Source organism: Mustelus asterias, chromosome 6, assembly GCF_964213995.1.
Source record: "Mustelus asterias chromosome 6, sMusAst1.hap1.1, whole genome shotgun sequence".
Lineage (NCBI taxonomy): Eukaryota > Metazoa > Chordata > Chondrichthyes > Carcharhiniformes > Triakidae > Mustelus > Mustelus asterias.
Genome location: NC_135806.1, coordinates 112963592 through 113540307, shown reverse-complemented (window position 1 = coordinate 113540307; position 576716 = coordinate 112963592). Strand labels below are relative to the sequence as shown.

Here is a 576716-nt window from a genome sequence, read left to right as displayed (position 1 = left end):
GCAAAGAGTGAGGGTAACTGGGTGTTTTTCTGGTTGGCCATCAGCGACTAATGGTGTGCCTCAGGGGTCAGTGTTAGGACTGCATTGGTTACAATTTACATAGATGATTTGGAGTTGGGGACTAAGTGTAGTGTGTCAAAATTCGCAGATGACATTAAGATGAGTGGCAGAGCAAAGCGTGCAGAGGACGCTGAAAGTCTGCAAAGGGATATAGATAATCTAAGTGAGTGGGCAAGGGTCTGGCAGATGGAGTACAATGATGGTAAATGTGAGGTCATCCATTTTGGTAGGAATAACAGCAAAATGGACTATTATTTAAATGGAAAAAAATTGCAGGATGCTGCTGTGTAGAGGGACCTGGGTGTCCTTGTGCATGAATCACAAAAAGTTGGTTTGCAGGTGCAGCAGGTAATTACATAGAACATAGAACATTACAGCGCAGAACAGGCCCTTCGGCCCACGATGTTGCACCGACCAGTTAAAAAAAAAAACTGTGACCCTCCAACCTAAACCAATTTCTTTTCGTCCATGAACCTATCTACGGATCTCTTAAACGCCCCCAAACTAGGCGCATTTACTACTGATGCTGGCAGGGCATTCCAATCCCTCACCACCCTCTGGGTAAAGAACCTACCCCTGACATCGGTTCTATAACTACCCCCCCTCAATTTAAAGCCATGCCCCCTCGTGCTGGATTTCTCCATCAGAGGAAAAAGGCTATCACTATCCACCCTATCTAAACCTCTAATCATCTTATATGTTTCAATAAGATCCCCTCTTAGCCGCCGCCTTTCCAGCGAAAACAATCCCAAATCCCTCAGCCTCTCCTCATAGGATCTCCCCTCCATACCAGGCAACATCCTGGTAAACCTCCTCTGCACCCTCTCCAAAGCCTCCACATCCTTCCTGTAATGTGGGGACCAGAACTGCACACAGTACTCCAAGTGCGGCCGCACCAGAGTTGTGTACAGTTGCAACATAACGCTACGACTCCTAAATTCAATCCCCCTACCAATAAACGCCAAGACACCATATGCCTTCTTAACAACCTTATCTACTTGATTCCCAACTTTCAGGGATCTATGCACACATACACCTAGATCCCTCTGCTCCTCCACACTATTCAAAGTCCTCCCGTTAGCCCTATACTCAACACATCTGTTATTCCTACCAAAGTGAATTACCTCACACTTCTCCGCATTAAACTCCATCCGCCACCTCTCGGCCCAACTTTGCAACCTGTCTAAGTCTTCCTGCAAACTACGACACCCTTCCTCACTGTCTACCACACCACCGACTTTGGTGTCATCAGCAAATTTGCTAATCCACCCAACTATACCCTCATCCAGATCATTAATAAATATTACAAACAGCAGTGGCCCCAAAACAGATCCCTGAGGTACACCACTTGTAACCGCACTCCATGATGAATATTTACTATCAACCACCACCCTCTGTTTCCTATCCGCTAGCCAATTCCTGATCCAATTTCCTAGATCACCCCCAATCCCATACATCTGCATTTTCTGCAGAAGGCAAATGGAATTTTGTCCTTCATTGCCAGAGGCTTGGAGTTTATGTTGCAACTGTATAAGTTGCTGATGAGGCCACACCTGGAGTACTGTGTACAGTTTTGGTCTCCTTACTTGAGAAAGGATATACTGGCACTGGAGGGGGTGCAGAGGAGATTCACTAGGTTGATTCTGGAATTGAGAGGATTAGCTTATGAGGAGAGACTGAGTAGACTGGGACTATACTCATTGGAATTCAGGAGAATGAGGGGAGATCTTCTAGAAACAGATAAGATTATGAAGGGAATAGATAAGATAGAAGCAGGGAGGTTGTTTCCACTGGCAGGTGAAATTAGAACTAGGGAGCATGGCCTCAAAATAAGGGGAAGCAGATTCAGGACTGAGTTGAGGAGGGACTTCACCCAAAGGGTGGTGAATCTGTGGAATTCTCTGCCCAGTGTAGCAGTTGAGGCAATTTCATTGAATGTTTTTAAGGCAAGGATAGATAAATTTTTGAACAGTAAAGGAATTAAGGGTTATGGTGAGTGGGCGAGTAAGTGGACTTGAGTCCATGAAAAGATCAGCCATGATCTTATTGAATGGTGGAGCAGGCTAGAGGGCCCAGATGGCCCACTCCTGCTTCTAGTTCTTATGTTGTTATGTTCTTTAGCATAACTTCATTGCATTCTATTCCACTATTAAGAAAGCCAAAGATCAATATGCCTTTTTAACCATTAGTTTATTCTGCCACCTTCAAAGGGATTGTATATACAACCCCAAATTTCCCTATACCTGCACCCCCTTTTTACAAAATTGTACAATTTAGATCCCTTCCTTCTTACTAAAATGAACCCTTTCACTTCTCTACATTAAATTTGATCTGCTGTTGTCCTTTTCACTGGTTTGTCTATGTCCTCCTGATGTGTTGCTATCCTGTCATTTTATTTCTGAGCTTTGCATCACCCAGATATTTAGAAAATTATATCCTCTATACCCATGTTCAGGGCATTAATATTTAAGAGCACCGGTCCTAAAATACTGACTAATGGGGAACACCACTGTGTACTTCGCTCCAATCTGAAAAATAACCATTCAACACTCCTCCTTGCTTTCTGTTCCTTAGTGTGACTTGTTTGTTTCAATGTACAGTACTTTTAATTTTTTTCCATATGTCCAACTGTGCATGTGTACATCTTGGAAGAAACTTTAACCTTAGCCAATTTTGTATTCATGCTGTCACTGCCCCTTTTAATTCCATGGACTTTTATTTTGCTGTCAAGTTTATTATATGGTACTTGGGCTTTTAAAAGGCATTTGACGTATATGCAACATTAACCGCAGCACCATCATCAACCTTCTCTATTACTTCATCAAAAAACTCAATCAAATTAGTCAAACACAATTTGCCTTCAATAAAGATGTGGTGCATTTCATTTAGTAGCCCATTTTTTACAAATACTGATTAATTTTGAACTTTATTGTTTATTTAAGTTTATTCTCTTAGTTTCCCCATCACTAAGATTGGGCATCTGGTTTGTAGTTGTCAAGTTTATCCCATTCCCCTTTTTAAATTGGTCTAATATTTGCAATGCTCCAGTCCTCTGGCAACTATCCTAATTTCCTTGGAGTTCAGCTGAGGCAGAGTTGAGGATGTGTGATGTTTCGGAGGTTGAATCCTTGATAATGATGGAGTGTTTATGTGATGAGAAGCTTATTTCAGGGCAGATTGGAAGCCATGGTTGTGATGGTCTGGTTTAGCCTCAGACAGTAACTGAAGAGAGGGATGGAGTTGGTAAACTCTTTTCCAGGAGAATCTTGAAAGTCTGAGCTGACCTTAGACTTGACCGCAAAATCTAGGCTTTCACTGCAGCACTGAGGGAATGCTATGGTTGGAGGTGCCAAACTTTTGGATAAGATCCAAAATCAAAACTGTCCCATTGAGGTTATAAAAGGTCCCATTCCACTATTCTGAGAAGCAAGGGAATTCTCCTAGGAATTCTCCTAGTATTCACCCAATACCTAAAATCTTTGATTTTATAATTTACAACCTCCTGGCCTCAACAGAATTCAATAACTTCAGATCATAACCACTCTTCCCATTTTCTTGGAGAGCTGGTAGTGGTTCTGCTGTTGTCATTTACATCTATTCTGGACCCATCTTTTCTCACCAGAAAATGCTGAAGATGCACAACGGTTTAGGCAGTACCTGGAAGGAGAAAAAACGGTTTATAATATTTAAATTGTGTAACCGAGGGATATCCAACATATGGCCTGTGGGCTAGTCTAATCTGCCAAGGGTTTTGATCTGGTCCAGAGACCAGTATTCTAAATCCAGGTAACTGGAAGTGACAGATTCTGCAAAGAGATTCTTCACTAAGCACCAGTGAGCATCTGGGAGCGAAACAGTCTGTGATTGGGGGAGCAAGTATTGAGAAGGTGAATGACAGTGCTCAACCTGAGGCCTGAACACTGGAACAGAGGCAGAGAATCAGTAGTGGAGGAGAAGCGAGGCAGTGAGGGAGAGGCTATGCTGGAGTGGGGGAGGGTGGAGAGAAGCTACCTGTTGGGAGGTGGCTGGGGAAGAGGCAGTGAGGGAGAGGCTGCCTGCCAGGGAGTGGTTGGAGGTGGGGGTAGGGTAGGCTGTGAGGGAGAGACTCTTTGCCAGGGTGGCAAAAAGGATGCGTGGGGGTAGCTGCCTGCTGGAGTGGAGGGATAGTGGGGAGGAGACTGCCTGCTGGGGAATGGTGGAAGAAGATGCAAGGGAGGGGCTCGCTGCTGGGGATTGGGGTCACATAATATTCAGCCATCAAGAATCTTGCAGCCAAGTCCATTCCTATCTTCTGTAGTGCAATTTCCAATAACAGTCACTGAACAGTGATCAAGCGCAGAATGATTCCTTCTTTTATTTCACTAAGTCAGGAGTAAGAGGCCAATTATACCACATTTGTTTCCAGCCGAATTAATGTTAGCCAGTTAGCACTTGAGTGTAAAATTTTCCTGGTCCACGTGGGTTGGGTCTGTATGTTGCTGTGCCTTAAGCTGTGAGCCTTCAAGGGAATTTTTTGGAAATATGTCATTTGGTAAGACATTATTTTCATAAAATGAGTGAGTGCTCTATTGCGCACCAACTGACTGCATAGGAGTCTTGGTAAAGATTTAATATTGGTGTGAGAAAACACACTGGTGTCTAAATTTCCTTTGACTTTGATTTCAATGTGGCAGAATAGTGTAGTCTGTTTTTGTATATCTTTGAAAACCTGACTATATGGTGCAAAACTAGTGACTAATGCTGTGGGAAGGATAGAGGAGAAGTCACTGTTATTAACAGATATCTGCTTCAACACATTTATGCTGTGACATTTATCACCATTTGGGTTTCTGTGACAATTTATTTATATATTTCCTGAAACTGAGATATGCAATCTTAAAAGAGACAGAAGGAGGGAATTCCAGAGTCTCCGTATGTGCTTTGAGGCGCAGTAGATCTTATCTAATCTGTCCCCAGAAAGTCACCATGTTGGGTTGTGCATGCATCGGTAAATGAGAGGTGATTCATTTCTGTGATGGGCAATTGGTTTAGCAATTGGGTCATTTAGGAATCGCCTACCCCCTTGATGTCGTGGCTGCAATGCCAGATATCTCACTAAATTGGTGTTAAATGTTGTGATGAGAAAGTAAGGTATTAAAAGAAAAAAATCTAATGATGTACCTTTCCAAAATTTGCTGACCATCCCTGAGTAAGAAAAGATTGTAGCCCCTCATACAAAAAGGTTGGCTGTCTCTAATCTAGAACATTCACTGAACATAACTACCTGACATGCAATCTTTTTTCCGTTAACATCTCAATGAAAGCACATGCATACTAACATCTGGATTAGTAGATGATGGTAACTCATTGTGGCAGAAAAACTAGCAGTTTTAGTTAACCCAGAGAACACCATACTGTGAGAATTTGTTTATGATATTGAATCATAGAATCCCTACAGTGCAGAAGGAAACCATTTGGCCCATTGGGTCTGTACTGACTCTCTGAAAGAGCATCTTTCCCAGGCCAACACCCCCTGCCCCATCTCCGTAACCCCACTCATTTACCGTGGCTAATCCATCTAATTTACAAATCCCTGCATACTAAGCAGCAATTTAGCATGGCCAATCCACCTAACCTGCACATCTTTGAATCGAGCTAATACTGTTTTAAAAATTGTTAACATTGTTGTACGTACGACGCTTGTTGCAGCTTTTATTTAGTTTTCAAATTTTCAGTTTTTAAAAAGATATTTGTGAAACTGTAGGAAGAACTCTCATCAGAGCGGAGATTAACATGTCTTTGAAGTATAAAGATTTTTAAAAATGACTATATATCCAACTCTCTGTTTCCCTGGCTTTTATCGCTCTCATGTAGTGTCTTTTAAACTCAAAGTTTCCTTTCAGTGGTTCAGTAAAGGACATATTGGAATCAAAACCAGGATTGAAATAAACACCAGCTGTCCTTCATTTTCTCGCAAAGACATCTTCCAATTTTACCAGAAAGATACAAAACTAGGCCAACAAAGTGCTGTTTCAGGAAAAATTAGTAATGTTGATGGCGATTGGACTGTGTTTCCAGCCTTTACTTGGAATGAAATGTTTCTGATGGACATGATGTGGAGTTTTCGGCATTGGACTGGGGTAAGCACAGTAAGTAGTCTCACAACACCAGGTTAAAGTCCAACAGGGTTATTTGCTATCATGAGCTTTTGGAGCGCTGCTCCTTCATCAGGTGAGCGGCTCACCTGCTGAAGGAGCAGTGCTCCGAAAGCTCATGATATCAATTAAACCTGTTGGACTTTAACCTGGTGTTGTGAGACTTCTTACTGTTTCTGATGGAGGCAGTCTTTTAATGTTAAAGAGAAAAACTGTGAGGACGTACAGAAGTGGGGGATGTACAGAAGAAAGAACAGACTTTGAAAATGAGAAACAGTGAGATTGGGGTGAGCCATTCATGGAAAAGATTTAAAGGAAGAACTGGAGATTAATATAAAGACAGACAAAATCAATTCAAGTAAGCGACGTGCAAGTAGTTAAAAGAAAGATAGTCACATTCCTTTTTGTCCTTAAGCAACTCTGGCATTGACTTGATAGGCCAAATGTGTGTCATAAATGACTCTATCACTAATTTGTATTAAGCCATGCTGCTAAATTTATAATTGATCTTTAAAAAGTGGTGGCAATCACCAAATAGATGAATAATGTACTGACAACGCAAGTTGTCATGTTCTGCCTTTCGGTAAATCCCATGGTAGGTCACCCTGTTCAAGCGAAATGCTTCATATATAGCAAAAGTATCTGATTGTAGATTGCAATTCCACTTGACTGGATTAATAGGTATCAAGGAGGGGTAAATTTATGTTCATATTTGACATCTGTGCAGGAATTTTTTGTTGCTTTATTCATGTGACTTTTTAAAAAAAATTGGGTGTGGAGATTGACAAGTCAGTGCAATGATCACAAAATGCACAATTGGCCATATGAATTAAAGGAATTGAGAACAAAATTTTAAATCTCATCAATCATGAGCTATCTATAATTTAATTTTAAAAATTGACCGAAGCAATATTAGTTATGTCTTGATTGGGTATGGTTGGGACCAGTTCTAAGTGATCTGCACAGGTTTGAGAATCTATAGTGTACGCTCAAGGCTAAAAAAAAACTGTCAGTGTGGTGCTAATTTAGGCTGATAGTTTAGTGTTGATTAAACCAAACTGACATCAGTAGATTAGAATAAGCCTAAAACAATTCACAGTGCAATCCTTTTAGTTTATCTGTAACATTCTTTTAACACTCATATTTAAATGTTGTTGGCATACCATAATTACACATCTGAGCCTTGACTATGAAAGAACCTTTCATTATATACCAATGGGGAGAAAGTATTGATTAATAGCAAAGAACCCTTTGCCATTTCTAGTGTTACAGGAAGAAATAAGATTTATTTTTTTCTCCAGTCTCTGTGGAAACTATATTCTGTCTTCACACCAAGGATATTCTCTAATGCATCGTGTAGCACTACAATGTGCTCAGCGGGATAGATTAGGCATAGATCTAGCAGTTCAAAACTAGGCACACATGAGGTGATGTGCAGAACCATATACCACCTCAATTTGTCTTCTCCTGACCAGACTCTCTGAATAGCCTCATCCTCAATAAAGGTGGAGACCTTATATGTGAGTGGCTGATAGGAACAAAGGATCAGGAGTAGACCATTTAGCTGCTCGAGCCTGTTCCGCTGTTGTGAAATCATGGTTGATCTGTGACCTAACTCCATATATTGCATTTGCCCCATATTCTTTAGCGTCTGTGGATCATAAAATTCTATCAAACGCCAATTTAAAATGAACAATTGATCTAGCATCAATTACAGTTTATGAAAGGGAAATCAAACCTTTACCATCTTTTGTTTGTAGAGGTGTTTCAAAATTTTGTTCCTGAAAAGTTTGGCTCTAATTTTTAGACTATGTCCCTGGTCCCAGACACCCTTACCAACAGTAATAGTTTCTTTCACATCAGAATACAAGAAATAGAGACAGGAGTAGGCCACTAGGCCCTTCAAGCCTGCCCCATCATTCAGTACGATCATGGCTGATCTATGCTGGCCTCAACTCCTTTTATGTGCCATTTCCCCTCTCAGATCTGTCAAATATTTATCCACCTCCACTTTAAATACTTCTAATGATCCAGCCTCCACTACCCTTTGGGGCAAAGAATTCCAGTGATTTCTTCTGCCATAAGAAATTTCTATGCACCTCAGTTTTAATGACCGGCCCTTTATCTTGTAGGTATGCCCCCTTGTTCAGGACTCTCTCCCACTACTGAAAACATCTCACCATTTATCCTGTCAAGCCTCCTCAGGATCTTATATATTTGAATAAAATGCCCCTCACCCTTCTAAACTCCAAGGAATACTGACCTAGACTATTTCGTCTCTCTTGATAGGACAACCCTCTCATCCCAGGAATTAGCCTGGTGAATCTCCTTTGGACAGTCTCCAATGATACTATATCCTTTTTTAGGTAAGGGACCAAAACTCTACACAGTATTCCAGGTGAGGCCTGTACCATTACAACAAAACCTTCCTATTTTTAAACTCCAACCCCTTTGCAATAAAGACCAAAAATGCTGTTTGCATTCTTAACTACTTGTTGGACCTACCTGCTAGCTTTTTATGATTCATATACTAGAACAGCTATATCCCTCTGTACTTCACTCACCAGCAGTCTCTCTCCATTTAGATAATCTGCCTTTTCGTTCCTCCTACTGAAGTGCATGATGTCATATTTCCCCACGTTAAACTCCATTTGCCAGTTGACTCGATTGACTGTTTTCCATAACATCTTGAAAACTATGATCAAATCATCCCCAACAGTCTAAATTTCAAGGAATATGCCAGTTTGTATCATCTCTCCTGATAATTTAATCATTGGAGTCCAGGTATAATGCTAGTATACTAGCACTGCACCCTTTCCAAGGTCACTATATCCTTCCTATGGTGGGATGCCTAGAACTGCTCACGTTACTCCAGATGTGGTCTAACCAAGATTGGTATCACTGAAGCATGACTACTATAACCCTTTTATTTTAGCACTCTAGATGTAAAGGCCAGCATTCCTTTGGTCTTTTTGATTATTTTCTGTACCTCCTCATTACTTTTTAATAATCCATGAACCTGGACCTATTCAGTTTCTAGTTTTTCCCCATTTGGAAAGTACCCTATTTTGTCCTTTATTTGGATGATCTCGTGTTTGTCTACATAGAAATCTATTTGCCACAGTTTTCCTTAATCTATCAATAATTCATTGTAATTTTATGTTTTTATCTGCATAGATTACAATATCTTTGCATCATTGGCAAATTTAGATCTGTGGCTTTCTTTGATTTGGTTTATTATTGTCACATGCATTAATATACAGTGAAAAGTATTGTTTCCTGCGCACCATACAGACAAAGCATACTGTGCATAGAGAAAGAAAGGAGAGAGTGAAGAATGTAGTGTTACAGTCATAGCTGGGATGTAGAGAAAGATCAACTTAATATGAGGTAGGTCCATTCAAAAGTCTGCTCACAGAAGGGAAGAAGCTGTTCTTGGTTGGTACATGATCTCAGACTTTTGTATAATTTTCCTGAAGGAAGAAGATGGAAGAGAGTATGACCCTTTATAATTTCTTGCGGTGTTGAACATAGCAGGATCCATACCAAGCTGTGATATAACCAGAAAGAATGCTTTCTATGGTGCATCTGTAGAAGTTGGTGATTGTTGTAGCAGATATATCAAATTTCCTGAGAAAGTAGAGGCATTGGTGGGCTTTTTTAATTATAATGTCCGCATGGAGGACCAGGGCAGCTTATTGATGATCTGGATACATAAAAACTTGAAGCTCTCAACCATTTCTACTTTGTCCCCATTGATGTAGACAGGAGCATGTCCTCCAGTACACTTCCTGAAGTCGATGACTATCTTTTTCATTTTGTTGACATTGAGGGAGAGATTATTGTTGTGGCACCGGCTCACTAGATTCTCTAACTCTTTCCTGTACTGTGTCTCGTCATTGTTTGAGATCTGACCCACAATGGTGGTGACATCAGCAAACCTGAAAATCGAGTTGGAGGGGAATTTGGCTGTACAGTCAAAGCTGTATAAGGAGTATAATAAGGGGCTGAGGACACAGCCTTGCAGAGCACTGGTGTTGATGATAAACACGGAGGAGGTGTTGTTGCCTGTCCTTACTGTCTGCGGTCTGTGGGTTAGGAAGTCTAGGATCCAGTTGCAGAGGGAGGAGCTGAGCCCCAGGCCACGAAGTTTGGAGATGCATTTCGTAGGAATAGTGGTGTTAAAGACTGAGCTGTAGCCTATGAATAGGAGTCTGACATAAGTGTCTTTGTTGTCTAGGTGTTCCAGGGCTGAGTGTAGGTCCAGGGAGATGGTGTCTGCTGTGGACCTGTTGCAGCGATAGGTGAATTGTAGTGGATCTAGGCAGTCTGGCAGGCAGGAATTGATTCATGCTATGACTAACCTTTCAAAGCACTTCATAATGATGGATGTCAGAGCCACCAGACATAATGGCTTAATAGCCATTAAGACATGTTGCCTGGCTTTTCTTTGGTCATGATGTGGAGATGCCGGCGTTGGACTGGGGTAAGCACAATAAGAAGTCTCACAACACCAGGTTAAAGTCCAACAGGTTTATTTGGTAGCAAATACCATAAGCTTTCGGAGCGCTGCCCCTTCGTCAGATGGAGTGAAAATCTGTTCTCCAACAGTGCACAGAGACACAACATCAAGTTACAGAATACTAATTAGAATGCAAATCTCTACAGCCAGCCAGGTCTTAAAGGTACAGATAATGTGGGTGGAGGGAACATTAAACACAGGTTAAAGAGATGTGTATTGTCTCCAGACAGAACAGCTAGTAAGATTCTGCAAGATCAGGAAGCAAGCTGTGGGGGTTACTGATAATGTGACATAAATCCAACATCCCGGTTTAGGCCGTCCTCATGTGTGCGGAACTTGGCTATCAGTTTCTGCTCAGCGACTCTGCGCTGTCGTGTGTCGTGAAGGCCGCCTTGGAGAACACTTACCTGAAGATCCAAGGCTGAATGCCCGTGACTGCTGAAGTGCTCCCCCACAGAAACTGATAGCCAAGTTCCGCACACATGAGGACGTCCTAAACCGGGATGTTGGATTTATGTCACATTATCAGTAACCCCCGCAGCTTGCCTCCTGATCTTGCAGAATCTTACTAGCTGTTCTGTCTGGAGACAATACACATCTCTTTAACCTGTGTTTAATGTTCCCTCCACCCACATTATCTGTACCTTTAAGACCTGGCTGGCTGTAGAGATTTGCATTCTAATTAGTATTCTGTAACTTGATGTTGTGTCTCTGTGCACTGTTGGAGAACAGATTTTCACTCCATCTGACGAAGGGGCAGCGCTCCGAAAGCTTATGGTATTTGCTACCAAATAAACCTGTTGGACTTTAACCTGGTGTTGTGAGAGTTCTTACTTTTCTTTGGTACCAGGATGATGGTCGTCTTCTTGAAGCAGGAAGGGACCTCAGATTGGTGTAAAGAGAGGTTGAAGATGTCTGCGAATATCCTCACCAGCTGGTCCGCGCAGAACCTGAGTGCTCGTCAGGGTATCTCATCTGGACCAGTTGCTTTCCGTGGATTGACTTTTGAGAAGGCTGCTCTGACGTCGGTAACGGTGACCTTGAATATAGGTTCGTCCAAGGCTTCTGGGATGGAGGGCATGCTCTTGCTGACCTCTTGCTCAAAACAGGATTAGAATGCGTTGAGCTCAAGGGGGAGGGGTGCATTGGAGCTGCCGATTTTACCTGTCTTCATCTTGTAGTCTGTTATGTTTTGCAGACCTTGCCATAATCGATGGGAGTCCGTGTGGCTAGCCTGGCATTCTAGCTTGGTCCGGTATTGTCTTATGGCATCTTTGATGGATCTCCATAGATCATTCTATCCCATCATCAAAGCTGATAATAAATATGATGAATAGTTGAGGCTAAATGTTTATGATGTTTACCCAGAATTGCTGAGTGGATAAAAAGAAGAAATCTGGTTCAAAACAGAATTAAAGTTTGTGGAGATTAATTAAATATGAAATGGTTCTTTTGTTGCTGGGACCTTGGAAATCCTGTACGAAGAAAACAACTGATCTGGTTTGAATAGGATGATACTATGGAGTTAATTGTCCTTTGCGATATACTTTATGGATTTTTCCCTTGGGCAAGTGAGATATAGAATCCAAGACTGGGCACAAAAACAGAAAATGCTGGAAAATCTTAGCAGGTCTTACAGCATCTGTGGAGATGCTGGCACATTGTTCATGGATTTTTTAAATAGTTGCTCACGGACCTTTGGCCCATTGATACTGATTGAATAAACTGCTTTATTCCCGATGGTGTAAAGGTATTTGCTTAGATGGATGTTACACCCAAATAGGAGGGTTTCTTTTCTTTATTCTTTCATGGGATGTGGGAGTACTAGCAAGGCCAACATTTGTTACCCATCTCTAACTGCCCTTGAGTGACTCGCTAGGCCACTACAAAGGATAGTTAATAGTCACACTTAGGCCACACAGGTAAGGATGACAGATTTCCTTACCTAAAGAGCGTTAGTGAATCTGATGGGTTATTTACGAACAAAGAACAGTACAGCACAGGAAACAGGCCCTTCGGCCCTCCAAGCCTGTGCCGCTCATTGGTCCAACTAGACCATTCGTTTGTATCCCTCCATTCCCAGAATGCTCATGTGACTATCCAGGTAAGTTTTAAATGATGCCAGCGTGTCTGCCTCCACCACCCTACTTGGCAGTGCATTCCAGGCCCCCACCACCCTCTGTGTAAAAAACGTCCCTCTGATATCTGAGTTATACCTCGTCCCTCTCACCTTGAGCCCGTGGCCCCTCGTGATCGTCACCTCCGACCTGGGAAAAAGCTTCCCACTGTTCACCCTACCTATACCCTTCATAATTTTGTACACCTCTATTAGGTCTCCCCTCATTCTCCGTCTTTCCATGGAGAACAAGCCCAGTTTACCCAATCTCTCCTCATAGCTAAGACCCTCCATACCAGGCAACATCCTGGTAAACCTTCTCTGCACTCTCTCTAAAGCCTCCACGTCCTTCTGGTAGTGCGGCGACCAGAACTGGACGCAGTACTCCAAATGTGGCCTAACCAGCGTTCTATACAGCTGCAACATCAGACTCCAGCTTTTATACTCTATACCCTGTCCTATAAAGGCAAACATACCATATGCCTTCTTCACCACCCTCTCCACCTGTGCTGCCACCTTCAAGGATTTGTGGACTTGCACACCTAGGTCCCTCTGTGTTTCTATACTCTTGATGGCTCTGCCATTTATTGTATAACTCCCCCCTACATTAGTTCTTCCAAAATGCATCACTTTGCATTTATCTGGATTAAATTCGATCTGCCATTTCTCTGCCCAATTTTCCAGCCTATCTATATCCTGCTGTATTGTCTGACAATGTTCATCGCTATTCGCAAGTCCAGCCAACTTGGTGTCATCCGCAAACTTGCTGATAACACCAGTTACACCTTCTTCCAAATCATTTATATATATCACAAATAGCAGAGGTCCCAGTACAGAGCCCTGCGGAACACCACTACAACAACCTATGATAGATTCATGGTGGCCATTACTAATATTAGCTTTATATTCTGGAATTATTGATTTAATTGAAATTCCACCTGCTGCCCTGGTTTGATTAGAACCCATGCCCACGGAACATTAACCTGAGCCTCAGGTTACTAGTCTAATGATTGGAACTTTGGAAATTTTCAGTTTGAATTGAAACTAATTGCCATCGATGGGCCATAAAAAAGCTTGTATAAGTATCCATAAGAGCACAATGCATAGTTAATTGACCTGAGTTATACTGTTGACAGCACCTTTTTGAGACATTTCTCCCTCGTGAGCAGACCTTAGAAACTACTTTCCATCAATAATATAATGCAAGAATATATTAACACTCAAAACATTCCAATGAACAGGGGTGTAGTGAAACATTTTGAGGTGCTGGTGCTCTAAGAAAATGAGTTGACCATATCATTTCTAAATCTACTACTGTTAACCATCTGAGACACCAAATGTCAGTAAAACTTTCTTTTTAAGTAAAATATATTAAGTGAAAAGTGCCGGTAGGCATTCTATTTCAAACCTTGAGGTATTTTCAATCATTAATCTTTAGCATTGTTAGAATTTCATTATGCAGCAGTTTAATTATTTAATTCAAGCCAATTAAAAACATGAATTACAGAAAAGTTTCTTCTGACTGAGGAATGGTATACAGAGGGGACACTGCTTTTCTTGAGTTATATTTACAACCTGGATGTGCTGAGCATGATTTCAAAATTTGCGAGATGTGGAAATATTGTGAACTGTGAGGATAGTGATAGACTTCAAGAGGATATAGACAGGCTGGTGGAATGGGCAGACGTGTTATAGATGATATTTAGAGAAGTGTAAAGCGATACATTTTGGTTAGAAGAATGAGCAAAGGTGACATACAATAAAGGATACAATTCTAAGGGAAATGCAGGAGCAGAGTGACCTGGATCTATATGTGCGTAAATTATTAAAGGTAGCAGGGCAGGTTGATGAAACAGTTACTGAATCCTGGATTTTATAAATAGGGACACAAGAGTGCAACAGCAACTAAGTTATGAACCTTCATAAAATACTGGTTCAGCCTCAGTAGGAAGGATATAAAGGTTTTAGAAAGGGCACAGAAAAGATTTATGAGAACAGTTCAGAGGATGAAAGATTTGAGTGATATGGATAGATTGGCGAAGATGGAGCTGTTCTCCTTGAAGAAGGACCTCTACTGAACGAGGTGAGTGATGGAGCTGTTCTCTTTGGAGAAGGACCTTTCCTGAATGAGGCGAGTGAATTAGTAACAACAAATAAATGGCGGATATGCTAATTAAATTCTTTGCATCAGTCTTCAACATGGAAGACATTGCAAAGATCCCTAAGTTATCAGACGGAATGATTTCAAATAACATGGTGGAACTTACAAAAATCCCAATCACAAAGGATAGAGTATAAGAGAAGCACAATGGGCTAAAGATGGACAAGTCGCCAGGATCCGATGAACTGCATGCTCGGGTTTTACTGGAATTGACTGCAGAGATAGTGGATCCATTGGTTGAAATTTTGTATAACTTGCTAAATTCAGGGAAGATACCTGAAGATTGGAAAACAGCCAATGTGACGCCCTTGTTCAAAAACGGAGAAAGGCAGAAGGCAGGAACTATAGGCCGGTTGGTTTAATATCTATTATTGGCAAGATGCTGGAGTCAATAATCAGAGGAAATAGCTAATCATTTAGAAAAGCTGAATATAATCAAACCTATCATCAAACAATGTAAGGTAAATCATATTTGACAAATTTGTTCAAATTCTTTGAGGATAACAGGGAGAGTAGATAGAGAGGAACCTGAAGATGTAATATATTCAGGGTTCCAAAAGACATTTGACAAGGTGCTGCATAAGAGGCCAGTGCATAAAGTAAAAGCCCATGAAATTGGAGGAAATATGTTAGCATGAATTGTAAACTGGCTATCACGTAGAAGTCTCACAACACCAGGTTAAAGTCCAACAGGTTTATTTGGTAGCACAAGCCACTAACCTTCAGAGCGCTGTGCTCCTTCATCAGATAAGTGGGAACTCCCACTTAGCTGATGAAGGAGCAGCGCTCCAAAAGCTAGTGGCTTGTGCTACCAAATAAACCTATTGGACTTTAACCTGGTGTTGTGAGACTTCTTACTGTATCACGTAGAAAACAGTGTTGGAACAAATGGGTCATTTTCAGAATGGAACGATGTAACTAGTGGAGTGCTGCAGGGATCAGTCCTTGGCCCACAATTGCTCACTATTTACATTAGTGACCTGGAGGAAGGAACAGAATATAAGGTTTCCAAATTTGACAATGATACGAAGATAGGTGGAAAGGTGTGTTGTGATCAGGATGTTGTGATTCTGCAATGGAATATCGATAGATTGGATGACTGGGCGAAAACCTGGCAAATGGAGTTTAATGTGGGGAAGTGAGAGGTCATGCACTTTGGTAGGAAGAATCAAAAGACAGATTATTATCTAAATGGAGAGAGACTGCAGGTGAGTGAAGTACAGAGAGATGTAGGTGTTCCGCTGCATGAGTCACAAAAAGCTAGTAAGCGGGTCCAACAAGTAGTTAAGAAGGCAAATGGCATTTTGGCCATTATTGCAAAGGGGTTGGAGTTTAAAAAAGGGAGGTTTTGTTGCAATTGTACAGGGTGTACATGAGGCCTCACCTGGAAAACTGCATATAGTTTTGGTTCCCTTATCTTAAAAAGGGTATAGCAACATTAGAGGCAGTCCAAAGCAGATTCACCAGGCAAATTTCTGGGATGAGAGGGTTGCCCAATCAAGAGAGACTAAATAGTCTGGGTCTGTATTCCTTTGAGTGAGGGTACCTTATTCAAACATATAAGGTCCTAAGGGAGCTTGCCAGGGTAGATGGTGAGATGGTTTCACTGGTGGGAGAGTCTTGAACAAGGGGATATAGCTACAAGATAAAGGGCAGATAATATAAAACTGAAGTGAAACCTCTTCTCGCAGAGGATGGTGAATTTCTGGAATTCTCTGCCCCAAAGGGTAGTGGAGGCTGGATCATTAGAAGTATTTAAAGTGGAGGTGGATAAATATTTGACAGACCAAAAAATGAGCTATGGGCAAATGGCACAGAAAAGGAATTGAAGCTAGCATAGATCAACCATGCTCGTATTGAATGGCAGCGCAGACTTGAAGGCCTATTCCTTATATTTCTTGTGTTGTGTTCTGGAGAAGAGTAGATTTGTTAGACATGCTCAAAATCATGAGGGGTCTGGATAGCGTAAATGTCTAGAACCCTAAAGCAATTGATGAAAGAACCAGACATGACATGAATAAAACTTTCTTATGTAGCAAGTTGTTTGGATCTTCCTGAATGGTGGAGACAGATTTAGTTGTGGTTTTCAAAAAGGAACTGGATAATAATGAGGAGAAAAGATTGTACAGGGCTATAGGAAAAATGTTGAGATGGGCAAGTTGAATTGCTGTTGCAGAGAACTGACAAATATAATGTACTGGATGGCCTCCTATTTGTAACCATTCTATGATTCTAGTATACATATATTAAAGGAACTTGATAAATACACGAAGAAAGAAGCTGAAGGTTACCCTGATAGTGTGATCAAGAAGGGTGGGTGGAGGCTTGTGTGGAACGTAAACTCCAAAATAAATGAGTGGGCCAAATGGCTTGTGTCTGGGCTGTTAATTCCATGTAAAGCTGCCAGCAAGGAATATAAAACAGTATACCATATTTCGCATCCTCGGGCTATCACAGCCAAGGAATAATGTTCAGTAGGGAAACTCAGCAGGGTGTTTGTGGCTATTAATGCTGCTTTAGGTCCCAGGGATCTTGCAGTCCATCCAGTGGAACTCAGAAGGTGCTGGAGCAGTGTTCTCTGCAATAAACAATCCTAAATTTGGACAAAAAGGCTAAATTCCAAAATGGCATCCCTTGACCTTCATGGTAGCAATTGACCAACGGTGGCGTCAAGGAGCCCTAGTAAAAGTGAAGTCAATGCGATTTGGGGAAAACTCTCTACTGGTTGGAAACTCTCCAGCTAGTGCAAAGGAAGATAGTTTTGGTTGTTGGAGGCTAATTATCTCGGCCCCAGAACATCCCTGTAGGAGCTCCCTCAGGGCAATGTCCTCAGCTTTACCATATTCAGCTGCTTCATCAATTCCCTTCCCTCCTTCATGAGGTTAGGTGTCTGGATGTGCACTGATGATTGAGCATTACTCAGTCCCCTTCATAACTCCTCAGATATTGCAACAGTCCATATCCATATGCAACAAGAGCTAGACAACATTCAGGCTTGTCAGGTAATGATCCCCAACAAAAGAGAATCTAACTTTCTGCTCTTGACATTGTGTCATTACTGACCCCCACCATTAACATCTTCCAATGATCAGAAACCTAACCGGACCAGTTATATAAATATTATGGTTAGAGTCATAGAGGTTTACAGCATGGAACAGTATGTCAGAGAAAGGGAAATTCTGTGTTGAGCAACTCGTCTTCTGACTTTCCAATATTTGTCCACCATTTACAAGGCACAAGTCAGGAGCACGATGGAATAATCTACACTGACCTGGATGAGTGCAGTTCCAACAACACTTTTGAGCTTGGCACTATCCAGGATAAAGCAACTTGCTTAATTGACACCCCATTTCCTACTTTAAATATTCATTCCCTCCGTGTGTACCAAATACAAGGTGCATTTTAGCAATTCACCAAGATTGCTTCAGCAGCACCTTCCACGCTCATTACCACTATCACCTGGGAGAAGGTCAGCTGACACATGGGAATACTATGCTTGCAAGTTTCCCTTCACTTCAACGTCAACTTGACCTGGAAATATATCTTGTTGCTAAATCAAAATCCTATTAGCATAGTGGGTTACCTAACCACTGCAAGGACTGCAGCAATTCAAGAAAACAGTTCACCAAGGGAGTTCCTGCTACATTTTCAGGGTGAGAGTTCCATTAAGCATGCACTTATTTGGCTACCTAAGGCAATGTTTCCCCAAAAAGTTTGAACCAAATAATATGAATGGGTTCAACACACAATTAGATATGTTTTCAAAGGGTGAAAAGAATTGAGACATTTACTGAGCAGATGTTCATTCATTTGTGGGGTATGGGCATCGCTGGCAGGCCAGCATTTATTACCCATCCCTAGTTACCCTTGAAGGTGGGGGTGAGCTGCCTTCTTAAATCACTGTAGTCCATGTGCTGTGGGTTGACCCACAATCCCATTAGGGAGGAAATTCTAGGATCCAGTGACTGTGAAGGAACAGCAAAATATTTCCAAGTCAGGATGGTGAGTGGCTTGGAGGGGAAATTACAGGTGGTGGTGTTCCCTTGTATCTGCTCCCCTTGTCCTTCTGATGGAAGTGGTTGTGGGTTTGGAAGGTGCTGTCTAAGGATCTTTGGTGAATTTCTGCATTGCATCTTGATGCACACCGCTGCTATTGAGCATCATGGTGAAGGGAGTGGACGTTTATGGATGAGGTGCCAATCATTCAGGCTGTTTTGTCCGGGATGATGTCAAGCTTCTTGAGTGTTGTTGGAGCTGCACCTATCAAGGCAAGTGGGGAGTATTCCTCACACTCCTGACTTGTGCCTTGTAGATGGTGGACAGGCTTTGGGGAGTCAGGAGGCGAGTTACTCCAGTATTCCTAGCCTCTGACCTGCTCTTGTACTGTGTCACTGTGTTTATGTGGCGAGTCCATTTGAGTTTCTGGTCAATGGTAACCCCAAGGATGTTGACAGTAGGGGATTCAGTGATGATAACACCCTTGAATGTCAAGGGATGGTAGTTAGTGTTTCTTATTGGTGATGGTCATTCCCTGGCATTTGTGTGGTGCGAATATTACTTGCCACTTGTCCGCCCAAGTCTGGATATTGTCCAGACCTTGTTGCATTTGAACATGGACTGCTTCAGTATCTGAGGAGATGTGAATGGTGCTGAACATTGTGCAATCAATAGTGAACATCCCCACTTCTGACCTTATGACAGAGGGAAGGTCATTGATGAAGCAGCAGATGATGATTAGGTCTAGGACACTGCCCTGAGGGACTCCTGTAAAGATATCCTGGTGCTGAGATGACTGACCCTCCACAACCATCTTCCTATGTGCCAGCTATGATTCCAACCAATGGAGAGTTTGCCCCTTCAAACTATTGATTCTAGTTTTGCTAATCTCCCTTTCCTCTCCAAATGTTTGAATGTATTGCCACCTCTAAGATGCATGGCCATCTTTACCACAACTAGCTCTTTGAATCCCTTCAATCTGGTTTCTCCATCCTACAACAATGAAACAGCCCTAAGTGGAGTCATATACAACATCATCAGTGACCATGACTATGCTACATTCTCCCTTCTTCTCAACCTCTCTGTAGCATTCAACACAGTCAGCCACATCCTCCTCCAACACTGATTTGCTCTCACTTTGTTCCACTTTCACCCACTCAGTCATGGCTAGAGTATTTTAACAATAGCTTCTACCTCTCTCTCTCTCCCCCCATTCCCACATGGTCAGCTCTGGAGTCCCAAAAGGATCCATCTTTGCACCCTTCTTCTACATGTTTGCTAATACTATCCAACTTTACTTCTCCACTCCCTCTCTTGGCAGCTTATCTGACATCCAGACTTGTATGGGCCACAATTTCCTCCAGCTAAATATTGAGATAACTGATGTCATTATGTCTGGCCCTTCTCACAGATTCTGTGCCCTCAACATACCTAAGATGAAGCATCAGATCAAGCCAAAGTTGGGGTGCAATGCCTTATCTTGTCAGTTTGGATCTTGTTTGTCTGTGGGGACCATGAATTGGATTCAATTGGAATTTGAATTTGGATTTTGGAGCAAGCAGGGAATGGATTTGAGTTTGCCCGATCCATTCTGAGCATTGGCTTTGAAACTTTAAGGATGGAGTAAAAAATTTTTAAAAAAGAAACTCCCACCACCACTATTTCAGTCTCAACCAAACTGTTCACGACTGCTGTTACTTAACTCTGAACCAAGCTTTTAACTCTTTTTTTTCTTTCCCACTCTCCATCACAAACACTGCAAATTTGCACTTTTGTACTTTTATCAGCAATTGTTGTTACCTCAAGCTATCTTTTCTGAAACACTCATTTATGCATTTAACAATTCCAGGCTTGATTTTTCCAGGGCTCTTCCTGTCTGGTTTCCTGACCTTTTCCACCTGTAAGCTTCAGCTGTATTCTATCCTGTGCCACAACACTCATCCCATCGTTGCTGACCTGCATTGGTTTCTGTCCCTCAACTTAACATTTTCTCCTTTTAAATTCTTCTAAGCTTTTGGTCTTTTCTGTTTCTAAAACCACCTGTAGCCCCCTACACTTGAAGCTTCTGCGTTGGGATTATTAAGCTCCCTAAACTGTGCTCTGTTCCCATGTCTTCCTTTTCCTTTACTACCTATCTCTTTGGAGAAAGCTTCTGGCTATCCCTCCTAGTTCTGCTGTCTTTGGTGCAGTGATCATTTGTGCCTCTGTCTCCCAAGTGATACCAGCATGGAATGTTTTTCTAGATTAAAGGCATATATAAATGCAAGTTATAGATTGTGTGAGTGCTATCCCATTCCATCCTAGGTTATTGGTGATTTGTATCATTTCACAGTTTCAATCCATGGTAAAATATTCCAGCGACACTGAAATTGAATTTATTAAGCAATAGTTCACTTTCTAAATCATTTATAATTCAAGAACAATACTAGGTGCAGATCTACCAATATGTGTGTGACCTTGTGCAAGATCTGCAGTCATAGTGCAAAGTAAAATGAAGCACTGCTTCATCTTCCCTCCGCTATTTGGTCATTGAAAGTACTGTGCATGGTTTTCCTGCAATTTTGCACATTTGAGTTAGTGCCAGATGCAGCGGATGCTCTTAATAAAATGACAACAGTAATTTAGTTTTGTCATTTGAACTGGCACTAGCTACATGGCTCAAAAATACAGTATTAAAGCAGTTGAGTGTGTGTCGAGTCTAATTCTTTTTTCCATTTTCCAGAGAGCTGCGTTTCCATTAACTTTGGGAAAACGCACTGGCAGATTCATTTAAAATAAGCTCAGCTCCACCCTTCGTATAAGTGACTTAGCATACAAAATACAAATTAAGACTATGGAATTGCTTTTCATTAGCTTGTCACTTATTTATTTTTTTGCACTCCTAAGACAGCATGACTAAACACAAGCATAACTGTAAGACAAGTGATCTCAAAGAAGCTTAAAATTCTTACTGTAGCATATGCTAACTATTACAAGATGCTTTGATGGAAGGATATTAAAATTACTGGTAATTGACATAAAATATGACAAAGTGTTTTAAGCTTTCTGAGCAAAGCAACACACATTACAGAGGAGCGGCCCCATAATGTAACTGATTAATGAAGGATTGCTGAGGCACATGCAGCTGATGTTATGAAAAATGAATTCTTTGTTGTCTTGCCGACAACCAGGCAACAGCAGTCGGAAGAAACTATTAATGGGAATCATTATCAATAGCAATATTTTCAAACTCTATTATGGCAATCAGGCAGGAATTTATTCAATAGATTTAGTTCATTTGGTGGTAATTGACAAATAATCAAAATTTATCAATGTACTTGCACACATTTCACTAACAATCAAGCAAAAGTGGTCCATTTACCACCTGACTTGATCCAAATTAGGACTAAATTGATGATCAATTAATCTTAGAAGGGGCAGCGTTGTATTTTGTAGAGGAGCAGCAGCAAAAGTGGCAAATAAATGGAGTAAAGACAGGAGATTAGTGGAATGAACAGAAAGGAGCTGAATGCGCCACGGATCGCAGCTAATGAGCTTGCAGCTGGATTACAAATGGTTGGATTTATGGTGCCTGTATAAAAACGACAGTCTGAGGAAAAGATGGACTAGTTTTTTATCCACGTTAATCATAAAGTAAACAAATTTAAATGTATTGAGTAATAGTGCTGTTAGCACCAATAATTCAAAGGTTTGCCCATTTGAATATGTAAATACATTAATAGTATAGAATGTTTTTCTACAAAAAAAAACTTTATTTAATGTATTTGTTATGAGATGTTGATGTAGGGCAGAAATCATGACCTAAGTAATGAATTGGTGCTTTGTCTTTTTTTTACCAAACTCTATTGATGGCACTAAGAGTATCACAAATGCTCTGATTTTTTCATATGTACTTGGGAATGAAAAGTTTTAAATTTTATAAATCTGATTTGACTATCATTGTAATTGTTTCACACAGGCTGGCAAAGGAAAAGCTCATGTATGAAAAAGAGGCCAAACAACAAGAAGAAAAAGTTGAGAAGATGAAAGTTGATGGGAATGATCAGTATATGGTTAAAAAGCAGGTAAGTTTGCTGCAGTTTTAAGGTGTATTTGGAAACCACTTAATGAACATAGATGTCAAAAATGTTTAAATGTTAAGGCTCGTGTTTTGTACCAGATGAAAACAAATATTTAAGCAAATTAAAATATAAATGTTATTCTTATGTTGTCAATTATTGATCCGTGTTTAACATTGACAGTAATTCAGGAGTCATTTATTAACCAACATTTAAAGTTGGTTAATAAATGATTTCAGAGTTATTATAAAAATTCAGTAAGTTTTGTGTAACCTTCCTTGTCAAAGTAAGCAAATTCCTTCATAATTCTTGCATTTTTGTGTCAACCATATTTGGGGAGGTGGTGGCATAGTACTAATGTCACTGAATTAGTAATCCAGAGGCCCAATTGCCACCACGGCAGCTGGTGAAATTTTAATTCAATTAATGAATGAATCTGGAATTAAAAACTAGTTCAGTAATGGTGACCAAGAAACTAGTGTCGATTGTTGTAAAAACCCATCTGGCCCACTAATGTCCTTTAGGGAAGAAAATCTGCCATCCTTATCTGGTTTAACCCTAAATGTGACTCCAGGCCAACAGCAATGTGGTTGACTCTTAAAAAACCACTACGAAGTCTAAAAGTAATGAAGCTGGATGGGCTGCTGAGCATTGACATTGGCCCAGAAACAAGAACTACACAACCAGCTGGTAGACCTCGCTTACTAATTTCTAGAGGCCTGTGCCAAAATTGGGAGAGTTGTATTGTGGACATAGTCTTATTCATCAGATCATGCCTGGCAGACCACGTTCCATCACCATCCCTGGGTTTGTCCTAACTCAACTGCAGGGCAGATCCACTTGAGGTGGGTGGTATACAATTCTGGCTGGAGGGAGTTCAACATCCTTTCTGGAGCCCATGAAGTTTCATGACATTGGGTTAAATATGAGCAAGAAAACTTTTTGATTGCCACCTCCCTCAACTGATGAATCAGTACTCCTCCATATTGAACATCAGTTGGAAGAAAGTACTGAGGGTGGTAAGGGCATAGAACGTGTGGGATTTCATTGTCCATCACCATGAAACATGATGTTGCTTATTTGTGTAGTAGACCATCTTTTTGGACTGATGGTGGCATCCTATTAATGAAAAATACCACTTGCGTAGCCACTACATAGCAGCAGTTCTGAAATTGTTTGCTTAACTTATTCAAATTTTTGAGATACTTTGCCTTTCCAGGATAATTTGAGTCAGACCAGGCACTTTTCAGGCCCAAAAGTGGCGGCCTTTGGCATGTTGGAGTGCGGTAATAGCCACACCAACAAGTAATTTAGAAATTAGATTAGCTTGTAATGGGTTAATTTTATGCTTGCTTGGAGACATGTGCATTCATTGGCAGAGACCCATTATCTGCAAAGAAGGAATGGGTTAAAGCCTTGCACACTTTTTGAATTACCTGGAAGCCTCTAGTTCCCTGTTGCTTTTCCTGCACACCGTAGCCAATTAGAATTGACTTGCCAAACAATCTGCAACCTTTTCCCCTGTAGTATAGGCTGTTGTGATTGTTTGAAATTTGGTATTCTTGTGTTTGTCCTGATGAGTGCCAAAACATTTTCTTACAATGTGTTGCTTCAGCAATATTCAAGTTCTGTACTAGCAAACGACTGTTTATAAGTACATTTATTAACACTTTTCTAAGAACGGCACAAGGTTTTTTCAGGGTGAAAAAGTTCATTCTATCTGAATTCCAGCACAGAGAGGTTGAACAAATGACTTGGAACACATGGAGCTTATGTCATAAAATCTGGTATACACTTGCTCTTCCACCACTCTGACTTTTTTTCACCAGTGGTTATGGTACTGAATTAGTAACCCAGCAATTGAGAGTTCAAATTGCACCATGGCAAGTTGTGTAATTAAATTCAAGAAACCTGGTAATTTCTAGATAGCACCAGAAAATTAGAATTCTGGATTATCATAAAAACCCAACTGGTTTACTAATGTCTTTCAGGAAAGGAAAATAGCCATACCTGTTCAGGATAGCCTACATGTGACTCCAGTTTCATACTGTGGTTAAAGATTATACCCTCCGAAGTGCCCAGCAAAAGGAACACCAATTATAAATAATTGCTGCAAATCAAAAATTAGAAAATTGAGTGTTTGAATTTCTGTATGGAATTATCATCACAATAAAGACTGCAAGTTCAAGACTAAGGCCTCCTGCCACCTCTCTGGGCAGCTAGAGATGGGCAATGAATTTGGCTGTGCCCCATTGCCCAGTTGCCAAAAACAACAACAAAAAGACCTGTTTTCTTTTCAGGGGCATACATACTCTGTCATTACTGTTAGGCATTCTTTAAAACATGCCTAAGGGTATTTTACATCCTCATCCTTCCATGGCCTTGCTCCTCCATTTTTCTGTGGCTGCCCCCAATCCTCTGAAATCTGCATGTACCTTGGGAATGTGAGCATCACTGACTAGGCCAGTATTTATCGAACATCTCCAAATGCTGTTGAGTGTGGTCAGGAGCTGCCCTCTTGAACAACTGCAGTCCATATGATGTAGGTACTCCCACAGACCTGTTAGGGAGTTGCAGGAATTAGACCCAGCGACAATGATGACATAGCACTATAGTTCTAAGTCAGGGTGGTATGTGACTTGTAGGGGAACTTGGAGGTGGTGGTGTTCTCATGTGTCTACTGCCCATGTTCAGAGGTCCTGAGATTAGAAGCTGCTTGTGAAGCAAACTCAGTGAATTGCAGCAGTGCATCTTGTGGATGGTGCACACTGCTGCTACTGTGATTGATGGTAGCAAAATTGAATATTTAAAGTGGTGGTCAGGGTCCTGATCAAGTGGATTGCTTTCCCCTGGATGCTGTCAAGCTTCTTGAGTACTGTTGGAAAGGCACTCATTGAGACAAGTTGAGAGTATTTCATTACACTCCTGAATTGTCCCTTGTAGATAATGGAGAGGCTTCGGAGAGTTAGGAGTGAGTTACTTGCCAGCGTCTGACCTGCTCTTGTAGCCACTGAATTTATATATCGGGTCCAGTTAGTTTCTGGTTCCAGGATGTTGTTTTTTGGACGTTTCAGAGATGAAGTGCAGTTGAATGTCATGGGGAGATGGTTAAATTCTCTCTTGTTGGAGATGGTCAGTGCCTGGTACATGTGTGAAGTGAATGTTTCTTGCCACATTAGCTCAAGTCTAAATCTTATCTAGGTCTTGCGCAAGAAGCTTGACATCGTTCAGGACATGGCTGCTTCAATATCTGAGGAGTTAAGAATGGTACTGAATGCTGTGCAATAATCATCAAACATTTCCAGTTCTTGCCTTATGTTGATGGGAAGCTCATTGATGAAGCAGCTGATGATGGCTAGCCTAGGGTACTACATGAAGAACTCCTTCAGGGCTGTCCTACTGGGTTTCCAACTACCTCAACCAGGAGTCTTTTCAACTACTGGAGTGTTTTCCCATAACTCCCATTGACTTCAATTTTGCTGGGCTTCTTGGTGCCATACTCTTCAAATGCTGTCCTGATGTCAAGGGCAGTCAGTCTTGCCTCACCTCTGGAATTCAGCCTTTTTGTCCATGTTTGTGCTAAGGCTGTAATGAGGTCTGAAGCTGAGTGGCCCTGGCAGAATTCAAATTGAGCATTGGTGAACACATAGTCACTGAGTAAGTGCCATTTAATAGCATTGTTGACAATGCCTTCCATTACTCTTCTACTCAGTGAGACTTATGGGATGGTAATTGACCAAATTTGATCTGTCCTCTTTTTGTGGACAAGACATACCCTCACCTTCATTGTCAGGTAAATGCCAATGTTGCAGCTATACTTGAACAATGTGACTCGTTGTAGAGCGCAAGCGTTAGTATTACAGCCAGATTTTATGAGGATCTATAAGCTTTGCTATATCTAATGCCATCAGCCATTTCTTGCTATCATACAAATTGAATCAAATTGTCTGAAAACTAGCTTTTCTGATGGTGGGCAACCCTGAAGGAGGCCAAGATGGGTTTATTCGCTTGGCTCTTCTGGCTGCAAGATGGTCAGAAATGCTTCAGCCTGTTGTGTACTGGGCTCCACCACTGGTGAAGGATGGGAAGTTTTTTTGAAGATTCCTTCTCCAGTTGATTGTTTAATTGTTTAACTTCCCATTCATGACTGGACATAATTGGACTGCAGAACTTCGATCTGATCCGTCAGCTGTGGGATCACTTAGCTCCATCTGTAGCATGTTGCCGTTGCATTTCAGCATGCATATTGTCCTGTGTTGCAGCTTTACCAGGTTGGCACTTCATTTTTAGGTGCCTGATGCTGCTCCTGGCATGCTCCCCTACACTCCTTCAGCTGTCCAGAACCTAAGCTCTGGAATTCCCTCCCTAAACATTCAGCCTTTTCTCAACATTCTATTCCTCTTTTTTTAATTGATGTTATCTAATCCCAACCATTTTTGATCATTCCATTCTGTATTAATTATTTTCCTTGTTCTTAATTTCCTCTATTCCCATCAATGGGAACAATGAAAACCTTGCCTTCAACTCTGTGTTCTCTTGGAATTCTCAATGAGCAACTGTCACTACATCCTTGAAGTGCATCTTTACTCTTTCATTAGGTAACATTATCTGCATCAGGATCTGACCTCAAGTGGAACTCTCACATCTTTCTTGTTAAAACTACCTCAAAATATTTGATTCTTCACACTATTCAATTTAGATCTATCAACAAGAATTTGCATTTATATAGGACTTTAAATGTAGACAGATGTTTGATAAAGTAAGAAAGGAGTGGTGCCAAATTTCTAAGTTAAATTACTAAATGTTTGGTCAAGGAGATGGCTTTCTAGGGTGGCATAAGAGGGGGAGGGATTCAGGAAAACCTGAAGGCATCGTCATTAAGAATGAAGCAGAGCAAATGGGATTCACAGGAGGTCAGAGATAGGAGATTGGAAGAAAGGTTAGAATGGTTAAGATAGAGTGGGGTGAGACCAGGGAGGAATTTCTGATTGTGGGCAAGATTCAGTGAGGAGCAAGTGCAAATTAGCGAGGATAGAGATGAAGTGTAATGAAGTTTTGGACAAGTTGAGTTAGTGGACGGTGGAAGCTGATAAGGAGGGATTGGGTTTAGTGGTGAGAAAAATGGTGGTAATTTCAGGATTGTGGTAGACTGTATTCATCAGCTAAAAATATAAATTTGAAGTCAGTACTTCTGTTATTGGTCCAGTATCAGCTGACCATCTTTAATAGTGAGCCCAACAATGGGAGATGTTGATAGATAATACCAAATGCAATGTTATTGCTGTTGGATTTCAAGCATACTAATTGGAAAGTACAAGCAGTTTTTCCATTGTTTCTAGTGGTGTCAGGTGGGCGTGCGGGTTGTGCAGGATACTAACTTTAGTCATTTTGAGATTGACCTGAGATGGGGCAAAATCCTTTTGCATTTCTTCAATTATAGTATCACTGTTGGGATTTGGGTGAGCATTCTAACAGGAGGAGCGAATTTTCACCCCATATCTGGCAATCAGAAATTTGTATGAATTTCTCAGAGTTTGAACTGCGGACTCCTAAACACAGTGTGTCAGACATCAGTTGTTCAAAAACTGGTTAGGGCTTTTTGAGCACTTCTTTGGAATTCCTAACTTGGACCTCTCTTGTGCTTGGTGATCTCCCACTCCACTGTATTCTGGTCTATGTTTGTATGTCTGCATTACACGTGGATTTTCTTTAATTTATCACATACTAGGGCAAGTAGTCTTCCGAACTTCCTTTGAAAGCTCCAATATGCTTTGCTAAATGCTTTGCTTTCCTCCCTCCTTAATCCCCATTATATTGAAATTGGAACTTCTGGCAGACTTCTCTTATTCTTCTTCTCGTTCTCAAAGTTGTGAGATTCCTTATGTCCTTTGTGCAATCTAAGCTTTTAATTTTCAAGCTAGGTATTACCTTATCACTGCATCCTTGCCTTGTTTTCATTTTTGCTGGTGTCCTAGACTGGGTCGTGGTGTTTCAACTTGATATTAAAGAACATTAATTAGAAGTGGATTTAATTGGAGTTCTTGTGTAAATATTAATATAGTGGACTGACATGGGTGCTTTAGTTAGGAGAAGAAACATCACTTTCTTATCATTGGGTGGAGTTCTTGCTTTGGCTTCATTCTACACTTTATTCTTTAATCCAGTACATAGTGAGAGTCCTATATTTATACAGGGATAGTATTATGCAATTTGTGCTTTTCTACCTAACGATAATGTCTTTGACTAGTTTGAGGAATTTTGTTGCAAATGCATAGAAGCAAATAACAAAATCCTCTGAAATCGATGAAAAATTGCTTTTACCAAATGAGTTTGAGCTAGATTAGTAGTGAAGATAGACTTCAGTTATTGACCTTGGCAGCTAAATGTCTGTAATCTGTCTTCATTACCACTGTTTGCATAGTGTCATTGGATTCTTAGAAAATTTCTAGTTGGGTTGTAGAAGTACTCGCTGTATAAGTCTGCATTCTATAAAATACAATTGAAACCTAGTGTAGCACTTCTGAAAAGGGATTGATTTGGTTTAATGTGTGATATAATTTATAGGTTTAAAAACTGGAACTGGGCCGGTCTATTACTCAGTTGAATAAGGTTTGTACAAATTACTGTCTTGGTGAAATATCCAAATTATATTTTGATAGTATTGTATTCATAAATATAACAGAAATCACTTTGTTTTCCATTACTTCCCCCTTTGCATTTTTTAATTTTATTTCTTACCGCTCCAGTTTCTGAGCCATGTGCTTTTTCCTTGCTGGAAAGCAGCAACCACCCTGTTTCATAGTCAGCCCTACCTTTCAGTTTCAAAGAGGGAAGAGAGTTGCAATGTTATGGTGATTTAAAAAAAAATGAAGTAGGGTTGATGGTGAAGATAAAATGTCAAAAGTAATCAAAATTTTGATAAAACATAGTCGTGGATCTTTTTTCTGTTAACTTTGTATTTGTGTGTCCCATCTTCCCTTTTCCTTTTCTTACTTCCTTCTATCCTCCTCCTGCCTTGCCATTAAGGGCCAACATTAACTTAATAGAACATGAAAGCAAAATACTGCAGCTGCTAGAAATTTGAATTGAAAACAGAAAATACAAAATACTCAGCAGGTCTGGGCAGTATCTGTGAAGATAGAAACAGAGTTAATGTTTTAGGTTGATGACCTCTCAGAGGATATTAAGATTTCAGTGAATGGAACGCAACCACTTTAGGATGCATTTTTAAGGTTCCAGTCTCTGTCACATAAAGCAATGTGAAGCCAGCAGTATAACTCTCATGCTTAAAGTGACATTAAGCTAGCAAAGTCGCTTTTGGTTTTTCTGCCAAAAAATCTTTGGTCAGTGGAGAACTCCCTGCTGCTGCTCACTGCCTCCTCCAGCAGAGTACTTTTTTTCTTCAACCTTGTGTCCCATTGTTCTCATACCATATGTTAGTCTTCCGATGTACTGTGCCACACTGCCACTCTCAAAAGTGATATTAAATAAGATGTTGATTATGTTGAGTGCAAGTTTTGTTTCAAATTTTGTATTAAATTTAGAGTTTAGATCCTACTTATATTCATTCTCTTTCTTCTTGTGTTTTGCTTTACATAATTTTGACTATAGATTTTAATGGATCGCTATTTGCTCGAATGGTTGAAAAATGAAGCATTAGTAAATCAGATTTTGACAAGCAATTTAGCACTGTGTAGTTGAATCCTTTTTTTAAATCTGTTGCTTGGGTGGGGTGGGGGGGGGACACAGTTTTCTGCTCACTATAACCTGAACCCTTCATGGTGTCAGTAAATCACTTTTGTGTCAATCCACTGGTTCACATGAGTAACTCGGGCCTAGTTTCAGTACAAATGATCACTGCCTGAATATTGTGAAGAATTGCTCAACTTCTGCAAGATCTTGTTGACTGTGTGAGGGAGAGACATATCTGCTGCCATTAGTGATTGTTACGCATCTCTTGTCAATTTTCTGCTGTCTTAACATGTCCTAAAACATTGACTCCTTGTTGGGGTGCAATTCCATGGGCATCAATTATCCTCTCCTACTAAAACCAAGTAGACATATTCACATGCGAATTTGGATGTGCTCATCTATCCAGCAGCATTGCAGCTGAGCCTGACTTGCTTTCATCCAATGTCTTTGCATGCTCGCTTTCAAATCGAAGGGCCACTGAGTAGCAATTAAGAGAGAGAGAAAGCGCCATGATAATCTTTTTCTTTCTTGCCCCTTTCCTAATCCACAACCCTGAGACCAATTCTGGCACTTCCCCAGCTATAACTTCCTTACATGAAGTTTGCTAACTCATACCATTAAACCTGAGTGAGATTTTTCTATGATCTGTTTTAAATTTATTTAACACTAATATTCTCTTGTTCCACAAGCTGACTGACAAAGTAATGTTCTGAGTCCACATTGTTCCATTTAGCACTTTGCACATGTGAGGTTTTCCCTTAAATGTAACACTCTCCAGTACAGAGTTTTGGTTTCTTGACGTGTGAAAAAGTATCAAAACCTTGTATAACTAATCTGTAATGTTCTGAGATTTATTGACATAACAATTCTTCTAAGAATCCAATTTGATTTTCTTCAGCTACAGCACATCTTTTGTGAACCTTTGACTGATTTTACTGCTCCAAAAACAATTTCTGCTCCTATTTTTAGTGGGCACCCATGCATGAAGTAGACATGCTTTGAGTTGCCTGATCTTGAGGCGATAGCACAGCTATTCTTTACTATAAATTATATCAGTTATTTATGGATTCATTCATTTGCCTGCCAACTTGCAATCTCCCTACTGTCAACCCTTGTGCCCATTGGCATTTCATCTGCAAATGTAATACTGATACTATTTGTAGTATTAAGTTAGCTAAACATATCCAAATTATAGAGGTTTGGATGCCAGAAATAAATCAACTTGGGTTTATTAATATTTAAAAATTACATCTTTATATGCTTACACTAAAGATATCAGTTTGGATCTTCAGACTTGTTAGGAAAACAAAGAACTTTTTTGAGCTTAGTTTTTAAGCTGAATTTGTTTGCAGTTGAAGAAGGACACCAGGGAATGAACATCTCTCAACTGTGCCAGGAGAAGCTGGCCAGGACAAGGGAGCTGCAAAGAGGCAGACTTCCCAAAGAACCCAATACAGTCCAGATAACCAGGGAATTGGGACAGAAAAAATGTATAAAGAAGATTGAAGTCAAGAGAACAGAGACCAAGGTATTGTTCAGAGGAGAATTCAAAGGAAGATGTAACCAGAGCTAAAGTGGGAAAGCAAACTTCAGAGGTAAATCAAGAGTTTGATTCCATTTTAATACAGCCTGGGAATCGAGAGTTAAAGCAATTATGAACAGTTTGTACAGCAGTTAAGACAAATAAATCTTAAAGGGGATTTGAAAATCCTAGATACTGGATTTGTTGTTAAAAGTGAATAGAAGCTTTGTTTAAAAGAATCATTTGGAAAACCTGAATTAGATTTTAGAGTGCAAACTGCTGACAGAGAGCAGCGTTGCGATAGAAGATTTTAAACCGTGTTTTCTGGGAGTGGAGTTTGGAAACTCTCGTGTGTCAATTATCTGGGGGGATTCTGGGGAGAAATCCACAGACACTAACTTGGGTTCAGAGTGGACTGTGTATTTTGACATAGTAAGAAGTCTCACAACACCAGGTTAAAGTCCAACAGGTTTATTTGGTAGCAAATACCATAAGCTTTTGGAGCACTGCTCCTTCGTCAGATGGAGTGGATATCTGCTCTCAAACAGTGCACAGACACAGAAGTCAAGTTACAGAATACTAATTAGAATCTCTAAAGCCAGCCAGGTCTTAAAGGTACAGACAATGTGGGTGGAGGGAGCATTCAACACAGGTTAAAGAGATGTGTATTGTCTCCAGACAGAACAGCTAGTGAGATTCTACAAGCCCAGGAGGCAAGCTGTGGGGGTTACTGATAATGTGACATAAATCCAACATCCCGGTTTAGGCCGTCCTCATGTGTGCGGAACTTGGCTATCAGTTTCTGCTCAGCGACTCTGCGCTGTCGTGTGTCGTGAAGGCCGCCTTGGAGAACGCTTACCTGAAGATCCAAGGCTGAATGCCCGTGACTGCTGAAGTGCTCCCCCACAGGAAGAGAACAGTCTTGCCTGGTGATTGTCGAGCGGTGTTCATTCATCCGTTGTCGTAGCGTCTGCATGGTTTCCCCAATGTACCATGCCTCGGGACATCCTTTCCTGCAGCGTATCAGGTAGACAACGTTGGCCGAGTTGCAAGAGTCAGTACCGTGTACCTGGTAGATGGTGTTCTCACGTGAGATGATGGCATCCGTGTCGATGATCCGGCACGTCTTGCAGAGGTTGCTGTGGCAGGGTTGTGTGGTGTCGTGGTCACTGTTCTCCGGAAGGCTGGGTAGTTTACTGCGGACAATGGTCTGTTTGAAGTTGCGTGAGGTTGCGTGACATTGTTTTGACATAGCCAGTCTGTGTGTTTAAAGGGACATTGTGTTACTGAGACCATTGTGGTGTTAAATATATATTTTGTAATCCGTGTCAACCTTAACATCAGTGTATATTTGCTAAACTAAAGAAGGAGTTGAGGATTATTGTAGCATTATCCAATTTTTCATGTTTAATAAATGTTGTTTTTCTTGTTAAAACTAATTAGTGGTCCTGTCCCTCCATGTTGTTTTTAAAGTAAAAGTTACGGTCTTTAGAGCCAGGATTCCATTCTAGAATCATGTCATCCAGTTATAACATCAACTGGGATTGTAACTGAACCAATCCAGGCTAGTTCTCAGCACAGAATACCAAAGAATGTTTGACAGTGAGTATATTAATGTACATAAATGGACAATGCCAGGAAGCATGCTCTGAACCTTACAATTCTGAAATTGTCATATAATCTTTATTGTTTGCTACTTCTCTACTAGATGGCAATTGTTGTGCCATATAAAACACAGAATTGTCATTGAAACTTGTCTGGTGTTTCATTTCTTATCGGTTAAAAATGAAACAGTTTTATTGTTACAAATATCACCTCTTGACTGAAAAATAACATCTAAAATGTTTTGTTTCCAATCTAGCTATGATTCTATGTACAACCCTTAGATGTTTCATAATTTACTTTGAACCGATACCTCCTCTTACTTTGCCTTGATATGTGACACCCTAATGACCTAATCTAAACCATGTGATAGCCTCTATAACACAGAATCGCTCTCAACCTTTCTGCATCTGATCGTGCGTAGGCCAGACTTTTGTCTGTTTCTGTAGTTAATTATTCCTGGAACACGTCACTAGTCTGTCACCAGGGGCTTATAGCTTGAGAGCACTGCATCACACCAAGCAGAAGCCACACTGACACCCTTTCACACACATGCACGCTCATTTAATGTAGCGTGGTCTAATTTGTGCATCTTCTGACTGTGCGAGGACACTGGAACACCCAACATGTGCTGTTTTTAAGCATGACTCGTATGGTTATTTCATGCAAGAATATCTTATGTTCTTTTCTCTCCCTATTCCTTAACCCACAATGTACTATATTGGCCCAAGTGATCTAACTTGGGATCGACTGGTAATTAACACTGAGATTTTCAACTCTAGCTGAGTACTAGTTGAATCAGCGGGAGAGCATCATCCCTATACCTAATCATATATTCACCCAGTTGCTTTTCAAGAAGGTTGATATAGTAATCATTTTATTTGGGTGACTCTTTCTCCTGTCCAGAGCTCAAATGTTTGGGGCACAGAAGCTAAGAACCCTGATCTAAAATATTGTTTGAAATTTAATACTTCAAATTTCTGAGTAATTTTGTGTTCTCCGTTCAGACCGTCAATGTTGAATTTCAGCAGACTATTTGACTTTCAGAAGATTACAATTACATATAATCCTGACCGTACCTGGATATCCATACATACATTTTCCAGCATCAATCTTTTGGCACATTCAAAAGGAAGAGCTCTTCATGAGAACAATATTGTGCTAGTTTCAGCATTATATAGCATATTGGTTCACTAATGTCCTTTAGGGAAGGAAATCTACCGCTCTTACCTGGTCTGGTCTAAATGTGACTCCAGAGCCACAGCAATGTGGTTGACTCTCAAATGCCCTCAGGGATAATAAGTGCTGGCCCAGCCAGTGATGCTCACATCCCATGAGCAAATTAAAAAAAAATACAACAGCTTCCAGGCTTCTAACAAACTTTGACACCCAACTGTATAAAGAGATATTAAGGACAGAGGACCAGTATTGCCAGACCAGGAACCAATGCAGTGAGAATGTAGGTGATGGGTGCATAAGTCTTGAGTTAGGATATGGGCAGTAGGGATTTAGTCACCAGAACATTTCCCAGGAACCTTTCGTGGGCAGTGAATTGAACCATCAGAATGACTGATGGTGGAAATTGGGATAAGATGGCCAAAGATTATCTAGACTCAAAAGCATCTTTACAGGAAGATGGTATCAGAACAACAGTGCTAATACAAGATCAATCTAGATTCCTGGCTTGAGTTTATCTTCCCACGAGAGAGCCAAGTACAAGAAATACATTTGAAATAAAAATCAAAATTCTGCAAAGGCAACCAGTCCAAATCACCAAATGAAGATCACATTACCAACACATAACACAAGGATTTTGGGTGAACCCAAGTTTTTGGTGGGTGGAAGGTCATCTAGGAGAATATTGGAATAGTCAAATCTAAGAGTAACAGGAGTGGATGAGGGTTTCAGAATTTATTTATTTAGTGAATACAAAGTTCCAACGCCAAGCAGTTTTTTCTGGTCCTGCTGTATTGAGTGCATATAAGCTTCCATTTAGTCTGTGGTTTGGAAACTCTTCTATGATGTGGTACATAGCTTGCTCTCTCCCACATGCACATAGGGTCTGGCACTAATGCTCCATCTATGGAGATTGGCCAAGCAGGGGCCGTAGATTCCAAAACCTGTTGAGTGGACCGCTCTTTCCTCAGAAGATTGAAACTAGGCAGCTGTTGGATGGGGTTTGAGACCAGGTACTTGTTTGTCATGTCCAATGATTCCCATTCATTTGGCCAGATGGAATTTGCATTGAAGTTCTGTGTGGGAGAGTTTTTCCAGATCAGCCGCCTTAATGGGAGTCGTTCCTTGGGTGGGCTGAACAGAGCAGCATGAAGTGGCATTGCGAACGTTTTCTATCATCTTTTGTAAGTTGTTGCAAGTCGGTAGATATGTGGAGGAATGGTGTTTGCCAGGACAGGGTGCCTGAGAGTGCTGAGGTTCGAGGGTGATGGTATCTCTTAACCTAATTTTCCAGATTACTTTAACCTGCTCTGTCTTACCCTCATAATTGCCCTTATTTAAGTTGAAAACACGAGTCCTTAGATGCATTCTTTTTTTCTCTCCCTTGAACTGAATGCAAAATTTAATCATGTTATGATCACTGCATCCTAGGTGTTTTTTCTATGGGGTCATGCTGTCTTGTTGAATATTATCAGATCTAGAATACTCTGCTCTCTGGTTAGCTCTAGAATATGCTGCTCTAAGAAATTGTCCCGAAAACACTATGAACTCATCTTCCAGATCAGCTTTGTCAATCTGATTCAACCAAATCTATATGTAGATTAAAATCCCCCATGGTTATTGCCATAACTTTCTCACAAGTCCCCATTATTTCTTTCTGTATACCCTATCCTAGAATGTGGTTACTATTAGGGAGCTTTTAAATTCTCCCCACACATGACTTCCTCCCTTTACTACTTTTTATCTCTACCCAAATTGATTCTGCATCTTGATCTTTAGAACCAAGGTCATCTCTCTCTATTGTACTGTCACCCTTAATTAACAGAGTTACCTCTCCATACTTTCCTTGCATCCTGTCCTTCTGAAATGTCATGATCCCTTGAATATTCAGGTCCCAGCCTTTGTCCTCTTGCATTCATGTCTCTGTAATGGTTGTTTTAAATTGTGGTTGCATGCTTGGAAATTGTAACTTTAAGTGAAACAACTTTGTGAATCATGAGTTTCCATAGGTTCTGTCGGGCATTTCTTGCCTGGGCAAAAAACAATGCACAAGTTGAAAAGCTGTACCATACATGTGGAGCCCTGTGCATTCCTAGCTGAAATAACTGGCAAAATAAAATAAATCGCCACATTTAAAATATATCCTGTATAAATTCAAATTAGATAACACTCACCAGCCTCAAGACGTTTTAAAGCATTCAATTTCACTGCTCGGCTGATGGCTTTTCTTGCTTTCTTTGCAGCAGCAGGCACACTGCTAGCACTTACTGGGCATTTCTGGCTCATGTTTAAAAGTAATTTAAAAGTTTCATCTCCAGCAGGCACTCCTGAAACTCCAAAATTTAAATCAAATTTAAATCCAACTTTTTGCTTTAAAAAAAACAACTTTGGTTCTGGAAGTCATTGGGTTTTATGTTAAAAGAAATCGATGTTGCCTTGAATACAGTACAAACAACCTCCTTAATTCTCTGGTGAAAAAGATACTTAAATTATATTCAACTGAGCCTTTGGTTTTACAAATTTCAACTCCTTCATCTTTTTGTGTCTTTTGAATAAAGCTTAATCTACAGTTCTGTCTTTGCGAGTAATGATTGTCGAACTTTTTCATTTTATTCTGTCTGTAAAATGAATAAGGAAATCTACATTAAATGTGTTTTCTTTTAGAAATTTCTGTGGGAAAATTATTTTTAATTTTGTTTGGATAGTTGGGCTCTATTGCTTATAAAATTATTTAATTTACATACTGAAAATGTAGGATTTTTAAAAACTCTCAATGAGTTTGGAAAGTTGTTCGGTTCTGAAGAAAAGCTTTTGAGCCTTTTATATTCTCTAACCCTGAGGAATACAGTGCAGTACTATAACACAGAAAATTTATCCTTAATTAAACAGAGTTGTTTAGTGTCTTTTGGTGGGAGCAGTTGTCCAGGAAGTAAAGAATAAGCGTAAATGGGGCAATCTCAAGTTAGCAGGCCGTGACAGGTGGAGTACTGCAAGGATCAGTGCTGGGGCCTCATCTATTTAAAATCTATGGTATATTAATGACTTTGACAAAGAGATAGAATAATGTATTTAAATTTGATGACGATACAAAGCAAGGTGGAAATCTAAGTTGTGAGGATGATACAGAGGTTGCAGAGAGATTTGGGAAAGGTTAGACTTGTGGGCAACAAGGTAACAGAGGATAGTGTGGGGAAGTATTCACTTCAGTTGTAAGAATAAAAGAGCAAACATTTTTAAAAGACTTTTTAAATGTTGATGTTCAGGGAGACTTTGTACAAGGAACTCAAAACTAGCATGTATAGCAAGCAATTAGGAAGGCAAATTACATGTTGGCCTATTTTTATTCATTCATGAGACATGGGCGTCGCTGGCTGACCAGCATTTATTGCAAGGGGATCGGAGTGCAATAATACGGAAGCCTTGCTACACTGGTACAGGGCTTTGGTGAGACCTTGCCTGGAATATTGTAGAGTTTCAATCTCATTTAAGGAAGGATACACAGTACTTGCATTGGAGGCAGTACAGTGAAGGTTCACTGGATTGGTCCTTTGGGTGAGAGAATTGTCTGAGTAAATTGGGCCTATATCCTCGAGTTTGGAAGAATGAGAGATCATCTCCTTGAAACATACAAGATGCTGAAGGAATTTGACATGATAGACACTGAGGGGTTGTTTTCCTTAGCTGGCGAATCCAGAACATGGCACAGTCTCAGGATAAGGGATTGATCATTTAGGACCAGGATGAGGAGAATCTTTGTTGTGTATCTTTGGAATTCTGTATCCCAGAGGGTTGTCGATGCTCAATTGTTAACTATATTTAAGGTTGGAATAGGCAGATTTTTGATCTCTCAGGGAATTAAGGGATGTGGAAAGTGGATGGGAGTGTTGAGTTGAAGCCCCAAATCACATTGAATGGCAGAGCAGGCTCAGTGGACCACCTGATCCACTGCTGCTCCTAATTGTATCCTTGTGAATATGTCTTTGAGTTACAGTCAGATCTGTAATGGGTCTTCTGTGATTCACATTCTGCTATTGCTGCACATAGTCTGCAAAACTACACCTTTTTCTTACTTGATTCAATTTTGGAAGCTGACTACGGCACATTGGATAGACTTTGGTGTGAAAGTCAGAAAGGAAGAGTATTATTTTAATAGTGATATATTGAGAAGTGTGGATGTACAAAGAGATCTGGGTGTCAGTATACACCAGTCAATGAAAGTGGAGAGGCAGGTGCAGCAAGCAATTAGGAAGGCATTGCAAGAGGATTTGAATTCAGAAGTAGGGATGCCTTACTGCAGTTACACAGGGCCTTGGCAAGACCACACCTGGACTATTGTGTGCAGTTTTGGTCTCCCTACCTAAGAAAGGATATACTTACCATAAAGGGAGTGCAGCAGGGGTTCATTAGACTGATACTGGAGTTGGCAGGACTGTCCTATGAGGAGAGATTGGTTCGACTGAATTTAGAAGGGTGAAAGGAAATCTGATTGAAACATATAAAATTCTAACAGGGCTGGACAGACTAGATGCAGGGAGGATGCTTTCCCTAGTTGGGGAATCAGGAGACACAGTTTCAGGATACTGGGTAGACCATTTAGAACTGAGATAAGAAATATACTTTTTGGCATCAAGGACTATGCAGAGAAATCAGGAAGTGGCATTGAGATGGAGGATCAACCATGATCGTATTAAATGGCGGATCAGGGTCAAAAGGACTACTCCTGCTCCTAGTTTTTATAAAGTTTTAAAAAATTTATTTATTAGTGTCACAAGTAGGCTTACATTAACACTGCAATGAAGTTACTGTGAAAATCCCCTAGTTGCCACACTCCGGCGCCTGTTCGGTTACACTGAGGGAGAATTTAGTATGACCAGTGTACCTCAGCAGCATGTCTTTCAGACTGTGGGAGGAAATCGGAGCACCCGGAGGAAACCCACGCAGACTTGGGGAGAACGTGCAGACTCTACACATTCAGTGACCCAAGCCAGGAATCGAACCCAGGTCCCTGGCGCTGTGAGGCAGCAGTGCTAACCATTATGTTAACCAAAATATTATGTTTCTATAAGTTCTGTGGACGGTTATGAAGAGCAGCCTCTTGGGAGAGGTATTTTGAGGCAACTTGGATCACAGCCTCAACCTTAAGAACATAAGAACATAAGAAATAGGAGCAGGAGTAGGCCATCTAGCCCCTCGAGCCTGCCCTGCCATTCAATAAGATCATGGCTGATCTGAAGTGGATCAGTTCCACTCAGCCTGATCCCTATAACCCCTAATTCCCTTACCGATTAGGAATCCATCTATTCGTGATTTAAACATATTCAACGAGGTAGCCTCCACCACTTCAATAGGTAGAGAATTCCAGAGATTCGCCACCCTCTGAGAGAAGAAGTTCCTCCTCAACTCTGTCCTAAACCGACCCCCCTTTATTTTGAGGCTGTGCCCTCTAGTTCTAGTTTCCTTTCTAAGTGGAAAGAATCTCTCCACCTCTACCCTATCCAGCCCCTTCATTATCTTATAGGTCTCTATAAGATTCCCCCTCAGCCTTCTAAATTCCAACGAGTACAAACCCAATCTGCTCAGTCTCTCCTCAAAATCAACACCCCTCATCTCTGGTATCAACCTGGTGAACCTTCTCTGCACTCCCTCCAAGGCCAGTATATTTTTCCGCAAATAAACTGAGGGGTGAGAGATATAGGACAGATGTTAGAGGTAGGTTCTTTACTCAGAGAGTAGTAAGGGCGTGGAATGCCCTGCCTGCAGCAGTAGTGGACTCGTCAACATTAAGAGCATTCAAATGGTTATTGGATAAACATATGGATGATATTGGAATAGTGTAGATTAGAGGAGCTTTAGATTGGTTCCACTGGTCGGCGCAACATCGAGGGCCGAAGGGCCTGTACTGCGCTGTAATGTTCTATGTAATACAGCACACAGTATTCCAGCTGCGGCATCACCAATGCCCTGTACAGATGCAGCAAGACATCTATGAAGCTAGGCTATAACCTTGGGGTTGGGGGAGTTGGGGGAGGTGCTGTCAAAAGGGAAAATTAAAGCCTAATTCTGTATATACTTATGAATTGACAACCTCAGGACATCCCAAAGCACTTTGCAATAAATTAATTACTTTCTAAAGTGCCTCCAACAGTGCAGCACTCTTTAAGTATTGCGCTGAAGTGTCAGCAAGGATTGTGTGATAAATCCTGGAATGGACTTGAACCCCCAACCATCTGACTGGAGAGAGTACGACCATTGAACCTTGGTTTTAGCCCTTCTAATCTTGTTCAACTTTGAACAGCACTTTCTATATTATGTATTGTAGTCCTAACCTTATATTTGTTCCTTTTAATTTAAGTTTCATCGTAATATTTTATCTAAGGATTCCATTTGATGCATCCCATTTTGGCGTATTGGAATATATTTGCACATCAGTTGTAGACCATAAGATTCGTTCCTCAGAGTTACAAGGTTCAGGTTTAATCACTCCAGGAATTGAGCGTAAAATAATAAAGTCTGGCACTCCAATGCAGTACTAAAGGAATGCTACACTCTCAGAGATGCTGTCTTTTAGATAAGATGCTAAGCTGAGGCCCCATCTGCTTTCTCAGATAGATGCAAAAGATCTGGCGACAGCTATTTTGAGGAAAAACGGGGAAATTATCCATGATGTTGCCCAACCCATCCCAGGTTGAGGCTGTGATCCAACTTGCCTCAAAAAACCTCTCCCAAGAGACTGCTCTTCATAACCATCCACAGAATTTGTAGAAACGTCATATTATTGTTAACATAATGGTTAGCACTGCTGCCTCACAGCGCCAGAGAGCTGGGTTTGATTCCCGCCTTGGGTCACTGCCGCTGTGGAGTCTGCACGTTCTCCCTGTGTCGGTGTGGATTTCCTCTGGGTGCTCCAGTTTCCTCCCACAGTCCGAAAGACATGCTGTTTGGGTGCATTGGTCATGCTAAATGTTCCCTCAGTGTTTATCCCTTAATCAACTTCACAAAAACAAATTCCTTGGTCAGTATCACATTGTAGTTTGTGGGAGCTTATGTGCAAATTGGCTGTTGTGTTTCCAGCATTAAAGGAGTGACTGCATTGAAGCAGCGACTGCACCGCAAAAGTACTCAATTGGCTGTAAAGCGCTTTGAGATATCCTGTGTTCATGAAAGGCGCTCTATAAATGCAAATCTTTATTGAACAACAACAAAATCTAACTGCATTCATTGGTTTATTTATACATAGCCGTTAACACATTTATTATTTTATGGCTCTTTATTGGAAATAATGTGCTAAATTTCCAGTACATTTTAGTCTCCAAACTGCAAGGCATTAGCCAGTTCTACTCATGTCATGAGCTTGTGTGCTCCACATCCTGCTGCCTCGGCAAAGCAACTAGCATAATTAAGGACCCTACGCGCCTCGTTCATTCTCTCTTCCACCTTCTTCCTTTGGGAAAAAGATACGAAAGTCTGAGGTCACATACCAACCGACTCAAGAACAGCTTCTTCCCTGCTGCTGTCAGACTTTTGAATGGACTTGCCTTGCATTAAGTTGATCTTTCTCTACACTCTAGCTATGACTGTAATACTACATTCTGCACTCTCTCGTTTCCTTCTCTATGAATGGTATGTTTTGTCTGCAGAGCATGCAAGAAACAATACTTTTCACTATGTTAATACACGTGACAAATCAAATCTCATCTATTTTTTGTACATATTTACTATTCTATTTTGCCAGTGATAATTCAGTGTACAAAGATGTATGCAATACGACTGCAATTTTACAGTATATATGGACTGGAATTATTTCTTCTGACTTGAAACTTTAGCTACTGTTAATTTAAGTACACTGTGGAACAGTGAAGTGTTTCAGCAATGTCACTAACACCATTACTTCCTATGTATTAATACCACATCCCTGAGAACAACAGAAATATGTTTTGAGCAATAAAAAACAGTGCTCGAGTCTCAAAAGTAGCATCGTACGACAACACAATGCGCTTAAAGCTTTAAACATGGAACAACAGAATTCAATCCTTTGTGTTTTCCTTAAGCTTTGAGTCTCTGATCTAAAGCCATTGTTCCAGCTCTAATGCTACGCCATTTGGTGGGGCACTCTTTTTAACGGTTAGACTGTATTTGTTACTTCAATTCATCCTGAAAGGAACAGAATCATATTGTCTTAGCCAAAATTAATGTGCACAGTTTTTGAAATAACTTTCTTATGCATGATAAAGACCATGAAGATGAACCTGCTGGTTTCCGCTCTCTTGTCTCTGAGCTCCTGTAGACCTCTGTCTTTCACAGGCTGAACCTCCTGCAGTGAGCACACAGTTCGATCAATAACTCAATAACTTTTTTCATGCAGTAATTATCTCTGAGATATTACTTGGACAGTGCATTTCTTTATTACCCCAAAGATAAAAGCTTTTCATGTCGACTGCAGATTCTTTTGTTTTTTTTAAGTAAGGATAAGTGTACTTGTATCAGTAAAATGAATATAAACTAAAAATATTTGGGTCAGTTCATGACAATATATTTATGAACTGCTTTAAACATTTTAATTTTGGTTTTCATATATGAAGAAACAGTTGAAACTCTCTGGTGATTCAAATTATTGCTGGCAATTCCAAATGTGTTGGAAAAGGATTGAATAAATTGTCAGCATTTTAATGTTTAAGTACAATATCGTTCAATTCAGTTAAAAACCTGGAGAACAGGTGCTATTTAAGATGGGTTTTTTTAAAAAGCGTGATCCTTTTATCGTTTCCAGCCTCATTTTTACTTCAGCGTTGTTTTCTTTATTTATAGATGGAGGTTCTGCAAGAATCGCGGATGATGATTCCAGATTGTCAGCGTCGATTGGCAACTGCCCACAGTGACCTTGCACAACTATTGGTGAGTCTGTTATTTTCAGTTTGGCAAGTTTTAAGTGCCCTTTCTATATCTAGCATATGTATTGGATTGAGGAATAGATATAAAATCTCAATTTTAATCAAATTAAAATTGTAAAGTCATACAATCTACATCTGATGTCTGAAATCATATTTAGCAAGTATGTCATTTGTTTTTTGAACAAATTGGTATCTTCTCTATAAAATTCAACCTTTTTTGTTTGCTCATGGAATTTGGACATCACTGGCAAGCCCGGCATTTATTGCCAATCTCTAACGCGAGAGTAACAGTGCAAGACCTTCTTGAAATATTGCAGCTCATTTGGTGTAGGCATTCCCATTGTACCATTAGTTAGGGACTTCCAGTATTTTGGCCCCATGACATTGAGGAGATGACTATCTGTTTTCAAGTCATGATTATGTGTGACTTAAAGGGCACTGCAGAGGTGCTGGTGTTCCCCGTATCTGCCGTCCTTGTCCTCCTAGATGGTAGAAGTTGTAGGTTTGGGAGATGCTGCCAAACAAGCCATAGCAAATTGCTAGAATACCCAGAATGTTGATGGTCAAGGACTCAGTTACACTAATGATTTTAATGTGAAGAGGAATGTTTGAAATGGAATGAATGTTATTTGCCACTTAGTCTAATCCTGAATGTTGTCCAGGTAAATTTTTAAATTTATTTATTAATCACAAGTAAGGCTTACATTAACACTGCAATGAAGTTACTGTGAAATTCCCCTAGTTGCCACATTACGGCGTCTGTTCGGGTCTAACCAGCACGTCTTTCAGACTGTGGGAGGAAACCGGAGCACCCGGAGGAAACCCACGCAGACACGAGGAGAACATGCAAACTCCACACAGACAGTGACCCAAGCCGGGAATCGAACCCGGGTCCCTGGAGCTGTGAGGCAACAGTGCTAACCACTGTGCCACCGCATTTGGGCACAGACTGCTTCATTATCTGAGGATTTTGAATGGAACTGAACATTGCAATCATCAGCAAAAATCCCCCTCTAGCCTAACCATCTTCAGCTGCTTCATTAATGACCCTCCCTCCAAAATGTCAGAAGAGGGGGATTTTCGATTGAAAATAAACTGATAGGGCAGTAATTGACCTGCTTGGATTTGATCTTTTTGTAAAGGAGATATACCTCAGCAATTGTCCACTTTATTGATACCAGTGTACTGAAACAGCTTGGTTAGGGGTCGTTATCACATGGAGTGAATCAAATTAGTTGTGGTGGTGGGGTTTTGGGAGGAAGTTGGGATGGATAATCCACTTGGCATTTCTGGCTAAAGATGGTTCAACCTTGACTTCGCTGGGCTCCACTATCTTTGAGGGTGGGGATGTCCCAAAAGTTACATCCTCTCGTTAGTTGTTTAATTGTCCACTGCCATTCACAACTTTTTGTGGTGGGATTACAGAACTTTAGTCTTGATCTGTTGGTTGTAGGGTCGCTTAGCTGTATCTATGCATTTATGTTGTCCTATGTTGTAGCTTCACCAGGTTGGCACCTTATTTTTAGGTATGCCTAATGCTGCTTCTGGAGTGCTCTTTTGCACCCTTCATTGCACCAGTGTTGATCCCCTGGCTTGATGGTAATGATCGTGTAAGGGATATGCTGGGTCATGAGGTTGTGTATTGTGGTTGAATATAGTTCTGCTGCATATGGCCCACAGCAACTCGTGGATCCCACATTGTGAGCTGCTGGATCCGTACTGAATCTATCCCATTTAGCATTGTGCTAGAGCCACGCAACATGGTGGAGGGTGTCGCCGTTGTGAAGACAGAACCTTTTCTGCACAAGAACTAGCCAGCCAGTGGTCATTCCTATCAATACAGTCATGGATACATACGTCTATGAGAGGAGGTTACTGAATGTGTTTATTTTCCTATAATATGAACCTGATGTATATTTTCTGTGTGCACACTTAGTAACGACTCGTATCAGAAAACAATTTAAAACCCAATAAATTGGAATGTTTGGTTTACTAGACTAAATGAGAAATGCATAACATTCAAATGTGACTTAATTTGTGGTTGTGGGGCTTCATTTGAATTATCTAGTTATCTTTAACATTTAATGAATTTACCACACGTTCCAGAATGAAGTTGCAATAAGATGAATTTTATTATTCAGATTGTTTAGGGAACATGCACTTTAAACAAAAATTAACTGGTAGATTTTTTCATGGGAAGCATGAGTCATTGCAGTGTATATTCATTTGGAAAATTGCACTTAAATTTACTTTATAAAATAAGTACAAATTCAGATATTTTGTGAAGTATAATTTTAATGGAAGTGTAAATGGTATGGGAGTTTAGTTTATTAGAGTACGCTTGCTTGGATAAGGTCTCTGAATCTATAATAAATACAAGATTAGGGAAAATAGATGATACCAGCTGTTTCTAAATATCCTCGTTCCCTAGTATAATTTGGTTACCACCAACATATATTTAAGAAAAATTGGACTATAACTATTCTGGTGCATTTGCTCATTGTCATTTGTATATAAAATTAGTTGGTGTGTTTTTTAACCCTTGATGTGTCTTGAAAATTACTTTGTTGTGTATAATATAATTGACTTTTAAAAAATTAGGTATCAATTATTGATCTGTAAATGTTTAATGCAATAGGAATACCAGGTGAACACCTCCAGTTCAGATATATTGTTTTTTTTAAATTTGGTGAAAATCAAATCCTAACAATGGGCATAGAACATAGAACATAACAGCACAAACAGGCCCTTCGGCCCACAAGTTGCGCCGATCACATCCCCACCTCTAGGCCTATCTATAGCCCTCAATCCCATTAAATCCCATGTACTCATCCAGAAGTCTCTTAAAAGACCCCAACGAGTTTGCCTCCACCACCACCGACGTCAGTCGATTCCACTCACCCACCACCCTCTGAGTGAAAAACTTACCCCTGACATCTCCTCTGTACCTACCCCCCAGCACCTTAAACCTGTGTCCTCTCGTAGCAACCATTTCAGCCCTTGGAAATAGCCTCTGAGAGTCTACCCTATCCAGACCTCTCAACATCTTGTAAACCTCTATCAGGTCACCTCTCATCCTTCGTCTCTCCAGGGAGAAGAGACCAAGCTCCCTCAACCTATCCTCATAAGGCATGCCCCCCAATCCAGGCAACATCCTTGTAAATCTCCTCTGCACCCTTTCAATGGCTTCAACATCTTTCCTGTAATGAGGTGACCAGAACTGCGCGCAGTACTCCAAGTGGGGTCTAACCAGGGTCCTATAAAGCTGCAGCATTATCTCCCGACTCCTAAACTCAATCCCTCGATTAATGAAGGCCAGTACGCCGTACGCCTTCTTGACCGCATCCTCCACCTGCGAGGCCGATTTAAGAGTCCTATGCAAATCAGATAAATGACATATTTTGACTTTAATCTCTTTCACTAAAAATCTAAACCGGCATTTTTATTTGTGCTCAATGAAAAGCCTAAATGACTTTGCCCAGCCTCACTAAGGATTTTGGGACCAAAATATAGCACCTTGCTGTCATTCTAGTTGATACTGGCTACCTTGGCAATGATCAAGACTACATAGGACAGCTATGTCAGCATCTTACATTGGTGTGAAATTATTATTTTTTATGTGGCACTGATGCAAGGTGAACATTGATTACACTGAAGTAATTTTGATATTTTTTCTAGTGGTGAGACCTTCAGGAAGTGTAAGTTTGTATACCTTCAGCTTTTCATTACTTACAGTATGATTGGGACTGGTGCAAAAGCTCCATTTTTAAGCTATGAGGTTTTGAAATATGCTTCGCATTCAAGTTGATAATTGTGCCAAAATCTCAAATATCCCTGATGAGTCATTTCTAATTTTAATATTCAAGTCCGCCATCTTTGCCTAATTGGTGCTGTTAGCAGACAGTATAACTTCAGAATGCGTTTTCATTGAAGAAGATAGCTAACTAAAAGTCTCAACATCTTACCAGCATTAATATAAAAATACTGTTTATTTTTATGTTCATAGCTAATATGACTTTTTTAAAACCATATTCCTATTCAACAAAACCTTAATCTAAGAAAATGCAGACGGTTTTGTTGAACAATCCAGATGTAATTCAAATTTCCTTTGAAAGATTTGTGGACTGTGAATGTTGGAAATGGACATGAGATTTCTTGGTGAAATTTAACTTTTGAAATACTGATTTTGTTGTAGCAAGGTATCTAATAGTGTCTGCCATTAATTAGACTTGCCTTTGTTTACTCATACACAAGTTGCTGACAATGCAAGCTGATAATGCTGCAATGAGGGAAATGGGGCACCTAGGACCTGAATGAACAGGGCAAAAGAGAGGGTATTTCCTTAACTAATGGTTGGAAGTGATTAGTGTTTATCCTATTGAGAAAAGGATAGTTAAGCTTGTAATTGCTAGATCACAATATTTGTGGTGGATTTAGTTTGCATACATTATGCAAATACAGCAACTTTTGGACATCAAAATTCAATTATTAAAAGAAGCTAGTGGTGGGTCATGGACAGCAACTTTTGGCTATTGGCATATAATCGTACATCTGGCCTTTGCCTAAAGTTGTTTTGCCATTACGCACAAATAATAATACATTAGCCTTGCAAGTGTTTTGATAGAAAAGCCTTGGCCTATTAAGTTGTATCTATAGTTAATATTTTTAATTTTTTCTTCTCTGCTTTTCCTATTACCTTAAAGCTAGTCTTTTATCAACTTCAGACTTCGTAGTGTGTCTTTGACTAATGTACACATGCTGAAAGGAACTCTGATATCGCAGGAATAAAGCAAGGGCAGCACATTGCTGCCTCACAACACCAGAGACCTGGGTTCAATTCCGGCCATGGGTGACTGTCCATGTGGAGTTTGCACGTTCTCCCCATGTCTGCGTGGGTTTCCTCCGGGTGCTCCAGTTTCCTCCGATGGTCCAAAAATGCACAGGTTAAGTTGATTGGCCATGCTAAATTGCCCTTAGCATCCTAAGATGTGTAAGTTGGGAATTGTGGGGTAAATACGTGGGATGACTGGGGTAAGGCCCGAGTAAGATGCTCTGTCAAAGAGTCAGTGCAGACTCAAAAGGCTGATTGGCCTCCTGCACCATAGGTATTCTATGATACTCAGATGGCAGCAATAGTTTTTTTCATTAATAACCTAGTGCTGCTTAAGAAATATATAAAGAGAGTATTTTAAATTTTGCCAGCGTTGTCTTCTCCTTTCCCTACCTTTTTGTCCTCACCAGTTTATCGCCTGAAGAAACATGTTTCAGCCTCGCTATAGGTGTTGCCAGATAATAATGAAGAGTTGAGCTTTGGTTAATTGGCGAATCGTGGCCAATTGAAGCAATCCTCACTGAAATTAACTAGCTCATCCACAGCCTTGAGAAAAGCCCATGGTTTCATTCTTGGCCTGTGTTGGATCAGCTGCTTACTGGGTAGACTGGTTTGGCTGCCTTTATTGAAGCTGTTTTTATTCTATTTCTAACTCTTCCATTTTTTCCCACTATACAAATATTTTATATTTGATTTCCTCTGCCTACAAGGCCACCAAGTACATTTCAGAGCTGGGACCTACATTCTAAAATGTGGCATTTAGATGACTGAATGGTAGTTCCACAAGTCTGTTTTTCAGCCAGATGAGGATGATGAGTATGATGTATTTTTGTTGGAATTTCAGCCATCACAAATAATCTTGTAATTGGCCACAGTAGTTCCACAACCAGGATATTCAGAAGCAGTGGCCTCCATCCAAATAGAAGTCACCTCATTCAAACCTCTTGCAGAACTTGTATGATGATCAGCATTGCAAACTTTCTGTGCTCTCTAATTACATCAAATAAATGTCAACCATTTTTATACTCTGTGAAAGCCACGACTACAGTCTATTCTGTCACCTTCATCCAAATACTGATTGCTAATCAAAGGTTACTAAAATTGTAGGTATTTCTTATAATGTGGAACCTCAAAGCAGCTGCAACGCAAAGTACAGAGCTGGATTTAAGCACGAGTTGCCAAAGGAGTTGGTATTTTACATGATTGTATAATACTGTATCGCAAGTGTAAATGTTTTATAGTATTTATATTAATCTGAGTAGTTGGAGTACTTAGTAAAGGTTTAGCAAATAAAACTAATATATATGCGAAATTGAAAACATTCTATTTTGTATTCTTCCTACTCTAGGAAAGTGAGAAGGAATTGGAAGACACTGAGGAATACAAGGAAGCCCAGGCCACAATAGGATCAATCAAACTAGAAGCCTAGAACCTATTTCTTAATTATAATGTTTTGTTATAAATACTTGCACTGTATCCATTCCATTTCCCCACCATCCCAATTTCAGTTTTAGGCATTATGACCCTGCTATTATTATGCTTGGGATCTGTGTATGAACCCTGTGTAATCTGAGTTCTCTTACATTGCACAACAGACTGTGTACCCAAATGAATTTTGTGCCACATCATGGTGAAATAATGAAACATTAAATAAATGTACCTGCTGACAATGAATTGTCTTATTTTGTGTGTACATCTGACATTAAAATGTCTGTTGCTAAGAGATCTGTTCCATTTAAACTTCATGGATAAAGTGAGTGTATAATTTGTGGTCTAGCAACTGATAATTGTATTTCAGCAGCTGCTACATCATTGGCAAAGTATGCTGGCAATATTTCTCTACAAATCAACTTATCTAGGGACTGAGGCAGCCCACAATTGCCTTGTTGTTTGTTTTCAAGCGATTTGATTTGTACTGCTCTAATCACTTAATGTCAAAGTTGAAGTGAAAGCACCATACAAGTCTGGTCGCAGTCTGCCTGCTGCCAAGGCCTTGCATTTCTTGTGCTGTGTACTACCAGGTGTAGCATAATACTAGCCTGGTGGAAAACCACCATTCTCAAAATGCCCAGGCATTCCAGTGACCTGCTGAGGAGCTCTGCCTTCTCGCAATATTTAAAATAGTCTTTTCAGTTGTGGTGTATTGCACATTTATACAAACAGGCAATGCACATTGTTCCCTTTTCACTGAGGGTGTAACCTGTTTCAATGACCACTGATATTGTAACATGGAAACGTAGAAAATAACAGCAGGGGGAGGCCACTTGGCCCTTTGAGCCTGCTCCGCCATTCATTATAATCATGGCTGATCATCCAACTCAATAGCCTGATTCCCGCCCGCCCCACGCATATCATAGAATCATAGATCCCCATCGCCTCAAGTTCTATATCTAACTGCTTCTTGAAAATATTCAATGTTTTGGCCTCAATTACTTTCCGTGGTAGTGAATTCCATAAGCTGACCACTCTGAAGAAATTTGATTTATTATTGTCACATGTATTAGTATACACTGAAAAGTATTACTTCTTGCACGCTATGCAGACAAAACATACCATACATAGGGAAGGAAAAGAGAGTGCAGAATGTAGTGTTACAGTTGTAGCTAGGGTTTGGAGAAAGATCAACTTAATGCGAGATAGGTCCATTCAAAAGTCTGATGGCAGCAGGGAAGAAGCTGTTTTTGAGTCGGTTGGTACATGACCTCAGACTTTGTATCTTTTTCCCGGTGGAAGAAGGTGGAAGAGAGAATATGTTCAGGGTGCATGGGGTCCTTGATTATGCTGACTGCTTTCCCGAGGCAGTGGGAAGTGTAGATAGTGTCAACAGATGGGAGGCTAGTTTGAGTGATGGACTAGGCTTTGGTCATGACCCTTTGTAGTTTCTTGCGGTCTTGGACAGAGCAGGAGCCACACCAAGCTGTGATACAACCGGACAGAATGCTTTCTATGGTGCATCTGTAGAAGTTGGTGAGAGTCGTAGCTGACATGCCAAATTTCCTTAGTCTCCTGAGAAAGTAGAGGCGCTGGTGAGATTTCTTAACTGGAGCATCCGCATGGAAGGGACGAGGACAGGTTGTTGATGATCTGGACACCTAAAAACTTGAAGCTCTTGACCATTTCTACTTTGTCCCTATTGATATAAATAGGGGTATGTCCTTCACTACGCTTCCTGAAGTCGACAACTATCTCCTTCGTTTTGTTGACATTGAGGGAGAGATTATTGTCACACCAGTTCACCAGACTGTATCTCTTTCCATGATCTTTATCTGTGTCTCATCGTTGTTTGAGATCTGACCCACAATGGTGGTGTCATCAGCAAACTTGAAAATAGAGTTGGAGGGGAATTTGGCCACACAAAGGTGTATAAGGAGTATGGTAAGGGGCTGAGGGCACAGCTTTGCGGAGCACAAGTGTTCAGGATGATCGTGGAAGAGGTGTTGTTGCCTGTCCTTACTGACAGTGTGCGGTCTGTGGGTTAGGAAATCGAGGATCCAGTTGCAGAGGGAGGAGCCAAACCCCAGGCCAAGAAGTTTGGAGATGAGTCTTGTAGGAATAGTGTTAAAGGCTGAGCTGTAGATTATGAATAGGTGTCTTTGTTATCGAGGTGTTCCAGGGTTGAGTGTAAGGCCAGGGAGATGGCATCTGCTGTGGACCTGTTGTGGCGGTAGGCGAACTGTAGTGGATCCAGGCAATCTGGGAGGCCAGAATTGATTCATGCCATGACGAACCTTTTGAAGCCCTTCATAATGATGGATATTAGAGCCACAAGACAATAATTCTTAAGGCATACTGCCTGGCTTTTCTTTGGTACCGGGATGATGGCCATCTTGAAACAGGTAGGGACCTCGGATTGATATAAAGAGAGGTTGAAGATGTGTACGAATACCCCCACTGGCTGGTCCAAGCAAGGATCTGAGTGCTCATCCAGGTACCTCATCTGGGCCAGTTGCTTTCCGTGGGTTGACTTTTGAGAAGGCTGCTTTGACATCGGTAATGGTGACCTCGGATACAGGTTCATCTGAGGCTTCCGGAATGGAGGGCATGCCCTCGCTGTTGCTAAAAATGGGCATAGAATGTGTTGAGCTCATCGGGGAGGGGTGCATTGGAGCCAGTGATTTTACCTGCGTGGGATACTAGCTTTCTGCTTATCTCTGTCCTACCCTGTGTATCCTCGAATTGTGACCTCTGGTTCTGGATACCCCCACCATAGGGAACATCCTTCTTGCATCCACCATGTCTAGTCCTGTTAGAATTTTATAGATTTCTACGAGATTCCCCTCATTCGTCTGAACTCCAGCGAATACAATCCTAGCCTCTGCACTCCCTCTAGAGCAAGAACATCCTTCCTCAGATAAGGAGACCAAAACAGCGTGCACTATTCCAGGTGTGGCCTCACCAAGGCCATGTATAATTGCATCAGGACACCCATATTCCTGGACTCGAATCCTGTCGCTGGGTCTGTTGGGGTTTGTGCTGCACTATACAGATTTTTTTTTAATGTAGTGGCCAGCCGCTCTTGACAGCCAGACTCAGTCAACAAAATTTGAGATTTTTTAGTTTTGCTGTTGTCATTTTAGAAAACTCCAGGCTACATGATTCACAGGCAGACATGCGGTATTCAAGGTAATGTGCCTCAAATCTCAAATGAATTTTCTAAACACTGGATGGCCCCGTTAGGAAGGAGGTCGGCCACGCAACCGAATGAAGTATTAAGACTTCCTGTCATGTTTAAAAATATCTTTTAATTTATACTAAGCAAGTGTTGCAGATAGAATTTGGAGGACAACTTAAATAAACCTCCATATGTATCAACACAACTAGCTCGAAAATAATCTTGCTTCGCAGTATAACAATCCTCTGGTTACACAATAGCCGTTCTACATTTAACAGTTATATAACACTCCAATTTGATATGAAATTTATCTGCACGATAGAAAGATCAGTTAGTTTCTGTTTCTTCCTGTTATGGCTATCTGCACCAGTTGCCATGTGCTACAAAAGTGCTGTATTCCAGTTATTTACAAAGGAGCTTGAGCCTGCTTTACAGTTAAAGCAGCAAGACCATTGCTCATTTGACAATCTTGCACGAGTTTCTTGACTCATTACTGGGAGCAATATTGGGGCCCTGCTAATTTAATATTGAGAATTATACGATGGCCATTAACATTTGAAGCAAGTCATCAATATCTCCTGTAATACGGTGTTAATAAAACCTGTTTTCCTCAGTAGTGGTGGAAAAATTATTTATTGCACTCCCAAGTTTTTTCATAACTTTTTCTTGACTGGTGCGAGGAGTGAATGTTCTCAGTTTGTTCAAAATTGTGGCGAGGTTGTCACTGTCGCTGTCAGAACAGTGAAGGGAAGCAGTGATAAAACTCAATAGTTAGAAAAGTTATAGGACTCTGATCATAAAACATATCACAGTTACACAAGGTGATAATTTAATTCCCCTTAAATTCTGCCCGTCTGTTTCCCTGACAGTTTATTGTAAGCCAAGAATCGCTGTCACTTTCCCCTGAATGCCAGTGTTAGGATTTTTTCCGGAATTATGTTAAAACACTCCAGAAGAGGCAGAAAGATGCTGGATTTGCAACATAAATTCAATGGCTGAGCAGAGTAAATTCAGCTTCGTACTGACCCTAAACTTTTCCTGTAACCGGAGTCACAGGCTACCTGCCGTCGGAGAGAAGATGAAGGGAAGCATTGGTTACAGACTGCATGAAACGTCAGTCCAGTGCAGTGTTATCTCCGGTTGGCAAAGCGCTTGGTTTTTATGAATAAAATGCCTTAGGATTCTCCTTAATCCTGTCTGCCAAGAATATTTCGTGACCTCTTTTTGCCCTTCTAACTCCCCGTTTAAATGTTTAAATGCACAGATTCTTCCACAATGTTTGAAGACGTTTAACTGCTGGAAAAGAATGGATTTATTCGGGCAGAAATGAGATAGAATTCTAGCCAAGTATGTTTCTTGGTTGATAGCCGAGTAGTACCGATGTAGTGTAAATGTGCCCCACAACTCGGAAGAGGCCAACAAACAGGCAGGTATGAGAAGGCACTGGCACAGTTTCGTAGAATGCAGTGTAACTCCCGCCTTAATGCCAATTCTGACCTAGCTCAATTCTGCCCTTTTTTAGACTGTATCGACTAATTTCCCTGGTATAGACTGGAAAGTGCTTAGGGCTGGGGGTCTGGACGGGGAGGAATTTGTAAAATGCATACTGGAAGGTTCTTTGGAACAGTATGTAGATAGCCCAACTAGAGAGGGGGCTATACTGGATCTAGTTCTGGGAAATGAGCCCGGTCAGGTCGTCAAAGTTTCGGTAGGGGAACATGTGGCAAATAGTGACCACAACTCTGTTAACTTTAGGATAGTAATGGACAAGGACGAGTGTTGTCCTAAGGGTAGGGTGCTAAATTGGGGGAAGGCTAACTAGCCGGATTAGGCAGGAATTGGTGGCCGTTGATTGGGAGAGGCTGTTCAGAGTTAAGTCCACGTCTGGCATGTGGGAGTCTTTTAAGGAACAGTTGATAAGGCTGCAGGACAGGCATGTGCCTGTAAAAAGGAAGGATAGGAAAGGTAGGATTCGAGAGCCGTGGATAACCAGGGAAATTGAGGATCTGATCAAAAAGAAAAGAGAGGTCCAGGCAACTGAAAACAGATGGAGCTCTGGAGGAATACAGAGAGAGTAGGAAAGAACTCAAACGGGGAGTTAGAAGGGCAAAAAGAGGTCACGAAATATTCTTGGCAGACAGGATTAAGGAGAATCCTAAGGCATTTTATTCATATGTTAGGAACAAAAGAGTTGTCAGGGAAAAAGTCAGACCTCTCGGGGACAAAGGAGAGGAATTATGCTTAGAACCCAAGGGAATAGGGGAGATCCTAAATGAATACTTTGCATCGGTATTCACAAAGGAGAGGGTCTTAGCTATGAGAAGAGATTGGGTAAACTGGGCTTGTTCTCCCTGGAAAGACGGAGAATGAGGGGAGACAAAATTATGAAGGGTATAGATAGGGTGAACAGAGGGAAGCTTTTTCCCAGGTCGGAGGTGACGATCATGAGGGGTCACAGGCTCAAGGTGAGAGGGGCGAGGTATAACTCAGATATCAGAGGGACGTTTTTTACACAGAGTGGTGGGGGCCTGGAATGCGCTGCCAAGTAGGGTGGTGGAGGCAGACACGCTGGCATCGTTTAAGACTTACCTGGATAGTCACATGAGTAGTCTGGGAATGGAGGGATACAAACGAATAGTCTAGTTGGACCAATGAGCGGCCCAGGCTTGGAGGGCCGAAGGGCCTGTTTCCTGTGCTGTACTGTTCTTTGTTGTTTGTTCTAATAATCATGTGATTGAAATTAAAAACTTGTTTTTAAACTGCAATAATGATATGGACTGATGGACCTGATTTTTTTTAAAACAAGAGTTGTGTAGGCGTGTCAGTCTTTGCAGGGTTAGGTGTGAAATGTCTTGAGCTTTCCTTTAATAAAATACATTGTTCTGCCTTCATGTTGATGTGTGAAGTAAACTATTTAAAATAATTAACGCCCAAGCAAGGCCACTCACTCCTGCTGCATTTTAATGTTCTTGTTAATCACAATGCAAAGTGTTCCGAGATTGGGCGGCTATTTGCATTACTTGGTTTGAAACATTTAAAGGCAAGTATATTTTGGAAGGGCAAACTATGTTTGAGCTACTGTAATACATTTAGTGGAGCTAATTCATAATGACATTGATGAAAATGACTGCAAACGAATTCAATAAATAATTCCAGTAAAATAAGTTAGACAATGGAAACAATGACTCAATGGTTAGTTGTCAGTGGTCTGCCTCCAGGTACTATGGTTCCTGAGTTATATTGACTCCCAGTCCTGCAACACCTGGATTTAAAAATTTCCATCCTTCTATTCTGATCCCCTCTCATAGCCTCAACACTCTCCCAATGTTAGGTTCCCTAACCCTCTCCACCTTTATTTATCCTATGAACCTCTCCACTTTACCTATCCTTTGAAACCCTTCACTTCTTTCTCTGTCCTTTAAATCTCCCCACCTCTCTATCTATCCTTTAAACCTCTCCACCTTCTTATCTATCCTTCAAACTTCTCTATCTATCCTTTAAGCCTCTCCCCTTCCTATCTATCCTTTAAACTTCTCTATCCTTTAAACCCTCTCTTATCAATGTACTACTAATCACAGTGTGGCAATTACCTTGTTAAGACAGTTGTGAGTTAAACATGTGACATTGATTGTACTTTAAATAGAGACAGCTGGAACACTTTGGTAAGATGCTTCTTGTAGGTTCGTCGCACTGAGGAAGTGTCTTACAATAAACCAGCCTGAACCTCATGACCAGTTTGCAGTGATTCTTTCACTAGAACCACTTATTGTGAGTAATAATGGTAGCAGAGGATGAGCCTTACGCTTGGTGATTTACTGCTGAATGTGAAACCCTGTTTGTTCCAATCCACTGAGGGAAAAGATGTGTACTGTTGCTGACAGCTTATGTTACAGAATGGCAGAAGGATGGTGCAAAATTGCAAGCTTTGACTTTCCACTACCTTTTTCTGACTCTGAACCATATCAGCAGTGGAAGGATGAAGTTGAAATATGGACCCAGGTTGCTTCCATACCCTAGAAGAAGCAAGGTATGGCATTATCGTTACCAGCCAAAAGCAAGATCAGGAGTGGAAGTGGCTGATCTGAATAAAGAGGGATTGAACCTTCTGTTATTATTTTTGGATAAGTTCTATAAAAAAGATGAGTTATTGGAAGCATGTGAACCTTGGACAATTTTTGATTTAGGAGAACAGAAGATCAGTCCATGGAAGAATATATCGTGGATTTTGATAAATGTTTTAAGACACTGCAGATTTGAACTTGCAACTCTAGAATCTTTGTTCACGTTTATATTACTGAATTGTGCTCACATTTCCCATGTTGATAGTCTTTTGTTACTAATGGGGTTCAATTCCAAGGGGCAGAATCTCCTCTGATTCAAATGATGGCAGCCTGAAAAAAATTCCTGGGAAAACAGTTGTTCCCAGCCACTTGCCATGACACGAAGGTTAGTGGATTCAATAGTGGCTCAACTTCCAAGTCAACCAAACATTTGACAAAGATGTCAATACCAGAGATGGGGTTAATGACAGGTGATTTGAAACTGGTCATAACCCTAGACAATTTGAAAGTCAGGGCAAAAAGTGTGCTTGGCAAGAAGACCATAAGCATTTAAACCCAAAGAAATGCACAAGATACGGTTAATTGGTGCTTTTGGTGCTTTTGGTATGATTTCCCTGTATCATTATGTAATGAACCACCCACAGTGAAGAAACCGTGTTTTTGAAGTAACCCATGAGATGGATTCATCTGAGATTGAAGATGGCGATGGAGACTGCCATGATGAAATTGATCACTGAGAGCTTGAATCCAGTGATGAGCATATCGATCCTTTCAACTGTGCAATTTTGTGCAGTGGTTGCACTTCTACCCTGTGTGGTGTGGACTTGTTTAACTGTTATCTGGGGTCTCAATGAGACAGACTGGTGGAAGGTCAGGGAGTATGAAAGCTCTACCTGCTTAATATCCACCAAACGAGCCGTCCTCCCCTGTAAAATTGCAAGGATCAATATTTATCAGTATTTACGTGGTGTCTAGTGAGATACTGCTATTAAGTCGATCTGCAATGAAGAAGGCTTAGATGGCACTGGATATGAAGAATGATCAAGCTATAGTGTTTGGAAAATGTGTGCATCTGCATTTTACTTGATCAGGCCATTACTGCTTACTACTAAGGAAGCCAGAGATTTATCATCAATGAATCCAAGAAGTTTTGGTATCCACTGAAAATAAGAATTTGGTGGACAAAAAGATAATTTGGAAATTGCACAGACGGGTTGCACATCCAGTGCCACAGAAACTGAAGACTCTACTTTGAGATGTAACAGTGCTTGATAAAGGATACAATGACCTTATCGAACAAGCTACTGCGCAATGCAAAATCTGAATTAAATATCGCAAGACACCCGTCTTGTTGTGAGTTTGCCACTGACCAAGGAGTTTAACAATGTGGTGGCAATGGACTTGAATGTTTGGGACAAGGAGAGGGATATTTGCATATTACACTTCATAGATATAGCAACAAGCTTTAGCTCATCCACTGTGATATGGAGTAAAGACAAAAGGACCATTGTTGATGGTACGTTCATGGAGAAATGGGTAGGAACAGGATTGGAAACAAGTTCCTAACACAATCAAGGAAATTTGCCAATGAGCAATTTCAAGGTATGTGCGAAAATCTAAGCATTGTAGTTATGCACACTGCAGCTTGTTTCGTAGTTTATTTATTAGTGTCACAGTAGGTTTACATTAACACTGCAATGAAGTTACTGTGAAAATCCCCTAGACGCCACATTCTGGCACTTGGTTGGGTACACTGAGCAGGATTTAGCATGGCCAATGTGCCTAACCAGCATGTCTTTCGGACTGTGGGAGGAAACAGAAGCGCCCGGAGGAAACTCACGCAGACACGAGGAGAATGTGCAGACTCCAAACAGACAGTGACCCAAGCCAGGAATCGAACCCAGGCCCCTGGCACTGTGAGGCAGCAGTGCTAACCACTGTGCCACTGTGTCACATAATGGTCTTTGTGAAATAAACCATAGGGTAATAAACAATATGTTACTAAAATATTAGCTGATCAATCAGGTTGTGAATCGCAAACAGCACTAGTGGTGTATGCAAAGAACTCTTTGCAGATAGTAGGGGGTACAGTCCATACCAGTTGGTGTACAGAAGAAATACAAAGTTGCATTCTGTGCTATCGGATGCTCTTCCTTCATTAGGAGAGACCAGCATTAGCTCTACCTTTTCTGCTCATCTGAATGACTTGCCTGTAGGATGAAATGCTTTCATTAAAGCTGAGGGTTTGGGAAGAATTTGGTGAGCCTTGCAGCACCACGTAAGGCCACCAGGGATACAATTTTGGCAAGGAGATAAGGTTTGTTATAAAAGGGAAGGTCAAAGAGTGGAGAGGGCCTGGCAAGGCAATAGCGAGTAATGGGAAAGCAGTCATTATACAATGCGGCAATCAAATTATTTGGGTATATTCTTCATGGTTGATTGGTACTAACTTTACATTCACAGGTCCTGAACTGCACACACAAAGTGAGGAGGCACCATGCATCTCACTAGACGCACATTGTGCAATTATGAGGAACAGATGATGGTAGACACAAGGTTGGCAGACTATGAACAAAGTAATACTGAGGCACAAGATAAAGATATTTGTTCAAAAGGGCAACTACCTGAAGTGGGTACAAAGGCAACATACATGCCAGAAGGGACCAGTGTGTGGAGGGATGCCACTCTAATAGACAAAGCAGGAAAAACCTCTGGTAAATACAAAAGCTGTCTCAATGTGCAGGTTGAAGGACAAGAGATAAGACTGAAGGATTGGGAAAATTATGTAAAGATGTGGAAACCCAAGAAGCGTAGTATCAGTTCTGACACTGAACCAGAAAGTAGCCATGACCCCAGAAAAAAAACACTAACTTGCAGACGAAGTTCCGCTCATACAAGAGACAGATCATAGAGTAGTAGTCCAGAAAGGATAGGAATGAAAATAGAGGCCATAGTTTGATGAGAATGAGACCTAGAGAGCAAGCTAACAATCTCAATCAAAGTAGACTCATGACTGAGAGATTTTAGTAGCTGCTAATAAAGGAAACCAATCAGAGAGTTAAAAAGTTGGAAGGAATTTGGAGTATATACTGAAGTACCTGACAGGACAGCCAGCTTCATCTCACCCTTGGATCTGTACAGAAAAGATACTCCCAGACAGTATGTTTAAAACCAAAGTGAGATTAGTAGCCTGAGGCTTTTAAGAGAGATTAGGGGATCAGCATATCAGGGCGAACTCACCTACTTCAGGCAAAGTAAATTTGAGGATTTTCTTGGTTATTTTGTCATCATATTCTTGGGAGTGTAAATTGATTGACGTAAAGGCTACATTTTTACAAGATGAAAAGTTTCAGAGAATTGTTTTTGAAAATGGCCAAAAAGCTAGTGATGTATGAAAGTTGAACAAGTGTGTTTACAGATTGAATGATGTCAAAGAAATCACAGATGGTCTTCGATGGGTTCTTTGACAGTGGGGCTTGGATGAATAATGCCTCAAAAGGATGCAGGGTTGAAACAGTGTGGAGAGGAGGCCAAATTGCAAATCACACAATGGTAGCACAGTGGTTATCACTACTGCCTCACACTGCCAGGAACCTGGATTTGATTCCCGGCTTGGGTCACTGTCTGTGCAGATTCTGCACGTTTTCCTTTGTGTCTACGTAAGTTTCCTCCGGGTGCTCCAGTTTCCTCCCATACTCCAAGGACACGCTGGTTAGTTTAATTGACCATGCTAAATTGTCCCTCAGTGTACCCGAACAGGCACCAGAGTGTGGTGACTAGGGGATTTTCACAGGAACTTCACTGCAGTGTTAATGTAAGCCTACACTTGACACTAATAAATAAACTTAAACTTAATGAAAGCAGCTTGCAGTTACTTAAAGGTAGACCCCACAATGTTCTTTTGACATCATAAGGAGAAACTAGCTGGAATTTTCTTCATCCATGTTAATGACTTCCTGTGGGCAGACTCTGTTGACTTTGAGCAAGGGGTAATCAAGACAAAGAAGGAATTCAAGCTAGGAAGTCAGGCTTCAGGAGACTTTAAATACCCTCACAATAAGAGGATTCAGCTACCAATGAAGAAATAAAACAAATGAGAAATTTGATGGGGCAATCGAACTGGCTAGGCACTCAATCTAGACCTGACGCTAGCTATGATGTGTTAGAGCTAAGTACGAAAATGAAACCTGCTTCAGTTGAGGAAATCCTGAGAGCAAATAAAGCATTACAAAAGTTACATTCGGAAAGATGTGAGCTCAGGTTCCCAGCTTTGGGTGAGCCAGAGGACATGAGGTTGGTCATCTTAGTGATGCCGCACATGCAGGTGGTTAGCACTGCTGCCCCACAGCACCAGGGACCCAGGTTTGAGTCTGGCCTTGGGTGACGGTGCAAACACCACACCGACTTCTCCCTGTGTCTGCGTGTGTTTCCTCGAGGTGCTCCAGCTTCCTCCCACAGTCCAAAGATGTGCTGGTTAGGTGGATTGGCCATGCTAAATTGCCTCTTGGTATCCCAAGATGTGTAGGCTAGGGAGATTAGCGAAGTAAATGTGCATAAAATAAATGTTAGAAGGGAAATCTCCAAAATACAATGGGTTAACACAAATCACCAGCTGTCAAACTGTTTTACAAAAAAGTGCCTGCTCTCAGAAAAAGTATTAGTGGAGAGTTGTCTTATGTTATAAGGATGAAATGTAAAACTAATTTCTAGTTTTATAATGGCATGCATATATATATATATATATATGCATGCCATATGGATGTCACGAAGGGTCATCCAGACTCGAAACGTTGGCTCTATTCTCTCTCCATAGATGCTGTCAGACGTGGTGAGATTGTCCAGCATTTTCTGTTTTTGTTGCAGATTCCAGCATCCGCAGTATTTTGCTTTTATCTAATACAGGTCTGTGTCCGATTGCATCTGACAATGCTCAGCGAAGCTCCATGGGGCATTTCCCTATGTTGAATGTGTTATGTAAACGCAGGTTGATGAGTTGGTCAATACCTGGTGTCTCTCAATGGCGTGCAGAGCTATTGGATTCAACGGGAGGCTTTGGAAACAGACTTTGGCACGAAACGCCTTTGGTGACCTGCGAATTGTGACCAAGGAGACACTGTACAATAACCTGCAAAATCATAAAGCGCATTCGATTCCCCCCTTCATCCAAAAGGCGGACACAAATAGAACCAAACCAAATTCTTGGGCCAGAGCCAAGAAAGGGGGGCGTGGGGGTCACTTGGACAAATGCAAGCAAATTGGGTCAGTCCCTGCAAATCAATAGCAGAGCAAAAGCTGAAGGCAGACCAGCAAAATTCAATTTAAGGAGTGCCAGAGATTGTACAGGTTGGCCGTATCAAGAGTTTACCCAAGACTCGTGAGCACAGACAAGCCTGGCAGTGACACCCAAGCTCATCCCAGAGGCGCGCCTACTGCCGAAATCCCAGTTCTGAGAAATTTGGGAAGCATTTTGGCTTTGAATCCATCGCCCCCTTTTTTTTTACTATAGTCTGGAACATCACATCCAGTGCAATGTTTCTGAAACTGGAATGTCTTTTGTTTCCTCCTTTGCCCGACTCCCTCACTGAACGTTGGATAAAATAAAAAAAAACAGATTTTTTAAAAAACCTTTCCTGTTCTGCCTCATCCACAAACCCAGCCTCATTAGCAGCGTTTAATGAGACCCCCGTACTCCGTGACATGCAGCCGCTCCATCTCATTAACGAAATCGCTCTTCAATGCTGATTATTTTATTTGGAGCCATAATTATATTTCTTTTGGCTGAATCACGATTTAATAGAGCACACGTTCGGGGGCAGAGCGCCCCTTAATTGAGGGCTGCTGCGAAGATTTAGCGGCGGTGGGATGCGGGGCGGGGCGGAGGTTTCCAAGTGTCTGAACCAGCAAAAGCGACTTGCCTTTCCAGCCCCGCTCCATCCTCCTGGCCTCCTCGACAAAGAGAGAGAGGGAGAGAGAAAAAAAAACATCCACACAAACAACTTATTACTTCTAATTCATGAACTGTCTGCGCTCTCACAAAATCACCTGCACGAAACAAGAATCTAATTTGTTAACCTGGCATTTCTGTAGATGGAAGATCGATTTTCTCTTTAGAATTCTCTAATTGAGTGAATATAGACGCCCGAATTAGCTCAGTTGGAAAAAAGTCAACAAAAATCATCCTTGTAAAATAAGCCATATTACCTCTGGAATAGCCAAATAATAAACGAACGCGGATCGAAAGGTCCCTGATTGAATGACAGTCATATTCTGGAACTAACTGGGTTTTAAGAAGCAGAGCTGGGCACGGTGTTAGAATACTAACTAGCCGAGCTGAGAATTGCTGGAATTACATTTGTTTTCTTGTGATATTATTAAAAGTCTATCCTCATCTCCAGAATGCGTGAAAATATCTACTTTCCACTCAGATACACCGCATTAACTTGTTCGAGGCGAATTTGTTTGTTTGTCTATTTTTATTTATTTGGGGGAAAAGATTGATGTGTTCTTATTATCAGTATCTTGTTAAGAAGCAAATGGAGGGACTGAGGAAGCTGCCGGCGCCTCTTGAGTTTGTGTCTAATTAACGTTTTTAAAAAATATATTTATAATTTGAAAACAGGGATTTTAAACATTCTGATGGTTCGAAGTTTGTTTCTGTGTGGGTGTTTACTCTCCTGCTTTTGCATGAAATAAATAAAAGCCCCCCCCCCCCCCCCAATCACCGACTTGTTTTATATAACTGAATGACACAGAAAGGCATTGCTTTAATTTGCCGGCGAATTAAAATTGATTTTCCTCATCAGACAAGAAAATAAGAAAATGTGCGATCGTTAGTTATTGCAGTGGACTCTTCATTACAAACGCCAGGGGTCGGAAGAAGCATTTTTTAAAAAAAAAACAACAAACATGGGGTCAAACCAGGCGAATAGGCAAAAGCAGATGAAGAAATAGCTAAATATCTGTCTGGATGCATGGACGATTTTTGGAACTCTTACAGCAGTTTATATAGTCCGCTTATTACCGTGAATTATTTTGCGGGCCCATTTACCAGTAAGACATAGCTGATACGTTTATTCAGTCGGGAAATATATACACCATACAGTTATGGGACGTTCAACATATTCTTACTGAAGTCCTTTCATTTCTAAGACTTCCAATTGCATTCGGCCAGTAACATTTCTAAATCAATTGTTTCCATGGCCCGTATTGGGAGGGTTTGCTGCTGCTTATTGATGTTTTGCTGGAGGGTATAATATTTACAATTAATTATGTCTTGTTATCGTTTTGCAGACTTTACGCTTTTCGAAATTGAGTTGGTTGGAATTTCCAGCCTTTCAGATCCGAGGAGCAGATGCTACAAATAATCCAGTGTCGCCACAGTGGTTTACATTTGTTCTTGTTTTTTTTAAAACTAAAATAAACAAACCCTGTTTCTCGCCATCCGATAGCGGAGTGGAAATATTATTACAAACGAGAAAATTAAGATTTCCAAAGGTCTAGTTTGCACACCTTTTAACGATAAAAAAAGCTACCAGAGTTAATGTCCTGCGCTGCCCCCCTATCTCGAGTTTCCTCCTACCCGCGCTGTGTTTGTGTAAAATTGAATCTTTGTGTTCCATAAGAAACAAACTCAATAAATAAATTATATTACGAGCGACCAATATGTTTCCAGGCAGCTCTTTCGCCGCTGTCTTTGATGTGAGTAACAATCTGAAACCTATTTAAAATGTACCGATCGCTTCCATAAATAACCCCCTTTTGTTCGGGTCTTTTTTGAGTTCGATTCTTTGAGGGGGGTGGGGGGTGGCGAGGGGAACACATTTTGACTTTTCTCCGGCGCCTGGGCAAAATGTTGCTGCAGAAAATGTTACAGGCCCCCTGGCCGCTGTCAATTCTTTGAGGATGGACATTTACAGTGAGTGAGTCTCCGTTAAAGTGCAGCCACTCGGTAAGTTTTGTTGCCTTTCTCCCCGCCTCGGCATCTGCCCGAAAATTATTTTGTATTTTTTCGCAGACAATCTCGGCTATTTTAGACTGCCGCCAGTGCAAAGTCACCGGCCACAATTCACTCGAAGCTCCTGCTCTGCCGAGCTTGCTGTGGGCTCGGATTGAGATTGAACCCAACAGAAAATGGAATAATAAAAAAAACCACACTATTTCTTGAGTTGGGACTTTTTAACCCATCCTCTATACCCGGAGGGGGGGGGGGGCATTTTTTAAAAACCGTCGGATCACTAGTTTGCCTTCATTTGAACTTTATCGTCCAGTAAATGTGAAATGATGCTATGTTCTGGTACCTATACTTCGCTCTCCCCATTCGTCAGATCGTGAGCAAAGTTCCCCAACACTTGCCCCCCACCCTCCCTCCCCTCCCGGCTTTCCAAAGCTTTTCTCTCTGGAGCAAGTGCGAAGTGTACAAACCTGCACTAGTATTGCTCTGTTTGTGCCGACATGAGGCACCGCAGCGGTATAAGAAGCCATAAATGCAGCAGGTTATCAATCACTCGGCTGCCATTAACAGGCAGCAGTAAACAGCGAATAATAAAACCAATGATCTCTCTATAACACAAAATATACTTAACTGTAAGCGCAAAGTCGATACATTTTAATACCCGTGTATCATCTCAATTTGAACAGAAAAGGCGAATAGAAAAGTAAATGCATAAGTAATCATTAAGACGCTGTTACAGAATTAACACAGAAGGCATATTTCTAACATTCTATTCCACTCTGAACGTTTTTTAAACAATGCAACGATAAGAATACTTTTAACCAGGATCTGCTCAACACCTGAGTCCTTCCCTTCAATGAGGATGCAGCTGTCGGCTTTGCAGAATTGAACTCCATGGGTTTTGTTTTTGTATTTGTGGTTTCTGGCGAAGCTGTTGATTTTTTTCTCTCTCTCTCTGACAGTAGATTGCTCTTCTCTTCCCAGGTTCCAGTTCACCTCGGTTTTCTGATGTTATTGACGTACACACGAAGAGTTCAGAGTCCACCCCAAATGGACTGAGAGGAGCAGGTAGCAAACTCCAGTCTGGGGGATGCCTGGCCGAGATCAGGATCGAAACGCTCTGCTTGTGGATGCTACCGACACTCGCATTCATTCTGAAGACTGACGTGTCTAAAAAGCAGAATTGAATAAATCTGGCCAAGTTGCAGAGAAAAGAACAAAAAATGCACAATCTGCGCCTCGCCGCCTCCTTTGTCTGTCTGCTCCTCACTACACAGAACGTTTTAAAAGCTCACTCTTGCATCTGCTTTTAGGCTGTTGTAATGTTGGGTGAGCGTCATTAAATTGCTGCACAATTAGCCTATTGTACCTTATTTTAACCGACTTTATATAAACACCAGTTTTGTACTTTTATTACCACTTAATAAATTCTCTTAATTGCATCAATTTTGTTTTTAAAAAATCAATCACAATCGAGGTAAATTGTATCAATGAAGTACATCAGTCTCAATCCTGCCTTATTACCCATCTTAAGCATTGTTTTCTTGTGTTAAGTTAATGTTTTAGGAGATACGATCTCTCCAGTACAAATGCTATTTGAATGGACTGGTTCCTACACCCATTACATCCACACTGTAACCTGTTCTCTCTTCCCATTGATACCATTCACAACAGCAGATTCTTTCAGTTGACAGGCAAGTCTAAACCAGTCGCAAATTAGTACACATTTATACTGATTTTATTTTAATAATCGTAATAAAAGCTTATAGATTTGGCACTAATTAGATAAATGCCTAATGATCTTGAAAATTAGTCTGGTTTGAAATATATTACTAACAGAAACTTTGTTGTTGACTGATTTTGGAAATCAGAAGATTAGAAACGGATGGCTTCACGTGTTTTTACAGTTCTGAAAACTGTTCAAGCGATGATAAAGTTGTTAAAATCCATATTATTGATAATTCCCCGATTTCACCACCCACCCACCTCCCCCCTCCCAACACATGGGGCCCCAGTTTTGTGTCTTGGGCATACGTTTTCAAAAATATTCCTGGGGTCCAATATTTGTCAAGTGCTGGATTGCAAACATACCCCGCGACGACCCAAACAAACCTTTCTGGTGGGAAATAATGGTGACGGTGCGTGCACCCGGTAACAAAATAGGAACCGAGTTGCAAACGGAGCAGAGAGAAACTAAAAAAAAAACATTTTTTTGTGAATCGCATTATACTTTGAAAAAGTTGAATTCCGAATTTGTGGTCTGGGGAAAAAAAATATAAGTTTCAACAGTATATTGTGAGGAGAAGGCGGGAGGGAGGGGGCTATTCCAGTCTTGTAATAAATGTGTAGGTCCGGACTGTTATAAAATTGCGCTAACATCAATATTTAAACTCCGAATCATAATAGATCACATTAAGGCATTGGAAAGGGAAGTGAGCAGATAAGGTATAGTCAGATAAATATAATTCCTGTAATATTGGCTTTATTATGTTTGGTTTGTATCTATTATCCAAATTAGAACAGGTCATTTAAAGGCATAATATTTGACGTTGAAAGCTAATAAATCAGATTTGGAAAGCAGAAATAGAATTGTAAATGTTCTGAGTGGCTTGTGAGTGGATGGGGACAGAGCTGCCTTGAGGCATGCGTAATGGAGTCTCACTTTGCGCTGACATTTACAGCGGTGAGTTTTGATTGGCCCTGATTTGGAGCTGCTCATGGGCTCATTCAAGTGTTAAGCACCACCCCGTCCCTCTAAAGGAGATTATAATGCAAGAGGGCCCCCCTTTTACAACAAACAGACATTTGTAGTTTTTTTTTAGTATTTTTTAAAAAACCTCTCCGGTTTTTCGGGGGAATCTCACCCTGGAGCGGTGCGCCATGCTCTCTCACGCCGACCTCCTGGACGCTCGCCTGGGTGAGTGTTTGAGCCAAAAGACCGTTTCCCAAACCAAAAAAAACCTACCCCCCCTCTCTCTAGGAACGAATCACCGGGGGCTGCTGGAGAACAGCTTCCAGTTCCAGGCTCCTCGTTATCCCCGCTTTAATGCAACAAAATTAGTTAATTCTATCTAAAAGTAATTATTTTAGCTTCAAATTACTGCAATAATTTGATTTAGAATCAATCTAATGGAATTGTGCTTGTTATTTGAGTTAGGAAAATCTATCACTGATATTAGCAACTGGTAGAAAGTTTTTTTTATCTCTTTTTTTTCTCTCCCTCTCTCTTTTTCGGGGGATTACTAACTGATTTGTATTTCTTTTGGTTTTCTTATTCATAGGAATGAAAGATGCGGCGGCTGAATTGCTCGGGCACCGGGAGGCGGTCAAGTGCCGGATGGGGCCCGGAGGCTCTGATTCGGGCCACCCAGGCGATTGCCCTCCGGGCTCCGACACGGTGGAAGGTGCGACCCTCCTTCCCGGGGACAGCATCACCTCGGCCGGATCGAACCCGGGAGGAGGAGGCGGCGGCGGCGGCTCGGGCAGCGGTAAAGACCCGGACAAGCAGCAGCAACAACAGCAGCAGCAACAGCAACAGCAACAGAGTCAACAGAAACAGAAGAGGCACCGGACCCGCTTCACCCCAGCTCAGCTCAACGAATTGGAGAGGAGCTTCGCCAAGACCCACTACCCGGACATCTTCATGAGAGAGGAACTGGCTCTGCGGATCGGCCTCACCGAGTCCAGAGTGCAGGTATGAAAAACCCCACCACCATATCTCCCCACCCCCCCACTGGGGGGGCAGCAGGTCAAGGGGAAGGGTTGGGGGGGGGGGGGGAAGGAGAGGTCACCCCCATTCCCAAAAAGGGGGCACGGATATTATGTGTGTGTGGAGGTGTGCAAATCCTTAAAGTCAGTGCTTCCTTGAACGAAAATGTATCAGATTCTGAAGAAGGGCGGAGGCAAATCTTCACAGAGTTTGAAACTATTTAATCCGTGCTGCAAATTCTGTATACAATCGGGGGAATAAAGGTATCTTTTCAACCCCACTATTTAACTGTATTTGAATTGTATTCCCTCTCCCGTTTGTAACTTTTTTTCCCATCCTCTGACTGCCATGGGTGAACGAATTTCCTTCATTTCGCTTTTTGGGGCGAGGGACATGCAGACTCTGGTTTTAAAGAGATTGAAAGGCGAAAAGGTTAAAAAGGCAGCGGCTGCTGGAAAGCAAAAGCGTTCGATAGAATGGGTAAAATGGCAAGTTTCCGCGCAATTTTCGAGCACATAGAGCAGAAGAATTTGACAGGAGAATTTGACAAGGTTTCGGCTAATTAGCAACCCCAAGTCAGTGTGAAGACGAGCTGCGGGAAAATAGAAGTTGCAAGGTACCCGGTGACTGGACAAACACTGCAACAGATCTGAGGGAGCCTTTTAGTCAGTTTCCACATATTCTAACCGGAGACGGCACCCTTAATAATCTGAAATAGAAGGGAATTGGTTTCATATACCCCAGTGTATATGTACATGTTGAGGTGTGAAATTCTAATGTGCCTGTCACTACAACAAAAAAATATATTTTTAAAAAGCGAAAACTATTGTCAAACCGTGAAAGATCTTGAATGGATGAACAATTGGAACAACCTTACTTTCCTAAACTTCAACCTGTGGTATCTCGCCTTTACCCAGCGGCCATAATATATTACAATAGCATTGTCAGGGGGAGGAATTTAAATATTCAAACTTCGGGGGCCACTCACACATGACACGAAATATTTAAATGTTGGGAGGTAAAGATTGATGCCAATGTGGAAACGCGAAATCTAATTGAAACCAAAGTGACACCTCGCACACAGTTGAAATTTAAGTCCACAAAACGTAACACTTTGTGGCGATGTTTCAGCCTGAGGGTGAAGGGTAATTTATGTAGCCGGAGGAAATTTCTGATTAGAGAGTAGTCCGGGAGCTTTACAATATAAAACACAGGGTTTCCGTTCAGCATTTTCATAAGTTGCAGGATCTCCTCAACATGCAGCCCGCTTCTACTTCCGATCTGCTGCTAAGAATTACAAATGTTCACAATATCCTGCGCCTTCTAAGGTGATGCAAACCCATAATCTCCCGCACGCTTGTGAAAGGTGACTGCAGGAGGAGCCTCTGTGGTTTGAAACGCGGTGTCTGGGTGTGAGATATCCGGATTCTGCCCTAAGGTTGTACTCAGTAAATCACCCGGAGCGGCTATCTGTAATTACTGCTGACATTGACCATTACCACTGCTGGCCAATGATTTAAAATGATAGCAATTATAATCTGATGATAAAGCAGATAATGGACAGTGTAAAGAATTACATTGTGGATGTTAGCCCCGGGAAGGCACCTAAAACAAAAAGCACGGTGCGCCATTAATACAGCAGGTAAATAGAGGTGTCTTGAAAGTTGGGGAGGAGATGATGGCACGCTAGCTGAATTCCCACTTTTTAATTCCCAATCTTTACAAGTCCGAAGAGAAGGACCACAATCTAAACAGCAGCCAGAAATCAAAAACTAATCAACATTTCGAATTAAAGAAACGGAATGGATCAAGTACAGTAAAGGACTTTGTTTAGTCCACATGAAATGGATCCTTTTTGAACTCAATTTGAAAATGTAAGGTTTTAACAAAGTTAAGATAACATTAAAGAGGAACATGCGAATTTGATATCAATTTGACAAATATAAATAGGGCGAACGTACTGGTTCTATGGATCTCTGGGCCATTTTCGGCATAGGGTCTTCAATATTTGCTAAATTAGAGCTAAAAATATTGCAGCCTTTCTATTACAACCTGATGTAAAGCGGCCCATGCTTCCAAAGCGGAAAGTTCCCAGTAACAAATTATGGAGCCCTGTTCATGATAAATAGAGTGCAATTTAATTTTTTTTAACCACATGCCTCGCAGAGTCAAGATGACGGAGATTTGCTTATGTGTCCATCGGTATTGGGCTTGAAATTAATTCCCAGCAGCTTCTGTCCGAGATGTCAAATTACAACATTAGCCGTGAATTCATATTTAAGCCTAAACAGCAAGTGAAGGGACGCCAGTGAGTGTGATCACGATATGTTTAGACAACTATGTACAGCGAGATGATCACATCTAATTTCCGAACTTGGGGCAGGCTCCTCCATCGATTGTGATCATGTGCATTCATTTAGTGAGGAAAACATTTCGCTCTCACATTCGGACCGAATTCACACAAATCGTGGACACATAATCAATGTTAAACTCTGTTGAAAGATGTGTAAAAATATTTTCATCGTAACTTATTGCCAAGGTCAATTTTCCCTAACGCCAGCCAGTTCTTCATTTTTTGGGGGGGAGGGGGGGGGGAGGTGAACGTTTTTGCGAGAGGAATGCTAACTAAACCCGTCTTTAAACTGGATGAAAGGTCACCCCCCCCCCCCACCCCTTTTCGTTTAGTTTAACGTGTTAATGTTTTTCTTAACGTTTTGCCATGAAGTGCCTTCCTGTCATTTCCCACAAAGGACACATTACCTAAAGTTTATTCAATTTCCAGGGATAACACATTACAACATAAATCATTTTTTTCTTTCCAGGCTGAACAATAGCGTGATGCAACCCCCCAACACACATATTGTTTAACTCCACGTTATTTCTAAATCAGTATAAAGGAAAGGCTGGTTATACCTACGCTTACATTCCCGCCTCACGATAACCAACATTTATTTACTTAAAATATTTCACGCCAACAACTATTGGCAGCCTCCATTTCTGAATCATCTGTCGGTTGAAATGGCTTATTAAATGGCAATGTGAAAATAATGCAAATTATGCAATAAAATACAATATAATCAGCATAATCATTAGTCTCCAGCATGTATTAATTAAGCTTCCAATACTTTATTTACATAAAACCCATATCAGTGAAATAACCGCTGCACAGTGATCCTTGAGATCTCATCTTTTCGCCCTAATTATGTGTTTTAATTCTCACTATAACCTGCCTTTCTATACTGGAGATATGCAATGCCCCGTCACCTGCCACATCTTAATAGGCGACAAGTTGAAAGTATTTTCTAGTTTTCTAATGGAATGAGAAATTGCATTTTCTCTAACACTATTAAAGTGTAATGAATTTCGCTGGGATTTCACGGCTGGCTGCTCAGAATGAATCTGTGCGCTGAGCACACGAGAGCTTTAGATTTCACACAAAATCTCCGCATTAATCATCGCAAATATTATAATGAAATCTTCATAAACCCAACAGTTTCCCGGAGAATTTAACATTCGAAACACTGCATTTTCTTTTTTTTAAAAAATCAGCCACTTCCTATCTGTTAAGACAGTCTGCCACTTATTGGCTTTGATACACGGAGGTTAAAATACAGGAAAAAAATTACAACTTTTACATAAGAAATTAAACTCTGGGCAGGCAGAATACAGAATTTGCGGCTAAAATGTCTGTATTTTGGTCGGTTTCGATCGATTCTTTGCACAAGCTGCCCTTCTTAACCATAAAAAAAATTATTGTAGTATAAATACCTATCTCATTCTCAGACTTGAATATCATTTGATTCATCCGTTAATTCTACTGTTATTTTTGCTCTCTGTAAGACTCGATAATGGCTAAAACATGTCGACCCTTGTTTCAATACTATTTGCATTATGGAGATAAATAACCGTTACTATTGAATGGATTCCTGGTGCTAAATTATTTCGCAGCTATGGCAAAATTAGCATGAATTAATCTTGCATAATTTGTACGGTTCATTTTCTTGCCCATCTCGCATTCCTTATTAAATGAAATAATTCTTTTATAAATCAAGATATAGCCACATCGTATTTCAATCCCAGAAGCTGCGTCTCGCCTCATTGAATGCGCAGGATTTTCTAACGGTTTCAATATGATGATTTAAGATACCCCCTCTTTCTTTAAAAAAAATCAGTTGTTTTTAAACGCCGTTTGCTCCTCTTCAATTTCTTACATTCGTTGCAAGGTTTTTCAAATATTGAGCGCTTTCCTCTTAGTTGAATGTCGCCCTTAATGCTGGAAAGTTAACTTTCTCGAGAACACTATGCCTTCCAAAGCCTACCCACACGTCAAATGGCTGCAGGATGTGTTCCTTCTTAACATTCTTCTGACTCGTGGCTCTTTGCCGATAGAAGTTGCAAGACATGATGGCAGCGTTCTATTGAGAAATGTTTTTTTTCTTTAAAAGATATTAATTTATTTCATCCTGTGTTAATTGTATATCTAGCTGAGCTGAAGTGGGGCTCTATGCACTAACGGAGGATCAATTAATTACAAGGCAACTTGGTGAAAGTTCTGAAAGTGTTCATAATAGCTGGTGAAGGACTCTCCTTATTCTTCAACAAGCTCCTCAAACCTTCCAAGATAAACTGCTGCAATTACTTCCCAGGCTCCAGAAAAACGCTTTTTGAAAAAATGTGGTGGAATTAATTTGCCCCACTTTAAGTGTTTGACTACCTAATGGTGTCTTTAAAACATTTCTTTTAATCACAATTTTTATTTTCCCAGCTGCACTAGATTCAGTGCTTCTTTCTAACCTCTTGTTGACCAGGCTAGTTGAATTGTTTTTTTTGCCGCAGGTGATCTTTCCCCCGACTCTATCCCCAGTTAATAAGAAATGAAGCTTCGCTGTTTCTCTGGAGACTGGGACATAGTTTTAGCTCTGCGGCATTTCAGAGTTTGGCTTAATCGGTGCCCCTGTGCGGAGATGATAAAAGTGAAGGGTGTAGCGTTGGGTTAGGGTCAGTCACAGGTGAAGACCCCACCAACAGATACCCCGAGCCACCTCACCACCAACCACCCCAACCCCCACACTCGCCATCCCACGACCAGTCACTCCCCACCCCAACGCCCCCCCCCCCAGCTACCCCTACACTCACCATCCCCACCACCCCAGTCACCCCCACCAGCCACCTCCCACCAAGACACCCCACCCCACCACCGGACACTACACACCCACCACCTGCTATCCCCACCCCCATCCCACCACCAACCACTCCCACCACCAGACACCTCCAGCCACCCCCACACTCACCAGCCCTACCACCCGCAGACACCCCCACCCCAGCCCTCACCAGCAGCCACCCCCACTCCTCCGCCCAATCCCGACCAAGCCCAGCCTGGATTTTCCTGAATGGATAATTCTCTCCCTCCCTCATTGGGGATTTATTGACAGTCCCGAGTCTCTGGTTGAGTTGTGAACATTCCCCAGTCTCTGGTTGTGTTGTGAACATTCCCCAGTCTCTGGTTGTGTTGTGAACATTCCCCAGTCTCTGGTTGTGTTGTGAACATTCCCCAGTCTCTGGTTGAGTTGTGAACATTCCCCAGTCTCTGGTTGTGTTGTGAACATTCCCCAGTCTCTGGTTGTGTTGTGAACATTCCCCAGTCTCTGGTTGTGTTGTGAACATTCCCCAGTCTCTGGTTGTGTTGTGAACAGTCCCCAGTCTCTGGTTGTGTTGTGAACATTCCCCAGTCTCTGGTTGTGTTGTGAACAGTCCCCAGTCTCTGGTTGTGTTGTGAACATTCCCCAGTCTCTGGTTGTGTTGTGAACATTCCCCAGTCTGTATTGTGGTGCCAGCCCCAGTTGGGTTTCTCCCGGGCTCTGCTTGTCTCTGACCCTCTCTGCTCCCAGTTGTACCCAGGGTGTTGCTAGCTGTATCTCACCCACACTGTGTCTCTGCTCTCTGTCTCACTGCAATCCCCCTCTTTGCTTTTTTTGCAGGTCTGGTTTCAGAACAGACGCGCCAAGTGGAAGAAGCGGAAGAAGACCACCAACGTGTTCCGTGCCCCGGGGACGCTGCTGCCCACGCCAGGCCTGCCCCAGTTCCCCGGCGCTGGCATGGGCGACGGCCTCTGCTCCTTCCACGCCAACGACACCCGCTGGGCCACGGCGGGCGTGGGGGTCTCGCAGCTGCAGCTGCCCCCGGCCCTGGGCAGGCAGCAGGCCATGGCTCAGTCCCTGTCCCAGTGCAGCCTCGGGGGGCCGCCCAACTCCATGGGGCTCTCCAACAGCCTCGCCAGCGCCAACGGCGGGGGCCTGCAGTCCCACCTCTACCAGCCCACTTTCCCTGGCATGGTGCCCGCCTCTCTGGCCGGCCCCGGCAACGTGACGAGCGGCTCGCCGCAGCTCTGCAGCTCCCCGGACAGCGACGTGTGGCGGGGGACCAGCATCGCCTCCTTGCGCCGCAAAGCACTTGAGCACACAGTCTCCATGAGCTTCACTTAATGCAGCCCTCCCCACCCCCCCATTCTCTCCAGCAGCCAAGGAGTCGACTCAGGGTTTGAAATGCATCCTTCAGTACCCACATAGGAGGTGGGAGGGAGAGGGAGGGTGGTTGGTCAAACTCTTAAAAATAAATATTGATATGTAAAGAACAACAGCAGAGGCAGCAGGGACAAAGCGAACACCATATGGACTCAACTCCAAGAACTCCTGGCAGTGACTGTGATCTGGAACTCTGAGCTGCCTCCTCTTTCTCAGTCACATGTCCACATCTCTGGACTTGACCTGTTGCAATAACATGGTGAAATCACACAAAGAAAGAGCTCTGACCAACTTTTATTTGTTCAGAATTTCTGCACATTTGTAATCTTAACATAGATAATTCACCCGGATCGACTTCACAGAGTCCATCCTCCTACATGTCGATGCAGTTCGCCGCCGGTGCCCATAGATCCTTCGTACCATTCCCCTCACGATTACCTAAAGACATAGCAACAGGAGTCGACCATTCAGCCCCTCTAGTCCGTGCCTGGCTGGTCGGTGCCTCAACTCCATTTGCCCACCTTAGTCCCATATCCCCGAATACCCTTACTCAACACAATACAATCGATCCCATTCTCTGAACATTTCAATCGACTTAGACTCAAGACCCTAGGTTACAACTCTAAAAGAGGCTGGGCCATCAATGTCGAACAGAACTGAGATGTCGGCCCTTACAGTGCAGCCACTGTTACCTTTAACAATTGGCCGGACAAAATGCAAGGCAATGTAGAGAGCAGACCGAAACCTACTTTGGTCTTGCAGCGCAATGGCCACGGTGGCCTGGAGTGGATAATGCAAAGAGCGCGTGTTGACTAATAGTATTTTCTCAATGCACTATGTTCAAGCCTTTTGGGAGGATTGTCTCTCCTTGGTCGTAGCTCGTGATTTGGGTGATTTTCTCTTTTTAAAAAAAAAAAGTGCTGTATAAAAAAAAATCTTCAGTCAAAAAATGCCACTTGCACAGCATGCAAAGGGGGAAAGTCACCAGCATGCGATGTGCACGTGAGTATTTCGAACCCTGGAAACACTTAAAACTACAAAATCTACAACCTTCATCTGCATGAACTGGTCAGAATTGGGCGGAAGTTTCATGTGAACAAAATGAGCAAAGCTGTGATATAGGATGTTTCTTGTGTAGAATAACCTTACTGGTTATACATTGGTCAACTTGTGATATGTTTTAACTTATTGTCTGTGCTTATTTATTGAACATAGATTTCCTAATAAATGTTTGATCTGTTATTGATTTTTTTTGCGCCGGGTTAAAAGATTATTCATTATATAAAACAAAAAAAAGCCCGCATTTTGAATATGTAATATACAATATCCTCTTCACATTTTCGAAGTGTGTGATCTTGGCTTACCATTCCCTATCTGAGAGCACGCTATTATGCTCTGTGCCTTCTTAGCTAATCACCTGCAGTCTGAATCAGTAAGGCACTGGAAATGTTTAACGTGTTAGAACTAGCAAAGCTATCGCAGAGTTATGTTTATTATCAAACCACGACAAATTGATACATGGCAAATCATAACTGTTTAAAAAAAATCAACGTATTGTTTATTTGTGGTCTAGGCTTGCAACGCACTCAGTGTCGAATGGAAAAAGAATCCAGTTAAAAGAGCACAGAGGTGTAGGAATGTCCTTTTATGTTCATCACTGCCCAATTTAGCAAATAAGTGATGGTTATTATTTTCAGATATTTTTAATACACAATGTGTATTAAACCTGTAATGGAATTTATAAGAAAAGCTTTATGATTTCATGTACAGTTATTTGTATTTAGAGATGTCAGACGCGTTAAAAAAAAGTGCAACTCGATCTGTGGAAATTCAATAAATGAATTGAATAAAAACAAATGCAATGCATTGCAGGAAAAAAAATACAAAGTTTCGACCTTCCAGTTTTTGCAACCAAAACAACTTTTCACGCGTGTCTCACCCAACAAGTGAGAGAGGAAAATAGACAAATCTCACCAGGTCATGGAAGGAGAAAACTTTTTTGTCTTCTATAACGGGGTGAATTCGGTAATGGTCCAAAATCGTAGAAAGTATGTGGAGTTAGTCTTTAACAAAGAGTAATACTCCATCAAAATTAAATCAATAGTAAGTGAGCGGGGTGCCACTTAGGAAATAGGAGTGCTTTTTTTAATTCATTGGCTGCTTTCAAACGCATCGAACGTTGTACCTATCAGTTTCTCTACACTTTTAGTTTTCGTCCTAATCTTGTGTACCTACAGCCTTCTGAAGATTTTGCAAGTATTGCCTTCAAGTAAGTTCTGAATGCTGAAATGTCCGGTTTTAAAGATGGTGCTGAGTACCGCTACTCATTTGATTTCTCTCCAGTTATCCACACGCCAAAACCGAGGGAGATTTTAAGTTGCAACACAGGTGGATGCTTTTGATGGATTGCCAATGGGTTTTAGATCCGCATATAATGTGCGCCCACAGATGCACTGCTCTGCCCAGAGCATGCTGCAGCGGCACCATCAAGGCGTTCAAATCGAAAGTTATCTCCCGGTGTAAATTTTTGGGGATTGCTTATTGATAAAGAGTCAAAATAAGAATTGACGCATCGGTTGTAATTTTTTTTAAAATCGCACAGGCAAGTTCGAAAGCAAAAACAAAATACTGCCGGGGATTTGAAATTAAAACTAGAAAACAACATCTGTGGAGAGAGAAACAGATGGTTTCAACAGAATCGGAATCGGTTTTTAAGCGGGTACTGTTAGACTGGCGTCACCAGCATTTATTGTCCACCCCCATTTCAGGGGCATTTTTTTAGAGTCAACCACATTGTATAGGCCAGACCAGGTTAGGTTGGCAGATTTTCTTCCCAAATGGGTTTTGTAACAACAATTAGTGATGGTTTCATGGTTATCATTAGACTTCTAATTCCAGATTTTTTTTCAAATTTCACCATCTGGGATTTGAGTTTGGGTTCCCAGATTACTAGTCCAGTGACAATACCACGACACCACAACCTCTCCAATGTACACAGGCTTTCAAGGCAATCACCCTCCCCACAATGGAACGAACCCTCATAACTAGTGAGCCCTGTTTCTATTTCCGTCCTGCACTCTGTACATCACTGGGAGGCGACCAGGATTAAACAGCGCATGAAACAGTTTTGACACTTTACCAGAAGAAATCTTACAATTTCTTACAATTTGAAACATCAAACGTGCTTTCACAACAATGTGCCGTGCTAGCGATGGGTTAAATTCAAGACTACAACATGCAAATGAAAATGTGTTTACATGAGTTTATTTTTTAAGCAAACTTTTTGAAATTTAACATCCGTGTCCAACTGCCTTCAAAAACCTTTCGGAATAGGACGAGGTCGCTGTAATATTTAAAATAAAAAAAAACACAACTTGAACTGTTAGTGCGCAAGTTAACCAAATGTTATGTAACATGTGCAGACATTACATTTTGGCTGACGTATCCACCAAAGGATCTTCCACGCCATGTGACTTACAGCCGAAGATCAATTGCCTGGAATTGTTTGAGAATGATTTGTACTTTAATCGCTCGCAACCATTGGTTCGGGTATAAATTTGTGGGTAGGTTAAATCAAGGGATTAAATGCAGGTTTTTGAAATGCAAAATACAAAGGGGTCATTGGATAATTGTGCACAATTAGCACCATAAAATCTTGTTCAAATTCAGTTTAATATTAATACGTGTGCAAAACTGAAAAGTTGATTCCACACAGCGTTATTAGCACTGAGTCCTAAGAGGATCCTATTTCGGAAAATCTGCATTTAGTACAATGATAAGGACAGCCATTTGCCAAACACCAGCACGTTAAGGAACACCAGGATCCTAATGACAATTGCGGACGATAAAAGTGTCACGTGTCATGATGGTCAGTTACTGCTTATTTCAGGCCTGGAGGGACCAGGCTGCAGATGGGAATTACATGCATTTAGTTTTCAGCCTTGCTGCCTTCGCGGTGGAGGCAGTGCTCGTACCGTGTGGGCCCGCTCTCTGGATCTATGGATCAGACACGATGGCTCTCTCCTCGGGAGTAGGTCAAGGTAGCAGAATGAATGGCCAGTGGGACAGTTTATGTGTGCCCGCTGCCTCGCAGTGAAGCAGCTACCAATTGTTGGAGGTAGATAAATACATTTGTCCCTTGCTGAGTGGTTATAATACTTTGCTTTTTGAAACACCTCCTGGAATCTCTCAGAATGGCAGGCACAGTGGTTTTGGCAATTGTACATTCAGGAAACCACAAATGACAGGAGAGGACTGGAACTAAAGATTACTCATTAGATAAGTACTGTGTAATGGGACATTTAACCCTATTTCAACAGGATCAACTTTAAACCTCACTTAAAGCATAGAGAGGAAATTGATAACACTTAGCATACCAAGGAAGAGTATTTCTTACATTTAATTACAGAATTTTAATTTATAGTTTCAGTAATGACTTGAACTACATAGTATAGTAACCACCTTGAGGGTAATGACAATAGGATATGCATTAATTCGAAGAATAAACTATCATTCATTTATTGTAAATCATTATATTTCTCGTAATTCATTCGAAAAATCCAGTGCTTCATTTTAATGAATGCCCCAACAGTACATTTTAAAATAAGTTGCAACGTTTGATCCTATTGATGGTTCCACATGATTCACTGTTCCAATGGCTGTTCCACTGTTTTCTTTAAAATTTATTTATAGAATAACAGTGCAGAGGAAGGCCATTTGGCCCATCGAGTCTGGACCGACAACAATCCCACCCAGGTCCTATCCCCATAATCCCATATATTTATCCACCTGACACTAAGGGGCAATTTATAAGGGCCAATCCACCTAACCCACACACCTTTGGAGTGTGGAGGAAACCGGAGCACCCGGAGGAAACCCACACAGACACGGGGAGAACATGCAAACTTCACACAGACTGTGACATGAGGTCGGAATTGAACCTGAGTCCCTGGCACTGTGATGCGGCAGTGCTAACGACTTTGCCACCGTGCAAGGTATATTTCATAGCCAATGTTCCTGATGCTTTCAAACTTTATCTTATTACAAGCTTGATATGTTTGACCAGAGTGTGTCACCTCTGATGTTACTGTGGCTTCTACTGACTCTTTTTGGTTCTTTAAGACTGCTAACCAGAGGCCATTCAGCTCTGCAATACAGAAAAGGATCTGCTGTTCAAACTAAGAAGTGAAGAAGTGCACAGTGACTTTTTCTCTCATATTCAGACATAATTACTTAACAGCATCCAAAACACGAGTACTATAGTATGAACTGAAGATGGCCTCTTATTGTTTGGTTTATTACATTAGCTGAGATTCACTGGGTGTCAGTTTTAGCATCAGAATGTCCAAAGGCTCGAATCCCAGTGACCTGCCCTGTCTGATGTGGATAGAATGAGTGCTATGTCTTTTGACATAGACAAAGCAAAAGCAGTGCTAGCCACACCATTATGATATTTTTCTTCAGACATCCCTGGCTATTCTGGGAATCAAAATGGGGATAAATGCTGCACAGAAGGAAACTACATCCAAAGAAAAGTGACCACCTGAATTCAATTCTCTACCTCTTTCTCCCCTCCCCCACTAGTTCCAGAGTATAGAATATGCACATATACATTATTAATTTACAAGAGATCCAATAAGCTGAGTACTTAGACAGTCAGTGCAATTTTAGGTGAAGCTTGTTGTCATCTGTGGCTTGCTTCGATGCTTAATCAGGAGAATGTTGAAGCAGCCTGGAGAATCACATTTCCCTGGTGCATTCTTGTCTTCGAAGGCAACCAGTCAGAGTTCTGGTATTGCAGGCACTTCTACAGTGTTGCTCAGCAGACTGAGCCAAACTCAGTCAGTAAAATTGATCAAATAGGGCAGATGAAACCACAAAAAATGTCATTCATTTGCTAGACATAAAGGATCAACTATTAACACGTTCTGCCTAGGCAGATCCCAACTTGTTATCTGCCACTGATGTGCGAGGCTGAATGACTTTCTGTAATGAACTATTGATGGTCATAAACCAATGTCAGGATCACATTTAATAGGGCACATGATGCAGACAGGAGAGGGTATCATTTTCTGTACTTCCAAGCCCTTATGTAAATCAGCAAACTCTTGATAACACATATAAAGGTATCTATTCACATTGATTACATTGAAAGGCAATTTAAGAAGTAACAGCCCAATTATGGGTCTAACTGAGAAAATATTACTCGAGTTATAATAACAGAAAATACCAATGGCAGCCATTGAATGAAGGATACATATATACATAACTGGGCGGCATGGACAAGTTGGGCTGAAGGGCCTGTTTCCATGCTGTAAACCTTTATGACTCTTTGGCTCTAAATGACCTGAATTTTGGGAAACCAGTTAAATAACATAAAGGTGATCATAATGTGGGACATAAGTTACAAAGTGAAGAAGCAGAAATAAAGAATGAGAAAGAGGAAGCAGAACATAGCAAAAACAGGAGACAGAATAGTTAGGTATGTAAAAACTGATGCATTATCCTTCTCCATAACCAAGAACTTTTCTCCTCCTCCATCTCTGTAGACTTCAGCTCTATTGTTAGCTTTGTTTAGTGGTAGTCCTCTTGCCTTGATTCTCGATGGCTATGGCTTCTAACTTGTGTTTGAGAGGCTTGAGCAAATAATCAAGACAAAACTTCAGTGCAGCAATGAGGGAGTGCTGTCTGGTTGGAGATGCCATCTTTCCAATGAAGTGCTAAATCAAGACTCTGTAGGTCTGCTTATGTGGCTGTAAAGTTCTTATGGCACTAGTTGAAGAAGAGTAGGAAAAATCTCCTAATGTCCTACCCAACATTTATTCCTCAATTGGCACCACTAAAATAGTTTATCTCACATTGTGTCTCCTGTCAATGCAGTATGGCCATGCAAGATAGCTACTGATCCCTGTCTGCACATATGCAGAAAACAGTGACTTTTTCTCTCATATCCAGATGTAATTACACAACAGCAACCAACATACACGAGTACAATGGTATGACTTAAAGATGCCTGTTATCGTTTGGTTTATTACATTAGCTGAGATTCACTGGGTGTCAGTTTTAGCACTAGAATGTCCAAAGATTGGAATCCCAGTGACCTGCCCTATCTGATGTGGATAGAATGAGTGCCATGTCTTTTGACATGGACAAAACAAAAGCAGTGCTGGCCACACTGTTGTGATATTTTTCTTCAGGCATCCCTGGATATTCTGGGAATCAAAGTGGGGATAAATGCTGCATAGAAGGAAGCTACATCCACAAAAAAATGATCACCCTGAATTCACCTCTTTCCCTCTCTCCCACTGGTTCCAGTGTATAGAATATGCACATATGCATTATTCATTTACAAGAGATCCAATAAGCTGAGTACTGAGACAATCAGTGCAATTTTAGGTGAAGCTTGTTATCTATGGCTTGCTTCGATGCTTAATCAGGAGAATGTTGAAGCATCCTGGAGAATCACATTTCCTTGGTGCAAATTGCTTTGATTTATTGCATATTCTGAGTATTTGTACAATCTGTACCAGGGTGATTAAAGTTGTACTTTTCCACAAATGCATAGAAACCAGTCCACTTCTCAGAACGCCTCATGTATAAAGCCTTATTTTTCTTTCAAATAAAAATTAAGAAAAAGTGGGACAAAGCAGATGCCAGAACTTTCAACTTCAATGGATTTGTAAAACAGGTGATGTAGGACTGGCTGCTTATTATATTCCTGCTTCTTTGTCCTTATCATTAAATCAGCAGAGTGTATGAACGGCAGTTGACCCTATGTTGTTCATCCTAACCTCTGCCCTCCCAACAAATTTGAAAATTCCCTTCAGACAGCTCCTACTGGTTGAGGAGTGGAAAATAAGGGACTACAGCTTTAAGACTAAATATTAGCACAACTTAGACATTTGAGGGAGATGGGAATAGATGGTTAGAATGCTAGAGTTTGATGTGAAAAGATGGGAACAGGCTTGAGTGAAGCATAAACACTGGCTTGGATCTGTGGGGCCAGTTGATGTGTTTCTCTCCCACATAGGCTATGTATTCTTATACAATTTTATATAGCACCCGTAACATAGGAAAATGCCCCAAGCGCTGCACAGATGCATTATCAAACAACATTTAACACAGAGCCACAAAGGTAAATATTAGGGAAAATGGCCGACAATTTGGTCTTCAATGTGAGAGGCAGAGAGGTATAGGGAGTGAATTCCAGAGATTAGAGTCCAGGTACAACCACCAATGGTGGAGTGATTAATATCACCGTTGCTCAAAGGCCAGAATTGGAAAGACGCAGATATCTTGAAAGGTTGTAGTGCCAAAGCAGAAATTTCATTTGCAAAGAGTCTGCAGAACATTGCCAGATTTACCGAAGCAGAGGTCATGTCAACAGATAAGAATGGTTCAAGTAGGAGGCTGAAAGGAAGGTGGAAATATATAAAGAATCTTCACATGGGAATAGAACTACTGTTTATATGGATTATGAGAATCAACAGGAACTGGCTAGACCTGTTCTCATGTTGTAATTTCCATATGATTTCAGAGTAGCTCATTGGCTATGAAGCTATTTGGAATGTCCTGAAAACATCAAAGGCACCATCAAAATGTAACACTTTCTTTCTAAAGCTTTCTTGAATTCTCTGTTCACTGAATCTGGACTTCGGCTTAGCTTCTTCAGTGTTTTTCCTCACAAGAACCTTTTGCCATCTTCTCCTAGCTTCTTGCTCTCCCCCTAAAATTTTCCACCTCCCAATCACTTGCTCAAACCTTATATCTTCATCTTGGTTGTCAGGATATCCTTCTAATCTCCCTCTTCCTGAGGCATTTCACTACAATTAAAAGGTACCATACAAATTCAATCTATTGTTGTTACCACTTTTTAAATTTACTAGTTCCAACATGTCCAATGAGTCCTGATAATGAAGCATTGTCAGACTGTTAAAGAGTCATAGGGCGGGCTTTTCCCATCCCACCTGCCACGGGAATTGTAGCGGATGGGGGAACGGACCATACAAAGGTCTGTTGACCTCTGGTGGGATTTTCCGATCTTGGGGCGAGCGCGGCTGGAAAATCCCATCTTTAGAGTTTTAAATCACGGAAAGGGGCCTTTCAGCCCATTGTGTCCATGCTGGCCCCTAAGCACCTATCTATTCTAATCCCATTTTCCAGCACTTGGCCCATAGTCTTGTATGCTATGTATGTGTCACAGTAATAGCCAAGAAAGTGAAAGAGTAAATATTCCAAATAGGATGTCTGTCCACACCCTCCATAGAATAAAAATAAGGCATGTGTGATGATATTGTGCTATTTTGCTATATTTTATGTTTAATGTGGGGCTGCTTTATGAGACAGTGTTTTGTTACAAGAGTGGATTTGTCTGGGAAAACATGCAGCTCAAATGCTGAGAATGCAGGATGATAACTGTATTTAGCTGGAGATGTGTTGCTTTGTAGAGTTAATAGACCTTTTGTTTACACATGTTCTCCTGGGATTTTAGATTAGGTACATAGAATCATGTGAGTTTTGATTAAGTTGATTGACAGGGACCACGTCATATGGTTATTTACTTCATAAAATCTGCAGGAAAGAACAGTTTCATTTTAACTTTAAAACAAAGAACAGTTGCTGCCTGGAGCTGATGGAAGAAAGAAGTGCTCTGTCGCTCCACCTCTCTCTCTCCAGCGGCTATCTGAAAGCTCCAAGACTGTTAACCTAAGTCAAAGTAAGTATGCCTGTGTTTTGCTAAGTAATTTTAAAGAGGGGTTTAAGTCTATAAGAAAAGTATTGCTTGATTGGAATTAATAATGATAGGTTAGCAGTTAAGAATTGTATCTTGCCATGTTTAACTATTGTTCAATTGTTAAAAGTTAAGCTAATTCATTTTTTATAGTTATACTGTGTTGTTAAATAAAGTTTGTTTCGATAAAAGCTCCCTAGTTTGTCAGTAGAATCGCACCTGGAATGAAACATCCTATCCTCACATTAATGCCAAAAATAGAAAAATTGTTGGCGTCTAGTCTGGCTTCATAACATACATTGGGTTTTCTGATCTTGTACCCTAACACATGGCAATACTGAAAATAAATATTGCTGTGGGAGTGCTAATTCTTCATTTAAAGACATTGTAATTACATACCACAAATAAGTTATTAAGGTTGAACTATAAAAATGAGTCCAATATAATTTATAATTTTAGAAAGATATATCTATGAATATGTAATTTTCAAAGGGCAATTAATAAAATCAATAAACTATCATTTGGAAAAATGTATCTATTTATCTTAAATAAAAAGGTTACATCTTCCTTCATATAGTTATTGTTTGGTAATACAGGTATATTAAGAATAGATCAGTATTCAAATGGAAAGTTGCAGTTCTGGCAATGGTTCACAGGCCAGCTAAATCAATGTATAGATTTCTAGAGCAGCAGGAGGACTGAATGACCTGCAATAGTATCTAAAGACAGTATAAAATCTCACTCTGAACCAGTGTTATCGGTTTCTCAGTATTGTTGCATGGAATAGAATTTAAAAGAACTGAAAGTTGCCTCCCCACAGCCAATGCATAAATTAGGCAAATGAATGGTGCACAGTGGCACAGTGGTTAGCACTGCTCACAGCGCCAGGGGCCCAGATTCGATCCCGGCCTCGGGTGACTGTCTGTGTGGAGTTTGCGCATTCTCCCCGTATCTGCGTGGGTTTCCTCCGGGTGCTCCGGTTTCCTCCCACATTCCAAAGATGTGCGGGTTAGGTTGATTGGCCATGCTAAATTGACACTTAGTGTCAGGCAGATTAGCAGGGTAAATATGTGGGGTTACGGCGATAGGGCCTGGTGGGATTGTTGCCGGTGCAGGCTCAATTGGCTGAATGATCTCCTTCTGCACTCTATTCTATGATTCTTGAACTTATGCGTCTATCAGTGACTTAGCTAAAGAGATTTTAGCATAGAGGCTGGCGACGAGGTTGGGGCCAACACAAGGCTATCTAAGAGGAAGAGCATTCTGGGGGAGGATGACCTCAGTGGGCCTGGAGGTCTGGAGTGCATCTGCTTCGATGCAAGGAGCGTCACGGGCAAGACAGATGAGCTTAGAGCCTTAATGCATGCGCGGAACTTGGATGTGGTTGCAGTGACGGAGACTTGAATATTCCGGGGTACAAGTGTTTTAGGCGAGACATAGGAGGGGCTAGGAGAGGTGGGGGAGTAGCAATGCTGGTTAGGGAGCATATTACAGCGGTACAGAGGGTGGACAATTTGGAAGGGTCAGGTAACGAGTCACTGTGGGTGGAGCTCAGAAACAGGAAGGGCGCAGTCACTATGCTGGGGGTATACTACAGACCTCCCAACAGCCCACGGGAAGTTGAGGAACGGATATGTAAGGAGATTCTGGACAGGTGCAGAAAAAATAGGGTTGTTGTAGTGGGAGACTTTAATTTCCCTCACATAGACTGGAAATCGCTTAGGGCTGGGGGCCTGGATGGGGAAGAATTTATAAAATGCGTACAGGAAGGTTCTTTGGAACAATATGTTGACAGTCCAACTTGAGAGGGGCTATACTGGACCTGGTACTGGGGAATGAGCCCGGTCAGGTCATCAAAGTTTTAGTGGGGGAACATGTGGCAAATAGTGACCACAGTTCTGTAAACTTCAGGATAGTAATGGAAAAAAATGAGTGTTGTCCTATGGGTAAGGTGCTGAATTGAGGGAAGGCTAACTACAGCCTGATTAGGCAGGATTTGGTGGCTGTTGATTGGGAGAGGCTGTGTCCACATCTGGCATGTGGGAGTCTTTTAAGGAGCAGTTGATAGGACTGCAGGACAGACATGTGCCTGTAAAGAGGAAGGATAGGAAAGGTAGGATTCGGGAGCCATGGATAACCAGTGAAATTGTGGGTCTAATCAAAAAGAAAAAGAGGTATACATGAGGTCCAGGCAGCTAAAAACAGATGGAGCACTGGAGGAATACAGAGAAAGTAGAAAAGAACTCAAACAGGGAGTTAGAAGGGCAAAAAGGGGTCACAAAATGTCCTTGGCAGACAGGATTAAGGAGAATCCTAAGGCATTTTATACATATGTTAGGAACAAGAGGGTTGTTAGGGAAAGAATCGGACCTCTCAGGGACAAAGGAGGGGAATTATGCTTAGAACCAAAGGAAGTAGGTGAGATCCTAAATGAATACTTTGCATCAGTATTCACAAAGGAGAGGGACATGTTGACTGGTAGTGTCTCAGAGAGATGTGTTGACGCGTTAGAAAAAAATCTCAATTACAAGGGAGTAAGTGTTAGGTTTTTTAGGAAACATTAAGACAGACAAATCCCCAGGGCCAGATGGCATCTATCCTAGACTCCCCAGGGAGGCAAGAGATGAAATTGCTGGGCCTCTAACAGAAATCTTTGTCTCTTCACTGGACACAGGTGAGGTCCCAGAGGATTGGAGGATAGCAAATGTTGTCCCGTTATTTAAGAAGGGTAGCAGTCTATGTCCACAAGTGCTGTCATGAAGTTAGTCACCACTTTCACACTGGAAAGGATGGGCTCCAAGCGCTGCAGGAAGCCCTGTGCCACATTGGAGCTGGACACCTCCCTGTTCTTTGACAAAGACAACAGACTCTGTGTCAGGCCTGCCAATGCACGGAGCATCTCTGTGTCCATCAGCATTCTCCCATACCTCACTCCACTCAACTTCAACACATTGAAATCAGAATGCAGTGAACTGTGTTTTAGCTCATTCTAATCATTATGTAAACTCACATCGAGTTAAACATTCTGACTGCAGATTTTGAGTGTGAAGATTATTTGAAATGAAACCTTTAAACATTCTCAACAATGGGACCACTGAGCAAACCTGTCTTATGTGCCTGCAAGATATAGACCTAGATTCTCCAATCCTAAGGCTAATGTTAATCCATTTAAAATGAGTAGATGATCATCAGCATTATGATCAGAAAATCTAGGCCAAGAAAAGTAGGTAAAAACCTGAGATAAATTTCTTACACATCTTGCTGGTACTGAATAACTGGGTCAAAATTCTGGAACTCCATTCCTAACAACACTCTTGGTGTTCCTATACCACTTGGACTGCCGTGGCTCAAGAAGGAAGCACACCACCACTTTCTCAAGGCAAGTTAGGGTGGGGCAACAAATGCTGACCTAGACAATGGTACCCACATCCCCATGAACAAATAAAAATAATAGTAAAGACCTTAAACATAGAGGAGATGATTTTACTTGATTTTACTTCAAAGGGTGGCCAAGGTGGGGTGGTGAACAGAAATGCTGCTAAAGATTTACCAAACACATTGGGAGACTTGCTAAGACTCTTGGCCAATACTTCACTGGCACTCTATTGACATCTATTCTGGAAATTATCAAGGCCTCAATTACAAATTTCACATGACAGCAGAAGAGAAGGGTGCTGATTGGTTGAGGCATTATCATGGAGAAAACATTATGAACTATTGGCTCCCCAAGCTTATGGGCAATTCAAAAAAGGTGCAAGGCTTGAACATATTCCTTTTGTTTTCAGAGACCAGGTCTTTGTATACAAATGTATGTCACTTCTAGCAAGAGCAAGTGCAGCTTTTAGCGCACTCAGGATTGTTCAGCAATTGCTGCCCAGTCACAGAACCACATTTAGCAGTAAACATTTTGTTGCCTACCACACAATTGAGCAATGTTGTGTATGAATTTCAGTGCCTATGCAGTGCCAGGTACGTAGGTCCTATGTCCAAATAATTGACCAATCACATCAAACACAAATCACATAGGGGCTGGATAGGGTAGAGGTGGAGAGATTCTTTCCACTTAGAAAGGACACTAGAACTAGAGGGCACAGCCTCAAAATAAAGGGGGGTCAGTTTAGGACAGAGTTGAGGAGGAACTTCTCCTCTCAGAGGGTGGTGAATCTCTGGAATTCTCTGCCCACTGAAGTGGTGGAGGCTACCTCGTTGAATATGTTTAAATCACGGATAGATGGATTCCTGATCGGTAAGGGAATTAGGGGTTATAGGGATCAGGCGGGTAAGTGGAACTGATCCACTTCAGATCAGCCATGATCTCATTGAATGGCGGGGCAGGCTCGAGGGGCTAGATGGCCTACTCCTGCTCCTATTTCTTATGTTCTTATGTTCAAACAGCATATTTCAATGGCTGTTTGTTATAGACATTAACTAGCTTATGCTTGCAAAATCCTGAGCAAAACATCTTTACTCCTGAACACTCTTGTCCCTCTAATTATCCTAAAATAGACAGGGTAATTAAAGATCCCCATTATAGTTCCTCTATCAGTCTTGCACTTTTCTGGAATTTCCTTTTTTCCCTTACAACCAATTAAGTATTTCTGAAGCATAGTGATGATGGTAATCTAACCAGGGTGGCAGACAGTTTGTGCACATCAAACTCCCACAAACAACAATGTGATAATAATCAGATAATCTATTTGTGTTGTGTTGATTGAGAGATAAATATTAATAGTGGGGAAAACTCCCCTTTTCTTCTTTGAAATAATGCTGGGGGATCTTTTACAGCAACCCAAGAGAGCAGACAATGCCTTGGTAAACGTCTCAACTGAAACTTGGCACCTCTGACAGTGCAGCATGCCCGCAGTACTGCTGCAGAGTCAACATGAATTTTTGAATACCTTTCAGGAATTCTTATCCCTCTCAGCCATTTACATTATTACTCTCACTGTCAATGGGCATGATTCTTTGGGCCTATTTGCCATGCACGCAAATCCCGTTATGGCTGCTAAATTTCACATGCTGGTGAGATTTCAGAATGTGATGTTCCTTGGCCCTCCCAGATGATGCGATCACACCCAGTAAGGGCGTGAACTTAATTTCCATAGGTTAGTCATAATGTCATTAAACGGCTTTATGCCATTACTTTGGGCCACTTTAGATGCTCCCGTCCCAGGCGGCAGGATGTCCTGCCAGAGGGAATCACAACTGATTTCCAAAAATGGAAACTAGTCACGATTACCATGTTGGGGACGCGAGGTGAGTATAGTCTCTGTGTGGTGAGGGACATGGCACCCCTCTAGCATCCTGGCATTGCCAGGGGTGGGTCCAGGTTGGCACTGCTGGGGGGTGGGGCCAAGTTGGCACTTCCAGGATTAGGGCCAGGTGTGGTGTGGGAGGGAGCTGATCAGATCACTGGGTGGTTGTCCCTCTGTGTTCCTCTTGTCTGCCGGAGGTCCCGATGTCTGTGGGTGGGGGGCCTTTAACTTTACTTTGAGATTGGTGCGCCCTTTTTAATTGCACCCCACCTCACCAGAATGATGGCGCAAAACAAGCCCCCCTGCTTTCTCTTCACAAAGTGTCAGAAGATCTGGAGTGAAAACCTGGCTTTTTCTCTGGGGAGAAACACACCAGTTTTCAATCAGAACTGGACACTTTGCCATTTTCTTGGAACATTCCACTGCAAATTAGGTAATTTGAAGTCCCCCGCAATAATTACACTATAGTTCTTGCACCTCTTTATGATTTCAATTTCTTCAGCCAGAGAGTGGTGAATCTTTGGAACTCTTTGCCGCAGAAGGCTGTGGAGGCCAGGTCATTCAGTGTCTTTAAGACAGAGATAGATAGGTTCTTGATTAATAAGGGGATCAGGGGTTGTGGGGAAAAAGCAGGAGAATGGGAATGAGAAAAAAAAATCAGCCATGATTGAATGGCGGAGCAGACCCGATGGGCCGAGTGGCCTAATTCTGCTCCTATGTCTTATGGTCTTATGCAAATTCACTCCTCTGTACCTTTTCCAGTAGTTGGTAGCTTATAGAATACACCCAGCAATGTAATTGTACCTTAACTGTTTGTTGACTATAGCCTGTCCTTGGCTCCTTTAGGTCATCCTTTCTCTCCCCAGCACTGAAATATTCTCCTTCATCAATACTGTCACCTCCTGTCCTTCCTGTCCTTTCCTATCTTTCCTGAACATCTTGTATCCAGGAATATCTAGTATCCAGTTCTCCCTTGTTTTGAACCAGGTCCTTTTTCTGATTGTCAGATGGCACATCCACCCTCCCCCCAATCCCCCCCCCCCCGCCCCCCCCACACCCCGCCCCCCCACCCACCTGCACATGAAGAAATTATTTCCTCTGTCCCCATCCTCTTACCTCTCAGCCCGTCCGTTATCTAATCATGTTCATTTTGCCTATTTTTAAAAAGAAAATTCTCCAACCATCTAAAAATGACAGGCAGCAATTATGAGATTGCGTTCCACGCTTCTCGATGCAATGGGCAGTAAGCTCATTCAAACCACTACCTCAGAGAGTTGTGAATAGTGGGATACTATTTGTCACACCCAGAGTAATAAAACTCTCTGCATTTCAACACTTGGCACTCAGTGGCAACAATAGCTTGCTGGAAAATGCTGGTGACTTTCATCATCAAAACAAAGGTGTAATGCAGAGGATTATCATGAGAACAATAAAGGTTACTATTTAAGATGATTTTCACACAGAGGGTCCTTAGGAGATGGAATTCTAGACCACAAATGACTATTGAGCCAAAGACACTAGCAACATCCAAAATAGAATTAGGTATTTGGAATGAAATAATATAATAGGATGAGGGGAAGGATGGTGAAATGAGATCCCAGTAGCCAATTCCAGATGTAAAATTGACATATCATATGCATGATGAAACAAATAGTCTCTTCCTTCAGAACATAAGGACAGCAGTTGGCCATTCAGCACCTTGAGCTTGTTCTGCCATTCACTTAGATCATGGTTGATCTGTGTCTTAATTCCATCTACCCACCTTAGTTCCATAACTCTTAAGGCTCTTTCTCGCCTACCAAAAATCAAATCTGTCTCAGTTTTTAAGTTTTCAATTGACCTCAACAACCTTTTGGGATGTAAGTTCTACTTCTGCCATGCTTTGTGGTAAATCCAATGATTCTATGGAATTATACTGGAAAATAGAGATAATGGGTGGGATTTTCTGCACGTTCCGTCACGTGTTTGCGGTGGTGGAGGCGGTCCACCATTGGCCGGTAGTGTGATCTTCTGGTCCTGCTGCTGTCAACGGGGTTTCCCATTTTATGCCTCCCCTGTCTTTGGGAAACCAGCGGCAAAGATTTGCCATCAGCGGGATTGGAAGGTCTTGCCCACGGAAAGGCCAGAAAATTCTGGCCAATGAAGGTCACTTTACTATTGTTTAATACAGTGTAATATTGAATTAGGGGCAAACATTCCCTTGCACGGCTCCTAAAATACTATTTATATTTCTCCCTGCCTCTCTCCTCAGAATAGACTCCTCGTTCAATAACTTCCAAATCATTCTGAAGTAGTAATACTGCATTTTCCACCAAATCAATTCTTACAGCCACACAAGGGCAGCACAATGACACAGTGGTTAGCACTGCTGCCTCACAGTGCCAGGGACCCGGGTTCAATTTCAGCCTCTGGTGACTGTCTGTGTGGAGTTTACGTGTTCTCCCCGTACCTGCGTGGGTTTCCTCCCACACTCCAAAGATGGGTGGGTTAGATGGATTGACCATGCTAAATTGCCCCTTAGTGTCAGGGGGATTAGCATGATAAATACGTGGGGTTATGGGTATAGGGTCTGTGTGGGATTGTTGTCAGTGCAGGTTTGATGGGCCGAATGGCTTCATTCTGCACTGTGGGGAATTCTATAAATGTTTTTGTTCTAACTCTGTGAAATTTAGATTCACAGAATCACAGAATTGTTGCGATGCAGAAGAAAGCCACTTGGCCCAACTTGTCTGCACTGGCTCATTGTCAGGTTTTATCTAGGTGTCAGTCAGAAGTTTCTTTTTTTATCTTCTCATTCTATCTATAACAGTCTGGTATTCTATTAATATAAAATGCTTAGTTTAGACAATGTTATGATATTAAAATTCTAGGAAGTTGTCAAGGAGATGCATGGTATATAGTCTTCTGCATCACAAACTCTGACATCCACAAATTGAAACCCTTCCTCTTTGTTTCAGAATGTGATTAATTTTGCAAACCCATTCTCCGAAATCCTGCAATGGCATGAAACCTATGCTTGTTTGAAACTTGCATCCTATGGGAAAACAAATAGACCTGCTTTTTTGACCTTTGCAAGAGTAAGTAGGGATGGGCAATACATACTGGCTTCCACACTTCATGAATGAATAAAACAAAAGCAACTGTTTCCTGGGTAATGTTGTTGGATATAAGAAACTGACTGATGCCTGCAATGTTACCTGCATAAGTGTGAAATGAGTCAGTACAGTAGCAGAGAAATTGAGCGCAGCGTTCATGTTTACTGCCACTTGTGTTGCATAAAGATTGACAATGTCAATTCGCCTTTAGCTTGGCAAATATCCAACCTTCTGTGATTCATCAATCTATATGACTGATACATGTTGATTTCAGTGATCTAGAAAACCATAAAAAGAAATGCAGGACCAGAGTGGGGGTGGAAAGTTATGACCCCATTGCAGATCACAGGGCTGGAGCCATTTATGTAATTGGGGTGAGTGTGTGTACTTGGAGCAGCACAACAAAAACAGCTAACCTATGGGGGTGGCAGTTCTCAGAGCTGCACGCTGCCATTCTGCAATGGAGAGCCCAAGACCTGGAAGCAGCTGAAGAAATCAAAACACAAGATTTGTCAAGTTTCAGGTGGGAGGCAGGAGGGGATGCAAAGAAATAGGAATGATTTTCCTTGAAATGATTATCATTCACTACTGAGGTTTTCAGGGCCTGTTTTGGATCCCCAATAGAATCCATGCACGTTTTCAGCAGATATGGGTTTTACTGAGTCTGAGCCGATCAAAGAGAGTACTCTAGGTAAAATCTACTGATAAGTCCCAAAATACAACCAATAAACTGCCATCAGAGGCAACTGTACCCTTGAAGGGTAACCTTGTACCCTTTAAACAAAAGAATGCAAACCTGGTGGATACCGCTTTCCACAAAACTGTGTATCTCCTTTCTGAATCATGTCCCAACTGTATCTCACTGAAATATGCAATGACGTAACTATTATAGAACATAGAACAGTACAGCACAGAACAGGCCCTTCGGCCCACGATGTTGTGCCGAGCTTTGTCTGAAACCCAGATCAAGCTATTTCCTCCCTATCATCCCGAAGTACTCCAATGTGCCTATCCAATAGCTTCTTAAATGTTCCTACAGTTTCTGACTCCACTATCCCTGCAGGCAGTCCATTCCACACCCCAACCACTCTCTGAGTAAAAAACCTACCTCGGACATCCTTCCTATATCTCCCTGGGTATATCTCCCTGTGGGTCTTTTATATGAATGAATGGTTAAGGAAACCACTCGAGCAGAGGTTTTGGTGGATTTGTTATCAGATGACAACAGAGTGGACCAGAGACAATGGAAACCTTGATGTCAGTAATTGCAGTACGTTGAATTTAAAGTTAAATGATGGAAAATAGAATGAGTAGAGTAGAAATATTCAACTTTAGAAAGAAAGAATTTGAGGAGATGTGGTGATGAAATCTGGACAGGACAGGCCAGTTAGAGGGGTCAATCATGAAAAAAAGTGGATCACACTTAGAAAAACTGAACATCCTGGAAACTATGCTGCCACAGGATCAGTGAGAAGTGTCACAGTTTAATCTTTTAATTCACTTTCTTCGTGAATACTTTTGCTGGAAGTCTATGGTAATGCATATTGTACAGGGTATGTTGGATCATGAGGGTCTGATATATTTTGTTCTGTGTTTTATTGTGCTCCCATTTTTTTAATTTAAAAGGACGGTTAAACTTAAAGAAATCTCCTACACATCAATCGTACGACTATAAATTCCGGACATCACGGTTTACCATATTTTGACTACCTCTCAATTTGGGAAATGCCTTTTCGTGGAACCATTTCCCTTCCCAGTCCTTAACAGGGAGCTCCAAAATAAGCATACCACGACAACCCAAAACTGCTAACAAATTAAACGGTGCAGCTGTAAATGTTTTGAAGATTAGGCCACAATATTAAGTAGAACTACTTTGTATTTACAACACAGAGACAGGCTATTATATAAAAGCAAATTACTGCGAATGCTGGAATCTGAAACAGAAAATTCTGGAAAACCTTTTGATTTGATTTGATTTATTATTGTCACATGTATTAGCATACAGTGAAAAGTATTGTTTCTTGCGCGCTGCACAGACAAAGCATATCGTACATAGGGAAGGAAACGAGAGAATGCAGAATGTAGTGTTACAGTCATTGTTAGGGTGGAGAGAAAGATCAACTTAATGCAAGGTAAGTCCATTCAAAAGTCTCATGGCAGTAGGGAAGAAGCTGTTCTTGAGTCAGTTGGCACGTGTTCTCAGACTTTTGTATCTTTTTCCTGATGGAAGAAGGTGGAAGAGAGAATGTCCGGGGTTTGTGGGGTCCTTAATTATGCTGGCTGCTTTGCCGAGGTAGTGGGAAGTGTAGACAGAGTTAGTGGATGGGAGGCGGGTTTGTGTGATGGATTGGGCTACATTCACAACCTTTAAAATCAATAAAATATTTACAACAGATTCTGAACATACATTGACAAACATGACAACCACTGTTGGAGTAAAAACTTCAAATAGCAAGTAACATTTAAATTGCTGTTTGGAGTAAAGATATCAGAGTTATAACATCTGACCTATTGCTGTTTGGAGGAAAGGGGCAGAATCTTGTGGTCTTGGGCAGAGCAGGAGCCATACCAAGTGGTGATACAACCAGAAAGAATGCTTTTTATGGTGCACCTGTAAAAGTTGATGAGAGCTGACGTACCAAATTTCCTTAATTTTCTGAGAAAGCAGAGGCATTGGTGAGCTTTCTTCACTATAGTGAATATAGTATATAACCTCAGCAGGTTGACAGCATCTGTGGAGACAGAACAGAGGTAACATTTCAAGAGACAGGATATTTGGGCTTAACTGATCCATATTACTGTTTATAATCCACACGAGCCTCTGGCAATTTGATTTCACTCAACTCCATCAATATATCCATCAATTTCTTGTTCCTTATTTATCTAGCTTCCCTTTAAGTGCATTTATTCGATTCACCTCTATTACTCTTTGGAGTACATTTTAACCACTCTTCGAGTAACTGAGATTTCTCCTGAAATTCCTGTTGTATTTATTGGTAACTATTTTATATTTCCCCTTAGCTTTTCACCTTCACAATGGAGCCATCTTTGCTATCTCTACCCTAGCAAACCCTTCCACGATCTTAAAGGCCTCTGTCAGGTCATCACCCAGCCTTCTCTTTTCCTGAGAAAAGAATCTCAGCTTGTTCAAGCATTCTTGACATGTCATAGAAGTCATAGAAACCCTACAGTGCAGAAGGAGGCCATTCGGCCCATCGAGTCTGCACCGACCACAATTCCACCCAGGCCCTACCCCCACATATTTTACCCGCTAATCCCTCTAACCTATGCATCCCAGGACTCTAAGGGGCAATTTTTTTTTAAATGGCCAATCAACCTAACCCGCACATCTTTGGACTGTGGGAGGAAACCGGAGCACCCGGAGGAAACCCACACAGACACGAGGAGAATGTGCAAACTCCACACAGACAGTGACCCGAGCCGGGAATCGAACCCGGGACCCTGGAGTTGTGAAGCAGCAGTGCTAACCACTGTGCTACCGTGCCGCCTTATAGCCAGAATTTTCCAACCTTGCCTGTGGCTGGGATTATCTGGTGCCGCTGCTGTGAATAGAGATTTGGCCGAGTGCCAAATTTCCATTCTTGCTAGCAGCAGCAGGATGTGCAAGACCAGAGAATTCCAGCCTATATCTTCTCAATTCTGGTATTATACATGTACATATTTTTTGCCCCTTCCTCAATGTCTCTGAATCATCTTTATAAAATGGAGACCAGAACTCTGCATGGGACTCTAAGTGCGATCTAACCAAAGTTCTATATAGATTTAACATAACCTCTCTATATTTCGGTTCTAATCTCTAGAAAGGAATCCAAGTGTTTTTTTAATGGTCTAATGAACCTGTGTTGCTCCATACAGTGATTTATGTAACCAGTTCCTTTTATGCTCTAACCCATTTAGATTTATTTTCCAAGGGGCATTTGTAGTTCTTACCCTTCCTGCCAAAATTCACCACCTCATAGTTATCTATATTGAAATGTATTTCCCAATTGCAAACCCATTCTGCAAGTTTATTACTATCTTCTTTGAATTCATCAGTCTTTCACAGTTTGACTACAGCTCCCAATTTGGCGCCAACCCCAAATGTACTGCACTCTGATTCCTGAGTCCAAATAATTTATAATACAATTGAAAAAAAGTTGTTCATGTACCAATCCCAGTGAAATACTACTTCCCACCATTTTCCAGTATTTTGTACAATAAAATTTATTAATAATTATTTGGTAGTACCGGACTTGAGTATTGCTGAAAAAAGAGACACACTATCAAAGCTTTTCATCTTGCACTTATCAGGATAGCTCACAAGATAAACCAACAGTACAGGGAACAATTTATATTGCATGAGAAGAGAGTGCTGATCGGTTGGCAAGTGGATTCTGATTGGCAGCGGTGTTACCATGCAGAAGGCAGCAGAGAACAGTTAAAGGCCAAGCTTTTGTTCAAATTCAAACCAGACAGGTCGACTCTGATTGGTCAAGGCATTTGCAATGGGGAATGAACCAGGGAATGGCTGTCCCCCAAGCTTTTGTTTAGTTGAAAAGGTGCAATGCGTGGGTATTCTCCTTCTGTTTGCAAAGGACAGAGCCCTGTGTGTGAATATATATAGTTTCTAGCATGCATAAGTGAACCATTGTGGAGCCTGACAAAATCTTAAACTGTTCTTTGCTGTAATTATTAGCATGATCAGGATCATCGAATCACATCCAGTTTTGGAGACTTGGGCTGCACTTTTACTGGCTCACCCCATCCATCTATGGGTGAACCTGTAAAACCATGCGGGAGCTCAGAAATCAGTATCACACCCGATTTCTTGGCTCTCGCGATCTTACTGGCACCGGATTTCCGGCATGATCAGCCCCTCACCCATTTCTAGAGAGAGGCTGAATAATTCATTTAAATGTATTTAAATACTTATTTGCATCTCTTTAGCGAGCCTGGCGCTCAATCGTCCGGGCTCACTTGCCTTTATGGCCTCCCCGGGAAAGGTTCTCTCCAGCAAGGAAAACACCTGCTCCCTATGAAAGGGGAAACAGTTGTGTTGCCCACGCGGTAGAACCAGAGGCCATTGACGCCGTCCCCACAAAGGTCGAGGGCAAGGGGGTGCCCCTTGGGCAGTGCCAGCCTGGCAATGCTAGCCTGGTGCCTTGGCAATGCCCACCTGGCACCTTGGCATTGCCCATCAGCAAAGGGAGCTATTGTGCATGTGCAGCCACAGAGATCTGCACATGCACAATAGCTCCCTTTGCTGCCTGACCAGGCTGGCTGGTGAATTGAGTCCTGCTCACTGGCTCTAGTAGCTAGAAACAGTCTAGCCCATTCTTTCAAGCACTCTGTGCATAAGAATGGGAGTAAAAACTCACCCAAAAAATGGATCTGAAACTCTCCCATTTTTACGCTAGCTGGACACTTAGAATTCTTCTCATAAAATTCAAGCACTGGCTGGTTGTGTATGCCATGATATGGAGATGTCGGCGTTGGATTGGGGTAAGCACAGTAAGAAGTCTCACAACACCAGGTTAAAGTCCAACAGGTTTATTTGTTGTGTATGGTCAGTACTTTGCCTGTTATGAGCAGCCAAACTTTATTAAGTTGACTAGAGTTTACTAAATTGCTGACAACTTTGTAATAAATTAACTTAAGGGCTTGTTTGTTGGGCAGTAACTGTTGCAAATATTATAGAATATGATTCAGGTACTCCTGTTAGCAATGGTTGAATAATAATGACTAGATTCTGAAGTTACCTAATGAACAGTGCTCACTATTCCCTGTGCTTAAACTGCTCTGGGAGCATTTGTGAGTTTTTAAGCAGCAAGTTACAGTCATTGGGAGTTTGACACCGTGCAGCATTACCCACAGGGAATTTCAAACCTGCAAGAACATGGCTAATAATGGCACGTGTCCTCACCAATCAGAATGAAGAACCCTTACTGAAGCACGCAGAATCTAAACCAGGAAGTGCAAGTTGGAATATATAATTCAATGTAAAATAACATGCAGAAAGGGAAATAAAGCGAAAGAAAGAAAAATGGGATTAAGAGAGAGCGACAAAAGCCAGAAAGAAAAGGTAAAATTTTGTTTTTACATCTCCAAAAATAATTGAAATTGTAAGGAACAAGATTCCACATCTGTGAAAGTAAATTTTCAGTTTGATTGCAATTAAGACCTACTGTGTCATTAAAAAATCACTTGAGGGAGAAAGAAATAGGAACAGGAGTAGGCCATTTGGCCCCATCAGTTTGCTCTGCAGCTCAGCAATATCACAGCTTACCTGATTGTGGTGATAATTCAATTTTCCTGGTGCTCCCCATGACCTTTAACTCCCTTGTCGATCAAATTCTGCCTATTTCAGCCTTGAAGAAAATCAATAACCCAGCCTCCACTGCTTTTTCGGGTAGAAAATTCCAAAAGCTAATGACTCTGAGAGAAACTCCTTTTCATTTCCATTTTAAATGGGAAGCCCCTTATTTTGAAACTCTACCCCTTAGTTCCAGCTTCCTTCATAAGTGAAAATATCCTTTTGCCATCTACCCTGTCAAATCCCCCAGAATCCTGTATGGTTCAGTCAGGTCATACTTTTATTCTTCTAAACTCCAATTTGTATAGACTCAATCTTTTCTCATAAGACAACGCCTTCATCTCAGAAATCAACCCAATGACCTTTCTCTGAACTACTTCCAATGTAAGTATATCGCATTTTAAATAAGGACGTTCAAACTAGGCACAGTACTCTAGGTGTGACCTCACTGATGTCCTGTACATCTGTAGGATTTCCCTACTTCTATATTCCAATCCTCTTGCAATGAAGGCCAACATTTCATTTGCCTTTGTAATTACTCACTGTACCTGCATACTAAAATTTTCTGATCAATGTGCAAGGACAACTTTTACAGATGCACCATAGAAAGCATTCTTTCTAGTTGTATCACAGCTTGGTATGGCTCCTGCTCTGCCCAGGACCGCAAGAAACTACAAAAGGTCGTGAACGTAGCCCAATCCATCACACAAACCAGCCTCCCATCCATTGACTCTGTCTACACTTCCTGCTGCCTTGGTAAAGCAGCCAGCATAATTAAGGACCTCATGCACTCCAGACATTCTCTCTTCCACCTTCTTCCTTCAGGAAAAATATACAAAAGTCTGAGGTCACGTACCAACCGACTCAAGAACAGTTTCTTCCCTGCTGCTGTCAGACTTTTGAATGAACCTATCTTGCATTAAGTTGTTCTTTCTCTACACCCTAGCTATGACTGTAACACTACATTCTGCAATCTCTCCTTTCCTTCTCTATGAACAGTATGCTTTATATGATACACAAGAAACAATACTTTGCACTGTATGCTAATACAGGTGACAATAATAAATCAAATCAAATCAAAGCATCCAGATCACTCGATACAACAGCATTTCAAAATCTCTCCATTAAAGTCATATTCAATATAGTAGTCACTCAGACTTAAATGGGCTTTTTAAAATAATGCATTAGTGGTTAAATACAGAAAATTCACACCCATCATGTGTTTGAATGTCATGAGTCTTGGGGAGGTACTGGTAGAGAAAAGCTTGTGGAGGAACAGGGGTAAAGTGGACAGGAACTTCCTGATCTCCGTATTTAACTGCACATGTATAGAATCCAGAAAGTGCCGCCTGATTTATTCCTCAACAAATAGTGAAAAAATAAATCTTCAGCATGATTCTTATCTGAAAATCTGAGCTGATGGCTTTTCTGCTTACACCAGCTTCAGGATCTTCAGCTACCAGCTTTGGTTTGCACGTAAACAGGTGCAGAATTATATTATATAACTCTAACAATTAGTTTCAGTCTCGCCCCAACCAATTAATTTGTTAGGTCTGTGCAACCTATTCTTCATTAAGTAATTTTTCACACAGTGATGAGGGAACCATAGCAAATGTTGACCCGATGTGTTTAGGAATACTGCTCTGATTACTCGGAACCGCTGCTTGGAGAATAGTGGGAATGGAGGAACTAAGTGCTTACCTCAAGTCCATCTTGTGTCAATAAATGAAATAAATCAATAGTCAGTGAAGTGTGAATGCCTCTCCACTGCTGTAGAATTTGTTTTTTGGGGGCAATTTGACATGCTGCGTGTGAACACAAGGCAGCAGAACAGCTGCAGGAAAATAAAAGCAAATGTGATTACTAACATCTTTATCGAAACGTTGTCCTTTTCATTCCGTTTGCAGCCCTTTTACCAACAGCCGGCGAGAGCTAAAGTAAAATAAATTAAATACAATAATGTAACATGGTGTAAAGATGGAGCCCATTATTCCAATAGCTAAGGAGCCTGATTATTTGTTTAATCCACTGAGGCTAACCCATTTCTATTCAGTTACATGGGTTTCCATTTCATCAGTTGAAGAAGCATATACTCAAAACCCTGGGAATACTAAGGAATGATTTGAGAGCTGAAGATAAACACAAAAGGATTATTTCAATTTTCCTTTGAGGAATAATGCAATGAACAGTTCTTTGTAGCTTATCTCGGATTTTTTGATGTCCATCACGACAAATTAAATTAAACAATTAGCATTTCCTGTCTTGATTGATTATGTGGGCACTTATTATGTGATTTCTGACACTTGGACAACTGAGGTCGCATCTGAGTGACTCTCACTGCAAAGAAGTATCTGAGCAGGAATGTGATGTTAACAACTCTTCTGTCACATTCATTGAATCATAGAATGCCTACAGTGCAGAATGAGGCCATTTGGCCCATTGAGTCAGCACCAACTCTCTGATAGTGTGTCTTACCCAGGCCTTCTCCCCGCCCTGTCCCGTAACCCCATTTACCATGGCTAATTCATCTAATCTACATGGTACACTAAGGGGCAATTTAGGATGGCTAATCTATCTAACCTACACATCTTGGACACTAAGGGGCAATTTAGCATGGTCAATCCACTTAACCCGCACATCCTTGGACTGCGAGAGGAAACTGGAGCACCCGGAGGAAACCCACGCAGACACAAGGAAAATGTGCAAACTCCACACTGTCACCCAAGGCTGGAATTGAGCCCGGGCCATTGGCGCTGTGAGGCAGCAGTGCTAACCAACACTGCCACCATGCCTCCCAAGATTAAATTGTGCGGCAGAGCTATTAGTAGCATTTTAAAAACTCCCACTTTGCCCTTGCCGCTGTTAACACAATCAAAGCACCAAAAACAGGGCAAAAATGTTTCTTTTTAAAGAAAGATGTTTGACATCAGTTGAAGAAAGAGCATATAACATCTTACAACATCTTCCAAGGTGTCTTGTGATGCTCCACATGCAACAATTTGCAGCCACTTTTGCCATTTGGATAAATGCAGCAGTTGCTTATTGCACAAGGGCACCATTGAAGCCCAATGAATATATACATTTCAACTGCCAATATTTCAGACTGACAGCCAGGGTTGTGGAAGCCTGGACTGCGTGGCAGTGTGTCCTGACAAAAATTCCGGATGGACTCACCGTGGCTCTTCTTAACACCTCTTCCACGTCTAATTGACGTTGTTTCTGCACATTGCAGCAGGGAATTCTTGAGGACATGAATTTGCCCCTAAGTTTCAGCAGTGGAATCACTTCAAGGAGCAGCAATGCTGAACTAATAGTGGTTTTGAGAATAAATTGGAGGACAAAATTGAAGGGGTGGCACGGTGCACAGTGGTTAGCACTGCTGCCTCACAGCGCCAGGGACCTAGGTTCAATTGTGGCTTTGGGTGACTGTCTGTGTGGAGTCTGCACATTCTCCCCGTGTCGGTGTGGGTTTCCTCCGGGTGCTGCGGTTTCCTCCCACACTCCAAAGATGTGCGTTAGGTGGATTGGCCATGCTAAATTGCTCCTTAATGTCAGGGGGTTTAGTAGGGTAAATATATGGGGGGATAGGGCCTGGGTGGAGATTGTTATTGCTGCAGGCTCGATGGGCTGAATGGCCTCCTTCTGCACTGTAGGGATTCTATGAAAGAAAAGGGAGAGGAGTGAATAAAGTTAGTACAGAATCATAGAACCTTAGAATGTTTATGATGCAGAAGGAGAGTATGTCATGTCTGTACTGAATCTCCTCAAGTGCAACTGAGATAGTCCCACATATCTGCCTTTTCTCTTGCATTACTCGAGATTCTAATCACTTGCTATGTAACAAGGATTTCCCTCATGATGTCTCTGATTCTTTTGCCATTCATCCTAAATCAACATCCTCTGAGTTCTTCACCTTTCCACCAATGAGAACAGTCTCTCTACTCTGTCCAGACCACTCGTGATTATAAATAGCTCTATAAAATCTCCTCTCAACGTTCTCTTCTCTAAGGAGGACAGCACCAGATTCTTCATTAAACTCAACTAACCGTAGACCCTGATTCCTGCAATCATTTGTATAAATCTCGTAGTACTAAATTGGATGGGTGTTGAAATTGCTCTGCTCAATATCCTTCATAGGACATCTGAGGGCTGCCGATCTATAATCGGCCTCCCTCCTTGTGTCCCTTCTACTCCTGGGATTTTGCTGTTGGGTCACTAAAGTGGCCTGAATTGATCCTCTAAATAATGAGGTGCTAGGATGATTCAATGAGAGTATACTCACATCTGAATCAGAAAGATGTGAGGGTAAGCCTCATTGCAGAATAGGTAATCTAGGCTGACAAGTCTCAAAATCACAGAAGTGTTACAGTGCAGAAGGAGGTCATTCAGCCCATCATGTTTGTGCCGGCTTTCCAAATGAGCATTATGACTTAGTGTCATTCTTCTGCCTTTTCTCTGTACACCGCACATTGTTCCTATTCAAATAATTATCTTGCCCCTTGAATGCCCCAATTGAACCTGCTTCCACCACTTACCGGCAGCGCATTCCAGATTATGATTCATGATTCATTAGTTTCAGAACAAGAGTTGAAATATAATGCAATAACAGAAGTATAAAAAATTACCATATTTAAATACCTGTGATTGCTTCTATAATCAATAATTAAGTAGTACTGCACTTTCTGAAGTACCATCTTTTGGGTGAATGTGTCAAACCAAGGCTCCCACCTCCTTGTTTACTTCTCATGGAATCCCAGCAAACATTTATTTCTCAAACATCATTATCAAAAAAACCGAACTGGTCATTGATCCCATTTCCATTTGTGGGAGTTTGCGGTGAGCTATCTGACTATGATAATTGCTGACAGAAGCCGCACTTCAAAAAGTAATTAATTGCTTAATAAGTGGAGGATGGCTGCATGAAGAGAGGGGTTGTCAGACATGGAAGAGTGACTGATCAGGATCAACATTTCTTAGCCACATAACATCATAGAATCATAGAATGGTTATAGCACAGAATAGTTACAGGGCATTGCTGAAACCGCACCTATATAATTTTGTTCTCCTTATTTGAGGAGGGATATACTTGCATTGGAGGCAGTTCAGAGAGGTTCACTAGGTTGGTTCTTAGGATGAAGAGGTTGTCTTATGAGGAAAGGTTGAACAGGTTGGGGGATCTTATTGAAGCATATATTCTGAAGGGGGTTGATAGGCTAGATGCTTCCCTGCATTTAGGGAATCTGGCACAGTTTCAAACTAAGGAGTCACCATTTAAGATGGAGATGATGAGGAATTCCTTCTCTCAGAGAGTTGTGACTCTTTACAATTCTCTCCTCCAGAGAGCTATGAAGAGTGAGCCATTGACTATATTCAAGGCTGAGATTGATGGATTCTTGAACTATAGTGGACTCGAGGGTTATGGGGAACAGGTAGATAAATGGAGTTGGGCCCATGACAAGATCAATCATGATCTTACTGAATGGTGGAGCAGTCTCAAGTGGCCATGTGGCCTATTGCTGCTCCTATTTCTTAGGTTGTTGCATGGAAGAAGGTTATTTGACCCATTGTGTCCATGCCAGCTCTCTGTAAGAGCAGTTCAGCTAGTCCCACTCTCTCAGCCTTTCCTTTTAGCCATGCATTTCCTGTCCCCCATTCAGATGCTTAGCAAATTCCATTTCGAACACCACAATAATAACTTCCTCCATCATAACATCAGGTAATGCATTCTAGATCCTAACTACTCGCTGCATAGAAAAAGATTTTCCTCATTCCACTATTCATTTGGTTCTCAACCATTCCAATGAGAACAGTTTCTCACAGTCTCCCTTTTTAAATTCTTTCATGGGAAAAGTTAAAAGGTTATTTATCAGTCACAAATAAGGCTTACATTAACACTGCAATGAAGTTACTGTGAAATTCCCCTAGTCGCCACACTCCGGCGCCTGTTCGGGTCAATGCACCTAACCAACACATCTTGGAGACTGTGGGAGGAAACCGGAGCACCCAGAGGAAACCCCCACAGACATGGGGAGAACGTGCAAACTCCACACAGACAGTGACCCAAGTCAGGGAACAAACCCGGGTCCCTGGCACTGTGAGGCAGCAGTGCTAACCACTGTGCCACTGTGAGTGTCGCTGGCCTTTGATCCATTGCTTCTGCCAGCTCCTGCAATCTATCCAAGTAACTCTGAAGTCCTTCATCCTTGAAACCGTTCTTGTGAATCTTTTTTGTTGCATCCTCTTTAAATTCCTTGAGAGACCAAAAGTCTGTCTATCCCAGCCAAAAGTGACTTTCAATGATGCTGCATCCACATCCCTCTCGGGTAGAGAATTCCCAATAAACCTTTTTTATTAAGTGCAGTTCTCACTTGTATGATCAACCTGACTTCTATCTTGCACCCACTTTTTCTGCTTCGTTTCACTCTATTACTTTCATCATCCAGGAAGCCCTGACTTAAGTTGCCCTACTTTTCCTTCTTGTGGGAATGTACCTTGACCATATCCAAAGCATCTGCTCTTTATTGTTCTGTTACAGTTTTTGTCTGCCAATCTTTGACCACCATTTACCAGGGACAAATCTATTCCCACTCCAGTGAAATGTGCCCTCCTCTAATTCAATACTTTCACTTTAGATTACTCCATATGCTTTTCCATGACTAACCAAAACCTGATGCCAAAACCACGTTTCCCAAAAGTTCCCCAACTGACGCGTGACCTGCTTCACTTTCTAGATGCCTATCCACCAATACCTCCTTCCTTGCTATACTGGAGAGATACTGATCAGAACAATTATTTTCACCACATTTTAGAAACATTTCCCCCTCTCTGCCATTGATGCCATTACTATCCCAGTCTATCCTACAATAATTTAAGCCTCTCATTATAACTACACAATAGTTTGTGCATCTTTCTGTGATTTCTTTGTAGACTTGCTCCCTCTATATCTTTCTCACTGGTTAGTGGCCTAGAGAATACACCCAGTCATGAAGTTGCATCACTATTATTTCTTAACTCCAATCAAATGGATTTGGTGCTTAGATCTGTAGAGAGGTCATATGGCCTTGAAACATTGGGCGGGATTCTCCAGCCGTTCATGCCAGCAGGACTCTCCCATCCCGCTGCAGTGAACAGAGATTTGGCTGAGTGCCAAACTCTCCATCCTCTCTGGCAGTGGCAGCAAGGTGTGAACGGCCAGGGAACTCCGGCCATTAACTCTGCTTCTCTCTGCACACATGCTGCCAGTACTGCTGAGTTTACCCAGCATTTTCTGTTTTATTTTAGACCTTGTGCTTGCTTCTTTCAGGGAAGACACTCAAGCACTGTAATCTCCTCCTTAATCATTATGACCACCCTTTTTTTTACCCTCCCTATCTTTCCTGAGCACCTTCGGCCTGATTTTCAATCCAGGGTCTGGAACCCAACATCCAACTAATTCCAGCTAAATTGCCCCTAAATGTCAGGGGGACTAGCAGGGTTACAAGGGTAGGGCCTGGGTGGAATTGTTGTCGGTGCAGGCTCAATGGGCCAAATGGCCTCCTTCTGCACTACACGGATTCTTTTGTCTTATGAGGAAATGAATAGGATGGGTCTATACTTATTTGAGTGAAGAAGAATGGGAGGAGATCTTATTGAAACATATAAGATTCAAGGGGGCTTAACAGGGTAGATGCTGTGAGGATGTTTTCTCTTTTGGGGGAATCTAAAATTAGGGGGCACAGTTTAAAAATAAGGGGTCTCCCATTTATTACAGAGATGAGGAGGAATTTCTTCTCTCAGAGGGACATTAGTGTTTGGAATTCTTCCAGTGAGCAGTGGAGACTGTGTCATTGAATATATTCAAGGTTGAGTTTCAATTGACATGTTGATTGTTTAACTCTGGGATGTGGGATTCTGGCTGAATCCTGAATGTTGCAGTATTATAATGAGCTTTATTTCTTTAAAATTAACCCAGTAAATAATTTTAACAGCTTAAAAATATTGAAAGGTGAAATCATTTTACTTGTTTGTATCCTGTCAACGCTTTTCCACATTTTTAAAATACATTTCTTTCTCTGTGTACGATATATTAAGTTTTTTCCTGATTAATGCAAATCATTCTAACTTTTTCACAATCCTAAATTGTACCATGGGACACTCTTATATGAAAGCCTATCATATTCAGCTGAAATTCATTGACATTAGTGGAGGAGTTATTCCATTTAATTATTGGTTGAAGCCTCTTCCTAAATAGCCGAGAGAAGAATTTTGGACAAGTGTTTTACTGCTACAATCCCATGAGATAATGTCAGGGCCTTAGCAAATCTAGACTAGGTTATTGAAAATAAAGCGTGAGACAGAAAATAAAGAGCTATTGCTTATGTGCAGGCTGCTACCAATGTGAGTTTTTCCCTTTGAGTTCATGCTGTCACAGGCAATAACATTTTCAAAATCAGCGAGACACCAGTAGCATTACCCAGTTTGTATTTTTGATGCTAGCATGACAAGAACCACAATATGGTAGCAGCACCAATGGTGTAGTATAAAGTCAGCATTACAGTGTGTCGGTACAATGATTCTGCACTAATGATAGCTACACTCAATTTCAACACTACTTGACTTCTTCTTTAGTTCCCAGTGATAATGTGGGATGCATCAGTTAGTCAGTCACGCGCAATTGCATCCAGGATATTGCTGCATCGATAAACCAAACAGGTTAATACATTTAAGTAGCAAGCAAAATACAGCAGATGCTGGAAATCTGAAACCATTAAAAGCCTGGAAACATATAGCCAGTCAGCCAGCATCTGTGGAGGGAGCAGGTCAGTTAGTGCTCTAGGTACAGACCTTCCTCAGAGGTAGATAGATCATTCTTGTAATTTAAGACCATCAGGGCCAAACAAAGCTCTTTAACACTGAATGATTATTGCTGACGATATCAGTGAGATATACACCCAACATGTCTGTATGATGTTCTTCTACCCTACTCGATCATTTTATTCTGCCATTAAACTATTCATTTTAAATGTGTTGACACTTCTGTTAATGCAGCAGACAGTAAAACAAGCTAAGCGCTCATCACTAACAAGGTCAATGGAAATTTCAGGACCATGCAGAATTATGTCCATTTTCATTAAACTGATAAAGGATTTTCTTCAAATGTATGAAGTCCTCCCATAATAGCACGATCATTCATTTATTTGCTTCTCACTCATGATATTTCCGTCACTCATTCATTTTTGTCGCCAGTGGAATTGGATTCAAGAGGATAATTGATCTCTGGTTATGAATTGAAATCCCAGCTGATGACTCAAATTCTACTGAAGTAAACAGTTAGAAAATAAAGTTTTAATGCAGTAGAATTTATTGTTTGTGGCATAATAATGATCCCATGACATTAATTGAGGAAGAGCAGAAGATTCTGGTCCCTATATGCTGAAGCACTTCAGGTGTCTGAAATGAACGCGTGCACATTGCAATTTGTCCTCAGAAGATGTGCTGGGTTTTAGAAGCTTACTTTATGTCACATTGTCTGAATGAATCCCTGACACATCTGCAAGAAGATGCTCCATGTCTCGCTCTTATTATCCGTGCCTTGGATAAAGTGAAGGCTATCCGCCTGAAACCTCTCCTAAGGCCTTTGCCATGGTGAGGTGTTCTACCACCACATTCTTCAGAAGCCAGAGGCTTAGACTTGCAACGTTTCAAAATAATATTGATCCCAACACACTATTTGCAGAAGAGCAGAAAATGTTGGTGTCCTGGACAACATTTTTACCTCCACTCATATCACAACTGGATGTCTCTGGTTGATGTGTTGTATCAAGTGTGTTAGCATAGTGGGTGGTGCAGAGTGGTCAGTCTGCTTGCCACCCCTTCCTTTCAGCTCTTACCACCGTCTGGCAATACAACTATTGTGAAAAGACAGCCGAATGCATAAGCCTCTCCCGCCAATACATAGCCTCTTCATCAGCAAGCCCTACCTAGGAACTCCCCTTGGCGACATACAGAAACTGGGTGCCTCGCTTATGCAAACTAAACTATAGGGGATTTGTAGGAGATCTAGCCCCCAAGCTGGAGGTGTGCAGGGCTGAGGCCCTGACAGCTCTGGGTAAATAGCCACACTTCCTTGTGGGTGTTTCAGGAGAGAAGGAGGTCAAAGATAATCCAGAATGGATTCCCATTGATATAATCTGTTATCTGTTAGGCATCATTCCAGCAATTCCTGCAGCAGAGCAGGTACCAAACAGCATTGGTTTTACCCTTTCCTTAGGAAAATACTAGCAATGCTGAGTGAAGGCTCCTGATGCTTGGATAACTCAGAGTCTCCGTACTATTTGCCCAGGCCTGCGCCTCGGAAAGTACACTCCAGATTTGTGCTTTACATTGGCACGACATGGGAAGCAACAGTTACCAGTTAGTTATATGCTGTCACTCGATGACCCATGGTCTTTACATCTCAGCTTGCGATGCGAAAGGCCAACAAACTTTATTGAGTTTGTCTTGCCTGGTGCTTAGATCAGCAAGCCACCTGTTGAGAGATGACTCCCTAGGCTCCAAATACCCATTGCAGTGAACAGGGATGGTGGGACAGTATCTAACTGACTGGGTGCTGCCCAGCTTTAGGCAGGCCGTAGCTATTCAATGAGACACAATGAGCTCTTCCAGCATTGGGAGTAACCCTGGTGGTGGCGTAGAGCCAATTGAGAACATCTCAGGAAAATTCCTATCAATTTTACTAAAATATTTTAACATTGATTTATATACCAAATTCAGACATTATTAACTTATGCACATGTTGCAATCTAATTGCAGCCAAAAAGTTAATTATTAATCATCATCTTAAACATCATGCAGCCAGGTACAGCAGAAATTTGGTCCAGAAATAATATGGGATTTAAAAAAAACTCTAAACTCAATCTTGGCCGATAGAAAATACAGGGATTAATTTGCTTTCCTTGCATCCAGAGATACACTTCAACTTTATCTGCCTCTTGTTCTAGAACATAGAACATAGAAAAAATACAGTACAAACAGGCTCTTTGGCCCACAAGTTGCGCTGGTCATGTCCCTACCTACCTAGGCTTATATATAGGCTTACCTATAACCCTCAATCCTATTAAGTCCCATGTACTCATCCAGAAGTCTCTTAAAAGACCCTATCGAGTTTGCCTCCACCACCACTGATGGCAGCCGATTCCACTCACCCACCACCCTCTGAGTGAAAAACTTACCCCTGACATCTCCTCTGTACCTACTCCCCAGCACCTTAAACCTGTGTCCTCTCGTAGCAGCCATTTCAGCCCTGGGAAAAAGCCTCCGAGAATCCACCCGATCTATACCTCTCAACATCTTGTACACCTCTATCAGGTCACCTCTCATCCTTCGTCTCTCCAAGGAGAAAAGACCGAGCTCCCTCAACCGATCCTCATAAGGCATGCCAACCAATCCAGGCAACATCCTTGTAAATCTTCTATGCACCCTTTCAATCATTTCCCCATCCCTCCTGTAATGAGGAGACCAGAACTGAGCACAGTACTCCAAGTGGGGTCTGATGAAGATCTTATAAAGCTGCATCATTATCTCCAGACTCCTAAATCCCTCGATTGATGAAGGCCAGCACACCATACGCCTTCTTAATCACCTCCTCTACCTGCGAGGCCGATTTAAGAGTCCTATGGACCCAGACCCCAAGGTCCTTCTGATCCTCTACACTGCTAAGAGTCTTACCCTTGATATTATACTCCTTCATCCCATTTGACCTGCCAAAATGGACCACATTTATCCGGGTTGAAGTCTATCTGCCACTTCTCCGCCCAGTCTTGCATCCTATCTATGTCACGCTGCAGCTTCTGACATTCCTCCAACCTATCCACAACACCACCAACCTTTGTGTCGTCGGCAAATTTACCAACCCATCCCTCCACTTCCTCATCCAGGTCATTTATGAAAATGACAAACAGCAAGGGTCCCAGAGCAGATCCCTGGGGCACTCCACTGGTGACCAACCTCCATTCAGAAAAAGACCCATCTACAACCACTCTCTGCCTTCTGCAGGCAAGCCAGTTCTGGATCCACAAGGCAACAGCCCCTTGGATCCCATGCCCTCTCACTTTCTCGAGAAGTCTTGCATGGGGGAACTTATCGAACGCCTTGCTGAAGTCCATGTAAACCACATCTACTGCTTTTCCTTCGTCAATGTGTTTAGTCACATTTTCAAAGGACTCCACCAGGCTCGTAAGGCACGATTTGCCTTTGACAAAGCCGTTCTGACTACTTTTGAGCGTACTAAACTTCTCTAAATGTTCATAAATCCTGTCCCTCAGGATCTTCTCCATCAACTTACCAACCATTGAGGTTAGACTCAACGGTCGTAAATTTCCTGGGCTATCCCTTTCTTGAATATAGGAACCATATCCGCAATCCTCCGGAACCTCTCCCGTAATGTAGGGAGGAGCTACACGATAAATGGAAGAACCATAAAGGGTGTAGAGACGCAGAGGGACCTGGGTGTGCAAGTCCACAGATCTTTGAAGGTGACGTCACAGGTGGAGAAGGTGGTGAAGAAGGCATATGGCATGCTTGCCTTTATAGGACGGGGCATAGAGTATAAAAGTTGGGGTCTGATGTTGCAGATGTATAGAACGTTGGTTCGGCCGCATTTGGAATACTGCGTCCAGTTCTGGTCGCCACACTACCAGAAGGACGTGGAGGCTTTGGAGAGAGTACAGAGGAGGTTTACCAGGATGTTGCCTGGTATGGAGGGGCTTGGTTATGAGGAGAGATTGGGGAAACTGGGGTTGTTCTCCTTGGAAAGACGGAGGATGAGGGGAGACTTAATAGAGGTGTATAAAATTATGAAAGGCATAGATAGGGTGAACGGTGGGAAGCTTTTCCCCGGGTCGGTGGTGACGTTCACGAGGGGTCATAGGTTCAAGGTGAAGGGGGGGAGGTTTAACACAGATATCAGAAGGACATATTTCACACAGAGGGTCGTGGGGGCCTGGAATGTGTTGCCGGGCAAGGTGGTGGAGGCGGACACACTGGGAACGTTTAAGACTTATCTAGACAGTTATATGAACGGAGTGGGAATGGAGGGATACAAAAGAGTGGTCTAGTTTGGACCAGGGAGCGGCGCGGGCTAATTGTTCCTGGTTTCTCGTTTCAAGGCTTCATTCTACGATCATCTTGCTGGTGCCAGTACAGAGTGAGACTGCGGATAGTTGGGAACCTGTCTCGGGGGCAGGGAATTCATATGGTGTTCGTGGAAGTGGAAATGACTAGGGTTGGGAAGCATTTTCCGATCGGGGCCATTGTGATCTCCTGGACTCGTTTCGATCGCCTCAGGGGGTCGGAGAGGAATTTCCCAGATTTTTTTTTCCCCATATTGGCCCTGGGGTTTTTCACTCTGGGTTTTCACCTCTCCCTGGAGATCACATGGTCTGGAATGGGGGGGTGGGGGTAAGTTAATAGGTTGTAATGAACAAAGCATCGTAGCTGTGAGGGACAGCTCGGTGGATAGGATATTGGTATGTAGATAGGCTGGAAAATTGGGCGGGGATCCTGGATTCAGGATTCAATCCTGGACCAGGGAGCGGCGCGGGCTTGGAGGGCCGAAGGGCCTGTTCCTGTGCTGTATTGTTCTTTGTTCTTTGTTTGTTTGTCTCCATTGACGACGCCAGAGGCTCTGCAATCCCTTCCCTCGCCTCCCACAGTAACCTCGGGTACATCCCATCCGGTCCTGGTGACTTATCTATCTTGATGCTATTCAAAATTTCCAACACATCCTCTTTCTTAATGCCCACATACTCGATCTTTTCAGTCCGCCTCAATCCAGTAGTACAACCACCCAGGTCTTTTTCCACCGTGAATACCGAGGTAAAATATTCATTAAGCACCTCTGCTATTTCTTCCGGTTTTGTACAGACTTTCTCACCTTCACATTTTATAGGTCCCATTCCTTCACATCTCATCCTTTTACTCTTCACATATTTATAGAACGCCTTAGGGTTCTCCTTAATCTTACCTGCCAAGGCCTTCTCGTGACCCCTTCTGGCTCTCCTATACTCATCTAGATCCCTATCATCGCCTAGCTCTCTGAACCTTTTCTACGCTTTCCTTTTCTTTTTGACTAGGTTCAGCGCAGCTTTCATGCACCACAGTTCCCGTGACCTACAAAAACCTCCCTGTCTCATCGGAACGTTGTCATGCAGGACTCCAGACAAACATTCCTTGAAAATCTGCCACCTTACTTCGGTACTTTTCCTCGAGAATGCCTCCTTCCAATTTACACCTCTAATCTCCTGCCTGATGGCTTCATATTTCCCCTTACTCCAGAGCTTGCCTGATCCTATCTCTTTCTAATGCTAGCGTAAAGGAGATAGAGTTATGATCACTATCCCCAAGATGCTCCCCCACTGAGAGATCCGACACCTGTCCAGGCTCATTAGCCAGTACCAGATCGAGTACAGCCTCTCCTCTTGTGGGCTTATCCACATGCTGTGTCAGGAAACCCTCCTGAACACACCTAACAAACTCCTCCCCATCCAAACCCCTTACCCTAGGGATATTCCAATCGATGTTTGGGAAATTAAAGTCTCCCATCACAACAACCCTGTTATTACTACATCTCTCCAGGATCTGTTTCCCTATCTGCTCCTCAACATCCCTGTTACTATTGGGTGGTCTGTAGAAAACACCCAGCAAAGTTATCGACCCCTTCCCGCTCCGAACTTCCACCCATAGAGACTCTGTAGACAATCCCTCCACGGCTTTCACCTTCTCTACAGCTGTGACACTATCCTGATCAGCAGTGCCACTCCCCCCCCCTCTTTTGCCTCCCTCTCTGTCCTTTCTGAAACATCTGAAACCTGGTACCTGAAGTATCCAGTCCTGTCCCTGTCCCCAAGTCTCCGTAATGGCCACCACATCACACTTCCAAGCATCGATCCACACTCTAAGCTCACCCACTTTATTCACTACACTCCTGGCGTTAAAATAGACACATCTCAAACCTTTGGTCTGAGCTCTCCCCTTCTCCATCACCCGTCTATTCTCCCTCTTACACTGTCTATAATCCTTCTCTATTTGCGGGCTAACCTCCTCGCTCTCAGTCACCTCATCACGATTCCCTCCCCCCAACCTTTCTAGTTTAAAGTCTCCCCAGTAGCCTTAGCCAACATTCCTGCCAGGATATTGGTCCCCCTGGGAGTCAAGTGCCAGAGGATCATGTATGGTGCCCCTCAATGGGGACCAGATGTAATGGCCTTCTACCAAATAAACCTGTTGGACTTTAACCTGGTGTTGTGAGACTTCTTACTGTGCTTACCCCAGTCCAACGCCGGCATCTCCACATCATGACTTGCCAATAGAACCAGCCTCCCTGGGAGATTGGGGCAAAGGGGAGTGCTCCTTGAGCAGTGCCACCCTGGCACATCAACCTGGCACCCTGGCAATGCCAGCCTGGCACCCTGGCATTACTCATTGGGCACTCTGGCAGTGCCAGCCTGGTACAGTGGCCAGTGCCACTGCTGGAAAGTGATGGTTGACTTATTTTCTTGAAGACAACTGGCCAGCTTGCTTGCCCCCTTCAGAGGGCAGTTAAGAGTGAGCATCATTGCTGGGATGTAGAGTCACAAATGGGCCAAGACTGGATAAGTAAATCAGACTTCCTTCCCTGGAAGACACTGGAGATGATCTTACCAAAAAAATTTGAAGTGCCAAACAAGTGTGAAAACAGAAGAGGACCGTGCTGTTTTTTGTGGGCGAGTTAAAAATTGAATCTTACCTAACTCTGTGAAAAAAAATAAGCAAAATCTGTTTTCCAGCAGCAGGATATCCGGCGAGATCAGCCTCGCACCCAAGGCTGATTGTAATATTTAAATCCTATTAGGTCTAAGCTCACTGAAAGCCGGAGGATAGCGGCAGAGGGCGCCAATACGCATGCTCAGATCTCTGTGTTCACAGAACACAGAGATTGGTCATTCAATGCGTCCCCTGCTACCACTGGCCTCCATGGCTGATTGCCTCCCCAGGTACCGTGGGCCTCCACTGCCAAAACCCCCCCACCCAGACCCATCACACCACCCCCCTCCCCACCCTGCATGCAGCCGATCCCCCCCATACACGGACTAGCCAATTGCTGGATGCAGAGCGCCCAGCATGGCCCCCTACCCCTCGATGCGGTTGTAGAGTGCACTGTGCCCCTGATCAGCCTGCCTCCTTCAGGCCCCTCTCAGTTGGCCCAGCCCCTCAGGCCCCACCCTTTGGCAGTGGCCACTGTACCAGGCTGGCAGTGCCAGAGTGCCCAATGAGTAATGCCAGGGTGCCAGGCTGGCATTGCCAGGGTGCCAGGTTGATGTGCTAGGCTGACACTGCTCAAGGAGCACTCCCCTTTGCCCCAATTGCCCAGGGAGGCTGGTTCTACTGGCAAGGCCATTACATCTGGTCCCCATTGAGGGGGACCATACATGATCCTCACTGTTGAAGGTTCTCACCGGTGAGGCCGGAGAGGTAATTGAGCCTGGACGATTCCGTCCCGGGCTCACTTGTAATATTTAAATCCACATTAACATAGGATTTAAATATTCCAATCAGCCTTGGGTGCGAGGCTGATCTCGCTGGATATCCAGTACTGGCAAGATCGCAAGAGGCGAGAAATAAGGCGCAAACCCAATTTCTTGGCTCTCATGCGATCTTACCAGCTCGCCCCATCCATCAGCCGGAGAAGGTAAGATTATAACCATTTGCAAACTAGATACATTTCTTTCTGAATAATGATCCCGTCGTTTCATCATCACCATTACTGATCGAACTTTTTATTTCCGATGCATTTACCCGAATCTAAATTCCTCTGCTGTGATGGAATTTGAGCTCAGGCCTGTAGATCAGTGGTTCCCAACCTCTTATCTGTCACGGCGCATCTCCAGACTATAAACATTTTTAAGGCACACCTATTTTCCCTGAACTTCCCGCGAGCAAAATAATTTTTCGGGACAATTTTCAGCCTGCTTTCACTGTCAGAGAGAACGGCGACGTGGGCGGAAAATCCGGAGAGAATCGGGAAACGTGGGTTTCTAAGTTTTACTGTGCAGTTCGAGCTATTGCAAAATCTGGGCCATTGACTTGGAAACATGTAAACAATACAATATAAATCTAAACTGTACAAAGGGAACCTTAAGTTCCTTAAAAACACAGTTCATAAATAATTTATCCAATTTGTCCAAGATGTAATATTTTGAAACCGGCACCAACATAAATGTTCAATGTTTCACTCCACAGATGCTGCCTGGTTTTCTGTGTTTTTCCAGCATTTTGTCTTAGGTCAGATTTCCATCATCTGCAGTATTTTGCTTTGGTATCAATATTAATATTTCGAGAATTATTACTTCAGGTAGAAAAATGAAGTATGAGAAAAAGTGGTAACGTAATTTATAAAGAAAGAGGAGAAAGCTGAAGTGCAGGACAGAAGTCTGAGTATAATGCTAATCTCATATCTCAGCATTAGCTACATATAACTTTGGATACAAGTTACTGGCATGGTTTCAATATTGTGATTTTCAGAACAACTTTTGCCATTTTTTTTACCTCTCTTTTTCTCTCTCGCTTCTCCCCGGGTCTTGTGCCCTTTTTGAGTTTTTATTTTTTGTGCGGGCGCATGGGGGACTTTGTCTTCAGCTCCAAGTCCCGTTGGCCATGTGCATGGGCCTGACCAAGGTAAAACATCTAAATCGCGCATGTACAGCTCTTTCCCAACTGGTGCATGCGTGAGAGGCTTGAGATTCGTTGGGTCATGGAGATGCCAACCATTTAATTGCATGAACTTTTAATCATTTTGAATCTTTATTCGTGGCACACTGGTTGGGAACCACTGTAGGTCATTCATTCAGACTTCTGGATTGCTAGATTAGCAAGAGAATCACAATTCTATCATGCCTGCATGGCAAAAAGTGATGAAAAAGAGGGAGCAACTGCATCCTTCTAATCATTTGTTCTGCTCATTATCATTGGGCTACCTTAGCAAGAAGTCTCACAACACCAGGTTAAAGTCCAACAGGTTTATTTGGTATCACAAGTTTTCGGAGGACTGCTCTTTCATCAGGTGAAGGAGCAGTGCTCGAAAGCTTATGATACCAAATAAACCTGTTGGACTTTAACCTGGTGTTGTGAGACTTCTTACTGTGAACATCCCAGTGCAACGCCGGCATCTCCACATTTGGGCTACCTGACTTTTATTATTGGGCAACCAGCTATTTTGCTATATGGAGCCGCCCCGTTAGAGTGCCATTAACAAACTAAAGTATCCTCATGTCACTGAGGTTTGTCACAATTTATGGATTTAACAAATAATTCCCCTCTTTTTATGACAGCTTCATAGTCATCCTGTCAAAACCCATATTATCTTAGAACACCAGTTGAATGGGTCACTGGATGCCCTCGCACAGTTCACCACCTCAATCTGTGAGCAAAGCAGTAGTGTTTGAGCCTGAGGTAAACAGGAGTTTCATACCTGACAAAGACAGCACTGAAATAATTAACCACTAATTATAGCCATGTACATCCCTGCATGTCTGATTCTAGAGCATTCACTGCTGTTGCCATAGGACTTAGGCTGTGTCGTGACTGTTTTCTTCCCAGTGAAGGATCAGCTGCAATTCTTGACTGAAATGTCAAAACGCACAGGAAAAGCACAGAATCTTATGGGGGAATTTTTCCATTTCTAAACTATGGAGATTGTAGCGTGGTGCTTGAGAATTTTTGTTAGATAGATCCATTCTCCATTTGGAATGGTGCTTTCTTTGATTAAATGGAAAGATTTATTTGAAGTGGTCATGTTCAGAACAAAGCCTCCTAGACGTGGATACATAACTAATTGCTTGTAATGATTAATCAATTTGTAAACTTCATCAAGACAAAATTGATGTCTACTTCTATTCATTGCAGAAACATTGAAAAATAATATAATTAATTGCTTTGCAGGTACAGTTGCTATTCAGTACAGGTGAACATGGCAGCATTTCTTTAGACAGTGATGTCTCATCAATTGCAAGGGACAAAATAGCCAGCTAATTTATTTTTGCCATGTTGGTTGAGGGTATAAGGTTGGGAAAAATATTTGTCAGATGCTGGGAAAATTCTTGCCCTTCTTTCAGGGAGGGTTTTGAAATTCTGTTGGGGTTCTCTCAGTGTTCGAGTGTAACTCCGGTGGAACACTGGTGGAAGAGGGCACATCCAATGCCAAGGCCAGTGTGCCCCACAACTGTCAACATGCCAATTGTTCACATCTGCTTTTCAAACTGGAGCAGAAGCAATCGTGAGGCATGGCATTCACAATTGTGTACTGCAACACGTTCTCTTAATGATTTTCCATTATATATGCAATCACATATTTTATTCCTAGTATCGGAAGGGAGGTATCCCAGGTTTCTATGTAGAATTGAAAATCTGAAACCCATTTTTGTACCAACCCATTTTGCTACATCACTGTTGGGGCATCTCTGCATTACAGCCCGGAATTCTACGACCTGGCCATGGCTGAGATTCTCCGGTGCCACTTCAGTGAATGGGGATTTGGCTGAGCGCCAAATTCTCCGTTCTCACTGTCGGCGGTGTCGGGACATTGGAGAATCCCGGCCACAGGCTTTAGAATCTGAGCATGAATGATGACCACAGCGTGTGAGGGAGGATGGAAATGAGATGCTAACAAAGGAAGTGAAGAAAACATTTGAAAGAGGGAAGTGGCACACTCAATAGGTCATAATTTGCACCACTATAAATAAACCTTGTCAGAAATATATACGGGCATTTGAATTCAACATTGTCTGATTTTAACTCGATGAGGAAAGAACATGTATTAGAAGCTAGGGTAAACTGGGGCAGTGTGGCGCCAGCTGTATTTGACTGCCCAATGTGGGTAGCACCATTTTAGCAAGGACATTGTAAGCAACATTACTCACACTCATGCAAACCTGACACCAGGCATGAGCAAGTCCAAATGAGGCCAAGAAGATAATTTGAAATGAAATAGTTTCATGGACCCTACAATGAAATGAATTGGGACTCCTCTGCCCCAGAATTCCTCATCATCCCACCACTGCCCCGCCCCTCCCCCAACAAAATACTATCATTTTTGATCCCCCTCCCCCCCATGCAAAATGTTTAACTGACAGCCAGTGGCCTTTCCTGTGAATGTTTTATGGCAGCTTCTCCATTCTGCTCCGACCCACTGGCTAAGATTTGATTCCTGCCAGGATGGGGTGAAGTGATTCACTCAGATGAGATGGCGGTGAGGCCTAAGGGTGTAAATGGTTCAGGCCTCACTCCGGCAGGCCATGCAAGCTTGATGCTCAACCCTCACGCTGTCAGTGGTGAGATTCATTCAAATTGCCCACAGCTACTATACCCTAATCAGTCTGAGGCCATCTCCTTCTCCCTTACAACCTGTAGAAAGACTGAACGATATTTTATTCTCACGTGCCTCTTTGAACTGCTGCCCTTTAAGAGGCGATAACGTGCATGATTTCCCATCCTTGCCATTTGACAAACTCCCACTGGCAGGCCCAATCCAAGCTGACAACTCATCACATTTAATCAGAGCTAACCTCGGGAAATCTGACCTGCTGGTGGGGAGAAAGGGGAATTGGCCCTGCGTGAATTTGATGAGTTCTGAGCGAGCTGAACTCTGGTCCTAACAATAACGTGATAGGACTATACGGAGTCTCCTCTACCTCTTTTATTCACAGGTATTCCGTAAAGGAGTTCTTTCATTGCTTCCATCGTCCTTTCCAGTTCTTTTTTTAAGTAGGAATACGGCTATATTGAACCCAGAAGCAAACTGGGGTTATCTGTTCCTGTCCTTACGAGAATTTCTTCTCTTTGTTTGGCCAAATGACACCCTGTGGGCAGGTCTGATCCATTTCTCTAGCTGGATGGTAATGTTTACTAAGATTTCACAGTGTTCCTGATTGTTTTGCACCTCTTGTTCAGTGACATGTTTGCAAGATGATTAGCAGTAGAAATTCAGCACTGCCACACTCTTGTTTGTAACTGGCAACATTAACTTATCCCCCAGTGAGCATCTCATTGGCAGATTAAAAATACATTTGTGAAAAAGAACTAGAAACAATGCTTCTCCTTTATTATTTATATGTCCCTATTATTGTTTGGTACATTTGTTTAAGGGATGAGTTACAGTACCATAGTTGGAGAAGCAGCATGGGGTGTTACTAAGGACAACTTTGCATGGGAGTTGAATTAATTTACATTAATTTAATGGCAAGAACATCACACCATCCTTGGTTAATGACTGATTCTCCCCTGTGGTAATTCAACTCCCTCAGAATATCTGATGACGTCAGGAATATTTACAAGTGAAGCAAATATTAAGAAAAAGGTCAACTGAAATTAGCAGTGTAGAATAACTGAAAACCATGTTACAATTGATCATAAAATACTGCGGATGCTGGAATCTGAAACAGCATTTTCTGGGTTGGTTACAATTGATCTTATTTTTTACATTTAATAAGTTTTAATAACGGCATTCATTTACTGTTTCTCTTTGAGATTAAATTGGGATGGCACAGTGGTTAGCACTGCTGCCTCACAGCACCAGAGACCTAGGTTTGATTCCTGGCTTGGGTCACTGTCTGTGCGGAGTCTGCACGTTCTCCCCGTGTCTACGTGGGTTTCCTCCGGGTGCTGCAGTTTCCTCCCACAGTCTGAAAGACGTGATGCATTGACCCGAACAGGCACTGGAATTTGGCGACGAGGGGAATTTCACAGTAACTTCATTGCAATGTTAACGTAAGCCTTACTTGTGACTAATAAATAAACTTTATTTAAAACTTTTCTGCTAAAGAGGACATTCTACAACATATGGAAATGAATGTTAAGACAGCCATGTATGTTCTGTCATCAGTAAGGTACCACCCTGTGTGCAGCATGGTGGCACAGTGGTTAGCACTGCTGCCTCACAGTGCCAGAGACCTGGGTTCGATTCTGGCCTCAGATCACTGTCTGTGTGGAGTTTGCACATTCTCCCCATGTCAGCGTGGGTTTCCTCCGGATGTTCCAGTTTCCTCCCACAGTCCAAAGCTGTGCTGGTTAGGTGGATTGGCCATGGTAAATGCACGGGGTTATGAGCCCGGGTGGGATGTTCTTTCAGAGAGTTGGTGCAGCCTCAATGGGCTGGATGGCCCTATAGGATGCTCTTGTTATGGAGGGAATGCAGAGAAGGTATACCAGACTGATTTCTAGGATGGCGGGACTGATGAATGACAAAAGATTGAGTTGGTTAGGATTATATTCTCTGGAGTTTAGAAGAATGAGGGGGGCTTCCATAGAAACCTATAAAATTCTAACAGGACTAGACAGGCTTGATGCAGGAAGGATGTTCCTGATGGTGGTGGTGTCCAGAACTAGGGGTCATAGTCTGAGGATACGGGGTAAACCTTTTAGGATTGAAATGAGGAGAAATTTCTTCACCCAGAGAGTGCTAAGCCTGTGGAATTCACTACCACAGAAAACAGTCGAGGCCAGAATATTGTATGTTTTCAAGAAATAGATATAGCTTTTGGGTGGAAGAGGGTCAAAGAATATGGGGGAAGGTGGGATCAGGCTGTTGAGTTGGATGCTCAGCCATGATCATAATGAATGGCAGAGCAGACTTGAAGGGCTAAATGGCCTACTCCTGCTCCTATTTCCTATGTTTTTTTTCAATGCTTTTTCAATGGCCTTCTTCTGCACTGTAGCGATTCTATGATACCCAAGAATGGTTGCATCCTTAAACTGGGCAGATAGGTCCACATGGCAGGTATATCTAAGTATTGCATTGCATTTTACCCTCAATTTAAGTCAAAATATTTATCTGGAAATAATTGTTTGTCACAGATTAAAGATCATTCAATTCAATCGACACACGAGCCTGAATGTGAGTTGCAACTTAGTGAGCGGAACTCGAGTCTGGAAAAGTGTGGCTCTCTGATTCTGCTCCTGCCACCATCTTCTGCTGTTTAGTACGGCAATCATCCAATTAATGGTGGGTTTGCAGCCTGCGATGCGGCTGGCTTGTCGATGGGGTGGGTGGTGGTTGCAGGATGTCCCTCAGCCAAATGTGCAGACCGGGACTTGGAAGTTGGTACTTGGAAGTTGTAAAGGGCGCCTGGCACAGGGCAGTGTCGGGTGCCCCTGCCATTTACAGCAGCTGGAAACAAGCAGGAAGTTTTTGAATTGTGTAAGATTGACAAGCATTGGCTGAAGCAAGTTTCATTAAACTGAATAATGCGTGAAATTCTACAGAGGATTAGAATGAAGTACTTTTGGCAGGGAACACACATGGCATGCACCATAATCATTTGCATAATGTTAAGATCTAAATATTGAGTCCCATGTTTTCCTCTATCGATGGTCGAGAGGAGTGAGGGGAGAGGGAGGGAAGAAGGTGCTGAGCCACCCCATGTTTTAATGATTAATCCCTCTGAGCCCTCCTCCAGGCTCTGACCACCAGCCACGCGGCGACAGAAACTCCTGCAGATGCTGGAATCTGAAACCAAAAGAGAAAATGCTGGAAAATCTCAGCAGGTCTGGCAGCATCTGTAAGGAGAGAAAAGAGCTGATGTTTCGAGTCCAGATGACCCTTTGTCAAAGCTAAAAGGCATAGAAAGTGGGAGATATTTATACTGCAGGGTGAGGGAATGAAAGATGAGTCATAGCCATAGAAACCAGGGGAAAGGACTGCTAATGGCTGTCCACAGAGAGAATAAAGGGTGTGAATGGCCAAACGGCAGAGAAGCTGTAAGCTGTGACAGGTGAAGATGTTGGGGGAGAGGGGGGAATGGGACAGAGATAGAATGCAGAAAAGGGTAAGCGGAGGGGGGTGGGGGGGAGAAAACATAAGGGAAGGGGGATGAAGTAAGGGGAAGGAAAGAGTCGGAGGGGGGGGAAAGAAAAATGAAGAAAGACCGTAAAGTAATAAAAGGTAGAGAACAGTGAAAAATTAAATAGAATAGAATGAAAACATAGGGGTCGAGGTGGGGTAGGGCAAATCATCTGAAGTTGTTGAATTCTATGTTGAGACCAGAAGGTTGTAACATGCCCAGCCGGAAGATGAGATGCTGTTCCTCCAGTTTGTGTTGAGCTTCAATGGAACATTGCAGCAAGCCAAGGACAGACATCTGGGCATGGGAGCAGGATCGTGTCTTAAAATGGCAAGCAACAGGAAGGTCAGGGTCCTGATTGCGCACAGACTGAAGGTGCTCAGCGAAACGATCACCCAGTCTAAGGAGACACAAACTCCTCCTGCTACTCAGCAGTAAACATCTAATGTGGCGGGGTCCTCAAGGCCTCTGTCGCTCAGAGGATGCCTGCCAAAGTCAGCCAGGGCAAAGGGACAGGGGGATCATCAGCCTCTCTCCAAGACAGCAGCAAGCAAGGAAATTGGGGGGTGGGGGTACTGTGTCAGAGCACACAGAAACAAAGTAATAAAAATCCACCAACTTGCTCACATGGGTATGTTTTCTTCATGCATGTGGTGCCACTGGCTATTTGTTAATAAATCATCTATTTATTAGCCTTCATGCAGAGGTTGAGTTCATCTTTAATTGATTAATGAAATGCCAGGAGAAAAGGTTCATTTATTTTCAGCAGTGAACACTGGTCAAGCTGCAATGATGCCTCAGGTATCGAGACAGAACCCTCTGAAAGACAACACCGTGTAGATTGAATGCCAGGCAGTACACATTTCTCAGAGACCTGACCCACTGGAACTTCTGCCTTATCAAGTCCTCCCGAGTATCAGGACCATCCACGCGCTCCTGTGCAGGCCCTTGCACCTCTTCATCATGGTATCCCCTCCCCCCTCATCGACCTCCCTATCAGAGGAATGCCCACTATCTTGCTCTCTTTCTCCAGGGCATCCCCTGTCTGAATGGTGAGGTTGAGCAGAACACAGCACACAATGACCATCAGTGACACTCTGGATGCTGTGCACGGCAAGGCTCCTCCTGATCTATCCAGGCATTGGAACCTTAGCTTTAGCAGCCCAATTGTCTGCTCCATAATGGCCCTTGTGACCCCCCACATTATAACTCCTCTCTTCGTCTGTTCTGGGGATCCTCACTGGTGACATGAGCCATCTCTTTAAAAGGGTAGCCCTTGTCACCCAGAGGCCAATCATCCAGGGCATCAGATCCATTCAGCATGTCTGGCACCTGGGAGTTCTGGACTATGTATGAGTCATGACTGCTGCCCGAGGGCGTAGAGCAGACCTGTATAATTCTTCGACTGTGATCACATACCAACTGGATATTTAAAGACTGATTGCCCTTCATGTTTAGAAATGTGCAGGGTTGGCATGCTGGAGCCATAATGGCAAAGTCTATTGCTCGCTGAACCCCGGGGAAACCTGTGATCAACACAAAGCTTCTGGCTCATTCAAGTTGATTGTGCGCGGTCCATGGAAAATGCAATGTACTGACCTGCCCTCCAGAACATTGCATCGGCAAAGACCTTAAAGAAGTGGTGGGCAGCAGGCTGCGTGCTGCCACTGAGGTCTCCACAAGATGCCCGGAAGGATCCAATGGCAAAGAAGTTCAGTGCCATGTAATCCTGACAGCTACAGGCATTGGATGACCACCAACACAGTTAGAAGCTGTTTCCCCTGCTAGCATCTCACAGAGAGAAGTTACTGTGGTGCTGGGAAGCTTGAGTTCTCTCTGGCACTGTCTCGCTGATACTTGAAAATAACTCCTGCCTGCACACTCGATAGGCTGCTCTACGTCTCCATAGTTACAACACCCTATCCCCATCAGCTAATTGCTCTAGTGCAAGGTCTGCCCCCCCTCCCCCCCACTTATGCACCACTAGCGTATCCTCGCCCTGAATATCTGATCTTCTCCCTCCTCTTCTCAATCTCCTCCTCCCTCTCCTTACTGGAAGGTACATCTCCCACAGAGACCACTTTCCCCACCTTCTTAAAAACAACCAGGCTGAGTTGTGGATGAAGCACAAACTGCACATTTCTACAGGCTCAGTCAAGCCTTAAAACATTAAAGGTTTACCCTGGGACCACAGCTTCCAATAGCGAATGATAACCACGCTCACACACAGCAGCCTGAACTGCTGAGGCCAAACAAAGGATCCAACTGCTGCCTTTAAACCTGCTGCCCTGATATTCATTCAGTGCCAGACAGCGAGTTCCTCACCTGGCATGCTTCACACACTCTGACCATTTTATTGCTCCCAGCATGTATTATTGCACCTTAGGGCGGCGCGGTGGCACAGTGGTTAACACTGCTGCCTCACAGCGCCAGGGACCCGGGTTCGATTCTGGCCTCGGGTCACTGCCGGTGTGGAGTTTGCATGTTCTCCCCGTATCTGTGTGGGTTTCCTCCGGGTGCTCCGGTTTCCTCACACACTCCAAAGATGTGCGGGTTAGGTGGATTGGCCGTGCTAAATTGCCCCTTAGTGTCAGGGGGACCAGAAGGGTAAATATGTGGGGTTAGGGGGATAGGACCTGGGTGGGACTGTTGTTGGTGCAGGCTTGATGGACCGAATGGCTTCCTTCTGCACTATAGATTTCTAGGTCGTGATGATGGTTGGGAACGTGACCCTACGTCATCACGCTCATTGAACAGGCACAGGTCAGGCCTGTTTTCACTGCGTAATATTCAGCCCATGGTTTGAAATCCTTGCACTGATCCCTGCTTTAATCAAGATGATTGGATTTAATATTCCATCCTATTTATTTCATATGCCCGGATTTGAGATTGATTAGCTGGAAAGAACAGGAGCAGTGTGGGGCGAATGTTCGCCTCCTCCACCCACATGATGTGCTTCTGAAAATGCTCTGTGAGGACTGCACAAAACAGGCAAAGGATTATGTAATTGGCCTGTAAACACACCATCAACACGTTCGCTTCTGTCCCTTTGTTTCTTCAGTGAAGCTTATGTATAAAATTTCAAAAACTAGATCCTAACTAGCAGCTGCCATATATCTCATGGGAAACATCCCCAATTTCAAGTACCATATCGCATGCTCTAATTCCAGTGGAGTATTTATACAATAATCTAAGCGCTGATGTTAACAGTGCCAGCTGGATAATGAGGTGAATTGAGCAATCACCCATTGGCCAGAATCTCAGTTTGGCAGAGAGGGTGTCTTGCCTGCTGGCTGGAGAACCTGCGGGAGCCTTTCCATTGTGGAAGGCTCGCTGGAATTGACTACTCATCAGGCATGTGACGGGCAACCGCCGGGATTTAGGACACTTGGGGCAAAAAATCCCACCCCTCGAGAGCTGCCAGCCAAACAGAAGCTAGCAACTCCCCAATGCCCACCAGTGCCACTGGTTTTCCAGTAATGCACCTGCAGAGGACCAATGTGGGATCTGGGTCACAGGTGAGTGAGGATGGAATGGGGATCACAGAGAAGGGATCAGTAGAAAGGGGGGGTAGGGAGATGGAAGGCAGGATGGGTGTGGCTCTCATTTTAAAAATTCTGTGGGCCCCCTCTGACCTCAGCTCCTCCTCCGTTCCCTCTCCTACGCTGGTTTGTACTGCTCTTATTTTTAAATTTCCGTCCTGCAAGACCCATTCCAGCATGGAGTCAGTGGCCCAAATGACCCCCTACCCCTCACCCCCACGTATGAACAAGGTGCAGGAATAGGCCATTCAAGCCTGCCCTGCCATTTTAAAATCCTGATGTCAACATCTATAATGGAAACTACCTGTTGGCGTGCCTTCTGCTGTTGACCTCCATTGAGAAAGTGCGGGGACGGAAGGGGCGGGAGTTGGGCTCTTCTGGAAGGTTGCTGGGTATCTACACCCTGTGGGAATGGGGCCTTGAGGGGATGGGGGCGGAGTATAGGGGCATGGGGGTTGCGGGGGAAGGGGGGGCTCTTAATGTCCTATCACATTGTAGATTCCCTCTCCCTGGGAATGGTCTCTCCCCTGTTTCCCCCCCTCCACTGTCTGTTCAATGGAATCTCCCTCCAATATCTCACTTTCCCCCCCACGTCCCCATCGCTCATGGTGGTATCCCTGAGTACCCCCCTCCTCCCCGGCTCAATTGTTGTTTCCAGAACCATCAATCGAAATATTTATAACTTGAATAACTAGAACTAGTTCTAAATGTGGTCTACTGCAGCATTTAAAAGTTTTGAAAGCAGCTACCCATAGTTATTGTTAGCTCAGTTGAAAAACAATATTATACCAAAGCAAGAAGTGGTGAATACTGTTGATGTTTCAGAGTGCAACTAAAAAAAACTTTCATTCCCATGCAGCACTATTCGCGACTCCTCAGATACTGAAACAATCCATGTTCAAATGCAACAAGATCTGGATAACATCTGAGCTTGGGCTGACAAGTGGCAAGTAACATTCATGCCACACAAATGCCAGGCAATGACCATCTCCAATAAGAGACACTCTAACCACCGCCCCTTGACATTCAATGGTGTTACCATCACTGAATCCCCCACCATCAACATCCTTGGGGTTGCCATTGACTAGAAACTCAACTGGACTCACCACATAAACACAGTGGCTACAAGAGCAGGTCAGAGGCTAGGAATACTGCGGTGAGTAAAGTTTTCTTTTCTCTCCTGACTCCCCAAAGCCTGTTCACCATCTACAAGGCACAAGTCAGGAGTGTAATGGAATACTTTCCACTTGCAGCTCCAACAACACTCAAGAAGCTTGACACCATCCAGGACAAAGCTCACTTGATTGGCACCACATTCACAAACATCCACTCCCTCTACCACCGGCACTCAGTAGCAGCAGTGTGTACTATCGACAAGATGCACTGCAGAAATTCACCAAAGATTCTTAGATAGCACCTTCCAAACCCTCCACCACTTCCATCTAGAAGGATAAGGGCAGCAGATACATGGGAACACCACCACCTGCAAGTTCTCCTCCAAGCCACTCACCATCCTGACTTGGAAATATATTGCCGTTCCTTCGCAGTCGCTGGGTCAAAATCCTGGAGTTCCCTCCCATATGGCATTGTGGGTCAACCCACAGCATGTGGCCTGCAGAGTTTCAAGAAGGCAGCTCACCACCACCTTCTCAAGGGCAACTAGGGATGGGCAATAAATGCTGGCCGGCCAGTGACACCAATGTCCAATGAATGAATTTTTAAAAAGTTTTTTAAAAATTGTATTTCACCTTTAGCAGGTTACTCACAAATTCACAACCAAAACCACAGTGCGTTTGGTCATTTTGAATGGCGGTGACCGGTCACAGTTCTATCCTTTCATGAACCCTCGCCCATCTCCCTTCCCGCCAATCTCACCCTGCTACAGAGTCTAAGTGCATCCCGGAGGTGGGGTGAGATTGGCATCCTCAAGAAGCTGCTGTCAGCCAGTGGCTATGACACAGCCGCCAACAAGTGGCGGCTCCAGCAAGCAGTGCGGACCCTGGTCAGTAAAGGCTCCCTGGTGCAGACCTCGGGCAATGGTGCCTCAGGCTCCTTCAAACTGGACGCCAAAGGCCAGGAGGAGGAGGCCGGCCAGGCCGAGAGGAAGCCCAGGCGGGAGCTACCTGTACTTTCCTCCTTCTCCGGCAGCTCCAGCCAGGAAAGGGGTCACAAACCCACTGCCAAGTAACAAACTGAGCTGCGCTGTGGCTCTCTCAGGAACCAGCCCCATGCCCGAGGGTTTTTCAATAGAATTACAGCCCAGCTATGAAGTTAGAAATCTACATCACTCAGATGCGAGGGCAGTCGGTGTACTGAATGAGGGGTCGGACACTCACAAACCTTCTTTCGCTGTTACTTACGGATGATTGACTGTCTTCAACTAGGGCCCGGGGTCTGCCCCATAGCCATGGCACACTTGGACGCTACTCATGGCACACTCCTGGTTGGGAACCACTGCTCTAGAGAAAGGGTGGTGGAAGCTGGAACTCTCTTGTGCAAATGGCAATTTTGTTAGTCAAGATGTTCTGGGAAATGAGCAAACCTAGATATGCGGTTAGGTTGTGAATCTGCCATGATCTCATTGAATGGCAGAATAGGCTCAAGGGCTAAATGGCCTTCTCCTGCTCCTATGTTCCCTGTAAGAAGTTTAACAACACCAGGTTAAAGTCCAACAGGTTTATTTGGTAGCAAAAGCCACACAAGCTTTCGAGGCTCTGAGCCCCTTCTTCAGGTGAGTGGGAATTCTGTTCACAAACAGAACTTATAAGACACAGACTCAATTTACATGAATAATGGTTGGAATGCGAATACTTACAACTAATCCAGTCTTTAAGAAACAAAACAATGGGAGTGGAGAGAGCATCAAGACAGGCTAAAAAGATGTGTATTGTCTCCAGACAAGACAGCCAGTGAAACTCTGCAGGTCCACGCAACTGTGGGAGTTACAAATAGTGTGACATAAATTCTGATTCTAGGATCGCATGATAAAGACTCAGGAGGAAAAAAGCAGAAATATTTATGTGAAATAGTGTGATTCAAAAATAGTATCTCCACACCTATGTTCCCTGCCAGAGGATTGGGTAATTCCTACATCAGTTAAGCCTGGAGATTGCATTGTTGTAAGTGATTTAACTTACACATATAATTTATAATATGTAACTCCCCTCCACTCACTGCGTTTTGCTGGAGAAATTATGTGGCTGTTATTGGGAGAAACTGATGCTGTGTCGGTTGTGAGTTCTGTTTTCTGCTGAACCTTTTAAAGTCTTTTTGGATTCTGTCAAGAGACTTTGATTGCTTTGCTGTTTTCTGAGTAAATAAACTTTGTTTGCTGTAAATACAATATTTGATATGCACTGTCCTTCAATGGGCAGGATTTTCCGGCCAGGCCCGCTGCGGGAATCATTGGAGGCAGGATGGGATGTTTGACGGACCAGTAACAGGTCTGTTGACTTTGGGCGGGAATTTCCGCGGATCCTGAAAATCCCACCCAATGTGCTATCTCATGACATTCTCTACGCATTCAACTGTTTCTGTCCATCTTTGCAAGCAGTTATGAATCAGATATTTTGGACTATTGGACTAATTTTTAATTAAGATTTTGGCACAGCAGAGTGATCCTGTGGGAAGTTTTGGTTCTATTGAGTGATGGGCGGCACGGTGGCACAGTGGTTAGCACAGCTGCCTCACAGCTCCCGGGACCCGGGTTCAATTCCAACCTTGGGTATGGAGTTTGCACATTCTTTCTGTGTCTGCGTGGGTTTCCTCCGAGTGCTCCTGTTTCCTCCCACAGTCTCAATATGTGCAGGTTTGGTGGAATGGCCATGCTAATTGCCCCTTAGGGGTGAATTTTCCTGTTCTGCCTGCCACGGGAATCATAGCTGGCGAGGGGCGGACCATGGAAAGGTCCGTTGATGGGATTTTCTGGTTTTGGGGCGAGCATGGCTGGAAAATCCCAACCTCAATGTCCCAAGGTGTGTAGGTTAGATGGATTAGCCATGGTAAGTGTGTGGGGTTGCAGGGACAGGGTGAGGGAGAGGGCCCGAGTAACATATTTTGTCAGAGAGTCGGTGCAGACTTGATGGGCGGAATGGCCTTTTCTGTACTGTGTGGATTCTAGGATTGTTGGAAGTATGGCAACATCCTGACAAAACACAGAGAAGTTAGACAATATAATAATCCACGTTGTCAAACATTTAGCATGGAGCCTGTAGTGATGGACAGATTCCCCATGAAGTCCTCTTCCTTTTTGCATGTTGCAATGCTTTTCTACGGGGTTTATGCTCTGGAGTGGTAAGCAGGGTCACCTCATTTTACATTTTCCCTAATTACCTGATTAATAAGAAAGAGATTGTGACAAGTTTCCCACCTACACATTTACTGTGCCAGGCATTGGCTTTTGTCAGGTAGTCTTGTTACCTAAAGACTGAAATATATGTAAAGTATTAGTTGCAAAGGTTGAAGTGTACATAAGGCATTAAGAATCTTTGTAAAAGTTACATTTTTCCCCATATGCAAGCGTAGGTTTCTCTAAGTGACCATTTATACTTTGCATGAGTTTGCGCAACCTTTAAACGCTGTTTAAATGTGATTTCTTCAGTTCATTTGACAAACTATCAACATGAGGCCCAATGCAGACTATGACCTCGGTTGCACTACATAAAATAAGCCGAGCACACAAAAGAATCTTGTAGGGTGAGGGCAATTGACTGTCAGGCGAGTACCAAGTATCTCCCATTTGAAGGTCTAATGACAAAAACCTACCCCACAATTTTATCTAACACACACCCCGATAAGACCAATTACATTGTCGAGAAGTTGATCTGAAGGAGATTTGATTTGATCAGTGCTGATCTGGTTTAACCTGCTCCATCATAACAGGGTGGGCAAATATTGCAATAAATAACGTTATTTGCTATTTCTACATTTGTTTGCCATATTTTATATTTTATGGTTTTAATTCATTTGTGTAAACTGACACTATCAGCGGAGCATTAATCGACATTAACTTCAATATATGCTGATGAAACTGACTGACATCAGTGTGTGCTGTTCATCAGTCATAATTTAGAGCTGGTTTTAATTGCATTAAATTTAAATTAAGACATTCAGTTTTTAGCCATTATTTTTCATAAAACACTTTGAACTGAATTTTAGTGGGTCACAAAGCAAGAGAGTTGACAAATTGAACAAATTATGCAAATTTCATTCATTAAAGTTCAAATGGTACTTTTAACCCTTTGCGCGCTGAATTTTCTTTACAACTTGCAGCATTCCAGCATTCTTGTTTAATGAAATGTCAACTCAACAGCTTGATTGAAGATGTATGGTATGAGACTTAATTAACAGTATTCTCAAAAGAAGTGCCAATTCCTAACCTCGGGATCCAGTCATCAAAAACTGCTTCACCACTATTAATTTGAATTCTTATTTTTTTTAATTAGATTTAAAAATTAATATTGTGGGCTTTTAGGAGCACAGCACTGGATGAAAAAAAAACCCTGTGGTTTAGGTATGGTGTAGCAGTTAGGGATACATACACAACAGGGGCTGTGCGGGCAATCCACTCAGGAATGGGCACGATACTCATACACATGCTCTTATACCAGGGAAGGCCACTGAAAAAAAACGGTGCAAATTGGTTTAAAAGTCAGATAAACAGATCAAAACTCTTATGTCAGAAAGAAAAAATTGAGCAAAATAAAATCATGGGACTTCACCCATGTGGGCAGGTACTGTAGGATATGGTTCCAGCACTGAAAGGGTCTATTATGGGTCCTCAGCTTTGACTGTGCCTGCCATTGGAGGCTCTGTAATATGGGTCTGGTCAAGCGGAAGTGGAATGTGTCATCAGCACACAGGAAGCACCACAGACCACAGTTTAGGGATGCGGCCCTTCACAGATCAGTGGACAGTATTGTGGAGCAAAAGTATATTTCAACCTTTCAGAAAGTATATGAGAGAGTTGGGAGTGGGGGGAGGGGGTGTGGGGTGGGGGGCGGGGCGGGGGGAATGGCTGAGGAACAAGGCTGCCTAACTTCAAGGGAAAGCAAACAAAATGGATGCAGTCTGTGGAAAAGCATGACAGCAGCTTACCTGAAAGTGGAGATGTTGCTATATGAAATGCAAGGAGGTTGCTTTGTTGCCACTCCAGGGTACCCATCCCAGGCAGCAGTAGTGGGGTATGTCTGACAGGAGGTGATGGCCAAGTTCAATGGAGCACAAGCTACCTTCACAGCCTAGGAACAAATGTAGAATTAAGGGTGCTGCCCAGGTAAGACTCCTTAACAGTAACATCGAGCAGGTAAATGACTCAAGTTGTTATGCCACAAAGTATTGCACATTTACACAAAAATGAAATACTGCAGATGCTGGAAACTTGAAACAAAAATAGAAAGTTCTGGGATTTTTGAATTTTGCGTACTTTAAAACAAAAGTTACATCTGAGATCATAACTGAGGGTTAGAGAGAGAAGGCGAGGGAATGGCACTCGGAGAGCCGGTGCAGGACAGTGGGCTGAATGCCCTCCCTCTCTGCTGAAACATTCTGTGATTCTTTCAGGTAAATCTCTGACTGACTTGTCTCTCTGCTTTTGCTTGGGTCAAATCATAAAATTAAGTAAAGTTTATTCATTAGTCACGGGTTAGGCTTACATTAACACTGCAGTGAACTTATTGTGAAATTCCCCTTGTTGCCACACTTCAACGCCTGTTTGGGTCAATGCACCTAACCAGCACATCTTGGAGACTGTGGGAGGAAACCGGAGCACCTGGAGGAAACCCACGCAGACACGGGGAGAAGGTGCAAATTCCACACAGACAGTGACCCAAGCTGCGAATTGAACCTGGGTCCCTGGTGCTGTGAGGCAGCAGTGCTAACTTCTGTGCCACCGCACTACCCCATCACAAATGAAGCGTTACGTAAAAATATTGGGGCACTATTTCCCCCCCAAAAAACAAGGTGCCCAACAGGCGGGAAAACAGGGGTTTTCCACCCATTTTTGGACGAGCTTAGTTGAATGAATTTCTGACACTCTGTGCATCACAGATTTGATTTGATTTGATTTGATTTATTATTGTCACACGTATTAGCATACAGTGAAAAGTATTGTTTCTTGCACGCTATACAGACAAAGCATACCGTTCATAGAGAAGGAGATGAGAGAGTGCAGAATGTAGTGTTATAGTCATAGCTATGGTGCAAAGAAAGATCAACTTAATGCAAGGTAGGTCCATTCAAACGGCAGCAGGGAAGAAGCTGTTCTTGAGTTGGTTGTTACGTGCCCTCAGACTTTTGTATCTTTTTCCCGATTGAAGAAGGTAGAAGAGAGAACGTCCGGGGTGCGTGGGGTCCTTAATTATGCTGGCTGCTTTGCCAAGGCAGCAGGAAGTGTAGACAGAGTCCGTGGATGGCCGTCAGGGGATTTATGCTGGTAAGGGGGATACGGGACCAAATCGCGCCCAAGAGGCTGGCATCGGACTGCTGAGGGAGCCACTGCGCATGCACCATTTTCCCAGTCTCCTGGGAGATTAGTTGACGTGTGCCTCCAACCCCCTGACAGATGACCTAGATGGCCCAGATAACCCCGCCCGCAACATCGCCGTCCCCGATCCTATCCCCCCACCTGATTGCTGGCCCTGAAACCACCCTCGATCTCCAGCCCTGCACCTGCCAACCCCAATGGCCGGCCCTGACATGCCACCCCCTTGGAAGCCAGCCTCCTGATGGCTGGACTTGGCCTCCAAACAGCGGCCCCACATCAGCCCCCACCCCAATGCAGAGTTCCCCACATTCCTTTTCTTCTGAACTCCCCCCAAACCCCAGTGTGGCCCCGCCCCTTGGCACTGCCAAGTGTCCAGTGGGCACTGCCAGTGTGCCAGGCTGGCAGTGGCAGGGTGCCCAGTGGGCAGTGCCAGGCTGGCAGTGCTAGAGTGCCAGGCTGGCAGTGCTAGAGTGCCAGGCTGGCACTACCAAAGGGGAACCTCCCTTCCCCTGACCTGCTGAGGAGCCTCTGATCCCACCAGTGAGGCCATCATGCCTGGTCCCCATCGCTGGGGACCATATGTGATCCCTGCTGATGTGGACCTTCACCTGTGGGATCAGAAACTTTAGCAAGCCTGGACAATTGCATGCTGGGCTCACTAAATAGATGCAAATCAGTATTTGCATATTGTAATCTGCCATACGCTGTTCCCCGACGTGAGGCTGATTATGTCCAAAAAAATGGCCTGGGAAAATTCCCATTTTTGGCCTCCTGCTGACATTTCCCGGCCCGCTGAGCTACCCGAGCAGTGCAGCAGGCCAGGGATATCACGCCTGTGCTCTATTAATCCAAGCTGTAAGAAAATCCTGGAAATACTCAGCAGCTCAGGTAGCAACTGTAGAGACAAAAACAAAGTTAATATTTCAGTTCAGCAACCCCTCCTCTGAACTGGAAAATATTCAAGGTTTAATATAACAGGGGGCGGCACGGTGGCATAGTGGTTGGCACTGCTGCTTCACAGCACCAGCGACCCAGGTTCAATTCCGGCCTCGGATCACTGTCTGTGTGGAGTTTGCACATTCTCCCCGTGTCTGCGTGGGTTTCCTCTGGGTGCTCCGGTTTCCTCCTACATTCTGAAAGACGTGCGGGTTAGTTGCATTGACCCGAATAGGCGTCAGACTGTGGTGACTCGGGGAATTTCACAGTAACTTCATTGCCATGTCAATGTAAGCCTTACTTGTGACTAATAAATAAACTTTACTTTACTTTTACTTTAACAGGTTTCAAGTCAGTACAGAGGCAGGTCACCCTCAACCTTCTCTTTTCAAGAGCTAAGGCACCCAGCCTGTTCATTTTCTCCTAGGTATCATACTTTCCTGGTATCATACTTGCAAATCTAGTTTGCACCTACTCCAATCCTTCTAAGTCTTAAAAAAAAAAATCAACCAGAATTGTACGCTGGTAATGATGGGCAAGCAACAAAAGATCGTTTAGAGGATTTGTAAATGCCACAAGAATCATTATCGACACCTCAGTCTGAAGAAATGGGAGCTGTGGTTATGATCTGATATTATTGAAATGGTTATTAGTCTCGAAAACTGTAAAAAACCTAATCAAAAGATGAGGTTCTGTTCCTCAAGCTTCCACTGAACTTCATTAGAACAGTATAGGATGCTGAAGACAAAGAAGTTGGAATGTGAATATTAAAATGGCAAGCAACTGAAAGCTCACTTGTGCACTGAGCAGAGGTACTTAGCAAAGCAACCCCCCAATCTGCATTAATCTCCCCAGTGTAGAGAAGACCGCAGTGAGTACTAAGTACAATATGCTAAATTGAAAGAATTGTGAGTAAGTCACTGTTTCACCTGGAAAGAATGTCTTCTGGAGCCCTGGGCAGTGGAAAGGGAGGAGGTAAAAGGACAGAGTTTGCATCTCCTGTTCTTGCACGGGCAGATGCCTCGTGAGGGGGTACAGGTGTTGTGATTTGATTTTGATTTGATTTATTATTGACACATGTATTGGTACACAGTGAAAAGTATTGTTTATTCCATGCTATACAGACAAGGCATACCATTCAAAGAGAAGGAAAGGGGAGAGTGCAGAATGTAGTGTTACAGTCGTAACTAGAGTTCAGAGAAAGATCAACTTAGTGTGAGGTAGGTCCATTCAAAAGTCTGATGGCAGCAGGGAAGAAGCTGTTCTTAAGTCGGTTGATACGTGACCTCAGACTTTTGTATCTTTTTCCCATTGGAAGAAGGTGGAAGAGAGTATGTCCGGGGTGTGTGAGGTCCTTAATTATGCTGACTGCTTTTCCGAGGCAGCGGCAAGTGTAGACAGAATCAATGAATGGGAGGCTGGTTAGTGTGATGGATTGGGCTAGATTCAAGACCTTTTGTAGTGTCTTGCTGTCTTGGGCAGAGCAGGAGCCATACCAAGCAATGATACAACCAGAAAGAATGCTTTCTATAGTGCATCTGTAAAGGTTGGTGAGAGTCGTAGCTGACATGCCAAATTTCCTTAGTCTTCTGAGAAAATAGAGGCGTTGGTGGGCTTTCTTAACTATAGTATCGTCATGGAGGGACCAGGACAGCTTGTGGTGATCTGGACACCTAAAAACTTGAAGAGCATTTAAGAGTCAACCACACTGCTGTGAGTCTGGAGTCACATGTAGGCCAGACCAGGTAAGAACGGCAGATTTCCTTCTCTTTAGTGAACCAGACGGGTCATTTTCTTAAACAACAATCGTCATCATTAGACTTGATTCTTATTGAATTTAAATTTTTGCCATCTGCCATGTGAGATTCGAACCTAGTTCCTTACTTTGGATTGCTGGTCTAGTGATAATACGACTATACCACCACCTCCCCATTTGTTCAAAGGAATCTGTTAGAACAAACACAGTTTTAAGTGAACATTTCAAGTATGATAATGGATCCCAACAACCTGCCATTACAAAATTTTAGTGCTTCAATTTATACTTTTCTCTTCAACTTTCTGTCCTCCTCGCCTCAAGGCCTGAATCCTATTGTGCTATAGTTTTGTGTTGCTGCATTAGGTCACTTAAATGTTACTATTTCATTATGTATAACTCTAGACTGTGGTTATCAGCTGGTTATTTGACTACACCACAGTCAAACTCAATCCTCTTCTCACATGTATCTATGCATGGACACTTTGTAACAGGGTTTACTAGGAAGTGACCAGGGACGGGAGCTGATTGATTGTAGCAATACACCAGCTACCCTGGATAACGTTAATTGGCTACAGATTAAGAATTAGAGACTCACTGCTCGGTGTAACTCAGTATTATGAGGCAGTCCATTTACCCAGTGGGCTACTAGGGAAATGTTTAATTAAGTTTTAAGTTTGGCGACACTTCACATTGCAAAAGCTGCAAAACAGAAGCCACCCCTGCAAACAAGGTGTCACAGAGATCATTGCGCACCATCCGCATGGGACAACTTGTGGCACTAGTGGCAGAATTGCCTTTCCAGAATTGGCTTGTTCAAAAGAAGTGAAGCAGATTAGCAAATCTGACCTCACCAAATTCTGAGGCTGCACTTTCATCATGTCTCGCAGCTGGAAGCCAATTCTTAATTCTGACCCTACTGATGGAGAAAGTTAAATAACTCACAATCAGGACAGCTACAAGAGAAAACAATGGGTTTTACAGATTCATAGACGTTTACAGCACAGAAGGAGGCCATTCGGCCCATCATGTCCACACCTATCAATAAAGATCTGACTACACTAATCCCATTTTGAGCACTTGGCCCATGGCCCTGGAGGTTATGGCAACGCAAGTGAATACCTAAACACTTTTTTAATATTACAAGAGTTTCTGACTCAACCACCCTTTCAGGCAGTGAGTTCCAGACTCTCACCACTTCCTGGGTGAAAAAGTTTCTCCTCAACTCTCCTCTTAGTCTTCCATCTGTGATGTTAGTGTACCTTTAAGAGTTTTTAAAAATTCATGCTCACAGCCTTAGATGATGTCATTGTTGGGAAGAGAAAAAACTGTGGGCAGCTCAGGTGACAAGGATTTAATTTTCAGTTTCAGTTTGGAGCTACAGGTTTGAGTTTGAGTTCTGGAAGGAACAACAAGCTAAAAAAAAATGTTTTCCCTCTCTCCCTGTTGTTTTGAAAATTCTGTTGGTTAGCGGAGAACAAGGACTTGTTTTCCGGAAGGGTGAAAGTTTGCTGTTGTTGGGGACTGGACCAGAGTCTGTCTGATATTCTGGGAAGCTGTCTTATCTTCAAACTGTTCTAAGCAAGAGCATTTGACTGCAGAATTCAACTAACAGCCTCAATCCCAGTATCACGTGAGCATTAGTCCGTGCTGTGTTAAACCTGTGAAAAGGGTCTTTTGTCTATGAGAGGTTTTGGTTTTGATTGTGACAGCTTAAATATATTCATTAAGGGTTGCACATTATCATGATTGCTTGTTTCTTGTTTGTAATTGATAAACGTACTTGCTAATTTTCTTACTGTACATGTTAACTATATTCTTCAATAAACTTTGTTTAATAAAAGCTCCCTAGTGGGTCACTTGACTCATACCTGAAGTGAAACATCTCATGTTTATCTTAGCTAAATTCAAAATGCAAAACTTATGATTCAGATGAGCTCCATAGAACACTTTGGAGTTTCTATCCTTGAACCTTAACACACCTCTTACCTTAAACTATGCCCCCTGGCTGTTGACCCCTCTATAAATGGAAAAACGTCTCACCAACCTTTAAAGATGCATCATAGAAAGCATTATTTTTGGTTGTATCACAGCTTGGTATGACTCCTGCACTGCCCAAAACCACAAGAAACTACAAAAGGTTATGAATGTAGCTCAACCCATCATGCAACCCAGCCTCTCATCCATTGATTCTGTCTACACTTCCCGCTGTCTTGGGGAAGCAGCCAGCATAATTATGGACCCCACGAACCCCAGACATTCTCACTTTCACCTTCTTCCATTGGGAAAATGATACAAACGTCTGAGGTCACGTACCAACCGATTCAAGAACAGCTTCTTCCCTGCTGCCATCAGACTTTTGAATGGACCTACCTTGCATTAAGTTGATCTTTTTCTACACTCTAGCTATGACTGTAGCACTATTCTTGTAGCACTATTGTTTCCTTCTCTATGAACGGTATGCTTTGTCTGTATAGCGGGCAAGAAACAATACTTTTCACTGTATTCTAATACATGTGACAATAATAAATCAAATCAAATCAAAAATTGCCTTCCTATCCACTTTATCTGTTCCACTCATAATTATATACATCTGTATCAGCTCCCCTCTCAACCTTTGCTGTTTCAAGGAAAACAGTCCCAGCCTCTCCAATCTCTCCTCATTACTCAGACCCTCCATCCCAAGCAACATCATGGTAAATCTTCTCTGCACCCACTCCAGTGCAATCACATCCTTCTTATAATCTGGTGCCCAGGACTGCACATAGCACGCCAGCTGTGGCCTAACCAGCATTTTATACAGTTCTAGCATGATCTCCTTGCTCTTGTATTCTATGCCTTGGCTAACAAATGCAAGAATCCCATATGACTTCTTAACCATCTAATCTACCTAGGCAGCACGGTGGCACAGTGGTTAGCACTGCTGCCTCACAGCGCCTGGGACCCAGTTTGAATCCAGCCTCAGGTGACTGTCTGTGTGTAGTTTGCACATTCTCCCTGTGTTTGCATGGGTTTCTTCCGGGTGCTCTGGTTTCCTCCCATACTCCAAAGATGTGCGGGTTAGGTTGATTGGCCATGCTAAATTGCTCCTTCGTGTCAGGGGGATTAACATCGTAAATACGTAGAGTTACGGGGAGAGGGCCTGGGTGGATTGTTGTCAGTGCTGACTGGATGGGCCAAATAGCCTCCTTCTGTACTGTAAGGATTCTATGACTTGTCCTGCCACCTTCAGGAACCTATGGATATGCATACAAGGTCCCTCTGATATTCAGTGCTATCCAGGGTCCTATCATTCATAGTATAGTCCTTTAACTTGTCAGTCCTCCCCAATGCATTACCTTACACTTTTCTGGGTTGAGTTCTTGATAATACCCCCTACACTTAAGTCCAAATCATTAATGTATGTCACAAATAGAAGCGGCCCATCACGACTGAATCCTGCGGAACCCCACAGATTTCCACTCACAGAAACATCCCTCTACCCTTACCCTCTGCTTCCTGCCTCTCAGCCAATTTTGGATCCATTGTGCCACTTAGTCTTGGATCCCCCATGGGCCATTACTTTCTGACCAGTCTGCCATGAGAGGCCTTGCTAAAGTCCATATAGACCACATCAAGCGCATTACCCTCATCGACACTCCTGGTTACCTCCTCAAAAAAAATCAATTAAATTTGTCAAACACAACCTTCCCTAAACAAGTCCATCCTGATTAATCAATGTCTATCCGAATGCAGATGTAAGCTGTCCCTCAGATTTCTTTCCAGTCACCTCCCCACCACCGAGGTTAGATAGACTGGCCTATAATTTCCCTATTTTCCTTTTTTAATAATGGGACAATGTTAGCAGTCTTCCAGTTCACTGGCACCTCACCAGTTCAATGTGGTAGGTGTTAAGTCAGTTGGATATAAGGTTAAGATGCGGCTTCTGTGAGGATAGGGTATGGCTGTGTATGGGGAATGGGTTGAGGAAGTGGAGTGTATAAGGTCTGCCTCGATACCTCTGGGATTAATAAGAAATAGAACCAGCTGAAAAGCCATTCACCATGAAGGTCATAGCAATTAACATCACTTAGAAATATTCCACAGACTAGATACATGGCATAGCAATGAATAACAGAATAAGGTAGGGTAAAAACTTTTATTTGTATTTTTGTTAAATGTTGGTAGCCTTAGAAAGGTATGCTGCACCTTTAAATTAACATTCATCATTTTAATATAGAATGGCCTTATAAAATAAATGTTTAAATGTTTTCAATGTTGATGTGCATTTGAAGAGATGTACTTATTAATTGTGACGGATTTTAAGTGAAACTGCCTTTTTACATTTGCATCCAGCAGACTGTCAAAAAAATGTGTTGAAATGTCATGGACACAGTGTCACAGCAGAGAGCTGGTGAACAGTCTTATTGCTTCATTGGGAATTTCATATTTTTACTATTTATATCTTACCTGCGTCCCACAACATAATTATTTATTTTGGTGAGTTAATTACAGTTAAACAAATAACAGCTTCTCGCAAGCTGCAGCTACTTTTTCTATTATTTCATAGGATGTGGGCATCACTGGCAAACTCAGCATTTAGACCATAAGACATAGGAGCAGAATTAGGCCACTCGACCCATCGGGTCTGCTCCACCATTCAAACATGGCTGATATTTTTCTCCTACCCATTCTCCTGCCTTTTCCCCATAACCACTGATCCCCTTATTAATCAAGAACCTATCTATCTGTCTTAAAGACACTCAATGACCTGGCCTCCAGAGCCTTCTACGGCAAAGAGTTCCACAGATTCACCACTCTGTGGCTGAAGGAATTCCTTCTAATCTCTGCTTCAAAGGATCGTTCCTTTAGCCTGAGCCTGTGCCCTCTGGTTCTAGTTTTTCCTACTAGTGGAAACATCCTCTCCACGTCCACTCAATCCAGGCCTCACAGTATCCTGTAAGTTTCAACATGATCCCCCCTCATCCTTCTAAACTCCAACAAGTACAGACCCAGAGTCCTCAACTGTTCCTCATACAACAAGCTCTTCATTCCAGGGATCATTCTTATGAACCTCCTCTGGACCCTTTCCAAGGCCAGCACATCCTTCTTTAGATACGGGGCCCAAAACTGCTCACAATACTCCAAATGTGGTCTGACCAGAGCTTTATACAGCCTCAGAAGTACATCCCTGCTCTTGTATTCTAGTCCATCCCTGATTACCCTAGAGAGCAGGGGTGGGGAGGGGAGATGGAGTTTAACTCTAATTCTGGGCTGGTTTTCTCATCTGAATGTTCAATTCGAAACCTGATTTCAATTATAACAGGACAATCAGCCCACTCTGAGGTTGCAGATTGGCAATTTAAATATTATAAATGAGGCCTCATACCTCATATTTAACCACCAGTTTAAATTTTACACTAGCCAGCCAATTTTTCCAGTGTTTGGGAAACTCTATGATGAAACGGTGCTGCATTCAAGGTGTAAGAGTTTTTCTATTTGCCTGCTGGATACCTGCTTCACCAAATCCTAGGATCGACACCCCCTGACCCTTCCAATTTCTCCCCTCCCACTCTTCCGATCTACTTCATGAGACTTCTGAATCCCTTCTCCCTCCAGCCCTTCTGATCTTGTTTTCTGTTTAAAGACTGCAGTACTTCATCAGCATCTTCTATATGAGACATTTTTATTGAACTGACTCTAAAATGGCAGCTTACAGAGCTGAGTGTCTCATGGGAGCAATCACCTGACTATGGGAAGCCAGACAGGGCATGTAATAATGCTGCATTTCAAAACCCAAACATCCCCCTTTTCATAACAAATAAAAGGCACAAACATTCCCTTTCTCACAATAAACAAATTACAAATTTGCATGCACGGTCATGTGTAACTAAGAGTTACCCAAGTTACCCACTATACACGCACTGTTCGCACACAATAACAAACAGTTCATTATTCTCATCTGATGCGGAACATGCATCGTGCACAGTCATTAAATTGTGTAGATCTCTTAATGGTACGTGTGCCCATTGTCATCAGCTGTTTGTATGGATAATGTTTCCTCTCTGGGGAATATCATTCCTGTAGCAGTTGTTACCAAGGTAACTCTTATGGTCCCATTGCCATTCTTGGGACACATGGACCTCTGGGATTGATGGCAATACTGTCATCAGTACAGCTGGTGAGATCCCTTGCTCCTGACCGGCTGATTGCTGTAAAGGAACAGCTTCACTAGTTGTGCATATATGCCTATGGTTGCACTGGTAAATTTGGTCATTCACTTGCACCGCATATGATCGAGGTGACAATTTCCCAAGTTTCCATGTGGGCCGACTCTTGTTGAGAGCGTTGAATGTTTGTACCCTGACTGGTTCTACAATGCTTAGCTCTGGCAATGGTTTGGCTGTCTTGTCAAACTCAACTTTGGCTTTCTGCCATTTTACCTCGAATTTTTTCTCTCATGCCTGTTACTACTTCTGTTTTCAGTAGTTTTTTTGCTATTGAAAGAATAGCTTTCATGCAACATAACATTAGTTTTTGGACTGGACTATTTTCCATGCCTTCAATTGGTCTGTTTCTTCACTCAAGGATTGCCTTGTGTAAATCTGTGCTAGATTTGCTTAATTTCTTGATGATTCTTTTGGTGATTTTCACTGCCACCTCAGTCTTTCCACTTGGCTGGGGATAGTATGAGATAATGTGTAGTGTTGAATTTCCCAATCCTTTGTGAAACGGCTTAATTCTTCACACATGAACAGAGGGCCATTGGTACTCATCGCAATGTTTGGAATTAATGACTATGTGTGCGATGTATGTGCAGCAGCAGATGAGAATAATGAACTGTTTGTTATTGTGTGCAAACAGTGGGTGTATAGTGGGTAACTCGGGTAACACATAGTCACACATGACCGTGCATGCAAATTTGTCATTTGTCCATTATGAGTAATTACTAAAGTATGCTTTTAGACATTCTACCACTTCTCCTGTCATCATTGAAGTCAGCTGGTCTAACTCCCAGTAGTTAGAATAGTTGACTACACTGACAAAACAATCAGTTCCTGCCATAGTGAAGAGGTCTAGTCCCAGATTCATTCATAGTCTTTCTGGGATATCATGTGTCATCAATGGCTCTCTAGCTTATTTAGCTTGTTAATTGTTACAAGCGCTGCATTGGATGATGTGGTCTTTAATTTCATTGTTCATGTTTCACCAGTAGAACACTTTTCTTGCCTTTCTCAGACTCGATTCAATTCATTGATGGCTTGCATGGATGCGCTTCAGCATCTCTCCTCTAAGCTCCTTAGAGATAATGACTCTATTTCCTTTGTACAAGATTCCATCTTGGGCTGTCAATTCATATCTGCATGCCCAATGTTCTTGTAACCACAGGTGTGTCCTTGGTGCTCCTTTCATCACTACCTCTTATAGCACTTGGACAATTGCACCTTGCTGGGTAGTTTGTTTGATCTGAGCAAGGCACTTGTCTGTCAGATTCAGTGTTTCTGCTGGGTTGATGACATTCAGATCATGTCAAGCCACTGCTTCATGTTGAACCTGGAAGATTTCACATTCTGTTTTGTTTGGTAGGAGTATCATGCTATCATATAGCTTCAATCTTACTTCTGAGAGTTTCATTTTTGAATTGCCATTTTGAGCCTCTTTGCACAGATCTATGAAGATCATGGTATTGTATTTTGCACCAGAGTCTATCTGACACTACTTGTTCACTGATGCTCTTCTTCTACGGTCATCATTGTAACAGTCACAAACCATTTATCACCTGTATACTTGACAGAACCAACCTGTTGTTTTGTGTATAATTCTTCATGAGACTCTGCTGCTGATATCTCTCCAGTTGCCAACTGTATAGACTTATTTGCTAATTTCTCACCAAATACTTGTGTGAAATGATTCTGTTTCTTACAGTTAAAACATTGCTTTCCCCACACAGAACAATCCCTTCTTTTCCTTTATATGATGTCTTCCTCAGTATTTGCATCCCACCCTTTGTCTATGATTATTTTGCTGTTTCAACCTGCAATGTCTCTCAGTATAATGTATTTTTTGATCTGCTCTGCCATACATGTGCTTTAGCTGGCACTTTACAAGTTCCACATTTTTATACATGTCTATCACTTGTTCTCACTGAGGGGTCTCATAGACCTAGGACAATTTGATCTTTTAGTTACCCGAATTCACATAAGACCATAAGACATAGGAGCGGAAGTAAGGCCATTCGGCCCATCGAGTCCACTCCACCATTCAATCATGGTTGATTTCAACTCAATTTACCCGCTCTCTCCCCATAGCCCTTAATTCCTCGAGAAATCAAGAATTTATCAATTTCTGTCTTGAAGACGCTCAACATCTCGGCCTCCAGAGCCCTCTGTGGCAATGAATTCCACAGACCCACCACTCTCTGGCTGAAGAAATTTCTCCTCATCTCTGTTCTAAAGTGACTCCCTTTTATTCTAAGGCTGTGCCCCCGCGTCCTAGTCTCCCCTGTTAATGGAAACAACTTCCCTACGTCCATCCTATCTAAGCCGTTCATTATCTTGTAAGTTTCTATCAGATCTCCCCTCAACCTCCTAAACTCCAATGAATATAATCCCACGATCCTCAGACGTTCATCGTATGTCAGGCCTACCATTCCTGGGATCATCCGTGTGAATCTCCGCTGGACCCGCTCCAGTGCCAGTATGTCCTTCCTGAGGTGTGGGGCCCAAAATTGCTCACAGTACTCCAAATGGGGCCTAACCAGTGCTTTATAAAGCCTCAGAAGTACATCCCTGCTTTTGTATTCCAAGCCTCTTGAGATAAATGACAACATTACATTTGATTCTGCAAGCTGTCTTACTGTAATCACATTCTGATCAATTGTTTTCTATTCACCTTGAGCTCTAGGATTGAATACAAAGTGTTCATATGTAACATTTGCATGGGGTCCTAAGTGTTCATTCAAGGCTTTCAAAATCTTTGCTGTCTGTTTTCTTTGCTTGTCCGTTAGATTTAGGGTGGTGTACTATTTGTAACAGTCCCTCCCCAACAGTCTTAGAAGTGTGGCAACTCTTACTGGTTCTGGCTTGTTAATAAAATCTGTTGCAAGCTCATAGTTTTGTCATTACATGTGGAAAAACTAACAGTTCTGCCATATATCGCCTTTCATTTCTACTAAAGCGGGGATGGAAAGTTTAGAGTCATGTTCACTCACCCGGTATTTTCCTTGCAGCCTTCAGTATGTTTGTTTTTCTTTGTTCTTTTACAGTAGCTTTTAGCAGATCAAATTATTTCTGTGTGCCTTTCTGAGCTATGTCTTCTCTGCAGTATTTCCAGGATTTATTAATTCATAAAACTTTATCTTATCTCCACTTTCTGACACCATATTTCATGTTTAAAGACTGAAGTTCTTTGTCCATGAGAGATCTTTATTGAACTCACTCTAAAATGGTGTGCTGGGTGCCTCATGGTGCAGGTCACCTGCCTAAGGCAATCCAAATAGGACATGTAGTACTGTTGCATTTCAAAACCCACACAGATCCCTCCTTATTTGTGCCTCCGGTCCTGCCTCTTACTTCTGATCTACCATGTGGCTTGTGATCTCCCTCAGCTCTGGTCTCTGACCTGTCTCACACCTCTGATTTCCCCTGATTCCAGCCTCCAATTTCCCCCTCTCCTCCGATCTCTCCTGACTCCAGGTTCTCTGACATTGCCTGGCTCTCAACCGCAATCTTCCTCCCTGCACCAGTACTTCCAACCCCCCCCCGCTCCCCCCCCCCCCGACTTTTCCAACTCAGGTCACCAATCTTCCTACCGCACCGTCCCCGCCCCCATCCCAGCCTCCCTGACCTTCCCTGGCTCCGCTCTGCTCCTCTATTGCTGCCTGTTGATGTAGGGCTAGCTGCCTGACAGCCGGCCACTGGCTCAATCTGGCTGACTGAGGCTGGGAAACGGAGACAGAAAATGGTAATCAGGACCTGACAGTAAATTCAGCAGGACCTGTGGGAATCCCGTTCTTCCAGCTTTCGCCAAATCACACACTAGACCTCCTGCACTCTCCTCGCCTCCGAGTTAATATCCAGCTTAGAAAATCTAAATTCTCTATTGAGTAGACAGGATGGTTATCAGACTGACAGGCAGGAGGCAGATACAACCCCGGGCTGCCCTTGAGCTGTTCCAGTCGCGCATAGAGAGCACCTTGCAGCCTCTGACAAGCGCAGCAGATCGGCACTAAATCAAAAATCAGTGCCAGGTGGGAATCTAAGCCACCATGAAGGTCACAGCCATCAATAGCGTGCCATCTTAATCCAAAGAAAAGACACAAGATGAGGTAAGGTTGTATTCTCACAACTGGGCATCTCTCAAAGTTATGGTCATGTTATATTAATCCCCTTTATATTAACTTGGTACACTTGATCATCTGCTGCATTTTACAGTTTGTGCCTTTATATTCCTTCAACCTTGGCAAATCGCAGTTATAGTTTCACTTCAATTCATCACATGAGAGCTAACATCCAGGTTATTTACCAGCAAAGGAGATCTGTGACTGATGCTCTCCTGATAGTGATATCAAGCATTGAATAATATTGAAAATGTACACTTCTTCACAGCTTTGTCCTATATATTAATCTTCTGTTTCGCCAGTGCAGCCTCCACTACCTCAATTTCAGGAAGAAAGTCTGTGTTGGTGCGTTTACCATTGTTATTATCAATGGTGCTCTCCAGTCAGCAGGTTTAAGTTATATTTGATTAAAGTGGGGCTAAGTTCCTTCTTCCTCTTCCAGAAGTGAGAGTAACTCAGTATCTAATAACTCCGCCACTGAATACATCGCATTTAACTAGTCAACTGAGGTATAAATTTTAACTTATAACCTTCTTGTATAGGAATACAGACAGGGAACGTTGCTATACTAGATTTTTAATTTCTTCTTTTAAGTATCTCTGTTATCCGTTATAATATCTTAGTAAACACACTCTGAACCTTTCTAAGATTGTCAATATCCTTTCTATGATAGGATGTTTGAATTGGATAAAACGCTCCATCTATGCATTAAACCAATGTTTCATGCATAACTAACTCTGCAGCACTTCTGTTGTAAGAGTATTTTCTTTCCTTACTTTTGTCTCATTGCTCTTTTATTCCCAATCAGTCTCCATCTCTGCCCCATGAAAAGACACTGACCCTTAACACCTTTGCCAATGATATTCTGAAATTCAGCACTGAGAGTCCAGCCTGGATTTTCCCTTCTAATCGGGTATCAAAAGATTGCCTCCTTCATAAACACACTCGGGTTTCACTTACAGAACGCCAGCCCACATGTTCATGTACAATTTTTTTGGGTAACAACGTTAAATAGTCATGAGCTCTTTTTAACAAATTTATTTTAAATGGGCAGATTGCTGTGTTAAAATAGTACACTGAGAAATTTTACGCAAACTTATTAATTGATACATTACCAGAGGAAATTAAACCTCAGCGGCTTCTGCCAATTCAATTGAAATGGCGGATCTCACAATTGCTTGATAATCAATTTATATAAAATAATTAAAATTCAAAGCAACCATTAATTGTTTATTCAGCTATTTACTTTACCTGCTAATTTATTCACACTGAGAATGATACTGTTAGATTAATTTCAGTGCCATGGCCATATGAGTGAAGCTTAAAATATTTACTTACTCAGTGGTTAGTTGGAATTTGAACTCCTCTGCTACAAACTAATTGACCAAGCAGAGTCTATGGGTGGGATTTTCCAGCCATTCCTGTCGGCGAATCATCCAGTCTCGCTGACGCCCCACTGCAGGCTCCCCGGTGGTGGAGGGGAAGACTAACGGGAAACCCCATTGACAGTAGTTGGACCAGAAAGTCTGAGACCACGTACGAACAGACTGAAGAACAGCTTCTTCCTGCTGCCATCAGAGTTTTGAATAAACCTATCTTATATTAAGTTGATCTTTCTCTGCACCCTCACTATGACTGTAGCACTAGAAACATAGAAACATAGAAACCCTACAGTGCAGAAGGAGGCCATTCGGCCCATCGAGTCTGCACCGACCACAATCCCACCCAGGCCCTACCCCCACATATTTACCCACTAATCCCTCTAACCTACGCATCTCAGGACTCTAAGGGGCAATTTACATTCTGCACTCTCTCCATTCCTTCTCCCCTAAGTACTCTATGAACAGTATGCTTTGTTTGCATAGCGCTGCTAAGTACTCTATGAACAGTATGCTTTGTTTGTATCGCGCTCAAGAAACAATACTTTTCACCGTATACCAATACATGAAACAATAATGATTCAAATCAAATCAAATGGCGGGCCACCTACATTGCGGGGGTGGAAAATCCCACGCAATGGGTGGAATTCTCCCATTTCACCCGCTGTGGACGGGTGGAGGATTCAGCAGGAGCTGAAAGGTTGGAAACCCGCTGGTGTAAAAATAGTTTGCCAATCTCCCAATGGCAAGTTAATGGCAGATGGGTTCTCCTGCTGCCTGGTGGTACGAATGCCACTTGCATTCATTTGCATCTCATGAATGTTCATTAAAGCAGCCAATCACCGAAATCTCATCAGACCTTCCAACCTTGCATCAAGCCAATGGGAAATCACATCTGCGTCAAACCCATTTGAAAAAGAGTGGTGTGCACAAGGTGGACCTCAGTTTGCTCGAGAGTTCGAGGGTGAGTGTAACATGCATAACCCGCCTGCCATGGCGCTGGAGCGCTCCCATTGCACTGAATGCCACTCTGTTGGGGCAGACTGGTTTGGGCCTTCCAGCTCCAAAGGACTGTGGTTCGATCAGGAGTGGGGTGCGAATTGAAGGGGGGATGATTGATGAATACAAGGGGGGGCAATGTGGAAAGAGGCTTGCAATTGGTGGGGGGGAAGGGCAAGAGGACATAATGGCAGGCAGAAGGGCAAGGAGGTGGATGAGAATGATGAACAATGGAAGGCAGAGGGAAGAGCGAGGGGAGGGAAGCTGGATCCCAACAGAGTTGCATGAAATGCTCACAAACGAGGGGAGGGAAGGGATACCATATTGTTACTGGAAGGGGATGAGATCCAAGTGGGGCATGGGCACCTTGCAGGTGATGGGTTTGCGGGGAGGGTGGTTGAATATAGCTTGAGACTGCTAGCTTTTGCCTCTAGGCTCCAGACATCCTGCTTAGCCCAATGTCGACAGATGGGCTAGAGAGAGCGATGTGTGTGCTGGACTGGCATTTAGATAGCGCATCCGGACCTTCGAACCCACCAGCTGACAGCGGCCGATGAATCAGCTAATGGCTAGTCAGGTGATTCGGAGGGGAACTCACCTGTGCATAATTAATGAGCTTTCAAGCCCCCTCTGGTACCACACAGTCTCAAAAAATGGAGAATTCCGTCCTACAAGTTCCTGTAAAAAGGGAATGAGATGGTTGTTTGAAGAGGAACATAAAAAGGGTACTGGGAGTGAGTGGAGGAGTAGAATTAGCCTCGGTGACTCCTGTAAAGAAATAAACCAGTAGATTGAGGAAATAAAACTGGAAGCCAAAACCAGTCTTATCCAAGGATAAGGGACATGGGTTAAGCTCCTGTTTTAGCACCGAATACAACATACCATCGAATCAAGAATATTCATAGGGCAGTAAGAAAGTTAGAAATAATAATATGCACAGCTTACTTTAGGACTGAGCCAGAACAATGTAAAGCCATTCGTTGATGAATCAAAGTCCAACTAGCAATGTCATTGTCAAAGAGCATTAAACAACCAATAAGGCCAATGAAAAGAAGCACCTCAATGAGCAGCAAAGACTACAGCCAGAAGTGAACGAGGGAGGTAGAGAAACTCTAAGCGCAGAAATAAATGTGATACAGGAAACAAGAGAGAAGGTAGCCAAATCAAAGAGAGAAGTCAACTTACATGTGAATATGCTGATATTTCTCAAAGCTGTTGAATATTTGATTCCTCCCTTGAACTACCCTCCGAGAACATTTTGATTGATTTTGTATAAGAAAGAAAATAGCCATTGACCCATCTACAATTTACCAATGTAAGTAGATGTCGTTAGATAATCGAAGCTAAAGGATTGAGACTTTTTAACCTGCTGTTTATGAATTACGCCAACAACACATTGCACAAGCATTGAAGTTAAAACACTCTAAACACTGCAAAAAATGGGGAACTTGATCATGATAAACTGCACAAGCATCAGTATCATGTCAATTGCTGCAGAGGTACATTATATTTTTCTTAACAGAATAAGACCTCTTATTGATGCTATCTTGTGGAAAGAAAAGACAGGTTTCTGTGCTGAGAAAAGCTTGGACAGTCTCAACCAAATATACATCCTGTGCAGACTTATCTGGGGAACAACGTAACAACAGCCCCTATTTGTTACCTTCATTGACTTTTAAAAAGCCATTCAATTTGATTGATGAATGGTGAAAGTGAGGCCCAAAGCGGAAGAATACAGTCAACACTGAGTTATAGATATGTTATGATGTATTAATGACCACAAAACTATAAGAACATTCAACATACCCTATTAACTTCATAAAGCTCTCCAGTACTAAACACTACAATATGCTTCAAAAAGTACTGTTATCAGTCACAGAGGTATAAGGACAACACAAGAAGCTCAATCGTTATAAAGAGATATCTCACTAGTTTGAAGTTTCAACAAGGATTCTTCAAGGTAGTAAATTAACTCTTGTTCATGCTTGACACTGATTATGAGAAGCATGAGTCAAGCTTTGAACATATCATTCCTCCAATATGATCTATTTACAGTCTACAGTGGTTTGTAAAGCATACTAATATCAATGAAAACAGATTAAATAGATTCAAGAACTCCAAAAATTGAGAAGTATGATTTGATAAGTGAAAAGAATAACTTGCATTTATATAGTGTGATTAGCATTGCTGCCTCACAGCACCAGGGACCTGGGTTCAATTCCAGCCTTGGGTGACTCTGTAGGAGTTTGTGTGTCTGCGTGGGTTTCCTCTGGGTGTTCTAGTTTCCTTCCAAAGATGTGCAGGTTAGATGGATCGGCCATGTTAAATTGCCCCTTAGTGTCCCAAGATGTGTAGGTTGGGGGGATGAGCGGGGCAAATACGTGGGGTTATGGGGAAAAGGCCTGGGTGGGATGTTCATTTGGAGAGTAGGTGCAGATTCAACGGGCCGAATGATCTCCTTCTGCACCGTAGGAGTTCTATAGCAATTTTCATGACCACTGGACTTCACAAGGCACTTTACAGCCAATGAAGTACTTTGGAAGTTACTGTTGTAATGTAGGAAACACAGCAGCCAATTTGAATACAGCAAACTCTCACAAATAGCAATGTAATAATAGCCAGGTAATCTGTTCGTGTGATGTTGATAGAGGGATAAATATTGTCCAAGACATCAGAGATAATTTTCCTTGCTCTTCTTCAAAATAGTGCAATGGGATCGTTTACATCCATCTTATCTTATGGTCACCTGAGAGCATGAACATCTCATCCAAAAGACAGTACCTCCAACAGTGCAGCATTCCCTCAGCTTGATTTATGCTTCTTACAATCAGTGTCAATAATGAACACTGGGGAGTTAACCTGATTTTTGTGCTTAAATCCGAGAGAAGAAATTAAAGACAGAACCTTGTGACTCAGAGGTGAGAGTGTTACCAACTGACTTACAACTTACACATAAGTGATATAATCAGTGTCTAACACATAAGAAGTTGCAGATTATTTATTTTAAAGTCAGACATTACTATGAGAGAACAAGGCCCAAAACTGTCGTGGACAATGTGGAGGCACAGGAATCAACTATTTACAAAGTATATCAATGACTTCGATGAAGGGGCCGAAGGGAAGCTTGCTAAATTTGCTTTCGACACAAAGATAGGTAGGAAAGTAAGTTGTGAAGAGGACATAAGGAATCTGCAAAGGGGCAGTCTGCATAGGTTTGCAGATAGGGGAGAAAGTGGGAAAATGTGAACTTGTCCATTTTGATCGGAAGAATAGAAAAGCAAGATATTATTTGAATAGAGAGATTGCAGAACACTGAGGTTTTTTTTTATTCATTCGTGGGACATGGGCATCACTGGCTGGCCAGCATTTATTGCCCTTCCCTCATTGTCCAAAGGCAGTGAGAGTCAACCACACTGCTGTGGCTCTGGAGTCATATGTAGGCCAGGCTGGGTAAGGACAGCAGATTTCTTTCCCTAAGGGACGTTAGTGAACCAAATGGGTTTTTCAGACAATCGACAATGGTTTCATGGTCATCAGTAGATTCTTAATTCCAGATTTTTTTTTATTGAATTCAAATTTCACCATCTGCCGTGGCGGGATTCAAACCCAGGTCCCCAGAACATTAACTGAGTTCTCGGATTAATAGTCTAGTGATAATACCACAAGGCCATCGCTTCTCCATAAAGGTACAAAGAGATCTGGGTGCCTGGCATGTAAATCAGGAAAAGTTAGTATGCAAGTCCAGCAAGTGATTAGGAAAACAAATGGAATGCTGTTGTTTATTGTAAGGGGAATGGAATATAAGAGTAGGGATGTTTTGCTCTAGGGTTTTGATGAGACTATATCTAGAGCATTGTATACAGTTTTAGTCTCCTTTGCCGTTCAAGCCAGCAGATATTTCCAGAACTGCCAACGGCACACTCCCTGCCATGGGTCTCCCAGCAGCAAGGACTGCATTCAATGGGAAACCCTATTGACAACAGCAGGACCAGAAGATCCCGCCTTGTTTCAACTGCGGGCTCGGCGGGTTGTGCAGAAAATCCCGCCCCTTATTTAAGAAAGGACATAATTGCATTAAATGCAGATTAGGGAAGGCTCGCTTGATTGATATTTGGGATGGGGAAGTGGTTATCTTACGTGGTAAGCTTGGACAGGCTGGGCTTGTATCCATTGGAGTTTAGAAGAATGAGAGGTGATCTTATTGAAACATAGAAGAACCTGAGGGGACGTGACAGGGTGGATACTGAAAGGATATTTCCCCTTCTCGGAGGGTCTAAAACTAGCAGACACAATTTAAAAATAAGAGGTCTTTCATTTAAGACAGAGGTGAGAAGAATTATTTTCTCTCAGAGGATCGTGAGTCTTTGAAACTCTCCCAAAAGTGGTGGAGGCACGTCACTGAGTATTTTTAAGGCAGAGGTAGATGGATTCTCAACTAACAAGATAGTCAAAGGTTATCATGGAGTTGAGGCAACAATCAGACCAGCCATGGATCCTATTGAATGGTGGAGTAGGTGCAAGGGGCCAACTGGTCTACTCCTGCTCCTAATTAATATGTTTGTATTTTCATATGTAAACTAAATTGTTCCAAAACGTCCCTTTATGTGCTCCCATGCTCCATCATCAGTAAACTCCATCCAAAACCCAGGAATACTTACCCTATCCTGAGTTAAGTCCCATTTGCCTGGAATTCCAGTCCTTGTTGACTTGCTTTCAGTTCCCATTACTTTGTGTTCACTGTATGTTTTGTCCTTACAACACTCTATCCTATTTCTCGTTTGAACATGGTTCATTTGGCTGCAGGTTTTTATACAACTTCTCCTTCTTTTGTCCCACCAGTGGTGGTAACACTTTCAGCCATCAGGATGCTACAGTCTGGAATGTACTCCCAAAATCTTTGCCTCTCTCTTCTTTAAAAGCCTTCTCAAAACTTATGTTTCTTTAAACCACGGTTTTGATTAACTCTTCCTTTCTGGCTCCACATCTGTTAAATGTATTACTGGTGGGGGCGGCACGGTGGCACAGTGGTTAACACTGCTGCCTCACAGCACGAGGGACCTGGGTTCAGTTCCCAGCTTGGGCCACTGTCTGTGCAGAGTTTGCACATTCTCTCCGTGTCTGCATGGGTTTCCTCTGGGTGCTCTGGTTTCCTCCCACAGTCTTGAAAGACGTGCTGGTTAGGTGTAGCAGTCATGTTAAATTCTCCCTTGCTGTACCCAAACAGGCGCTGGCATGTGGCAACTAGGGGAGTTTCACAGTAACTTCATTGCAGTGTGAATGTAAGCCTACTTATGACTAATAAGTAAACTTTAAACTTCCTTACGACTGCATGAAATGGTTTGGGTCACTTTTTATGTTAAAGATGGGTGTTTGGATTAAACTTCAACTAAGACACAAAGCAGCCAGTAGCAGATTAGTCAGGCATTTCGCACCCTGACAATTTCAATTGACTTGCACGAATGATGGTAGGCTATTCTGCTATCCCGTGTTTTGCACCCTTGCTGAAGTGAATTTTACCCCATTATAGGTGCAAGTTGTTGTTATAGCTCTTGAATGTCATCTCATTGTTGATACTTCCTGAATATAAGGACATTTCAATCCCCCTATCTTCATTCCAAAAATTCAACACAGGCTAAAATCAAGTTCATTTTCACTTGATCTAAGGATTACTGATATTTATCCATCTATGGGTTCTTATACAACCTCCTGAAGTTCAGTTGAATTAACCTTCTGCTGCTAAGGGCTTCTGACTGAAGGTCACACACTCCGTGCACATTGCTAACAAGAAATCTGAAGGCAGTGTCCCCTGCCCAAACCTACCCATTAACACTAACTGCATTAGGAAAGGTATATTCGCAAAATCCCAATGCTGAGCCAATCAACGCCTATACGCACTTATCAACCACTCCATGGAAAACAAAGCAAAGCAGAATCAAGAGCACAAACATAACACAGGGCTAATTGGGTATAATGAAGCTTATGCATGAACGTTGCACGGGGCAGTCATTTTATGACCCTTCTACATCCCACAGTTCTGCACTTCACAGATGATAATACTCCTCTATGTACTGCTTTTAATTGTACATCCTCAGACGCATAATTTGACAGGATTGTGGAAAATCAGTAATACATTTAACAAGAACACAATATAAAATCAGTTGTTCTTATTATCAGGTATCTCTTGCTCTGCACATACAAGGATAAATATCTCAATGCCATCCACCCATGTGGTCCACCGGTACGGTGGCACAGTGGTTAGCACTGCTGCCTCACAGCGCCAGGGACCTGGGTTCGATTCCTGGCTTGGGTCACTGTGGAGCTTGTACATTCTCCCCATGTCTATGTGGGTTTCCTCGAGGTGCTCTAGTTTCCTCCCACAGTCCGAAAGACATGCTGGTTAGATGCAATGGCCATGCTAAATTCTCCATCAGTGTACCCAAACAGACGGCGGAGTCTGACGACTAGGGGATTTTCACAGTAAAATATAAAGTTAAAGTAAAGTTTATTTATTAGTCACAAGTAAGGCTTACATTATCACTGCAATGAAGTTACTGTGGAATTCCCCTAGTTGCCAGACTCCAGCGCCTGTTCTGGTACACAGGCAGAATTTTGCATGGCCAATGCACCTTCATGCAACTTCATTGCAGTGTTAACATAAGCCTACTTGTGACACTGATAAATAAACTTTATATTCTTTTCAACATTTAGTCTATTGCTCAAGTTTTGATTCATGTTTGCTTGGTGATATTTGCTGCTTGCATGAATACTGATGATAATTGGTTTCTGCTGATGGGATAATGGGGGCGGGGGGAAGGACATTCTGGTTGAGAAATCTCTACTTCCGAAGTTTCCATTTTCACTAAGGTGCTGATGGGAGATCAATTAGCTCAGTTGGCGAGATGACTAGCATGTTGGCCAGGGAAACACCAACAGGGCAGGATTTGATCCCTGTTCTGGCTGAGCTAGACTTTAAGCATTGCCTCCTCTCCCTGCCCCATAGCAAAATCATGACAGAAGCCATGGTTTGGCGACCCTCGAATATTCAAGGATGCTACCCAAAGAAGAGGAAGATGCTGATGAACATGTACATAAAAAAAAGTCAGCTCTCTGATGCAGCTGGGTTTCTGTCTTTAACAATACAGGGTTCCAGCCATCTGGTAGGAGTGGGCATATTAATAGCATAAAACTGTCAAAGCGACGCTGCTTCCACCAGCAGCAACCTGTCAAAGCACCTTTGACATTACCTTACAAACTCACAACTTTTACCATCTAGCAGGACAAGGGTTACAGGTGTATGGGAACAGCACTACTCCACCTCCAAATTCATCTCTGGGGGCAGTCATTAAATTCTGCTGAAAGGGTAGTGAAAATATCAAACTCTTTCCCATAAGGATGCCTTTGTCGTGTCCGTTGAATTTTTCACAACCAAAATCGAAAGGGTATCAAAAGATATGGAACAGACAATTAAATGGAATTTTGATCCAATTGTGGAAAGGTTTGAGGGGCTGAATGGACATTCCCTGTTATTGTATTCCAAAGTTCCTATGTTTCTGTCTCCTGTATCTAAATAATTTTATTTACAAAATGTGCAAATTTCTGTAACATCTGCATATGTCGACAAGTGGGACTGTAAAAGTAGTTGCAAAGTTATACAGTTACTCACTGAGTTGTGTTATGAAATACTTCCATCTAGTGGCGATTGGCAATAAATTCTTCAGAGATTTTTGCTCTTGAAATTGGCACAAAGATTCAGGTTTGGCACATTGCTTCTCCTCCTTCATCATTTTCAGTTGACCATACGGTTTTATTGGATATGTGTTAACAAGACTGGAGTAGATTACCATGCTGTTAATGATTTATGTCAATAAGAGTGTGAGCTAGTGGTAATTAGCTCCACTGTTGTTTTGCTCGGCTGGTCTGGTGTTATTAAGGCCAACTCAAATCTGCCTTTTGGGCTACTACGGTCAGTATATTGTTTGGGAGTGTACTTTGACAAATGCCTGGGGTCTTCTTGCCAATATGATAGAACACACTCGTGTTTATTTCTCATATTGCGTTTAATTTAATAAAAGCAATCAATCTAAAGTTATTTGTGGGGCAATAGACATACAGTTCCTTGCTAGTGATAGAGTAGCGGAGAATCTGCCTGTTTTTATAATATTCTGCCTGTTTCCATATAATATTCATCCCACCTGTAACTGCAACACTATATTCTATCCTTTCCTTCTCCTCTATGCACTCTATGAACGGTATGCCTGTATAGCGCGCAAGAAACAACATTTTTCACTGTATCCCAATACACGTGACAATAATAAATCAAATCAAGTCAACAAAACTCCTTTTGCCAGCACTCTGAATAGTAATCTGACTTCTTTGTGAGTCACTTCAGCAAGAAACCCGGCAGCAGCTACCTCGGGTCTGGTTTGGCACAAAACATGAATTTTGAAAGAAAAGGTAAAGAAAGGTATGAAGAAAACATAACTTGATGCTCAAAAAAATGTCAAAGTAATAAATTAATAATTTTTAAAAAATGAGTAATAAAAAGATCATTAAAAGTGTCAAACAGCAGAGCTAACTAATAAATCCTTATTTTGCCTTTTCTGCTTAAAAAGGAGGGCTATATAGAGTCAGGCTAGACCCCAAGTCCTGGTCACCAGGGAAGGGAGACAGAGGATGCGCAATCGCGGAGTTGGGATTCACTAATATCGACCTTGCATTTGTCTCTGGTGGATAACACTCTGAGCTGGTCTTTGTGGAATTTATACAAAAGTGGGGGTCAGAATTGGGTTGCTTTTTAACCTGGACTCTCCCCCTCTCCCAGCTCAGTGTGTGGATAAGCTTTGAGGAAGGAAGAGGGAGGAGGAGGGAAAGGGTGCATGCACATGTCTGTGTGTGTGTGTGTCTGTGTGTGTGTGTCCTGAATCAAGCAGCTGCTGTCTGTGTGCGTGTGTCCAATTCACCCCCAGTCCCTGGCTTCTCTCTCACTCTCAGACTGGACACTAAATTAAGTTGGACGATGAGTCCAGATTGCAGACATTACTGCACAGTTCCACATTGCTTGTATCAATTTGACAACACTGTTTTCAAAGTCCATAAGGGTTAGGAGAATAAAATGTTTTTGAACAGCAAGACGTCAGCTTAGAGGCTGACTTCTGGCCCCTATCCTCCGAGCAGCTGATTTTTGAAGCATGTATGAATGGAATGATTTAAAATAGTAATTACTGATCTCTAAGATTACTATCACTAAAATCTCCCTTTTCTGTACATTTTCTAAGAAAGGATTTAAAATGTTTGACAGAGAACCTATTCTGTGAAATAACATTTTAAAAAATTCTGGAAGTATCAGAGCAGGTCATCAAAGAATGAAGAATGGTTACAGAACAGAAGGAGGCCATTTGATCCATTCTGTCTATGCTGGCTCTCTGAAGGAACAATTCACCGAGCGTCACTCCCCACCCTCCTTCTCCGCCCATAGTACTGCACATTTGCACATTCTTTCTTTTCAAATAATAATCCAATTCCCTCTTCAATGCCTCGCTTGAACCTGTCTCCATCCTGCATCCTCAGGCAGTACACACCAGATAGAGTCATAGAGGATAGAGTCATAGAGGTTTACAGCATGGAAACAGGCCCTTCGGCCCAACTTGTCCATGCCGCCCATTTTTTTAAAACCCTAAGCTAATCCCAATTGCCTGCATTTGGCCCATATCCTTCTCTACCCATTGTACCCATGTAACTGTCTAAATGCTTTTTAAAAGACAAAATTGTACCCGCCTCTACTACCACCTCTGGCAGCTTGTTCCAGACACTCACCACCCTCTGTGTGAAAAAATTGCCCCTCTGATCACTTTTGTATCTCTCCCCTCTCATCTTAAACCTATGCCCTCTAGTTTTAGACTCCCCTACCTTTGGGAAAAGATATTGACTATCTAGCTGATCTATGCCCCTCATTATTTTATAGACCTCTATAAGATCACCCCTCAGCCTCCTATGCTCCAGAGAAAAAAGTCCCAGTGTATCCAGCCTCTCCTTATAACTCCATCCATCAAGTCCCGGTAGCATCCTAGTAAATCTTTTCTGCACTCTTTCTTGTTTAATAATATCCTTTCTATAATAGGGTGACCAGAATTGCACACAGTATTCCAAGTGTGGCCTTACCAATGTCTTGTACAACTTCAACAAGACATTCCAACTCCTGTATTCAATGTTCTGACCGATGAAACCAAGCATGCCGAATGCCTTCTTCACCACTCTGAATTACTAGATAATTCCACTTTCGGTTTGGGTTTAGCACTGTACCTGAAACATTAACTTGGCGTGGGTGGCACAGTGGTTAGTACTGCTGCTTCACAGTGCCAGAGACCCTGGTTCAATTTCTGGCTTGGGTCACTGTTTGTGAGGAGTTTACACGTTTTCCCCGTGTCTGCATGGGTTTCCTCCGGGTGCTTCAGTTTCCTCCCACAGTCTGAAAGACAAAGAACAAAGAACAATACAGCACAGGAACAGGCCCTTCGGCCCTCCAAGCCCGTGCCGCTCCCTGGTCCAAACCAGACCATTCTTTTGTATCCCTCCATTCCCACTCCGTTCATGTGGCTATCTAGATAAGTCTTAAACGTTCCCAGTGTGTCCGCCTCCACCACCTTGCCTGGCAGTGCATTCCAGGCCCCCGCCACCCTCTGTGTAAAATATGTCCTTCTGATATCTGTGTTAAACCTCCCCCCCTTCACCTTGAACCTATGACCCCTCGTGAACGTCACCACCGACCTGGGGAAAAGCTTCCCACCGTTCACCCTATCTATGCCTTTCATAATTTTATACACCTCTATTAAGTCTCCCCTCATCCTCCGGCTTTCCAGGGAGAACAACCCCAGTTTACCCAATCTCTCCTCATGACTAAGCCCCTCCATACCAGGCAACATCCTGGTAAACCTCCTCTGTACTCTCTCCAAAGCTTCCACATCCTTCTGGTAGTGTGGCGACCAGAACTGGACGCAGTATTCCAAATGCGGCCGAACCAACGTTCTATACATCTGCAACATCAGACCCCAACTTTTATACTCTATGCCCCGTCCTATAAAGGCAAGCATGCCATATGCCTTCTTCACCACCTTCTCCACCTGTGACGCCACCTTTAAGGATCTGTGGACTTGCACACCCAGGTCCCTCTGCATATCTACACCCTTTATGGTTCTGCCATTTATCGTATAGCTCCTCCCTACCTTATTTCTACCAAAATGCATCACTTTGCATTTATCAGGATTGAACTCCATCTGCCATTTCTTTGCTCAAATTTCCAGCCTATCTATATCCTTCTGTAGCCTCTGACAATGCTCCTCACTATCTGCAAGTCCTGCCAACTTTGTGTCGTCCGCAAACTTACTGATCACCCCAGTTACACCTTGTGCTGGTTAGGTGCATTGGCCGTGCTAAATTCCCCCTCAGTGTACCCTAACAGGTGCCAGAATGTGGCGGCTAGAAGATTTTCACAGTAACTTCATTGCTGTTAATGTAAGTCTACTTTTGACACTAATAAATAGACTTAAAAACTTTAAAGTTTTCTGCTGATGGACCTACCCTACATTTTTCAGCATTTTCTGTTATTATTTCAGATTTCCAACATTTGTGACCTGCCTTTCAGACTGAGTTCCTGACTGGTTTTGTAAATGAAGTGTCTATGGAGAGAGGTACACCGCTCGACAATCACCAGGCAAGAGTGTTCTCTTCCTGTTGGGGAACATTTCAGCGGTCACGGGCATTCGGCCTCTGATCTTCGGGTAAGCGTTCTCCAAGGCGGCCTTCACGACAATGCAGAGTCGCTAAGCAGAGACTGATAGCCAAGTTCCACATACATGAGGACGGCCTCAACCGGGATCTTGGGTTCATGTCACACTATCTGTAACCCCCATGACTTGCCTGGGCTTGCAAAATCTCACTAACTGTCCTGTCTGGAGACAATACACATCTCTTTAACCTGTGCTTAACCCTCTCTCCACTCACATTGTCTATACCTTTAAGACTTGATTATCTGTAAAGACTCACATTCCAACCATTATTTTGTAAATTGAGTTTGTGTCTTTATATGCCCTGTTTGTGAACAGAATTCCCACTCACCTGATGAAGGGGTAGCGCTCCGAAAGCTAGTGGCTTGTGCTACCAAATAAACCTGTTGGACTTTACCCTGGTGTTGTGAGACTTCTTACTGTGTTTACCCCATCCAATGCCGACGTCTCCACATTATGGAGAGAGGAACAGAGAGTTAACATTTTGAGTCTGATATAACGCTTCATCAGAACTCTTGGGTTCCAAAGAAGAGTTATACAGACTTGAAATGTTAAGTCTGTTTCTCTCTTCACAGATGCTGCCAAACCTGCTGGGATTTTATAGCATTTTCTGTCTTTATTATATATCAAATGAGAGTGTACTGGCTTACTGAAGGATTACCCATTTCGCCCAACAATGCAGTAGGCAAGAAACCTTTTGGGATGATTGAGCTGAGATACTCTCCTACTGCTGAGACCAGTTTGGACAATACTTAAGGGTGACCTCCTACTGATCCAACATACTCCAGTAGGGTCAACAGCATGGATCATTAATGGTCACGAACCCAGGGAAGCTACCAACACTCATCCTTTAGCAGCATCTAGTGGAGTGCTGCTTAGATTAATTATGAAGCTAAATTTAGCGTGGTTTTCAGCATGGGGGCTCCACTGTAGATCTTCTTACATAGAGAAAGAAGGAAGGACTTCCATTTGTATTGCACTTTTCACAACCATCAAGCTTTTGAAATGTAGGGTGAAATCCTACGTGGAGGTGGTGACTCCAAGCCACCCCACCCCCACTCCTTGATTGAGAAGCCAGGGACAAGCTCACCTCCCCATGACTGAGGAACCCTGAGATGATTTAACAGTCATTGGAGGATCAGATAGCTGGCAGCTCTCCAGTCCCAACATCGCCACCGAGAGCGGTGGCCATTGCTGGTTCTGCAGTCAGTTCCCAATGAAGAGCATCGCTAGAGTCATAAAAACAAGATGAATGTACAAGGGGTGGAGTGTGGCAAGGGGTGGTTTCACTAGGGTCAGTCTGGTAGGCCCTGATATGGGGGTCGGGGTTATGATTGGGATGGTGGGGTGAACAAGCCAGAGCGGGGGCAGCACCATTGGTCAGAAGGTGCCTGAACAGAAAGGTTCCTTGCCCAACCCCCAACAATGTCACCAAGATTTACCTGGCAGTTATGCCATGTGATGTGAACACCTCCATGCTCACCCACCCAAGTGCTGGTTAAATGCCAGGAGGCACATGAGTGGCTATCAATTGGCTATTTAATTGGCCCAAAGGCAAGTGAGGTACCCACACCACCTCTTGATTGGTAAATTATCATTGGAGGAGGCAATGGGCATAGCTCACCCCACCTTGCTACCCAATTGCACACGTTCCTCCTGCCAGTCTGCTCCTGGGATGAGGCAAGGAAAGACAGTTCAGCCAACAGTCACTGTTGTACCTCTCTGCAGCTACTGCCCTCCTCCAATGCCTCTGCAACAGGATGGGACTGCTCTCACCAGAGTCCATTCTCTTCTATTGAATCGTAGCCAGAATATCACTTGCAATAGCTTCCATTCATGCTCCCACACTGTAAACTCTGGTGTCTCCTAAGCCTCTGTATGGTGTAGGTACACACAGTAAGAGTTTTAACAACAGGTTTATTTAGTAGCAAATTTGTTGGACTTTAACCTGGTGTTGTTAAAACTCTTACTGTGTTTACCCCAGTCCAACGCCGGCATCTCCACATCATGGTGTAGGTACACCCATAGTGCTGTTAGGGAGGGAGTTCCAGAACTTTGACTTCCTGACAGTGAAAGAACAGCGACATATTTCCAAATCAGGATGGTGATTGGTTTAGAGAGGACCATCCAGGTAGTGATGTTCCCAGGTATCAACTGATCTTGTCCTTTTTCTAGAAAGTAGTGGTCATGGGTTTGGAAGGTGTTGTCTTAGGGACCTTGGCAAATCTTGTAGATGGTATACGCTGATGCCACTGTGAATTGGGGAGAGTGAATGTTTGTGGATGGGGGTGGGGGGGGGGCAATCAAGCAGGCTGTTTTGCCCTGGATGGTGTCAATCTTGAGTGTTGTTGGAGCTGCACTCATCCAGGCAAGTGGAGAGTATTCCATCACACTCCTGACTTGTGTCTTCTAGATGGAGGATTGGGTTTGCAGAGTCAGGAAGTGACACTACAGAACTCTCAGCCTCTGACCTGCTTTTGTAGTCATATTTATATAACTTGTCCGGTTCTGTTTCTGGTCAATGAGAACCTCCATATTTATACTGGGCAATTCAGCGATGGTAATACCACTGAATGTCAAGGGGCGATAGTTGGATTCTCTCTCGTTGTAGATGGTGATTACCTGGCAGTTGCGTGGCGTGAATGTTACTTGCCATTTATCAGCCAACCCTGAATGTTGTCCAAGTCTTGCTGCATGTTGGCATGGACTACTTCAGTATTTGAGGAGTTGTGAATGGTGCTGAACATTATGCAGTCATCAGTAAACATCCTCACATGACAGAGTGAAAGTAATTGATTAAATAGCTGAAGATGGTAGGGTCTTGGACGTTATCCTGAGGAGTTACTTGAATTCAACTTGCACCAGCTGCCATGGTGGAGTTCAACTTGTATTCCCAGACCATTAGCCTGGACCTCTGGATTACTAGATTGGGAACATTACCACTAGGCCACCACAATCTCTGAGAACTATCCAATTCCTACTTGAAAGCAATTACACCTTGGAACTGAGATGATTGACTTCCAGCTACCCTGATTTCCACAGACTCCAGTTTTGCTAGGGTTTCTTGATGCCACACTCGCTAAAATGCTGCCTTGGGCTTTCACTTTCATCTCACCTTTGGAGTTCAGCTCTTTTGTTCATGTTTGAACTAAGGCTGTAATGAGGGCAGGAGCTGTGTGATCCTGGCGGAACCCAATCTGAGCATCACTGAGCAGGATATTGCTGAGAAAGTGTCATTTGATAGCGCTGTTAATGACCTCTTCCATTATTTTGCTAATGATCCGGAGTAAATTGATGGGGCGATAATGGATGGGTTGGATTTATCTTGCTTTTTATGCTGGGTAGCTCTCAGCATTGTAGCTGCACTGGGACAGCTTGGTTAGGGGCTCAGCAAGTTTTGGAGAACAGGTCTTCAGTATTATTGCCGGAACAGAGTCCATGGCCTTTGCAGTATTCATGGCCTTCTGTCATTTCTAGATATCATGTGGAGCAAATAGAGTTAGCTGAATTAAGGCATCTGTGATACGAGGGACCACAGCAGGAGGAGCTCCTGGCTGAAGATTGTTGCAAATGCTTCAGCCTTCTCTTTTGCATTGAAATGCGGAGTTCTCCCATCATTGAAGATGGGGATATTTATGGACCCTCCTCCTCCAGTCAGTAGCTTAATTGTCCACGAGCATTCAGGACTGGATTTGGTAGGACTGCAGAGCTTTGATCTGATCTGATCTGTTGACTTTGAGATCTCTTCGCTCTGTCTATCACTTGCTGCTTCTGCTCTTTGGCATGTAGGTTATAGTTAACCAGGCAGACACCTCATTGTTAGGTATGGCTGTTGCTGCTATACTCCTCATTGAACCAGGGTTGGACCCTTGACTTGATGGAATGATGGAGCGGTCTATATGCCAGGCCATGAGGTTACAGATTGTGGTTGTGTACAATTCTGATGCTGTTGATGGCCCACAGTGCCTCATGACTTCCCAGTCTTGTCTTGCTTGATCTGTTCTAAACTATTGCATTTAGCACCGTGTTAGTACCAAACAACACAATGGAGGGTATCCTCAGTGTGATTCTATGAAGTTGGGACTTCATTTCCACAAGGTCAGGACAGCGGTCTCCCCTACCAATACTGTCATGGACAGATGCATCTGCATCAGCTAGTTTGGTGAGGTTGAGGTCAAGTAGGTTTTCCCCTCTAGTTGATTCCCTCATCACCTGTTTTAGGACTCAGCCAGATTGGTCTGTAGTGTGCTACCTAGCCAGTCTTGGTGATGGACATTAAAGTCCACCATCCAGAGTACATTCTATGAACTTCTCACGCTCAGTGCTTCCTCCAAGTGTGTTCAACATGCAGGAGTACTGATTCATCAGCTGGGGGAGGGGGGGAGGGGGCAAGTGGTACATTTAAAAAAGCACAAAATTTCATTGCTCAGGTCTGACCTGATGCCATGAGACTTCATGGGATCCAGCATTGATGTTGAAAACTCCCAAGGCAACTCCCTCCTCACTGTATATCACTGTACTGCCACAACTGATAGATCTGTTCTGTCACTGATAGTGGTGTCTGGGATATTGTCTGTAGTGTATGAATCCATGTGTATGACTATACCAGGCTGTTCCATGACATTCTCTGAGACAGTTTTCTCAAATTTTGGCACAGGTCCCCAGATGTTTGTAAGGAGGACTTTGCAGGGTCAATAGGGGTAGGTTTACTATTGTCGTTTCTGGTGTCTAGGTTAAAACTGGGTGATCCATCCAGTTTCATTCCTTTTTGTAGACTTTGTAGCAGGTTAATATTGTTGAGGCCATTTCAAAGGACATTTAAGAGTCAACCGCATTGCTGTGCACCTGTAGTCACATGCAGATCAAACCAGGCAAGGACAGCAGACTTCCTTCCCTAAAGGACATTAGCGAAACAGATGGGTTTTTAATGACAATCTGCAATGGTTTCATGGTCACAATTACCAAGACTAACTTTTAATTACTTGAATTTAACTTGCACCAGCTGCCATGGTGGAGCTCAACTTGTATTCCCAGACCATTAGCCTGGACCTCTGGATTACTAGATTGGGAACGTTACCACTAGGCCACCACAACTCTCTGGGAATTATCCAATTCTTACTTGAAAGCCATGATTGAATCTGCCTCAGCCATACCCTTGGGCATTGCATTCCACATTCTGACCACCTGCTGCGTAAAATTTTTTCATAGAATCCTTACAGTGTAGAAGGAGGCCACTCGGCCCATCCAGCCTGTACCAACAGCAATCTCACCCAGGCCCTATTCCCATAACCCCACATACTTACCCTGCTAATCCCCCTGACACTAAGGGCCAATCAATCTATCCCGCACATCTTTGGGCTGTGCGAGGAAACCAGAGCACCTAGGCAGACATGGGGCGGGGGGGGGGGATCATGCTTCTTGTGCCTATTAAATGGGTGTCCTCTGATTCTGGCCCAAGCTAGGGAGGGGCTGAATGGCCTCCTGCTGTAGCTGACCTCATAGCCAAGTGCGTACTGTGACGTCACAGGCCGCGTGCTCACTCCCATCGGCCCTCCCCCTTTCCCGCGCCTGCCGCCGCCGCCGATACGTCACTTCCGGAGCTGCCGGCGCATGCGGGGTCACAGCTTTTAGTTTTGTTTTGGTGCTGGTTGGGTTTTGGAAGCCTCTCTGATCGTTCGCGGACTTGGCTGTTCGCGTCTGCTCATCTCGTCCTCGGACCGCGGCCTTCCCCAGGCCCAGCAGCTGTTTGGTTTGGCCGGGGGGGGGGGGATATAACCCAGGCAGCCTGCTGCTTCTCCTGGGTGAGAGGAGCCGGGACACTGCGGCAGCCCCAACCTCCCCCCTAACTCACGAAAATCTACCACTCCCATCCCGGCTCTGTTCCAGTCCTCCCCTCCCCCCCCCCCCCCCAATCCCCCTGCTGCTGGCAGACATTCCCCCCCCACCCCCTCGGGACACACTGTCAGGTGAGTGAGTGTCTCTCTGCAAGCAGTTAGATTCCCTTTAAACCAGTCTGTAGCTCGCTTGATGGATTTTTGAGAATGAACTGTGTGCGCTTTTGTTAATAATTCCACTTCTTCCTGATGGAAGAAGGTGGAACAGAGTGTGGCCGGGGTGCGTGGGGTCCTTAATTATGCTGGCTGCTTTGCCAAGGCAGTGGGAAGTGTAGACAGAATCAATGGATGGGAGGCTGATTTGCGTGATGGATTGGGCTACATTCATGACCTTTTGTAGTTTCTTGCGGTCTTGGGCAGAGCAGGAGCCATACCAAGCTGTGAAACAACCAGAAAGAATGCTTTCTATGGTGCATCTGTAAAAGAGATTCATAGCTGACATGCCAAATTTCCTTCGTCTTCTGAGAAAGTGGAGGCATTGGTGGACTTTCTTAACTATAGTGTTGACATGGGGGGACCAGGACAGCTTGTTGGTGATCTGGACACCTAAAAACTTGAAGCTCTCGACCATTTCTACTACGTCTCCCTTGATGTAGACAGAGGCATATTCTCCTCTACACCTCCTGAAGTCGATGACAATCTCCTTCATTTTGTTGACATTGAGGGAGAGATTATTGTCGCCACACCAGTTCACCAGATTCTCTATCTCATTCCTGTATTCTGTCTGATCATTGTTTGAGATTTGTTGCAGTACGGAGGTGTAATCAATAAACTTGAAAATCGAGTGACACTAATAAATAAGTAAATAAATAGTAACTTGTGACACTAATAAATAAGCTTTAAAAAACTTTGGATAAAGATTAGAATTGGATACTGGAATTGCAACGCTGTTCAGGAAACCATAATATGGGATATATTAAGAAGTCTCACAACACCAGGTTAAAGTCCAACAGGTTTATTTGGTAGCAAAATCCACTAGCTTTCGGAGCGCTGCCCCTTCGTCAGGTGAGTGGGAGATCTGTTCACAAACAGGGCATATAAAGACACAAACTCAATTTACAAAATAATGGTTGGAATGCGAATCTTTCCAGGTAATCAAGTCTTAAAGGTACAGACAATGTGAGTGGAGAGAGCGTTAAGCACAGGTTAAAGAGATGTGTATTGTCTCCAGACAGGACAGTTAGTGAGATTTTGCAAGCCCAGGCAAGTCATGGGGGTTACAGATAGTGTGACATGAACCCAAGATCCCAGTTGAGGCCGTCCTCATGTGTGCGGAACTTGGCTATCAGCCTCTGCTCAGCAACTCTGCGCTGTCGTGTGGGGTGAAGGCCGCCTTGGCGAACGCTTACCCGACGATCAGAGGCCGAATGCCCATGACCGCTGAAGTGTTCCCCAACAGGAAGAGAACACTCTTGCCTGGTGATTGTCGAGTGGTGTTCATTCATCCGCTGACGTAGCGTTTGCATGGTCTCCCCAATGTACCATGCCTCGGGACATCCTTTCCTGCAGCGTATCAGGTAGACAACGTTGGCCGAGTTGCAAGAGTATGTACTGTGTACCTGGTGGATGGTGTTCTCACGTGAGATGATGGCATCCGTGTTGATGATCCGGCACGTCTTGCAGAGGTTGCTGTGGCAGGGTTGTATGGTGTCGTGGTCACTGTTCTCCTGAAGGCTGGGTAGTTTGTTGCGGACAATAGTCTGTTTGAAGGCAAGAAGTGGGGGTGTGTGGATGGCCTTGGTGAGATGTTCGTCTTCATCAATGACATGTTGAAGGCTCCGGAGAAGATGTCGTAGCTTCTCCGCTCCGGGGAAGTACTGGACGACTAAGGGTACTCTGTCCGCCGTGTCCTGTGTTTGTCTTCTGAGGAGGTCGGTGTGGTTTTTCGCTGTGGCGCATCGGAACTGTCGATCGATGAGTCGAGCGCCATATCCTGTTCTTTTGAGGGCATCTTTCAGCATCTGGAGGTGTCTGTTGCGATCCTCCTCATCTGAGCAGATCCTGTGTATACGGAGAGCTTGTCCGTAGGGGATGGCTTCTTTAACGTGTTTAGGGTGGAAGCTGGAGAAGTGGAGCATCATGAGGTTATCCGTGGGCTTGCGGTACAGTGAGGTGCTGAGGTGACCGTCCTTGATGGAGATGCATGTGTCCAAGAATGCAACCGATTCCGGAGAGTAGTCCATGGCGAGTCTGATGGTGGGATGGAACTTGTTGATGTCATCATATAGTTGTTTCAATGATTGTTCACCATGAGTCCAAAGGAAGAAAATGTCATCCATGTTTCTAGTGTATAGCATCGGTTGAAGGTCCTGTGTGGTGAAGAGGTTTTGTTCGAATCTGTGCATGAAGATGTTGGCATATTGAGGTGCGAATTTGGTCCCCATGGCTGTTCCGTGTGTCTGGATGAAAAACTGGTTGTTGAAGGTGAAGACATTGTGGTCCAGGATGAAGCGGATGAGTTGTAAAATTGCATCTGGAGACTGGCAGTTGTCGGTATTGAGTACTGTGGCAGTTGCAGCAATGCCATCGTCGTGGGGGATGCTGGTGTAGAGAGCCGCGACATCCATTGTGACCAGGAGTGCTCCTGGTTCAACTGCTCCATGTGTGCTGAGTTTCTGTAGGAAGTCCTTAGTGTCGCGACAAAAGCTGGGGGTTCTTTGTACAATGGGTTTCAGGATGCCCTTGACGTAGCCGGAGAGGTTCTCGCTCAGGGTCCCATTGCCCGATACGATGGGACGGCTGGGTGTGTGTGTTTGCCTTGTGTATCTTCGGGAGGCAGTAGGGATCTCCAACACTGGGAGTACGTGGGATGAGAGCACGGAGGGTGCTCTGAAGGTCCGGATCAAAGGTCTTAATCGGTCTGTTGAGTTGACGGTTATGTTCTTTGGTCAGATCTGCGACTAACTGTCTGTAGTGTTCCTCGTTGTTCAGTTGTCAGTACACTTCTTTGCAGTAATCCGTTCTGTTCAGTATGACGATGGCCCCTCCTTTGTCTGCTGGTTTGATGACAATGTTGCGGTTGGTCTTGAGAGCGCGGATGGCGTTGCGTTGTGATTGGGTGATGTTCGGGGCTGTCTTGTGAGTGCGGTTGATGAATCTGGTGTTGACGCACCTCCTGATGGCTTGGGCATACATGTCAACTCGAGGGCAGCGGCCTTCCGGAGGAGTCCAATTCGACTCTTTCCTCTTCGGTTGCTGCACTGCGGATCTCTCTGTTGGCTGTGCCGGTTCATTGGCTGTCTCATTGTGTTCGCTGTTGGCCTCTTGGGGTTTGTGGAAGAACTCCCGCAGCCTCATTCGCCTGATGAATTCCTCTGTATCCACTGCGAGACTGATGGGTTCTATTTTGGTGGCGGGGCAGAAATTGAGCCCTCGGCTGAGAACTTCGATTTCATCTGGTTGAAGTGTGTGGTCCGACAAGTTGACAGTGGACTTCCCTGCAGTGGTACTGTTTTCTACTGTGGTACCGGGGGAGGCTTGGTTGCTGCTGCTGGTGATGCCGAGTTTCTCAAGTTTCCTGTTCTTGGTGCGCATGTAGATGGTGTAGTTCCTTTGTCTTGTCTGCTTGGCAGAGTTTCGCAGCTGGTCTGCATCCTGAGCACAAGTTGAGAATATGGACTCTATCTTGGTTTCCCAATGCGGCGTTTGCTGTAGAGCTGGTGTATAAGGTGGTTGAGGAATGTGAGCGAGGTGCGACGGCGAAGTTTCTCAGCATAGTCTGTGTTATAGGTTGACCTGAGTGGGTTCGTGATCTGTAGTCCTTTCGGTATCTTGTCTGCTTTCTTGCATCTTTGTAGAAATTTGATGTCTGTGTCAATATGCGCGATCTTCTTGGAGATCCTCTCCACTTGGAGCCGGCAGTTTGCAGTGTCGATGGTAGTCATGATGTGGAGATGCCGCCGTTGGACTGGGGTGAACACAGTAAGAAGTCTCACAACACCAGGTTAAAGTCCAACAGGTTTATTTGGTAGCAAAATCCACTAGCTTTCAGAATGCTTGCTGCTCCTTCGTCAGGTGAGTGGGAGTCCTATTCACAAAACTAGTGCTAGTGGATTTTGCTACCAAATAAACCAACAGGACTTTAACCTGGTGTTGTGAGACTTCTTACTGTGTTCACCCCAGTCCAACGCTGGCATCTCCACATCATGGGATATATTGCCAGATCTAGGGGATCTAATTATTTTAATAATTTAGCATAAAATTACAATCTGTGCACTATTGCTTAATGAAATCTAGAGGATTGTTATATTTTGCAGTAAATTGTAATCTAAATTTTGTCGGTAATAGGCAAGTAAAACATTTCAGTTTATCTCTCTGGAAAGTAGTGATCATCATTAGAGATGAAGCAACTCACTTGTGAGTAGTAGCCATGTCTTTATTTGAGTAGCAAGTTTCATTGTCTAGTTAATATAACCATGGCATGGCAGCTCAGATCTGTGGAGTGAGCACCTCTATGTGGGGACTTCAGGACACATCTCGTCCTGGATAGCCATATGTGCAGGAAGTGTCTTCAGCTCCAGCAGCTCAAATTCTAGGTTTTGTGGCTTTGTGGATAGTCTTTTTATAGAAGTGGTCACTCAACAGCTTAAATAGAGGGAACAGGTGACTGCCAGGCAGTGCATCTCATTCTCTAACCAATATTCAATTCTGAGAACGATGATTTGCCTGGGGAATGCAGCCAGAAGCAAGTCCATAACAGCACTGCTAGCTCAGCTAGTGGGTGCATGAGAAAGATTGGAAAGTAAATAATCATGGGGAATTTGATGGTTCGGGAGCAGTTGCAATTGTGAACAGAGTCTAACGAGCTAGGAAGGAAACTAGCAAGCAGGACCTCAAAAGTAGTCCCCTCTGAGTTACTTATTGTACCACGTGCAAGTGAGTATAGAAATAGGATTGAGCAGATAGATGTGTGGCTGGAGGGATGGTGCAAGAAGGAGAGATTTGGAGTCCTCAGACTTTGGACAGGGTTTGGGGAGATAGGATCTGTATAGCAAAGACAGATTGCACCTAGACTTGGCCAGGGCCAATTTTCCAGTAGCTTCAGCAAATCGCTCTACATGGGAATGTTTAAACAAATGGATATGGAAACCAGGAGTTAATATTGGAAAGGAACATTTGAGGTGTACCTGGGAGTGACGGATTGTATAAGAGTAAGAAGTAGTAAAGTATTAGGTTGGGTCAGAGTAAGAAGGAATGTAATCAAATCTAAATTAATGTTATTGTGCATGTATGTGAATGCGTGTAATATGGGAAATTAATGAACTGCAGATAGCCATTTGGGAATATGATGTGACAATAACAGAGACCTGGTTCAAAGAAGGACAGGAATGTGTACTATATATTCCATGATGTATGCATTTCAGGAAAGTTGGAAGGAATGAAAGGAGAAGGGGTGGCAGTATTGATTAAGGAGAACATTCCAATGCTGGAGAGAGAGGCTGCTCCAGATGGGCCAAGGACAGAATCTATTTGGCTTGACCTAAGAAAAAATAAAAGTACCATTACTTTGCTTGGTGTATTCTGTAGGCCAAACATTAGCGGGAATGGTGTAGACGAGCAAGTTTTCAAGGAAACTCCAGAAAAGTGTAACAATGATAGAGTGGTTATAATGGGGGATTCTAATTATCCCAATATAGGCCGGGTTAGAAAGATATAAAAGGACAGAGAGAGACAAGCATTCCTAGAGTGTGTTCAGAAGAATTTTCTCACATCAGTATGTTTCCATTCCAACAAGAAAGAAAGCATTGCTGGACCTGGTTCTTGAGAATGAAGTGGGCCATGTGGGGATCAAGTGTTTGTAGGGGGCAGTGATCACTATATCTTAAGGGTTTAGGTTGATTATGGAAAAGGACAAGGAGGAATCCAGTATAAGAATACTTAATTGAGAAGCGCAAACTTCAATGGGATGAGAATAGATCTGGCCCAGTGAAATTTGAATCAAAGATTGGAAGACAAAACGATAACTGAACAATGGGTTGCCTTCAAAGAAAAGAGAGTTTGGGTACAGTTCTCACAAGACTGGAATATAGGTCAAACAAATCCAGAGGCAGCAGATGATGAAAGAGAGAGTAAGATGAAGCAAAAAAAGGGTGCATGTAGGAAGTTCAAAGGAGAATTGAAAAAACAAATAAAAGAAAAACAAGGGTATGAGAGGAGACTGGCAGCTACCATAAAAGGGGATATTGCTGTTGAAGCTTTTTATCTTGCACAGGACAAATGCAAGAATACCAAATTTCAAAGGGAAAACCAATTTATACTGCTTATGAAAAGGGTGCTGATTGATTGGCAAGAGAGCTGTGGTCAAGGCACGCCATGGAGAGTGCACCAAGTTTTTGTTTAAATTTTAAAAAGGCAAGTTGACTCTGATCAAAGCTTTGCCCCATGAGGAATGCGCTAGGAAACCAATGTCTCCTTTATGCTTTTAATTGAAAAAGGTGTAATGCAGGGACGATATGGATATGTGTGTGTGTGTGTGCGCGTGTGTGTGTCAACAAGCATTAGTGAGCTCAATGATCTCATCGGCCTAGCCACTTTCCCACAGGATAGCTTTGATGCACCCTATTTTGGCATCAAGCTTGCACAGTGAGCAAATGGCTTGGGCCCTATTTATGAGGTTACTGATAAGGACAATGTTATATTCCTGGAGCTGTTGGCATCCCAACACCTATATTGACCAGTGAAATTAGGCTTGCAGTGGACAGTAAGGATAAGCCCAGCAAATACAGGCCAGTCAGTTTAACCTCGATGGTGGGAAAACCTTTCAAACGATAATTTGGGACAAAATTAACAGTCACTTAAGTAAATATGGGTTAATTAAGAAAAGCCAGCATAGATTAACTAAGGGTAAATCAATTTCAATAACTTTGATGAGATAACAGAGAGGGTTTATGAGGGTATTACGGTCGATGTGGTGTTATGGACTTCCAAAAGGCATTTAATGAATTTGCACTTCAGATTTGTTACAAACTTAGTGCTCTGGAATGAAAGGGACAGTGGTAGCATGGGTGTGAAATTGACTGCGCGACAGAAAACAGAGTAATAGTGGTGAATAGTTGTTTTTGGACTGGTGGAAGGTTTATTTATTCATTCATGAGATGTGTGCATCACTGGCAAGATAACCATTTGTTTATCTCTAATTGCCCTTATAGCATAACTCTATATTATAGAATCCTACAGTACAGAAGGAGGCCATTCAGCCCATCGTGTCTGCACTGACCACAATCCCACCCAGGCCCCATTGCCGTAACCCCTCATATTTACTCTGCTAATCCCCCTGACACTAGGGTTAATTTAGCGTGGCCAATCAACCTCACCCGCACGTACATCTTTGGACTTTGGGGGGAACTGGAGCACCCGGAGAAAACCCACGCAGACATGGGGAGAATGTGCAAACTCCACACAGACAGTGACCTAAGGCAGGAATTGAACACAGGTCCCTGGCGCTGTGAGGCAGCAGTGCTAATCACTGTGCCATCGTGCCGTCCCATCATTAATGATCTAGACTGTGTTGTACAGGGCATAATTTCAAAAGTTGCCGATGATACAAAACTTGGATGTGCTATGAATTGTGAGGAAGTTTGTATTAAGGTCATGTAGGTCATGGAATGAGTCAACGAGTGGCAGATGAAATTTAATGCAGAGAAATCTAAAGTAATTATTTTATATAGACTCTCTGCATTCTTCCTACCAAATTAAAGGGTACAATTCTAATGGGGTGTGGGAGCAGAGGGACCTGGGGGTATATATGCATAAATCACTGAAAGTGGTTAGTAAAGCATATGGGATCTGGGGCAACAAAACATAGGAATTAGGAGCAGGAGAAGTCCAAATGGCCCTTTGAGCCTGCTCTGCTGTTCAGTGTAATAATAGGTGATCTTAGTCTTCAACTCCACTTTCCTGTTCGCTCCCCAAAACCCTTGATCCCCTGAGGGACCAACATCTGAGTTATGAGAAACTTGTATGAAATACTGGTTCAGCTTCAACTGGAGTATTGTGTCCAGTTCCGGCATCACACTTTAGGAAGGGTGCAAAGGCATTAGGATGCAGAAATGATTGAAAAGCTTCAGTTAAGTAGATAAATTGAAGAAGCTGAGGCTGTTCTGTTTGGAAGGTAGAAAGTTGAGAAGAGATTTGATAGAGGTATTCAAAATCATGAGGGTCTGGACAGAGTACATTTGGGGCAAACTTCCCACCAGTAAAGGGATAGAGAACCAGAGGACCCTGATTTGATGTTTGGTAAAAGAAGCAATGGCGATTTGAGGAAAATCGTTTTTGTGTAATGAGTGGTTATTAGGATCTGAAATGCACTCCTTCAGAATGTGATTGAGGTAGATTCAATCATAGCTTTCAAAAGAGAAATTACCTGAAGAGCTGAAATTTGCAAGACCATGGGGAGCAGGTGAGGCAGTGGCAGTGAATTGCTCTTATAGAGAGCTAGCTTAGACAGGTTGGCGCAAATGGCCTCCTTCTGTGCTGTAACCATTCTATGATTCAATTGGGCACGATGGCACAGTGGTTAGCACTGCTGCATCACAGCGCCAGGGACTTGTGTTTGATTCTTGGTTTGGGTCACTCTCTGTGTGGAGTTTGCACGTTCTCCCCGTGTCTGCGTGTGTTTTCTCTGGGTGCTCCGGTTTCTTCCCACAGTCCAGGGACGTGTGGATTAGGTGGATAGCACAGTAAGAAGTCTCACAACACCAGGTTAAAGTCCAACAGGTTTATTTGGTAGCAAATACCATAAGCTTTCGGAGCACTGCCCCTTCGTCAGATGGAGTGGTTATCTAACCACTCCATCTGACGAAGGGGCAGTGCTCCGAAAGCTTATGGTATTTGCTACCAAATAAACCTGTTGGACTTTAACCTGGTGTTGTGAGACTTCTTACTGTGCTTACCCCAGTCCAACGCCGGCATCTCCACATTAGGTGGATAGGCCATGCTAAAATTGCCCCTTAGTGTCAGGGAGACTAGCTAGGGTAAATGCATGGGGCTATGGGGATAGGACCTGGGTGGTATTGTGGTTGGTGCAGACTTGATGGGCCGAATGGCCTCCTTCTGCACTGTAGGATTTAATGATTGATTATAAATTGGTGGGTATAAAATTGTTTAAAAACGCAGAGTGGACGGGAACAGACCCAGTGCAACTGTAGATATCAGGGACATCTTGGGAGGTAAAATAAATCAATCCTAAAGGAGGCAGAAAGCAACAAAATGAGCTATACTGATTAACAAAATCTAATGCTGCAAAAGCTAACACGAAGGGAATGCTATAGACCTTGGGTCAGCATAAGAAAAACATTGATCAATAAAGTATGTGAACATAGGAAAATTATTTCAATGGGAAATTTCAATCAATCCGAAGACCCAAGTGGTTTAGCTATTACACAATATTGATTTTAGTTGGGATGTATTTGTGTGGAGAGGGCATAATGCTCATTTTCCCTTGTGAATATTTGATCACCCACTATGTTAAGAAAGCCACAAGAGGAAATGCTTACCTTGACCTAGTAATTGTTTGTGATCTTAAATGGATTAACAAACAAATTAAAAGTGAAATGAAGAGGGAAAATGACTTGTATAAATGCTGCAGGTTGAAAAGTGATGGAAACCACAAGGATAAAAATGCAGAAACATGTTAAAAGGATGATCACATCAAATCCCGTCATGGCTTTACCCCTCCTTATCTCTGTAACTGCGTGCAACTTTGCAATCCTCTGAGAAATGTATTCCTCCAACGCTGCCTCTTGCGCCACCCTCCCTCCCTTGACCCCACAATTGCCAGCTGTGTCTTCAGCTGTCCAGGCCCAAAACTTTGATATTCTGTTAATAAACCTCTTTGTCTATCTGCCTGTTTCATTTTCTTTGATATCTTCGTTTAAAAGTTTTTTCCCCCCCCAAGAAATAGGTTTAATCACCCTGCATTTTTTGTTCTTCCACTCATTATATTCTGTCTGATTTTTCTTTTGCAATAGGTTCGATTTATTCATTCATTGGATGTAGTTGTTGCTGTCAAGGCTGTTATTGTATTCATTGCCATCCCTTTTTGCCTTCAAGAGGATGTTGGGAGCCACTGCTTTGAAATGTTGCAGTCAATGTGGTGTAGAAAACTGCAGTGCAATTATGGAATAAATTCACAATTTAGGCCCACTGATGATGGAGGAAGGATGATAAGTTTCTGTGTAACACAAGTTCTTGTTAGTAAAATGGCTGAGGGTGAAGTTGAAAGATATCAATCATGCCCAAAGAACGAGGAGGAACAATAAACCATTTTATCAGGATGTTGAAAGATAACTGAAAACAGTAGAATAGAAAATAGATAATGATCAATTTTGTTGTGCTCTGGTTGGACCATATGTTGGACCGTATGACTTTCACGTGTTGGAGGCAGTTCAGAGTTACAGTTCAGAGTTACTAGGCTGATCCCCAATGTCAGCGCTATGAGAAAAGATTGAAGAGAATTGGACATTTCAGTCCAGAAAGGAGATGTTTGGGAAGAGAGTTTAAAGAAGCGGATAAGAAATAACCGGGGATATTACTTGATATGTTGTTAAAGTGCAATCAGAGGACATGGTGAAAAGCGACATGAAGCCTGGTATCAAGGAATTCTTTCCAGTGTTTAATGTGTAGAATAAGTGCCCATATAGAGTAGTAGAGGCATTTATAAAAAAATACAATTAGTTGTAGTGGTAGGAAGAACTGGTGGTAGGATTGCTGTAGGTGAGAGCATTAAAACTAAACCTCAACCATTCAGCCTTGCATTTCATTTTTTAAGACTGCCTTAAAACCAACCTGTTTGACCAAGCTATTAGTCATCTGCGTTAACATCTGCTTATGTGGCTTAGTGTCAAATTTTGTTTCAAAATGCTCCTGTGAAGTGCTTCAGAACTCCTTGCATTAAAAGAGACTATATGAATATGTTATTATTAAGATGGACTAAATTACTTTCTGTATCCATATTGAGACAAAACTATGATAACTGTTGGTCGTTGCACTGTCTAATTTTATTCATTAAACGAATAAAGTGAGAACGTTTAAGTCAGAGTCCAGAATTTCCTATAATCTGTACCTTGATTTAGATTTAAAAACTAGTTTTGTTATCACCTCAGCTCATTAAAACCAAGGCACACTATTTATTTTGGCCAGAACCTTTAGGCCACAAAATCTGACCTATGTTCTCAATCGCTTCCTGTGGGGAAATTTCTGTAGGTAGGGGTAACCTAAGATTAATTAAATGAAAGGAATCTGTTCAGTTGCCATTGTTTCCCAAATAACATTTGAGTCAATCAGGTGCAAATATCACAAAAGCAAAATACTTCCAAAGTTGGAAATCTGAAATAAATTGTAGAAAATGCTGTGAATGCTCAGCTGGTCAGGCAAGAACTGGGGCGAGAGGACAGCGTTAACTTTTCGGATCAATGACCTTGAAGTCTGTGTGCTGCGTTGCCTAAGATCGCCTAATTCACTGCAGAACAAAACCTGAGACCTTCCCTGCCTGTACGTTTCAGCTATCCACTTGATAAGCTTGCTGAAATAATGGGAGAGCTCTGTGACCCTATTCCGTGTGCTTTCAATTTGGACATCTAGTTCAGCTTACATTCCTAACTGCACATTTTTCCTAGTGTGTATGTGAATAGGAACCTTATTTAGTTCAGTTTATTTTGCAGCAGTTCAGTTGTAATGATACAGCAGATAGCAATTCCTTTTCTTTCGTTTTCTTCCATAAGATCTTGCGAGGTTTAATACATTCTTTTCAAGCAGGTAAGCCTGTTTTATCTGGCCTGCTGACCTACTGTTTGGCTCTGATGCTTTTGTGCTTTTTTGATGCCTACTTGAACAAGAAATAAAAATGAGGTCTGGCATTGTGGCTGGCTTGTTAGAACTTTCAGTGCAAATCTGGAACTGAGAGAATTTTTTGTTAGTTACTGATCCAGAACGAATAGGAATTGAAACTTCCAGGCCTAAGATTGCAAAATGGGCCCATTATCTTTCAAAAAGTAGAAGTCAATATTGTAGATTAGTATATGGGGACACCAAGAGGACAAACAACCGGTATCAAAGTCTCAAATTCTTGGTTCACAAACAGGCTGAGAGTTCTTAAAGCCTGTGCATAAAATATATTATTTTATAAGAATATACATAAATTTTGAATCATTTATGTTCTGTTGCTATTTTCAAACATAATGTTTAAATAGAAGAAATTAAGCTACTTAAGATGCCCAGAGCATTGAACAGTTATTTATCTAGCTGTTAGCTAAACTTCCAAACATATTTGAATTCCAATGTAGTATCAAGGCATAACTAGATTTCTTGTTTGGCACAAGAACATTGAACAGTAATATATCCATTCCTGATGATTCATTTTTGCACCGAGATGGAAATTCAATAACTTGAATTATGCAATGGAAATAATGCAGCAAAGTGAGAGTCGAGTGAATCGGATCATTTAGTTTAAACAGATTTGAATTGCAGGAAGTAGATTGTTGAATTTCGGTTTCACCGGTGACACAGTTGGTAGCGTCCTTGCCTCTAAGTCAGAAGCTTCTGACTTTCAAGTCCTACTCCAAGTCTGAGCACGAAATCTATACTCCAGTGCAGAACTGAGGGACTGCTGCAATCTCAGGTGCTGCCTTTCAGTTGATATAGTAAACCAAGACCCTTTCAACTGGAAGTGGAAAAGATACTGTGTCACTATTCTGAAGGCAAGTGGGGACATCATCCCTCAATCAACATTACAAAAACAGATTATCTGCTCATTATTGCATTGCTGTTTGTGGGAGTTCAGAAAAAACTTCTTTTCCCAAAGAGTGAGAGAATGTGGAACTCACTACCATAGGGATTGGTTGAAGTAAATGATGCATTTTTCATGGGAAATTGCCCCTCAGTTTGTTTGTGTGTGTGTGTGTTACCTGTGATGGATTGGCGCCTGTCCTGGGTGTATCCTACTTAGCACCCAGTGTCTTGTCGGGATAGGCTCCGACTCCCCTCGACTCTGAATTGGAGTAAGCAACAAAAGTGAATTAAATAGATGGTTATGTTGGTAGATTTGGCTGAGAACAGATGGGAGGAGGTTCAAGTGGAACGTAAAAACCGACATGAGCAGAGGTTGACCATATGTATCATGTTGATAAAGTGGAACATTTTGGCTGAAATTCTACACAACTATCAGTATTCTGTCCCATACCTATCTGGAATCTTTATAATTTAATGTGTCAACACATTCCTTGTGCATTAGCAATCTGTTATGCCTCTGGGTAGCATCTCAAAAAATGTTTCCTAGTATAAAGCTGCCTCCTGTCAAGGTTGTAGCTGTCTAATTTTCCCGCCAACTGGAGCACCTAGTTCCCTATACTTTAGCATCACTAATAAGAACTAGGAGCAGGAGTAGGCCCCTCGAGCCTGCTCTACCATTCAATAGGATCATGGCTGATCTTTTTGTGGACTCCACACCGCTTACCCGCCCGCTCACCATAACCATTAATTCCTTTACTGTTCAAAAAACATTCAACAAGGTAACTTCAACTGCTTCACTGGGCAGGGAGTTCCACAGATTCACAACCCTTTGGGTGAAGAAATTCCTCCTCATCTCAGTCCTAAATCTGCCCCCCCTTATTTTGAGGCTATGCCCCCTAGTTCTGGTTTCACCCGCCAGTGGAAACAACCTCCCTGCTTCTATCTTACCTATTCCCTTCATAACTTTATATATTTCTATCAAATCCTCCCTCATTCTTCTAAATTCCAATGAGTATAGCCCAGTCTACTCAGTCACTCCTCATAAGCCAACCCTTTCAACTCTGGGATCAACCTAGTGAATCTCCTCTGCACCCCCTCCAGTACCTGTATATCCTTTCTCAAGTAAGGAGACCAAAACTGTACACAGTATTCCAGGTGTGGTCTCACCAGCATCTTATACAGCTGCAACATAACCTCCCTGTTTTTAAACTCCATCCCTCTGGCAATGAAGGACAAAATTCCATTTGTCTTAATTACCTGCTGCACCTGCAAACCAACTTTTTGCGATTCTAGCACAAGGACATCCAGGTCCCTCTGCACAGCAACATGCTGCATTTTCTTAACCATTTAATTAATAGTCCATTTTGCTATTATTCCTACCAAAATGGATGATCTCACGTTTACCAACATTGTACTCCATTTGTAAGGTCCTTACCCACTCACTTAAACTATCTATATCCCTTTACAGACGTTCGGTGTGCTCTGCACACTTTGCTCTACCACTCATCTTGGGTGTCATCTACGAACTTTGTCACACTACACTTGGTCCCCAACTCCAAATCATCTATGTAAATTGTAAACAATTGTGGTCCCAATACTGATTCCTGAGGCACACCACGAGTCACTGATCGACATCCAGAAAAACAGCCATTTACCCTCACTCTTTGCTTTCTGTTAGATAACCAATCCTCTATCCATGCTAATACATTACCCGTAACGCTGTGCACCTTTGTCTTATGCAGCAGCCTTAAATGCACTGAGGATAATTTGCTTTGACTTGACTTTTTGTAGGCACAGGATATCCACTAGTAATGAGAATGTATTCACATGTTGTTATCCAAAAACTTTGCCTCACTGTAAAGATTCCACTGAAATCGTTTTGTGATCCTATATATCCTCTTACGAATTTCATAGACTCCATATTGTCTCCATTACCAAGACAGCTACTTCCCTTCTGGCCTGTCAAACCCCTGTCTTCGTTGAAACCCTCATCCATGCCTTTGTTACCTCCTGATTTGGATATTCCAGTGCTCTCTTGGTTGACCTCTGACCTTCCAGCCTCTAAACATAAGCTCACGCAAAACCCTGCTGCCATTTTCTAACTCGCACATCTTCACCCCTGTGCTTGTTGATGACCTACATTGGCTTCTGGTCAGCAACATCTCAAATTTGAAGTTTTTTTCCTTGTGTTCAAATCCCTCCATTCATGGCCTTGCCCCACCTGATCTCTAACCTCCTCCAACCCAGCAAACTGCCAAGAAGCTGGTTCTTCCAATTCTGAGCTCTTTTGCATTCCTGATTTCCTCCTCCCCAGTATTGCTGACCGTATATTCAGTTGTTCAGGCCCTAAGCAGTGGAATTCCTTCTCTAGTACTCTCCATCTCTCCAACTTTTTCCTTTAGATGTTCCTTAAAATTGATCTATTTGACTAAGCTTTTGGTCCCCTGTCCTAATATATCCTAATGTCTGTTTTTTTTTCTGATCATACTCCTATGAAGGGTCTAGAGATCTTTCACTATGTTAAGTTTCTGCATGGTCCTGTACTTGATGGCTCCCTAAACTAGTCCTAGAATACAGTCGGCTCTCTTAATGCTAACCCAATTTCTCCAGAGGCATGGTTCTAAATTTTCTGCTGGAAATAATCTCACTCCAATGCATAAGGACTACAGATGTTCTTATTAAAATCTAAATGTAGATATTCACGTTAAACAAAACGGTTCTGGTGAAAAATGTACTGGTTGTCCATTGTTTTAATAGAAATTATTCTAATTCATCGAATAAAAGAGAACTACTAGGAGCTGGTAATATAGTGCATTGGTGCCATCCATTCTGTGCAACCAAGTTTTTTGATGCTACTTTGAGACTGAGTTAAGCAGTAAATTTCTACTCGCATGGCTGCAGGTGGTAAATAGATATTGGAGGTAAAGTGATGGTGTCCCTATTCCTACACACTGGTCCATCTCATCCACAGCATAACCTTGCCTACTGAGTTCACATAAGCACATATTTTGCAGCCATGAGTGCTATGGCCAAAATTTTCAGACAATTACAATGAATGAATGAAAAATCATGTGGAGCTCGCCCACAATAGCACTTTTCTTTGATGCAATGTACGTGGCATCAATGCTGGAACATTCATTTAAAAAGTGAGCTCTAGGGCGCCTCACTGCAGAGATTGAAAATCAGTTGAGTCACCCCCAGTTGCATTTCCACACTGCCTTGTTTCTGCAATGATGTTTCCTTAGAATAACTTTTTTGAGTTGGTGATCTTCCAAGCCATAATCAAGCATTGAATTGAATTAGCAATTTATGCCTTTTTGGGGGGGCCGTAGTTTGTAGTGCAGCGTAATTCAGAAATTTGTTACTGGGCATCAGTCTGATTTTGTTTGTTGACAAATATTTATGACTGATGATTGATTCTCTTCTCACTATTATTGACATATTTTGGACGAATTAAAGGTTATGGATGATTACTGCCATCAGTTCATAACAGCTTTAACATGTTTTGTACCCCTTTTGTTCCAGTGCTGAGAGATGCTGAGGTGGTTGTTGGGAGGAAGAGACGTGCAGGAACCAGTGGAGGTGTTGTATAAATCTCTCATTCTGTGGTAGATCACTTTGTTGTATACAGTAAAGATTTGGGAAACACGGGGTTAGAAAATTGGTTTGACAAATGATTTTCCAAACAAAATGATTTTCCAAATACTTTACTGGTTGAAATTTTATTTTAATCGAGGTATCTTTATAGTTACTTTTCCTGCACTTCTGTGCTGAATATGTCTGTTCCTGGAACTCTTCCAAATGACTCAGCATAATAATGTAATTATTACATATTACTTGACCTTTTTATCTTTTCCATCTTTCTTAATAATGTTTGCACTTTAAAGTTTCCAAATTCAGTTCAGTTGCTATGGTGCTCAGCAGCGATGGAATGTTAATGCCATCGTTCCTTGCTGCTTTTGGTAATGGTTTTGGAACTAATCATTTTGCTTCTATGTTTTAGAAGTCTCTGGTCCTATGCATAGGAGATGACCAACCGCAGAATCCCTATACAGAACTACAGATATTAAAAGGCCACAGTGACATTGTTCGCTTCTTGGCGTGGATTGATGATCTCAGGTTAGCTTTAAAAACAGGTTTACTTGAAGTCTGACAATGTCATTATAATTCCGATATTCTGGAATCTTTCCAATTCTCTGAGATTGTCCAGCATTTCTAATTGAAACATGGGTAAATTGTAGTAGAGGAAGGAGGATGTAAAGCATAGAAAATAGGAGCAGGAGCAGGTTGTTCAGCCCTAAATGCCTTCACTACCATTCAGTATGATCTTATTTGATCCTCTATCTCAATGCCACATTCCCACTCTCTCCCCATACCCCTTGATATCTTTAGAGTCTAGAAATCTTTTACTTTCTTCTTAAATATATTAAGTGACTTGGCCACCTTTTTGTGGTAGGAAATTCCACAGGTTCACCACTCTGAGTGAAGATGTTTCTCCTCATCACAGTCATAAATGGCCTACATTGTATCCCGAGACTGACCCCTTGTTCTGGATCCCCCCAGCTAAAGGAAACACCATCTCTGAATCAGTCTTTCCAGCCCCCTCATTCTTCTAAACTCCAGTGAATACAGGCCTAGTCGACCCAATCTCTCCTCATATGACAATCCTGCCATCCCGGGAATCAGTCTAGTCATCCTTTGCTGCACTCTCTGTGGTAAGTATATCCTTTCTTGGATGAGGAGATCAAGACTGCACACACTTCTCCAGGTGTGGTCTCACCAAGGTCCTGCACAGCTAAAGTGGGGCATCCTTGCTATGTACTCAAAGTCTTGTTGCAAAGAAGGCCAACATACCATTTGCCTTCTTAACTGCTTTCAGTGATTGGTATACAAAGACACCTAGGTTCTTTTGTACGCCAGAATTTCCCAGTTTATCACCATTTAAATAATACTCCGCTGTTCTGTTTTTCGTACTGAAGTTGATAACTTTATACTTATCTACATTGTACTGCATCTACCATGCATTTTCCCACTCGCTCAATTTGTCTAAATCACCTTGAAGTCTCTTAACATCCCCCTCACTACTACTACATTCTTACCAAGTTTTGTGATGTTAGCATACTTGAAAATATTACATTTGGTTCCTCATCTAAATTGTTAATGTATATTGTGAATAGCTGGGCCTCAAACAATAATCCCTGCAGGCCTTCACTAGTCACTGCCTGCCAATCTGAAAAAGACCTATTTGTTCCTACTCTTTTGTTTCCTGTCTGTTGCCCAATTCTCAGTTCACGCTCTCAATCCCATGTGCTTGGATTTTGAACACCAGCCACTTATGTTTGAAGTTATTATTATTTATTATTGTCACAGGCTTACATTAACGCTTCAATGAAGTTGCTGTGAAAATTCCCGAGTTACCACACTCCAACGCCTATTCAGGTACACTGAGGGATCCCCCAGCTAAAGGAAACTGAGGGAGAATTTAGAATGGCCAGTGCACCTAACCAGCACGTCTTTTGGACTGTGGGAGGAAACTGGAGCACCCGGAGGAAACCCGTGCAGACTTCACACAGACAGTGACCCAAGCCGGGAATCGAACCCGGGTCCCTGGTGCTGTGAGGCAGCAGTGCTAACCACTGTGTCACCATGCCGCCTGTGACCGATAATCCAAATACATCTCTTACACTGGTTCTCCATTATCTATTCTGCTAGGTATGTCCTCAAAAAACTCCAGTAGGTTTGTCAAACATGATTCCTCTTTCATAAATCCATGTTGACTTTGTCTAATCCCATTGGCATTTTCTAAGTGTCCTGTTATTACATCCTTTATAATAGACTCTAGTATTTTCTCTTCTGATGTTGGCTAGCTCTTCTGTTTTCTTCCTTGTGGGGTTACATGTGCTACCTCCAATCTGTCAGGACTGTTCCAGAATCTACAGAATTTTGGAAGATGACACCAATGACATCTATTTCCATGGCCACCTCCTTCAGTCCCTGGGGATTTATCAGCTTTCACTCATCAGAGAAATCAATTTCTCCAGCACTTTTTTTCAGTGCTACTAATTCCTCCTCCTCATTGGTTTCAAGTAGCAAAAGTTGTGAAAGTGTGACTCGGATGATACAAATTACAATTACCTTTTTAATACGACTAGTAAATTATACTTTAGGCTATTAGGATTTACCCTGTCAGCCAATCTCCTAGTTTGAAGAATGCCAGTGCTGGAGCATTGTATATTTCCCATTTGCAACCACAGGAAGCATTGTAATCAGTGATGGTATGGATAAGAGTGTAACACTACAGTTTTTAAATTTTGTCGTAACTCAGTCAATCTGGTAGTCTGATAAATTATTCCCTTTTGTTACAAGTGTGGAGTTTCTAGTCATTGCACTGGAAAATTGCTGTTTGTGATGCCAAACTGGTAGATTTCTGAATTGAAACTGCTCAACATGAGGATTAACCTACTGTAGCCATATTGATGGTGCGGGGCTAGGATGGGAATAGGGAAACAATCTATAGGTTTCTATGGAAAGGTGAACTAACTGGACCGAATGGCCTTTCTCATCTGTGTGGATCACAATAATTTTTGTGTTAGTGTGCCACTTGCTCATTAAATTGGTTAATGTTATTATAATAAATATGTGAAGAAAGTGAATCAATGAAGTTGTGCAAAAAATATTTAATGTATAAAATCAGCTCATGGCTATCATTTCCTATTACTAATCTTTTAGTGAACTCTAAATTCTAAGGTCAACATTACATTTGATATGGGCGCATTTCTTATTGAGGAAAATTGGGTTAAGGTTTGCTTTTTATTTTTAAAGTTCTTGAAATATGAAAACAGATACATTGCTAGCAATTTTTTGCCACAAGTATTGAAGCTTTTTGTGGATCATTAAATTAAATTTCTCCATGGACGTGCTCCTTCACTGCAGCTTGCAGTGAGCAGGGTTTCATGCTTGGAGTTCTCTGTGATCCCCTCATTTATAGAATACTTTGCCGCTGGCTTTTGTTGTCCTTTTAGGCCTTAGCTACAATCAGCAGGTAGACTATTTTCTCATTGCTTCAGGGGATGGTAAATTGATCTGGTCTCAGCCTTCATGACAGCTGCTATTTTCTTCTTCCTGTATCTGCTTTTGGACATGAAGTCAGGAACAATGAAGGTGAAAGGCCATTGAACAAAACGAAGCTTGAGCAGACGTCTGCTGACAGTCAAGCTTTGGTAATATGTTTCTAAGTCACCAGCCTTTGCAAATCCATTAACTCAGGTTCACAATGTAATTCTGTACATTTACCTGCACTAGTACAGATGGTTATTTGTGCTTGTATATGCCAGGAACATTTAGCATGATGAGAATAAAGGACAGAGCTATTGAAGTATTTGTTGAGCCTGAACAGACTTGGATGTTGCCAATTCAAATCTGAGACTCAATTTTGTTTTATTTAGAATTAGATTTCTTATAAAATTTCAAACATACACAATTGAGCAGTTTGCATTAAGAAATAATGTTTGAGGTTACTTAAAACTATTTGGCTAATATTTCACTATACAATCAAAAATATTACCTGTTAAAACCTAAAGATAATTTTAGTCCAACCTGTTTGGGAGGAACTGGGTGAATGGTGTTAATTGTATATTAATCAGATGGTCAACCTACATAAATTATATAGTGACCGTTAACTGTGGATTCACTGCTATATAATAGCAGACTGGAACTGTGCAGGTTGGGATTTGGAAATGCATGTTTGCAAGGTGTGTTTACGTAAATAAAAACTTGTTTGTAAAGACAGTTGTTGTCGTGCTATCCTTCACTGCCTGGCTATCTGATTGGCGGACAGATAAAATATCCCAGTTGACTTACTGCCAGCTTTCCACCTGCTTCACACCATTAGTAGATATATTGGTGGTCATCTTTCAAAATTCTATAAAACCTGGAATGGTTTCTGTAGTTTGGAAGTTGGAAATTGTAACCCCACTAAGAAAGGAGGAAGAAAGAAAAAGGGGAACTGCAGACATGTTTGTCTCACCGGTAGGTGAAATGCTGGAATCTGTAATAAAGGATGTGATAGCAGGAAACTTAGAAAACAATGGTAGGATTGGGCAGAATCAACACGAATTTATGAAAAGAAAATCATGTTTAACAAACTGGTTGGAGTTCTTTTGAGAATGTAGCTCTCAATAGATGAGAAGGAACCAGTGGTTGTGGTATATTTAGATTTTCAGAAAGCTTTTGACAAGGTTCCACACAGGGTTAATAAACAAAATAAGAGCAAGTGGCATTGGGGGGAATATACTGGCATGGATTGAGAACTGGTTAATGGACAGAAAACAGAGTAGGAATAATGGAGTTATTTTCAGGTTGGCAGGCTGAGGCTAGTAGGGTATTGCAAGGATCAGTGCTTTGACCCCAACTATTCATAATCTACATCAATGATTTGGATGTGGTGATTAACTGTAATATTTCAAATCGCTTCTCGGCCTTTTGGCTAAGATCAAGTGTATGGTCGGCACCCCATTGTCGGCCGCACTTGGTCCAGGTCATTGGGTTACGCTGAGGCTTCATATGTTTCATATGAAGCAATTTTTAAAAGCGGCATCTCGGCCTTTTGGCTAAGATGCAAATGAGCTCAAGTATTGGAGGAGGAACCTCCCCCTTCTCCAATCAGCTTGGCTCATGTAGATCAGGCCCAGGACAGGGTGGTTTGGTCGCTCGCCCTGTCTTGTCAGCCTGGATCTGAAATGTCTCAACTTGTTGAGACTCTGAATTGGAATTGATTTGATTGAATTGGAAAAGTATTAAAAAAAAATTTCAAAGTTTGCAGATAACACAAAACTAGGTGGAAGTGAGTTGTGAGGATGATACAAAGATGTTTCATGAGGATTTGGAGAGAATAAATGAGTAGGCAAAAATTTGGCAGATGGAATACAATGTGGAGAAATGTGGGATTATTCATTGGTCGTAAAAATAGAAATACAGAAATGGAGAGAGACTGGGAAGTGTTGAACTTCAAAGGGATTTGGGTGTCAGTGTTCGTGAGTCATTGAAAGCTAACATGCAGGTACAGTGAACAATTTTTAGGCAAGTTGGATGTTGGCCTTTATTACAAGAGGATTTGAGTATAGGATTAATGACGTCTCAGTGCAATTATATAGAGCCTTGGTGAGTCTGCACCGAAGGAAAAATACATGTGCCATTGAAGGAGTGCAACAAACCAAACTGAATCCTGGAATGGAGAGATTGTCCTATGAGCAAAGACTAAATAGACTGCAGGCGCAATCTTTCTAGCTGTTCCAGCTATGCTCCCACTGCAGTGAAGTCGGATGATTTGGCACCATCCAAATCTCTCTTCACTGCAGCGGGATGGGAAAATGGCATGAATGGCGGTAACATTCCGGCCCAGGCCTTTATTTTCTGGAGTTTAGAAGAATGAGTGAACTCATTCAAACACTCAAAATTCTTAGAGGCTCGACAGGGTCGATGTAGGAAGGATATTTCCCCTTGGTTGGGGATGTAGAATCAGGTTACAAAGTCTGAGACTAAGGGACATGTCATTTACGACTGAGACGAGGAAGAATTTCTTAACTCTGAGGATGCTGAATCTTGGAATGCTCTACCCAGAGAGCTGTGGAAACTCAGTTGTTGAGTATGTTCAAGACTGAGATCGAAAGATTTCTCCAAAATCAAATGATACAGGGATAGTGCAGGAAAATGGTGTTGAAGTGGAAGACCAGCTATGATCTCATTGAATGGTAGGGCAGGCTCGAAGGGCTAAATAGCCTACACCTCCTATTTCTTGCATTGCGATGTTCTTATCCTGACCTCCTAATGCCAGCTGGACCCTTCTTAAAATATGCACATCAGGATCTGATAATGTAATTGAGTCCTGACTGCAATTTTAACTTAGGACTGAGGCATAAAGTGGTTGGTATTTACTTCCTGCTCACCTGAATCCTACACTCAATTATCATTCCTTATCCAGTATGCCACCTAGTGTAAATTACTCTTTCAGAAGGCATCTTTCACACACTCACAAGAATATTTGAGAAAAATGCTTGTTGTAATGACATGATGAATAGCGTATCCTGACAGTGGAACAAAGGGACCAAAGAACAAAGAAAATTACAGCACAGGAACAGGCCCTTCAGCCCTCCAAGCCTGCACCGATAATGTTCCCCGACTTAACTAAAACCCCCTACCCTTCAGGGGACCATATCCTTCTATTCCCATCCTATTCATGTATTTGTCAAGACGCCCCTTAAAAGTCACTACCGTATTCGCTTCCACTACCTCCCCCGGTAACAAGTTCCAGGCATCCACCATCCTCTGTGTAAAAAAAATCTGCCTCGTACATCTCCTTTAAACCTTGCCCCTCGCACCTTAAACCTGTGCCTCCTAGTAATTGACTCTTCCACCCTGGGAAAAAGCTTCTGACTATTCACTCTGTCCATGCCTCTCATAATCTTGTAGACTTCGATCAGGTCACCCCTCAACCTCTATCATTCCAGTGAGAACAACCAAGTTTCTCCAACTTCTCCTCATAGCTAATGCCCTCCATACCAGGCAACATCCTGGTAAATCTTTTCTGTACCCTCTCCAAAGCCTCCACATCCTTCTGGTAGTGTGGCGACCAGAATTGAACACTATATTCCAAGTGTGGTCGAATTAAGGTTCTATAAAGCTGCAACATGACTTGCCAATTTTTAAACTCAGTGCCCCGGCCGATGAAGGCAAGCATGCCGTATGCCTTCTTGACTACCTTCTCCATCTGCATTGCCACTTTCGGTGACCTGTGTACCTGTACACCCAGATCCCTTTGCCTATCAATACTCTTAATGGTTCTGCCATTGACTGTATATTTCCTGTGTGTATTAGACCTTCCAAAATGCATTACTTCACATTTGTCCAGATTAAACCCCATCTCTCCGCCCAAGTCTCCAACTGATCTATATCCTGCTGTATCCTTTGATGGTCCTCATCGCTATCCGCAAATCTACCAACCTTTGCGTCATCCGCAAACTTACTAATCAAACCAGTTACATTTTCCTCCAAATCATATCAAACAGCAAAGGTCCCAGCACTGATCCCCGAGGACCGCCACTTGTTGTGGAGATGCCGGCATTGGACTGGGGTAAGCCACTTGTCACAGCCCTCCATTTAGAAATGCACTCTTCAGTTCCTGCCTAATATTGTTGTAATTAGCCCCCCCATTTTAGCACCTTAACTTGAGGACCACACTTATCTTTATTCATCAGTACCTTAAAGCTGACTGAATTGTGGTCACTGTTCCCGAACTGCTCCCCTACTGAAACATCGACCAGCTGGCCGGGCTCATTCCCCAATACCAGGTCTAGTATGGCCCCTTCCCTAGTTGGACTATCTACATACTGTTTCAAGAAGACCTCCTGGATGCTCCTTTCAAACTCTGCCCCATCCATGCCCGTAGCACGAAGTGAGTCCCAGTCAATATAGGGGAAGTTAAAATCTCCCACCACAACAACGCTGTTACTTTTACACCTTGCCAAAATCTGCCTCCATATCTGTTCCTCTATCTCCTGCTGGCAGTTGGGTGGCCTGTAGTAAACCCCTAACATTGTGACTACACCCTTCAACTATACACCTTGGTGTGTTTGTCCACAGACCTGTGAAGGTAGAATGGCATGTTAGTAGGGTGCTGAAAAAGGCACGTGGGACACTTGCCTTTATCAATTGTGGCATCGATTATAAAAGCAAGGAAGTAATTTTGGAATTGTATAGAACTTTGGTGAGGCTACTGCGAGGGTACTATGTGCAGTTCTGGTCGCCTCATTATAAGAAGAATGTGATTATACTGGAGGGAGTGCAGAGGAGATTCACCAGGATGCTGTCTGGGATGGAACATTTAAGTTATGAAGAGAGGTCGGGTAGGCTTGGGTCGTTTTCATTGGAGCAGAGAAGACTGAAGGGTAACCTGATTGAAGTGTACAAGGTATACAAGATTATGAGGACATGGACAGAATGCATAAAGAGCAGCTGTTCCCCTTAGTCACGAGGGGCAGGAGGTTTAGGGGAGATGTGAGGAAAAACTTTTTTACCCAGAGGGTGGATGGTCTGGGAGGGTGGTAGAGGCGGGTTGCCTCACATCCTTTAAAAAGTACCTGGATGATCACTTGGCACATCATAATATTAGCGCCAAGTGCTGGCAGATGGGATTAGGTGTAAGTTCAGGTGTTTCTCATGTGTCGGTGTGGACTCGATGGGCCGAAGGGCCTCTTATGCACTGTATGATTCTGAGCTGTAATAATTTTTGCAGTCTTTATGAATTTCTACATTTAATTTGGAGAGAATGAATTGTATTCTAACCTTATTTTGCAGGTTTGCTTCAGCTGGGGATGATGGTGTTGTGTTTGTGTGGAATGTTCAGGTTAGTATTAATTAGACTAATTTTGTTAAAACTGTCGTAAGGCGTCTATTTAATTTTGGAATGGAAATTTGTCTTGACAATTGGTCACTGAACTGTCGAGACCAGGGAGGCCCTGGATTTGATACAACCTGTGCTAAGTTAGCTGATCACAGCCAAAGTTTTGACTAAGGATGGAGCGCAATCAATCTCAGTGTCCCGGTGAAAGGTGGGAAATTCACATTATTTCTGATCACTGCGAACATTGACTGATGAGAATGGATTTAGTTGAGTTTGTGGGCTGAAGGTCTATTAACACACATTGACGAGGCTCACTCATAAATAAATGACCATTTGGACAAGGTATGACTAGGACCTATTGTAAAGTGAAAAGAGAAGGAGCCATTTATAACGCTGCAGGTCGAATGGGTAGAGAAGTTTTTATCTCTCCAAACTTAAACTTATTTGCAAGACTTTTAATTTTATATGAAAGCCTTGTTTGTTCAATGACATTCTGATTTTGTGAGTAATAGTTTAACTACAAATTTGTAAGAATTCATCGTGTGAAAGACATTGAGGAGTGTAACTGACAGTACCTCGGGCATCCAGAAGATGGTGCATTTTCCCATTACTTGTCACATGGCTAAGTTGTGTGGCCCAATCTTCATCTCGGGATAAACATTTACAGAATTAGCTTTTTCTCATCTACAAATTTATTTTTGTTCCTTTGTAATTATATTTATGATTGTTATACAGCCTTTACTTTTTAATTAAAATTATACTTGTTGTAAGTTTGCTGTAATTTGAGATTTACATTAAAGGCTTTGAAATCCATTGACCTTAAATAAGAAACATCATTCTTTTTTTTTCATTGTGTTTTGACTTTAATGCCAGCAGGGCTCTTCACTGTTAGAAAAATACTGCATTTTCTAAAGTATTTTTCCAGAAAATATCTTGCAAATGTTGTCAAGCTCCTTGTGATTTATGACTTTTAGAAAGGATAGTCCTCTCTAGTCGAAGGACATAGAGCATAATTAGTAAGAGTAAGTACTTATGATCCGTTTGTAAAGAAGAGTTCCAGCAGTTATTAAAATAAACAAAGTACCTCATCCAAACTACTTGCACCTAGAAATCTGAGAGGGCTTTGATCTGCTGTCCTTGCCTTGCCTGGCCTACATGTGACTCCAGATCACAACACTGTGGTTGACTCTGAAATGCCTTCAGAAATGGCTTAGTAAATCAATCAGTTATACCAAACCACTACAGAAAATTGGATAGGGAATGAAACAGGCTGGATCATCCAGCACTGATCTAAGCACTGAAAATGACGATGGCAGCCTTGGCCCTGTCGACCTTGCAAACTCCTCCTTATTAACGTCTGGGGGCTCGTACCAAAATTGGGAGAGCTATCTCACAGACTAAACAAGCAACAGCCTGTCATAGTCATACTCACGGAATTATACCTTACAGCTATTGTCCCAGACACCCCATAATCCTGGGTGATCCATAATCATTCCTGCATATTTCCTGTTCCATTGGCATGACAAACCCAGCAGAGATGGTGGCACATTGGTATACAGTTGGGAGGGAGTTGCCCTGGGAGTCCTCAGTGTCGAATCTGGACCCCATAAAGTCTCATGGCATCAAGTCAAACACGGGCAAGGCAATCTTCTGCTGATTACTATGGACCCCCCCCCCTCCCCTCAGCTGATGAATTAGTACTTCTCAATGTTGAAAGCCACTATAGACCAAGCTGGCTGAGTCCTAAAGCGCGTAGCTGCTAGACTGGATCCGCAGAAGGTGGTGAGGAAACCAACAAGAAGTAAAGGCATAATTGACCTCGTCTGCATCAACCTGCCATAGCTGCATTTGTCCATGATAGTATTGCTAGGACTGATCACTGCACAGTTATTGTGGATACTAAATCTTGTCTTTACATTGAGGATACCTTCCATCGTGTTGTGTGCCACTACCGCCATGCTAAATGGAATAGATTTCGAACAGATCTGGCACCTCAAGACTTGGCAACAATGAGGTGCTGTGAGCCACCATCAGCAGCAGAATTGTACTCAACCGCAACCTCATGGCCTGGCATAACACCCACTTTACCATTACCATCGACTCAGGGAATCAACCCAATCAAATATCCCTTGGCTCGATGGGAGAACCCAGCGCATCAGTGAAAAAATGAGGCTGAAGCATTTGCAATGACCTTAAGCCAGAAGTATGGGGTGGATTCTTCGTCTCAGCCTCCTCTGGAGGTCCCCATAGATGTCAGTCTTTAGCCAGGGCCTGGGTAAGACACTTTTACGGATAGTTGGTGCAGACTTGATGGGCCAAATGACCGTCTCCTGCACTGTAGGATTTCTATGGTTTTACCTACTCATTAGTATACTCTTGATCATTAGTAAAGTCATCAACAGGGCTATCAAGCAGCACTTGCTTAGCAATAATCTGATCACTGACGCTCGGTTGAGTTCTACCAGGGTCAATCAGCTCCTGACCTCATTCCAGCCTTGAGTTCAAACATGAACAAAAGAACTGAACTCTAGGGGTGAGCTGAGAGTGACAGCCTTTCACATTAAGAGGGCTATGTTCATATATTCTGGGCAATTTCTCACAATCACAGACACAATAGACAAGACGGTTATAAAGTCTTGAATTTATATAGCATTTTGCTGCTGCTTTTGGAAATTTGTGCATGAGAAACATTGATGCCAAGTAACTTGTGTAGGCAAGGTATTGAATGTTGGATTTTTTTAAAGTGATTTTGACAAGTTTCAACATTGGCGCCATTAATAGCGAAAAGGAGAGGAGCTATCAGAATTTGAGTAGGTCGCTGGATAGAAAGTTGGCTTATAAATTGACCATAAATTAGTCCTAAATTTAGGTAGGAAAATAGGACGAGGGTACAGGAGGGGTCGATCTTGGAACCTTATTGTTCTCTTGTAAAATATTTTGGCAGATGTTATAGGCAAATGTACAAGTTTGCAGGTACTGAAAAAGGAGATCATAATGAACAATAGAACAAAACATAGGATTTAGATTTTTTTTTTAGATAATTGAACCCGTGCATGGTAGATGCAACTCAGTGTGAATAAACATAGGTGCATGAAAGCAAAAGAGATAATTAAAATGAAAAACAGTGCTGGTTAGAAAAAGATCCTAGGAAATGAAGTCAATCAAGTTGTAAAACAGTGAGCACATTGCTTAGCTACATTTTTTAAAAAGGATATTGATTGCAATGGCCGCAAGATAGAATGAAATTGTATGCAATTGTGCTACTCCAATCAAACTAGCATCAGTAGTCGGGAAGCTTTTTTGAAACGATCAGGAGAAAGTTTATAGCTATTTAGACAAACATACATTAATAAAGAAGGACCAGCATTGTTTTATTGAGAGTAAATTCTGTTTGAGTTGATTTGATAATTTTGATGAAGGAGCAGAGTGGATGAAGGCAGTGCAAGGACTTTCAAAAGTTGTTGCAGTAAAATTTGTAGGATTAACAAGGAAGTAGCAGCAGGGCAACAAAGTTCGCCAAGGAATGGAAAACTGATGGGAGGTATGCAGTTGTGTTTTCCAGGATTCACTACTAGAATTGCTGCTGTGTTTGTACATTAATGACTTACGTTTACTGTTCTGGACCCAATTTCAAAAATTGCAAATGAGACAGAATTTGGGTGAGTAGTTAGGGGTGGGCGCACAATAGATGAAATCCAGTGCAGGAAAGTATGATGTGATAAATTATGGTAGAAAAAATAAGGAAAGACAATGCAAGATAAATGGTACACTTTTCAAGGATGTACAACAGGAAGAGAGATGTGAGGGCTTCGTGCACATATGTTCAAACATTGCATGGCAGATGAATAATGCAGCATATGCATTTTTTTCATGAGATGTGGGTGTTGCTAGCAAGGCCAGTGTCTGTTGTCCATCCCTAATTACCCCTGAACTGAGTTGCTTTCTAGGCAATTTCAGAGGGCAGTTAAGAGTCAACCACATTGCTTTGCTTTGGGTCTGGAGCCATATTTAGGCCAGAGCAGATAAGAACAGCCATAGCTGGAGTAAGCTGCTACTTTACAATTACTTTTACCTTTCCATTCAGAAAATTTTAAAGCTGCTTTATTGGATATTGATGACGTACAAATTGCGTGTATTGCAGTGGTTTTATGAACTCAGTTTTTTAAAAAAAGCTTCATCTTGCGTCTGCAGACTGGAGAGAAACTTCATGAACTTCAAGGCCATTCTAGACCAATTACAGCAATTGCTGTTTTTCCATCGGTGCATCGGTTACAGCCAGAAACTCGTCATCTCTTCACTGCCGCTTCTGATAAGACAGTCATTGTATCCTAATCTGTGGTCCGGAGGTGCATGATTATCCTGCTTAAGCACATTGCTGCTGTTCATTTAGTTTGGTTGAAATGTTTTCTGTTCCATTTATCTGTGCTCTGATCCATTTTCAAATTCCTAACAACACATTGAATTTACTATTTTGTTAGCGCCTGATTTGCAGTCTTATAGTTCAGGTTCACTTTGCCTTCCATGTTATTTCCAACTTTTTAAAAACACATTCAAGGGATGTGGGCATCACTAACTAGGCCAGTATTCATTGACCATCCCTAATTGCCCTTGAGAAACTAAAGTTTAAAGTTAAAGTTTATTTATTAGTGTCACAAGTAGGCTTACATTAACACTGCATGAAGTTACTGTGAAAGTCCCCTAGTCCCCACACTTCGGTCCCTGTTCGGGTACACTGAGGGAGAATTTGGCATGATCAGTGTACCTAACCAGCACATCTTTCGGACTGTGGGAGGAAACTGGAGCAGCCGGAGGAAACCCACGCAGATACGGGGAGAATGTGCAAATTCAACACAGTCGCCCAAGGCCGGAATTTAACCCAGGTCCCTGGCGCTGTGAGGCAGCAATGCTAATCACTGTGCCACCATGTAGTCCTGTTAAATGTTAACTTCTGTGCCACAAATTGTTCTTGAAGCAGAATTCATAAATTCCATGAAAGTTAATTAAGTAGTTTCATGAAAACTAATAATAGTAAAGAACGTGGAAAGCAAGCAGCAGAATGAGATTAGACAAGGTGATACGTGGAGGAAAACATCAATATATACCAGACCCAAGTGGCTTGTTTCTGTGCTAAAAGTCACTCTGTAAATTAATCAAGCAAGTTTGAGCTGATTGTCTTACAGCTTTTATATCGATAAACAATTAATTGTGCCAAACCAAACATCTCAATTCTTCGGGGTTTTGTGATTGTCAACATACTTAACGAGAGAGTGTAGATATAATGTGCTGCTTGTTCAAAGTATTCCCAATTATGTGTGGAAAGGATAGTCTTCAGAATGTTCTTGTCTTGTCAAATCTCCTAGCAACTAGGTCACTGTATAATGTCCCCTTTGGAGAAGCATCCTGAAACAACTCTGCTAATTTGTAAAAATGTTGTAACTTCAGAAAAGCCTGAAAGATGTTCTGGTGCTCAGTGACCTTGCATAAGGCATGATTATCCAGTTACACTGAACATGCAGCCTACGTGATTTTATTTTCTGTTGCTGGGTGGCTTTGTATCAACATGGGTTTGTTCCTAAATTGATAAGTGCATTGCTAAGCACGTTTGGGTGGACTGTGTCAGCAATTTCACTGCTGTAGCCTTCAGGGAAGTAAGACTGATGCAGTGGATCCCTGGGAAGTGAGATTTAATGTTTACTGTTTCAAAAAGAAAGGCAGTTCACTGATTCCAAATTTAATTTCATATGGTTTTTCCTTTATTGATGCAGCAAGATCTGGGATTTAAACACTGGCGCCCAAATCTATTTGTTGACAGAATTTCAGTCCTCTGTTAAGGTAAGAGAAAGGTTATCGGATTTATATTGATGGGTATAAAGCTCCATTATTTAAATGCATTTCTGGTTGAGTGGCTTCAGGTGAAACATTATAAACAAAAGTCAGTTTTTCTGAAAACAAAATGCTCAGTTACTGGAAATTTGAAATAAAAAAATCCTGGAAATGTTCAGCAGATCAAGCAGTACCTAATAAGAGGTCATTGGCCTGAATTGTTAATCCTACCTTCCTCTCTCTTCACAGATGCTGCCTGATCTGAGTTGTTTTCCAGAATTTTCTGGCTTTCCGGCATTTTTTCTTCAATATAGTGTCTTTCAGTGTTACCCACCTTGTGAAGTTCTCATCTCTTTAACATGATTTCGGTTTACCTCTTGCCAGTTCACCTTCATTACTATTTTTTTCCCTCTTGTGTTTCATTATATTCTCGGTGGAACTTTCTTTCACAACGACATCCTTTTCTCAGCAACTGCCTCTTAAGTTTGAATGAATCACAGAAAGACGTACAGCACAGAAGGAAGTCATTTGGCCAATCATGGCTGTGCTTGCTTAAAAATCAACTATCTAGCTGACGCCCAAATTCCAGCTCTTGGTTTGTATCCTTGTAAGTTCTGGCACCTCAAGTGCGTATCCAAGTATTTGAACAAGCCTAGCAGTAGCTTTAAATCTATCTCTCCTGGTTATTGAGCTCTCTGCTAAATGAACTAGGTTCTTTCTATCCACTCTGTGTAAGTCCCTCACAATTAATTAATGATTTAAACCACTCTGTTTCAAAGAAAAAAACCTGAGCCTACACAATTTTATCTCGCAGCTAAAATTCCTGACAACATGCTTGTAAATCTCCTCTGTACCTTCTCTGAGGCGTTCCTTCTTTAACGTGGTGACCAGGACTGATATGCAGTACTTAAGCTATGGACAAACTCATGTCTTATACAGATCTAGCATAACATCCCTGCTCTTGTATTCTATGTCTTGGCCGATAAAGGAAAATATCCCATATGCTGCCTTGACCACCTCATCTAACTTTCCCTCAGGGCTTTGTGAACATGCACTTCCAAGTTACTCTGCCATTTACTATGTGCTCCCTTGCCTTGTTTGACCTTCCAAAATTGAATTTCCTCCCATTCCTCCAGATTGAATTCCATTCATCATTTTTTCTATCCATCTAACCAGTCCATTGATATCTTCCTGCAACCATACACAGCTTTCTTCCTCATTGTCAACCACAGAGTCAATTTTTATATTATCTATAAACTTCTTAATCATGTCCACTACAGTCCAGTCTATATCATTATATAGCACAGACAGCAAGGGACCCAGTACTGAGTCCTGCAGGACCTCACTGGAAGAGCCTTCCAGTCACAAAAGCTCTCATTGGCCATAACCCTCTGCTTCCCATTTCTAAGTCAATTCTGGATCCAGCTTGCCACTTTCCCTTGGATCCCATGAGCTTTTAAATTTCTGATTGGTATGCCATGTGTAGACTATGTCAAACGTGTGTGGCTCTCATTGACCCTCATCGTGACCACCTTAAAACAAATCAATCAAGTTAGTTAGCCACAGTCGTCCCTTAAAATAGCCATGTCTCTGTCCTTGATTTAATCTGTGCTTTTCAATGTTACAATTTGTACTCTTCCTTAGATTATTTTCCAGGAATCTGCCCACACAAAGATTCGGTTGACTGGCCTGTTGTTACTCAGGCTCAGGTTATCTCTTCCTCCTTTTTAAAACAATAGTACAATGTCAGCAGCCCTCTAGAACCATGCCTGTAGGCAGAGAGGATTGGAAATGATGCTCAAAGTTTCCGTTATTTTTTCCCTTGCTTCCCGTGGCCTGGGATATATTTCATCCGGGCCTGGTGATTTATCCACTTTCAAGAATGTTAACTGCCTTCATATTTTCTCTCAGCTGTTTATCTCATCCATTATTTCACTCTCCCATTTGACCAAAATATCTGATTGTCTCCCATTTTTGTAAAGACACACACAGTATTCGTTAAGAACCACACCCACATCCTTCATCTTCACACACAACTTAGCTTTTTAGTATCTAATTGGCCTTATTCGTTATTCTCCTGTTCTTTATGTATAAAAGTATCTTGGGGTTCTTTGAATTTTACTTGCTCTTTTTACTTCTCTAATTTGCTTTTTAATTTTACCCTTGCATTTTTTCGATTCCATTGGCCACTAGATTTGAGAGTCCTGTCCTTCTTTTCTTTCTGGGAATATATTTGTTTTGAATCCTTCTTAGCTTTTTGAATGCCTCACACTCTGGCACTGATTTACCTTTAGGTAGCTGTTTCTTGTCCACTTTTGGCATGTTATGTCTCAACTTGGTGAAATTGGCCTATCACCAGTTTACAACTTTTACTCTTGGGCTAATCTTATCCTTTTCCATAACGACACAAAATCTAACTGAATTATGATCATTGCCACTAAAATGCTTTCCTGCTGATCCCCCTTTTACCTGCTCAGATTCCTTCCCTAAAACTAAGTACTAGACTAGCTCCTTCTCTTATTGGACTTGCTTCCAACCTGCTAAAAGCAATCCTTTGAATTCTGTTACCCTCTATATCTTTTACACTGATCGTATTCTAGTTAATATTCGGGTAGTTGAAATCCCCTTTGACTGCCTTTTATGTAATTCTCAACAATTTATCTACATATTTGCTTTTCTATCTGAGTGCCAGCAGTGTGATAGAAACAGAAGCTAGAAGCAGGAGTAGCCATTTGATTTTTTTGAGCCTGCTCCACCATTCATTTTGATTATGGCTGATCATCAAATTCAATATCGTGATTTTTTTCCCCCCCACCCTTCCCTCCCATATCTCTTGATCCCTTTAGCACCAAGAGCTATATCTAATTTCTTCTTGAAATGAGACAATGTTTTGGCCTCCGCTACTTTCTGTGGTAGTGAATTCCACATATTCATCCCCTCTGAGTGAAGAAATTTCTTCTCACCTCAGTTTAAAAGGTTTACCCCTTATCCTCAAACTATGACCCCTAGTTCTGGACTCCCCCACCATTGGGAACATTCTTTCTGAAATTACCTTGACTAACCCTGTTAGAATTTTATAAATTTCTGAGACCCCCTCTCACTCTTCTAAACTCCAGTAAATATAATCCTAACCAATTTAGTCTCTCATATGACAGACCTGCCATCCAAGGAATTAGCCTGGCAAATCTACGCTGTACTCCTTCTATGGTAAGGTCGTCCTTCCTCGGATAAGGACACCAAAACTGCACACACTACTCCAGGTGTGGCCTCACCAACACCCTATACAATTGCAGCAAAACATCCCTATCCCTATACTCAAATCCTCTCACGATGAAGGCTAACATACCATTTGCCTTTACTGCCTGCTGTACCTGCATGCTTACCTTCAGCGACTGATGCACAAGGACACCAAGGTCTCGCTGAGTATCAATCTCTTAATTTACACCAGTTTAAGTAATAATCTGTCTTCCTATTATTGCTACCAAAGTGGAATAATCTCACAGTTAGCCACATTATACTGCACCTGCCATGCATGTGCCCCCACACAGCCTGTCAAATTACATTGAAGCATCTCTGCATCCTCACAGCTCAGCCTCCCAACCAACTTTGTTTCACCTGCAAATTTGGAGTCATCGAGGTTTACAGCATGGAAACAGGCCCTTTGGCCCAACTTGTCCATGCTGCCCAGTTTTTACCATTAAGCTAGTTCTAATTGCCCGCGTTTGGCCCATATTCTTCTATACCAGTCTTACCCATGTAACTGTCTAAATGCTTTTTAAAAGACAAAATTGTACCCGCCTCAGCTACTACCTCTGGTAGTCCGTTCTAGATACTCACCACCCTCTGTGTGGAAAAATTGCCCCTCTGAACCCTTTTGGATCTCTCCCCTCTCACCTTAAACCTATGCCCTCTCGTTTTAGACTTTCCTACCTTTGGGAAAAGATGTTAACTATCTACCTCATGTACGTCCCTCATTATTTTATAGACCTCTATAAGATCAATCCTAAGCCTCCTACACTCCAGGGAAAGAATCCCAGTCTATCCAGCCTCTCCTTGTAACCCAAACCATCAAGTTCCAGTAGCATTCCAGTAAATCTTTTCTGCACTTTTTCTAGTTTAACAACATCCTGTTGACCAGAACTGTACACAGCATTCCAAGTGTGGCCTTCCAATGTCTTTTCCAACTTCAACAAGATGTCTCAACTCCTGAATTCAATATTCTGACCAATGAAACCAAGCATGCCGAATGCCTTTTTCACCACCCTGTCCACCTGTGACTCCACTTTCAAGGAGCCATGAACTTGTATCCCTAGATCTCTTTGTTCTATAACTCTCCCCAACGCCCTACCTTTAAGTCCATGCTGACTTTGTCTGATTATACCACTGCCTTCCAAATGCTGAGTTATGAAATCCTTGATAATGGATTCTAGCAACTTCCCCAGTACCAACGTCACTGGTCTATAGTTCCCTGCTTTCTGTCTACCTCCTTGGCTCCTTTTTTGTTGCTCAGTTCAACCCATGTGGCCTTATTTGATGCTGCTCCCAGCATATCTTCCATCCTCACAGCTCTGTTTCTTTGACTAATATTTTTACCCCATCCTGCCATTTTTTCCCCTCCCTCTCTATCTGAGAATCCTGTAACCAGCAACGTTGAGTTACCATTCCTGCTGTTTAAATTTTAGTTATAGCTATGATGTCATTCTTCCAAGTATTTATCTGTGCTTTCTGCTCTTATTCATTAGACCCCTTCCATTGAAGTACATACCACCAATTATTGAACAACCCTATAGACAATTACTGTTACTAAGGAGGTGGTGCTTGGTAGACTAATAGGACTGAAGGTAGACAAGTCCCCGGGCCCGGATGGAATGCATCCCAGGGTACTGAAAGAAATGGCTGAGGTAATAGCAGATGCGTTAGTAGTAATTTATCAAAATTCGCTGGACTCTGGGGTAGTGCCGGCTGACTGGAAAACAGCTACTGTTACGCCGCTGTTTAAAAAAGGAAGTAGACAAAAGGCGGGTAACTACAGGCCGGTTAGCTTAACGTCCGTAGTTGGGAAGATGCTAGAGTCCATTATTAAAGAGGAAATAACAGAGCACCTGAATAAGAATGGTTCGATCAAGCAGACGCAGCATGGATTCATGAAGGGAAAGTCGTGTTTGACGAATCTACTGGACTTTTATGAAGATGTCACTAGTGCGGTTGACAGAGGGGAACCGGTGGATGTGGTGTTTTTAGATTTCCAGAAGGCGTTCGATAAGGCGCCTCACAAAAGGTTGCTGCAGAAGATTGGGGTACACGGAGTTAGGGGTAAGGTGTTGGCGTGGATTGGGGATTGGCTATCTAACAGGAAGCAGAGAGTTGGGATAAATGGGTGCTTTTCTGGTTGGCAGTTGGTGACCAGTGGCGTGCCGCAGGGATCGGTGCTGGGGCCTCAATTGTTTACCATTTACATAGATGATCTGGAGGAGGGGACTGAATGTAGGGTATTCAAGTTTGCTGATGACACGAAGGTGAGTGGGAAAGCGAATTGCGTGGAGGACGCGGAAAGTCTGCAGAGAGATTTGGATAGGCTGAGCGAGTGGGCGAGGATCTGGCAGATGGAATATAACGTTAGCAAATGTGAGGTTATCCACTTTGTAATAAATAATAGTAAATTGGAATATTATTTAAATGGGGAAAAATTACATCGTGCGACTGTGCAGAGGGACCTGGGGGTCCTTGTGCACGAATCGCAAAAACTCAGTCTGCAGGTGCAGCAGGTGATCAAGAAGGCGAATGGAATGTTGGCCTTTATCGCGAGGGGGATAGAATATAAAAGCAGGGAGGTCTTGCTGCAACTGTACAAGGCACTGGTGAGGCCGCAACTGGAGTACTGTGTGCAGTTTTGGTCCCCTTATTTGCGAAAGGATATATTGGCCTTGGAGGGAGTGCAGAGAAGGTTCACCAGGTTGATACCGGAGATGAGGGGTATAGTTTATGAGGAGAGATTAAACAGATTGGGTCTGTACTCGTTGGAGTTTAGAAGGATGAGGGGTGATCTTATAGAGACATATAAGATAATGAAGGGGCTGGATAGGGTAGAGGTGGAGAGGTTCTTTTCACTTAGAAGGGAAACCAGAACTAGAGGGCACAGCCTCAAAATAAGGGGGGGGCCGGTTCAGAACAGAGTTGAGGGGGAACTTCTTCTCTCAGAGGGTAGTGAATCTCTGGAATTCTCTGCCCATTGAAGTGGTGGAGGCTTCCTCGTTGAATATGCTTAAATCACGGGTAGATAGTTTTCTGATCGATAAGGGAATTAGGGGATATGGGGAGCAGGCGGGTAAGTGGAACTGATTCGCTTCAGATCAGCCATGATCTTGTTGAATGGCGGGGCAGGCTCGAAGGGCCAGATGGCCTACTCCTGCTCCTATTTCTTATGTTCTTATGTAACCCCTATGTCTATTTGCTAGCCTTTGTTTCTTTGACCTTCCATATCACTAATTTTCTACTTTCTATTTCTAGCTTTGTTTCTCTCCCTTCTGGGTCTATGCCCAGGTTCCAACCCTGCTGCTAAGTAATTTTAAACTCCCCCAATAGCACTAGCAAACCTCCCTGTCAAGACATTGGTCCTTGCTGTGTTGAATTGCAACCAGTCTGGCTTGTGCAGATCCCTCAAAACTGGTCCTAATGCCCTAGGAGTCTAACGTTTTCCCTGCTGTACCATCTCAATTGGAATCCCTGTGGAATGAGTACTATCCTCCTGTTAATGTATACTCTAGTACTTGGCACCATCTGGAAATGACTAACCTTGAAGTCCTCTTTAAAATTTCTTCCCTAGCTTCCTGAAATCTGTCTACAGGACCTGATTCCTCTTCCTGTCTATGTTATTGGTATCGATATGGACCCTTGTCTTTAGCTGCTCAACACCCCACCACCAATCCCCGCATCAGAATGTTTGGCAGTTCCTCAGTGACAACTTTGACCCTGGCACAAGGAGGGAATATTTTATCCTTGAAATATGCTTGCAGGTGCAGAAGTGTCTGTATGTTCCCCTAACAGTTGAATCTCTTCATTGCTATCCTCTGTAAGAAGTTTCCTAGAGTTCCCACATGGTGCAGGATATACATTCCATGGGACTGTGGTGACCACCCATGCCTCTTCATCAGACTAAATTTAACAATTAATTACTTGTTTTAAGCAAAAACTTACCAGCTACTTCCTTTTTCTTTCACTTTTAATATTCTTCACCTCATTCAATGATGTGTTACCTCTGCGTGATGCTTTGCCCTTGAACTCCTTCAAATCTGCGCTTGTTACCTCTGGGCTCTCCAACTGAGGCCTGCTCACAGGGCCTTGAATTTTTTATCCTCTCTAACCGCTCTGCTGCTCTGCCCCTCAATTCTTTCAGGCCTATGCTTCATACTCCCCCACTCTTTTTGTGACTCATTCCACAGGGATTCCAGTTGAAATTCTACCCCATCTGTTGCTGTCTGTGATCACAGATCACTGTGCAATTCAGTGTTACTCTGATCACTACTGACAGCACTCCATGAGATTCATCCTTTCCAATTATGTACTGCCACATCCATGCCCTTGACATTTCTCTTCAGGACTGACTCACTTTATTTCCAACTTGTTCTGGCACTCAGATTCATTTTGCGCTTTAAGGAAAGTCCCTTTTTCTTCTTTTCAAATGTCAAGAACGGCAAGCTTTTTTTTTCTGCTAACAAAAGGGCATAGAGCCTAAAACACCAAATGTTACATTCCTCTCTCCACAAGTATTGCCTGAGCTGCTTAGTGTTAACAGCAGTTTCTGCTAATATTTTTCTGGTTTATTGGCCTGGGTTTGCAGTGATCTCAAATTTTGCTCATAAAATCACAAAAATGACCACACAGCAGATGGCCATTCTGCCCTTTGCAGCTGCATTGCTGCTAGCTCTTCAATTGAATAGTCTCAAAGAGCAAAGAAAATTACAGCACAGGAATAGGCCTTTCGGCCCTCCAAGCCACCACCGACCATGCTGCCCGACTGAACTGAAACCCCCGACCTTTCCAGGGTTCATATCCTGTCATTCCCATCCTATTCATGTATTTGTCAAGATGCCCCTTAAAAGTCGCTATTGTATCTGCTTCCACTACTTCCCCTGGCAGAGAGTTTCAGGCACCCACCACCCTCTGTGTAAAAAAAAAATTTGCCTACATCTCCTTTAAGCCTTGCCCCTCACATCTTAAACCTATGCCTCCTAGTAATTGACTCTTCCACCCTGGGAAAAAGCTTCTGACTGTCCACTCTGCATGCCCCTCATAATCTTGTAGACTTCTATCAGGAATCAGGTCTCTTCTAATCCCAGTTATTATTGCAGTTGGTTGAAAGAATGGCGCATTAAAGTCAATGACTCAAGGATTTAATGTTCATATATTGTTTCCCTCTACCCCCCTCCTGTATTGGACAGACTGAAGTAGCAGAAAGTTCCCAGGCTGAATATCAGTTTAGGGACATGGCTAGAAATTTGGTTTTAGATTTAATTTTGAAGCTATATTTCAGTAAAATTGCTTTATGTCATATATCTACAAGGCATAAGTAGGAGTGTGATGGAATACTTTCCATTTCCTGGATGAGTGCAGCTCCAACAACACTCAATAAATTTGAGGCCATCCAGGAGAAATCAGCCCACTTTATTGGCATCTATCACCTTCAGCATTCACTCCTGTTGCCACTGATGTACATTGGCCACAGTGTGTACTATGTACAAGATGAACTACAGCAACATACCAAGTTTCCTTCGACAGCACCTTCCAAACCTGTGACCTCAACCACCTAGAAGGACCAGGGCAACAGATGCATGGGAACACCACCACCTGTAAGTTCCCCTCCAAGACACAGACCATCTTGACTTGGAACTATATTGTGGTTCCTTCTCTGTCACTGGGTCAATGTCCTAGAACCCTCTTCCTAACAACAGTGTGGGTATACCTACACTACATGAACTGCAGTGGTTCAAAAAGGCGCATACCACCACTTTGTCAAGGACAATTAAGGATGGGCAATAAATGCTGGCCTAGCCAGTGAAGCCCACATCCCCCGAAAGAATAATTAAAAAAAAAAAGTTGTGCAAGGATAAATCCACTACAGACTAAAGTGCTAAAATTCATTCTGTTTGTAACGTTATTGTTTGGTTTATTTTGACAGTGTCTGATGATTATTGAAAGACTTGGTGTGTGGCTGTCTGGAGGGGATAAAGTATGTACTTGGAACTGTCAAGCAGAATTGCTCTGTAAAACAGCTTGCTTTAAAGATGCAGGTATTTGAAAATATTGCTGTTATTCAGACATTCCCTTATATATTTCACTTTTTATGGCAAATATATTCCTTTCCAAGATAATCTTTCAAGAAACTTGGCTTGATAGAATTGTTTCGTAGCACCAATTTTACATGGAAAGATGTAGTATGAAGCTATATTAACCTATTGTTATACCAATAACAACAGCTTACATTTATATAGGACATTTCACAAATGTTGGAAGGTATTTAACAAATGATATCAATAAAAACATTTTTGAAATTTTGTAAACTCAGACCTATAAGGAGAAATCAAGAAAGATGAGCAAAAGCTTGATCAAAGGGGTAGATTTTTAAGAGTATGTTAAATGGAAGGAAAGGCAGAGGGAGATTTGGGGAGGGAATCCAGAGCTTGGGTTCAAGGCAGTTGAAAGCACAGCTGCCCATTGTAGAGTGACTGACATCAGCGATGCTCAGGAGGTTAGAATTGGGGATATTTCAATGGCTTTTACAGTTGGAGGAGGCTACACTAATCAGGAAGGGTGAGGCCATAGAGGGAATTGAGAACAAGAATGAAGATTTTAAAACTGAAGGTTGGCAAACTCGGGGCACAGAACCCTACACTTTGCCACCGACTGCCTTCCCCAACCTGGTGAACCAGGACTACCCCATGTTGAACACCACTGGAAATTGTACTGAGGGTAGCAAAGTGCATAGAATTAGTAGTTGTGGGCTTTTAATATCCATCACCAAGTGTGGCTTTGTAGCACCAAGGGCTTGTTTATGAAGGACACATTTGTCAGATTGAGAGAACCAACAAGAGGCAAAAATCCTACTTGACTTTGTACTTGCCAATCTGCCTGTTGCAGATATATCTGTCCATGCCAGTGATAGTAGGAGTGACCACTTCACAACCCTTGTGGCGATGAGTCCCATCTTGGCACTGAGGAAACACTCCATCGTGTTGTGTGGCATTAACACCGTGTGAAAGGATGAGAAAACAAGGTTCAGTTGGGTCCATTGAGGGTTACAAGTTAGCAAGGAATGAGCTGAAAAAAGAGCTTAGGAGAGCTAGGAGGGGGCATGAGAAGTCCTTGGCGAGTCGGATCAAGGAAAACCCCAAGGCTTTTTACTCTTATGTGAGGAATAAAAGAATGACCAGGGTGAGGTTAGGGCCGGTCAAGGACAGTAATGGAAACTTGTGCATGGAATCAGAAGAGATAGAGGCAATGAATGAATACTTTTCTTCATGTTCACCAAGGAGAGGGCCCATGTTTTTGAGGATGAGAGTGTGATACAGGCTGATAGGCTGGAGGAGGCCGATGTTCTGAGGGAAGATGTATTAGCAATTTTGAAAAACCTGAAGGTCGATAAGTCCCCTGGGCCAGATGAGATATATCCTAGGATTCTTTGGGAGGCAAGGGATGAGATTGCAGAGCCTTTGGCTTCGATCTTTGGGTCCTCACTGTCCACGGGGAAAGTGCCAGAGGACTGGATAGTGCCAGAGGACTGGAGAGTGGCGAATGTTGTTCCTCTGTTCAAGAAAGGAAATAGGAATGACCCTGGCAATTATAGGCCTGTTAGTTTTACTTCGGTGGTCGGTAAGTTAATGGAAAAGGTCCTGAGGGATAGGATTTCCATCCATTTAGAAAGATGCAGCTTAATCCGGGATCGTCAACACGGATTCGTGAAGGGTAAGTCTTGCCTCACAAATTTGATTGAATTTTTTGAGGAGATAACTAAGTGTGTCAATGAAGGTAGAGCAGTTGATGTCATATACATGCATTTTAGTAAGGCATTTGATAAGGTCCCCCATGGTCGGCTCATGAAGAATGTAAGGTGTGGGATAGAGGGAAATTTGGCCGATTGGATAAGTAACTGGCTATCTCATAGAAGACAGAGGGTGGTGGTGGATGGAAAATTTTCAGACTGGAGACCAGTTTCCAGCGGTGTACCAGAGGGATCAGTGCTGGGTCCTCTGCTATTTGTGATTTTTATCAATGACTTGGAGGAGGGGTTGAAGGGTGGATCAGTAAATTTGCAGATGACACCAAGATTGGTGGAGTAGTGGATGAGGTGGAGTTCTGTTGTAGGCTGCAAAGAGACATTGATAGGATGCAGAGCTGAGCCGAAAAATGGCACATGGAGTTTAACCCTGATAAGTGCGAGGTGATTCATTTTGGTAGGACAAATTTGAATGCGGATTACAGGGTCAAAGGTAGGATTCTGAGGAATGTGGAGAAACAGAGAGATCTTGGGATTCATATCCACAGATCTCTGAAGGTTGCCACTCGAGTGGATAGAGCCGTGAAGAAGGCCTATAGTGTGTTAGCATTTATTAACAGGGGCTTTGAATTTAAGAGCCGTGGGGTTATGCTGCAACTGTACAGGACCTTGGTGAGACCACATTTGGAATATTGTGTGCAGTTCTGGTCACCTCGCTATAAGAAGGATGTGGGAGCACTGGAAAGAGTGCAAAGGAGATTTACCAGGATGCTGCCTGGTTTGGAGGGTAGGTCTTATGAGGAAAGGTTGAGAGAGCTAGGGCTTTTCTCTTTAGAGCAGAGGAGGTTGAGAGGCGACTTACTAGAGGTTTATAAGATGATGAGGGGGATAGATAGAGTGGACGTTCAGGGACTATTTCCTCGGGTGGATGTAGCTGTTACTAGAGGGCATAACTATAAGGTTCGTTGTGGAAGATATAGGAGGGATGTACGAGGTAGGTTCTTTACGCAGAGAGTGGTTGGGGTGTGGAATGGATTGCCTGCTGTGATAGTGGAGTCGGACACTTTAGGAACTTTCAAGCGGTTATTGGATAGGCACATGGAGCACACTAGAATGATGGGGAGTGGGATAGCTTGATCTTGGTTTCGGAAAAGGTTCGGCACAACATCGAGGGCCAAAGGGCCTGTACTGTGCTGTACTGTTCTATGTTCTATGAAATATGGTAGATTCAGAACAGATCTAGCAGTTCAAAATCCATGAAATGCTATGTGCCATTAGCACCAACAAAATTGCATCAGCCAGAATGTGTAAACTGATGGTTTGGCATATCCTTCACTCTACCATTATCATCAGGCCAGGGGATCAATCTGAGCTCAATTAGGAGTGCAAGGGAGCATGCCAGAAGCAGCAGCAGGCATACCTAAAAATGAAATGCCTATCTGATGAAGCTGCAACAATGGACTACTTGCCTATAAATAATGGAAAAGATCAAAGCTATGCAGTTCTGCTGCATGCAGTTGGCATTGGTGGGCAACTAACCAGAGGAGAAGGCTTCACAAACATGATGGGGAAACCAGTGTGCCAGTGCAAAAGACCAGCTTTAAAGTTTACAACAATCTTCAGCCAGAAGTGCCAGTGGATGATCCATCTCTGCCCAAACCTGAAGCCCCAGCATCACAACTGCCAGTCTTCAACCAATTCGATTCACTCTACTTGCTATCAAGAAGTGGCTGGAGGCCTGACAACATTCCACCTGAAGACTTATGCTCCAAAACTAGCTGTGCCACTTGCTAAACTGTTCCAGTACAGCTATGATACTGGCATCTATGTGACAATGTACAAAATGCCCAAATGTAGTAGTATCTGCGTCTACTACCCTGAAAGATATCCTCGGTACGTTTAAAGAGTACTTGGATATGCAAATGAAATGCCATAATGTACAAGGCTATGGACAAGTGTTGGAAAGTGGGATTAGGCAAGATGGTTACTTGTTGGCCGGCATGGTCAAATGGCTTCCCTAAGAGCCATTGCCTGGCACTTGTGTGGCACAAATGTCACATGCCACTTGTCACATGAAATGTCACATGAAAATGATTGTGCCTAAGACCTATCTTGAGAAACTCCTATAGTGATGTCCCAGGATTGAGATAATTGACATCCAACAACTACATCCATCTTCCATTGTACTACGTATGACTCCAACCAGTGGAGAGTCCCTCCAGCTCTTCCACCGCTATTGACTTGGGCTCCTTGATGCCACACTTAGTCAAATGCTGTCTTGAAATCATAGGCAGTTACTCTCACCTCATGAATTCAGCTCTTCTGTCTAAGCTTGGGCCAAGGTTTCAATGAGGTCTGGAACCAAGCAGCCCTGTTGTAATCGAAGTTGAGCAATAGTGAGCAGGTTATTAAGTGCCACTTGGATAGCACCATCAACAACACCTTCCATCACTTTGTGGATGATTAAGACTGATGGGACGATAATTGGCCAGATTGTATTTGAAAAATAAAAATTCCTCTAATTCCTCAGGAAGTGTCAGGCAATGGCCATCTGCAACAAGAGAGAATCTAACCATCACCTCTTGATGTCCAACAGCATTGCCATCGCTGGTTTTTTCTATCATCCCCATCCTAAGGAGGAATTAATTCGTACTTTGCTTCAATCCTCATAAAGGAAGACATGAATAATGTACCAGAAGTTCTGAGAGAAACAAGTTTTAGTGAGGAGCTGAAGGAAATCAAAATTAGTAGAGAAATGGTTTTGGGGAAATTGGTGGGATTGAAGGTGGATAAACCTCTAGGTCCTGATAATCTTCATCCCAGAGTTCTTAAGGAAATAGCGCTGGAAATGGATCCATTGGTGGTTATTCTCCAAAGTTCTTTGGACTCTGGACTGGTTCCTACAGATTGGAGGATAGCTAATGGAAACCTGCTATTCAAAAAGGGAGGTAGAGAGAAAACAGGGAACTATAGGCCAGTGAGCCTAACGCTGGTACTGGGGATATTGCTCGAGTCTATGAGCAACGATTTTATAATTCAGCATTTGGAAGGCAGTAGTATAATTCAACAAAGTCAGCATGGATTTACAAAGGGGAAATCACGCTTGACGAATCTATTGCAATTCTTTGAGGATATAACTAGCAAAGTTGACCGAGGAGAATCAGTGGATGTGGTTTAGACTTTCAGAAGGCTTTCGACAAGGTCTCACATAACAGACTACTGTGTAAAGTTAAAGCACATGTGATTGCAGGTAATGTGTTGAGATGGATAGTTGTGTGATTTCAAGAAGAAATTAGATATAGTTCTTGGGGCTAAAGGGATCAAGGGATATGGGGGGGGGAAGAGGGGATCAAGATATTGAATTCGATGATCAAGCCTGATCAAAATGAATGGCGGAGCAGGCTCGAAGGGCCGATGGTCTACTCCTGCTTCTAGTTCCTATGTTTTTCAGGGGCTTACCATTGACCAGAAACTTAACTGGACCAGCCACATAAACACTATGATTACAAGGATAGGCCAGAGGCTGGGATTTCTGTGGTGTAACTCGCTCCCTTACTGCCCAAAGCTTGTTCACATCTAAAAGGCACAAGTCAAGACTGTGATGGAAGCACCAACAACACTCTAATCTCCTCATAATCCAGGACAAAGCAGCCCACTTGGTTGGCACTTCATCCATCGCCTTAAACATTCACTCCCTCCACCACTGGAGCATAGTGTGTACCAACTAGAAGATGCACTGCAGCAACTCTGAGAGCTTTCTTGGAGAACACTTTCCAAACCCCTGACCACCTCCATCAAGAGGGACGAGGGCAGCAGTCACAAGAGAGCACCAACCCCTGCAGGTTTCTGTTGAAGACATTTACCAGGCAGACTTTGAAATCCACTGCTGCTGGATCAAAATCCTCACATTGTGGATGTACCAGCATGATATGCAGCAATTCAGGAAGATGCCTCATCATCATCCTCTCAGGGCAATTAGGAATGGGCAGCAAATGCTGGCCTAATCGAAGAAACTCGCATTCCATAAATGAATGAAAAAACAAAGGTGATGGGTGAGTCAGATTTGGAATGAGTTAATATACAAACAGCTAAGTTTTGGATGAGTGGAATGAGTTCATGTAGAATGGAAAATGGGAGTTTGGCAATGAGAGCATTGAAATAGTTAAATCTACAGTTAACAAATAAACAAATGGAGGAATTGAGCAGTAGATGACTTGAGGGAATCCCCGAGTATAGTGATGTTACAGAAGTGAAAACCAAAGACAATGGCAGGATTTTACTCTCCCCTCTGCAACATGTTTCGTGGTGTCAGGAGGCAGCGTGGCGCTAGCTGGCAGTGGGATCTTGTAGCCCTGCCATTGTGAACGAGGTTTCCTGTTGAATACACCCTTTGCCACTGGGAAATTTGTGGCAGGCGTGCGCTGTCGGTGGGACCATAACATCCTGCTGCCATGAATGGCATCAAGATTTTGGCACATGGCTTTAGTCTTTCCACTATTCAATTCGGAGGCTGTTTCTACTCCGATATTGGATGTTAGCCAAACAGAGATAGTTGAGGGTTCAAGGTGTTGGTAGTGAGATAGAACTAAGTGTTGTTCCACATACATTCTTGGTGGGTTTTGGGATAGTATCACTGAGAGGTAGCACGCAGATGAGAAATAGGAAAGGACCAAGGCTAGATCTTAGAAAGAAGAAGATATTTTGGAACCCTGGGTAGCTTGGACAGCCGATTGTTCCCCGTTGCATTTTCCATGGCAAAACGTGGCCAGTCAGTTGATTTGTGAACTGGTCAACACACTTTTCTCCTGGAGTATAATTTGTTAGGATTGTTTAAAATTTGGCTTTCTTGTGTTTGTCCTGATGAGTGCAAGACAGAATATTAGCAACATGGCTTTCTTTTCAACAATATTCGAGTTCTTTACTACCAAGTGACATTTTATCTGCCACCTAGCACATTTAAACATGACTCTAAGATAACTCTTTCTATCTGTTCTTATATTTTTTAAACAGATGTAAGCTCAATGATAGAAATACCAAAAAACAGCATTGCTGCAGTGGTCAGGAAGGATGTAGGTAAGACTTTTACTAAAGTTGCACAAGTACATTCGGAATTGCATTTTTATTTGACGTTCTAACTTGAAAATTATTCATATTAATTCAAAATTATTCTTGCTAGGGAAATTGGTTATGCTTTTGCTGTGTTGCATTTTTAAAATTGATCTAAATGAGATAGTTTAATATTACTGTACTTTGCAATTTTCAGTTATTTTCAAGCTGGTACCATTGTCGTCGGAAACTGAAACTTGGGAAATTATTGAGATGAGGAGACTGTCGAACCATGAAGATGATATTAGAGCACTAATCACTGTAAATGGTAAATTAGTTTTGTTTCACTGGGGGTTATGTGATTTGGTTGCATTGATGGTTCATTCCTCAGCTGGAGGTGCATGTAAGTTTGATGCAATACTTTTCCTGGGGTGCAGAAAGTAACCCAGAGCCATGCACTATAGAATGTACAAAATACAGAGGCAAACCCTTAAAACAAACATTATTAAGGTAAACCTTACACTGGGATGGGGCTATAATGAGGTCAGGAACCAATTGATTTTGGCGGAACCCCAACTGAGCATTGACTATTTATAGTGGAAGGAAATGATGTGCAAAGAATGTCAAGGTTTGCAGTGGAATCTGAGGCAGTAGCAGTGTTAAACTTGTGAAGTTGTTGTTGCATGGATTGATTCAAGGAATTTTGCCTTGATTGCTGCTCAAGGGTACCCTACGCTGAGGGCAATGATGCTCCATATTGGAGGCACAGCCACAATGAACACAGAACTTGGATATGGTTACTGGAGAAGACTAAGATCCCGCTACTTAAGACTAACCAATTTGTAGTATGTGCAGGTCACTGAAGCTACAAAATGTATCCTATCAATCTGATAATCACGTGTGTGTTGAATTTTGACAGTCTTCCACTTTCATTGCCATGTTACATATGCTCACATATATCTGACACCCTTCATTTTGGGGACTGAAGCACTTTCCAACTGCTCAGTTAGAAAGAAGATAAGTGTTGAACAATGTCGCCTTTTTGATGCATATGCGGCCAGTGCAGTTTCAGTGCTGGCTGAGTCTCGAGTTAACATAAAATTTAAGGGCAGTGGTAATACTGTGTACCACTGACAACACTTTCCCTATATTGCAGGATCATCATGGTGCCCTTGCTGTTTTTGGTAAGGTTCTGTTCTCTTGACCTGGAGAAAACAGGAGCAGTTATTCTGTATAATTGGTAAGTTAGGTGTGCAAGGATTGCAGAATAGTATGGTGCCTGCTAATCTTCCTGACATGTTTCTATTCATCTTCAAGACTTGCACAACCTCTGCTATAAAGTTGAGCTGCCTTAAAAAAACAGTGTATCTGCCCCTAGCCCCATTCTCAGTCTATGGACTACTCCCATCCTTGTCTTCCTTCCCCTGCTATTCATGATTTCAACACAAACCGATTCTACATCACGATCCACTGCCTTTATATCACAACTCAGCACTGCTGTGAAACCTTCCTTGACTAACAATACCACACCACCTCCTTTTCCCCTTTGGCCTGTTTTTTTGGATAAGCCGCTAGCCACCCAACTTCCATTCCTGGCTCTTGTGCTATCTTTTATTATAAATGGTTCTCTCTCAGGTACTATCAAAACTGCAGTCATTACCACTCCTTAAAAACACTAGTTGAGGCCGGCGTGTACAATTGCTCAAATCTTGAACTCTTTGTCGCTTCTTAAATCCATGGCTATTTTACCTGCATCTCCATGTTTGAACCTCTCCAGTCAGGTTTCTGACCGAGCCACAGCAGCAGAATGGCCCTAACTAATATTACAAATGTAACTTTGACGACAGTCAATTATCCCTCTCCTCCTCTTTTTGTTTGACTACAACAGAGAGATCTTGGGGTTCATATCCACAGATCTCTAAAGGTTGCCACTCAAGTGGATAGAGCTGTGAAGAAGGCCTATAGTGTGTTAGCTTTTATTAACAGGGGGTTGGAGTTTAAGAGCCGTGGGGTTATGCTGCAACTGTACAGGACCTTGGTGAGACCACATTTGTAATATTGTGTGCAGTTCTGGTCACCTCACTATAGGAAGGATGTGGAAGCGCTGGAAAGAGTGCAGAGGAGATTTACCAGGATGCTGCCTGGTTTGGAGGGTAGGTCTTATGAGGAAAGGTTGCGGGAGCTAGGGCTGTTCTCTCTGGAGCGGAGGAGGCTGAGGGGAGACTTAATAGAGGTTTATAAAATGATGAAGGGGATAGATAGAGTGAACGTTCAAAGACTATTTCCTCGGGTGGATGGAGCTATTACAAGGGGGCATAACTATAGGGTTCGTGGTGGGAGATACAGGAAGGATATCAGAGGTAGGTTCTTTACGCAGAGAGTGGTTGGGGTGTGGAATGGACTGCCTGCGGTGATAGTGGAGTCAGACACTTTAGGAACATTTAAGCGGTTATTGGATAGGCAAATGGAGCACACCAGGATGATAGGGAGTGGGATAGCTTGATCTTGGTTTCAGATAAAGCTCGGCACAACATTGTGGGCCGAAGGGCCTGTTCTGTGCTGTACTGTTCTATGTTCTACACCTTCCTCCTTCAATAGCTTTCTTCCATTGCCCATCCCAATGGAATTATGATTTCATTCCATTATTCATGATCCTACCAAGAACATTTCTAGCAATGTCATCCTTTTCCACCTTCTGCTGTTAGCTCTGGAGTATCTGTATTGATGGTTCCCTTATCTACACAATGTCACTTTGTGACATCAACAGCAAACATTCAGTCAGCTTGCAATGTACACTGACATCAGCTCTAATTCGTCACCCCTCCTCTCGACCCTTCCATACTCTCCGTGTCAGAGAGCTTGTCTGATATCCAGCCTCAGTTAACCATTGGGAAGGTTGAAACCTTTGGCCTTTGACACAAACTCTATAGCTACTTCATAGATTTCAGCTATCGTTCCAGCCATCGGCTGAACCAGTCTATTCACAATCTCACCATCAAATTCAGCTCTGATAAGTTACTGATTTCATATCCTCTCTATCACAAAGACTACTTGCATATGTGCTGATCCTTCTCTGCTCTTACTGAAGCTCATTTGCTACTCCAACACTCATCATATTTTTTGACTATTTCAGTGTTTTTTTGTTTGTCCCTCTGTCTTTGAACATCCAGTTTTCTTTGGCAGTTGCTGAGTATATTCAAGACAGAGATCGCTGGATTTTTGGATACTAAGGGAATTGAGGGATATCGGGATAATGTGGGAAGGAGGAATTGAGATAAAAGATTAGCCAGAAACTTAAGCTCATCTTTAAACCATACAGCTTAGGTCCTATCTTATATGTAGTCCCGATCAACCATTACCTCTTTCCTCACTGAGCAATATTGGATTTTGGACCCCCATACCTTAAATTTAGAATCATATACTCTAGATCTTCTGTTCCTTTGTCTCTGAGTACTTCCCCTCTCTAGAACTTTGGTTGCTCTGAGATTGGTCTCTTATCCCTAGAGGAGAATGATTTCAGTACCATGAAAAATTAACTTGATGATGTGTCTTCGTACTATCTATAGTTTAGGTGGTTAGAGTCATGGCTGCCTTCTTTGGAAAATGTCTAAATTTAATAAAAACTGACAAAGCGCTATTGAGGGAATTGGATTTGTTCACGACTTGTAATGATTTCTGTTGGTAATCTGAAGATAAACTTTAAAATTTTCTAGATGTAAATTTCCTCTACTGAACCTCGGGTGGAGACTACAATTTGTTTCTGCTGTAATGTTGCTGATTTCTGTTGTTGCTGATTTTAGCAGCAGGATCCAAGGGTCGGCACGGTAGCATAGTGGTTAGCGCTGCTGCTTCACAGCGCCGGGGACCTGGGTACGATTCCCGGCTTTGGTCACTGTCTGTGTGGAATTTGCACGTTCTCCCTGTGTCTGTGTGGGTTTCCTTCAGGTGCTTCGGTTTCCTCCCACATCTGGAAAGACGTGCTGGTTAGGTGCATTGACCCGCACAGGTGCTGGAGTGTGGCAACTGGAGGAATTTCACAGTAACTGCATTGCAGTTTTAATGTAAGCCTTACTTGTGATTAATAAGTAAATAAACTTTACTTTAAGGATTTGTAGAATTCCTGTTAAGATCATGGGTTTTCAGAAGAATTCAACCTTGTGTACCAAGTGTGCAGGAGGGCATTCCAGGAGCAGTACCAAGCATACCTAACAATGAAGTGTTGACCTGGTGAAGCTACAACACAGGACTACTTGTGCCCAACAGTGTAAGCAGCATATGATAGACAGAGCTAAGCAATCCTCCAACCCACGGATCAAATCTAATCTCTGCCATCCTGCCACATCAGTCGTAAATAGTGGTGGACAATTAAGCAACTAGCTGGAAGAGGAGGCTCCACAAATATCCCCATCTTCAAGGATGGGGGAGGCCTAGCACACCCGTGCAAAAGACATTTGCAGCCATCATCAGACAGAGTGCACCAAGTTGGTGATCCTTCTCAGCAATCCCCCCAAGATCCCCAACATCACAAATGCCAATCTTCAACCAGTTGATTCACCCCACATGATATCAAGAAATGGCTGAAGGAACTAGATACTGCAAAGGCTATGGGCCCTGACAATATTCCGGCAGTAGTACTTGTGCTCCAGACCTAACAGTTTGCCTAACCAAGCTGTATCAGTATAGTACAACCCACTGGCATCTGCCCTGCACTGTTTGTTGATTTGATTTATTATTGTCAGATCTATTGGTATACAGTGAAAAGTACTGTTTCTTGCACGCTATACAGACAAAGCATTACCATGCATAGAGAAGGAAAGGAGAGAGTGCAGAATGAAGTGTTACAGTCATAGCTATGGTGTAGAGAAAGATCAACTTAATACAAGGTAGGCCCGTTCAAAAGCCTGATGGCAGCAGGGAAGAACCTGTTCCTGAGTCGGTTGGTACGTGACCTCGGACTTTTATATCTTTTTCCTGATGAACGAAGGTGGAAGAGAGAATGTCCAGGGTACGTGGGGTCCTTAATTATGCTGGCTGCTTTTCCAAGGCAGCGGAAAGTGTAGACCGAATCAGTGGATGGGAGACTGGTTTGCGTGATGGACTGGGCTTCATTCACAACTCTTTGTAGTTTTTTGCGGTCTTGGACAGAGCAGGAGCCATACCATACAACCTGAAAGAATGCTTTCCGTGGTGTATCTGTAAAAGTTGGTGAGAGTCATAGTGGACATGCCAAATTTCCTTAGCCTCCTGAGAAAGTAGAAGCATTGGTGGGCTTTCTTAACTATATCATCTGCATGGAGGACCTAGGACAGGTTGTTGGTGATTTGGACACCTAGAAGCTTGAAGCTATCAACCATTTCCGCTTTGTCCCTGTTAATATAAATAGGGGCATGCCCTCCACTATGCTTCCTGAAGTCGATGACAATCTCCTTCATTTTGTTGACATTGAGGGAGAGATTATTGTCGTCGCACCAGTTCACCAAATTCTCTACAATGTGTAGAATTGTCGAGGGATATCCTGTCCACAAAAAACAGGACAAATCCAACCCGACCAATTTGTGCCACATCCATCTATCCTTGATCATCAGGAAAGTAATGGAAGGTATTATTGACATTGCTACCAAGTGCCACTTGCTCAACAATAACCTGCTCACTGACACTCACTCAGTTTGGGTTCCGTCGGCTCCTGACCTCATTGCAGCCTTGGTCCAAGCATATAAAGTTTGATGGTTTAAAGTTTATTTATTATAGTGTCACAAGTAGGCTTACATTAACATTGCAATGAAGTTATTGTCTATAGAATACACTCCACATGCTGGATGCGTGTAGCTCCAACAACACTCGAGAAGCTTGACAGCATCCAAACAAATCAGTCCACTCAATTGGTGCCCCATTCGCCACCTTAAACGTTCACCCTCTCCTCCACAAATGCACAGTGGCAGCAGTGTGTACCATCTGCAAGATGTACTGAGGCAACTCATCAAGGCTCCTTTGCGAGCAACTTCAAACCTGCGACCTCTAGAACATAGAACATAGAACATTACAGCGCAGAACAGGCCCTTCGGCCCACGATGTTGCACCGACCAGTTAAAAAAAACAAAAAAAACTGTGACCCTCCAACCTAAACCAATTTCTTTTCGTCCATGAACCTATCTACGGATCTCTTAAACGCCCCCAAACTAGGCGCATTTACTACTGATGCTGGCAGGGCATTCCAATCCCTCACCACCCTCTGGGTAAAGAACCTACCCCTGACATCGGTTCTATAACTACCCCCCCTCAATTTAAAGCCATGCCCCCTCGTGCTGGATTTCTCCATCAGAGGAAAAAGGCTATCACTATCCACCCTATCTAAACCTCTAATCATCTTATATGTTTCAATAAGATCCCCTCTTAGCCGCCGCCTTTCCAGCGAAAACAATCCCAAATCCCTCAGCCTCTCCTCATAGGATCTCCCCTCCATACCAGGCAACATCCTGGTAAACCTCCTCTGCACCCTCTCCAAAGCCTCCACATCCTTCCTGTAATGTGGGGACCAGAACTGCACACAGTACTCCAAGTGCGGCCGCACCAGAGTTGTGTACAGTTGCAACATAACGCTACGACTCCTAAATTCAATCCCCCTACCAATAAACGCCAAGACACCATATGCCTTCTTAACAACCTTATCTACTTGATTCCCAACTTTCAGGGATCTATGCACACATACACCTAGATCCCTCTGCTCCTCCACACTATTCAAAGTCCTCCCGTTAGCCCTATACTCAACACATCTGTTATTCCTACCAAAGTGAATTACCTCACACTTCTCCGCATTAAACTCCATCCGCCACCTCTCGGCCCAACTTTGCAACCTGTCTAAGTCTTCCTGCAAACTACGACACCCTTCCTCACTGTCTACCACACCACCGACTTTGGTGTCATCAGCAAATTTGCTAATCCACCCAACTATACCCTCATCCAGATCATTAATAAATATTACAAACAGCAGTGGCCCCAAAACAGATCCCTGAGGTACACCACTTGTAACCGCACTCCATGATGAATATTTACTATCAACCACCACCCTCTGTTTCCTATCCGCTAGCCAATTCCTGATCCAATTTCCTAGATCACCCCCAATCCCATACATCTGCATTTTCTGCAGAAGCCTACCATGGTGAACCTTATCAAACGCCTTACTAAAATCCATATATACCACGTCCACTGCCTTGCCCCCATCCACCTCCTTGGTCACTTTCTCAAAAAACTCAATAAGGTTAGTAAGGCACGACCTACCTGCCACAAAACCATGCTGACTATCACCTATCAATTCATTACTCTCCAAATAACTATAAATCCTATCCCTTATAATTTTTTCCAACATCTTGCCGACAACAGAAGTGAGACTCACCGGTCTATAATTCCCGGGGAAGTCTCTGTTCCCCTTCTTAAACAATGGGACAACATTCGCTAACCTCCAATCTTCTGGTACTATACCAGAGGCCAACGACGACCTGAAGATCAGAGCCAGAGGCTCTGCAATCACTTCTCTTGCCTCCCAGAGAATCCTTGGATAAATCCCATCCGGACCAGGGGATTTATCTATTTTCAGACCCTCCAGAATATCCTGCACATCCTCCTTATCAACTGTAATACTGTCTATTCTACTCCCTTGCAACCCAGTGTCCTCCTCAGCTATATTCATGTCCCCTTGCGTGAACACCGAAGAGAAATATTGGTTCAATGCTTCACCAATCTCCTCCGGTTCCACACATAACTTCCCTCTGCCATCTATAACTGGCCCTAAACTTGCCCTAACCAACCTTCTGTTCTTGACATACCTATAGAACGCCTTAGGATTCTCTTTAACCCTATCCGCCAAAGTCTTCTCATGTCCCCTTTTAGCCCTTCTAAGCTCGCTCTTCAACTCCCTCTTAGCCAATCTAAAGCTTTCTAGTGCACTACCCGAGTGCTCACGTCTCATCCGAACATAAGCCTCCTTTTTCTTTTTAACCAACAAAGAAACTTTTTTGGTGCACCACGGTTCCCTAGCCCTACCAATTCCTCCTTGCCTGACAGGGACATACCTATCACAGACTCGCAGTAGCTGCTCCTTGAAAAAACTCCACATGTCGGACGTTCCCAGTCCCTGTAATCTCCTAGTCCAACCTATGTTTCCTAATTCTCTCCTAATAGCCTCATAATTACCCTTCCCCCAGCTAAAACCACTGGCCCGAGGTTCATGCCTATCCCTTTCCATCACTAAGGTGAACGTAACCGAATTGTGGTCACTATCACCAAAATGCACACCAACTTCCAAGTCTAGCACCTGGTCTGGCTCATTTCCCAGCACCAGATCCAATATAGCCTCACCTCTAGTTGGCCTGTCTACATACTGAGTCAAAAAACCTTCCTGCACGCTTTGAACAAAAACTGACCCCTCTAACGAGCTAGAGCTATAACAATTCCAGTCAATATTAGTCAAGTTAAAATCCCCCATAACAATTGCCCTATTGCTTTCACTCCTAAGCAGGATTGACTCCGCAATCCTTTCCTCAACCTCTCTAGAACTTTTAGGAGGTCTATAAAAGACTCCCAACAGGGTGACCTCTCCTCTCCTATTTCTAATCTCCGCCCATACTACCTCAACAGATAAGTCCTCATCAAACCTCCTCTCTGACACTGTGATACAATCTCTGACCAATAATGCTACCCCTCCCCCTCTTCTACCTCCTTCCCTACTTCGACTAAAACACCTCTACTACCTCATAGGCCGAGAATTGCAGATGCATGGGAACGCCACCACCTGTGAATACCCTCCAAGCCACACACCTTCCTGACTTGGAAATATATCGCAATTCCTTCACGGTTGTTGGGTCAAAATTCTGGAACTCCCTAACATCACTGTGGGTGTACACCATATGGACTGCAGCATTCAAGAAGGCAGCTCACTGCAATCTTCTCAAGGGCATTTAGGGATGAGCAATAAATGCTGGCCTAGCCAACGAGCCCCACATCCCGTGAAAGAATAAAACTTGGCAAGATTTAATTTAAGGTGTTTGCCTCAACTAAGATCATGGAGCTGTCGACTCGCTGTGATACCAAATTTATTTTTTGTATTTGTTGGTTTCATTCAGAGTGAATATGTTTCCATTAATAGATAATACATTTGCAACTGGATCCCACGTTGGTGAGTTAATAATTTGGGACAGCCTGGATTGGTCAGTTCTAGCATCTGAATCTCAGTTCTGGAATGCTGCCCCACAGTTTGACAAACCTGCGGAAATAAAGATATCACTGACCCCAAACCAGCACGAAACCTGCATTCATCATCTGTCTTCAGATAGAGAGGTAAAGTGAAATTCAATGCCATTTATCTCAAAACACATGCATTTAATATGAGAACAGATTTCTTTTGAAGTTTAATTATAATGCTGACTTGACAGTGTTAAGAATAAAGTGAAAAGGGCCACCTGCTGGCTCTAATGACTAGACCATTGAAAAATAACTTGCTGTTGCCCTTAGTAATAAGTAGGTTTATTTAGAAATATGAAATTTGGGTAGCTTTTTTTCTCCTTTCCTTTCTTGACTGAAGTATGATGGGAAGAACATTAAAAAAAATTAAATGAATCACATAAAAGTGGAAATGACTTGGCTTTTGCCAAAATCCTATTTCTCTCCCCGTCCCCATTTTTTTAATGCTGATTTAATTTCAGAACTGTTCACTAAGTCAATCCTTGCACAGTTTCCCTAACTCTTCAATATAGAGATTCTCAGCTTCTTTATTAGAATGTGCTGTTAAACCAATCAATGTGTATGGTGAGTTTGTACCTCTTTTTCCTTGTAGAACGTTTTTGCTGCCATCGGGACTGGAATTTACATGTATAATCTCCAGACAAAAACAGTGATTGCGTACCAGCAACTGGCACATGATTCACGCGTGTTGCACATTGCCAAGTTACCAAATAAGTATGGAACTTGATCTTAAATTTTATACTGATCTCTAATGGATAAAGCAGCATTCACTTAGATATTACAAAGTGCAGAAGGGTGATTGCAAACAAGATACTAAAATTTGAGTTTTTCTGTTTCTTCATAGTTCTCTTAAGATGCACCAATATTAGTTTTGATTCATTTTAAATGAAGAAATGGCAGTGCCACTTTGGAAATGTAGATGGTCATTGTCTTGGACTGTAGAATCACGGTTAAATTCAGTTCATAAAAAGCCCTCCATTTCTATTTAAAATGAAGTTGTGCAAAAATTCAATAGTTTTTAATATAGATTGGCATTTTACTGAATCTGTGGAAACTTGAATTAGTATGTTCTTGTCATAAATGTCAGTTATACGTTGCACTGCACATCTAAAGGTTTTGCTATAATTAAGCTCAAAGTCTTGCGCAATGTGCAGTAATATTTAATGTAAGTTAATTAACAACAAATCCAACTTTCTTTGTGCTATCAAGTGTAACTTTTGGATGTGCCCATACTCTTAAAGTAATGTTACCTACGTTTGAATATGTTTTGCAGCCAATTGGTCTCCTGCTCTGAGGACGGCAGTGTTCGCCTCTGGGAATTACAGGAGCTTCCTCCAGCTGAGCCTGCCACATCAGGTTAATGTAGCTTTATATTATGTGCATAGCTAGATTACATTCAGCTGCTAAAACTGCTACTTACTGCCCATTCCTAGTTATCTTTGAGTAGGTGGTAGTGGACTTCCTTCTTGAACTGTTGCAATCTATAATGCTGTTAGGTATGGAGTTCAGAAATTTGACCCCTGCACCATGTTGCTGACTTTCGGGAGTTGAGAGGTAAACTGCTCACAGCAGAATGTAAAGACTCTGGTCTAGAATGCTGCTTGTCTAGTTCAGTTTCTGCCTAATGGCGACGTCCCCGGATGTTGTTGATCAGAGATTTGATGAGGTTGATGACGTTGATTGTAAAAGGAAGTGATTAGGTTCTCTTGCTGGCAGTGTCATTGCCTAACACTTGCAGGGCACATCTGTTATTTGACACTTATCAGACCAAGCCTTGATATTGCCTAGCTCATCCAATTTCATTATCTGAGGAATTGTTATTGGAGCTGAATATACTGCAATCATTGACCTCAGCCCCACTTTTTACCATATGATGGCAGAAAGATCATTGATCTAGCAGCTGAAGATGGTTGTACCTAAGATTCTGCCCTAAAGACCACTTACTGTGATGCCTGTGGCTGATTTGATTGGCCTCCAGGAACAAATCCAGTCACTTGTTATCTCTCCTCCTGATCCAGATTGACCAATTTTATTAGCCTTTCTTGGTGCCACACTCAGTCAAATATGGCTATGATGCAAGAAACAGTCACTGTTTAAAGGGACTGATGGTGCTTGATAATGGAAACACAAGCTTTCTTTCTCTTTTAACCTTAATGTGGCAATAGGAGGATCAGGAGTTGTGCGTCTGAGTCAGGCATCACTACTTGACAGCTCTTGTTTGCCTCCCACAGGATGCATTAGTGCTGATTCACCTGACCCAAATTGGCCCAGAGGAAGCTGGCAAGCTGCCTCAAGGTGGCAATAACTTTCATCAATGGCAGATGTAGGCATATCATACACAGAATATACACTCAACCCAACAAAGGAAGTTAAATATTTTGATAAATTTTGTTCAAAAATTGAAACTATTTAATGTTAAGCATTTAAAGAGCTGAGAAGGGAACTGGTACAAATACTAATAATTTTCAATTGCTGTTAATTTGACTGGGTGGAGGGAGTCAGAGCTCTGATCAATTTTACATGGTTTTGTTGAGGGTGCTTTGAGGAGTAGCGCCATTCCATGGCACAATATAAATGCGGATTTTTACAGTGTAAAATTTCCCAGTGCTATTCCCAAGGTACACATTTCTAGGAAGTTTTGGGCCACAGAAATGAGTAATCATGTCGATTTCATGCTCTTAGTAAATGTTTTTGAATATATACAACAAAGAATATGTTCAAAACCTTTCCCCAGTCTTTGTTAAACCTCAGTTGTGCGTCAGCAAATGCAAAATCTACCATAAACTAGCCCAGCTGGGCAGTGCTTTAAACATCATATTTCAAAGCTTTTAAAATGTACTTTTTATTTCTCTACACCCAGAAGAACCAGTTTAATTTTTAAACCCTCCCAGAAGGTCTGTCCACAAGCACAGTGCAGCTAGCAGAAATTCCCAATGGCAATTAATTTACCTCGATTGAGGCCAATTTAATACTAAAGGCCTCCTTCCATTGAAATGCAAATTACACTTGAGATTCTGAGATCTTTTATGTTGATCTAGGCCAAATTATAGCTGAAAGAAACAGTAGAATTGGGTGGATGAGAGTACTTTTTTTAATATCAAACTTAAGGCTTGGTTTAAGCTGCAATGTAAAGTAACAAAGCAGATTGGGTGGTATGTTTTGCTTTTGAGCTATTCGAGGTGTGCTAGAATCTTCTCTTCAAGTAGTTTTATTCAACCAGAAATAGCCATGAAAGTTCAACTTTAACACCAGACTTGCACCCTGGTAAAGCAAGTTGTTGGGTTATATAGATGTAGACTGATGGGCTCCAAGTTGTATCAAATAAGCCAAAGTTACACTGGCATTTTCTTTTTCAATCCCCAAGAGGTGAAGCTGCCTTCCTGCCAACTGTTAAGTGACAATTAAGGCTCTGCACTAACATTGCACTGTACTTGGTCATCTGCCTTTGTTTGCATGGATAGTCATCACTTGTATGCATTTATTGACTAGTTGTAAAGTGCGATGTTCTGATTTTATATTGTATTTGTTTAGGGCTTTTTAATATGTGGGGAATTGGCAGGCCAAACAAACAGCAAAGCCAAATGGCAAAACGCAAGCTGGAATGTTCTGTGTTAAAGACTCTGGAGTTAACTGGTGATTTGATTGGCCATTCGGGAGCAGTGCGGGTAAGTAAGCATGCAGTGTGTGCTTTTCTTCAGTCTGAATTATTGCCCGTGATACTTTGCAAAGGAATTTTTCAGTGTTTCCCATTGGGACGAGGATGGGTGGAAAAGGATGTAGTGATCTACAAAGCTACCTTATAGAGTGTGAGAACTGAAAATACTGGAAAAACTCAGCAGCTCTGACAGCATCTATGTTTTGAGTCTTATGACTTGCATAGACTCAAAACGTTAACTCTGTTTCTCTCTCCACAGATGCTGCCAGACCTGCTGAGATTTTCCAGCTTTTCCTGTTTTTATTTGGTTTCCAGCATTTTGCTTATGCCTGATTGTTAGTTTCATTTTTATTCCAGAAATGAAACATAAAGGCTAATTCTCTGATCTTGGGAATACGCATTGCAGGGAGTATGTACGCGGTATGAAATTGGGCATTTAGACTTAGGCTCCAGTAATGATGTACTTGCAGTTCAACACATAGGAAAGTTCTGAATGATTTTTGAGATGACAACATAATGAAGTTCGTAGGATAGATTGTAGGGGCAAAATGAGCTGGGCTTTGTTTGAGGGCACATGTGTTGGCACCCACCTGAGAAGGCTGGTAATGCTGATCTTAGTTTGCTGGACCTGGGAGGTGTGTATAATGACCTGGAGCTCAGTTTCAGAGTGACCATGCACAACAGGTGTCCTCTGCATGCTGAAGCTCAATGACTGAGGTTGGAGTAGTTTTGTATTGAAGGCAGCATAGCTTGAGTAATTTCTTGTCTGTTCTACAAATTATCTCCATGTCTGTGGGTAATTTGCTGGAGGTCAAGTGCAGCATTGCAGCAAGGAATGGGCATACACCTTAAATTGTAAAACAATCTGGAATTTGCACTTTTTCCATGAAATTGGTAAGTCACAGCTTCCTGCACTTTCTGCTTGCCACCAGCCCTATTCACCATCTAGCCAACATCTACCTCTAGCATAATGTTGGGACATGGAAAGCTAGCTACTGCCTTGCTTGGTTGATGGTCAGGAGATAAAATTATTTAAAATTACCTCCGCTGAATCTCCAAGTACTTGTTTTCTTTTCTCTCCCATGTTACCCTCATTCCGCAATGCTGCTTAGATTGCTTGTTTTCTCTTCCTACACATATCCTCCACTGTTAGCCAGATCTGAAAGTCCATTGCATTATTTGCAGTGAAGCCTTTTTGCCCTATCTCCCTAACGTTTTGAACCAATCCTCATATTTTTTCTGCTGTGCCTAAAATCTGTTCGTTGTTGTCTTATGAACTTATCAACTGAGTCTGTAAATTCACCAATTCATATCCATAAACAGTTGGTCCTTATCACAAGTTCCACTATTGTTTCCTTCATATCCATAAGTAATAAGCATTCAGAACAAAAGCTTTGTTTAAACTCATGCAAAGACCATATGCATTCCAGTACAGCCAGGTAGCCAATTGCACTCATTCCATCTTTTCTACCATTTACTTAAACCTGTTTTCCATTACACTTGGAATGATTCTGAAAGTGTATTTGGTAAAATGTGAAGTGTTTGTTCTAAAGTGAAAGTAAATACCTCACAGTATTGTCACACTGTTTTCTTTCATTGAAAAAAACCTTCAAAATCAATTCTAATGCTTTGGCTGATTTCCCTTTAACCATCTGTAAGCAAGTTGATTGAATGCTTCTTAAATTATGTTTTTCTTTTTGTCAATTCTCAGATGTTCCTATATTTTAAAGACCATGGAATGGTAACCTGTTCTACAGATCACCTCATAATTTTGTGGAAAGATGGAGAGGTGGAGTCTCAGTTTTGGAGTAAGAAATTATTCCAAAAATTAGAACAGGAAGAGCAGTATGCTGCTTAATGTTGGGATAATTGCGAAACATATAACATAAATGTTACATAACTGCACTAAATGTCTCCAAGTGATCTGCAGCAAGTGTATTTCTATATCTTCATGATATTATGGTTTCAAAGAATTGCTGAGATGTTATTGCAGTTCTTTGGCATGGTTACGTAGAACTAAAATTTTCTGCTAAGCACTGACTATTACCTCTGTTACTAGTTCTGGGTTCACCTAATCTTAATGTTGCAAAAAGTCTTAGAACCATAGAGTAATTAATGAGTAATTAATTTTGTTTCTGATTTCTGAAGATGTATAAATCTAACTGTATATAATAGAAACTTTGTACTGTGTGAAAATAATGTTCTGTCATTAAAAAATGTTTGGTATATTTTAAAGCATTTGGCTTATGTATTTTACTGTGGCCATCTGTATCATCATTGAAATTGTTTTCTGAATGTTAAATTTTCCGTGTTTCGAAAATTTCTACGTTACTAAAATACAAAACATTTACAAACATAGTAAATTTCCAAAGGTTTTGCCTGCTGCTAGTGTGTGCTGAAATTTAAGAGTGCATTGCCTTTGGTGGCAGAATACTTGGAAGATTTGCTGTGAAATGTTGCTTGTACCTGAAATTAAAATGGCATGTTTACCTGGATCATTGTGCTTTGTTGGCGCCATTTGGCACCTGCTGCGTTGACCGATCAGCTATACCTATATTAAATAAGTTCAGAAGAAACATTTTGTATCAAATCAAATGTGTTTGGATGAAGAAGGACTTGCATATTTGGTTCTACACTTCTAAAAGACCAAGCCTCCCATTTAATGTTGTACCTGAGTGATAAAGTTAAAGGATAGCTTGAAAGCAACGTTCTCACTAAAAGGCAAGAGTGCAATCATCTGAATGAAGCTGATGCTAAAGTTGCTGTGTAAGGTACTGAACCAAAAACTGATAAAATTCTGTTTAAGTTGTCTTAACAAATAATTATGTAATCGATTATCCAGGCAGTGGCCTAGATGGAGGATTTCAAATAATTTACAAATTATTTTGGTGTTGTGACCTTTTTGGTGCGGTTTGAATTTGAGCAATAACATTTTGGTATAAAAATTGTCAAAATAATGGTGAGATTAACAGCAAAATAGACAACAGACTTGTAGATGTGGGCCTATGACCTGATGAGCCTGCTCTACCATTCAATAAGATGATGGCTGATCGATTTGTGTTGAGTTTCACATTCCCATTCCCATCTCCCCCCTGATAATCTTTGATTTTTGTTGGGCAAGGGAATCAATCTACCTCTGCCTTAGAAATATTCAGGGACCCCACTTCCACCACCTGAGGCAGAGAAAAGGTTTCTCCTCACCTCTGACCTTGAAGGGTGACGCATAATTTTAAAATAGTGCCCCTAGTTCTCTCCACAAGCGGGAACATTATTCCCTCAATGGCAGATGTGTTTGCCTGGATCAGTGTTCTGCAGGAGTTCCCACATGCTGCAGTATTGGCACACCACCTTCAGCCCTGAACTTTCATCTTTCCCTCATTTCCTCCCTTCATGTCCTCGCTGATCTTATTTTGTCCATGAGACCCACCTCCTGTTCCCCGGAACCTATTCCCACTGAACTGTTGATCAGCTAACATCTCTTCCTGGCTTAGTTGAAATTGCAAATGGTTCTCTTTGGTTTTGACCCTTTCTACTTTAAATCTGCAATCATCACTCCTCTCCATAAAACAAGTACTTGACTTCTCTGTCCTTGTAAACTATTATTTCATCATTAACCTCTCTTTCTTCCTTGGGACCAGCTGTCACCTCCCAAATCTGTTCCCATCTTTCCTGGAATTCCATGTTTGAATCCTTCCAATCAGGTTTCTTCCCTGCCTTAGCACCAAAACAGCTTTTATCGAAGTCACAAATGGCATCCTATGTCACTGTAATGAAGATGTAAACTTTGTTCCACATCCCTCTTGAACCATCTGCAACCTTTGAAATGCTCCTTCAATGCTTCTCCATTGTTTCCAGCTAAATGGGACTTCTGTCATATGGTTTTTTTTTAGTGAATCATAGCCACCGCATCATTTGCATGGCTTCTTTTCCTGTTTCAATGCTGTTACCTCTGTCCCCCAAGGATCTGTCCTTGGCCCTCTTCCTATTACTCATCTGCTTCTCAGTGACATTATCAGGCACAGCGTTAGTTTCCACATATATGCTGATGACACTCAGCTCTAGCTCACTACCACCTCTCGCCTCCACCACTGTTGGAAATTATCAGAATGTTTTTGCATCATCCGGTGTTGGATGAGCAGAGGTTTTCTCCAGTTAAATGATGGAAAGAGTGAAGATGTTACTTTCTGTCCCTGCTCCAAATTCTAGTTACCAGCTCCATTAATTTTCCCAGCAACAATATGAATTAAGCCAATCTGTTTGCAACCTTGGTGTCACTTTTAATCCCATGGTGAGCTTCCAACCTCATTCGCACCATCACGAAGACTATCTATACCCGCCTCTATAACATTGCTTTGTTTCAACTGCTTTGTTTCCTGGAGACTTGATAGTCAAAGAGAAAAAGGAAGCATTTGTTAAGCATAGGAGGCTGAGAACACTTGAAACAAGTGTGGAATACCAGGAAAGTAGAAAGAAACTTAAGGAGAAAGGAGGGTTAAAAGGGGTCACGAAAAGTCATTGGCCAGCAGGATTAAGGAAAATCCGAAGGCTTTTTATACATATGTAAAGAGCAAGAGGGTAGCCCACTCAAGGACAAGAGGGGGAATCTATGCATAGCGCCAGAGGAAATGGGTGAGATATTAATTGAATACTTTGCGTCAGTATTCACCAAAGAGAAGGACTTGGTGCATGATGATCTGGGGAAGGTTATGTAGATAGTTTGAATCATGTTGAGATCAAAAAGGAGGAGGTATTGGGGTTCTTGAGAAACATTAAGGTAGACAAGTCCACAGGGCCTGATGGGATATACCTCAGAATAGTGAGAGAGGCAAGGGAGGAAGTTGCTGGGGCCTTGAGAGAAGTCATTGTATCCTCACTGGCTACAGGGGAGGTCCCAGAGAATTGGAGAATAGCCAATGACGTTCCTTTGTTTAAGAAGGGTAGCAAGGATAATCCAGGTAATTACAGGCTGGTGAGCCTTACGTCAGTGGTAGGGAAATTATTGGAGAGGATTGTTTGAGACAGAATTTACTCCCACTTGGAAATAAGTGGACGTATTAGTGAGAGGCAACATGGGTTTTGTGAAGGGGAGGTCGTTTCTCACGAACTTGATTGAGTTTTTCGAGGAAGTGATGAAGATGATTGAAGAGGGTAAGGCAGTGGATGCTGTCTACATGGACTTCAGTAAGGCCTTTGACAAGGTCCCTCATGGCAGACTGGTGCACAAGGTGAAGTCACACGGGATCAGAGGTGAGCTGGCAAGGTGGATACAGAACTGGCATGGTCATAGAAGATAGAGGGTAGCAGTGGAAGGGTGCATTTTTGAATGGAGGGCTGTGACAAGTGGCGTTCCTCAGGGATCAGTGCAGGGACCTTTGCTGTTTGTAATATATATATAAATGATTTGGAGGAAAATGTAACTGATTTGACTAGTAAGTTTGCGGATGACACAACGGTTGGTGGAATTGCGGATAGCAATGAGGATCATCAGAGGATACAGCAGGATGGATATAGGTCGGTTGGAGACTTGGGCGGAGAGATGGCAGATAGAGTTTAATCCGGACAAATGTGAGGTAATGCATTTTGGAAGGTCTAATACAGATAGGAAATATACAACAAATGGCAGAACCCTTAAGAGTATTGATAGGCAGAGGGATCTGGGTGTACAGGTACACAAGTCACTGAAAGTGGCCACGCAGGGGGAGAAAGTCGTCAAGAAGGCATATGGAATGCTTGCCTTCATTGGCCAAGGCATTGAGTTTAAAAATTGGCAAGTCATGTGGCAGCTTTATAGAACCTTAGTTAAGCCGCACTTGGAATATAATCAATTCTGGTCGCCACACTACCAGAAGGATGTGGAGGCTTTGGAGAGGGTACAGAAAAGATTTACCAGGATGTTGCCTGGTATGGAGGGCATTAGCTGTAAGGAGAGGTTGGAGAAACTTGGTTTGTTCTCACTGGAATGACGGAGGTCGAGGGGGTGACCTGATAGAAGTCTACAAGATGATGAGGGGCCTGGACAGAGTGGATAGAAGCTTTTTCCCAAGGTGGAAGAGTCAATTGCTAGGGTGCATAGGTTTAAGGTGTGAAGGGGAAGGTTTAAAGGAGATGTATGAGGCAAGCTTTTTACACAGAGGGTGGTGGGCGCCTGGAACTCATTGCCGAGGGAGGTAGCGGAAGCAGATACGATAGTGGCTTTTAAGGGGCGTCCTGATAAATACATGAAAAGGATGGGAATAGAGGGATATGGTCCCCGGAAGGGTAGGGGGTTTTAGTTCAGCCAGGTAGCATGGTCGGTGCAGGCTTGGAGGGCCGAAGGGCCTGTTCCTGTGCTGTAATTTCCTTTGTTCTTTGACTATTCCAATGTACTCCTGGCTATCTTTCCACATTATACCATCACCATCCCTCTGACCCTGTAAACTTGACGTCACACACAACTCTAAGAAGACCAAAACTGCAGATGCTAGAATCTGAAACAATAACATAAAATGCTGGTAAATCTCGGTAGGTCTGACAGCATTTGTGGAGAAAGAATAGAACCAACATTTATAGACTTGCTCATGTCTTAATTCACAGCAAGCCTGATTCCCCTTGTGCATTGCTGGCCTACATTGGCTCGTGTTCGGGCAAAGTTTTGATTTTAAAATTCTCTCCTTTTTTTCAAAGTCCTCAGCATAATTTTTCCCAACCTCTCAATCCTCGAGGTGTCTGCACTCATTCTGGCACATTCCAACTCATAATTGTTGCCTTGGGCCCCAAGCTCAGGAATTCTCTCCCTATAGCTGTGTCTCCAACTCACTTTTTGAAAACACGCTTAAAATATGCCTCTTTGACCAAGTTTTTGGTCATCTGACCTAATATCTCCTAATATGGCTTGGTGCCCATATTCTGTTTTATAATATTCCTGTGACGCCAAACTTGTTTGTTTCATTACATTATAGATGCTATATACATATCCGTTATTAGTAGAAAAAAGAGGTGCTGGCAGTTGTGAAAGAGGCTCAAAACTGTTAATATTATGATCCCAGTTAATGTTATAAACAGAATGGAAAGATCCAAGAATAGAATCCTGGTTCAAAAGACTAACTTTTAATTTTTATATAGGAAACCTGGAGGAACAGTGTCCTAGGACTGCTAATTAGTTTATAGCAATTGGAAAAAAATTAAATATGAAAAGTTTGATTATAATGCAATACAATAGTCTGAAGGGGTCCTGTGGTGCAGTGGTGGCATTCCTACTTCTGAGCCAGAAACTCTGGATTTGAATCCCATTCTGGACTTGATGGCCATGGAAGGTGCATTCATAACATGGCCAGATTGGATGGATTTACAGGACTAATCAACCTATGTGCCTGAGGCAGGTTGTAAGAGCAAAAGAGTCTCTGGAATTGTCAGAACATCCAGAAAGCAATGGCAAAGCACTGCATGACTTTACCAAGTATAACCATGAAAATCCAACTATACTATTAAGCAAGACTTCCGCTCTACTTTTAGCAAGGAATCCAGTATCCAGATTTTACATATCCCCCTTCAAGATTTCCTTGTCTTGACTGTTGCATAAACTCTTAACAATTGCTTAAACTATTGTTTCCCAGCCTCTATTAAAATAGCAACAAGCCTCTGCAGTCTGCTTTCCCACTTTAAATCTCGTTACTGCAACTGCCTCTTTAACCCAGAACACTTTATCTACTTTTCCCTTGAATTCTCATGACCAGTCACTTGTTCAGCTTCTTGGTCTCATCTTGCTTAACTTAAGTCTTTGTAAGAAATTCTTTCTTTCTGTCCCAATTCCCTGGTTGTATGAACCTTATCTGGTTCTTTAGGAAATCTTGTCCTGTCCAGTTTTTCTTCTGGATGAGCTGAGAGATGTTCATTCCCCTGCATCCTATCTTTAACTGTCCTGGCTGTAAGTGGGAGAATCTCAAACAAGGGAACATAACTACAAGATAAGGGGCCAGTCATTTAAAACTGAGGTGCGTAGAATTTTTTCCTCACAGATGATGGTGAATCTCTGGAATTCTCTGTCCCAAAGGGTAGTGGAAGTTGGGTCATTAGAAGTATTTAAAGTGAAGCTGGATACATATGTGATAGATTGAGGAATAGAGGGCTATGGGGAAATGGCCAGAAAAGGAGCTGAGGATGGCATAGATCATGATCGTACTGAATGGCAGGGCAGGCTTGAAGGGCCTGATGACCTATCCTGCTTCTATTGTCTTCTTGTTTTCAGTTTAACTATGAACAAAAGCCTTTCCACCTTCAAAAGGCCTTCAATTGCTAAGCAACAACTTCTCCTTCTCTAAACTTCTAGTTATTCGTCACTTCGTAACTTCTCCAAGGACATTAGAAGCAGTTTCATTTGAGACCAAAATCTCCACACATACAAACACCTTTGTCTGGCAGGAAGTTAACTATAGATTTACTCTTGCTTACAAAGAAATATTAAACTCACTAAAACTATATTTCTAATATTTACTAATACAAACACATATTCCTTAAAACTACCTTTATTTTCCTGACACTCTATTGTCCTCTCCTGTAGAGCCTGTAGGCTGACTTTCCTATTTGTCTATTTCCCATCTCTAAATTACAAAACTCAAAATGGCACAAATGCATTTTGAACCTCTTCTCAGAATTGCAATGCAGGATTGTTCTGTCCAGGCAGTGGAATATTGACCTGCAATGTTTCTGCAAGAGTCTGGGGAGGCATAAGCCTTAGTGAATTTACTTTTAGTTTCTGGCCAGGGGTCTTGAATGCTGTCCCATCCTCTAAGAGCCTGATTCTTGAAATAATGCTGGGACAGTTGTCTGGTGTAAAATAAAGCCATCATGACTGCTGCCACCCATGCGATTCTATTCCTGTGGTCTGACATTACTTGTACACTCATGGAATCAAAGCCATGGGATATATATGCCATGGGTTATTTGTAGGTTCCTTGAGGGTTTTATATGTATCATTGAAAAGATCCTGTAATTGGGATTGGCCTACCAACTGCAAAAGTGCTGCATCCATTCATGTTAATGCCTCATTTCCACAAGCAAAGTGAGAAAAATGCTTTCTTGGCATACAGACTCTATGATGGTGATGCTCAATTCTATCATCCAGTTGTGAACATATGAAATAGGAGCGTAAGTAAGTCATTCGGCCCCTTGAGCCATCCAATAAGATCATGGCTGATCTGTTTGTTTTTCAAATTCCACATTCCCATCTACCCCTGATAATCTTTGATTCCTTTGCCTAACAAGAATCTATCTGTCTTAAAAATATTCAGTGATCCCGCTTCTACCGCTTTTGGACGGAGAATTCCAAAGTTGCACCAACCCTCTAAGAGAAAATAATTCTCTTTGCTGTCCTATAAGAGTAATCCCTAATTTTAAAACAGTGCCCCCTCGTTCTGGACTCACTCACAAGAGGAAACATCCTCATCATACTTCATCTTGTGTATTGAAGTATCAGGGCCCTCAATTCATATATGAAATGTTAATAAGCTCCAAAATGACTGCTACAGTAGATTAATAACCGAAGATCAGGGAGCTCAGCTCTAAAACAAGATGGAAACAATTAACCATTTGATTTTTCATTGGCCTAAGTAGCATGTATGTCAGCTACATGAGGTCCCCCACTGCCAACCTAAGGTTTTGTAGGAAGAATATTCACCTCATTGATTAGAAATTGCCATTAAAAATACCACCTAGATCTGCAATCTGAAAACAGGGCAGCTGCTATGTTACTTTGCATTATGTTAGGCAATTAGACCGCTGACAGTTGGAAGAACAGGTTGACTTGAATGAATCAGTTCAACCACATTGAGGGGAAGTCGGCAACTTTGCTCATGCTACTCCAGGATATAGCCACACAGAGCTCTCTCAAGTGCTCTGAAGACTTTGCAACAATAATGGCTGCTAAGCTAGAGTACCACCCCGTGGAGAATAATTCAAATGATGGGGCCACCCGAATCTCAGCACCAGTCCTATGCAAAGCTGTGCAAGGAGAAAAGTAACAATGCACACCAAAATACATTGATAAAACAACATTGTATTTATTTATATTTATTGTTGCACATATTGTCCCAGTAGTGAACAGAATTACTATAGCATTGTCTATAAACAATTGTATATTTTGTTACAATTTTTCTATATACATACACATAAGTATATGTATGCTTCACATTAGAGGTTGATACTTGCTTTACCTGTAATTTTGTTTTTGGTCCTTTGTGTATTTACTTTTCTCATTGTTAATTCAGTCTCAGTTTGTTTGCAGTTGTGACTTTACAGCATGCTGCCTGGTCACCCCATTAGGTTTAACTGTAACAGAGTCAGAATGTTCAGCTCCCAATCCATTTGGGTATTTTTCTCACGTATTCCTTTATCCCATAGTTCCTGCCAATACATTCACACTGAATGCAACTGACTCTTAGCAGTCACAACTGAAAGATTACTTCTGTATACACACATTGTATTTCCATCCATTTTCAACTTGAAAGAAAGAAAAAAATGACTGATATACTTTGTGAATAGTATTGAAATAGCTCAGAATGAAGTTGAAGGAAGATTTTGAGCACATGCAGCTCTGAACATGCAAACAATGCAGAGGAGCAATCAACAGCAATACAATGCCGGACCACATACCAAAAACAGCAGAATACAAATCAAAGGGCGTCATGATCAAACGGCACGGCATTCTGGGTCAGGCTGCATCTCGAGTACTGTGTCTAGTTCAAGATACCAAGACACAAGGAAATATTAGAGGTAATGCGGAGAAGAACTGTGTGAGAAAAACTGAGGCCAGGAGTAAGAAGAAGATTTCAAGAAACTTGAGTTTTTCAGCCTTGACAGAAGGCATCTAAGTGTACTTGAGACAGTTAATCATATGGAAAATTGAAATCTGTGAAGTTATTATCAAATAAATTGCATGAATGTGACAAGAGCCACAAGTTAAAACTAGTGAAAGACAAATTTAGGACTAATATCTGGCAGTTCTTTGTCACACATAATGATTAATACATGGAACATGCCCCTTTACAGAACACTTAGGCTCTGTCGTGTCTAGTGACACATGAGGCAGCCAAGCACATGCTTATGTCTGTTTCTATGGTTTGCTTTCCCCTGAAACAGGTCACTAGCAGCTATAGCTTGAGCAGCACCACCTCACATTGGTATGGCTGAACAGGAAGTTCTCCTGTTCTTATCACTTACTATAGGTGTATTGGAAAGAATTACAACTAGATTGGGTGACACTCAACCTGTTTGGCCACATTATGAACATAACTTCCTGGCCAGCAAGTCCCGGAGTGGTACCTGAACCCAGAGCATCTGGTTAAGAGGCAGGGATGCTACCCACCACACCACAAGATCTCCACCTCTAATAGTGGAGGCAAAAGCCCAGGAATCATTTAAGAAATGATATGGCTACTGCAATAGAATCACATAATCTCTAGAGTGCAGAAGGAGGCCCATCATGCCTGCACCGACTCTCCAACAGAGCATCTTATCCAGGCCCTATCCTCGCAACCCCACATATTTATCTGGCTAATCCCCCTATTCTACACATCTTGGGATACTAAGGGGCAATTTAGCATGGCCAATTAACCTAACCCGCACATCTTTGGACTGTGGGAGGAAACTGGAGCACCACGTGGGAGGAAAACCATGCCGACATGCAGAGAATGTACAAACTCCACACACAGACAGTGACCCAAGGCTGGAATTGAACCCAGGTCCCTGGCACCAACCACTGTGCCACCATGCCAAGGGACACTAGGACACACCTTGATTAATGAGCTAAGATGAGACAAATGGCTCCTCATTTTAAAAATCAAGTGGCTTTATTCAGAACACTTAATAAATACAGGACAGTTACGTAGGGGTTGTTGCATGTATTGAACTGAATACTAACGTAGGTGAAACCTGCAAGCTTTAGTGCATATTCCACATAAATCAATATGGAATACAGAAATAACTTATTTGATACATTCAATCATATTTTGGAAAATGAATTGATTTCAACTGCATTGACTTCAGGCTTTTGGCACAGATTAAGTAAGGCCCTGAAAAGGTAGAATTTAAAATATCAAATCAGAATAAACAGTGTGACTTAAATTAAGGGATCACTCTCTCACAACAATTTGTTGAACTGATTCTTGTTTCATTTCACTTGGAGAAAAGATTTATTTCCATGTTAAGTATTTATAGAATATGTAAACCTACTACTGTCCAGAGAAGTCTTAATGCCCCAACTGTAATTTATTAAAATCAATGGCAAATTGGTGAATGTAGTTAGAACATTGCCTCTAATCCTTCAGAATGCCTAAAACTTTGAGAAAAGAGCTCTATAGGAAACAAAAGGCTTACTTACATATATAGTTTCAGGGTGATAATTGCAAAAACAGTGCTTTCATTGTGCCTTCTCTCAACAAGGATGTACCACTTCTTTTCCTTACTCTGTGATATTCCTCAGGAATGTTACTAAAATTTACTTGAACATGACAAAGTCAGTGTTGAAATTCAAGAGATCTGTGCTATTCAGTTTGTAATTGGGACACCACCATGAAAATTCAATATAATTTTCTGCACACTGTACATCAAGTATTCCTGCATTGTGGAAGATTTATATTACATTACAAATTTACAATCACTTGAACTAAAATAGAATCTCTTAATGGCTTTGCTTGAGTCATGAGTTAAAGTGAGGTTGGCAAACACAATATGTTGTCCTTTCACCTTTTCTTTTAAAGATCAGGTGGAGGTCGCAGACCTTTGCACTTGCATTCATCTAGGGTTTTCCAGTACTTGTAGTTCTCAGCTAGGTGCTGTATTAATTTGGGGAGGTTTGCAAATGCTGAAAAGGAGACAGTTGAAATGACATGAAAATAATTATTAAATGATTGAAAATTACTTAATTCAACACACACAAAACCATCTCTTCAAATGAAACACAGAAATGTAATAAAGTAATCAAAGACAATCTGGCCTTTTTAATAGGAACATAAATTAGGAGCAGAAGTAGGCAAATTCAGCCCTTCGAGCCTGCTCCACCATTCAATCAAATCATGGCTGATCTCTCCCTGGTCTCAAATCCACCTCCCCACCCGTCCCCCGTGTCGCTTTTAAAAAACATTATCTATCTACTTGAAACCATTCAACAATTCAGACTCCACCGCTCTATGGGGCTGCAAGTTCCACAAATTCACCAACCTCTGTGAGAAGTAAATAAACATAGTAATGGTGTATTACTCTGAGGTATTGCATGTGTATGATATTTACATTATCTTATGATATTCGGTCTTTTATCAAGGATCTATACATCTATGTATAGGTTCTACTATATTCATATGTGCCAGGAATCGAATATCCGCCAATAAGAAGTAAACTAGCTGTGAAGGAAAGTACAAGATTTTATTGTGTTGATTTTTTCCTCCTTCACAACTCATGGCTGGCTGTGATTTTGCGCTTCACACTTTCCTGCAGGTTTGTAACTGAACATTTAATATGGGTAAAAGTAGATAAAATCTCCATGACCAATCACTCTGATGTTACCCTTTGGCATTCCTGAAGAGACATTTTAACGTTGTTCCGGTAAATAGTAATGCTCCCAGGTACATAATAGGTGGACATTCAGGTAAATACTGGTTCTGAATTTTCTTTTGATATAACTTTATTGGAAGTGGGGCAAAACCCCCATTTACAAAGTGTGAACAGGGTTTCCAGCCCACTAATAAGCAAGCCAAAGCGAAGAAATTCCTGGGAATTTCAGATTCTCCCTCTGAGCTGTAGTGAATACATCAGTTTTTTTTATTTATTGGATGCGAACATTGTTGCCCATCCCTAAATACCCTTGAACTGAGTGGCTTACTAGGCCATTTCAGAGGGCAGACCAAGTAAGGTTGACAGATTTCCTTCTCTGAAGGACATTAGTGAATCATGGGTTTTTACAACAGTGGTTTCATAATCAGATTTCTTTTCTTTTTATTTAATTCAAATCCCACCATCTGCCATGATGGAATTCGAATTGGGGTTCCCAGAGCATTATCCTGTGTCTCTGGATTATGGCTCCAGTGACAATACCACTGCACCACTGTGAGAACGTAATCAATGATACCATTGGATCTGTTGCGGCGTGACTAATGGGAACATGCTGTAAGGGTCAGCTGACCCAGTAAACTATGTAACCAATGGCAAAATGATATGGTGGTCAGCTGACTCTGTACAAAGAAGCAGCAGCTGCGGTTTGTGGGAGTTTGGAATGGCCCTGGGTGAGGCCTCAAGTGTCGAAGTAATGATGTTTCTTTATTAAATCATTTTCTTTGATTTTCTTTGATTTACAAGTTGGAGTAAGTCTTGTTTTGTTTTATTGCCTACAACTGAAGAGTTCCTTCTGGCGGATCAACAGCCATCACCTCCCCTTGGTAGAAGTGTAACAAGGTTAGAATTTAGAAGTACACAAATCCGAGTGGTGTGAAGGTCATTGACATATTAAAAACAACATAAAAGTGCACATATCAATTATTTTTAAAAATCAAAATGACTTTCTTACCATCCCAAGCATCAAACATGTCAGTTATAAAATAATCGATAAACGATATTTGAGATTTTGGAATACTGCAGGTATTCCGATCAAAGACTGGCATCACAACTGGTAGGCCTTGATGTTTCTCCTCATCTGTCTGTTGACAAAGATAATAATTGTTACATGAATAAGGCAGATAATGGTGTCATCAGGCATGAAGCTTGTAGTTTAGTTTTGTGCATAAAACTAAACTACAGACTGACGACCAATGAAAGGAAGGTTCAAATGTTCAAACGTGGTGACTTAAACAACCTGAGGAATTTTCTGACTTTGTTGGCCTATAAGAAGAAGAGAGCCCCACTCATCTAGAGAGCACAGGAGAAGATTGGATGGCAAATATCCGTTATGCACTCCGGGTACGCTAGACTCCCCACGGAGTGTAAATTAGAAAATTACACTTAGCGATTTTTTCTGATTAAAGCAGATACACAGATAGTTCCACTTAATACAGATCAAATGTCTTGGTTTGGACTATTAACTCTTTCTCCCTCCCTCTCCAATTTGTCTCCCTTGTTCGAATATAGCTTTATGGGCTCCAGTTGCTTTCTGGTACTTTGCCCTAATATTTGTGGTGATTATTCAAATCATTTTGCAGTGAGTGTTAGCTGACCTCTGAACATACACGTTGGCATCGTATAAAAATCAGGAATGGGGACCCTGACTGATTTCCTATCCCCTGGGGCACTGTGGCCAACTGCAATGTTCCAACAGCTTCCCTGGCCTATGTCAGAACAAATGGACTGGGCTTTCTTCTTATGGCTAAACTTGAATAAATTTGAGAGTTTTATTCCCAACCACATGAATGTGGAGACATTAAAAAATAATGGGTAAGATTTTCTGGCCTCCCGGCTACAGGTTTCTGGTGACGGGAGGCAGCGCGCTGTTCATTGGAGGTGGGATCTTCTGTTTCTGCCACTGTCAGTGGGACTTTCCATTGTATTCACCCACGCTGTCAGGAAATCCGTGGTGGGGGTGCACCATCAGCGGGACTGGAAGATCCCGCCAGCGTGAACGGCTGGAAAGTTCTGACCAATCAGACAGTTAGAATTATTTCAACTGTGAAAACATACTTCCAGGAAGGATAAGCTAAGAAGCTTGTAGTAAACTGGAAAGATTATAATATGAAGAAGAAAATAGCAGAGCAATTCCTCTCTATCAGTTTAAACTCATCTGAGTTCAGTTAAAGCATGTTGATCCCATTCAACATTAAATAATGGTGAAATATTACAATGTTACCTGAGCAAAATATTCTTCTGAAATTCTTCCCGCCCATTCGACACATAACTTCACTGAGCGGCAAGGGTTAGCGACATCAGCACATTTAATCAACATACGTTTAATGAGCAGTCTGTCCTCAATTGAGTTCTTTATACTGGACAGACATTCACCATCACTGCATTCACTCTGGAACACAACAGAAATCAGTCATTTATATATTACCAACAATTTAAATCTGTCGTAGCAATTTAGATTGCAAAGTTAAATCCATGCTATACACTATTTAGGGTGGGATTTTCCAGCCACACTCGGTTCAAAATTGGAAAATCCCGCCCGAGGCCAATGGACCTTTGCATGGTTCCCCCACCCCCCTGCCCCCTCCCTACCCTGTGGCGGGTGGGATGGGAAAATTCCTCCATTTGTGTTTCTTCTCACACTCTCCCCCATATGGAGTCAGGCAGAAGCTCTAGGGAAATGGCATCATTGGCCATTGATACCAATTTTAAAATATCTATTTTTATTTTTTTACGGGAAGTGAACATCGTTTACTAGGCTAGCATTTATTGCCAATCCCTAGTTGTCCTTGAGAAGATGGTGGTGAGCTGCTTTCTTGAACTGCTGCAGTCCCTGATGTTTAGATACACCCAGGGAGGAAATTCCAGGATTTTGAGCCAATGACAGTGAAGAAACTGCAATATATTTCCAAGTCAGGAAGATATTTGACTTGGAGGGGAACTTCCAGGTGCTGATGTTCTCAGGTATCTGCTGCCCTTGTTGTTCTAAATGACGGTGGTCATGGATTTGGAAGTTGCTGCCTAAGGAATCTTGGTGAGTTCCTGCAGTGCATCTTGTAAATGTTAGACACTGTTGCCACTGTCCGTTGTGTGGAGGGATTCAATATTTGTGGAATGGGTAGCAATCAAGCGGGCTTTGTCCTGGATGGCATCCAGCTATTGAGAACTGCACTCATCCAGACAAGTGGAGAATATTCCATCACACTCCTGACCTGTGTTTTATAGATGGTGGACAGGCTCTGGCAGGTTAGGAGGTGAGTTACCCACCACAGGATTCCTAGCCTTTGACCTACTCTTGTAGCCACAGTATTCATATGGCTAGTCCAGTTCAGTTTCTGGTCAATGGTAACCCCAGGATGTTGATAGTAGGAGATTCAGTGATGGTAATACCATTGGGACAGTGTTAGATTCTCTCTTGTTGGAGATGGTCATTGTCTGACATTTGTGTGGTGTGAATGTTACTTGCCACTTGTCAGCCCAAGCCTGCAAACTGTCCAGGTCTTGCTGCATTTGGACAATTCTCAGGAGGTCTCTGATCTCCTGCCAAAGTCACACCAGAAGATCAGGAGAACCCCCATGGAAATTCAGGGCCATTGTATTAAAATTATTTACCTTACAATTAAGCCTTTCTAAAAACAAAACTAGTTCTGGTGACATCTACGTTCAAGAGGAAGAATGCAGGTAATTGGAAATGTTCTACTTTGGTATCAGTGTTATCACTGAGCACTGCTAACTCATGTGGAAATGGATCCAATCCAGTGTGAAATTTGCTCTACATTGCATCAACATCGTATTTTAGTTGCAAAATCAGTAAAACACACCATCTGCATCCATGTGGCATTTTCATTCCCCTCACCAGTTATCCTATCAACTGTCTAAGGTTCTAAACTCAGTGCTAAGTTAAATTCAATTTTGATGTCCTTTTTTCAAACTCTGCAGCATTCATCCTGTCCAGCATCAAGTCCTACTTACCTAGGATCCTGTATATATTGGCATATGTTGTCTAATTCCTATTGAATTTAAAGCCTTCATCCATGTCCTTAAACTTTACTCATCTATAGTTCTGTAATTTTCTCTAATCCTTTAAGCTCTCACCAAACCATCTTCTACTCTCATCTTTAGTGCACTTCCTGCCTTCTTTTTGCCTAATCATTGACAGTGGAGTTTTCAGCCACCTGGACCCCATATTCTGGAATATCCTTCCTACACCTCTCTACCCTCCACTGATAACTTCTGACAAAACCTTCCCAAAATCCTTCTTTTTGTTGAAGTGATTGTTGTTCTGGCCTCTTTGAGCCTTTGGCTTTGATCTTTGGGTCCTCACTGTCCACGGGGATAGTGCCAGAGGACTGGAGAGTGGCGAATGTTGTTCCTCTGTTCAAGAAAGGAAATAGGAATGACCCTGGTAATTATAGGCCGGTTAGTCTTACTTCGGTGGTCAGTAAGTTAATGGAAAAGGTCCTGAGGGATAGGATTTATGACCATATGGAAAGATGCAGCTTAATCCGTGATAGTCAGCACGGATTCGTGAAGGGTAAGTCTTGCCTCACAAATTTGATTGAATTCTTTGAGGAGGTAACTAAGTGTGTAGATGAAGGTCGAGCAGTTGATGTCATATACATGGATTTTACTAAGGCGTTTGATAAGGTTCCCCATGGTAGGCTCATGAAGAAAGTAAGGAGGTGTGGGATAGAGGGAAATTTGGCTGATTGGATAAGTAACTGGCTATCTCATAGAAGACATAGGTGGTGGATGGAAAATTTTCAGACAGGAGACCAGTTACCAGCGGTGTACCACAGGGATCAGTGCTGGGTCCTCTGCTATTTGTGATTTTTATAAATGACTCAGAGGAGGGGGCTGAAGGGTGGGTCAGTAAATTTGCTCAGGGCATAAAAAGGATTTCCTCTCTTTAACTGTCAAGTGTGCCAGAATTAAACAGATTGCTCTCCACATGTTATACTTTAGACTCCCAATGCACTTGCACATCAAGTGTTGTTTTACAATAATATAATAAAAATGCATTTCTGCCAGGATTATATATTTTGTAAATTGTGGCATTTATATCCAGAACACTAACTTGCATCTGTCGTCATAAAATGAAAGACATAGCAAACCAATTTGCTCAGAGAATTAAATAAAACACAATGATCTTATTGTATTATTTTGATGTTTACAATTTATAGGAATAATGATTGAAGATTAGTGTCTGTCATTGCCACCTGACTGCAGAAAAGTCAATCCTCCTGATAGCGAAAATGGACATTCTACTAAATGACTTTACAAAGTCGTCTGCTTGATTAGCACTTTAACCATCATTTTGAATATCCACTCCCTCCACCACTGGCCTACCCTGATTGTAATGTACAGGGTACAGTGCAGCAACTCCTAAATCCATGACTTCCATCTAGAAGAACAAGGGAAGCAGATTCATTGGAAAACCATCACCTCCCATTTCCTGTCCAAGACACACAGCATTCTGATTTGGACATTTATTATTGTTCCTGGGTCAAAATCCTAGATCTCCTTACCCAATTGCATTGTAGGAGTCCTCTTGCTGCACAGATCGCTAATTAGGCCAGCCACCACCATCTCAACAGAAACCAGAGTCGCCCACATCGAAGACATAAAAAGTGTTTCACTGTTTGTATATTTCTAAGATACTGATGTAAGAATCAAAGAATGATGTGAGCCTGGGTAAATTTATAAAGCATTACTCTAATCAAAAGGCTCGACTAATGTTATCAACTATGTGCAGGAAGTTGGTGCAGTGTATAATCAAAATGCCAATGAGCCTTGAGATTAGTTAAAGATAGAACTTGTACTATAATAATGTAGATACATTTAATGGAGTGGATTTACTTTTTGGGTTTGTTGTGCCAATCACAGCTGGTAGACTTGATTCTGACTGCCAGTGCATTCCATGTCACTGACACATGATGAGGTTTAAAGCTTACATTTGAGCTGGTTTCCTCAATAGAAGTCATAGGTTTGTTGATGCTGTTGACAAATTTGTTCACGTGTTCAAAATGCTTTGTCATCTCTGTTGCCAAGACCATGTCAATGATTGCTTGTCGCAAGGTTCGAAACTGATTCCTGGAGAAACATGGACACATGATTATTCACTGGCATTTTGTTGTTGTTGAATCTTGTGGCAAAGTCTTGTTGCTGTTCGATTTTTAAAAATATATAGATTTCCCTCATTTGTTTAAATCACTAGCAACAGTGCATTTAACAATAAATTAATTATTATGGTCCTCCTATAGTGTCTAATCATGATGCTTCAACTAAATGGGTGTAGGACAGGCTTGAACAACCAGAACAACGCTAGCCAGCGACACCCATATCCCATGAAAGAATAAGCAAAAAAAAACCTTCCTAAATCTCTCTCCCCTCCTTTGAGGATCTACCACTTTAAGGAAGCTTTTAGTTTCTTTTTTCTAACATCTCCTTCTTCGACTGAATGTCATTATTCGGATGGTTACATCCCTGTGAAGCACCTTAAGACATTTTGTTGAATTAAAGGTGCAATATAAATGCAAATTGTTGACATTCTGGTATGAACTTTTGGCTTTCCTCAGGAGAGCAAAAGGAAAGAAAATGGCTCTTAAATTTAAACCAGTAGAGTTTAGAGATTGTATTATAGAACAAATTAAATGCATATACTGACTTGGCACTGAGGGTTTTCAGATTGTCTAATAATCTATTGATCAGTAATCTAACCTTTCAATGTTCTTGAAGATGTTGCACTTGTCGTCTCCAGCTGTAAGTTGGAAAGCCAAGGCTGCATGGTGACTTTCCAGAACTGCTGTATCGTTATACAGTACTGCTAACTCACTTCCTGCATTACACAGGAAGGAGTTGGTGCGTCCTGGATGGTCCACATCATGTACTGTGGCTGCAATGAGTGCTGCAACCTCATCCAACTCATCCAAACTCCCCTGAAAGCACAGCAATAAATGAGCAACTGTACCAACCAAAATCAAAGAAAAACGTTAACTGATGCCTGGTGAAATTTCAACAACTACCCAAAAATGAGAAATTCTTGAGTCAACCATAACTGAAATCATTTGTAATTTGGTTTTTTGCAAGTGATAAAATATTGCCACCTTCATAAGGGATATATGATATAAAAACAGAAAGCACAGTGCCAAAATGCCATATCCTTCATCAAAGAGCAATTTTCATTTTTCCCTATCCAGAGGTGTACCTCTGCTATATTCAGTTTTTGCAGAATTTTGGCCAGGATTTTACAGCCCTCCAGCCTGGCAGGATATTACAGACCCGCCAAAGTAAATGGCAATTTAAATGACCTGCCGCATCCACCAGAGGACACATGCCATGGCGGGACTATAAAATCCTTGCCTATGTTTGCAATTGACCTCAAATTTTCACATTATTTATTAAAGACCTGGATAATGACATAGAAAGTCATATATGTAACTTTGCTGATGACACAAAGTTAGGCGGTATTGTGGACAGTGTAGATGATAGCACTAAATTACAAAGGGATATTGATAGACTAAGTGAATGGCAAACTGTGGCAGTTAGATTTCAATCTAAGCAAGTGTGAGGTTCATTTTGGACCAAAAAAGGATAGATCAAAGTACTCTCTAGATGGTATGAAGTTAAATACAGTAGATGTCCAAAGAGACTTGGGTGCACAGGTGCATAGATCTTTATAATGCCATGAATAGGTGCAAAAAATAATCATGAAAGCTAATGAAATGTTGGCCTTTAATCCAGAGGATTGGAGTATAAGGATGCAGAAGTAATTCTGCAGTTATACAAAACCCTGGTTAGACTCCACTTGGAGTACTGTGAGCCAATCTGGGCACTACACCTTAGGAAGGATATATTGGCCTTGGAGGGAATGCAGTGTAAGTTTACAAGAATGATATCTGGGCTTCAGGGATTTAATTATGAGGAGAGATTATACAAATTGGACTTGTTTTCTCAAGAATTTAGAAGGTTAAGAGGTGATCCGATCGTGTCTTCAAGATACTAACAGGAAAAAAACTGGGTAGGTAAAGATAAACTATTTCCACTGGTTGGAGATTTTAGAACTAGGCGGCATGGTTTAAATATTGGGGCCAGACCATTCAGGAGAGATGTTAGGAAGCATTTCTACACATAAAGGGTGGTAGCGATTTGGAATTCTTCCACAAATGGCAGTCGATGCTAGATCAGTTGTTATCTTTGAATCTGAGACAGATTTGTTTTTGCTAAGCAAAAGTATTAAGTGATTTGGTCCAAAGACTGGAATATGGAGTTAGGTCACAGATCAGCAATGATCTCATTAAATGGCAGAACAGGCCTGATGAGCTGAATGTCATACTCCTGTTCCTACGTTTCTGAAGATTTAACATCCTATCTCATTTGCCACCTCATTTGCTCACTGTATTTAGAATATTCTTGCTCTACACTGCTTCTCCTTCAAATGGAAGCTTCCATTGCACAGACCAGAAGTTTATAGATAATACAAGTGTTGTGGGAAATTTACCACTTCGGAGTCAGATTTGGATGTTCCAATAATAGTTTTATTTTGGACAAAGCTTTGGGAGAAAGCACTGGTACTCCGCAGTACTTGGCAGCTACCTTCTCAACTACACAATGGTAGTTGATCATTTTTATACCTTTTAGACAATAGGCAGTACAGACATTAGCCGTTAACATATCGTTACAAGTTGAGTAGACAGATACGGACATCGATCGTTAACACATCATTACAAGCAGACAGGTACGGACATGGACAGTTAACATATCATTGTTCATAGAATGGTTACATTTATGCAGTTATGTCCTTTATCAATGACTGAATTCGATCTATACATTCAGTGGCTGATCTTGTTACATTTATGTATTTATGTCCCCATCTGTGGCTGACCTTATTATCAGACTCATTGTTCTGGGTCTGCTCTTATCTAAAGTGCCTCAAGCTCTGACCAGCTTCCTGCAGCAATTCAGATACTGCAGGTTTTAACTTTTTGTGTAACTGTCTGTTTGATGTCCCTTCCCAGGTAATCATTGTGTGTGCCAGGTAACCATTTTATGTCCGTCACTTTAATTCCACCATAACACAAGCTATATATTTTTTTCAATTTTTCTTTCTTTATTCTTGCATGGGATGTGGGCATCGCTGAGAAGGTCAGCATATCATAGCCCATATCTAAATGTCCTTGAACTGAGTGGCTTGCTAGTCTTTTCAGAGGGCAGTTAAGAGCCAATCACATTGCTTGGGTGTCAAGAGGCCAGGCCAGATAAGAACAGCAGATTTTCTTCTGTAAAGGATATGAAAGAACCAGATGGGTTTTTATGGCAGTTGACAATGGTTTCATGGTCGCCATTCCTGAGACTAGCTGTTTTTAAAAATTCCATAATTATTAATTGCATTTAAATTCCATCACCAGCTACCAGGATGGGATTTGAACCTATGACCCCAAAGCATTACCTTCGGACTCTGGATTATTAGTCGAATGACATTACCACAATGCCACCGTGTCCCCTAATTAAATAGCAATATGAAGTAAAATTATTGTCATATAACCAAAATCAAAATATATTCAAAAAATTCAGAAGCCCTTTGGCTTCTAATTAAGTTAGTATCAGTACTATGCACAGTTTTGTTCCCCTTATTTAAGGAAGGATGTAAACATGTTTGAGGTGGTTCAGAGGAGGTTTAGTAGATTGATACCTGAAATGAGTGGGTTGTCTTATGAGGAAATGTTAGACAAACTGGGCTTGTTTCCATTGAAGTTTAGAAGAGTGAAGGGTGACTTGATTGAAATATATAAGATCCTGATTTTTTAAATTCATTTGTGGGACATGGGTGTCGCTGGCTGGCCAGCATTTATTGCCCATCCCTAGTTGCCCTTGAGAAGGTAGTGGTGAGCTGCCTTCTTGAATTGCTGCAGTCCATGTTCTGTGGATTGACCCATAATGCCGTTAGGGAGGGAGTTCCAGGATTTTGACTCAGCGACTGTGAAGGAATAGCAATATATTTCCAAGTCAGGATGGTGAGTGGCTTGGAGGGGAACTTGCAGTTGGTGGTGTTCCCATTTATCTGCTGCCCTTGTCCTTCTAGATGGAAGTGGTCGTGGGTTTAGAAGGTGCTGTCTCAGGATCTTTGGTGAATTGCTGTAGTGCATCTTGTAGATAGTACATAGTCGGTGGTGAAGGGATTGAATGTTTGTAGATCTGGTGCCAATCAAGCAGGCTGCTTTGTCCTGGATGGTGTCAAGCTTCTTGAGTATTTTTGGAGCTGCACCCAAGCAGGCAAGTGGGGAGTATTTCATTACAATCCTGACTTGTGCCTTGTAGATGGTGGATAGGCTCCGGGGAGTCAGGAGGTGAGTTACTCGCTGCAGTATTCCTAGCTTCTGATCTGCTCTTGTAGCCACTGTGTTTATGTGGTGAGTCCAGTTGAGTTTCTGGTCAATGGTAATCCCAAGGATGTTGACAGTGGGGGATTCAGTGATGGCTACACCATTGAATGTTAAGGTGCGGTGGTTAGAGTGTCTCTTATTGGTGATGGTCATTGCCTGGCATTTGTGTGGCGCGAATGTTATTTGCCACTTGTCAGCCCAAGTCTAGATATTGTCCAGATCTTGTTGCATTTGAACATGGACTGTTTCAGTATCTGGGCTTGTAAGGTGGGCGTGGAAAGGATGTTTCCTCTTGTGTGTGAGTACAGAACTAGAGGGCACTGTTTTAAAATTAGCGTTCACCCTTTTAGGCCAGATTTAAGGAAAACTAAATATTCTTTTGATCAAAAGCACAATTCTGATTTGCATGTAAATGAAGATAAATCAAACTTTACCAAGCATAAAGCCATCAGTTTTCCCCACGTTATACGATGCTCCTGGGTCCTGTGATTCCTCCCAGGCTCTCCTTATCCAGCTAACTGAAGTTGCATGACAGCGATTTCAGACCTGAAGGCAATCATTGTCTTGTCTCCATCTGTCTCCCAGCTCCCTCCACACCAATTGTCTGCCATTTTAGTGTAGTCCATTGGGTCAAGTCAAAATAATCAGTAATTACTATGCTAAATTATGCCATCCAAAGAAATATAAAAATGCAGGAAGGGAGTCAATTAAGTATGCCTTGATTACGTATTGTAGAAATTAAATCAAAATGTTTTAGAACTGAGGTGAGGAGAAATATCTTCACCCAGAGGGTGGTGAATGTGTGGAATTCACTATCACAGAATGTAGTTGAGGCCAAAATGTTGTCTGATTTCAAGAAGAAATAAGATATAGCTCTTGGGACTAAAGGGATAGCGGGGGAAGGGGCGTTTAGGACATTGAATCTGATGATCAGCCGTGATCAGAATGAATGGCGGAGCAGGCTCGAAGGGCCGAATGGCCTACTCCTGCTTCTAGTTTCTACGTTTACTGTTTTTATAGTTCCATTGTTGTCCACTGTAACAAAGTTCTAAGATTCCAATGTACTTGATCAGTAAGTATAAAGATTTACCTTGACTCGGTCCTTTCGCAGAAAATACGCAGTGGCGTGCAATACGTCAGCTGCGTGTGTTGAATTGTGATATGAATTTGATGCATGATAATTGGCCTCGATGAGCTGTAGCCATGATCTTATAGTCTTTTCTGAAGCGTTTAAAAATTCACATACTCCAAACTGCGTTAAGATTTTTAAACCAAGATAGAGCAATGGCCTAAAGCAAAACAGAAAGGACTGTTTACAAAGCAGTTCGCAACTAACTCACTGGTATCCATTTTGTATTGATTATAATTTTTGCTTTAATTTTGCTGAATTTTATGTAAAAATTGTATCAGCTTACTAAAGAGAACTTGTTTGAATTACTTGCTTTCAGAATGTTCCCATATTAACCAGCATTTTAAATTTTGTGTACCTGCCATTGTTTTGTCACTTGGCAATGTTAGAGGACTCCCTATTGGCAATCATTGAGCACAATTCTCCCAAAAGACTTTGAAGTGTGGTCTTCGATAGGAAACAGTGTGATTCCCACTGGGTCGGCTGGTGAAATCCAGACTGCGATCTGCCCACACAGTGCAATCAATGGTCCCCAAGTGAATTCTGCCAAGCCAGAGTCTCCAGGTGTCTGATTCTCCCAACTCAGGGCTCGGCTGTTCACTGTTAACAAGGGAGAGCTGGATTTAAACGGTCCCTCAGCACTCCCAAGACAAGCCAAGAAGATGGCTGCCAGGAGACCTGCTCCGCAATTCTCCAAGGGGGATCTTACCAGACTTCTGGCTGCGTTGGGGGAGAGGTGGGACCACCCTTTACCCCTGGGTTGGCAAGAGACTACAGAGCAACATGGCCAATCCTGCTTAGACCATAAGACCATAAGACATAGGAGCGGAAGTAAGGCCATTCGGCCCATCGAGTCCACTCCACCATTCAATCATGGTTGATTTCAACTCCATTTACCCGCTCTCTCCCCATAGCCCTTAATTCCTCGAGGAGGTGGTGGCAAATGCTGCCAGTGCCAGCAGCATGGTCAGGAAGACTAGCATCCAATGCCAAAAGAAAATGAATGACCTCATACAAACTGCAAGGGTGAGAACCCACCTGTCTCCTCCTGGCATCTGTCACCCCTGGAATGTCACCCTTAATCCACTTACCACCACATTACACCCTCCCAACACCCAATCTCAGAGCATCTTCCTCAGAGGACCCCCGGTACTCCTCATCACAAGCCCTTTCCGCCAAGGTGCATTGCCCATGCATGCCACCTGCTTTAAACCTCTTGACCTGTCAGGCGCTGGCTCTTTGAAGATAGTCCACAATAAGAGAGAGAGGGAGAAGACGGACAGGGAGATGCCTGAGTTGTGGGTCCTCACCCACTTTGAGGAAAGGGTGCTGAAGATCGAGGGGGAGGGCCAAGAGTGAGCAATTGCTGACAGCAAATTCATTTGCACCAGAGAAGCGAGAATCCACTGTACCTTACTCCAGATGATCCATCTCAAGTTTGTTTCCTAGACCCTTGTCCTTCCCATTCACTGAACCAAAGTCCCTTGTCTTGCAGGATCTGCATCGGATGAGGCCAGGCCATCCAGAGTTGCTGCGCCCCAACACCAAAGAGGGCACCTCGGAGGAGAGCTCCGAGGAAAGTTCCATGGAGAACACTGAAGAGGTGTCTGTCTTCACTTGCACCATCGACCAGTGCAGAGACGCACACCTCAGTAGGAGATATTAGCAGACAGGCTTCAGGGTCACTATCTGGTGATGCACATCAGGTGGAGACAGGATCTTCCAAGAGAGCAGGCAATCGGTGGTCTGCTGGATCCCAGAATTCAACTGTGCCCCAGCCAGATGCCGGGCCTCTGGAAATGGTTCTCCCAGAGCTGCTGGAGATGCAATGGCAGAGCCAGGAACTCCAGGAAGGGGTGACAGCTACATTCCAGCAACTGAAAGGAGGATTGGAAGAGCCTGAAAGCCTTCAGTTGCAGGAGATTGTGCCAGCATTGCGTGGCATCCAGGTCAACACTGCAAGGGTAACAGCCCCAGTGAAAAGCAGGTGTCATAGAGTCATAGAGGTTTACAGCATGGAAACAGGTCATTCGGGCCAACTTGTCCATGCTGCCCTTTTTTTTTAAACCCCTAAGCTAGTCCCAATTTCCCACATTTGGCCCATATCCCTCTATACCCATCTTACCCATGTAACTGTTTAAACGCTTTTGAAAAGTCAAAATTGTACCCGCCACTACTACTACCTCTGGCAGCTTGTTCCAGACACTCACCACCCTTTGTGTGAAAAAATTGCCCCCTGGACACTTTTGTATCTCTCCTCTCTCACCTTAAACCTATGCCCTCTAGTTTTAGACTTTCCTACCTTTGGGAAAAGATATTGACTTTCTAGCTGATCTATGCCCCTCATTATTTTATAGACCTCTATAAGGTCACCCCTCAGCCTTCTATGCTCCAGAAAAAAAAGTTCCAGTCTATCCAGCCTCTCCTTATAACTCAAACCATCAAGTCCCGGTAGCATCCGAGTAAATCTCTTCTGCACTCTTTCTAGTTTAATAATATCCTTAATAATCACCTAATAGGGTGACCAGAACTGTACACAGTATTCCAAGTGTGGCCTTACCAATGTCTTGTACAACTTCAACAAGATGTCCCAATTCCTGCATTCAATGTTCTGACCAATGAAACCAAGGATGCCTTCTTCACCACACTATCCATCTGTGACTCCACTTTCAAGAAGCTATGAACCTGTACCCCTAGATCTCTTTGTTGTGTAACTCTCCCCAACGCCCTAGCAGTAACTGAGTCAGTCCTGTCCTGGTTCAATCTACCAAAATGCATCATCTTGCATTTATCTAAATTAAACTCCACCTGCCATTTGTCAGCCCACTGGCTCAATTGATCAAGATCCCATTGCAATCGGAGATAACCTTCTTCACTGTCCACTATGCCACCAATCTTGGTGTCATCTGCAAACTTACTGACCATGCCTCCTATATTCTCATCCAAATCATTAATATAAATGACAAATAACAGTGGACCCAGCACAGATCCCTGAAGCACACCGCTGGTCACAGGCCTCCAGTTTGAAAAACAACCTTCTACAACCACCCTCTGGCTTCTGCCATCAAACCAATTTTGTATCCATTTAGCTACCGCACCCTGGATCCCATGAGATTTAACCTTATGCAACAACCTACCATGCGGTATCTTGTCAAAGGCCTTGCTAAAGTCCATGTAGACAACATCAACTGCACTGCCCTCATCTACCTTCTTGGTTACCCCTTCAAAAAACTCAATCAAATTTGTGAGACATAATTTTCCACTCACAAAGCCATGCTGACTGTCCCTAATCAGTCTTTGGGCCTGATTTTACCATTTTCATTCTAAGTGTTGAATCTGGGCGCAATTCAGGTCCGACTTGGAAATCTGCTTTCAGGCGCCCCCATATGCACTCAGCCTGAAAACAAATCACGGGTTTGAATCGCGCTGTGGGTGGGGCTTAATGCACCTGGAACGATCGGAGCTCTGAACTGCGCATGCACAGTTAGAAAACAATTTGAAAAAGCGCGCCCCTGTCACATCGCTCCCGAGCCGCAGAAAGTCAAGAAAACGGCCCGGGAACGAAAAGCAGGAGCAATGGCCCCCACAGACATCATTGTCCCCCTTATCCAACCCCCCGGTACCCAGACCGATCGCGACCCCCTGCCCCCTTCTCCCCCACTGATCGCCCGCAGAGTGGCAGTGGACCCCCTGCCCCCCCCCCCGCCAGAGACATATCTTACCCGCCTCCCTACCCCCCCACCCCCAAGAGAATGATCTGGCCTTACTACCTCGCCCCCCCCCCCCAGAGAATGATCTGGCCTCACCCCCCCCAGAGAATGATCTGGCCTCACTCCCCCTCCCCCCCCCCCCCACCCACCCCCCAGAGAATGATCTGGCCTCACTTCCCTCCCCTCCTGCAGAGGTACATCTGACCCGCCTCCTCCTCCCTCCCCACCCACTCACCAGAGAATTATCTGGCCCGCCTCCCTCCCCCACCCGCAACCAGACAACGATCGGGCCTCCCTCCTCCCGCCCTCGCCACCAGAGAATGATCTGACCTGCCTCCCTCCCCATTGATCTGAATCAGAGAGCCGTTGGAAGCTCTGAACTCACTTCTTCAGCAGCTGGAGCGCCCGATTCAGACTTTTATTCAGCATGTTCATTTCAGTGTGATTCCTGATTGGCGAACGCGGTGGTAAAGGGGGAAATGCTGATAAAGTTGGGTGGGGAGTTCATTAATTCAATTGAAATGCATGCAAATGCATTTAAATCACCGTTGCGCCCATTTTGGGCGCGAATCGGATCGCGGCCATTCCCAGCGTCGGTAAAGTGGCCATCTGCGCGGATGCGGGCGTGGATTGCGTTAATGGCTTCACACCCGACTTTACCACGTTTTTGCACCCGAAAACGGGCGCGATGCAATGGCAAAATTGAGCCCCTTGTGTCTCTAAGTGCCTGTAGATCCTGTCTCTCAAAATATCTTTCAACAACTTACCCACCACAGATGTGAAGCTCATGGTGATGTGAGGTGGCAGGATGTTCGTCACATGACTGGTGAACACCAAGGCATGGATCACGCTCTGACGAGCATGACAGAAGGCCTTGGAAGCATGGCCCAGTCACAGAGGGACATTGCTGAGGGGCTCCAGAGGTTGGTCCATTCACAGAGAACCATGGCAGAGGGCCTAGAGAGCTTGGCCCATTCACACAACGTCATCGCTAAGGGCTTCAGCACCATGGTGCAGATAATATTGGGCCTCCAGGACTGGCAGTGTCTGGTGATGTTGAAACTTCTGGAGCTCACTCCAGCGCCCCTACATCCCATGGAGTAGCCCAGAGGCCTTTGAGCACACCAAGAGAGGAGGAAGTGCTGGAGTCACTCCCGGAGCCTTCCAACAAGAATACTCTGGCAGTCTCCAGCCCTTCTGAATTTCCCTTCCTGGCACCGGCGCATCTCAGGGGTGGCAGGCAGAACAGGGTGACACTGTAACACTAGTGACACCCAAACGATGGCCTGGGCCTCCAGATCCAGGCCCTCCAAGGGCATCAGAGGTCAAAGGAGCAGGCGGAAGGTAGCAGGCCACTTCCATTTTGATGATGTTTGGGATAGTCATTTCAGATAGCATCTGGGATGGTTGTGGCTGCAATGGTGAGTTTACAGAGGGGTCGACATCACAAACAGTAATGTGGGTGTAAAATCTCGCAAGAATCTGAAAATGAGATACTAACGGACGAGATCTCGATTTATTTAAATAACTTTTAATATATTTAAAGCGTTTCCCCACCATATGTTCCCCACATTTAGAATTTACCCCCTTGCTGACATTATGTCACATCGGCGAGGTTTACAAGTGCTTTTTGAAAACGGGAAGTAGTCTCACAACACCAGGTTAAAGTCCAACAAGTTTATTTGGTAGCACGAGCTTTTGGAGCACTGCTTCTTCATCAGGTGAGTGCAGGATTTGTTTCACAAACAGGGCATATATAGGCACAAACTCAATTACAATGGTTGGAATGCAAGTCTTAACAGGTAATCAAGTCTTTACATATGCAGACAATGTGAGTGGAGAGAGGGTTAAGCACAGGTTAAAGAGGTGTGAATTGTCTCCAGCCAGGACAGTTAGTGAGATTTTACAAACCCAGGCAAGTCGTGACGGTTACAGATAGTGTGACATGAACCCAAGATCCCGGTTGAGGCCGTCCTCATGTGTGCGGAATTTGGCTATCAGTTTCTGCTCAGCGATTCTGCGTTGTCGTGTGTTGTGAAGGCCGCCTTAGAGAACGCTCACCCGAAGATCAGAGGCTGAATGCCCTTGACTGCTGAAGTAGTTGACTGTTGAAGCGTTGATGCTATGACAACGGATGAATGGACACCGCTCAACAATCACCAGGCAGGAGTGTTCTCTTCCTGTCGGGAAACATCAGCAGTCAAAGCATTCAGCCTCTAATCTTCGGGTAAGCGTTCTCCAAGGCGGCCTTCATGACAACTCAATCGCTGAGCGGAAACTGATGGCCAAGTTCCGCACACACGAGGACCGCATCAACCGGGATCTTGGCTTCATGTCACACTATCTGTAACTCCCACGACTTGCCTGGGCTTGCAAAATCTCACGAACTATCCTGGCTGGAGACAATTCACACCTCTTTAACCTGTGAACGCCTTTCTCCACTCACATTGTCTGCATCTGTAAAGAATTGATTACCTGTTAAGACTTGCATTCCAACCATTATCTTGTAATTGAGTTTGTGTCTATATATGCCCTGTTTGTGAACTGAACTCTTCACTCACCTGATGAAGGGGCAACGCTCCGAAAGCTCGTGCTACCAAATAAACCCGTTGGACTTTAACCTGGTGTTGTGAGACTACTTACTATGCCTACCCCAGTCCAACGCCGGTAACTCCACATCATAGCTTTTTGAAAACGTGAAGCAGTCAAGGGGAACCTGCCAGGAGTGCACAGGTATGAATAGCCCCGGGGAAAGAGGGACATGCACAGGCAGTGTTCTGGCACTGCCTGGGTGGTATAGCCAGGGGTGGGCACTCTGGGGAACTTCATTGGGGTAGGTCCCCCTTATGTGTTGGGGGGAGGGGTGGGGTTACCCTGGTGCTTGTGGGGGTGGAGGATTTCTGCATATCTGTAAGGGGGGGGGGACGATTAAAGTATTTTTTAGTGCATATCAGGATGCCTTTTAAAAATGGTGCCCCAATCTCTGTGAAGCCGGTGTTGCCGCCTCTATCAGGTCCCACGCTGTCAGCGTGATGGCGAAAGACCATGTCTCCAGATTTTTTGTGGATTGAGTGCCAGAGAATCTGGAGAGGTAAATCAGCTATGCAGCTGGAGAACTACACACTGGTTTTCTCTCCTCAGCCAGTACTCAGTGCACAGAGCGCAAAGTTCCACCTAGAGTGCTTGCAATAGTCATTTTAATCTTCATAGTCATTCACATGTATTTTTGCATTGTGTTTCTGCTGATTATGATAGGAGCAAAACACACAGCAGCGTTACAATGGTTTGTTTCCAACTCACCTGTCTATTCATCTTTATATCCCCTTTAATTTTAAAAGAAAAACCTGTATTTAGATTGTGGCTTTCACATCCTCAGGAATTCTGAAAGTATCTTACAACCAATTAGGTATTTTTGAAGTGTCGTCACTGTTGCAATGCAGTGAAATTTCAGTTTACACTGGGAGCAGAATTTATGCGCAAGACAATGAGTACATTTGAGTTATCAGTGACACTATATTTTCCAATGGAAAATCTTACATTTTTAAACCTGATTTTTACTTTTTTTGTAAAAACAACTAACAAAGAACTGTGCTTAATAGTGATACCGTTGATGCCAAGTCCACCATTTTTTCAACACAAAGATAAACAATGTAATTAAATAATTACTTAAACATTGATAATTACATGCAATCATTCAATAATAAGATTATTTATTCTAAGCAGTTTCACAAAAGAAATCAGTGAAAAAATATTGGCTGGAATTTTCCACCCCCCGCACCCCCCCGCCCACGTCAGGTTTTCCCACAGTGGAGGTGGCTCACTGTTGGCCACTGGAAGAGTCTTCCAGTTCCAATAAAGTCTACAGCATTTTGCATGATTTGCCCGTGCGGCAGGAGTCGACTTTGTCTGGACTCTTAATTAGCAACAATTTAGTACCTAATCATCAATGGAAAGATTGGATCCATCCTATGTACGTGTACATTACCAACATGTGATGGTAGGTAAGCCAAAGAATCTCCTGTACTTAGCATGCAGGGCAACACAATTCAAAACTGGCACCCACCTTTTGTTCGTTATAGTCTCAAGCTCAAAAATATTAAAGTCCCAGCTTTCTTCATCATCAAGTAATTCTGCTACATGAGGCGGCACATCACTAAGGGCCACTGGAATGGCAAGATGGCTGTGACTTTGCTGCAGGTCTGCCAGAATAAAGAAAAGGAACAACGGAGCACATACCGATACATGGTGTATTTATACTGAAGATATTACATTGGAAAATAAAGACAGTTTCCTAGCAGTACCCATACCAAAACTGCTTCTAAACTATCTACTGGAGCTGGATGTGGGCCGTGCCACACAGATTGGACATTTATGACATTACTAGATGTATTCTTCAATGGTGCACAGGTGTCAATATGGTAACATCAACTTGTTGAGATCCGTTATTAAGCCAACTTTCATCCCTTGGAATGGGGGCAGCAAGTTAATTTATATTTTATTATTTTTCCCTTACCGTAAGTTCCTCAACACTATGCATCTGCCTCAAAAGGTCAGGTAGACAACTTGCTTCCAGGCCATTGTCCTACCAGATGGTAGTTTATGGGCGGCACGGTGGCACAGTGCTGTCTCACCGCGCCAGGGACTCGGGTGGCTTGGGTCACTGTGTGGAGTTTGCATGTTCTCCCTGTGTCTGCGTGGGTTTCCTCCGGGTGCTCCAGTTTCCTCCACAATCCGAAAGACATGCTGGTTAGATACATTGGCCATGATAAATTCTCCACCCAAACAGGCGCTGGAGTGTGACGACTAGGGAATTTTCACATGTAAACCTACTTGTGACAATAATAAATAAACTTAAAGAGGACTTTGCAGGGTAGACAGGGCTGGGTTTGGCATTATCGTTGCTGATGCCTAGGTCGATTCTGGTGGTTCATCCAGCTTCATTCCATTTTATTTACTTTGTAGCGGTTTGATACAACTGAGCGGCTTGCTTGACCATCTCAGAGGACATTGCTGTGGGTATGGAGTCACATGTAGGTCAGACCAGGTAAGGATGGCAGATTTCCTTCCCTTAAGGGGAATAGTGAACCAGATGGTTTTTTAGTGCAATCGACAATTAGACTTAATTCCAGTATTTTTATTGAATTCAAATTCCACCACCTGCCAAGGTGGGATTCAAACCTGAGTCCCTGAAGCATTACCAGGTTTCTAGATTACTAATACAGTGGCAATACCACTGCCTCCATACCTTCATAATTTGATCCATTGTCCTCATAACTTAATTTAAAAGCTTCTCTACTTCTTTAGTTATGCGACTTGCAAGACCGGTCCCAACACAGTTCAGGTGTAAACTGTCCCTGTGGTGCAGATCCCACTTTCCCAATTATTGGTGCTGGTGTCCCTTGAATCACAACCCACTTCTCCCACACCAATCTTCGAGCCACACATTCATCTCACTAAGATAAACGCAAATTACTGTAGATGCTGGAATCTGAAACAAAAACAGAAAATGCTGGAAAATCTCAGCAGGTCTGACAGTATCTGTGGAGAGAGAATAGAGCCAATGTTTCGAGTATTCTCTCTCCACAGATGCTGTCAGACCTGCTGAGATTTTCCAGTGTTTTCTATTTTTGTTATACATCTCCCTGACCTGATTTGCCCTATGTTAATTTAAACATGGCTCAAGTAATAATCTAGAGACTACTTAGCTGCTCATGCTGATGTTGGCATCAAATCTTGCATTGTAATGCTCCTATGAAGCTCCAAAGGTACTATGTAAATAAGTATTTATAAATGCTGTATAAATACAAGTTGTCGTTGTTGTAGTAATGGTGGATGGCTAGCACCATTTGTTTAATATATGTGGCTCTCTGGGATGGTGTCTGTAGTGGTAGGGACTATGCTCGTTCCCTTCATTTTTAGCACAGGACTCCACCCTGAGCCTCAATGATTTACTAATGCATCACATCTCTCAGTGATATCAAGTAGGTCTGTGTTTACAACTTGACATATGGTGAGATCCAGAACTCGAAGTTTGGCAATCAGGGAAAGGGCTGAGGGAAGCTATTTCCCTATGTGGTGAAGAGAACAATCTGAACCCAAACTACTACTGGGTGGCACGGTAGCACAATGGTTAGCACTGCTGCTTCACAGCTCCAGGGACCTGGGTTCGAATCCCGGCTCGGGTCGCTGTCTGTGTGGAGTTTGCACATTCCCCCTGTGCCTGCGTGGGTTTCCTCTGGGTGCTCCGGTTTCCTCCCACAGTCCAAAGATGTGTGGGCTAGGTTGATTGGCCATTCTAAATTGCCCCTTAGTGTCCCGGGATGCATAGGTTAGAGGGGTTAGTGGGTAAATATGTAGGGATATGTGGATAGAGGGTGGGATTGTGGTTGGTGCAGACTCGATGGGCCGAATGGCCTCTTTCTGCACTGTAGGATTCTATGATTCTATACCCTTGCACACCTCCTACTGACTCTTTTATGTGCCTGCTCAGTTGGGAAGTAGTACATTGGACTGGTAAACCTAAACAAGGAAGAAACTAAAGGCAATTAATTTAACAACAAAAGAAACATTATTTGTTCGTAAAACATGCATGTAAGGTACCTGGTTCTTCTTCAATCTGTCCATCGAGAGAAGTCCATAGTGGTGCCTCTGACTTCTCAGTTTGCCGGTAAGCTACGGAACAGAATGAAAAACAGGGTAATATAACCACACATATAAGTTGAATGCATTATTAAATGACATTACCCAACAACAACACATCTGTGTTCTGTAAACATTTTTGATACTGCTCATAAAAATATTGAAACAGGCTGTTTCATGGTTCCAGTAACAGAATTGTCAGTAAATATTTAATTCTTAACAAGAAGTAAATGAATATATTTTAAACCACCTAAATTAGAGTTTCAATCACTTCCTCCTACTAACATATCCCATAAAGAAGAATTAATCTTGGTTTGAACTCAGTAGGTTCAAAGCCTATTAAACTCAGAACCAGAATTGAGCCAAAGGCCAGACTTCTCTTGCACGTCCTATCCTGACTCTTAGGTCTAGTACTGACTTAGTTATTTAAACAGCCCTAAAGCACCAGTTCCATTTTAGCATGAAAGTGGGAAGCTTCTGGGAGGTAGCTTCAGAAATGGAGAAGACATTGGAGAGATTCAATTAAGATCAGGAGGCCTGGTGAGAGTTGGGGAGCTTGAAACAGGAGTGTGGATCATAAAATTGACTGAATGTTCTAACTGAGAACATAGTGCTATGGGACATTCACAGTCACCTGAAAGGACAGACTGGGTCTCGGTTTAAAGTCTCATTGGAAAGGTGGATGTCTGACAGTGCAGCACTCGCACAGTACTGAGCAGCAGTCCCAATGCACTTTGCCATCTGATAATTTATCTATAGGAGATCACAATGCAAAAAACATGCATGCTAATATTATGAGAACAGATGAGCAGGTTAGCAAAAAAAGAGCACAATTTGCTCTAGGAATCAATATGAAGTTTATTTTAGAATAGTAAAGTTATTCTAATAGGAGACTTTAAACAGCTTAATATAAACTGGAAATTTGAAGTCCTTTAGAATCACAATTGACAGATCTAATACATGACTGATTCTTCTCTCAACCTGTCAAGAGATAAGACAATGCTATCTTGACCTGCCATTCTTAAAGGATACAGAAAATATACGTAATGTGCAAATCCTAACACCTCTGAGGAACAGTGATCACAGAATGAGAATTTAACAGGCAGGATTTTACAGCTTCACCTATCCTGAAACCATAAAATCCTGCCTGTGGTCAACGGATCTTCCCATGGTCAGCCCCTTGACCGCTCCGATTCCCGTGATTGGTGGGGCAGAAAAATTCTGGCCAACATGTCTGTATTCCCCTCCTGATCACTAATGCTCCCGCTAAATTATTGTTGGAACAAGGCTGTGCTAAAAGATTTAGGGGGCAGTGCACTTAAATAAATTGCTTCTTTACGCCAAAACAAAAATTAGAGTGAATATTGGTTATCGGAGGGGCAAACAGAAATTAAGAAATCATTGCAGCAGAAGCCAAGCACAACAGGAAACATTTCTTCTGGTGCTATAGCAGTAATTAGAGAAGAGGTCAAAACCCATAAAAGATGCAACTGGCCTTAAAACTGATGATGAGCACAAAATACAAGTGTTCCAAAATGCCTCATTCACTAAGGAGTCACTCAGGAAGATATGATCAAAATGATCCCTCCAAGTAAAGATATCCCAAGTAAAATCAGGTTTGTAGGCAGGGCAGGGCCATAACATGAGGTGCCATGCCAGCAGTGGCAAACCACCGGCCCTCCGCTGTAGTTTTGCCAATGATAGAGGCCAATTAGTGGTCACTCAAAGTCCTCAATCCTCTGCTGCTGTGATCTTACCCTGGAGAGATGCTAGGCTTACCTTAAAGTCCAGCTACATCTCAGTGGCCACTGCTCCTGGTAGTGGTGCTGGGACTAGACTGGTCAGCAGCTTTCTCTGTTAAATGGCTGCAGAGTGAGCCAGCCACGCTGGGGGTTGGTACACCCACGACTTTTATATTAGGCAGGCTTCCTGGCTCCAGCATAAATTTCAGCCAAATTTCTTTGTTCTTGATTAAATGGAAGTATAAAAAGGCTCAAAACAAATAAATCCCCTGGAATAGATGTTTTATTAATCCCACAGTACTGAGAAAGATTTTGATTTATGATGCATTGCTAATCAATGTGAGGAAGTCATTGGAAACTGGGGATTATTTGTAGATTAATGTGATTAATTCAGAAACAGAAGAAGATTAATGGAGCACACATATTTAGAAAGATGAAAAGACAGACACAGGCAACTCCAAACCCATTAGTCTTTTTTCAATTCCATGTCAAATAATGGAATCAATTATCAGGAGCAAGCATGGATTTCAGAAGAGCAAATTCTTTAGCATATCCAAGTGGATAGTGGTAAACCCATGATCAGGTTGTACCCCGAGTTCCAAAGGCTTAGGTAATCAGAGTAAACCCTAGAGATGAATAAGAAGCTGGTTTAAAGTTAGGAAGCAAGTACATATTCGAGAAATTATGTTGTAAATGGAGAAGTTATGTTGTGAAAAGTTAAGTGGGAGTAGTTGCTATTCCCAATTTACATATATAACCTGGATTGTCAAATGTATTGATGACACTAAAATAGGTGGAGTTTCAGTTCAGAAGAGGTCAGAAATTATAGAAGGGGTTGGACAAAGCTTTGTAAGAATAAAGGCAGATCAAATTTAATGCAGAGAAGCTATAAAGAGCTTCACACAGGAAGGGAGAATGGACAACATGCATACTCCAAGAATTATATTGAAACAGCTAAAGGTGAAATTGGCAGAGATCTAGAAATACTAAAGGACTTGACACAGCATCTGTAGCCAATACGGAGAAGTCATCAACAAAACCAACAGGATGTTGAACCCCAACTAAAACAAGAATATAAGTATATAAGTCAGAGGAAGCAATGATCGGATTTCATAATGCTCTGATCAGACTGCATCGTGAATACGGTATCCAGTTCTGGTTGCCAAGAAGCAAGAGACCTTCAAGTGCTGTAGGTAATGCAGAGAAGAGTCAAAATGGTGATATCCAGTTCAATGACTCGAATTATAAGAAAAGGCAGGGAAAATTTGAGCTTTTTAGCTCAGAAACAGGTGGAATCAGATCAGTTTTTTATTCTTTGATATGATGCGGGTGTCGCTGGCAAGGTGATCATTCGATGCCTGTGGCACTGAAGGTGAAGATTGCATTGAATTTCCATGTCTAAGTGTCCTTTCATGGATTAGTTGGAAATTACTGCAGCATATCACAATCAGCAGCCATCATTGTATTAGGCTAGCAACTGATGTTTTGTTGAGGAGGGCGGACAACTTTATTAAGTTCAACACTGATGAGGACAGCCAGGCCAAGAGATCAAGAGGCTTTAGGGTCATCGCAGGATTCCCTAAAGGGCAAGGAGCAATTGAATGAACATGTGCCCATCAGAGCATCCGCAGGCATGCATTTGACAACCAAAAGGGATTTCACTCCCTTAATGTGCAGATTGTATGAGATCACTGCCTAAGGATCCTGAAGATGTCTACGACGTACCCTGGGAGTATCCATGATACTTATATTGTCAGGTACTCCCAGGTGCCATAGCTTTTCACATCACCCTCACAACTAAATCAATGGATACTTGGAGAAAAGAGTTATCTACTGAAGAGGGGGCTCGTGACATTGGTCAAGCACCTGTGTATTTTGCAGAGGGATGGTGCAGCTCAAGCCTTTCTTCCACTGGGGCAAATATTGAGATGACCATTGGTCTAAAACTAAGATTCTGATGCCTGGATTGCTCTGCTGGTGCCCTGCAGTATGCATCGGCTTAGGTTTCTCTTATTATTGTTGGTTGCTGTGCTGAGCTGTAAGTATCTGAAATGGTGGAGGATGCAGAGCAAGGATGTAATGGTGCACCCTCTGATGTCCCCTTCTTTTCGTCAGAGATCAATGTTAACCCCTCTAGCCTGGTGGCTGCTTGGACCGATGATTGACCTGTTGAAGTGAACACAAGGTAGAGTAATACTCAATATCTGCAAGCTGCATATTATCAGCTTGCAGATATTGCTGCATCTTGGAGAATTAAGTTCCAACATTGACACCTGGGACAGAGAAGTTCATTCACCTCCAGCCATTGTCTAACAGCATGGAGTAGGTCATCAGTCTTTTGTGGCAATGTAGCCAGATCCTATGGATGACTCTATGGCTACTGACCTCCTCTCTGACTTCCATCAGGCTTACTTGGTCAGTTGGGGATTTCCCCTTTTCCCATCCTGTAGGAGAACTTCCTGCCATTCGGTCACAGTTTTGGGAAGAGCACCCAAGGACTCATCATCAAATTCTGGGACTACTCTTACTCATTCCTCTGCCATTGCTCCAGGTAGGGGGTCGTATGACCTTCTCACTCACGTACTGGTGGTTAAGGAAGTGGAGGTTGTCAGCTGTCATGATGAGCACCTTAGGAGGATTTGGGCTGTCAAGGAAGGTGGCGGTCCCTGTCTGCAGAAATTATTCACTCAATGTACCTACAATGCTCAATGCCCTCCAGATGCAGGTTCCTTTGTGAGCTTGCTACTTACTGTTTGAGGATCTTTAACCCGTCTGATTCCTCCTTGGCCATCGCTGACCTCATTCACCACCTTACTCCCAGCACTAAGGCTCTAATTTGCCAGCAGTCCCACTGTTCAGTGGTAATTGGCCACCCAGTGTATGATCATGGTGGGACCACGGTACTGGACTGAAGCGTAAGCCAAAGAGCCCCTGTTTCCTCTTGCACTGACTTCACCAATCCACTTAGCCTAATATTCCCCCCATGGTGACAACACCTCCAAGCAATGCATTCATGTTTTGCAACCATGAGTATGAAACTCTGAACAGTTGCAATCAACAAATGAATTTTCATGGCCCCAGCAGCACAGCAAGCACTGTGATCTACATCAATTATGTCTAACTTTCTCCTTAGTTCACCTGAATCAACTATGCATTCAGCACCTTTTTAAATGAGTTACTAAAGCAATTACTTCAAGAACACAGGAAGTACATGAAATGGATTTTTATTTGTCCCTTATTTTGTTCAAGTGCCGTCTTATAACCTTATTTTCTGTGCACTTTCTGGAATCTAGTGTGCGGGCATATGTTTAGGATAACATACAAAATTTGGAATGCACCTCTAAAAATTCTGCATAACTAGCTAAACAGTTACCAAAACAGTATAAGGAGTACACTGCAGGCAATCTCAGATATGGAGGACACAATTTCAATGTGAAATGGAGGGATAAGGAGGAAACTAAAATTTGTAGACCAGGAACTTCAGATCAAAGCAAATAACATGAAGGATCAGAACAGTTTTCTTGTTGGAGGAATGAGCCACCAATCTATTTATTTTGTTAAAACATTTTAATGCATTCTGCTGATACCACACTGCATTTTTAGGAAGTGTGGCAGAAAATAAGAAACCAAAGACAAGTCAGCATAATTCAGTAATCAATGTACTTCTGATGTTGGTGCCAAATGAAACAAATGTAAGTCAGACTTACTTTTTGAGAAAATGTATTCATTGCCAGACATTCTTCTTAGTCCATCCTGAAACATCAAATGAACAACCTTACCAAGTGTATGAATCAATAATGCATAGCATCAAAATACTCCAATAGTTATTATAATGCCAAATCATAGTATCATACAATAGAATCCTCACAGTGCAGAAGGAGGCCACTCGGCCCATCGAGCCTTCATTGACAACATCCCACCCAGGCTCTATCCTCGTAACCCCACTAGTCTCCTTGATGCTAAGAGGCAATTTAGCATGGCCAATCAACCTAACCCGCACATCTCTGGAGTGTGGGAGGAAACTGACCAATGAACCTGGACAGGTGTCAGATCTCTCAGTGGGAGAGCATCTTGGGGATAGCGATCATAACTCTATCTCCTTTAGGCTTGCATTGGAAAAACAGAGGATCAGGCAAGCTAGGAAAGTGTTTATATGGAGTAAGGGGAAATATGAAGACATTAGACAGCAAATTAGAGGAGTAAATTGGAAGGAGGTATTCTCGGGGAAATGTACTGTAGAGAGGTGGCAGTTTTTCAAGGAATGTCTGTCTAGAGTTCGACAGGACAACGTTCCGAGCAGACAGGGAGGTGTTGGTCGGTTAAAGGAACCATGGTGCACGAAAGCTGTGCGGGACCTAGTCGAGAAGAAAAGGAAAGCATACAAAAGGCTCAGAGAGCTTGGCGAAGATAGGGATTTAGAAGAGTATACGGCTTGTAGGAAGGGACTAAAGAAGGAAATTAGGAGAGCCAGAAGGGGTCACGAGAAGGCCCTGGCAGGTAGGATTAAGGAGAACCCTAAGGCATTCTATAAATATGTGAAGAGTAAAAGGATGAGACGTGACGGAATAGGGCCTATAAAAGGTGAAGGCGGTAAAGTCTGTACGGAACCAGTAGAAATGGCAGAGGTGCTCAATGAGTATTTTGCCTCGGTTTTCACAGAGGAGAAGGACCTTGGTGGATGTACTGCGGGCGTGCGGTGGGCTGAAAGGATTGAGTATGTGGACTTTAAGAAAGAGGTTGTGCTGGAATCTCTGAATGGCATCAAGATAGATAAGTCGCCGGGTCCGGATGGAATGTACCCCAGGTTACTGTGGGAGGCGAGGGAAGAGGTTGCAGAGCCTCTGGCGATGATCTTTGCGTCGTCGATGGAGACGGGAGAGGTGCCGGAAGATTGGAGGATTGCGGATGTGGTTCCTATTTTCAAGAAGGGGAAAGGGATAGCCCAGGTAATTGCCGACTTGTGAGTCTAACCTCAGTGGTTGGTAAACTGATGGAGAAGATCCTGAGGGACAGGATATAAGAGCATTTTGAGAGGTTTAGTATGCTCAAGAATACTCAGCATGGCTTTGTCAAGGGCAGATCGTGCCTTACGAGCCTGGTGGAGTTCTTCGAAAATGTGACTAAACACATTGACGAAGGGAAGGCGGTAGATGTGGTTTATATGGATTTGAGCAAGGCGTTCGATAAGGTCCCCCATGCAAGGCTTCTGTAAAAAGGGAGAGGGTATGAGATCCAAGGGGCTGCTGCCCGGTGGATCCAGAACTGGCTTGCCCAAAGGAGGCAGAGAGTGGGTATAGATGGGTCTTTTTCTAAATGGAGGTCGGTCACCAGTGGTGTGCCCCAGGGATCTGCTCTGTGACCCTTGCTGTTTGTCATTTTCATAAATGACCTGGATGAGGAAGCTGAGGGATGAGTTGGTAAGTTTGCCGACGACACGAAGGTTGGTGGGGTTGTGGATAGTCTGGAGGGATGTCAGAAGTTACAGAGGGACATAGATAGGATGCAAGACTGGGCGGACAAGTGGCAGATGGACTTCAACCCAGATAAATGCGTCGTGGTCCATCTTGGTAGGTCAAATGGGATGAAGGAGTACAATATAAAGGGAAAGACTCTTCGTACTATAGAGGATCAGAAGGACCTTGGGGTCCGGGTCCATAGGACTCTATAATCGGCCCCACAAGTGGACGAGGTGGTTAAGAAGGCGTATGGTGTGGTGGCCTTTATCAATCGAGGGATTGAGTTTAGGAGTCCGGGGATAATGATGCAGCTATATAAGACCCTCGTCAGACCCCACTTGGAGTACTGTGCTCAGTTCTGGTCGCCTCACTATAGGAAGGATGTGGAAAAGATTGAAAGGGTGCAGAGGAGATTTACAAAGATGTTGCCTGGATTGAGTGGCATGCCTTATGAGGATAGGCTGAGGGAGCTCGGTCTTTTCTCCTTGGAAAGACGAAGAATGAGAGGAGACCTAATAGAGGTGTATAAGATGTTGAGAGGCATAGATCGGGTGGACTCTCAGAGGCTTTTTCCCAGAGTGGAAATGTCTGCTACGAGAGGACACAGGTTTAAGGTGCTGGAGGGTAGGTACAGGGGAGATGTTAGGGGTAAGTTTTTCACACAGAGGGTGGTGGGCGAGTGGAATTGGCTGCCGTCAGGAGGGTGGAGGCGAACTCCATAGGGTCTTTTAAGAGACTCCTGGATGAGTACATGGAGCTTAATGGGATGGAGGGTTATAGGTAGGTCCAGAAGGTAGGGATGTGTTTGGCACAACCTGTGGGCCGAAGGGCCTGTTTGTGCTGTAGTTTTTCTATGTTTCTATGTATGTTTCTAAACCGAAGCACCCAGGAGAAATCTAATTCTGTTATTGGGATTTACAAACTGCTGCATATGTTCATGGATTGCTTCGCTTTCCGAAGAGCTGTAACTGATGCTGAACACTGTGTAATCATCAGCAAACATCCCCACTTCTGACCTTATGATACGGTGAAAGTTATTGATGAAGCAACTGAAGGTGGTTGGGACGAGGACACTATCCTGAGGAACTCCTATAATGACATCCTGGAAGCGAGATAATTGACGTCCTACAACCACAACCATCTTCCTTTGTGTTAGGTATGACTCCAACCAGTGGAAAGTTTCCTTCCTTATTCCCCTTGTCTTCAGTTTTGCTTGGGCTTTTTGATGCCATACTCGGTCAATTGCTGCTTTGATGTTAAGAGCAATAATCCTTGCCTCACCTGTTGATTTTGGGTCCTTTGTCCATGTTTGGACCATGAGTCTAGATGGCGCTGAGGAACCCAAACTGAGCATTTCAGTCAGGTTATTGCTGAATAAGTGCCACTTGATAGCACAGTTGGTGACAACTTCCATCACTTTACTGATGATCGAGAGTCGGCGACTGGGGCAGTCAATGACTGGGTGGATTTATCCTGCTTTTTTTGTACAGATCACACATGGGCAATTTTCCACATTGCTGGGTAGATGTCAGTGTTGCAGTTATACTGGAACAGCTTAGTTAGGGGTGTGGCTTGTTCTGGAGCACAAGTCTTCAGTTTACACAAGCCTACAAGTTAAAATTGCAGAAAAAAAAGATGTCTACCCCAAGCTGACCGAGTTCATTTTTAAACAGACAGGTGAGGCTGCAATGATAGGGCCCTATCTGCTATATTTAGTGGAAACCTGAACAGGGTTCTTCAACAGGACTTCCCAAACTCACAAACTCTACCATCCAGAAGAACAGGACAGCAGGCACATGGGAACACCATGATGTGCAAGCTCCCCCCAGATCACACACCATTTTAACATGGAATTATATTCCTTCACTGTCACTGGGTCAAAATCCTGGATGTCCTTTCCTAATAGCACTCTGGGTGTGTCTACACTAGATGAACTGCAATGATTTAAGAAGCCAGCTCTCCACCTTCTCAAAGGCAATTAGGGATGGACAATAAATGAAGGCCGAGTCAGCAATGTCCATATCCAATGAATTTTTAAAAATGGAGCAGTGATGACATACCCAGTGCTGGATTACTCTGAGGAGGAACGCCCACCATATCTTCTGTCCATCAGGCAGCTAAGTGGACAGCAATGGGCCTTCCTCCTGACTGAGGACCTTGGAAGATGACATTCTGCCTGCCAAGAGCTGCTGGTCAATCAGCGGTCGGCAGCTCCATGGAAGAGAGAGGGCTGTTGTCAGGACAAGACTCCCACAGTCCTAGGATCAAGGAACGGACCAAGAAAAAGGGTAATTGCTATTAGAGGGTATCATAGGGAAGAAGGCCATGGAAAGAGAGAAACCAGGGGGTTGACAGCAAGGATAAAGGATGTTAGCGGCCACCCACTGCCTCATGTCCATGCCCTCGATCATGCACAAGTTAGTGCAGATTGAGGAACCCTACCCTCCCCCATCTTACTCGTGTGGGAGGCTTGATAGACCAAGTAATTTTTCCCTTCCTGTCATTTTCTGTAGGCTGATATAAAAACATTTTCTTATATCGAAACATAGAAAATAGAAGGCTAGAGAAGCTAATATTGTTGTGGTATATTTCATGGTCTGATTCTGAAGTGAGTACTCCAATGATCAATACATTGCTGAATAAAAAGTGAAAGGTGTTCCTTACTAACTCACAGTCATGAGACCTCCAACAAGATTATTGGTGTGGGGATCATCATCTTTGGTACCGAGCTGCGGCGAGTAGAGTTCAGTTGTTCTTAATATTTCCAGAACCCTGTCCAAGGCCTCAGCGACTGTTACAGGACTGTTCTCTTGGGCAGTGTTAATTATATTGATGACCTTCAAAAATGGAAAAGGAGGGGAAAAAATTACTTTTCCAAGGAGTCTTTGGGTTTTAAATATAAAATCAATAATATGCAGGTGCACGAAAGCTGTTATCCTTTGAACCACAGACAAACATTGCAATGAATTTCTACCCAAAATTGATCTAATTCCGAATGCTTATGCATAAAATCTGTGTTTTACCAGATAGCAAACATATTACTGTAACCCTTTGCAGCACTATTATTTTAATAATCTGTTGCATTGCTCTGCTTTCTCAGTCAAGTTTGCATCTGCCCTTTGAGTGTTGGGACTTTGGATAGATTACAAAAGATAAAAGTTGCTGTGCACTGGAAGTTAGGTTGTTAAGCAACCCCCATCCCCCAACCTCCTCCAACCTCCATCCCACTCCAAGGTCTGATTTTCTCATCTGGACAAGGAGTCGAACTGTACGGATGGGGTTTAAAAATGGTAGGTGGTATCCAAATCTGGAATTCCTGCCCACCTTTTTGGCACCTGAAATTTTCAGCAAGGTGGGATAGGGGATAATTGTGAGCCCACATGCTGATGTTCCAATGTTGATGATGCCATTGTAGGTATGGGCATTTTAGAATTTCTGCAATCATTATGGAGTTGAGCCAGTTTTGGAAGACAATGTATTTTGCACCAGCATAGAGGTGTCTTGAACCATGGGGAAACCATGATTTGGAGTCAGAATCAATATGAAAGGTACGTTCAGAAGGTGTCGCCAACTATGTGTCATAACAAAATGCTTTACCATGTTATATATGTTTAATATGCAGTGAGCAATGATAGGATTTTATTTTGCAGAAGTACATGAGCATTAAATAATGTGATTTCCAGACTGTCACTTCTGACATTTGATAAGCCGTTGAAGCAATGAAGAGATGAAAATCTGACCCCAAGTGTTTTACTTTTCCCTTGTGGGAGTGGAGGTGGGGTGCTAATAAATGTTGGGGTGCAGCGCTATATATCCCAGCAATCATCTGGTACCTTGCTAAAGTTCCTTTTCAATTTGGTACTTGGTATCATAACTGAGGCAGCTTGGAAGAGGCCTTGCAGACCGCCAAACCTGTGCTGACTCTAATAGTTCTATCTAATTAGTCACACTCCCCTCTCTTTCCTTTTAGCTCAGAAATTCTGTCCCTTCAAGCATATATCCAATGTCATTTAGAATTTTGTTACTGAACTACCTTCCACCAGCCATTCAAGCAATGCATTCCAGATCGTACCAACTTGCTCTGTAAAAAACGTTCTCGTTCCTGGTTCTTCTGACAATCACCTTAAATTTGTATCCTCTGGTTACTGTCTCTTCTGTCACAGAATCTTCTCCGTTTACTTTATCAAAGTCATTCATGATCATCATCTTATCTTCTTTGTCTCAGGAGCATGGAGATCTACTATAACAATTCTGCTTGTGACCCAGTGGGGCTTGGGCATCATGGTACTCATTTTAGCTTTAAGAAGGGCTCCAAAAACATAGAACCATGAGATCTACTAGGATTCCACTGCCGAAGCATCCATTGCTTATGGCCATGCAATTTCCCATTCTTACACCATTATACATTGACTTTTAAGGTAACTTTGGATATTAGGATTCCTCATTCTAGGAAACATCTTTACCCATCTTCTTTTCTTTTTATGGAAGATGTGCTATGCACAAGGGTTTGTTTTAACAACTCCTCTTGGCAGTAGATGTATTAAACTCATAAAGGTAAAAATGTACTTCATTCTATTTAATTATTTGTTTGCGTCATTTGAATGACACAGCATGAATTTCAAAGATGTTCTGAAATGGTTGCTATTTTGGATTCTATATTTGGTTTGCACTTTTTGAACATTACCGCTAAATTTTAAAGGTATAAAACAATACAAAGCATACAGTTCATGGAATGGAAACATTACCTTATTAAAATGCTTGTTAACTCACCTTTGTAATTGGAGCTTCGATTGTCATGGAATGAATCCTTGCCATTGAGGAATGTCGACGGTTGAATGAACTCCCTGCAGAAATAAGTACCAAAGAAAAGGCTTTCAGGTGTCCCACACTGATAACATATTCACATTTACCAATTAAGTTGAGCAATTACTGAGGACACTTTATGGCACAAGTTTATGAAGTGATTATGGCTTCAATATAAATTCAGTAAAAGTCAACGATATAACATGAACACTTCAAATAACATCTGCGATATAAATACGAGACCAGCATTAACCAATATAGGTCGGCTTCTGTGAAAAAGATTATGCAACAAATCTTTTGATTTTAATCACTCTAGTGAAAATGCATATACAATTTGCTGAGCAGGTAATGGTATCCATTGTGGATTGCCTTTGCATGTATAGATTTTAAAAATTGTTCTATGGCAAGTTGTTGAAAGTGTAAGATGATAAAGCTGCAGTGAGGGAAACATGGAAAATGTGGATCTCCTTAACTAATCAGATTGAAAAGTTATGAAGCAAACTGGTCAGGCTGAGAAGGAAATGCAAATTAGAGTGGTTGGATTCAATGTCAAAGGAAGTACATATAGAGAATTAAAGAGAGGGACAGAAAGATTGGATAATGAAAGAGAGGGAAAAGATTAAGAAAAGAAAAAAATACATTTTTACATTTTTAAAATCCATGAAGAATTGAGACTCTATACCTATAATAGTTAATTTGCAATGTTGGAAAAGATGGAAAAGGCAGTAATTAACATTTCTCACATTTTTAAAAAGGTACTTACATTCAAAATAACAAGACTTAGCTTTCTATGGTGAAGAGTTTGCATTTACCCCAACTATCCAGCAACTACCTGCCATTCAGCACATTTCCATGATGAGACAGCTACTAAAATGTTTAGTTCACAAAGTTAACAGCAGAGTGACACAACTTGACCTGCAATATTTTGGTGTTAGCATTTAAGCATGAAACTGGTCTTCACTTGAAGTTCCTGAACTATAAATGCATAAATAGTGCTAAGGGGCATAAGCTCACCGGTATTTTGAGAGCAAATGTTGGCCCGGTATAAATAGTAGAAAAAGTATTCTTACCATCACTTCTTCTTGATGTTATTGATCTGACATCAATGGAACCTTTCCGCCTATCTTTATGTTTCAATGATTGTGAATCTATGAAGAAAGAACATGATGATAGTCATACAGTGTTTCTCCTTCCAGTTTTACAACAGGCAAGTGCCATAATTGACACTCCAGTCTGTTGTAGCCCAGAATTATAGAAGATGATAGATTGGATGTAAAATGTAAACTTTATCAGGGTAAAGTAGAATATATTCAAGCTTCAGAAGATTATGCATTGTAGTGGACTGTGTTTTCTGCAGACAATGGGAGAAACAAACAACATGAAATGGTGAATAATGTATTTAAAATCTATCAGTATTTAATTATGGCATTTACAAAGTCCTTGATATTCTCTGAATTAATTTAAAGTAAGATTTAATCCTTTCTACCCTTTGCTGCAAAATCTCCTAACTGTCAGGATATGTCAAAGCACAGCTTTCCTCACTCCTCACTTGTGACCCTCAAGCTGGTTACTTTCATCACACAAAGCAAGGATCTTGAATAGCTAGCCATGATCTGGTAGTAACAGAGGAACAGAAGTTGGCCACTCAGCCTGTTCCGCATTCAGTGAGAGCTTGGGTTATCTGGGACCTAATTCAACTTACCATTTGGGGCTTCCAAAATCCTATAATACCTTTGGAAGACAGAAACCTATGTATTGACCTATGTAGCGACCCTGCAATTGGATCACACGCCACCCCCACCCTCACTGGCTTCAGGAATCAGAGTCACACAGGTTCCCAGCAGCAACGGCAGCAAGCTCCCTAACTGTCCTAAAGTTCTCCCTACCAAGCTTGTTTATCAAGCTGATATCTGGTTAGGGAACCTAGATGGAGAAAAGTTGCACACTTTGGAGGTAAAGGCAATTAACACGAGGGGAAATCCAGACTTCTGGATGGGTTTCCTTCGGAAACTCCATCACCCCTGTCAATATCAAGGCCTCGGTATCATAAGTGACAAAGCACTAGCACTTATTAAACCAAAATAAATGTTTGATGTGTCTCACCTGATTGAGAATTTTCTTCCATATATTTGTCCTCACTGTGCGTATTGTAGACCTAATGGGCAAAAATATAAGTCAGAATCCAATAGTAAAAGAATTTGAATGTCATACACATGATAAAAATTTAAGAAATTATAAAACATCATAATGCTGTAAAATCAGGTTCATTGATCACACCATCACAATACTTTATAATAAATTTTAAAGATAAGTTGATAATTTGTCTGCAAGTGGGACTTCCAGTAAAATGCCAAAAGTAAGGTACTGAGATACACAAATACACTTAAGTGTGATTTGTCCTTGGAGGGGGGGGGGGGGGGGGCGGGGATTGTGGAAGGGTGTCGGACCTCGGGTGCAGCAGGGGGTCAGGTCAGAGAGGGGGTGAGTGTTAACCTGGAAGGGGAGGGGCGGGGGGGGGATTGGTGGCGGGGGGGGGTAAGAGGAATCCCAAGCAGATGGAGTGTTCCTTGGGAAAGTTCGTGGGTGTAGGGGTAGTCCCATGAGGCCGCTGGTCTTGGTCTTTACAGGAATTGCACAAAAGGTAGAAGAGATTTTAATTCTTCTAACTTTTTCTGAATAGCTATCAATGTAATGTTGTTGGGAACATCCAAAGTTTACAACTGAAATCACATTTTCAGATGCTTTACAGGGCAGGGCGATTTCCTTGGGAAAGTTTGTGCTTCTGTGCAATTGTCCTGCAAACCCTTACCTGTGAAGTCTGAGAGGGGTTCCCTTGCGTACCTTTGGGGTAGCTCCAGCAATCTGATGCTGGGGAGCTCAGAAGTTGCGGTCCCATCTTTTTGATGACCCAATAGCTCACTAGCCAAATTCAACTGAAGCCCGGGCCTCCAAGTATCTGGGACTGGCCAGTACCCAAGGGTTAAATTTGACCTCCTTGAACCTCCATGGCCTTGAATGTTCAAATTTGAATTTGAGGAAAACAAACCTCTCAGAGTTGATCAGGTGGTGAAAGGCTGCATTCTGCAAATAGTGACATAGGGCAGATCTTGCCAAATCTTGACAGTGTCGGTTCCAGTGAGAAAAACTATGCGAATCCTGGCAGCAGTGGGAAATCCCATAGAATATTGAGCTTCATTAACAAAATTATTTTTTATCACATGAATCACACCGTATTCATGATGGCCTCCCGCTGATTCGCTCGCCCTGGAGCTACCTAATCTCTGCAATCAGTGGTGAGCTCCACATATATGCCTCCCCAGCACTTGTTTCAGACCCATTAGGGGGGATGGCTGCCAGCAAGCCAGCAAAACAATTCTTAGTGGGAGTCTGACCAAACTCTTAGATAGTGTGCAACAAAGACGAGATGTCCTCTACTCACGGTTGCGCAGATGTCCTTCCAGCAAGGTGACAACCCCTGCCTAGAAGGCAGTGGCAGCCTTAGTGAATGATAGCTCACTACAGAAGAGGGCAGGGCAGCAGTGCTGCACGAAGATGAGTGACCTTTTCCACGCAGCCAGGGTAAGTCTGCCTCGTCCAGTCTCCCCCTGCACCTCTTCACACATCCCTTGTACATCCAAGGTTATCTCTTAACCAGCTACCTCGTGGGTTGCCAACATCTATCACGTGGTGCTCTCCCACCACCCCCCATTACCACCTCTCCATGGTCCCTCCTTCAGTAGATAGTCTCCTCCTCACATTCCCACTCCCGTTCAAGTATGACGCATGCCACACCTCATCGCCATTTGAACTAGCAGGACTCCCGCTTAAACTCTCCCCATCTGTTTTGTTGCAGGATAAAATCAAGCATAACCAGCGTGAGCAGGCACAGCCAGCCGGCCACCTCAGCTGTGGATCCTGGGGTTAGTTAGACGTAGCAGAAGGGTGAGGAAGAGTAAGAAACTATGGGCTCCTAGTGGGCACAGGTGAATCTAGGCACCAGTAGAGATAGGTCACCATTGCAATATAGCTCTGTCCTCAGTACAAGTCATCATTCTCCTGCAGAGTCTGGTCAATGGCTTTAGCACCCTGCACATGAACTTGGGCACCATCACAAGAATCTACCACTGGCACCACATTACTGATGAGATGTCACACCCTACAATGGAAGAGTTCTTCACTCCCTAGTCCTGGTCATCCCCAAACCAAGAGGCTATGAGGGTGCCCATAACAGCTGCCAGAACCCCTTAAAGTAAGGGGCATCCCAACACGAAGGGAAGGCAAGGTCTGCAAGTGACCTCTCACCCCCGATCACGAAACTGAATCCCACCCCGGACCGGAGTTAAACTTTTCTGTGTCCCCTGTGTTCTCTCCACTGCCCCCTGAGCATTTAACATCCTGGAGCTGGATGACTACCTGAGAGCTCACCTCCAAAATCCCCCTTGGAGAAGGTGAGGTTGTCAGGTTCATGTTTATGTAAATGTGTTGGCAACAGTGCTGTCCTGACATCTCGCTGGCTAAATATTCAGTGAGGTGGTTAAGTACCGGAGTGAGTGCTCACCAATGACATGGGTACCTGCAGTGTATTTCAAATCACTCCGCTGGCGAGGGGGGGTTGAAATTCAGAAATCACAATCTTGCCAGAGAGATTCGTGATTTCAGATTCTCTCTGGATTTTGCAGCCGTGTTGCCAATCCTGCGCATGGTTAACGTGGTTCAAAATTGTCCTCGCATCAGCAATTTGTTCAATTGCATATCTAGTTACATGCTAATGCTTAGAAAGACTCACTAAAACAATCTTAAAGGATAACCTATAATGAATGGTGCACATTATTCAAAGAATATTTGAAAATGAATTCAAGGTTGTCAAAGTTGTAACATTCTCATGATTTGATGACAGTGTAAATCACTCATGCTGTTTACAATGTCGCCCACTAAACCATCAACTGTATCGCAGGCTTGTAGGATTTCACTGCTTAATCTGAACAGTATTGAAGTTACATTGCGAAGGATTTAATAAAAGGTCACATGCAACGCACTTGAACAATCAATCCAAAGCGACTCAAGATGAACTGTGTCTAATCAGACAAAAATGATTTACATGAACAAATATAAGCTACTAGTACATCAAGAGACCTTGCCTGTGAAATACACTGGATGCAGAACTAATGAGATTTTTTACTTTTATATGCCAGCAGAGGTTTGCATGATTTTTTTTCCCCCAAGAGCTGGAGCTTTGCTCAAGTGGAAAGCATTCAATCTCAATCTATTCACATCTTAACTTCAGTATTATTCACATAAAGTTAGTAGGCCGTGGCTAACCATGAACTGCTCCTCTGCACAATGAATCTCAGCCAACAAAAATTTGAGGGCATCACAAGTTTCACATCCTCAACTTAGCAGGCAATTGTACAAATAATCAGCTTAACTTCACTGGAAATGTAAATGGAGGGAAAGTCAAATATCAAGGAGCTTGAAATTTCCAGTGCATTATTTGTCGTGCTCTTATTATAGTATTATGTCAAATTCTTGTGAGTATTATTTAATAGAGTAGGAAATCTATTTATTTGAAGTAATTTGACCTGATCAGAATTGCAACTCTTTTGAATCCCAATCTGTTCTTGAATTGGCTGATCATAGCCAATTAGTAGCAGAGGTGCTATACATGGTCTCAGCACTCCTAGGTTACAGAGAGGAAGAAAAGAAATCAGTAAGGCTTTGCAATCCTGGCCTGAAATTTTACACAGAGGCGGTGGCCCTGTCCTGTAGCTGAAAAGCTGGGGTATGACTGCCTCTGCTTGGGTGGGTCGCTCCTCAATAGTTTAACAACTGTTAGGCTGTTAAATGACTAAGGGCGAGACTTCCACCCACTGGAAGGAAGTCCTACCTCCTGAGAGCGAATCAAATGGCGGGCAGCTCTATACTCCCAGCAGTCCATCACTTTTGTGACTCCAGGCAGTCTCCAAAAAAAGGACCATGGAGCCAGAGACCCAAGTAAGTCCCAGGTTTTGCTGAGTCCAGGCCAGCAAGGCAGCTTGGAGAGCTGAATTTGACAGTGTGGGATGGGGGCAAATATGGGGGAGGCTCGGTTAACTACATAGGGGGAGCATTTGTTGGGCACAGGGTGCCTGAACAAGAGGGTCTCCCTTTCAGCTTGCAAAATGGCCATCAGGTTTCACCAGGAGGACTCACCACAAGGCATGGACACCTCCTGCTGCTGGTAAATTAACCATTTATAGGCCTTAATTGACCCAATGCTTATTAAGTGCTGGATGGCACGGCGGTACAGTGGCTAGCACCGCTGCTTCACCCCGCCAGGGACCCGGGTTCAATTCCAGCCTTGGATGACTGTCTGTGTGAAGTTTGCACATCCTCCCCCATCTGCGTGATTTCCTCCGGGTGCTCCGGTTTCCTCCCACAGTCCAAAGATGTGCAGGTTAGGTGGATTGGCCATGCTAAATTGCCCCTTAGTGTTCCACGATGCATAGATTAGATGGATTAGCCATGGGAAATGTGTGGGACCATGGGGATAGGGCGGGGGAGAGAACCTGGCTAAGATACTCAGTCAGAGAATTGGTGCAGACTCGATGGGCTGAATGGCCTCCCACTGCACTGTAGGGATCCTATGAAGATACCAGTGCAGGCTGATAGGTGGCATGCATAGCAGCACCACTATACTACCCAATTTTATGGCCCCCATCCCCTGCCTGTCAGCTGTTCGGGGAGAGGACGTAAAATTTTACTTTTGATTTCTGTCTATTAATTTTTCATTGATGTTCAATTGTGTGAGGCGTCAGTGTCTGGCATCTGTAGAACCAAATGCCATTAAAGAATCAATGCCTTAAGAAGAAGGAGGTGGGAAAGGTAATAAACAGAGAACATTCATTAGAAGAAAAAAATCTTAAACTTTAGAAACAGGACCCCCAAAATAGGAAAATTTAAATGGCTGCCAATCCTCCTGTTAAGAAGTTTAACAACACCAGGTTAAAATCCAACAGGTTTATTTGGTAGCAAAAGCCACACAAGCTTTCGAAGCCCCAAACCCCTTCTTCAGGTGAGTGGGAATTCTGTTCACAAACAGGGCATATAAAGACACAAACTCAATTTACATGAATAATGGTTGGAATGCGAATAGTTACAGCTAATCAAGTCTTTAAGATACAAACAATGTGAGTGGAGAGAGCATCAAGACAGGCTAAAGAGATGTGTATTGTCTCCAGACAAGACAGCCAGTGAAACTCTGCAGGTCCAGGCAGGCTGTGGGGATTACAAATAGTGTGACATGAACCCAATATCCCGGTTGAGGCCGTCCTCATGTGTGCGGAACTTGGCTATCAGTTTCTGCTCAGCGACTCTGCGTCGTCGTGTGTTGTGAAGGCCGTCTTGGAGAACGCTTACCTTAATATCAGAGACCGAATGCCCGTGACCGCTGAAGTGCTCCCCAACAGGAAGAGAGCAGTCTTGCCTGGTGATTGTCGAGTGGTGTTCATTCATCCGTTGTCACAGCGTCTGCATGGTTTCCCCAATGTACCATGCCTCGGGACATCCTTTCCTGCAGCATATCAGGTAGACAACGGTGGCCGAGTTGCAAGAGTATGTACCGTGTACCTGGTGGATGGGGTTCTCACATGAGATGATGGCATCTGTGTCGATGATCCGGCACGTCTTGCAGAGGTTGCTGTGGCAGGATTGTGTGGTGTCGTGGTCACTGTTCTCCTGAAGGCTGGGTAGTTTGCTGCGGACAATGGTCTGTTTGAGGTTGTGCGGTTGTTTGAAGGCAAGAAGTGGGGGTGTGGGGATGGCCTTGGCGAGATGTTCGTCTTCATCAATGACATGTTGAAGGCTCCGGAGGAGATGCCGTAGCTTCTTCGCTCCGGGGAAGTACTGGATGACGAAGGGTACTCTGTCCACCGTGTCCCGTGTTTGTCTTCTGAGGAGGTCGGTGCGGTTTTTTGCTGTGGCACGTCGGAACTGTTGATCGATGAGTCGAGCGCTATATCCTGTTCTTAGGAGGGCATCTTTCAGCGTCTGGAGGTGTCTGTTGCGATCCTCCTCATCTGAGCAGATCCTGTGTATACGGAGGGCTTGTCCATAGGGGATGGCTTCTTTAACGTGTTTAGGGTGGAAGCTGGAGAAATGGAGCATTGTGAGGTTATCTGTGGGCTTGCGGTATAGTGAAGTGCTGAGGTGACCGTCCTTAATGGAGATGCGTGTGTCCAGTACTTCCCCGGAGCGGAGAAGCTACGTCATCTCCTCCGGAGCCTTCAACATGTCATTGATGAAGACGAACATCTCGCCAAGGCCATCCCCACACCCCCACTTCTTGCCTTCAAACAACCGCACAACCTCAAACAGACCATTGTCCGCAGCAAACTACCCAGCCTTCAGGAGAACAGTGACCACGACACCACACAACCCTGCCACAGCAACCTCTGCAAGACGTGCTGGATCATCGACACAGATGCCATCATCTCACGTGAGAACACCATCCACCAGGTACATGGTACATACTCTTGCAACTCGGCCAACGTTGTCTACCTGATACGCTGCAAGAAAGGATGTCCCGAGGCATGGTACATTGGGGAAACCATGCAGACGCTGCGACAACGGATGAATGAACACCGCTCGACAATCACCAGGCAAGACTGTTCTCTTCCTGTTGGGGAGCACTTCAGCGGTCACGGGCATTCGGCCTCTGATATTCGGGTAAGTGTTCTCCAAGGCGGCCTTCACGACACACGACGGCGCAGAGTCGCTGAGCAGAAACTGATAGCCAAGTTCCGCACACATGAGGACGGCCTCAACCGGGATATTGGGTTCATGTCACACTATTTGTAATCCCCACAGCCTGCTTGGACCTGCAGAGTTTCACTGGCTGTCTTGTCTGGAGACAATACACATCTCTTTAACCTGAATTGATGCTCTCTCCACTCACATTGTTTGTATCTTAAAGACTTGATTCGCTGTAAGTATTCGCATTCCAACCATTATTCATGTAAATTGAGTTTGTGTCTTTATATGCCCTGTTTGTGAACAGAATTCCCACTCACCTGAAGAAGGGGCTTGGGGCTCCGAAAGCTTGTGTGGCTTTTGCTACCAAATAAACCTATTGGACTTTAACCTGGTGTTATTAAACCTCTTACCATGTTTACCCCAGTCCAACGCCGGCATCTCCACATCATCCTCCTGTTACCAACTCTTCTCACATCCTGCCAATCTTTTGCACTGCTTCAGAGATATGAAGAGGGTACATTTCACAGAGATCCAATTACACAATAAGATTCATAGTTGCAGAGTTTACAATGGTTATGAGTGTGGAGCCAAGTGAGTATAATGCAGAGTTGCATGGGTGAAACTCCAGTTAAAGCTAATTGCTTAGAAAGTAAAGTCTGACTGCAACAGCTTCAACAGGGACAGCACTAATTAGGTAAGACGGGAATGTGTGCTTAATATTGTTTCACTATTTAAACCTCAATTAAAGCTATCTAATTAGAAAGAAATATACCAGCAATGTTAAATCAAGTAAAATGGAAATTATAACTATTGTTAATACTGCAATAGATCCTCATTACAGTGTGTTGGCTTCCATTGGCAGTGTAGAGCCTACGTTCATTAAAAAATAACTCTTCAGAGGAAAAGAATGGGGAAAGTAGCAGTTAAAATTCTTACCTGCTTAATGTTGTCACTGCACAATTTCTTGATGGACACAAAGTGCCTAATTTTCCTATTGATAGTAGACAAAGTACAGTTACACCCCTGAGTGAATCAGATGAAGCATTGGCAAACATTTAACAAGAGGTTGAAAATGGTGATTTTTGAGTCAATGACTAAGGCACTTTTTACAGATCAACTGAGGGGGAAAATCCCTAAAATATATGATTCCCCACTCAACCATTCACATTGTCAAGGTTTTGTATCCTTCTATTTGTTCCTTAGTCTCTTTCGTCATTGTTATGATATCAGAAAACATTTCAACAGCATTTGGAAAGCCCTCCTGTCATAGTATTGTGCCCCGACCTAATGTGCACCATTGTGCCGTAATAAACCCAATCTTTGGAATGCTTGATATAGTTCTCTGAACTTGCTTCATTAACTATTTAAATATTGGCTTATGGGTGAATGCCTGTTAGTGATATGTACTAATATTATGGACTGTAATTCCCAGAATATACTTTCTACACACAAAAACTGTGTTTATCAATACTTTATAGTTGGAATTTGACAATTGTAGAACCCATAGAATCCCTACAGTGCAGAAGGAGGCCATTCAGCCATCGAGTCTGCACTGACCACAATCCCACCTAGGCCCTGTTCCCAACGTACTTACCCTGCTAATCCCCTGACACTAGGGTCAATTTAGCATGGCCAATCAACCTAACCCACACATCTTTGGACTGTGGGAAGAAACCGGAGCACCGGGAGAAAACCCACACAGACACGAGGAGAATGTGCAAACTCCACACAGTGACCTGAGGCCGGAATTGAACCTGGGTCCCTGGTGCTGTGAGGCAGCAGTGTTAACCACTGTGCCATTATGCTGCCCATTGTGTTAAACTGTAGAGCTGAACTTCCAATTAACAAAGTTTGCATACCACTGCGCTAAGCGGTCACATCACAGTCAAGCCAGCATTATTTTTAATAACTCCCTTGCTGATTGAAATTTCATAGAACCCCTACAGTGCAGAAGAGGCCATCTGGCCCATCGGGTCTGCACCTCTGGCCGAGTATTTTATCTCTCCCACCCTATCCTTGTAATTCCACACATTTACCATGGCTAATACCATCCAACCTAAGGGGCAATTTAACATATCCAATCCACCTTACCTGCACATCTTTGGACTGTGGGAGGAAACCAGAGCATCTGAATGAAACCCACACAGACACTGGGAAAACGTGCAAACTCCACAGTCATCCAAGGCTGGAATTGAAACCAGGTCCCTGGAACTATGAGGCAGCAGTGCTAACCACTGTGCTACCGTGCTGCCATGTGGTCTATAAGTTGTTACCAGCATAACGCCAATGTATTGGTCCACCCTAAACTGTCAGGTCCATTTCTCCAGGTTTTACCAAGTGTGAATTTTCAAGAGGAAAAATGAAAACTCAAGAAAGTTGAACTGATGCATATTATGATTCTGGCCCAGGCCTCCAGGCTTCTGATAAGATTTGGTTATAGACCATTGACTCTTTGTTTAAAGTAGACAAAGTTTGAGTTTCAAGATACTTGCTCAGTGAGTAAAGCCACAAGAATCCATGGGTTTCAAACAAATAAAAATTAACTTTACTATACAGGGTCACAAAGAGAAAACAATTTATAATATCTATCTTGCACTCTAACATTTAGGGTTTATATGAAGTACATGTAGATTAACAGGTGAACTGTGGTCAAACACACCACACTGTACAATACATAGCAAATACAACCAAGACAGATCTCACCCATGCATTTTTCAGCATCCCACCCAGACATCACTGTGAGTCAACCAATCTCACTGAAACTCTGTCTCCCTCACAAAGGACTCCAAACTTTTCACTTTTAAAGATCCAGTGTCTGAATTCCACCAAACCCATACCAACTCAATTGCCTCAAAGACTGCACCTCTCAGTTTTCAACCTTGACTCTCGAGGCTCCATACCCTCAAAATTTCTAAGTCTGGACTCTAGACTCTACTTACTGGCACAATCTCAGCTCTTTAATAACCAACTAGCTTACCTGGCTTGGTACTGCCCCTCGATTTCACCAAGATATAATTGGCTGTTTCTGAGCTGTAATTTTCTATGGTTCTATGCCGGATAAAGTGGTAAATGCAGGGTCACTTTTAACATTTAAGAAAAACTTGGACGGGTTCATGGATGAGAGGGGTGTGGAGGGATATGGTCCAAGTGCAGGTCAGTGGGACTAGGCATAAAATGGTTCGGCACAGACAAGAAGGGCCAAAAGGCCTGTTTCTGAGCTGTAATTTTCTATGGTTCTATGGGTCTCATGGCTTCTTCTGAGCTCTAACCTTTTCCAGCATGAAGCCTGTGACCTTCTGCTACCTCCTCAGCTTCCTAGGACTTCTACTGAGCCCCAGAGTGAGCAAACCTTAGTTTCTTTTGCCTGTAGGCCACTAACAGTTGGGCTTTACCTCTCCCACAGAACAACAACCCCACCTCTCCCACCCAGCAAACAAACATAAATTTAAACCCTGGAAATTTCTCAATCTCTGCCCATCTCCATGACGATATAGCCTTCCATGGCTCGCTGAATTCTTTTAAATAAACTGTAGTTTTAACACTCAAACCAAATCAATTCTCTAGGCAGCATTTCTTTGCTTGCAATGTAGATGCCTCGGGTGGAGTTTTCACAAAAAATTTCTAAGTGTCATAATGGCAAGAAAAAATGGATGAACCACACCAATCTGCATCAAATCCTTTGATACTCAAGTCACTTGTTTGGAGATTGGTGAGTTGTGCACCTGTACTGAGAGGGTGGGATCTGTACATACTGGTGAGCCGGCTGCAGAGAGCTTGGGTGCCATTTCATAAGGGTGCCCTGATCTCAGTGCACTGGGAGACCCCCCTCTCACCCCCCACAGACATTGGGACTCACCACCACCCCCCCTCATTGGCAGCATGCTTTGCCCCCCAACATGGGTCGTCCACATCAGGGCATCAGGGTCCTCCCGATGGGTGCCTCTGCCGGACAGCTAAAGATATGGAAGAGACACAAGAGACCTTTGTTTGCTTGACTTGTTCGCACTGATTTACATGAAGCTGCTTCAGAAACATAATGCACATCCAAATTTTTAAAGGATTTTTCAGAGTTTATCTCTGCTCATAATGTTGAATGCCTTGGTGAAACCTACAAAAATGATGTACATACCTTTGTTTTGCTCACAACAACTTTCCTGCATTTGTCTGAGTGAAAATACCTTGTCTGTGGTGCCTGTGTTTGCTCTGAAGCTACACTGGCTGGGAGGTTTTATCGGTAATGATAGGTATAAGCCTGTTCAGAGATATCCTGGCCAGGATCTTACCAGCAACAGAACGGAGGGTAATAACCCCCATAGTTATTGGAGCAGTCTGACTTTTCTCCATTATTTTTGAATAAGATGATAATAACAGCGTCACAAACCTCCTTTAGGAACATACCCTGTTTCCAGCTGACCATGAAAGACTCATGGAGTTTAGTATATAGGGCAGGGTCACCATGTTTCAAGACTTTGGGTGGAATTCCATTGACTCCGAGGGCTTTGTTGCTTTTCAGCTGATTGATGGCAGTCACCGTTTCCTTCAGGGTTGGACATTCATCTAGTTCTTGTTTGACTGGCTGCTGTTGGATGTGGTTGATGGCAGTATCATGCACTGTCCACTTGGCATTGAAGTGTATTTCAAAGTGCTCCAGACAGCGGCCAAGGACTGACACCTTGCCGATGTGTAGGATCTCGCCATCGGTGGTTCTCAGGGGATCTTGGGTTTGATATGATTCAGAGCAGAGTGGTTCTGGAACAGAGTGGCACCTGAACAGAGTGGCTTAATTGAGAATTTGGAGACAGTGCGAAGTTTTGGTAAGTATTGGTAAATGGAATCTGTAAAAACTGAAGCCTTGTTTAGCAGCTCGACTTAAATCTAGAAGTTTAGAAATTCTGCTAACAGAACTTGCCCGCCAGTAGCAGTTAACTGTCAATCAGTTGCAAGTATTCGTTTTTGAATAGGTGCTAATCACTAGGTGTAGGGCAATTGAGTCATCACTGGGAACTTGGAAATCGTATAAAGAGCAAGAGGGCGCGAGCAAAGCAGTTCTGAACAGAATGGTTCTGGAACGGAGTGGCACTTGAATAGAGTGGCTCAATTGGGAATTTGGATACAGTGGGAATTTGGAGAAAAGGAGGAATGATCTAGTATATAAAATCAATATATGTATATAAAACAACTGATGAATTTGATAATAAGAGTTAAGTTACAGCTACAGGAGCTGACGTGCCAAGGATCAGCGGGCAGAGCAGAGCTCTCACGACACACTCAATAGGTAATGGGTAAGTTTTTTTTCTCCAACTTAAAGCTACATTAAGGTAAGAGTTCCAACTTTAAAAAAAAATTAAATAAATTTCTACTGGACATAAATTTAATGGAAGAGTTCTTAAACTAAAGTAATGGCAAGGGGGCAATCACATTGCTGGGAGTGTACTATAGGCCCCTAAACAGTCAGGGAGAGATAGAAAGGCAGATATGTAGGCAAATTTCTGAGAACTGTAAGAATAATAGGGGAATAATAGTAGTGGATTTCAACGTCCCCAATATTAACTGGGATAGCCAAAGTGTGAAAGGCTTAGTTAGCGGGAGCGGAATTCTTAAAATGCATCTGGGAGAATTTTTTATGCCAAATAGAAAGTTCAACAAGAGAGGGGGTGGTGCTGGACCTAGTTTTAGGGAATTAAGCCAGGCAAATGGTAGAAGCTTCAGTGGGGGGGCATTTTGGTGATGGGGACCATAACTCAATAGGATTGAAGATAGTTATAGAAAGGCACAAAGATCGACCGGAAATAAACGTTTGAATTGTGGGAGGATAAGACAGGGTCTGACCAAAGTTAACTGGGAGCAGCAACTTGAGGAAAATCTACATCAGAGCAGTGGGATTCATTCAAAAAGGATCAACATGTTCCCATGAAAGTGAAGGATTGGAGCAACAAGTCCAGAGAACTCTGGATGTCAAAGGATATCCAGAGTTGGATAAGGAACAAAAGGGAGGTTTATGGCAGATACTAAGGGCTCAAAACAGCGGAAGCCGTAGGAGTAAAAAAGGTGCAGGGGGTTACTTAAAAAAAAATTAGAAAGAGGAGGTATTAATGGTTTTAATGGGCCTAAAAGTGGAAAAATCCCCGGGCCCAGGTGAAATGTATCCCAAGCTGCTGTGGGAGGCAAGGGAGGAGATTGCAGCGATTCTGATAATTTTCAAATCTTCTCTGGCTACAGGAGAAGTACAGTAAGAAGTCTCACAACATCAGGTTAAAGTCCAACACCTGATGAAGGGGTAGTGCTCCAAAAGCTTGTGGCTTGTGCTACCAAATAAACCTGTTGAACTTAAACCTGGTGTTGTGAGACTTCTTACTGTGCTTACCTCAGTCCCACACCGGCATCTCCACATCACAGGAGAAGTGCCAGAGGACTGGAGAACAGCTGATGTGGTATCGTTATTCAAGAAGAGAAGTCGGGAAAAACCAGGAAATTACAGGCCAGTGAGTCTAACTTCAGTGGTAGGGAACCAATTGGAAAATATTCTGAGGGACAGAATTAATCTCCACTTGGGAAGGCAAGGATTAATCAAGGATAGTTAGCATGGTTTTGTGGAAGGGAAATCATGTATCACAAGTAAGATTGAATTTTTTGAGGAAGTGGCTAGGTGTGTAGATGAGGGTAGTGCAGTTGATGTAGTCTACATGGGCTTGACTAAGACTTTTGACAAGGTCCCACATAGGAGGCTGATGAAGAAGGTAAGAGCCCATGGGATCCAAGGCAATTGGCAAACTGGATCCAAAATTGGCTTAGTGGCAGGAGGCAGAGGGTAATGGTCAAAGATTGTTTTTGTGACTTTAAGCCTGTGTCCAATGGTGTTTCGCAGGGATCAGTGCTAGTTCCCTTATTGTTCGTAGTGTACATTAATGATCTGGACGTGAATGTAGGAGGTTTGATAAGAAAATTCGCAGATGACACAAAATTGGTGGTGTGGTAAATAATAGAAACATAGAAAACTACAGCACAAAACAGGCCCTTCGGCCCCACAAGTTGTGCCGAACATATCCCTACCTTTTAGACCTACCTATAACCCTCCATCCTATTAAGTCCCATGTACTCATCCAGGAGTCTCTTAAAAGACCCTATTGAGTTCGCCTCCACCACCACTGACTGCAGCCGATTCCACTCGCCCACCACCCTCTGTGTGAAAAACTTCCCCCTAACATTTCCCCTGTACCTACCCCCCAGCACCTTAAACCTGTGTCCTCTAGTAGCAGACATTTCCACCCTGGGAAAAAGCCTCTGAGAGTCCACCCGATCTATGCCTCTCAACATCTTATATACCTCTATTAGGTCTCCTCTCATCCTACGTCTTTCCAAGGAGAAAAGACCGAGTTCCCTCAACCTATCCTCATAAGGCATGCCACTCAATCCAGGCAACATCCTTGTAAATCTCCTCTGCACCCTTTCAATCTTTTCCACATCCTTCCTGTAATGAGGCGACCAGAACTGAGCACAGTACTCCAAGTGGGGTCTGACGAGGGTCTTATATAGCTGCATCATTATCCCCGGACTCCTAAACTCAATCCCTCGATTGATAAAGGCCAGCACACCATACGCCTTCTTAACCACCTCCTCCATCTGCTGGGCAGATTTTAGAGTCCTATGGACCCAGACCCCAAGGTCCTTCTGATCCTCTACCGTACTAAGAGTCTTTCCCTTTATATTGTACTCCTTCATCCCATTTGACCTGCCAAAATGGACCACTACGCATTTATCTGGGTTGAAGTCCATCTGCCACTTCTCCGCCTAGTCTTACAAAGAACAAAGAACAATACAGCACAGGAACAGGCCCTTCGGCCCTCCAAGCCCGCGCCGCTCCCCGGTCCAGGATTGAATCCTGAATCCAGGATCCCCGCCCAATTTTCCAGCCTATCTACATACCAATATCCTATCCACCGAGCTGTCCCTCACAGCTACGATGCTTTGTTCATTACAACCTATTAACTTACCCCCACCCCCCCATTCCAGACCATGTGATCTCCAGGGAGAGGCGAAAACCCAGAGTGAAAAACCCCAGGGCCAATATGGGGAAAAAAAAATCTGGGAAATTCCTCTCCGACCCCCTGAGGCGATCGAAACGAGTCCAGGAGATCACAATGGCCCCGATCGGAAAATGCTTCCCAACCCTAGTCATTTCCACTTCCACGAACACCATATGAATTCCCTGCCCCCGAGACAGGTTCCCAACTATCCGCAGTCTCACTCTGTACTGGCACCAGCAAGATGATTGTAGAATGAAGCCTTGAAACGAGAAACCAGGAACAATTAGCCCGCGCCGCTCCCTGGTCCAAACTAGACCACTCTTTTGTATCCCTCCATTCCCACTCCGTTCATATAGCTGTCTAGATAAGTCTTAAACGTTCCCAGTGTGTCCGCCTCCACCACCTTGCCCGGCAACACATTCCAGGCCCCCACGACCCTCTGTGTGAAATATGTCCTTCTGATATCTGTGTTAAACCTCCCCCCCTTCACCTTGAACCTATGACCCCTCGTGAACGTCACCACCGACCCGGGGAAAAGCTTCCCACCGTTCACCCTATCTATGCCTTTCATAATTTTATACACCTCTATTAAGTCTCCCCTCATCCTCCGTCTTTCCAAGGAGAACAATCCCAGTTTCCCCAATCTCTCCTCATAACCAAGCCCCTCCATACCAGGCAACATCCTGGTAAACCTCCTCTGTACTCTCTCCAAAGCCTCCACGTCCTTCTGGTAGTGTGGCGACCAGAACTGGACGCAGTATTCCAAATGCGGCCGAACCAACGTTCTATACATCTGCAACATCAGACCCCAACTTTTATACTCTATGCCCCGTCCTATAAAGGCAAGCATGCCATATGCCTTCTTCACCACCTTCTCCACTTGTGACGTCACCTTCAAAGATCTGTGGACTTGCACACCCAGGTCCCTCTGCGTCTCTACACCCTTTATGGTTCTTCCATTTATCGTGTAGCTCCTCCCTACATTATTCCCACCAAAATGCATCACTTCGCATTTATCAGGATTGAACTCCATCTGCCATTTCCTTGCCCAAATTTCCAGCCTATCTATATCCTTCTGTAGCCTCTGACAATGTTCCTCACTATCTGCAAGTCCTGCCAGTTTTGTGTCGTCCGCAAACTTACTGATCACCCCAGTTACTCCTTCTTCCAGATCATTTATATAAATCACAAACAGCAGAGGTCCCAATACAGAGCCCTGCGGAACACCACTAGTCACAGGCCTCCAGCCGGAAAAAGACCCTTCCACTACCACCCTCTGTCTTCTATGACCAAGCCAGTTCTCCACCCATCTAGCCACCTCCCCCTTTATCCCATGGGATCCAACCTTTTTCACTAGCCTACCATGAGGGACTTTGTCAAATGCTTTACTAAAATCCATATCGACAACATCCACGGCCCTTCCTTCGTCAACCATTTTGGTCACTTCTTCAAAAAACACCACCAGGTTCGTGAGGCATGACCCCCCCCTCACAAAACCATGTTGACTATCGTTAATGAGTTTATTCCTTTCTAAATGCGCATACATCCTATCTTTAAGAATCTTCTCCAACAACTTCCCCACCACGGACGTCAAGCTCACCGGCCTATAATTACCCGGGTTATCCTTCCTACCCTTCTTAAATAACGGGACCACATTGGCTATCCTCCAATCCTCTGGGACCTCACCTGTGTCCAGTGACGAGACAAAGATTTGCGTCAGAGGCCCAACGATTTCACCTCTCGTCTCCCTGAGCAGCCTTGGATAGATTCCATCAGGCCCTGGGGATTTGTCAGTCTTTATATTCTCTAACAAACCTAACACTTCCTCCTTTGTAATGGAGATTTTCTCCAACGGTTCAACACTCCCCTCCGAGACACTCCCAGTCAACACATCCCTCTCCTTTGTGAATACCGACGCAAAGTATTCATTTAGGATCTCCCCTACCTCTTTGGGCTCCAAGCATAAGTCCCCACTTTTGTCCCTGAGAGGTCCGATTTTTTCCCTTACAACCCTTTTGTTCCTAACGTATGAATAAAATGCCTTGGGATTCTCCTTAATCCTGTCTGCCAAGAACATTTCGTGACCCCTTTTTGCTCTTCTAATTCCCCGTTTGAGTATTTTCCTACTTTCATTATACTCCTCCAGAGCTCCCTCCGTTTTTAGCTGCTTGGACCTAACATACGCCTCTCTTTTCCTTTTGACCAGTCCCTCAATTTCCCTGGTTATCCACGGTTCTCTAATCCTACCCTTCCTATCCTTCTTTTTTACAGGCACATGCTTGTCCTGTAGCCCTAACAACCGTTCCTTAAAAGACTGCCACATACCAGATGTGGATTTACCCTCAAACAGCCTCTCCCAATCAAGAGCTGCCAATTTCTGCCTGATCCCAATAAAGTTAGCCTTCCCCCAATCCAACACCTTACCCTTGGGACACCACTCATCCTTTTCCATCACTATCCTAAAGCTAACAGAATTGTGGTCACTATTTGCCACATGTTCCCCGACCAAAACTTTGAAGACCTGACCGGGCTCATTCCCCAGCACCAGGTCCAGTATAGCCCCCTCTCTAGTTGGGCTGTCCACATATTGTTCCAACGAACCCTCCTGTACACATTTTACAAATGCCTCACCATCCAGAGTCCCTGCCCTCAGCGATTTCCAGTCTATACCAGGGAAATTGAAGTCTCCCACTACAACAACCCTATATTTCCTGCACCTATCCAGTATCTCCTGACATATCCATTCTTCCACTTCCCTTGGGCTGTTGGGGGGCCTGTAGTACACCCCCAACATAGTGACTGCGCCTTTCCTGTTTCTAAGCTCCACCCAGAGTGACTCGCTACACGACTCCTCCGAATTGTCCTCCCTCTGCACCGCTGTAATATGCTCTCCAACCAATACCGCTACTCCCCCACCTCTTTTGGCCCCTCCTCTGTCTCGCCTAAAACACTTGTACCCTGGAATATTCAGCTGCCAGTCCTGTCCCTCTTTCAACCAAGTCTCCGTCACCGCAACCACATCCAAATTCCTCGTGCGCATTAAGGCCCCAAGTTCGTCTGTTTTACCTGCTACGCTCCTTGCATTGAAGTATAAGCACTCCAGACCCCCAGGCTCAGTGAGGTCGTCCTCCCCCAGAGTGCTCTTCTTCTTTGCCAGCCTTGTCCCAGCCCCAAGCTCGTCCCCAGCCACCACACTTATAGACCTAATAGTTTGATCCCCACCCCCCTGCCATACTAGTTTAAATCCCCCCGAACTGCACTAGCAAAGCTCCCAGCCAGGATATTTGTGCCCTTCCAACTTAGTTGTGACCCCTCCCTCTTGTACAGGTGCCATCCTCTCCTGAAAACCTCCCATTGGTCTATGAAAATAAAGCCCTCCCTCCTGGACCAGTCCTTTAGCCAGGCATTCATTTGAACCAACTCCCTATTCTTATCCTCAGTGGCACGAGGCATTGGGAGCAGCCCAGAGATGGCCACCCTAGTGACCCTACTTTTTAACCTATTTCCCAACTCCCTGAATTGCTCCCTTAGGACCCCTCTACTCTTCCTATCTACGTCATTTCCACCAATGTGTATAATGACATCCGTTTCTTTATCTTCCCCTTTTAAAATGCCTCCTATCCGCTCGGAGACATCCGTGACCCCAGCACCAGGTAGGCAGACTACCATCCTGGAGTCCCGTTCGCCCCCACAGAATCGCCTGTCTGTCCCTCTAACTGACGCATCCCCCACCACTATCGCTCTCCTAACCCCTCTCTTCCCTTTCCGGGCCACAGAGCCTGACTGTGTGCCAGTGACCTGGTCACTGTGTCTTACCCCTGGAGAGGCACACTCCTCCACACTATCTAAAACAATGTACCTGTTTTGGAGTGGGACAACCACAGGTGACCCTTCTTCTAACTGTCCACTCCCCTCCCCTCTCACACCTGTCACCAAGCCCTTCCTATTTTGAGACACCTCTGGAGACCTCCCTTGTACTTTACCCTTCTGCCCTTTACTCCTCCTAACTGTGACCCACGTGTCATTCTCCCGATGCCCCGGTGTAACTAGTTGCCTATAACTGCTGTCAATTTTTCTCCCATTTTCCCTGACTAGGCTAAGGTCAGCGATCTGCAGCTCCAGTTCCCTAACACGGTCTCTCAAGAGCTGCAGTTCCACGCACCTGGCACATATGTGAACCTCTGGGAAGCTCGGTGTTTGCAGAAACTCCCACATCCCACATCGGAAGCACTGAACTGGCCGATCACTCATATCTACCCTTATCCTTTATAGGGTTGGGTAAAAAATAACTAGCCTTGCCTTGCCCTTTTAGCCCAAGCCCTGTGAGCCAAAGCCCTTATAATGCACACTCTGCTCCCCACTCACTCCACTGCCCGCTCCCGACGCTGCCCGCTGTATAGTGCAGACGGCTTTTTATGCTCCCGACGAACCCCCCAAGTAACTGCCTTTTGTACTAAGACTCAACCTCCCAGAATCCCCTTCAGCTGACCTCACTTCCTCAATTCAAAACCCTGAAAAAAGCCCGCGAAATATACTAGGAATACCCTTAAATGAATAAATGAATAATTAAATCACTTCTTAGCTTACTCTCAGCACTCCTGCTAAGACTCTCTCCCCCACTCTCACTCCAGTTAAACATTCTATCTATGTCCCTCTGTAACTTCTGACATCCCTCCAGACTATCCACAACCCCACCAACCTTCGTGTCATTGGCAAACTTACCAACCCATCCCTCCACTTCCTCATCCAGGTCATTTATGAAAATGACAAACAGCAAGGGTCCCAGAACAGATCCCTGGGGCACACCGCTGGTGACCGACCTCTAATTAGAAAAAGACCCATCTATACACGCTCTTTGCCTCCTTTGGGCAAGCCAGTTCTGGATCCACAGGGTAGCAGCCCCTTGGATCCTATGCCCTCTCACTTTTTCTAGAAGCCTTGCATGGGGGACCTTATCGAACACCTTGCTAAAATCCATATAAACCACATCTACCGCTTTCCCTTCGTCAATGTGTTTAGTCACATTTTCGACGAACTCCACCAAGCTCGTAAGGCACGATCTGCCTTTGACAAAGCCATGCTGAGTATTCTTGATCATACTAAACCTCTCTAAATGCTCATAAATCTTGTCCCTCAGGATCTTCTCCATCAGTTTACCAACCACTGAGGTTGGACTCACCGGTCGGTAATTTCCTGGGCTATCCCTATTCCCCTCCTTGAAAATAGGAACCACATCCGCAATCCTCCAATCTTCCGGCACCTCTCCCGTCTCCATCGATGACGCAAAGATCATCGCCAGAGGCTCTGCAATCTCTTCCCTCGTCTCCCACAGTAACCTGGGGTACATCCCATCCGGACCCGGCAACTTATCTATCTTGATGCCATTCAAAGATTCCAGCACAACCTCTTCGTTAAAGTCCACATACTCAATCTTTTCAGTCCACCGCAAGCCCACAGTACATCCACCCATGTCCTTCTCCTCCGTGAAATACTCATTGAGGCAAAATACTCATTGAGCACCTCTGCCATTTCTACTGGTTCCATACTGATTTTCCTGCCTTCACCTTTTATAGGCCCTATTCCTTCACATCTCATTCTTTTACTCTTCACATATTTATAGAACGCCTTAGGGTTTTCCTTAATTCTACTTGCCAAGGCCTTCTCGTGACCCCTTCTGGCGCTCCTAATTTCCTTCTTTAGTCCCTTCCTACAAGCCGTATACTCCTCTAGATCTCTATCTTCGCCAAGCTCTCTGAAACTTTTGTACGCTTTCCTTTTCTTTTCGACTAGGTCCCGCACAGCTTTCATGCACCACGGTTCCTTTAACCTACCAACTCCTCTCTGTCTGCTCGGAATGTTGTCCTGTAGAACCCTAGACAGACATTCCTTGAAAAACTGCCACCTCTCTTCAGTACATTTCCCCAAGAATACCTCCTTCTAATTTACTCCTCTAATTTGCTGCCTTATGTCGTCATATTTCCCCTTACTCCATATAAATGCTTTCCTAGCTTGCCTGATCCTCTCTTTTTCCAATGCAAGCATAAAGGAGGTAGAGTTATGATCGCTATCCCCAAGATGCTGTCGCACTGAGAGATCTGACACCTGCCCAGGTTCATTGGTCAGTATCAGATCAAGTACAGCCTCTCCTCTTGTAGGCTTGTCCACATGCTGTGTCAGGAAACCCTCCTGAACACACCTAATGAACTCCTCCCCATCCAATCCCCTTACCCTAGGGATATGTTTGGGAAATTAAAGTCTCCCATCACAACAACTCTGCTATTATTGTAACTCTCCAGGATCTGTTTCCCTATCTGCTCCTCCACCTCCCTGTCACTATTGGGCGGCCTATGGAAAACTCCCAGCAAAGTGATCGAGCCCTTCCCACTCCGAACTTCCACCCACAGAGACTCTGTAGACAATCCCTCCACAGCATACACCTTCTCTACAGCTGTGACACTATCCCTGATCAGCAGTGCCACTCCACCCCCTCTCTTGCCTCCCTCCCTCTCCTTCCTGAAACATCTGATTCCCGGCACCTGTAGTATCCAGTCCTGTCCCTGAGACATCCAAGTCTCCGTAATGGCCACCACATCACACTTCCAGGCATCGATCCACGCTCTGAGCTCATCCCCTTTATTCACTATACTCCTGGCATTAAAGTAAACACATCTCAATCCTTTGGTCTGAGCTCTCCCCTTCTCTATCCCCCGTCCATCGTCCCTCTTGCACCGTCTATAACCCTTCTCTGTTTGCGAGCTAACTTCCTCGCTCCCAGTCACCTCGTCTCGATCCCCTCCCCCCAACCTATTTAGTTTAAACTCTTAATAATGAAGAGCAAATCCTTAGATTACAGGATGATATATATGGGCTGGTTAGAGGGGCAGAAGAGTGGCAAATGGAATTTAATCCTGAAGGACTATGTGCAGTCTGGTCACCACACTATAAGAAGGAAGTGACTGCACTAGAGAAGGTGCAGAGGAGATTCACCAGGATGTTGCCTTGGCTAGAGCGTTTCAGCTATCAAGAGAGCTTGGATAGGCTGGGGTTGTTTTCCTAAGAGCAGAGAAGGCAGAGGGGGAACCTGATTGAGATGTATAAAATTGTGAGGGGCATAGATAGGGTGGATAAGAAGGAACATTTCCCCTTTGGAGAGGGGTCAATAACCTGGGGCATAGATTAAGTTAAGGGGCAGGAGGTTTACAGAAGATGAGGAAAAACGTTTTCTGCCAGAGGGTGGTGGAAATCGGAACCCACTGCCAGAAAGGGTGGTAGAGGCGAGAACCCTCATAGCATTTAAGTAGTATTTAGATGAGCCCTTGAAATGCCATAACGTACATGGCTATGGACCACATGTTGGAAAATGTTAGGTTAGAATAGATAGGTGCCTGATGGCTGGCGTGGACACGATGGGCCAGAGGGCTTCTTTCCATGCTGTAAAACTCTATGACTCTATGATGATGCATAGACAGATTTTAGTGCTTCATAGAAGCTTCATATGCTGCCACTATCAGTATACAGTTGAGTTTTTTCCATATGTGTGATCCACCAGTCATTTTGGATGTTCCTCAGTTTTTAAGTTGAAGGGTGCTGCATGTTTGACAATAGGCTGTCTTTTTCCCCTGGCTGGCCAACTGGGCCAGGTGAGTTTGATGAGCTGACCTTTCTATTGTTAAAGGATCTTGCATTTCCTTGTCATTTTCATCAAACCACTGTTCTTCCTGGCGCTGGGTCCCATAACCTCATTGTAGGTATCCAGTACTGCAGCTTTGACGTGTTCCCAGAGTTCTCCTTGAATGGACTCAGCAGTGAGATCAGGGTGTTCCAGACTGGTCTATCAGGGTACTTGATATCTATCTTTGCAAGATAGGGTTTGCAGCTTGTTGACTTGAAATGTTTATTCTGAGTTGTTGCTGGGCCTGTTCTTGGGCTTAGACTTAAAATGTAAATACAGCTTTGAATGGTCTGCATGGCAGTCAGCACCAGACATGATCCTAATAAGCAGGACATCCTTTAGGTCACACTGGCGCACCAAGTTGCAGTCTATCAGGTTCCAGTATTTAGAGCGGGGTAGCATCCATGTGGTTGAAGCAGTGATATTATTAAAAGGTGTTGGTTATGGAGAGTTACTTTTCTGCACAGAGTTCCAAGAGTAGATATCTGTTTTCATTGCAGCTTCCAACTCCATTGTTTACGAACACACCTTTTCATGTCATACTGACACAGTCAACCCTGAAATTGCCAAGTACAACATCCTTAGGAGGGACGTTCCAGATTAGTTCACTGCAATTACTGTACAATTTATCTTTGTCAACTGGGTTAGCCTTCAAGATTGGGGCATGCACACTGATGAGAATTGCATGCTGCTGGTCTTGAATTGGGAGGAGGAGGGACAGGATGCGTTTAGAATGACCGATTGGAGGGTTTGAAATTTAGTGGTGATAATCTTGGTCACCATGAAACCACCATCAAAGAGGCACTTTGAGCTCTGCCTGATCAATAGAAGGTGTAGCAGCGTTGTGTTCTGTTAGGCTGTCTTGCTCTAAGAAACGGACCTCACTTTGAGCTGCTGTATCGATGTCGAGTCTTGCTAGCTCATGGCCCATCAGGGCTGAACATCTTTGAGGGCGACTGTTATCATCAGAATCAAACATTGTTCTCATGGTCTAGCTCGTGAGTTTCAGAATTCTTCTTCTTTTCCCACCTTTTTAGTTAGGTTAGGAATTTGTATTTTCTTCACTGTTGCAGTTTAGCTGCTTTAGAAGATGCCCATTTACAAAGGCAAGCCAACTTCGGAGATGAGATGCTTAAGCATTCATCAGCCAATCTGATTCTGGATATGTAATTTATACTGGATAAAGGAAAAGGGCAGGCTCTCTCAACTTCCTGGTCGTGCTGAAGATCTCTGCTCCAGAACTAGCTTCAAAATGGCTCTGTCTAAATTAATCTGAGTATGGTCCATGCCACTCTTACAAATCAACCCAGCTTCAAGGATTTATAAGCATTTGTAATCTGTGCTCACACTTAATAGAGGAAAACTGAACATGTCACATTCAGTCACAGGTACTGATCAGGAGATTAGATTACAACAGCATTGAATGAAGACAAAACCTGATTCTGAATATTGCAGCAAGATTAATTACTTCAATTCTACTGTAAAGATTCTAAGTGGTGTTCAATACAATGACCTTACTCTTCCTTCATTATTACATTCAAGCACAGAAAGCAATGTCACTGCCACATAGAGAAGGGCAGGATTAAAATTTATTTAAGGAAGAGATTAATATTCCATAACGTTTTTATGAGATTAATAATTAGCCATTGGGATGAAGAAAGATTTACAGACTTGGTATCACTCCTTTGTAACTTTATCAATAGTTCTACAAGATCATTTTTCATAGAATTGGTACCTTTAAAGTTAAAACTGAAGAATTCTTGTTGTCTGCTTTGTACATGCCAGGGGACATTAAGTCCAGAAGCTGTGTTTATTTCTGTTTCTCTAGGTGCTGTCTTGTTTTCCTAGAATTGAATGGTGATACTTACCCTCCCTGGCCTATTACAGGTACTATTGTTACATCTTGCTGTATACTTTCTCCTGCTTTTTGCCTTGCATAGTAAATTCCTTGCCATTTCTGTAAAACAACATCATGGATTATGTCAATTTTGGAATATTTGAGGATATTATTTTGTGCATCTCTTTGTATGGGTTTCCCACAACTGTCACAAACACCACACAGCATTCTACAAACTCTTTAGTATTCATCCCATTATACCAGTTTAAGTAAACTTTTAGTAGTTTCTTTTTATGGGTAATCTGGAATCCATATCATGGTTGTAATATTTGGTAGCCCATCTGATCTATCCTCCTCTGGCATCTGCTCAGGTGCTCTCTGTGAGGAAGTGGTCTAAATAAATCAGGAGATCAATTAGAGTTTAACAGTACAAATCAATTTTGTAATTATGCAAATTGGAGACATTTCGTTTCTCAAAAAGTTTTGTGTCACAGTTGCCTAAGGAATTCATTTTGCCATTCCTGCATATGCCCGGATTGAATCCAATTTATGAGTGGTAGATTGATGCCAGTCATGTGTTCAGCGATGTTGCTGTTTTGTCACTGCAGCTTTGTTCAAACTATTTATGCATGCAAACGAGGTGGCCTAGAAATTGGTTGAGACCATTTTGGGTGCATGGGGAGCGTAATCATTAGTGGAATCTTGTGGAGGCTAGAGGGGTCTTGGCCACTGGCTGGAGATCCAGCAAAATCCTTGTGTCGTTCTTTTTGGGAAAGCTCAATGTATCTTGTGTCCCTCAGGCACTTGACAAGGCAGCAATGGGCTGGCAGTTGTTCTGTATGAAGCAGTGGCTGCTTACACCCACCCAAGACCTTGGATGAAGGACCCAGGCACAAGTGAGTGATGGCAGGAAGGGAGTTGCGCAAAGGTGAAGCCGGGGAAGGGAGGGAAGGGGTTTAGCAGCAAGACAGGGGTTTGACTCTCAGCAGGCACCAGATCTCTCGATCAGGCACTGCGTAACAAGGGATCCTTGGGAACCCGCAAGCAAACACACCATGCTCCATGTGGCTTGATAGGTTAATACCAGCAGTGGTGGGATTGAGTCCCTTAAGTGGGCATTAATTTCCGACTCAATGGCTTCAACTGGTGGCAGGTATGGGTCTTGCTGCCCTGGATTTAAACTGGATGCAGGCAGGAAGATGGCGGGTTCACTACCTACTACCCTCCTAATCCATAAAATGCATCTCACCCCTGCCACAGGGAGGTCACAAGATTCTGCCCCATGTGCCTGAATGGTGGCTCAATGTTCTTCAAATACTAGTGCTCTGGTTTCAGTTCAATACTATTTGGCAAAGTGCCAAGTATCCACAGCTCAAGAGGACTCCATGGATGGAGCAGAATTATGCTGGTCCCTGCTGGTGGGTTTGCAAGTGCAAAATATTGCAGAATTCCTGAGATGGCCTTCCTACTGCTCTCCCCTGACTGTCCGTAATTTTAAAGATCTAAGTGAGATCTAGGGTGGCTTGTCTGCTCTCCTGCCAATAGAAGCTAATGATTGACTACTTAAGAGCTACTTCCTGCCAGGTCTCAATTTGAAGGTTAACAGGAGTTCAGTGGCAGAGGAGAAACCTGACAAGTCAGCCTGCTTGGGTCTTGGGCAGGAAGAGAGGGTGTGGCACCTCCCTCAAAGGGCTCCTCTTGGCATTGAGCATCCTACTCCCAAGGTCTGTTCTGGCATGGGTGTTCCCTGCATCCCTGACTTTTCCATCAAGACACCCAACACCCTTCCCCCACCTTCCCCCCAGCCTCATCTCCCCTCCCCACCGTGAGATCTTGGACTTGGTCCTGGACTCTGGTTTTAGAATCTGGGAACCTAGTCCTGACCATTGCTGCCACTGGGACTACAGAGGTGTCAGCCAATCAAACTGGCCGACAATTCTCTAATGCAGAACTTTCACTCGCCAAATAACACTCTAGGAAATGTTAAACACCTGTGAGCTGTCGTGATTGGCAAAGATGTGCTTCCACCTGGCTCTCTGGGTGATAGTGGGGAAACCGCAGTATCTGGAAAATCCTGCCCCACGTTTGGCCCAATTCTAACCTTCAGGTTAAGTGTTGTAGGGGAGTGCTTAGGGGCTTCCTGTGATTATGAAAGGCACTTTATAAATGCAAGTTATTTTTCTTTTCACAGAATTATTAGTGCAGAAGGAGGCCATTCAGCCCATCATGCCTGCATCTCTTTTATCTCGGATGAAAATCCAAGCCCTGAAATTTCACAGGAGATCCACAACAATCCTTGAGAACACAGCTGAGAAGAGGCCAAAGTATGAAGGTAAGACTGAAAGACCTCTGGAAGCCATTTTGTCTTAGCTAGATTTTGATATCAGACAACTCTGGGTTGATACAGAGAACAGTGAGATATATGAGGGCTGGATGGGATCTGAGAAAAGAAGAAACAGAGCATTGTACAGTAATGTAATGCCAAAATTCCAGTTAACATTAGAGTCTTGAGATTTGCATTATTGTTTTGGGATTGCATTCCATGATTCTGCTCATTTTTCTGTGAATCTGTGGGCTTGTTTCTAACTGTTGAGCAGCAAACATTAATGAGCGATGAATGAGCTGTTCGCCCCATTTTCTGGAAGCAATTGCTACAGTCACTGTATCAAGCAAATTTGGCATTTAAACAAATTTTTAATGTATATATATGAAAATAAACAGTATGGCAATTTATGACCAAATAATATGGTTTTGGTTGAAGAAAGACCATTGGTTAGGACATGAGAAGACCTTTCCGTCCTCTTCAAATAGCAATAGGTAGGCCTAGATTACAGCCTTGTACATAATCAATTGTTTGGACAAAGAAGTTTAAATTAGCTAATGTGAATTAAGCAATAATATGGAATGCACTGCCTAAAAGATGCCGGTTCAAGAGTAACTTTTAAAAGAGAATTTGATACAGGGAAAAAATGCAGGGCTATAGGGATAAAGAAGGGGAATGCAATTAATTGGATAGCTCTTTCAAAGAGCCAGCACAAATTTGATGAGTTGAATGGCCTCGTTCTACACTGAAGGGTTCTATGATTCTGCCCCTAGCCTAATGAATGTGGCTTCTGTTTTATGCTGGAAATATTGGCAGGAGAAACAGCGCAGCAATGAAGCCAATTACTTTAGGTGTGCTCTACACTGTGAGGGATACAAGCAAACAAAAATTGAGGTAATTAAAAATGCTGCATTGTCAGTTGGCATGTGAGTCAACCGATTAGAAGGAGCAGGGAAATAGGCAAATTAGAAGCAGAAATGTTGCCAAGCTTTGTGTAAGGACTGAACAAAATGCTGCTCAGTGGCAGCAGTCAATCTGCAGGCTGAAGATGGTCCTTCCAAGGACTAGGCTAGGGAACCATAATGAGCTAATAAGAAATAGCCAGCAGAGAATTGGAAGGAAAAGATTTTCCTGGTCAAACTTTGTTGGGTGAATTCAATCTTTTTCTTGCTCAGTGCATATTGGGTTCAATTCTCCCCCAGGCCACTTTTTCACAAACATTTTTAATATTTCTATCTTTACCAGTGTGACAACTTGAATGGCTCATATCGCCAAGTTCAAAAACAAAATGATTTGCATTTATGTAGCAACTTTCACCACCTCAAGGTGCCTGAAAACACTTCACAGTCAAACAATTACTTATGAAGTGTAGTCACCATTATAATGTAAAAAATATGATGGCCAAATTATGCACAGCAAGATCCCACAACAGGAAAATGTAAGAGGTAAATATATCAAAAACCTGAAATGCTGTAAGGTGCTCTTACCTTTCCTTTCTTGATACACGTGTTTATTGTATCAAGAAGATCTGCTTTATTTTTGTCACTCTTGGGTAGTTCAGTAAGTTCTTTGCCAATCAACTCCCCTTTATGATAACCCATCATATGTTCAAATGCTGGATTCACATACTGCAACAGAAGCCAAGACTGAGGTTAACTTTCTGCTCAAACTTACCGCTTGTGTTTTTTAAAACTTGTATTACTTGATTTTTGCTGCTGGTAATATTATAGAACATAGAACATAGAACAGTACAGCACAGAACAGGCCCTTCGGCCCACGATGTTGTGCCGAGCTTTATCTGAAACCAAGATCAAGCTATCCCACTCCCTATCATCCTGGTGTGCTCCATGTGCCTATCCAATAACCGCTTAAATGTTTCTAAAGTGTCTGACTCCACTATCACTGCAGGCAGTCCATTCCACACCCCAACCACTCTCTGCGTAAAGAACCTACATGATTGACATGGTGTCATCATTAAAAGTTATTTTTCCCATTAAAATCACTGATACTGCAATTTTTCATCAAAAACCTAAATTTCCCTTCCTAACAACATGGTGGGTGTACCTAGACCAGATGGACTGCAGTGGTTTAAGGCGGCGGCTCACCATCACTTTCTTAAGGACAATTAGGGATGGGCAATAAATGCTGGTCCTGCCAGTGCCAATCTCATCCCATTAAAGAATAAAGAAAAGAAACTAGCACAATTAATTAACCAGGCACTGCAAATACATGTCTATTCTGATACATTCCCAGTGTAACTTCAGCAGGTTTTTTAGAATCATAGAATGGTTACAGCATAGAAGGCAGCCATTAAACCTGTGGTTGAATCTATGATGGTTCTCTGAAAGAGTAATTTACTTAATGCAATTCATTTAATGCCACTACGCTGCCTTCTCCCACAGAATAATCCTCTTCCTTACCAAAATTATCACTCCTCAGCCTTTCTTTCCTTCCCCATCTTTCCTGAATAAGTTGTATCCTTCAGAAGAATCAAAACTAGGTCAACTCCTAGATATATTAGAATGTTACTTGAACCCAGATTTAATGGGATGGAACCTTTGCCCACCTCCAATGGTTGCTGATGCAGCAGGGCAAAGGGACTCAGAGCACTGCAGTTCCCAGTGTGACGTTAGTGTCCCTTTAAGAAAGTTTTTTTAAATCCATGATTTCTGCAGCTCACAGCTTGTTAATGTTGCCAGGCTGACTACCAGAGTCCTTTTATTGATACTTCAATAGCTTAAATGGGGGTTATTTACTCTGGGATTAAACAATGTTTAATCTTGGATTAGTTTTACGTCCTGCATTGTTAGGAGAAAAGGTCACATGTACATGGACAGTTTTCTTTCCTTCCACTGAGTTTAAGGTTTCAGTTTTGAGAGTTCTGAGGCTGCAGTTTAGTTTTTAATTTTAGCAGGGGTATCAAGCAAGAAAGAAGCTGAAGTTCTCTCTCTATTCTATTTGGAAAGTTTGCTGGTTATCTCAAGGCAACGTTTTGCCTTCTGGAAGGAAAGTGCAGGTTTTGAAAAGACTCAATTCCAGTCAAGTGAGATTTTAATCTATGCTGTGTTAAGCCTGTGAAAAGGGTTTTGTCCATGAAAAAGTTTTGGTTTGTTGGAACAACTTTAATATTCAATTAAGGGTTAATAAATTATTGTGGTTGTTTTCTTTCTGTTTTTTTGTTTGTAATTGATAAAAGGTATTGCTAATTTTATTTCTATCCATGTTAACTATATTCTTAAATAAACTTTGTTTGATAAAAGCTTCCTAGTGGGTTGTTGAATCACACCTGAAGTGAAGCATCTCATGCTTATCCTAGCCAAATTCAAATTGCAAAACTTATGGTTCCGACAGGCTTCATAAAACACTTTGGAGTTTCTGCCCTGACTCATAACACTACTCCTTAGGCCTTCATTTGGACAATGAAGTATCCTTGGTGCAGTAAGACCAAAATTAATGGATGATCTGAGATAAATGTGTCCACCTAATGTGGACTCTGAAGCTTTGCCAGAATTTTAAATTTGAAGTGACTCTCTTACAAAGCACAGAGTAGGAGCATTGAAGCGATGTTTCCAATTAAATACATCTGAAATCACCTGGAATCCCTGGTCAGATCACTTCCTCTGGACTTTCCAGCACTGTTGAAATAAGGAGCAGCATAAATGGGGCACTCCACTTGCTAATGGTAGTCAAATAAAGAGGACTCCCATGACCGCATAAACTTTGGCAGAGTCAGCACCTGAGGTCTGCACAGGTACACCTAGGAGCCTGCGCTTCTGCTGTAACTGGTCACATTATGAAACTAAAAATGTTCTACAACATTATAGCTTGTTAGGTTTTCATTGCACCTGATTCTCTTCTACATGGGGTTGGCCTAGCAGGAAACCCAGAGACTTCCCACTTAGGCTTCCAAGTTAAAATTCCAGTCAGATCCTGATGACGTCAGGAGTCATAGCTGGTCTGTTTTACTATAAGACTTTAATGACTGAGCTACTTTTACAATTGGTTGGTATTTACTGATATCTCTGAATGAAATTGAAAAAAAAAAATGTTGTTCGACATAAACACTTGGAAATAGCAATAAAACACAGACTTGGACTTGATTTTATTGTAGCCAGGAAGCCTGATTGTTGATCATATTAGAAGGACTGTACAATTTGCTGCTCTCTGCATTGCACCAAGAAGATGGGGAAGGTAAGGATCATCCTTATAAATATATATTCACATGTAGTCACTGGGAAAACAAATACCAAAACCACATTGATTTGCAAACCTCTAAGTCCCTCGACATCTGTCACAATAAATAGTTGAGAGATCTTGCATTGCATTATCCTGGGACTGGATGCCATGTGATGATTGATAAGGTGCTGTGAGATAGAGCTGAAGTGTGGGGAGATGAGAGACAAGAATATTAATTTTTAAAAGCCTTTTTATGAAGTTTTTCAACTGAATCTTTGTGCTGATGAAGCTGAGGGAGCTCAAATACAAGGAACTCTCACTTTGCCTCATCATTAAGTGTCGAAAGTGATATATAGAAAAGTTACATGCTATGTAAAGCTCCCCTCTATCCTGCTCCAACAACATGGCTATGCCCAGCCTCAGAAGGCAAAGCACTGCTGCATTTGCCTGAACATCGCATAGTAGCTTTCTTCACAGCCTTTCTTTCATGGCTGCCAATCGAGTTGTAACTTTTTAATTGCTGGGATTGTCTTTTGTTTTTGGGCCTCATCCTATTAGAAATTAGGTTGAGATTGTCTAAGGTGACCAAGCCTAAGACACTTACAGTCAGTAGAAGAGACATTTGTTGTATTAGTTTGACTTGATTCAAACTCAAATCCTCGAGATCTCAATTTACAGTGTTTTGGGTGACTGCATTACCCAGTCTGAAGTTTGGATTGTTGCTCTCAGGACAGCCATGGAATCATGGAGATCTTGGGGCAGAGTGTGCAGCGATTCTATCTCTAAGCCAGACGCTCCAGGTTCGAATCTCACCCCAGAACCTGAAGGCCAAACAGGTTGAGTATCAAGCTGCAAAATCCTTCCATTACGCCAATGGCAGGTGATAAGATCTGGAGAGATTCCTAGTCAGCCATACTTGGTGTGGTGTGGTGCTCCTCGAGGTATAAGCCACTGGTGACAGAGTTGTGACCTGTTCCAGGAAAAAAAACTAGTTGTGGAAACAGATGAAAGTCTGCCTTGCGCACCACTATGTGTGGAAAGAGAAACAAGGCATGGAATACAGACCAGAATGAAATCGTGTTGTAACCCGCAAGAACGAAACCACAGCTACCAGTGAAAAGAGTGAAACATTTAGTTTATCATTCTAATGATCTTTCGAAAACAAACCCATTCAAGATGACAAAGGGTTACACTGAGAATGACAATTGCAGGTTTCCTGTTATATTTCTCCTATCAATGATATCTTGTCATGAAAGTCTGAAAGGATTTCGAATCTCCTGATGACAACACACCGTGATTGGAACATGGGATCTGCTGGACCAGGCTAAAAATTGAAGCCTGCGGAAAAGAGAACCATATATCGGTGGTTAAATCCTAGATGTAAAGGGTTAACTCTAATAAGTATGTGCCAAAGGAACTATGTCACAGTGCTGTCGCTCATTGAGAGGAGATGAGTGTGAAGCATCTCGCGAATAAACCCAGCCATGTCTTGGTCTCACTTAACTTTGTAGATAAATGGATGAGGCATTACATAATACCTTATTCATTGCATCAGTAGGAGTCTGTAAACCTTCTACAGCTGTGCGAATCTTCACAGGAGATGAACATGCTTTTTCTTTGAAATAAGAGCAGCCGGCAATCCAACTTTGCCCAAAGTACCAAGAAAGAGAGAAAGAACAAAAGAGAAGAAAAGGACAATCCCCATTCATTTCTTTTATACTGTGAACCAGAAGCAGAATTCTCCAGGTGGGATTTTATGGCCTCACTTGTCCCAAAACCGTAAAATCCCAACCGAGGTCGACGGACCTTTCCATGGTCCGTCCTTCATTTCATAGAAATCACAGAAACCCTACAGTACAGAAAGAGGCCATTCGGTCCATCGAGTCTGCACCAACCACAATCCCACCCAGGCCCTACCCCCATATCCTTACATATTTACCCACTAATCCCTCTAACCTATGCATCTCAGGACACTAAGGGCAATTTTAGCATGGTCAATCAACCTAACCCGCACATCTTCGGACTGTGGGAGGAAACCGGAGCACCTGGAGGAAACCCACGCTGACACGAGGAGAATGTGCAAACTCCACACAGACAGTGACCCAAGCCGGGAATCGAACCCAGGTTCCTGGAGCTGTGAAGCAGCAGTGCTAACCACTGTGCTACCGTGTCACCCGTTTTGCTCTGATTCCCATGGTGGGCGGGGCGGTAAAATTCCGGTGTCTTTCTGAGGAGGTTGGTACCTTCCATGAGATGCTCCTGGAGTGAATATGTCCTACATATAGAACACAGAACATTACAGTGCAGTACAGGCCCTTCGGCCCTCGATGTTGCGCCGACCAGTGAAACCAATCTAAAGCCCCTCTAATCTACACTATTCCAATATCATCCATATGTTTGTCCAATAACCATTTGAATGCTCTTAATTTGACGAGTCAACTACTGCTGCAGGCAGGTCATTCCACGCCCTTACTACTCTCTGAGTAAAGAACCTACCTCTGACATCTGTCCTATATCTATCACCCCTCAATTTAAAGCTATGTCCCCTCGTGTTAGCCATCACCATCTGAGGAAAAAGGCTCTCACTATCCACCCTATCTAATCCTCTGATCATCTTGTATGCCTCTAGTAAGTCACTTCTTAACCTTCTTCTCTCTAATGAAAACAACCTCAAGTCCCCCAGCCTTTCCTCATACGATCTTCCCACCATACCAGGTAACATCCTGGTAAATCTCCTCTGCACCCTTTCCAACGCTTCCACATCTTTCCTATAATGCGGCGACCAACTGTACGCAATACCCCAAGTGCGGCCGCACCAGAGTTTTGTACAGTTGCAGCATGACCTCATGGCTCTGAAACTCAATCCCTCTACCAATAAAAGCTAACACACTGTACGCCTTCTTAACAATCCTATCAACCTGGGTGCCAACTTTCAGGGATCTCTCTGCTCATCCACACTACCAAGTATCTTACCATTCGCCCAGTACTCTGTATTCTTGTTACTCCTTCCAAAGTGAATCACCTCACACTTTTCCGCACTAAACTCCATTTGCCACCTCTCAGCCCAGCTCTGCAGCTTATCTATGTCCCTCTGTAACCTGCCACTTCCCTCCGCATTGTCTACAACTCCACCGACTTTAGTGTCATCTGCAAATTTACTAATCCATCCTTCTACGTCCTCATCCAGGTCATTTATAAAAATGACAAACAGCAGTGGCCCCAAAACAGATCCTTGCGGTACACCACTAGTAACTGAATTCCAGGATGAATATTTCCCATCAACCACCACCCTCTGTTTTCTTACAGCTAGCCAATTCCTGATCCAAACCACTAAATCACCCTCAATCCCATGTGTCTGTATTTTCCGCAATAGCTTACCATGGGGAACCTTATCAAACGCTTTGCTGAAGTCCATATACACCACATCAACCGCTTTACCCTCATCCATCTCTTTGGTCACCTTCTCAAAGAACTCAATAAGGTTTGTGAGGCACGACCTACCCTTCACAAAACCGTGCTGACTATCCCTAATCAAATTATTCCTTTCTAGATAATTATAAATCCTATCTCTTATAATCCTTTCCAAAACTTTGCCCACAACAGAAGTAAGGCTCACCGGTCTATAATTACCAGCAAGGAGAGCCGAGAACATAGTCAGAGATTGATTCCACCAACACAAGAGGTTGTGAGGGCAAGGTCTAGGAGAATGTGTGTATAATAATATGGGGATTAAGTCTCGAGGGAGAGTTGTAGTGTAACAGGTAACTCAAATGATAGCTATTGAGCATGTGTGCAAGGAACCATGTCACAGTGCTGTCACTCACTGAGAGGAAGTGAATGTGAAGCATCTCAGAGTAGCTCCATCAACGTCTTAGTCGTATTTAACCTTTTCAAATAGCACGTAAATAAATGTTTTTGAACAAAAGACCATTATCTCCAGCAAGATTTCCTCTAGAGTAAGAAGCCAACAAATCCCAAGATAAACTAACAATAACAGACTGGAGTTTTAATCAGATGGAAGGGCCCTAGAGTTTCTGGAATTAGCCTGATGGCTCGTAAACTCTTTTATGATCATTTCTTCTGATGAAGAATTGCATGAGCTTTGTAAGAAATATATTATAGAATATAAGAATACAGATTTTAGGAAATATTAATGTAGAAATAACTAATTTAAACTATCATTTATATATGAGCTGTAAAAAATGATAATGTTAGGTTACCTGAATGACATGGTCTTCACTTGTAATTTCTACGGCCTCTTGGCAGTGTTCCAGGGCTGTGAATATGGAACTGCATGCCCTGGAAAAAAGTGATCAGACAATGGAAATGTTTGAGTAATACATGCATTTATGATAGAAAATATTTATTTTAGATTATTTTTATTAAGAGTGCAAGCAAAAAAGTCCAATATTTTGTAGCAGCAGCAAGTAACAAACTGATTCAGGTTCCTAATCGACCAGAATTATGCAATCTATAATGGCATCAGAGGCCATTCAGTATATCATTCTGGTTTTTGTGTTAGCCCTTTAACTTGAGCTGTCTGCTTTCGTCCCATTTCTATGCCCTTTCTCTGAATCCATTTTTATATTATGCCTATTTAAATATGTAATATTGAAGATTCTGCTTCAATACCCACTTGTAGAAAAGATTTCCATCAAGATAAAATTGCACCTACTCATTGCCTTCTGTGCCATCACCATCCCTTTATCAATGTAGCTATGTTTCTTCTAATGCCATGTAGTTTCAAATCTCTTATATGACACTTTATGAAACTCCTTCAGAAGTCCACCACTGCACTGGGATATTTTACAAAATATCGGACTGAATTAGTGAAGGACAGTCGACCCTTGACAAATCCAAGTTATCTGCTCCTAATATTAATTTATTTCATCCCAGATGAAGGACTCTAGAAATTTACCCGTAGCCAAGACAGGTTTAATTGGCTTACCATTAACTGGTTTATACTTAGGGATGTAATGTTTGTCCCTGTCCAGATCTTCGGCATAACTCCTGCTCTCAAAGGTAATTGAAAAAATATGACAAGGGCCTCTCCATCTCTTTCTTTCCCAATCTTCTTCAGTATTCTTGGATGGGTTTGGTGGCCCTTCTACATATTGTCCACTAACATATTAAATGCAGCGCTCCGAATATCTACCTCAATTAGTTGTGTCTGTCAAATGCTAGACAATTAGATAAATACGTACCGCAGTTTGAATTGTGACAGCACCTCTCCATGCTCTAACTGAATCAGTTCATTGTAGCACGCAGTTACGTTGGGGTTCTCTACGTACCGCTACAGGTAAGGAGAAAATAGAATAAATGGTAAGTATTTAAAAATCTGAAACAGGACTTGTGAGTACTTCACATGACCTTTTCACATGGAAAACACTAACCCACTCCCATCCTTCTTTCCAGACAGGCGGGTGCAAAACAGGCTTATGAACTGGTGGGGCTGCAGTCACATGGCAAATTCTCACTCTAATGGAGGACGGTGCCAGGAACATTTTTGGCAGAAGGAGAAAATGCAGCATGGGAAATGGATCATGTAAGAGGTGGAAGTGGTTTATTGCAGAATGGAAGAACTGGGAAAGATGTGGATTTGATTGTTAACACAGTGATAGGAAGGGGTGGAGAGGGAGAGATATAAGAAACATAGGAACATCAGAGTGCTTTGGGGAATTGGAAAAGGAGTGTGGCGCAGACCCTCTTGAGACCATCTTGAGACGGGACCCACTGGGGCCTCCAGGCGGGAGTCATGACCTGGAGGGCTCTGGAATCAACTGTCAATTGATTGATCCTCTACAAAATGGGGAATGAGTGGGGAAGACAGGTCATAGAAAGATCTGTAACATTTTAGAGAGGAGGGATCAACTTACTGTGCCAATATGAAGCACACCAAGTTCTTCCCAACCTCTCAGCAAATGTACTTTTATTAAAGTACTTTTGTTAAATAAACCTATTCTGACTCCAAATACTCCAATGGGTTTAAGGGCATATCCATTCCTTTGCACTCATAAGGATTCAATCCCATTTGGCTTGAACAGACAATGGTCTCAACTTACCAATTTTATAGAGTAACACAAAAGTGCAGTAGAATGGCGCTATACCGAATGGGTCCCTAAAATAATGCTGAAGGAAGCCAGAACAGGCTAACCAGTTATCAGAGTGCCCAAGGACTGCTTGAAGTAATAGGGTCTGGTTTTGTTAACTGCATTAGATTCAGTTTTAACAGCTCAATTATTTTAGATAAATACTGAACAAACCTTTTATCCACAGAGTGTAGACATTCTAATGAATAGAGAGACAGAAATTCCAATAAACACTGGAAATCTAACAGCATGCTGATTTACATTGACATATCATTAAACACAAGTGAGTTCCGTAATAATAAAGACAGACAATATCAATTAATTCCATTATATACTATAACATTCAATGGGCAATCAGCAGTTAAAGTGATTTATTGAGTGAGAACTTGACCTCGTTCACAATATTATAAGACTGAAGGCAATAATTGCTGCTCAAGTAACCCAAACATGAATGCAGATAATTATCTTAAGCATACTTTGCTTAACCTCATGGCAGGTATATTGCTACCTTCAACCACAAATAGAATGATAGATCAGCCCTTTTATCGAAGATTTGAAAGCTGTGGTTTCTGTGTTGGATCACTGACCAGTAACTTCTGCTAGAAAATGCAGTTGTGTGGATTTAAGGTAATAACGGAACTGGATGTGATACAACGCCCCTGATGATACATTAACTTTCATGAAGAATCTCTAATGTGTAGCTATTAGAAAATTCCAGATATTTTTAAAGATACCATGATCACTTCAAAAAGTTAAAAAATATCCTACCTACAGTTAGAAATAAAATATGATGTAAATCACCAAAGTTGTTGATCACCTTGACTTTTTATAGACAATGTTAACCAAAGAAAAAGTGTTTAAATGCTTTAATACATTTTCCCTGAATATGATGTTCATGAGAATGAGTGTTGACAGTACCAAGAATTAAATAATTTTGCACTTCTCACTCATTGCCAGCAACAAGCAGTGCTCAGTCTGGTATCAGATGGAAGAAAGGGGGTTGGGGGCGGGATAGATTTTAATGGAGGCAACAGGACTACTGGCTCTCAACTGGAGAACTGGTGCACAACCTACGTTGCCAACTCCTGCTAGTACGTGACAATCAGGCAGTTGAGAGGTCATTAGTGGGCCTTTTCCCACGATCAAGGGTCCTGGGGCAAAAGCCCCACCTGCTGAGCGCTGCTGGCAGCTCTTTTGCTCAGCAGCGCCACTGGGAAAGTGGCAGTTGTTACTGGAAAGACACCCACCTGTGACCTGGATCCTTTTGGATCCCTAGACTCAGGTGAGTACTGGCAGGAGAGCAGGTCTGTGGCTCTCAGCGGGCCTCCCATTCCAATGCTGGGTCCCTCGATCAACACTGAGTGTCTTTGAATGAGGGATCCCCCTCCACAGGAGACTAAACGTGACCTGCACAGGTTTCTTCGTTGTGTTCCCTGTGTGGCAACAGACCTGCCTGAAATTTGTTTATTGCCAGCAGTGGCAGGGTGACGCCCTTAACTGCCCACTTGAGGACCTCACTTGATGGCATGGCAGGAAGTCTGTCCATGGGCCTTCCCACTATGAACTTAATCAGGATGGAGGTGTGAAGGTGACAGTGGGGGGCCCCAATCCACCCAAAGAAATGCCCTCCCCACCTCCAAGCTCACTACAGGGAAGAGTATAAAATACCGGCCAAGGTCTCCCTACTCTGGTCCAACATGCCTTAACCCCAATCTCAAAAGAACAGTCTACAGCATTGGTGTATGATCTTTCCATGCTGAACAGCTTCCCATATCTCCGATCACACAAATCAGTAACATGATTAGTTCCATTTAATTCATCCATCTAGGGGAATACATTTTCCCATAACATGAACTATCTTGAATGAATTTCAAGTCATTTGCCCATATTAACCTATTCGAAACACCATTTCAAATATTCATGCTGCCTCCTGACATCATTTTAAAAGTCCTTTTTGAAGGTTTAGCTGATGTTCCTCTCTTCTAAGCAGTTGACCAGTATTACCTAATTTGTGCTATTTAACATTGACTAATTAGGCACAGAAGGAGACCATTTGGGCCCTTTTGCCTCATCCAATTAGTTGCACATCTTTGTCCTTTTCCCATAGCTCTACCAGTTTTATGTTAACCTGAGAGTGCAGACAAGGCTTTGGTTTAATGAGCTGACTTTTCCCAACCTGTTGGAGAGGCAATGGGAGACAGAAGAGCTTGTAATATGGTGGGCGGAAAACATTGGGAGAGGAGCCTAATGTCTTCCAACCATCGTGAAATATTGTCATCGCTGACAAAATTAGTTGTGCGCTGTTCACTGGGCATCCAACTGAACCACTTAAAAGTCCAATTAAGGGCAAATTACTCCCCCTGTTGGCACTTTTCTCAGGTTGGGAGGGCCTGCTGCCGATATTTGAATTGATTGCCAGATCCAGGGGCTACGAAGGTGCCCGCTAGTGTCAAAGGTGCTACTGCTGCAAAGACATCTCTCTTAATTGCAAGGGCCTGCTTACCTGGCTTCCCCAAAGAAACGGACAAATCTTCAAGAATGTCTTTTGATGTGGTGGGCCAAAATAAGAGTCGGGTGTGTGAGCCGAAGTAGTGAAGGGTCAGATGCTGGACTGGCACAGGGTTGGGCAATCAGATGCAGATAAAAAGCAGGCCTTCAGAAAGTTCCATTTGAGAGGTTGGTCATCCATGGATAACTTCCTGTGCCTCGGGCGAGATGTCAGTGCCAGGTCAGGTGAGTGTCAAAGCTGTAAATGTTGTCCAACTGTTGGATGACCCTGGAATTCATGATCATCACAGACTTTTCTTACAGGAGGATTGTCATTGTTGCTTCACAATCAAAATGTACTCTATGGAACTACAGAAAACTTGGAGTGGATTCTCAAGACACAGCCATGGAGATGGCATTGTCCTGTCACCGCTACCTGGTACAGATATTATGCAGTCATGTAGTTAACTGCCAAGATTCAGTGGATGGATGAATGATGAACAGTGCCATGCTCATTATTCCATATGCCTCCTCCACAACCATCCTGAACACAAGGCTGTGCCCTCAGCCCCTTAAAAACCTATGACTGTGTGGCCAAATTCCCCTCCAACTCGATTTTCATGTTTGCTGATGACACCACTGTCGTGGGTCAGATCTCAAATAATGACGAGAGGGAGTACAAGAAAGAGATAGAGAAACTAGTGTGATGACAATAATCTCTCTCTCAAAGTCAACAAAACAAAGGAGATAGTCATCAATTTCAGGAAGCGTAGTGGAGTACAGGCCCCTGTCTACATCAATGGGGGAGAAGTAGAAATGGTCGAGAGCCTCAAGTTTTTAGGTGTCCAGATCATCAACAACCTGTCCTGGTCTCTCCATGGCAATACTACAGTTAAGAAAACCCACCAACACCTCTACTTTCCCAGAAGACTAAGGAAATTTGGCATGTCCACTACAACTCTCACAAACATTTACAGATGCACCATAGAAAGCATTCTTTCTGGTTGTATCACAGCTTGGTATGGCTGCTGCTCTGTCCAAGTCTGCAAGAAACTGCAAAGGGTCGTGAATGAAGTCCAATCCATCACTCAAACCAGCCTCCCATCTTTTGAAACTATCTGCACTTCCCGCTGCCTCGGAAAAACTGCCAGTATAATTAAGGACCCCACGCACCCTAGACAATCTCTCTTCCACCTTCTTCCATTAGGAAAAAGATAGAAAAGTCTGAGGACACGTACCAACCAACTCAAGAACAGCTTCTTCCCTGCCGCCATCAGACTTTTGAACGGGCCTACCTTGTATTAAGTTGATCATTCTCTACACCCTATGACTGTAACACTACATTCTGCACTCTCTCCTTTCCTTTTCTATGTACGGTATGCTTTGTTTGTATAGCAGGCAAGAAACAATACTTTTCACTGTATACGAATATATGTGACAATAATAAATCAAATCAAAATCATCCAATTGCCCTCTTTCCACTCAACATGTGCCTCACACTGTTGACCTTTGACCAGGTCCCTCAAAGCTGCATAGCATCACGGCAAAACAGCAGTATGCCTAAGAGGGAGTAAATCAGAGAGGTTTTCAGTGGTTGCAGAGTGTGGTAAACTACTGTTATGTCCTGATAACCATTGTTATGTTCTGATAACCACTGTTATGTCCTGATGACTGGGCACACCCCTACACGATGCTGCCTGAGGCTCCTCCCCTGTTCACTGGGGTATAAAGGTGGCTGCTCCTCCCCTTCGCCTCATTCTGGTCCGGTCCCTTGGTTAGAGTTTACTATAGAGTTAGTTCCCTTTTATAGTTAATAAAAGCCTATTATTCCAGATTCCGTCTCTGGGTGTTGATAGTGCATCAATTTTATTAACTATATTAAAGTTTTCTTGTGATGGAGCAACTCTTGAAGCCAGACAAACTCGAGCTGGACCCTCAAGCCGTGGGAGCCTCTGATAGTTTTGATCACTGGCTAAAATGTTTCCAGGCTTTCCTCGACGCCTCCGCTGTCGTCCAGTGCGAGGCTGACAAACTCCATGTGCTCCACGCACGAGTAAGCGCCGTCGTGTCTGCTACCATTCGGGACGCCGACACGTATACGGGCGCAATCAAACTGCTAAAAGGCCAATACCACAAGCGGCCTAATGAGGTCTACGCATGACATCTACTAGCTACACGCCGACAACAGCCGGGTGAGTCGTGCGACCAATTTCTGGGCGCATTGCGGGTACTTGCCCGGGCCTGCAACTGTACGGCAGTATCAGCCGCCCAAAACGCGGAGGACTTAATCCGGGACGCCTATGTCACGGGCATCGGGTCGAGTTATATCCGACAGCAGCTGCTGGAGCAGGGTGGGCTGGACCTGCAGAAAACCGTGGCGCTAGCCGAATCGTTGGAGCTGGCCTCCCGTAATCTCGAAGCTTACACCCCCGACCACGTGAGCGCATCGTGAGCACCACTGCCACTACCTCCCCAGTACTCGAGCGGGCCCCTGATCCACACCACGCCACGTGCAGTCCACAAGTCTACCGCCGCGGCAGTCCCCAGTGGTCCGAAATGCTACTTCTGCGGCCGAGGAAAGCACCCCCGGCGAAGGATTCGTTCTGCTCCACGTGTGGGAAGAAGGGCCACTATGCGAAGGTCTGCCGGGCAAAGTCCACCTCAAGGTCCAGTAGCGCCGTGTGCGACCCGCAAGAGCCGCCATCTTGGATGACATTGGCCGTGTGCGACCCGCGGGGGCCGCCATCTTGGACGACATCGGCCGTGTGCGACCCGTGGGGGCCGCCATCTTGGACGACATCGGCCGCGTGCGACCCAAGGGGGCCGCCATCTTGGACGACATCGGCCGCGTGCGACCCGCGGGGGCTGCCATCTTGGACGACATCGGCCGCGTGCGACCAGCGGGGGCAGCCATCTCCGACGTCGTCAGCAGCCTGTGACTTCTCACATGCCTCGACAGTGGCGTCAATTACCCTGGACCAGTCCCAGCCTCACCAACTCGCCAGGTCCATAATGGACGTCTAGGTAAATGGCCACGTGGAGCATTGTTTGTTTGACAGTGGGAGCACGGAGAGCTTTATTCACCCTGATACGGTGAGTCGATATGCCCTTTCCCTGCGGCCCGTCAAAGAAATGATCTCCATGGCATCGCAATCCCGCTCCGTAAATGTCCTCGGATACTGCGTCGTGACCCTGACGGTGAGGAGCACGGTATATGAGAATTTCAGGCTCCTCGTGCTGCCTCATCTCTGCACGGCTGTACTCTTGGGGCTGGATTTCCTGACCCACCCGAGGAGTGTGACTATGATTTATAATGGGCCTCTTCCCCCGCTCTCCGTCTGCAATCAGCAGTTTCGAAATTGCCCACCGCACACAACCTACAGTCTCTCGACTCTTAAAATCACCCCTCCCTCTCTGTTCGCTAATCTTGCCCCTGGTTGCAAGCTTATCGCCACCAAGAGCAGGCGGTATAGTGCTGGAGACAGGGCCCTTATCAGGTCCGAGGTCCAATGGCTTCTCAAGGAGTGGATCATTCAGGCCAGTACCAGCTCAAGTGGTAGTCGTAAAGTCTGGTGAGAAACACAGAATGGTCATTGACTACAGTCAGACCATTAATCGATACACGCAGCTGGACGCGTACCCTCTTCCTCGCATATCTGACATGGTCAATCAGATTGCGCACTATTGGGTGTTCTCCACCATTGACTTGAAGTCGGCATACCACCAGCTTTTCGCCCGGAGGACAGGCCATATACGGCCTTTGAGGCGGATGGTCACCTATACCATTTCCTTAGGGTCCCTTTCGGCGTCACCAATGGGGTCTCGGTCTTCCAGCGTGAGATGGACCGAATGGTGGACCAGAACGGGCTACGGGTTACCTTCCCGTACCTGGATAATGTCACCATCTGTGGCCATGATCAGCAGGACCACGACGCCAACCTCCACAAATTCCTGTACACAGCAAATCTCCTTAACCTGACCTATAATAAGGAGAAGTGTGTATTCCGCACACACCGCCTCGTCATCCTTGGGTACGTGGTGGAAAACGGGGTCATCAGCCCCGATCCCGAACGTATGCGTCCCCTCCTGGAACTCCCCCTCCCCACTAGCATCAAAGCACTGAGAAGATGCTTGGGCTTCTTCTCGTACTATGCCCAGTGGGTCCCCAATTATGCGGACAAAGCCCGTCCGCTGATCAAATCCGCCTCTTTTCCCCCGACGGCAGAGGCCCGTCTGGCCTTCGACCGCATCAAAGCTGATATCGCAAAGGCCACGATGCACGCTACAGACAAATCCATCCCATTCCAGATGGAGAGCGATGCGTCTGACTGCCTTAGCCGCCACTCTTAACCAGGCAGGCAGACCCGTGGCCTTCTTTTCCCGAACCCTCCAAGGCCCTGAAATTCGACACTCCTCTGTCGAAAAAGAGGCCCAAGCCATAGCGGAAGCTTTACGGCACTGGCGCCATTACTTAGCCGGTAAACAGTTCACCCTGCTCACGGACCAACGATCCGTCGCCTTCATGTTCAACAATACACAGCGGGGCAAGATCAAAAATGATAAGATATTGAGGTGGAGAATCGAACTCTCCACCTACAATTACGATATCTTGTACTGGCCCGGGAAGCTCAATGAGCCCCCGGATGCCCTGTCCCGTGGAACATGTGCCAGCGCGCAGGTGGACCGGTTGCAGGCTCTCCACAATGACCTCTGCCACCCGGGAGTTGCCAGGCTTTTCCATTTTATTAAAGCCCGCAACCTTCCCTACTCCGTTGAGGAAGTCAGGTCTGTAACTAGACACTGCCAGGTCTGTGCAGAGTGCAAGCCGCACTTCTATCGGCCAGATAGAGCGCACCTCATAAAAGCCACCCACCCTTTTGAACGCCTAAGTGCCGACTTCAAAGGGCCCCTCCCCTCTCCTGACCACAATATCTATTTTCTGAACGTGATAGATGAATATTCATGTTTCCCCTTTGCCATTCCCTGCCCGGATATAACCTCGGCCATGGTCGTCAGGGCCCTGCATGGTCTCTTCACACTGTTCGGTTACACCAGCTACATCCACAGCGACCAGGGATCCTCCTTCATGAGTAATGAGCTGCGTCAGTACCTACTCTCTAAAGGCATAGCCTCGAGTAGGACTACCAGCTACAACCCCTGGGGAAATGGACAGGTGGAAAGAGAGAACGCAACAGTCTGGAAGGCCGTTCTACTAGCTCTGTGGTCTAAGGGTCTTCCAGTCACCCGCTGGCAAGAGGTCCTCCCTGATGCATTACACTCGATTAGGTCCCTCCTGTGTACAGCAACCAATGCCACTCCCCACGAGCGAATGTTCGCGTTCCCCAGGAAGTCGTCCTCGGGGACATCCCTACTGTCGTGGCTGGTGTACCCCGGCCCTGTTCTGCTCCAGAGGCATGTTCGGACCCGGAAGTCGGATCCCCTGGTCGATAGGGTCCAGCTCCTCCACGCCAACCCCCAATATGCCTATGTGGCGTAGCCCGATGGGCGAGAGGAAACGGTCTCGATTCGAGACCTGGCACCCGCGGGTGCCCCGGAGTCCACTACGCCCCTCAACCCCACAGCCCCAAACTCTTTTGGTCTCCAAACAGCGCCAGGGTCACTGCTCACTCCTCTCACCCCTGTGTACAGCTCGCCTGAGCCCTGGGAACCGTCACCACGCACCCGGCAGTTGGACGAGGCTGTGGATGGGTCCGATAGTCGGGTTTTGGCACCCGAACTGACACCGCAATCTCCGCAACTGACTTCGCGGCCATCGGAACTGACATCGCAACCTACACTACGGCGGTCGCAGCGGCGGATCAAGCCACCGAACCGACTTAATCTGTGACTCTGTATATATATAGTTCCACCCATCTCACCCCGCTGGACTCTTTTTTTAAACAGGGGGTGAATGTGGTAAACCACTGTTATGTTCTGATAACCACTGTTATGTCCTGATGACTGGACACACCCCTACCGGTGCTGCCTGAGGCTCCTCCCCTGTTCACTGGGGTATAAAGGTGGCTGCTCCTCCCCTTCGCCTCATTCTGGTCCGGTCCCTTGGTTAGAGTTTACTGTAGAGTTAGTTCCCTTTTATAGTTAATAAAAGCCTATTATTCCAGATTCCGTCTCTGGGTGTTGTTAGTGCATCACAGAGCACAGCCATGCTGCCTTGGAGTCACAGTCACAACATACATGGCACCATTATTTATATGGAGCTATTCTCCGCACCACACTGTTAACAATGGTCATTAATGAGATGCAAATTGTTAGTGCATGTAAGCCCACAAATGTGAATGAGAGCCTTGTAATTTGAATGGCTCACGATCTTTTCACCGTACATTTTTATTCATAGAATGTCACACCGAGGAGACACGGAAAGGAATGGGTCCAACTGCCCCATGCTTCAAGGATTAATGGAAGAAATCAACCTGCAGTCACCAAGATGGCTGGGATACATAATGTGGCTCTGTTCAGCACAGCAGGAGAGCATGAGTGTCCCTGGATTCAGCACCAGGAAAGGTTCAGTGATCTGCTGCATTCTGGCAAAGTGAGCAGCTTGGCTTATCTATACAATGCTCCAAGAGAAGGGTCATATCTTCATGCTGCAGCTGAGGTGTGAGACCTGGCATATACCTCTGCTTCAGCATTGAGGTTTGTAGGCGTAAACAATGGTGGAGGTCATGCCACCACTTCTCTGAGCACAAAAAGACATTGGTATGAGAGGGAGTACGAGGATGGGATAAGGAAAGTGTGAGCATGGTTAAAGGCAGTGGCATGAATCCTGATCGTGCTTGCAGAATGTGAAGGGTTAGACGTTTGTCCAACGTTAGGCTAAGGGCAGCCAATACATGAAAACACCACCACCAGGAAGTGCCCCTCCAAGCCTCTCACCATCGTGACTTGGAAAAATATCACTGTTGCTGAGTGAAAGTCCTGGAACTCCCACCCTAAGAGTACTATGGGTTTACCTATACCACAGGGACTGTAGCAGTTCAAGAAGGCAACTCACAGAGACCGACAACAAATGCTAGAGACGCCCGCGTTCCATGAATGAATAAAATAAAAACCTAAATATCTCATTTTGCGTCTCATGGAGCTCCCAGCTCTGCTTGCTCATCTTCCAGGATGCCTCATTCCTTGGGCATCATGAGGAGGACTGGCCCAGGTGGTAGTTCCACATCATACTAGCCCGCACTCCGTCAACTCGGAGTGATGTACTGGGTGTAGAGTCAGTGCACAGGGTGAAGGGAATAGCACCAGTATGCAGAGGGAGATGTCAGAGTCAGAGACATCTGTGCACAGTCCACCTCAGAGGAGGAGGAAATTCACAATGAAGCTTCAGTGGCAGGAACATGGAGCCTCAGGAGTCACATTTTGGACACAGTATTTGTCCAAGCAGCAGATGTGTGGACATCTGGTGGAGTCTCTGAGGCAGTTGAAGCTCTTGGACTGCAAATGGAGGGCCCATCACCATCATGGGCTGCACATTATCCCAGGGGCTTAACCGCTCAGACTACGAGAGATTGAACAATTGCATGGAGAGAAACATGCAATCTATGGAGTTCTTTGAAGGAATCACGTGCTATGGATACAACCAAAGGATGCATGGTACATAGATTTCCAGAAAGCATTTGCTAAGGTGCCACATCAAAGGCTATTGCAGAAAATAAAAGGTCATGGTATAGGGGATAATATATTGGCATGGATAGAAGATTAGCTGACTAACAGGAAAATTGGTCTTTTTCTGGTTCATCCTCTGCGACATACCTCTTCTGCATGTGTGCTGGAACATACAATTCTATCAGCACTCAGAGAGTAAGTCATATTACTCTCAGAATTGTGGGCACAGTTTGATTATGGAGTATGTGGGGGCTTTGGCATTTCAGTTGCAAGCACTGGTGTTCATGTGAGGGGGGGCCAAGTTGTGAATGATGTATTACTCTGTGTTTGGAATATGTTTAAAATAACTTCTGAGAGGCTGGTGTCCCTTCACCAAAACTGATTTATTTACAATCGTTTGCAATACTCAGGCAAGTACTTCCCAGTACAGAGTATTTGACCTGAGTGCTGATGACCCAGCCACTCCACATTATAAGTCTCTGTAGAGCTCCCTGATTGAGCAGCCTTAAAGGGCCTCAATTAGGGAACACATATTCAAGCAGGTCTAACTCATGGACCTCACTGAAGTCATTACAATGTTGAGGCCCATGGTTATGACAATCAGGATCGTAGTGGTGTGAACGTGACTGAGTCAGCTCAGTTGTGGAGGATGGACATTCCCCTTAATAATTGTGAGGTCAATGTAAAAAGCTCATTAGGTTGAAGTTGCTCACTAGGGACTGGCTGATGGCGATTGTGAGATCAGAGAATTTTATGACAATCTATTTTTCACATAGGCCTGTCTGGTAATGATCCTCATCTGCACAGCGTCAGCCCTGGCTACACAGCTTCCCAGCTGCTCTGCAATTGGTGACCTTATCATCTGGTTCTGACTCGACAGAATGGATAGCAGCTTCCTCAGTTTTCTCAAAGATTGGAGCTCTGCCCATCACCTCATCATCGCCGATTTGTAGCCCCCTCCACTGTTAAGCAGCATGCAGCACACCGCCACTATTCTTGATACGCTTGTTTGGGCATATTGTAGGGCTCCACCTGAGCGACTGAGGCACCTGAAGCATATCTTTAAAATGCCAATGGCCTACTTGATTGTACTCCTTATGACAGTGTGGCTGCTGTTGTACTTATGCTCTGCCGCAGTTTGATGGTTTCCAAAGGGAGTCATTAGCCTAACCACGGATCTGCATTGGCGACTCAAATTGCTGAGGAAGCTGGGAACTCCTTATTATGAAGGAGTTGTAGCAGCAGCCAGAGGACCTTGTTGTGGTGACAAGCCACCTGTACAATGAATAAGTGGAAGGACTTTAGGTTGAGTTGGAGCCTTTATGGCAACATGGATGCAATTAGTAACACCCTGCACCTGAGGGAAGCTGTCTGAAACACCAAGTCTATAGGAAAATTAATGTGATGCCTACAAGTGCAAACAGGGCATTAGTTAATGCTTTAATGTGACTGTGGAATATACCAGACAGGATCCTGTGGCTATCTTTACAGCCACCGGTAAGGCATGGGGGCAATAGATTATGGCTCGAGTACTTCCTGGACCATGCAACGTATGTCTGTCACCACCTCACAGCTTCTCTTCAGTTGCTTTCATCACTGGTTCGCCTTCATATTGAAATATGTGCTAGGGCTGTACACCTATTCACAGGTAGGTACCTGGTTGTCCTGTCTCTCCTCCTCGTCCTTCCTGATGCACAAGCTGCAATGTCTTCCTCCTGACCTTCTACTTCACAATGCTCACATTGACTGGATTCTATGGATCTATATGTGAGGGTACCATGCCCATCTTTTATCTTCCTTCCCTAGGCCAGTATTTATTGCCCATCCTTAATTGTCCTTGAACTCAGTAGCTTTGCTAGGCAATTTTAGAGGGCATTTAAGAGTCAACCACATTGCTCTGGGTCTGGAGTTACATGTAGGCCAGATCAAGTAAAGATGGCAGATTTCCTTCTCTAAAAGACATTAGTGAACCTGATAGGTTTTTACGACAATTGACAATGGTTGCACGGTCATTATTAGACTTTTATTACAGATTTTTATTGAATTCAAATATCACTATCTGCCATGGTGGAATACTAACCTGGGCAGAGATGGACTTACAATGAAACACATAGAGTTACAGTGCAGGCCCAGGCCAATAGGGGGGCCTATACAGAGAAGTGGCTGTGGGAACAATAATCAGAACCTCATTCATGAGCCTATCAGCAGGAAATGCAGAACAACATCGGGTTTGATTGGTGGAGTCCTCTTAGAGTGGGAAAATACTCTCCCAAAGGTTGAGATGCGGTTGTGACTTGGGTGTAGTTTGGACAGATCTCCTGATTGTCTGGTCTGAAATTTCTGAATTTTCCATCAGTAAAGCAGCAACCAGGTTTCTGACATTTGGGCTCGGGAGCCTGAGGCAACAGTGAGGTGGCTGAGCTTACTTCGTGGCGCGAGCCTGCGAGGCCTTCAGCCAGGACCGAGGGGGAGGCGCTGGACAATGGCCATTGTGTGGAAAGGTGAGGTGAAATGACCTCCAGGCCAGGGCTGAAAAAAGGCAAGCAGGCAACCAACCAACCAAATAAAGAACAGAGGCCAAGACAGGGCAGGCTAGATAAAGCCAGCAGCAGCCAGGCAGTGAGCCAGAAGCATACGCGGTCATGGAGGCTCGAGGCTTGGCCGTCCTTGTAAGAAGTGAGCAGTTAACAGTTGGGAAGTTCATGGTGTGGTTTATGGGGAGCGGTGGGGTGACTCGACCAGAGGCCAGGGCTGAGAGTGAGAGGGCTGAGCGGCAACTGTACTGGTAAGGATGCGGCCACTGACCGAAGGCAAGAGCAGAGGTCAAGGCAGGCCAGATAAAGCCAATGGCACTAGCCAGGCAGCCAGCCATGAGCAAACACAGTCTTGAGGCTAAAGGTCTGGCCACCCGAGCGACAGGTGAGCAGTTGGGATTTGTGAGTGTCAGACAAGCAGCCATACATGGTTTTCGAGGAGCAGCAGAGTGACTCAATCAGATGCCAGGACTGAGAGTGAGAAGGGCTGGGCAAGTAGACTGGTGTCAGTGAGAACATAGATCAGGCCAGTTGCCAGCGGTGATCCCAGTGAGCCACAAACACACTGCAAGCTTAGGTTGTCGAAGGGAGCAGCTGCAGGAATGACCTGACTCCCAGGCCAGGGTTGAGGTTGACTAAGCAGGTGAAGGAAAGGCCATTCCATAGCCAGGCAACCTGAGCCAGCAGTGAAGCAATGTCATCAAAGTGAGCAGGGGCACCCTGACCCCCAGGGCTGAGGAGGGCAAAGAAGACTGCTCTTTCTGAAAATTCATATTCATTGAAATCAAGACAGATCAGTCAATATGAAGCGACACTATGAATCTGGCTGTCAAAGATACAGAAAGTTTAAGGCAAGGCAAGAGATTGAAGCTTGGCAAAAAGACAGTTTGGCACTGTATTTCAAAAGGTTTGAAGTATCTTGCAGTCCCTAAACTGCACATTCACCCTCAACAACAACATCCACCAAAAGTTTTGGTGACTTGTCTGATGACTTCGACCTGCCAATTTCCGGAGACAACACATTGCCTGAAAATCTTATTCTGAAATGGGAATGAAACTATAAGATACTGTTCAAGCTCATTCTTCTGCAGCCGAAGTGAGTGAAGAAACCTACCCTGAAGACATTGACTTATGGCAAAAATCTATTCCACCAGATATGATTGAATATTTCATAATAAATAAACCAGTGAACATAAGTAATGTTGAAAATTGAGAAAATAGTTTGAGGTTCGAGGCTGAAAGTAGTGTATAAGTCTTCATGAGTCCAATTTTCTAGGGTAAAAATGGCATGATGGAAAGAGAAATTGGTTGCTTCTTTTTGTAAACCTCTAAGGCAGCCTAATGCCATATTTGCAAATTATTCCCTCACCCTAGTAAAGGGAAAGAATCATTTGTCGATGGGTACTCTAACCGGAGAAACATTGAAAGAGATCTTGCTGATCATGAAACTTCCAAAAGTCATATTAACGCTACGGCTGGAATTCTCCAGCTGTTCATGCCCTGCTGTCGGTGCCAATGAGAACAGAGAATTTGGCGCTCAGCCAAATCTTCACTCACTGCCGAGAGGTTGGAGAATCCTAGCTGTGGGTGAGGTCAGAGAATCCAGCCCTATGTATGTGTTTGTTCAAAGACGTAAATTATCTGGAAGAATTGATTCTGCATTATCAGCTGTTTCAAAATGAGTGTTCTTATTGGAGGAAAGTGCAGAGATGCGTTGTTGCCAGTCAAACTGCTGTCTTCCTTGGGAATTCCTTTAAGAGGGCATGATGAGTCATCAGTGTCAAGTCAAAGAGATCATTTTTAGTCTGCCTTGAATATCTCAGTGAATTTGATGAGCTTCTCAAAGAGCATTTGAAAGATTATCAATATTGTGGCTCAGGAAAAACCAATACATTTTTTTGACTTTGTTCAAAACTTGTATGCTTTTTTTCATCTTCCACGTATCGGTGGAATATGCTGCAATCATGATTGGTGTAGGCACATGGAAAACATTCTTAACAGACAGAACCTAATGGCAGAGTGGCTTAGAAATCAATTCACTAATGAAAACATTTGACGGTCGAAAGAATTTGTGACACCAGGTGATCCGCTTGTGCAGATGCTGTTTCGGCTTTGAAACTGAATTTGTCAATGCTTATCAGACATAGTCACATCAAATTCATGGAAATGATGTGTGACAGCTGAAGCAAAATCCTTAGCAGCGAAGTTTGAAAAGTACAGTATTGCTGTTTTACTGTTTTGTGGAACCGTTTACTTTAAAGAATTAATGCTGTCAGCAAATCACTGCAAAATGTTGATACAACTTTATTGAATGCTTCGTAATTATTAGCCTCAGTTAGAAGTGTCGTCAGGGAAGTTTGAAGTGATTATGCCCAGTGGAAGCAGAGGCAATAACATTAACAACAAATACAGGTCCCTGTGATGATGAGACCATACAAGATGCAGGAAGTTAATTTTTGATGAAACTAGAGACAATGAAATTACTTTAAAAGGGAAAGAGAAGATCAACCTTGAGACTGCCAATGTTATTTGTGACACAATAATTGTGCAATTGCAGTGTAGAAATGAATCTCTGAAAGAAACTGTTGAATTATTTTGCACATTTTTTGACAGAAGTTTGGGTGAGAATGCTAAGAGCTGCTGCAGTAAGAGATTAACAGAATTCTACTGAGAGGACATAGACACAAACCCTTTTGAAATTGGAGTGAAACAATTAATTCATTTAATTGTTAATGATGAGTTCTTGTGCTTCACGATCACCAGATGATTTGTACAGGGTTGTATGTGATGGTTTGCAGGCAACCTTTCCAAACGTGGAAACCATTCTGAAAATACTTTCAACATTACCTTTCACAAATGTTTCTGTTCTTTTTTGTATTGTATTTTTTCTCTGTATTGAAGAGTGAAAAATGATCTGTGAAGTATGACAAGTCAGGAGCATTTGCAAGTTCAGCAATACTGACGATTGAAAATATATCATTACAAGATTTTATCTATGTTGAACGTTATTGATGATTTTGTGAAGGAAAAGTGCAGAAAAAATGTTATCAAAATTGCCATGGATTGCAAACAACTGATGAAACAAGAAAATCTAAAAAATCCGTCCCTCTGCCATATTCTCCAGTCTCAATTCTATTCTTCAAAAGAGAACATATGCTGGTCTGATATAATGGCTGGTGGTCACATGCAGACAGTTATAACCAGTGAGTAACTGCCATTCCCCATCGCTCTCAATACTGGCCTTCAGAAAGACAAAGAATGGAATCCTGCTAGATGGTAACCAGCAAAGCCACTAATAATGGACTTGGACTGGATACTCCATTTCTCTGGAGTATCTGCTCCTGCACTGGACAGTTTCTGGCGCATTCTGTTCCTCATTGGTCTCTGCTGTGCTGTAGTCATATCATCGGCTGATTTCTCTACCTTGATGTTCATCTGCCAGTTCCATGTGTGTTCACCTCAAGACACACAGATCACGATATTGACCGTCTCTACCATCATGCTGACAACAGATGGGCTTGGATTTCAATTCATCAATTACAGGCTTGTTTTTATAAGTCAAAAAACACTGATGGAGTTAAGTTTTGCATTGTGCTTTGCTTGCATTGTGGATTTCAATTGATTAATTACAGGCCTGTTTTCACAAGTTATAAAGCACTAATGCAGTTAAGCAGTGATTTGTGTATTTTTCTGTATTTTTATAGCTTGTATTGTGTGAACTGAAGGTGGGTGGGATCAGGGGGCATTGGCATCATTTAGGGTGGGGCTTGATGTCACTGGTGGGATGGGGTGTGATGTCATGGGGGAGGCCACAAAGAGGGTGAGTGTGGAGGCCCCAAATATGTAAGTCCGTCTCTGAACCTGGGTCGTTCCCAGAGCATTTCTCCTACCAGGTCTACTCTACACACTTTCGGTTTCGCACTCCTGGGCTACTAAAATCCCACTTGAGTGGATGCAGCTGATGAGGCCAGTTGCCCTTATGAGTTGTGCAAAATGTGCTCTGCCCCCATTAAAATGGGGAAGGATTTGCAATTTCTGGCCTCATCCACCATTTTTGCCACAACTGTTTTGGTGAAAATCCAGGCCTCATGTCGTCTTCTGAGCTGGTGGCTGGGAGTTTGAAATAAAGTGATTGTGTCGTATCTTCAAGCCCCTCTCTTCTTGCTATTCATGCACTGCCTGGCCAGTTTGCACCACTTGAGTATTGTATAAGAAACAAGCACTACATTAAGACTGTTGGTACAGTGGTGGATGGGCAGTGGGGAGTGGGGATGGTCCTGTTGGTATTAAGTGGTACATGCATACACCATTTGCAAATCAGAAGAGAATGTGGGATGAGGGGCAAGTGGGAAGAAGCATTAGGCACAAGCATACCATCGTCACTGATGGTTTGAGCCCTGCTGCTGGCTATAGCTTCAGCGATGCATGCTTATATAATGGCCAGGTGTCTCCTCCGTGGGAGTTAGGACAAGTAAACATGCTTGTCCCCCTCTGATTTACTCCTGCATCCACCATTATGTACCACCTTTTCCTGCAAGAGAGAGGGCAGTGTGTCAGTGAGTGTCATGCAACCTACTTGACTGATGTGGGCATCATGGTTCTATAATTGGCAGTGTCTGTGAGATTTTGATGGAAGGCTTACAGCTGTGCTAAATGCATGAAGGTGAGCTGAAGCATATGAATGATAGCTGTAAGACCTGACTGATGTTGATGGTGGGTAAATGATGAGAGTTTGGTGATGTGAGCAGTGTCTGAAACTAGATTTAAGGATACGTTATTTGAAGATGGAGGGTGGTCTTGTGGCTCAGAAGGTAGCACCACACCTTAGAGCCAGAACCTCTGTGTTCAAGTCCCAGGACTTGTTCGCCATGGAAGGAGTGCTTATGATGTGGTTCAACACACTGATAATCAGTCTGCTAATTCTTCCAACACTTCCACATTATTCCCAAAAAAGAAAAAGGTGCGTTTGAGATGATATGAACAAACAAGGAATTTGAAGGTACATTCACTGACCTTGACTGCTCGGGTAAAGTCATTGAACTTGTTGTAGCAGTGCATCCAGGTCTTCAGGGCTTGATTCCTGGAATTGAATCCACGATATCTGTTCTTACGGCTTTTTTGGCATGTGTCTATAGAACCAATTGGCCTCTTCTAGATAAACTACATCTCTCCTTTCCACCTCTTCCATCAAGGCCTCTAGTAAAGAGTCAAAATCTCAGGTCCTGCACACACTCATGTTGTGCAGTCCCTCACTGCTTCTCAGGTCAGATTCACTTGCTGTATGACTGCCAGCATCTGCTGCAGCCAAAATACATTTCCCCTTTAAGAGGTGCTGGTTAACTCCAACTGGTGCCAAGCAGGTTAATGATTTTGAGACCTCTGCTGATGAGGCAGCCAGTGACCAGTGCTATTAGCACTGGTTGCAAGCTACAATCATTGAAATGGGCAAGTTATGCGTTAATCATGCATCAAGATCCCTGAGCCTGTTTTCAGGTGCTATCCAATTTAACCTCTAACTAGTTAAAAAGTATTTGAACAAATATTTTGGAGATCTTTCCTGGGTGCATCCTTGTAGTATTTTAGTTCTATTAATGAATATATAATGGAGAGTGAAGGATGAGCTATTGGGTTGCAAGAGCTGTTGAGACTGACAGCATGACAGCTGCATTAATGACAGACAGCAATTAGTAAATGGCTCTGCAGTAATCATATAATTTTAACTGCGTATATTGCTTCAACTCAGTTTCAGTGCTAGTACTGAGCTTGTGCTTCAAATGTCATCATGGCTCTTGGTTCAAACCAGAATACAGTTTTTTAAAGAAAAGTAGATATAAATAATAGAAATAGTGAAGATAATTATAATTCTTGTTTTCCCAAAGAATTATTAATGGTGCAATTTCTCTAAGCAAAATTGGCCGTTGGGTAACAAGGGCAGGACTTTCGTGCCCGCTGATGTTGGGAACAAAGGTGGACAAGAATACCCGCCAGCGTACCAGTTTCCTGACACCAACCCAGCCAATTTGAGGGAGGCGGGTTCATTGTTTGAACATTTAGACTGTTGTTAATAGTTCAAGGATGTGGACTGGGATTTTTCCAGTTAGTTTCCAGTTTTCTGACATGATGAACAGTGATTCAATGCCTGGAGAACCCAAATGCAGGCTGGGTGCCAGCATGCCTAGTAAGTGTACAGACCCTGCCTGAGTGAGGGTGCAGCCAAAGGCTGCCCTGTGGAAGGATTTCCCTTCCCCACAACTGCCCCCCACAGTCCCCAAACTCCCACAACAGTTGTGGCATAGCCGTTCTTTCAATTTTTATTTGTATTTTTAAAAGCATTGGTGAGTTTCTTTGTTCAATTATGGGATGTGGGCATTGCTGTACTTATTGCCCATCCCTAGTTGCCCTTCTGAAGGTAGTGGTGAGCTGTCTTTTGAACTCCTGCAGTCCTTAGGTGTAGGTATGCCCACAGTGCCATTTGGGAGGGAATTCCAGGATTCTGACCGAGCGACAGTGAAAGATCCAAATCAGGATGGTGGATGACTTTGAGGTGAACTTCCAGATGATGGTGTCCACACGTATCTGCTGCTTTAGTCCTCCTAGATGGTAGTGGTTGTGGTTTTGGAAAGTGTTGCCTAAGGAACTTTGGTGATCTCCTGCAGTGCATCGTGTAGATGGTATGCATGGCTGCTGCTGTTCATCAGTGATAGAGGGATTAAATGTTTGCGGAATGGATAGCAATCAAGCAGGCAATTTTGTCCTGGATGGTGTCAAGCTTCTTGAGTGTTGTTGGAGCTGCACTCATCTAGGCAAGTGGAGAGTATTCCATTACACTCCTGATTTGTGCCTTGTAGGTGGCAGACAGGTTTTGGAGAGTCAGGAGGTGAGTTCCTCACCCGATTCAATGCCCTCCCTCCATTCACCTGCCTCTCCAGCCAGAACTGCACTGGACGGCCTTTGGTGCTGGTAAAGACCAACATGGACCTGGCATGCTAAACCCCGTGGGGAGGGTCAAGGAGCTAGGTCCAATGGCCATTTGCTCCTCTGCCACTGCTGGGCTATGGAGGGAGAATCCCCGAAAGGTCCTGGGGGGTTGGGTAGGCTTGGGACAAGAGGTTAATCTCCACACTGTCCCCTAGGGGGAGGGGGGGAGAGGGCACCATGGCTGGATTGCCCCTTCTTGCCCTGCCTGAAGATCACTCTTGGCATGGTGACTTCAAGCAGCTCTATGATCAACATCTTCATTCCTGCCTATCAGTTGTGAAAACTTTGCAGTGGCCTGGTCACTTTAATCCCCATGACCCCCCCCCCCCCCCCTCCGGACAGCAGGCAGGCTTTTAAATTGCAGCAGCACTCTTATTCTGCAGCAGGTTTCTCTCTGTCAGAAGCTGCAGGTGTTAGTAGATCCCTTTCAAGTCCTCTGACAAAGAAAAGCCATGAAAAAATATAAATTGAGCTCCTTTGTCAAGTCAAAGTAAAATTTCAAAGAGGCCAAGTTTTAATTTAAAATTTGCTTGCCTATTCCACCAACTCTAATGTTGGCGGAAAGAACAATGATTATGCATTTCATGCCGTTTTACATCAATATATTTTGATATTTGAGTGCTGTGAAAAGTGTACAGATGTAGATACATATGAGAAGAAAGGTTGATAGAATTGCGTTTTGTGGATCCCACAACGTGCATAACTAATCCAGGTGCAGATATATCATAGAATAAACACGTGTAAATGTTTTCAAACAGCTGCAACCATGAAATGAAGATAGAAACAAATAAGGTAGAATTTTATACCCTGTTGAAACCTGCATTAAGGAGGGGCAAAACTGAACTCTCCTCTTGATCGTTACACCTGCAAGAAGAAATAACAATGAAGTTTACATACAACTGCTTCCTCTAAATCAAGTGTTGTGTCTGTTATTGTTTTTAAAAATGACAACTACTGGGGCAATTCTGATCTTTTCCCCAATATGGGCACAGAGTCAGCCACTTTGCACTTGTGGAATGCCACCTTGTGGATTTAGCAGGCTATCTAAACCATTCTCACAACTTGGGCTTTATTGGAATGCAACCGGTGAGCTGTCGAGCACTCAATTAGAGAGAGCGAGCAGCTTGCTGCACCAGGACACTTGCTGCTCCATGAGGGAGCCATGCAGGAAGTCATGAGCAAAAGGATGCATGAGATGAGTGTGGAGAGGAAGGGTGATGGTGGGGTTATCTAGTGGCTAGCAGAAGCAACAGTAGTTTTATGAGGCCAGGAGAAATCCAAAAATATATTTTGGGTGTTAATGAAGATGTCTTCAGCAATCCTTAAAAGGGACAGATGGATTCCCTCCAGGGACAAGTGAGTGATACTCTCACATGACCTGCTGATTTGTTTTTCAGAATTCCAAACCCGGGTTGTTCTTGGAGCTGATTTGAATATGTAACCTATTTCCACATCACTCTTGGACAGGAGTTATGGGCATACAGACTTGGCTGAAATTCACATCAGCTGGGCCTCGGATATTCAGAAGGCGGCAACCATTTTTCTATACTTTCAACTTTCTTGCCTCGTGTTGGAGCAAACCCAACACTCGTGATAATTAGGACACTCTATGGTAACTTGCTTGAGTTATATAATGGTACAATGCAAAACAGAAATGCTTTTATACTCCAATCTCAATGTGTGTTTAGTGAGAGAACTGAGGGTGCTTTTATGCTATAAAACCTTGGCTGCTGGGAACTTGAGCAAGATTGGAATTTGGACATGTGTACCCGACTCTCAAAGATGTCTGGTTTGGAAACATTTGTTGTCGTTAAATAGGGAAGAGTGAAAAAAAATAGCAACCAGGAAACACAGAAACCTGAAGCAACACTTTGGGAATATATAGCAGATCAATGCATATCTGTAAAGAGAATAGACAAGTCAACATTCTGAGCTTAGACTGGATTCTGACCAGGTGCTAATTTTTCTCTTTACCGGTGTTGATCCTGCATCTGGTATTCTTATTTTATATTTAAAAAGGAACTGATTCAACCTCGTTTGAGAGATAAAATTGAGGGTGGTGGAGATGTTTAACACTACTGGTTGTATTTTTACAGGGGAGCTTGAGGAAGGAAATCAGTGCTCCTGAAATTGGGGAATCAGCAGCTTGTGTGACTCATGCAAGGGCTGTGGATTGAATAAGATATGTGGGCTGAAAGGCCTTTCCTTGAATTGAATCTTCGTCTTATTTCTATCTATAAATGCTGAAGTTAACATATAGTTAGACAGCACAGACACTTTGGAACCACTTAATGTCATTGAGCTGTACTACTTAGTGCTCCGCACTGCCACTATAAATAAAACTGAATGGGATTTCTGGCCCCCATGGTGCTCTGATACTGAACCTGTTCCAAATTGTGGGAAGAGATCCTTTTGCATATTCAGGACAGGATACCTGGAGAGGTGCGACAGAGATACCTGTTCCAACAAACGGGCAGAGCTCCAAAAGGAAGGGTGGATGAAATAAGACAAACACTATATTTTTATGTTTTGGTGGAGCAATTGAGCAGAAATTGAAAGAAATTGAGCCCTTTAGGCAAATTATTGGGATATTATAAGGCCACGGATGTATTGTACGCCAGCTTTCAGAAGGCATAAGTCACACCTAGCCTATCAGGTAGCATATACCCCAATACCGGCATGGATACAGCGGTGTTGTACATATAACTCATCTATCTGTCCTGATTAGAATCTTGGTCAGTGGATGGCACCACAAATTTCTTCCTCCCTGTGGATAATTTGTCCACTTTATATTCTCTACCAGGAACTTTGGCACTATAGATTTGAACTAATGGAAACTAATTTGCATGTGCTATGAACAGGGTGGAATTCTCTCTCTTGGACAAAGGGATTGATGTTCTAGCCAAGGTAGAAGTGTCAGGCCATAGCTGCAGAATACAACATAAATGTACATATATGCCTGTCATAATTTTTGAACATGTTCCTAGCAACATGCCACAGGAGAAATTTTTTGACTCCGTTCTAAAGCAGTTTCATTAATCAGTGATACACTGGAATATGAAGTACTTACAACTGGGGAACAACAACCAGCATCACTGTGTTTTCTCCAGGGTTTGTGGCTCGAATTGACCTAAGGAGTGAAAAGCAATAAAATGTTCTTAAAGTGGAATCTTGTCCTTTTAACTTCCCGCAAAACATCTCATAGGTGGTATTGAGGTGCTTTTGAGCCAGATGCTCTGGGTTCAAGCCCCACTGCAGGATGTGATGGACAAATAAGGTGTATTCATAACATAGTCAAACAGTTTAAGAACTTGTAAATCCTTCTGACATATGCCAATGACAGGTGGTCAGAATGGGAGAGATTCCTGGTCTGCTGTGTGATGGAAAGCAATTGGAGCCTCTTTCATCAGTATCCATAACTCCATGCTACAACATGCATGCCAAAGTGTCTATTGCCACAGCACTTCAAATTCCTTCTGGGGTTTGGTAGGTTTGTTGGCCTGGAAGGCCGGTGTGGACCAGATTGGTATCAAAAACACAGGGTTTGACCCAATTTTGTTTGGGGTCAATTCAGGACCTGTCTCTTTATAAACCTACGCTGTGGGTCACACCTGTCTTTTAGGCAGAGAACAGGAAGAAAACATCTCATCATTAAATTACCACGACTCGTTCTTCAACTCTCAGTCTGAAGTGATTGCAAAGTCCATTGACAGAAAGCTGTTCTGTCTGCCTGCCTGTTGTGGCATAAAGTAAATAAAGTGGTGAACTTTACCAACTTTTTGGTTGATTTTTAATCAAAATAGGGAGAATGTGGAGATGAATTTTTGAACTGTGATCTCCTATGCACCATGGAAATATCCTGACTGCCAAATTGGAAGCCAGTATCTTTTAGATATTCTGGGGAACTGCCTGAAAGGGGAACATATAATATTGGGATTCTGCCAATGAATTAACAAATGGATAGAGCCTGATCTATCCAATCATTTCAGGTCATGCACAGCTAATGAAGAGAGTCTTAAAGGGACTGCTGAAGGCTGCTCAAAAATCATCCAAACATCTTTTTTTTTCTGGCGCCTTTTGGTATTTTATTCCTAATCAAAAAGCCAATTAAGTCAAATCAGAGTCCCCATATGAAGGACAAACCTGACAAGACAGGGTATACATCCCATCTTGGGCTCGATCAAACAAGATCCAAGCTGACAGGATGAGGCATTACACTCCCTCCCGGGGTCAATCTGAGCTTCATCTTAACCAAAAGGCCCAGATGGCTTTATAAAATTGCATCAGGTGAAGCCTCCGCTTAATCTCATTGGCTACCCTGAGCGCTTACACCTGATATTAGCCAAAAGGCCGAGAAGCCAGAACATCTTTTACTGGTCACATTTCTGTTGATTCAGGAGCAGGTCATTTCAGAGAGCTGTTAAGAATCAATCACATTGCTGTGGGTTTGGAGTCACATGTAGGTCAGACTGGAAAGAACAGCAGATTTCCTCTTCTGAAGGATATTAGTGAACTAAATGGGTTTGTACAGAAATCTGGTAGTTTCATAGTTATGATTAACGCGACTTGCATTTTAATTCTGGATTTAATTAATTTAGTTTAATTCTCCCAACTACTGTAGTGGGATTTCAACTTGTACTGGTCTAGAAATATTATTCCTTTGCTACTATCCCTTTTATATTAATATAGTTCATGGATCAGTGCTGATCGGACAGTTCTAATTTGGGCTCATTTACACGTCCTTAGAAGCACCTACATTTTAATCAATTGAGATTTAGGTGTACCCAAGCTGAGGGAAGCATCCCACTGCATGCACAAAACACTATTGGCCTCAATGTTAAACCCCCAAATAAGGGCATCCTGACAAGAGTTAAAATGGTTCTTCCTGAATCTGAATTATAAATTGCTCCTCCGGAATAAGCATGAATAGTTTTTGTAATAAGAAATGTGACACCATGTGGGAACTCAGAATAGAAAAGTGAAGGAACCAGATTTAAAAATGAAAGTTTTGATTTTAACCTCACCGAACTTATAAGGGTAGATAGAGGCGCTTGGTTTTGCATAGGGGGTATGAAGGGCAATGGGGCTGGGTAAAGGGACAAGGGTTGGCATAGGAGATATGAGGAGCCATGGGTTAAGTGGGGGGGGCATGAGGTGGCATAAGTTAGCATAGCTGGGGCATAGAAACAGTGGGTGTGAGGTGATTAAAACTTTAATCCAACAAAGTGCTGGAGAACATGGGCTGGCCTTCCGCCCAACTCACCTCTGCACCCAGCAGTCTCCAAAATTTTTTCTGGGGATGGCGAACAGGGCCTCTAGTAAAGTCTGCCCCCCCACCCACCCCAAATGAAAATGAGAACTGCGGATGGCCATTTTTAAAGTTCACGTTCACAGATCTAGGAATTCTCCTGTCTCTGCATGCCTGACCTGCGAGTGAAAATCTGAGTCTCTGCATCGAATCCACACCTGCCTTGTTCCTGCTGGGAAAGTTAAATTAAAATCTATTTAATTCGATTGGGATTTTCAAAAAAAGACTGCATTTAGAAGATGATTATAAAATGACAATTTATCATCCAATTAAATTTTCTACACTACATTAAAAGTACTAATTTGAAACCCTGCAAACAGAGTGTTTTCTTGTTGAAAACTGCAGCTCAAATATGCTTGGTCTGTAAATGGTTTGGGCCAAAATGTCTAAATTACCAGCAATTTACAAACACAAAACTAATGGACGGGAAATGACAACCTTCCCACCCAATGATGGCCAAAACATTGTGACTGAACATTTCTTCCTTTCCCGCTCTCATTTTCCCAACTCCTCCCTCATAATACAGATCCCCAGCCACCACATCCTACCACCAGCGCTTGCCCTCCAACCCTTAACCCTGTAGCTACCAATCTCGTGGAAAAGACGCAAAAACATGAAAAAAAAAACCCAAGGCTAATAAGGGAATAAAACTCTGGAAAACATCCTCACCCACCTTCTCAGCAATTTGACCAAATTTGGAATGTGACAGGCATAGCAAACTTTCTGAGAATTGGACATCAAGCTAGACCATGAGAGAGAGTCAAGTAGTGAGCACCTGAAACAGGCAATGAACTTTACCTTCTTCACCAGACTGCAAGACCATCAAACTCCGACTACAGTGATATTGCGAGGGAATTCAACAAGATCACTGTAAAGATTCCAAAAATCTAGATACTAAACTAAACCAAGTTGACAAAACTAGATAAAGTGGAGAATTCAATAGATTATTTACACCTCCTGAGATCAATAGATTTCTAGCCTCGAAGGGAATCAAGGGCTAAGGGAAAAGATGGGGAAAGGGGAGCTTAGGTGAAAGATCAGCCATGAGTACATTGAATGGTGGAGCAGGCTTGAGAAATGCTATGACCTACCCCTGCTCCTTTTGTTCTTATGAGCAGGATTTTTATGTTGGCAGTGTTACCTGCCCGACCACCAGAAGAGTCAGAACACAACAGTCCCTTAGGCATTTGAAGAAAGGACATTTGGTGTGTCAAGCCTTCCCACCCCTCAGTCAGAAAGAAGTCCTGCATCAGAGAACAGCCAGTCAATCTAATTGGCCAACAGTTCTGTAGTCTCAGCAGTGCCAGTGGCAACAGTGGCCAGGGCTGGGATTACAAGCAATTCCCAGATTCTAAGGGCGGGATTTTACCGCCACTTTATGTCCGTTGTCCGGCGGGAAAATGCCGTAAAATCAGGCGTAAAGCAGCTAGTGCAAATGGCGCTGGTTTTTGCAACCGGCGGGGTTTTACAGTAGCCGGATTTCCGGCGCAGTCAGTCTCTCTGGAAATGGGTGAGAGGCTAGTTAATATATTGAAACTTATTTAAATGATCATTTTAATGTGTTCAGTGAGCCCGGCACTCAATCATCCAGGCTCACTTGGCCTTTATGACCTCGCTGGGAGAGGTTCATGGGGAGAGGAAAACACATGCTCCCCATGAAAGGATAAAAGTCGTGTTGCCTCGCTGGTGGAACCATCAGCCATTGAGGCCCCCCCCCGGGGAGGCCGAGGGCAGCGTCGGGGTGCTCCTTGGGCAGTGCCAGAATGGCAGTGCCCCCTGGCACCGTGGCAATGCCAACCTGGCACATTGGCAATGCCAGCCTGGCACCTCAGCAATGCCCACCAGGCATCTGGGCAATGCCCACCGGGCATCTGGGCAAGGCCCACCGTGCAGTGTCGGGGGTAGGCGCTGTAGGTAGGCAGGGCCAGTGGGGTCAGAGCCCATGAGGGGCATTGCCAGGGGGTGGGGCCTGTATGTGGACAGGGTCAATGGGGGCCAGAGCCTGTGTGGGGGAGGGGGTCCCACTGCTACTCTGCATGCGATCAGTGGGGGAGGGAGTTGGGCCCGCTGCCGCTCTGCACACGATCGGTGGGGGAGGGACGGGGTCTGCGATCAGTCTGGGTGCCAGGGGGTAAGCCGGTTCTGCATCTTGGGCCACAGACCTCTGCGATTGCAGTGGGGGGGAGCTACTTGAGGCTGCCTGCAGTAGCAGAGGCCTGACAGCTCTCTCTTTGTCTGTCAGACCCCTGCTGCTGTTAATGCGCATGTGCAGCATCAGAGGTCTGCACATGTGCACTACCTGCCTCTGCAGGCTGTCTGACGAGTTAAGCTCCGCCCACAAACTCTCTGGCCAGAAAAAGACTAGTCCAAAATTTTGCAGACAGAGTGCATAAGATTGGGCTTGAAAACCCGCTCAAAAAATGGGTCTGGAACTCTCCCAGTTTCACGCCTGCCCGGCACTAAGAAACAATTGTAGAATCATAGAATCCCTGCAATGCATCAAGTGTGCACCGACCACAATCTCACCTAGGCCCTATTCCCATAACCCCACATTTACTCTGCTAATCCCGCTGACACTAGGGTCAATTTAGCATGGCCAATCAACCTAACCTGCATATCTTTGGACTGTGGGAGGAAACTGGAGCACCTGGAGGAAATCCAAGCAGACATGGGGAGAATGTGTAGACTCCACACAGACAGCAACCCAAGGCCAGAATTGAACCCAGGTCCCTGGCGCTGTGAGGCAGCAGTGCTAACCACTGTGCCAACGTGCTGCCAAAATCTTGTAAAATTCCGCCCTAAGTCCTGGAGTCTAAGACCAGGTAAACACAGTGTTGGCCCATGGCACCATGGCACAGAGGTCAGGCCATTGTTGGAGGACAAGTACTCAAGGGAAAAAGATGATGGCGAGGCAGGGCAGCCAATGTGGAAAGGGAGCCCTAGAAGGAGGCACTCCCCTCCACCTTGCTTGCCAAAGCCTGATTAGGGAGAGTTGCTGAACTTCCCCTGCACCTGAACTCCATCTGCCAGCCTCAAAATTGAGGCAAGGGTTAGCAAGCTGGCCTAGACCTCGTCTACCTCATGTAAAATTGACAGCGGGAAGGCTGCTCAGGGAATTTATTAGCTTGCCTGCCTGCAAAATCATAGAAACCCTACAGTGCAGAAGGAGGCCATTCGGCCCATCGAGTCTGCACCAACCACAATCCCACCCAGGCCCTATCCCCACATATTTACCCGCTACTCCCTCTAACCTACGCATCCCAGGACTCTAAGGGGCAATTTTTTTTTTAAACCAGGCCAATCAACCTAACCCGCACATCTTTGGACTGTGGGAGGAAACCGGAGCACCCGGAGGAAACCCACGCAGACACGAGGAGAATGTGCAAACTCCACACAGACAGTGACCCGAGCCGGGAATCGAACCCGGGACCCTGGAGCCGAGAAGCAGCAGTGCTAACCACTGTGCTACCGTGCCGCCCTAAAATCATTAGTGGGGGCAGTAAAATTCTGCCCTATGTTACAAATGCAGCTCTATTCATGCCAATTCCAACATATCAGTCAAAAATAATGAATTCCAGGAACCAAAACATCATTGTATCTGACATCTGCAGGCCATTTCCAAAAATAACCAGTTGGATTACCTGCAAAGTGTTTCTGCGTCAAAGCATTTGGCATGTCTGTTGTCAATAATTATAATTTCATGATGCTTATCGAGAAAAGATTCCAGTGCAGACTCCGGTGTCCGTGCGATGTTGCACTTGTATCCAGCTTTATCAGAAGCCCACCAAAAGCCATCACTCTGGCTATCCTCTTTAGCAAAGACCAACAGAACCTATAAATATAAGTTATTTCAGGTGAGATAAAAGCACTTGAGGGCAGTGGTCTAATCCATCACACAACTACCAAGTCAAGTTTGAATCAATCCACAAGAAGTAAATATAGTTATTAGAGTATGGTAGTCAAATTTCTGATAATTAATCTTTTAACACATATACACACTTCACAGGTCCAGCTGATATACAGATAAGATAAAAACTTAGGTTCACCTCATGATAATGAATTTTCACTATTAGCTAATCAATCTTGTCTTATGTCAGTCAGTTATTAGTGCTGCAATTAAGGAATTTAAAAATTATAAATGCATAGATGCTGAAGATCAGTGCAAACCATGGAAGTTGTATAAGTTTTACATGTTGCAACACCAAGTGCCATTGTGACATGTGAACATGTGCCAAACCTTTTTCACATTGTCACAGACGTTAACAATCTAAATGGTATGGAATGGCAATTGAATCCAAGCTTCGCTAAATAATTCAATGCAGGCTCTTTAATTGTTAACTTGCCCATCATGCCATCCACGCAGATGTGTGTGCCAAAAGGCACCTGGAGCAAATTAGGATCCTATCATATTATTAGTTGTTGGTAGTACAGAACTTGAGTATTGCTGAAAAAAGACATATGTTGTCAAAGCTTTTCGTCTTGCATCTGTACAGGGCATTGGTGAGGCCGCAGCTGGAATACTGTGTGCAGTATTGGTCCCCTTATTTGCGGAAGGATATATTGGCCTTGGAGGGAGTGCAGAGAAGGTTCACCAGGTTGATACCGGAGATGAGGGGTGTTGATTATGAGGAGAGACTGAGCAGATTGGGTTTGTACTCGTTGGAATTTAGAAGGCTGAGGGGGGATCTTATAGAGACCTATAAGATAATGAAGGGCCTGGAGAGGGTAGAGGTGGAGAGATTCTTTCCACTTAGAAAGGAAACTAGAACTAGAGGGCACAGCCTCAAAATAAAGGGGGGTCAGTTTAGGACAGAGTTGAGGAGGAACTTCTTCTCTCAGAGGGTGGTGAATCTCTGGAATTCTCTGCCCACTGAAGTAGTGGAGGCTACCTCGTTGAATATGTTTAAATCACGGATAGATGGATTCCTGATTGGTAAGGGAATTAGGGGTTATAGGGATCAGGCGAGTAAGTGGAACTGATCCACTTCAGATCAGCCATGATCTTATTGAATGGCGGGGCAGGCTCGAGGGGCTAGATGGCCTACTCCTGCTCCTATTTCTTATGTTCTTATGTCTTGCACTCATCAGGACAATTCACAAGAATACCAAATTATAAAGGGAACAACAATTTATACTAGATGAAAAGACAGTTCTATTTGTTTGGGAAGTGAACTGACTGGTGGAGGCTTTGTTATGGAAAATGCATCAGTTAACTGATAACAGACAGTTAACTGCCAAGCTTTGTTTAAATTCAAACCAAGTAGGTTGACTCTGATCAATGCATTGCCCTGGGGAATGAACCGGGGAATGGCTGTTGCCTATTTTGTTTAGTTGAAAAAGGTGCAATGTGTGAACATGTTCTTTCTGCCTGCAAAGGACAGGACCCTGTGTATTTATATATGTAACTTCTAGCATGTGTAAATGAGCCTGATGAGTTCAAGATGAACAGCTTCATCAAGTGTCTTTTTCGGTACTATTATGTTATTCGGGCCCATGCAGTTGACAAACCTGAATTAATGCCAGACATCAAACTTGCTGAGTAAAACCTAGCAGGATTGTTTTCCAGATATCTTTAATTAAAGGCACAGTGAGGCTTGCAGATCAAAGGAGTTTGCGTGTTAATTGTGCTTTATGGATTCCAAGTGATTTTAGAATGTGGACCCTACTTTGGATTTCTTTGACCATAGTCACGCTGAAAAACACATCATTTATCGCTGATGCCATTTTATTTCCTCAGTGTTTCCAACAGAGGAAGACAAGCAACAACAGCCTCAACCCCCACGAGAAAGGGCAGGCAGGCCTGTTAGAAAGCAGTAGATCAAGAAACTGTTGCTTGTAGAAGGCTTTACCCAGCCTATTTGGCCTTTAGGCCAAGCGAGTTTCCTGGATACTTCTGAAGAGGAGTGCATGAGAAGACTCGGGCAGGTTGATGCTAATCTTTAAAGTTTGCTGTAATAAGATTTGCCTCATGGGTATATTTGCCATGCCTTGCCAGTGGCTCTGAAAGACACAACTGCCCTTAACAGTTTCAGGTGGCAGTCCAGTTAATGGCAAGGCAACAGTTAATTTAATCTTTACTTCTGCTTAGTGTCACACGAGGAATGGAAGCTGTTCTTTGGACTCTGCAACAACAGCAACTTGGGCCTCTGTCTTATTTACTCTCACTCCCTCTCATGAATGGACTTTTCCCACACTTTATTTTTCATCAACCTGGAGTCTGGTTAGGCCATCTGATATTGCAATGAATCAGAGTAAGCAGGCTGGCCCCAGGATGCTCATCAACTGCTTGCTGCCCACTGGCAGTAGTATTGGATATCTGACAGGTATCCCCTTACAGCACGACCACTACTCGGGAGGGAAAAGCTACTCTTTCTCCATGACTGATGTTTGGCTAACCGGTCTATAATTCCCTGTTTTTTCAACCTTCTTTTTTTAAACAGTGGGGTCATATTTGCCATCCTCAAATCTGATGGGACTGTTCCAGAATTTATAGAATTTTGGAAAATGACAATTAATACATTCACCATTTCCATGGCCATATCTTTTAGTACCCTGGAATGTAGATTATCAGGCCTTGGGGATTTATCACCTTTCGGTTGAATTAATTTCTTCAGCACTATTTTTTTAGTAATACTAATTTCCTTCAATTCCTCCTTCTCACTACAGCTTGATTCCACAGAATTTCTGGGAAGTTTAGTTGTGTCTTCCTCCGTGAAGACAGAACTGAAGTAGCTGTTTAATTGCTCTGCCATTTTCTTGTTCTCTATTATAAATTCGCCCATTTTGAACCGTACATTTGTCTTCACTATTTTTTTTCATACTTTTAGAAGCTTTTACAATCCGCTCTTATGGTCTTTCAATGTTTACTCTAATCCTCTATTTTCCCCCTCTTAATCAATCTCTTGGTCCTTCTTTGCTGAATGGCTCCCAATCCTCAGGCTTGCTCCATTTTCTAGCAACTTTATAGGACTCCTCTTTGGATTTGATACTATCCTTGCACTTCTTTTGTTATGATGTGGAGATGCCGGCGTTGGACTGGGGTAAACACAGTAAGAAGTTTAACAACACCAGGTTAAAGTCCAACAGGTTTATTTGGTAGCAAAAGCCACACAAGCTTTCGAGGCTCTGAGCCCCTTCTTCAGGTGAGTGGGAATTCTGTTCACAAACAGAACTTATAAGACACAGACTGTAAATTGAGTCTGTGTCTTATAAGTTCTGTTTGTGAACAGAATTCCCACTCACCTGAAGAAGGGGCTCAGAGCCTCGAAAGCTTGTGTGGCTTTTGCTACCAAATAAACCTGTTGGACTTTAACCTGGTGTTGTTAAACTTCTTACTTCTTTTGTTAGCCATGTTTGCGCCATGTTTCTTGTATTTCTGTGCCAGAAAGGAATATGTAACTGTTGCAATTCATTGCACTAGTTCCTTAAATAGTAGCCATTGCCTATCCACCATCATGCCTTTTAATAAGTTTCCCCTACCTATCTTAGCCAACTTATTCCTCAAACCTTTGTCATTTCCTTTGTTCAGATATTGGACCCGAATTTCAGATTGGACTTCTTCACTTTCTATCCTGATAAAGAATTCTATCATGTTATGGTCACTGTTCCCTAAAGGACCCTGCACAATAAAATTATTAATTAACCCCTTCTCATTGCACAACATCAAATCTAGGAAAGCCTATTCCTTGGTTGGTTCTTTGATGTACTGGTCTAAAAATACATCTTGTACACACTCCAGGAATTCGTCCGCCACAGTATCATTGCTAATTTGGTTGGTTCAGACTATATACATGATTACTGTAGCACCCTTGTTACATGCATCTGTTTAATGCCATCCCCGACCTTGGCACTACTGTTTGGAGCCCAATAGACAACTCCCACTAATGTTTTCTGGCGATTGTTGCTTCTTAGCACCCCCCAGACTGATTCTACATCTAGATTTTCTGAGCTAAAATCCTCTCTCAATATTGCACTGATTTCAATATTAACAATGCCACCCCACCTCCTTTCCCTTTTTGCCTGTCCTTCCTAAATATTGAGTACTCTTGGATAGTCATTTTCCAGCCGAGATTACCTTGCAGCCATGTTTCTAATCATAAACATATCTTACCCATTTACATCCAATTGCGCTATTAATTTATCTATCTTATTTCAAATTGTGACTGGATGGCCAATGGCAACAACAACTGCAATAAAAAGAATGGTTAAGAGCTACAATCAAGCATTCTGGGAATTTTGATCAAGTTGAGTTAAACACTCATGCAGATCAGAGAAGTCCTGACCTATCCTGTGAGACATGGCCTGACACTTCCTTTGTTGAACAAATAAGGATGGTTGGTTGGAAGAGTGCCAGACATACTGGCATCATGGATTATGACCTTATTTCATATATGGTATGGCTACGTGACTTACATGTAATTTGGTATAAATATTTGGGAGTTGTTTACAAGTAACTGCTTTGGCTAATCAGATACTGTGATCAGTTTCCGGAGGTATCATTGGATGAGTGCCTGAGAACTTTCTGGAAGAATGTGCAAAGTTTAAGATAAAAACAGGAATTTTGAGTCTTTTTCCTCAGCGGAAACTCGAGAATCACATTTGCGACGTGTGCCCTAAAGATAGCTTCAGAGAAGAACAAAGAACTATAAGAGAGATCCATACCCAAGGGCAGATCTGGCCAGTTCACTCAAGGGCATAGTATTTGTTTTTAGTCAAAAGTTTAAATTTAAATGAGTTAAAGTTAAGGTTGAAGTTAAATGAATTAAGTTAAAGTAAGTGATGTAACTAATATAGATTTGTGTTGCGTATTGGTATCTGAAACATTAAATAAAGAGGGTTTTGTTTAAGTGAGATGAGTCAACTCTCTGTTCTGTGTTGGTCACACAAGGGGAAAATATCTGGGAAACAAGGTTTAAGTATTCTAGTTGGATAACAGAATGCTCCGTGCTTTTAGACACAGTGGGTGGGACTTTCCCGGTCCACTGCGCTGTTTGAATAAATGTCAGTGGGAGGGCTGTAGCCCAGATTCCTCGATCAATTTTTATGGTGTAATCAGCCTCGCGCTGTTTCCCAGTGTGAGGCTGATTATAATATTGAAATTGCAATTTGAATCTCATTAGCAAGCCCGGGATGGTATTGTCTAGGCTCGCTAATGTTTCTCATTCCGTGGGGGGAGATTCCCAGCAGTGGGGATTAAAGCTGGTCCCCAACAAAGGAAACCTTGCTGGTGGAGGCAGAGGCCATTGAGGCCCCCCCTGAGAGGTCAGAGGCGAGGGGGTACCCTTCGGGCAGTACCAACATGGCATTGCCAACCTGGCACCCTGGCAGTGCCAAGGGGGTGGGGCCTTCTGGAGTGGGTCGGGGGGGCGGAAACGCTGTGCACACTGCACTGGTGGAGGACGGAGGTGGGCGATCAGGGCTGGCCATGGGTGGGGGCGTTGGGCTGGCCATGGGGATAGGATGGCGATTGGGACTGGCCCAGGAGGGTGGCGATTGGGGCTAGTGGAAAACGGGACTGGCCACTGGGGCGGATGGGGGAGGGGGATTGGTCAGGGAAGACATCGGGAGACCGGCATTCAGGAGGCTGGCGATGGGGGGACCAGTGTGCATGTGTTGATCTCCCTACTGGGAGATCGGCGCAAGCACAATGGCCCGCTCAGCGCGCTGATGCCGATCTCCCAGGCAGGATTAGGCCCCTCCCACCCCACAGGCGTGAATTCCCCGGTGGACTCCGTGAAGCGCAGAGTGCCAGAAATTCATCTGTAAGCTTGCCCAAAAAATGCATGGGAAAACCTCCCATTTTCTTGCCTGTTGGGCACTTAGGTTTTTGGGGGGGAAATAGCCCCCAGTACCTTTAAAGTCAAGCTTTTAATGTTTTCACATTATTTAGAGGCACTGTGGTCCTATTTGCTGCTCCCCCTTGTTTCCCCTGCCTTCCACTCTTGTTTTCTACTTTTCTGTCTTTCATTTCTATCTTTGTTTTCCTATCTTGTGTCTCTCCGCTCAGGTTCCCATCCCCCTGCCACTCTAGTTTAAACTTGCCCCACAACACTAGCGAATAGCCTTGCAAGAATATTGGTCCTGAACCTGTTGGGGTGCAAACCGTTCAGCTTGCAGAGGTCCCATCTTCTCTGAAATCAGTCCTAATGCCTCAGGAATCTAAATCCATCCTCCCACCTCCACACCAGCTCTCTAGCCATGCATTCACTTGGTCTATTTTCCTATTTCTGGTTTTTCTAACAAATGGCACTGGGAGTGATCCTGAGGTTTTAAATTTATTTCTTAGCTCCCTATATTCTGTTTTCAGGACCTCATCTCTCTTTTTACCTATGTCATTGGTACTAATATGGACCATGACTGCTGGCTGTTTACCCTCCCACTTCAGAAAATCCTGCAGCCGCTCTGTGACATCCTTGACCCCGTGAAGAAAAGGGTATTATTTTAAAATATTTTTGGGATTTTTATGTTATTCACTGGAGCAAGCTTTTTTGGCTATGCATGTGTCTGTGAGACTTTTAAAAAAAGTTTATTTATTAGTCACAAGTAGACTTACATTAACACCGCAATGAAGTTACTGTGAAAATCCCCTCATTGCCACACTCCAGTGCCTGTTTGGGTACACTGAGGGAGAATTTAGCATGGTCAATGCACCTAACCAGCACGTCTTTTAGACTTTGGGAGGAAACCGGAGCACCCGGAGGAAACCCATGCAGACACGGGAAGAATGTACAAACTCCACAGACAGTGACCCAAGCTGGGAATTGAATCTGGGGCCCCTAGCACAGTGAGGCAACAGTGCTAACCACTGTGCCACCGTGCTGCTGAACTGAAGACATTTGAGCTGAAGGGTTTAGAAAATCAAAGAAGTGTAGGTATGAAAGACGCGCATGTGAACTGAATATGGCCAAGTTGGATGTTCTACAAGTATAAATTTACATTTGGAGATAAAGAAAGCTTGGTATGTTGAGTTGTTAAATTACAAAGAGAAGTAAAAGGGGTCTACAACTTGGAAAACGTCATAAATAAACAACATGAGGGTATTAAATTTTATTTTACCCGAAAGTGGTAGCCATAAGAAGAATGTTAAAGATTTTTATATTCTTGGAAAGGTACATTTCAAAGAATGGTTAAGAACAATGGACTCAAATATGAAAGAGGCCAAAATATACTTAAAGCAAGATGTGAGAGTTGTGTGGGGAGTGGCCATGTAAGACCACCTGAAGTGTGCTCCGCGCTGGGACAGAATTGTGGGTGATGAAATTGAGTAGCCTTCCGCCAAACCAGAAAAGTATCTATCTTTTTTCCAGAAAGCAGGGTTTGTTTCAAAATGTTTGAATTTCCACAAGAGTGGGAGAGAGTCACGACTAGGAGTTAAATATCCAGGCATATCAGAATATTTGGAAGAACAGATGGGAAGGTAATGGAAGTGATGTAGCTCTGATATTTAAGGATGATATCAGGGTGGTAGTGAGAGATGATATAGGTTCTATGGAGAAAAGCATTGAATCCATTTGGGTGGAATTTAGAAATTGTAAGGAGAAAAAATCACTGATAGGCGTAGTCTATAGGCCCCCAAATAATAACATCACAATGGGGCAAGCAACACACAAGGAAATAATTGCTGCATGTAAAAATGGTACGGCAATTATCATGGGGGACTATCTACATGTCGATTGGTCAATCAGGTCGGCCAAGGCAGCCTTGAGAAGGAGTCCACAGAATGTATCTGCGATAGTTTCTTCAAACAGTATGTAGTGGAAGCTATGAGGTATCAAGTCATTCTAGATCTGGTCCTGTGTAATGAGACAGGAATAATTAATGATCTCACAGTTAGGGATCCTCTTGGAAGGAACGATCACAGTATGATTGAATTGAAAATACAGATGGAGCGTGAGAAGGTGAAATCCAATATCAATAGAACAGAACAGAACAGAATCCCTACAGTACAGAAAGAGGCCATTCGGCCCATCGAGTCTGCACCGACCACAATCCCACCCAGGCCCTACCCCCATATCCCTACACATTTACCCACTAATCCCTCTAACCTACACATCTCAGGACACTAAGGGCAATTTTAGCATGGCCAATCAACCTAACCTGCACATCTTTGGACTGTGGGAGGAAACCGGAGCACCCGGAGGAAACCCACGCAGACACGAGGAGAATGTGCAAACTCCACACAGACAGTGTCCCAAGCCGGGAATCGAACCCAGGTCCCTGGAGCTGTGAAGCAGCAGTGCTAACCACTGTGCTACCGTGCCGCCCGTGTTATGTGTTATGCTTAAACAAAGGAGACTACAATGGGATGAGGGAGGTGTTGGCTAAGGTAGACTGGGAGCAAAAGGTTTATGGTGGGACAATTGAGGAACAGTGGAGGACTTTCAAAGCGATGTTTCACGGTGCTCAGCAAAAGTATATACCAGTGATAAGCAAGGACAGTAGAAAAAGGGAAAATCTGCCATGGATATCTAAGGAAATAAAGGAGAGCATCAAACTGAAAGAAAATGCATACAAAGTGGCAAAGATTAGTGGGAAATTAGAGGATTGGAAAATCTTTAAAGGTCAACAGAAAGCCACAGTAAAAGCTATAAAGTAAGATAGATCATGAGAGTAGACTAGCTCAGAATATAAAAACAGATAGCAAAAGTTTCTACAAATATATAAAAAGAAAAATGGTTAAGATAAACATTGGTCCTTTAGAGGATGAGAAGGGGGATTTAATAATGGGAAATGAGGAAATGGCCGAGGCATTGAACAGGTATTTTGTGTCACTCTTCAGTGGAAGACACAAATAACATTCCAAAAATTGATGACAAGAAAGCTATGGCAGGTGAGAACCTAGAAATGATCATTATCACAAAAGAAGCAGTGTTAGATAAGCTAAAAGTAGACAAATCTCCTTGCCCTAATGGAATGCATCCCAGGGTACTAAAAGAGATGGCAGAGGAAACAGCAAATGCACTCGTGGTAATTTACCAAGTCTGGGGTGGTTCCAGCAGATTGGAAAACAGCAAATATGACGCCACTGTTTAAAAAAGGAGGTAGACAAAAGGCGGGTAACTAGAGGCCAGTTAGCTTAAATGCTTGAATCTATCATCAAGGAAAGAAATAGCGAGACATCTGGATAGAAATTGTTCCATTGGGAAGACACAGCATGGGTTCATGAAAGGCAGGTCATGTTTAACTAATTTAGTGGAATTCTTTGAGGACAACACGAGAGTGGTGGACAATGGGGAAGCAGTGGATGTAGTGTATCTGGATTTCCAGAAGACATTTGACAAAGTGCCGCACAAAAGGCTGCTGCATAAGATAACAGTGCACAGCATTACGGGTAATGTATTAGCATGGATAGAGGATTGGTTAACCAACAGAAAGCAAAGAGTGGCAATAAATGGGTTGGTGATCAGTGACTAGTGGTGTGCCTCGGGGATCAGTATTGGGACTGCAATTGTTTACAATTTGCATAGATGATTTGGAGTTGGTGACCAAATGTCATGTGTCAAAGTTCGCGGATTACACTAAGATAAAGTTTATTTATTAGTCACAAGTAAGGCTTACATTAACACTGCAATGAAGTTACTGTGAAATTCCCCTAGTCGCCACACTGCAGCGCCTGTTTGGGTCAATGCACCTAACCAGCACGTCTTTCAGATTGTGGGAGGAAACTGGAGAACCCAGAGGAAACCCACGCAGACATGGGGAGAACGTGCAAACTCCACACAAACAGTGACCCAAGCCGGAAATCGAAGCCGGGTCCCTGGCACTGTGAGGCAGCAGTGCTAACCACTGTGCCACCATGACGCCCATAAGTGGTAGAGATGCACAGTACAGTAAAGTGTGCAGAGGGTACGGAAAGTCTGCAAAGGGATATAGATAGTTTAGTGAGTGGGCAAGGGTCTTGCAGATAGAGTACAATGTTGGTAAATGTGAGGTCACCGATTTTGGTAGGAATAACAGCAAAATGGACTATTATTTAAATGGTAAAAAATTGCAGCATGCTGCTGTGCAGAGGGACCTGGGTGTCCTTGTGCATGAACCACAAAAAGTTGGTTTGCAGGTGTAGCAGGTAATTAAGAAGGCAAATGGAATTTTGTCCTTCAGAGGGATGGAGTTTAAAAACAGGGAGGTTATGTTGCAGCTGTCTAAGGTGCTGGTGTGGCTACTGCGTACAATTTTGGTCTCCTTACTTGAGATGGGATATACTGGTACTGGAGGGGGTGCAGAGGAGGTTCACTAGGTTGATTCCAGAGTTGAGAGAGTTGGCTTATGAGGAGAGACTGAGTAGACTGGGACTATCCTCTTTGGAATTTAGAAGAATGAGGGGAGATTTTATAGAAACATGTACAATTATGAACAGAATAGATAAGATAGAAGCAGGGAGGTTGTTTCCACTGGCAGGTGAAACCAGAACTAGGGGGCATGGCCTCAAAATAAGGGGGAGCAGATTTAGGATTAGTTGAGGAGGAACTTCTTCACCCAGAGGGTTGTGAATCTGTGGAATTCTCTATGCAGTGAAGCAGTTGAGGCCACCTCATTGAATGTTTTTAAGGCAAAGATAGATATATTTTTGGACAATAAAGGTGAGCGAGCGGGTAAGTGGAGTTGAGTTCACGAAAACATCAGCCATGATCTTATTGAATGGCGGAGCAGGCTCAAGGGCCAAATGGCCTACTCCAGCTCCTAATTCTTATGTTCGTATGTTCTTATGAGAGAAGTCCTGTGACATACCTCCTCTACAGCAACAATGGGGTTGTGGTGTGGCAATATTCCTGGACATTTTTTAGAGATTAAGTATTTGTGAGGATTGTTGTGTAAACGGATGTTTTTGCAAGTCTAACCAAGTAGGAATCTTTTTGGGGAATGCGCTGTTAAGCTAATTTTAACTGTGTAAATGTTGTCTTGTATGTTTAAGTTTTTTTTTTACTTTGTTGCTAAATGTTTCAATTTGATATTTAAAATCTCCAAAAAATTGTTTCTGGAATTTCTTGCTCCTGAGTTCAGTACTCATATCTTTTTTGCGGTAGAAATAAAATAGAAATGAGTTGTGATAGCTTGCTGAGTTTCCCTTTGGGGGAATCACTATTGCTTTCTCATTCCTTTTCTTCTCCTCCAGTGTGCAGCTGACCCACTCGTTCTGCCATGGATTTGGCTCTTGCTGCATTCCTTTGAGAAACCGCCTCCCTTAGCAGTACCCCAATCAGAGAATCTGTAATAGTGGGAAATAGACACAGGGGACTCCTGCACTATCTGCCTTGTGCTTTTACTCTGTCTAGTAGTCACCCATTCCCTTTCTGCCTATGTACTCTTTAGCTGTAGTATAACTATCTCACTCTACCTGCTGTGATAATCAAGTTTTCTTGAAATTGCATAAAAGTTTCTATTTTCTAAAGAAAAAGTTCTTTTTGTAAATATTAATGGTATGAATGTCTTGACAGCTCAAATTAAACATGGAAATTGTTGCAGAAGTTACATAGTGCCAGTGAGTTCTTTATGAACTGCTGTGATTTATCACATTTACAATATATAAAACAAGAGTACAAGCGGTACTGCTGTAAATCACCACTGAAGCTCTTACTTACCACTGAGGTAAAAGATGTGATCTGCTTTGCCTTCACTGTTTATGGTCTGTAACTCTCAGATGTTTAGATTATTTTATTTTCTGCCAGTATTAGGCTACAACTTGTTGGGATGTTATTACAAACGTTTAACACTGACATGTCAAATTCTTCTCTGTACTATTTAATGGAGCTATAAATCTGTTAAGATAAATGAGTTAACAACTCTATTAAAATAGCAGAGGGAAAAATTTTGTGCTTGTGCACTCGTTTTGTATTATTGATCATTTCCAGGCTGCTGTGCTTTGAAACATTTATTAAAAGCATAAAGTTCATTCCAAAGCACATGCTGACATCCCCCAAGTTAAGATGTGGAAAATAATTCACCACATGGTACAAGCTTAATGTAAGAGATAAAATGGATGATTCTTGCAGTTAGTGCCTTGATTTGATGCGTTAATGGAAGAGTAATCTCAACAGATTTGTAAAATCTGTTCACTCTGTGTTCGCTAGGGAAGGGAATCTGTCACCCGAACCACAATGTGTGCTTGATGGCACTCTGAATGACTACTGTATCTGTCAGTGATTAACAAGGCTTTTACTTAACTCTGTGAATGTGTCACTGCATGAACAATCACATGGTCTGAAATAGAATATCTGCAGGAGGGCCTCATTGCCTATCTGGTGTTGACAGGTAACACCTAGGCTGTGCAATTTTCCAATGTTCCTGGCCCAGAAATTGGCCAGTGGATTTAAGTGCGGCCTAATCATTTAAAACAACCCGAGCCTCATTTCTGGAGCAGGGGGGTGAGTTTTTAAACACACGTAGATGCCCATTTGCCCAGCATTAAAATTGGGGCCATGCTGCCTTCCAGTATTCTTGCCCGAGACAATACTTCAAAAAGAAAAATCATAACATTCTGGCCTGTGTGTTTTTTCTTTCAATTAATAACATTCTTAACTTCCTTGGTTAACCATGGTTAATTTATCCTCTTCCTAGAATCCTTTTTCCTCACTGGGATATATCTTTGTTGTGAATCATAAATGTCTACCATTGCCGATCATCAGTCTTTCCTGCTAAACTCCTTTCCCACTCCACTCCAGTCAACTCTGCCCTCATTCCTTTGTAATTACCCTTACTTAAGTGTAGCACAGTTGTTTCTGACCCAAGTTTCTCACTCTCAAACTGAATGCCAAATTCTGCCATGTTATAGTCACTATTTTCTAGGAGACTCTTTACTCTGAAATTGTTTATTAAACCTGCCTCATTACAAATTACAAGATCCAAAATAGCCTAATCCCTGCTTGAATTCACAACATATTGTTCTAGGAAGCTATCGTGAATATTCTTTACCCAGAGGGTGGTGAGGGATTGGAATGCCCTGCCAGCATCAGTAGTAAATGCGCCTAGTTTGGGGGCGTTTAAGAGATCCGTAGATAGGTTCATGGACGAAAAGAAATTGGTTTAGGTTGGAGGGTCACAGTTTTTTTTTAACTGGTCGGTGCAACATCGTGGGCCGAAGGGCCTGTTCTGCGCTGTAATGTTCTATGTTCTATGTTCTATATTCTGAATTCTGCCTCTTGGCTACCTCTGCCAATTTGATTTTCTGAATCCACATGAAGATTAAAGTCACCCAAGATTAGTGTACTGCCTTTTTTATATGCCCTCATTATCTCCTGATTTATTCTCTGTCCTACAGGACAGCTACTGTTCGGGGGCCTATAGACTACACCCACCAGTATCTTCAGGTCGTCAATGTAGCCCAATCCATAACGTAAACCAGCCTCCCATCCATTGACTCTGTCTACTCTTTTGCTGCCTCGGCAAAGCAGCCAGCATAATTAAGGACCCCACACACCCTGGACAATTTCTCTTCCACCTTCTTCCATCGGGAAAAAGATACAAAAGTCTGCGGACACGTACCAACCAACTCAAGAACAGCTTCTTCCCTTCTGCCATCAGACTTTTGAATGGACCTACCATGCATTAAGTTGATCTTTCTCTACACCCTCGCTATTACTGTAACACTAAATTCTGCACTCTCTCATTTCCTTCTCTATGAACGGTATGCTTTGTCTGTATAGTGTGCAAGAAACAATACTTTTCACTGTATACTAATACATGTTACAATAATAAATTAAATCAATTCATCCCCTTGCTATTTCTTACCCGCATCCATATGGCTTCTATATCTTCTGATTCCAGATCATTTCTATCGTACTTATTCCATTTCATACAAAGCTAACCCACCACATTTTTCTTTCTGCCTGCCCTTACGAACCCTGAATATTTTGTTTCCAGCTTTGATCTCCTTGTCACCACTGTAATAGCTATAAGATCATACTCAGTAACATCAATTTATGCCACTAATTCATTCATTGTGTGCTAAATTCTACATGCATTTAAGTAAAAAGCCATTAGATTTGCCTTTTTACCATTTTAACCCTTTGGGCCTATTTGCTGCTGCTTTTAAATGTTTGTACACTCTGTCCCTTCCTGTCACACTCTGAGTATCATCACCTAAATAGCTGATTTGTAATGCTGCCATATAATTTTGCTTTGTAAGCCTATATATCCCCTCTCCAGAACCATACCCTTTCTATTTAGTTTAAAGCCTTCTCTACTTCCCTAGTTATGTGGTTTGAAAGAACTCTGATCCCAACATGGTTCAGATGTCAGCCGTCCCAACGATATAGCCCCACTTTTTCCAGCATAGATGCCAGTGCTCCACGAACCAAACCCACTTCTCCCACACCAGTCTTTCAGCCAGGTACTCATCTCTCTCATTTTATGTACCCGATGCCAATTTGCATGCAGCTCGTGTAATAATCCAGAAATTATAACTTTTGAGGTTCTGTTGTTCAATTTAGTGCCTAGCTCCTCAAACTCTGTACACAGAACCTCTTTCCTCATTCTACCTATGTGGTTGGTACCTACATGTACCACGAAAACTGGATCCTCTCCCTCCCACTGCAAGTTCCTCTCCAGCCCTGAGCAGATGTCCTGAACCTTGACACCAGCAGGCAAGACAGCATTCTAGACTCCTGCTCTTTGCTGCAGAGAACAGTGTCTATCTCCTTCACTGACATGGTTGCACAGTGGTTAGCACACTTGCCTCACAGTGCCAGGGACCTGGGTACAATTCTGGCCTTGAGTCACTGTCTGTGTCGAGTTTGCACATTCTCCCAGTGTCTGCGTGGGTGTTCTCTGGGTGTTGCGGTTTCCTCCCACAGTCCGAAAGACGTGCTGGTTAAGTTAATTGGCCATGCTAAATTCTCCCTCAGTGTACCTGAATAGGCATTGTAGTGTGGCGTCTGGGGGATTTTCACAATAACTTAATTGCAGTGTTAATGTAAGCCTACTTGTGGCACTAATAAGCTCAAACTTAAACTGATTATGCTTTCCCCTACTACCACTAAATTCTTATGTGCTCCCGCACTTGAATGGCCTCCAGCACCGTGGTGCCATGGCCAGTCAGCTCATCCACCCTGCAGTTCCCACTCTCATCCAAACAAGCTGAGAGAACCTCAAATCTTTTTCCAGAGGCTGAAGCTCCTTCCCTCTGGGATCCCTTACCTGCCTCAGTTGCAGTAACACCCCACTGTGCCTTACCACATTCTAAACCAGAAGGCCCTATCTTAAGGTGTCTGAAACAGACCGTCCAGGTATCTCCCTCCCTCCCTCTCTGATGTATTGTGCAGTGTCCACATCTCCGCCTCCAGCTCCATGATTCTGAGCCGAAATTCCTCAAGTCACCAACATTTACTGCAGTGGTGCTGTTATGCTAAACTATTCCTCATCAGACTTCTAACGGTCAGATCAGGAAATTTCAGCAACTCCATTTCACTTGGGGAGAGAAGGACTGATAGAGTAAATAGGTAAGACAAAAAATTGCTGACTTTGACACTGGGACAGTTCAATGTTATTTGACCGAAATTCCAGGATTTAATGGGCAGATGTGAGGCCTCTTATGAAGTAGGACATTTTGTACTTGAAGTCAGGACCTCAGGCTTATCTGCAAGGTCCCAGAATATAAACCGTACATCTGTGATTGGAGAATTGGTTTGATAAACTTCCATTGTGTAACTTATACATGTGATTCCTCGTCAACCCCAACCTATCCAAATGAAATAACATCAATATTAGCCTCAATATTAGAATCAGAAGAAACAGAGCCATCCGCCAGGGTGGGTGAATGAGGGGTGGGAGGTTGGCAGGAAGGAGGGATATGTGGTGAAACAGAGGCAGTGCAGAACCTCATTATTGTTATTTCTTCTGGAAATCTAAGTCAATGGTAGTAATATTTTGTGAGATATAAAACAAGTGGCTTTTTGCTGTCACCCATTTTACACAATTGCCCAGAGTCAATAGTGTAGCCCTGCACTATGAGAGATAGTGAATTCATTACCACAGAAAGCAGTTGAGGCCAAAACATTTGTTTTCAAGAAGGAGTTAGATATAGCTCTTGGGACAAAGGCATTCATAGGATATGGGGGAAAGGTGGCATCAAGCTGTTAAGTTGGATGATCAGCCATGATCATAATGAATGGCAGAGCAGGCTCGATGAACCGAATGGCCTCATCTTTCTCCTAATTTCTATATTTTTTATGTTTCAGTAGCCCTCTCAACCATTGCCCTTGTGAAGGCAGGACCCCAATTGTACCTTTCTCCTTCCTCTGTTTTAGGATGCCGGGGTGCCATCATGAGCCACTTTTACAACGGATTCCTGTTGTCACCCAGTAACCAACCACCCAATCAGGTTGGAGCCACAAACAGACTTGGCACCTAGGTGTGTTGCGGAATGTATGCACCATGGCAGCTGTCTGGGTATCTTGCACAGACTTGGAGAATCTGGGTCCTGTGGTCGCATACTATCTACAAGACCATGGAGTAGTAACCCTTCCTATTCACAAAGGCACCTGGCTGATCCTGGAGCCTTGATAGCCACATGAGTGCAGTCTATGGCACCGTGGATACGGGGGAAGCCAACAATAGCTGTGAAGCCTCTGGCTCGCTCAGCCTGGCTGGCTTGGTTTGTCCGGTCGGTAATGAATGAATTTGCAAATCCGTCTGAACAGAGCATTAGTTATGAGTTTGACACAGGCTCGGATAGCTAATTGGGACATACCACATAGATCCCCCACAATACCCTGGAATGATGCGAATGAATAAATATTGAAGGCTACTGTGGCCTTCAGATCCACTGGCATGGGGTGCCCACTCACACAGTTGGAAATGATTTCAGGCCCTATCACATAGCACAATTATGTCACGGTGTGCCGAGAGAGACAGTGCCTCCTGTGGCACTAGATCTCAAGTTACTTGAGGTAGCTGAATCGCTGACTGTACAGTCTAGCAACAGGATAGTGGCATCTTCTGTGGTGACATCAGCCTTACTCTCCCTGCTGGCCTTGCACCCCGTGTTCCTGCGCCTCCCCTCCCATGGTCTCTCCCTGTGACGCTGCTTCTAGATACCTGGCTTTCTCTCCCTTCCGCCCCTCTCTTCCTCCTCAGAGGAAGTGTCCCCAGTGGTGTACAGAACACCCATCGGCCGAATTGCAGATGGAACTGCCCCGAGCACTGAAGGATGCAATGGAAAGAAATGTTCCAACAGAGTTGATAATGTAAAAGAGCGCTCAGAACAAGACTAATAAAGAAAATATTTCAGAAGAAAACAGGAAAAGGTCTGAAATCTCAAGACAGCAAACTCACACCTGAATGCCTAACAATTCACACATGCCCGCTAACCGAAATATTGCATGACTGAGTGATGATATTGGGACCCAAGCCCGATATCGCTTTGCGTGATTCCTTGTTCTTATCCGTGCGCAGTGCTGACCCATATGAGACGTAAAATTCTAGCCCAAGTGATTGTGAAAAGTAATATATAAATGGAAATGTTTTTCAGAGCCCAGTTAATGAAGATAATTTAAAAAAAATTTTTTTTAACTGTGACCCTCTCCTCGCCTTACTAAAAGGGTTGCTGGGGGCACTGCCTCATTACTTAATTATTTGGAAACAAGGTTGCGAGGGAGATCTGAAATAACTTTAAGGGGCAAATTCCAGTGGACTTTCCAGAGTGTGGAGGCTTTCCAGAGTGGGGCTCATTCAAGTCCGCTGACCTGCCACTGACCTTGCAGATGTTAGAAGGGACAAGACTGGAGGTCACCAGTGGATGTGATCTTGGCATAATTGGTGAGATCATTCGCCTCTGCACCATCTGGTGACATTGACCTGAGTGTGAACCAGAGGGGAATAGACCAAATTGACAATAGTTTAAATTGTTTCCTTGGGTAGTCAAATGACATTAAATGTCTGGAGTAACAAAGAACACAAACAAGGTTTGGTAATTGCAAACTTAACAGTCTGATGGAGTGTCTTGGAGCTGTAAGATGACTCTAGTGATAAGTAGTAGGATCGTCAAGTGTTATGTGTAATCAGCAGCATTTAAAAACTGAGTGTAGAGCACTAAGATTTAAAGACAAAGGGCAGTTGAGTTAAGGTGTTTCCAAAGTGTGCGGAAAATTAACTGGGCAAGAAAAATGATTAATAAGAGTGTACTGAACTACCAGGAATTGGAATGTTGCTGAAAAGAGATACATGTTGCCAAAACTTTCTTTGTCTTGCACTCACCAAGACAAACACAAGAACACCAAATGCCAAACAATCATAACAATTTATACTATCCAGGGTGCTGATTGGTTGGCAAGTCAACTCTGAGTGGCCAAAACATTGCCATGGAAAAAGCAAAAATGGGCTATAAGCTCACCATTCTCCCAGGTAATTCAAAAGAGGTGCAAGACTTGAACATATACCCTCTATTTGTAGAGAATTGGCCCTTGAATATGAATTCATGTCACTTGTAGCAAGCATAAATGACCCACATTATGAGCTTGACTGATTATCTTAAATTTGTTATTTGTGTATCTATTAGCGCATTCAGGATTGTTCAGCAAGTGCTGCCCAATTGCAGAATCACTTCTAATAGTGGATGCTTTGTTTTCAGGTGAGTACATTTTGTACTCTGTCTATTATAAACAAATAAATGAACATGCTGTTTGATTCAATCAGCCAAACAGTGGGACATGCTACCTGGCATTGCATCAGCACTGAAGTTCATACATTATATTGGTCAATTATGTGATAGGTAGAATGTATTTTTGACTGACAGCAGCATCCTGTTAGTGGAAAATGCCACTGCATAGTAACAGAATACATCAGCTTGCTTAACCTGTTGTTCAAATTTTGACATACTCACCATTCTGGGATAACTTGAGATTGCAGGCTCTTTTCGCTGTGTATTGTGCAAATTTGCAAATGGGCCAGAGTCCTGAAGAAGAGTCATATTCAACCCTGAACATTAAGTCTGTTTTTCTCTCTCCACAGCTGCTTCCAGACCTGCTGAGTATTTGCAGCACTTTTTGTTGACCTTCTGGCTTGATGATAACGGTGGACCTGCATTTTTGTTCCCAGGTTGGATGCACAGACATGGGAGAATTCCCTGCTCTGTGAACCCGACTTTTAAAAATGACTGCTAGACATTGGATTTCGGTCTGGGGTATGGTATGGATAGAAGCCAGGGTGGATGACCCAGGAGGAAGTGTGGAGTCTGCCAGGTGTGGATGCAGGTTGGATGGAAGGCCTGCGTTGTGGACCCGGCACTGTGTCCAAATTTTTAAAATATTAATATGCCATGAAACATCCCTCCAACACTCTCCGTCACCCTCTCTTATGACCCATTCGTGCAAACCTATGCCACTTCATGCCCCCACTCACATCCTCCATGGTTTGTCATTCTACCCATGCCAAGGTATGTCTCTCCACCAACCCCATGGCCCCTCATATCCATGATGTGGAGATGCCAGCATTGGACTGGGGTAAACACAGTAAGAAGTCTCACAACACCAGGTTAAAGTCCAACAGATTTATTTGGTAGCAAATACCATAAGCTTTCGGAGCACTGCTCGTTCGTCAGATGGAGTGGAAATGTGCTCTCAAACAGTGCTTCCCCGCTCCGGGCATCTTCTCCAGAGCCTTCAACATGTCATTGGTGAAGACGAACATCTCGCCAAGGCCATCCCCACACCCCCACTTCTTGCCTTCAAACAACCACGCAACCTCAAACATACCATTGTCCGCAGCAAACTACCCAGCCTTCAGGAGAACAGTGACCACGACACCACACAACCCTGCCACAGCAACCTCTGCAAGACGTGCCGGATCATCGACACGGATGCCATCATCTCACGTGAGAACACCATCTACCAGGTACACGGTACCTACTCTTGCAACTCGGCCAATGTTGTCTACCTGATACGCTGCAGGAAAGGATGTCCCGAGGCATGGTATATTGGGAAACCATGCAGACGCTACGACAACGGATGAATGAACACCGCTCGACAATCACCAGGCAAGACTGTTCTCTTCCTGTGGGGGAGCACTTCAGCAGTCACGGGCATTCAGCCTTGGATCTTCAGGTAAGCGTTCTCCAAGGCGGCCTTCACGACACACGACAGCGCAGAGTCGCTGAGCAGAAACTGATAGCCAAGTTCCGCATACATGAGGACGGCCTAAACCGGGATGTTGGATTTATGTCACATTATCAGTAACCCCCACAGCTTGCCCCTGGTCTTGCAGAATCTCACTAGCTGTTCTGTCTGGAGACAATACACATCTCTTTAACCTGTGTTGAATGCTCCCTCCACCCACATTGCCTGTACCTTTAAGACCTGGCTGGCTGTAGAGATTTGCATTCTAATTAGTATTCTGTAACTTGATTTCTGTGTCTGTGCACTGTTTGAGAGCACATTTCCACTCCATCTGACGAAGGAGCAGTGCTCCGAAAGCTTATGGTATTTGCTACCAAATAAATCTGTTGGACTTTAACCTGGTGTTGTGAGACTTCTTACCCTCATATCCAGGCAGGGCAGAAGTCCCAGAAGCTAAAGAACAGATAGTTCTGGAAATCAGGGGATGAAAAGAGAAGCCCCAGCAAGAGTGAGGTCAAAAAGAAAAGGAACTGAAATCTGAACATGGTACTGTTCACTGGAGTTAAAGAAAGAAGCAGAGAGAGGCTCCCAGTTAAATACAGAACTGAAATGTGCAGACCTGGTGAGGTCAGCGAGCGAGAAGCCAGAAATTTGAAGTAATCCTAAGGGTGATGACCTTAGTACTGCCTGTGAAGCAGTAGTGTTCTGTTGGCTTGGCTGGATATCTGAGAGATTGTGTAGAGGCTTAAATGTATATGGCAATCCAAGGCAGAGGAATACTGAAAGGAGAGATTGAAATCCTGAAAGTGGATCCTCCAAGGCACCCAAGAGAAAGCAGTGTTTGGAAGAAGATTCCAAGGCATGTTTCTTCAAGAGTGGAGTATGGAAACACTTGTGTAGAGATCACAGTTCCAGTGAGATCAGTTGGTTCACAGTGTGATAAGCATCTGAGGAGATTTGATGAGAAATCCATAGAAGTTGTATTGGGTGAAGTTTGCCACTTGGTTTCAGAGTGGTGGTGTCTGATCACAGTTGGTATGTTGGGTTACAAGGACTGTGTATTTACTGAGAACATTGTAGTATAAGATATAACTTGTAACTGTGTTATCTTTAAAAATCTGTGCACATCTATGAAGATATGGGTGGGGAGAAGGAATATTGTATTATAGTCAATCTTTAAATGTCTAATAAATGTTTTATTCTTGTGTTCAAAGTTAACTGGCAGCCCTGTGACTTTGTTCATCCACGTCTCCAAACAAAAAAAAGGTTATGGTCTATTGAGCCAGGGTTCCATTCAGGCCTTGCTGTCCAGTAGTAACATCAGCTGGGATCAAAACACCCAATGCAAACTTAGTACCAACTCATGCCAATCCATGCACCCCACACACCTCTCTTTCTCGTTACAGCTACTATGCCAGCTCACTTCGTATCCACCATGGGCAGACTACAGGACCCATGCAAAGATGAGATTTAAAAATTCAATAAAATTAAGTTCCAAGTGTCTGTTGCAGACTTCACTATATTGAAAACACTCTTATTCATAAACACCATTTACTGTATTTGCATTCCTCCAACTAAATAAACATTTAATTAAAGTGCTCAAACTCTCATAACAAACATTGGAGCTCAGAGACGCACGTGAAAGAATCTGTAACCATTTGTAGCTCTCAGCCAAACTATAAAATGGCAAGCAACCTACTATGATAATGGATGGTTGTGAAATTAATCATGGAGGACCAACCCAGCAATGGAAAACCTCAGGCTTATGTCAACAGACAGAGTGAAATAGCAAGCAATCTATTTTTAAACACTCCAGCTATTTTCTTCAAACATTTGAAGGGCAGGACTTTTAAATGCTTTGGCAGTTTTGGTGGCTCCCTTTGACAGGTCTATTTGAGAGATCTCTTGACAGTTCCAATGAGCTTGATGGTAATGAGCTTAAGCAGTTTTTATACTTTTTTAAAACAATTGCAAAGAGCAACTGGCCTACCCAAAGGGCACCATACTTCTACCGAAGTGTCCTCAGCCCAGATCCAAAGGGCTATCTTACCTCTCCAAAGGGGCATTCTGGCTACTTAAACAAATCAGCAAAGTTCAGACCTGCTCTTGCCAGGTCAGATCGGCACATTTCGGGTTTCACACTTGAAAATCCCACTTCAGTGGAGACAAATGACCATCTGCCTCTAAAGTGAGCATGCATGAAACATGCATTGCCCCTATTACTAACTCTTGTTAAAATGGGAAGTGCCATATTTGGGTGCACAAATTATGATTTTTGGCCACTTTTGCCATTTCACCATGACAGAGAGGCTCGCTGTTGTGATGAAAATATGAGCCATAGAACGAGGAATATGTTTGGCCATGAGATTACAGATTGTGGTTGAATACAATTCCGCAGCTGCTGATGGCCCAAGCACCTCATGGATGCTGAGTTTTGAGCTGTTAGATCTGTTCTGAATTTTTCACATTTAGCGATGGTAGTGCCATATATCACAATGGACAATATCCGCATTGTGAAGACAAAGCTTGCTCTGCACAAGGACTCTGTGATGGTCACTTCTACCAATACTGTCATGGACAGATACATCTGTGATCGGTAGATTGGTGAGGATGAGGTCAAGCAGCTATTTTTCCCCTCTTCTTTGTTCACTTACTCGGTGGCACAGTGGTTAGCACTGCTGCCTCACAGCGCCAGGGACCTGGGTTCAAGTCCTGGCTGGGTCACTGTCTGTGCAGAGTTTGCACATTCTCCTCGTGTCTGTATGGGTTTCCTCCGGGTGCTCCGGTTTCCTCCCACAGTGTAAAAGACGTACTGGTTAGGTGCATAGGCTATGCTAAATTCTCCCTCAGTGTACCCAAACAGGCACCGGAGTGTGGCAACTAGGGGATTTTCACAGTAACTTAATTGCAGTGTTAATGTAAGCCTACTTGTGACTAATAAATAAACTTTACTTTACTACCTATCCAGGCCCCCACCCCCCGAGTCGGAGTGAGTGGGACTCTCGCAGCACCAGGGCCAACAGTGCAAATCCCCAAGTTTACATGGACATCGCCTCCTGGGGCAACACGCTAGGCCGCATCGTTATTGATCTCAGGCCTGATGTGGTCCCAAAGACTACAGAAAATTTCTGTGCATTGTGCACTGGTGAGAAGGGATTTAGTTACAAGTGCTCAATATTCCACAGAATCATGTGCCAGGGTGGTGACTTCACAAAGCATTCTTTAAAGTTTAAAGTTTATTTATCAGTGTCACAAGTAGACATATATTAACACTGCAATGAAGTTACTGTGAAAATCCCCTTTGCGCCATACTTCCGTGCCTGTCACTGATGGGAAGTCCATTTACAGTGAAAAGTTTCAGGATGACAAATTCCAGCTGAAGCACATTGGACCTCGTACCTTGTCTATGGTCAATGTTGGGCTAAATACAAATGAATCCCAGTTCTTTATTTGCACTGCAGAATCTCCATGGTTGGATGGAAACAATGTTGTATTTGGTAAGTTTGTAGAGGGCTATGAAGTGCTGAAGAAGATGGAAAAATTGGGCAGCAGTATGGCAAAACTAGCACAATTAACGTCATTAATTGTGGTCGGTGCAGACTCGATGGGCCGAATGGCCTCTTTCTGTACTGTAGGGTTTCTATGATTTCTATGATAATTGTGGGTTCATGTGGCTGGAATTCTATGATTAAATAAAACTTGATTGCTTGCAAAAAAGGTCCAGTCTGACATTCAGGATGTGGCTAGATCAGTTAGTAATCATAGAATCCCTACAGCGCAGAAAGAAGCCATTCGGCCTATCGAGTCTGCACCGACCACAATCCCACCAAGGCCCTACCCCCATATCCCTACATATTTACCCACTAACCCCTCTAACCTATGCATCCCGGGACACTAAGGGGCAATTTAGAATGGCCAATCAACCTAACCCGCACATCTTTGGACTGTGGGAGGAAACCGGAGCACCTGGAGGAAACCCACGCAGACACGAGGAGAATGTGCAAACTCCACACAGACAGTGACCCAAGCCGGGAATCGAACCCAGGTCCCTGGAGCTGTGAAGCAGCAGTGCTAACCACTGTGCTACCGTGTAATAGTGCTACTGAGTTACTCTTGGTGATGGGCATTGAACCTCACCCACCCCAAGTATAATTTGGGTCCTTGCCACCCTTAGAATTTCTTCTGTGGTGTTCAACATGGAAAAGCACTGATTCATCAGCTGAAGATGGGAGTAGGGGGACACTTGGAGGTGATCGTCAGCAGGGGATTTCCTTACCATGTTTGTCTTGATGCCATGAGACCTCATGGGGTCCAGTATCAATCTTGAGGACTCCCAGAGCTACGTCTTCCTGATTGTGAATCTGCTTCTCTCTTGCCGGTAGGGAAGAACACATCCAGAAATGGTGGTGCAAGTGTCTGGGCATTGGTTTCAAGACATGATTCAGTGGATATGACTGTTGGGCTATTGCTTGATTAGTCATTGGGACAGTTCCCCAATCCTGGTACTAATCCCCAGAGCGGCATAGAAGGAGATTTTTGCAGGAGCAATAGGCCAGGTGTATGCTGTTTCCTATGCTTAGGTCAGTGCCAGTTGATCCATCCAGTTCTGTTCTTTTTTGACTTTCCCGTTGTGGTTTGATACAATTGAATGTTTTGCTAGCCTATTTCAGAAGGCAGTGGGTCTGGATTTAAATCTAGGCCCAGTTCAAGTGATCATGGCTGATGTCCTTCCTTAAAGGGCATTAGTATAGCTGAGACTGATCGCTCATAATATTATTGAGTAGTGCAGCTAGCTCAAAGGACTCAAGTGCCTCCTACTCCTTGCAATCTTGAGTATTCAAGTGAGTAACTATTGGCCTATAGATTGTCTACTATGGCCTAGTTCTGGCTTTTCCTTGTTCTTCAGGCTACTACTGTTACTGCTCCTCTTCCTCCAACTGATCAACCAATTAAGTGAAGCCAAAACAGCATCTGTGATAAGCAGTGAGTTATTAATGAGGTTTGGTGAGGGAGACAAAAATTGATAAGAAGCAAACTGGATGCTTGGCATTACAATAGTCACAATGGCATACAGACTCATTGCTCTATTCTGGAAAGGCAGTCAGTGAAGGATGATATGGAGCCAATTTTTAATCAGTCTTACATTTATTTACTGAGTGAAACATTTCAAGCACACACCTCCTAGCCCAACCACACCATGGTTTCGGTGACTGTCTCTACATTTGTCCTTAAGTGAAACCTCAATTAATGCCCTTCACCTGCATATAATTAAGCACATTTGATATACAATTAACACACATGATCTAAGCAAGTGACTGGACTTTTAAATTGAGCCTTCAGTTGTATTAATCTATTGATGAGGCCAAGCCGATTGGCTTTTACTCTGTGAGTTTCCTGTTAGTTGGGAAGGGAATTGTCAGAGAATCATAGATCATAAAATTCTAACTCACTCAGTAAAAAATCCTATCAGGATAAAAATGAGGCCCAATTTGAATTCATTCATGAGACATTTGCTCTTTCTGGCAGGTTTGTTTGAAGCCTGAATTAGCTCGTTAAAAATGATTTGATTTGATTTTGCTGAGATCATACCGTTGTCAGTTTTTACATTTTAACCACTTTCCTATCTGGATGCTGGGTTAGTTTAAAATCAGGGCTCCACTTTCTGATGACTAGGATGGGAATTGTCACTGTCAAATACTCTGAGGCTGAGATTGTTCAGACAACATGGCAGACACCTGTCATAACTCTGGGACAGATACAAACTTTGCCGAGATCGCAACAGGAGCAGAATCTTGTGGAGGCAATGGGGGCCTTGACCACTGGCTGGAAAGCCAGCAAGGCCCCTTCATTACCTCTTTTCAGGAAGGTCTACTGCATCTTTTGCCACCCAGGCACATAACAAACCAGTGGTCGACTTCCCCTGGGATCAACAACACCAGAAGCAGAAGTTCTGCTCACCGAGAATTGCTGACCAATAATGCCAGGTTCCTCAATCAGGTGCTAAATGCCTTTGAACATGGGACCCTCCCCGGGAACCTGAAAGCAAATATGCCAGGGTTTGCTTGTTGTGCTTCCCCATGGGGTGTCCCCACCTGCCTCTAGGTTAATACCAATGGTGGTGAAATGAGGACCTTAAATGGGAATTAGTTGCCAGACTTCTCACCTGGACTTAATCGGGGTGGAGGCAGGAAGTGGCAGGTCCCCCAATCTCCACCCTTCTACTGATTAAATGCCCGCCCACCACCAAATTCACCATTGAAGAATGGAAATGGCCCCATAAATTGGGAGTGGGGTGGAAATGATTTCAGCCTGCAGAAATTTTTATCTGGTTGGGGGAAAACACAGAAATTCAACCTGAAAATGAGAAAGTTTCCAGCTTGTAAAGTAAGGTACGTGTTCCCAAAGGCACAGGCATCTAACGGCTCCCTGCAAGATTTGCTGCCCTCCCCTGACCCCACATGCTCTGGGGTGGTAGGGGGTGGGGTGGGAGCAGAGCTGGGGGCTTTAACGGACAAGATTGCAGCACAAGTTTTGGCAATGTAGCTTCGCTGATGGAGCTAATGTTTGACCCAGTACATTTTAATTTGGGATCAAAACACTTAAATTTAAGTTTTATGGAGTCTACACATTACTTCTACAAAACTGCCTGTCAGCCCAAAGATTAGGATACAATATGGGATAATATTTGTATGATTGTGCGAAAGGTCAACAGACTTTCATCTGTCCTAGATTGTGTAACTATTGTGTTACCCTGTGAAATTCAACATGCTACCATCAGAGATGTCCTCACTGGCAGCTATGCCCAAAGCATTGGAGCTCTTGTCTGATCTAATGCACAGTAGGTTGCCACATACCAAACAAGTAGTTATTACAGTGACAGTTTATCTTGGTATGAGGTCTACTTAATCTATATGGCAGATATCCTCTCACTGCTGTCTTTGTGGCCAAGTTTAGACCGTAGAATATACATGGCAGGACTTATTGTTTCACCAAAAAGCTAAATTTAGTCAATGCCAAAAAATATGAACGTGTTGCACACAATGTGTGATTTTGAATGTAAATAAGTTTTCCTTGCGCTTTAAAAATATTCTGAATGAAGAACACTTCTAAGTTTTCAGATTTATAACAGAAAAGACCATAAAATACAGGAGCAGAATTAGTCCATCCTGCCTTTTCCCCGGAACCTTTGATCCCTTTATCAATCAAGAACATATCAATCTCTGTCTTAAATACACTCAATGACCTGGCCTCCACAGCTTTCTGTTGCAATGGATTCCACAGATTAGAAACATAGAAACATAGAAAAACTACAGCACAAAACAGGCCCTTCAGCCCCACAAGTTGTGCCGAACATATCCCTACCTTTCAGGCCTACCTATAACCCTCCATCCTATTAGGTCCCATGTACTCATCCAGGAGTCTCTTAAAAGACCCTATTGAGTTTGTCTCCACCACTACTGACGGCAGCCGATTCCACTCGCCCACCACCCTCTGTGTGAAAAACTTCCCCCTAACATCTCCCCTGTACCTACCCCCCAGCACCTTAAACCTGTGTCCTCTCGCAGCAGCCATTTCCACCCTGGGAAAAAGCCTCTGAGAGTCCACCCGATCTACGCCTCTCAACATCTTATATACCTCTATTGGGTTTCCTCTCATCCTATGTCTCTCCAAGGAGAAAAGACCGAGCTCCCTCAGCCTATCCTCATAAGGCATGCCACTCAATCCAGGCAACATCCTTGTAAATCTCCTCTGCACCCTTTCAATCTTTTCCACATCCTTCCTGTAATGAGGTGACCAGAACTGAGCACAGTACTCCAAGTGGGGTCTGACGAGGGTCTTATATAGCTGCATCATTATCCCCGGACTCCTAAACTCAATCCCTCGATTGATAAAGGCCACCACACCATATGCCTTCTTAACCACCTGCGGGGCCGATTTTAGAGTCCTATGGACCCGGACCCCAAGGTCCTTCTGATCCTCTACAGTAATAAGAGTCTTTCCCTTAATATTGTACTCCTTCATCCCATTTGACCTGCCAAAATGGACCACTACGCATTTATCTGGGTTGAAGTCCATCTGCCACTTCTCCGCCCAGTCTTGCATCCTATCTATGTCCCTCTGTAACTTCTGACATCTCTCCAGATTATCCACAACCCCACCAACCTTCGTGTCGTCGGCAAACTTACCAACCCATCCCTCCACTTCCTCATCCAGGTCATTTATGAAAATGACAAACAGCAAGGGTCCCAGAACAGATCCCTGGGGCACACCACTGGTGACCGACCTCCATTTAGAAAAAGACCCATCTATACACACTCTCTGCCTTCTTTGGGCAAGCCAGTTCTGGATCCACCGGGCAGCAGCCCCTTGGATCCCATGCCCTCTCACTTTTTCTAGAAGCCTTGCATGGGGGACCTTATCGAATGCCTTGCTAAAATCCATATAAACCACATCTACCGCTTTCCCTTCGTCAATGTGTTTAGTCACATTTTCGAAGAACACCACCAGGCTCGTAAGGCACGATCTGCCTTTGACAAAGCCATGCTGAGTATTCTTAAGCATACTAAACCTCTCCAAATGCTCATAAATCTTGTCCCTCAGGATCTTCTCCATCAGCTTACCAACCACTGAGGTTAGACTCACCGGTCGGTAATTTCCTGGGCTATCCCTATTCCCCTTCTTGAAAATAGGAACCACATCCGCAATCCTCCAATCCTCCGGCACCTCCCCCGTCTCCATTGACGACGCAAAGATCATCGCCAGAGGCTCTGCAATCTCTTCCCTCGCCTCCCACAGTAACCTGGGGTACATCCCATCACCACCCTCTGGCTGAAGATTCACCACCCTCTGGCTGAAGAAATTCCTCATCTTGGTTCTAGCGGGTCGTCCCTTTATTCTGAGGCTGTGCCCGCGAATCCTAGTCTCTCCTACTAATGGAAACAACTTCCCCACGTCCACTCTATCTAGACCCTACAGTGCAGAAGCAGGTCTTTTGGCCCATTGAACCGGCACTGACAACAATCCCATCCAGGCCCTACTCCATAACACAACATATTGCTAATCCCCCCGACACTAAGAGACAATTTAGCATGGCTAATCCACCTAACCTGCACATCTTTGGACTGTGGGAGGAAACCAGAGCACCCAGAGAAAATGCATGCAGATGACGGGAACGTGCTAACTCCATACAGACAGTCACCCGATGCAGGAATTGAAGGTAGGTCCCTGGAGCTGTGAGGCAGCAATGCTAACCTCTGTGCCACCCTTTCCCACCGTATTGAGAATGTTCAGTTTCTACAGGAACATCCATGAGTTGATGGGCAATGGGTCTGTCATAATGGGAGAGATTGATGGCAGGCAGGTGTGATGAATCTGGCAGGAGCCACAAAGCCAGAAACCCACTGATGTAAAATTATGTTGCAATTCTCCTAATGGTGGATAAGTAGTAGGTCAGTCACCCCACTGGCAGGTGCACAAGCTCCATTTGCATTAATTTATATCTCATGAATGTTTATTAAAATAGCTACCCATCAGTTAGGCTTTTCAATCTTGTGTCACATCAGCAAGAAGTCACGTCGGCGTCAAACCCTACTGATAAAGGCTGATATGCACAGTTTGCCAGAGACTTTGAAGCGTGTGCAACATTGCCATAGTGCTGCGTTTCTCCTGATGCATTGTTCGCCACTTTGTCAAGGGAGACCATTTACTGGAAGGGGATGCACAAAGACTCCAGATGCAGTGGGTAGAGGTTCAATTGGGGCACAGACACCTCACAAGTGATGGGCTCAGGGGGAGGATGATTGAATTGAGGAACGTACTTCTCCTTGTGGCTGCTAGCCTTTTCCTTCTGGGTTGCTGACATCCTGCATGATCTGATGAAGCCAGGTGAGCTGGAGAGAGTGATATGAGCGTGCTTTGGACTAGTATGTAAATATGGTGCCGGCATCTTCAAAGCTGTCAGCTGAGGGCGGGCGGATGAATCAACTGGAGGCCCCCCAGGAGAGTCAGAGTGGAACACACCTGTGCGTAATTAATGAGGTTCCAAATTCTGAATCTGATGTGGGAACCTGCCATTCTGGCCAGCGGGACAGTTGCTGGTGGAGCTACCTGCCATTGCTCTTAGTCTCAAAATGGGAGACTTGTGCCCAGTGGGTAATGTTCCTACCTCTGAATCAAAAGCTCTGGGTTTAAGTCCAACTCCAGGACTTGATGGCCATGGAAGGTGCATTTGTGGTGTGGCCAAGCGGTTGATTGTCAACCTGTAAATCCTTCTGATACCCCTATGGCAGGTGGGAGAGTTTCCTGGTCATCTAGAACTGTGTGGTAGTTATAGCGCAACATCCCCATCAAAGACTCCATGCATAAGCTCTTGCAACAGGCTGTACTCTTCGCTTTGAAGGATGGAGAGAGAGCATTTTTACAAATTAAGAGATGGAAAAGTCAAATTGTAAAAACTATATTCAATTAATTTATTGCAACTGCAATCAAAGCTTTGAGATCTAACATTGTTTTTTTCCCCTGCAAGTTAGTCAAATTAAAATTGACTGTGGTTTTAAAGTCCATCTTTACTACATTTCAAGCAAGCAATAGATCATTCATTCACGTGAGGCAATTTGCTAACTTTTGCAATGACTTATGAAGTTACCTTTGATTTATCTTATTCCTGCTGAACAGCCTTAAATAGTGGCACTTACTATGGTACAGTTTTTCTCAGAAATGCATCGAGGTGAAACAGTTTATAACAAGGCAATGCCAACCACTTCCTGCATTGAATTGTGCTTAAAGCAACCATTTAGAGAGTGATAAGCACTTCAAAATGATTGACCTGAGATAATAAAGTGCACAGTCCACAAAATTGGTGGCATATTTCAAGATTCACCCAAGGATATATATTCCTAGAAAAGTTGAAATTTTGTTTTAAAACTGGCATATTCTGATTCAGTTTAAGTACTGATACAGCTCAGAGTTATAAATTTTAAATCTATCAATAGGGAAATTAAAGTTAGCACTGCTGCCTCACAGTGCCAGGGACCCATGTTCAATTCTAGCCATGGGTGACTTTTTGTGTGGTGTTTGTACATTCTTCTCATGTCGGTCTCCTCTGGGTGCTCTGGCTTCCATTCACAGTTGTGGAAATGCCGGCGTTGGACTGGGGTAAACACAGTAAGGAGTTTAACAACACCAGGTTAAAGACCAACAGGTTTATTTGGTAGCAAACACCACTAGCTTTCGGAGCGTTGCTCCTTCGTCAGATGGAGTGGAAATCTGCTCTCAAACAGGGCACAGAGACACAAAATCAAGTTACAGAATACTGATTAGAATGCGAATTTCTACAGCCAACCAGGTCTTAAAGGTACAGACAATGTGAGTGGAGGGAGCATTAAGCACAGGTTAAAGAGATGTGTATTGTCTCCAGACAGGACAGCCAGTGAGATTCTGCAAGTCCAGCAGGCAAGCTGTGGGGGTTACTGATAGTGTGACATAAATCCAACATCCCGGTTTAGGCCGTCCTCATGTGTGCGGAACTTGGCTATCAGTTTCTGCTCAGCGACTCTGCACTGTCGTGTGTCGTGAAGGCCGCCTTGGAGAACGCTTACCCGAAGATCAGAGGCTGAATGCCCGTGACCGCTGAAGTGCTCCCCCATAGGAAGAGAACAGTCTTGCCTGGTGATTGTCGAGAGGTGTTCATTCATCCGTTGTCGTAGCGTCTGCATGGTTTCCCCAATGTACCATGCCTCGGGACATCCTTTCCCGCAGCGTATCAGGTAGACAACGTTGGCCGAGCTGCAAGAGTAGGTACCGTGTACCTGGTAGATGGTGTTCTCACGTGAGATGATGGCATCCGTGTCGATGATCCGGCATGTCTTGCAGAGGTTGCTGTGGCAGGGTTGTGTGGTGTCGTGGTCACTGTTCTCCTGAAGGCTGGGTAGTTTGCTGCGGACAATGGTCTGTTTGAGGTTGTGCGGTTGTTTGAAGGCAAGAAGTGGGGGTGTGGGGATGGCCTTGGCGAGATGTTCGTCTTCATCAATGACATGTTGAAGGCTCCGGAGGAGATGCCGTAGCTTCTCCGCTCCGGGGAAGTACTGGACGACGAAGGGTACTCTGTCCACCTTGTCCCGTCTTTGTCTTCTGAGGAGGTTGGTGCGGTTTTTCGCTGTGGCGCGTCGAAATGGAGATGCGTGTGTCCAAGAATGCAACCGATTCCAGAGAGTAGTCCATGGTGAGTCTGATGGTGGGATGGAACTTGTTGATGTCATCATATAGTTGTTTCAGTGATTGGTTGCCATGAGTCCAAAGGAAGAAAATGTCATCGATGTATGTAGTGTATAGCATCGGTTGAAGGTCGTTGAACTGAGTTGTACAAAGTTGTACAACTCAGCAGACATTGTACAAAGAACCCATTGTACAAAGAACCCCCAGCTTTTGTCGCGACACTACGGACTTCCTACAGAAACTCAGCACACATGGAGCAGTTGAATCAGGAGCACTCCTCGTCACAATGGATGTCTCGGCACTCTACACTAGCATTCCCCACGATGATGGCATTTCTGCAACTGCCTCAGTACTCAACGCCGCCAACTGCCAGTTTCCAGATGCAATTTTACAACTCATCTGCTTCATCCTGGACCACAATGTCTTCACCTTCAACAACCAGTTCTTCATCCAGACACATGGAACAGCCATGGAGACCAAATTCGCACCTCAATATGCCAACATCTTCATGCACAGGTTCGAACAAGACTTCTTCATCGCACAGGACCTTCAACCGATGCTATACACTAGATACATCGATTACATTTTGTTCCTTTGGATTCATGGCGACCAATCACTGAAACAACTATATGATGACATCAACAAGTTCCATCCCACCATCAGACTCACCATGGACTACTCTGGAATCAGTTGCATTCTTGGACACACGCATCTCCATTAAGGACGGTCACCTCAGCACCTCACTATACCTCAAGCCCACGGATAACCTCATGATGCTCCACTTCTCCAGTTTCCACCCTAAACACGTTAAAGAAGCCATCCCCTACGGACAAGCCCTCCGTAAACACAGGATCTGCTCGGATGAGGAGGATCACTACAGACACCTCCAGACGCTGAAAGATGCCCTCATAAGAACAGGATATGGCGCTCGACTCATCGATCGACAGTTCCGACGCGCCACAGCGAAAAACCGCACCGACCTCCTCAGAAGACAAACACGGGACACGGTGGACAGAGTACCCTTCGTTGTCCAGTACTTCCCCGGAGTGGAGAAGCTACGGCATCTCCTCCAGAGCCTTCAACATGTCATTGATGAAGACGAACATCTCGCCAAGGCCATCCCCACACCCCCACTTCTTGCCTTCAAACAACCGCACAACTTCAAACAGACCATTGTCCGCAGCAAACTACCCAGCCTTCAGGAGAACAGTGACCATGACACCACACAACCCTGCCACAGCAACCTCTGCAAGATGTGCCGGATCATCGACACGGATACCATCATCTCACGTGAGAACACCATCTACCAGGTACACGGTACCTACTCTTGCAACTCGGCCAACGTTGTCTACCTGATACGCTGCGGGAAAGGATGTCCCGAGGCATGGTACATTGGGGGAACCATGCAGACGCTACGACAATGGATGAATGAACACCTCTCGACAATCACCAGGCAAGACTGTTCTCTTCCTGTGGGGGAGCACTTCAGCGGTCACAGGCATTCAGCCTCTGATCTTCGGGTAAGTGTTCTCCAAGGCGGCCTTCACGACACACGACAACGCAGAGTCGCTGAGCAGAAACTGATAGCCAAGTTCCGCACACATGAGGATGGCCCAAAACTGGGATGTTGGGTTTATGTCACACTATCAGTAACCCCCACAGCTTGCCTGCTGGACTTGCAGAATCTCACTGGCTGTTCTGTCTGGAGACAATACACATCTCTTTAACCTGTGCTTAATGCTCCCTCCACTCACATTGTCTGTATCTTTAAGACCTGGTTGGCTGTAGAAATTCACATTCTAATCAGTACTCTGTAACTTGATTTTGTGTCTCTGTGCCCTGTTTGAGCGCAGATTTCCACTCCATCTGACGAAGGAGCAGCGCTCCGAAAGCTCGTGGTGTTTGCTACCAAATAAACCTGTTGGACTTTAGCCTGGTGTTGTTCGACTCCTTACTGTGTTTCCATTCACAGTCCAAAGATTTGCAGCTTGGGTGAATTGGATTTGGTGAATTGACCTTTAATGTCAGGGGGAGTGAAGAGTAAATATGTGGGGTTACAGGGATAGAACTTGTGAGGGATTGTTGTTGGTGCAGGCTTGACGGACAAATGGCCTCCTTCTGCACTGTAGGGATTCTATGGTCAATTCTAAGGTGATATTTTAATTTTATAAAATCAACCGCCCTGTCACATATTGAAAAGTTAACTTAATGATCATTCTCTTACACTTAACTCATTTCACTGTAAATGTACCCCGCCCCACTCTGCAGCTCAGTAAGCAATTGCACAAATACAACTCCTCCAACTTTCCTGTAATATCGGTATACCTCCCTTAATTCAAAGTGCCATCTTCAATTAGTTTTTCACTCCTCCAGTTCAAGCTGACATTCTTCCTCATCGCGTCCCCCCCCACCACCCCCCACACCCCCAACCTCCACCACTCCAATTTAAGCTGGCAGTAGGAACATCTCCTAGTTCAAGCTGACATTCTACTCTAATTTATTAATGACATCAGTTACCTTTGCCCAAAGTGCACTGACAGTTGCTTCTCTCTTCTCCGTCGAAGTACTTTCAGCTTCTGCCTCATTCCCTCACAGCTTCCAACAACCCAATTTCCTCTCTCCATTGCCAGCTATTATCTCTGCCTTCTCTTACCTAACTCCAGCAACTAATGCAACAGACTTGGTGCTTCCCTAACCTCAGCTTGTTAGTATTTCTAATGCTAATGGCAGGATAGTGGCCTCTCCAAACTGTAAGTGTATGCAATCCTTGCACTAAAAGCAGAGGAGGGTCCATTCCAATGCAATAACATCTATGTTCAGGTTGGAGTAGAAGTAAGTAACAAGGGACCCAGACTGTACAAATTCTTAGTTCCCAGTGCTAACAAACTGACTGGCTCAGTGACTGGTAACTTTGTTAATCAGTCAGGGCTTAGGGAAATTCCTTGCTTACTATATCTGCTTAGTAGGAGGAAGAAACTTCCTGTAAACAGTGTAAAATCGTAAACACATTCTTTACAAATGCAGTTATTTTTTCACTACACAGAGATCATCCCACATATGGTAATGTGATACAGAAGTTAGCTGGTAATTTATCAGTCTGTCAACATAACTTTAACATTCATCTATATAAGTGTAGGACAGGAGTTCAGCAATGCAGTAGTTCATTTTATGCCAACCTTCATATTACCACATATCTATGCAAATTTCTAATGGATTCTAAGAATGGCTACAACAATTGGAAATGCACTCATCTGCCTTGCACATGCTAATATATTTATTCTTTTGGAATGAACCAGCAGACGTTGGGTTTTCCAAACGTATAAATATTTAGATCCATAGCTGGAGATGTTGAGTTGCCAGTGAATCATTGTGCCAAAAATACGAGAATTATGGAGTCAAAGTCAGAGCCATAGGATATTTGTCAACTGAATGATTGTGGCAGGGAAGACATTCTTCTAAATACTGCACAAATTTGAAATGATGCTGGAATGTTCAAACTGCCTAATGGACTGGCCAGATGGTAGCGTTCAGAGGGAACAGGGGCCCAGAAATTCAGAAGCAAAATGGGCATCTGTGGAACTCTTTACCGCAGAAGGCTGTGGAGGTCAGGTCATTGAGTACCTTTAAGACAGAGATAGCTAGGTTCTTGATTATTAAGGGGATCAGGGGTTAAGGGGAAAAGGCAGGAGAATGGGGATGAGAAAAATATCAGCCATGATTGAATGGCAGAGCAGACTCGATGGGCCAAGTGGCCTAATTCTGCTCCTATGTCTTATGGTCTTATGGGCATTCGTCCATGCAATCTGCCATATTGGTGAAGGCAGAAAAAGGGGTGACTAGGATTCATTCCTGACACAGACATTAGATTCTTTGCATTTGGGCAGCCATAATTCTAGCTGATGCCAGGCGTTCAGGTGAACATGGTCCACAGGCAGCCTAACCTGTAATCCTTAAAAGATCGATTGTGGTGACCACCTAGAAGGTAACATCTTTAAATGGTAATTAACTGAATGTGGTAGAGGTTGGTGCTGGAGATTGATACAAGCCCCAATTTGTTCCCATTTTTCCTCCCAACTGGTTCCCCTGCACCCCCCAACCCCCCAGTTACAACTTCCCTCCCAATTATGTCCATCTCCATCACAAGTTTATCCCCTTCACCACTAAACTAATGTTGGTGCATGGTGAGGAGCTTTGATACTGACTACTGCTATGTTATAATCAAATGAATACACCGCACACCAGTTTAACATACAGTGGGTGGAATGTTCCGTTATTTTTCCAAGTGTTAATTTCAGTGAGAAAGCTGGCGTATACCTCTCCAGATGCACAGCTGAGTTTTCTCTCCAGATTCTCTTGCATTCTTATATTACAATGATCTAGGATTCTGCAGTCAGTAGAAAATGAGTGGCACGGCCATTCATTACACCTTAGGTTGTCCATAGAAACTTTACTTGTCCAGGTCTGCTAGTGTCTCCCCCACTGCTGGAGTGGTTCCCTCCAGCGGTGTTTACAACTGCTCCCCACTAACGGAGAACAGGCACCCCATCCCGCTGGAGGGAACAGAGGCCATTGAGGCCCCCCAGGAAGGTTGAGGGTAAGAGGTTATCCCTTGCGCAGTGCCAGCCTGGCACCCTGGAACTGCCCAAGGGGCAAACTGGCACTGTCCACCAGGCACCTTGGCACTGCCCACTGGGCACCCAGCAATGCCAAGGGAGTGGGGCCAGGGAAGGCAGGACCTATGGGAGGGTGATTGGTTGGGGGGGGGGACCAGCTACCACTCTGCAAGAGAATCGGTGGGGTGGAGGGAGTGAGGGTTATTGGGGCTGGTCATCGGGGTGGGCCGGGTGGGTCAGGGCTGCCGGTGAGTGGCGGGGGGGGGGGGGGTGCTGCGGGGGGACTTTGAGGCTGGCTCAGGGAGGTCCGGGAGGCCAGTGGTCGAGGGTCGGAAAGCCAGTGATCAAGCAAGTTGCGTGGCTGGCCAGCAATTGGGAAGGCCAGCAATTGGGTGGCCAGCAATGTGGGGCCACTGCACATGCCCTGATCTCCACTCTGACAGATCAGCGCATGCGCAGTGGCCCGCTTAGCACTATGCTCAGGTAGGAAAATGCCCCATCCCCTACTTTCCAGAGTGAATCCCACTGAGGAACTCTGCAGTGCTCAGTGTGTCGGAGATTCGCTCTGGTAAATACGCTAAAAAAAAAGGCAGGAATTACTCCGGTTTTCCCGCATGTTGGGAACTTAGACTTTTTTGGGGAGAATCCCGGCCATATACTGCAACTTTACACTGTTCCATATATTTCAATCTCAGTAAACTCATGTCCCTTGACATCGTTATCATGTCAAAAAGTTTTGAGGCTACTTTGAAGTCCACTGACTGAGAGTGCCTAACCTGCACTATGGATTGCTGAATAGTAGCCATTCTGGACTGTCTAATTGCCGAGACTCCTAGAAGTCTCAGTCCTAGATGACTTTAATATTAGTGCAGGACAGTGATCCATCATTGTGACTCTCCAGTGAAGGTAAACATCTTACTTCCATGGAGACTGCAGAGCGCTGTGAAGCATTAGAGCTGCTAATGCTTCACACGAATAGCCACACCATCCTTGGTATAGTTCAATACACTGGCCCATTCTACTCTCTCTAACGTCATGGTCTAAGGCCCCAATCCTTCAATGAAGTCTGATGCACTTTGGTTGCAAAGCCTACATTTTCAGAGGTCGGATCATGGTGCGTTGCACGTAATGTCTTGTATATGTGGCCAGGCCACAAACTCAGAAACAATGGCCAGTGCTTAATCATGTACATGTGGGATTATTAAGTAATCACTATGCTGATATTGTGAGGGAACTGGATCCATGGGAGTTCATTATCAAACTCTGATGAGGGCCCAAATTCCATAAGTTTAAATGCTCGCATCCACTGAAGCAACTAGTCGCAAGATGGAATCCAGGAAATTTCCAAACAGTGCCAGTGAATATATATTTCCAAGTGCCAAACCTATGTACAATAGTTGTATACCCATGCCATCTGTCTGCCTTCAAAATGTCTTAATCTTTCTTTGCCTACGTCTAGGTGCAGACCTGACATCCACATCTGAGGTGGAGGCAGCCTGCTGACTGCTATGCCCTGCTGACTGCGATGACTTGGGTGGGCATCCTCTGAAAGTCTCGGGCCTTGAGGGCTCTCTCTGACTTGCTGCGGGTCTCTTGCTCAGGTGCACCCTCCTTGCTTAAAGCAATGGGATCATTGGCAGAGGTAAAGTAGAGCAGCAAGACACCCTTGGACAGCATTTGGATGTAGTCTACGGGTGCCTGGCTGGTGTTCCTCCTTCCTTTGGGTGCCCTTTAGGAGAAGGGCTCTTGGAAGTAGGTCATGGTGCCCTTTCCCGCGTAGCCACTGCTGCACTGCACCCATGGCTAGAGCAATTGAGAGCAGGTACGAGCGCATATATTTGTGTACTTCGCTGGACCAGGGTCTTCAAAGCAGCAGCCCTCTTTCCATGGAGGCAGCAAAGTGCTAGCATCCTGGAGTCACGGAGTCATGACATCAGACAGAACTGAGACGGACTCCTCCAGTTGTTAGTCCAGTCTGCACATGGCCTCTGGCAAATATGCCTGATATTCCTCTGCTTATCTCTGCATCTCAAACAGGTCACTTAGAGCTGAGTCCAGAAGCTTGTTATCTGCATGGCGTTCAGCAGAGGTCTGGTCACCAGTAGTCTTCCAAGTGTCAAAAACCTCAGTTGTCACTTTCTCCGCCAGTTGTGGATCTGCGTCTATAATGTGCTCACCAGATTGTGACCCAAGCCTAATTTAGAACATGGACCCATTGAGGTGAAAGTCTTGCCTCCGGTGGAAGGTGCAGGTGATGGTGCATCCTCTGAGGGATCCTCCTCAGATGTGGGGTTGGAGATGGAGCTATGGGTGATCTGCTTTGTTGGCCTCCCTCTTTTTTTTGCTGTTACTTGGAATAGAGAAAAGAAAGATTTTATGAATGCCGAAGCTGGCTCTTTAATTAAACCAGAGTATTACTGTATGAGCACAGCTGGCAGTTGCAAAGTGGAGGCATCCTCAATAGCTTCCTTGGGGAGTCCTGCCTCACTCTCAGAACAGGCATGGTCCTGCTCCTCCTCGGCTATTTCAGTGGCCTGCTCCTCATATGGGATGAGGGCTGGAATGTCGGAAGTGTTGCATCCAGTCTTGGACTTCTCCGGCTTATTGTAAATGTTCTTTTTCTGCAGAAAGATAGAAGGATTGGTTGTCATCCCAATGCTTGCATGAGCAGTTCAGGAGCATGCATGTTTAGGAAAGCTGCTGAGCCCTCCCCAATAAGTGATTAACAAGTAGGGTGTCATGCATGTGACAGAAGATTGAGACCATGAAGTAGCTGGTGTATATTCAGTGCGCACTATCTGCTGATGAATGCTGCAACCCAAACTCCTATCTGACCTCCCTCTGCATTTGCACACTGACACTCATTAAGGCATCAGGCAGTCTACAATTGCAGTGAGTAAACAGTGACACTTACCCTGGCGGAGCATAGCAGATTGTTCGTCTTCTTCCTGCATTGCTGGCTGGTTCTTTGGAAGTCCCTGCTGGGGTCCTCCAAAGAACCGCTGTAACCTCCACCCTCGCCACCATGATCAGATGAAACGTCCTCCTGCTGACTTCCTGGGAAAACAGCACCTCCCACCTTTGCTGGACTACCTGTAAAAGGATCTCCAGGGAGATGATGCTGAACTGTGGGGCCACACACTGGTGGGATTTTCTGGACCCATAGGAAGATTCAGCAGCCCAGCCAAAAATCCATTGACTTTCGATGAAATTGGACAATCCAAGCAGTGGGTGGGGACAGAAAATCCCACACATTTTCTGATCTGCGACATTCTGGACTTGGCAGAATCCAGAGTTCCTGGCTTGCAGTAAATAAATGGCTTTCTGGGTGCCCTTTTAAATATAGCAATCAGACCTTCAACCCATGAGGGGATGGCAGGTTCCTCTCCACCCGCTCCACAAAATTCACCATATTTCAGCCATCAACCCCCGCCACCCACCTCTCCCCCCCAGCACACCCCCCACCCCCCCACCCCAAACCCCCACTGTCAGCAGAAATCACTCAGACTTCCAATCCTGCCACGAAACTTAGACTCTAGAATGGGAAATTCTGGTCTGTGTGGGTTTTGGTTGGAATTTCTGATTGACCCAGTCCCTGCTGCCAGTGAACGTCTGCCCAATGTTCGCAGAGGTTGTAAAATATTCCAGGCCACAATTTTGGAGTCGAACAGGGGAATTCTTCTCTGGTGTCTTGGCCAATATTTATCCTTCTACCAATGGCACTAAAACAAATGATCTGGTTGTATATTTAACAGTAAGAAGTTTAACAACACCAGGTTAAAGTCCAACAGGTTTATTTGGTAGCAAAAGCCACACCAGCTTTCGAGGCTCTGAGCCCCTTCTTCAGGTGAGTGGGAATTCTGTTCACAAACAGAACTTATAAGACACAGACTCAATTTACATGAATGCGAATACTTACAACTAATCCAGTCTTTAAGAAACAAAACAATGGGAGTGGAGAGAGCATCAAGACAGGCTAAAAAGATGTGTATTGTCTCCAGACAAGACAGCCAGTGTGGCTTTTGCTACCAAATAAACCTGTTGGACTTTAACCTGGTGTTGTTAAACTTCTTACTGTGTTTACCCCAGTCCAACGCCGGCATCTCCACATCATGTATATTTAACTCCAGTTTGTGGGAGCTTGCTGTGTGCAAACTGGCTGCCACATTTCCTACATAACAATGACAACATTTTAAAAAGTAATTCATTGTCTATTAAAGGGTTTGGGAAATCCTGGGCTTATGAAAGAGACTATTTAAATGAAGTGTATTTCTTTCTAGTCTTTCTAGCATAAGTAGCAAGCTCAGCGGAGCCACAAGAACGTATTTAAATGATTGGCACAGCCTCTAAGCATCTTTCCATGTGCTGTAAAGGATGGACTTCAGTGTGCAGCAGGTAAGGCTCATTCAGTCCACTGACCTAAATGGTTTCAATCTATACTGACTCCTGGACAGGTCTTTGTTCTATGTAATCTTTGATTTGATTTATTATTGTCACATGTATTAATATACAGTGAAAAGTATTGTTTCTTGCGCGTTATACAGACAAAATATACCATTCATAGAGAAGGAAATGAGAGAGTGCAGAATGTAGTGTTACAGTCATAGCTAGGGTGTAGAGAAAGATCAACTTAATGCAAGGTAGGTCCATTCAAACGTCTGTTGGCAGCAGGGAAGAAGCTGTTCTTGAGTAGGTTGGTACGTGATCTCAGGCTTTTGTATCTTTTTCCCGACAAAAGGTGGAAGACAGAATGTCCGGGATCCATGGGGTCTTTATAATGCTGGCTGCTTTGCCGAGGCAGCGGAAAGTGTAGACAGAGTCAATGGATGGGAGGCTGGTTTGCATGACCTTTTGTAGTTTCTTGCAGTCTTGGGCAGAGCAGGAGCCATACCAAGCTGTGATACAACCAGATAGATTATTTAATCTGTCAAGTGCCACTCCAATATCCGACAACCATATCAAGGTGAGCTTGCAGATTACTCATGGTTGGAAGTGAAAATATGGTCAAGCTTTATTGCTAACTCGCATTCTTCCACCAGTTTTTCCAGTCATTTCTTTGCCTTAACACAGAAGTTGGATGTGATTTTATAGCCAAGAAGCCAGAAACAAAGATCACTTAATTCAAATAGTTCCTTTGAAAACATTTTTTGTACTGTTTTACATTTTAAAGCAGTAAATTCTGGAACAGTATGTATAAATGTCTGTGGAGGACCCGCTCATCAGCTTTTGCTCCATTTGTGGCACTATATATTATATATTTTACATTATATATTAATGATTTGGAAAAGAGAACTGAATGTATTATCTCCAGATTTGCAGATGATACAAACTTGGGTGGGAGGGTGAGCTGTGAGGAGGATGCAGAGATGCTTTGGCGTGAATTGGACAGGCTGAGTGTGTGGGCATATGCATAGCAGGTGCAGTATAATGTGAATAAATGTGAGGTTATCTACTTTGATAGCAATAATAGGAAGATAGTTTATTACTTGAATGGGTGTAAATTGAGAAAGATGGATACGCAACGAGATCTTGGTGTCCTCATGCATCAGTCGTTGAAAGTAAGTGCGCAGGTACGGCAGGCAGTAAAGAAGGCAAATGGTATGTTGGCCTTCAAAGCGCAAGGATTTGAGTAGAGGGATAGAGGTGTTTTACCACAATTGTATAGGGTGTTGGTGAGGCCACACCTCAAATACTGTGTGCAGTTTTGGTGTCCTTATCCGAGGAAAGATGTCCTCAGGGAGTGTAGCTAAGGTTTACCAGGCTGATTCCTGGGATGGCAGGTCTGTCATATGAGGGGAGACTAAGTATGTTAGGATTATAATCACTGGAGTTTAGAAGAGTGAAAGGGAATCTCATAGAAACTTACAAAATTCTAACAGAGTTAGACAGGGTAGATTCATAAATAACATTCCCAATGGTGGGGGAGTCTAGAACTAGGGGCCATAGTTTGAGGATAAGGGGTAACCTTTTAGAACTGAGATGAAGAGAAATTTCTTCACCTAGAGTGTGGTGAATGTGTGGAGTTCATTGCCACTGAATGTAGTTGAGGCCAAAACGTTGTCTGATTTCAAGAAGTAATTAGATATAGCTCTTGGGACTAAAGGGATCAAGGGATGTGGGGGGGAAGGGGGATCAGAATATTGAATTCAATGTCAGCCATGCTCAAAATGAATGGTGAAGCAAGCTCAAAGGGCCGAATGGCCTACTCCTGCTTCTAGTTTCAATGTTGTTAAATAAATAGATAAAATCAGGATAAAACCTCTATAAAACCAACCTGGCCACTTAGCACCTCATCAGTCATATATTCTGCTGCTACAAAGATCTTAGTTGTGCTAAATGTAGATTGATAATCTAATGGTAACAATTGAACTCCATGTGCAACAGCTGATGAAGTGACAGTGCTTCACATCCCCCCTGAATATACCATTTTCTTCCTCCAATACAAGCTCAACATCTTTACTGCTTCCTGATTTATCCCATCTTTTATGTGGCTACTTTTACACCCACTCACAAAATCTAGTCCATATTTCCTTTCAACATTGATGGACCTTGGCTCTTTATCAAGGTTTGTCAATAAAAGCCTTTGAAATGCTTGTGCCTAATCACAGAGACTAGTGTAAGAGTATGTACTGTTCTCTTTGCGTATCAGTAAATTTCAAAAGACCTTGGGCTGGATTTCATCTGTTAAAAGCTAACTTTCTAGGCTTATTACTCAGAGCTATTTAAGAGAAAAAAACATCCATTATCAACAATTTATGATGTGCTGACATATTGCCATCTAAAACAAAGATAGTCATTGAAAATCTGCATGAGTACCCAGAGTTTAGTTACCTGAAGCATATGTGTAGTCAGAAATATTTGTGTATCAAGCTTTAATATATTAATGGCATAACAGCAAATAAAGGCTAGAGAAAGCTATAATCATGACAAATGTCCTACTGTTTTGACCCAGGTGTTTTCAAAAAACAGACAGTTTTTTGAAAACAATTGTACTGGGTATCAATACAGGATTCAAGATTAAATCATGTTCCAGAAGCAGAATTCTTTATATGAATAAGGAAAGCCCAGTTCCAGAGCAGAAATTTTTATATGAATAAGGAAAGCCAAAGAACTCCCGCAGTGCAGGAGGAGGTCTTTCGGTCCATTGAATCTGCATCGACCCTCCAAAAGAGCACTCCAACTAGGCCCACTTCCCCGCCTTAACCCCATAACCCCACGCATTGATCATGGCTAATCCACCTAACCTGCACAGCTTTGGACACTAAGGGGCAATTTGTCATGACCAATCCACCTAACCCATTCATCTAATTCCAGTTTGTCTATCTAAATGATTTTTAAAAATTCATTCATGGGATGTAGGCACCACTGGTTGGGTCGGCATTTGTTGCCCATCCCTAATTTTGTCCCTGAACTGAGTAGTTTGCCATTTAAGAGTCAACCACATTGCTGTGGATCTGGAGAAACATGTAGGCCAGACCAGGTGTGAATGGCAGATTTCCTTCCCTAAAAGAAATTGGTGAACCAGACGGGGTTTTTTAATGACAATCAACAATGTTTTCGTGGTCATCAGATATTTTTCATTCCAGACTTTTTATGGAATTTGAATTCCACCTTCTTTCATGGTGGGATTTGCAGCCAGCTCCTCAGGTCGTGGGTCTCTGGATTATTAGTCTAGCAACAATACCACTGTGTCACCACTTCCCCAAATGAATGCATTTAACTAGTTTTAACTTATGCCACCTTTTTCTAGTCCATCAATTTAGTTTTGTGAGTCTATATTTTCTGTATCATATTGTATTCCTCCAATAGTTAATCACTCAGTCACCTTATTTCAAAAAATTTCTCCTTTTTTTTCTCCGACTTTCCTCTTAACACTGGGGACAATGCAGTTGTACTCTGATTTGCTTCCAATATTTCAGTGTCTCCCTTTTTTTGTCTTGCTGACTGGAATTGAATCCAGTACTTAAGGTATGGTCTGGCCATGCATCGCACTATAAAATTTTAACGTGACTGTTCTAGACTTATACTCGATTATTTTTGATTATAATGTATATTTTGATGATTGCTGTGTTGCAGTGATTGAACATATTGAGTATCACTTTTGACAAGACCCCGAGTTCTCTCTTAGCCTCATCCATAGCTATTTCAATACTATTTATTCCTTGATGCAATATTTCACATTTGTCCATGTTGAATTTTATTCATGCCCATTTTCAACATTTTTTCAGCTCACTGTGTACTTAGAATTAATTACCCCTTCTATTTTACATCTGATGGCTAGCTCTGCATTGGAACTTTTATGTAAAAGTGATAGAGTTCAAAGAACCTTGGACAGTAGCTCATGCAGAAGAAGTTACTTTGAAAGCTTAGTTGCTGGCAAACTTTGTTAGACTTCCAGCTGATGTGTAATATAAGAGTTGTTCTTCTGTTTTTCACATATGCACTGCGATTCAAGTTTTGCAGCAACAAATTTCGATAGAACTAATAACCTGGTCGTATCTCCTTGATGCGGTTGGATCCTGACATCAACTAGGTCATGTTCATCAAGGCCCCTGGTCACTGAATCCAGAAACCAATGCATGTTTTGCAGCTTGCTGAACACAGCTACCCAAAATATAAGTTTTGTGCAATACCGATGATGACAAACATAGCATTATTGATGTTCCCCACACTTCCACCACTTTTACTAGCCACCTTGCTATTTGTTTACTCTAATGTAAATCAAGTGTGGTTACTAAGCTAATCAGCTGAACATGGTTGAAAAGATATTGTACCTTTTATTAAAAGAAAATATATGTTTATACAGCACCTTTTATGACCACAGGAGGTCCCAATTCAGTTTTCAGCTAATGAACCACAGTGCAATTACTGTTGCAACATAGGAAGCAGCGTAACCAATCTGCACACAGCAAGGTCCCACAAACAGCAATGAGATCGTGACAAAATAGTTTGCTTTATTGATGATTTTTGAGGGATAAAACTTGGCCAGGACATCATGGAGTCCCTCTGCTCCCCTGATTCCTTCATGGGATGTGGGCATTGCTGGCTGGGCCAGCATTTATTGCCAACCCTGAGGGCATTTAAGAGTCAACCACATTGCTGTGGATCTGGAGTCACATATAGACCAGACCAGGTAAAAAAGACAGATTTCCTTCCTTAAAGGACATTAGTGAATCAGATGAGTTTTGATGACAATCGACAATAGTTTCATGGTCATCATTAGACTTTTAATTCTAGATTTTTATTGAATTCAAATGTCACCATCAGCCACGGTAGTATTTGAATCTACAATATCACTATACCACTGCCTCCCCTACAACTAGGATCTCCTATTTCTACTTGTGAGGCAGACAGGGCCTTGATTTAACATCTCCCCCAAAGGAAAACACCAGGGTAAGATGGGTATAAGTGGGATATGGGCTAAATGTGGGCAATTTGGACTAGCTTAGGGCTTTAACAAAAAGGGCAGCATGGACAGGTTGGGCCAAAGGGCCTGTTTCTATGCTGTAAACCTCTATGACTCTATCATAACTTGTCATTGAAAAGGATGTTCTCCTTGCTGATGACACCATTCTAGTAGAGTAGTGATCTTCCCATCTGAAGGACAAATGGTTACCAAATGTCTGTGGAAGATTTACACTGGACTGAATTACACAGGATTGAATTGTGAGTGTGTAATCTTCAGCTTTAAAAGTTGAACTCACTAACTTCATTTAAGAATGACTGTTTTAGTAAGTGAGGAAGTTACGGGTTCAATTCCTGCTCCAGAAATTGAAGCACATAATCCAGGCTGGCACTCCAGTGCAGTACTTAAGAAGTGCTATAGCATTCCTGGTGTTTTCCTTTGGGGGAGATGTTAAATCAAGGCCCTGTCTGCCTCACAAGTAGAAATAGGAGATCCTAGTTGTAGGGGAGGCAGTGGTATAGTGATATTGTAGATTCAAATACTACCGTGGCTGATGGTGACATTTGAATTCAATAAAAATCTAGAATTAAAAGTCTAATGATGACCATGAAACCATTGTCGATTGTCATCAAAACTCATCTGATTCACTAATGTCCTTTAAGGAAGGAAATCTGTCTTTTTTACCTGGTCTGGCCTATATGTGACTCCAGATCCACAGCAATGTGGTTGACTCTTAAATGCCCTCAGGGTTGGCAATAAATGCTGGCCCAGCCAGCAATGCCCACATCCCATGAAGGAATCAGGGGAGCAGAGGGACTCCATGATGTCCTGGCCAAGTTTTATCCCTCAAAAATCATCAATAAAGCAAACTATTTTGTCACGATCTCATTGCTGTTTGTGGGACCTTGCTGTGTCTAAACACTTTTTAAAAGACAAAATTGTACCCACCTCTACTACTGCCTCTGACAGTTTGTTCCAAACGCTCACCACCCTCTGAAAAATTTGCCCCTCTGGATCCTTTTGTATCTCTCCCCTCTCACCTTAAACCTATGCCCTCTAGTTTTAGACTCCCCTACCTTTGGGAAAAGATGTTGACTATCTAGCTGATCTATGCCCCTCATTATTTTATAGACCTCTATAAGATCGTCCCTCAGCCTCCTACGCTCCAGAGAAAAAAGTCCCAGTCTATCCAGCCTCTCCTTATAACTCAAACCATCAAGTCCCGATAGCATCCTAGTAAATCTTTTCTGCACCCTTTCTAGTTTAATAATATCCTTTCTATAATAGGGTGACCAGAACGGTATACAGTATTCCAAGTGTGGCCTTACCAATGTCTTGTACAATTTCAACAACACATCCTAACTCCTGTATTCAATGTTCTGACCGATGAAACCAAGCATGCTGAATGCCTTCTTCACCACTCTGTCCACCTGTGACTCCACTTTCAAGGAGCTATGAACCTGTACCCCTCCATCACTAAACAGAGTGTGGCTATGACACCCCTCTCCATGGAATTCCAGGATAACTGTTATAATAATATAGTTACATCTTTATCAGGATCTGACATTTGTATTCTTTCGGGAAATTGTGCATCTACTTCAGCACTTACAAGATATAACAAAGGGCCAGCATCCAAGTGAAGCATCCAAACATATGGACTACTCTCAATGTAATTCACTGTATTTCTTTATCTTCTTATTCAGCGCAAAATACTTTCTAACAAAATTCCAGTCCTGCGTAATCCCAATTTTAAAAAATGATGTGAGAAAAAATATTTCTACATTTTTTCACTTACATGGCAGAGACAGAAGACTGGCTGTATCTCATTTCAAATGTCGGTACATCCTCTCAAAGTTGGCTGTCTATAAACAGGAGCTGTCTGAAAACTGGACATTTTTTGAATGCGCCATGCATCATTTTGTTTTTTTTATTTTAAAATAATTTTCAATTAAAATGAACTCAGCTGAGGTATTCTTAAAGACAGGATCTGCAGACATTTAGAGAGGCAAGGACTGATTAGGGGCAGTCAGCATAGCTTTGTGAGTGGAAAATCATGTCTCGCAAATTCGATTGATTTTTTTGAAGGGGTAACCAAGAAGGTAGATGAGGGCAGTGCAGTTGACGTTGTCTACATGGACTTTAGCAAGGGCTTTGACAAGGTACCGCATGGTAGGTTGTTGCATAAGGTTGGCCTCCTTGCATTCAGCTCTGCTTCCCTTAACAGAAGGATTCAGGAGCGCACTGCACTACACAGTTCACGTCTGGCCTGAGTTGGAAGGTTGGGCAAGAAAGGATCTAAATAATTTTCAAGGTAAAAAAAACTAGGAGCGGAGTGGCAATCCAACTCTGATTGCCACCCCGTGGATGTTTGGACCCATTCTTATCTCTAAAGCTTGTGAACAATAACTTGGATGGAGGGACTGAACACAGACAAAGAACAATTTATAATCATAGTCCCACTCCCCTGCCTTTCTCCTTCTCTTTTGCTTTCTTTTTGATAAAACTGGCAAAAGTAGTAACTTAATCTCCAGATTTCTAAGCTTAAAATAAACATTTATAAAGAATAAGTCTTCTCCAATGTTTCGGTAGATAAATGATCTGCACAATGTGATACACACACCAGCAAGGTCCCATGTCTGATTCCGTACGGTCATGAAAGAAGAACTGCTATTTTGTTGCTGTCGGAATGTTTTACTGCTGAGGGTTGGGAGCATGAGATGGAAACCATTAGCACAATATCCAACGGCCTACATACAACTGTATAAATGTCAAGCACCTAACACAAGGTTTCACCTGAAAAGGATCTTGCGTCAGCCTCATAGGTCCAAAGTGCACTTCTGTAGATGCAACCTGGTAGGAGGAAAAGCAATACTGTTATCAGGCTGTCCAATAGTGGAATCATGGGAATATGCCAAAGTGAAACAGTAAAACATTTGAAAGCGTAATCTGTACATTGAAATAAAAACATTTCTTCATTAACAACAAAGACCGGAGTATTACGGCCACTCATGCCGGCGGGATCTTTTGGTCCTGCCGATGACAAAGCCCTGCTGCTGGTTCCCTGGCAATTGGGGGTGCATGGAATGGGAAACCCCATTGATAGCGGTGGGACCAGAAGATCCCACCACTGGCCAATGGCAAGTTGCTGCCACTGCCAAGAAACACATGGTGGAGGGTGCAGAAACTCCCATCCAAGGTGTTAGAAGGGCAAATGTTTAGTGTTCTGCTTTTACAACTCTACAATAATATAGAAAAGTGCATGTCTATAAAGAACACACCGGGCAGAATTTTCTGGCTCCTCCCACTGGCGGGATTTTCCAGTCCCACTGAAATCAATGGACTTTCGAATGGTTCATGGCATTTTCCAGCTCTACCCCTGCCATAACGGGGCCTTAAAATTCTGTCCATGAGCTTTTCTTCTTCATTGTTAAGTGGATTTTGTTAACCTAAAAGTAATCCCAAAATAGTGAAGAAGTTTTTTTCATGGTGACTCAATGATTATTAAATATAGAGATGGTATTGTACCATATAATTGCCAGTATTCATTTTATATTACCAAACTTCTTTAACAAAAATAACACGCATTTGAAAACCATGGGTGGTTGTGTACAGTTGTTTTAAAATTCTGGTTTATGATTTACTTGTGACTGAAATTCTGGCAAAAAAACACTGCTAAAATCCTGTTGATGAACATAGTTATTGTAAAGTCTATCCATGCCATGACTGCACTTTTCAGAATTATCTATTCTGTGTGGCCCATAACACTACTTGCCATGGATGCAGATACTTCTCCCCAAAAAAGTGCTTGTTGTGTCAAAAGCCAAGTACGCTGTGGAGATAATGGGGAATGTTTGTTTTTTGGCTCCATTTTAACTGTAACAATAGAGTTGAGAATTCAGAATGCCTTGTTCTCACAGCCCCAGACCCCACAGCTCTGATATTATCCTTATCTTCTTAACTATTCAAATCTTGCTTTGAGGGAGATGCAGCAGTTGTTTTAGAGACAGCTAATCAGTTGTTGTAAAATGTTAAATGCAATGTACTGTAGCCCAGGATACAAATAGCAAGAACTAAAATATTTATAGAATCTTTCTGTCAACAACTAGCTCTGGTTCAAATTGCAAAGCTTCACCAGCAGAAGGTCCTAAGGCCCCCTTAACCAACAGCAAGTCCTTTTTTAATCTAGTTGAAAGCTTCCTCTCATGCAATGGGAACCAAATAGTTTGTGACTCACCGTGACTATCACATACTACAGTCCGTTAAAATCAGGCCATATGAACATTTCCCAATTACCTTGGCTGATGTTCCTTTCCTAGCACAAACTGAAGCCAATTATAGGGTCCTAATTTTTAAAAATTCATTCCTGGGACATGGGCATCGCTGGCTGGCCAGGATTTATTGCCCATCCCTAGTTACCCGAGGTCAGTTGAGAGTCAACCACATTGCTGTGGCTTTGGAGGCCCATGTAGGCCAGACCAGGGGTAAAATGACAGAAATCTAACTCACAATGTCAATAATATCAGCAAAGTGCTGTCTGATTTCTGTATCAGAATTATGCTAAATTTAATATCAACAGAATAGCCTCGGTAATGCATTTTATCTCAGGTTTATTTTCCTGCAAATTAAACTGTTATTTTTGAACAACTGCTTTCCCTGGTTGAAATACTACATCCTAAATACGGAACAATTGAGGACTGAAGTGGGAGTCTAGTTGAAATCACCCAACACATGCTGAAAGAATGTCTTCATGAATGTCAATAAGTCTTTCATGTGTACATGATGAAGACAAATGTGACAGTGGATAAAAAAAACAGTATTTGTTTTGTGATGTTTTCCAGTTTCCTTGGTACTGGCACAATTTGTGGGTGGAATTCTTCCAAAATTTGTCAGTGTCAGTTTCAGACTGAAAACCAGTGTGTATGTATCCAGATGCACAGCTGAGTTTTCTTGCCAGAGTCTCTGGAACTCAATGCACAGAGAATCGGGAGGCATAGTTTCTGCTGTCACCAACAATCCTCCCTTCTCCCCTCAAAGGCATCGGGGTGTCCCCCGACACGCATGAGTGCACAACCCGACACCCCTCACAAGCATCGAGATGACCTCCCCGTCACAGGCATCAGTGCACAACACCCTCCCACCACACGTAAGGGGAACCCCCCAATGGGACTCCCCAGAGGGCACGCATCGGCAGTACCTGGATGCCTGGTCATGTCCCTCACCTCCCAGGGGTTTTACTTACTTGTGCACCCTCGGTGTGGTCATCACAACTGGTTTTCGTTTTGAAAACCAGGAGTGATTCATTCTGGCGTGATGTCACACCGGCTGGGTGGGAAGATATTTGAAGACATAACTAACAGCATCAAGCCTACCACTTATAATATGATTTTGTATGCTAATATATGTAAATTAGGCTCATGCCCTTCACGTGTCATCAGAGGGGGGTGGGGAGGATCCTGAACTGATATTTTGCTTGCACAAATTCAATTTTCGGCCTCTCGCGAGATTTAGCAGCTATTACAGGATTTGTACCTGTGGCTAGAACAGCAGCTAAATCACAGCCCCAATCTCTAGTTTCTTGAATCACACAAGGAGGCTTTAAACTGATTTTGCACCAGCAGCCCCTTTGAATACTCTGCCATTGGGGCAAATACTTGACTTGGCTGAGACCTGGGACTTAAGTGTGTGATAGTTCGTGAGCCCGTTCATTAACATTTAGATTTTCGTCTCCTCAGTATCTCAGCTTTCTCTTTTTGAAGTGACATTATACTACAATCTTTGCTATAACTCAGGAGTCAGCTCGCTGGCCTGACCCCCAGGAAGGAACTCAACAACCAAAAGCAGAGAACCGTGTCCAGCTCACATCACGTGGCCTTCACCCTTGTGTGGTATAACTCCCATCCTTCAAAAAGGTACAGTTGGTATGTATCTAGGACCAGGTAGATCACTGGACATAGAATGATAGAATAGTTACATCACAGGACAGAGGACAGTTTGTCTGTTATGTCTCTGTCAGCTCTCTGGAAGAGCAACTCAGCTAATCAATTTTCCCCCCTTTCCCAGCAAATCTTTTCTCTTCAATTGCTTATCGAATTCCCATTTGAAAGCTTCAATTGTATGTGCTCCTATCACCCCCATCTGCAGTGTATTCCAACTTTTATGGTAATTCCCTTAAATTGGAATGCTCTGCTTGACCCTTCAGCCAATAAGAACACCTTTCTACCCTGACTAGACCTCTTATGGTTTTGAACACCTCCTCTCAGCCTCCTCTTCTCTAATTAGAACAACCCCAGCTTCTCCAATTAATCTACAGAACTGAAGTCCTCCACCCTTGGAACCATCCTTGTAAATCTTCTCCACGATGGTGAAACCTTTTTAATGTAAGGTGTGAAGCAACATTTCTGTCATAACCAAAACAAACTTGAATTCAGATAGTACTTTTTATCAGACCCTAATCTGTCTCTTTAAGGAACCCATTTAGTTCATGAATGTCTTTAGGGAATAAAATCTGCCAATCTTATCCAGTCTGGCCGACATGTGATTCCAGGCCCATAGCAATGTGGTTGACTCTTAAATTGCCTAGCAAGCCACTCAGTTCAAGGGCAATTAGGGATCGGCAATAAATGCTGGCCCAGCCAGCGAAGTCCATATCCCATGAATGAATAAAAAAAGGACCATGCCAGCTTGGAGTAGGGGATTTAGCGACCTGTTAAAGCGTGTTGAAAAACAATTGGAAATGGTGGATCTGGGTGGGACATCGGGGGAAAGTCACACTTTGAGTACTTACTGGCCCAGCTTCCACCGAATTGGCTAGATTAAAAACTACCCTTTAGTTTTGGACACAGATTCCCACTCAGAATTTGATAAGATCTCCTCAGCCTAAATGTTCTTTGAATGGGGGAAATACCAGCATGGCCACATCCTCTTTAAATGCTGCTTAACTCTTTTTAACCCCATAACAAAAACAAAAACTGCTGCAAATATTCATCAGGTCAGGCAGTATCTGTACAGGTCCATAAGTTTTCATCAAAACTCATTCTGCTTGATTCTGTTTTCCTTCTCATCTTTATCATTGTAATAGGAGGGACCTCTTTAACCATAGAAAACCATAGAAACCCTACAGTGCAGAAACAGGCCATTCGGCCCATCAAGTCTGCACCGACCACAATCCCACCCAGGCCCCACTCCCATATCCCTACATATATTACCCACTAATCCCTCTAACCTACGCACACTAAGGGGCAATTTTAGCATGGCCAATCAACCTAACCCGCACATCTTTGGACTGTGGGAGGAAACCGGAGCACCCGGAGGAAACCCACGCAGACACGAGGAGAATGTGCAAACTCCACACAGACAGTGACCCAGCCGGGAATCGAACCCAGGACCCTGGAGCTGTGAAGCAGCAGTGCTAACCACTGTGCTACCGTGCCGCTCTATGATTCTACTCCTATGGTTTACCACTAATCTTTGCCACATTCTGTTTTTTTCTTTCAGTTTAATAACATCCTTAACTTCCTTGGTTAACTGTGGTTGACTTATCCCTTTCTTAAAATTCTTCTTCTTCACTGGAATATATCTTTGTTGTGAGTCATAAACTACTTTCATAAACATGTGCCATTGCTGATCGAGCGCCTTTTGTGCTAAACTTTAGGGAAGCTTATGATGCTAATTAAAAATCGTATATCTGGGTACGGGCCTGATTAGCACTCAGAGCTCAGTTCTTCTCTATATTTGATAAAAACATTTTTAAAAATCTAAAATTTAATTTGTAACAGGAAATATTGTCAGATGATAGATAGGAGGCTGAAGGGTGGATGAGCTGACTGGCCATGGCACTGTGGGACAGGAGGCCATTCAAGTAGGGACAGCACATGAGATGGTAGTGGTAGTAGGGGACAGTATAGTGAAAGGGATTGACACTGTTCTCTGTAGCAAGGAACAAGAGCCTAGATGGTTGTGTTGCCCGCCTGGTGTCAGGGCTTGGAACATCTGCTCAGGGCCGAAGAGGAATTTGCAGTGGGAGGATCCAGTTTTCGTGGTCCATGTGGGTAGCAATCACATAAGTAGAATGAGGAAAGAGGTTCTGCATAGAGAGTTTGAGGAGTTAAGCACTAAATTAAACAACAGAACCTCAAAGATTCTGTTGTTTAATCTCTGGATTATTACCTGAGCCGCATGCAAATTGGCATAGGATGCATAAAATTAGAGAGATGAATACATGGCTCAAGACTACTGTGAGAGAATTGGGTTTTGGTCTGTGGGGCACTTGCATCCGTTTTGGAGAAAGTGGGGCTGCCTACATCTGAACTATGTTGGGACCAGTGTTCTTACAAATCACATAACTAGGGAAGTAGAGAGGGCTTTAAACTAAATAATGGGGTAAAGGTTTTGAAGAGGCTTACATAGGCTTACAGAGCAAAAGGGCATGGCAGCATTGCAAGTCAGCTATTTAGGTAATGATACCCAGAGTGTGACAAACATAAAAAGAAACAGCCAATAGGTCAAAGGAGGAAAAATGGTAAAAAGGTAAAATTAATGGCTCTTTATCTAAACGCTTGTAGAATTTGTCACAAAATAAATAAAATAATGGCACAAATTTAAGTTAATGGGTATGATCTTATAGCCATTATAGAGACATGGTTACAAAGAGATCAAAGCTGGAAACGAAATATTCAGGGCATGTGACTTTTCGTGAGGACAGCCAGGAAGGAAATGTTGGTGGGTATCTTTGTTAGTATGAGATAGAATAAATACGATAGTAAGAAATGATCTTGGATCGGAAGACGTAGAATCCATATAGATAAGAAATAACAAGGGGATGAAGACACTGGCGAGCGTAGTCTGTAGGCCCCCTAACAGTAGCTGTACTGTAGAATGGAGACTAAATCAGGAGATAATGAGGGCATGTAGAAAAGGCTGTACATTAACCATGGGTGACTTTAATCTTCATGTGAATTGGGAAAATCAAATTGGCAGAGATAGCCTTGAGGCAGAATTCATAGAGTGTATTCATAGAATCATAGAATCATAGAAACCCTACAGTGCAGAAGGAGGCCATTCGGCCCATCGAGTCTGCACCAACCACAATCCCACCCAGGCCCTACCCCCACATATTTACCTGTTAATCCCTCTAACCTACGCATCCCAGGACTCTAAGGGGCAATTTTTAACCTGGCCAATCAACCTAACCCGCACATCTTTGGACTGTGGGAGGAAACCGGAGCACCCGGAGGAAACCCACGCAGACACGAGGAGAATGTGCAAACTCCACACAGACAGTGACCCGAGCATCGAACCCGGGACCCTGGAGCTGTGAAGCAGCAGTGCTAACCACTGTGCTACCGTGCCGCCCATTCAGGACAGTTTTCAGGACAGTTTTCTAGAACAATAAATATGTTGTGTATTTGACCAGGAATCAGGCTATTTTGAACCTGGTAATGTGTAATGAGGCAGATTTAATAAACAATCTCAGAGTAAAAGATCCCTCAGGAAACAGTGATCATAACATGGTAGAATTTTGGCATTCAATTTGAGAGGGAAAAACCTGGGTATGAAACAATTGTGATAAACTTAAATAAGGGTAATTACAAAGTAATGTGGGCAGGAGTAGGTGGAGTGGACTAGGAAAGTTTAGCACAAAAGGCGCTCGATCAGCAATGGCACATGTTTATGAAAGTAGTTTATGACTCACAACAAAGATATATTCCAGTGAAGAAGAAGAATTTTAAGAAAGGGATAAGTCAACCACAGTTAACCAAGGAAGTTAAGGATGTTATTAAACTGAAAGAAAAAAACAGAATGTGGCAAAGATTAGTGGTAAACCATAGGAGTAGAATCATAGATTTCTAAAGTGCAGAAAGGGGCCATTTGGCCCATTGAGTCTGCACTGACTCCCTGACCAAGTGTCTTACCCAGGTCCAACCCCTGCCCTATCCCCATAACCCCACATATTTACCCCACTAATTCCCGTAAACTACACATCTTAGGACACTAAGGGGCAATTTTATCATGACCAATCCACCTAACCTGCACATCTTTGGACTGTGGGAAGAAACCAAGCACCCGCAAGAAACCCTCGCAGACAGGGGGAGAATGTGCAGGCTCCACACAGTCAGCCAAGGCCGCAATTGAACTGGGGTCTCTGGAGCTGTGAGGCAGCAGTGCTAACCACTGTGCCACTGTGAACATCACTGCATAAGTTTCTCATTGTGTTCAAGGCTCAACCATCTTCAACTACTTTCTTTCATTCATTCATGGGATGATGGCATCACTGGCCAGGCCAGCATTTATTGCCCATCCTGAACTGCCCTGGAGAAGGTGGTGGTGAGCTGCCTTCTTGACTGCTGCTGTCCATGTGGTCTATGTACATCCACAGTGCTCTTAGGGAGTGAGTTCCAGGATTCTGGCCCAATGACAGTGAAGGAATAGCAATTTAGTTCCGAGTCACAATGGTGAGTGGCTTGGAAGGGAACCTCCACATGGTGGTGTTCCCATATGCTTGCTGCCCTTGTCCTTCTAAGGTTTGGAAGTTACTGTCTAAGGAGCCTTGCTTAGTGAGATCCCGCATTGCATCTTGTAGCTGGTACACACTGCTGCCACTGTGTGCTGGTGGTGGAGGAAGTCAATGTTTATGGATGAGGTACCAATCAAGTGGGCTGCTTTGTCCTGGATGATACTGAGGTTCTTGAATATTGTTGGCGCTGTACTCATTCAGGCATGTAAAGAGTATTCCATCGCAGTCCTGACTTGTGCCTTCTAGATGGTGGACAGAAGGTGAGTTACTCACCTGACTTGCTCTTGTAGTCACTGCCAGAATTTTACCAACCTGCCCGCCACAGAATCAGTGCGGACAACGGAAAAGTCTGTTGACCTCAGGTTAGATTTTACGGTTTTGGAATGAGCGAGGCCATAAAATCCCACCCACAATGTTTACATGGCTTGTCCTGTTCTGCTTCTGGTCAATGGTAACCCCCAGAATTTCGATTGTGGGTGATTCAGTGGATGCAATGCCACTGAATGTCAAGCAAGATGGTTAGATCCTCTCTTGTTGGAGATGCTCATTTCCTGGCATATGTGTGGCGTGAATGTTACTTGGCACTTGTCAGTTAAAGCCTGGAAATTGTCCAGGTCTTGATGCATTTGGATATGTACTGCTTCAGTATCTGAGGAGTTGCAAATGGTGATGAACATTGTGCAGTCATCAGTGAATATCCCCACTTCTGAGCTTACATTGGAAGGATGGTCATGATGAAGCAGCTGAAGATGGTTGGGCCTAGGTTACTACTCTGAGGAACCCCTACAGTGATGTCCAGGAACTAAGATGATTGACCTTCAACAACCACAACAATCTTTCTTTGTGCTACGTATGACTCCAACCAGCGGAGAATTTTCCCCTTGATTCCCATTTACTCTAGTTTTTCTAGGGCTCCTTGAAGTCACGCTCAGACAAATGCTGCCTTGATGTTAAGGGAAGTCACTCTCACCTCACCTCTGAAATTCAACTGTGTTGTCCACATAGCAAGGCTGTCATCAGGACAGGAGCAGAGTGAGCTTGGTAGGACCCAAATTGAGCGTTAGTGAGCAGGTTATTGCTAATCAAGTGCCGCTTTATTGTGCCTGCTTTCCATTACTTTATTAATGAGTCGACTGATGTGGCAGTAATTGGTTGGGTTGAATTTGTTCTGTTTTTTGTGTACAGGACGTACCTGGACAATTTTCCACATTGCTGAGTAGATGCCATTATTGTAGCTGTACTGGAACAGCTTGGCTGGGAGCATGGATAGTTCTGGAGCACATGTCTTCAATATTATTGCTGGTATATTGTCAGGCCCCATAGTCTTTACAGTATCCTGTGCCTTCAGCCATTTCCTGATATAATGTAGAGTGAAGACTGGCATCTACGATGTTGGGGACCCAAGGAGAAGGCAGAGATGGATCATTCATTTGGCACTTCTGGCTGAAGATTATTGCAAATACTTCGGCCTTATCTTTTGAACTGATGTACTGGGCTCCCTATCATTGAGGATAAGGGGTGTTTCTGAAGCCTCTTCTCCAATGAGTTGTCTTAATTGTCCAGTACCATTCATGACTGGATATGACAAGAGTGCAGAGTTTCGATCTAATCTGTTGGTTGTAGAATCACTTAGCTCTGTCTGTTGCTTGCTGCTTATGCTGTTTAGTGTGCAAGTAGTCCTGTGTTGTAACTTCACCAGACTGACACCTCATTTTTAAGTATGCCTAGTGTTGATTCTGGCATGCCCTCCAGCACTCTTCATTGAACCAGGGTTGATCCTGGTTTGGTGGTAATGGTAGTGTAGGGGATATGTTGCATCATAAGGTTGCAGATTATGGTTGAGTACATTTCTGCTGCTGCTGATGGCCCACAGAAGCTCATGGATGCCCAGTCTCAAGTTGCTAGATCTGCCCAAAATCTATCCCATTTAGCATGCTGATAATGCCGCACAACATGACAGAAGGTATCACAGAATCATGGAATCCCTGCAGAGCAGAAGGAGACCATTTGGCCCATTGAGTCCGCACCAACCACAATCCCACCCAGGCCCTATTCCTGTAACCCCACGTTTTTACCCTGCTAATTCCCGTGAAACTAGGGGAAATTTAGCCAATCCCCCTATCTTCCATGTCTTTGGACTGTGGGAAGAAACCGGAGCACCCGGAGGAAACCCATGCAGACACGTGTAGAATGTGCAAACTCCACACAGACAGTGATTCGAGGCCGGAATTGAACCCCGGTCACTGACACTGAGGCAGCAGTAACCACTGTGCCACGATGCGAGACAGGTCTTCACCTCCACAAGGACTGTGTAGTGGTCATTTCTACCAATACTATCATGGACAGATACACTTGCAACAGACAGGTTGGTGAGGATGAGGTCACATATGTTTAACCCTCCTTTTGATTCCCTCACCATCTGCCCCAGACCCAGTCTAGCAGCTATGTTGTTTAGGACTCAGCAGCTCGGTTTGTACTGGTGCTACCGAGCTACACTTGTTAGTGGACATTGAAGTTCCTCACTCAGAGTACATTCTGTGCCCTTGCCACCCTCAGTGCTTCCTTCAAGTGCTGTTCAACATGTAGGAATACTGATTCATCAGCTGAAGGGTGATGGTACGTGGTAATCAGCGAGAGGTTTGCTTGCCCATGTTTGACCTGATGCCCAAGGTCTTCAAGAAGTCCAGAATCGATTTTGGGGACTCCCTTCTGACTGTTAACCACTGTGCCACCATCTCTGCTGGGTTTGTCCTGTCAGTGGGACAAGACATACCCAGGAAAGGTGATGATGATGTCTGGGAAATTATCCGTAAGGTATGATTCTGAGATTATGACTATGTCAGGCTGTTGCTTGACTGGTCTGTGAGACTGCTCTCCCAATTTTGGTACTAGCCGCAGATGCTAGTACAAAGAACAAAGAAAATTACAGCACGGGAACAAGCTCTTCAGCTCTCCAAACCTGCACCAACTATGCTGCCCGACTTAATTAAAACTCCCTACCCTTCCAGGGACCATATCCCTCCATTCCCATACTATTCATGTATTTGTCAAGACGCCCTTTAAAAGTCACTATCGTATCCGCTTCCACTACCTCCCCCGGCAGCGAGTTCCAGGTACCCACCACCCTCTGTAAAAAAAAAAATCTGTCTCGTACATCTCCTTTAAACCTTGCCCCTTGCACCTTAAACCTGTGCCCCCTCGTAATTGACTCTTCCATCCTGGGAAAAGCTTCTGACTATCCACTCTGTCCATGCCTCCCATAATCTTGTAGACTTCTATCAGGCCGCCCCTCAACCTCCGTCGTTCCAGTGAGAACAAACCAAGTTTCTCCCCAACCTCTCCTCATAGCTAATGCCCTCCATACCAGGCAACATCCTGGTAAATCTTTTCTGTACCCTCTCCAAAGCCTCCACATTCTTCTGGTAGTGTGGTGACCAGAATTGAACACTATATTCCAAGTGCAGCCTAACTAAGGTTCTATAAAGCTGCAACATGACTTGCCAATTTTTAAACTAGTAAGGAGGACTTTGTAGGTTTGATGGGACTGCGTTTGCCATTGTCGTTTTCAGTGTTTAGGTCAATGCCAGGTTGTCCCCCAATGTCATTCCTTGCTTTATGATACAACTGAGTGGTTTTCTAACCATTTAACAGTCATAGATTCATTGAGCTTTACAGAATGGAAACAGCCCTTCAGCCCAACTTGTCCATGTTGCCCAGTTTTTAATCACCAAGCTAGTCCCAATTGCCCGCATTTGGCCCATATCCCTCTATATCCATCTTACCCATGTAACTGTCTAAATGCTTTTTAAAAGACAAAATTGTATTCGCCTCTACTACTGCCTCTGGCAGCTCATTCCAGACACTCATCACCCTCTGAGACCCTTTTTTATCTCTCCCCTTAAACCTAAGCCCTCTAGTTTTAGACTCCTCTACTTTTGGAAAAAGATATTGACCATCTACCTTATCTATGCCCCTCATTATTTTATAAGCCTTGATAAGATCACCCCTAAGCCTCCTACACTCCAGGGAAAAAAGTCCCAGTCTATCCAGCCTCTCCTTATAACTCAAACCATCAAGTCCTGGTAGCATCCTAGTAAATCTTTTCTGCACACTTTCTAGTAAGAAGTCTCACAATACCAGGTTAAAATCCAACAGGTTTATTTGGAATCATGAGCTTTTGGAGCGCTGGTGAGCTCGTGATTCCAAATAAACCTGTTGGACTTTAACCTGGTGCTGTGAGACTTCTTACTGTGCCACCCCAATCCAATGTTGGCATCTCCACATCATGGCACTCTTTCTAGTTTAATAATATCCTTTCTATGATAGGGTGACCAGAACCGTGCACAGTAGTCCAAGTGTGGCCTTACTAATGTCTTGTACAACTTCAACAAGATGTCCCAACTCCTGTATTCAATGTTCTGACCGATGAAACCAAGCATGCTGAATGCCTTCTTCACCACTCTGTCCACCTGTGACTCCACTTTCAAGGAGCTATGAACCTGTACCCCTCCATCACTAAACAGAGTGTGGCTATGACACCCCTCTCCATGGAATACTATCAAAATTGGCCTTGCCCCAATTTAGAATTTTAACTTTTGGGCGAGACTTATCATTCTCCATAGCTATCTTAAAACTAATGGAATTATGGTCGTTGGTCCCAAAGTGATCTCTCACTGACACTTCTGTCACCTGCTCTTCCTCATTTCCCAAGAGGTCAAGTTTTGCCCCCTCTCCAGTTGGGCCATCCACATACTGAAAGCGAAATTCCTCTTGAATACACTCAGAAAATGTCTCTCCATCCAAGCCCTTGTGGCTGTCCCAGCCAATTTTGGGAAAGTTAAAGTCTCCTACTCTTACCAGCCTATTTTTCTTGGAGCTATCTGTAATCACCTTGCATATTTGCTCCTCAATTTCCCGCTGACTATTTGGGGGCCTGTAGTACAATTCTATCAACGTGATCTCTCCCTTCTTACTTTTCAGTTCTGCCTTTATAGACTCAGTGGGCGAACCCTCGGATATATCCCCTTTCAGTACTGACATGCTGTTCTCCCTAATCAAAAACACAACTCCCCCTTCTCTCTTACCTCCGGTTCTATCTTTCCTACAGCATCTGTACCCTGAAACATTGAGCAGCCAGTCCTGCCCTTCCCTTAGCCATGTTTCAGTAATAGCTATAATATCCCAGTTCCATGACCCATCCATGCCCTGAGTTCATCTGCCTTGCCTGTCAGGCCTCTTGCATTGAAATAAATGCAGTTTAATTTAGACTTCCCTTGCTCTCTACCTTGTTTTCTCAGACCATCTGTCCGGTCATGTTTTGTATACTCTCCCTTTGTTTTATTTCTCTTAGTTTTACTGCATCTATTCACTGAGTTCTCCACAGTCTCTGTACTCTGTACTGTGGCCCTTTTTGATTATGGCTTCTCTGCCTTTCGTTTTTCCCTTTACTGCCTTTTGTTTCTGTCCCTACTTTACTTCCCTTTTAATTCCTGCATCGATTCCCATCCCCCGCCACATCAGTTTAAACCCTCCCCAACTAACAAACACTCCTCCTAGCACATTGGTTCTAGTCCTGCCCAGGTGCAGTTAGTTCGATTTGTACTGGTCCCACCTCCCCCAGAACTGGTTCCAATGTCCCAGGAATTTGAATCCCTCCCTTTTGCACCATCCCTCAAGCCACATATTCATCTTAGCTATCTTATTCTGCCTAGCATGTGGCACTGGTAGCAATCCTGAGATTACTACCTTTGAGGTCCTACTTTTTAGTTTAACTCCTAACTCCCTAAGTTCAGCTTGTAGGACCTCATCCTGTTTTTTTGCCTATATCGTTGGTGCCTATATGCACCAAGACAGCTGGCTGTTCACCCTCCCCCTGCAGAATGTCCCGCAGCCGCTCAGAGACATTCTTGACCCTTGCACCAGGGAGGCAACATACCATCCTGGAGTCTCGTTTGCATCCGCAGAAACGCCTGTCTATTCCCCTTACAATCGAGTCCCCTATCACTATAGCTCTGCCACTCTTTTCCCTGTCCTCCTGCATAGCAGAGCCAGTCATGGTGCCATGAACCTGGCTGCTGCCACCTTCCCTTGGTGAGCCATCTCCCCTAACTGTATCCAAAACGGTATATCTGTTTTGGTGGCAGATGACCGCCAAGGATCCCTGCACTGCCTTCCTACTCTTCCTCTATCTGGTGGTCACTCATTCCCTATCTCCCTCAGTAATCTTTACCTGCGGTGTGACCAACTCACTGAAGGTGCTATCCACAACTTCCTCAGCATCATGGATGTTCCAAAGCGAATCCATCCTCAGCTCCAGAGCCATCAAGCAGTCTAACAGGAGCTGCAGTTGGACACACCTCTTGCATGTGAAGGAGCCAGGGACACTGGAAGGGTCCCTGAATTCCCACATCGCACAAGAGGAACATGACATGGGTCTGGGATCTCCTGCCATGACTTAGCCCTTAATTTAACTTACAACAACGACTACAATGCCAAGAGAAAAAGGAAAGAAAAACTACTTGCCAGTCACTAGCCAATCACTTACCTGTTGGCTGTGACATCATGGTTCAATTTTTCTCTACTTCTCATTTGCCCTCGAGTCTCCCTCATAGGTTCGCCTCGCTGTTCCTCCCGAAGATGAACACCTCTTTCCCCTCAGCACCAAATTTCCACTCAGCTCCAAATTCCTGATACCCTCACTCTGGCTGAAATCTCACTCCGGCTGACTGGTCCTGCGCAAGCTCACTGTTTATGGGCTTGTTAAAATCACTGCCTTATATACAACTGAGGTGTGGCTCTGGAGTCATACGAAGGCCAGACTAAGTAAGGACAACTGATTTCTTGTCCTTAGTGACATTAGTGAACCAGATGCGTTTTTACGACAATTGACAATGGCTTCATGGTCACCCTTAGACTTAATTCCTGATTTTTATTGGATTCAAATTCCACCATCTGCCCTGGTGAAATTTGAACCAAGGTCCCCAATGACAATACCACAATATCAGTGCCTCCAGATAACTTTATCAATGGCCTTCCTTCAATCATAAGATGAGAAATGGGGATGTTCGTTGATGATTGAACAATGGTCAGCACCATTTGTGACTCCAAAGATAATGAAGCAATCTGTGTCCATATGCTGTAAAACCTGGACAACATTCTGGCTCAGACTGCAAAGTAACAAATAACGTTCGCACCAACATGTGTTGGGCATTTACCGTCTCCGAAAACAACATCAAACCATCTCCCCATGACATTCAAGAGCATTACCATTGCTGAAACCCCAATAATCAACATCCAGGTGGTTACCATTAACCAGAAATTGAACTAGACCAGCTATGAAAATCCTGTGCTTACAAGAGCAGGTCAGAGGCTGGGAATTCTATGGTGTGTAACTCACCTCCTGACCTCCAAATTCTGTCTATGATCCACAAAGTCAAGTCAGGAGTATGGTGGAACACTCTCCACTTGCCTGGATCATTGCAGCTCCAACAATACGCAAGCTGCTCAACACCATCCAGGATAAAACAGCCCATTTGATTGGCACTCCCTACACCACATCTGCTAGATGAACTGAAACATTTCACAAAGACTCCTTCAACATCACCCTCCAAACCCACAATATCTACCACCTAGAAGGACAAGGGCAACAGATGCTTGGGAACACCACCATCTGCAAGACCCCTCCCAAGCCACTCACTATTCTGACTTGGAAACATATTGTCATTCCTTCACTTGTCGCTAGATCAAATTTTGACTTAATAGCACAGTGGGTGTACCTTGTACACACGGACTGCAGTAGTTCAAGAAGGCAGCTCACCACCACCTTCTCAGTGCAATTAGGGATGACAACAAATGTGGCCTAGCCAGCAATCATCATAGAAGCCCTACAGTACAGAAAGAGGCCATTCGGCCCATCGAGTCTGCACCGACCACAATCCCACCCAGGCCCTACCCCCATATCCCTATACATTTTACCCTCTAATCCCTCTAAATCTACGCATCCCAGGACACTAATGGGCAATTTTAGCATGGCCAATCAACCTAACCCGCACATCTTTGGACTGTGGGAGGAAACCAGAGCACCCGGAGGAAACCCACGCAGACACGAGGAGAATGTGCAAACTCCACACAGACAGTGAGCCAAGCCGGGAATTGAACCCAGGTCCCTGGAACTGTGAAGCAGCAGTGCTAACCACTGTGCTACCGTGCCTGCATCCGATGAAATAAGTAAAACAAAGAAAATAATGTAACCAGGTAACAGAAGACCCACTCAGCTAGATGACACTAGAACTGCATTGGAGGATAATCTTGTCAAATTTATCAAAGGTTACAGACAGGTTGAGAAGGGCTAGTTTACCTTCGTCACACTCACATAGGACGTCATTTGTGACTTTGATAAAACCTTCATTACTAACGTCAAGAATCTGCTCTTGCTGCGATAACTGACATACAATGATTCTCAGCAAGCTGAGACACATCTGTTGTGCATTAGTGAACTACTATTTCCACTCCCAGCCAGAATGCTATTACAGGGGAAGAATGAGGCTAACAGCATAAACAAATTCTGAGATATAAACATTTCATGAGGTCAATAATTAATAACAATTGATTCTAACATAATTAACTTGTTAGTTATTTTAATTGCATTCCTTTCAAATACTCAATTCTCTGCATGTTCATCCAATTATTAGGCAAAAGGCTGCAAGGTAAGTATATTGGATTTTAACCTTTATTATTGGCTGACAACCAAATGAACAGTTAGTTCAACTAGGAGGACATGGGTGCATTTCATCTGAGTGATTACTAGAGTGAGAAGTTAATAAGCTCATGAGAAGAAGCATTCAGACTTTATTTTCCCCTATGACCTACCTCTTCACATAACCTAGAATGGTTACACCAGCAAAAGGAAGAAAACAATTCTTGTAAAAGATTGGGTATAGATGCCAAAGCTCTTGCTGGATGTCATTGTGGTGGAAATCAAACTATCTTGTGAAGCAGATAATTCAAGTGAGAATCTTATAAAGGTCAAGTTTCACCCCCTTATTAATGCAGCTCCCACTGACAGCCCAAGGTAACTCCTGGCAACCCTAAGCATCATTTGCAACTCATATAAATTCATTCATTAATTTTTCATGCAAATTCATTCATTTATTTCTCAGGAGTGTTTTGCTTTGGTAGCAAATTGGTTATTAATAACTTCTAATGTATTTGCATTAAATACCACACTTCCATTGAAAATTAAATCAATTAAAATTCAGGCCATAATCAATCATGACCTATTTACAGAACATCAATCATTTAAGAACGTAGACTAATTGAAAACCTATTAGCATGGAATTAATTAGCAATCTAAGTAAACTTTAAAAAAAATTAAGGCCCAGATTTTCATCCCTGGGATCAACTGCACAGTCAGGAAATTTCCTGGCTTTGTAAACCCAACCTTTAGAAATGTCTGCCCGCAGGTGCGATTTTCAGCCAATGGGGGCAGGCTGAAATAGGAGATGGAACGGTCAACCGAGTGCGAAATGCATTGGCTACATGGGAGGGCTGGGTAGAAGACCTGCTTCTGTGCATTGGTACTGTGTTTAAATAAATGAACGATCAAAACAAAAACAGCCCCCACCTCTCATCCTCCCTCATTACCACACACTCCCCATGCCGCATTCATGCCAACCTATGCCTACACACGTCCCCCCACCAACCCCCATGATCCCTCATAACTCCAATGCTAACCCATGCCCCTCTATCCACCCCAATGGCCCCTCACAATGCCATGCTAACCCATGCCATGCTATCCATCTCAACACCCCTCATACTCCAATGCCAACCCACGCCATCACCCACCACTCTCTGTCCTTACTCCCTCTATGCCATCATACTTAGTATCCTTGGGCGCTTTCTTGACAGCTTCGATAGCTGTAATGCTTCCTTGATAGTTGATCAATTCTTTGATAGCTGGACAATTCTTCGACAGTTTGAGAGTTCCAAAGAGTTTGTGCATAATCACATATTTTTAACAATCCTAAAGGTGCCTCATTCCTCCCAAAGGTGGCATACCATTCCCAAAGATGATCCGGAACGCTAGCCAAAGAGCACCTTACCTCTGCAATGGGGTTCCCCGGCTACCCAGATGAATCTAAGTTCAGACCTCTTCTTCCCTGGCTTAATCTGCACACTCTTGCCAGAATTCTCCGATCTCGTATGCCACCATTGCCAGTGAGAACAGAGAATTTGACGCTCAGCCGAAATTTCATTCACTGCTGCGGGATTGGACAATCCCAGCCAATGGCGAGGTTGGAGAATCCTGGCCCCTATGTTTCACACGCTTTGCAAAATCTCACCAGTGGAGGCAGCTGGTGATTTAAATGGCCAGAGACCTCCATGAATTTTGCAAGTATTAACCCTGGCTCAACTCCAGTGCCCACCCCAGCAAAGATGTAAGATGTCAGATTCAGGGTGAGACTTAGAATGTTCAGCCATTTTTGGAATTTTCAGCACAGCAGCGAGAGGCTCTCTGTTGTGGAAAAAACCTTGGCCCAAGTCTTTCTCCTATTTTTTTTTCTATTTTCATGAAACCCACACCCCCATAGAAATTCATTCATTCATTTCCAGTGTGATTTTAGCATCTCCATAATGCTAGTCATTTCTGTCTCCAATGTTAGTCTGTATAATGGGCTTTTTGATTAAGCAGCCAGCCAAATATATGAATTTGGCTCTCTCCCATATATCCCATTTTTAGCTGGAAGAAATTCTTGCTATTTATATTGTTTCACAGGGTATATAGGCGATTATGAAGTGTCACAACAGCCACTTGTATTTATATAGTGCTTTTAACAAAGGTGCTTCACGGGGCCATTATAAAACAAAATTATGACAGCATAAGGAAATGCTAGATTACATTTCTGCTTATCCAGTAACTAGATTGTTTATTTCTATTATTTATCATGGCACTTCTATTGTGTTGCACCTGTCCTTTGGAATTCTGAATAATGAATTCACATTCATAAATTCAATTTCAGCAAATCTGCCACTCACAAGCTTTTCATTCTAAACAATCGATATCTGCTGTTTTTGAGAGTTGCCTTTTGCACCATCATTTGTGGTGGAGGTAAAGAAATGCTGCAGATTTCCTGCATGCTGTTTTTCAATGTCACACCAGTGACCCTTTGCTAGTAGAATTGGGTGGGGAGGAAAAGGTGCAGGAAGGCCTTCCTGCCCAAAGACCAATTGCTGGCATTTTTGCCAGCAGTTGGTGAGCCCTCCTGGTGGCCTCTTTGCAGGCATCTCAATAGGAAGAAACAGTTTGCACCAGCATTCCTATTTCCCAGTTTTTGCTGGTGTTCCATTTTAAGGTATACAAGACCAGTTCAGAGTAGTATTCTTATTTCCCAGTTTTTCCTGTTTTTTCGTTCTGGGTGCGGTGGGGGATGAGGGGGTGCAATGGCTATCCTGGTTGGGCACTCTCTCCCCACACTCAGCAACTACCAACCGTCCCCAGCTATGCTGAGGCCTGCCTGATTGGCTTCCACAACCCTGAACCCACATACATTGATCCCAGGGTAGCATTCATGCTGCTGATGTGGGTACAATCCCAGCAAAGGCCATTGCTTCCAGTGAGTAGTTGGATCTTATCCCTTGAAGATACAGGAGGCCTGAAAACAGGCCATTAGCTGCATGATTGCCACGGAATCTGGTTGGCTTTCTAGCCCACCATAGGTGGTCACCACCACCCCAACAAAATTGTGCAAACCAGTTAATTGAACACATAATACTGCCATTGGGAAGATATTTGCAGTGTACTATAGTGTAATGGAAATTCCTGCACCAAACTCACTGAACCTTTTCTCTTCATCCACAGGGCCCTAAACTGCCCTTCCTTTCCTTGTAGTCGCTTACCTTGGCAGCTTAACTTCACCATGCTACTTCGACAGCCTCCGCCCTATTTCATGTTTACTTTAACTGAAACCCTGGACTGACCTTCATAAATTGACCTTCATAAATTCAAGACTCAATTTCTTCAATTCCCTCCTGCCGACCTTCCCTCCAATAACTTCAACTCTTCAAAATCCCAACTCCAAAGTTTTATATAGCACTGAACTCCACTTGCCTGTCCCCTCTGACCTTTACTGACTGTAGTCCTTGTCCGCAAACCATTGAAAGGTAAAGGGACTACAAACACAGCTCTGAGTGAAAGAGGATGAGGAGATGCAAGGTGGTTCAATCTGAATGAGCAGTCAGGCGGGGACAGAGTCAATGACAAGGGAGAGGAGCTTATGGCAAGAGTAAAAAATGACGGCCTTGGTAATCCTGATGTTTCATAAGAGGAAATTCTAGTCCGCAACCATGATAGTATAAGATATGTGGTCTGCAGGCAATTCTACTCTGAACCTTGCTGGTATTTGAAAGCCCATTACCTAGTTTTTCTGATAAAGTAGAAATACTTGCAGGTATCGCAAAATACCAACATGTTTCATGTCTTGTAAAAATACTGGTAATGATAAGGCAGTGAGGCAAAAAATAAATATAGGAAATGTTATTCAATGATTCAATCAAAACAAAATAAAAACATCTTTTAAATCAGCAATAAACCGTTACACGGCAAAGGTCACGGCGCTCAGGAGCAGTGCATTTTATTCAATACAACATCGATCCCTGTTGGATCCTGGTAGAAAGAAACACTGAACTGACACTGCCTCCAGTTTAATAAAGCTTTATCAAGCCTGCACCTGGAAATTACTGAAGAAATATTAGCACGTTAAACTGTTTCCTTCAACATATTTCAGCATCAGCTTTGAAGAGGCTTCACAATTCTGTTGTCTATCTTTGTTCATATTACTCATGCCCTTACAGACCTACACAGCTAGTCGACAATATGGTTTCCCTGGCACTCTCAACAATCAGTGATGTCCTTGAATCAAATGTGCTCAGCTAGAATGTTCTGTTTCCATGGTAACCCTCTGTTTATTCTTCTATGTGAGAAATGTTTTTTTACAGAATGCTTAGATTTTTCAGGCAAGTTAAAACTATGGGGGGAATTTTACCATTTTGAGTCTAAGTGCCGGATCTGGGTGTCAAATAGATCCGCGCCTGGAATCCTCTTTCCAGCGCGCCCATACGTGTTTTGCCAGCTCCGGTCCGAACCGTGCTGTGGGCGGGGCTTAGTGCTGGCGGACCGATCGGAGCTCTGAACTGTGCATGCGCAGTTCGAAAAAAATCTGACAGCGCACCCGGGCGTGAAAAAAAAAGCAGAAAGCGGCTCTCTGACGGTCATCTTCTGGTCGAGGGTGGGGGGGTGACGTATCATCCCCTGGGGGGTGTGACGTCTCATCCTCTGGTCGGGGGGTTCCGCTGCCTGTCAGTGGCCGATCCCTCCTGGCACCATCACTGGTACACTACCAGCCACAGCCATCTCTCCCACTCTCTCGCACCTGCAGGGAAGAGTAATCTGTGGCTGGTAGTGTACCAGTGATGGTGTCAGGAGGGATCGGCCACTGACAGGCAGTGGAACCCCCCCCAACCAGAGGATGATACGTCACACCCCCTCTCCTCCTCCCCCCCCCCCCGCAAGAGGATGATATGTCACACCCCCTCTCCCCCCCAACCCGAGGATGATACGTCACACCCCCTCTCCTCCCAGCCCCCCACCAGAGGATGAGACGTTACACCCCCTCTCCTCTCCTCCTCCTCCTCCCCCCACCCCCCCCCCCCAACCAGAGGATGACCTGGGTCAGAGAGCCGCTGCAGTCTCTGATCCCGCTCTTCGGAGGCTGCAGCGGCGACTTCGGACTTTTATTCTGCAGGTGGGTAACAGCGCGGACACGGATCGGGCCAGAAGACGGTAAAGTGGGATTTGGTGGTAGAGTTGGGCGCGCGGTTCATTAAGTCGATTTAAATGCATGCAAATGCATTTATTTATTTTAATTCATTTGTGGGACATGGGCATTGCAGGCTGGCCAGCATTTATTGCCCATCCCTTAGTTTTCCTTGAATTTGGATTTGTCGGAGAGATCCAACTGCTCGGAGACAACCGACTGGTGCTGTGTCCTCTGGGAAGTGGCACATGAAATCTCCCCCCCCCGCCCCGACAGGAAAGCCGGTGCCGGATTCAAATCACTTCGGTGCAACAAACGGGTACCATCTAATGGCTTGCTAGGCCATTGATTCAGTCACATTGCTGTGGCTTTGGAGTCACATGTAGGCCAGACCAGGTAAGGACAGCAGATTTCCTTTCCTAAAAGACATTAGTGAACCAGATGGGTTTTTCCGACAATCGACAATGGTTTCATGGTCATCAGTAGATTCTTAATTCCAGATATTTTACACTGAATTCAAATTCCACCACCTGCCGTGGTAGGATTCTCACCCAGGTCCCCAGAATATCAGCTCAGTTTCTGGATTAATAGTCCAGTGATAATACTACTAGGCCATCGCCCCCCAAATACAGGGCACAAATAACCCAAGTTGTAAACAGTAGAAGTAAATTGGATTAGTTAATAATAGTTACTAGTTTGGCGATATAAAGCATTGTTTTTGGTGGACAGGTAAAGTAAAATTTATTTATTAGTCACAAGTAGGCTTAAATTAACACTGCAATGAAGTTACTGTGAAATTCCCCTAGTCACCACACTCCGGCGCCTGTTTGGGTCAATGCACCTAACCAGCACGTCTTTCAGACTGTGGGAGGAAACCAGAGCACCGGAGGAAACCCACGCAGACACGGGGAGAATATGCAAACTCCACACAGAGACCCAAACCAGGAATCAGACCCAGGTCTCTGGCGCTGTGAGGCAGCAGTGCTAACCACTGTGTCACCATGCCGCCCAGGGTGGTCACATTGACGTTGGGATGACAGAGGTACAAAAAGGGTCACATGTCAGGAGCGTGGGCATTCTCTAGGGGCATGGCAGTGGTACAGCAAGCAGCAGTTGCTCAGTTACTGTTCATAAACAGTTGTTAGTTCCAGGTGACCAGTTATTAGAAGTCAACACTCCTACATGGTGTCAGGAGTTGGCAAATGGCATAGGGACTTCGCCACATTGGCTCACTTGTGTTTGATGAAAACGTTGCTGACAACTGGGCCAAATTCAAAAAAGGGTGGCATTTCTACTGTGTTGCCAGCCTATCAGACAGATCAAAAAAGGTACAGGTGTATGCTCTCTTAAATTTAGGAGTCCTGAGGCAGTCGAGAAATACAAGTCCTTTGTTTTTCAAATGGAGGAAGAGAAGGAAGATCTTGAAATATTACGTCAAAGGTTTGATTACCTATGCATGCTGTTAAAGAACAATATACTGGATAGACTTCCTCTGGTCTCCTTACTTGAGAAAAGAAAAACTGGCACTGGAGGGGGTGCAGAAGAGATTCACTGGGTTGATTCTGGAGTTGAGAGAGTTGGCTTATGAGGAGACTGAGTAGACTGGGACTATACTCGTTGGAGTTCAGAAGAATGAGGGAAGATCTTATTTAACATATAAGATTATGAAGGGAATAGATAAGGTAGAAGCAGGGAGATTGTTTCCTCTGGCAGGTGAAACTAGAACTTGGGGGCATGACCTCAAAATAAGGGGGAGCAGATTTAGGACTGAGTTGAGGAGGAACTTCTTCATACAGAGGGTTGTGTAGCTGTGGAACTTCCTGCCCAGTGAAGCAATTAAGGCTACCTCATTGAATGTTTTTAAAGCAAGGATAGATACATTTTTGAACAATAAAGAAATTAAGGGTTATCGTGAGCAGGCGGGTAAATGGAGCTGAGTCCACGAAAAGATCAGCCATGATCTTATTGAATGACGGAGCAGACTCGAGGGGCCAGATGGCCTACTCCTGCTCCTATTTAGTAAGTTCTTATGACATGTGTTTAATACAAACAACAAGAACTATGACAAGACTATTCATTCATACACTGAGACTTTAAAAATTTTAGCAAAGAAATGCAAGTTTTATGAGAGATCACATTTTGTGCGGGATCCACAATGATACTGTCCGCAAATAGCTTCTTTGCAAGAAAGATTTAATGCTGGAATCTGCCATCAGAATCTGTATGCTGAATAAGCAGTCAGAAAGAAGCAGCAAGATTTAAGGCGGGAAACAGAAATTCCCATTTAGGAACAACACTCTAGCGACGATTCTCCCACCCCACCGCGCTAATTTCCTAGTGCAGCAGGTGGGAGAATCTCGTGGCTGGACATATGCAGGATTTGCACATGCATTCCCGCCACGAGCGCATTTCCCAGCGTCGGATTTCTGGCACCATCAGATCTGCGCTGGAAACCACTATTCTTAAAAAGCCTCTTCACACTGCTTCTGCATAACTAGTGCAAGATGCTCAAGCTGCAGCACTACAATCGAAGTGTCATTTACAAGCTTGGTAAGGAGTTGTACATTGCTGATGTTCCTTCCAGAGCCTTCCAACATACTACTGAGCAGACAGATTGTGAGGAAGTTGGCATCATGACCATAAAGGTCCTCTCATATTGTTGAATTGAGGAAATTAAGGATGCCTTACAGATGGATCTCATATGCAGGCAACATCACAAAGTCATTACGAAAAGTTGGCCCAAGTCTTCAAGGAGGCTTCCTACGAGCTCTGCACTTTTTTCTCGATGCATGAGGAACTAATAGTACAAGATGGGCTGATACTGTGTGGTCAGCCATTGTCATTCCAGGAATCAGTCTAGTAAACCTTCGCTGCACTCCCTCCATAGCAAGAACATCCTTCATCAGATAAGGAGACCAAAACTATGTAGAATACTCCAGGTGTGGCCTTACCAAGGCCCTGTATAATTGCTGCAAGACATTCCTGCTCCTGCACTTGAACCCTCTCGATGGCACGGGTACAAAAGGGGTTATGTGTTGGGAGCACGGGAGTTCTCCTGCAGCGTGGGCAGAAAACAGCATGTAAGAACTGCTCAGTTACTAGTAATAAACATCCACTGTTGTTAGTCCCTGGTCACCAGTTATTGGAACCCAACACTTTTAGCTTTAAAGACTTGTAGGGGCCAGAAAATGTATGCCTCTTCCAGATATTTTGGATATTATGTCAGAATCCATTTTTGTAAGGTGTGGATCATCTTCCTGCTCCTTATAAGGTCACTAGTGCAGGAGAGGGTGGCATGGGGGAGTGGAGGGGGTGTGGGCGGGGAGGGGGTGAAGATCCATGGTGTTGTAAGTTCCTGCATCCCTGGCTTGCAATCTGACTCACTGATGGGGACCATACCCTGGCGGCCCTATGATCATTGTGGCCTTACCTGTGAGCAGCAAATATATAAATGTGCATGCACTATGTTCAACTCCAAACAACACCCGAACATTGAAACAAACATTATTGCTCAAAACAGGCAAGATATTCTCATGTTAGAAAAATGAAGGCAGTTAGAAATCAATTCAGAGACTGCTTCTTACATGCTAGATTTCAGAGGAAGATCTTTTACTGGATAAAAGCAAATTACTGGGATGCTGGAATTTGAAACCTTTGACAAAGGGTCATCTGGACTCGAAACGTCAGCTTTTCTCTCCTTAGCGGCACGGTAGCACGGTGGTTAGCACTGCTGCTTCACAGCTCCAGGGTCCCGGGTTCGATTCCCGGCTCGGGTCACTGTCTGTGTGGAGTTTGCACATTCTCCTCGTGTCTGCGTGGGTTTCCTCCGGGTGCTCCGGTTTCCTCCCACAGTCCAAAGGTGTGCGGGTTAGGTTAATTGGCCAGGTTAAAAAAAAGAAATTGCCCCTTAGAGTCCTGGGATGCGTAGGTTAGAGGGATTAGTGGGTAAAATATGGGGGGGTAGTGCCTGGGTGGGATCGTGGTCGGTGCAGACTCGATGGGCCGAATGGCCTCCTTCTGCACTGTAGGGTTTCTATGATTTCTATGATTACAGAGGCTGCCAGACCTGCTGAGATTTTCCAGCGTCTTTTACTGTTTTTTTAAAAAGCCTGTCCCTTACATTGGGCTTAGGGTGGCAGAGTGGGGGACATTTCCTCATCTTGCTCCTACCTGAGCGCGAGGCACTCGCTCTTCTCGCGCCGGCGCTCGCGCAAAAACCCAACTGTCAGAGGTGGAGCGTGGAGCACGTGTCCCCACGTTGTCATGGGAAAGTCGGTGCTTTAAATCCAGGAGGCAGAGGTTTGGTGGACGGGCGAGACTGCAGGAGAGGGGTGAGGATGAGTGCGACTCCCCGTCCCCCCCGCCAACGTCTCTCCATCTCCACGCGCGGATGTCCTGACACTGCAGCGTGCCGGTTTATGGTAGGTACCTCACCTCGGCCGCTGGCCCTCGCTCTCCATATCACACAGCAAATAGTTTTGGGAGCAGCAAATAAATGGTTCAAGCACCCGATCACGTAGCTCCGATGTTGGGGAGGGTCAATTGTGGAGGTGCACTCGCGTGATGCATAATCTCGGACTCGCCCCAGCAGATTATCAGCACAGTGGGCTATAGAAGGGCAGGAGCATTTGAGGGCAGTGAGGAAGGAGTTCAATGGTTCTGACTGGGGAAAAATGGTGTGGCGTTTTACAGTGAGACTAAAGTGAGGAGAAAGAGCGTGCAGGGTATATTTACAATATTTTATGTTGTAAAGTCTGCAGCTGCTGTGAAGGGAAGAACAGTTGCCAAGTGCGAGTTTGTTTTCGAGTCACAGGCCAGAATGTTAAGGCCATTCATGCCGGCGGGATTTTCCCATCCCGCTGCAGTGATCATAGAATAGATCATTGAAATCCTACAGTATAGAAGGAGGCCATTCAACCCATCAAGTCTGTACCGACCACAATCCCACCCAGGCCCTATTCCAGTAACCTCACACATTTACGCTACTAATCTCCTGAACACTAAGGGTCAATTTAGCACGGCCAATCAACCTAACCCACACATCTTTGGATGGGGGTCCCCCTCAGCTTTCTCTGCTGTAAGGGACACAACCCCAGCCTAACCAGCTTCTCTTCATAGCTGAAATGCTCTAGCCGAGACAAAATCCTGGTGAATCTCCTCTGCATTCTTTCTCGTGGAATCACATCCTTCCTATAGCTTGGTGACCTGAACTGCACACAATACTCTAGCTGTTGCTATCAAGCATTTTATACAGCTTCACCATAACCTCCCTACTCTTATATTCTATGCCTCGGCTAATAAAGGCAAATATCCCATAATGCCTTTTTAACCACTTTTCTACCTTTCCTGCTGCCTTCAGGGACCTATGGAAATGCACCCCAAGGTCCCTCTGGTCCTCTGTACTTCCAAGAGCCCTACCATTCATTGTGTATTCCCTTGTCTTGTTAGTCCTCCCAAAATGCACCACCTCACACTTTTCAGAGTTAAATTACATTTGCCCCTATTCTACCCATCTGACCAGTCTGTGGATATCACCCTATAATCTAAGGCTTTGCTCCTCGTTCTTTGCCACACCACCAATATTTGTGTCATCTGCGAACTTACTGATCATATCCCCCACATTCCTGTCCAGATCATTAATGATTTATCATTATAAATTTTAAAGTCTATTCTTACCTACATATGGCACCTACAATGTTAACTTCTCTGCAGTGCCAAGTACAGCAATGAGCACACACTATGGCTGTAATAAATACCTGAATGGGCCATAGCCTCCCTTATAAGCTCGGAAGCAGTACAGTGTATCTTCTTCCCACTCACATCTCAACTGGTTTAATATCAGTTTACCGTGCAAGCAGCCAAGGATTAACATACAGGTTTATGGAGTCTGTATCCAAGAGTCCTGTGAAAATATGTGCCTTCACCTTAAAATGTAAAATTTATCATAACTCAGAAAAAAACTGCACACAATCTAGATCAAAATATCCTGGCCTTATCAGAAGGGGGCAAGGTAAAGTTGGCAGGTTCGTTGCAATGTAAATATAAATTTCCCTTTGCATTTCACCAGTTGCAACACATTGATTTGTTCAGATAGGAAGGATCTTAGAAGCAGAGGATTGCTTTATGATGAATACAGTCTGTTGAAATCCTCCTGGCATCATTCTTCATGCATTTTGTTGCACACATTTACGTTTAATAGATTGGATCTGAAGAAAGGTTCTTGACCTGAAAGGTTAACTCTCTTTCTCTCGCCACAGATGCTGCCAGATTTGCTGAGTATTTCAAGCATTTTCTGTTTTGATTTCGGGACAATTCTTCATCAGTCTCTCATTGCATTTACATCCCCACAAATCTGATTCTCAAATTACACAAATTACATCTTCAGACTTGTCCTTGACTTTGTTGTTGTGTATTTATAGCATTTTTAGTGATTCCTTACCTGCAGCCTTGCAGCTGAACAGGGGCATGTTAAGAGAATGCTTGCGTGACGTAATCTCTCATCGGCCATTTGTGCGGGTAATTGAGCAGTGTAACATTGCTGCCTGTAATGTTAACATCTCCTGAACATAACTCTTAGTTTTTGTTGAACCTCCATAGCCTCCTAAAGTAAATCCTGCAAAAACTACACAAAAAAACTAGTGACCAGGAAGCTGGACAATGGTGCAGCCACTTGAAGAAAACACAGAAGAAGAAAAACATTTTCGCCACACAAAAACTGGCGACGAAGCAGTTGCAGCCACCCCCAAAAAAACACAGAAAATTCAAAGAAAACAACTTTGGAGAGACTCTTGCCTTGTGCTCTGCAAACTTGGTAGCAGTGACTAGCAATTTCTCTGCAACAACAGATTTAGAGCTGGGGGGTCTTGTAAAATGCAAAGGAAGATGGACTGAGCTCAGGCTGTGCCTTGTTTTTGGAGAAAGGAAGCAGGGTACTGCAAGCAATTTGTGGCACATTGTGCACACGATCTTTCCATACTGAAAAATGGTGGGAGTTTTTGGTGCCGTGGGACCATTTGATAAGGATAGAGAACAATGGAGCTCGTATATAAAATGATTTGACTATTTTGTTCAAACTAATAAGATAGCAGATATAAAAACCCCAACATTCTTGAGGATAATGGGGACCTTCGGAGTCTGGTACAGCCAGAAAAGCCAGGCACAAAAACATATGAAGAAACATAGAAATTTTGCAGGGCTACTATTCATCAAAACCTCTAGTGATCGCAGAAAGGTTTAGGTTTCATAAGTGCAACCAATAAGAAGGGGAATTGATTGCATAGTTTGTAGCTGCACTGAAAAGATTGGCTGAACACTGTGAATTCGGGAATGTATTAAATGATATCATTCGAGATAGACTAGTCCGTGGTTTGAGGAATGAGGCAATTCAAAAACGGTTGTTAATTAAAGCAATCTGACTTTAAAGAAAGCCTTGGAAGTTGCTATATCAATGGAATTAGCAGCCAAAGAAGCTGAACATTTGAATTCAAACACAAGGATTCACAAGATGTCAATCGAAACGCAAACACAGACCCGCACTTGCTATAGGTGTGCTAAAACCAAACACTCAGCAGCAGATTGTTGGTGCAGAAATTGAGGAAGAAAAGGCGACATTGAATGCATGTTGGAAAAAGAAAAAAGCTTCAGGCAAAAGTTGCAAAAACCAAGAACTGAATAAAATAAATGGCAAACAGAATAAAGGAATAAGTGTCCATGCAATACAAAAGATGTGAAGAGAGGTTTGATTCACATTCCGAAGATGAATTGTCATTAAATGTACTAGCTATTGCTGGTGCTACAAATTGGTTATGTGTCACTCCACTGCTGGATGGACAGCCGGTAAAAATGGAGGTGGACACGAGTTGCTGGGCCCAGAGACTGTTTATAAAGAAAGGCTCCGACATTGCTTTCTGAAACCCTCGAAGATAGTGTTAAAAGCTTACATTGGGAAAATGGGGCGGGATTATACGGTCTCGCTCATTCCGAAGCCATAAAATCCCACCAGAGTTCAATGGATCTTTCCATGCTCTACCCCTTGCCCACTCCAATTCCCAGGGCGAGCAGCGTGGTAAAATTCTGGCTGTGGTTCCGTTGGGGGGCCGTATTCTTGTAACAGTACAACTGAATGGACAAATGACAGATTTAGCCTTGCAGTCGTCAAAGGAAATTATCCGGCACTAATACGAAGAATTTGGTTGGAAAAGCTGAGGTTAAATTGGGCCAATGTAAATCTCATGACAGATTCTGAAACAGGCTGTACGAAAATCCTGAAGAAACATGCTATTGTTTTGATCTGGGAAGTATGAAGGATATCTCAGTAAAGCTGAAGATCAAAGAAGAGAGTCATGCAAAATGTTTTAAGGCTAGGTTGGTGTCTTACGCAATCAAAACTAAAGTAGAGGCAAAATTAAAGTGACTCATCAAAAACGGAGTCCTAAGAACTTTTAACATGAGACAATGGGCTGCATTGATCATAGTAAGAAGTTTAACAACACCAGGTTAAAGTCCAACAGGTTTATTTGGTAGCAAAAGCCACACAAGCTTTCGGAGCTCTTAGCCCCTTCTTCAGGTGAGTGGGAATTCTGTTCACAAACAGAGCTTATAAAGACACAGACTCAATTTACATGAATAATGGTTGGAATGCGAATACTTACAACTAATCAAGTCTTTAAGAAACGAAACAATGTGAGTGGAGAGAGCATCAAGACAGGCTAAAAAGATGTGTATTGTCTCCAGACAAGACAGCCAGTGAAACTCTGCAGGTCCACGCAACTGTGGGAGTTACAAATAGTGTGACATGAAGCCAATATCCCGGTTGAGGCCGTCCTGGTGTGTGCGGAACTTGGCTATCAGTTTCTGCTCAGCGACTCTGCGCTGTCGTGTGTCGCGAAGGCCGCCTTGGAGAACGCTTACCCGAATATCAGAGGCCGAATGCCCGTGACCGCTGAAGTGCTCCCCAACAGGAAGAGAACAGTCTTGCCTGGTGATTGTCGAGCGGTGTTCATTCATCCGTTGTCGCAGCGTCTGCATAGTTTCCCCAATGTACCATGCCTCGGGACATCCTTGCTTGCAGCGTATCAGGTAGACAACGTTGGCCGAATTGCAAGAGTATGTACCGTGTACCTGGTGGATGGTGTTCTCACGTGAGATGATGGCATCTGTGTCGATGATCCGGCACGTCTTGCAGAGGTTGCTGTGGCAGGGTTGTGTGGTGTCATGGTCACTGTTCTCCTGAAGGCTGGGTAGTTTGCTGCGGACAATGGTCTGTTTGAGGTTGTGCGGTTGTTTGAAGGCAAGAAGTGGGGGTGTGGGGATGGCCTTGGCGAGATGTTTGTCTTCATCAATGACATGTTGAAGGCTCCGGAGGAGATGCCGTAGCTTCTCCGCTCCGGGGAAGTACTGGACAACGAAGGGTACTCTGTCCATGGTGTCCCGTGTTTGTCTTCTGAGGAGGTCGGTGCGGTTTTTCGCTGTGGCGCGTTGGAACTGTTGATCAATGAGTCTAACGCCATATCCTGTTCTTATGAGGGCATCTTTCAGCGTCTGGAGGTGTCTGTTGCGATCCTCCTCATCCGAGCAGATCCTGTGTATACGGAGGGCTTGTCCGTAGGGGATGGCTTCTTTAACGTGTTTAGGGTGGAAGCTGGAGAAGTGGAGCATCGTGAGGTTATCCGTGGGCTTGCGGTACAGTGAGGTGCTGAGGTGACCGTCCTTAATGGAGATGCGTGTGTCCAAGAATGCAACCGATTCCGGAGAGTAGTCTATGGTGAGCCTGATGGTGGGATGGAACTTGTTGATGTCATCATAGAGTTGTTTCAGTGATTGTTCACCATGAGTCCAAAGGAAGAAAATGTCATCGATGTATCTAGTGTATAGCATCGGTTGAAGGTCCCGTGCGGTGAAGAAGTCTTGTTCGAACCTGTGCATGAAGATGTTGGCATATTGAGGTGCGAATTTGGTCCCCATGGCTGTTCCGTGTGTCTGGATGAAGAACTGGTTGTTGAAGGTGAAGATATTGTGGTCCAGGATGAAGCGGATGAGATGTAAAATTGCATCTGGAAACTGGCAGTTGTTGGCGCTGAGCACTGAGGCCATTGCAGCAATGCCATCGTCATGGGGGATGCTGGTGTAGAGTGCCGAGACATCCATTGTGATGAGGAGCGCTCCTGGTTCAACTGCTCCATGTGTGTCTGCATTGATCATGCCAGTAATGAAAAAAGACGGATCCGTATGGATTTGCGGTGATTTCATCGTAACCTTTAATCCTGTACTCCGTGCAGTACAATACTCTCTAACCCTGATTGATGACCTGTTCACAGGCTTGGCTGGAGGCCAACACTTTAGTAAGATTGACTTCAGCCAAGCATATATACAAATGATGTGGAGATGCCGACATTGGACTGGGGTAGGCACGGTAGGAAGTCTCAGAACACCAGGTTAAAGTCCAACAGGTTTATTTGGTAGTACGAGCTTTCGGAGCGCTGCTCCTTCATCATGTGAGTCCTGATGTATGTGGACCAGGATTCACAAACAGCCCCAGCATTGTTCCAATGAGCAATGGACTAAATTTTAAGCGGGTTAAACTGAGTCCATTGTTACCTGGATGACATCCTTATGACTGGGAAGAACAAGAAAGAACAACTCCATAACTACTAAGGAGATGTTAGGGGCAAGTTTTTCACTCAGAAGGTGGTGGGTGCGTGGAATCGGCTGCCGGTAGTGGTGGTGGAGGCGGATTCGTTAGGGTCTTTTAAGAGACTTTTGGATAGGTTCATGGAAGTTAGTAAGATAGAGGGTTATAGGTAAGCCTAGTAGGTAGGGACATGTTCGGCGCAACTTGTGGGCCGAAGGGCCTGTTTTCTAGGAATCATCTTTGGGATAAAACGGTTCTATCAATTCTTGTATGGGCGGAAATTTACATTATTGATGGACCATCGTTAATTAACGACAATTTTTGACCGCATGCTGGGATTCCATCGCTGGCAGTAACCAGAATGCAAAAATGGGCATTACTGTTGTCAGCACACACGTATACTAGCAAGTATCGTCAGTCAAGCCTTCATGGTAACTGATTGGTGGCCCATATCTAAATTCCCCAAGACTCCCGTCTTGATGAGTCACTTTAATAGCATGATGAGCTATTTGGTAAGGGTAGTCGGGAAAGCCCAGCTGCTTTCCTGACTACTAAGGGTAGTTGGGAAAGCACCTGGGCTTTCTCGACTACCCTTACCAAATAGCTCATCGATAAGTAGCTCGTGTGGAAACGTTTTCTGCATCAAGAAGGTAGATAATACTCCTGTCACTTCAGGACAAGTGAAGAAGCACACCTGAAATTATCCAATACTTTCCAAGGTAATAGACATGGTGCTTCACAGCAAGACCTCAGGAGTAAACCCTGAGTTAAAGCCATACACTTGAAGACTTGAATTATCCGTACAGGCAGGATGTCTCCTCTGGGGATTGAGAATCATCATTCTACCACTATTAAGAAAACATGCATTGAACCAATTACATGTAGGCCATTGCGGTATTTTGAGAATGAAGGCGATAGCAAGAAGCCATTTCTGGTGGTTGGGTGGATGTCGAAATAGTGGAGAAGGCGGGAATGTGTTCATCTTGCACAAAAGCGTGAAACCTTCTGCCACTATCACCATTGCATCCATGGGAATGGCCAGAAGAGGCTTGGCAACATGTACACATTGATTACGCAGGATTGTTTGAGGGACGCATGTTTCTCGTTCTAGTCGATGCTCATTCAAAATGGCCAAAAGTTGCCATCATGAAGTCTACATTTTCAGAGAAGACAATTGAGAGAAATCATCAGCAGATTCAGTTATCCTGAACAATTGGTGAGTGATAATGGATCATAGTTCATAGGTCAAGAGTTTGCAAACTTCTTGAAGGAGAATGGAATACAACGCATCAGGTCCACACCATATCATCCTGCTACCAATGGGCTAGCAGAATGTTTTGTGCAAACGATGAAGCACACATTAAATGTAACCAGAGAGCAATGTTCATTGACCAAACACTGAGTCAATTCCTGCTCATATACAGGAATACTGCTCACTCAACAACCCAAGATTCTCTGCCGTTGCTAATGATTAAACATCAACTATGTACAGCATTCAACTTACTGAAACCACCAAAGACAAAAGAAATGTCCAGGAAAAGCAACAGGATCAGGTCATACGGTGAGAAAACAAAGCGAAGTGCTGCGTTTTTCACCAGGGACAAAAAGTTCTGCAAGAAACTATACTACAGGTGAAAAATGGATTCCTGCCACCATCATAGCATAGACTGGACCAGTCTCCTACACCATCTAAACCCAATGTAATCTAGAGGAGGCACACGGATCAACTTTTGGCGACAAGAACCAATCTGCCAGAGGCAGAATTGACAGAGTCCAAATCCAGCTGTGCCGAGAGATGACCTGGACCTTCCCGAGAACCTGACATTAACAGAACTGATTGGGGAAAACAGCACCTCAATCAAACATTGAGCGAACCTCAGATCCAATTGAACACTAACACTAAGAAGTATTCACCTGCGGTTCGCTGGGAACCATTCAGAGAATGACAACCTCCAAAACGTCTAACTTATTGACTGTTTCATTAATTGACTTGTTTGTGTAATACTGTTTAATATGTTGGGGAATATTTGATTGAAAGAGGGAGGAAATGTTGAGTATTTATAATATCTTTAGTGATTCCTTATCAGAAGACGTGCAGCTGAACAGAGGCACTTTAAGAGAATGTTTGTGAGACACCATTGGTCCATTTGCGGGTAACTCGGCAGTGTAACATCGCAGCCTACAGAGTTAACATCTCCTGAATAAAGCTCTTAGTTTAGGAACCTCCACGGCCTCCTAAAGTCATTCCTGAAACACCACAGTTGTGTTCGGTCCAACTGTGCTCTTTGCAAGTTCATAAGTTCAAAGGTGAAAAAATGTCATGGCCCGGGCAGCAGTAGGAATGTAACTGATTGGTGGCCCATATCTAAATTCCCCAAAAGGATGTGATTTATTTTTCTGGCGCTCTACCCTCATACTCTATGTCTGTACCTGACTGATTGTGGACCCTTATGCTGCTTTACAATATCTTTTAATGGGGATACAGGTGGTGCACACAGCAATCCATTAATAAGTTACAGTACATTGTACATTGAAAATGAGATCACAGATGCAATCATTGAGGTTTGCTGTTGCTGATATCAATCCCATACGGTAATGCAAAAATCAAATGTCTTTTTGGCTTGTATTAAATAATCCTGCACGAAAACACCATCAGTATGATGCTTGCAAATGTTTAAAAATCCAGATGATGTCAAAGCAGGAGTTCCAAATGTCATCACTGAATAATACAGTTGGCTTCAAAGCATTAAAGGCAAACAAAGTCCGCTAAACCTTGGAGTCATTTAGCATTGTGTTCTTTTTTGTTCTTTCAGAAGCTATAGATTTGTGAGATGAAACGTAAATTCAAATAATTTTAGCTCAGCTCAATGATGACTCAACAAGGAAAGAGAGCAAGCTAGAATTCATTCTCTGGGGTGCAGATTGGACATTGCAGATTGGAGGGTAGCTAATGTAACCCCACTATTTAAAAAGGGAGGTAGAGAGAAAACAGGGAATTATAGACCAGTCAGTCTGACATCGGTAGTGGGGAAAATTCTAGAGTCCATTATCAAATTTATAGCAGAGCACATGGTAAACAGATAGAATCGGACAGAGTCAGCAGGGATTTACAAAAGGGAAATCATGTTTGACAAATCTATTGGAATTCTTTGAGGATGTAACTGGTAGACTTGATGAGGGGAAGCCAGTGGATGTGGTTTATTTGGACTTTCAGAAGGCTTTCGACAAAGTCCACATAAGAGATTAGCATGTAAAATTAAAGTGCATGGGATTGGGGGTAATGTATTGAGATGGATAGAAAACTGGTTGGCAGACAGGAAACAAAGAGTAGGAATAAACGAGTCATTTGTACCGCAGGGATCGGTGCTAGGACCCCAGCTATTCATAATATATATTAATGATTTAGATGCAGGAACTAAATGTAATATCTCCAAATTTGCAGATGACACAAAGCTGGGTGGGAGGGTGAGCTGTGAGGAGGATGCAGAGATGCTTCAGTGTGATTTGGACAAGCTGAATGAGTGGGCAAATGCAGGGCAGGTGCAGTATAATGTGGATAAATGCAAGGTAGCAAAAACAGGAAGACAGATTATCTTAAATTAAGAGAGGGGAATGTGCAACAAGACCTGGGTGTCCTCGTACACCAGTCACTGAAGGTAAGCATGCAAGTGCAGTAGGTGGTAAAGAAGGCAAAAGGTATGTTGGCCTTAGTAGCAAGAGCTTTAGAGTACAGCAGCAGGGATGTATTGCTGCAATTATATAGGGGTTTGGTGAGGCCACATCTGGAATACTGTATCCAGTTTTGGTCTCCTTATCTGAGGATGTTCTTGCTATAGAGGGACTGCAGAGAAGTTTACTAGACTGATTCCTGAGATGGTGGGACCAACATATATGAAATGAAATTGAGCAGGCTAGGATTATATTCGCTGGAGTGTGGAAGAATGAGGGGAAGATCTCATAGAAACCTATAAAATTCTAACAGGACTGTACAGGGTAGATGCTGGAAGGATGTTCTCGATGCTGGGGTGTCTAGAATTAGGGGTCATAGTCCAAAGATATGGAGTAAACCTTTTAGAACTGAGGTGAGGAGACATTTTTTTACCCAGAGAGTGGTTAGCCTGTGGAATTTGCTACCATAGAAAGGAGTTGAGGTCAAACCATTGTATATTTTCAAGAAGCAGTTAGATAAAATACTTGGACGTGAAGGGGATCTTAGGATACGGGGAGAAGGCAGGACCAGGCTACCGAATTGGATGCTCAGCCATGATCATAATGAATGGTGGAGCAGGCTCGACGGGCCTACTCTTGCTCCTATTTTCTATGTTTCTATTACCCTCATTAGCTACAGTGTCAACAATCAATCAGAGTTTCTGCATCTGATTGCTGCTCAATTACTTCTTCTGGAAAGTCTGTAGGCCGGTTCTAATGGGACACCATAGCCCCTGAACGTTCGACGAATGAGTCAGTGGCCAGCCCGCCCTCCATAGTGACAGCTGCCTTTCAGCAATTCAATGCTTGGAGCAGCATTACTTCTTTTAAGGTGGAGCTTCCACCCCCTTTTCGAGAGAGAGTCCCCCCTATGAGAGTTGCCGCCAAATTAGATGGCCCAGCGGTGCCAGGTAGGAGTGGTGGCCACTGCTGGGACTACAAACAGTCCCAATGAAGATGAGCCCAGACTTGAGGTAAATCTGAGCTATTGCTGGGGCCCAGCTGGTAGGCAGCAGCGAGGAGGAGGGTTGGGGGAGACTGAGTTTGAGAGGATGGAGAGAGTGTAAAAGTGGGAAAGACGATCTTTGGTGGGGGGCGGGGGGGGGGGGGGAAGAGCTCTGATGGCTCGGGGGACCTGCAAAGGATCATCTGATTGACTGGGAGCTCTCTAAGGCAGGACCCCGGCTTGCCCGACATCAGCCCACGCTGTTAAAGATGCTGGGTATAGTGTAAGGGTCTGGCACATATAGGGTTAATGTGAGACTCAGAACAGTTACAGAACACACAGATGTAAGACAGTATATGACCCACACCCAGGGTCAGTCTACTGTTGTTCCGAGCCATGTGTACCATGGCATGGAGACCGCTCCTGGCATGTGACCTTTAAATTTGTAAATAGTTCTAAGAGTCAACAAAGATGTAACTTGTGTATGACAACGAAGACTTCTTCAGACCTACCAAACTGTAACCAATGCCCTACAAGATGGTGGCACAACTTGTGTAGGAACCCTAAACCTCACAGAAAGCGCAGAGAGAAACTAAAATGCTGGATGACTGAGAAAAATGTTATCAAAACATTCTGACCTGAAAAGAAGTTTCAGAAGCAGAAACACAGAGAAAAATTGGCCAGGAAAAAGCTCCAAAGAAAGGCTTGGCAACCAAAAGCAGAAATTTAAAATTCTTTCTTGCAGCAGAAGGCTCCGGGTTACAGCACAAATGTTTGAGACATAGATACAAAAAGAGAAATATATTTGCCGAAATCTTGCTGCTGTTCATGTCGGCGGGATCTAATGCTCCTGCCGATAGCGCACTGCCGCTGGGTACATTCAATTGGAAACCCCATTGACAACAGCAGAACCATAAGATCCCACCAACAGTAAGCGGCATGCTGCCTCCCGCCGCTACAAAACATGCCATGGAAATGGAGAAAAATCCCACCCATTGTTTCCTTCGGAAGCGCATCTGCTATAATCCCTTCCCACCAGCCAACCATAAAGCCTTTGACCACGACTGCTACTTAGTGTCAAATTTTGAACACTTTTATGTGAAGACATGACCATGCCAGACATGGACTGACATTGCCTAAACTATTGCCATGTGGGATTCCAGTTCACAGAAGTTAAAGCTTTCCAGGTTCCTGGCTATCCAGACACTCCAGTTTCCATTCCTAAGTATATACTTAGCCTTTCTTCTTGGTCCTGTTTAAACAGACCAGAAATAACAAGTTCATGTTTTGCTTCTCTTTTCCTTAGCTCAATCCCAAGAAGTAGTTCAGTGATGATTTCGGGTTCTCAAACCTTGTGCACTGCAGCCTGCTTCTTGGTTCAAAAAGCAAACATTGAAAAGAGCTATTTTAGATAGCCTCAAATTTCAAGAAATGTGGAATAAGTACTTTCTACATACATTTGATGAATGGCAACACTGTAAATCTAACACACTCAGACAAAATGATAAGTACGTCTCCCATTTTAAATGGTGTTTAGCAAGGTGACTTTCAGATGCTGTGTTTCTCTTTTAACTCTCCGGATACTGCATAAAGACTTCCAATCACAACACCACTTGCAGATTAATAGCTGCGCATGTCTGTATCACACACTTCCAATTTCTGGAGTATTCTGGTGGCTTCATCCTCTGACTACTCATTTCTTTATTATATACATATAGGAGATGATTACCTTTATGCCATGTAAATGATCAACTTGGAATACAGAAAACAATTTAAAAATAAATGTAAAAGCAAAATACTGCAGATCATAGAGTCATAGAAACCCAACAGTACAGAAAGAGGCCATTTGGCCCATCGAGTCTGCACCGACCACAATCCCACCCAGGCCCTACCCCCATATCCCTACATATTTACCCACTAATCCCTCTAACCTACGCATCTCAGGACACTAAGGGCAATTTTTAGCATGGCCAATCAACCTAACCCGCACATCTTTGGACTGTGGGAGGAAACCGGAGCACCCGGAGGAAACCCACGCAGACACAAGGAGAATGTGCAAACTCCACACAGACAGTGACCCAAGCCGGGAATCGAACCCAGGTCCCTGGAGCTGTGATGCCGCCCATGCTGGAATCTGAAACAAAAACAGGAAATGCTGGAAAATCTTGACAGATCTGACAGCATCTGTGGGGAGAGAATAGCTCTGACAAAGGGTCATCTGGACTCAAAACGTTGGCTCTATTCTTTTCACACAGATGCTGTCAGACTTGCTGAGATTTTCCAGAATTTTCTGTTTGCGAAAAAAATAAATGTGCGTAACACAGTAGAGAATGTCAGTGCTGAGGAATGGAATGCTGCCTATTTCAGGAATTCAATTGTTGGCTATAAGCATTCCCAGATCAGGAATGGCATAGTTGAATGCAGACTAAAATTCTCCCTTCTTGACTCAACAATGTGCCTCCATTTCAGAAAACAACTGCAATGTGCTAGGGTCCTCCTTCTTCAACAAAAATATATACTTATATAGCATCTATTAGTTCTTAATAATTGAATATGACTTTACCAGAGAAAAATAGTCCTAATATGCTTTGCAGAGGAGTAGTCAAACAGCCAAAGAATAACATATTAGGACGATTAACAAGAAGCTTTAAGGAGGGTCTTAAAAGAAAAAAGGGAAGTGGAGAGACAAAGAGGCTTAGGGTGGAAACTTAAGTAATTTGCAATCAGGAAACAACCACTAATGTTGGAATAAAAGGAGCTGGGCTGAAGCAGAGGAGAGTTTGGGGTACAGGAAAGGGAAAGACCACGAAAGGGTTTAAACAATAGGATGAGTATTTTAAATTGGTGAGGGATCAGGAACAATGGAGGTCAGTATCAATGAAAATGATGGGTAAACTGGACTTGGTGCAGTGTAGGATAAGTTCAGTAGAGTTTTGGACAAGCTGAAGTTTATGGAGAATGGAGTATGGGAGCCCCGCAATGAAGGCATTGGAATAATTGAAGGTAATAAAGACATGGAACAAGGTTTCAGCAGAAGACAGGCCTACGGCAATGATGGGAGTGGGTAACACTATGAAAATGGATGTAGGTGGTCTTCATGACGGAGAGGATTTAGGTCCTGAACTCAGATCACAGTCAAATAGAATGCTGAGATGACAAACAGAATGATTCAACGTGAGACAATGACCTGGAAGTGAGATTAAATTGGTAGCAAGTGTCAGCATCAACAACATCAAGCTGCATATTTTCAGAGCATCTTTAATGTATTAAAATGTCTCAAGATGCACCTTAAGAGTGTTATGAAGCAGAAGTTGACACTGAGTCATGTAAGGCAATATTAGGACAAACAGATAAAAGTTTGGTCAAAAGGATAGGTTTCAAGGAACTGTTTAAAGGAGGAAGAGGAGCTAGTGAGTCTGAGGTTTTGGGATGGAATTGCAGAGATTAGGGCTGAGGCAGCTGAAGGTCACTAATGGTGGAGCGATTACAATCAGAGCTGCGCAAGAGGTCAGAATTAGAGGAACTCTGCTAATGTTGCAATCTTGCCACAATGAAGTGCATGCTCAAGTTGAGTGGGAGCAGCTGTTACTAACTGAGGAAAGATTAGGGCATTATTCTTAAGTATATATAAGATCCGGTTTCCACCTGTATGGGGACAGGTAAAGGGAGCCTGTGTTTGTGTCCACATTTGCTGCGTTATGTGATTAAACCTATATGAAGGAAATGTATCTGTTGGAGGTAGTATATTAGCATGGTTAGAGGATTGGCTAACTAATAGTGAGTTGGGATAAGGGGCATTTTCAGGATGGCAACCTGTAATTAGTGGGATGCCACAGATCAGTGGTGTGGGCCACAATTATTTACAATGTCTATTAATGACTTGGATAAGGGAAGTGCATGTACAATTGCCTAGTTTGTGGATGACACAAAAAAAAGGTGGGAAGGCAAGAGGATGATGCAGAGTCTACAGAGAGATATAGTAAGATGTCTCACAACACCAGGTTAAAGTCCAACAGGTTTACTTGGTATCACAAGCTTTCGGAGCGCTGCTCCTTCATCAGGTGAGTGGAGAGTTGGGTTCACAAACACACCATATATAGACAGAGACTCAATTGCAAGATGATGGTTGGAATGTGAGTCTTAACAGGTAATCAAGTCTTTACAGTTACAGACAATGCGAGCGGAGAGAGGGATAATCACAGGTTAAAGAGGTGTGAATTGTCTCAAGCCAGGACAGTTAGTAGGATTTTGCAAGCCCAGGCCAAATGGTGGGGGTTGCATGTAGTGTGACATGAACCCAAGATCCCGGTTGAGGCCATCCTCATGCGTGCGGGACTTGGCTATCAGTTTCTGCTCAGCAATTCTGCGTTGACATGTGTCTTGAAGGTCGCCTTGGAGAATGCTTACCCGAAGATTGAAGGCTGAACGCCCTTGACTGCTGAAGTGTTCCCCAACATGAAGGGAACACTCCTGAGCCTGGTGACTGTCGTGCAGTGTCCGTTCATCCGTTGTTGTAGCGTCTGCATGGTCTCACCAATGTACCACGCCTCAGGACATCCTTTCCTGCAGCGTATGAGGTAGACAACGTTGGCCAAGTCACATGAGTATGTACCGCTTACCTGGTGGGTGGTGTTCTCACGTGTGATGATGGCATCCGTGTCGATGATCCAGCACGTCTTGCAGAGGTTGCTGTGACAGGATTGTGTGATGTCACGGTCACTGTTCTCCTGAAGGCTGGGTAGTTTGCTGCAAACAATAGTCTGTTTGAAGTTGTGCAGTTGTTTGAAGGCAAGTAATGGGGGTATGGAGATGGCCTTGGCGAAATGTTCGCTTCACCGATGACATGTTGAAGACTCTGAAGAAGATGTCATGGTTTCTTTGCTCCGGGGAAGTACCGACCGACAAGAGTACCCTTCGTTATCCAGTACTTTTCCCGGAGCGGAGAAACTACGACATCTTCTTCGGAGCCTTCAACATGTCATCGATGAAGCGAACATCTTGCCAAGGCCATCCCCACACCCCCACTACTTGCCTTCAAACAACTGCGCAACTTGGGGAAATAAATAGTGATGTCTTGAGGAGTGTACATATTACAGAGAAGGAGATGCTGGAAGTCTTAAAGCGCATCAAGGCAGATAAATCTGCGGGACCTGATGAAGTATATCCCAGGACATTGTGGGAGGCTAGGGAGGAAATTGCGGGTCCCCTAACCAAGATATTTGAATCATCGATAGTCACGGGTGAGGTGCCTGAAGATTGGAGAGTGGCAAATGTTGCGCCTTTGTTTAAAAAGGGCTGCAGAGAAAAGCCTGGGAACTACAGGCCAGTGAGCCTCACATCTGTGATGGGTAAATTGTTGGAAGGTATTTTGAGAGACAGGAGCTACAGGCATTTAGAGATGCAAGGACTGATTAGGGACAGTCAGCATGGCTTTGTGAGTGGAAAATCGTGTCTCACAAATTTAATTGAGTTTTTTGAAGGGGTAACCAAGAAGGTAGATGAGGGCAGTGCAGTTGATGTTGTCTACGTGGACTTTAGCAAGGCCTTTAGCAAGGTACCGCATGGTAGGTTGTTGCACAAAGTTAAATCTCACGGGATCCAGGGTGAGGTATCTAAATGGATACAAAATTGGCTTCTTGACAGAAGCCAGAGGGTGGTTGTAGAGAGTTGTTTTTCAAACTGGAGGCCTGTGACCAGCGGTGTGCCTCAGGGACCAGTGCTGGGCCCACTGTTATTTGTCATTTATATTAATGATTTGGATGAGAATATAGGGGGCATGGTTAGTAAGTTTGCAGATGACACCAAGATTGGTGGCATAGTGGACAGTGAAGAAAGGTATCTCCAATTGCAACGGGATCTTGATCAATTGGGCCAGTGGGCTGACGAATGGCAGATGGAGTTTAATTTAGACAAATGCGAGGTGATGCATTTTGGTAGATTGAACCAGGCAGGACTTACTCAGTTAATGGTCGGGCGTTGGGGAGAGTTACAGAACAAAGAGATCTAGGGGTACATATTCATAGCTCCTTGAAAGTGGAGTCACAGGTGGACAGAGTGGTGAAGAAGGCATTCAGCATGCTTGGTTTCATCGGTCAGAACATTGAATACAGGAGTTGGGACGTCTTGTTAAAGTTGTACAAGACATTGGTAAGGCCACACTTGGAATACTGTGTGCAATTCTGGTCACCCTATTATAGAAAGGATATTATTAAACTAGAAAGAGTGCAGAAAAGATTTATTAGGATGCTACCGGGACTTGATGGATTGAGTTATAAGGAGAAGCTGAATGGACTGGGACTTTTTTCTCTGGAGCGAAGAGGCTGAGGGGTGATCTTATAGAGGTCTATAAAATAATGAGTGGCATAGACAAGGTAGATAGTCAATATCTTTTCCCAAAGGTAGGGGTGCCTAAAACTAGAGGGCATGGGTTTAAAGTGAGAGGGGAGAGATAGGAAAGTGTCCAGAGGGGCAATTCTTTCACACAGAGGGTGGTGAGTGTCTGGAACAAGCTGCCAGAGGCAGTAGTAGAGGCGGGTACAATTTTATCTTTTAAAAGGAATTTAGATAGTTACATGGGTAAGGTGGGTATAGAGGGATATGGGCCAAATGCGGGCAATTGGGATTAGCTTAGGGGTTTAAAAAAAAAAGGGGGGCATGGACAAGTTGGGCCGAAGGGCCCGTTTCCATGCTGTAAACCTCTATAACTCTATGACTTCAAACAGATCACTGTTCACAGCAAACTACCCAGCCTTCAGGAGAACAGCGACCACCACATCACACAACCTTGCAAGACGTGCCGGATCATCGACACGGATGCCACCATCACACATGAGAACAACATCCACCAGGTATACGGTACATACTCAGCCAATGTTGTCTACCTCATACGCTGCAGGAAAGGATGTCCCGGGACGTGGTACATTGGCGAGACCATGCAGTTGCTACGACAAAGGATGAACGGACACCGCGCGACCACCCTTCCTGTCGGGGAACACTTCAGCAGTCAAGGGTGTTCAGCCTCCAATCTTCAGGTAAGCATTCTCCAAGGCGGCCTTCAAGACAATCAGAATCGCCGAGCAGAAACTGATAGCCAAGTTCCGCATGCATGAGGATGGCCTCAACCTGGCTCTTGGGTTCATGTCACACTACGTGTAACCCCCACCATTTTGCCTGGGCTTGCAAAGTCCTACTAACTGTCCTGGCTTGAGATAATTCACACCTCCTTTAACCTGTGATTATCCCTCTCTCCACTCACATTGTCTGTACCTGTAAAGGCTTGATTACCTGTTAAGACTCGCATTCCAACCATTATCTTGCAATTGAGTTTCTGTCGATATATGCCGTGTTTGTGAACCCAACTCTCTACTCACCTGATGAAGGAGCAGCGCTCCAAAAGCTCGTGATGCCAAATAAACTTGTTGGACTTTAACCTGGTGTTGTGAGATGTTTTACTGTGCCCACCCCAGTCCATCGCCAGCATCTCCACATCACTGAGAGATATAAACAGGTTGAGTATTCAAAAACTTAGCAGATGGAATATAATGTAGGTAAATGTGAAGCTATGCACTTTGGTAGGAAGAATAAAGGAGCTGAATATTATTTAAATGGAGAAAAGCTGCAGAAAGGTACAGCACAGAGGGATTTTGATGTCCTCGTGCATAAATCACAAAAAACTAGCATGGAAGTTCAGCAGCAAATGGGGGATGCAGATGGAACATTCATTTCAAAGGGAATGGAGTATAAAAATAGTGAAATTTTGCTAAAACTATAGAAGGCACTAGCTAGACCATATCTGGAATACAGTGAGCACTTTTGGTCCCCTCATCGAAGGAGAAATATACTGGCATTGGAGGTAGTCGAGAGAAGGTTCACTAGGTTGATCCAGGGTATGGAGGGATTTGCTTATGAGGACAAGTTGAGTAGGTTGGCCCTGTACTCACTGGAGCTTAAAAGAGTGAGAGGTGACCTTATTGAGGTGTATAGGATTCTCAGGAGGTTTGTCAGGGTAGATGCTGAGACATTGTTTCCTCTTGTGGGATAGTCTAGGACCAGAGGACATGATCTCAGAGTAAGAGGTCACCTATTTAAGGCAGAAATGAGGAGAAATGTATTCTCTCAGAGGGTAGTGAATCTGTGGAATTCTTTACCGCAGAGAACTGTCGAGGCTGGGTCGTTAAATAGGCTGAGATAGATATTTTTAATCAGTAAGGGAATCAAGGGTTATGGGAAAAGGTAGGAAAGTGGATTTATGGATTATCATTTCAGATCAGTCATGACCTCATTGGATGGCAGAGCAGACACAAAGTGCTGAATGACCTACTCCTGCTCCTACATCTTATGGTCTTATGGAAAAACTGGAGGATTAAAGGGCCATGGATTGATTTTAGATGATGGTGCAAGACCCAAATGAAAAGTTATTGCTGGATATGTTCCAGCTACAATTGAATAGGTAAGAGGGGAACCAACCAGCCCAGTCAGATGGATAAGGGAGGAGAGACATTGGAGGATGGTATCATTGACCATATCAAAAGCTGCAGAGAGATCAAGAAGAATGAGGAAGGAAAAGGCGCCAAACAAATTTAAGAGGAGCTAGATAGGTTTTTAATTAGTAGTAGGATGAAGGGTTATGGGGGTGCAGACAGGAAGGTGGAGAAGAGGCCGAAATGAGATTAGCCATGATCATATCGAATGGCTGAGCAGACTTGATGGGTTGAATGGCCTACTGCTGCTCCTAGTTCTTATGTTCTGATATTTTATTCTTATGTATGGACTTTGATTGGGCTATTTTAATATTAATGCAGAGTTGGAAACCATTTTGAAGAGAGTCAGATAAAGATCTGGGAGGCAACAATAGCATCAAAAACTTTGGAATAGCAAGAGAAATCGGAGCTGGGTATTAGTTAGAGGAATCAAGGGTAGTCTTTTTGAGGAGAAGGGTAATGATGGCAGTTTAGATAAGAAAAGGATCTGGAAGTGGGTGGGGTGGGTTAGTTGTGGTGAAGAAAGGAATTTAAGGAGAGAGTTAATAGAGAAAAGAGCCATAAGATACAGGAGCAGAATTAGGCCCATCGAGTCTGCTCCACCACAGAGGGTTATCTTAGTTCTTCCAGATAATGAAATGGTGGACAGTTTGGGCAGAGCACAGTGACACCCAATAGTATTTTATGTAACGTAGTCAGATTTGTTGATTGATGGCTATATCAGTGGCGTGTCAGACAAGCTCAAGTCTGTGGGTGGGATTTTCCCTTGGCCGGTGGCATGAACACCATTTGCATCTCATGAATGCTCATTAAAACAGCTGTCTGCCGGTATGACGTAAGATTGGAAGGCCTGATCTTACGTCATGTCAGTGTAAAATTATGTCGGTCTAAAGCCTAATTTCTAGAGGGTGGCATGCACAAGGCTGTCCACAGTTCACATGCGATTTCGAGGTACGTGCAACAAAGTCTGCCATAGTTTTATGCTGCTCCTGATGCACCGTTCACCACTCTGCTGGGGAAAACCGATCCTGCCCTCCATCTCCGTGCATTGTGGCACAGTGGTTAACACAGCGCCAGGGACCCAGGTACGATTCCGGCTTTAAGGAACTTGTCTGTGTAGAGTTTGCACATTCTCCCCATGTCTGTGGGGTTTCCTCGAGGATCTTTAGTTCCCTCCCATAGTCCAAAGATGTGTAGGTTAGGTGGATTGGCCATGCTAAATGTATGGGGTTGCGGGGATAGGTCGGAGGGGAGGGCCTGGTGTGATTCTCTTTTGGAGAGTCGATGCAGGCTCGTTGGGCTGAATGGCCTCCTTCTGCACTGCAGAGATTCTATGGTTCTATGTCTTCCTGGACAGGACCATGCTGCCGGACCTATAGATCTTTCTGTGTCACTGAGTCAAATCAGTATAGCACCTGGTGTTGGGGAGTACAGGATCTCTTCCCCCCTCCCCTCCCCCCCAACCTCCCAATGTCACACACAAGTGTTTACCTGGACAGCACTGTGCTGCGAAACTTCATACAGCCACTGCCACAAGGGCCCAAAGTTCGACCAGGGTTGGAGTCTGAGGCAAGGCTGGGAGATGGGAACGGTTGCCTGATGAAGACAAAAGGAATAGTGTGGAAGGAAAGATGTATAAGGAGGGCGGCTGGGTGAGGTCTCTCTACAGCAGGCAGAGAAGCAAGGAAGTAGATGAAGAAGACGCACAATGGGAGGGAGAGGGAAAACCAAGGGGAGAGAAGTTGGATCCTGACAAGGCTGGAAGGGGTTGCACAAAGACTAATTGAATAGTATTAGCAGGAGGAGGTTGTGACACTGCTCAGCTTGCTTCCTGTGGAAGAGCTGGACTCTCGAGTGACTTTTGAATTTTATTGAGCTGCTTTCTAAAAGTAGAGAAGAATCTTTATTTTTTTTCGAAGGAAAAACATCTACCACTGGAAGTTCCAATGACATTGTCCAAACTAATTTCACATAGGTTCTTTACAGCCAGCAGACAGACACAACTTTCAAATTGAGTCTGGACTAAAATGGAGCCCAGCTGCCAGACGTGCAACAATACACCGAGTTCTTCCAAGGCAAAACTTTGAAATTTAACATCTCTTATTGCTTTAACACACACTGTAGATCATGGCATATAAATCGACGAGGCATGGAAGACAACCTTTTGTCAGAGCCAAAAATAATGCTTTCGCAAAAATAGGGGGCGATTGATTCTTCCAACAGCGCAGTGGGCTGGGAGACATGAGCGTAGGCCGTTTCCAGGGCTTCCCGCTGGGCGCCATGGCCTCTGCGAGTCTCCATGGCTAAGATTTCTAGAATAATCAGCTCCACACTGGAAATCAGCGCACAGCTGATTACCATATGGAAATCAAAATTTAAATTTCATTAGTGGGCCTGGGACTGAAGTCTCCAGGCTCGCTAGCATCCCCTCCTACCGGGAGTGGTTCCACTCAACGGGGTTTACAACTGCTCCCCACAAATGGGGAACAGGTGGCTGACCCCACTGGAGGGAAGAGAGGCCATTGAGGCCCCCAGGAGGTTGGCGGTAAGGTGGGGTACCCCTTGGGCAATGGCAGTCTGGCACTGCCGAAAGGGCAAACTGGCACTGCCCAAGGGGCACCTTGACACTGACCACCGGGCATTGGGCAGTGCCAAGGGGATGGGACCAGAGGGGTGGGGCCTATTGAGGGGCCTGGCCAATTGGGGCGTGATCGGTGGAGGTGTAGGTCCCGCTGCCACTCTGCACAGGGATCACAGGCAGAAGGGTGCAGGACGGTGACCGGGGCTGGCCATCCGGATTGGCGGGGATGGGGTTGGGACTGGTCATCGGGGGGTCGGGACTGTCGCAGGGAGGTAACGGGTTGGGGAGATCAAGACTGCCAGGGGTGTGGGAGAGTTGGTGGTGGGGGTTGAGGCTGTTTGCGGGGGGGGGGGGGGGGATTGGGACTGGCCAGGGAGGGGATGGATATCAGGGCTTGCCCGGGTAGGTCTGGGAGGCCAGCGATTGGGGGGGTTCACAAGGCCAGCAATCTGGAGGCTTGCAATGCAGGGCCACTGCGCATGTGCTGATCTCCACACTGACAGATTTTCAAAGGGTATCATGCCAGGGCACCCTGTGATGCAGTGTGTCAGAGATTCACTCTGGAAATCACGCTAAATTGGGGACTTCTTTTTAGGAGAATCCCGGTCATAATGTTTCAGCCAGGGCATGTTGTGCTGTCATGAGTAGTCAGCCTCAATTTTTCACCCCACAAATAGATGTTTCATTTACTGGTACCTTGTAGCTGGATGCAAGGGACCAAGTAGGTGTTGTGAAGACGTGTGGGAGTTTAAGGCATGCCCACATAGAGCTGACCCTGTATGGCCAACAACAAGGATGGCGGCCACTCACACTGGAGTCCACTTTTATACTTGGGGTATACATCAAATTCTATTTTTGGAGGGATTTTCCAAGGTCTCAAAGATCGCCGTATCTGTCGACATCTATGGTGTTGATTGTAGATTTTTAAAAATTGCTGAGAAAAAATAATTTGGAGCGTTTGATTTTTATGTTACGGACACAACAATTTGAATCCATCCTGCTTTTCACAGCACTGGGACTAAATCACAAAAAACATCGTCAACACTTTATTGGGGATGAATTTTAATCTTCATTGTGGCGCAAAGCAGGCAACAGTGAATCGGCAGCCCAGTGGACCCCATCCGATTTTCATTTCTCCTTCATTGGCCCCGATATTCACTGGGACATGGGGAGGGTGAGTGGCAGGACAAAAGCCGCAAGGTATTCGGCAAGGTCAGGGACATTATGTCGATATAACCATAGAACCTCATTGCTATTCATCAGTTGGACTGAAGACCAAACTGGCAGCTTTGACTAGAACCGGGAGGGAAAACTGGCATCAGGAGGCCATCGCGTGTGATTCTTGGAGACATTCCCTGGCAACCAGGAGAGGCATTCATGCCCCTTCTGGCCCACGAGAAGGAATGGAAAATACATTTGTTCATCAGGCAGTCCCTCCTCTCTTGCATTGTCAGGGTTCATGACTCTGGAAACCCTATCAGAAGCATTCAGTTTTAAATAGGGCTCCCAATAGCATTGTGGGATCTGATTTTAAGTAAGTTAATGACTTTGTGGATTGATTGCACAGTGTTCAGCAACATTCACAACATCTCAGATACTGAAACAGTCTGTGTCCATTTACAACAAGAACTGGAAAATATTCAGATTTGGGCTGAGAAATGGCAAGTAACATTCATGTACACAAATGCCAAGCAATGACCATTTCCAGCAAGAGAGAATCTAACCATCTCCCCTTGACATTCAATGGCATTGTCATCGCTGAAACGCCCAATGACAATTGGGAGTTACCGTTGACCAAAAAGTGTACTGGACTATCCATATAAATACTGTGGCTACAAGAGCAGGCCAGAGGCCAGGAATTCTGCAGCGAGTAATTCATTTTCTGATCCCCCAAAGCCTGTTCACCATCTACAAGGCACGTCACGAGAGTGATACTCTCTCCTTGCTTGGATGTGTGCAGCTCCAACAATGTCACACGGGAGGGTTGACAAAGCAAAGGTGAATTAACTGAAGCAGAACTAGAGAGTAGGGCCAGTAAGACTTAGAAGCAGAGCAGGCAGGGTGTGGCTGCTGATCAAAGAGGGTCTGGTGCATTTGTTTCAAGGCGAGAAGTGTAACGGGTAAGGCAGATGAACTTAGAGCTTGGGTTAGTATTTGGAACTATGATGCTGTTGCTATTACAGAGATTTGGTTAAGGGAAGGACAGGATTGGCAGCTTAACATCCCAGGATACAGATGTTTCAGGTGGGATAGAGGGGGATGTAAAAGGGGTGGGGGAGTTGCACAGCTGTACTGCGGGAGGACACACGGAGGGCTCATGCAGCGAGGCAATATGGGTAGAGCTCAGGAATAGGAAGGGTGTAGTCACAATATTAGGGGTTTACTATAGGCCACCCAACTGCCAGCGGGAGATAGAGGAACACATATGTAGGCAGATTTTGGTGAGGGGTAAAAGTAACAGGGTTGTTCTGGTGAGAGATTTTAACTTCCCCTATATTGACTGGGACTCACTTAGTGTGAGAGACATAGATGGGACAGAGTTTGTAAGGAGCATCCAGGAGGGCTTCTTGAAATAGTTTGTAGATAGTCTAACTAGGGAAGGGGCCATACTGGACATGGTATTGGGGAATGAGCCCGGCCAGGTGGTCGACGTTTCAGTAGGGGAGCAGTTCAGGAACAGTGACCACAATTCAGTCAGCTTTAAGGTACTGATGGATAAAGATAAGTAGTCCTCAAGTTAAGGCGCTGAATTGGGGAAGGCTAATTACAACAATATTAGGCAGGAACTGAAGAATGTAGATTGGGGGCATTGACCTAAGCATTGGAAACGACAATGGCAAACTCAGCCCCATCAAACCTACAAAGTCCTTCTTACTAGTTTAAAAATTGGCAAGTCATGTTGCAGCTTTATAGAACCTGAGTTAGGCCGCACTTGGAATATAGTGTTCAATTCTGGTCGCCACACTACCAGAAGGACGTGGAGGCTTTGGAGAGTGTACAGAAAAGATTTACCAGGATGTTGCCTGGTGTGAAGGGCATTAGTGATGAGGAGAGGTTGGAGAAATTTGGTTTGTTCTCACTGGAACGACGAAGGTTGATTGATTGATTTTTGATTGATTTGATTTGATTTGATTTATTATTGTCACATGTATTAACATACAGTGAAAAGTATTGTTTCTTGCGCGCTATACAGACAAAACGTACCGTTCATAGAGAAGGAAACGAGAGAGTGCAGAATGTAGTGTTACAGTCGTAGAGAAAGATCAACTTAATGCAAGGTAAGTCCATTCAAAAGTCTGACAGCAGCAGGGAAGAAGCTGTTCTTGAATCGGTTGGTACGTGACCTCAGACATTTGTATCTTTTTCCCGAAGAAAGAAGTTGGAAAAGAGAATGTCCGGGATGCGTGGGGTCCCTAGTTATGCTGGCTGCTTTGCCCAGGCAGCGGGAAGTGTAGACAGAGTCAATGGATGGGAGGCTGGTTTGCATGATGGATTGGGCTACATTCACAACCTTTTGTAGTTCCTTGCAGTTTTGGGCAGAGCAGGAGCCATACCAAGCTGTGATACAATCAGAAAGAATGCTTTCTATGGGGCATCTGTAAAAGTTGGTGAGAGTCGTAGCTGACATGCCAAATTTCCTTAGTCTTCTGAGAAAGTAGAGGCGTTGGTGGGCTTTCTTAACTATAGTGTCGACATGGGGGGACCAGGACAGGTTGTTGGTGATCTACACCTAAAAACTTGAAGCTCTCGACCCTTTCTACTTCGTCCCCATTGATGTAGACAGGGGCAGGTTCTCCTTTACGCTTCCTAAAGTCGATAACAATCTCCTTCGTTTTGTTGACATTGAGGGAGAGATTATTGTTGCCGCACCAGTTCACGAGATTCTCTATCTCATTCCTGTCCTCTGTCTCGTCATTGTTTGAGATCCGACCCACTACGGAGGGGAATTTGGCCGCACAGTCATAGGTGTACAAGTATAGTGGGGGCTGAGAACATAGCCTTGTGGGGCACTGGTGTTGAGGATTATCGTGGAGGAGGTGTTGTTGCCTATCCTTACCGATTGTGGTCTGTGAGTTGGGAAGTTCAGGATCCAGTCACAGAGGGAGGTGCCGAGGCCCAGGCCACTGAGTTTGGAGATGAGTTTTGTGGGAATAATAGTGTTGAAGGCTGAGCTGTAGTCAATAAAGGAGTCTGACATAGGTGTCCTTGGTATCTAGGTGTTCCAGGGTTGAGTGCAGGGCCAGGGAAATGGGGTCTGCTATGGACCTGTTGCGGCAGTAGGCAAACTGTAGTGGATCCAGGCAGTCCGGGAGGCTGGAATTGATTTGTGCCATGACTAACCTTTCAAAGCGCTTCATAATGATGGATGTCAGAGCCACCGGCCGATAGTCATTAAGGCACATTGCTTGGTTTTTCTTAGGTACCGGGATGACGATCGTCTTCTTGAAGCAGGTAGGGACCTCCGATTGTTGTAAAGAGAGGTTGAAGATGTCTGTGAATACCTCTGCCAGCTGATCCGCGCAGGATCTGAGTGCACATCCGGGCACCCCATCCGGGCCAGTTGCTTTCCGTGGGTTGACCTTTAAGAAAGTTGCTCTGACATTTGCAATGGTGACCCCAGATACAGGTTCATCCAGGGCTTCCAGGTGGAGGGCATGCTTTCGCTGACCTCTTGCTCAAAACGGGCGTAGAATGCATTGAACTCATCAGGGAAGGGTGTGTTGGAGCTGGCAACTTTACATGCGTTCATCAGGGTGACCTGATAGAAGTCTACAAGATTATGAGGGGCAGGGACAGCGTGGATAGTCAGAAGCCTGGGTGGAAGAATCAATTACTCTGAGGCATAAGTTTAAGGTGCGAGGTTTAAAGAAGATGTCGAGGCATGTTTTTTACACAGAGAGTGGTGGGTGCCTGGAACTTGCTGCCGGGGAAGGTAGTAGAAGCAGATATGATAGTGACTTTTAAGGGGCGTCGTGATAAATACACGAATAGGATGGGAATAGAGGGATATGGTCCCTGGAAAGGTAGGGTGTTTTAGTTCACATGGGCAGCATGGTCGGTGTAGGCTTGGAGGTCCAAAAGGCCTGTTCCTGTGCTGTAATTTTCTTTGTTCTTTGTTCATACTCAAGAAGATCAAGACCATTCAAGACAAAGCAGCCCGCTTGATTGGCATCCCATCTACCACAATAAAGATTCACTCCCTCCACCACAAACACAGTGTGTACCATCAACAAGATGCACTGCAGGAACTCACCAAGGTTCCTTTGGTGAAACCTGTGACCTCTACCACATAGAAGGACAAGGATGGTAGATGCCTCTCCAGGCCATATACCATCCTGACTTGTAACTATAATGTTGTTCCTTCATTGTCGCTGGTCAAAATCATGGAAATCCCTTCCTAACAGCAGCGTGGGTGTTCCTTAACCACATGGACTGCAGCAGTTAAAGAATGGCATTTGCTACCAAATACCAATGTTGGACTTTAACCTGGTGTTGTTAAAACTCTTACTGCAGTTAAAGAAAGCAGCTCACTCTCAAGGGCAATTAGGAACGGGCAATAAATACTGGCCTCGCCTGCGACACCCACTTTCCATGAAAGAATATTTTAAAAATGAAGGGCATGAACTTACTGGATGTTCACACCATACTCACGCTGCAGCGAGGTCAGAGAATTTGGCACTCAGCCAAATCTCAGTTGACTGCAGCAGGATGGGAAAATCCCAGCTGTATGAACGGCCATAACATTCCGGTTGAAGTGTCCAGCTTCTCCATAGTGGGACACTCGGGTGTCAATAAATTTTCCACTGTAAAAGCGGCTACGGGTTAGGATTACTTTACATGCATTTGACAATTTATCACCATCCCCCACTCCCTCTACTGCTGACCCTCTCCCACCCATTGTGGAGGGGTTAATATTGAGGATATTGTGTTCATAAAGCCCATATTAGGTTAACACAGTTTCAAAGTTATATTATCTGTTTCTTTTTCAGACAACATTCTATTTTTAATTTTGTTCTGCTTAATGTTGCAATTATTGCTCAGCAATACCTACTTCATTAGTTTGTTACCTTAAATGTCTCTTTGAAAGATACCTTGGCCATTAGTTTAAAAAAGATGAATGGGTACATTATGTTCCCTGGCAAAGGACAATGTTAGGGGCTGTGGTGGCGCGGGGTGGTGGTGGTGGGTAAGAATCAAGTGATACACATAAACAAAACAGAGTATTCTAACAAACAGCTTGATTCATAGAGTCAGATCAAGATTTTCTTTCAGGCTACCTTCAAAATATTTCCTTTTTACAGTTCTGGTAAATCTAGTTTGATGCAGATCTTTAATTTCAGTTCACTGATATGTTCACAATGTTAGTACTGAAGTGATGGGTTTGATGGGATAGTGCTGCCTGAAGTCATCTTAACTCTGTTGCTTTCGAACTAGAGTTGCCAACTCTGGTTTCATCAGGTGACCTGATACCATGGGCCTATTACTGGTTATGTGACATGCCCATCCTCCCTGAACTCCACCCTCTCATGCTAACTGGAAAGTGTGTAGACTTTTCATTAGCCAAATCATCTCCAAATATTTTTCTAACTAATAACAGTGTTCAAAGAAAATGTAAAGAAAAACAATGTTAATGGTTGGTCGACTATTCCTGGAGACTCCAGGCTAATCCTGGAGGGTTGGCAACCGTATCCATAGAAGGCAGGTGAGTGCGCTGTGAAATAACTCCACCGAGGCTGGTGTCCCTTCACCAACTTAGATTTATTTACAATAGTTAGTAATACTCAGACAGATACTTCCCAGTACACAGTATATACCATGAGTGCCGGTAACCTGGACACTCCACATTATATACCTCTGCAGGGCTCTCAAATTGGACAGCCTCCCATCCTGTGCCTATCTTACAACTTCTCCACCTCTCAATCAGAGAGCTCATATTCTAACAGGTCCACCTCATGGACCTTGTTAAATTCATAACATCCTGTTTCCAGGTCTCTACTGATCCTACAAAACAGAAACATAGCTGTTGCCAGGGTTCTGTGGTACAATTGATATGCCCTCCAAATGGTATCCAAACAAATACACCAAGTTCAGACTAGCTCTTACCTGATTTAATCTGCACACTCCATTTTCAAACTACTCAGACCCACTTCAGTGGAAGTAGCTGGTGCCTTATGTGGGCAGCAGCCTCTGTAAATTGTGCATGCACAAAGCCCAACCTGACTCCAGTCCCGCCGCCAAAAAAATAGGAAGTTCCAAGTTCAGGAGCAACAGGCATTTGTTGTCATCAATTCAAACCAGTCCACTCCATATTTTAATTTATTACCCTCCCCCGACTCCACACTTTGCTGCCATGATGCTCATTCTAAACCTTTGATAAGGATGTGATACTGGTGTAGTTCTCATGCAGTATGTCTTTTGGATTGCCTCAATCTTATTTATATCTCTCGCCATATAAAGATTCCACACACAACTTGCATTCGACAAACAAATATTTGATAAGTTATAACTTTGATATTTTTGTTGCAAAACCAAAGATTCCTCCTTCGAAACACCAAACGCTGTTTGCTTTGTTTTCACATGTGTGTAAGGTAGTTTTCTTCTCATGGTTGAGCCCATAAGTCTTCATCTCTGACCTCCTTAAAAGAGCAGGGAGATGGCCTCATTCTCTAACAGAAAGTGAGACTGAGAGTTAATGAGCTTGTGTTGGGAAGGTCAGGGCAGATTGTGAGACATGTGTGTCCCTGTTGAGAGGTGGAGAAGTTGTAAGATAGGCACAGGATGGGAGGCGTTGCATGTAAAGTCAAGTGTTTGGAACGTAAAGTGAGGAAGGAGTGCTTGGAGTAGTTGCCCCCAACAGGCATTTCAGCAAAATTATGACCAAGCAGATTAAGATTGCATTTGGAGACAATCGGAAATGTCACGATGTGGCAAATATAGAATTATTAAAGGCAAGATATTCAGTGACAAACAATGCATTTTGTAATTGGTCGTATGAGAAGAGAATTTTGTTGGTGCATGATACAAACAAAGGAAGTGAAGAGGTGAGGTTTTGGAATGAGCAGGTTTTAGAGTGTTGTGGTGGTTATATGTTGATGGATGCGATGGAAGGGAGGAATTGTTGAGTGTGGCGTGGGAGAAGGTGAGAGTGTTGTGAAGTATGGGTGAAAGTAGAAGATAATATCAGGCCGTCCAGGAACAAACTCCGAAGATGCAGCCAACAGCTGCACTGTCTTGAGAGGAGGATCCACCTCAATCCAAGTTTTAGAATATTGGTCACCGCTTCTCAGATTGCACCAAGAAGAAACATTTGCATATAACGGCAAAAACAACTTGTAATTATATAATGCCTTTAACATAATGAAATATTCCCAGACTCTTCCCAGAACTATTAGAATATAAAATATGACACTGAGCCACATAAAGAGATAATAGGTCAGATGACCAAAAGCTTGATCAGATATTTAGGTTTTAACGAGTGTCTTAAAAAGCAAGGTAGAGGCAGAGAGATACAGGGAGGGAATTCCAGAGCTTGGAGCCTAGGGACTGAAGGCACAGCCATAGTGGTGGAACTATTATAATTGGGAATGTATAACAAAGAGGCCAGAATTAGAGGAGTGTAGATGTTGTGGAGGGTTGTTGTACTGGAGAAGATTACAGAGATAGGGAGACATGAGGTAAAGAAAGGCACGTATAGCCACCCGGTGGAAACACGGTGTTAGAAAGAGTAAATTGACATTTTATTCCTTGTAATTAAACAGAATATAAGAACATAAGAACATAAGAACAAAAGAAATAGGAGCAGGAGTAGGCCATCTAGCCCCTCGAGCCTGCCCCGCCATTCAATAAGATCATGGCTGATCTGACGTGGATCAGTACCACTTACCCGCCTGATCCCCATAACCCTTAATTCCCTTACCGATCAGGAATCCATCCATCCGCGCTTTAAACATATTCAGCGAGGTAGCCTCCACCACCTCAGTGGGCAGAGAATTCCAGAGATTCACCACCCTCTGGGAGAAGAAGTTCCTCCTCAACTCTGTCTTAAACCGACCCCCCTTTATTTTGAGGCTGTGTCCTCTAGTTTTAACTTCCTTACTAAGTGGAAAGAATCTCTCCGCCTCCACCCTATCCAGCCCCCGCATTATCTTATAAGTCTCCATAAGATCCCCCCTCATCCTTCTAAACTCCAACGAGTACAAACCCAATCTCCTCAGCCTCTCCTCATAATCCAAACCCCTCATCTCCGGTATCAACCTGGTGAACCTTCTCTGCACTCCCTCCAATGCCAATATATCCTTCCTCATATAAGGGGACCAATACTGCACACAGTATTCCAGCTGCGGCCTCACCAATGCCCTGTACAGGTGCATCAAGACATCCCTGCTTTTATATTCTATCCCCTTCGCAATATAGGCCAACATCCCATTTGCCTTCTTGATCACCTGTTGTACCTGCAGACTGGGCTTTTGCGTCTCATGCACAAGGACCCCCAGGTCCCTTTGCACGGTAGCATGTTTTAATTTGTTTCCATTGAGATAGTAATCCCATTTGTTATTATTTCCTCCAAAGTGTATAACCTCGCATTTCTCAACGTTATACTCCATTTGCCATATCCTCGCCCACTCACTCAGCCTGTCCAAATCTCTCTGCAGATCTTCTCCGTCCTCCACACGATTCACTTTTCCACTTATCTTTGTGTCGTCTGCAAACTTCGTTACCCTACACTCCGTCCCCTCCTCCAGATCATCTATATAAATGGTAAACAGTTGCGGCCCGAGTACCGATCCCTGCGGCACGCCACTAGTTACCTTCCTCCAACCGGAAAAACACCCATTTATTCCGACTCTTTGCTTCCTGTCGGATAGCCAGTCCCCAATCCACTTTAACACACTACCCCCAACTCCGTGTGCCCTAATCTTCTTCAGCAGCCTTTTATGGGGCACCTTATCAAACGCCTTTTGGAAATCCAAAAACACCGCATCCACCGGTTCTCCTCCATCAACCGCCCTAGTCACATCTTCATAAAAATCCAACATGTTCGTCAAGCACGACTTTCCCCTCATGAATCCATGCTGCGTCTGATTGATCGAACCATTTCTATCCAGATGCCCTGCTATCTCCTCTTTAATAATGCCATATAAATATGCCATATTTGTTTTCATAGTAATAGAGTTTTACAGCACAACAAGAGACCCTTTGACTCATCGTGTCTGCACCGGCCATCAAGCACCTATCTATTCTAATCCCATTTTCCAGCACTTTTTCCAGCACTTGACCATTAGAGTGCCATCGAATTTAGAGTCATATGGGAATGGTCGTACTGATCTTTTGTCAGCAAAGGACATCAAGACACAAGTATCAAAGGTGAGTAAATGGAGTTGAGCTACAGGTCAGCCATGATCTAATGGCTGAAGGGGATTACACCTTGTTAGATCAGCTGAGTAGATTTGGACACCAAAGAACAATTGACTTGTTAGTTTTACTTGTAGAAATTACAAACAAACTATGGGCGGGATTTACAGCCTCGCTCAAGCGAGACCGGAAATTCCCACTCGAGGTCAACAAACATTTCTGTTTTCCGCCTCTCGCCCGTTCCAATTCTGTGGCAGGCAGGGCGGTAGAATTCCGGCATACATGTCTATATACTTACATGTAGGATAGAAAATGGGCATTAGAACTACTAACTGTAGGAGGGTAAGTATAATTGGGATGAAGTTTGTGGGAAGATATAAAGGGTTACCATGAGAAGCAGATAGTGCTGATGGAAGGATGATATAACATTGTGTGACTGAGAAATAGAGATCAGGAGGAAGGAGAGGTTTCAACCTCATGCAGAGATCCCAATATATATAGTAACTGTAAATAAACAGTAATGGTTTTAACAAACCATTGCCTCAAATAGCTTACTTTGGGAGAATAGACAAGCTCCCCATCTAGACCCTGAACACATGACGAAACACTAGCTAATCCAGAGGAGAATTTAGAATGGCATCCCAAAGAATTACAACATTTCTACATGTAGACGGGTAATATTAGATAGGTCTGAACCTATCAATTCTAAAATCATGGTCATGTGATCTGTGTGTCATATGCTCTTACACCAGTAGATGGCAATGTCACACTACATACATTCCATTATCACTGGAATATGGATACTATACACTTCTCCTTAGAAGATAAACAAAATTTTGCATGGTTATAAACGTCACACTTTACCAGGACAATAACAACTGAAACCCACGATGTGTTGTCGCCAAAACTGTTGACTGAAATAAAAGCAAAATACTGCAGGATGCTGGAAATCTGAAATCAAAGAAGATTCATTGGACTCAAATCTGTTTCTTTCTCCACAGATGCTGTCAGACCTGGTGGGTTTTTCCAGAATGTTCTGCTTTTCTGTTAGCTATTATTGTTTCTTTAAATCTATTGCTGCTTCTTATCATTAACATTCACTGTCTGCTGACTTAGCATTTCCCTGTGGAACCTTAACAACCTGATCTAAAATATATGTTACAAAGAATATCTCTTATCAAAAAAGGAGTTAATAGTATTTTACTATTGTTAATCTATGTTTCTTATTGTATCATACACTATTCTACAATATTCCTTCCTTGGAACTCAGGAACCTATATTTCCTAGGGTTTCACATTCATGTCTCCTCTTCATATTACTGAGCTTTATTAAAATGATCATCCCCATTATATTCTTTCTCTTATTTAACCTGTTTAAGATTCTCCATTATGTTAAAACCATAAACACCACTATGATTGTTCCCTAAGCTATAACAAACAACACTGAGATGAATCATGCCCACAGGTGTTGTCCAACATTATATGCATTCTATACAACCATCCATATTCACCTTAAGACGTCCTCCATCTTTGACTTTAATTTCAACACATGAACTAATGTTTTTGGAGAATTACTGCTGGGTTCCAAGTTTAAGTTTAGGAAGAGTCAATGGAAAGATTGAATATTCAAATCTGGTTGCATCTGCATGGGGAGCTATACAATAAATGGCAGAACCATAAAGGGTGTAGATACGCAGAACGACCTGGGTGTGCAAGTCCACAGATCCTTGAAGATGACGTCACAGGTGGAGAAGGTAGTGAATAAGGCATATGGCATGCTTGCCTTTATAGGACGGGGCATAGAGTATAAAAGTTGGGGTCTGATGTTGCGGTTGTATAGAACGTTGGTTCGGCCGCATTTGGAGTACTGCGCCCAGTTCTGGTCGCCCAGGATGTTGCCTGGTATGGAAGGGCTTAGTTATGAGGAGAGATTGGGTAAACTGGGGTTGTTCTCACTGGAAAGACGGAGGATGAGGGGTGACCTAATAGAGGTGTATAAAATTATGAAAGGCATAGATAGGGTGAACGGTGGGAAGCTTTTTCCCAGGTCGGTGGTGACGTTCACGAGGGGTCATAGGTTCAAGGTGAAGGGGGGGAGGTTTAACACGGATATCAGAAGGACGTATTTTATGCAGAGGGTGGTGGGGGCCTGGAATGCGCTGCCGGGCAAGGTGGTGGAGGCAGACACACTGGGAACGTTTAAGACTTATCTAGATAGCCACATGAATGGAGTGGGAATGGAGGGATACAAAAGAATGGTCTCGTTTGGACCAGGGAGCGGTGCGGGCTTGGAGGGCCGAAAGGCCTGTTCCTGTGCTGTATTGTTCTTTGTTCTTTGTTCTTTGATATATTGTGGGTGGCCCAGTGGTTAGCACTGCTGCCTCACAGCGCCAGGGATCTGGGTTCGATTCCTGGTTTGGGTCACTGTGCGGAGTCTGCACGTTCTCCCGGTGTCTGCGTGGGTTTCCTCCGGATACTCTGGTTTCCTCCCACAGTCTGAAAGACGTGCTGCTTAGCTGCATTGGCCATGCTAAATTCTCCCTCAATGTACCCGAACAGGCGCCGGAGTGTGGCGACTGGGAGATTCTCATAGTAACTTCATTGCAGTGTTAATGTAAGCTGACTTGTGACTAATAAATAAACGATTCACCTGAATCTCTGTAACATTGCAGGCTTTATCTGGCACCAAAGTTTCATTCCCAAATTTAATTCTTTCAGGCGTTAAGCAGATCATGTCTTTAGATATGTCACAGCTGCTCCTGTCCCGGCTGGAGACAATACACATCTCTTTAACCTGTGCTTAACCCTGTCTCCACTCACATTGTCTGTACCTTTAAGACTTGATTACCTGTAAAGACTCGCATTCCAACCATTATTTTGTAAATTGAGTTTGTGTCTTTATATGCCCTGTTTGTGAACAGAACTCCCACTTACCTGACGAAGGAGCAGCGCTCCGAAAGCTTGAGGCTTTTGCTATCAAATAAACCTGTTGGACTTTAACCTGGTGTTGTGAGACTTCTTACTGTGTTTATCCCAGTCCAATGCCGGCATTTCCACATCACAGCTGCTCCTGCCATATCTAAATTGTGCCCCACATGATGACACACAGAATATATCCTCATATTGCCAAGATAACAATAGTGAAGAAAACAATACTGACTTAAGAATAGGAGCAGGAATAAGCCATTCAGCCCTTCCAGCCTGTTCAGACATTCAACATGTTTATGGCTGATCTTCAGCTTCCTATGCCATCACTGTAGCCCTTTATATTCTGTACTATTCAGCAATTTTCCTATTAAATTATGCACGATCTTACACCCCTGTTCTTATCTGGCACTGACTTATTCAATTAGGTGATGATTACTTTATAGTCATTTAGGGCTGACAGGTTGTCAAGATGTAAAGGTGGCCACTGGAATTGAGAAAGTGATCCCTAATTTGGAATAGAGGGGAGGAAGTAAGATAAACTCTGTTAAGCAGAAGAGTTCTCTGAGTCCAGGTCATTGTGATACTTCTCTATAATTCTGCATTGAATGAAGTTAAGGTTGTCCCACCCCATCCTCCACCACCAACATCAAAATCTTGCACTTTTTTAATGGTTGTAAAGGGCACAACAGCCTAAAACTCTATGTGGTGGACAAAATGTAGTCCAATCCTCCTGACATGTTTAGGCAGTGAAAGCACCCATTTAAGACCCCAATGGTCCTCTTGATAGCCAATCTTGCAGGGGTAAGTGACTGATGTAACACTGTACTATTTCCTTTTCAGTTACACACAATGTTATATTTTCCCTGAAAACAAAGAGAGTAGGTTTTGTCACCCAGAAATCAAATGTTAATGTTATTTTATTTCCTGAAGAGTCAGGGAGGACTGAATTTTGAAGGATAAATTATTGCAACAATGATCAGTATATCAAAATATTATATAGATGTCAAGGTGGAGTTTCATATACTCTATGCATTTAATGAGTGCATATATGATTGATTGCATTTTTAAAAATATTCATTTTTGCTCAGCCAGCATATCATTGCCCATCCCTAATTGCCCTTGAGAAAGTGGTGGTGCACTGACTTCCTGAACTGCTGTGATCCTTGTAGTGCAGGTGCAGATAGGGAGGGAATTCCAGGATTTTGACCCAGAGACAGTGAAGGAACAACAACATATTTCCAAGTCAGAATGCTGAACAAAAAACAAAGAAAAGTACAGCACAGGAACAGGCCTTTCGGCCCTTCAAGCCTCCGCCAATCATGATGCCTGCCTAAACTAAAACTGTATGCATTTACAGAGTCCATATCCTTCCATTCCCATCCTATTCGTGTATTCGTCTAGATGCCCTTTAAATGCCACATCGTACCTGCTCCCACCACCTCCCCAGGCAGCGCATTCCAGACATTCACCACCTCTGTGTAAAAAACTTGCCTTGCACATCTCCTCTAAACTTTTCCCCACGCACCTGAAATCTATGTTCCCTAGTACTTGACTTTTCTACCCTTGGAAAGAGCATTTGACTATCCATTCTGTCCATGCCACTCATAATCTTGTAGATGTCTATCAGGTCACCCCTCAACCTCCGTCGTTTCAGTGAGAACAAACCGAGTTTATCCAACCTCTGCTCATATGCTAATACCATCCAAACCCGGCAACATCCTGGTAAACCTCTTCTGTAGCCTCTCCAAAGCATCCATATCCTTCTGGTAGTATGACGACCAGAATTGTACACAACATTCTAAATGAGGCCTAACTAAGGTTCTGTACAGCTGCAGCATGACCTGCCAATTTTTATACTCAATACCCCGACTGATGAAGGCAAGCATGCTGTATGCTTTCTTGACCACCTTATCCACCTGCGTTGCCACTTTCAATGATCAGTGGACATGTACGCCCAGATCTCTCTGCCTGTCAATACTCCTAAAGGTTCTACCATTTACTGTATAATTCCTACATGCATTGGACCTTCCAAAAGGCATTATCTCACACTTGTCCGGATTAAACTCCATTTGCCATTTCTCCGTCCAAGTTTCCAACTGGTCTATATTATACTGTATCCTCTGACAATCCTCTTCACTATCCGCAACTCCAACAATTTTGTGTCGTCTGCGAACTTACTAATCAGATCAGCCATATTTCCCTCCAAATCATTTATATATACTGCAAACAACAAAGAAACAACAACAGAACTGATCCCTATGGAACACTGCTAGACACAGCCTTCCATTCAGAAAGTCACCTCTCTACTGCTACCCTCTGTCTTCTATGGCCAAGGCAGTTCTGTATCTATCTTGCCAGCTCTCCTCGGATGACTTCACTTTTCGTACCAGTCTACCATGAGGTACCTTGTCAAAGACTTTACTGAAGTCCATGTCCACTGCCTTTTCCTCATTTATCATCTTCGTCACTTCCTCGAAAAACTCGATCAAGTTAGTGAGGCACGACCTCCCCTTCACAAAACCATGCTATCTATCATTAATAAGTCCATTTGTTTCCAAATGTGAGTAAATCCTGTCCCTAAGAATCTTTCCCAATAATTCCCTTACTAGTGAGCATCTTGAAGGGGAACGTGCAAGTGGTGCCATTCCCAGGTGTCTACTGCCCTTGTCCTTCAAGATGGTAGCAGTCGTGGGTTTGGAATGTGCTGTCTAAGGAGTTTTGGTGAGTTTCTGCAGTGCATCTTGTAGATGGTACACACGGCTGCCACTGTGCACAGTGGTAGAGAAAGTGAATGTCTTTTTAAAATTTGAAAAAGCCAAGAGCCCCGTGAAGGAGAATAGTTCTATTTTGCTGCTGTGATATGAAAGTTGATGAATTGCCTAGTTCTCGATTACTGTAATGTAGTTTGGCTAATGTTACACTGGTCTCCCCACAGCTTACTTAAACTTGTACTATAAAATCTGAGGGTGATGATAACCTTCTTAGCTACAGAGAATGAGAAAGATGCAGGCAGATGGATGTAGCTACAGGTTCTTATGCAGCAGACGATAGGGCTGACTCTTGGGTGAAGTTCACTTATATAAATCTTCACAGTAAGGTCTTTATGTGACCTGTGTTGACAGTATAATTCATGATGGGTTACCAACTGAGGGGGTCCATCTTCTCAAAATGCTGACGAGATGACTTTGTTCCATTCTGAGCTGCCATTACTCCTCCCCTTTCTTAGTGAAAATTTCATACATTGCTGGTGGATCTCCCCTTGCTTTGACAAATGAATGTCCAGTAAGGAAACCAATTGTTCAGGGTTTAGGTTGGTGTCGGCACATATGCGATGTTCAGCCAAACTTTGGATAGCAAATCCAATTACAAATATTACATATGAAGAAAAGTCATACGGGCTCGAAACGTTAACTCTATTTTTCTCTCCACAGAGGTTCCAGCGTTTTCTGTTTTTATTTCAGATTTCCAGCATCCGCAGTATTTTGCTTTTATTTATGTATGAAGTCACTGTTGGAGAGGTGGGTGAAAGCATTGGCTTTTGTCTTGTTCACTTATCCTGTAAGTATCTGACTGTGCGCTCCTCAGATATTCAGATTGCTTCGTGACCATTTGGATCTGTCCAGGATTGTGCTTCCCACGTCGTAGGATCCATAGTGCAGGCTCCAAAAAGCTACTGGAAATCCCATACTTGCTGCTGAGAAGCCCTCACTGTACTGGGGAGAGATGGTGGAAATCTCTTGATGCTCTCTCGTCATCAGAGGTAGTGAAAAGCACATCCAGATCTTTGTGGCAGAATGTCAAAGTCAAAAAAAACATTGCTGCAAGGAACTCATTTCCAGCTGCAGAAATTCTTCCACGACGGACAGGCTTAGACACTCCACGCATCTGCTTGCCTTTGCCAATTCTGGCAACAGTTGCACCTCATAATTCTTAGTCAGTGAGTAGAAAAGCAGGGAACTCAAATTTCCAGTGCCGCATAATTTCTGTAAATGAAGGTACCTAGCAAATGGATCACGCACAATGTGGAAGGGGGGTTGAGGATATTAATTTGGGGACAGGTAACAGCTTCCTTCCACTCCATTTTGCTGCCAAACCAAATTCCTAACAGACTGAAATTACACTGGAAACAGTACTGAGATTCTCCTCCATCACTATACAAAAACAGTACCCATTCATCGCACAAATGTTGGTGAAGAAGGGAAGCTCCTAGTTAATATTCCAGTTTCTGGTTATTCACTTTCAGTGTAAATACCCATTCTCTACCCACTGGATCAATCAGCTTATTTGATCTTTGCAGCAAGACCAACTCAGGGAAATGGCTGGCAAACAAGCCATTTTTAATTACACTTGCCTAACTCCTGTGCCTACCTGAGAGAGAAGAAAGAGACAATGTGAGGGAATGAAGGAAATGAATACTGAAACACAACAGAGAATATATATTAGAACTGGCCAGAATTGCACTGCAAGTTGAGGTGTCTAATTCCCTTGCAACACTGGCAACAGCGCCATCAGAATAGTAATGGGTGGAAATTCAGTGGAATTAGGAGATAAGGCTTTGCTAAGTGACTAGAATGAGCTTCAGAAGGGGGAAGAATATTCTTTTCAATAAAGATGTATTTCGCAGCTCTATTGTGAGATGTTTAGAAATTAGGGCCTGATTTTCAGGATGTCAAGGGCATGGTGTCCATCATCCAGACAGCCGATAGGGAACGCATCCCTGCCAACTCTGACAGGCTTATTTGAGCGCTTGATTGGCAGGAGGCGGGATGTCTGCCCTATTTGGATAGAAGTCACACCCTGGATTGGCTGACAGCCCACCAATACATCCAGGCAGTGGCTAGAAGAGATACTGCAGCACCCTGCCTGAGACTAAGACTCGGGTTCTTATAAGTTTTTTTGATTTGTTCATGGGATGTGGGTGGCGCTGCCTGGGCCAGCATTTATTGCCCATCCCTGAGGGCATTTAAGAGTCAACCACATTGCTTTGGATCTGGAGTCACATGTAGCCCAGACCAGGCAAGGATGGCAGATTTCCTTCCTTAAAGGACATTAGTGAATTAGATGGGTTTTTATGACAATCGGCAATGATTTCATAATTATCATTAGACTTTTAATTCCAGATTTTTGTTGATTTAAGATTCCATCATCTGCCATGGTGGGATTCAAACCCATGTCCTCACAACATTACCTGGAGTCTCTGGATTACTAGTCCAGTGACAGTACCACTATGCCACCACCTCCTGCAACCGGGGTCCCGGGTAGGGGAGGCCCAGGGGGGAGGGGGGTCATGAGAAGGGCAATCTTGCCATTGGGAGATAGGTTGGGGAGGAGGGATGGCCAGAGCTCTTCAGTCCCTCAGGGGAGGGCATCCCTAATACGATGGAGCCTTCTGATTGAGGTGGCCACACCCCCCATCCCGCAATCCCCCATCACTTCCCCTCCGAGATCGAGAGTGAGAATATTTTCTCTTCCCTGTCCTCAGTCATGGGGCGTCTGCCAGGTTAAAGATTGAGGCTGAGTGGGAAACGTTGTACAGTAGGTTATAGGGGTGATGAACGATGATCTGGTACCACGTTTGATAGAAGGGGAAAGATAACATTCTAAATGCTGAATAAACATGCCAGTAAGCCCCCCACTAAGAGGCACTGGAAGTGGATCCCGTTCTGATGTGTCACTTCACCTCACTTGTTACTTGATATCAAGAACATGGAGTTTGGTGATGTAAAAATAACAACTGGGCACCTTACACCTATTTATTTCAAGCAGATAATTGTAGTTCCAGCTACTTCAATAGAATTCTCTTTCTCACGGTCCAGTTAAGTTTCACTACCACTTTTACTTACATCGTTAATCTCGTCTAGTTACCTCCAAATTCCTCCTGCCATGTCTGGAGAACTGATGGTCTGCAGTGTCAATATATAAATTGTTCAGCAATGAAAATGGGCTGAGATAACACTATTGAAATAATGTTATCAATTATAGGATGAGATGCAAACCTTTCTTTAGCAATACATCTCTTTAAATTCAAACTATACCCAAGGGACATCTTAATTATAGATGAATGACAGGCTTCCATTCCTTCAGCCTTACTTTTCAATGTTTTCATTCTAATTACTCTCTCTCATCCACAATATATTAATGTCTAAGTGGGTCATTGTGTTCCATGCAATACCTGTTACTACAGCAGGTCATGATGTGGAGATGCCGGCGTTGGACTGGGGTGAACACGGTAAGAAGTCTCACAACACCAGGTTAAAGTCCAACAGGTTTATTTGGTAGCAAATACCATAAGCTTTCGGAGCACTGCTCCTTCGTCAGGTGGAGTGGAAATCACATTTCCACTCCATCTGACGAAGGAGCAGTGCTCCGAAAGCTTATGGTATTTGCTACCAATTAAACCTGTTGGACTTTAACCTGGTGTTGTGAGACTTCTTACCGACTACAGCAGGTGGCACTGTGACAGGCACTCTCAATGTAAACTGTTACTAAAGTAAGCCTACAACTTGATGCTTCAAGCAATCAAACATTCTTGTTCTCCAGAACACACGAGGCCTGAACAAAAATGTGAAAGGGGTTATTTTTTTATAAAAACTCATGACTGATTAATCTCTTTACAAAAAAAAGAGTGCACATTGGTGTATTGTAGAAGCTCTTTGGATTCTCTATAGAAGCTTTTGGATTCTCAGAATCCAAACAGCTTCTACAAATACATAAAGGGCAAAAGAGTAACTAGGGAGAGAGGAGGGTCTTTTAAGGACCAACAAGGGTCATCTATTTCCAGATCCACAAGATATGGGTGAGATCCTAAATTAATATTTCTCATCAGTATTTACTATTGAGAAAGGCATGGATGATAGGGAACTTGGGGAAATAAATAGTGACGTCTTGAGTAGTGTACATATCACGGAGAAGGAGGTGCTGGAAGTCTTAAAGCGCATTAAGGTAGATAAATCCCCGGGACCTGATGAAATGTATCCCAGGACTTTGAGGGAGGCTAGGGAGGAAATTGAGGGTCCCTGAGCAGAGATATTTGAATCATCGACAGCCACAGGTGAGGTGCCTGAAGATTGGAGGGTAGCAAGTGAAAGTAAAGTTTATTTATTAGTCACAAGTAGGCTTACATTAACACTGCAATGAAGTTATTGTGAAAATCCCCTCGTCGCCACACTCCAACGCCTGTTCGGATACACTGAGGGAGAATTTAGCATGGCCAATGCACCCAACCAGCACGTCTTCCGGACTGTGGGCAGAAACCGGAGAAATGTTGTGCCTTTGTTTCAGAAGGGCTGCAGGGAAAAGCCTGGGAACTATAGACCGGTGAGCCTAACATCTGTAGTGGATAAGTTGTTGGAAGGTATTCTGAGAGACAGGATCTACAGGCATTTAGAGAGGTAAGGACTGATTAGGGACAGTTAGCATGGCTTTGTGAGCGGAAAATCATGTCTCACGAATTTGACTGAGTTTTTTGAAGGGGTAACCAAGAAGGTCGATGAGGACAGTGCAGCCGACATTGTCTACATGGACTTTAGCAAGATATTTGACAAGGTACTGCATGATAGGTTGTTGCATAAGGTTAAATCTCACGGGATCCAGGGTGAGGTAACTAATTGGATACAAAATTGGCTTGACGACAGAAGACAGAGGGTGGTTGTAGAGGGTTGTTTTTCAAACTGGAGGCCTGTGACCAGCGGTATGCCTCAGGGATCGGTGCTGGGTCCACTGTTATTTGTGGAGTTTAATTTAGATAAATGTGAGGTGATGCATTTTGGTAGATCGAATCGGAGCAGAACCTACTCAGTTAATGGTAGGGCGTTGGGGAGAATTATAGAACAAAGACGTCTAGGAGTACAGGTTCATAGCCCCTTAAAAGTGGAGTCACAGGTGGACAGGGTGGTGGAGAAGGCATTTGGCATGCTTGGTTTCATTGGTCAGAACATTGAAAACAGGAGTTGGGGCATCTTGTTGAAGTTTTACAAAATATTAGTAAGGCTACACTTGGAATACTGTGTACAGTTCTGGTCACCCTATTATAGAAAGGATATTATTAAACTAGAAAGCGTGCAGAAAAGATTTATAGGATGCTACCGGGACTTGATGGTATGAGTTATAAGGAAAGGCTGGATGGCCTGGGACTTTTTTCCCTGGAGCATAGGAGGCTTAAGGGTGATCTTAAAGAGGTCTATAAAATAATGAAGGGCATATAAAAGGTAGATAGTCAACATCTTTTCCCAAAGGTAGGGAAGTCTAAAACTAGAGGGCATTGGTTTAAGGTGAGAGATAGGAAAGTGTCCAGAGGGGCAATTTTTTCACTCAGAGGGTGGTGAGTGTCTGGAACGAGCTGCCAGAGGCAGTTGTAGAGGTGGATACAATTTTGTCTTTTAAAAAGTATTTAGACAGTTATATGGGTAAAATGGGTATAGAGGGATATGGGCCAAAGGCGGGCAATGGTAAAAACTGGGCAGCATGGACAAGTTGGGTTGAAGGGCCTGTTTCCATGCTGTAAACCTCTATATTGATGTTTTTACAAATCTGAATATTACTTTTTTTCAAATATGTGCTTCTTGTTTTTTTAAAAGAAATGAAGCCAATTCAACATTTGAAAAACTGAAGGTTACTTACTAATTGTAATATTTTTGAGAAATGGGCTATATTGATGTTCAAAAATCTGGGCCCTTTTCAAATTAAGGATGGATTTGTGGACAACAGCATACCTTGTAGTGTACAGATATGCTAACTGTCATTAATCACTCCATTTATTGAATCAAAATGTCGATTTTGTGGACAATTGGCTTACCTACTGTATTTTCTCTACCTCTCCATTTCAAGTATTTTTCACCTTTCATTCTCGCCAACTAAACTATCTTCCTAAATCACACTCACTGAACAACACCTCTTCCCCCCTGCAAACGTAGCCACTTCTGCTTCAACCATTTTTCTACCCCACTGAGGTACTTTTTTCTCATCTTTTCCTCTCCCCCAACTGCCCTGTCCTCCACACAATCTCCTCCTTTCACTTCCCCATTCCCTCCCCTCAGCCCTTCCCTTCCTTCTCCCATGCTTTTTTTCCTCCCAAATCTTCTCATCTCTTTCACATCCTTTTTTCTCTCTTCCTTCTCTCCCTCCAACTTGATCCAATAATCTTCTCACCCTAAAACTCCACTTGATTCGAAGAGAACATCTGGTTTTTCACAACCCATGCGCAAAAGCAAAAGATCTACAGGTAGCTTTCAAATTAACGATCCAGTAATCAGGAAATGATTCACATGCATTCAGGATCCATGGCAACAGCATCTAAATTGATTGACGTCTCATGTACTGTTTCCTAGCAACTGGTTAATTATGCAAATAATTGAGTTTGCAATTAACAGTTACATATTCTTCAAAAGAAAAAGCTCTACATTTTTGATTTTTTTAAACTGAGAAGCTTAATACCTAATTTGGTCTGCTACGTACGTGCATTTGTAATGGTCTCTTTCAATCAGTTCTGGACTATATTAGCAAATATTAAGCAGTCTTGAACTAGCTCAGAGTTCACAGAGCAGCCACTTAACATTATGACATTTTCTGCACAATGTGATATAATTTCACTGAATATATGACACATTGGCTGAACGCCCAAAGCATCATAATAGAGTGAAAATGGGAGTTCTCCACGCCAGTCTTTCAGTGCTCCCTGCACCGCAAGTTTCCGACAATGGAAGAGCCTCCATGCAAATCCCGCCATTATGGAGGCTCCAGGTGCCTGACTCGCTCGAAGTGGCCACAGCTGAAAACCATTAACAAGGGGGCGCTCCATTTAAACACTAACAATGCATGCACAGCCAATCATGCCAGAAAGATGTCACCATGTACAGCAGCTCCATGGTTAACAGAGGGAGAGTTGGGACGGCTACTGGCTGCCATGAAGGAAAGGAGGGCCATCTTCTTCCCCCGAGAAAGTCGACGACCCACGGGTCGGGACAGCAATGCAGCCTTGGACGTGGTGGCAGTGCCAGTGAGTGCCCGTGCACTGGCACAGGGGACCGGATGCCCAGTGCCAAAAGAAAATGAACAACCTTCTTAAGCAAGAGCTCCCTTGCTTAACGGCACACAGCTGCGGCCATTTGGGGTGAGTCACTCACCTGGAGACTCCATAATGGCCTGTTCCACGTGATGGCTCTTTCAATGCACTAAGTGTTAAAAAATCACGATGCCAAGTGTGCCCAAGAGATCAACACAGAAGACTCCACCATTCTCCCAGTTTTGACACTTAGAAATGTTTTGGGAAAATTCTGCTCAATAATTGCAATGCAAGGAAACAAAGTGCACCAAGTGAAGGCTCTCGTTATACTTTTGCTACAAATGTCAGACAAAAGAGCTCTGCGCACATGGGCAGAGGCCCATCTCCAGGTGTTCAATTTTCAATGAACTGGGGAAGGAGATGTTTGCTCCATTTGCTCCAAACATTAAAAACTATTATAAATAAAATCAAAATGCTGCAGATGCTGGAGTTCTGAAATAAAAACAGAAAGTGTTGGAAAAACTGTGGCAGCATCTCTGGAAAGAGAAACAGAGTCTTATTCAGAGCTCACTAAGTGCTGGATTTTACAACTGAGGGTTGGTAGCTTGACCAGCCTCAGTTACAAGTCCCCCAATATACAAAATTTTGCCTAAGCGTGAGCGGGTTAGAGTCGGCCCCCAGATCCTGGAAGCAGAGTATGAGTGGTTATTGGGGGATGAGGGGTGAAGGTGGGGGGGTGGATTGTAAGTGCCACGTTAGCTTGCTAGAAGGCCTGTCTTGGTTCTCTGGAACTTTGTCACAGTTGATTTTGAATTAGGCTCTCTAGCCCTTACCCCTCACAACCTCCCACCCCCAACCCATCCAACCATGCCCTCTCACGACCCCCATGCCAAGTCAATGGCAACACATGTGCCCACCCATTCCATATGCTTCTTCATAGCTCCATGCCACTTCCATAGCCACTCACCCAGTATCCACCATGAGCAGGCTTCAGGAGCCATGTGGAGATGAAAATAAAAATCTAATACAGCTGTCACTGATATACACTTCTTAAGCGGAAAACCTCCCATTCATGAAATTCATTCAAAACATTAAAATCTCAAGTGGTCCATTTCTTAGGAAACAAACTTCAATTCAGACCCCATATCAAAGACAGCTAAACCTTTAATGGTCTCTTTAAATTATCAATCAAACTGTGAAGTCAGAATCTCCTTCTGAGGTAATTATAGCTTTTGAAGCTCAGCCAAGCATTCATAATGATATAATAACAGTCCTTGGGGAAATGTTAACAAAGAATAGTTATTGAAACTTCATGACCAAATCTTATTTATTTTACTAATCTACACTAGATAGCCTCTCACTCAAAGCAGTCTACACAAAGGTTTTTAGTGAACTCTCAATGACAGTTCCAGCCTGTTTTTTTAATTTTTAAAGAGCAGGTCATTTAAAAGACTTAAGATCATGACACTGAAACAGACCTTATTCACCTTACATAAGTGTTTATGTCTACTTTTGTGACCTAACCCAAAAGCATTTTGATATTGGCAATGACTAAGACATTTCCCATACTGCAGGTTAAAAACCATCGGAACAGCCAAAAAATGGTCTGTTTGAACTCAGCTCTAAATTTGGGTTTTTTCCCTGTGTGAATCACGCCCTGCCCCTTTTTCCCAACCAGCAAAAATTGGATCTGTCTGAAATAGGGGTGGGACTTCTGCTTCCAAGTCCACCCACCATTTCTAATGGTCCATGTAGCCTTCCTGACGCTGCAAAAATCCAGCCCTATATTTTTAAGAAGTTCACAAAGTTCAATAAACTGGACAGTTTTAAAATACAACCTTACCATTTTACCACAACCTGGGAGTAATTTTGATTTTCAGCATTTTGTTATACCCTTCCCAACTTTCATTTTCGTGAAATTCACAAATAATAATCAGGTGAGATGTATAGTTGGCAGCTGAATCACATCACTCACTTCATAGTAGTGCCTAAATTCAAATTTGTTGTGAACTCAAAGCTTCATGAACATTCATCATGTTAGGATTTAGAGACTAATAATGGTAGAGTTTCTGCTTTGGGCACATTTGACAATTCAGGAGCAAATTGCACCCACAATTGCATCTGTTTTGAGGAGTGTTTTCTTCTTTGAGGTTTAGAATCCCTACAGCGCAGAAGGAGTCCATTGGGCCCATCAAGTCTGGGACATTAAGGGGCAACTTAGAATGGCCAATCCACCTAAGCTGCACATCTTTGGAGTGAGGGAAGAAACCGGAAACCCAGAGGAAACCCACGTCGACACAGAGAGAACATGCAAACTCTGCACAGACCGGAAGACCCAAGGCCAGAATTGAACCTGGGTCCTTAGTGCTGTGAGGCTCCTTAATGTCCCAGATTCGACGGACCAAATGGACTCCTTCTGCACTGTAGGATTTCTAAACCTCAAAGAAGAAAACACCCCCCAAAACAAACTGTGCGACCATGCTGCCTGTTCAGCTCAAATTCATCTGCATTTCACTGAACACAAAAACTGATTTGAATCAACACAAAAGGGTTGTTGCAAATATATCCGTGAATATGTTTAGGGGTGCTAACTTGGTTCTGTTTGAGGAATAAGCTAAAAATGAGCTTATCATCAGAAATAAACACTCTTTATCACGGTGTTAATCCACCAGTCATGAGTAACCTCATTCTAACCTACTGGAAATTACTTTTTTAAAATGTGCAGGGCAATGTGTTAATTATATTGGGATACGCACAATCAGCTTTTTTATGTAACAAAAACATTTACTCCTTTCAAATACTCCTATTAGTGCCATTGCACGCAAAAGAACCAGCTTAATTTTTAAAAGTATCTCAAAGATCTGAAAATAAGCATAATTTAAGTGGAAACTGCCAATGGTTGCTAATGGTTGCACAACCCATGGGAGTAGCCAGTTTTTTTTTGCAAGCATTTAGTGCAGTAATTTTCAAACTCATGCAGAAGATTGTGGAAATTTGATTTGCATTGAACATAATTTGGCCTTAAAATTCCACAACCTTTTCCTGGGTAACACTGATTTCAGGAAAATTGAATCCAAAAATAAAATGTAACCAAGTGAAGAGGGCGGCATGGTGGCACAGTGGTTAGCAATGTTGCCTCACAGCGTCAGGGACCCGAGTTCGATTCCTGGCTTGGGTGACTGTGCGTAGTCTGCACGTTCTCTCCTGTGTCTGCACGGGTTTCCTCCAGGTGCTCTGGTTTCCTCCCACAGTCCGAAAAACATGCTGGTTAGGTGGATTGGTCGTTCTAAAATTCTCCCTCATTGTACCCGAACAGGCACCAGAGTGTGGCAACTAGGGGATTTTCACAGTAACCTCATTGCAGTGTTAATGTAAGCCTACTTGTGACACTAAATAAATAAACAAAACTGGAAACTATACCCTAAATTATTAGCATTTTGCGGCTCATTACACCTTAAGGTTACATTGCGCCTCGTACTGTCTTCAAATGTCCAAAGATGTGCGGGTTAGGTTGATTGGCCATGGTAAATTGCCCCTTAGTGTCAGAGGGACTAGTAGGGTAAATACGTGGGGTTACGGGGATACGGCCTGGGTGGGATTGTGGTTGGGGCAGATTCGATAGGCCAGATGGCCTCTTTCTGCACTGTAGGGATTCTATAATTCTATAAATAAGCTGCCTTTTTTGGCAGTGTTGAGGAGTAATGTTTCTTTCCCCTTGTACAAGTCCTTTTCTGCTTGTTAATTACCTGTGAAATTCCAATTAGACTACATCCATCTAAATGTAGTCATCTAATACCAGGCACATTTATTTTAAAATTCTCACCAAGGTCTATTCAGGCTGACGGCACAGCTGATATAGCAGAATCAGCGGCAGTTCAATTTCAGTCAATCACAGTTCACTTGGCTTGACAAAATCAACATGACGGGGTGTTGGGGTGGTGTGGGGGAGCAGTGAGCACCAACCTATGAGTTGTTGGAACAGGAAGGCGAGTACAAGATTCCATGCCACTCTCAATTAAAATCAGAAAATGAAGGACAACACACAAAGACCGTGAAGTAAACTGGCTCGAGGCTGGAGGCAGGTCTGACATCTCTGGAATGGGGCTGCTCAGGGAAGGCCAGGGCAGAGTCGAGGAGGTCAGAAAGATGTTGAGATTGTGTCGGAGTGTGCTGGGTTGGATTGATTCGGCTTGGGTTGCGAACTACTGGAGACCAGTCGGGAAGAGGCAGGGCAGGTTGAACTTTTTCAAAAAACCACAGAGAGGGTTGATATAGACATTTATAATAAAAAAATTTGACATGATATCATGAAGGAAATGCAGCAACAGGAATGAAGGCTTTGTGTGGATGCGTGCACAAATAACATAATTAATGAGAAATTGATAGACACACATGAATTAGGTTTGATGTGGATTTTAGTAAAGAGCAGGTTTATTTAGATTTTAAATGAATATTAGTAGACAGTCTATTCCCAAAAATGGAGACAGAGAAGTCAAGGGAAGTGAAGTGTCAGAAATGGACCATGCGAAGGTGAGGGAAGGGTGGAAATTGGAAGCAAAATTAATTAATCTTTCCAGTTCTGGGCAAGAGCAGGAAGTAGCGACATTGCAGTCATTGATTTTTGGAAAAAGAGTTTGGAGAGAGAGCCTGAGTAGGATTGCACATACCCCACAAAAACACTGACATAACTAGGACTCATGCAGGTACCCATCACAACACCTTTTAACTGGAATACGTGAGACAAGTCAAAGGAGAAATTGTTCAATAAGTTGGAGGAGGGTGGTGGATGGGGATTGTTCGAGCTTCCATTCATAGTATAAGTGGAGAGCCCTCAGACCATGCTGGTGGAGCTGGAAGCCCACAGTGAAGAAGGGCAGTTAGTGCTGGAAACTGGAAATTATTGAAATTACATAGGGGGGTCGATGATATGGAAGGGAAGAGACTGGACAATGCAAAAGTAAATGGATTCAAGGTAAGAAGAAATAGTTCATACAATCATAGAATCCTACAGTGCAGAAGGAGGCCAATTGGCCCATCGCGTCTGCACTGACCACAATCCCACCCCGTAACCCCATGCATTTATCCTAGCTAATCCCCCTGATATTAAGGGGCAATTTAGCATGGCCAATCCATCTAACTAGCACATCTTTGGACTGTGGGAGGAAACCGGAGCACCCAGAGGAAACCACGCAGACACGGGGAGAATCCACACAGTCACCCAACCCGGGAATCGAACCCAGGTCTTTGGCGCTGTGAGGCAGCAGTGCTAACCACTGTGCCACCCTATTCATTTGGGGCAGGAACAGGCTGAAATGATGTGTCTAATTGGACTCTCCTGTTTATGGATTTTGGGAAGGAGGTAGATCAGGTTGTTCATGATTAGGTCTGTGAGGTCCGTCTGGGCATACTTAGTGAAACATTAACATGATACAAAAACAGAGAATGCTGGAAATGCAGATCTGGCAGCATCTGTGAAGAGAGATAATAGAGTTAATATTTTGAGTTGTGCTGAGTTTTTCCAGCATTTTCTGTTTTTGTTTCAGATTCCAGCATTCGCGGTATTTTGCTTTTATTTATCGATATTATTTTGCATTGTTTCTAAAGTTAGATTTCATTAACACCCATTATACTTTAGGATTCTTCTGGTATTGATTTTGGATAGCACAGTTATCCAATTAATGGATGGTTCATTGCAAAAGATGTCTATACCACCAGGCTGGTGGTAAATTGGCAGTCAATCTTTCACCATGCCTGACATTCCCTCTACTGAAATTCACAGAATAATAATGGCAGATGGCGGAATTCAAACTCAATAAAAACATCTGGAATGAAAAGTCTAATGATGTCCATTAATCAAATGTCGTAAAAATCCGTCTCGTTCACTAATGTCCTTTGGGGAAGGAAACCTGCTGTCCTTACCTAGTCTGTTACTTGCCACTTGTCAGATCCTTACATGGCCTAGAATTCAACCACTAGAAAGAAAACACAAAGGGCTGAAACTGGACCACCTGTCAGGAGTAAGTCCTCCTTACTAACATCTGGGGCTTGTGCCAAAATTGGGAGAGCTGTCCCACAGACTTGTCGAGCAACAGCCTCATACTACAAATAATGTCCCAGACGCCACCATCACTATTCCAGCAGAGGTGGTGACACAGCAGTATACAGTCAGGAGGGAGTTGCCCTGGGAGTCCTCAATGTTAACTCTGGACCAGGCTCATGGCACAGGTCAAACATGGGCAAGAGCTACAACATACTGTTCACCCCTCAGCCGATGAATCAGTACTCCTTCCTGCCAATTGGAGGAAGCACTGTGGATGGCAAGGCCGCAGAATGTACTCTGTTCAATGTTCATCACCAAGAGTGGCTTGGTAGTACGACTACAGATGGAGCTGGCCGGGTCCTAAAGGACATAGCTGCGCAAGTTGTGAGGGAATCAACAGAAAGGAAAAACATTCTTGACCTTATCCTCACCAACTTGCCTGCAGCAGATGCATCTGTCCATGACAGTATCGGTAGGAGTAAGCATCACACAGCCTTGTGCAGATGAAATCCTGTCTTCACGTTGAGGATACTCTGCATGGTGTTGTGTGGCACTACAACTTTGTTACAAGTTGAACAAATCTAGCAACTCAAGCCTGGGCATCCATGAAGCACTGTGGGCTATCAGCAGCAGCAGGACTGTACTCTGTAATCTCATGGCCCTGCATAGCCCCACTCCACCATTAGTGTCAAGCCAGGGGATCAACCCTGGTTCAATGAAGAGAGTGAAGAGTGCAGAAAGGCATGCCAAGAACAACACCAGGCATACCTAAAAATGAGGTGCCAACCTGGTGAAGCGACAACAAAAGACTACTGGCATGCCAAAGAGCATAAGCAGCAAACAGTAGAAGAGCGAAGTGACCCCACAACCAATGGATCAGATCTAAATTCTGCAGTCCTATCACATCCATCCGTGAATAGTGGTGGAAAATTAAACAATTCATTGAAGGGGGAGGCTTCACAAACATCCCCATCCTCAATGATGGAGGAGCCCAGCACATCCGTGCAAAAGATAAGGCTGAAATATTTGCAACAATCTTCAGCCAGAAGTGCTGAGTGAAAATTCTATCTTGGCCTCCTCCTGAGGTCCCCAGCATCACTCATGTCAGTCTTCAGTCAATTCGATTCACTCCACATGATATCAAGAAACAGCTGAAAGCACTGTATACTGCAAAGGCTATGGGCCCTGACAACATTTCAGTATTATTTCTGAAGACTTGTGCTCCAGAACGTACCATGCCCATAGTCAAGCTTTTTCAATACAGTTACAACACGACAATCTATCCAGAAACATGGAAAATTGTCCAGATATGTCCTGTTCACAAGAAACAGGACAAATCCAACCCGGCCAATTACTGCCCCATCAGTCTACTCTCCATCATCAGCAAAGTAATGGAAAGCATCATTATCAGAGCTAACAAGAGGCACTTACTCAGCAAAAGCTGCTCACGGATGTTCAGTCTGAGTTCCACCAGGGTCACTCAGCTCTGGACCTCATTAAAACCTTGGCATAAACATGGATAAAAGAGCGAAATTCCAGAGGTGAGGTGAGAGTGACTGCCCTTGTCATCAAGGCTGTATTTGACCGCATTTGGCATCAAGGAGCTCTAACAGAACTGGAGTCAAAGGGCATCAGGAGGAAAACTCTCCACTGGTTGGAGTTATACCTGGCATAAAGAACGATGGTTGTGGTGGTTGGAGGTCAATTACCTCAGCTCCAGGACATCAAAGGGCGGCACGGTAGCACAGCGGTTAGCACTGCTGCTTCACAGCTCCAGGGACCTGGGTTCGATTCCCGGCTTGGTCCACTGTCTGTGTGGAGTTTGCACATTCTCCTCGTGTCTGTGTGGGTTTTCTCCGGGTGCTCCGGTTTCCTCCCACAGTCCAAAGATGTGCGGGTTAGGTTGATTGGCCATGCTAAAATTGCCCCTTAGTGTCCTGGGATGTGTAGATTATTGGGATTAGCGGGTAAAATATGTAGGGATATGGGGGTAGGGCCTGGGTGGGATTGTGGTCGGTGCAGACTCGATGGGCTGAATGGCCTCTTTCTATACTGTAGGGTTTCTGTGAATGCAGGAATTCCTCAAGGTAGTGTCCTAGGGCCAATCATTTCAGCTGCTTTAAAAGTGACCTTCCTTCCATCATAAGGTCAGAAGTAGGGGTGTTTGCTGGTGACTGCACAATGTTCAGCACTATTTGTGACTCCTCAGATACTGTAAAGTTCATGTCCAAATGCAGCAAGACCTGGACAATATCCAGGCTTGGGCTGACAAGTGACAAATAACATTCATGCCACATAAGTGCCAGACAATGACCATCTCTAACAATAAAGGATTTAACCATCACCATTTGACATTCAATGGCATTAGCATCACTGAATCCCTCACTATCAACATCCTGGGAGTTACCATTGACCAGAAATGGAAGTGGATCAGCCATATAGATATTATGGCTACCAGAGCAGGTCAAAGGCTGGCAGTTGGGGGGGGGGGGGGGTCATGATCTTACCAAATAAAGAGTTGAAGTGCCAAAAGAGCATGAAAACAGGAGAGAATCACGCCCATTTTTGAGCAAGCTCCCAGCCACAATTTTATGGCACTTACAAAAAGAAATGAAGCAAAAGATTCTCGCCAGTAGGGGGAGTGGACGGAGTCTACTCATGCTGGGAAGCCGGCTGCAGGCTGCCAGAGGCCGCTATTGTGCATGCACCCTGATCTCCTATGCAGTGTGTAAAGTATGCACAGTGCACTGGGAATCTGTCACTCCCCACTCCCCTAGACATTACACCTCTTCCCCCCTATTGCACCTCCCCGGGAAATCAACACCCCGATTCCTCCTTGAAGGTGATCGCCGACCCCAATTCTCCCCCCCTATTACCGCCCCCGAATCCCCCCCCCGGGTGATCACCGCCCCTGATGTCCCTGCCACCCAATAGCCAATGTGGCGATCCCTAAGTACACAGCCTGGTGCCTGACGGACAGTGCCAGGGTGTCCAATGGGCAGTGCCAGGGTGTCTGGTTGGCACTGCCAGTATTCCAAGGGGAACTGCCTGCCCCGACCACCTGGGGGGCTTCAATACCACTGGTCTCACCAGTGAGGCTATCATATCTCATCCCCATTGGTGGGAGAACCATACGTAATTCTCGCCGGTGAGGACCTCCACCGGCTCCTTAGACAGCACCTTCCAAACCCACGACCACCACCAGCTAGAAGGACAAGTGCAGCAGATACGTGGGAACCCTACCACCTGGAGGTTTCCCTCCAAGTCACTCACCATTCTGTCTTGGAAATATATTGCTGTTCCTTTACTGTCGCTGGGTCAAAATCCTGAAATTGCCTCCCTAACAGCATTGTTGGTGTACCTTCACCTCAGGGACTACAGCGGTTCAAGAAGGTAGCTCACCACCACCTTCTGAAGAGCAACAAGGGATGGGCAACAAATGCTGGCCTAGCCGGTGAAGCCCACATCCCATAACTGAATAATAAAAAAGTATTTTTGGAAACATTCTCACTGTCACTTTTACTTTGCTTGAAATTAAAAATCTTGACAAAATTTTCCAAGTCAATGGAAATCTATAGTGAGGGGTAGGGTTCTAAGGAATGTTTCAAGTGAAAATTCAGCTGCCAATTCACTCCAAACCTGTTTCGCCCTGCTGGCAATTTCACCTCCATAATATTTATAATGTTCCCTCAACCTTTTAATTCAATTTTTATTTTCACTTTTTCATGATTAAAAACTAGATTCTTTTGTATGCTCCTATATATATTCTCCCAATACAAAAAAAATGATTCAACCTTTTGTACCACTGAACATTTTCTTGATTAACATCAATGTGCTTCTTTAGTTGATACCTTAAGTATTTTGATCAATAGAAAGAACATTTTGAACATTTGACAAGAGTTTTGTTCTGACTTGCACCATATCAGTGCTCCTAATCTGGGTACCAATCATGCACAAACTCTCTTTCTTCTGTATATTGAATTGCTGATGTCTGAACCCCAATCTGCTGCACTAGGCAGTATTGGATTTCCATTCCTTACACGTTCAACCTGAGTGTTTCAGTCTGCTGAATTAGAACAGTTTGTACTGTTCACTCCTGTCCACTGGGAGCAGATGGAGACTGAAGAACTCACATTACATATGACTTTAACAGCAAAAACTGAAAGGTGACCTTCATCAGCCATCCCATGAAGGGTTGCTAATTGAATTTCAGATATTCTATCATACATCCAGACCCAGATTTGTAACATGTGCTGAAATGTTTCATTGAAATGTTACATTCCCCAACACTAATTTTCCAAAATGAATGTCTCCAAAGATACTGTCATATCAGTTCATAGTTTTTCCTTCAATTTTTTTATTAACAGTGGCAATACAAACAGAATGCAGTTATGTTGAACCTTAATGCTAAGCATTATTTCTAAACAATTCTAAAAGAACACATTTTATTAGCCTTTACTTTTAAATCTTGTAATATTTTGGGATTGCAACTTTTTTGTCCTTGTTCTAGAGGTTGCCTCTGATGTCTAGTTACAAAAGTAGATTTTCTGCCACTGATTAACTCTTACAGATGCAGTTTTTGGTGTGTAAGCAATTGTGGGCGGCATGAGCTGCCATTGTTCTCCATTTCAAAGTAATATCGACAAGCAGCCAAAGTCATTCAGACCTATCCAACATCATGTATATGCATCACTGATCAATGGTAAGCTAGAGGAAAGAAGTAAGGATTGCCAGAGAAAAATAATTATCAAAGCCTCTGGGGAAGGACCAAGAAGGATCTCCTCCACGATCATCCTCAATACCGGTGCCCCACAGGGCTGTGTTCTCAGCCCCCTACTATACTCCTTATACACCTATGACAGTGTGGCCAAATTCCCCTCCAATTCGATTTTCAAGTTTGCTGACGATACCACCGTAGTGGGTCGGATCTCAAACAATGATGAGACAGAGTACAGGAATGAGATAGAGAATCTGGTGAACTGGTGCGGCAACAATAATCTCTCCCTCAATGTCAACAAAACAAAGGAGGTTGTCATCGATTTCAGGAAGCGTAAAGGAGAACATGCCCCTGTCTACATCAACAGGGACGAAGTAGAAAGGGTCAAGAGCTTCAAGCTTTTAGGTATCCAGATCACCAACAACCTGTCCTGGTCCCCCCATGTCGACACTATAGTTAAGAAATCCCACCAACGCCTCTACTTTCTCAGAAGACTAAGGAAATTTGGCATGTCAGCTACGACTCTCACCAACTTTTACAGATGCACCATAGAAAGCATTCTTTCTGGTTGTATCACAGCTTGGTGTGGCTCCTGCTCTGCCCAAGACCGCAAGGAACTACAAAAGGTCGTGAATGTAGCCCAATCCATCACGCAAACCAGCCTCCCATCCATTGACTTTGTCTACACTTCCCACTGCCTCGGCAAAGCAGCCAGCATAATTGAGGACCTCATGCACCCCCGACATTCTCTCTTCCACCTTCCGTCAGGAAAAAGATACAAAAGTCTGAGGTCACGTACCAACCAACTCAAGAACAGCTTCTTCCCTGCTGCTGTCAGACTTTTGAATGGACTTACGTTGTATTAAGTTGATCTTTCTCTACACCCTAGCTGTGACTGTAACACTACATTCTGCACTCTCTCCTTTCCTTCTCTATGAACGGTATGTTTTGTCTGTATCGCGTGCAAGAAACAATACATTTCACTGTATGTTAATACATGTGACAATAATAAATCAAATCAAATCAAATCAAAAGATATGGACACAGGGCGATATAAAGCAGAGCATTGAGTGAAGAAGACACAGATAAACACAAAACAGGGCAGTGAATGAACCAGACCCTAAACACAGATAGACACAGGATAGGACAATAAATAACTAGACTTTGGGACACAGAGAGATACAGGATGAGAGAGTGAGGAAAAAAAACTCTAGGTACAAAGAGACACGGGAAGGTGGGTGTGGGAGCTCTAGGATACAGGTAGATACAGGACAGTGTGTGAACCAAGCCCTGGGGACAGCAAAAGACACAAAACGAGAGAGTGAGGAAAGAGACTCCAGGGTACAGAAAGACACAGGACAGGACAGTGTGTGAACCAAACCCTGCGACATACAGCCAGGATGAAATGGAACATAAGAGCATCAGAAATGGAAGCAGGAGTACACCACATGACTCATCGAGCCTGCTCCACAATTCAGTAAGATCATGGCTAATCATAGGCTTAAACTCCATTTTCTTGCCTGTTCCCCATATCCCTTAATTCCCTGAGGGATCAAAAATCTGTCTGTCCCAGCCTTAAATGTATTCAACGATGGAGCATCCACAAACCTCTGGGGTAGAGAATTCCAAAGATTCACAACCCTTTGAGTGAAACAATTTCTCCTCATCTCAGTCCTAAATGATCGGCCCCTTGTGCTGAGACTGTGCCATATGTTGTAGATTTGCTAAACAATGGAGACAATCTCTCAACATCGATCCTATCAAGCTCCTTCAGAATTTTGTAGGTTTCAATCAGATCACCAATGGGATAAAGAGATGGGGACAACATAAAAGGTCACATTAAAAGAGCTGAAATGAGTCAGGGAGGGAATAAGACTGAAAAAGCTTGGAGAAAGGCAAAGTTATGAAGTTGTTTGAAAATGAGAGTGAGTAAATTTAAGATGTTATAGGGTAGGTAGATAGTGAGGTTCATTGAGGGTAGGTTAATGATTGATTGGAACAGGATACAGGCTGCTTGTGGAGACTTAGAAGGAGAACATTCAGCTTAGAGATGAGAACATTCAGCTGAGGGGTGGCACGATGGCACAGTGGTTAGCACTGCTGCCTCACAGCGCAAGGGGCTCAGGTTCAATTCTGGCTTCAGGTCACTGCCTGTGTGGAGTTTGCATGTTCTCCTCGTGTCTGCATGGGTTTCCTCTGGGTGCTCCGGTTTTCTCCCACACTCCAAAGATTTGCAGGTTAGGTGGATTGGCCATGCTAAATTGCCCCTTAGTGTCACGGGGATTAGCAAGGTAAACATGTGGGGTTATGGGGATAGGGCCTGTGTGGGCATGTCAGTGCGGGCTCGATGGGCTGAATGGCCACCTTCTGCACTGTAGGGATTCTATGATTCTATGATAAAAGCATGAATATAATTTTCAGCAGCAGAGGGGCTGAGATAGCAAAGGAAGCAGGAGACGTTTTTGGGTGCGAAAAAGTCGTCAAATGGGGCGTGAAGCGATTAGCGCGATTTGCAGCCGTTTTCGCACCAGTTCCCACTTTACAAAGGGGAAAAAATCGGCCCGATCGGGAGCCTGCCCAAAATGGACGAGACATCAATTTAAGTATTTTTGCATTCATCTGAATGCAATTAGCGAGCACTGCCAATGCAATTTTACAAGCCCGCCTGCCTTCACCACCTCATTCGCCCCAGCCAGATCGGTCTGGAAAACATCTCCTCTGTAAAAGTTGGCTTCTGGCACTCCATCAGTGATGGTTAGTGAGGAGGTAAGTGTCTGCCGTCAGACAGCTCTGTGGTGCTCACAGGGGGTCGTTTTGTGGCACCATATTGCGTTTTGGATCGGGAGGAGCCTGCGAGTGTGTTGGGAGGCAGGGGGCTGTTGCTGATCATGCTGTCCAATGTCCGATTTTCAGCACGGACCAGAGTCTCAGCACTGACCTCAGGTTCTCGGGGTGCTGCTGGGTCCTAGTGCACGCAGTGCCGCTGCAGGTGGGGGATGTTCTGGAAATTCTTTGAAGTGGCAGTGTTGCAGCCTCAGGACTTTTCAAGCAGTACTGCCTGTGGCCATTACTGCATGGGTTCTGAGTGTGTGTTACTGGGGGGGATGAATCGCAGGCAGAGGAGCCCAGGCCTTACCACTCGCCACCAGAGGCAGGGTGTAGCCACCATTCGCCCAGAGGGGCGGCACAAGAGAAGGAGGGAGCGGAGACCACAGCAGCGTGCATGACAGCTTCATCTTGAGGAGTTCAGATATCCCGGAGGTCTTTGAGGAGGAACCCAGGGTGCAGGGATGGCTCATGGGGGACATGAGGTACCCACTTTGGACTTGCCTGATGACACCTGTGAGGAGGCCTGAGAATGATGTGGAGACCTGGTATAATGAGGCCCACATTGCCACCCGTTCAATAATGGAGTGGTGCATAGGGCTCCTTAAAATGCGGTTCAGGTGCCTGGACTGCTCTGGCAGAGCCCTACAATATAACCCCCTGATTTCTTCCCGCATTGTGGTGGTGTGCTGTGCCCCTCACAACCTGACGCAGCAGCGAGGAGACCTTCTGGTGGAGGAGGACGTGGTGGCCGACCAGCCAGGTGTCGCTGGGGAGGAGGCCACCCGGCAGCAGGAGGAGGAGGAAGAGGAGGAGGACAATGCTGAGCTACACCACCCAGGCGCTGGAGGGCTGGCAGCAAGGATCAGGCATGCGAGGGCAGCGAGAGAGGCCCTGATCACCAGGCATTTTGCTTACTAGGGGCCTGTGTTGCCGCACGTGGGTTCCATTCCTACCCTCATCACCACCACCACCCCCCCCCCCTCCCCCCCGCAAAGTCCTACACTCTCCTGTAATATTGTAACACCAGAGTGGTGGGCCTGGGTACGCTGTGTTAGCAAGTTTCTGTGGCAGGCAGGAAGATAATGATGACTCGCTAAGCACTATTATGATGATGTCCTGGTGCAAACTAGCCTGACTCCGACCATGCTGGCACTGGGCCCACATCTGTGTAGTGGGTAAGGGATCAGTAAACCCCATACAAGGCCCTGGATGGATGGGGTAGGGAAGGGTAGGGAATCTCTCGTGGGTTCTGGGGAATCCATGCCAGATGCTGTAAGTCACTGCCAATGCCTGCCACCCACTTCAGCCAGTGACTTATTTGAACGCCTTCATTTTTTCAGTGATACAGTGTTGAGGGGCCTCCCCTACTGACATCAACATGAAGGGTCCTTCCAACGACCGTCAAGGTAATAAGGTTCTCCTTAGAGGCAAATCTGAGACAAATAAGTCACGGGTGGGTGGTGAAAATACATTTATTGCTGAAAATATGTGTCTTATTGATAAGTGCTAACATAAAAACATGTGAACAGGAAATGTAAAAGTGCATAAATATCTATCTACCTAGTGCTGCCCTTCACCTGTGCCATCTTAATGCTGCTACAGCTTCTTAACCTTACATGGCCTACCACTATGTCTCGGTGTTTCCCCAGGATGTACATTGGAGGTGGAAGGGGTCAGCTGTTTATCATGCCCTGTGGCCTGTGATTCCCTTGGCAGGCATCGTCTGGAGGGCCTGGACCTTGAGGGCCCTGGAAGGTCCCGGCATGGGCTTCCTCCGGGTTCCTGTGGCCCCTGGGTCACTCCATGGTACGGCAGTACGTCTGCAGTGAGCTCCAGAAGCTCCAATGTCACCTGGCCCTGCCAGTCCTGGAGGACCACCTGTGTTCTAGCCATGGTGATCGAGCACTCTGTGATGACCACCTTAGTCAGGGGCCACCTGTCAATGGCAACAGCAAGTGCCCTCTGAGCCACGCTCTGCAGCCCCTCAGCCGTGACCCTCTGTGACTAGGCCACGTTCTCAAGGGCTGCTGTCATAGCCCGCTGTGTCTCAGTGCTGAGTCGCTGGGTCTCCTGCAAGGTCTCGAGCCTCTCAGCCATGGGCTGCAGAGCCTTGAGAAGCCTGTTGGGTCCCTCAATTGTGGCATGCTATGACTCAGCCGTGACCCTCTGGGACTCCGTTGTGGCCTGCTGTGACTTGGCTATCGCTTGGACCCTGCCATTCATGGTGAGGGTTCCCTGCCCCAGGCTTTCCACCGCGGACAGCACCCTTGCAGCGTTGGCTGGGAACCACGCAAGACAGGCTGATCTACCTGAAAGCTTTGGGACTCCTCCCAACAGCCTTGCAGTGGATCCAGTGTTGCCGTCAGCCCCTCCTGCATTCCCCGGCTCTGTCGCTGCATCTCCATCAGCTGAGGGAGAAGTGATCTCAGAGGCTTAGCATGTAGCCTGGGGCCAGCTGAGCCCTCGCCTCCAGAGGCTCCTGTGTGCCTGAGCCTGGACATTCCCCCCTCCACCTGATGTACATCAGCAGATGTGTCATGCTCACCAGGGAGTGACCCAGATGCCCCATCGCTAACTTGACCCACCGATGTGAGAGTCTTTGTGATGGTGATTTGCAAAGTGGAAGCTGACGCCAAACAGGTGCCGCCCTCGGAGGTCCCTTCATCTGCTTCCTCCGAGGAATCTTCTGAGCTGTCAGTGGCTGGATGGGCAGGAGCAGTAGTGGGGGCCGCGATGCCAGATGGCCCCGGTGCATCCGGGTCCCTTCCTGCAACACAGGGCACAAGGTTAAGTTACGGGCGGCACAGTAGCACAGTGGTTAGCACTGCTGCTTCACAGCTCCAGGGACCTGGGTTCGATTCCCAGCTTGGGTCACTGTCTGTGTGGAGTTTGCACATTCTTCTCGTGTCTGCGTGGGTTTCCTCCAGGTGCTCTGGTTTCCTCCCACAGTCCAAAGATGTGCGGGTTAGGTTGATTGGCCAAGCTAAAATTGCCCTTAGTGTTCTGGGATGCGTAGGTTAGAGGGATTAGTGGGTAAATATGTAGGGATATGGGGGTAGGGCCTGGGTGGGATTGTGGTCGGTGCAGACTCGATGGGCCGAATGGCCTCTTTCTGTGCTGTAGGGATTCTAAGCTTCAAGGGAGTGAGAGGATCTGGGATGCAGGCAACTTACTTGACATTTCTCCATTGAACATAGAACAAAGAACAAAGAGTACAGCACAGGAACAGGCCCTTCTGCCCTCCAAGCCTGCACCAACTATGCTGCCCATCTGAACTAAAACCCCCTACCCTTCCGGGGACCATATCCCTCTATTCCCATCCCATTCATGTATTTGCCAAGACGCCCCTTAAAAGTCACTATTGTATCGGCTTCCACTATCTACCCTGGCAGCGAGTTCCAGTCACCCTCCGCCCTCTGTGTAAAACAACTTGCTCCGTACATCTCCGTAATTAGAAACATAGAAACATAGAAGCAAGATGAGGCCATTTGGCCCTTCGAGCCTGCTCCGCCATTCATTACGATCATGGCTGATCGTCCAACTCAATAGCCTAATCCTGCTTTCTCCCCATAACCTTTGATCCCACTCACCCCAAGTGCTATAGCTAGCTGCCTCTTGAATACATTCAATGTTTTGGCATCAACTACTTCCTGTAATGAGTTCCACAGGCTCACCACTCTTTGGGTGAAGAAATGTCTCCTCACCTCCGTTCTAAATGGTCTACCCCGAATCCTCAGACTGTGACCCTTGGTTCTGGACTCCCCCACCATTGGGAATATCCTCCCTGCATCTACCCTGTCTAGTCCTGTTAGAATTTTATAAGTCTCTGTGAGATCCCCCCTCATTCATCTGAACTCCAGCGAAAACAAACCTAACCTAGTCAATCTCTCTTCATACATCAGTCCCGCCATCCTTGGAATCAGCCTGGTAAACCTCCACTGCACTCCCTCGAGAGCAAGAACATCTGTCCTTAGAAAAGGAGACCAAAACCGCACACAATATTCTAGGTATGATCTCACCAAGGCCTGTATAATTGCAACAATAAGAAGTCTCACAACACCAGGTTAAAGTCCAACAGGTTTATTTGGTAGCAAATACCATAAGCTTTCGGAGCAATGCTCCTTCGTCAGATGGAGTGGTCTCTGTTCTCAAACAGGGCACAGACACAGAAATCAAATTACAGAATACTGATTAGAATGCAAATCTCTACAGCCAGCCAGGTCTTAAATGCACAGACAATGTGGGTGGAGGGAGCATTCAACACAGGTTAAAGAGATGTGTATTGTCTCCAGACAGTACAGCTTGTGAAATTGTGCAAGTCCAGGAGTCAAGCTGTGGGTGTTACTGATAATGTGACATAAATCCAACATCCCGGTTTAGACCGTCCTCATGTGTGCGAAACTTGGCTATCAGCCATTGCATTCTAATCAGTATTCTGTAATTTGATTTCTGTGTCTGTGCCCTGTTTGAGAACAGAGACCACTCCATCTGACGAAGGAGCATTGCTCCGAAAGCTTATGGTATTTGCTACCAAATAAACCTGTTGGACTTTAACCTGGTGTTGTGAGACTTCTTACTGTGCTTACCCCAGTCCAACGCCGGCATCTCCACATCATAATTGCAACAACACATCCCTGCTCCTGTACTCGAAACCTCTCACAATGAATGGCAACATACTATTTGCCTTCTTTACCACCTGCTGCACGTGCATGCTTACCTTCAGCGACTGGTGCACAAGGACACCCAGGTCCCGCTGCACACTCCCCTCTTCCAATTTACAGCCATTCAGGTAGTAATCTGTCTTTTTGTTTTTGCTTCCAAAGAGAATAACCTCACATTTAACAAAATTATACTGCATCTGCCATTGATTTGCCCACTCACCCAACCTGTCCAGACCATTCTGAAGGATCTCGTCACAGTTCACCCTCCCACCCAACTTGGTATCATCTGCAAACTTTGAAATGTTACATTTTGTTCCCTCATCCAAATCATTAATATATATTGTGAATAGCTGGGGTCCCAGCACCGATCCCTGTGGCATCCCACTAGTTGCTGCCTGCCAATTTGAAAATGACCCATTAATTCCTACTCTTTTGTTTTCTCTCTGCCAACCAGTTTTCTATTCATCTCAATCCACTTCCCACAATCTCCTTGTAATTGACTCAAATTGAGTGGAGGATTGACAGGTGCTCACTTCTCGACAATGCGGTTGCTGATGGCCCGGATGTCCTCCTCTCCCGAAAGCTCCAGAGCCCACTCCTCAAAGGGGGTGAGGTCTCAGAGGTCAGGCTCACCACCCCCTGTCTTCACCCTCTTCTGGCAGTTATGGGCATTCTTCTCCTTTGTGGACAGGAGCCATGAAAAAAGTGATGGCGTGACTCCTGCAGAATATCAGAGGGTGGCCCTCGTGAGCAATCGCTGTGATACTCTTGGGGAGGGAGAAGGAAGGAGGTGTATGAGGGTCAGGGGCTGGAAGCATGCTGGGTGCTGGGGTGGCGGGATCTGGGGGTGATATGGGGGAAGATGCTAGATGGGGTTAAACACTGACCCTTGCTGCCTGGATGAGCTCATTGACCTTCTTGTAGCACTGGTTGCCGATTCTTTCGGCCAGTGCCATGGCCCTCACAGAGGCAGCCACTGCCTCCCAGGCCCCTTTTCCATCACTTCCCCTGGGACGACGTCCTGCTGGGGTGAAGAGGGTGTCCTGCCTTGCCTCCACTGCATCCAGCAACCTGGCCAGGTCAGATTCCAGGAATCTGGGGGCTGCCTTCCTTGATTACATTTTTTCCTGCACTGCTTCCCTGTCTGTCCATCCTTGGGGTTTTTAAGGAGCTGCCCTTTGTTAGGACAGATCAGCTGCAGGAAGTTTGGGTGAGCATCCCAGCAAGTTAAATGCAGTTAGCTGTTACCATTGAAGGGAAGCCAAGTGAGCATTTGGCAGGTGTGTTAATGTGTGTGTGGGGGGGGGCACAATTCTGTGCCTCTGTGATGATTGGGGGCAGGGGAGAGAGAGAGGGAGGTGTCAGACAGCCATTGGAGCCAGGGGGAGATGGGAGCCATGTGCAGGTTGGTCTGTGGGGGGGAGGGAGGGCGCTGCCACTCTGCCTGCGATCATCGGGAGAGGGGGGGGGGGGGGTGTGTAACCAGAGTGCGTATGAGGGAGCCTGAGAACGCACCCAAACAGTGGATCTGGAACTCTCCCAGTTCCATGCCCGCCGAACACTTAGACAAAAAGTCATAAAATAGTGCCATAGAGTGGGTAAAGAAGCAGTCATGATGATTAAGATTTGCAAATGAGACTCGTACTAACACTGTTGTAAAATATTTTCTTGAAACATTTCCTTAAATGGTGAGTAGCTGCAGGAGGAGCAACAGGATTTAGGTATGGATATACGCAAATTACGAAAAGCTGGCGCACTATTACAACCAGCAATCAAAAAGGCTAATGAAATGTTGCCATTTATTTCAAGAGGTTTGAAACACAAGTATGAGGGAATTGTACAGAAGCTTGGATACCAAGTCTAAAGAAGGATATTTTGACCTTGGAAGAGTTATTGTGCACGCCCACTTGAATGACATCAGGGTAACGTATGAGGACACAAGTTGCATAAACTTGATTTGTATTCAAGGAACATAAGTATTATAATTCAGAAGGTTGAAAGGTGATCTAATATGAGGAATTGAAAATAATGAAGAGATTCAACAGGGCAAATACACAGAAACTTTTGTCCTTTTGTGGGGAGAATCCAGAATAAGAGGGCGTAAACTCAAAATTAGAACTGCAATTATGAAGCACTTCTGCACTCACAGGGTAATGGAAGTCTGCAACTCTCTCCTCCAAAAGGCTGAGGTTGTTTAGGGCAATTGAGATCATGGGTGGGATTTCACGGCCTCGCTTGAGCAAGACTGGAAAATCCTGCCCGAGGTCAATGGACATTTCCATTGTCCACCTTTCGCCCGCTCCGATTTTATGGCGGGCAGGGTGGTAGAATTCCGGCGCATAAATTTCTGCTGCGTAGGGATATCAAGAGACATGGAGCAAAAGCAGCTAAATTGAGTTCAGGTACAGATCAGCCATGATTTATTTGGATGGTGGAAGAGCCCCTAGAAGGAGAGATGTGAATGTAGCCCAGTGAATTACTCAAACCAGCCTCCCATTCATTGAATCCGTCTACACTTCCCACTGCCTCAGAAAAGCAGCCAGCCTAATCAAGGTTCCGACACACCCCAGATATGCTCTCTTCCACCTTCTTCTGTTGGGAAAAAGATACAAAAGTCTGAGAACACGTACCAACCGACTCAAGAACAGCTTCTTCCCTGTTGCCATCAAATGTTTGAATGGACCTATCATATATTAAACTGATCTTTCTCCTCACCCTATTGGTAACTGCAACACTATATTCTGCATCCTATCCTTTCCTTCTCCCCTATGCACTCTATGAATGGTATGTTTTATCTGTATATCTCACAAGAAACAATACTTTTCATTGTATCCCAATACATGTGACAATAATAAATCAAATCAAATCCTGTTTCTGTTCCTGCATACCAATCAGTAAGGTACACTGCTGAGTGCGTGGATTTATCACCACAGCACAACATAGTTGAACTACATTTGAAAAGCATAGCTTAACAAATGATAGAAATAGAAATCATAGAAACCCTACAATGCAGAAGGCGGCCATTCGGCCCACTGAGTCTGCACTGACAACAGTCCCACCTAGGCCTTATCCCCATAACCCCACATATTTACCCCGCTAATCCTCTAACCTACGCATCCTGGGACACTAAAGGGCAATTTAGCATGGCCAATGCAGCTAACCAGCACATTTTTGGACTATGGGATATGTAAGTGGCTCTGCTCATGGTTAGTTAGCTTAATCCTTGTTTATGTCACCACACCCCTCCCCCACAACCGCCAAATAACTTTTGCAAAAACTCTGCTAAAAGATTTTTTAAATTTGAATTTTTTTTTAAATTTGAAAATATATTCATGAGTAAGAAAGCGAGCAAATGGACGACACCATTAAATTTCATCACACCGTTTCTATTCTTACTCAGGATGAAAGGGGTAGCTACCCATGATATATATATTGTTTATTTTAAATGGCTTTGAATTTCACTGCATCATTGTTAGTATGCAGCAGAACAACTAAATATCTAACCATTTAAAAGGCTATTTAACTGGAATGTAATCAAACATCACATAATAATACAGTGCAGAAGAGGCCCATCGAGTCTGCACCGACGGATGAAAGGCCCTGACCTGCCCACTAAATATGCTGCATTACAGAAAGTGATAATGATTCTGTTTACTCAATTAGTTTTTTGTATTTTGGTAATCCTGCAATTTCTTTCAGCAAATGACTGGAGATAAAGAATTGAGCTCTCAGGGTCATCCATGAAAAAGGAATAATGTCATTTGCATACAAAGTAAATTTCTGCTGCACGGTTCCAATCTGAACTGGTGGAAGCTTAATGAATGCTAACCATGGGTCTTGTGCCATGAGAGTTCACTGGCGAGGACAGGATGAGGAGGCAAAGGAAGGGACTGAAAAGCCGCACCTTGCTTCTTCTTTTAAGTCATAGGACAAGGGCAGAACATTGACACCTACTTTACAGTCAGCATAATTGGATCATAGTCTGAACAGGTCAGGTTGCATTTGTGGAGAGAGAAACAGAGTTATTGGCCGGGATTTTGTCGGGCCGACAATGTTCTTGCCACCAGTCAGAGAATTGGCGGAGAAACCCCATCAGTTCCGTGGAGGCTGCCCAACAGAATCAAGTGTCCTTCATGCACTTAAATAGCAATTGACAGGCCTTACCTGGCACAATCGTATTAAACTACGAGTTCTCAAATCTTCCTCTTACTCCTGAAGGTATTTGTTTGAAACTCCAAGGCAGTCGCCCAGAATATTATGGCTCTAATCTTTAAACTGTTGTGGCTACATAATTTAACATTCTATTGAATTTGTTGATTGCTGCTTTCTATCAGTTGAATATGTTGAGTGTTAAGTCCATTAAAATTCCAAGATTCCTTTCAGCTTTACCTTTGGCTACTTGATGAAGAGCATTGCCACTGATTTTTCTTTCCAATATGCATCACTTTATTCTTGGCTGCATCTAATTTCATCTCCGTTGTCCCACACATTTGCACATTTTATCTAAGTCATTCTGAGCTGCTTCCTCCAATTCCACCACCTCTCCTGAGGTCTCATTAAGATTAGAGCCATAATATTCTGGACGCCTCTTTGGAGTTTCAAATGAATATCTTCAGGAGTAAGAGAGAGATCTGAGAACTCACAGTTTAATACAATTGTGCTTAAATATTTCAAACCCAACTGAGTTTACCCACCTCCACAATGGTGATTTCTACTATTTTCTAAGGTTAAAGGAGCCTTCAGGTATTCTCCTTGTGTCAGAAAGTTGTGGGATCAAGTCTCGCTCCAGAGACCTGAGGACAAAGTCTAGGTTGACTCTTCAATCTTCTGGTCACGCCAATGTCTTGGGAAGTTTGCATGGTTGCCTGTCCCACTACCATGGAATCCACTGCAGGGGTTGTTTTCAGTGGAACTGAAAGATTCCGTTGGCAGGAAAGGCTAGGAAATCCCATCCGCTGTCTTTTCAATGATTCGTTCGATCAACTCCCCATTTGCTGTTTTTGATGGATGCGATGGCAATATTCCAAAGAGCAGTGGGGTTCTCCACTGTGTGCTGGCCAATATTTATTGCTCAATACAAACTCCTGAAAAACAGATTACCTGCTCTTTATCATATTATTGCTATTGAGATACTGCTTTATGCAAATTGACTGTCACCTTTCTCCATTTCACCAATATCCAAAAGTACATTATTCCACTTTGGGCGTTTGTGAAGTTGTGAAAGATGCCAAATAAATACAAGTTTATTTTTAGGCAATTGCTTCAAAGTGGAAGTGATGGGAAATTATTCTTATCTTTATGTGACAGTTAATGTTTAGCTTTATATGTATCAGGAATATTTTGTGCTTTTAAGTAGAAATGTATTGTTTGAATCATGTATTTTTCTGCATTGCCTGCAGGCAGTTGATGGTGATGATGGTGAGATCTATGAAACACATACAGATGGAGTAAGTAACACCTTTGTAAATTCTCTCCCCCACACATTTTCCCTGTTCAATCCTTTTATACTTTGGTCATTCTCCTTCCCGACTGAGAGGGAGATGCCTGAATTATCAAAATATAAATCTGAAAACCAGAGAAATTTCATAACAGCATGACATTTTGTAATGCTCCTGTCAATGTTATTCATGATGTGGAGATGCCGGCGTTGGACTGGGGTAAACACAGTAAGAAGTTTAACAACACCAGGTTAAGGTCCAACAGGTTTATTTGGAAAGCTTGTGTGGCTTTTGCTACCAAATAAACCTGTTGGACTTTAACCTGGTGTTGTTAAACTTCTTACAATGTTATTCATGCCATCTCACCCCATTAATTTTAGTACTTCATATTCATATGCCGGAATTTTACCGCCTCGCCCACCCGAGGCTCGTAAGATCCCACCCGAGACCAATGGAGAATGCCGTTCTGCGAGCTTCGCTGACCCCGATTCTGGGGTGGGCGAGACGGTAAAATTCCGGCCTTAGTTCTTTTATCTCCATTCATTAATTGTTCTCAATTAGATCATTATCTCTACCTTTGAATCTTTAATTCATAATTCTGGAGTATTGAATAGGAGAGCCAGTCTCTAATTTTATTTTTTAAGTTGCCGTTTGATTCTCTGAGAGATTTGCAGCTCTCAGTCATTTGCACACTGCTAATTGGAGCTATTTGTATCTCTCCTGAGTAATCTGCATCAGTCTGAACTTGCGACTAAAATAGAAACATAGTAAATAGGTGCAGGAGTAGGCCATTTGGCCCTTCGAACTTGCACCACCATTCAATATGATCATAGTTGATCATGCACTTTTAGTATCCCACTCCCGCTTTCTCTCCATACCTCTTGATCCCTTTAACCACTAGGGCCACATCCAGCTCCTTCTTGAGCATATCTAATGAACTGGCCTCAACAGCTTTCTGTGGTAGAGAATTCCACAGATTCACAACTCTCTGAGTGAACAGGTTTTTCCTCATCTCAGTCCTGAATAGCTTACTCCTTATTCTTGGACAATGACCCCTAGTTCTGCACTTCCCCAACATTGGGAACATTCTTCCTGCATCTAGCTTGTCCAGTCCCATCAAGATTTTATATGTTTCTATGAGATCCCCTCTCATTCTTCTAAATTCCAGTGAGTACAAGCCCAGTCAATCCAGTCTCTCTTCATATGTCAGTCCTGCCATTCTGGGAATCGGTCTGGTGAACCTTCGCTGGACGCCCTCAATAGCGAGAATTTCCTCCTCAGACTAGGAGACCAAAACTGCACATAATACTCAAGGTGTGGCCTCACCAAAACCCTGTATAACTGCAGCAAGACATCCTTACTCTTATACTCAAATCCTCTTGCTATGAAGGCCAGCATGACATTAGCTTTGCTCACTGCCCGCTGTACCTGCATGCTAACCTTCAGCAGCTGTTCCACCGTGACACCCAGGTCATGTTGTACTTCCCCTTTTCCTAAACTGCCACCATTCAGATAACAATCTTCCTTCTTGTTTTTGCCACCAGGTGTCTAATAACCTCACATTTATCCACATTATATTTCATTTTCCAAGTATTTTCCCACTCAGCCAGCCTGTCCCAAGCCACCCTGCAGCCTCTTAGCATCCTCCTCACAGCATACACTGCTACCCAGCTTAGTGTCGTCTGCACATTATTAATGTATATTGTGAGTTGCTGGGGTCCCAGCACTGAACCCTATGGTACCCCACTAGTCATTGCCTGCTACTCTGAAAAGGACCCATTTATTCCCATTCTCTGCTTCCTGTCTGCCAACCAGTTCTCTATCCACATCAACATATTACCCCCATGAGCTTTAATTTTGTTCACTAATCTCGTCAAAAGCCTTTTGAAAGTCCAAATACACAACATCCACTGGTTCACCCTTGTCCACTCTACTGGTCACATCCTCAAAAAATTCCAGAGATTTGTCAAGTTGAAAGTCTTTTCACCCCTTGCTGTTCTCGTCAAAAACCTTGCAGGCGGGTTCCTCCATCTGTTTTTTGACCCTCTGGAGTTAATTTTGGGCACCAGAATAATTGGTGGCTTTCTTAGCAATTTATTTTGGCCAAACCAAGCTTGTAAAAATATCCTTGTTATCAAATCACTTGAAATCTGTGAAACTGCAAATTACTTCAGCAGGAATCATTCTCTGGCGATTACCCATGAGTGGGTAATCAGGGAGCTTTTCAAATGTTTTATTTAATCTGATGTGCAGTTACATATCCTACTGCTGTCATAGCCCTAGTGATAACTTGTTTTGGATACATGTTAAAACCTTACATATTCATCAGGAACGGGACTGAGAGTGCCGAACCTCACTAAATGATACCATTATGTGGCTGGTCCTAAGTTTAAGTAGTCAAGTTACCAATTTATTTCCACTTCTTGACATTTTGTCAAAATGACAGTAACTGCACTGAATGTTAAGCCCTTTGTCATATCCGAATGATGTGCTACGGTTCATATAAATGCAACTTCATTTTTTCCTTCCCTGTCTTGTTCATGATTAACCATTTTAAGATTTCTAATGTTGTGCAGCTTTTATGAGTCTTGTGCTGTTCAAGATGAGTGGTACCAGTACCAGTGAATGAAATAACATTCATTTTAGGCACCTTGCGTCAACATAATCAACAACTTGCCTTTAGATAGTGCCTCAAAGGCCCGATATTAATGAAGTAATGTACAAAATAACAACTTATATTTCTAGCTCTTTTAACATAAGAAAATGTCACAAAGTGTTTCACAGAGGCATTGTAAAGTAAAGTATGACATCAAGTCACATAAGGAGATATTAGGGCAGATGACCAAAAACTTATTCAAAGGAGTGGGGCAGCAGGGTGGCACAGTGGTCAGCAATGCTGCCTCACATCGATTCCAGCCTCGGGTCACTGTCTCTGTGGAGTTTGCACATTCTCCCCGTGTTTGCGTGTGCTTCCTCCGGGTGCTCCGGTTTCCTCCCACAGTCCAAAGATGTGCGGGTTAGATGGATTGGCCATGTTCAATTGCCCCTTAGTGTCAGTGGGACTAGCTAGCGTAAATGCATAGGGTTATGGGGACAGGGTCTGGGTAGGATTGTGGTCGATGCAGATTTGATGGGCCGAATGGCCTCCTTCAGCACTGTAGGATTCTATGATTCTATGATGAGTAGCTTTTCTCAAGAGTCTTAATGGAAAAAAGCAAGATTGAGAGACAAAGAGTGGAATTTTCTGTCCATTCACACCTGCAGGATTTTCTGGTCCTGCTGCAGTGAACGGAGATTTAGCTGAACGGCAAATTCTCTGTCCTCGCTGCAGCGGCGGCAGGGCTTGAACTGCCGGTAAGGTCGTGCCCAGAGAGTTAGTGAAGGAGTTCCGGAGCTTAGGGCTGAAGGCCACCAATGGTGAAGCAATTAAAATCAGGGATGTTCAAGAGGCTGAAAAGAGAAGTGAGGCCAAGAAGTTTAAGTTTATTTATTAGTGACACAAGTAGGCTTACATTAATACTGCAATGAAGTTACTGTGAAAACCCCCTAGCTTGTGCGTTTTAACTGCCACAGGGCTCGACACCTCTGTGTTGATTGCTGGAAGTTGTGGGAAAAATCCATGGGATTTGCTGGGGCACACAAAACCCATGCACAAAATGGACATAGACAACCATGGTATGGCAATGACTACAGCAGATAATCCTTGTAAATGCACTGCTGCGAGTGCAGGTGAGTTTAGAAAGAAACCCTGAGAATTACAAGGATTTTCTATCAAAAACATGAGTGTCCATATTTCCTCACAGTGAGGCAAGTAAGCTGAAAGTGATAATGAGGAATACAGGGGCCAGCCAAAGTTTGCCACTGGGAACAGGCATGGTCTTTCCACCAGAGAGTGCAGTAAATGCCAAGGTATGGGTAGGGGAATTTCACAGTAACTTCATTGCAATGTTAATGTAGCCTTACTTGTGACTAATAAATAAAATAAAAAATATTATTGAAGGAGACACAAGAGCTGCAGGGAAAAGTGTTTAGCATTCTCCCTGACTGTGTGGTAACTCAGTCTATGGCCAGGCAAACTGTCTGTGGAGGCTGAAATACCAGTGCAGACAGATGACCCTACAGTCTGGTTAATGGAGATCTTTTGTAAGAGTTTAGAAGACCCTGAGAGGGTAATAAGTAAATCTTCCTTGCAGGTCAGCAATCTGAGTTCAATCTGAGAGTCGGTCACTTTAACTGCTAGGCTACCCTTCCAAAAGAAATAAAGAAGGCATCCACCTATTCTTCATCAAATTAATCTCTTCCCCACCCCTCACATGATCATGGACGTTAACTCACTGTTTCTCTCTTGCATTTTCCATTTGCATTAACAATAGAGTTTTGTTGTACAAGGGTGTTAAGGAATAGCAAGTAAAGATGGGCAATTGAGTTGGGTACAGATCAGCCATGATTTCAGTGAATGGGTTTGAGGGGTTGAAAGGCCTACACCGATGCCTATATTCCTATGAATGATATCCACTTTGCAAAAAAAATCAACCAAAGTTTTCCATTTCCATGTTAAATTTCTGGATGCACTTTGGTACTTTAAAATATGTCTAAGTAGGCCAATAAACACAAATGCAACATTTGTACCTGAACTTTTACAGACAAAACAGAGCTTCTGATAAACAAGAAACACAGATAACCAGATAGTTGTAATGTTGTGGAATTCTGGACATGATCAGCACACTGTTTAATGATTTTTCTCTGTATGATTATTTGTGTTTGTTCAAGGGAAGGGTGCTTGTGTCTGGGAATGAAATGCTTTCCATTTTAGGTACCCAGGGCTGGATTTTATGCAGCCCGGCTAACGGAACATTGGTGGCTGGTGGGAAAGGCTGTGCATCAGTCAGTGGCAAGAAAATCGGAGGGCGCAAGGAACTGATGCAGGATTCCCGGTCATGAGTGGCATGATGACAATTAGGTTCATTAATCAATTGACACCCATTATTCTTGAGCCCACTGCAATTTTATGGTGGCTCAGGTTTCAATGGCGGCCGTATGGTTTTCTCAAAGCCCGTCATGTTTGCCAGCAGCTATTGCGTGGGGAAGGAGGGCGGGGGGGTTTGCTGTTGTAGTTGATAGTCCTTCACTACCTATGCCCAATTGAAGGACCCGGCATTGGGCAGGGGTGTGGCTCCTGAAAGCCACCCATCTGCCCTTGCCTCCCTCGATGAGGGAGATGATGGCCTAGTGGTATTATCACTAGATTATTAATCTAGAAACTCAACTAATGTTATGGGGATCCGGGTTCGAATCCCGCCATGGCAGATAGTGGAATTTGAATTCAATAAAAAAAAGTCTGGAATTAAGAATCTGCTGAAGACCATGAAACCATTGTTGATTATCTGAAAAATCCATCTGGTTCACTAATGTCCTTTAGGGAAGGAAATCTACCATCCTTACCTGGTCTGGCCTCCAGAGCCACAGCAATGTGGTTGACTCTCAACTGCCCTCGGGCAACTAGGCATGGGCAACAAATGCTGGCCAGCCAGCAACGTCCATGTCCCAGGAATGAATAAAAAATAGAACCCCCCTCCCCTCTCCCACCATCCCCATCTTGGCTTCATCCACGTGGGGTTCCTCTGCAATTCTGAGTCTTGGATGGATGCAATGTCGCCAGCAGCCACTGTGTCCACTGGCAGAGGCAGCAATGATGTCAATGTGACTTCTACACCAAGGCCTCAATCGCAGGGAAGGCCTGATGGTAGCCAATTAAGTACCTGAAGGGTACTTGATTTTGTCGAGCCAAGGAACTGATAGAGGCTCACTGTCAGTTCTCTGACTAATGGGTGAGACCCTTATGGGCCCAACAAAATCCTGGTTTCATGAAGTCATGTCAGGTTTAGTCATGGTTAGATGCAGACTAAAAGCACTCTCTACTGAACCCTAACTTCAGAAGCACTTTCCATTTCTTAACTTTTGTTGTGGACTCTCTGGATGAGCTCGCTGTTTAGTGATGAATTAGCACTGATGGCTGGCCCAGAACCAGATTACATAAACCTTATTTCATTTACAGACAGCAAACAAGAGATTTTCAATCTATCAGAGCTGGATTTGAACTAAGGTCTCAGACATGAAAGGACAATGTTTAACCTTTTGAATAAATAAACTTTATCTTTGGCAAGGAGGAATAGGAGTTGAGTTTGGAGTAATTTTCACGAGGTGCAATCTAATCTTCTTCCAAAACCTAAATACATGCAGATGTTTTGGTTTGCTTGAATAGCCTTGAAGTTGCAAAAAAGTAAAAGGTTCCTTGATGAATATATAAGGATGTGATTACACTTGAAGGGGTACAGAGGAGATTCACCAGAATGTTGCCTTGGATGGAGCATTTAAGCTATAAGGAGAGACTAGTTGGGCTTGGATTATTTTCTTTAGATCAGAGAAGGCTGAGGGGGAACATGATTGAGGTGCATAATCTTATGAGGGGTATGGACAGGGTGAATAGGAAGCAACTATTCCCCTTGATTGAGGGGGGCAATCACGAGGGGGGCATAGTTTAGGGAAGGGGCAGGAGATTCAGAGGGGATTTGAGAAAACAAAATTCACTCAGAGGGTGGTGGGAATCTGCCTGGGAAGGTAGTGGGGGCCGGAAACCTTACAATCTTTTAAAAGTATTTGGATGAGCACTTGAAACATTATAACATTCATGGATATGGGACAAGTGCTAGAAAATGGGATTAGTGCAATTTTAGTGGTAGTTATTATCAGTGCAGACTCAATGCGCCGAAGGGCCTTTTTTGCACTGTATGACTCTATGATGAATAAGAAAATACTGAAATCCTTCAAAACTTTATACAATGCGCAGTATGTAAGACCCTACCAAACTGAAGTTCCCTCATTATCCAAGAAAGGGTTTGGCATAGTTTCTTCTGGCCCTGAATGGGTAAATTAAACATTACTCCTGAATATCAATCTAATCCTACGTGTACCCTGCAGGAACAAATCTATCCTGATGGCATTGTGTCTTCTTTTTCATCTGTACACGAGGTGTGAGTGTTGATGACACGGACAACATGGATACTGGCATGGTGGCGCAATGGTTAACACTTCTGCCTCCCAGGGCCAGGGATCCGCGTTCGATTCCAGCCTTGGGTGACTGTGTGGTGTTTGCACGTTCTCCCTATGTCGATGTGGGTTTCATCTGGGTGCTTCAGTTTCCTCCCACACTCCAAAGATGTATGAGTTAGATTGATTGGCCATGCTAAATTGCCCCTTAGTGTCAAGGGGAACTAGTAGCTTAATGTGTGGGGTTACGGGGATAGGGGTTGGATGGGATTGTTGTCAGTGCAGGTTCAATAGGCCAATAGGCCTCCCTCTGCACTGTAGGGATTCTATGACTCTATGATTTGTTACCCACCTCCTAATTGCTCTTGAAAAGGTGGTGCTGAGCATGGTACAACCTCCCAGAGTTGTCTTTTTTGATAATACATTTGGTTGATGCCAGCAGCTCAGGAACCCACATTTCAATATGATAATGTAAGAATTGCTCATGTTCATTTTCCAAATAAGATCATGTCGGGTGATTTTTCTTTGCCCTTATTATGTAGAGTAGAAACCCGGGGGCGATCTTGCCAAAAAAAATTCTTAGTGCCGAACGAGCGTGAAAACAGGAGAGAATCGCTCACATTTTTTTGGTGAGAGAAGAATTTAAATCTTATCCCACTTAGAGAAAAAAATGAGACAAAGTGTGATTCGTGCCAGTAGGAGCAGTGGACAGAGCCTATTCTCGCTGGGAATCCGGCTGCTGGCTGCTAGAGGGCGCTATCACGCATGTGTAAGATGTCCCAGTGAACTGTGTAAAGTGTACACAGTTAGTATACTGGGAATCTGACACTCCCCCAACTCTTAATCACCTCCCCCCTCCCATCCGATCATGGCCCTGTTCACCATCACCCACCTCCCTGGTCAATCATTATCCTGGCAATCCCTGATTGCAGGGTGCACAGCTCCCCACGCACAGCCTTCCTTTCAAGCCCTGCCCCCTCCTCTTAGGGCCTGCCCCCTCCCCTTAGGCCCCATCCCTTGACACTGCCCAGTACCCAGTGGGCAGTGCCAGAGTGCCAGGCTGGCTGCCAGGGCCCCAGGCTGGCAGTGCCAGGCTGGCACTACCTAAGGGGCACTGCCCAAAGGGCACTGCCTCCCCCTCCCTCCACATGGGGGGGCCTCAATTGCCTCCAGTCTCACCGCAAGGCCATCATGTCTGGTCCTCATTCTTGGGGACCATACGTGATCCTCGCCGGTGAGGAACTTCACCAGCGAGGCAGTTAAGGCAAGTGAGCCTGGACAATTCCTTTCCGGACTCAATAATAATAGTTAAATTTAGATTTTAATATTTAAATTGGGGGGCGCGATCTTACCAGCTAATCACGCCGGCAATCCAGTGCCAGTATCATCGTGACAGGCAAAAAACCAGGAGCTGCCTCTCTCGCAATCTTACCAGCTAGCCATGCCAATCGACTGGCATGACAAGCAGGTAAGATTGCCCCCCTAATGTTTGGTCAATGGAGGTCTTTTTCACTAGTGGAAACAATATCAACAATTTACACTCCCAATGCACAACAGTGCTTAAATATAGAGTACGATTCCTTCGACACCGTCACAGCCCTGGGGGTGAACGTTCACCTACATCAGTCGAGAAGAGGAGGGTGTGAACTTATCACCTGCATGATGTAATCAATGTGAACCCTGAATGTTTCTCATGGTTACAGTTAATTTCAGTGCACAGTGAACTACACCCTGACAGGCAAATTGTTGGTCGCAGCCTTGGGGTTGAAATCCAATGGCATCTGCATGGAGTTCAGTCGAACTTAAGGTTCTCAATCCTCAAGGATTGTCTTCCCAAAATTAGTTATCTGGACTCTGCTGCAAGCAACGCCAAGATCGGTTTTTGTTTTTTTGGAAAATTTTAATTTATTAGTTGTAAAAATGTAGCAGATATGGCTATGAGGAGAGTGTTTGGCTGAGAAAGTTCGAAGAGGAATGCCATTTGATAAAACCAGAGATGGCGGCCCTAGTTGACCTTAAAGAAACAGAAAGCTCACTAAGATGGGGTGATGGGGGAAGTTAGTGTGGGGATTGGAGTGGGGGGAGGAGGAGCACTGAGGAACATCAGCTGGTAAGAACTTTCCTACAAGAACAATTAAAACACTGTTCTGCTCTTCGCCAAGTGCCAATGAGCAGGAGGAGAGGCAGATTGGCTACAGTTCCCCGAATAAGTGGTAGGCAGCAGGTTTTGGGCTGTTTAAGTAGGCGCATTTTGGGGAGCAGATGAGATCTGGAGAGGCCTTGATTATGATTGAGAGAAAAAAGAGAAAGAAAAAGTAAGGAAAACATTTTACAATTGTTTTTTTTAAATCTTCATGAATGAGATTGAAGATTTTAAAATGTTCCCTTTCTGGGACAGAGAGGTTGACTCATATTACATTAACAGTGATCATTAAAAAAGTTACTTAACAGGTGCCTTTGGGAAATGAATGCATAAATCCAGCAAATCCAGCAAGAGCCATAAGCCAACCAACTAGTTCTGGGCATTTGCAACTTACAGTGCATCTTTCAATCCCTTGAACTTGCCAATATGCATACCAATAAAGGCATGTGGCATTAACACGGTTTCTTTTGTCCCAGTAAGATTTGACTCAAAATATTCAATACCCAAAGTAAATGATGTGTCTATACATGAATAGTGATTGCTCTTTAATTCATTGGCTGGGAAGCATGTTGAAGTGTCCTGAGGATATGACTTCAATTTAAATATACAAATGTAAGTTCTTCCTTCTTCTTAAAGAGTAAATGCAACAAATGAAGTGCCTAATGATTAATAAAGGTTCTTGAATTGTGACGACTATATGAAAGATAGCACAAGAAAAGTGTGGAATGCCAAAAACCTGATAGCAAAACAGAAAACGCTGAACATACACATGAAATGGTTTAGAGGCTGAAAGAGAAATGGTAAGTTGACATGTCAAGTGAACATGTTCACTTACTTGCTCTCCAAAAACAGTCCCGCCAAAACTTTAGTCTGTCTAACACTCCCTGGTTTTATAAAAGGCAGCGGTGGTATGTTTCATACTTAGGTATCATATGGCAGCTGTGTGGTAGTTAACAGTAGAAATATTGCACTCCATTTAACTCTGTTATGATTTTTGAGAGGTCCGGCAAACATTAGTCAGTGCTGCTGTGCATCACTTTTCAATGCACGATTCCTCATAAGCCAGTAAAGCAAATGCTCTCTATAGAATTTATGTTGCATTTACACTTAGTCAAAGCAAACAGCAAAGTGATCAACTGTTCTCTCATTGCATCTGAGAGGATTTATAAATGTCCCTGACTGAACTAGACTTATTACGCTTCATGATATAAAATGAGAATGTACTGAACATTTAACCGTAGCTGTGTTCCTGATTGCATGCCTCTATTTTTCCTAGTTTTTTTTCATACACATAGGTCTCCTTTCAAGATATGGTTGCTAACAGCAGTTAGCATGACATCAAAAAGACTTCAATAGTGATCATGTTGCTTCCATCTGACTGGTCTTTATTTCCAGCATAGTGTGAGTTTAAAGCCAAGAAAACTTATAACACATGCCATTAGATGTTACCTTCAAAAAACAACACTTAAAAGGAGGAGGATTATTGGGTAGATCTTTTCATTGACAGTACTTCCTTATTGTTGGTAATATGGGGGATAAATTACATGCAGTTTTCAAAGAAATAAGCTAGAATCATAGAATGTTTACAGCACAGAAAGAGGCCCATCATGTTTGATGCAACCGAAAAATGAGTCAACCAACCTAACCCCACTTTCCAGCATTTGGTCAATAGCCCTGCAGGTTGCAGCACAAGAGGTGCATATCCAGACACTTCTCTTTGCAGAATTCACTCATAAAAGCACATTTTATCTGCCTTTATTAGTATCAATTGTCAAATTAATTTTCCTGCTGACCAGTAGTTCTGATTTTAATTCAGGGCAGGTGAGGAGCTGACAGGCGAGTGCCAGGTTCAATCCAATTCAGCTTTGTCTCACAAGGACACATTACAACACCTCGCTTTCTCATTACAAGCACATTCATTCTTCCACTTCTTTATGAACACAGGACCCTAAAGCCATTCCCTTCTCATATACCATCATTTGTACAAGCACTAACAACTCCTCCCACTACACCCTTCTTCACACATAGGATAGGGTCGTAAAGAGTGCCTTTGGTACATTGGCCTTTATAAATCGGAGTATCGAGTATAAAAGTTGGAGTGTTATGGTGAGGTTATATAAGGAATTGGTGAGGCCGAATTTGGAGTATTGTGTACAGTTTTGGTCACCTCGTTACAGGAAGGATGTAAATAAGGTTGAAAGAGTGCAGAGAAGGTTCAGAAGGATGTTGCCAGGACTTGAGAAGCTGAGTTACAGAGAGAGATTAAATAGGTTGGGACTTTATTCCCTGGAGGGTAGAAGATTGAGGGGAGATTTGATAGAGGTGTATAAGATTTTGATGGGTATAGATAGAGTGAATGCAAGCAGGCTTTTTCCGCTGAGGCTAGGGGAGAAAAAAACCAGAGGGCATGGGTTAAGGGTGAAAGGAGAAAAGTTTAAAGGGAATATTAGGGGGGGCTTCTTCACGCAGAGAGTGGTGGGAGTGTGGAATGAGCTGCCGGATAAAGTGGTAAATGCGGGGTCACTTTTAACATTTAAGAAAAACTTGGACGGGTTCATGGATGAGAGGGGTGTGGAGAGATATGGTCCAAGTGCAGGTCAGTGGGACTAGGCAAAAAATGGTTCGGCACAGACAAAAGGGCCAAAAGGCCTGATTCTGAGCTGTAATTGTCTATGGTTCTACATCCCAAACACTTCCCTTTACGCCCCTCACCACCCCATCCTCAGTCCATCTTGCTTGTTTTACAGTTTTCAACACATCTGCTCGATGAACAAGCTTCATATGAGACACTCACTGGGCTGGATTTTCCTATGGGAGGTGGAAATCAGGAAATGAGACTAATCCTGATTCTCGGTCATGTCATGGGAATGGAAGTGGGGCCTAGTCCAGAGCAGGCCTCTGTTTCCGAAAAACCTTGGCTTGGTTCTTCTGAAGCAATCAGCAGCTCATCTATATACAGTTGAACCTTCTGACCACTTTAAACCCACTCTCACCCTATCCCCATCCTCATCCCCAACCCTCACCCATCTCATTCTCACCCCTTTATCCGGCTTTAACTCACCCATTGTCCACTTTATGAACAAAATTCACAAACCCTACTATACACAGGTGGTGGGAAAACTTTGGGATGACACAGAATTAACTCCTGGTGTGGATTTGGCAAGGAGTATTCACTCAGTTCCTAAATTAGGTGAGGAAGGAGTTGAAATGCATTTTGTGTCATTTGAGAAAATTGCCACAAAGCTGCAATGGGCAAGAGAAAATTGGACTGTTTTACTGCAGTGTGTGTTGGTTGAAAAGGCATTGGAGGCTTTCAGATGAGCAGTCTCGTGACTCGTGACTATGATATGGTGACCATGATATGGTGAAAACTGCTGCTTTTAATGCTCATGTGTTAGTACCAGAGGCTTACAGACAGAAAGTTAAGAAAGAAACAGAGTCAGACTTCTGTAGAATTTACTAGAAAAAGGACATGAGCCAGGATTCTCCCAAAACAAAACTCGGCACCCAACGGGCAGGAAAACGGGAGAATTTCCTGCCCGTTTTTTGGGCATGCCTATGAATCTCCGACACTCTGTGCAATGCAGAGTGCCTCAGAGGGATTCATGCTGAAAGGCGGAGGGCAGGGCCTCATCCTGCCTGAGAGGTCAGTAGCATAGTGCTGAATGGGCCACTGTATATGCGCCAATCTGTCAGTGTGGAGATCGGCGCATGCGCACTGGCTCCCCCCATCGCTGGCCTGTGATCGCTGGCCTTCCCGACTGCTCCCCGATCGCTGACCTTCCCCGGAAGCCCCATGATCACCGGCTTTCTTGACCCCCCCACCCCCCGTTCGCTGGCCTACCAGACCTACCCCCACCTGTCCCCGGGCCAGCCCCGATCTCCCCCATGGGCCAATTCCAATCTACCCCCATCCTCCCGCTAGCCAGCCTCAACCCCCCCCCTCTTTCCCCCACCGATGACCAGGCCTGACCCCACCCCACCCTCCCATGGCCAACCCGGCCCCCCCGGGAGAGGGAAGCAGAGAGACGCTAGCAGGCCCAGAGAATACCATCCCGGGCCCGCTAATCATAAGGAAATTCCGGCGCAGAGCTGATTACACTAAATAAAGCCCCTCAGAGACACTCGACTGGCCCGATGCTGGTCGCGAATTTCGCAAAAGGCCCCTGTTGTTGTCACCTAGCCTGAATCCTGGCCATGGTGTTTGATAGGTGGCATGGAACGATGAAGGTTGAACCAGACTTTGAAAATCTGAGAGACATGATGCTAATGTAAGAATTTAACAAGTGCCCCTTTGGGAATAGTTATTTATCTGGGAGATAATAAAATTTCTAAGATAAGGGAGGTTGTGGTAATGCAAATGATGAGTTGCCAGGTAAGCATGTTACACAGAGAAACTAGTAAGATAAGAGATCTGATCATAGTGAGGATAATGGCTTGGTGGAAGAAACAGGCCTCCCTCAGAATAGTAAGAGAGACAGTTCAGAGGTTAAGGTTGATTCCAGGGTACCAAGACGTTATCTTTGTCATAAAAAGGACATGTGAAGGCTGAATGTTGGACATTTGCTTGCTGAAGGTTTCACAGTGCACTTCCAGAAAACACTGTCCCAGTGGGGAAAGATGATGACAAACCAGTAGGTTCGCCTGAAGTTACTACTCGGGTTGGACAGGGTGGAGGTAATTATAGAGGTTTTCTGTTTAAAGATGAAGGATGGGATTCTCCGTCCGTGCTTGATCCAAAACCGGAGAATCCCGCCAGAGGTCAATGGACTTTTGTGTGTTTTATGAGGAAAGGTTAAGCAGGTTGGGCTTATATTCATTGAAGTTTAGAAGAATGAGAGATGATCTCATTGAAACTTAACATTCTGAGAGGGCGCAACAGGTTGGATGCTGAGAGGATATTCCCCCCGTGGGAGAATCTAGAACTTATGGGGGTGGCACGGTAGCACAGTGGTTAGAACTGCTGCTTCACAGCTCCAGGGACCTGGGTTCGATTCCCAGCTTGGGTCACTGTCTGTGTGGAGTTTGCACATTCTCCTCGTGTCTGCGTGGGTTTCCTCCGGGTGCTCCGGTTTCCTCCCACAGTCCAAAGATGTGCGGGTTAGGTTGATTGGCGATGCTAAAATTGCCCCTTAGTCTCCTGAGATGCGTAGGTTAAAGGGATTAGTGGGTAAAATATGTAGGGATATGGGGGTAGGGCCTGGGTGGGACTGTGGTCGGTGCAGACTCGATGGGTCGAATGGCCTCTTTCTGTACTGTAGGGCTTCCATGATTTCTTTCTATGATTTTTATGGGGCACCATATAAAAATAAGGAGTCTCCCATTTAAGACTGAGGTGAGGATAAATTTGTTCTCTCAAGGGGTCATTATTCTTTTGAATTCTCTTCCATAGAGAGCAGAGGATGCTGTGACATTGAATATGTCCAAGACTGAGTTAGACAGATTTTTGATCAATGAGGGAGTCAAGAGTTATGGAAGGCAGGTAGGAAAGTGGAGTTAAGGCCAAATTTGATCAGCCACTATCTTCTTGAAAGGCAGATTAGGCTTGAGTGGTCAATAGCCTATTCATGTTCCTGTGGGACACTTGCCTTTATCAATTGAGGCATAGATTGCGAAAGGAGGGAAGTCATGTTGGAGTTGTATAGAATTTTGGCGAGGCCACAGCTACAGTACTGTGTGCCGTTCTGGCCGCCACATTATCGGAAGGATGTGATTGCACTGGAGGGGCTGCAGAGGAGATTCACCAGGGTGCTGCCTGAGATGGAATATTTAAGTTATGAAGAGAAGTTGCGTAGGCTTGGGTTATTTTCGTTGAAGCAGAGAAGCCTGAGGGACGACCTGATTGAGCTGTGCAAAATTATGAGAGACATAGACAGAGTGGATAAGGAGCAGCTGTTCCCCTTAGTTGAAGGGTCAGTCATGAGGAGACATAGGTTCAAGGTGAGGGGCAGGAGGTTTAGGGAGGAATGTGAGGAAAAGGTTTTTTTACCCAGAGGTGGTGATGATCTGGAATGCGCTGCCTGGGAGAGTGGTAGAGGCGGGTTGCCTCACATCCTTTAAAAAGTATCTGAATGAGCATTTGGCACATCATAACATTCAGGGCTATGGGCCAAGTGCTGGCAGATGGAATTAGGTGGGAATTCAGGTGTTTCTAATGTCTCACTGCAGACCTGGTGGGCCGAAGGGCCTCTTCTGCACTGTATGATTCTATGATTTTGGTTGGGGTTGGCATAAGCCATCTGAATTAAAATAGTGGGAAAACATGAGCAAGGTGAGGTGAACCATATATGAACCAACAATAGTACTCAAAACTAATGATGAAAAAAAGGAAAGGAATGCTTTGAAGGAAAGTAGAACAGCTGTATCCAATGTTGACATAATAGAGCTGAAAGTATGTGTTCTTGAACATAAATTAAAACTTCAAAATGAAGAAGCAGTCCCTCCTTGCTAGAAAGAAATCAGATAAAACTCGAACACAATGAAAGGATGAAAAGCAAAAGTAATTTTTTTCAAAAAGGAGTATCAAGCTTTCCTCACTGACCATTGGTGTAATCTTCATAGAATCATAGAAACCCTACAGTGCAGAAACAGGCCATTCGGCCCATCAGGTCTGCACCGACCACAATCCCACCCAGGCCCTACTCCCATATCCCTACACATTTACCCACTAATCCCTCTAACCTACGCATCTCAGGATACTAAGGGTCAATTTTAGCATGGCCAATCAACCTAACCCGCACATCTTTGGACTGTGGGAGGAAACCGGAGCACCCGGAGGAAACCCACACAGACACGAGGAGAATGTGCAAACTCCACACAGACAGTGATCCAAGCCGGGAATCGAACCCAGGTCCCTGGAGCTGTGAAGCAGCAGTGCTAACCACTGTGCTACCGTGCCGCCCCAGATGGAATTAGGTGGGAATTCAGGTGTTTCTAATGTCTCACTGCAGACCTGCAATCTTAACAAAGTTCTTACTTTGGGAATTTACCTGACAGAAAAATGAACTCTTGCACTAAAGAATGCAGTGTTAAACTTGCATCTCCAGGTAACTGATGCGCATCAATTGAACACGAGGCACGAAGCTTCGGTAACAGAAGGCTTTTATTGTCTAACAATGGAACTTAATAGAACGTTAACACACTATCCCAGACTGACGAGGTCCCGCCCAAGCAGGGGGTCTTATACCTCTCCCAGGAGGCGGAGCCCGACTGGGATGTGCCACAACAGTAACAACCACAGGTGTATCAATCCCACCCTAGCCCAACAACAACATTAGAACAATCCCACAGTGGGACCACCCTAGCCCAACAACAACATTAGAACAATCCCACAGTGGGAACCAACGATGGTTCACCACAGTAACAAGCACCGCAAGGTTTAATCAAGATTTAGGACTAAAAATAATCCTGAATTTAAACAGGATCAAGTGAATTCAATCTTTGTAAATGACAATTTGGATGTTTGGCTGGTTGAAACTTTCTTTGTCGACTTGGACTTTAAAAAAAACAGACAAGGAAGAAAATAGCGAACTGGAGTTAAAAACCAAACAGAATGGTTCAGTAACAGTTTTAATGAGTGAAAATCTGACAACAATTTAATATTTGGCTTTAAAGAGGAAAAAAAGGTAACTGGCTGAATTCCAAGGGTGGAAATATTACGCCAGGGATTTCTCCTTGGATTTAAGGACAGAGTCGCCAATAGCCAGAAACCAAATGGTTTGCCGGAAATCAGCAATGTTGTTCTTGATAAAGTGAACCTGATGGAATAAACTGTAAAACCTTTGGACCCAGCACAAATGCTATTCCAGTGTCCGGATTGTGCACAATCCAATGCAGATTTTGAAAAGCAACATCAGAGGTGCAAAATCATGGTACAATCTTTTGATCAAGGACATGGAAACATCATATGGATTATGTAAAGCAAAAAACAAAGAACAGTACAGTACAGGAACAGGCCCTCCAAGCCCGTGCCAATCGTGATAACCTAGCTAAACTAAAAAAAACCTTCTGCCCTGATTCAATCTGTATCCCTCTATTCCTCCCTATTCATGTACCCATCCAGATGCCTCTTAAATATTGCTAAGGTGCCTGCTTCCACCACCTCCTCTGACAGAGCGTTCCAGGCACCCGCCACTCTCTGCATGAAAAACTTGCCCCATACATCTGCCTTAAACTTTCCACCCCTCACCTTGAACCTGTACCCCCTTGTAATTGACACCTCCACCCTGGGAAAAAGCCTCTGACTATCCATCCTGTCTATGCCTCTCATAATTTTGTAGACCTCTATCAGGTCTCCCCTCAGCCTCCATCTTTCCAGTGAAAAACAATCCTAGTTTATTCAACCTCTCTTTAGAGTCAACATCCTCATGACCAGGCAACATCCTGGTGAACCTTCTTTGCACTCTCTCCAAAGCTTCCATATCCTTCTGGTAGTGTGGTGACCAGAACTGCACGTAATACTGCAAATGCGGCCTAAGCAAGTTTTTATGCAGCTGCAACATGATTTCCTAACTCTTGTACTCAATGCCCCGGCCGGTGAAGGCAAGCATGCCACATGCCTTCTTAATCACCTTGGCCACCTGTGTTGCCACTTTTAGGGAACTGGATCTGCATGCCTAGATCCCTCTGTATGTTAATGTTCCTAAGGGTTCTGGCAAAATGAGATCTTTTGTGGAGAAAGTGAATCGACCAGTGACAAAATAAACTCTCATTTGTGACAGAGCTGAGGCTCTAAGACTTCAATTCTTAGTCATCACATTTGGTTGTTTTTGTTGTGCATTAAGCTTCATAATATTGACAGAACAGAATGTTTTGTGATGAAATGTGACAAAACGGGAGAGAATTGTGCCGTTAGTGTGTATAATAAGTTTGTTAAAATGTTTAGAATGTTGTAATTTGGTACCATTTTGATAGTGTTATGGAAAAAAAATCATTACTATGGTAATGCTTTCTTCATTTTATGGTGGTGGGGATTGTTGTGAATGCTAGAATTTCCAAGGTGGTTGTATTTTAAAATGTCTCATTTAGCTTAAAGTAGAAATGTGCATTCCAGAAGAACCCCAGCTCGGCGACATGTCCATTTGGTCTGATTGCTATGGGAGTGAAACCTAAACAGAAACCTACTGAAATCACACTGGCACACAAAAACCTACAGTAAAGCTTTTAAGAGACAGAAGGAGAGAGACAAAACAACTACTGCTGTGTGGAGAAACAAAGCAGCTGCTACTACAAGGAACAGAGAAGGGCTGTTTTGTGTAAACAAACAGCTTGGTTTTCTATTTGAAAGGAAGGGAATAGAACCAAAGGCACTTAAGGAGATTTAAAGAAAATGAGTCATCCAGGTGTGCCTTGCTGGTGAAAGGCAGTGCTGACCATGATGGTGGAGAACATCCTGGGTCTGACGAGTCAACACGGGGCCATATTGGTTCCAAGAGAAGAGGCTGAAGTTAATGCTGGGTGTGGTGAGGGTTGTAAGGTGGTGGCCATTGCTCAGTAGGTCTTATTAAGGTATTTGTTGTCTCAGGTAATTCAAAAGTAAGTATTTATTAACCACTAGAAACTATGTACATGGATACAGTAAAGGTCCAAGCTGGAAGCTGTCTCCATGCTTGCTTCGACACATGGCTCAGTCCAACACCAGATTGACCCCAAGTATGGATCATGTGCTCTCCTACGTTACTATGTAGGTGGCACTATACTCAGTCCCACAGTATCCTTTATGTGCCAGACCCTTAAACTACAGTGAGTATCCTCGGGATGTTTTATCAGCAATGAGGACAGGGAAGGCTGGTTCGGATGGATGTGTATGTTGCAATGGTGGAAGTGACCATCTCTGTGATAAGTGTCACATGTTGCAGGTCTCTGTCCAAGATACAGGTATTTTTACTCAGTCCTCCTCCTCATTGTTCATTAGCAAACACTCATCTTATTCCTTCAGCAGGTCAGTCATTGGCCCCAGCAGACACTATTCCATGAAAGACTGCCCTGAACCTTGGAGGAAGAGGAGGGTGCATTGTCCATCTGTTGCTCTGCACTTTCAACCAGCTCAGGTACTAGCACCTTGGTAGGTGCGCACGTCAGATGGACCGTAGCACCAACTGGGTGGAGCACTGACAACTGAGGAGTCTGTCAAGGCCATGTGCGCTGCTATCTCCCACATCTCTAAATGCAAAGCTTTCTCCATTGAAAGTTGCTGATTTTTCTGGGATGTCTGACCCAACAGTTCAATCAGGGGTTTCTGGGTATACATTCAGATCCAAAAGATCTTGCAGTGTCAATTAACATGGGTAGGTATTATCAATGTGAGAAATGGACAAGACATCATTAGGGTCCTGTTCATCTCAGGTAAGCAGGGAGGGCCAATTGAACCTCATATTGGCAGATGAGCAACACCTGTCTGCACCTGGGGGCATCTCTCAGAGCGCTCCTGATGGTGACAGTGTCTCCTCTTCCTTTCTGCCAGTAACACCAGGATCTCAGGATGTTGTGCCAACAGAGGAGACTCCTGGCATTGTGCAGGGCCCTCACAATTTTAGCGCTCACATGACCTCAGGCAACCAGAGGATGCCCGCCAAGGTCATTCAGTCCAACAAGGTATCAAGGGTATTAGCAGCCTGCCTCCAGCGCAACTGCTAGCAATGGGGGATCATTACAGAGCTGCAGCAAAAGAAGAAATTACTGTAGACACAGAAGGACCATCAGAGGTGAATATTGGATGTGTACAGCTAAGTGCTAATTTGTTATCATGCACTTTATTGAATGATTATCACCCTCTATCACTATGTCACCTTTACGAGAGATCTCAAGCCCATTTGAGTGATCAGGTGACAATGCCACGATCTTTCTGGATGGACATCAGAGACCCTCCAAAGGGAGGAATGTTGATATGAGTCTCTTGGATATGGGCAGTGTTGGGAAGTATGGAAAATATGTAGGGTGGACAAAGTCAAATGAAGTCTCCATAATGCTGGCTGGGAGACGCCTCCAAACGTTAACTGAACCATCTCAATACCAGTGCCTTCCATGTCTTTCTGTTACGCATTCTGTACAGGCCCTAATGTGGCTCTGCATGCTTCTCTGCATCCTGATGGTCCTCTTCTGAGTCATCACTCCAGTTGTCATCTGAGGATTGGTGGTCCTCAACGTCCTTGTCTGCCAGTTCTTTTCTACTCTGCAATTCCAAGTTGTGCAGAGCATTCAAACAATGATCAAAGAGACATGAGTCAATGCATACTGCAAGACTATAGTCGATTGGTCGAGGCAGAATAATCCCATTTTGTGCAGATCAATGGTCATGTCTATTGTTGCCCTAGGAAAAGCAGAACTCAGTTTTTTTTATTAATTCAAGGGATATGGGCTTCGCTGGTGATGCCAAAATTTATTGCCCATCCCTAAGTGCCTTTGAGAAGGTGGTGGTGTCCATGTGGTGTAGGTACACTCACAGCACTGTTGAGAAGAAATTTCAGGATTTTGACCCGGTGACTGTAAAGGAACAGCAAAGTATTTCCAAGTCAAGCATAATGAGTGATTTGGAGGGGAACTTCGAGGTGGTGATGTTCCCTTGTACCTGCTGCTCTTTTCCCTCTAGATTGTGGGTTTGGAAGTTTTTTAAAGTTTTATTTATTTTTTTATTAGCGTCACAAGTAGGCTTACATTAACACTGCAATGAAGTTATTGTGAAAATCCCCCAGTTGTCACACTCCGGCGCCAGTTCAGGTACACTGAGGGAGAATTTAGCATGGCCAATTTACCTAACCAGCATGTCTTTCAGACTGTGGGAGGAAACCAGAGCACCTGGAGGAAGCCCACGCAGACACAGGGAGAAAGTACAGACTCCGCACAGACAGTGACCCAAGCCGGGAATCGAACACAGGTCCCTGGCGCTGTGAGGCAACAGTGCTAACCACTGTGCCACCATGTCACCTCTAAGATTGTGGACAGGCTTTGGGGAGTCATGAGGTGAATTATTCGCCACAGGACTCCAAGCCTTTGACCTGTTCTTGTAGCCACAGTATTTATATAGCTAGTTCACTTCAGTTTCTGGTCAATGGCAACCCCAGGACATTGATAGTGCGGGATTCAGAAATGGTAATGCTGTTGAATGTCAAGGGGCGAAGGATAGTTCTCTTTTGTTGGAGATGGTCATTGCCTGGCACTTGTGTGATGTGAATGTTATTTGCTACTTGTCAGCCCAAGCCTGGATATTGTCCCTGTTTTATTCCATTAGACTTGATTTGCTGTAAGTATTCACATTCCAACCATTATTCTGTAAATTGAGTTTGTGTCTTTATATGCCCTGTTTGTGAACAGAACTCCCACTCACCTGAAGAAGGGGCTTAAGGCTCCGAAAGCTTGTGGCTTTTGCTACTAAATAAACTCGTTGGACTTTAACCCGGGGTTGTTAAACTTCTTACTGTGTTTATTCCATTTGAACATGGATTGCTTCAGTAACTGAGGAGACAGGAATGATACTGAACATTGCGCAACCATCAGCGAATATTCGCACTTCTGACCTTATGATGGATGGAAAGTCATTGATGAAGCAGCTTAGATGCTTTGTCCTAGGACACTACCCTGAGGAACTCCTGCAGTGATGTCCTGGAGCTGAGATGACTGACCTCCAACAACCAAAATCATCTTCCTTTGTGCCAGATATGAATCCAACCAACAGAGAGTTTTCCCGATTTCCATTGCTCGGGCTCCTTGATGCCACACTTGGTCAAATTCAACCTTGATATCAAGGGCAGTCACTCTCATCTCACCTCTGGAGTTCAGCTCTTTTGTCAATGTTTGAATCAAGGCTGTAATAAGATGAGCTCAGTGGCCCTTGCGGAACCCAATCTGAACATCAGTGAGCAGGTTTTTGCTGAGCAAGTGCAGCTTGATAGCCCTGTTGTCAACCCCTTCCATCACTTTACTGATGACCGAGAGTAGACTAATGGGGCAGTAATTGGCCGGGTTGGATACATCCTGTTTTTTTGAGTACAGAACATACCTGGGCAATTTTTCTCATTGTTGGGTAAAGCCACAGCATGGGTGTCTGATGGGCAGCTTGAGTTACCTCCTTAACAGATAGCCATTATCTCCTGTTAACCAACCACCTAGTTGCAATGGGGGCATGAACAACCATGCCATCTGGAAGTACCTGAGGATGAAGGCATCATGGCTACTCCCATACTTACAGGATGCGCAGATGGTGAACACATACTATCTGCACAAGTGAAAACCTTTCTGGTTCATAAGTGCCCCTGGCTGGCCCATAAGTGCCTCAATGGACACTTGTGTGCAGTTGATGGCCCCTTGCACTTTATGGAATACTGCAATGGCTTCAAAGCCTCCTGGGCTCTTGGCTGGCTGTCGTCATCGATGGTAAACTTTATGAACTAAACAATGCATCATTACTAATTTGCAATAAATTTGATTTGATTTGATTTGATTTGTTATTGTCACATGTATTGTATACAGTGAAAAGAATTGTTTCTTGCATACTATACAGACAAAGCATACCGTTCAGAGAAGGAAACGACAGAGTGTAGAATGTAGTCTTACAGTCATAGCTAGGGTGTCGACAAAGATCAACTTAGTGCGAGGTAGCTCCATTCAAAAGTCTGATGGCAGCAGGGAAGAAACTATTCTCGAGTCGGTTGCTACGTGACCTCAGACGTTTGTATCTTTTTCCCAATGGAAGAAGGTGGAAGAGAGAATGTCCGGAGTGTGTGGGGTCCTTAATTATGCTGGCTGCTTTTCTGAGACAGCGGGAAGTGTAGACAGAGTCAATGGATGGGAGGCTGGTTTGTGTGATGGACTGGGCTTCATTCATGATCTTTTGTAGTTTATTGTGGTCTTGGGCAGAGCAGGAGCCATACCAAGCTGTGATACAACCAGAAAGAATGCTTTCTATGGTGCATCTGTAAAAGTTGGTGAGAGTCGTAGCTGACATGTCAAATTTCCTTAGTCTTCTGAGAAAGTAGAGGCGTTGGTGGGCTTTCTTAACTATAGTGTCAGCATGAGGGGATGAGGACAAGTTGTTGGTGATCTGGACACCTTAATACTTGAAGCTCTTGACCATTTCTATTTTGTCCCCATTGATGTAGACAGGGGAATGTTCTCCACTACATTTCCTGAAGTCGATGTCTATCTTCTTCGTTTTGTTGACATTGAGGGAGAGATTATTGTTGTCGCACCAATTCACCAGATTCCCTATCTCATTCCTGTACTCTGTCTCGTCATTGTTTGAGATCCGACGCAGTATGGTGATATCATCAGCAAACTTGAAAATCGAGTTGGAGGGAAATTTGGCCACATAGTCATAGGTCTATCAGGAGTAGAGTAGGGGATGTCTGTGTGATCTTGCAATCATCAGCCTGTTGAGGACACAGGCCGATGACTGCAAGATCACACAGACATCTGCTACTGAACATGAATGGATCCTGAAGCATGGAATGTTAAGACCACTGTGGCCGTCAGTGCCACAGGCATAGGATGGTCACTCATACAGTTAGAATTTATCTCCCCTGAAAACATCTCGCAGATAGACATAAACCCCTCCTTGGATGGATGCAGCTTCATCAATACTGGCGTTCTATCATCTGAAGGTAAACATAGACATAGAAACATAAACATAGAAAATAGGAGCAGGATTTGGCCCATTGAGCCTGTTCCGCCATTCATTTGATCACGGCTGATCATCCAACTCAATAATCTGATCCCGCCTTCCCCCATATCCTTTGATCCCCTTCGCCTCAAGTGCTATATCTAACTGCTTCTTGAAAACATACAATGTTTTGGCCTGAACTACTTCCTGTGGTAGCAAATTCCAGAGGCTCACTACTATCTGAATGAAGAAATGTCTCCTTCCTCTGTCCTAAATAGTCTACCCTGTATCCTCAGAATGTCACCCCTGGTTTTGGACATCCCCACCATCGGGAACATCCTTCTTGCATCTACCCTGTCTAGTCCTGTTAGATTTTAATAGGTTTCTATGAGATCCTAACTGACGAAATCTCTCCTCATACATCAGTCCTGCCACGCCAGGAATCAATCTGGTAAACCTTCTCTGAACTCCCTCCAGAGCAAGAACATCCTTCCTCAGATAAGGAGACCAAAACTGCACACAGTATTCCAGATGTGGCCTCACCAAGGCCATGTATAATTGCAACAAGACATCTCTGCTCCTGTAATCGAATCCTCTCATTATGAAGGCCAACATACCATTTGCCTTTTTCGCTGCCTGTTGCACCTGTTTCTTACCTTCTGTACTGCCTTGGTCCATTTTTGATGAACCTCCATGATTCCCGTCCACCTGTGCAGCCCATATAACAAAAATCACTTGGAATCTGAAAAGCAGCTACAAATTGATATTTTCATTGCTATAGCAAACAGATTCAGAAATCAAACAAAAGGTAAATTGTCAATGCGAAGGGCTCTGGGTGACTTTTCAGGTAAGGTGACCGAGTGGATCACTGGTCTGTTAAATGCCCTGGATTCCCTATCTGCATTGTGTTCCTTCTGGCCCTCCTCCATGTGGTGCTCCATCACCTTCCAATTCTTCCTTAGCTGCTAGTATTTCCTCCACAAGACCATAAGGTCCCATAGGGTCCCGGGTTCGATTCCCGGCTCGGGTCACTGTCTGTGTGGAGTTTGCACATTCTCCTCGTGTCTGCGTGGGTTTCCTCCGGGTGCTCCGGTTTCCTCCCACAGTCCAAAGATGTGCGGGTTAGGTTGATTGGCCAGGTTAAAAATTGCCTCTTAGAGTCCTGAGATGCGTAGGTTAGTGGGATTAGCGGGTAAATATGTGGGGGTCGGGCCTGGGTGGGATTGTGGTTGGTGCAGACTCGATGGGCCGAATGGCCTCCTTCTGCACTGTAGGGTTTCTATGATTTCTATGATAAGAAATAGGAACACGAGTAGGCTGTTTGGCCCTTCGAGCCTGCTCCGCCAATCAATAGGATCATGGCTGATCCAACGTTCCTCACGTCCACTTTCCTGTCTTTTCCCCGTAACCCTTGATTCCCTTACTGATCAAAAATCTATCAATCTCAGCTTAAATATGCACAAGGATTCTGTCCCCTATAGCTCTCTGTGGCAAGGAGTTCCAAAGACACACAACCCTCTGAGAAAATAAATTCCTTCTCATTTCAGTCTTAAATTGGCGCCCCTTTATTCTGAGACTATGCCCTCTGGTCCTGGACTCTCCCATGAGGGGAAACATCCTGTCAGCATTGTTAAGTTGTGCAGAATGTGGCAAACAACATTGCTTGCTTCCAAATGTTTTATTCTCCAGTTTTACAGTCTGGGGGTTATTCTATTTTGTGGGGACTCCATAGCCTTCCATTACTCACCTTCTGATCAGTGCAATGCTCCATTAATTTTCTATATATTCAAAAATACTCGTTGACCCCTTTCCCCTTTTACAGAAAAAAGTACATCTGAAGTAAATCTAGAACTACATATACAGGGTTGTTGGGCTTTCACATTTGTAAATTTACAATAATTTTGTTGCTACAGATTGCCTGTATTAAATAAAAGTGCTTCAAAGTGACATTGAATTTCTAAAAACGTTTCAAAAAAGTTATCTAATGAAAAATAAAACGAATAAACAAAAATCTCCAGTCAAGTCCACACAGAGAGAACACAGACAACTGCAGAAAGGTCTTGTGGATACTGAAATGAACAACATAGTTATTTATGTGTAAGCCTGCAACAGTTTTATAAATAGATTTAAAATGAGCTTTGTAACATTAAAAGCTAGAGGGGAAGAACAGAATCATGTTGATTCCAACAGTACAAACTTCAGATAATTTTATTCTGTATATTTAAATCAGTAAACAGGCATTTGACTGTCTTAGCACTGGACAGATATTTGTATTTCATGTCTACTTGTTGCATTTCTCGAAAGCATCCTGAAATGACCCCATCAGGTGAATTGAATTTTCTTTTCTTCATGCGAAAAATGGATCTTTTACTCATTATTGTCGTTATGGTAAACGTGTGATTTTCAGCGACGTTTCTGTGAAATGGGATTTGTCACCATGCAGACAGTGAAAGAGACAATCGTACCACACCTGCTGAGCCACCTGTTACCAGGATAATGAAGCCCCAAACCCGTGGAAGGCACAATTTCCTTTCATCCAATTGTTCATTTAGGAAGTTGTTCACAGTTGAGCCGAGAAAGCGAGAGGCAGAGAGCAAGGGGCTGAGGACTAATTGAATCTTTCAAAGAGTTAGCACAGGCACAAGGGACCGAATGGCCTTCATTGCTTCTAAAGGGAAATGACATTCATGAAGGAAGACCTCTAGACTCTAAGAGTGGGCATGATGGCACAGTGTTTTGCACTGGTTAGCTAGCCTTGCGGGGCTAGGGACCCAGATTCGATTCTGGCCTCAGGTGACTTTTTAAAAATTCATTCGTGGGACATGGGCATCACTGACTGGCCAGCATTTATTGCCCATCCTAGTTGCCCTTAGAGGGCAGTTGAGAGTCAACCACATTGCTGTGGCTCTGGAGTCACATGTAGGCCAGACCAGGGAAGGGTGGCAGATTTTCTTCCCTAAAGGACATTAGTCATGGATAAAGACATGGATAAAGATAGATCTGGTCCTCGGGTTGAGGTTCTAAACTGGAAAAAGGCCAAATTTGAAGAAATGAGAAAGGATCTAAAAAGCGTGGATTGGGACAGGCTGTTCTCTGGCAAGGATGTGAATGGTAAGTGGGAGGCCTTCAAAGGAGAAATTTTGAGAGTGCAGAGTTTGTATGTTCCTGTCAGGATTAAAGGCAAAGTGAATAAGAATAAGAAACCTTGGTTCTCGAGGGATATTGGAACTCTGATCAAGAAGAAGAGAGAGATGTATGACATGTATAGGCAACAGGGAGCAAATAAGATGCTTGAGGAGTATAAAAAGTGCAAGAAACTACTTAAGAAAGAAATCAGGAGGGCTAAAAGAAGACATGAGGTTGCTTTGGCAGACAAGGTGAAGGATAATCCTAAGAGCTTCTACAAGTATATTAAGAGCAAAAGGATAGTAAGGGATAAAATTGGTCCTCTTGAAGATCAGAGTGGTCGGCTATGTATGGATCCAAAAGAAATGGGGGAGATATTAAATGGGTTTTTTGCATCCGTTTTTACTAAGGAAACTGGCATGGAGTCTATGGAAATAAGGCAAACAAGTAGGGAGGTCATGGAACCTATACAGATTAAAGGGGAGGAGGTGCTTGCTGTCTTGAGGCAAATCAGAGTAGATAAATCCCCAGGACCGGACAGGGTATTCCCTTGGACCTTGAAGGAGACTAGTGTTGAAATTGCAGGAGCCCTGGCAGATATATTTGAAATGTTGGTATCCACGGGTGAGGTGCCAGATGATTGGAGGATAGCTCATGTTGTTCCGTTGTTTAAAAAAGGCTCAAAAAGTAATGCGGGAAATTATAGGCCGGTAAGTTTGACGTCAGTAGTAGGTAAATTATTGGAAGGAGTATTAAGAGATAGGATCTACAAATATTTGGATAGACAGGGACTTATTAGGGAGAGTCAACATGGCTTTGTGCGTGGTAGGTCATGTTTAACCAATCTATTAGAGTTTTTCGAGGAGGTTACCAGGAAAGTGGATGAAGGGAAGGCAGTGGATGTTGTCTAAATTAACTTCAGTAAGGCCTTTGAGAAGGTCCCGCATGGGAGGTTAGTCAGGAAGGTTCAGTCGCTAGGTATACATGGAGAGGTAGTAAATTGGATTAGACATTGGCTCAATGGAAGAAGCTAGAGAGTGGTAGTGGAGGATTGCTTCTCTGAGTGGAGGCCTGTAACTAGTGGTGTGCCACAGGGATCACTGCTGGGTCCATTGTTGTTTGTCATCTATATCAATGATCTGGATGATAATGTGGTAAATTGGATCAGCAGGTTTGCTGATGATACAAAGATTGGAGATGTAGTGGACAGTGAGGAAGGTTTTCAAAGCTTGCAGAGGGATTTGGACCAGCTAGAAAAATGGGCTGAAAAATGGCAGATGGAGTTTAATGCAGACAAGTGTGAGGTATTGCATTTTGGAAGGACAAACCAAGGTAGAACATACAAGGTAAATGGTAGGACACTGAAGAGTGCAGTAGAACAGAGGGATCTGGGAATACAGATACATAATTCCCTAAAAGTGGCGTCACAGGTAGATAGGGTCGTAAAGAGTGCTTTTGGTACATTGGCCTTTATAAATCAAAGTATTGAGTATAGGAGTTGGAATGTTATGGTGAGGTTGTATAAGACATCGGTGAGGCCAAATTTAGAGTATTGTGTGCAGTTTGGTCACCTAATTACAGGAAGGATATTAATAAGGTTGAAAGAGTGCAGAGAAGGTTTACATGGATGTTGCCGGGACTTGAGAAACTGAGTTACAGAGAAAGGTTGAATAGGTTAGGACTTTATTCCCTGGAGCGTAGAAGAATGAGGGGAGATTTGATAGAGGTGTATAAAATTATGATGGGTATAGATAGAATGAATGCAAGCAGGCTTTTTCCACTGAGGCTGGGGAGAAAATAACAAGAGGACATGGGTTAAGGGTGAGGGGGGAAAAGTTTAAAGGGAATATTAGGGGGGGCTTCTTCACACAGAGAGTGGTGGGAGTTTGGAATGAGCTGCCAGATGAGGTGGTGAATGCGGGCTCACTTTTAACATTTATGAAAAACTTGGACAGGTACATGGATGAGAGGGGTGTGGAGGGATATGGTCCAGGTGCAGGTCAGTGGGACGAGGCACAGAAATGGTTCGGCACAGACAAGAAGGGCCAAAAGGCCTGTTTCTGTGCTGTAATGTTCTATAGTTCTATGGTTCTAGTGAACCAGATGGGTTTTCCCGACAATCGACAATGGTTTCATGGTCATCAGTAGATTCTTAATTCCAGATTTTTTTTTATTGAACTAAAATTCCATCATCTGTCATGACGAGATTTGAACCCAAGTCTCCAGACCATTAGCTGAGTTTCTGGATTAATAGTCTAGCGATAATACCACTAGGCCATCACCTCCTCTGCACACTGTCTGTATGGAGTTTACACATTCTACCCGTGTCTGTGTGGGTTTCCTCCAGGTGCACCAGTTTCCTACCACAGTCCAAATATGTGCAGGTTAGGTGGATCGGACATGCTAAATTGTCCCTTAGTGTCCCAAAGATGTGTAGGTTAGATGGATTAGCAATGGTGGGTGTACTGGTGTGGGATGCTCTTCTGAGGGTCGGTGCAGACTCGATAAGCCGAATGGTCTCCTTCTGAACTGTAGGGATTCTATGACTCTAGTGGATACAGTGCAATGTGGTCTCCTGCTTCTTTTTAAATATTTGTATGGCAAGAAATCTCCTGTGGTTTTTCTCAGCATGCACCATCTCCATTATTTTTGAAACTCTCTTTGGACATTCCACAAAATCCCTCAAGCGGCCCAAAGAGCTGAAGCAATGGTTAACTAAGTCAATGTTCAAGTTATGCAGACTGATAACTCAAATCTAAGAATGCTATTTGACCTCGAGGTTTTACTCAGATGTTCACGGTGACGCAGTTCACTTCTGAGCTACTTTCTTTCCTTTCCCTCTTATTTGTTTGGTCACTTTGTTAACTTTCTTTCTTTATTTATTCTTTTCACCTGATGCCATGCAATATTATAAATAGATTCTGGGGCGATTTTCCGAGTTCTGACCTTCCAGCCCCCTCGCTGACGGAGTAGTGTGAAACATGCCGCGTGATCCCAGGAACTTGATTTTAATAAATTAGCATGTCATTAGCGAGCACTCTCTCCGAAGATGTAACAAGCAAGGTGAATAATGGGGATCCTGTAGATGTAGGGCCCGATTTTCCCATTTTCATTCTAAGTGCCGAATCTGAGCGTAGTACAGATCCGACTTAGAAATCCGCTTTCAGGCGCCCCCATACGCTCTCAGCCATCTCCAGTCCGATTCGCGCTGTGGGCGGGGCTTAGCGCTGCCAGAACGATCGGAGCTCTGAACTGCGCATGTGCAGTTAGAAAAGAAATTCGGAAAAGCGCGCCCGTGTCAGATCGCTCCTGGGCCGCAGAAAGCGGCCCGGGAGCAAAAAACGGGAGCAATGGTGCACACACATCACTGTCCCCCTTATCCACCCCCCCGCTACCCACACACATCACTGTCCCCCTTATCCACCCCACCACTACCCACAGACATCACTGTCCCCCTTATCCACTCCCCCTCCACATCACTGTCCCCCTTATCAACCCAGACCGATCGCCACCCCTGCCCCCCTCACCCCCCCCACTGATCACCCGCAGAGTGGCAGCAGACCCCACCAGAGATCCATCTGCCACCCCTTTCCCCCCCCCGCACAAGAGATCCATCTTACCCACCTCCCTCCTCCCCCGCCCCCCCCCCCAGACAACGATCTGGCCTCACTCCCCCCACCCCCACAGACAACGATCTGGCCTCACTCATCCCCCCACCAGAGGAACATCTGACCCGCCTCCTCCTCCTTCCCCACCAGACAACGATCAGCCCTCCTCCCACCCACCCCCACCAGAGGTACATCTGACCCGCCTCCTCCTCCCCCCCCTCAACCAGACAACGATCTGGCCTCACTGCCCCCCCCCCCCCCCCCCTCCGCCCCACCAGAGAATGGTCTGGCCTCACTCACCCCCCCCCTCCTCAGACAATGATCTGGCCTCATCCCCCCCCCCCCCACAACCAGAGAATAATCAGGCCTGCCTCCCTCCCCCCCACCACTGATCTGAGTCAGGAAGCACTGAACGCACTCTTCAGTAGCTGGAGCGCCCGATTCAGACTTTTATTCAGCAGGTCCCGAAAAGCGCGGTTCTGGATTGGTAAACATGGTGGTAAAGGGGGAAATGCTGATAGAGTTGGGCGGGCAGTTCATTAATTCAATTTAAATGCATACAAATGCATTTAAATTGTCGTTGTGCCCGATTTGGGCACGGAACGGATCCCCGCCATTCGCGGGTCTCGGTAAAGTGGCGATCTGCGCAGACACCGGTGCAGATCGCGATAAAGGCCTCACACCCGACTTTACCACGATTTCGCGCCCGAAAACGGGCACAAACTGTTGGTGAAATCGGGCCTGTAGTGTATCTGGACTTCCAGAAGGCATTTGACGAGGTGCCACACAAAAGATTAATACACAAGGTTAGTCCATATGGGATTAAGGGTAATCTATTAGCTTGGATAGAGGACTGGCTAACCAAAAGAAAGCAGAGTCAGGATAAGTGACTCTTTTTCGGGTTGGCAAGATGTAACTAGTGGGGTGCCACAGGGTTCAGTCCTCAGGCCCCAACTATGTGCAATCTATATTAATGACTTGGATGCAGGGATACTAGGCCATGGATCGCTAAATTTGCAGATGATACTAAAATAGGTGGAATAGTAAGTTGTGATAATGAAATAAATTTACAAATAGATATGGATATGTTAAGTCAATGGGGCAAAACATTGGCAGATGGAGTCTAACATAAATAAATATGAGGTTATCCATTTTGGTAGAAAAAATACAAAGGAAAGTTATTATCTAAATAGAGAGAAACTTTGGGGTGCTTTGGTGCAGAGGGATCTGGGTGTCCTCATGCATGAATCGCTGAAAACCAGTATGCAGGTACAGCAGGCAATAAGGAAGGCAAGTGGAATCTTGGCATTTATTGTATGAATGTTGCTGTTACTGTACAAAGCAAAAGTGAGACTGCACTTAGAATATTGTGTATAGTTTTGGTCCCCTTACTTGAGGAGGGATGTAGTTGCATTGGAAGCGGTTCAGAAGAGGTTCACTGGATTGATTCCAGAGGTGAAGGGTTTGTCTGACAAAGAGAGATTGGGCAGTTTAGGCCTACACTCTCTGGAGTTTAGAAGAATGAGAGGAGACCTAGTTGAGGTGTACAAGATTATAAAGAGGATTGACAAAGTAGATACGAGAGGATGGCTGGAATTTTGCCATCCCGTCCGCCACGGAAATTGGAGCAGGCGGGCCATGGACCATGAAAGGGTCTGTTGACCTCGGGCCAGATTTTCTGGATTTGGAGCAAGCACGGTTGGAAAATCCTACCCAATGTTTTCTGGACAATCTAGAACAAGAGGTCATAGTTTCAGGATAAGGGGTAGCAGATTTAAAATAGAGATCAGGAGAAATTAGTTCTCTCAAAGAGTTGTGAGTCTGTGGAACTCACTACCCCAGAGCATGGTGGAATGCCGGGACATTGAGTAAATTTAAGGAAGAGGTGGACAGATTTTTAATTAGTAAGGGTTTAAAGGGCTATGGTGAACAGGCAGGTAAATCGAATTGAGGCCACGATGAGATCAGCCATGATAGTATTAAATAATGAAGCAGGCTCAAGAGTTGCCTACTAAGTTGCCTACTCCTGTTCCTAGTTCTTACAGACAACATTGGTAAGACCACATCCAGAGTACCATGTACAATGTTGAACTCCTTATTTAAGAATATAAATGCATTGGAAGCAGTTCAAGAGAAGATTTACTGGACATATACCAGGAATATGCGTGTTGAGGAAAGGTTGGATAGGCTAGGCTTGTAGCCACTGGGGTTTAGAAGAGTAAGGGGTGACTTGATTGAAACATGTAAGATCCTGAGGCCCCTTGAGCCAGCTCCGTCTTTCAATAAGATCATGGCTGATCTGATTGACACAGTGGATGTGGAGAGAATGTTTCCTCTGGTGGGAGAATCTAGAACCAGAGGTCACTGCTTAAAAAGAAGGGGTTGTCCATTTAAGACAGCGATGAGGAGAATTTTTTTCTCTCAAAGGGTCAAGAGTTTTTGGAATTTTCTTCCTCAAAAGGCAGTGTAAGCAGAGTCTTTGAATGTCTTCAAGACAGAGCTAGCTACATTCTTAATGAGCAGGGAGGTGAAAGGTTATCAAAGGTAGGTGGGAATCTGGAATTGAGATTGCATGACCTGGCTCAAGGTCTACTCCTGTGTATGTTTGTACATCCAGGAAAATAGGTTGGGATTAGGTAGATTTGGAGACCCCAAATGCAAACCCAGTATCCCTTCAAATCATGAGTGCTCCAAAAGTCACACTTCCTATGCTCTTTACACTGTGAAAATGAGAGTTTGTGATCTGCCTGGTAAAATCAGTTTAACAGAACTGAAATCTTGGCAGCCTTAAGGCAGACTGTTAATGTTGAAAAACATGTATCTAATGTTCTGAATATTTTTAGTTCAAGAGTACAACTTGTGAAAATCCAGTCCTTACCACCTGACTTACAAAACAGATAATGCATTTTAGTGAAACCATGTGTTACTCACATCATGACAGTTTTCCTGGAGGCATCAGAATGAATAAACATTATAAAACAATAATTCTCTAATAATTCAGCACTAATCTTTAACTCTTTCTCTCCTTCCTTCCTTGTACTACATTTTTGATTCCAATTTTTCCCCCTGATATTTAATCCATATTTCCTTATAGAGCTAAACAAGTAAGAAATGACTCAACTTAGTGCAAGAATCAATTTGTGTGCGGGAAATGTGGAGTTCTTATTACTGGATTCAGTAAGGTCGGCTAATTTGAATAATTATCACTTGCATGCATTCTTTATGAGGTACTATGGATACAAGTGAAGGGGGTAAAATAAGGAAAGCAACAGTTCTTAAAAAGCTACTACTCTTTGGAAACAATGGTCTTCACTGTGACTGACTACTGCTGTAAAGATTTAATTATCAGTCAATGTGTGTTCTTCCTCGCTTCTTCCAACAAAACATCAGCTATAAATAGGGCAGAGAATATCTTTCCGCTGTTGCCAAATGTGCGACATGCCCAACAGCAGGCATTTGAGGGTAAAAGCTGTCTCTTAAGAAACAAAAGAGATAGGAGCAAGATCGAGCTATACAGCTCATCCAGCCTCCTCCACCATTCGGTAAGACCATGACTGAACTTTACTTTCCCACCCTATTCCAAATATCGTCAGCCATTGAAGCAGTCATGCCTGCATGCAGCAAGACCGAGACAACATTCAGGCTTGGACTGACCAGAACAAGTAATATTCACAAATCATAAGCACCAAGCAATGATCATCTCCAACAGGACAGTCTAACCTCTTTACCATACCATCACTAAATCCCCCACTGTCAACGTTCCGCTCAAACTCAATTTTCAAGTTTACTGCTGATACCACCGTAGTGGGTTGGATCTTAAACAACAATGAGATGAAGTACAGGAAAGGGATAGAAAATCTGATGAAATGGTGCAATGACAATAATCTCTCCCTCAGTATGAGTAAAATAAAGGGGATAATCATCAACTTCAGGAAGCGTAGTGGAGGGCATGCCCCTGTCTACATCAATGGGGATGAAGGGAAAATGGTCTTCGAGAGCTTCAAGTTCTGGTTGTCCAGATCACCAACAACCTGTCCTGGTCCCTCCACACCAATGCTATAGTTAAGAAAGCCCACCAATGTCTCTACTTTCTCAGGAGGCTAAGGAAATTTGGCATGTCTGCTATGACTCTCACCAATTTTTAAGGATGCACCATAAAAAACATCCTTTCCGGATGTATCACAGCTTGGTATGGCTTCTGCTCTGACCAAGACCACAAGAAACTACAAGGGGTTGTGAACGAAGCCCAGTCCATCACGCAAACTAGCCTCCCCTCCATTGACTCCGTCTACACTTCCCACTGCCTCAGAAAAGCAGCCAGCATAATCAAGGACCTCACACACTCCTGACATACTCTTTTCCACCTTTTTCCATTGGGAAAAAGATACAAAAGTCTGAGATCATGTACCAACTGACTCAAGAACAGCTTCTTCCCTGCTGCCATCAGACCTTTGAATGGATCTACCTTATAGTAAGTTGATCTTTCTCTACACCCTAGCTATGACTGTAACACTACATTCTGCACCCTCTCATTTCCTTCTCCCTTATGTACTCTATGAAAGGTATGCTTTGCCTGTAAAGCACGTAGGAAATAATACTTTTCACTGAATACCAATACACGTGACAATAATAATCAAATCAAGTTCCTAACCAGAAATGTAACTGCGCCAAAAATATAAATACCGTGGTTGTAAGAGCAAATCAGAGGATGGGTATTCTGCAGCATGTAACTCAACTCCTGACTCTTCAGAACCTCTCTGCGATATACAAAGCACAAGTCAGGAGCATGGTGGAATATTCTCCACTTGCCTGGATGAGTGCAGCTCCAATGTTCAAGAAGCCTGACACAATCTGGGACAAAGTAGCCTGCAGCAATCTGATTTGGCATCCCATCCACCACCTTCAACTTTCTCTTCCTCCACCACCCATGCAGTGACATCAGTATGTACCATATAAAAGATGCACTTCAGCAACTTAGCAAGGTTCCTTCAAACTTCCAAACCCATGGCCTCTATCACCAGAAGAACAAGGAAAGCAGGTGCATGAGAAAACCACCGCCTGCATGTTTCCCTTCAAGGGGAGATTATGTGAATTGTTCATTCAGAGAACTAGCACAGATACATCAGGTCAAATGGTCTCAATCTGCACTATAATCATTCCATGATTCTACGAAGTCGCACATCATTCATAATTGGAGCTATAAGGGGCAATTTTCAACCTACGTTCGCCGTCAGAGAGAATGGCTATGTGGGCAGAAAACCTAGAGAGAATCAGGAAACTGGTAAGATTGCGTTTTCCGATTTTCCCTGCTCTTCACTTAAATATATTTAAATATATTTTAATGTTTTAACGTATGTTTAAAGGGCCTCCCCTCCACATTGTTCCCCCCTCACAGAATAATGAAACCGTCCACAACAGGCTTGTGAAGACGGGAAACAGTCAAGGGGATCCTGCTGGGAACGCCAAGTTAAGTATAGCCCCCGGTGGAAGAGGGATATGCCCAGGCAGTGCCTTGGCATTACCTACCGGCACAAGGTATCAACCTGGCAGTGCCAACCTGTGCCAGGGATGGGCCCTCTGGGCAGCCCCATAGGAGGAGTCCTCTTATGTGTTGGGGAAGTTTGCTGCCTGTAAGGGGTGAGATTGCCCCCTAGATTTTGGTGGGGGGATGGGGAAGGGGAGGTTGCCCTGATGCCTGCAAGGGAGCTAGGAGTTAGAAGGGCCATGCCGAAGCCTGCAAAGTGGCTGGGGGGGGGGGGGGGGGGGGGGGGGGTGGCGGGGGGTGGCTGCAGGATAGTGCCCAAATGTTGCCATTATTGTGTGAGGGGGAAGGGAACCCCATTGCTTAGTGGTAGTTGGTGGAGGGGGGAAGCCCCCAATACTTGTGAGGGGAGTCCTAACATGTGCATTTGGGGAATGGGGGCAGGTTAGGAGCCATTCACTTTCTGTGCTGCTTGGGGTACCCTTTAAAGATGGCCCTGCCCCGCCCCACCAGAGTGACAGCAGAAGCTCTGCCCACCAATTTCTTTTTCTCAGAAAGATTTAAGATTTGGACTAAAATCTCACCTGTGCAGCCAGCGAGCTACACGCCAGTTTTCTATCAGGGCCTGACACTTTGAAAAAATATGGGAAAATTCTCAAGAGCAATTGGGGTGAGTAGGCCTTACTAGTGATATCCATCAATGACCAACTAACAAAAAACCTCTTGACTCACATGTTACCGAACAATCCATCGATTTCTATCTCGAATACATTATACTCAATGAGAATCCACAGCACTATGGGGTAGGGAATTCCAAATATTCACAACCCTCTGAATGATGAACTTGTGGAGTAAACTGTTAACATCAGGAGAATACGGATGTTAATGTAATAATGACTGAATATTGATGATGGGATGGGGAGAGGGGGCTCTGAAAGACAGAGATTTAGAAGAAGAATAACTATGCAAAGGTTCCAGAATGTACATAATGGTTTCAAACAAAGAGTTATGTTTAACAAACTACAGTCTCAAGCAGCTTACTTTGGGAGAATAGACAAATCCCAAGAATCCCATTTAGACACCAACCACAAACATGGTGACAGAGGACAGTGAGTAAAAGACCCAGAGAATGTTAAGAAGAAGCTGCAGACTTGGCAAGTCAAGAGATCCTTGAAAGAAGGAAAAACGACCAAATTAAAGACTCATCATGAAGTTGGAACATTGTGGATGCAGCAGATGCAATCCGGACAGCAGTGAGCACAGACCCAAAGCAATTAACAGCACCAGTGAAACAGCAGCAATTCCAGGACTCAGTAGATGCATGGAATTCACATTACCACTCCCAGGAAGCATTTTGGAGCACGGTTGACTAGCAATACGCCCAGAACTGCGGCAACTAGCAAACAAGGTTTACAAGATGCAGAACTGCTTCTTATTTATGCAAAAAAGATCAAAAAGACCAGGTCAGTACAATACTTTAAACAGTTGGAGCTACTACTGACGATGTGAAATCAAGGCAGAAGGTTGATGAGACTTGCTAAGAAGCTCTGCACGCTTTCAATTCATATCTCAACACCTGTCAGAACCTAATAACTGGAAGGGCTAAATTTAATGAGGAAACAAAGATCAGGTGAAAACATGAATTCGTTCATCAATAAACTGTGTAAGCTGGCAGTGAAATCCGATTATGGAATTTTAAGGGATGAATTAATTCATGACAGAATCGTAGTAGGGGTCCTTCATAAAGCATTATTGAGTCTCTTATAAGCAAGAAAGTGTTTAACACCAGGAAAAGCAGTACAAATTGTGAGGCAAACCAAGCTCAGAAAACACTATTGGGTATTTATTTGCAGTGAAGAAGAGGTCCCTTGGACAAGAGCAAGCAAGATCATTCAGTTTGTAGGCCTTAAGAGGGAAAGCACACCAAATCCTAAACCTGCTAAAACAGGGAAAAGTGCACCAACTGCCATTTTGAAATGTCTCAGAGGTGGCAGGAACAAACAACACAAGCAAAAAGAATGTCCAGCAGGGGGAACAGAGTGCCACAACTGTGGTAAAATAGGTCCCTTCAAAAGTGTCAGTCGTTCAAAAATGCTGATAACCTGTAAGAGAGAGAACATTTTACACAGTGTCTCTTGCCAATGCAAGATGGCCATGATACCAGTCTGTGCATGCACAGAAAACCAATGATTCTGCAGCCCAGTGTATGGCTCTGATTTATTTAACCACGGTCTCTGACCTTAATTGTAGAACAGAATCTGACCTGTGGTCCTGAATTAAAAATGTTTCTTTTGCCATGTGTAATTGGTATCGCTGTCATTAATTTGAGGTTAGAAGAGATCTGGATTATTTTCTGATTGCCCATGATCTCTTTAGAATTATCTTTAATTGTTTGCAGACCCTTGCTAGTCTTGTACATTTCTGCCAATATCGATGTTTATCCAGCCAGCTACTGGATGCCCTGTAACTCAGACACACAAATAGAAGGATAATTTTGGTGATGTTTTGCTAAGGCACCCCCCCACCCCCATATTTGGCAGGAGAAAAGCTGGTCAGCACTTAAACACAGACTGCTTTGAAAGGTGAACATTCATGTTAGAACATAGAACATTACAGCGCAGTACAGGCCCTTCGGCCCTCGATGTTGCGCCGACCAGTGGAACCAATCTAAAGCCCCTCTAATCTACACTATTCCAATATCATCCGTATGTTTATCCAATAACCATTTGAATGCTCTTAATGTTGACGAGTCCACTACTGCTGCAGGCAGGGCATTCTTACTACTTACTACTCTCTGAGTAAAGAACCTACCTCTAACATCTGTCCTATATCTCTCACCCCTCAATTTAAAGCTATGTCCCCTCGTGCTAGCCATCACCATCCAAGGAAAAAGGCTCTCACTTTCCACCCTATCTAATCCTCTGATCATCTTGTATGCCTCTATTAAGTCACCTCTTAACCTTCTTCTCTCTAATGAAAACAACCTCAAGCCCCTCAGCCTTTCCTCATACGATTTTCCCACCATACCAGGCAACATCCTGGTAAATCTCCTCTGCACCCTTTCCAACACTTCCACATCTTTCCTATAATGCGGCGACCAGAACTGTACGCAATACTCCAAATGCGGCCGCACCAGAGTTTTGTACAGTTGCAGCATGACCTCCTGGCTTCGAAACTCAATCCCTCTACCAATAAAAGCTAACACACCGTACGCCTTCTTAACAACTGTATCAACCTGGGTGCCAACTTTCAGGGATCTATGCACATGGACACCCAGATCCCTCTGTTCATCCACACTACCAAGTATCTTACATTAGCCCAGTACTCTGTATTCCTGTTACTCCTTCCAAAGTGAATCACCTCACACTTTTCCGCATTAAACTCCATTTGCCACCTCTCAGCCCAGCCCTGCAACTTATCTATGTCCCTCTGTAACCTGCCACTTCCCTCCGCACTGTCTATAACTCCACCGACTTTAATGCCATCCGCAAATTTACTAATCCATCCTTCCACGCCCTCATCCAGGTCATTAATAAAAATGACAAACAGCAGTGGCCCCAAAACAGATCCTTGCGGTACACCACTAGTAACTGAACTCTAGGATGAATATTTCCCATCAACCACCACCCTCTGTTTTCTTACAGCTAGCCAATTCCTGATCCAAACCACTAAATCACCCTCAATCCCATGTGTCCGTATTTTCTGCAAAAGCTTACCATGGGGAACCTTATCAAACGCTTTGCTGAAATCCATATAAACCACATCAACCGTTTTACCCTCATCCACCTCTTTGGTCACCTTCTCAAAGAACTCGATAAGGTTTGTGAGGCACCACCTACCCTTCACAAAACCGTGCTGACTATCCCTAATCAAATTATTCCTTTCTAGGTGATTATAAATCCTATCTCTTATAATCCTTTCCAAAACTTTGCCCACAACAGAAGTAAGGCTCACTGGTCTATAATTACCAGGGTTGTCTCTACTCCCCTTCTTGAACAAGGGGACAACATTTGCTATCCTCCAGTCTTCTGGCACTGTTCCTGTAGACAATGACGACACAAAGATCAAAGCCAAAGCTCTGCAGAACACTGATTGTGTCTCTTCATTTTTAAGTTCAGTCTGCGATCAAAGCTGAAGCAAAATCACAATGACCAAATTAAGGGGGCAATTCTCCCAAAAGTGCTGAATTGGCAGGAAAACTGTTCTAAATCCCGACTGTTGTGTCAGTTCAGCTTCTCACCTGAATCTCTGAACTCTGTGCATTGCAGAGGTCCCAGTCAGGAACCTCATTAAAAACCCGGGGGGTGGTGGCCGGGGTGGGGGGGGGGGGGGGGGCGCTATTCATGCCAGAGTTTGACAGTTCTGGAGCTCTGCACATGCGCAGTGGCCCCAAACTGTCAGCCTCCCGTTTGCTGGGCAGCCAAGGACCCCCGCAATGCTGCCCCTCCAGTCCCCCCCACGGCCCGATCGCGGCCCCCAAAGCAATTCCTAGGCCAGCCTTGACCCCTCCCAGCCCGGAGCGTCCCCGATGCCCAGGCCCCACCCACCAGCAGAGGCGATCCCCCCGCACCCCGGCAGACCCATCCACTGACCCCTCCCCTGGGGTCAGACTCCCCCCGGAGGCAGGCTCCCCCCCGGCAGACCACCGCCCCCCCAATCGCTGCCCTCCCTCCATCCTAGACCGATCCTGTCTGCAGAGTGACAGCAGGACTCCTCCACCCCCCCGATCACCCCTAGGCCCCATCCACAGTATGCCCCAGCTCCTTGGCTCTGCCCAATGCCCGATGGGCAGTGCCAAGATACCCCCTGGGAAAGGGCACTTTGCCCCTTGGGCAGTGCCGGGGGCACAGGCTGGCACTGCCAGGGTGCCCATGCCCAGGGGCACCACCCCCCCACCACCTAATCCCCTGGGGGAGCCCTGATTGCTCTCCCTTCATTCTGACAGGGTCTCCCGCTAGTTCCCCGAACGTGGGGAGCTAATCTGAACCCCGCCGGAATGAAGTACTCCTGGCGGGGTGGGAGATTCAATCGGGACCTCTTAACTTACATACATATTTAAAACAGATTAAAAACAGATTTAAATGACTTACCTGCCTTCCCGCCGGTTTCCAGCGTGGTCTGACTGGCGACTCTTCGCCGGCTCTGGGAGATGCGCACGCGTTCTCGGCGCATGCGCAAATTCTTGTTCAAGGCCGCAGACGTGCATCTCCCACCGCGACCCGACAGAAAAGTTGTGGGTCGCAATGGGAGAATCGCAGCCTAAGTTTCCATCCACCACAAGTAAGCTTTAAAGACACCGTCGTCTTTTGATGGTGCATTTTAAAAAGCTGTAAGGTGGACCAATATGCAGTCTACATAACACCCATTTTCAACCAATTATTTGACGAAGCATCCAGTGAAATTTTTTAAGTTAATCTGACCGTTGTGATAAATGCAGTGTGACATTGCAGTGTGCCCTACAACCAGAGGGCTTCTCAATCCATCGAATGGACTGCACAGCGGCCTCAGGCAAGGCTAGGGGAGGTGGGTCTGTTTCCTAATCAACACATCGTGGTGCCTAGGCGAAGCAACACTGGCAACTTTCTGCTCATGATGTGGCGATGCCGGCGTTGGACTGGGGTGAACACAGTAAGATGTCTCACAACACCAGGTTAAAGTCCAACAGGTTTATCCTCAGACTTAGAATACCTGACGCTAAAATGCCGCCCCCTACTATCTTTCGTGGGAGATCACCTCCGTTATCCTGATGGCAGTTTACATCCCACCCCATGCGAATGTGAAGATTGCGCTGCACAAAATATACACCACTACGAATAGCCTCGAGACGTTGTTCATCGCGGCCGGGGACTTCTATCAGGCCAAGCTCAAGAGTGTACTACCAAGTTACCACCAACATGTCTTCTGTTCCACCAGACGGCCAAACATTCTAGACTGTGGTGAACCACTGTAACTATATGTATATGCCTGGACACACCTATGCTGCACCTGGCCCGAGACTCCTCCCTTTCCACCCAGAGTGGGGTATAAAGGTGATGGTTCCTCCTCCTCGCCTCAGTCTAGACCAGGTCAGCTACAAGGGTGTGCTCCTGTTCTTTGTGAATAAAAGCCTGTTAATTTCACTCACTCACCGGAGTCTTCGTGTCGTAATTGATAGTGCATCAATTTTATTCACAAAGAAAAAAAAACGGAATGGAGCAACTTCTAAAGCCCGATACCTTAAATCTGGATCCGCAAGTGCCGGGGCCGCCAACAGCTTTAATCACTGGCTGAAGTGCTTCGAAGCCTTCCTCGGAGCCTCCACTGCCGTCCGGTCCGATGCAGACAAGCTGCACGTGCTCAACGCCCGGGTAGGCGACGCAGTTTTTGCCACCATCTGTGACGCAGAAACGTACACGGACGCGCTGGCGCTCCTAAAGAGCCAATACAGCCAACAGACAAACGAAGTCTATGCCAGGCACCTGCTAGCTACCTGAAAACAGCAGCCGGGAGAATCAAACGCACAGTTTCTCCGCGAACTACGTGCGCTCGGCAGGGCCTGTAACTGCAAGGCTGTATCCGCTGCGCAGTATACGGAGGACTTAATCCGCGATGCCTACGTTACGGGCATCGCATCCAACTATATTTGGCAGCGCCCGCGAGAACAAGGTGGGCTAGATCTTCCAAAAACTGTGACACTCGCGGAATCCCTAGAAGTGGCATCCCGCAACCTCGAGGCGTACGCACCCGATCACGCGACATCGTGGGCCTCACGGCCACTACCATCCCAGTACCTAGGAGGGCCTCAGACTTATGCCACACAGCGCCCCACCAACGACTCGACTGCTGCGGCTGTGGCAGCCCCAAAGTGCTATTTTTGCGGTCTAGTGAAGCACCCCCGACAACGCTGCCCAGCAAGGGAGGTGTTCTGCTCAGGGTGTGGAAAGAAAGGCCACTACGCAAAGGTCTGCAGGGCAAAGTCAGCCTCGAAACCAAACAGCGCAGCGTGCGACCCGAGGGAACAGAAAATCCAAACGCCATCAGCCGCGTGTGACTCAAGGGAGCTGCCATGTTGGACACCAGCGACCACGTGTGAGAACGGGGAGCCGCTATTTTGGACGCCATCGGCCGCGTGGGAATCAAGGGGGCCGCCATCTTGGACGCCGTCGGCCGCATGCGAGACAAGGGAGCCGCCATTTTGGACGCCGGCCGATGATTCTCTGGGACCTACGGTGGCAGCGATCCAGCTGGACCAGTCTCGTCCGCATCAGCTCGCCAGGTCCATGATGGACATACAGGTAAACGGCCGCGTGGGAAATTGTTTGTTTGACAGCGGGAGTACGGAGAGCTTTATCCACCCCGATACTGTGCGCCGCTACGCCCTTTCAGTGCGGCCAGTCAAACAAACCATTTCCTTGGCCTCAAAGTCCCACTCGGTGGATGACCTCGGGTACTGTGTGGTGGCCCTTACGGTTCGGGGGACCGAGTATGCAAATTTTAAGCTTCTGGTGCTCCCACACCTCTGCGCTCCCGTACTCCTAGGGCTCAGTTTCATGACCCATCTTAGGAGTGTCACGTTGCAGTACAACGGGCCTCTTCCCCCGATCTCCGTCTGCAACCCACAATTCCTAGATTGCCCACCGCGCACTACCTGCGGCCTTTCAAGTCACCCCTCCAAGTCACCCCTCCACCGCTATCCTAACACCTCACCCCCGAGTGTAAGCCCATTGCCACTAAGAGCAGACGGTACAGTGCGGGGGACAGGACCTTCATTAGGTCCAAGGTCCAGCGGCTCCTGAAGGAAGGGATCATTGAGGCGAGCACCAGCCCCTGGAGAGCGCAGGTGGTAGTGGTCAAAACTGGGGAGAAACACCGGATGGTCATCGATTACAGCCAGACCATCAACCAGTACACGCAGCTGGATGCGTATCCCCTTCCGCGCATATCCGACATGGTCAATCGGATTGCGCAATACCGGGTGTTCTCCACGATTGACCTCAAATCGGCCTACCACCGGCCTATTCGCCCGGAGGACCGCAACTCTACGGCTTTCGAGGCGGATGGCCGCCTCTACCACTTCCTTAGGGTTCCCTTCGGAGTCACCAATGGGGTCTCGGTCTTCCAGTGTGAAATGGACCGAATGGTGGATCAGAACGGGCTGCGGGCCACCTTCCTGTACCTGGATCACGTCACCATCTGCGGCCATGATCAGCAGGACCACGACGCCAACCTTAATAAATTCCTCCGTACGGCCGCTCTCCTAAATCTGACCTACAATAAGGAGAAGTGTGTCTTCCGCACTCACCACCTCGCCATCCTGGATTATGTGGTGGAAAACGGGGTCATCGGCCCCGATCCCGACTGCATGCGCCCCCTCGTGGAACTTCCCCATCCCACCACTCTTAAAGCACTGAGGACATGCCTGGGCTTCTTCTCATACTACGCCCAGCGGGTCCCTGATTACGCAGATAAGGCCCGTCCGCTTATCAAATCCACCCTTTTTCCCCTGTCGGGAGAGGCCCGCTCGGCCTTCAACCGCATCAAAGCGGACATCGCGAAGGCCACGATGCACGCTGTGGACGAGTCAATCCCCTTCCAGGTGGAGAGTGATGCGTCTGACTTCGCCCTGGCCGCCACCCTCAACCAGGCGGGCAGACCCGTAGCCTTCTTCTCACGAACCCTTCAGGGCTCGGAAATTCGACACTCCTCTGTCGAGAAGGAGGCTCAGGCCATCGTCAAAGCAGTGCGACACTGGCGCCACTACCTAGCTGGCCGACGGTTCACCTTGCTCACAGACCAACGTTCGGTGGCTTTCATGTTCAACAACGCGCAGAGGGGCAAGATTAAGAATGATAAGATACTGAGGTGGAGGATTGAGCTCTCCACCTACAATTATGATATCTTATACCGGCCCGGGAAGCTCAATGAGCCCCCGGACGCTCTGTCTCGCGGGACATGTGCCAGCGCGCAGGTGAACCAACTACAGACTCTCCACAATGACCTCTGTCACCCGGGGGTCACCAGGCTCTACCATTTTATTAAGGCCCGTAACCTGCCCTATTCTGTTGAGGACATCCAGTCTATAACCAGACACTGTCCGGTCTGCGCAGAGTGTAAGCCGCACTTCTATCAGCCGGACCGTGCACACCTCATAAAAGCCACCCGCCCCTTTGAACGCCTCAGCGTCGATTTCAAAGGGCCCCTTCCTTCTTCTGACCGCAACACCTATTTCCTCAACGTTATAGATGAGTACTCCCGATTCCCCTTTGCCATCCCCTGCTCAGACATGACCTCAACCACGGTCGTCAAGGCCCTGCTTCACCCTTCACCCTGTTCGGTTACCCTAACTACATCCACAGCGACCGGGGATCCTCATTCATGAGCGATGAGCTGCATCAGTACCTGCTCTCCAAGGGCATAGCCTCGAGTAGGACTACCAGCTACAACCCCAGGGGTAACAGGCAGGTAGAGAGGGAGAATGTGACAGTCTGGAAGGCTGTTTTACTAGCGCTACGGTCTAAAGGTCTTCCAGTCTCCCGCTGGCAAGAAGTCCTCCCCGATGCACTGCATTCAATTCGGTCCCTCCTGTGCACGGCCACCAATGCCACCCCCCATGAGCGGATGTTTGCTTTCCCGAGGAAGTCCCCCTCGGGAATCGCACTACCGTTGTGACTGGCGTACCCAGGCCCCGTTCAGCTCTGGAGGCATGTACGACCCCATAAGTCGGACCCCCTAGTTGAAAAGGTCCAGCTCCTCCACGCCAACCCCCAATATGCCTATGTGGCATACCACGATGGGCGGTAGGACACGGTCTCTATCCGGGACCGGCGCCTGCGGGTGCCCCGGAGCCCACTATGACCCCCCACCCCACATCCCTACACCCCTCTGTTCAGGTAGCACCAGGTCCGCTTACATCTTTGCCCCTTGTACGCAGCTCGTCTGAGCCCCCAGAGTCACCACGCAGGACCCGACCAGAAGGGACGACGGCGGACTCGAGCGGTTCCACCCTGCCATCGGAAGCAACACCTCAACTGGTACTGCGGCGGTCACAGCGACTGATCAAGCCGCCCGACAGCCTGAACCTGTGAAGGGACGACGCCTTATCTCAGTTTGTGACTCTTGTGTATATATATATATCCTCATACCCCTGTACATATGGTTCCACCCACCCCGCCGGACTCTTTTTTTAAAGGAGGGGTGAATGTGGTTAACCACTGTAACTACATGTATATGCCTGGACACGCCCATGCTGCACCTGGCCCGAGACTCCTCCCTTTCCACCTGAGACTCCTCCCTTTCCACCCAGAGTGGGGTATAAAGGTGATGGTTCCTCCTCCTCGCCTCAGTCTAGACCAGGTCAGCTACAAGAGTGTGCTCCTGTTCTTTGTGAATAAAAGCCTGTTAATTTCACTCACTCACCGGAGTCTTCGTGTCGTAATTGATAGTGCATCATAGACCACTGCTACACGAATATCAAACATGCCTACTGCTCTATCGCCCACCCACACTTTGGCAAATCAGACCACAAGGCTGTGCTCCTGCTCCCAGCTTACAAGCAAAACTGAAGCGGGAGAATCCATCAAAGAAAGTCGTGCAATGTTGGTCTGAGGAATCGGATGATCGCCTACGGGGTGCTTGGAGTCAGTGGACCGGTCAGTATTTAAAAACTCTGTGACCAGCCTGAACGAGTACGCCACTACAGTAACTGACTTCATTAGTAAGTGTGTAGAAGACTGTGTGCCAAAGAAGCTAATCCGTGTGTTCCCCAACCAGAAACCACAGATGAACAGAGATATCCACTGCTTGCTGAAGTCCAGGTCTGAGGCGTTCAAGTCAGGCGACACTGACCTATACAAGAAAGTAAGAAGTCTCACAACAGTCTTACCCCAGTCCAACACCAGCATCTCCACATCATGGCTACTATACAAGAAAGCCAGACACGATTTAAGGAGGTCCATCAAAGATGCCAAAAGACAGTACTGGACCAAGCTAGAGTCCTAGGCTAGCTACACCGACCCCCGCCGACTATGGCAAGGTCTGCAAGACATAACAGACTACAAGATGAAGGCATGTAAAATCGCCAGCTTCAACGCACCCCTCCCTGATGAGCTCAATGCATTCTATGCCTGTTTTGAGCAAGAGGTCAGCGAGAGCATGCCCTCCACCCTGGAAGCCCTGGATGAACTTGTATCTGGGGTCGCCATTGCAGATGTCAGAGCCGCTTTCTCAAAGGTCAACCCACAGAAAGCGACTGGTCTGGAGGGGGACCCGGACGAACACTCACATCCTGTGCAGATCAGCTGGCGGGAGTATTCGCAGACATCTTCAACCTCTCTTTACAACAATCTGAGGCCCCTATCCGCTTCAAGAAGATGACCATCATCCCGGTACCTAAGAAAAACCAAGCAGCATGCCTTAATGACTATGGTGGCTCTGACATCCATCATTATGGAGTGCTTCGAAAGGCTAGTCTTGGCACAAAGCAATTCCAGCCTCCCAACTATCTGGATCCAATACAATTCGCCTATCGGTGCAACAGGTCCACAGCAGACACCATCTCCCTGACACTGCACTCAACTCTGGAACACCTAGATAACAAGGACACCTATGTCAGACTCCTATTTATTCACTACAGCTCAGTCTTCAACACCATTATTCCCTCGAAACTCATCTCCAAACTCCGTGGCCTGGGCCTTGGCCTCCCTCTGTGACTGGATCCTGAACTTCCTAACTCACACACCATAATCAGTAATGATAGACAACAACACCTCCTCCACGATCATCCTCAACACCGGTGCCCCACAAGGCTGTGTTCTTAGCTCCCTACTATACTCCTTATATACCTATGACTGTGTGGCCAAATTCCCCTCCAATTCGATTTTCAAGTTTGCTGATGACACCACCGTCGTGGGTCAGATCTCAAAAAATTACAAGACAGAGTACAGGAATGGGATAGAGAATCTGGTGAACTGGTGCGGCAACAATAATCTCGCCCTCAATGTCAACAAAACGAAGGAGATTGTCATCGATTTCAGGAAGCGTAAAGGAGAACATGCCCCTGTCTACATCAACAGGGACGAAGTAGAAAGGGTCAAGAGCTTCAAGTTTTTAGGTATCCAGATCACCAACAACCTGTCCTGGTCCCCCCATGCCGACACTATAGTTAAGAAAGTCAACAACGCCTCTACTTTCTCAGAAGACTAAGGAAATTTGGCATGTCAGCTATGACTCGCACCGGCTTTTCCAGATGCACCATAGAAAGCATTCTTTCTGGTTGTATCACAGCTTGGTATGGGTCCTGCTCTGCCCAAGACCGCAAGGAACTACAAAAGGTTGTGAATGTAGCCCAATCCAACACGCAAACCAGCCTGCCATCCATTGATTCTGTCTACACTTCCCGCTGCCTCATCAAAGCAGCCAGCATAATTAAGGATCCAATGCACCCCGGACATTCTCTCTTCCACCTTCTTCCATCAGGAAAAAGATACAAAAGTCTGAGGTCACATACCAACCAACTCAAGAACAGCTGCTGCTGTCAGACGTTTGAATGGACCTACCTTGCATTAAGTTGATTTTTCTCTACACCCTAGCTATGACTGTAACATTACATTTTGCACTCTCTCATTTCCTTCTCTACGAACGGTGTGCTTTGTCTGTATAGTGCGCGAGAAACAATACATTTCACTGTATGTTAATACATGTGACAATAATAAATCAAATCAAATCAAATTGCTATGTCAGCACAGAGTAAAACAGTACAACTGTGCATACTTAGCATTGGCAACAAGCAGCCAATTTTAAAGCAAAGCCATATACAAGAAGTGGAAAAACCACAAACAAAGGAAGTAACCTCCCCAGGAGAGGTAAATGATACTGAAAATAAATACTGGAGTATTAGATTTGAAGTGGATGGCTATCCCACAGCGTTTAAAAATTAGGCACAGGTTCAGGCGTTTTTGTTTCATCAGATTAAGTCAAATAGCTCAAACAGATTAAACTCCAACCTTCATTTATCAAATTACAAGGTTCAGGTTGGACTGTGTTGAAAGTGAAAGGCCAACTCAAAATAGAGAAATCCTCAAACCTCTCCATGTCATTCAAAATCAAGAACACCATCAGTCAAGCCGAAAGGCCTGCTTAAAATTGAAGCTAATCTGTAAAGTGAATGAAATTACTAATGAACATTACAACACTACATTCAGAAATGAATTTCCAAAATTCATTTAACGGCTTGGAAAACTGACGACTAAGTACTGTAACTCCCAACCAGATGATGTTAAACCAATTTGCCTCTTTACTTTGAGCGAAGTCCTTGGTGAAAGCCTCCCATCCATTGACTCAGACTCCCATCTATTGACAGTTTACACTTCCCATTGCCTTTGAAAAGCAGCCAACATAATCAAGGACCCCATGCAACCCGTACATACTCTTTTCCACCTTCTTCTGTCGGGAAAAAGATACAAAAGTCTGAGATCACGTACCAACTGACTCAAAAACAGCTTATTCCCTGCTGCCATCAGACTTTTGAATGGACCTACCTTATATTAAATTGATCTTTTTCTACACCCTAGCTATGACTGTAACACTACATTCTGCACCCGCTCCTTTCCTTCTTCCCTATGTACTCTGTGAACGGTATGCTTTGTCTAGCGTGCAAGAAACAATACTTTTCACTGAATACCAATACCTGTGACAATAATAAATCAAATCAACTTAATATGCAGCAGAAAGAAGTTATCTCACAGGTTACCATGCCAAAAAATGATTTTTAGGAATGATCATGATCCCAAAGCCAAACAGTTCTATAAGAATTTGTGTGCATTTTACTCAACTAAACAAATCTGTGGAATATGAGATCCACCTGATGGCCTCAATGAATGAGAGTCCCACCAAACTCCCCAAGAGTACTTTTATTGACCAAATTGAATGCAAACAATGTTTTTTGGCAGTTGCCTCTGGACAAGGAATCCAGATTGCTGACCACATTTATAAATGCTATTTGATTGTTATTGTTTCAGTAGATTGCCCTTTGGAATTGTGTCCATTCTAGAAAGTATCCTGAGAACAAGATGTATAAGGAGCAGTATTCCATATGGATGATATGCCTACACATGACTCCATGTGAGAAGAGCATGACTACAGGGTCAGAGGAGTCTTGAGACTCTTATTGGATGCAGGCCTAAATTCAAATGAAAAATTTGAGTTTGCCAAATGTATGATCAAGTTTCTAGATCACATAGTACAAGCCATTGGTATCATAGGTGATTCACAAAAAATGAAGGTAATCAGAGAATTTCCATAACCCAGGAGCATAACTGAATTTCAAAGATTCCACAGAATGATCAACCGAATAGGTAACTTTCTACCAAATTTAACAAAGATCAAAGAGCCCCTGAGACAGCTGTTGAGGTAGCGTCAAGATAAGGTTAAACAACTTTTAATTTCTTTTGAAATCTTAGCACATTATGACCCAGAACTACCAACCATAATGGCAGCAGATGCACCATCCACAGGTCTGGGGCCAGTATTATTTTGAGTGCAGAGAGATGGCAAGCATAATCTATTAATCTATTATGCCTCAAAGTTACTAACAGAAACAGCACAAAGATTCGCCACAATAGGAAAAGAGGCATTGGCAACAAAGTAGCCATGCAAAAAATTCTCTGACAGTGTTAAGAGATTGCAGGTGAAAAATCAAAACAGACAATAAACCACCCATCACTCTTCTGAACATGAAAGAAATTGCAAAGACAGCACCCAGAATCCAACAGTTCAGATTAAGCCGAATGAGATACGACTCCATGACAAAGTATGTTCAAGGGAAGCATGAAACATAACAGCAGACACTGTCATGGATACCAGTGGTTGAAACCAAATAGAGGATTTACACTTCATTAAGCAGGCTGAAGCATACACATTTTTAATCACTTGCAAGCACCTTATTGTCATTGACGACTTGCTATTCTTCATAGGAATAGTCATACAGAGAGAACTTCATTTGATATTCTTCAAAGACTTCAATAAAGTCATTTGGGAATAGGAAAAACTTGTCAGAGAGTCCAGCAATCAGTCTGGTGGCCAGGCATTACTTGTTCTACCAAAGAAATGATCTCCAACTTATGTGTGCAGTAAACAGTCAAGAACAAAAAGAACCTGGATCACCTTTTATTTTACCATCAAGGCTGTGGGAGAGCCTGGGAATGGACCTATTTGAATTTCAGGGGAAAACATTCCTTATCATCGATTACTACTTATGGTGGCTTGAAGTAAACAAATTGCATAGCATCACAGCAGCAGTTATTCTATCACAAAGAGAATTCATGCAACACATAGCATTCCAGACATTGTCATGTCAGATGATAGGCCACAATTTTCAATTTGGAGTTCTTCCAAAGTTTTGCAAAGGAATATGACTTCATTCATGTAACCAGTTCATCTTACAATCCTCGAGAAAATTGAGAAATTGAGAGAGGCATACGAACAATTAAAGATTTGCAGAAGGAAAAAGAAAACCTTAATCTAGCTCTTCTGAGTTATTGAACCGCACCACTAGAAGATGGTTTCTCACCATCAGAGTTACTAATGGGAAGGAGATTGAGAACACAGCTTCCATCTCTGACACAAAAACTTAAACTCAGTATTACCACGAATGACCATGAGAGGGTAAAACTGTGTGGGGAAGTACAGAGAAACAAGCAGACTCAGACTATAACCACAGGTAAAAAGAATGTGAGTTACCTTTGCTGAAGCCCAGGGAGAGAGCATAGGTCCAAGAATAGCAGAGGGAAGACATAGTCATCGAAATAACTCCACAACTGAGATCTACAGGATTGAGACAGACCAGGGTACTATAAGGAGAAATGGCAGCACCTTAATGTCCTTGGAAAGAAAGCCAATAGAAACATGGGGTGGAATCTTACGAGAATTTGGCAGAGTGTCAGTTTTGGTGAGAAAACTGAGAAAAGCTCCACTGGCCAGTTTTCTTTCCGGATCTTGTCACTTCAACTGTAAAAAAAAAGTGGCCGTGGTCTGTGCCATCAGCCTGGCGAGGCAGGACACTTAGAACTGGGAACCAGCTCCACTGAGATCAAAGAGCTCCCAAGCATTGGAAAAAAAACTAATCACTTCCCTTCACTACGGACGTATCTGTGGCTTCCCCCTGCTCCTGTTCATCGCTAGCATTGGCCCCTCATCCGCCCCCCTTCCCCCATCATCGCTGGCATCGGGCCCGTTCCCCTGCCCCGTTGCAACCCTGATTTTTTGATTTGATTTGGTTTACTATTGTCACATGCATTAACATACAATGAAAAGTATTGTTTCTTGCGCACTACACAAAGCATACCGTTCATAGAGAAAGAAAGGAGAGAGTGCAAAATGTAGTGTTACAGTCATAGCTAGGGTGTAGAGAAAGATCAACTAAATGCAAGGTAGGTCCATTCAAAGGTCTGACAGCAGCAAACCCTCCCCCGCCAATCATCACAGCATCACCACCTCTTCCCCCCCCCACCCCCAATCATGCCCGGTATCACTCTCATGTCCGCTCCCCCCATCATAAGTGAGTCCCCGCAAGTAAGGCTCCCACTAGGGCCTGTCCCTGACACTGCCCCGGCACAGTTTGGCACTGCCAGGTTGGAAGTGCCAACTTGTGCCGGGAGCAATGCCAGGGCACTGCCTGCCATATCCCTCTCCCCCGGGGGCTAAATTTGCCTTTGAAGCCCCAGGGAGGAATCCCCACAACAGGTAGGTCTGGGTGAACCTGCTGTAAACTATGAAAATCTGCTGATGGGGTATAATTTGGTGACGGCAGCTCTTTAATTACATTTAAATATATTGAAATGTATTAAAATCAGATTCACGCCCATTATGGGCATAAACCTGATTACGTCGCAGGGGAAAATCAGAAATCATGTTGTTGCCAGCGAGATTTGCAATGTCCAGGTTTTGCCGGATCTTAAGCCTCCACCAGCGATCTCGCAGATTGAGAGTGTGGGCTCAAGATCCAGTCCTTGGGCTTACTACTCAGATCTCAAAGAGAAAGAAGACAGACAAAGCTCAACAACCACCTCGGAGAAGAACAGTCACACCAACAGGAGGGAGAGTGCTAGAACATCCTTGACCTCAGAAAGAGATCAGAACAAGATCGTCGAGATTAGTCAAGGTATCTCAGAGATGAACTCTTTGAAGTATGAGACTTTACGGGGATGTAAATATGAAAGGGATAAAGACATGGGGAGAAATGTAGAATAAAGGGTTCACATCAGATATTTATAGTTTGCTGATATGATAATGATGTGACATTGTGTGATTAAGTAACAGAGATCTGCACAGTTCCAACCTTGTACAGAGTTTCCAATGTGTGCATTATAGCTGTGAGGAAATAGTAATAGTTTTAACAAATTACAGTCTCAAGCAGCTTATTTTGGGAGAATAGGCAAGACCGAAAACCACTTATAGAACCCAACCACACAACTAAACAGGCTCCATCTCAGTTCTAAATGGCTGTTCCCTTAACTGAGACGATACTTTCGAGTCCTAGATTCTACCCAGGGGAAATAGCTTCTCAACATTTACCCCAGCAAGTCGCCTAAGAATTTCTTATGCGTTAATTAGATCACCTCTAATTCTTCTAAACTCCTGAATATATAGGTCACTTCTGTTCACTGTGCCCAACGTCATAGAGACACAACAGGAGGGATTCTCTGGGTAAGGAAAAGTACTAAGGGATAGCAGTCTAACAACGCAAATTAAATCTATGCTTGTACAAATGCTGCACATACCTAGGCCCTAGCATCTGCAAAAGAACATGGAAAACACTGGCATAAATAATATTTAATATTTTATACAGCATCATTTTCATGTCTTCAATGCGAGCTTCAATGTTGTGCCTGATGCAGAAAAGGGTGGTGTCACACAGAATCCTTGTGTATATTATGCCACCAAGTCAAAATGCCACGTCAAATTACTTGCATGCTGTGTAGTCATCCCTTCAGGCAAGGTGGAATGTAAACTAAGTTAGGTCCAAATAGTAAAAGGACATGTTTCACCAGCTTTTAGAAGAGAAGCTGCCCATAACCAGAGAGAGAAAGAAATTGCACAGATGTTAACTCTATCACCATGTGCCAACTGATCTGTCAATCAGAGGGACCTTTGGAAACCATAGAGGTGAAAACCATTGAAGGTGTGAGCTAGGGACAGTTTGGCCCAGCCAAAACAAGACAAATGTTGGCATACTGTACACCTTGTCTCTTCACAGACACTAACTCTGACATACAGAAAGTGCCAGAAGATGCATGGCAATACAACATGTTCTTCTCAATGTAAATAAAACCATTTGCAGCATGTGGCATGCTAAAATATGCTCTTTTTTGCTTAGTGTGGCGGCGCCTCCCAACAAAACATGACGAAGACGGAGGACTAACTTGGATGCAGTCACATCACATTATCACCTGTTACATTCTGCTGGCCACACAGCCACCAGCTCTCATACATCCACCAGGAGGAGTGTGTCCAGAGTAAGCACCTCGTGAAGCACATCATAGAACAAAGAACAGTACAGCACAGGAAACAGGCCCTTCGGCCCTCCAAGCCTGGGCCGCTCATTGGTCCAACTAGACCATACATTTGTATCCCTCTATTCCCAGACTGCTCATGTGACTATCCAGGTAAGTCTTAAATGATGCCAGCGTGTCTGCCTCCACCACCCTACTTGGCAGCGCATTCCAGGCCCCCACCACTCTCTGTGTAAAAAACGTCCCTCTGATATCTGAGTTATACCTCGCCCCTCTCACCTTGAGCCCGTGACCCCTCGTGATCGTCACCTCCGACCTGGGAAAAAGCTTCCCACTGTTCACCCTATTTATACCCTTCATAATTTTGTACACCTCTATTAGATCTCCCCTCATTCTCCATCTTTCCAGGGACAACAAGCCCAGTTTACCCAATCTGTCCTCATAGCTAAGACCCTCCATACCAGGCAACATCCTGGTAAACCTTCTCTGCACTCTCTCTAAAGCCTCCACGTCCTTCTGGTAGTGCGGTGACCAGAACTGGACGCAGTACTCCAAATGTGGCCTGACCAGCGTTCTATACAGCTGCAACATCAGACTCCAGCTTTTATACTCTATATCCCGTCCTATAAAGGCAAGCATACCATATGCCTTCTTCACCACCTTCTCCACCTATGCTGCCACCTTCAAGAATTTGTGGACTTGCACACCTCGGTCCCTCTGTGTTTCTATACTCTTGATGGCTCTGCCATTTATTGTATAACTCCCCCCAACATTAGTTCTTCCAAAATGCATCACTTCGCATTTATCTGGATTGAATTCCATCTGCCATTTCTCCGCCCAATTTTCCAGACTATCTATATCCTGCTGTATTGTCCGACAATGTTCATCGCTATCCGCAAGTCCAGCTATCTTCGTGTCATCCGCAAACTAGCTGATAACACCAGTTACACCATCTTCCAAATCATTTACATATATCACAAGTAGCAGAGGTCCCAGTACAGAGCCCTGCGGAACACCATTGGTCACAGACCTCCAGCCGGAAAAAGACCCTTCAACTGTTACTCTCTGTCTCCTGTAGCCAAGTCAGTTTTCTACCCATCTAGCCACCTCTCCTTGTATCCCATGAGCCTTAACCTTCTTAACCAACCTGCCATGAGGGACTTAGTCAAATGCCTTACTGAAATCCATATAGACAACATCCACGGCCTTCCTTCGTCAACCGTTTTTGTCACTTCCTCAAAAAACTCCACCAAATTTGTAAGGCACGACCTCCCTCTTACAAAACCATGCTGTCTGTCACTAATGAGATTGTTCCGTTCTAAATGCGCATACATCCTGTCTCTAAGAATCCAACAACTTCCCTACCACGGACGTCAAGCTCACCGGCCTATAATTACCCAGGTTATCCCCGCTACCCTTCTTAAATAACAGTACCATATTCGCTATCCTCCAATCTTCAGGGATCTCACCTATGTCCATTGAAGAGACAAAGATTTCCGTCAGAGGCCCAGCAATTTCATCTCTTGTCTCCCTGAGCAGTCTAGGATAGATGCCATCAGGCCCTGGGGATTTGTCAGTTTTAATGTTACCTAAAAAACCTAACACTTCCTCCCTTGTAATGGAGATTCTCTCTAACAGGTCAGCACCTCCCTCTGAGACACTCCCAGTCAACAAGTCCCTCTCCTTTGTGAATACCGATGCAAAGAACTGAGGAGAAGCAAGTTGAAGTTGCAAGAGAGGAGCAACAGCAACAGTACATGAAGGGAGTGATAGGATCTGGAATTTCTTTGCTGAAGGTCACATTGACCAACAGCCTATGGAGGCTACATATTGAGGGGCACTTGCTAATTAGCTAATTATCTACCTTGGAGAAAAAGTGCCCTGAATGGTAGAATCTTCATTCTGAGGAGGGTAAGGTGGGTGAGATATGGAGTCGGAACTGCCGCTCTCAGACACAGTCAGAGGCAGCCACAGGAGCTACAGAATGCTGAAGTGGGCTGGTTAAAAGGCACAGTTGTGATAATGATATGTTGTGGTAAGCAACTATGCATTAATAATGCTATAATGACTGCATTTAGGGTTATATCAACAATGAGATATTGAAAGTCCTCGAACAGATATTTTTCAACAGATACAGGCAGTCAGTTTTTCTCTCAACTTTTAAAGTGCTAATCAATTAAATAACTCCACAGCTTGACAATTCTATAGACCGTATCCACTTTTCATGAGCACTTATGTCTTCTATAAAGATATGAAACTCCCACACTGTGGATTAAGTCATAGAGTCATATAGCGCAGAAAAGGCTCTTTGGCCCATCGAGTCTGCACCGACAATAACTATTTCTAAAGGCACGCTAATCCCATTTTGCAGCACTTGTCCCATTTCCTTGAATGTTATGATATTTCAAGCGCTCATCCAAATACTTTTTAAAGGTTGTAAGTTTCCCAGCCTTCATTACCTTCTCAGGCAGTATATTCAAGATTCTCACCACCCTGTGAGTGAGGTTTTTTTCTCAAATCCCCTCTGACTCTCGTGCCCCTCGCCCTAAAACTATGCCCCCTCATGAGTGACCCTGCAAGCAAGGGGAACAGCTGCTTCCTATTCACCCTGTCCATATCCTTCATAACCTTATACACCTCAATCATGTTCCACGTCTCTCCCATCCCCCTCTCAGCCTTCTCTGCTCCAAAGAAAACAATCCAAGCCTATTCAGTCTCTCTTTATAGCTCAAATACTCCATCCCAGGCAACATCCTGGTGAATCTCCTCTGAACTCCCCATAGTAGTGAGGTGACCAGAATGGCACACAGTACTCCAGCTGTGGCCTAACTGACATTCTCTAGAGCTCCAACATAACTCCCTACTGATAAAGGCAAGTGTCCCATATGCATTTTAACTACCCTTGTATTTCTTGTTCCCTTTGTTCCTCTAGGCCATCTGGATTATTATTTTCCAAATAACATTTGACTTTCTAATTTTTCTTACTAAAATGTAATACCTACATTTATCTACATTACAGCATTGCCAATGCTGTAATGTCCATTCTGTTAGGCTATAAATCTCTTCTCATCTTCCTTGGTAGTAAATAATCCACCCAGTTTGGTGTCATTTACAAAGTTAGAAATGAGGCCGAATTTTACTGGTTTGCTCCGCCCAACAACGGGGAGAGTGAGCCGGTAAAACCGTGCGAGAGCTGAGAAATCAGGATCACGCCTGATTTGCCGGCTCTCACAATTTTACGAGAGCCGGATTTCCGGCAAGGTCAGCTTCCCACCGGGAATGGGCGAGAGGCTGAATAAATTATTTAAATATATTGTAATGTTGATCTGCATGGCATTAGCGGACACGACGCTCAATTGTCCGGACTCGTTTGCCTTTATGGCCTCGCCGGGAGAGGTACTCTCCGACAAGGAAAACATCTGCTTCGCCAGTAGAACTGGAAGCCACTGAGGCACCCTTGGGGAGGCCGAGGGCAAGGTGGGTGCCTTTTGGACAGTGCCTATGGGAGGGGGGGGGGGGGGCGGGGGCTATGGGGGAGCCTGGCCAGTGCAGCCCAATCAGGGAGGGAGGGGGGGCCGCTGCACACTCTGCATGCGATCAGATTGGGAGAGAGGGGGACCCACTGTCGCTCTACAGATGCGATCAGTATGGGGGGGAGGAGGGGCCCGCTTTGCATTACGACCATTGGGGGGTGGAGGCGCAATCAGTCTGGTCGGCGGGCGGGGTGGCAGTAGCTGCATTTTGGGTGGTGTGGGGCTCATGATTGGCCCCCCCTGATTGCGAGGGAAGGGGGTGGTGTTTGTTCAGGCTACCTGCAGCAACAGGAGCCTGACAGCTCTCTGTCTGTCAGACCTCTGCTGCTGCTATTGCACATGTGCAGAACAGAGGTCTGCACATGCGCATTAGCTCCCTCTGCAGGCTCGCTGTGAATTAACCCTAGTCCACTGCCTGCAGTAGCTCAAAATGTCTAGACTATTTTCCATGCACTTTGTGCACAAGATTGGGCGTGAAAACGCACCCAAAATACGGATTTGCAACTCTCCCAATTTCACACTTGCTGGCCACAGAATCATTCTCATAAAATGCTGTCCATGGTGTTTTTGATTCCAAATGCTAAATTGTTGATGTAAATTGTCATCAGCAACAGTTATCCCAGCAATGTTCATTGTGTGACCAAACTTCCGCCTCCTGTGAGTTTGACCAGCTATCTTTAAACGTTACTCTCTGCTTACTGTCTTGTACAGTAAGAAGTCTCACAACACCAGGTTAAAGTCCAACAGGTTTATTTGGTAGCAAATACGTAGCCAGCTAGTTAACTCTTTTGCCCCTTGCCTCCTGATTCAGGATGTCAACTTGTTAGCCTTTCTTCAGTTCTGAAGACTGTGCCAGCCTATTGATGTAAGCAACTGGGAGACACTGGTATCTCACAAGTAGTTGTTTCAAATGATGCACAAAGTCCAGCATTGAACTTTCACAAGGAGGGTAATATTTTTAGCAGTATATGGATCCCAAGAGGCTAAGCCGTACTCAAGGCATGGGCTGACTAGTTTTTGGTGCAGCATTTTCTTTACTGTAGATGAAAATTGATGGAAGTACTGCTTTGCAAACCTAAGCACCTTGGATGCCTCAGAGGCTGCTTGTTGATTTTGAACATTCCACTTTAAATGATTTTGAATGCAAATTTCTAAATAACGGCATTCAAGGGGAGATTCATGTATTGTGTAGTTGGATCCTAATGGACACTGAGTTACATCTTTTATGTCTTTAAAAAATTCAATGAGGTTGTTCAAGCAAGATTTTCTGTTTTGAAATCCATGTTGACTACTCATTATTGCATTTTTGGCTTGTAGATTTTTTTTCTGTTTTCTCCTTTCGTAAGGATTGTATTATTTTTCCTACAAATGTTAAGGCGATTGGTCATTGGACATGCCCTGCTCCCTTTTTAAATATATTAGCTATCTGCTAGTCCTATGGCGCTAGCCCTTTTTCAAATGAATTATTGGATATGTGTAATAGTGCCTCTGCTATCTTTTCTGTGGATTTTTAAAAAAATGCACAAATGTAATCTATCTGCTCTTGGGTCTTATATCATTTAATATTTTTCCTTATTTAATTATGATTAGATTATACCTTTTCTAAACTCATCCTCTGATGCCATGTCCAGCCGATCTATCTGCCTGGTAAATACTGAACGGAAGTAATGATTTAATTTTTCTGCCATTTCCCACTGCTCTCTGTGATTTTACCTTGTCCGTACCATCCCATTTTTAAATTTATGTGCCCGTAGAAAATGTTACTATTTCATGATCATTGCTGAAAAGCGAGACATGTTGCTGAACCTTTCCATCTTGCACTCATCAGGACAAACATGAGAATGCCAAAATTCAAACAATTGCAACAATTTATACTTCAAGCGAAAAGGGCGCTGATTGGTTAGTAAGTCGACACTGATTGGCTGAGGCAACATAATATAAATCAGCACCCTTTTCTCTTGTAATATAAATTGTGATCAGGAACATGATGGTTATGCTCCACTTGCCTGGATGAGTGCAGCTCCAACAGCACTCAAGATGTTTGACACCATCCAGGTCAAAGCAACATGCTTGATTAGCTTCCGTTTCATAAACATTTACTCCCTCCGTCACTGACATACAGAGGCAACCATGTGTACCATCTACAAGATGCACTGCAGAGAGTGACCAAGCCTTCTTAAACAGCATCTTCCAAACCTACAGCCTCTACCATCTAGAAGGGCAAGGACAGTAGATACATGGGAACACCACCACGGGGAGGTGCCCCTCCAAGCCACTCACCATCCTGGCTTGGAAATATGTATAACTGCCATTGGGTCAAAATCCTGGAACTCTCTTCCTCACAGTACTGTGGGTGTACCTACACAATATGACCTGCAGTGGTTCAAGAAGAAAGCTCACCACCACTTTCTCAAAGGCGATTAGGAATGGGCAAAATGCTTGCCTAGCCAGTGATGCCCATATCTCAACAATGAATTTTTTGTAAAAGAAATTTGGAACTCTTGCATTTGTCCTGATGAGTGCAAGACAAAAAGCTTTCCTGCTATATATAAGTTCTGTATTACCATTCAACTATTTCATGTTCTTTGATAATTGAATTTCATAATTCTTCTTTGCCTTTCTAATTTTCTTCATTACTAATCTCTCCACATTCTCTCGTGTACACTCTCCCCTGCTGTCCATGCACTCAGTGCATGCATTTTTCCTTAATCTCAATTTTTCCCTTATGTCTTTACACATCTATGGTGCCTCATAGTTTGTTCCAGTATTGTAGCAGAATATATTTTTCCAGGACTCTGTTGAACACCATTTCAAATGTCTCCCTTTGGAATTCTGCATCATTGTTAGCCACATTTTGTCACCCATTTTATTTTCCTTAGTTCTATTCTCAGCCACTCAAAATCAGCTTTTCTCCAACCTAATATCCTGATCTTCAATCATATATATGTCCTTCTCAATTATTATCTTAAATTATATAGGGTGTGCTTTTCCAGCCCTGTTTGCAATGGACACAAATCCTGTTATGGCTGCTAACACTTGTGGGATTTGTACCAACGAGATTTCACAATGAGATGCTCCCACTGCCCACCGCTGGTGATGTAATCAGATTTACGTGCAGTGAGGGCATGAACCTGACTACCATCAATTTAAATAGATTTAAATATGCCTAAATGGCATAATGCCTTACTTTCCAGGCTCACTGTATGCTCCCTCACTGGCATGATGTCATGCCAGTGGGAATCACTACTGGTATCCAAAAATGGAAGCCAGTTGTGGTGACCACGCTGAGGGTACAGAGCTGAGTATAGCCCCTGGGTGATGAGGGACACGGCCGGGCAGTGTAACCTGACACTGCCCCCTGCCACTGCCAGGGGTGGGGTGGGGAACCCCATTGGGGGCTTCCCATTATTCGGGGGGGGGGGGGTGTGCTGGTGGTGGGCAAAGGGTTTGTGTCTGCATTGCAATGGTGGTGGTGGGGGGATAGAAACCTGCATGGAGGAGAAGGGGGGGAGCAGGGAGAATACCTGCATTGCGGGGGGCGGGGGTGAGGGCTTGCCTGCATTGTGGGGAGGGGAGTGGGCTCTGATGCTCTGATTCCGGTGATAATGGGGGGAGGGGATGCTTAAATTTAATTTGAGATTGGGGCACCATTTTAAAATCTCTGTGGAGCTGGAGTTTCTGGAGTCTTTAGGCCCCACCCTTCAGGAATGGCGGCACAAATTACATCACCCTGAAGTGTCAGACGATCTGGAGAGAAAACCTGCCTGTTCCTCTGGGGAGAAGCAGATCAGTTTTCAGTCAAAATCCGATAACTTGCCATTTTTTGGGAAATTCTGCACACAATATTATGGTTACTATTGCTTAGATGTTCATCTACTTCTACTTCTTCTATTTTCTCCTGCTCATACCCTACTATTAGGTTCAGTAGTACATCCTTCCTCGTCAGGTTTCTTACATACTGCTTTAGGAAAGAGACCTGTACACAATACAGGAAGTCCATTCTCTTATCCCCTTTCCCTACCACTTCTGGTTAAATAATTTAAGGTTTGTTGAAATTCCCATGATTATTATTCAATTTTTAAAATTAGTTTCCCTTAACTGTTTGCATATTTCTCCATCAACCTCACTCCCACTATCGAGACTATCCCTTTTAGTGTGACTGGTCCTTTATTCTTTTTAGATTCGCATGGAGTCTATTTCTGTCTTTCTGATAGCTGCGTCATTTTGTTCCGCTGTCATTCCATTATCTCTATTAAGTACTGTGTAGCTACTCTCTATCTTTTCTAAATATGTTATACTCTGCAATGTTTAATTCCCAAACCTGATTTTTTTTGTAGCCATGTCTCAGTAGTCCTTACTAATATCTGGTCATTTATTGTCCCCTATTACTTGGTTCATTACTGACAATGTGCATTGCTGTACAGACAGTTTAACTCATTTTTAATAAGTCCCTCTCATTTTATTTTTAACCATTTTTTTACACTTTTGATTTCTAAAGTCTTATTTATCCCTTGGCTATTTATATTTTTCCTTAGTTGAGTCTATCCTATGCACTCCTTTTGTGTTACATTTACAATTAGGTTTGTTTTATTTCTCACAAGCTCTTCTCCTTACGGAACTAAAATACTGCAGATGCTAGCCTTCTGGTGAAAGGTCAATGGCATGAAACATTAACTCTGTTTCTCATTCCATGGATGTTGCCTGGTCTGCTGAGAGGTTCCAGCATTTTGTTTTTATTTCAGATTCTCCCTTTATTTATTAGTTTAAAATCTTTGCCAAGTCCCTATTCTTCTTCACTAGGTGTCTGGTCCCATTTCGACTTAAATGGAGTCCATCCCATCAAAACAACTCCTTCCAGTCCCAACACTGGTGTCAGTGTCCCATGAAACGAAGACCCTCCTTCCCACATCAGTCCTTCAGCCATGTGTTGATTCCCCCAATCTGCCTGCTCCTTTGTCAACTTGCATGTGGCACAGGTGACAATCCAGAGATTATTATCCAGGAGCTCGTAGTTTTTAAATTTGCTCCCAATGCGTGATACTCCCTCAGCAGGACCTCCTCAATGTTCTATCTATGTCATGCATCCTTGATAACTGGATTTCTCTCCTCTCTTTTAATATGAAAATCATGTACTGTGTGAATCAACTGTTCTTTTTGCTTATTTAAAACACTAGCTCTTGCCACTGCGGTAAGGCCACCAACAGCACTTCTACAGATGCGCAGAAATCCATCCCAAGTATGTGCTAGTGAGAAAGTGGCCACGATTTTCCTAAGAAATGACTAGTGTCATGACGGTGAGAAAACCGGAGCAATCTATGCCTGTCTGGTGCGGTCCGGACTGCAGTTGTCCCATGCTTTTTTGGGAGAGCTACGTGCCTCCTCTGGGAGGGGTGGGGCTCAAATACACCAGTGAGCCCAGCTACAAAGCAATCAGGCGCAGTGTTGGAAAGGCGCCCTGATCTCACAGTGCACTGGAAGACCCCCTCCCTCCCCCTATGGACATCAGGACCCCCTCCCTCATCATCAGCAGGTGGTTACTCCCAGTGCACCATGTGGGCACTTCCAGTGTGCCAGGTGGGTACTGCCCAATCATGTCCCCAACACCCTTGGGCTTCAATGGCCTCCAAGCGCCCCAGCAGAGCCATCATGCCTAGTCTCTGCTATTGGAGACCAGTAGCAATTTTTGTCGGTCTCACGCCGGGCCCAAGCATCAGAAGGCCCAGGAGGTGGGAAATCCAGCTTCAAATGGGCAACGCATATTAAATGCTACTTTAAATATGTTAATTGGCCATGTCCCCTTTTCTGCGTGTTCCGGTTTGCGTCAGTAAAAAGAGACCAGACGATTGATGGGCGGCACGGTAGCACAGTGGTTAGCACTGCTGCTTCACAGCTCCAGGGTCCCGGGTTCGATTCCCGGCTCGGGTCACTGTCTGTGTGGAGTTTGCACATTCTCCTTGTGTCTGCGTGGGTTTCCTCCGGGTGCTCCGGTTTCCTCCCACAGTCCAAAGATGTGCGGGTTAGGTTGATTGGCCAGGTTAAAAAAAAAATTGCCCCTTAGAGTCCTGGGATGCGTAGGTTAGAGGGATTAGTGGGTAAATATGTGGGGGTAGGGCCTGGGTGGGATTGTGGTCGGTGCAGACTCGATGGGCCGAATGGCCTCCTTCTGCACTGTAGGGTTTCTATGATTTCTATGATTGCAAACTAATTGGTGCTGGGCACGAAACTGGTTTTTAGGCCTGCACGCAATTTTCCGGGATTGGCGCGATCTACGTCAAGTGGGGCGACGCTAGAAAATCGCCCCGAGGGTGTGGAATTGTAAACTTCTCAAGTCACAATATCTTATGATGACCGTGCATGTGCCCTGCTGCACACTGTCCCTATAAAGATGGTGGCCCCACATACGTGTGCCGGTGGTGGCCCCACGTGTGTGCTGGTGGCAGCAATCCCTGCCTATTTAAAAATGGGCTTTGCTGAACCAGAAAATGGCTGCTACAGATCATATGGCTCACAAAATGGGCCACAGTTTCTGGAAATTTCAACAGCAGTTACAAGGACAAAAGGACGCCATTCTCATCCTTATGTAAGAACCCATTATAATCCACAAAACCAGAGGACTATAACGAAGAGATAGACATCGAAAATCATTATACCTGCAATGGCACTAACAGTTACTATTTCACACCTAGGACTGTGAGGTCTATTTCACAAAGGAACTATTGAAAGGAAATGGATATCATTTGCATCTTTATATGCTTACTCCTCCACTAAGACAATATCTACCCGAAACAGGATCGTCAATATTGATAATGATTCTTTCAGAGGCTAATGGCTGGGACATTACAGGCCATGAAACAAAAGACAGGTCTGGACCCAGAAAAACATCTCTTTATTAAATCACTGTGGGGGAAGGAGGTTATACAACTCATGTGAAGGGGTAGGGCCTGGGTGGGATTGTGGTCGGTGCAGACACGATGGGCCGAATGGCCTCCTTCTGCACTGTAGGGTTTCTATGATTTCTATGATTTCTCTGATTGCAAACTAATTGGTGCTGGGCACGAAACTGGTTTTTAGGCCCAAAAAGGGTCATTTCGATCGAAACGTTGGCTCTATTCTCTCCCCACAGATGCTGTCAGACCTGCTGAGATTTTCCAGCATTTTCAGTTTTTGTTTCAGATTCCAGCATCCGCAGTATTTTGCTTTTAGCAACACTCCAAGTTGGCCAAGAAACCTGCAACAAGTCTCAGTCCTTCAAAGCCTGGTTTATTTGGAAGCCTCTGAACATTGCCTGCCAGACGGACCATGTCTATGCACAGAAAATTGTCATCCACTTTAAAGGATTTTGCCTTGCTGTCTTCTGCCCCGAACTCATTGGAACTTGAACTCTCTATGAAGGGAACCTCCACTCTCCCCACATTGCCTACTCTGGACTTCGACTTTCTAGAATCTGGAAATCACATGAACTAATATCTATTTGTATGGCTCTTTTACTGTTAAGCTATTCATAGTCGTATAACTTCCCTTTTCTATCCCCCTTTCTGTATATTTATGTATGTGCTAAGTTGAAAACATTACCCCAGGTTTGAACGTGTGAATAAACTAACCATTGATTTAATCATAAAGAGAGTTAGCTACAGGTCACTTTAGAAATTGGACTTCACAAACTGAGCTTATTTTTAAACAATTAAAAACACCTTCACTTACCGAAAGTTAAGAGAGGATAAAATAGTTCAGTCTCCCTCTTTCCTTTTTTTTAAATGATGTGAAGATGCCGGCGTTGGACTGGGGTGGGCACAGCAAGGAGTCTCACAACACCCAGGTTAAAGTCCAACGGGTTTATTTGGTAGCACGAGCTTTCAGAGTGCTGCTCCTTCATCAGGTGAATGGTACTTGATGAAGGAGCAGCGCTCTGAAAGCTCGTGCTACCAAATAAACTTTTTTAAAAAAACGCAGATCAAGGTGTCCTTTAAAGATGGCGCCCTGAACTCGGTGGAGCTGGCCTTGCCGGCTCTATCAGGCCTCACCCTGCCAGAGTGACAGTGCAAACCATGCCCCCAAATTCTCTGAGCACTGAGTGCCAGAGAATCTGGAGAGAAAATTCAACTGTGAAGCTGGTTTTCAGTCTGAAACAGACACTCTTACAAATTTTGGGACGATTCCACCCAAAATCTTTGTTTGCGTTTACCAGGCTATTGGAGTAATGGAGTGGAAGGATTGAAATTCCAAATGTCAGCAAATTCCTGGACCATGTTCACCAATCCAAAGGTGACTTTCCCACTGTATATTGTTTTCTTTTCATTAGGGTAACTTGGCACTCCTCCCAAGGCCCAGGACTTTCCTTGGGACTTTCTGGCCCTTTCAATAAATACGCCAGCACAGCTGAACCGTTAGCCAGCAAAAGCCATGTAAACTGTGTGAGCTTTGCATGATAGGCCAAGAGATTGGTGGGATTCTGTTTCCTCATATGCCGACAAACCTTTCCTCCATTTATTTATTGAATTGAATTTTAAAGGGAACTATTTAATCTGCGTCTCCCATCCTATCAAATGGTGTGTTCCAAATCCTAACCACTCATTGAAAAGAAAGGTTTTTCCATGTGCCACCCATGGTTCCTTTCCTCTTCACCTTATATCCATGTGCTCTGGCTATCAATCCTTTGGCTACTGGAAACATATACTCTTTATTTACTTTATCCAAACTGTTCATGATTTCAAACACTTCAATCAATCTTCTCCAACCTTCTTTGCTCTAAGAAGAACAAACCTCATTTCCCCAGTCTATCCATGTAACTTGATTCTTTGTTCTCCAGAACTATTCCTGTAAATCTCTTCTGTACTTCCCCGAAGCCTTCATGGTCTGCCTTAAAGTGTGAGACCCAGAATTGGATATAATACTGTAGCTGGAACCAAACCAGTGTTTATATAGCTTAACTAGGAAATGATGTGGAGTGGGGTAGGCACAGTAAGGAGTCTCACAACACCAGGTTAAAGTCCAACAGGTTTATTTGGTAGCGCGAACTTTCAGAGCAGTGCCCCTTCATCAGGTGAGTGGAGAATTGGGTTCACAAATTTGTGAACGCAATTCTCCACTCACCTGATGAACGGCCAGCACAGTATTTTCAGCTCCAGAGAGATTACGTTTCCAGATTTTCCCCGTACCAGCCAGTGACGTCACGAGGTTCATGCCCACAAAGGGCAAGAATCTTGTTTTAATAGATTTAAATACACTTTCATGTTATGTTCCAGTCCCATTGACACATAACCCCTCCTGACTGAATATTCAAATCTTGCTGACGTTACATCAACCTGGCAGTGCCAACCTGGAACTTGCAGACATGGAGGGGAGCGGGCAGTGATGGCGGGAAAACACCGGCGATATTTCCGTGGTGGGGGGGGGGGGGGGGTGAAGAGTGTGCTGGGGGTTCGGGGGGAGCCCTCGTTTCCTCCGTGGGGCAGTGGGGGATGTTATTTTTAGACACGGGTTCTCTGTGGAGCCGGCTTTGTCGGCGCTATCAGAATCTACCCTGACGGCAAAAAGCATACTCACTCATTTGTTTCACTCTAAGAGGCTCAAGATTTGGAGTAAAAAGTGGTTGGTGCATTGGGATAGCTATACGTTGGTTAACAGTCTGAGCCTGTTACTTTGAGAAAACCTAAGATTCTGCCCATAATCACTGTTATAATGGAGGGAAATTCAAACAGGTAAATGAGGAATAAAATTAGAAAATGCTGGAAAAACTCATTAGGTCAGGCAGCATCCGGAGAGAGAGAAACAGTTAATGGTAGGAATTTAACGATCTTGGCAGTGGACCTAACTACCAACTGGAGAGCTGGTGGCAACTCAGACACAGTTATTCCCTCCCCACCACCCCCCGCCCCCGCCCCCCACAGCCCCACCCCATGACCCAAATTAATACCACTCAGGGACTTAATTGGTTGGCAATGGGGTCCTTGGCAACTTCAGGGGAATTTATTTCCCACCTCCAAGAGTTGTCAGCCAATCAGATCAAGGAAGAACTGTCCACTACTGGCCCTGTAGTAGGCACAGGCTAAAGATCATCACTGGAGACCAGGAGGAAAGGGAAATGAGGCGGGATTGCTGGGGTCATTCAAGTAGGCCCTGGTAAGGGTGCGATGTGTTCAGTTCAAAGGTAGATGGTGGTTTTCATGTCATGATACGGGCTGCCAAAGTAGGAGGACTGCCCACCCTCACCCACCCCTCCCCACCAGGCCTTAGGTACACCTGCTGGGGTATGCCCATGTTTTGGCCTCTGGCTGAAAGGTTATCCTTGACCGTTCCCATCTGGAATGATCATGGGGGAATCAGGAGGGTGTTGTGGTCTTCACTCTAGACCTTTCCACCTTACTATATGCTCCACTCCCACACCCATTTTCATGCCCTATTGCCTCCCAGTCTGTCTCTAGAAGCAGGGGGGAGCATTCAATTCTACCCAAATTTTCAAGACCTTTCCCCATAATTGAAGAATGTTCTGGTGAAAGAAAATCAATGTGAAACATTAACTCTGTTCCTCTCTCCACAGATGCAACCTGACCTGCTAAGTATTCCCACTATTTTCTCTTTTTATTTCAGATTGCCAAAATCCACAGTATTTTTGCTTTTGTATTGGTGGCCTGGGACATAAGGATTGTAGTAAAGTTTCTTGTTATTCCGACTGACTCTCACAGCTGAGAATTATTTTTGTTTTTCATGCGTCATCATTCTCATCCTTATCCCTCACCACCTCCATATTGTCCTCCACTAAATGGAATGAACATCAAACAGGTCCTACAACTGTTGGGCAATCTGCCACGTCCAATAATCCACCCAGATGAAGAAGATGGGAGTTTACCTCTTGGCATCTGAGTTGTTAATCCATTGCTACAACTACGAAGCTATCACACTCCACTGCATGGGGCAATACCTGTTGTAACTCATGCATTCTATATCTGCTGTGTTCCAGGGCAATCCTATCCTTATTTCTCTGTGCTGATCTACAGTGGACCTTCCATTGGCTGGTATATTCTTGTTCTCAGTTAGAAACTCCCCTGCACTCCATTTATTTCTGGGGCAATACTTGCAAATCTTCCCCTTTCATAGAACTAACCAAGGTTGTGTATTCAGGGTAGCAATGGATGATCCACCAAAGTTATGCTGGAGAACACCTGTGGAAATCCAATGCACATGAAAGGAACCTGATTGGCATAAACGTATGATACTTGCACCCAATTGAGGCAATTGACTCGAGAAAGCCAGTAGCGAAACAGCACTGAACTCACTGCGGGACAGGACTGGAGCAGGAAATTAATCTGTTCCACTTTATTTCCCGTAATGCTCAATTTCTGAGTATGAGTTTCCCCTCAAGTTTCGTCCAAGCAAAATAGTCACTTTTCAATTTACCTATGCAGTGGCAGAATGTCGCAAAAGCTCCCCATTAATATCCCGAGCAGGCAAAAATCAGCTTATTTTCTGACATTTGAAGAAAACAATATTAACTAAAAACAGATTGGATGCATCCCTACCATATATACCACTAGGTATGAAGAATTTAATTGTTACTGTAAATCATTAAGTTCGGCTCAAAAAAGTGAAAATGGAAACAGGTTTTGCTCTTTCGAAAGGGGATTCAGTAATCCTTACTGAACACATCACACCAAACTGACTCATTTGTGCCTGTGACAGGATTGTACAAAGCTGAATGGAATAAACTGAGCCTGTTACCTTAACACTGGTGTGGCTGGTTTGGGTCTCAGCTTCAGTGCAGTTGCTGTTTTCCTTCTTCTCTCGACGTGAAGAGGTACGTGTTGCCCGACTCTGGTACGCCAGCACAGAGGGCAGCGACTCCGCAGCGTCTGTCTTGATGAAGAAGCCATGGACTGTTGCTGCACCTTGGGAGATGGTGGTGGTCTGATGTGGGGAATTTGATTCATCAGAATCTCTGCAGTAAATCACTCCACTTTGAGAGACATGGATACTAGGAGCACAGCCCATCACTCTCTGCTTAACTCCAGCAGTTGGCTGGGCTTTGTTTTTTTCTCTCCCTCTCTCTCTTTGCCACACTTTCTCCCAGTCAATCTCCCACACTCTCCTCCTCTCTCAATTGCACCTTTTATCCCCCTATTCTTTCTCTCTTTTTCAATTCTAAATCTTCCCTTTTGATCTTTTGTCTTTTTTCCTGTCTTCCCTCTAAAATTAATTATCCTTTTTCTCCACCTCTCGCTTTCCTTGCTGTCTGTCACTTTTCCCTCCTTGCTCCTCTTGAGCCCTCAATTAACATCCTTTGTCTACATCGTTAATATTCTGTGAGCCCAAAGGCTTTCTCATGCTCCTTTTTATCAATCACTGACAGGGTTTCACACAAGACTGTGCAGCGATAGCATCCAGAAAATTAATTTGTTGCCACTGTTCAGAATGAGTGAACCTCGGAATCACTTGGATCTTCTGTTTTACTCCTCAGCAAAGACGATAGTGGTATTAATCCACAAGAGGGAGAAAACGTCTCTTGAAAACGTCTATGATTCATGTGAATAATCATCTGCTCTCTTTACTTCACCACAACGCTCCCGTTAGAGGCTGCGATTGTAATTTACTATTGGTGACGTCAAAATAGTCCTTGACCTTTGACCTGGTCTCAGAGGCCATCCTGACTTCCCGTTAGCAACATCTAGGTACTTTACCTCAGTTACCTGACAATATCATAGCAGCCCTGGTGCAGATAGATGCATCTTTCAGCTTCTCCATGGCATGTTATCGCAGCCGAGATCCCTGCTGTTACTCAGACTCCAGAGGCTAATTGGTCTCTCACATAAATCCAGCTGACAGAATAATGACAGCTGGGTAGCTTGTAAAGATTAGACAGAATACTAACTCTTTCACTTATGTTAAAGGCTATTTGACTAAAATAGTGCCCTGTGGCAAATACATAATTATATTAAAAGATCAGATTTCCTATTTATCTAAATGCGCATAAAACTGAGAAAAGCCGACTTGTGTAAGCTCCCACAATTATATCCAACATGCTAAATGAATAATGCATTGAACTGCAATGCCATTTCAGGATGCGGTCCGTTTAAAAATGAATGATCTTAAAGCCTTCCGAAAACCTTTATGCATACACACTGGTCATTTTGTTATCCAGGCAAGGAGCTGCCACAAAGCACCGGAAGAGGAGGGGCAATTCCAGTCCAGGGATGCAATATTTAAAGGGAAACTGTCTGACATTATTATCAGTTCCCAATAGTGCCAGGAATATTCCTTTAATACAGGTATTATTTCATATAAAAGACACTGTGTTCTCACATGGCATTGATTGCAACAAAATACTCTTGTATTCTTAAGTAGAGCATGATGATTTTTCCACTGTTTTAAAAATTCCAAGTTCGGGAACAAAGCAAATCAAGTGACTGAGGGCATGCCTGCAAATAGGCCAGGAATTTCTGGTCCCATCACTGATGGGCATTGTTGTGGTTGGGACAGGGAAATTTGGAAAGTTGTTGCGGCTCCCGCCCATAACAATACCTGCTGGTGTCGGGGCCAGAACATCCTGCCCATAATGTCAATACATTTGATACCTGCCCATTGCTCAAGCCTCTCCTCAATATATTCTTGGGTGAATCTGATGGGGAGTTCAGGCACTGTCAGGAAAATCTCCTGTAACATGGAAAGTTGGAGATAAGTGGCTGGGGTTAGAACTCACATTTGACCCCAACATTGGGATCGCCACCCAAAATGCAAAATCCAACCTCTAGAGTGAGATCTGAACTTTCCTACTCAGAAGTCAAGTTGCTACCAACTAAAGCATGGCTGACATCAGTCATAACTCCTGGGCTTCTAAGGCAGTTTACTGGGCAAAAATGTCCCTTTAAGATCTGGCACTGTGGTAGTAAGTTTTCATGTGAAGAGTTCAGGAGGTCCTATTATTTAATTTTATCCTATTTGATTTTTCCTTGTTCTTTCTGTGATGGAATTTGTGGTCAAAGCTTTTAATTTTTGAGACAAAACTTAATTGAAAAGGAAAAGGGAAACTAAGAAAGAAAACTGAACCTCCTAATTGCAAGGAAACTAGCCCTGAGACTGAGAACTGGAAACCAAAACATCTGGTTGAAATTATATAAAAGAAAGCAGCCTTCCAAGTTCAGTAGGAGCTGATGAGTCTAATGGTGTAGTACAAGTAGGCTGACGAAGAGATTCCAGATCCAGAAGCCGATAATGAGTAAATAAACAGCCCCTGCAGCTCTTTCTGTCACTAGAAGGTAACATTGGTGGATCTATACCATTCAGACCAAATTGAGGAGGTTTGGCAGATGTGTGCCATTTTTGGTGAAAGCCGCACCTATGAAAATTGGGTCGGTTATGTTGCTTTTTGCTGGAGATTATATTACATCTTAGAAGAAGATTCTTCATTCGGAAGTCAGTTTGTGATTGAATTTGATGACCTAAATGCAGAGTAGATGCTGAGTCTATTCATAAGATTTGTCTTAGTTATATCTGTAAGAAGCCTAACAACACCAGGTTAAAGTTCAACAGGTTTATTTGGTAGCAAAAGCCACTAGCTTTCGGAACAGGCTGTCCCTTCATCAGGTGGGTGGGAGTTCTGATCACAAACAGGGCACAAAGACACAAACTCAATTTACATGGAGAGCTGCTGGCCTCTGATTGGCTGACAACACTCAGAGGGGCGGAAAAACTGCTTCCAGTCTATAAACAGCCAATCGGCCATTTAATATCTGCAGGCCAGCCATTGTTTGCTTTGGCAGTTTCTTCCTGAACTTTTAAGTCCTGGTGCCCAGGGACCACAGCACTCCTTAAAATCCAGCTTTATATTTCAAAAAGCTCTTCGTTGGCTGCTTGGAATGATCTGAGGTTGTGAAATGGGCTGTATAAATACATGTACTTTCTTTTCTATTTGTTTTCCAGTGAAATTATCAGTACAACCATTTTCACTCTATATATTCGTGGGATTGAATATCTCTGAGTTGGTGAGTGGAGTCAAAGCTCAAAACAACTGCAGCCTCTTGTCAATGTATTTTTTCTTTGCAGAATGAATCCATTTTCAACACATGATTTCCATATTTCACAGTTATTTGTTAGACATTTGCTAAGAGAATGGGCCAGTTGTTGTTTGTTTTTTATCTTTTTGGTGTCTCCTTTGCAGCCAACACCAGAATTTCTGAATACTTTGGAAATAAAGGTAAGTTATGTTGCTGATCACTAAGATGATCCTGGCCCCTAGCAATCAAATCTACTTGAGGGGTGTCATGGTGGGGCTTTCCCTCCTAAAAAATATACATCCCATGCAAGAAAAAGTGCCTTGCTCGTAATGATTAGGTCAGCCACATAGTGAAGGTTCTGGCTCAAAAGCAGGAGACATTTTTCAGAAAGACGTGACCCTGTTTCTGCGGGGCAGATAGATGGCACTTCAAAAATTCTTCCATCGAACATGTTCTTGGCAGGAGGCCTGTGTGGCTGGCTGTATAAGACTATTCCTGAAAATTGGGTCAAAGGTGAAAAATCTGATTGTGGATCTCCTTGTGAAGAAACATGTTGAGGGCACTTGTGTTCCCTCCATCATTCAATGTTGATATTTCACAACAGAACCTCAAAGTTCAGTTAGGAAGGAATAAAAACTCATGCACTGCATTTAAGAACATTATCCAAGCGTCGGAGTGGTACCTACTTTTATCTAGTCACCATATTAACAGTGTTTTCAACATGCCTCTGCAAACTCCCCATTACTGAAACATAGGATGGAACCTTGTGCCCAAAATAATCATGGACTATTTCTGGGTCCCAACTTTACTCTAGCTGTCAGGGCACCCCATCAGACTTTTAAAACTTTAGTGTGTTTACCTGTCTTCAAAGAACAGAACACCTGTGTATTAATACCGAGTGTCCAGTTCGTAGCATTGAAAGAACACTGAAGTAAACAAGTTGTGCCTGTTTCAACACCAACCCAGAGAAATGTTCCTGGAAGGAGCCAAATAAGGAGGTCACCTCCGGGTCCAGTGTCCTATAAACGTTGGTGGGTAAATTCTGGGAAAAATTAGAGCCCTATTGCCAAGATTGGCATTGCCGCCACCCGTTTGGGACTGTGAGGACACCTCCATTTTGAGGTGCCCTCTGATGAAGCTTTCAATTTAATCATGGCCATATCTGCCAAATCAGTATTGCATGTTCACATTGAAAACAGACAAAATATGCTCTACTCTTTAACATCTTTCTTCAATGAGAGAATAGTCCAAATACAGGTTAAGCTTGTGGTGTATAAGGCATTCTTCCAAACAGTTTTCTTTGGGATAAAATTAGTAGTCACATGGAAAAATGTGGATTGATTAAGAAGAGCCAGCATGGATTTCTAAAGGCAAAATTGTGTTTAACTAATGAATTAGACTTTTTTGAGGACCTAACAGAAAGGGTCAATAAGGATAATGCTGTTGATGTGGTGTGCATGGACTTACAGAAGGCATTTGACACAGTGCCACACAACAGACTTGTGAGAAAAGTTAGAACTCATGGAGTGAAGGGGACAATAGCAACATGGATACAAAATTGGCTGAATAATAGGAAGCGGAGAGTAATAGTTAGTGGATATTTTTTGGGCTGTAGTGATGTTCCCCAGAGGTTGGTATTGAGACCCTTGCTTTTTCTGATATATATTAATGATCTAGATCTTGGATCTAGATCATTAATTATCTAGACAGGGCACAATTTCAGCATAACCTCAGTGCCATGTGGCATGCTTTCAGCATGACAGCGACACCCAAACTAGGACACTGCATTCTGCCAGTCACCTTGATTTCCTGACACTCTGTACCAGGCTAACTCATCACCAGCTGCTTAAACCATCTCCTTCTGTGCAGGTCTTTGACAGAGATGTGTTTGCCACAGGCAGATGACACAAAACTTGGAAGTATTGTAAACTATGAAGAGGACAGTGTAGAACTTTAAATATCATAGACAAGTTGGTGGAGTGGACAGATAGGTGGAAGATTAAGTTCAATGTGGAGAAATGCGAGGTGCTGCATTTTGGTAGGAAGAACATGGAAAGACAATAGAAAATAAGGAGTACAATTACTAAAGAGGTGCAAGAGCAGAGGGACCTGGGGTATATAAGTGATCATTGAAGGTGGCAGGAAGGTGGAAAGAGCAGATAATAAAACATATAGTATTCTGGACTTTATTAATAGGGGAATAGAGTACAAGAGCAAGGAGGTTATGCTGAACCTATACAAGACATTAGTTAGATCTCAGCTGGAATACTACAAAAAGTCGTGAATGTAGCCCAATCCATCACGCAAACCAGCCTCCCATCCATTGACTCTGTCTACGCTTCCCACTGCCTCAGCAAAGCAGCCAGCATAATTAAGGACCCCACGCATCCCAGACATTCACTCTTCCACCTTCTTCCATCGGGAAAAAGATACAAAAGTCTGAGGTCATGTACCGACATATCAAGAACAGCTTCTTCCCTGCTGCTGTCAGACTTTTGAATGGACTTACCTTGCATTAAGTTGATCTTTCTCTACACCTACTTATGACTGTAACACTACATTCTGCACTCTCTCGTTTTCTTCTCTATGAATGGTATGTTTTGTCTGTATAGCACGCAAGAAACAATACTTTTCACTGCATGTTATTACATGTGACAATAATAAATCAAATCAAAAATTCTGGGTTGGACATTGTAGGAAGGATGTGAACGCATTGAAGGGAATGCAGAAAAGGGTTACAAGAATGGTTCCAGGGATGAGAGATTGGAGAGATTGGGACTGTTCTCCTTGGAGAGAAGAAGGCTGAGAGGGGATTTGATAGAGATGTTTAAAATCATGAAGGGGATGGACAAGAGGAGATAGGGAGAAACTGCTCCTGCTCATATAAGGATCAAAACTAGAGGGCACAGATTTAAAGTGATCTTGAAAAGAAGCAAATGTGAAATGAGGAAAAACTTCTTCACACAATAAGTGGTTCGGGTCTGGAATGCACTGCCTGGAAGTGTGGTGGAGGCAGGTTCAATTGAAGCATTCAAGATGGCATAAGATGATTACTTGAATAGAAATAGTGTTCACGGGAATGGGGAGAAGGCAGGGAAATGACACTAAATCATGATGCTTGTTGAGAGAGCCGGTTCAGACACGATAGGCGAAATGGCCTCCTGCTGCACTGTAGCAATGCTGTAAACTTATGATTCTATGTCCCCTTTCTTGATGTCCCCTTCATTCTCTCTATCCATCCCATTTCTTATGTCTATATGATTTTCCATCTCTTTTCACCCACTGTACCAATTTATTTCTTATACTTGTTGTAGCCACAACCTCTTACTCTCATTCTTACTGGGCACGATCTAGCGGCCCCTTTCGCAGATCACATCATGGTTGCTAAATCTCCCAAGTGATAAAACATGATTTGCACTGGTATGATCTCAGTTTAAGATAGTCATCCTGGCCCCAAACCCCCTCCTCCTTGCTGGTGACATGACTTCCATAAAAGTAGATACATTTTGATATAATTAAAGGACGTTATGCTGTAGCTTCAGCCTACAATGCATCCTTTCCCCCCATCCTCCTGGCGGCAAGAAGTGAAAACCAGTCGTGATGACCATGCCAGGGGTTTCAAGGGTTGAGGGACAAGCCTCAGCATTGTCCCCTGGCAGTGCCCCCGGCAAGTCCTGTGGGTTAGGTTGATTGGCCATGCTAAATTGACCTTAGTGTCAGGGGGATTAGCAGGGTAAATGTGTGGAGTTATGGGAATAGGGCCTGGGTGGGATTGTGGTCGGTACAGACTCGATGGGCTAAATGGCCTCCTTCTGTGCTGTAGGAATTCTATGATTCAAAGCCACAACATAAAAGAAAAATAGAGCAAAAAATCATGTACGACAATGGGAAACAGCATAAATAAGAAACAAGCAAAGGTTTCATTGAATGGCAGAGCAGACTCAAAGGGCTGAATGGCCTATTTCTGATCTTACGTCTTATAGTCTAAGATAGAACTCCAATTTTCTGTATTAAGCTGACCTTTCTCTTCATCCTACCTGTAACTGTAACACTATATTCAGCATCGTATTCTTTTTCTTTTCTCCTATGTACCTCATGAACGGTATGTTTTGCCTGTATGGGGTGCAAGAAACAATACTTTCCACTGTATCCTGGAACATGTGACAAGAAAACAAATTACAAGTCAACAAAACAGCCAGACAGTAGAAACAACACTAGCTGGTCTCCTGGAAACTGGTCATTGTTGCACCCACTGTGTGTTTGCTTTATTTGCTTGTGTGGCCTTGTGAGTAATTAGATACAAAGTCTCCCCATACATGGTTGAAAATGTGCTATGCCAAATGAGACTCAAAGGTTTCAATCTACCGACTGATCCCTGGCAACAACACGAACCACATTTTGCCATTTCATCAATGGTGGATGCAGTGGCAAGCTGAAAGGAACCATTTGAGGTGCTCTTTAGAGATTGAGGCTGACTTGTATTGTTAGGGACATATTGAAGACATTTTACCCAAATTTAAACTGTGGGCAGAATTTTCTGTTGCGAAGGCTTAGGGTGTTGGTCGGTGGAAAGTTTGGCATGATTTCCACGGCTCTTCCGCTTTTCAGCTCATTATTTATACATCAGCAAGGAGCTTGTCAAATTTCATGGCAAGGTGAGCAGTGATATGTCTGCACCACCGTTACTCAGGGTCGAAAGTCCTGGCACTATATTTACCTAGGGCCAGGGAGAGAAATCATGCCCCCACCCCCCACCAGTGCTTGTCCTGTTTTTGGGCCCAATAATCCACCATCCCCACCCCACTCAGCCACTTTAACCCTTCTCCTCAATCATGCAAAATATTGGGGGTGATTCTCCCACCCCGCCATGCTAATTTTCTAATGCAACAGGGTGGGAGAATGTCACGGCCGGGCATGCATGTGATTTGCACGCGCATTCCCGCCGCGAGCGCATCTCCCACTGCCAGATTTTTGGCGCCTTCAGATCTGCGCTGCAAACCGGCGGGAAGACCAGTTATTTTAATCTCTTTTTAATATAATTGAAATGTAATTAGAGGGCCTGGGACTGAATTCTCCGGGCCTGCTGGCCTCTCCCACCCTGCCAGAGCATTTCACTCTAGTGGGGTTTACAATTGGTCCCCACTTTCGAGGAACTATGGGGCGACCAAACTGAAGTGAAGGGGGCGGCAATTGGGGACCCCAGGGGGTCAGGCGGCAGGGAGGGGTGGTGCCTCCTGGCATTGGCACCCTGGCAGTGCCAGCCTGTGCCCCTGGCACTGCCCAAAGGGCAAAGTGCTGATGCCCAGGTGGCACCTTAGCACTGCCCATCAGGCCGTGGGGTGGGGTTTATTGGGGGGTGATCGGTGGGGGTAGGGGTCCCGCTGCAGTCAGGATCGGTGGGGGAAGAAGCAAGGCCAGCGATCGGGGCGGGCCAAGAGGGGGAGGGTCGGGGCTTGCCCGGGAATGGTTGGGGGGGTAGAGGGGCAGCACTGCGGAGGTCCCAGCCTGGCCATTGATCGAGCTGGCCAGCAAAGAGAGAGGCTGACAGTTCGGGGCCACTGCACACGCGCAAAGTCCCACTGGTTTCAGTTCCTGGGTGTGAATAGGCCCCGCCCCCTGAAATCTAATGCGATTCACACTGGTGGCCTCTGCATTGCACAGTGTGGGACATTCTTTTGTCAACTTCCACTGAAAAAAAAAGTGTGAATTACTTTAGTTTTCCTGTGAATTCGACACTTAGAATTTTTTTGAGAGAATTCCGGCCATTATTTTCCCTTTCCAGATTCACCAATCAATTCACCAAACAATCACAGAAAGATCCATTAAAATTATCATGTCCATTGTTGGCATCATATATATATCTATATATTTATATATAATATATTTGCAGCATGCATCCTTGATATTAAGAGCACCAATAATTTAATGCAGTGTTCGTTTGTGTGCTTGCTATGGGTGATCCCACCACAAATATTACACAAAACAAAAGTACAAATGTAACTTTAACAGCATTGTGCAATATTGTTAATTTGACATGAAATTATCCTCTTAGTTATTTATAACACTGTACAGGTGGTAATACTGATTTTGTAGACTGACTCAGCCCTCATGAACATGTTCTGCACATTGCACCATGTGGACATGATGGCAGTAAATTCATATTTGGACGAAAAATTCAATACTTGCAACCCAGATAAACTGTACAAGATCTTTCCCGATCTGAGGAGTAAAAAAAGATTTTCTTCTGTCTGGGTGCATATTATTCAATATAATTATTCTATACAAGGATTGTAATTGGATTCTATTTTATCAGTGATCTTACTGGGTTGAAAGATCAAAGGATTCCTGAGCAACAAAATGGAATGATTGAGCAACATATGTCTTCACTGTCAGTGAGAAGCTTTGGAGTCCATGGATGACTTTGTGCAATAGAATATTTAAGAGGCTAAATGAGGGTTCACAATTGTATATTGTTTTCTTGATCAGCAAGTCTAAAGACTCTGCTGATTGTTGCTTCTCACTATAATATATTTTCAACAGCCACAATGCAATGTAACTTGAAAACAATATTTTAATACCTCAAAAAACTAATTAAAAGCACCAAAATAGAGTGTGATAATGGCTAAATGGACAAAGGCACAAGGTTAAAGTCAATGCAAAAATACTCTTCAGAATCATGTGCCGTGTAAAACAGATTACTGATTCACTATGAACCCATTGCACACTCCTGTCCTGGCAATTTGATCACTTCAGGAAAATATCATGCTTTTGCAATGGAATCTGCAGTTTGCAGGATCAATGGGGGAACGTGTTGAGCTGTTGTCTGAACAGTTCTGTCGAATGTTCTGTTGATTTCAGACCCTAACTGAAAGAGAAACTGAAATCTCAGGGTTCTGGGGAAACTAAAACTGGTTAAAAGATTAAAAAACAGCCCATCTGAGCTCAGATCACAGCAGGTTGAAGAAGCTGCAAGCTGGATCCAGGACCAGGCATTCAGTGAACATAAGATTGTTGCAGCTGTTTTTGTTACTTAAAATGAGTGGCCAGATTCAGCCATACAGTAAACAGGGTTGTCCCTGAGGGTTCAGATAAAGGTAGATCCACACTACCAACACCATTGTGAGCACAGCCTTTGGGGACTGCACCATTTTCGTGAAGGCTGTGTTCCTGGAACTGGGGTTGAAAGGGAGTGTGGCTGTTGAATAAGAATTGATGGCTAAATTATTGAAAAAAAGATGTGTGATTGTTAAAGTCAAAGTTATATTGGGTTTATCATTGGGGTTGTTCAATAAATTTGGTTCTTTTGGTTTGTTATCTTATGGGAATCATATCATGTCAAAATCAAAAAGAGATGAAGGTGTTGACTCTCTGGATGAAGTATTCGTCACGCCTTTGATTATATCTATAAACAGCAAATTGTCGCCTGTCTTATGGACATGCCTTACATAGAAATTGAGCATCATGGTAGCTATTAACCGAATAGTTGGCATAGTTCTGCAAATGATTCTCACCTGAAGTACAGTCCATGAAGGAAGCACCAAGCAACTCTTTCTGGGTAGGTGGATGCCACATCATAATGCAATACATTTTGGGTTCCAATCTGACATCCCTGACAACCTTTCTCTGCTGTCACTCATTCAGCTCTTAAAGTTAAGCAAACAGTGAAAGCAATACCAATCAAGTAGTAGTTCCTGTCAGCAGAACTCCTTGACACAGTAGCTTACTTCAGAACTCCACCAAACAAGAAGGTAGCTTCACCTTGCAATGTATCTTAAATCTGTAACAACCACAATTTGGAGGGATTAACACTGCAATCCTAAAGCAAATTTAGAGGCAATATCACACAATATATTCCAACCAGAGAGGAAATATGCAATGCAATGGACTCCACACACTGCCAGCTAGTATTGTGCAATTGTTGCCAAATGTTTTAATTATTCAAAGACCACAGTTCAAAATCTACCTACTTGTCTCTAAACTCTCCAGGTTTCTCGTCTTGTCCCCAAGTACTCTGCTGTTTGAAGGGTCCTTGCCAGCTAACTCATGTTAGTTCAAAAAGCTTGAAAGTAGCTCAAGCGCACCATTGTATAATGACTCAAATCTTAATTAAAACAATTTGGTTCTTAAACAGCTGAAGGCCAATTTATATACCCTCATTGGGGACATCATTATATTAGATAGCCTCCAGTTTATTTTTACTTTCAAAATTGTTACACTGCAAAGTTACAAAATAAGCATATAAGCAAATTCCACTCTAAATTTGCATTAAATAGAAGCGATTTGCGAGAAAAACTTAGCAAGTCTGACAGCATCTTTGAACATTCAAAGAAGAATCATGTTGGACTTGAAATGTTGGGGGCAATTCTCCTGGCCCACAGAGGCCATTTCACAGGCTCCCCGCTGGGCGCTGCGTTACCCACCCCCCCTCCCCTCCCCGTTTCCGGCACCATCAGCTCCGTGCCAGAAATTGGAGGGGAGCTGCATAATTTATGCAAATGAACATTTAAATATGTTTTAAATATCATTAGTGGAAGCTCAATCGCCGCATCGCTCCCCCTCCCAACCCCTGATTGCTGGGCTCCCAAACATGTCTGGGCCAGCCTCATACCCCCTGCCCCGCCTCGATCCCCCCCCCCCCCCCCACAGCAGTCCTGATCTCCCCCTCCACCACCACCAGCATCCCCGGCCCACGCCCCCCAAGTACCGATGGTCCTCCTGTACCCCCGACTCGCCTGTCAGGCCGAACCCCATACCGATGTCCAGTCCCGATTGCTGGCCTCCCTCCCTCAGTCACCGCCGAGTGCAGAGTGGCAGTGGGACCACTCCACCCACACCAATGTCACCCCCCAAAGGCCCTGCCCCCAATAGGCCCCGCCCCTTTGGCACTGCCCGATGCCCGGTGGGCAGTACCAAGGTGCCCTCTTGGGCATTGCCACTTTGTCCCTTTGGCAGTGCCAGGGTGCCAGGCTGGCACTGCCAAGCTGGCAATGCCCGGGGGGGGCAACCCCCCTTACGTCCGACCTCCTCGGGGGCCTCCATGGCCCTCCTTCACTCCAGCGGGGTCAGGCTGCCAGCTCCCCATAATTGGGGAGTTATTGTAAACCCCACTGGAGTGAAACACTCCTGGCAACGAGGGAGACGCTAGCGGGACCGCTAATGATATTGAAATGATTATTTGCATAATTTACATAACTCCGCACTGATTTCTGACACGGAACTGACGGCGTCAGAAATCTGGCAGCCGGAGACTCATGAAGGCCATGGCACCCAGCAGGAAACCTGCGATATGACCTCCACTTGAATCTCCCGGCCTGCTGCACCATTCCAAATTTGAAGTACAAACTTGAACTGCTGTAAAGATCCTTGCACTCTGATGTCACCTGACAATAGTTCAAACCTTTCAGTGGCATTATTTTCATAAGTTGCATTCTACTTAGAAGCTACTAGAAATAGTTCATACTTTTTAGAAAGCTAAATCTCTCTCCTAATTGGTACACATTCTGCATGAGTCATTATTCAAGCACTACCTATACTGCAAGTACTGTCTATGAATTATGTAGGTTTATTTTCTCATCAGTAATATATACAGGCAGTAATATCAAATGATAAACAGCTGTCGTCAAATATATATGGGAAATAGAATTGTGTCCACAAGCATGAAACAATCAGATTGAATTCACCAACAGTTAAAAAATGATAGAAATCAAACTGTGTTCTCTCCCTCAGCATCAGAGAGCGCATGTGTCACCATAGTAACTCATTCTTACTGTCCCAGTTCCCTTTCCATAAATAACTAAATAAACAAGTCCCCGCTGTCCTTCACACCAAACCCAGTGCTCTGATAATATAAGTTAACTCTCTCAATACTCATCCTCTGCACAATTTACAGAACAAATACCAAATGCAATTTCTATTCATCAAAAGCACTAATCAGCTGAACTAGGGTAATTCCCAGAGTACACGGTTCTCCTTTCTGTTCTTCAGGCTAAGCCCAGTGAACTAACACCAAATCAAGTAACAGACTGGATTTGGTTGTGGTAATGACGGTGAATATTTGCTGTCAGTACTGCTCTGAAACTTACAGCAACTTTTAGGACCTATGCATGCTCCAAATAATGTGGAAATCCAGACCACTGGTGGATTTGCAGTTGGGGAACCCATAAAATTTCTCAGGTGCCCTCCTTGTTGCCTGTTCTCATCATGTCCACAATTTTATAGCAGGGTGGTCGGGGTCAGGGTAGCCTGCCCACCTTCACTCCAACTGAGGTCTCAAGAGACCAATTATTGGCCACTTAAGGTCTGTTTCCTGCTCAGTCACAACCTTTTGGCTAGCAGTTCAAGAGTAGGAGCAAGACTGGCAGATTAGTGATAAATCAGAAGATTGAGAAAATTTTAAGAGCCAACAAAAGACAACTAAAAATAATTAAAGGGGGAAATTAGAATATGAGAGGAAACTAGCAAGAAGTATGAAAGCAGACAGAAAGAACTTCTACAAATTTTAAAAGAAGGACAAGAGTAGCTGAAGCGCATGTTGATCCCTTAAAGGTTGAGACTGGGGAATTGATTATAGGAAACAAGGAAAAGACAGGACAGGTATTTTGTATCTGTCTTCACAGTAGTAGACATGAAAAGCATCACAAGAAGAATAGAAAATGAAAAGGCAAAAGGAAGAGAGGAACAACACGAGAGAAAAATAGTATTAGGAAAACTACTGAGATTAAAGGCTGACAAGTCTCCCAGGCCTGATAGCCTTCATCCCAAGGTCTTAAAAGAAGCAGCTACAGAGATAATGGATGAGTGGTTGTTTTCCAAAATTCCCTAGATTCTGGAAAGGCTCCAGCAGGTTGGAAAAACACAAATATATCATCCCTATTCAAGAAAGGAAGGAGACAGAAAATAGGCAACTATAGGCCACTTACCTAAAGTCTATTGTTGAAAATGCTGAAATCTATTATTAAGGAGGTAGTAGCAGGACATTTAGAAAATCATAATACAATCAGGAAGAGTGAACATGTTTTCATGAGAGGAAAATCATATTCGAGTTCTTTGAGGATGTAAAAAGCAGGGTGGATAAAGTGCAACCAATAGCTGTAGTGTACTTGGATTTCCAGAAGGCATTCAATAAGGTGCCACAAAAGATAGGAGGTCCTAGTGTTGGGATAATATATTAGCCTGGATAGAGATCAGTCTACTGAGAGAAAACAAGAGTCAGGATAATTGGAGCATTTTCAAGTTGGCAAGCTGTAACTAGTGGGGTGCCATGAGGATCAGTGCTGTGGTCTCAATTATTTATAATCTACATTAATGAATTGATGTAACCTATTTCCAAGTTAAGATGGTGAGTGGCTTGGAGAGCCCAAGGTGGGGTACAATGCCTTATCTTGTCAGCCTCTCTTGTGGGAATCATGAATTGGATCCAGTTGGAATTTTAATTTGGTTTTGGAGCAAGCAAGGAATGGATTTGGGTTTACTCGGTCCACTCTGAACATTGGCTTTGAAACTTTAAGGATGGAGTAAAAAAAAAGCTGATAATATAAAGGTAGATAGAAAAACAAGTTGTGAGGAGAACAAAAGGCTGACTTTCAACACTTTAGTCAGCTTCCTCCGCAGCCATGAGACAGGATGAGGTGGGCCTTTCACACCAAATTCTCCAAGAGCAACCAGCCAATCAAATGGCCAACAGCTGTCTTGTCCCAGCACTACCACTGGGAGCTGTGGCCCATGTGGGAACTACAGTGAATTCCCTGAAACAGGACAGCCGAGGAGGACAGATCAAGGTAAAAGTTCATGGCCCATTGGGACAGATTTGAAGGGTAGGGGGAAAATGGGGAGGGCAATACATTGGTGGAGAGGGATCTCCATTGAGCACAGGGGGCCCAACAAAGAGGCAGTACAAAGGGATCTGGATTTTATCATACATGAATCATCAAAGTTGGTCTGCAGATGCAGCAAGCAATTAAGACAAGGAAGGCAAATGGAATGTTGGCTTTTATTGCAAGGGAGATAATGGGGGTGGTTTTACCCTGACGTTGCACTGTTTTCGGGCGCGATACACTTCAGAAGCAAAAACAAGAAGGCAGATTACTACCTGAATGGCTGGAAATTGGGGAGAGGGGAATGTGCAGCAGGACCTGGGTGTCCTTGTGCACCAGTTACTGAAGGTAAGCATGCAGGTGCAGCAGGCAGTAAAGAAGGTAAATGGCATGTTGGCCTTCATTGCGAGAGGTTTCGAGTACAGGAACAGGGATATGTTTTTGCAATTATACAGGGCCTTGGTGAGGCCACACCTAGAGTATTGTGTGCAGTTTTGGTCTCCTTTTCTGAGGAAGGATGTTCTTGCTCTCAAGGGAGTGCAGCAAAGGTTTACCAGGCTGATTCGGGGATGGCGGGACTGATGTATGAGGAGAGATTGACTAGGTTAGAATTGTTTTCGCTGGAATTCAGACGCATGAGTGAGGATCTCATACAGACTTATAAAATTCTAACAGACCTAGACAGGGTAGATGCAGGGAGAATATTCCCGATGGTGGGGGAGTCCAGAACCAGGGGTCACAGTCTGAGGATTTAGGGTAGACAATTTAAGACGGAGGTGAGGAGACATTTCTTTACCCAAAGAGTGGTGAGCCTGTGGAATTCATTACCACAGGAAGTAGTTGATGCCAAAACATTGAATGTATTCAAGAGGCAGCTGGATACAGCACTTGGGGCGAGTGGGATCAAAGCTTATGGGGAAAATACAGGATTAGACTATTGAGTTGGATGGTCAGCCATGATCATAATGAATGGCAGAGCAGGCTTCAAGGGCCAAATGCCTCCTCCTGCTCCTATCTTCTATGTTTCTAAAGCGCTTAGCACCGGATTTCCGGCGCAGTCAGCCTTTTGCCAGAAATGGGCGGGAGGCAGTAATGCATGTAAATCGATTTTAATGTTGTTTTACATCTGCTTAATGAGCCTGGTGCTCCATCGTCTGGGCCCGCTCCTCTTTACGACCTTGCCAGGATAGGTCCTTGCCGACGAGAAATAGACATGCTCCCCATGAATGGGGAGCAGTCAACTTGGCAGTGGGAGGGGAGGCGGGGCAAGTTGGGGAGGGGTCAGTGGGGGCAGGGCTGGTGGGGGTGGGGCCAATGGGGAGGGGCTAATGAGGGGAGTGGCTAATGGGTGAGGGCCTACTGGGGAGGGAGCCCGCTGCCACTCTACAGGGATCGGTGGGGGGAAGGAGGGAGAAGGGATCCACTGCCATGGGGTGAGGGCAGCACGTCCACGATCGGTGGGGAGAGGGCAGTGTGTCCGCAATCGGTGGGGGGAGGACGGTGGGTCCGCGATCGATGGGGGAGGGGTGGTCCACGATCAGTCTGGACAGCAGGGGGGTTGGCAGGGGCTGCATCTTAGGCTGCGTGCCCCCACGATTGCAGGGGTGGGGGGCAGCTGCTTCAGGCAGCCTGCACTAGCAGGGGCCTGACAGCGCTCTCTTTTCTGTCAGACCCCTACTACTTATAATGCGCACGTGCAGCATCAGCGGCCTGCACATGCACAGTACCTCCCTCTGCAGGGTTTCGGGTGAATTAAACCTCACCCACAAGCTTCTGCAGCGAGCAACAGGCTTACTGATATTTTTGCAGGCAGCGTGTGTACAGGGGGGCCTGAAAACACGCCCAAAAGACGGATCTGAAACTCTCCCAGTTTCAAGTTCGTCCAGCACTTAGAAATAAAAAGGTAAAATCGCCCCCAACGGGCGGAATTCTCCCAAAAAATTCTTAGTGTCGAATTTGCGGAAAAACTGGAGTAACCCACACAGGTTTTATCAGTGGAAGTTCGACCTCCTCAAGCCCCCCACTGCCTGATCACGGCCCCCCCCGCCGGCCATTCCCGGCACCCCCCCTTGTCCTGGAGCACCCTGATCTCCAGTCCCCCCCCTCTCCCCTGTGACGAAACCCCCCTCCCCACAGTGCAGACCACCCGGGAGGCAGACCCCCCCACCCCTCACAACCTGCCGCGGTGGGCCCCCCCCAGCTGACCTCCCCTGGCAGACCCCCCCCCCCAATTGCTGGTCTCCCTCCTACCCTGCCTGATCCCTGTGCAGAGCGGCAGTGGGATTCCAACCCCCACTAATTGCCCCCTAAGTCTCGCCCCCACCAGCCCCCCACAGGCCCGACCCCCGAGGAGGGCCCTGATTGCCCTCCTTCAATCCAGCGGGGCCGTCCCGACAGTTCCCTGAAAGTGGGGACCTATTGTAAACCTCGCTAGAGTGAAATACTCTGGCGCGGTGGGAGAGGCCAGCGGGTCTGGAGAATTCAATCCCTGGCCTGCTAATTACATTAAAAACAGATTTAAATTATATTAAAATCACTTACCTGGTCTTCTCATTGGTTTCCAGCACAGATCTGACGGTGCCTGAAACCCGGTGCTGGGAGATGTATGTAGGAATACATACGCGAATCCCACGCATGCCTGGCCGTGAGATTCTCCCACCCCGCTGCGCTAGAAAATTAGCACGGCGGGGGGGGGGGGGGGGGGATCGCCACCAATATATTAAAATAGTGAAGCCTTGCTACGAAAGTACAGAGCATTGATGGGACCACACCCAGAGGGTGGTGTACAGTTTTGGTCTCCTTATTTAAGGAAGGATATACTTATATTAATATGATTGATTCTTGAGGCGATGGGGTTGTCCTATGAGAAAAACCTGAGGAGGTTGGACCTTAACTGATTGGACTTGTATTGAAACATGTAAGATTCTGAGGGGCTTTGACAACACTGTTGCTGGGAGAACATTTCTCCTTATGGGAGAATATAGGATCAAGGGGCACAGTTTAAAAATTAGAGGTCTCCTGTTTAAAATGGAGATATGATCTTCCTTATCTTAATCTTTGGAATTAATCTCTCAGAGGATCATGAATCTTTGAAATTCTCTACCTCAGAGAGTAGCGGAGATTGGGACAGTGGATATATTCAAGGTTGACTTAGACAGTTTTTTGATCTATAGGGTTATGGGAGATATGCAGGCAAGAATGTGAAGTTAAGGTCATAATCAGATCAGTCATGATCTTATTGAATGGCACAGCAGCCTTAGCAGGGAACTAATTGGCCAACAGCTGCATCTGTTTTTGCACCTTGCAGCTGGAATTTCTAATCTGTGTTTCTAGTGGGTTAGGTTCTCTGTAAGGAATGCAAAGTCAGAAAATCCTCACTCAAATGCTTTATTGATCACAGGTTCACATTGATTAGTTTCAGTGAATGATCAATAACCACCTCTGTTAATGAACACTCCTTCATTCTAAATAGGTTTCATATTCCTTAAATGTTACTGAACATACATCTACATTAAACTTAAGCTGATCTTCCTTGGCCAATCCTCTTAATTCTCCCAAATCTCCTAAAATGGAGCTCTTATTTGTTATGAATAGGATGAATAGTAGACTTCTACAAGACAAATGAAGCTTTATTGCAATTATTACTACCTCTGAAACATCATTCCCTAAGTCGCTTTTGACCAGCTAATCAGATTATTATCAATGAATGTCAATCTTCTTTAAAAGATTCATATATAAAACTTTATCAAATGCTTTAAATTGTATTTATATTCCAATGCCAACTGTGATATCTTTGCAGGGTACAAATACTCCTGCACACATATGGAGTTCTAATACCCAATTGAAACTGCTTTATTCCAGTTTGCTTGTACATATATACACAAATAGCTACAATTATTGCACTCTTCCCTTCTTAATGAAAATGTTAATAAGTTTGAATTCCATGCAACCTATATACGTATATTTCTTGTTTTTAATTTATTGACAAGTTCAACTTAACACTGGTTTCCTGTTCCTTCCTCCTTTCTTGACCCAAACTGTCAGAACTTAAGAAAATGACGTTGACCCGTTTTGGCCTGCATCTGAGGAGATATTTTCCCCAACAAAGGCTAATTTTACCCCTGAACTTCAATTGAATTTTCCACTTCATCAGATAGGTCTGTTTGAATCAGATCTGAAATAGTTACAGGTACAATATGTGTTGGAGCAACTATTAGTACTCTAATTGTACCCCAACTATCCAACTCATCAGATTCATTTGATTCTTCCCAACTTTTCTACAGTTTGACATGTGCTTCACTGTACCCTTTATGTCATTATCTAATCCTACCCATCAAAGATAGCTTCTTGCTAGATTATTTGTCAAACTCTAAGTGTTGATCACGTTGATCGCATCACAACTGCAATCCATACCTTTCAGGAATTACAACCCTGGCTCCCTACAGAGCACAACTTTTATCAATGGACAACTCATAAAAAATGGCTTGATTTTTAAATCAAGTATCTATGTTGATCACCCATTTGTGATATACATGATGTGGAGTTGGACTGGGGTAGGCACAGTAAGTAGTCTCACAACACCAGGTTAAAGTCCAACAGGTTTATTTGGTAGCACGAGCTTTCGGGACGCTGCCCCTTCAAGTCCCTGAATTTCTTGTAAAATTTGGTTAATTAGCCCTTAAATAAAATTCCAGGGCTTGAAGAAACACAAGATGGCGGTCTCTGGGGCAATCTTATCAGAATTTGGCAGAGTGTCAGTTCTGGCATGAAAAATAGAGTGAATCCCACCAACGGTTCTGGTGTAATTTCTGCCCTGGATCTGGAGCCTCACTGACAAAACTTTTTATGGCTTCGAGAATCACGCTGCGCCCGTGGCAGCCTCTCTCTGATTTGTCCACCCCGCTCAACTTAATGGCACTAACCCCTGGGAACTCCATATAAACGGTTCCCAGACATTTGTTCCACA

At 43.7% G+C, this 576716-nt stretch overlaps 4 protein-coding genes and 1 pseudogene across 6 annotated transcripts in view; 4 read left to right on the top strand and 1 right to left on the bottom strand.

Annotated features, from left to right (window-relative positions):
- tbca (tubulin cofactor a) overlaps positions 1 to 50428 on the top strand; it is a 60736-nt gene extending 10308 nt beyond the window's left edge. The window contains exons 2-4 of the mRNA XM_078214961.1: positions 22948 to 23053; positions 43845 to 43931; positions 50107 to 50428. Of these exons, the coding sequence (XP_078071087.1) occupies positions 22948 to 23053; positions 43845 to 43931; positions 50107 to 50187 (274 nt within the window). The 3' untranslated portion in view covers positions 50188 to 50428. The remainder of the gene's footprint in view (positions 1 to 22947; positions 23054 to 43844; positions 43932 to 50106) is intronic.
- Positions 50429 to 68262: 17834 nt separating this feature from the next.
- On the top strand, positions 68263 to 77485 carry otpa (orthopedia homeobox a). Of its 2 annotated transcripts, none has more exons than XM_078214960.1 (3): positions 68263 to 68299; positions 68664 to 69076; positions 75070 to 77485. In XM_078214960.1, the coding sequence occupies exons 1-3, from the start codon at positions 68263 to 68265 to the stop codon at positions 75571 to 75573; spliced, it is 954 nt and encodes a 317-aa protein (XP_078071086.1). In that variant the 3' UTR covers positions 75574 to 77485. The 2 variants fall into 2 exon arrangements, with proteins under 2 accessions (XP_078071086.1, XP_078071085.1); XM_078214959.1 differs by having other exon boundaries at positions 68263 to 68332; positions 68658 to 69076.
- A 90173-nt stretch (positions 77486 to 167658) lies between these two features.
- wdr41 (WD repeat domain 41) lies at positions 167659 to 230379 on the top strand. Of its 2 annotated transcripts, none has more exons than XM_078214957.1 (14): positions 167659 to 168010; positions 184190 to 184246; positions 184668 to 184783; positions 193016 to 193064; positions 197253 to 197384; positions 198831 to 198893; positions 208060 to 208171; positions 214885 to 214947; positions 215138 to 215248; positions 224060 to 224250; positions 224747 to 224868; positions 225428 to 225510; positions 227686 to 227819; positions 229521 to 230379. In XM_078214957.1, exons 2-14 carry the CDS (start codon positions 184199 to 184201, stop codon positions 229665 to 229667), a joined length of 1371 nt encoding a protein of 456 aa, XP_078071083.1. In that variant the 5' UTR covers positions 167659 to 168010; positions 184190 to 184198; the 3' UTR covers positions 229668 to 230379. The 2 variants fall into 2 exon arrangements, with proteins under 2 accessions (XP_078071083.1, XP_078071084.1); XM_078214958.1 differs by having other exon boundaries at positions 167665 to 168010; positions 198827 to 198893.
- Positions 230380 to 240099: 9720 nt separating this feature from the next.
- pde8b (phosphodiesterase 8B) lies at positions 240100 to 556938 on the bottom strand. The gene is made up of 22 exons (XM_078215444.1): positions 556669 to 556938; positions 392096 to 392152; positions 342668 to 342858; positions 336789 to 336848; positions 334525 to 334582; positions 313212 to 313300; positions 312228 to 312306; positions 305319 to 305459; positions 301540 to 301628; positions 284912 to 284966; positions 277349 to 277400; positions 276316 to 276393; positions 275213 to 275286; positions 273115 to 273279; positions 268694 to 268739; positions 260669 to 260804; positions 252857 to 253055; positions 248105 to 248322; positions 247339 to 247477; positions 243609 to 243776; positions 242340 to 242469; positions 240100 to 240644 (listed from the first exon to the last, which is right to left on the bottom strand). The coding sequence occupies exons 1-22, from the start codon at positions 556936 to 556938 to the stop codon at positions 240535 to 240537; spliced, it is 2604 nt and encodes an 867-aa protein (XP_078071570.1). The 3' UTR covers positions 240100 to 240534.
- On the top strand, positions 359530 to 368606 carry LOC144495219 (peptidyl-prolyl cis-trans isomerase-like; annotated as a pseudogene).
- Positions 556939 to 576716: the final 19778 nt, after the last annotated feature.

Bases quoted from the DNA above. Each gene is read 5' to 3' on its own strand.
- otpa (XM_078214959.1), top strand. From the start codon at position 68,263: ATGCTCTCTCACGCCGACCTCCTGGACGCTCGCCTGGGTGAGTGTTTG. The intron at 68,333-68,657 runs CCAAAAAAAACC...TGGTTTTCTTAT, and splicing joins CCAAAAGACCGTTTCCCAAA to TCATAGGAATGAAAGATGCG. The intron at 69,077-75,069 runs GTATGAAAAACC...CTTTTTTTGCAG, and splicing joins TCACCGAGTCCAGAGTGCAG to GTCTGGTTTCAGAACAGACG.
- wdr41 (XM_078214957.1), top strand. From the start codon at position 184,199: ATGCTGAGGTGGTTGTTGGGAGGAAGAGACGTGCAGGAACCAGTGGAG. The intron at 184,247-184,667 runs GTGTTGTATAAA...TCTATGTTTTAG, and splicing joins ACGTGCAGGAACCAGTGGAG to AAGTCTCTGGTCCTATGCAT. The intron at 198,894-208,059 runs GTAAGAGAAAGG...TTATTTTGACAG, and splicing joins AATTTCAGTCCTCTGTTAAG to TGTCTGATGATTATTGAAAG.
- pde8b (XM_078215444.1), bottom strand. From the start codon at position 556,938: ATGGGCTGTGCTCCTAGTATCCATGTCTCTCAAAGTGGAGTGATTTAC. The intron at 313,301-334,524 runs GTATAAAATTCT...CCTTACCTGTAG, and splicing joins TTAATGCAGGTTTCAACAGG to CGGTACGTAGAGAACCCCAA. The intron at 240,645-242,339 runs GTAAGAAAGTCA...TCTCCTTTTCAG, and splicing joins CATGTTTGATGCTTGGGATG to CATTTGCAAACCTCCCCAAA.